The 515,553-nt window shown below is 41.7% G+C and overlaps 11 protein-coding genes, 2 long non-coding RNA genes and 1 pseudogene across 29 annotated transcripts in view; 8 read left to right on the forward strand and 6 right to left on the reverse strand.

The window, feature by feature from the left end:
• The first annotated feature begins 11,958 nt into the window (after nucleotides 1-11,958).
• Nucleotides 11,959-29,581, forward strand: LOC133538197 (contactin-associated protein-like 5). Of its 2 annotated transcripts, none has more exons than XM_061879582.1 (23): nucleotides 11,959-12,091; nucleotides 13,672-13,782; nucleotides 13,841-14,242; nucleotides 14,327-14,530; nucleotides 14,633-14,805; nucleotides 14,891-15,034; nucleotides 15,108-15,357; nucleotides 20,730-20,900; nucleotides 20,973-21,132; nucleotides 21,241-21,347; nucleotides 21,443-21,562; nucleotides 26,353-26,553; nucleotides 26,679-26,754; nucleotides 26,825-26,934; nucleotides 26,998-27,168; nucleotides 27,545-27,751; nucleotides 27,815-28,054; nucleotides 28,137-28,343; nucleotides 28,410-28,543; nucleotides 28,606-28,693; nucleotides 28,816-29,004; nucleotides 29,077-29,139; nucleotides 29,245-29,581. In XM_061879582.1, the coding sequence occupies exons 4-23, from the start codon at nucleotides 14,335-14,337 to the stop codon at nucleotides 29,328-29,330; spliced, it is 3,093 nt and encodes a 1,030-aa protein (XP_061735566.1). In that variant the 5' UTR covers nucleotides 11,959-12,091; nucleotides 13,672-13,782; nucleotides 13,841-14,242; nucleotides 14,327-14,334; the 3' UTR covers nucleotides 29,331-29,581. The 2 variants fall into 2 exon arrangements, with proteins under 2 accessions (XP_061735566.1, XP_061735567.1); XM_061879583.1 differs by having other exon boundaries at nucleotides 27,545-27,715.
• A 92-nt stretch (nucleotides 29,582-29,673) lies between these two features.
• ccdc141 (coiled-coil domain containing 141) lies at nucleotides 29,674-46,629 on the forward strand. 9 transcript variants are annotated; one of them, XM_061879584.1, is made up of 22 exons: nucleotides 29,674-29,988; nucleotides 33,587-33,709; nucleotides 33,776-33,961; nucleotides 34,171-34,264; nucleotides 34,336-34,436; nucleotides 34,583-35,125; nucleotides 35,182-35,243; nucleotides 35,309-35,444; nucleotides 35,559-35,678; nucleotides 35,769-36,047; nucleotides 36,139-36,294; nucleotides 36,410-36,586; nucleotides 38,492-38,614; nucleotides 38,684-38,863; nucleotides 38,939-39,082; nucleotides 39,169-39,291; nucleotides 42,075-42,140; nucleotides 42,211-42,335; nucleotides 42,424-42,595; nucleotides 42,683-43,026; nucleotides 43,246-44,337; nucleotides 46,048-46,629. In XM_061879584.1, exons 1-22 carry the CDS (start codon nucleotides 29,839-29,841, stop codon nucleotides 46,217-46,219), a joined length of 4,668 nt encoding a protein of 1,555 aa, XP_061735568.1. In that variant the 5' UTR covers nucleotides 29,674-29,838; the 3' UTR covers nucleotides 46,220-46,629. The 9 variants fall into 9 exon arrangements, with proteins under 9 accessions (XP_061735568.1, XP_061735570.1, XP_061735573.1 ...); XM_061879586.1 differs by having other exon boundaries at nucleotides 42,424-42,577; XM_061879589.1 differs by having other exon boundaries at nucleotides 36,178-36,294.
• A 25,320-nt stretch (nucleotides 46,630-71,949) lies between these two features.
• Nucleotides 71,950-283,287, forward strand: ttn.2 (titin, tandem duplicate 2). The gene is made up of 271 exons (XM_061879594.1): nucleotides 71,950-72,166; nucleotides 72,930-73,033; nucleotides 79,817-80,020; nucleotides 83,087-83,374; nucleotides 83,459-83,526; nucleotides 83,601-83,809; nucleotides 83,896-83,974; nucleotides 84,048-84,194; nucleotides 84,407-84,520; nucleotides 84,680-84,850; nucleotides 84,926-85,033; nucleotides 85,625-85,864; nucleotides 86,052-86,111; nucleotides 86,186-86,444; nucleotides 86,528-86,597; nucleotides 86,666-86,863; nucleotides 88,409-88,551; nucleotides 88,631-88,782; nucleotides 88,863-89,090; nucleotides 89,255-89,496; nucleotides 89,615-89,847; nucleotides 89,923-90,087; nucleotides 90,172-90,340; nucleotides 90,416-92,112; nucleotides 92,195-92,476; nucleotides 92,547-92,813; nucleotides 93,370-93,642; nucleotides 93,729-93,992; nucleotides 94,093-94,353; nucleotides 94,431-94,691; nucleotides 94,783-95,046; nucleotides 95,120-95,380; nucleotides 95,486-95,746; nucleotides 95,834-96,094; nucleotides 96,593-96,737; nucleotides 96,820-96,988; nucleotides 97,115-97,346; nucleotides 97,454-97,738; nucleotides 97,816-97,941; nucleotides 98,167-98,355; nucleotides 98,496-98,876; nucleotides 100,225-100,275; nucleotides 113,646-117,461; nucleotides 118,013-118,291; nucleotides 118,526-119,089; nucleotides 119,198-119,479; nucleotides 119,564-119,842; nucleotides 119,928-120,209; nucleotides 120,308-120,586; nucleotides 120,706-120,993; nucleotides 121,084-121,362; nucleotides 121,444-121,725; nucleotides 121,945-122,223; nucleotides 122,532-122,810; nucleotides 123,176-123,454; nucleotides 123,547-123,834; nucleotides 123,915-124,193; nucleotides 124,613-124,894; nucleotides 125,007-125,285; nucleotides 125,373-125,651; nucleotides 125,732-126,010; nucleotides 126,106-126,393; nucleotides 126,478-126,756; nucleotides 126,998-127,279; nucleotides 127,906-128,184; nucleotides 128,265-128,546; nucleotides 128,645-128,923; nucleotides 129,100-129,387; nucleotides 132,208-132,486; nucleotides 132,598-132,879; nucleotides 133,105-133,383; nucleotides 134,394-134,681; nucleotides 134,779-135,069; nucleotides 135,140-135,430; nucleotides 135,597-135,884; nucleotides 135,964-136,071; nucleotides 136,153-136,438; nucleotides 137,064-137,247; nucleotides 137,325-137,408; nucleotides 137,503-137,770; nucleotides 138,497-138,757; nucleotides 139,091-139,300; nucleotides 139,385-139,462; nucleotides 139,545-139,571; nucleotides 142,434-142,490; nucleotides 142,566-142,610; nucleotides 144,181-144,246; nucleotides 144,418-144,483; nucleotides 144,689-144,760; nucleotides 144,832-144,897; nucleotides 145,094-145,249; nucleotides 145,355-145,564; nucleotides 145,671-145,769; nucleotides 145,955-146,053; nucleotides 146,257-148,860; nucleotides 149,106-149,180; nucleotides 149,341-150,249; nucleotides 150,413-150,466; nucleotides 154,688-154,753; nucleotides 154,885-154,959; nucleotides 155,060-155,152; nucleotides 155,395-155,439; nucleotides 155,642-156,901; nucleotides 157,290-157,340; nucleotides 157,431-157,826; nucleotides 157,949-158,227; nucleotides 158,430-158,699; nucleotides 158,768-158,907; nucleotides 158,983-159,109; nucleotides 159,601-159,867; nucleotides 159,944-160,210; nucleotides 160,317-160,580; nucleotides 161,100-161,239; nucleotides 161,361-161,487; nucleotides 161,586-161,855; nucleotides 161,924-162,063; nucleotides 162,146-162,272; nucleotides 162,729-162,995; nucleotides 163,072-163,338; nucleotides 163,467-163,730; nucleotides 164,214-164,353; nucleotides 164,479-164,605; nucleotides 164,704-164,973; nucleotides 165,042-165,181; nucleotides 165,257-165,383; nucleotides 165,838-166,104; nucleotides 166,181-166,447; nucleotides 166,577-166,840; nucleotides 167,257-167,396; nucleotides 167,522-167,648; nucleotides 167,729-167,995; nucleotides 168,900-169,166; nucleotides 169,258-169,524; nucleotides 170,398-170,537; nucleotides 170,616-170,742; nucleotides 171,389-171,531; nucleotides 178,766-178,889; nucleotides 179,824-180,090; nucleotides 181,069-181,166; nucleotides 183,025-183,193; nucleotides 183,281-183,550; nucleotides 183,663-183,929; nucleotides 184,008-184,286; nucleotides 184,365-184,773; nucleotides 186,434-186,558; nucleotides 186,701-186,967; nucleotides 187,053-187,322; nucleotides 187,412-187,711; nucleotides 187,804-188,106; nucleotides 188,182-188,369; nucleotides 188,509-188,623; nucleotides 188,752-189,039; nucleotides 189,122-189,273; nucleotides 189,355-189,502; nucleotides 189,599-189,898; nucleotides 190,007-190,294; nucleotides 190,370-190,666; nucleotides 190,774-190,960; nucleotides 191,026-191,141; nucleotides 191,237-191,536; nucleotides 191,689-191,988; nucleotides 192,074-192,179; nucleotides 193,409-193,605; nucleotides 193,690-193,995; nucleotides 194,072-194,225; nucleotides 194,306-194,430; nucleotides 194,512-194,630; nucleotides 195,027-195,207; nucleotides 195,303-195,605; nucleotides 195,695-196,162; nucleotides 196,399-196,701; nucleotides 196,797-196,953; nucleotides 197,031-197,173; nucleotides 197,265-197,383; nucleotides 197,459-197,636; nucleotides 197,726-198,010; nucleotides 198,082-198,375; nucleotides 198,472-198,771; nucleotides 198,907-199,215; nucleotides 199,791-199,996; nucleotides 205,286-205,600; nucleotides 205,809-205,923; nucleotides 206,006-206,314; nucleotides 206,396-206,577; nucleotides 206,652-206,781; nucleotides 206,858-207,009; nucleotides 207,206-207,353; nucleotides 207,439-207,659; nucleotides 207,741-207,837; nucleotides 210,452-210,748; nucleotides 211,296-211,595; nucleotides 211,673-211,987; nucleotides 213,287-213,510; nucleotides 213,633-213,783; nucleotides 213,875-214,156; nucleotides 214,234-214,536; nucleotides 214,655-214,960; nucleotides 215,025-215,306; nucleotides 215,457-215,644; nucleotides 217,281-217,392; nucleotides 217,481-217,619; nucleotides 217,731-217,894; nucleotides 217,958-218,109; nucleotides 218,309-218,465; nucleotides 218,560-218,841; nucleotides 218,953-219,252; nucleotides 220,782-221,075; nucleotides 221,219-223,223; nucleotides 223,335-224,022; nucleotides 224,351-224,615; nucleotides 224,703-225,029; nucleotides 225,112-225,396; nucleotides 225,488-225,787; nucleotides 225,861-226,163; nucleotides 226,260-226,535; nucleotides 226,623-226,922; nucleotides 227,009-227,311; nucleotides 227,527-227,826; nucleotides 227,908-228,195; nucleotides 228,309-228,611; nucleotides 231,573-231,875; nucleotides 231,984-232,289; nucleotides 232,574-232,861; nucleotides 233,026-233,316; nucleotides 233,407-233,691; nucleotides 233,791-234,378; nucleotides 234,933-235,037; nucleotides 235,120-235,317; nucleotides 235,417-235,713; nucleotides 235,817-236,404; nucleotides 236,608-236,910; nucleotides 236,996-254,089; nucleotides 254,171-254,467; nucleotides 256,356-256,943; nucleotides 257,041-257,343; nucleotides 257,420-257,716; nucleotides 257,833-258,120; nucleotides 258,219-258,518; nucleotides 258,667-258,818; nucleotides 259,195-259,345; nucleotides 259,447-259,746; nucleotides 259,854-261,620; nucleotides 261,706-261,999; nucleotides 262,088-262,375; nucleotides 262,468-262,767; nucleotides 263,359-263,693; nucleotides 263,882-265,613; nucleotides 265,697-265,999; nucleotides 266,077-266,388; nucleotides 266,520-266,810; nucleotides 266,975-267,274; nucleotides 267,438-267,579; nucleotides 267,662-267,825; nucleotides 267,905-268,207; nucleotides 268,305-268,586; nucleotides 269,430-270,023; nucleotides 270,113-270,403; nucleotides 270,512-270,811; nucleotides 270,964-271,266; nucleotides 271,472-271,774; nucleotides 271,865-272,133; nucleotides 272,224-272,539; nucleotides 272,660-272,965; nucleotides 273,069-273,368; nucleotides 273,454-274,029; nucleotides 274,210-274,515; nucleotides 274,622-275,004; nucleotides 275,126-275,336; nucleotides 275,430-281,606; nucleotides 281,690-281,980; nucleotides 282,061-283,287. Exons 2-271 carry the CDS (start codon nucleotides 72,943-72,945, stop codon nucleotides 282,351-282,353), a joined length of 100,356 nt encoding a protein of 33,451 aa, XP_061735578.1. The 5' UTR covers nucleotides 71,950-72,166; nucleotides 72,930-72,942; the 3' UTR covers nucleotides 282,354-283,287.
• Nucleotides 101,039-149,367, reverse strand: LOC133538202 (uncharacterized). The gene is made up of 3 exons (XR_009802944.1): nucleotides 149,225-149,367; nucleotides 148,979-149,089; nucleotides 101,039-101,326 (listed from the first exon to the last, which is right to left on the reverse strand). It is a non-coding gene; the product is annotated as an uncharacterized LOC133538202 (long non-coding RNA).
• Nucleotides 283,288-291,976: 8,689 nt separating the features above from the next.
• mylkb (myosin light chain kinase b) lies at nucleotides 291,977-307,945 on the forward strand. Its single transcript, XM_061879595.1, has 19 exons — nucleotides 291,977-292,980; nucleotides 295,949-296,065; nucleotides 296,150-296,209; nucleotides 297,843-297,890; nucleotides 297,961-298,088; nucleotides 298,161-298,317; nucleotides 301,061-301,251; nucleotides 301,395-301,506; nucleotides 301,581-301,613; nucleotides 301,729-301,813; nucleotides 301,930-302,133; nucleotides 302,286-302,503; nucleotides 302,573-302,696; nucleotides 302,775-302,927; nucleotides 303,003-303,126; nucleotides 303,207-303,297; nucleotides 303,459-303,587; nucleotides 303,656-303,768; nucleotides 306,438-307,945. The coding sequence occupies exons 1-19, from the start codon at nucleotides 292,620-292,622 to the stop codon at nucleotides 306,561-306,563; spliced, it is 2,574 nt and encodes an 857-aa protein (XP_061735579.1). The 5' UTR covers nucleotides 291,977-292,619; the 3' UTR covers nucleotides 306,564-307,945.
• Nucleotides 307,946-310,926: 2,981 nt separating this feature from the next.
• On the forward strand, nucleotides 310,927-327,604 carry ube2g2 (ubiquitin-conjugating enzyme E2G 2 (UBC7 homolog, yeast)). Its single transcript, XM_061879597.1, has 6 exons — nucleotides 310,927-311,041; nucleotides 311,448-311,483; nucleotides 319,905-319,950; nucleotides 323,452-323,570; nucleotides 326,539-326,679; nucleotides 326,767-327,604. Exons 1-6 carry the CDS (start codon nucleotides 310,999-311,001, stop codon nucleotides 326,877-326,879), a joined length of 498 nt encoding a protein of 165 aa, XP_061735581.1. The 5' UTR covers nucleotides 310,927-310,998; the 3' UTR covers nucleotides 326,880-327,604.
• A 512-nt stretch (nucleotides 327,605-328,116) lies between these two features.
• On the forward strand, nucleotides 328,117-346,572 carry LOC133538203 (thrombospondin-type laminin G domain and EAR repeat-containing protein-like). Its single transcript, XM_061879596.1, has 15 exons — nucleotides 328,117-328,783; nucleotides 328,864-328,928; nucleotides 328,998-329,159; nucleotides 329,383-329,615; nucleotides 329,682-329,772; nucleotides 329,892-330,045; nucleotides 339,800-339,931; nucleotides 340,029-340,146; nucleotides 340,212-340,326; nucleotides 342,827-343,007; nucleotides 343,095-343,153; nucleotides 343,221-343,397; nucleotides 343,471-343,649; nucleotides 343,727-343,828; nucleotides 343,900-346,572. Exons 1-15 carry the CDS (start codon nucleotides 328,702-328,704, stop codon nucleotides 344,051-344,053), a joined length of 2,004 nt encoding a protein of 667 aa, XP_061735580.1. The 5' UTR covers nucleotides 328,117-328,701; the 3' UTR covers nucleotides 344,054-346,572.
• On the reverse strand, nucleotides 345,941-358,012 carry LOC133537846 (gamma-crystallin M2-like; annotated as a pseudogene).
• Nucleotides 358,013-359,730: 1,718 nt separating this feature from the next.
• On the reverse strand, nucleotides 359,731-363,296 carry LOC133538210 (gamma-crystallin M2-like). The gene is made up of 3 exons (XM_061879607.1): nucleotides 363,142-363,296; nucleotides 362,825-363,067; nucleotides 359,731-360,121 (listed from the first exon to the last, which is right to left on the reverse strand). Exons 1-3 carry the CDS (start codon nucleotides 363,148-363,150, stop codon nucleotides 359,849-359,851), a joined length of 525 nt encoding a protein of 174 aa, XP_061735591.1. The 5' UTR covers nucleotides 363,151-363,296; the 3' UTR covers nucleotides 359,731-359,848.
• A 4,081-nt stretch (nucleotides 363,297-367,377) lies between these two features.
• LOC133538209 (uncharacterized protein C2orf80 homolog) lies at nucleotides 367,378-379,368 on the reverse strand. Of its 4 annotated transcripts, none has more exons than XR_009802945.1 (9): nucleotides 379,230-379,368; nucleotides 379,093-379,174; nucleotides 376,860-376,942; nucleotides 376,673-376,766; nucleotides 376,052-376,129; nucleotides 372,133-372,220; nucleotides 370,980-371,092; nucleotides 370,761-370,851; nucleotides 367,378-368,117 (listed from the first exon to the last, which is right to left on the reverse strand). XR_009802945.1 is itself a non-coding variant. In XM_061879606.1 (8 exons), the coding sequence occupies exons 1-8, from the start codon at nucleotides 379,268-379,270 to the stop codon at nucleotides 370,841-370,843; spliced, it is 585 nt and encodes a 194-aa protein (XP_061735590.1). In that variant the 5' UTR covers nucleotides 379,271-379,368; the 3' UTR covers nucleotides 369,401-370,840. The 4 variants fall into 4 exon arrangements, 2 of the variants coding, with proteins under 2 accessions (XP_061735590.1, XP_061735589.1); XR_009802946.1 differs by having other exon boundaries at nucleotides 368,097-368,117; nucleotides 370,761-370,846; XM_061879606.1 differs by lacking the exon at nucleotides 367,378-368,117 and having other exon boundaries at nucleotides 369,401-370,846.
• Nucleotides 379,363-397,993, reverse strand: LOC133538208 (shugoshin 1-like). Of its 3 annotated transcripts, none has more exons than XM_061879603.1 (9): nucleotides 397,825-397,993; nucleotides 397,384-397,490; nucleotides 397,120-397,298; nucleotides 393,153-393,203; nucleotides 389,445-389,512; nucleotides 386,630-386,757; nucleotides 384,308-385,075; nucleotides 379,850-379,961; nucleotides 379,363-379,774 (listed from the first exon to the last, which is right to left on the reverse strand). In XM_061879603.1, the coding sequence occupies exons 2-9, from the start codon at nucleotides 397,466-397,468 to the stop codon at nucleotides 379,672-379,674; spliced, it is 1,494 nt and encodes a 497-aa protein (XP_061735587.1). In that variant the 5' UTR covers nucleotides 397,469-397,490; nucleotides 397,825-397,993; the 3' UTR covers nucleotides 379,363-379,671. The 3 variants fall into 3 exon arrangements, with proteins under 3 accessions (XP_061735587.1, XP_061735588.1, XP_061735586.1); XM_061879604.1 differs by having other exon boundaries at nucleotides 379,850-379,916; nucleotides 393,129-393,203; XM_061879602.1 differs by having other exon boundaries at nucleotides 393,129-393,203; nucleotides 397,825-397,992.
• A 2,242-nt stretch (nucleotides 397,994-400,235) lies between these two features.
• pikfyve (phosphoinositide kinase, FYVE finger containing) lies at nucleotides 400,236-458,015 on the forward strand. Its single transcript, XM_061879608.1, is given in 43 exon segments — nucleotides 400,236-400,504; nucleotides 408,989-409,179; nucleotides 411,818-411,985; nucleotides 412,119-412,228; nucleotides 417,200-417,274; nucleotides 417,276-417,363; nucleotides 417,457-417,673; nucleotides 422,630-422,719; nucleotides 426,552-426,708; nucleotides 426,792-426,949; nucleotides 427,065-427,176; nucleotides 427,246-427,393; nucleotides 434,895-435,059; nucleotides 435,137-435,199; nucleotides 435,272-435,401; nucleotides 435,468-435,648; nucleotides 440,423-440,497; nucleotides 440,564-440,671; nucleotides 440,745-440,885; nucleotides 441,213-441,339; nucleotides 441,408-442,192; nucleotides 445,232-445,627; nucleotides 445,689-445,789; nucleotides 445,868-445,939; nucleotides 446,005-446,176; nucleotides 446,262-446,440; nucleotides 446,525-446,638; nucleotides 447,190-447,298; nucleotides 449,306-449,460; nucleotides 449,535-449,631; nucleotides 449,699-449,756; nucleotides 449,828-449,962; nucleotides 450,038-450,158; nucleotides 451,905-452,000; nucleotides 452,067-452,147; nucleotides 452,209-452,294; nucleotides 452,360-452,419; nucleotides 452,489-452,665; nucleotides 453,721-453,824; nucleotides 453,902-454,030; nucleotides 457,107-457,368; nucleotides 457,506-457,580; nucleotides 457,640-458,015. Coding segments are annotated over 43 exon segments (6,210 nt in total). The 5' UTR covers nucleotides 400,236-400,478; the 3' UTR covers nucleotides 457,756-458,015.
• Nucleotides 458,016-459,386: 1,371 nt separating this feature from the next.
• The window catches only part of ankrd44 (ankyrin repeat domain 44), a 59,147-nt gene continuing 2,980 nt past the window's right edge, over nucleotides 459,387-515,553 (reverse strand). Inside the window, exons 2-29 of one of the 3 annotated variants that reach the window (XM_061879598.1) lie at nucleotides 507,957-508,037; nucleotides 502,866-502,949; nucleotides 496,699-496,777; nucleotides 496,535-496,605; nucleotides 495,063-495,263; nucleotides 494,764-494,851; nucleotides 492,028-492,170; nucleotides 491,724-491,936; nucleotides 488,077-488,155; nucleotides 485,462-485,576; nucleotides 485,312-485,394; nucleotides 483,073-483,136; nucleotides 482,773-482,841; nucleotides 482,540-482,680; nucleotides 482,244-482,309; nucleotides 481,249-481,360; nucleotides 480,980-481,051; nucleotides 477,328-477,529; nucleotides 477,179-477,266; nucleotides 476,992-477,109; nucleotides 470,900-471,122; nucleotides 470,743-470,830; nucleotides 469,289-469,372; nucleotides 469,018-469,163; nucleotides 468,867-468,949; nucleotides 467,008-467,090; nucleotides 466,841-466,932; nucleotides 459,387-462,176 (exon numbers count right to left, since the gene is read on the reverse strand). In XM_061879598.1, the coding sequence (XP_061735582.1) occupies nucleotides 461,911-462,176; nucleotides 466,841-466,932; nucleotides 467,008-467,090; nucleotides 468,867-468,949; nucleotides 469,018-469,163; nucleotides 469,289-469,372; nucleotides 470,743-470,830; nucleotides 470,900-471,122; nucleotides 476,992-477,109; nucleotides 477,179-477,266; nucleotides 477,328-477,529; nucleotides 480,980-481,051; nucleotides 481,249-481,360; nucleotides 482,244-482,309; nucleotides 482,540-482,680; nucleotides 482,773-482,841; nucleotides 483,073-483,136; nucleotides 485,312-485,394; nucleotides 485,462-485,576; nucleotides 488,077-488,155; nucleotides 491,724-491,936; nucleotides 492,028-492,170; nucleotides 494,764-494,851; nucleotides 495,063-495,263; nucleotides 496,535-496,605; nucleotides 496,699-496,777; nucleotides 502,866-502,949; nucleotides 507,957-508,037 (3,234 nt within the window). In that variant the 3' untranslated portion in view covers nucleotides 459,387-461,910. The remainder of the gene's footprint in view (nucleotides 462,177-466,840; nucleotides 466,933-467,007; nucleotides 467,091-468,866; nucleotides 468,950-469,017; nucleotides 469,164-469,288; nucleotides 469,373-470,742; nucleotides 470,831-470,899; nucleotides 471,123-476,991; nucleotides 477,110-477,178; nucleotides 477,267-477,327; nucleotides 477,530-480,979; nucleotides 481,052-481,248; nucleotides 481,361-482,243; nucleotides 482,310-482,539; nucleotides 482,681-482,772; nucleotides 482,842-483,072; nucleotides 483,137-485,311; nucleotides 485,395-485,461; nucleotides 485,577-488,076; nucleotides 488,156-491,723; nucleotides 491,937-492,027; nucleotides 492,171-494,763; nucleotides 494,852-495,062; nucleotides 495,264-496,534; nucleotides 496,606-496,698; nucleotides 496,778-502,865; nucleotides 502,950-507,956; nucleotides 508,038-515,553) is intronic. The other 2 variants (XM_061879601.1, XM_061879599.1) reach the window with 2 other exon arrangements.
• Nucleotides 515,444-515,553, forward strand: part of LOC133537772 (uncharacterized) — a 1,644-nt gene continuing 1,534 nt past the window's right edge. The window contains exon 1 of the long non-coding RNA XR_009802832.1: nucleotides 515,444-515,553. This exon is cut by the window's right edge and continues 149 nt beyond it. This is a non-coding gene — a long non-coding RNA (uncharacterized LOC133537772).

A 515,553-nucleotide genomic window follows, 5' to 3' on the forward strand; every position in this document is an offset into this window, starting at 1 on the left:
ATTACAGTTGGTACAAAATGCGGCTGCTAGACTTTTGACAAGAACAAGAAAGTTTGATCACATTACGCCTGTACTGGCTCACCTGCACTGGCTTCCTGTGCACTTAAGATGTGACTTTAAGGTTTTACTACTTACGTATAAAATACTACACGGTCTAGCTCCATCCTATCTTGCCGATTGTATTGTACCATATGTCCCGGCAAGAAATCTGCGTTCAAAGGACTCCGGCTTATTAGTGATTCCCAAAGCCCAAAAAAAGTCTGCGGGCTATAGAGCGTTTTCCGTTCGGGCTCCAGTACTCTGGACTGCCCTCCCGGTAACAGTTCGAGATGCCACCTCAGTAGAAGCATTTAAGTCTCACCTTAAAACTCATTTGTATACTCTAGCCTTTAAATAGACTCCCTTTTTAGACCAGTTGATCTGCCGTTTCTTTTCTTTTTCTTCTATGTCCCACTCTTCCTTGTGGAGGGGGTCCGGTCCGATCCGGTGGCCATGTACTGCTCGCCTGTGTATCGGCTGGGGACATCTCTGCGCTGCTGATCCGCCTCTGCTTGGGATGGTTTCCTGCTGGCTCCGCTGTGAACGGGACTCTCGCTGCTGTGTTGGATCCGCTTTGGACTGGACTCTCACGACTGTGTTGGATCCATTATGGATTGAACCTTCACAGTATCATGTTGAACTTTCACAGTATCATGTTAGACCCGCTCGACATCCATTGCTTTCCTCCTCTCCAAGGTTCTCATAGTCATTATTGTCACTGACGTCCCACTGGGTGGGAGTTTTCCTTGCCCTTATGTGGGCCTACCGAGGATGTCGTAGTGGTTTGTGCAGCCCTTTGAGACACTAGTGATTTAGGGCTATATAAGTAAACATTGATTGATTGATTGATTGATTGATTGATATATATATATATATATATATATATATATATATATATATATATATATATATATATATATATATATATATATATATATATATATATATATATATATATATACACACACCATGAATTGATTAACGTGGACCCAGACTTAAAAAAGTTGAAAAAGTTATTCGGATGTTACCATTTAATAGTCAATTCTACGGAATATGTACTGAACTGTGCAGTCTGCTGATAAAAGTTTCAATCAATCAAAAAACACACACATATATATACAAGCGATATGTGTGTGTGTGTATATATATATAAATACACACACACACACACACATACATATATGTATACATAATATAACAAGAGAGTATTGGCTCATGTATCGCTTTTATATTGAAACTTTAGCAAACTTACATGTAAACACACATAAACAGACGCACGCACGTACACACACACACACACACACACACACACACACACACACACACACACACACACACACACACACACACACACACACACACACACAAACACTTTGGCGCGCTCCAAAACGTTAACCATCATGTCGCTACACTGTTGAACACTCTGGGAGTTTAGAAGTTACAAAAGAGCAGTGGCGATCCTTCATCGGCTTGTGTCCCGGTAGTGCCTTCTCCTTCGTTGCAATAGAAGTCCACTGTGGCATCTTTTTCGTTCTCATCACGATTAAAGACTTTCTGCGAAAAAAAGTCTGCTACGTTAATAAAATCCTCCAACTGAAGGCGCGCCAAGCCGGAGGCTAAGTAGCTAAAATGCTAGTTCAAAGCAGTTGTCACACAACCTAAAACTATACACCGAGACTGCGAGAGTTTGGACACATTTAAAGCGTTTCTGATCTCTAAGACAGGCTGACACAGCTTTGACAATTGTCCAAATAAATTGTTGCTCGCTGTTAAAGCTCTTTGAAATGGCCGCACCCGTGTGTACAAGATGTAAACAGGATGTGTCTTCGTGTACATGAAGTAATGTCATCAAAATGGCAGCCACTGACGGATTCAAGCGGCAGGCAAAATTAATGAATGAAGTGTTCGTGCGCCAAGGAAAAATTTTGCTCAATGTAAAGGTTTGTGCCTCGAAAAGGTCGCAAATAGAGGCCTTCTTAAATGGAGGTTCCCCTGTGTGTAAGTGTGGATGCCAGCTCGCTTAGGGCGTTAGGTAAACCCCCCTCGCTGTAGCGTTAAAGAGCGGCTTTGGATAGCAGGTTGTCAGCCTGGGTTTTGGTTTAATGGATCGTCCTCTAGACCAGTGGTTCTCAAACTTTTTTCAGTGATGTACCCCCTGTGAACATTTTTTTCATTCAAGTACCCCCTAATCAGAGCAAAGCATTTTTGGTTGAAAAAAAGAGAAAAAGAAGTAAAATACAGCACTATGTCATCAGTTTCTGATTTATTAAATTGTATAACAGTGCAAAATATTGCTCATTTGTAGTGGTCTTTCTTGAACTATTTGGAAAAAAAGATATACAAATAAGTAAAAACTTGTCGAAAAATAAACAAGTGATTCAATCATAAATAAAGATTTCTACACATAGAAGTAATCATCAACTTAAAGTGCCCTCTATGGGGATTTCAATACAGATTCATGAACTTAATTATTTTCCCAGTTTATGAACTTAAATTCATATTTTGTTGAAGTAGTGTTCAATAAATATATTTATAAAGGATTTTTTAATTGTTGCTATTTTTAGAATATTAAAAAAAAATCTCACATACCCCTTGGCATACCTTCAAGTACCCCCAGGGGTACACGTACCCCCATTTGAGAACCACTACTCTAGACTCATAGACTGCTTTGAGTCTGAGCACAATGTGTCCATTGTTATTTAAAAAGGGATTGAAACGTTGATGACATCGGCCAAATTTCTTCTTCTAAATGTTTCAGCCGTCCATCCATTTCCAGCATCTTCTTTTATTAATGCTTTTTTCCATTTCCAAACGTTTCAATTCCTTTTATTTGCTTTTAGTTGGATTGCACTGTGCCAACATCAATAAAAGATGAAAGAATCTCCAAGTTATACACCCACTATCAACTTTCTTTCGAAACAGAAACATACTCAGGATTTGTGCTTTAATGTCATTTTATCTTCTTACATTGTGTTTGTTTTGATGCCTTTATCTTATATTTCAATATTTTCACTGCAATGATTAAAGTTGTTTGTATTGGGGCTTTTTGTGGTAATTTTGTGGGGGGTTTTTTATGCTTTTTGTGTTGGTCTTAATGTGTTTGTCTAATTTTAAATATTTAATATAGTATATTGTTTTTGATTTTATAGGGTTTCATTTGCTTTTACTGTTTGTTTTGTTTCAATAGATTTTTATATTTTTATTTTGTTTTGATTGTATAAGGTTTTTGTTTTTACTTGTATTTTAAAGTTACTTGTAATGTTTTATTTGTTTAAAATGTATTTTTTTATGTTCAAATTATGGTCATTTTGTGATTGTTTTACAGTTTTTTTGTAGATCATTGTGTGCTTTGTTATTGTTTTGTATACACTTTAATGTGCTTTCATGTTTTTTGGGTGGTTTTGATTTGTTTGTATAGCATTAATGGTGTTTTTATTTTGTTTTAATTCCATAATATTTTCAGTTAAGTGTTGTAATGTTTTACCCACCGCTTGAGAGGGACAAGTGGTAGAAAATGGATGGATGGGTGGATGATTTTAGTATTGTTTTTATTTGGTCGGAATGTATTTCTTTTTAATGATTAAATTTGGTCATTTGTGTTTTTTTAATGTTTTTTTGTAGGTCTTTGTCTGTTGTGTATAACATTTTTATATAATTTCATTGTTTTTATATTGTTTAATGTACTTCCATGCTTTTATTTTATGTATTTTTTTTGGAGTTGTTGTTTTGCTTGTATAGATTTAACATTGTTTTTATTTTATTTTTCATATATGATGTTTTTGTTTGTGTTTTAATGTAGCATTTAGTACTGTGTTTTTTTTTGGTTAGAATGTTTTTTTTCATGTTTGAATTTCGTCATTCGTTTTGTACGTCTTCATGCATGTGCCATTTTTATATTATTTTTGTTTTTTCTATATGGTTTACCATTGTTTCAGGTTTTTGTTTAGTTTATACAATTATTAACAATGTTTTTATTTTGTTTCGCTAATAAAATGCGTTTACTGGTGTTTTAATGTTGGTTTTAGTGTTTATATTTCATTAAAATGTTTTTTTTTTTATTTATAAATTGTCGTTAAAAGTGCTTTTTTGTTGGTCTTTGTGTGTTATGTCTTTCTTATATTTGTATAAGGTTTAATGTCCGTTATGCTTTTTGTTTTGGTTACATAATTCTTGTTTTTTCTTGCATTTTATTGTTGCTTTTTTGTGAGAATTTTTTTTTTTGGCTCTCCGTGTTTTGTATTGTACTTTTTTATTGTTTTTATATAGTATAATGTGCTTTTATACTTCTATTTTTGTTTAGTTTAAACACATTTTAAAGATGTTTTAAATTATGTTTTTATAATGTTGAAAACGTGTTAATTTTGCACTTTAAGATTTTGATGCGTTTTCATTTTTGAGATTTTGATGTCTATTTTTTTCATCCTTAATTGTGTAGGGTTTTTCAGTATGATTTAATGTTGTTATAAGTTTGAATACATTTTTAGTTTCACTTGTTTTATTGTGGTTATTGTTTTTATTATTGTTCTAATCCAATGGTTCGCAAACTTTTTTCACCAAGTATCACCAATCTTCAGTATTCATTGAAAATAAGGCAGAGGTTTTATTTAACAAGTGAATTTAATATTTTTTGCCGCTGTAACACAACACACAGTTTGAATAGTAAAACTGTGTTTGAATGTAAGAAAGTAAAACACTGTACTTTAATCAAGTGATTCTTTGGCATACTACTCGTGGTACAGTACAGGTACCACTGTTTAAGAATCACTGTTGTAATCTTTATCATTAAAGGTGTGATGTTTTCGTGTTGTGTTTTTTTTTGTTGGGTTTTTAAAAGTTCATGCTATTAAGATTGTGTTTTTATTGTTTTACCTGTTTAATGTTATTGTATTTATATTTTTCAGCGCGTTACATTTTTACTCATTGCTTTTTTTTAAAGCTTTCATGCTGTTTTGCATGTTGCCCATCGGGTTGTTGTCCGGGAAGTAGTCGGTGTCGGTGTTACAGTTGGTCTTAAAAAAAAAAAAAAGCATTACGTGAAGCAGCGTTGTTGTTGTCATCTTCATTGAACACATGAAAAAGTCATGTTTGCGTTTATTTCGGTGGCTGCTAAAAGATTCAGATGTTTTCTCTCCAATTCAACTGGTGGACAAATGGAAAAAACAAGTCAGGTGGAAAAGTTTCCAAGTGCTTTTGAGTCTTTCACAGAGCTTCATTTTTCTTCCTCAATCAAGATCTTAGCTTGAAAAGCGTGGCGTGAATGATGACTACAGCATGGCGAAAATTAAAGTAAATAGAGCTTGCATATACAGTAGCTTATTTAGCTAGACTGACCATACGTCCTCTTTTCCCCGGACATGTCCTCTTTGGCGGGATTGTCCGGGGTGTCCGGGAGGAGTTTCTTAAATGCCTCAAATGACCAGCGTTTTGTGTCAAGGTTGCGTGTATTTTTAATGTACCTACAGGGTTAAGAGGAGTTAAAATCAAAACAAATTGCGAAGGTGTGCACACGCAGCAACATTTGAGAGGGAGGGGCAGAGATAAAAGAGCGAAAGACAGAGGTAGATAATTGAGTGTTAATCAAGGATTTTTTGGTCAACAGCCACACAGGCCACATTAAATGTGGCCATAAAAACATTTTTAACACTGTTACAAATATGCGCCACACTGTGAACCCACACCAAACAAGAATGACAAACACATTTCGGTAGAACATCCGCACCGTAACACAACATAAACACAACAGAACAAATACCCATATACCCCCCACGCCACCCCCGCTACACCCTACCCCGTGCCCCCAACTCAACCCCGATTATGTATTATATTCCACTTAGAAAAATAATTTTGGTGGAAGATTTTGCATATTTTGTGTGTTTGCCAGGGCGGAAAACAAAAAAACAACAACAACAACAAAAAATTTGAAATGAGGAAAAGATCTGAAGTTGAGGAAGATTCCAGAGATTTAAGCGTTAAATATAAAATGTATGTATGCCCAGGCACACCATTATCATCATTTCATGACCGAAACAAAACTCTTTCATACTGAAATAAATACACCTACAACTTATTAAATAAAAACATAGAACAAACTACCAGCAGCAGTAAAGTTTAGATCCACGAAGGAAAGAAGACAGTGAATGAATGTTTATAACTGAATACGTTTACATATGCATACAAATTTGTCTTTTTTTTTTATACATATATTTTTTTAATGAATTAAGTAACGTTTATGACAACCTTTTTCCAAAACACAACATATAATGTGAGATATAACAGGACAATGCATACGTTTATCATTTGTTTTCAAAACTCTTACAAAAAGATGGGATCCAAAAAACTTACTGTGGGACCCCATTTTTATGACTTGATGGGGTCCATGGGACCCCATTTTGAAAATTCCTAGTACCAACACTGCTGTCAACAGAGGAGAAAAAAAGGCTTTGTTTAAATAAATATAATATTTATAAAGCCAGTTCAAGTATCATTGGCAAATTTTAACCTTGTCCCGGCCTTGGCACGCATATATGTGTCCTCTTTTTGGGATTTCAGAATATGGTCAGCCTAATTTAGCAACATGTCACATGACTGAAAAAACAGTAGCTAAGCTAATGCAAATTAACATTAGGTGAAATGTAACTAATCACAAACATTTAATTAACGCAAGGGAGCTTTAGCATTGAAATACTTGTGTTATGAGAGTAGCATATGTGTGTGTGGCCCTTTAATGTGTGGCAGCAGGTGAGTGACGTCAGTGAGTGTGTGGGCGAGGGAGTGGCGAGTGTGTTGTGTGGGATTTTGAAAAGAGCCACGATTTGCAACTAATAGCTGGACTAGTCATTTTGCACTGGAGTCCAGAATTGTGAAGACCCACTGAAAGGGAAGGGTGTTTCCCCGAGAATCCATCGGCCTTGGAGAAGTGTCTCCCCTGCACTCCTTGACTACGGTTTAGGCGCCGGAAGCAGGAAAGGTGCAACACTTGAATGCTAGCTGCTGATTGATTAATTGATTGATTGATTGATTGACACTTTTATTAGTATATTGCACAGTTCAGTACATATTTCCTACAATTGACTACTAAATGGTAATACCCGAATAAGTTTTTCAACTTGTTTAAGTCGGGGTCTATGTAAATCAATTCATGGTAAGCAAACATTGAGTAGCATCACACGAAACTCACCTTGTATGCAGTTTTGTACTAGCAATTGAGTTTAATAGACGCTAAACCACATCAAATACAGCCCGCCGACCATACTTTGGGGACCCCTGTCGTAGCACAATGATAAAACCAAAAAACAGCATTTGTGTTTCCTAGCAAGGTTCAGCGTCATTGCTAACAGACAACAGAGCAAACCCAGACAATGCAACAACAAACATTCGGGATCATTAGCATGACGTTCAAATTGCACCGCTGCTAGTGACAAAAATGAGTCATCATTATTCAACAAGTATATTTAATATTTTTCGCCACTGTAAAATTACACAGCTTGAACAGTGACACTGTGTTTGAATATTTAATAAAGCACACTAATGATTGACTCGTAGCTAGTGATTCTTAGGGGTATTTCTACATCGTCTGTAACCCAAAATATTGAAAGAGTCAAATTTGGACCAAAAATAAATAAAATAAAATCTCTCTTGAGCCACAAAAATGAAATGCCTTAAATAAGTGTTATAATGAAGGCAACACATGATGCAAGTGTCTATACTAGCTACTATCAAAATACTATCTTTGTTGACAGAAATGTTGAAATTGTAATATTTGTTCTACACATTTTTTACAACATTGGAAAACATTAGTAAAATGAAAGGCCTACTGAAACCCACTACTACCGACCACGCAGTCTGATAGTTTAATTATCAATGATGAAATTTTAACATTGCAACACATGCCAATACGGCCGGTTTTGTTTACTTAATTGCAATTTTAAATTTCCCGCGAGGTATCCTGTTGAAAACGTTGCGGAATGATGACGCTTATGTTGACGCGTGCTTTTGACGTTATTGGTTGGAGCGGACATTTTAGCCAAGCACCACTTTCTTCTTTTTTTTTAGTGCTTCACTCTTACTTTCCTCATCCACGAATCTTTCATTCTCGCTCAAATTAAAGGGGAAATCGTCGCTTTCTCGGTCGGAATCGCTCTCGCTGCTGGTGGCTATGATTATAAACAATGTGAAGATGTGACATCATGCGCACATCGTCTGCTACTTCCGGTACAGGCAAGGCTTTTTTATTAGCGACGAAAAGTTGCAAACTTTATCGTCGATGTTCTCTACTAAATCCTTTCAGCAAAAATATGGCAATATCGCGAAATGATCAAGTATGGACCTGCTATTCCCGTTTAAATAAGAAAATCTCATTTCAGTAGGCCTTGAATGCTTTTCAGAGGGTGAGCTAACCCCTGGAAATTACTGGCTTGGAATAGCCAAAGGTTAAAGGAAATGGCCGGCCGTCTTCCTCTAATGGATTCATTAATTTTTTGGCAAAATGGGTAACGTTTGCTGTAGTCCGGAACAATATGGCACACACACAACTATCAGAAATGCAACCAATGTTACATACAGACAATATGTCATGAGGCATGCAAATATCAATTAAATACACAGAGGACATATGTAAAGGAAATTAAATGACCTCACATATACAGTACAGGTCAAAGGTTTGGTCACACCTTCTCGTTCAATGTGTTTTCCTTATTTTCATGACTATTTATACATTGTTGATGGTCACTGAAGGCATTAAAACTATGAATGAACACATGTGGAGTTATGTACTTGACAAAAATAATGTAAAATAACTGAAAACATGTTTTAACTGATTACTTTTTCGCACACTATTGGCATTCTCTCGATGAGCTTCAAGAGCAAATCACCTGAAATGGTTTTCACTTCACAAGTTTGCTTGAAGCTCATTGAGAGAATGCAAAGAGTGTGCAAAGCAGTAATCAGAGCAAAGGGTGGCTATTTTGCAGAAACTAGAATACAAAACATGTTTTTCGTTGTTACACATTTTTTGTTAAGCACATAACCCAATATGTGTTCATTCATAGTTTTGATGCCTTCAGTGACAATCTACAATGTAAATAGTCATGAAAAAAAGGAAAACACATTGATTAGCTTGCAGTCCTGCACTGACCAAATATCCCTGATTAGCACTCCAAAAAGTTAATAACATAAACAAAGCTCACCCCTGTGCATTTTTTGTGTTTGGTGGACAAAATGAGAAAAAAAGTGGGGCATAAAACTCAAGTTTTACATGTACACAAACTATGATGAGTTCAAAGACCGCCAAAATGAGTATGACTAAACAGCCCTGGACAAATACTCTCCTCAGTGAAGCATGTATAACATAAACAGTGGGATTTCTAACAATTAGGAAGGTTTGTGTCATGTTTGACCTCCTACAGAACTAATATTAGAACAAATAATAGATTTTAACCCATCTTTTTCCACTTGAATACATTTTTAAAAAAGCTCCAGCAGGGAGCCACTAAAAAAAAGTTAAAAGAACCAATGATTGTCACACACAATCATTGGTGGTGAGATTATCCTCTGCATTTGACCCATCACTCTGACCCCCTTGGAGGTGAGGGGAGCAGTGAGCAGCAGCGGTGGCCGCATCTGGGAATCATTTTGGTGATTTAACCCCCAATTCCAACCCTTGATGCTGAGTGCCAAGCAGGGAGGTAATGGGTCCCTGCGTATCACTAGTGCTACACGTATCACGGTTTGAGAATCACTGCTTTAGGGCATTTGCTCATTATCTCGTGCTACTGTAGACGAGCAGCTCGCTTGTTTGTTCGTTTGTTCATTCGTTTCCCCTTTAAATGCCAGAAATCTTGCCTATTTTCTACTGGCAATGTTACTGTATCTGGTACAAACCCCGTTTCCATGTGAGTTGGGAAATTGTGTTGGATGTAAATATAAATGTAATACAATGATTTTTGAACCCATATTCAGTTGAATATGCAACAAAGACAACATATTTGATGTTCAAACTGATAAACATTATTTTTTGTAAATAATCGTTAACTTTAGAGATTGATGCCAGCAACACAGGACAAAGAAGTTGGGAAAGGTGGCAATAAATACTGATAAAGTTGAGGATTGCTCATCAAACACTTATTTGGGAACAGGTGGGTGCCATGATTGGGTAAAAAACAGCTTCCCAAAAAATGCTCAGTCTTTCACAAGAAAGGATGGGGCGAGGTACACCCCTTTGTCCACAACTGCGTGAGCAAATAGTCAAACAGTTTAAGAACAACGTTTCTCAAAGTGCAATTGCAAGAAATTTAGGAATTTCAACATCTACGGTCCATAATATCATCAAAAGGTTCAGAGAATCTGGAGAAATCACTCCACGTAAGCGGCATGGCCGGAACCAACATTAAATGACCGTGACCTTCGATCCGTCAGATGGCACTGTATCAAAAACCGACATCAATCTCTAAAGGATATCACCACATGGGCTCAGGAACACTTCAGAAAACCACTGTCACTAAATACAGTTTGTCGCTACATCTGTAAGTGCAAGTTAAAGCTCTACTACGCAAAGCGAAAGCCATTTATCGACAACATCCAGCAACACCGGCGGCTTCTCTGGGCCCGAGATCATTCTAAGATGGACTGATGCGAAGTGGAAAAGTGTTCTGTGGTCTGACGAGTCCACATTTCAAATCGTTTTTTGGAAATATTCGACATCGTGTTATCCGGACCAAAGGGGAAGCGAACCATCCAGACTGTTATCGACACAAAGTTCAAAAGCCAGCATCTGTGATGGTATGGGGGTGCATTGGTGCCCAAGGCCTGGGTAACTTACACATCTGGGAAGGCCCCATTAATGCTGAAATGTACATACAAGTTTTGGAACAACATATGTTGCCATCCAAGCGCCGTCTTTTTCATGGACGCCCCTGCTTATTTCAGCAAGACAATGCCAAGCCACATTCAGCACGTGTTACAACAGCGTGGCTTTGTAAAAAAAGAGTGCGGGTACTTTCCTGTCCCGCCTGCAGTCCAGACCTGTCTCCTATCGAAAATGTGTGGCGCATTATGAAGCGTAAAATACGACAGCGGAGACCCCGGACTGTTGAACGACTGAAGCTCTACATAAAACATGAATGGGAAAGAATTCCACTTTCAAAGCTTCAACAATTAGTTTCCTCAGTTCCTTTTATTGAGTGTTGTTAAAAGAAAAGGTGATGTAACACAGTGGTGAACATGCCGTTTCCCAACTACTTTGGCACGTGTTGCAGCCATGAAATTCAAAGTTAATTATTATTTGCAAAAAAAATAAATAATGTTTATGAGTTTGAACATCAAATATATTGTCTTTGTAGTGCATTCAATTGAATATGGGTTGAAAAGGATTTGCAAATCATTGTATTCTGTTTATATTTACATCTAACACAATTTCCCAATTCATATGGAAACGAGGTTTGTAATAAAATGTAAAAGTGTTTAACTGTACCAAAGTTTGCAAAGAGTATCAAAATACAAAAATATTGAACTTTACTGATGTTATTCACGGGTATTACAATATAAAAGTTTATACTTATGTTAACGAGAAGTATAAAAAATGAAAGTAAAGGTTTAAGGAATGTTGACAAGGCGTAAATAAAACAGTAAATGTTGTGCTGAACTAAATAACAGGTGCATCAAAATGTAAAAATGTTTAAGTGTCATGCAAGTGTAAAAAGAAATGAAGCAGGATATTAAAGTTCACAAGTGCTTCTTTGATTGTGAGACATGTGACTTCCGGTCCTTTTTGTCCAGTCCTCAATGTAAAAAGCCAAAGAAAAAGCCACGTGTTTGGCAGTTGTGACTACATGAGGAAGCTAGCGTACTTGTCGACGTCGACAACTCATTTAATTTTAATGTGAGTGTGCATGTGCGTATGAGTGTGCGTGAAATGCTGAAGAAGGAGGCGGAGGAGGTTCAGTGAGGATGAGTGTCGGTCACTGTGAACAGAAGACAAAGCAAAAGACAAGAATGAAAATGTTGGCTTTACGGGGGATCATGTGGATTGACGTGATCGTCAGCGTCGCCTCTCATTGTAAGTATCGTATCTTTCTCATCTTCATCACTCTCTTCGTGTCTTCAACCCTAACTATCCACGAACACTGTATACTACTTCAAAAGCTTTGTAGATTTTGTGCATCCATATTCTGTAAATAACTGAAATGTGTCCGCACTAGGACAATAATAATAAGTTATTATATTATTATTATTATTACTATCATTGTATATCAGCGATCACATTGTTGCTAGTTTGCCTGAAAAATTTATTTCACTTATTTGCATTTAAAATGTGTGGCTAGCATTAGCATAATCATAGTATCATAAACCAAAACTAAATATACACAGCAGTCCATCCATCCATCTATCCATCTTCTTCCGCTTATCCGAGGTCGGGTCGCGGGGGCAGCAGCTGAAGCAGGTAAGCCCAGACTCTCCTTTCCCCAGCCACTTCGTCCAGCTCTACCCGGGGAATCCCGAGGCGTTCCAAGGCCAGCCGGGAGACATAGTCTTCCCAACGTGTCCTGGGTCTTCCCCGTGGCCTCCTATCGGTCGGACGTGCCCGAAACACCTCACGAGGGAGGCGTTGAGATGGCATCCTGACCAGATGCCCGAACCACCTCATCTGGCTCCTCTCGATGTGGAGGAGCAGCGGCTTTACTTTGAGCTCCTCCCGGATGGCAGAGCTTCTCACCCTATCTCTAAGGGAGAGCCCCGCCACCCGGTGGAGGAAACTCATTTCGGCCGCTTGTACCCGTGATCTCGTCCTTTTGGTTATAACCCAAAGCTCATGACCATAGGTGAGGATGGGAACGTAGATCGACCCGTAAATTGAGAGCTTTGCCTTCCGGCTCAGCTCCTTCTTCACCACAACGGATCGATACAGCGTCCGTATTACTGAAGACGCCGCACCGATCCTCTGTCGATCTCACAATCCACTCTTCCCTCACATGTGAACAAGACTCCGAGGTACTTGAACTCGTCCACTTGGGGCAGGGTCTCCTCCCCAAACCGGAGATGGCACTCCACCCTTTTCCGGGCGAGAACCACGGACTCGGACTTGGAGGTGCTGATTCTTATCCCAGTCGCTTCACACTCGGCTGCGAACCGATCCAGTGAGAGCTGAAGATCTTGGCCAGATGAAGCCATCAGAACCACATCATCTGCAGAAAGCAGAGACCTAATTCTGCAGCCACCAAACCGGATCCCCTCAACGCCTTGACTGCGCCCAGAAATTCTGTCCATAAAAGTTATGAATAGAATCGGTGACAAAGGGCAGCCTTGGCGGAGTCCAACTCTTTCTGCCGGCAATGCGGACCAAGCTCTGGCACTGATCATACAGGGAGTGGACCGCCACAATAAGACAGTTCGATACCCCATACTCTCTGAGCACTCCCCACAGGACTTCCCGAGGGACACGGTCGAATGCCTTCTGCAAGTCCATAAAGCACATGCAGACAGACTGGTTGGGCATACTCCCATGTACCCTCAAGGACCCTGCCGAGAGTATAGAGCTGGTCCACAGTTCCACAGCAGTGAATGCTTTTATTGTGGTGGGACAGTTAAAAATTAATGAAGAATGAATGCCGTGTCCTCCCTCCTGTCTGTCTTTTTTAGACAGCTGCAACGCTCCTTTGGCATCCGCGCTGCCTCGGTCATCTTTTAGCAGCTCGTCGCAGTTATCACCCGGGAACGCCGCACACTTCGCCAAAATGGACATGAGAGATGGTGGGTCCCACACACAAGGACAAACAGATGTGATAGTGACAGTCGCCGTGTTGTCCAGAACATGCAGGATGGTCTCCTGCAGAGATGGACCCCGGCCCCTGGTTGCAGCTGGACCTCAAGGAGCCAATGGAGGTGACGGCGGTGGCCACGCGGGGGTGTGTCAGCAAGTACCGCCTCCTCTATGGTGACACACCGCAGCACCTGAAGGAGTACACGCATGGCGATGTCCACTTCCTGGCATGTGACACACAAGCCGGGTGGGAGGAACTTAGTCAAATGTTATTCTGTCACCTCTACTGACTTTTGACCCAATCTCTGCAGACTAACGTGAATGGACGGGCGGCCGTCCGCATCAAGCTTTCGCCGCCGCCAAGGGGTCGCTTTATACGCTTCGTCCCTCTGGAATGGACCACTCGGGACGAGCCCGGCCTGCGGGTGGATGTGTTTGGCTGCGTCTACAGTAAGCCATGCCCCCTTGCCACGTAACAAAATCAAGCTAATGATCAGCTGTCAGCCATGTCACTGATGAATCGGCCGCTTGCAGAGTCGCACATGGCTGACTTTGACGGCCGAAGTGCTCTACTGTACCGCTTCAAGCAGAAATCCGTGTCTACGGCCAAAGATGTCATCTCACTGAGGTTCAAGAGTCGACAGGCCGATGGCGTGCTGTTACATGGTGAAAGCCGGCGTGGCCACTTCATCACCCTGGAACTGCGTGATACCAGACTGGCTCTCCACCTCAACTTGGGTCAGCTCAACGATGACTTCGCAGTCCTTAGCTTCTCATCTCTCTCTAATGTGTTCTTAATCTCTTTTCACACTCCCACATCAATAACCTCGCTGCTATCAGATGACACTAGCGGGGGTGGGGAGGCAGTGACGGTGGGCAGTCTTCTGGACGACGAGAAGTGGCACTGGGTGGCGATGGAGCGCCTCAACAAGCAGGTAAAGGTCAGCGTTGACCACTACACTCAGTCTTTCCAGACCCAAGGCCACGGGGAGTCGCTGGAGGTGGACTACGAGGTCAGTCCACGCCGACAGGGGTCCCGTGGGAAACAGGGTCATTCTACTTATGTAAACGCGGTCCTCATGTGTCTACATGTTACAGCTGAGCTTTGGTGGCATCCCCCTGCCTGGCAAGCCCGGAACATTCCTAAGGAGGAACTTTGAGGGCTGCATGGAGAACGTCTACTATAATGGTGTCAATGTCGTCGACCTGGCTAAAAGACGCAAGCCTCAAATGTACATCGTGGTAAGATTGCGGTCGCTCTCCCCACTTTTCATGAGCGCTGGAAGCTAACCTTCACATCTCCCGCATCTTTCAGGGAAACGTTTCCTTCTCATGCACGCGGCCCAAGCGGACGGTGTGCACCTTTATCAGTTCCAGCAGCAGCTTCCTGTGGCTGCCGGCGGCTCCCCACACCATTGTTGATCGGAGGTACTTCTCCATTCGCTTCCAGTTTAGAACATGGAATACTGACGCACTGCTGCTTGTCACCGGGCTTGGACCAATGCATCGGGAGCTGCGACTGCACATATCCGACAGTCGACTGCTCCTAAGCAACGCTGCCACAGGTCAGTGAGTGCTTAATGGCGCTTTTATCTTGGTGGGGGGTGGCTGGACGGCAGTGTTGGTACTAACGCGTTCCAAAGTAACGTGTTACTGTAACGCCATTATTTTCTGCGGTAATTAGTGGTCTAACGCGTTATTTTTTTATATTCAGGAACTCAGCTACCGTTACTACATGATGCGTTACTGCGTTATTTTACGCTATTTTTTATGTACTATCGGCTAGAAACAGAAGCTCTGAGTGTGTTTTATTGGAGGGTTGCAGTGTCGTCCTTCTAAATCTTCTTGTGTCACAACGGGGAGAAGAGAAGAGACGCGCGCTGTGGTGTGTGTCTGGATGTGGGTGTGGGGAGGGTGGTCTGGATGTGGGTGTGGGGAGGGTGGTGTGTCTGTATTTACCGACAAGACATAATGGCGGAGCCGCAGTTGACTTTCTTAACATAGAGCAGTGGTTCTCAAATGGGGGTACGCGTACCCCTGGGGGTACTTGAAAGTAAGCCAAGGGGTACGTGGGATTTAAAAAAATATATTCTGAAAATAGCAACAATTAAAAAATGCTTTATAAATATATTTTTTGAATAATACTTCAACAAAATATGAATGTAAGTTCATAAACAGTGAAAAGAAATGCAACAATGCAATATTCAGTGTTGACAGCTAGATTTTTTGTGGACATGTTCCATAAATATTGATGTTAAAGATTTATATTCTGTGAAGAATTAAATTCATGAATCCAGATGGATCTCTATTACATTCCCCAAAGAGTGAACTTTTAGTTAATGTTTACTTCTAAGTGTAGAAATCTTTATTTATAATTTAATCACTTGTTTATTTTTCAACAAGTTTTTAGTTGTTTTTATATCTTTTTTCCAAATACTTTAAGAAAGACCACTATAATAATAATAATAATAATAATAATAATAATAATAATGGATTAGATTATTCCTTTTCACACCTGGTGGTGGTAAGCTACATCAGTAGCCACAGCTGCCCTGGGGTAGACTGACGGAAGCGTGGCTGCCAGTTTGCGCCTACGGCCCCTCCGACCACCACCTATCATTCATTCGTCATTCATTCACCAGTGTGAGCGGCACCGGGGGCAAAGGGTGAAGTGTCCTGCCCAAGGACACAACGGCAGCGATTTGGATGTTAATAGGTGGGAAGCGAACTTGCAACCCTCAGGTTTCTGGCAATGAGCAATATCTTGCACTGTTATACAATTTAATAAATCCAAAACTGATGAAATAGTGCTTTTTTTTTCCACCAAAAATGCTTTGCTCTGATTAGGGTGTACTTGAATTGAAAAAATGTTCACAGGGGGTACATCACTAAAAAAAGATTGAGAACCACTGACATAGAGATATTCTTACTACTTTTCTTTTGTCGCGCACAAAGAAAATAATATTTTGGTCAAATGTAAGTTGTGTCTTGGATCGAAGATCCCATCTACTGCCCAAAACAGCAATTCAAATCTGCTGAAACAGCTACAAAAGCAACATGCTACAACAAAGCTGGTAAAGAGAGACACAGACTCTGATGCCACTTCACCTCCACCTAAGGATTTTAACAAAGGCACTGGTAGCCAGGACAACATTGGTAGAGCCATTGCAGCGTATGTGCAAAATGACATGCAGGCTATTTCTAGAGTGGAATCACCCGCTTTTAGGCAGCTAAATAGCATGATACCGGCGTCAAACAGCAAATGGCACGGAAAACATTTTCACATACCTGGACAGTGAGGACATAAACATGGAAAGCGATCTAAAGAAAACACTCCAAACTCAGTCTCTGCTCATCATTCAGCACTGAAGGTACACACACTCTGTCAATTCTCATATACTGTTGTTCTTTCATTCTAGGCTTTAAGAGTGTTTGATTATAACATGACTCTAAATCAGGGGTCTCAAACTCAATTTACCTGGGGGCCACTGGATGCAGAAACTGGGTGAGGCTGGGCCGCAAGAAAAGATTTCTTAAAAAATCTAACATGCACTTTTTAATGAATTCACCTTCAATGAATGGCTTTCCCGCCCTAGCAACATACTTGCTAACCCTCACGATTTTTCCGGGAGACTCTTGAATTTCAGTGCACCTCCCGACAATCTACCAGTGCAACCATTTTCCCAATTTTCACCTGGCCGACATTATTAAGGGCTGCCGTGACTGCACTGCCTTTAACGTCCTCTACAACAGTGGTTCTCAACCTTTTTCAAGTGATGTACCATCTGTGAACATTTTTTTAATTCAAGTACCACCTAATCAGAGCAAAGCCTTTTTGGTTGAAAAAAAGAGATAAAGAAGTAAAATACAGCACTATGTCATCAGTTTCTGATTTATTAAATTGTATAACAGTGCAAAATATTGCTCATTTGTAGTGGTCTTTCTTGAACTATTTTGAAAAAAAGATATAAAAATAACTAAAACACTTGTTGAAAAATAAACAAGTGATTCAATTGTAAATTAAGATTTCTACACATAGAAGTAATCATCAACTTAAAGTGTCCTCTTTGGGGATTGTAATAGAGATCCATCCAGATTCATGAACTTAATTCTAAACATTTCTTCACAAAAAAAGAAATCTTTAACATCAATATTTATGGAACATGTCCATAAAAAGTCTAGCTGTCAACACTGTATGTTGGATTATTGTATTATTTTTTCACAGTTTATGAACTTACATTAATATTTCATTGAAGTATTATTCAATACACATATTCATAAAGTATTTAAGAGTTGCTGCTACTTTTTAGAATTTTTTAAATAAATCTCACTTGTTCCTTTGCATACCTTCAAGTACCTCCAGGGGTTTGCGCACCCCCTATAAGAGGACTACTGCCCCACTACATGTCATCGCAGACACCTATACATCACACAACCAATGTGCCGGCGACATAACATGTTGTGTGAGACTTGTGCAGAACAACGTAAGCGACTGCAAGACGTAGTTGATCAACAGCCATACAGGTCACACTGAGGGTGGCCGTATAAACAACTTTAACACAGTTACAAATATGCGCCACACTGTGAACTCGCACCAAACAAGAATGACAAACCCTTTTTGGGAGAATTTCCGTACCCTAACACAACTTAAACACAAGAGAACAAATACCCAGAACACCTTGCAGCCCGAAGTTTCCCGGGCTACAATATACAACACCTCAGCCGACGCAAGTAGGGATGGTGGGGGGTTGGTGGTAGCGGGGGTGTGTGTATTGTAGCCCGGAAGAGTCAGGACAGCATGGGATTCCGGGTAATTGTTCTGTTGTGTTTATGTTGTGTTAAGATGCGGATGTTCTCCCTAAATGTGTTTGTCATTCTTGTTTGGTGTGGGTTCACAGTCTGGCACATATTTGTAACAGGGTTAAAGTTTTTTTTACGGCCACCCTTAGTGTGACGTGTGTAGTTGTTGATCAAATAAGTTTTGCAATACCAAACGTGCGTCTTGCATGGCCAGATGCAATAAAAAAAGGGCTTGCACGCTGTCAGTTCAGGATGTAGGGGGCGCTAAAGGTAGTGCCATCATGGCACTCGCCTAATATTGTTGATCTGGTAAATATTGACAGGGGCTTCGAGAGAATTGGCGCCTTAAAATTCAGGGGTCTCCTATCATCCCGGAAAAATTGGGGACGTTGGCAGGTATGACTCTGTCAAGCACCCTTAATATTAAACTTGCGGGCCACACCAACATCAAATTGTCATATCGAAGTGCGGGCCGCATAATAACGTCTACCGGGCTGCAATTGCCCCGCGGGCCCCATGTGAACTATAAAGTACACAAACATAAAGAGGGATCCTAGTGGGCCAGACCAATCTTTCCTTTTCTCTAAACTAAAACTGGGAAAATGTGTAGAGTGTTCTGGGCTTCAGTACAGTGTTGATCTCCTGAAGACATGATTTTATGTCACAATTCCTTGAGAGAAAAAATGCCTGGTTAGGCTTTGTGTATGTCATGTGTTCCTTCCTTGGGTGAATCCAGGTTTACAGCTGTGTTGTTATTATGCGGTTTGTTACTTATGTACGTTATGTTTCAGCTGTTTAAAATAGTTTTGTCAATTTGAAACGTATCTTTGTCTTTGTGTGTTGTATGTAGACCACATTGCTTAGCAGTTGAGTGATGCAAATGCATATCAAGTTGATCAACAGACTGTATTATTCTCCAGTGCAATAACAGTACTGAAATGAAGGCTAAAAGGGTATTAATGTGGGCTTTCAAAAAAAAGAAGAAAAAAAGAAGGAACTAAATAGTTACTTTTCACAGTAACGCATTACTTTTTGGTGTCAGTAACTTAATTAGTAACTGAGTTACTTTTGAAATAAAGTAACTAGTAACTGTAACTAGTTACTGGTTTTCAGTAACTAACCCAACACTGCTGGACATGCTGTCAATCACATTCAAAACCGCAAATCAAACTTCCTGAGTCTCTTTAGAACACCTTTTTGGATGTCCCGTTCTGTGAAGCAAACCACTTTAGGAACACCTAGTAGCACTTATTATGACTCCTGTTTTTTTCTTATTTGGAGCTCTTGTGAACAGAGTCAACAGAGTCTTATTACTTACATACATTCTCGTTTCTGTCGACACTCTCATTTATCCAGATTATTGTATTCTCAGGGCCTTAGATCAACTGAATTCTCAGAGCATTCAGTCAATCGCAACTGGACTGTTCAGTTTGTCTTAGAAAACATTTCATCTGTCATCCAAGCAGGCTTCATCAGTTAATGCTCATAAACTAAGGCTCAGTTGAAATACTCTCTCCTTCCCTCTTGTACTTGAACCCCTCCAGCCCCCCAAGCAGAATATTGTGCATGAAGCCAATATTTACTTGCAGTAGCAAATGTTTTTAAGTCTAACTATAACCACAAGTGTTACTATAATGAAAATTATTAATTACACGTATTACTTACATTTGTATGCCTCCCTGGATTTATGGTCTGCCATCTTTCTCCTCCCACTCTATAGCGTAGGGATTTCTGGGAGCTCATTTCCCTTTGAGAGTACTTTTCCCTTCCCTCCTACCTGATTTATAATTCTAACGCCCCCTGATTAGCGTGAACATGCAAAACCAAGGTGGGGAGAGAGACATTCAAATTGAGCCTTAAATTGGTCAGATCTAGTCTCAATGCTGGTGTCAAAGCCCTAAATATTTGTACTCCAAGAAGAAAAGGGCAGGCTCAGGCAAGGATTGTAAATGAGCGTGAACTAATGAAGCCTACGTGGATGATAGGCAAAATCTATTTCAAGACAAATTGAACAGTCCACTTGCGATCGATTGAATACCACTAGAATACGCTGTCACTGTTCCAATCAAGATCTTTCTGGGTGATGTTAACATGCTAACAGTGTCCGTCTGAGCTCAAGTCCAGCCTGTAATTGTAGTAACCAGTAGAAACACTGGAGAGCGTGGTCCTCGGGTGAGCGACGGACTGTGGCACTGGCTGAGTGTGGACTACAGGGGCCTGCAACTGGTTCTGAGTCTGGACCACAAGCCCATCGCCACCGTACAACAGCTCCACCCACTGGAGCCCAGCGGAGGCTTCTTTTTCGGGGGTGGGTGCCTGCCGACACACTGCAGGAGAACAATGCCATGTGCCAACGTGTTTTTATGCCTATATCCGCCAGGCTGCGGGGCAAATGACTGCCACAGCTGGAGCTCATCATTCCAGGGCTGCATGAGGCTGCTCTCCATCGATCGGTGGCCCATCAAGCTGAGCCTTGTGCAGCAAGGCATGCTGGGAAACTTCTCGTCTCTGCTATTTGACGCATGCCACATCAGAGACCGGTCAGCGCCACGTCACTGCTCCTTTCCACACGAGGTGGCGCTCTGGCCAGATGTGTGTTTATTTATGTCGTGATCACATGTGCGTAGCGTTTTCTTGTGCTGTTGCAGGTGTCTTCCAAACATGTGCGAACATGGCACCTTGTGCACGCAGACGTGGGACCGCTTTAACTGCAACTGTTCTGGAAGCGGATATGCAGGAGCCACTTGTCACCACTGTGAGTTACTTACAGTATATTAAATATAATGTCATGTATGTAATATCAGGAGTACTACGTGATAAGAAGTGATCATGCTACGTGCGCTCTTGCAGCCATCTTTGAGTCGTCCTGTGAGTCGTACAGACTCAGCGGAAGTTCGTCTGGCTTTTACTCAATTGATCCTGATGGCAGCGGCCCACTGGGGCCCACACAGGTGTACTGCAACATGACAGGTGACTTGCTAACTCACTCATCTACAGTAGATCACTATGAGGGCCAACAATAATGAATCCATAAATCTTTAAATCAGGGGTCAGGAACCTTTTGGGCTGAAAGAGCCATGAAAGCCAAATATTTTAAAGTGTATTACCGTGAGAGCCATATAATGTTTTTTAACACTGAATACAACTAAATGTGTGCATTTTTAAAGTAAGACCAACATTTTAGAGTATAATAAGTCTTTTTTTTTAAACATTTTTATTCTGACGCTAACCAATAATAAATAAAATACTTCTTACCATTGATGCGATTTCTTGAAAAGATGCGGTAGATAACGGATGGATGGATGGATGGATTAAAATGCTTAAGAATGTTTTATGTTTTGAACGTTATTTTAACATGCAACATCTTGCGCCTGTTATCCAAGATGTCCCGTTGCAAGGTGGAGGTTTTAATTTTCTAACAATACTTGTATGACAGAGGACAATGCTTCAACGGTCATAATAATTATTTCTATTCATAGTGACATGTTAACCCAACTGTTGTTCAGTGATTTTTTTATAAATTGTTTTAGTTCCTTGTTCATTTTTTCCCCGCTGTTTCTTTCGCTAAATTAGTGCAATGCGAATGTACTGTATATCCGCATTAAAGCATCATTCTCAGGCCTTTTTCTAGTAATTGTTTGAGAATGTGGGGGGGCGGCATAGCTCCGTTGGTAGAGTGGCCGTGCCAGCAACTTGAGGGTTCCAGGTTCGGTTCCCTCTTCAGCCATTCTAGTCACTGCCGTTGTGTCCCTGGGCAAGACACTTTACCCACCTGCTCCCACTGCCACCCACACTGGTTTAAATGTAACATAGATATTGGGTTTCACGATGTAAAGAGCTTTTAGTCACTCGAGAAAAGCGCTATATAAATATAATTAACTTCACTTCACTTCACTATTTTTAACACTGTGATTACCAGTGGAATTATTCATTACTTATAGTATTAAGCAAAGATTTATCTGAAAGCCAGATGCAGTCATCAAAAGAGCCACATCTGGCTCTAGAGCCGTAGGTCTCCATATGCTTGTCTCAAAGATTTGCCATGCAAGCGCAAGTGCAAGTGCGAATAGCCATCAATCTGTCAATTCTTTCCGTGTCCGGGCCAGGTAAGGTTCCCCGTGTTGGGTCAAATTAAGCAGCAGGCTCCACTCCTGGCATTTTAAGTACTTAAACAAGTGCCTAAAATGGCATTAATTAATTGCAATTACAAAAAATGTATGTTATTAAATCAGGGGTTTTTTTACATTTCATGATTTAATTATTGATGTCATTATTTAATTATTTATTATTTATTTGATGATTTACCGTATTTCCCTGAATTGCCGCAGGGCATATAGTATGCGCCTGCCTTGAATTACTGCCGGGTCAAACTCGCTTCCCAAAATAATTAGCGCATGCTTAGTATTACTGCCCGGTCAAACTCGTGACGTCCCAAGTGCCACTTCCCCTGTCATCATTTTCAAAATGGAGGAGGCTGATTTCAATACCGGTCATTTGAAATTGCATAAAGGGAAGAAGATTAAGAACTATTCAGTAGGATTTAAGGTCCAAGCTTACATCACACTGAAATGTTTACTGCATACCTTTGGGAAGTGCCGGAGTGAGAAGAGGTTTTAAAATAATTAGTGCATGCTTACTTTTACCGCATGCCTTTGGTAAGTGCAGGAGTGAGAAGAGGTTTTAAATTAATTAGCGCCCCAGCGGCAATTCAAGGAAATACAGTATTAAATAATTGTCACACATGGACTTGGATTGGTTTTGCTCCTTCGATGCAGAGATGAATTGGGACGAGTCAGGCGTGGATGTGAGTAAATATTTAATTTCTTTACACACTAAATACAAAAAGGTAAACAAAAGGCTCGCTCGAGGGCGGAAGTACAAAAAAACTAGACTGTGAAACAAAAGACTAGCATAAATGCTGCAAACTACAAACATGATAAGAAAACACTTGCACTGTGGCATAAACATACAAAACTTATGTGGCATGAGCAGAAGGTAGGAACAGCATGGGTCGAGGACAAGGACAGAAACAGAATGGTATAAATAGCTATGAGAATTAGAAACAGGTGTGGGACTGAGGGCAGGGCGTGACTTGGAGACCAGGTGGCAACTAATGGGTTACTATGGATACCAAAATAAAACCAGGAAGTGCAAAACGTGAGACAAGAGTCCAAAAAACAAAACAAAACATGATCAAACATAAAACTGGTTACCAGGCATGACAATAATTTCATGATTTTATTGATTATTTCATGATTTTAATAATTATTTCACGATTTACTTAATTAATAATTTCATTATTTCATTATATATTTAAATTATGACACATTTAAGTAATTATTTAAATATTTATTTATTTATCCCATTTGGCCCTTGTCAGCGCTTCAACGATTTTTTTTATCTGTCAAACTTAGATCCAAACACCAGATGGGTTACCCGGCACTTCCACGTGCAATAAATCCTCTAATCATGAAAGAAAGAAATCAATAATTAATTAAATTTGGAAATAAGGAAATCAATACATAATTAAATACACTCAGCCATTACATACATGACACATTTGAACACATGTATGTAGTTAATTCTATTTATCAATGACACAAAATTACGTAATTATTTAAATATTTATTAATTTATTTAACTTTGTCCCATTTGGCCCTACATAAATCACTGCTTTTTTGCCAGCTTAAATTAAAGGCCTACTGAAACCCACTACTACCGACCACGCCGTATGATAGTTTATATATCAATGATGAAATATTAACATTGCAACACATGCCAATACGGCCTTTTTAGTTTATTAAATTGCAATTTTAAATTTCCCGCGAAGTGTCGTGTTGAAAACATGATGAGGCTTGCGTTTGACGTCTCAGGTTGTAGCGGACATGATTTTCCAGCCCGTTCCAAGCTATAAGTAGTCTGCTTTAATCGCATAATTACACAGTATTCTGGACATCTGTGTTGCTGAATCTTTTGGAATTTGTTCAATTAATAATGAAGAAGTCAAAGTAGAAAGATGGAGGTGGGAAGCTTTTAGCCCTTAGCCACACAAACACAGCCGGTGTTTCCTTGTTCAAAATTCCCGATGGTGAAACTTTAGATAGATAGATAGATAGATAGATAGATAGATAGATAGATAGATAGATAGATAGATAGATAGATAGATAGATAGATAGCTAGATAGATAGATAGATAGATAGATAGATAGATAGATAGATAGATAGATAGATAGATAGATAGATAGTACTTTATTGATTAAAATTAAATTAAAATTAAAATTCCAGCAGCAGTGTACAGAGCTCAGATCAATTAAAAAAAAAAAAGTAAAAAGTAAATAATGGGGGTTTAAATGGAAACAAAATAGAGAAATATTACAATAAGAATACAAAATAAAAAGCAAATATGGGAATAAAAATATGACAGTAAAATAAGAATATAGCAAGAGAAAGTGGGCAGTAGTGACCATGTTATGAAAACGTATTGCACTGTTATTGTTTTGCACTTTACTATGAAACAGAGCGGTCAAGCGAACATGGATCCCGACCACATGTCAACCGGCAGGTTTCGGTGAGAAAATTGTGGTAATAAGTTGGCTCTTACCGTAGTTATGAGCGGAGCTTGCGTCGGATGCGTCCTCCTGCAGCTGCCGCGGACTTTTACCTCCTCCCACGCAGACACTGGCGGTCAACACACTCGCGGCCACACCCCTCCGACTTTCAGGTACCGTATCCATCCATCCATCCATCATCTTCCGCTTATCCGAGGTCGGGTCGCGGGGGCAGCAGCCTAAGCAGTGAAGCCCAGACTTCCCTCTCACCAGCCACTTCGTGTAGCTCTTCCCGGGGGATCCCGAGGCGTTCCCAGGCCAGCCGGGAGACGGTCTTCCCAACGTGTCCTGGGTCTTCCCCGTGGCCTCCTACCGGCTGGACGTGCCCTAAACACCTCCCAAGGGAGGCGTTCGGGTGGCATCCTGACCAGATGCCCGAACCACCTCATCTGGCTCCTCTCGATGTGGAGGAGCAGCGGCTTTACTTTGAGTTCCTCCCGGATGGCAGAGCTTCTCACCCTATCTCTAAGGGAGAGCCCCGCCACCCGGCGGAGGAAACTCATTTTGGCCGCTTGTACCTGTATAATCATGTACCGTATAATCTCACTAAAACAATGGGCAGATAAGGGATTTTTTAGAACTGTCCTAGTAAATGTGTATAACAACATCTGAATCGCTCCCACTGCAATCGCCTTTTTTTTTTGTAGTCCTTCACTCTCAATATCCTCATCCACGAATCTTTCATCCTCGCTCTCGGTGCTGGTGGCTATAATTGTAAACAATGTGAGGATGTGAGGAGCCCTACAACCCGTGATGTCACGCGCACATCGTCTGCTACTTCCGGTAAAGGCAAGGCTTTTTTATTAGCGACCAAAAGTTGCGAACTTTATCGTCGATGTTCTCTACTAAATCCTTTCAGCAAAAATATGGCAATCTTGCGAAATGATCAAGTATGACACATAGAATGGACCTGCTATCCCCGTTTAAATGAGAAATTCTCATTTCAGTAGGCCTCTAAAGGAATGTTTAATGGTGTTGTTTGTATGCTGAGGAAAAAGACGCTGCAGCTGTGAATCCAGCAGGGGTGACTGTTTCACAGGTCGATTCACTCGACATTTGCTTAAAACGTAACCCCGCGAATTACAGGGATTTACTGTATTCCATTTACAAAACACAATCAATGATGCGGTCATGGGACATCTTTGTGCTTAAGACGACAAGGCGTGGACCCTGATCAGTCACAACGTTACGCTTCCTGTCCGTGTAAGCGACTCATCCAAACCCGAGACTCATGTCATGAAGTTTAACTCCAGCGCCTCGTCCCAACAACTACGTGCCATCGTGATGGCATCTGAGCAGTGTCGACAGGAAGTGGTCTTCACCAGCAAAAGGTCCCGCCTCCTAAAGGCTGACGGTGGGTTGCTACTCTTCAGTCTGTGATCACATGACCTCCACTCACTGATCCATTGTGAATGATTTGTGAAGACTACACGACGTAAATGTTACGTAATGTTTATGTCCTATGTGTTTTTGTGGCAGAAGGACACCCGTTGTCCTGGTGGGTGGATCAGCATGGGAAAAGGCGAAACTACTGGGGCAGCTCCAGCCACGCATGGTAGCACTCTTACAGTCACAGTCAGCAATTAACACAGTCATAGGTCAAGACAGGACTGTTTCCTGCGCAGGTCCAAGGACTCGGGGTTCCTGTCTGGGAAAGATCATCTCCCACTCAGTGTACTAGTTGAGGAATCTGAGGCCGTCCACAGTGTGGGCCCTCTGCGTTGCCATGGAGACAGTGAGTGCAGCTGACCCCGTATGACCTGCACCAAATATCCCCTCAGCTCTTCCTCACCAACAGAGCGTCTGTGGAACGTGGCGTCCTTTAACCAGGAGGGGGCCTACCTCATTTTACCGCCCCTGCAACCTGAGCAGGCATTTGACCTCACCTTCTACTTCAAGACTGACGGTCCTTCTGGTGTCTTTCTGAATTCTCTGGAAAAGAAAGACTTCATTCGCTTGGAGCTCAGCTGTGAGTTGACCGCATTAAGAGACTCCATTAGCTCAGCTCTTAATCTTGATTGCTAATGCTAATTTACGGGTGTCATACTTTTTATCTACTTTGATCAGTGAATTAAAAAATCTGCAATAATTAGCTGTGCATTAGGACTTGATCCTAAATGACCTTGCGCAGCTATTATTAGCCAACAAAGTTAGCTTAGCTTATTAACTCGGATATTTGTTAGAGTAAAATAAGCTTAGCTTCGAGGTTTTAGTCTACTATTTCTTTGTGATTTCATCTCATTGTATGTGCGCATTTATAGGCTTTAAGCCTCGATGGGCAACGTTTAGAATCCCCAAAGAAGCACGCACGAACATTGTGTGTGTTTTTGTGCACAACTTTCCAGCTCCTTCCGTCGTGATGTTGTCGTTCAGCGCATCAGTGGTGTTGGTCAAGTCCCACCTCCCCCTGAATGACAGACAATGGCACTACGTGAGGGTGGAGCGTAACATTAAGGAGACGTTGCTGCAGGTGGACCAACTTCCCGTCGGCGTCCTGGAGGCCCCGCCTGATGCAGGTGCACATAAACACCTTGGCGGCCAGCTTTTCGTAGGTACGAATGTGCCATGGTCGCTGAAATGGTTTGTTTATGAAATGACATTGTGTTGTACCCCAGGGGGAGTACCTTCCGGCCTGCGAGGTTTCTTGGGCTGCATCAGGTCTCTGACAGTCAATGGCTTAACCTATGACCTGCAAGAGAGTGCCAAGACGGCACCCGGTGTGAGCCCCACATGTCCCGGTTACTGTGACGGGCCGAGCATTGTCTGCCACAACCAAGGGCGTTGCTTTGAAAAGAGTGACGGATTTGCCTGCGACTGCTCACGCTCGGCGTACGCAGGGCCTCTGTGCAAAGACGGTAAGAGTTACAGGCCGGAGCTATTTGCCGCTCGGGGTAAGCCGTGCTTAACGTGTACTTTGTGCGGCATCTGTGTCTGCAGAAGTGGCTCTTGCCTTTGATGAACAGACATCGGTAACCTACACCTTTTTGCCAGGCCACCACCAAAACTCGTCTGTGTCCAAACATGGAGGGGGCAGGACCAGAGAGGACATGACTTTTAGTTTTGTCACAATGCGGAGACCCGCCATGTTGCTAAGCGTCAAAACATTCAAGACGTACTCCATGGTTGTCCTACTTGCTGGCAACGGTACTACCATGTAACTTCCACATTAGGACATTACGACATGGCGACTGTTGTCAAACTGTTTTGCAGGAAGTCTGCACGTGTGGTACAACTTGCAAAGTGACAGGAAGCCCGAGGTCTTTAGCCCCGCGTCCAGCAGCCTGGCCGATGGAAAAACGCACCAAGTCAGAATCCTCTGCGAGAGCAACACTGTCTACGTGCAGGTGAGAGCCTCCTGTTGTGTGGTGGATGCCCGCACCCCTGTAACATGTGTGGTGGCTAACAGGTGGATCAGCAAATATACAGGAAGTTCACGATGGTGTCGGATGCTGAGCCGATCCCAATCACGACCGTGACTCTGGGAAAAATCACAGGTACGTTACAAGCCTGGTCTCAAGTGGCGATAGAAGGAGGCATGTTCTGTGCTGCTGCTGATTGACAAATGGCTCTTTAATGCTACGTCAAGGTGGTCAGTTGCTTTCATGTCTTTAAACAGTAAATGAGTCCCTTCCTCTTGAGGTGGTCTCGGCGGGCAAGGCGGGTTTTGTGGGCTGCCTGTCTGCGGTCCATGTCAATCATGTGGCACCCCTGAAGGTGGCGCTGTTGCAGCGAGGCATCTCTTCGGTTGGCGTCCGCAGTGTGCTGGCGCAGTCCAGATGCTCTGACGTGTCGCACGATCTGACAGGTGACGCTTTGCTTTTTCTTTAGCCCTCTTGTACCTTTGACATTCGCATCTTCACCTTGTCTCTGTGAGCAGGACAGACCAGCACCAACACAGCAAGCAAAGATGGCAGTCAAAAGGGGGCAGGGATAACCATAGGTTTGTCCTTCACTTTGTAGAGTTGCTGCTCGTGCCTTGACAAGAGAGAGAATTATCACACTACCTATTGTAGGCTTCTGCTAACTTCTTGTACCTGCTCCCCAGGCAGCGCCACAGCACTCGTTCTTACCGCCGCATGCCTGGTTGCTGCTATGACCCGCCTGCTCTACCGCTGCCGCCCCCAAAGTTAGCAGGAAGTGGACTTTAGGGGCAGGGTTTTACATGCATAACGTAAAAGACAACATGAAAGACTACATTACTAAGAGCTGCAGAACATTCTGAAAGATCATATGTGGGCGATTTGAAAACGGGTGTGTGCGTGTGTCAACTTCTTATTTCTACCACCAACGGTTATCCTCACTATGCTAATGCTAAGGAAGTTTGCATTGACTTGTTTTGGTCTTTCTCCTGATGACATGTCAAAATAAAATGAGACAATTGACCTCTTGGTGATGTGTCACAAGTTCTTATGCATGCACAGCGTGACAAAAATGCTGTGTATTTTTAGTTGCTGCCATTCAGCTAAGGCTCGTGTTACACGCACAGGAAGGCAGAGTCGAACAGCAGTAGACCTTTTCTACAAGTCCTTTTAGAACCTTGTCCTACAGCTGGGCGTTCGCTGACGGTGTTCATGCTAGCTGACAGAAAGTGGCGCCTACGTGGCGACGACAGCCTGAAGCCAGCCGTAAAGGCCTAGTCATGACGAGCAGCGTCGAACCGGAGCTGGCGACGCTCAGAGGACATAAGGACACGGGGGAGACGAAGACAGACAATGAGAAGTCCTTCACGACTCTCAGCACCATCGCAATTCAGGCTGGCCAATCGCAGCTGGTCGTGTCTGTAGTCAAGGTGCGTTGTTGGGTGCTAATTAGCATTGAGCGACTATAGCTTAGCCCTTCACATATTTGATTTTGTCAATACGGTTTATAAAGTATGTAATACACCTGTGAAAATGTCTTTCCCACATATTTTATAAACATGCAAATGACTATTCAAGACAAAATCCACCTACAAAATATTTACTTCTCTCTTGCTGTGTGTGTGTGTGTGTGAGTGTGTGTGTGTGTTTGTGTGTGTGCGTGCGTGCCCTCAAGTGTCATGTGTCCATTTTATGTCTACTAGAGACATGGGCTCAAATGTGCACCAACACAAACACAACAGCTTATTGGCCTCAACAACAAGAAATAAATCAACCTTCAACTTTTTTTAAATACGGATCACCAAACACCCAAAAATTATGTGTTGATGCTAACAGCAGCTTTATGCTACAGCCAAGATAACTGAAAACATGTAACAATAACCAGCTGACTCGACCTAGATGCTAGACTTTAACACTAACTAAACCACAAACTTCATTCCTGGAGGTTAATTCGACCTGGAAGCTTGCTAGAATGATATGCTAAACCCAGGCCAGCCCCTGGCACAAACACTCTACTGTATGTGTTGTTTAGGGCCACAACATGACTGTAACGACTGATCACTCCAGTAGCTTCATTGTTGTCTGACTAAATGCCTCAGGGTTACAATTATACTTTATTTCTGCTGAATTTCGATTCAGCAGTGAGTCAACATGTCCTTTGTACTTTTAGTTCCACTTGGCAGTGTCCATTCAAAAGCCCATTGAATCGTGTAATCGCTGTAATCGTCAGATTTAGGACCGTAATTTTGGAACAACTATTACATTTTATATTGTAGCCTAATCTATTTACTAAAAAATTAGTGTATATATATATATATATATATATATATATATATATATATATATATATGTATATATATATACATATATATATATACACACACACATATATATTCATACATATATGTATATACATACATACATATACATATATATATATACATACATATACATATATATACATACATATACACATATATATTTATATACATACATACATACATATATACATACATACATGTATATATATATACACACATATATATATATATATATATATATATATATATTTAAAAATATAAACATACACACACATTTATATATATTAGGGGTGTGGGAGAAATTTGAATCGCGATTCTCACGTTGTGCGATTCAGAATCGATTCTCATTTTTAAAAAATCGATTTTTTTTTTTTATCAATCCAACAAAACAATACACAGCAATACCATAAAAATTCCATACAATTCCAAAACTAAACCTGACCCAGCAAAACCCAGAACTGCAATAAACAGAGCAATTGAGAGAAGACACAAACACGACACAGAACAAACCAAATGTAGTGAAACACAAATGGATATCATCAACAACAGTATCAATATTTGTTATAATTTCAGCATAGCAGTGATTAAAAATCCCTCATTGACCTTATCATTAGACATTTATAAAAATTAAATAAAAGAACAATAGTGTCACAGTGGCTTACACTTGCATCGCATCTCATAAGCTTGACAACACACTGTGTCCAATGTTTTCACAAAGACAAAATAAGTCATATTTTTGGTTTGTTTAATAGTTAAAACAAATTTACATTATTGCAGTCAGTTGATAAAACATTGTCCTTTACAATTATAAAAGCTTTTTACAAAAATGTACTACTCTGCTTGCATGTCAGCAGACTGGGGTACATCCTGCTTAAATCCTATGTATTGAATGAATACAGAATCCTTTTGAATCGTAAAAATATCGTTTTTGGATCGAGAATCGTGTTGAATTGAAAATTTTTTTTTATTTTGAATCGGATTGTGACCCCAAGAATCAATATTGAATCGAATCGTGGGACACCCAAAGATTCGCAGCCCTAATATATATATATATATATATATATATATATATATATATATATATATATATATATATATATATATATATATATATATATATATATACATATATATATATATATATGCTGAGATAGGCGCCACCGCCCCCCGCGACCCCAAAAGGGAATAAGCGGTAGAAAATGGATGGATGGATATATATATATATATATATATATATATATATATATATGTGTGTGTGTGTGTAAAAATATACATACGTAAAACATTACATAACCTGTTATATATCCACACATTGTTTCTTAACATCAAATTACAGTGCATCTGGAAAGTATTTAATTAATGCCTTATTAGAAAATACAAAATAGAATAAAACCATTTTTGTCCTCAAAATTCTACAAACAATACCCCATTATGATTTTATGATTAGGTGAAAAGTTTCTATTAAAAAAAATTACAAATGTATTGAAAAATAAAAAACAGTATAAAAGTATTCAAAGCCCTTGCTCAATACTTTGTTGATGCACCTTTGGTGGCAATTACAGCCTCAGGTCTTTTTGAATACGATGCCACAATCTTAGCACAGCTATCCTTGGGCAGTTTTGTCCATTTTTCTTTGCCCATTTTACTTAGCAGCACACTTCAAGCTCCATCAGGTTGGATGGAAAGCATTGCTGTGCAGGCATTTTCAGATCTCTTCAGAGATGTTCAATTGGATTCAAGTCTGGACTCCGGCTGAGCCACTCAAGGACATTTAAAGAGTTGTCCTTGAAGCCAATCGTCTGATATCTTGGCTGTATGCTTAGGGTCGTTCTCCTGCTGAAAGATGAACCGTCGCCCCAGTCAGAGTTTAAGAAAGCTCTGGGTTTTCATCCAGGATGTCTGTACATTGCTGCATTCATCTTTCGATCAATAATTTAAAGTTTAGTTATATAGCCCTTTATCACAAAAGTCTCAAAGGGCTGCACAAGCCACAACGACATCCTCGGCTCAGATCCCACATACGGCCAAGAATAAACTCAACCCAATAGACACAATGAGAAACCTCGGTCGGCCAGTGCTATGGATCTTTCCCTCTATCCTGATTAGTCCCCCAGTTCCTGCCACTGAAAATCATCCCCACAGCATGATGCTGCCCCCACCACGCTTCACTGAAAAATAAAACAAAATAATGACACATACAAAATCTTTTTGATGACCACAAAAAGCCCTGCGCTATCCAAACCCAGATGATGACAATGTTCTTAACATTGGAAACTTTAGAGAAAGTGGATTTTAACCAATTCAATTATCTTATGAAAACCCACAATCTGAACAAAACATTTCAGTCTTGTTTTCAAGTGAATCGCAATACTGCCCTTATCCGGTTTTAAACAATCTCCAAGTCAACATAGACATCAGAAAGCTTCCTGATCTTTCTGGATTTAAGAGCAGCATTTAAGACAGAAGACCACAATATTGTTCTTTAAATAACATTCCAGACTGAAATCACCTGTCTGCCTCACACTGTTTATTGTTGTTTGTCAAAATGTATCCTGTGATTGATTGGGGAGGTATACTCCAGCTCCCCTATGACCTCAATCATAACACTCTGGATAGATAAACAAAAAATAAAGCTAGTCTGATGCTAACAGGAGCTACAAGCTAATACTGCTAACACATTGAGCAAAAAAAATATTTTGTGCTGCAGAGCGGCTCACTGGTCCACCTTGAGCTGATCCAGGTCCAGCCTGACCTCTGTGAGATTGGCTCAAACGAGGAAGAAAACAGGACACTAATGCAAGAACACGAGAAATTGATGAAGACAATGAAGGTAAAAAAAAGACTTGAGGTCCAATTGGTCGAGTTGTTTACTTGACATTTTAATGCGGATCGGCAGAAACACCAGCAAGAAGTTGTGGAGGCGCCAGGGGAGATTGGAAGGAAGAGGAGGCAAGAAAATCAGGAAGTGTACCAGGCTATGGGGGCGTGTCTGAATGATGGCTGGTACAATTTGCTCCGCGTCCTGGAGAGGCGACAGGAAGTGCTGACGCTGGCAGCAAAATTCTATCAGGCAGCGTCGCAGGTGTTGTTATATGCAAAATTTTCTCCTGATTAGCTTAAATGACAGTTGTCAGATATCAATATTTTTTTTTAATAAAATTGCTGATCAATGTGCTGACCCATCTAATTACAGTATGTCTCATGTAATTGCAATGCTAAAGCTAACTAACATATTAACATGGCATTTGTGCTAAGCTATGCTAAATCCTTCCTGTTTGCATGCGTCTACAGTTGTTGCTTAGAGTTGACAACGTTGAAGAGGCTCTGTTACGAGTGGACGTCGGGTCTGCTGATGCTACACTCGCTTTGGATGCCATGAGGAGAGGTGACATTATCAGTTAGAAAGCAATTAGTTAGCGCACTCGAAAAGTTAGGTAAATGTTGTTTTACTTGCAGATGTACTAAGAAGTTCTCTGAAGGTTCTGTTGAGCGGCGGCGAGCTTCTTCGTGAGCTCGAACTACTCCAGCGTACTGACAACCTCCGTGGGGCATCAGTGGTACTGCAGCAATACACATCACAATCTTTAACCTGTGCAACACGGCACAAATAGGGTCTTGCCTGCCTCGCTTTGTTGAAATGCTTCCTCCTATGTGGTTACGGCAAATGTAACAAAGCCAATGTAATGTCACATGTTCTTCCCAGAATTCCAGACCCAGCCAGCAAGTGGTGGTGAGGGTGGAGTTCCTGCTGGAGTTTCTGCAAGACCGCAGGAGGACAATGGAGGAGGTGCTCGGACAGCGACTCAGTCCACAGGAGCATGACATCACAGGCAGCTCAGATATAAGGCCTGATTCCGGATTTAATGTAGAACAAAGTGGAATGCAGAGAAACCTTTTGACTCTCGAATGTGAAAGCAGTCGAGATTCAAAACCTGGTTTTAGTCCTGATCCAAATATTGAGTATAGATTCAACATGAGGCTACCATCTCAGTCAGATATAAAGTATAAGGCTGAAGCAAGAGGAGCAAACCCTTATCCAAAACCTGAAATACAATCCAATACTGAATCAAAATCTGTTCTGAATCTAGAGTCATGTGACCCAAATACTAAATCCAGGTCACACCAGAAGCTTGCGTCAACATTGGATGAGACCAAAAACCACATACCAGATTTGTACAGATCAGTTGTAAGTCCAAAATCGGAACCAGGTGATGTTAGAGACCAGAAGCAGGTACTAGAACCAAAGGTAAGATCTGATGGGAAACATGCTCACAGCTCGTGTCTGATCTGGGTTTCCTTCAGGTCTCGTCTCTTATACAGCGACACCAGAAAGTCTTGGAAAAGGACAGTTTGACATTTATCAGGTCAGAAAACTTCCCATGTTCATGTTGTCTCATCAGCTTCATCTTTTCATCCTTCTGTTGGACAGTGGGAGGATGCCAGACCTGCCAAAGTGTTTAGTAAACAGTGGGGAACAGAACAACATGCACAGTGATGCCCACCGCACTCTTCCAACTAATCACAATCAATCACTGTTGCTGATGTGTCAACAACTGCTCGACAAGGTGACTTCTTGCCTTCTAACTGGAACTTTCTATTGTATTTTATGTGTGGCTTTATGTCAGTGTGCTTGGTTGTACTGACTGTAATGTGTGTCATGTGCAAATACCAATGTGAAGGTGTCCAAATGGGTGGAACAAAGTAGCCTATTTTTGTCAAAGCATCGGGAAATAGGACCTCAGCTGTGGGAGGCAGAGGACCTTCTGGACCAACACCTTCTGTCGTGCACACATGCTGAGGTACACATATTGTATACTGGCAAAAAGTTTGGCATCTCGGTGCGAGTGTATCATTTTTAATCTGGTCTCTTGTCATTGTCTTTCCAATAGTCTGCCGGTCAGATCCTACAACGTCTGAAAGTTTCGTGTACAGGGTCCCAAAATATAATTGAACTAGAAGCCCCCAATGGACGTATCTCTCATTTGTCCCGCTTGAAGTCTTTGACCGAGCAGTTGAAATGTGGAGACAGAACCAGGAAAGTCACCGAACTCCAGTTAGCTGCTCGGGTCTCCGCAGTCTTAGACGAGATGAAAACGCTGAACAAGATTGTTGAGTGTAACGTGCGTGTGCTACAAGGCTATGTGTCCTTCCTCAAGGCGGCGCAGCAGGTCAGCTCAGCGACATACTTTAATGTCAGCACTTACTAATGCAGCTATGAGCCGATATCTGCTTGTTGTTGTTGTCATTGTTGTTGTTCAGCTGGAAGAAGACATTAAGATCCACAGGTGCACACTGCAGAGCAAGAAAGAGGGGGAAGATATTATTATCAAGGCCGGAACTTCCTGGTTGGAAACCATGCAAAGGGTCGTCACAATCCAGAAAGAGGCCAGCGAGTTCATAAGCAACATTGCCAAGGTAACCAGAGGAGTCTGTGGTGTCCATATAATTCTAAACTTTACATGACAATCACATGACTTCAACAAAAAAATTAGGTCCAATAGGATTGTGTCTACCCTAACATGTGTGTCAGGCATCAACATCAGGCTTCAACCTGCAGTCTGTGGTGACTGCGGTGCAGCAGTTGTCAGAGCGACTAAGCAAAAGTCAAAAGGAAGTCGCTGACCTGCATAGTGAACTTGAAATCAATAACAGGCAAGAGGAAGAGGACACAAAGTCCTGCAGGAAGTACCAGGAGAGACTTTGTGAGGTGTGTGAGAGCAGCACTGAGGTCATCAACCCCCCCCCCCCCCCCCACACACACACACACATCCTTTTATATGTGTTCTCATAAACAAATGCTAAGCTAAACTGTAAACTATGGTCAACCTGCACATCAATGCCGTTTCTATGCCGCTTGACAAAGCTCAAACGAAATCTCGTTGACATGCAGAGGTGGGTAGAGTAGCCAGAAATTGTACTCAAGTAAGAGTACTGTTACTTTAGAGATTTATTACTCAAGTAAAAGTAAGAAGTAGTCACCCAAATATTTACTTGAGTAAAAGTAAAAAGTATGTTGTGAAAAAACTACTCAAGTACTGAGTAACTGATGAGTAACCTGATTACGGCAACAAATAATGCACAAAAACATAAAAATAGCAATGAGCAAATTCAGAGCCAGGAATATCTCTTAAGCAACTAAAACAATAATATATATTAAATAATAGTACATTGAAATAAAATTTTAAAAAATGGCACATTGGACCACAATAACTTAACAGCACCATAGCCTCAGTAGGCATTCATTGATTGGATTGATTGATTGATTGATTAAAACGTGTATTAGTAGATTGTACAGTACAGTACATATTCCGTACAATTGACCACTAAATGGTAACACCCCAATAAGTTTTTTAACTTTTATCAATTACTTCGTAAATGACCAAGTCGAGGTGATCTACCTCATATATACATACACACACATATTATTTATACACACACATATCATACATACACACACAAATCATATATATATATATGTATATATATATATATATATATATATACATACACATTTATATATACAGTATATAATTTATATTTATTTATTTTGCCGTTTTTGTTCACATGTTAAAGGTGTTTTAATGTATATACATGCATGTTTAACATATAGATTCCTATCTTTCATGAAGACAAGAATATAAGTTGGTGTATTACCTGATTCTGATGACTTGCATTGATTGGAATCAGACGTCCACGTTTTCAAATGGAGAAAAAAAGTTCCTCTTTTCTGTCTATTACCACATGGAAGTCGTTGGTTTTTGGCATCTTATCTGTCCAGCTTCCATATTCGTTTTTATACACTTTACAAGAAATACATTGGCGGCAAACTCCGTAGCTTGCTAGCTTGTTTGCGCTGGCTTTCGGAGACTCTTATTTTGTTAGCGCAGGCGCGATGGAGCGGCACTTTTATTGTGAAGACAGGAACTGTGCGATCAGTCTTTAGGCTTTTGACGGGAAGTACGGTTGAAATAAAAAGTGTCTTTTTTCTTTACACTTTTGATTGATTGATTGAAACATTTATTATTAGATTGCACAGTACAGTACATAATCCGTACAATTGACCACTAAATGGTAACACCCCGATTCGTTTTTCAACATGTCGGGTTCTACGTGTGACGGTCACGTGACCACCTGGCTCTGTTTGATTGGTCCAACGTCACTAGTGACTGCATGTGATTGGTGAAACGCAGGCATGCGTAGATCCTACTTTGAAGCTCAGTCATTAACCAAAACAAACATTAATAGATCGATAAAAAAAAAGTAGCGAGTAGCGAGCTGAATGTAGATAAATGGAACGGAGTAAAAGTAGCGTTTCTTCTCTATAAATATACTCAAGTAAAAGTAAAAGTATGTTGCATAAAAACTACTCGTCGAAGTACAATTTATCCCAAAAGTTACTCAAGTAAATGTAACGGAGTAAATGTAGCGCGTTACTACCCACCCCTGTTGACATGTATGACTTATGTGTTATTTATGACAATGACAATAAAGGAATTGATTAATTGATTGATTGATTGAAACAGGACTAAAATAAACTGTCATTTTGTAGAGCGCTCACCTTCCACAAAACTCCTGGACGCAAATGTGGTCTGATGACGGCTTTTCTTTGCAGGCTGTGCGGGACCTAAAGGAGGTCTTGAAGCTGTTGGACTCCTGCACTCAAGTGGATCTGGGCTTCCACGAGCAGACCTTGAGGCTACAGCAGCAATTTGGACTCGCTAAACCCTATTTTGCTGTGAGCACTGTTTCACATCCACTGGATTGTTGAATTCTCTCCTCTGATTTGCTTTGCTTTCTCGTATAGAGATTGGACAAGCAGAACCAGATCCTGCTGAAAAACTGGGATGCCATGACACCAGTCCAGAACCGCTTGCTGCAGGAAGTGTCAGAGCTACGTGTTCTGCGTGTCAAAGTAAATGAGAAAATCCAAAAGAGTCAGCACATCTTGGACTTGAGCAACAACTTTCACCTGGTGGTCAAACAGGTCAGCAGGTCTATGAGGATAAAAATACTAATAATAACAGCAATATTATTGATGCATGTTTTCCCCTTTCTTCAGCTGGAGATGCTGCTACAGTTAGATCCTGCTGGACTTTTACGCACTGCTTTGAGTACATATGAGGAGACATGCCAGCAGATTCATCAATTGCTGACAAAAGCTTTCTGGGTGAAAAAGGAAATTGGTGAACTGATCAGTGACAATGTGAGAGCATCTTAAAATTAAGCATTAGCAGTATTTATGTAAATTATGTACATAACATAAATGACCTTTAGGGATGTTGTTGTCAGGTTCTAACCAAATTCCGAGGAGAGCAGCTGGATGTCGGCGCAGCATCTCTATACACTCAAAGTGCATTGTGGCTAAGCAAAGTGTCTTCAAGCGACCACGCCCTCATGCGTGACGTCCAGCAGGTGAGGTCTAAGTTGGAGGTCAGCAAAACTTTCGGCGGCCAGAAAGCGGCCCATGACAGGAAGAACGAGCAAAAGCAGCGTTATGAGCGGAACCAGGTCGACTTGTCCTGCCTGAAAGTAAAGGTGTGACGTAGGACACGGTCCAAGTTTGGCTTTTTATCCGCATTCCTTTTCGAAAGAGTCCGCAGGATCTCAAGGCTTAACTGGGGTCAAAGGTTAAGGAGAGGGGTACAGCCTTGGAGATTGACAACACCATTTGTCAGCTCCACAGACAAATGGAAAACGCTACTCTTAGCATTTAAGAATAATAGTGAAAACATACAAGTTTACTAGGCTAACAAAGTTGTCTAGTTAACTGTACTAATATGTTTAACAATATGCAAAACCGAATTTTCGGGGAAAGAAATACCAATATGTCAAATGCCGCACACACACAAGCACATGCACACACACACACGACGAGGCTTTTTCTTGCCATGCAGCAGAGTGAGGCTCATAATGTAACTAGGATCATGAATACATTAATAAAGCATGTAGGACAAATCAGTTTGCCAAATCATTGATTAAAGCAAGTTTAAGTTAACAGACTGAACAACACACCATTACTTAATATTTACACCTACCCTTTACCATCAGAGAATGACAGCACTACAAAATTATGTATAAATGATTAAACAATAAATATTAATATGTGAAAGTTCGACTCCTACCTTACTAAGCAATCCGATTTTTACTATGTTTTTTTGTTTATCTCAGCACTTAAGACTTTTTCTTTAAAGTACAAACCCCGTTTCCATATGAGTTGGGAAATTGTGTTAGATGTAAATATAAACGGAATACAAAGATTTGCAAATCCTTTTCAACTCATATTCAGTTGACTATGCTACAAAGACAACATATTTGATGTTCAAACTGATAAAAAAAAATTGTTTTTGCAAATAATCATTAACTTTAGAATTTGATGCCAGCAACACGTGACAAAGAAGTTGGGAAAGGTGGCAATAAATACTGATAAAGTTGAGGAATGCTCATCAAACACCTATTTGGAATATCACACAGGTGTGCAGGCTAATTGGGAACAGGTGGGTGCCATGATTGGTTATAAAAGCAGCTTCCATGAAATGATAAGAAATTCACAAACAAGGATGGGTCGAGGGTCACCAATTTGTAAGCAAATTGTCGAACAGTTTTAGAACAGCATTTCTCAACGAGCTATTGCAAGGAATTTAGGGATTTTACCATCTACGGTCCGTAAAATCATCAAAAGGTTCAGAGAATCTGGAGAAATCACTGCACGTAAGAGATGATATTAAGGACCTTTGATCCCTCAGGCGGTACTGCATAAAAAACCGACATCGGTGTGTAAAGCATATCACCACATGGGCTCAGGAACACTTAAAAAAAACACTGTCAGTAACTACAGTTGGTCGCTACATCTGTTAGTGCAAGTTAAAACTTTACTATGCAAAGCGAAAGCCATTTATCAACAATACCCAGGAACGCCCCCGGCTTTGCTGGGCCCGAGCTCATCTAAGATGGACTGATGCAAAGTGGGAAAGTGTTCTGTGGTATGACAAGTCCACATTTCAAATTATATTTGGAAACTGTGGACGTGGTGTCCTCCGGGACAAAGACGAAAATAACCATCCCAATTGTTATAGGCACAAAGTTGAAAAGCAAGCATCTGTGATGGTATGGGGGTGTATTAGTGGCCAAGGCATGGGTAACTTGCACATCTGTGAAGGCACCATTAATGCTGAATGGTCCATACAGGTTTTGGAGCAACATATGTTGTCATCCAAGCAACGTTATCATGGACACCACTTCTTATTTCAGCAAAACAATGCCAAGCCACGTGTTATAACAGCGTTACTTCGTGGTAAAAGAGTGCGGGTACTTTCCTGGCCCGCCTGCAGTCCAGACATGTCTCCCATCAAAAACAGAATGTGTGGCGCATTATGAACCGTAAAATACGACAGCGGAGACCCCGGACTGTTGAACAACTGAAGCTCTACATAAAACAAGAATGGTAAAGAATTCCACTTTCAAAGTCTCAACAATTAGTTTCCTCAGTTCCCAAACGTTTATTGAGTGTTGTTAAAAGAAAATGTGATGTAACACAGTGGTGAACATGCCCTTTCCCAACTACTTTGGCACGTGTTGCAGCCATGAAATTCAAAGTTAATTATTATTTGCAAAAAAAAATAAAGTTTATGAGACTGAACATCAAATATCTTGTCTTTGTAGTGCATTCAATTGAATATGGGTTGAAAAGGATTTGCAAATCATTGTATTCCGTTTATATTTACATCTAACACAATTTCCCAACTCATATGGAAACGGGGTTTGTAGAAAAAGTTACAAATGAGATCTGTTTATTTTTGGGAATTACCATTAGTCTAAAAAAATAACAACAAAAACGTTTTGCAGGGCAAAAGCTGATGAATCAGGTTTGACCATGAAATTCCTTACTCAAAGAAAGCCGATGCACGAGGCTAGCTTACTACCAATACATATTTACTGCTGGTTTGTCTAATATCAGCTGATGTACTGGCAGACAAACTAGGCAAAATACCAATTGATTGATTTGTTTTTATTGCCAACTATGCTAGCTAGCTAGCTAACCATAGCAATATGGAAACTGTTGGGTCTTCCTAGGCCAGTCTCAGGTGTGGAGGAGAGGTGGTGTCCATACAAGCTGACACACCTTTGCATGATAGCATCATCCCATTTATCAGTCTGCTAATTCATCTGAATAATTTGCATATTGACATGCTCATTAGAGTGATAAAGAAGACACAAACAAGGAAGAGAAGAGTCAAATGGACAACCTTAACATACAGGACATGGTCTGTAACAAGAAAAGAAAAAAATGATAATTATATTGAAAAATTAGTTCACCTCAGTGTGTCATTTCAGAGCGAGCTTAAGGAGACAGGCCGCACCCCAGAATTGACCGTTGAGCAGGATGAGAAAGAAGTGACCTGTCTAACTGACACTAATATGAAACTCTCATCACCGAAGATGGATAATTCTCAGAGCAGGTTCTAAGAGCAAAGATATAGCATGTGAAAAAAGTAATCAATATCGAGCATGCTAATGAATGCCAGATGGTCTAATGTGCTGCCACAGGAGCCAGTCAGGTGGTAAGAAGAAGTATGGTGCCTCCTCCCACTGTTCCACCCACACCTTCAGGATGTCCTGTTCCCCAGTAGAGGTCGGACGCAAGGTCTACGTCATCCACAGGCAACTTAACGCCACGTCCACTTTGAGTGCATCAGTTCACGTTTGCCAGAGAGATGTGGTGATTTTCCGAAGAAGAAAAAAATGAATATTGCTGTTGTTGTTGGGACAACTTTTTGTAATATATTAACTGAACATCCTAATGCAGGAGGAACCTGCAAGTGTCCCGTTGGTAACAGAACTCCAGCAGCAGGATGTGGTGTCAGAGAGTTTTCTGTCCAGTGACGAGTATGAGTGTGGCTCATTTGACGATATTTCCCTCCCATCATTGGCAGAGACGCCAGAGTGCATCATTTTTCAGGACGATGTTGAGGAACATTGTTGTTTGAGCTCCCACAGTACCCAAAATAAGTCCAATAACCAAAAGGAGTGCAAGAACCAGCCGGAGAGACAAGAGACTGGACTTGCTACTGGTGAAGCCCAGCAACATAAAGAGTCCACTGAGACAGATATTTATTTTTCTGCCCTTGCTGGTCTTCACAGTGATACAAGGTAAGAGCGACACTCTATGTTGTCCTTGTTTCAGATCTTTGAAATAACTATCCTCAAGTCCAAAGTTCAGGATGTCCACGAGAACTTAAGTCACAGATCAAATATATGAAATTTCAGATTGTAGGCTAAACTTTACTTTAAATTCTTCCTGGCATTATGGATATATACTTTATATGTAGTTTTTGTGCATGTTTATGATTTTTGTTGTCTTTTTAACAGGGAGATATTAATGTCCAGTCATCTGTCTCTTGATCCATGTCAGCCAATCAACGCAGAGAATGAAAAGACATGCAGAGCCACCATTCAGCAGTCAGCATTGGAAAAGAGCAGCTCTTCACATAGTCATCATTTTAGTCAGAATAAACCAGATCAGAGAAGTCCAAAAAGTGAGGCTCAGCTCATCCAAACGATCTTTCCAAAAGCTGATCTCAGTGGTCAAACTCCTAGCCTTTGTCCTACAACCTCTGAAAGTTCAGACATTGATCTCTACGAGAACATGACACCTCAGGAATGCAAAGAGATCGCTCAATCCTCAAGGACCTTCCCTCAGAACCCATGTGGTGCACCACTCCGAGACTCCTTCGAAGCTGAGAAGGAAAAGACTACAGTTATGAGCCCTGATTCTTCATCAAAATGGATCACAGTCAAGAACTCAATTTACAACCTCAAATCGTCCACAAGAAGCATTTTTACTTCATCTAAAGATGATGCCGTGCCACAGATCGATTCAGACCCTCGGAACTTTCTCCAAAACGATACGATTCTATCCTTTGCTACTAGTCCACAATCTTTTAAAACAATGACAAATGTAGTTCAGTCTCAAATGCTTGTTAGCTGTTCCTCCAGCGAGTGTGAAAGATTGTTTTCTCGGGAAGGACCAGAAGTTTTTGAGGCAACCAGACCTCCAGACTCACAAGACAGCGGTAGTACCAGCAGCAAGCAGTGCGTGGATGCTTATGGTATGACCCCCAGAAGTTCCACACCCCCTGCTGTTGCTGATCTGACAAGAGTATTAACGCCAAAAGCTAGCCTACATGCCACCCCTCAATCCCATGAATTAACCCTTAAGGAAGAAAAGGAATTTTGTGAGCCTGTGGCAATCCGTGAGGAGATCAAGATTACTCCTCAAATCGTAGGACCCCCCCTTCCTGCGCCAACCCATTCCCAGACAGAGATAGAGCCCCTCCAACAAGCCTCGGCGCCTAGTCCGCTCCATTTAAGCATACCACTGTCGAGAGCTGCTGTCATGGGGGGTGTCCCTGTGAATTTGGAGTTGGCGGTGACTGAACACCCAGAGCCCAAAGTCACCTGGTGGGTAGTCTACAACCTGCTCCACACAAGCTAAAATGCAAGTGTGCAGCAAAACCTGTCTAAGCGTCATAACGGAGCAAACACATCCTTTGCTAATGTATGTGCTGATGTAACGCTAACACGTAAACATAATTTCAATGTGGTTTCTAGCATGTCCTAGTTTAGACTTCTAAATTTCAAAATACAGGCTTCTGCTGTTACAATAAGTCAGTGTTGCCATTAGTGGTGCAACGGATCAACATTGATCGTTCAGATCAATATCTTCGGTTCGGCACACACGTGATCCGCGGTTTGATTAATGAAAAAAAAGTTGTTCGCACGTTCAGTCCACACACAGCGTGGTCATGGCGAGCGGAGTAACGGAGGAGCTTGAACGTCCCGCGCCATCTAATCGGTGTGTTTATAGGTGCAGACTCCGTTGTACAAAACGAGGGTTTTAAACACATGCTGAAAATGCTTGAGCCACGTTACGACATCCCGTCGCGCACCCACTTCAGCGATAAGATTGTGCCAGATCTTTATGAGCAGGAGAAGAAAAACATTGTGGATGAACTATCCCGAGCATCATAAGGGTGGAGGTCCAGGGGAACTATGTGACGATAAGCACTCATTTCATCACAGCAGATTGGGAGATGAGAAGACATGCCCCCTCTACGAGAGTCACCTTGCGCAGGTACTGACACAAGTTGTGGAGGAATGGAAGATAAAGAGGCCCGGTACTAATAGTCCACTCACAACTGATATTGCCAAGAATTAAATAAATGCAGTGAATAAGGCAGGGTTGGGACCACAGAAGAAGGGAATCTTAGTCAATAGGATGGAGCGCCTCCTTGGGAGGATCAGGAAGGTTTCCTAAGTCCACCCAAGCACAACAGCTGCTCATGCGCTTCAGACAAAGTAAGAAATGCTAAATCTGCCAACTCATAAGCTCATACTGGATGTCCCAACAAGGTGGAATTCCACTTGTGATATGTTGGAGCAGCAGGCAGCTATATACTCTGCATTGACCCACAAACCCTGAAGAAAAATGTCAGACATCATCACCCTGTCTGATGATGATGTGAGAGTGGCAGATAAGGTCCTCCTGGTGCTTAAACCCCTCAAAACTGTTACATCTCTACTGAGCACTGAAACTTCACCATCCGTGTCAATGATCCTGCCACTGAAAGCAAGGATTCTACAATCCATGGCTCCAAGTGTGGAAGACTGTACTATCACTCCACATTTCAGATTTTATTTCACTATTTATGTTTCAAGGAAGATGATGTGCCTTCTTATCTTGCACTTTAAGTTGTTTTTTTTATTTATGGTCATTGGTCCAAGTTTAAAGAAAGGACAAATTCCTTTTTATGTTGCACAGTTTTTCCATAATTGTGTTAAAAAGATATAATGCCTTCAGCACTTTAAGTTGATTATATATATTTTAATTTAAAAATGTTAAAGTGTTACTAAACAAAGACAAAACTTCTGTTTATTTGTCTTGTCTTTTTTTTTTCTGATCCGAAAAATGATCCGATCCGTGACTCTGATCCGAGTAACGATTTGAACCGTGAGTTTTTTGATCCGTTGCACCCCTAGTTGCCATGCAGGTGGACGTTAGGCGTGATTTTGGTTTGAAATCAGACAGCAAGGAGACATCGTTTATCATGTCTTGTGACGCTCGGAAACATGTCGCCAGACTGACGTCCTATGTCGTCACGGTCGCTCCAGGTTTAAAGACGGCCGAAAAAGTGTAGCCGACCACAAGAAAGATGGCAAAGAGGTTGAAGATCGCTGGCTGCTGGTTGCAGTTGTTGACATCATCAGTGGGGAGATGACCAGCTGCTTTGGAACCTTCTGTATTCTTCTCTGGCTCCTCCTCCTACTACTACTACTTCTGTGACACTAAAACACTTCCTCTCCTTTTTCCTTGTCTTCTTCATCCTCTTCTATTTCCTCTTTTACACTTTCCTTAGGTCAAGTAATTTGTACCTGTAGGTAGATTTGTTTCTCTTCTTCCAGTCCGTATTCCTCATTTCTTCCTCTTTGTCTTTCCCTTTCTTTTCTGCTTCCTCTTTGTTTTCTTCTAAATCCTTTACCTATTCATCTTCTTCCTGGCCACTACTAAAGCCAATTGAGCTGATGCTTTGTCTTTCCTGATGAACAGCACCATCTAGTGGACGCGCTCATGAAATGGATTTGTTGTTCTCTAAAATAGTCTTGCCATGTTGTTGAGGAAAGTAAAGAAAATGTTTAGTGTCCAAATGTATATATATATGTTGGTCTGAAAATAAAAAGCAGATTTGGATTGATCGATTACGTGAAACTGTGCTTTGTTGCCACTATGGCAAGAAGGATCTGTATATCTAATTTTCATCTCATGAAGTAAATCGGAATTTTGAATATTTTTTTTGTTATCTAAAAATGTAGTTAACACATTTCCTGATTTTATATCTAATATAAAAATATAGAAACATTTTGAAGTGAATTTGAGGTGATCTTTTTTTGAGAAAAGTAAAATAAAATAGTCGACTCTGGATTTATTTTCTTTATTAATTACATTTCCTAAACTATAACACTTTTACTACAAATAATTTAATTAACAATTTTGAAAGAATGAATGTTGAATATCTACACTTGCTATTTCCCGGAGTTGTGTGTATGAATATGATTGGTCACTTTAGCACTGCACGGATTGGTTGTGGATTGCACTGTGGATGTAGTCTTTTTATTATAAAAAGCGTTAGTGATGTGCAGTACCACTGATTTTCTTCCCGATCAGAAATTCAGCCTCGTGTTTGTGACAATCTGTCACTTCATTTCTATTCGTTTTTCGTGTTTTGTACTTTATTTCCTGGTCAGTGCTCTTATTTTGTTGTACTTCCTGTTTACTCCCCTGAGCTCTGTTTTCTCTCACTCGCCGTTGATTGGCAGCGGTCCACAGCTGCTGTCAATCAACATAGGTCTATTTATGTTTCACTCGAGCACTCCTCAGTGCTCGAAGTTAAAACTATGTTGGGAACATCTCCATGCAAGACTGCTTTCTGTTTATATCTGTTACTTTGATGAAATTAAAATCATCTTACCTGCTTTCTGCTCCCCTGGATTCTTGCATACTTGAGGTCACACAACTGCAGTCATGCGAAGTCCTAACAGTGTTGGCAATACCAATTCGATACCAATACTTAAAAGGTAAAAAGTAGTGTATTTCAAATGTTGCTATAATCTTGGGGAATTATCTTCAAACCAGGGCTGGGCGATATATCGAGATGCACGATATATCGCGTGTTTGTCTCTGTGCGATATACAAAACCCATTTACATATGAGTTGGGAAATTGTGTTTGATGTAAATAAAAACAGAATACAATAATTTGCAAATAATTTTCAACCCATATTCAGTTGAATATGCTACAAAGACAACATATTTGATGTTCAAACTGATAAACACTTTTTTTTTGCAAATAATCATTAACTTTAGAATTTGATGCCAGCAACAGGTGACAAAGAAGTTGGGAAAGGTGGCAATAAATACCGATAAAGTTGAGGAATTCTCATCAAACACTTATTTGGAACATTCCACAGGTGTGCAGGCTAACTGGGAACAGGTGGGTGCCATGGTTGGGTATAAAAGCAGCTTCTATGAAATGCTCAGTCATTCACAAACAAGGATTGGGAAACGGTCACCACTTTGTGAACAAATGCATGAGCAAATTGTCAAACAGTTTAAAAAACACATTTCTCAACGGGCTATTGCAAAGAATTTAGGAATTTCACCATCTATGGTCCATCATACCATCCAAAGGTTCAGAAAATCTGGAGAAATCACTGCACGTAAGCGATGACATAACGGACCTTCGTTCCCTCAGGCGGTACTGCATCAAAAACCGACATCAGTGTGTAAAGGATATCACCACATGGGCTCAGGAACACTTCAGAAAACCACTGTCAGTAAATACAGTTTGTCGCTACATCTGTAAGTGCAAGTTTAAAACTCCATAATGCAAAGCCAAAGCCATTTATCAACGAAACCCAGCAATGCCGCCGGCTTCGCTGGGCCCGAGCTCATCTAAGATGGACTGATGCAAAGTGGAAAAGTGTTCTGTGGTCTGACGAGTCCACATTTGAAATTGTTTTTTGGAAAAGGTGAACGTCGTGTCCTCCGGACCAAAGAGGAAAAGAACCATCAGGACTGTTCTAGGTGCAAAGTTGAAAAGCCAGCATCTATGATGGTATGGGGGTGTATTAGTGGCCAAGGCATGATTAACTTACACATCTGTGAATGCACCATTAATGCTGAAAGGTACATACAGCTTTTGGAGCAACATATGTTGCCATCCAAGCAACGTTATCATGGACGCCCTTGCTTATTTCAGCAAGAAAATGCCAAGTCACTTGCTACAACAGCGTGGCTTCATAGTAAAAGAGTGCGGGTACTAGACTGGCTTGCCTGTAGTCCAGACCTGTCTCCCATTGAGAATGTGTGGCACATTATGAAGCCTAAAATACCACAAAGCAGACCCCGGACTGTTGAAGTACTTAAGCTGTACATAAAACAAAAATGGGAAAGAATTCCATCTGAAAAGCTTCAAAAATTTCTCTCCTCAGTTCCCAAAGGTTTATTGAGTGTTGTTAAAAGAAAAGGTGAGGAAACACAGTGGTGAACGTGCCCTTTCCCAACTACTTTGGCACGTGTTGCAGCCATGAAAGTCTAAGTTAATTATTATTTGCAAAAAAAAAAATAAGTTCATGAGTTTGAACATCAAATATATTGTCTTTGTAGTGCATTCAATTGAATATGGGTTAAAAAGGATTTGCAAATCATTGTATTACGTTTATATTTACATTTAACACAATTTCCCAACTCATATGGAAACGGGGTTGTAGAAAATGACTATATCGTGATATTCGAGTATACGTTCTCACGCAGTTGCTTTGAGCTGCGGGTATTACATTACAAGCTCTTCTCGCTCTTTCCTGTCTCTCCTCACAGACAGCAAACGCACCTTCTTACATACGTCACATTCTGTCACATCATACGTCACATACGTATACGCCCTCGTAGAGCAGAGAGGTAGCAGCATGGGTAACGTTAAATGTGATGCTAGCAGAGCCGTGCGAGTGGTAATACGAGAGAAAGAAGGTGCAAATGAAGGAAGAATTAATTCCCAAGAAAAACAGCAGGGGGTCCATCGTCTGGCGGTGGTTTGGCTTCAAGTGGGAATATGTCAAACAGATAACCGTAATTTGTCAAGTGTGGGCAAAACGGCGTTGCTACAAAAAGTAGCATTACTGCTAATATGTAGTATCATTTGAAAAGTCACCTGCTAGAGCAGTGGTTCTCAACCTTTTTTCAGTGATGTACCCCCTGTGAACATTTTTTTATTTCAAGTACCCCCTAATAAGAGCAAAGCATTTTTGGTTGAAAAAAAGAGATAAAGAAGTAAAATACAGCACTATGTCATCAGTTTCTGATTTATTAAATTGTATAACAGTGCTAAATATTGCTCATTTGTAGTGGTCTTTCTTGAACTATTTGGAAAAAAAGATATACAAATAACTAAAAACTTGCTGAAAAATAAACAAGTGATTTAATTATAAATAAAGATTTCTACACATAGAAGAAATCATCAACTTAAAGTGCTCTCTTTGGGGATTGTAATAGAGATCCATCTAGATTCATGAACTTAATTCTAAACATTTCTTCACAAAAAAAGAAATCTTTAACGTCAATATTTAAGGAACATGTCCACAAAAAATCTAGCTATCAACACTGAAATGCAACATTGTTGCATTTCTTTTCAGTTTATGAACTTACATTCATATTTTGTTGAAGTATTATTCAATAAATATATTTATAAAGGATTTTTGAATTATTGCTACTTTTAGAATATTTAGAAAAAATCTCACGTACCCCTTGGCATACCTTCAAGTACCCCCATTTGAGAACCACTGACATAAGCTAGCCGGTGGTGTTCTTGTTATATTTTTTTTGCTTTGAAAAATGTTACTGTGAAGAAGGTGCCAACAGCCCCTTTACTTATTCGCAAAAAATAAGACTAAATTGGCGATTTTTTTTTATTTTATTTTCACTTTAATTTTATTGAAAGTTGACTTAAGAAACATATATTTGTATTTTTTGTTATTAATTTAGTTAGAATGTATTTATTTAAGCACCGCATAAATGTATGTAAAATAATTTTTTTAACCGTATTTGTGAGTGCTAAAATTTGAGTGAAGAGGAAACGTTGAGCCCCGAGATCAAAAAGGTTAAGAACCCCTGATTTAAGAAATGGTCTGAAACAAGTTGGCCATACTCTCTTTATACACAATTCTGTCACTAGTGGTATGCCAAATAATCAATTGTATGTTTACATATATAATAATAATAATAATGGATTAGATTTATATAGCGCTTTTCTAGATACACAAAGCGCTTCAAAGAGAAGTAAGAACCCATCATTCATTCACACCTGGTGGTGGTAAGCTACTTTGGTAGCCACAACTGCCCTGGAATAGACTGACAGAAGCGTGGATGCCAGTTTGCGGCAACGGCGCCTCGGACCACCACCTATCATTCATCATTCATTCACTAGTGTGAGCGGCACTGGGGGCAAGGGTGAAATGTCCTGCCCAAGGACAGAAGCGCAGCAATTTGGATGGTAAGAGACGGGGAGTGAACCTGTAACCCTCAGGTTTCTGGCACCGTCGTTTTACCCACTATGCCAAGCTATATATAATAATGTGTGTATATATAAGTATATGCAATTATTAGTGAGTGTTTATATATATATATATATATATATATATATATATATATATATATATATATATATATATATATATATATATGTTAGGGCTGCAAATCTTTGGGTGTCCCACGATTCGATTCAATATCGATTCTTGGGGTCGCGATTCAATAATATATCGATTTTTTCTATTCAACGCGATTCTCGATTAAAAAAATATATTTTTCCGATTCAAAACGATTCTCTATTCATTCAATACATAGGATTTCAGCAGGATCTACCCCAGTCTGCTGACATGCTAGCAGAGTAGTAGATTTAAAAAAAAAAAAGCTTATATAATTGTAAAGGACAATGTTTTATCAACTGATTGCAATAATGTAAATTTGTTTTAACTATTAAACGAACCAAAAATACGACTTATTTTATCTTTGTGAAAATATTGGACACAGTGTGTTGTCAAGCTTATGAGATGCGATGCAAGTGCAAGCCACTGTGACGCGATTGTTCTTTTTTTTTTTTATAAATGTCTAATGATAATGCAAATGAGGGATTTTTAATCACTGCTATGCTGAAATTATAACTAATATTGATACTGTTGTTGATAATATTCATTTTTCTTTCACTACTTTTGGTTTGTTCTGTGTCGTGTATGTGTCTCCTCTCAATTAATCTGTTTATTGCTGTTCTGAGTGTTGCTGGGTCAGGTTTGGTTTTGGAATTGGATTGCATTGTTATGGTATTGCTGTGTAGTCTTTTGTTGGATTGATAAAATAAATAAATAAATCGATTTTAAAAAAAACGTATTCGATTCGATTCATATTCGAATTGATTTTTTCCTGCACCCCTAATATATATATATATATATATATATAAATATATATATATATATATATATATATATATATATATATATATATATATATATATATATATACACAAACCCCGCTTACATATGAGTTGGGAAATTGTGTTAGATGTAAATATAAATGGAATACAATGATTTGCAAATCATTTTCAACCCATATTTACTTGAATATGCTACAAAGACAACATATTTGATGTTCAAACTAATAAACATTTTTTATTTTTTTGCAATTTATCATCAACTTTAGAATTTGATGCCAGCATTATGTGACAAGGAAGTTGGGAAAGGTGGCAATAAATACTGATAAAGTTGAGGAATGCTCATCAAACACTTATTTGAACATCCCACAGTTGTGCAGGCTAATTGGGAACAAGTGGGTGCCATGATTGGGTATAAAAACAGCTTCCCAAAAAATGCTCAGTCTTTCACAAGAAAGGATGGGGCGAGGTACACCTGTGTGAGCAAATAGTAAAACAGTTGAAGAACAACGTTTGTCAAAGTGCAATTGCATGAAATTTAGGGATTTCAACATCTGCGGTCCATAATATCATCAAAAGGTTCAGAGAATCTGGAGAAATCACTCCAAGTAAGCGGCATGGTCAGAAACCAACATTGAATGACCATGACCTTGGATCCCTCAGACGTCACTGTATCAAAAACTGACATCAATCTCTAAAAGATATCACCACATGGGCTCAGGAAGACTTCAGAAAACCACTGTCACTAAATACAATTTGTCGCTACATCTGTAAATGCAAGTTGAAGCTCTACTATGCAAAGCGAAAGCCATTTATCAACAACATCCAGAAACGCCGCCTGCTTCTCTGGGCCCGAGATCATCTAAGATGGACTGATGCAAAGTGGAAAAGTGTGGGAAAGGACGGGTCTCCAGCCGTCCTCGTGTGGGTTGCAGTGCCGATCGATACAGGACGCATCACAACAGGTTTGACTGATTTATTCCTTCAATAAACATGTCAACTTCTTGCCAGTCCGTCGCGCCACTTTCTAGCGCGCTGGCTCTTCCTGATCGTCGCGGCGCACCTTTCGGTGTCCGGTGGCTGCGTCTGCTGCGGGGGGCTCATCTTGCTTGGGGTCGCTATTGTCGCTCTCGTGGTCTTCGTTGTCGGGTGGTTCCTCTCCTACTTCAGCCACGATTGCTCCTCCCTCTCCCCTTTTATGCTGCAGCAGAAGATGCAGGGATTGAGCACAGGTGTGTTGTGTACGCACCTGACTCTGATGGCTGTAGTGTCGCTCCAGCCGTACCCCGCCTCTCCTCTCTGCTGCATACTCCGCCTCCTGGCCGCCATCTTGGGCAGGACCACCATTTGCCCTGGCCCGCTGTCGGCTCGTCGGCTCCGCCTCTCCACAGTCACCAATTTTGTTCATAACTTTTATGGACAGAATTTCTAGGCGCAGTCAAGGCGTTGAGGGGTTCCGGTTTGGTGGCCGCGGGAAGGAATAGGTCTCTGCTTTTTGCAGATGATGTGGTCCTGATGGTTTCATCTAGCCGGGATCTTCAGCTCTCACTGGATCGGTTCGCAGCCGAGTGTGAAGCGACCGGAATGAGAGTCAGCACCTCAAAATCCGAATCCATGGTTCTCGCCCGGAAAAGGGTGGAGTGCCATCTCTGGGTTGGGGAGGAGACCCTGCCCCAAGTGGAGGAGTTCAAGTACCTAAGAATCTTATTCACGAGTGGGGGAAGAGTGGATCGTGAGATGGGCAGGGGGATTGGTGCGGCGTCTTCAGTAATGCGGACGTTGTACCGATCCGTTGTGGTGAAGAAGGAGCTGAGCCGGAAGGCAAAGCTCTCAATTTACCGGTCGATCTACGTTCCCATCCTTACCTATGGTCATGAGCTTTGGGTCATGACTGAAAGGATAAGATCACGGGTACAAGCGGCCGAAATGAGTTTCCTCCGCCGGGTGGCGGGGCTCTCCCTTAGAGATAGGGTGAGAAGCTCTGCCATCCGGGAGGAGCTCAAAGTTAAGCCGCTGCTCCTCCACATCGAGAGGAGCCAGATGAGGTGGCTCAGGCATCTGGTCAGGATGCCACCCGAACGCCTCTCTAGGGAGGTGTTTAGGGCATGTCTAACCGGTAGGAGGCCACAGGGAAGACCCAGGACACGTTGGGAAGACTATTTCTCCCGGCTGGCCTGGGAACGCCTCGGGATCCTCCGGGAAGAGCTAGACGAAGTGGCTGGGGATAGGGAAGTCTGGACTTCCCTGCTTAGGCTGCTGCCCCCGTGACCCGACCTCGGATAAGCGGAAGAAGATGGATGGATGGATATATATAAGAGAGTATTAAGACCATACCTTCTGTCAAAAATGATTTATGGGGGGTCATAAATCAATGATTTATGAGGGGTCAAGGTCAAAGGTCAATGATTTATGAGGGGTCAAAGGTCAATGATTTATGAGTGGTCAAGGTCAAGGGTCAAAGTCGAAGGTCAGGGTCAAATGTCAAGGTCAAGTGGGTGTGGCTTACCCCGGAAGAGGGTGGAGTTAAGACCTGCGGTGGGAGTGGTTAAACCAGGAAGAGGGTGGAGTTTTAACCAGAAAGAGGGCAGAGTTAAGACCTGCGGTGGGAGTGGTTAAACCAGGAAGAGGGTGGAGTTAAGACCTGACGAGGGAACAAAGGAGGGTTCAGTTTTTTAAGAAAGCTTGAGAATGTCATCTGAGCAGCATGTGACCATCCATTTGACAGTTTAAATGTTTACGATCGTTTGAAACAACTTCCAGATTTCGATGTATTGATGGCTGGGAATGTTACGTGTGGAGATGTGGACACGCACGCACACACACACACACACACACACACACACACACACACACACACACACACACACACACACACACACACACACACACACGCAGAGGAGGGGTACAAAAGGGCGGTGTAAGGCTTAGTCATTATTTGGAGCTTTATACGTTAGCGTAAAGACTTTGTTCGATTCGGTCATGATTAGTGAAACGCCTGTGTCGATTTATAAAAATAATAAAACTTACATTGACGCTCCGCAAAAAAGTCGAGTGTTTCTAAATCGTATTCAGATGCCGCCGACCGAGTCTTTGCGTGAGAAATGGGACTTGGAAGCGTACGGGATGGAGGGATCTTTTGGATTTGTATTCAGATACGAAATGGGTGATATCTGCTTATTTCAGCTAAAAGAAAGAAGAGACGGAAGCCCTTTCTCGATATTTTCATCGTTATCTACCGTGGATTGGGAAGTTTTTGTTACGTGGGGAGATGTGGACACGCACACACACGCACACACGCACACACACACACACACACGCGCACACACACACACACACACATTCGTACGCACACATCGTTAAGACCAGAAGAGGGGACAAAGGAGGGTTCAGTTTTTACTGACCAGCCATTTGACAGTTTAAATGTTTACGATCGTTTGAAACAACTTCCATACCTCACGAAAACATATTTAAACAGATGGAGAAACTATCGCAGAACACAGTGTAACCTAGCAACTGACCATCCATTTGACAGTTTAAATGTTTACGATCGTTTGAAACAACAGGTCAGTTTGGGGACAAAGGAGGGTTCAGTTTTTATGGAAGCTTGAGAATGTCGTATGAATAGCAACTGACCAGCCATTTGACAGTTTAAATGTTTACGATCGTTTGAAACAACAGGTCAGTTTGGGGACAAAGGAGGGTATTGATGGCTGGGAATGTTACGTGGGGAGATGTGGACACGCACACACGCACGCACACACGCACGCACGCACGCACACACACGCACACACGCACACACGCACACGCACACACACGCACACACACACACACACGCACACACACACACACCCCATTACCTCTGCTATACCACGTTATTAGACAATGGTTTAACTCCGTTTAAGCATTTAAACGTTAAAAGCATTGCACGTGTACGACGATGTAATACCTTTTTTTTTTAACAGCCGATGACGACGAAGTGAAAGACGAAGAACTTTGTTTGATCGATCTTACAAAGTTGGAAGATGATTATCGAGGTGTGTTTAAACCTTCAAATTATTTAATATTATGTGTATTCATTATTTTGTTTCATAGAGGAATTGCCGTAAGATCCTAACGCGATCGTTTTAACCCAATCGCAGTCTGGTGAGTCAAATGATTCTCATTTTACAAGAAAAAAACATGCGGTATACAATACATATATACATATATTTACTTACAGATTTTCCGTTTACATCTCCGGCTCGCTGGTCTCCCTTAACGCTGGCGGGTCCGTCAACGGCCATTCCAGGCAGAGGAGAAGGCTTGATGGCGCCAAAGAACCCAGACATCGAAACCTTGGTCCGGGACAATATCATCGAAAACAACGGCGAATGTCCGACAGGCCTCCGCTGTAAGTTTTTCTCGTTTTCTGTAAGCTTTTTAAGATTCTCAGGAGCTTTAAAGAACTCCTCTCACTCTAATGTCTTTCGCTCAAATGAATTTCCCGCCGGGAGTAGTAGGCGGGGACTGATTCCGGAGGTGGGCGGTTGTTTCCGGCAAGCAACCTTCTGGTGTGCATTAGCGTCACCTACTGAAATGGAGTGTGGACCAAGATGGATCCCTACTCTATATTCTTTTATTTAACCCAATGTTTTTTAAATACGTGTATAATGCTTTATATCCTATGTGTTGTGAATTCCATCCTACTATATCTTCCAAGGAACCCAAAGAAATGTTACCACACCTCCCGCTTTACTTATTTTGTAGATTGCCTGAACTATTTCATAAACTAAATCTTGTCTTGTTTCTGATGCTATGTTTTTTTTATGCTCATCAATGCACTGTTGCTTTGTTTTCCTCTATCCAGTTAACTGCCATAAAAATTGCTACCAATTCCCCCGTAAAAACAGATAGTTTAACACTGATTATTTTATTTAATACTATGTTTCCTTGTGGGATAACTGCTACAGCTCTTACCTTTAATTTTTTTTTTATAGTTTTGGATGCATCCGTATATATCATATCTCAATCCATTTTTCTATCTGGTAACTATTTAAATTTCTATTCTTTAGTAATTGCATGTTTTCTTTTGGGTTATCAAACATCGACGGTGGTATTGCAGGCATTGGTACTGTAGGACTAACTTTAATATTGTCAATTTTAACTTTATAACATATGTCTCCTATAATCCACCCAAAACTATTCTTTTTTTAAATTTTTTTTCTCTTTTTCTTGGCAGTTTGGTAGCACTGGACAAGTCGGATATCCTTGCTTGGATCCTTTTAAAGTTGCCCGATAAACTGCTGAGAGTTGATCTCTCCTCTTGTCCAAAGGTTTTTCATTCATTTTTACTTGTAATACTGCCACTAGGGTCGATGTAGTAGCTCCACAACATAACCTTAAAGCCTGTGACTGGATCCGGTCTATTTTCCCAAGTCATGTTTTTGAAGCAGATTGGTAAATAATGCATCCGTAATCAATAACAGATGGAATTAAAGTTATAAATATATACATATATTGTTTTCAACGTTAACCTATCAGCCCCCCAATCATTACCCCTCAAAGCCCTCATTATATTTAACACCTTTTTACTTTTTCCCCTATTTTTTTATTTTCCGGAAGGAACACTCCTGAAGGAATAAATAAAGTACTATCTAATCTAATCTAATCAAATCTATTTTGCTGATGTGGGTTGACTAGTTCATATTTTTGCCAAACCATATTCCTAAATATTTAAATACTTGTACCTCTTCTATATTTTCACCTTAGAGTTTTTATTTGGAGCTTGTTTTGTACTTTTGTCTTTGTAAAATGTATGACTTTTGTCTTTCCAACAGAGAATCTTAAACCTCAAGCCGTTCCCCAGTCTTGAACATTATTTACCACTTTGTTAGTTTTTTGATTATTTCTTTTGACGCTAAATAATATACTAGTCTTTCATTAATCATTTTTTTTTCCATTACTTTCCCCAAATTTATAATTTCCTGCCTCTTCCGGGTCTTACCCTGACTTGCATATTGGAATTATTACCGCTAATTTTCCCCTCTGCCGGTCATTCTCCTTCTTCATATATCCTGTCATATCATTTCAAGACCACTTCTTTGACGATGCTACCTAAGTTTTTGATCATTTGATAACCCACTAGGTCTTTCCCCGGTGACATATTTTTAACCTTTTTCAAAATTCGAACCATTTCATTCAAAGAAAATGTCATATCCATAGTGTTGGTAAAGCTATTATCGTTGTCTTCCATCATTTCCCCAATATTTAAACTCATTGTTTTTTCTCTCTTTTGTTTTTCCACATTTCTCAAATTATCATTACTGTGCACTTTAACACATGTTTTTGCTAAAGGTTCTGCTGTTTCTTTACCCGTGACTACATCTTCTTTAATAAATGTGGCACATCATCCTCTTTACCCTTCATTCCTATCTTTACGAATCGTTATATATCCTTTTATTATAAAGTTTAATTTTGGCTTCAGCCCTGTTTCTTGAATACAAATTATATGTGGTTTAGTTTTCATATTTTTAATATATCCCTTTAATTCATGTTCGGTTGCTATCAAACTTCTGGCATTCCACCGGACAATTAACAGGGTGTTGGTATGTGGTAACATGACTCCGTCACGTCTACTCTCCGTAGTACAGCTTGCACCCGGTCCCAAGATAGTTCTTTCAACAACTTTGCTGCTGCTTTGACAATCATTTTGATCTTCTCAGTCTTATTTCTAGCATGTTCTGTACAGTTTATTGCGTGAGCCAGGAATACAACTAATTTGTCCGTGGAAATTCCTGTATTTGTTGCCTCTTGTTTTTTTTATTTCTTGAACTATTCACACTTCTGTTCTTTTCTACACTTTCTTGATTTCTCACTTTAAATGCCTCTGCGTATGTAACATTTCTTTCAACTTTGATTTGTTGTACTTCTGTTGCCTGTTTCATGATGTATGGCTTTTGATTATTTCTTTTTTCAATCTACAAGTCCAATAAATAACATGTATTTCAAGATTACTGATAACTTTTTCAAAATAAAATGTAATTCCTGAATAAGATAATTGTATCGAATCCAATGGATTGTCTGGTCCTAAAACCTCTTTGTAATGTTTGTTTGATTCCCCCAAAATACGACACAGTCTAATTTGAAAAACATATGTGCCTCGTCGGCTGTAGTAAAAAAAAAAAAAAAAAGCAAACCCATGCCTCCTCGGTCTAACCTCTCACAGCCCTTTTTTTTTCGTGTCAAAGATGGATCAGAGACCACCTTGGCCCCTAACCCCCACTTCTTCTCCACTACCAAGAGAACAGTAATTAATCCGAGCTGAGTTTTGAAAAATATTCCAACATGACTTTTTACTTTCATTTTGTATCAAAGCTGAGTTGTGCTCTCTGGTTTATTTTGCAAATGAACCGACAGAACATGATCATGTACAAGACTCGCCTACCCCCAATGCACTGCAGCCCAACGCTCCTGGTCGGATGTTTTTTTCGGGGTTCATGGAGAGATGCGGTAAAGAGTGGTAGCCAAGACACACGGTCACACACGGTCACACACGGTCACACTCGGCAATTATTTTGACCTGGGGAGCAGATTTAGAGGAAAAAAATGTGTCTGGGGGGCCCGGATATCTGATTTTCAGGTACAAAAAAAATTCACAATGACACAAAATAAACACAACAGTTAAACCTCACACTAAAAACAAGACATTGACTTGTACGTTCAAAAGACAGAATAGAACAAGTCAAGACATGCAATGCCATCTACAAAATGTTATGTAAATGTTAGTCATTACACACGTGGCTATGGTTTTGATGTATTTGTTACAGACATGTTTACGTCAAGTAACATCACATGGTTCCATTTGCACCTTTCATCGTCGTACACGTGCAATGCTTTTAACGTTTAAATGCTTAAACGGAGTTAAACCATTGTCTAATAACGTGGTATAGCAGAGGTAATGGGGTGTGTGTGTGTGTGTGTGTGTGTGTGTGTGTGCGTGTGTGTGTGTGTGTGTGTGTGCGTGCGTGCGTGTGTGCGTGCGTGCGTGCGTGTGTGCGTGTCCACATCTCCCCACGTAACATTCCCAGCCCTCAATACCCTCCTTTGTCCCTAAACTGACCTGTTGTTTCAAACGATCGTAAACATTTAAACTGTCAAATGGCTGGTCAGTTGCTATTCATACGACATTCTCAAGCTTCCATAAAAACTGAACCCTCCTTTGTCCCCAAACTGACCTGTTGTTTCAAATGATCGTAAACATTTAAACTGTCAAATGGATGGTCAGTTGCTAGGTTACACTGTGTTCTGCGATAGTTTCTCCATCTGTTTAAATATGTTTTCGTGAGGTATGGAAGTTGTTTCAAACGATCGTAAACATTTAAACTGTCAAATGGCTGGTCAGTAAAAACTGAACCCTCCTTTGTCCCCTCTTCTGGTCTTAACGATGTGTGCGTACGAATGTGTGTGTGTGTGTGTGTGTGTGTGTGCGTGTGTGTGTGTGCGTGTCCACATCTCCCCACGTAACAAAAACTTCCCAATCCACGGTAGATAACGATGAAAATATCGAGAAAGGGCTTCCGTCTCTTCTTTCTTTTAGCTGAAATAAGCAGATATCACCCATTTCGTATCTGAATACAAATCCAAAAGATCCCTCCATCCCGTACGCTTCCAAGTCCCATTTCTCACGCAAAGACTCAGTCGGCGGCATCTGAATACGATTTAGAAACACTCGACTTTTTTGCGGAGCGTCAATGTAAGTTTTATTATTTTTATAAATCGACACAGGCGTTTCACTAATCATGACCGAATCGAACAAAGTCTTTACGCTAACGTATAAAGCTCCAAATAATGACTAAGCCTTACACCGCCCTTTTGTACCCCTCCTCTGCGTGTGTGTGTGTGTGTGTGTGTGTGTGTGTGTGTGTGTGTGTGTGTGTGTGTGTGTGTGTGTGTGTGTGCGTGCGTGTCCACATCTCCACACGTAACATTCCCAGCCATCAATACATCGAAATCTGGAAGTTGTTTCAAACGATCGTAAACATTTAAACTGTCAAATGGATGGTCACATGCTGCTCAGATGACATTCTCAAGCTTTCTTAAAAAACTGAACCCTCCTTTGTTCCCTCGTCAGGTCTTAACTCCACCCTCTTCCTGGTTTAACCACTCCCACCGCAGGTCTTAACTCTGCCCTCTTTCTGGTTAAAACTCCACCCTCTTCCTGGTTTAACCACTCCCACCGCAGGTCTTAACTCCACCCTCTTCCGGGGTAAGCCACACCCACTTGACCTTGACATTTGACCCTGACCTTCGACTTTGACCCTTGACCTTGACCACTCATAAATCATTGACCTTTGACCTTGACCCCTCATAAATCATTGACCTTTGACCTTGACCCCTCATAAATCATTGATTTATGACCCCCCATAAATCATTTTTGACAGAAGGTATGGTCTTAATACTCTCTTATATATATATATATAGAGAGTACATCTATACTTTTAAGGGCTTCGCGGTGGCAGAGGGGTTAGTGTGTCTGCCTCACAATACGAAGGTCCTGAGTAGTCAGGGTTCAATCCCAGGCTCGGGATCTTTCTGTGTGGAGTTTGCATGTCCTCCCCGTGAATGCGTGGGTTCCCCCCGGGTACTCCGGCTTCCTCCCACTTCCAAAGACATGCACCTGGGGATAGGTTGATTGGCAACACTAAATTGGCCCTAGTGTGTGAATGTTGTCCGTCTATCTGTGTTGGCCCTGCGATGAGGTGACGACTTGTCCAGGGTGTACCCCACCTTCCGCCCAATTGTAGCTGAGATAGGCACCAGCGCCCCCCGCGACCCCAAAGGGAATAAGCGATAGGAAATGGATGGATGGATATACTTTTAAGTACATATTCATTTAATCTTCAAAAACTGTATTTTCAAATGTATTTCAGTACTATATTTATGCAACTTATGTGCAGTTACTTTTTTTTAAAATTGTTTTTTAATTACAGTGTTTTATTTTCCTATATTTAAACACAGCGTTGCTGTTCAAACTGTTTGCAATTTTACAGTGGCCCAAAATATTAAATATACGTGTGAAAAAAACAAAACTCTGCCTTGATTTGCACAAATACTTAGGTGTAACATGCTACTGTATTTGAACCCGACAGCCATGTTATTTTCCTTAGGCAATCGTGACTAAGCAAGCATAAACAAACACATCGTCTGGGAATTTCCCAGTATATATGGACATTCTCAGTCACCCAGGTCATTGTATTTTCTCCGTATTTTCTTGTTTATCCACTCTGATTTGCAGTCCATTTGTTCTGTATGTAGCGTGCAGCGTTAGAAAGACCCCACCTTGTTACATGAGTCTAAAAATAGCTAAGCTACTGTTTCAAAAAGGAGCGATGCTTGTCCCACGCTACTCAGAAATGTCGTTAAGCTATGTAACGTCGCTACTTGTCGCGTGCCATTGCCCAACTCTGCACATTTAATGAAAGGTTTTACGCTACAATTTAGACAAATGGTGACACACACACACACACACACACACACACACACAGATAACGTGTAATAATAGAAATAAGATCTCACTGCAATATGAATATCTTAAGATAAGAAGCCACTCCCCTTGCCCAACACACACACACGCTCACACACAATGTAGTGGGCCATATTCATTTGAAATTGTGTTGTAAATGATTGTGTTTCTTGGACTTTTCAAACAAAAAACAATTTGTGTTCTTTATTTTCTTAAGCGGCTGTGCTACTTCTGCCCATGATGTCATCAGAGGGTCACATGGCCACGTCAGGACACACGCTCACGTTTCAGTACGGGGTCAGAGCGCCCGCTGACCCCTCTCACCTCACCACGTCGCCCCGGTTCACTCCAGTAGAACCCAGTACAGCACAACCCAGTCTGTACAGTACAGTAGTATGTCGTACAAGACTGCAGTAGTACATGAAGACTATAGTGGTATGTCGTAGAAAAGTAAAATAGTATGTCACAGAATACTACCCGTAGTATGACATACAAGAGTACAATAGTATGTCGTACAAGAGTACAGTAAGTAGGATATCGTATAGTTGTACAAAAATACTGTAGTATGTTGTAGAGAAGTACAGTAGTATTTCGTAGAAGAGTACATTAGTATGTCGTACAAAAGTAAAGTACTGTCATACAATAGTACAGTGGTATGTCGTAGTAGAGTACTGTAGGATGTCGAAGAGTACAGTAGTCTGTCGTACAAGACTACAGTAGGATGTAGTACAAGAAAATAAGATGATGTTGTACAAGAGTACAGTAGGATGTCGTGCACGAGTACAGAAGGATGTTATAGAAGAGTAAAGTGGTATGTCGTACAAGAGTACAGTAGGATGTAGTACAAGAAAATTGGTTGATGTTGTACAAGAGTACAGTAGGATGTCATGCAAGAGTAAATAAAGATGTTATAGAAGAGTATAGTGGGATGTCGTACAAGAGCACAATAGTATGTCGTACAAGAGAACAGTAGGATGTAGTACAAGATTACAGTTGTACAACAAGACTACAGGAGTATGTCGTACGGGAGTACAGTCATATGTTGTAGAAGAGTACAGTAGGATGATATAGAAGAGTACAGTAGGATGTCATACTAGAGTACAGTAGTATGTCATACAAGAGTACAGTAGGATGGTATAGAAGAATACAGTAAAATATTGAACTAGAGTACAGTAGTATGTCATACAAAACTACAGTAGTATGTTGTACAAGATTACAAAAGGATGTCGTAAAAGAGTATAAGCATATGTCGTACAAGAGTACAGTAGTATGTTATAGAAGAGTAAAGTAGGATGTCGTAAAATAGTACAGTAGTATGTTATACAAGATTACAGTAGTGTGTTGTACGAGAGTACACTAGCATGGCGTACAATACTACAGTAGTATGTTACAGACGAGTACAATAGGATGACGTACAAGAGTACAAAAGGATGTTGTAGAAGAGTACAGTAGCATGTTATACAAGAATATAGCAGTATGTTGTACAAGAGTACAGCAGGATGTTGTACAAATCCCGTTTCCATATGATTTGGGAAATTGTGTTGCATGTAAATATAAACGGAATACAATGATTTGTAAATCCTTTTCAACCTATATTCATTTGAAATAACTACAAAGACAAGATATTTGATGTTCAAACTCATTAACTTTATTTATTTTTTTGCAAATAATAATTAACGTAGAATTTCATGGCTACAACACGTGCCAAAGTAGTTGGGAAATGGCATGTTCACCACTGTGTTACCTCCTCTCTGAGCTGCAACCTTATCGTGGTAGAGGAGTTTGCGTGTCCCAATGATCCTAGGAGCTATGTTGTCCGGGGGCATAAAGCCCCCTGGTAGGGTCTCCCAAGGCAAACAGGTTCTAGGTGAGGGATCAGACAAAGAGCAGCTCGAAGACCTTTATGAAGAAGAAAAATCATGGACCCAGATTTCCCTCGCCCGGACGCGGGTCACCGGGGCCCCGCTCTGGAGCCAGGCCCGGAGGTGGGGCACGATGGCGAGCGCCTGGTGGCTGGGCCTGTTCCCATGGGGCCCGGCCGGGCACAGCCCGAAGAGGCAACGTGGGTCACCCCTCCAATGGGCTCACCACCCATAGCAGGGGCCATAGAGGTCGGGTGCATTGTGAGCTGGGCGACAGCCGAAGGCAGGGCACTTGGCGGTCCGATCCTCGGCTACAGAAGCTAGCTCTTGGGACGTGGAACGTCACGTCACTGGGGGGGAAAGAGCCTGAGCTAGTGCGCGAAGTCGAGAAATTCCGGCTGGATATAGTCGGACTCACTTCGACGCACAGCAAGGGCTCTGGAGCCACTTCTCTCGAGAGGGATTTGACCCTCTTCCACTCTGGCATTGCCGGCAGTGAGAGGTGACGGGCTGGGGGGGCAATTCTTGTTTCCCCCCGGCTCAAAGCCTGTACGTTGGAGTTCAACCCGGTGGACGAAAGGGTAGCCTCCCTCCGCCTTCGGGTGGGGGGATGGGTCCTGACTGTTGTTTGTGCTTATGCACCAAACAGCAGTTCAGAGTACCCACCCTTTTTGGGAGCACTCGAGGGAGTACTGGAAAGTGCTCCCCTGGGTGATTCCCTTGTCCTACTGGGAGACTTCAACGCTCACGTTGGCAACGACAGTGAAACCTGGAGAGGCGTGATTGGGAAGAATGGCCGCCCGGATCTGAACCCGAGTGGCGTTTTGTTATTGGACTTTTGTGTTCGTCACAGTTTGTCCATAACAAACACCATGTTCAAACATAAGGGTGTCCATATGTGCACTAGGCACCAGGACACCCTAGGCCGCAGTTCCATGATCGACTTTGTAGTTGTGTCATCGGATTTGCGGCCTCATGTTTTGGACACTCGGGTGAAGAGAGGGGCGTAGCTTTCTACCGATCACCACCTGGTGGTGAGTTGGCTGCGATGGTGGGGGAGGATGCCGGACAGACCTGGGAGGCCCAAACGCATTGTGAGGGTCTGCTGGGAACGTCTGGCAGAGTCTCCTGTCAGACAAAGTTTCAATTCCCACCTCCGGAAGAACTTTGAACATGTCACGAGGGAGGTGCTGGACATTGAGTCCGAGTGGACCATGTTCCGCACCTCTATTGTCGAGGCGGCAGATCGGAGCTGTGGCCGCAAGGTAGTTGGTGCCTGTCGGGGCGGCAATCCCAAAACCCCTTGGTGGACACCAGCGGTGAGGGATGCCGTCAAGCTGAAGAAGGAGTCCTATCGGGTCCTTTTGGCTCATAGGACTCCGGAGGCAGTGGACAGGTACCGACAGGCCAAGCGGTGTGCAGCTTCAGCGGTCGCGGAGGCAAAAACTCGGACATGGGAAGAGTTCGGGGAAGCCATGGAAAACGACTTCCGGACGGCTTCGAAGCGATTCTGGACCACCGTCCGCCGCCTCAGGAAGGGGAAGCAGTGCACTATCAACACCGTGTATGGTGCGGATGGTGTTCTGCTGACCTCGACTGCGGATGTTGTGGATAGGTGGAAGGAATACTTCGAAGACCTCCTCAATCCCACCAACACGTCTTCCTATGAGGAAACAGTGCCTGGGGAATCTGTGGTGGACTCTCCTATTTCTGGGGCTGAGGTCGCTGAGGTAGTTAAAAAGCTCCTCGGTGGCAAGGCCCCAGGGGTGGATGAGATCCGCCCGGAGTTCCTTAAGGCTCTGGATGCTGTGGGGCTGTCTTGGTTGACAAGACTTTGCAGCATCGCGTGGACATCGGGGGCGGTACCTCTGGATTGGCAGACCGGGGTGGTGGTTCCTCTCTTTAAGAAGGGGGACCGGAGGGTGTGTTCCAACTATCGTGGGATCACACTCCTCAGCCTTCCCGGTAAGGTTTATTCAGGTGTACTGGAGAGGAGGCTACGTCGGATAGTCGAACCTCGGATTCAGGAGGAACAGTGTGGTTTTCGTCCTGGTCGTGGAACTGTGGACCACCTCTATACTCTCGGCAGGGTTCTTGAGGGTGCATGGGAGTTTGCCCAACCAGTCTACATGTGCTTTGTGGACTTGGAGAAGGCATTCGACCGTGTCCCTCGGGAAGTCCTGTGGGGAGTGCTCAGAGAGTATGGGGTATCGGACTGTCTTATTGTGGCGGTCCGTTCCCTGTACGATCAGTGCCAGAGCTTGGTCCGCATTGCCGGCAGTAAGTCGAACACATTTCCAGTGGGGGTTGGACTCCGCCAAGGCTGTCCTTTGTCACCGATTCTGTTCATAACTTTTATGGACAGAATTTCTAGGCGCAGTCAAGGCGTTGAGGGGTTCCGGTTTGGTAACCGCAGGATTAGGTCTCTGCTTTTTGCAGATGATGTGGTCCTGATGGCTTCATCTGACCGGGATCTTCAGCTCTCGCTGGATCGGTTCGCAGCCGAGTGTGAAGCGACCGGAATGAGAATCAGCACCTCCAAGTCCGAGTCCATGGTTCTCGCCCGGAAAAGGGTGGAGTGCCATCTCCGGGTTGGGGAGGACACCCTGCCCCAAGTGGAGGAGTTCAAGTACCTAGGAGTCTTGTTCACGAGTGAGGGAAGAGTGGATCGTGAGATCGACAGGCGGATCGGTGCGGCGTCTTCAGTAATGCGGACGTTGTACCGATCCGTTGTGGTGAAGAAGGAGCTGAGCCGGAAGGCAAAGCTCTCAATTTACCGGTCGATTTACGTTCCCATCCTCACCTATGGTCATGAGCTTTGGGTCATGACCGAAAGTATAAGATCACGGGTACAAGCGGCCGAAATGAGTTTCCTCCGCCGTGTGGCGGGGCTCTCCCTTAGAGATAGGGTGAGAAGCTCTGCCATCCGGGAGGAGCTCAAAGTAAAGCCGCTGGTCCTCCACATCGAGAGGAGCCAGATGAGGTGGTTCGGGCATCTGGTCAGGATGTCACCCGAACGCCTCCCTAGGGAGGTGTTTAGGGCACGTCCAACCGGTAGGAGGCCACGGGGAAGACCCAGGACACGTTGGGAAGACTATGTCTCCCGGCTGGCCTGGGAACGCCTCGGGATCCCCCGGGAAGAGCTAGACCGAAGTGGCTGGGGAGAGGGAAGTCTGGGTTTCCCTGCTTAGGCTGTTGCCCCCGCGACCCGACCTCGGATAAGCGGAAGATGATGGATGGACCACTGTGTTACATCACCTTTTCTTTTAACAACACTCAATAAATTTTTGGGAACTGAGGAAACTAATTGTTGAAGCTTTGAAAGTGGAATTCTTTCCCATTCTTGTTTTATGTAGAGCTTGTCGTATTTTACCCTTCATAATGCGGCACACATTTTCGATGGGAGACAGGTCTGGACTGCAGGCGGGCCAGGAAAGTACCCGCACTCTTTTTTTACAGAGCCACGCTGTTGTAACACCTGCTGAATGTGGCTTGGCATTGTCTTGCTGAAATAAGCAGGCGTTTAGATGGCAGCATATGTTGTTCCAAAACCTGTATGTAGCTTTCAGCATTAATGGTGCTTTCACAGATGCGTAAGTTACCCATGCCTTGGGCACTAATGCACCCCCATACCATCACAGATGCTGGCTTTTGAACTTTGCGTCGATAACAGTCTGGATGGTTCGCTTTACATAGTAGAGCTTTAACTTGCACTTACAGATGTAGCGACAAACTGTATTTAGTGACAGTGGTTTTCTGAAGTGTTCCTGAGCCCATGTGGTGATATCCTTTAGAGATTGATGTCAGTTTTTGATACAGTGCCGTCTGAGGGATCGAAGGTCACGGTCATTCAATGTTAGTTTCCGGCCATGCCGCTTACGTGGGGTGATTTCTCCAGATTCTCTAAAACTTTTGATGATATTATGGACCGTAGATGTTGAACTCCCTAAATTTCTTGCAATTGCACTTTGAAAAACGTTGTTCTTAAAAGGGAACATTATCACAATTTCAAAAGGCTTAAAACCATTAAAAATCAGTTCCCAGTGGCTTATTTTTTTTCCAACATTTTTTTCAAAATTTTACCCATCACGCAATAACCCTAAAAAACCTTTAAAGTGCCTGATTTTCACTATCTGTGAAGCCACCGTCCATTTTCCTGTGACATCATCCAGTAATGCCAATACAAACAAACATGGAGGATAGCACAGCAAGATATAGCGACATTAGCTCGGATTCAGACTCGGATTTCAGCGGCTCAAGCGATTCAACAGATTACGCATGTATGGAAATGGATGGTTGGAGTATGGAGGCAGATTGTGAAAACGAAATTGAAGAAGAAACTGAAGCTATTGAGCGAATAGCTATTGACGCTATTCGGCCATGTCTTCCTTAGCATTGCCGGTAAAATGTGCAGACCAAACGATCGGGACTTTCGCATCTTGTGACACTGGAGCAACTTAAATCTGTTGATTGGTAAGTGTTTGTTTGGCATTAAATGTGGGTGGGGGGAAACGCTGGATGCAAATATAGTTACAAATGTACATACAGCTAGCCTAAATAGCATGTTAGCATAGATTAGCATGCCGTGCTAATCGATGCATACTCCACGTAAGTCAACTTGAATCTGTCCCTGATCTTGTTGTTACACCCTCCGACAACACACCGACGAGGCATGATGTCTCCAAGGTACGGAAAACAGTCGAAAAAAACAAAAATAACAGAACTGATTAGACTCGATGTTTGTAATGTGTTTGAGAAAATGGCCAATTGACTACCTATGTGACATCACGTTGTGACGTCATCGCTCCGAGTGCGAATAATAGAAAGGCGTTTAATTCGCCAAATATCACCCATTTAGAGTTTGGAAATCGGTTAAAAAAATATATGGTCTTTTTTCTGCAACATCAAGGTATATATTGACGCTTACATAGGTCTAGTGATAATATTCCCCTTTAAACTGTTTGACTATTTGCTCACGCAGTTGTGGACAAAGGAGTGTACCTCGCCCCATCCTTTCTTGTGAAAGACTGAGCATTTTTTCGGAAGCTGTTTTTATACCCAATCATGGCACCCACCTGTTCCCAATTAGCCTGCACACCTGTGGGATGTTCCAAATAAGTGTTTGATACAGATACGGCGGATACTACCCCCCAAAATAGTTTCTCTCTTTTTGATTAAATAACATTAGAAGAATTGTTACAACGTGTAAATGGAATAAAACAAACAACATGTTTACTTGACCCACTTCCTTGGAAACTTATCAAGGAGCTCTTTGTGTTATCAGTGCTAAATATGATAAACGTATCACTTTCCTCTGGCACTTTTCACCTAGCATTCAAAAAAGCGGTTTTTCACTCTCTGCTTAAAAGACCTAACCTCGATTCTGACCTCATGGTAAACTACAGACCGGTGTCTCACCTTCCCTTTATTTCGAAAATCCTCGAAAAAATTGTTGCAGAGCAGCTAAATGAACACTTAGCGTCTAACAATCTATGTGAAACCTTTCAATCTGGTTTTAGCGCAAATCACTCTACGGAGACAGTCCTCGCAAAAATGACTAATGATCTATTGCTAACGATGGATTCTGATGCGTCATCTATGTTGCTGCTCCTCGATCTTAGCGCTGCTTTCGATACCGTCGATCATAATATTTTATTAGAGCGTATCAAAACACGAATTGGTATGTCAGACTTAGTCCTGTCTTGGTTTAACTCTTATCTTATTGACAGGATGCAGTGGGTCTCCCATAACAATGTGACCTCGGACTACATTAAGGTAACGTGTGGAGTTCCCCAGGGTTCGGTACTTGGCCCTGCACTCTTCAGCATCTACATGCTGCTGCTAGGTGACATCATACGCAAATACGGTGTTAGCTTTCAGTTATGCTGATGACACCCAACTCTACATGCCCCTAAAGCTGACCAACACGCCGGATTGTAGTCAGCTGGAGGCGTGTCTTAATGAAATTAAACAATGGATGTCCGCTAACTGCTTGCAACTCAACGCCAAGAAAACGGAAATGCTGATTATCGGTCCTGCTAGACACCGACCTCTATTTAATAATACAACTTTAACATTTGACAACCAAACAATTAAACAAGGCGACTCGGTAAAGAATCTGGGTATTATCTTTGATCCAACTCTCTCGTTTGAGTCACACATTAAGAGAGTTACTAAAACGGCCTTCTTTCATCTCCGTAATATCGCTAAAATTCGCTCTATTTTGTCCACTAGCGACGCTGAAATCATTATCCATGTCTTTGTTACGTCTCGTCTCGATTACTGTGACGTATTATTTTCGGGGCTCCCCATGTCTAGCATTAAACGATTACAGTTGGTACAAAATGCGGCTGCTAGACTTTTGACAAGAACAAGAAAGTTTGATCACATTACGCCTGTACTGGCTCACCTGCACTGGCTTCCTGCGCACTTAAGATGTGACTTTAAGGTTTTACTACTTACGTATAAAATACTACACGTTCTAGCTCCAGCCTATCTTGCCGATTGTATTGTACCATGTGTCCCGGCAAGAAATCTGTGTTCAAATGACTACGGCTTATTAGTGATTCCTAAAGCCCAAAAAAATGTCTGCGGGCTATAGAGCGTTTTCCGTTCGGGCTCCAGTACTCTGGAATGCCCTCCAGGTAACAGTTCGAGATGCCACCTCAGTAGAAGCATTTAAGTCTCATCCTAAAACTTATCTGTATACTCTAGCCTTTAAATAGACCCCCTTTTTAGACCAGTTGATCTGCCGTTTCTTTTCTTTTTCTCCTCTGTCCACCTCGCTCTTGTCGATGGGGTGCGGGGGGCGCACAGGTCAGGTGGCCATTAGTGAAGTATTGGCTGTCCAGAGTCGGGACCTGGGATGGACCGCTCGTCCTGAGTCGGGACCCAGAATGGACCGCTCGCTTGTGTATCGGTTGGGGACATCTCTGCGCTGCTGATCCGCCTCCGCTTGGGATGGTTTCCTGCTAGCTCCACTGTGGACGGGACTCTCCAAGGTTTCCCATAGTCATCATTGTCACTGTCACCGACGTCCCACTGGGTGTGAGTTTTTCCTTTCCCTTATGTGAGCTCTACCGAGGATGTCGTTGAGGTTTGTGCAGCCCTTTGAGACACTTGGGATTTAGGCCTGTATAAGTAAACATTGATTGATTGATTGATTGATGAACATTCATCAACTTTATCAGTATTTATTGCCAACTTTCCCAAATTCTTTGTCACATGTTGCTGGCATCAAATTCTAAAGTTAATGATTATTTGCCCCCCAAAAAAAAGTTTATCAGTTTGAACATCAAATATGTTGTCTTTGTAGCATATTCAACTGAATGCGGGTTGAAAATGATTTGCAAATCATTGTATTCCGTTTATATTTACATCTAACACAATTTCCCAACTCATATGGAAACGGGGTTTGTACAAGAGTACAGTAGTATGTTGTACAAGAGTACAGCAAGGTGTTACAGAATCAAAAGGTGCTCCCCCTCACGCCTCAGGGTTTTGCAATTTGATGGGGGGGGGGGGGGGGGGCGCTTTATGGATCGAAACAGCTGTCAGTTGGGCCAACTTGTATAAAAGTGCCCCCCCCTGCTGTCCAACCAATGGCGTGCTCTGGCTGCGTGACATCACAGCCCTATAAAGCCCCCATCAGGAGCAACTGACCCCTCTGAGCAGGCTCAGCGTTCCCGGCTGGAGGGAGCGCTGTGAGAATAAAAAACAAAACTACACGGCCGAGAGAGCCTGTAGTTTTGTTTTTTTTGTGAGTGGTTTCTTCGCCTTCCATTGAGGCCCGCTTGTTCTCGCGTTGGATTGTCCATCTAAACCCGGATTTAGGACTTCTTGGACACCTACTACCCCAGTACCCCCCTTCCCCCAAATCGGCATCCCTGCCTTACAGGTGAGTGTGCGTGGCGTTTTTGACTTTTGATTTTGTGGACCTTTGTGGCCATCCAAGCAGGACCCCGTGAAGGCCGTGATGCGTCGTCCCAGAATAGCGGCGATGCTCTGATGACTTTTTAAGGGAATCAGCGGCTCGCTATCACTTACTGCACATGCTGCTTGTCAATCAAGCTAAGGTGTGGCGGGGGGGCTTGGGGGGCTATTTTTAGCTCCTGGTGTCACCAAGACGGGCTTTTATTTCGGACAAGCTACAACAGCTGCAACTTTTTATAACTTTTTGAACTTTGCTGAATAAATTAACGACATTAATTGACAAAGATAAGCCTTCTTCTTCTGTCATACTTTGGAATGCTATTCTTTTTCCTTCCAGTCATAACAAAGGCTTTTCATTCAGTTCTTTAAAACCAAGTTTGTGTTTTTTCTTCTTTCTTCTGTTTTTTCACTTATGGTTCCTGCTCATTTTCCAAAGAAAAGAATGGAAAGATGAAATACGTTTCTAAAACAACTGCATGTTGTCCCGCCAAAGCAAATCAACTGACCAATCAGACGAGCTCACACAATATTCATTTAAAAAAGTTAAATTTCTCTGAGGATCATTCAGAATCCCCCCCCCCCCCGCCCCTCACCCCATGACCCTCTCCCAAAATAAACCCTGAGGCTGCCAGGCCTGCTGGTCGTCACGGCGATAAGACGGGACCATGACTATGCAGGTTACCGCGTTGTCGACAAGCTTCTGACCTTCTGTTTCTCTTCTCTTGCAGGGATCCGAGCAACATGTCGACACAGGCGCCGACTTTCACGCAGCCGCTGCAGAGCGTCGTGGCACTAGAGGGTAGTGCCGCCACGTTCGAGGCGCAAGTTAGCGGTAAGCTGAGTGGGGTTTGGGGGGGGGATTGGCGCATCCTCAAGACTGACGCCATTTTGCTTTTTTTTTGTGCTCATCATGCTAATGTGCTAAAGCTATCAGAAATGGACTTCCTCTGTCCATGACATGGAGCATTTGCTTAGACCTACACCCAGCTTAGAATTGTAATTTTGGTGGAATGCATAAAATATACATCATATACCCGCTCCACTGATACTTATATTGGAGCCTCGAGTTTTGGCCTATCCTGATATTAACCCAATATGATATCAGCAGGAACCTAACATACTTTTAGTTTGTTATGTGGAATGTTAAAAAAAAATTTGATCAAAAGAAGTTGGTCAAACAAGTATGAAAAACAGAAACATATTTGTTCGGGCTGTGAATCTTTGGGCACCACACGATTCAATTTGATTCTTGGTGGTGACAGTTCATTTCAGAATCAATTCTCAATTTTAAAAAAATTCTTGAAAATGTAAAAAAGAAAAAAAAAAAAAATTAATCAATTAGGAATTGTTTCAAATGAGAGTCACGTTTCATTCGAAAATTACCATATGCTGTCTTGAAGTGAGGTTCAAGGTTCAAAGTTTAATCGTCACATGCAGAATACACCACAGTGAAATGCTTTTTTCCATGCTCTTCAGATATTGGGTATAGTGGGATCCAAACACTAGTTGCAGAATCTAATACACTAAATACAAAAAAATGAATAGCTCTGATGTTAAAGTAAAGTAACAATGATTGTCACACACACTAGGTGTGTTTAAATTTGTACCCTGCATTTGACCCATCCCCTTCTTCACCCCCTGGGAGGTGAGGGGAGCAATGAGCAGCAGCGGTGCCGCGCCCGGGAATCATTTATGGTGATTTAACCCCCAATTCCAACCCTTGACGCTGAGTGCCAAGCAGGGAGGCAATGGGTCCCATTTTTTTTATAGTCTTTGGTATGACTCGGCCGGGGTTTGAACTCCCAACCTACCGATCTCAGGGTGGACACTCTAACCACTGGGCCACTGAGTAGGTGATGTACATTATTTACAAGACAATTAAGTTGCACAAAAAGTCACAGTAGTTATGGTAGAAGTATCAGTACAAGTAGAAGTATAGTAGTCAAATATAGTACCAGTGCAATATCAAATAGTATAACAGTATATACAGTATAGGAAGCAACAAATATTAAGGTGTCTACAATTCTTTGGCAGTTTAGTAGTGACAGTAGTTTGAACAAAGGTAATGGAACTGTATGACTTCTTTATACTTTTGTTTTCACATTATTCTATTATTTATTATTTACAGTCATTGAATGAAGAGTATTGTAGTCCGGTAATTAAAAAGTGTTTTTAGGAGTTGGTAATAGTTTTTTTGGCGACATCTAGTGGCCACAATAATTCATTAAATTAAGATTATTTTGTTACTGGATACTTTTTAACTCGCTTCCTTCTTGGATACCTGCTCCCAGTAGACTATAGTTTACCCTGTTTACCTTTTGTACATATGACTTGTCTAAAATAGAATAAAATACCACATTTGTGTGCTTATTGGAAGATATTTTGGATGTTTACTCGCTCTATAAATTTGCACAAGTAATCACGCAGCAGGACTGCTCGCATCGGAGAGTTTGGATGCAAACCGATAAACGGTAATCCGATACTTGTTTTTTGCTGATGCGGAGTGATGATAATGTTGAATTGGAACACCTGTAATAGGCCGCACCAAAGGGGTCATATCATGGTATTTTTTCTATGTTTAAAACACTTAATTTTGGTCTACAGAACATGCAATGCTGGTTCTTTGGTCAAAAAGTTGCATAAATGATGTTTTGCAGACCGTTTTCAAGGCACTTTCTGAGCGTCTCGTCTTACTGCGTATTTACTTTTTTTTACTGCTTCTCTTTGTTCTATTTTTTAGCGTGTCCGTGGCAAGTCTACTGACAAAGTTCGAATTATACACAAATGTATCAGAAATGGCAGAAGCGGTGGATGCATGTGCATGTATGAGCCAGTCGGCCCCTAAGCAAGAGGATAGCCAAAAATAAAGAACTTGATTACGACGTCGGATTACAGTGGCAGACTTGCACACAGCACTTTGGGTTAAATTTATACCACATATGGATAATCCGGTGACGTCATCAGTGCGAAAAACACCACAGGTCTTGCAAATTCCAAACGGCTCGTTTGGTGGATGTAGGAATGAAGGCAAGAGTATTTTATAAGTATCTCCGCTATGCCTCCAGGGTTTGATTATACATTTTTGAGACTCATGCAGATCCCAGATACACAATAGCAGGTACCAATACATAAGAAATGTTGGTTTTGCATATAGGGCCCTTTTAATGCATGGACTAACTTCTGATCAGCTATTGAGCTAATACCTAACTAGCTGACTATCAACCATTTTGGGGCTTAAAGGAACAGCTAAAAACAATTACAGCAGTGGTTCTCAATTGTTTTTTTTCACGACCCCATTTGGAACATTAAAATGGCTGTGGCCTTTCACCCTCCAAAATAAACTAAATACATACATACATAAATATATATCAGTGGTGGTGTGGTTATGGGCGTGGTCACCATGACATCATTGAGTAATTTGCATAATTTGCTATGACAATTTGATTGTCTTTTGAAGGCTCAAAATAATTATATATACATCTAAAACAAATATGTTATTAATTAGTATTAATATTTTTTGTCGCTTTGCCATATTTTCAATTGTTGCTTCTTTTTGGACAATGTAATTTGTTGAGATTTTTTTCAAGTGTTTAGAGACTTTTAATTACTTTAAAATTTTTTTTTAAAAACAACTGGTTACAAATATAGCATCTTTTTTCTGGTCTTATTATAGAATGTAGTCTTGTTTAGAGACTCTACATCTGTTTATAAACTGCTATTGCAACAACACATCATCAGTAGGGTAAAACTAACCTGTTTCATGACGGTCTGAACCCGGCTCACGTTCCCTATTATCTGCGGCGAGCATGACGTCACTCTTGCCTGGCGCTGTTGCTCCAGTTGGACTTTTTCTCTTTAAAAGCCGCACATTTTGTATATGGCTGTCCACGGGTATACCTGGTTACGTTCACATCGCAGACATGCTGGCGGTAATGTTCAATATTCGTGTGGTTTGGATTTAATGCCAGTTTTTCCCATGTTTTCAAAACATATCGTCCGTGCTTGTAAGGTGATTGGCGGAGAATGCGGAAGCGTTGTTGTGTGTCCGGCGGGGAAGCGTGGACTTCCGGAGACAAAAGTGTGTACTGGGCAGGTAAAAGTTGTTGGAATTGTATCATTTTTTAACCCTAAGATAGGTGGTATAAGTAAAAATTAGGGTCGGACTTTATGTCATTTCTTCTGGGGTCTACATATAATATGACTTTAATTTGTTTTCAAGTAAAAAATAAATACATAAATATATATTTTCAAGGTGTGGCGCTAATAAACCCTGTATATACTGTGTGTATGTATGTAAATATATATATATAAATATATATATATATATATATATAGTATACACATATATGTATTATACACACACATATATATATATATGTATATATTATATATGTATTTTTACAGTGGGGCAAAAAAGTATTTAGTCAGCCACCGATTGTGCAAGTTCTCCCACTTAAAATGATGACAGAGGTCTGTAATTTTCATCATAGGTACACTTCAACTGTGAGGGACAGAATGTAAAAAAAAATAAAAATCCAGGAATTCAAATTGTAGGAATTTTAAAGAATTTATTTGTAACTTATGGTGGAAAATATGTATTTGGTCAACCATTCAAAGCTCTCACTGATGGAAGGTTTTGGCTCAAAATCTCACGATACATGGCCCCATTCATTCTTTCCTTAACACGGATCAATCGTCCTGTCCCCTTAGCAGAAAGACAACCCCAAAGCATGATGTTTCCACCCCCATGCTTCACAGTAGCTATGGTGTTTTTGGGATGCAACTCAGTATTCTACTTCCTCCAAACACGACAAGTTGAGTTTATACCAAAATGGATACATGGGTGATACAGCAGAGGATTGGGAGAATGTCATGTGGTCAGATGAAACCAAAATAGAACTTTTTGGTATAAACTCAACTCGTCGTGTTTCGAGGAAGAAGAATACTGAGTTGCATCCCAAGAACACCATACCTACTGTGAAGCATTGGGGTGGAAACATCATGCTTTGGGGTTGTTTTTCTGCTAAGGGGACAGGACGATTGATCCGTGTTTAGGAAAGAATGAATGGGGCCATGTATCGTGAGATTTTGAGCCAAAACCTCCTTCCATCAGTGAGAGCTTTGAATGGTTGACCAAATACTTATTTTCCACCATAATTTACAAATAAATTCTTTAAAATTGCTGCAATGTGAATTCCTGGATTTTTTTTCCACATTCTGTCTCTCACACTTGAAGTGTACCTATGATGAAAATTACAGACCTCTGTCATCATTTTAAGTGGGAGAACTTCCACAATCGGTGGCTGACTAAATACTTTTTTGCCCCACTGTATATATGTACATATAAATATATTCATACACACACATACGCACAATACTGTGTGACAATAATCTCACTACATGGTTTGCAGACACATATGTGTACTTCAGATTAAAAACAGAAATATAATTATGCGTCAAGCTTGAATTAAAAGACTTAGTGGTCAGAAACACTTTTGAGTTATGTGTTATGATTACCTATAAGAATTCAGCTTTTTGTATTTATGCCTATTTTTCAAATTTTTGCTGATTATTTTTATTTATTTTATTTTTACAATGTGGTGTGAGGCCCACAAAAAAGGCTGTAGGACCAAATGCCCCCTGCGCCACACTTTGGCTATCACTGCCTTTACAGAGCTTCTTCCTCAGGGTTGAGTGTGTGACTTGGCTTTAACTATAAGCAATCACTTTATTTATGTTGTTAGCTTCCAATCTTCTATACCAACAATTATAATTCAAGAGTGCAGTAGAGTTGTTGTGTGAACAGGAGGAGACGGCACAGACAGGAGGGATGTTTAAGCTATATATATATATATATATATATATATATATATATATATAAATATTAATAAACTAGAGAATGGAGTGTGACTAAATCCAAGAGTCTATGGTGTGTGACTATGTGTGAAGAGTGTTACCCAGAAGTGTTGAGCGACGTGCAGTAGTCCAAAACAAGCTCCGGGGTCCGTGAGTAGACATGAGGTAGAGGGGAGGAGAGAGGCGTCAAAGGTCCGTGTCCAGGCGGGAGGTAGAGATCCAAGAAGCAGCCAAGGAAGCAGAGTGAACGCGGGAAGACGACTCAGCTTGTAACGCGGGTACGAAGGCAAGCTGCAGGGATGACCACAGGCAGGACACGAGACAATTCAACATGACGGGGAAGAAACAGTGAGAGAATGCATAGAGCTTGGTTAGTCGGCTTACTGTATGGGAACAGACTACTACGTTCTTGCCCAGGATAGTATGTTGTGCAGGCTTATGAAGGCAGGTCTTCTGATCAGTAACAGGTGCGCTGATTGCTGGTGATTGATTGCTGCAGCCAGACTGAAGCGCCCGGTGCGCTCCCAGAGGTGCGCTCAGCGCAGCGCACACATGAATTTGCACTGAGGTGCGCTCGGGCTGTGTCAAGAGTTAGGCTAAAGCAAATCAATCAATGTGTTACAAAAGTCAGCCTTAATCCGCAGCCTTGTCAGATGGAGGATTTTTGTGTTTGTTTTTTTTACGTTTGGCTTGCAGTTCTCTCCCAATTTTTTTTATTTCTTCATTTATTTATCTGGATTTTTTTTCGTCGTCGATCCCCTAAACCAGTGGTTCTCAACCTTTTTTCAGTGATGTACCGCATGTGAACATTTTTTTAATTCAAATACCCCCTAATCAGAGCAAAGCATTTTTGGTTGAAAAAGAGAGATAAAGAAGTAAAATACAACACTATTTCATCAGTTTCTGATTTATTAAATTGTATAACAGTGCAAAATATTGCTCATTTGTAGTGGTATTTCTTGAACTATTTGGAAAAAAAAGATATAAAAATTACTAAAAACTTGTTGAAAAATAAACAAGTTATTCAATTATAAATAAAGATTTCCACACATAGAAGTAATCATCAACTTAAAGTGCCCTCTTTGGGGATTGTAATAGAGATCCATCTGAATTCATGAACTTAATTCTAAACATTTCTTCACAAAAAAAGAAATTTTGAACATCAATATTTATGGAACATGTCCACAAAAAATCTAGCTGTCAACACTGACTATTGCATTGTTGTATTTTTTTCCCCACAGTTTATGAACTTACATTAATATTTTGTTGAGGTATTATTTAATAAATATATTTATAAAGGATTTTTGAATTGTTGCTCTTTTTAGAATATTTTTTTTTTAAACCTCACGTACCCCTTGGAATACCTTCAATAGCCCCAGGGGTACTCGTACCCCCATTTGAGAACCACTGCCCTAAACTACTCGCGGCCCCCTTGTTACTAGGCCGCACGTCCCACTTTGGGAACCACTGATACAGTAAAAGGTTTCAACAATAAGAGTTCCAAAGTTCTGTCTGAGGTTTCTACATCATTAGGCTAAATAATTCCTTTACTAAACACTTTGCAAGCTAGGTAAGTGGAACATGTTCAAAGGAACAAATATGCTGCATTGTGTGAAGCAAAGCCCAGCTAAACACATCTGATTGACTCTGCTAAGCTGGTCGAGAGCTACGCTAACCATGTTGCCTTCACTTAACACAATAACGCGAGTGATCGAAATGGGTTATCTAACACGCGGCTGGTTTTCCGTCTGCCCTTCAGGTTCTCCAGTTCCAGAGGTGAGCTGGTTCCGTGATGGCCAGGTTCTTTCCGCTGCCACTTTGCCCGGCGTTCAGATCTCGTTCAGCGATGGCCGCGCTGTTCTGAAGATCCCCGCCGTGACCGCCGCACACAGCGGAAGATTTTCTGTCAGAGCAACCAATGGAGCTGGACAAGCCACCAGCACCGCCGAACTGCTTGTAACAGGTGAGAGCTCAGGCAGACTTAATCTCTTTGGCCCAGGGCATAAACCCTCAATGCAGTTGTCTAGTTCACAACAACTCGGGGTAGCTAATTGTCTCTATTGTCGTCGTGTTCTGCAGGTGTTTGCTTGTTGTGCTTTGATGAACTGAATTGTCTCATGTAAACAATTATTCTTTGTTTCTGTGGCCGCATCCATTCAAAAGCCCATAGAGATAATCGCTAATTTATCCATCCATCCATCCATTTTCTGCCGCTTATTCCCGTTCGGGGTCGCGGGGGGCGCTGGCGCCTATCTCAGCTACAATCGGGCGGAAGGCGGGGTACACCCTGGACAAGTCGCCACCTCATCGCAGGGCCAACACAGATAGACAGACAACATTCACACTCACATTCACACACTAGGGCCAATTTTAGTGTTGCCAATCAACCTATCCCCAGGTGCATGTCTTTGGAAGTGGGAGGAAGCCGGAGTACCCGGAGGGAACCCACGCATTCACGGGGAGAACATGCAAACTCCACACAGAAAGATCCCGAGCCTGGATTTGAACCCAGGACTGCAGGACCTATCAACACTTCAAACGCTGTCATCGTGATAGACATATTTCTAAAACGGCCGTAGTATTTAAGTGTATATTGTAGCTGAACCATTTCCCTAAAGATGTAGTGTCTAAAAACATTAGTTTTGTCTTTGTTTTTGCAAATTTTTTGGAGGGTTTTGAATTGGCTTCACTGCGGTAGGAGAAAACAAACGCTTTTCTTTACCCCTTGGATCTATCAACTTTATCTACCTCTTCATATTAGCTTTGGACATTATCTGAAATATAAACACATGACTATATAACATAATGGATTGAACTAAACTGTAGTCAATGTTTTTATTTAAAATAAATACAAAGCTTTACATCATTTCTAAAATATTAATTGTACATTATTTCTTAATATCTAATTACAAACATACTTGAACTGCATTTTTCTTGAACGTGTCTTATATGCACTCACTCAAGCTCCCATAGCCAATACCTGTCCTGGTCGCTAAGACTAATAAAATAAACCATTGTTTATCACTTTTAATTTGTTGCAGGTGAATTAATTATTAATCATACATTTATTATTTTCATAGCTAGAGCATGAAAACCTGTTTAAGATATTCTAAATACAGGTTTTAACAATGAAAAGGCCCTCTACACACAAAAAACTCCCACACTTCGGTCAATTGTCGTAATTGTGCCGTAATTCTTAGCCGAAATAGATGGTTGCAAAATAAACAGTTGACAAATGATTTAAAAAAATGCTGCTTTACTATGTTTTAGGAACTCCCGTTAATGTTCCACCACTCCTGTCTTCGACTGCTCTTCCATACTTTCTTTGGAGCTAGGGCTGGGCGATATATCGGTATAAACGATATATCGCGGGTTTGTCTCTGTGCGATATAGAAAATGACTATGTTGTAATATTCAAGTACACGTTCCCACGCAGTTGCTTTTAGCTGCGGGCATTACACTACAGGCGTTTCTCACTCCTTCTCATCTCTCCTTCTCACAAAGACGTAAAGCAAGCCCGCCTTCTTACATACATCACATACAGTCGCGCCTGTCGCGTCATACGCTCTTGCCGAGCAGAGAGGTAGCAGCATGGCTAACGTTAGCTGAGGCAGGTTGCGCAAGCAGAGCGGAGCGGAGCGAGTTGAGTGACATTACAAGAGAGAGAAGTTGCGAAACTGATCACAAATGGAGGAAGAACAATTAATGCCCTAAAAAACAGCAGGTGTCCATCATCTGGCGGGGGTTTGGCTTCAAGCGGGAAGATATTCAGCAGACAACAGCAATATGCAAAGTATGCAGCAGAAGTGTTACTACAAAAGGTAGCAGCACTACTAATTTGTTCTTTCATTTAAAAAGTCACCCGCGAGAGAATGAAGAGTATTTAATAAATACAGTTTTGGTCAATTGACTTAGTTGTGATTTCCCTCTGTGCATGAAAGTGTAAAAGTAGCATATATTAATGCAGTATGAAGAAGAAACTTTTAATGTAGACACATAGAATCATCATACTGCTGTGATTATATGCATCAAGTGTTCATTCAAGGCTAAAGAAAAATATTGAGATATATATCGTATATTGCGATATGGCATAAAAATATTGTGATATTAATAAAAGCCATTATCGCCCAGCTCTACGTCAAACCAAATCCCCACAAGCAGCGAGAGCCAAAATGTTTGCCCCCTTCCTTCTTAATCTTCTACGCCGAATAGTTTCGTTCAGAAAATGTTGACTTTGATTGCACACAATCCTTGAAATTGCCACAAGTATGCCAAGACAGAGACCTACTAGAATTAAATCCATGTTTTCTTCCATAAACACTGCAACACGTGTGCCATCATGACGTCATGTCTGCATGCTGTTCAGTTTGCGTTCATATTACACATTGCATTTTTTATAATGTGAACGACTATATCATAAGATCGGATTTGACCAAGAAATTCCAAAGTGGACATCCTACACTGTAGTGATAACATAACCACAGTCACCTTTACAAGCTGCAAAATGGCGAGAAACTCACAAGGCTGTCATCAGCCAGCACATTGTACGAGTAACATTAAAGACCAAAGGGGCCACAAACTAAATCTTGTTTACGGCCACAAAAATCCTAAGGCCGGCCCCTCCTTAGACCTATTTAACCTCAGGTAGATTTAAGATAGCCTGACTTGATATCCTTAAAGTTAAAGTACCAATGATTGTCACACACACACTTAGTGTGGTGAAATATGTCCTCTGCATTTGACCTATCCCCTTGATCACTCCCTGGGAGGTGAGGGGAGCAGTGGGCAGCAGTGGTGCCGCGCCCGGGAATCATTTATGGTGATTTAACCCCCAGTTCCAACCCTTGATGTTGAGTGCCAAGCAGGGCGGCAATGGGTCCCATTATTTTCATAGTCTTTGGTATGACTCGGCCGGGGTTTGAACTCCCAACCTACCGATCTCAGGGCGGACACTCTAACCACTAGGCCACTGAGTAATGATACAGGTGAGACTGTTTGGTAAGTACTGTAATGTGTTCTATGTTCGCAGCGGAGACGGCGCCTCCAAACTTCCTTCAGAGACTTCAGAGCTCCACAGTGAGACAAGGCAGTCAGGTGAGACTGAATGTCCAAGTGACAGGCATCCCGACACCTGTGGTCAAGTTCTACCGAGAGGGAGCCGAGATCCAAAGCTCAGCCGACTTCAAGATCCTAATAGATGGAGACCAGTACAGTCTATTGATTGCTGAGGCTTTCCCGGAGGATTCCGGGACATATTCTGTGACCGCAGCTAACAGCAGCGGCCGAGCTACATCCACTGCCGAACTGCTGGTTCAGGGTGAGGCCTACAACCATGCTAGCATAACCAAATGGTGTTGTTGGCGTGCGCCTGCCAACCTGCTGGTGTTTTGTCCCTCCGCAGGTGAAGAAGCTGTGCCTGCCAAGAAAACCAAAAGCATAATCTCCTCCTCGCAGATTGGCGTCCAAAGGGTAAGCTGAAACTTTTCAAAAAATGCCAGCGTTCACTATTTCATGTTTATGATATTTCATGTTTATCTTGTCAGATGGAGACCAGCTTCCAGACCGCCACAATGGAGATGCAAATGGAAGGCGGAATGATGACTCAGCATTTAGCTCACAGGACCCCACCAAGAGTCCCTCCAAAGCCCACTTCGAAATCGCCACCGTCCTATTTTGTCAAAGTGACCGGTGGTCGCCAGCAGTCACCTTCACCTGTCAGACATGTGAAAGGGCCGTCGCCCGCACCCGTGAGGTACACCACTTCAGTATCTGAAGCCTTGACCTGAACCTGACGAAGCGCTAAAGAGTTGTGAGAGACACTTTCTTCGTTGTCCACAGAACCATGTCCCCTTCTACCAGACTGTCCTCTGTCTCTCCCATCCGACCCGTGAAGTCCCCCATGATGACCCGCAAACAGGTAACAACCGCTCGCAGGCGCCATGTAGGTCCGCAACACGGACGCCACGGTTCACGTTGCGTTTGTCTTGCAGGTGTCTGCCTCATCAGATGTGCTGCCGCCGTGGAAGCAGGGCGACTATGTGGCTGAAGCTAGCTACGCGAGCATGACTAGTGTGAGCAGCGCCACCCGGATACAGGAAAGCAAACAGTGGGAACAGCAGGTCACCGCCACCAGAGAGGTACAATCTACATGTCCGTCATGTCTTATTACAGTTGCTGTCCGTTGTCATAGTGCGAACGGTCGATGCCAAATTTGTAATGTGATTAACTCCTATGTGTGACGATGTGATGTCACATGTGCTAACGTCTGGTCAACAAGAAAATTTGTTAGCATGTGAAGTAGAAAGTATATCCTGCATGTCACCTGGTCTCGCTGTGTTGTGACCGTCAGGGCGAGCATGTGTCCCAGTCTGGTCGGAGTGTTGCCAAGGCAACTGTGATGGCAGCCGTGGATCAGGCTCGCAGCCGCAAGGTGCCACCTGACGCAGGCTTGACCGCTGAGCAGGTAGCTGGCGAGAATAAATCAACCCTCTTGACTCCACCTACTTTTCCTTATTTTTCTTTTTCTACTGTCTGGTGTACTCTCTGTGCCACCAGCGGACTCTCTTTATTTGCATGCTTCAAGTCACATGACTTTCTCATGTGCTTCGTGTTCTATCTGCAGGGTGAAGGCAGCCGCCAAACAACCATGGCCGCCGTAGAGGTCGTTCAAGTAGTAGGGGTGCCGCGGGCCGTTGGCGGGCAGACTGAATTAACAACTACAGAAGTGGAAATGAAGCAGCAGGTGGCAGCAGAGAAACATATATCAGCGACTAAAACCGTGGTGTCAGCGCAGGTTGGACGACTTCAGTGACGTCGTATTCAAAAGACGAGTGTACATGATCTCAATGAACTGTGTTGGTCACTTCAGATTGAGACGACTGCTTCCTCCCGTGTGGATGCTCGGTCCCCCTCCACCCCACTTCAACATTTCACTGTTGCGAAAGTTTCCGTTCCCAAAGCTGACGCTCGTCGCGAGGTAAGGAGTGCAGGCTTCCGCTACCGCCCCACTGACTATTCTATTTTTAACATGCCCACTTCCACACCTCTGTGACTTGAAGTGCTGCACTTCCTCTTACTTTCTGAAATACCACCTTTTTCCTTGTGAAGGGTACCGCAGCATCACAGTAAATCAAACACATTCACACTAACAGTACAGTAACGTTCCATTTAGGACGGTGGCACGTGGTTCACACTGTTGCCCGCTTTTAATCTGGTCGTGGGCTCTATGCGAGGACTGTGCATGTTTTCTCCATGCGAATTCCACCATACCAGATGTAAGGATAACTCTTAAACTGGCTTTACTGATGTGGATTTGGTCGCCAGGCACTGTACAGTTGCCGCCCATTGCTCTTTAAGCAGGAAAATACCCCATTTAGCTGTCACTGCGGTAACCTAGTCATTAAATATATCTTGAGGAAAAAAACTCACTGAACATGTCCGACTCTCATCTCTCCCACCACCTTAAACGCCACGTTAATGCCCAAAGCTCCGCCTACTAACTCCTGATAGCTGTACGCCTCAGCTGAATTTGGCCAATGCTTAACATTATTTCCGTTGGCTCGGCCAGGTGTCTATTGCGGGCTCCGCCATGGCCACTCTGCACAAAGAGATGTCCTCCCCCACCAGACCCCGAAAAATCATCAAGCCCGTCAAGTCACCAAGCCCGTCTCGCCGAGGGGCGTTCGAGGTTAAAGTGACAATGGAGGCCCATCCACCACCTTTTAAGGACCCCAAATATCAGAGTCAGTTTGAGTCGCAGGTGGGCAGGCTTTATGCTGAGGAAGAGTTTGAGGACTGGGAGCCTCAGGTGGGTCCTTGTTTTTTATTTCTCCTTTAACCCTGTGTGGATCGTCACCTGCAGTTTGCTCTCCTCATGTTATGTCTCTTCATCCACTTTGTGTGGTCTTTGTCTTGTACCTGCCTTCGTCTCTGTGTCGCATCAGAGCATCACGCTACCATGACAATCTTTGACCATATTTTTGTTTTTCTTTTAGGAGGCGGTTGCAGTTCCCACCATAACCCCGGAACCTGTTGTTCCGCCCACTCTTGTTGCAGTGAGTACTTCTTTCCAAGGCATCTCATGCATGTTTTTGTTTTGTCAGACTTAACCATCCATACGTCTGTTTAGGGCCTCAATAACTTGACAGTGACTGAGGGCGAATCAGTGACGTTGGAGTGCCAGATTAGTGGCCAACCCACCCCTGTCATCATGTGGTTCAGAGAAGACTACAAGATCGAGAGTTCCATTGACTTCCAGATTAGCTATGAGGGCAGTTTTGCCCGACTCATGATCCGCGAGGCGTTTGCAGAGGACAGCGGCCGCTTCACTTGTACCGCCACCAGTGAGGCGGGAACTGTCAGCACTTCTTGCTACCTGCTGGTCAAAGGTAAAAAAGCAGCTTTACTCCTAAAAGTCCCATTACATGTACGGCAGCTGTTAGATTTCAAATCGGTCCATTTTATCTCGTAGTTTCTGAAGAAATCGAGAGCCGAGAAGAGACTATGGCCGTTTCACAAGTGGAAATGACTCATGAAAAAACGTAAGTCAGTCAGGCGGTTCTGATCGGAATTTTTTTGTATTTTTACAACATTCTTGGTCCTCCTTTAGTGTTGCAGTTGAGACAACACACCAAACGACAGTGGAGGTGACCACAGGAGAGGCCACAGCTCCTTTCTTCATCAAAAAGCCGACAGTCCAGAAGCTGGTGGAAGGAGCCAGCGTCGCATTCGAGTGTCAAGTGGGAGGAAACCCCAGACCTCACATAATTTGGAAAAAAAGCGGCATCGTTCTCACAACTGGATACAGGTTGGTTCATACGGAACACGATGCCCTGTTATCTTCTGGCTTGATCAACCAATCGTACAATCTATTTCCAAATTTGATTGGTTTTCAAACAGGTTTTGTTAATAGAAAAGTTTGTATATTAAAGCAAATTTCTTCACAAGAAACAATGTAAATATAAATATTGGTTTCCAGCCTCGACAAAAGTTTGCACTGAGGTGTTTAAGTAATTGCATTTTACTACATTTTAAACAAACATAACAATCTTCACTCATTTAAGCAATATGCTTTACCTCAACGATAACCAGCTTCATCCAAATATATATGCCATAACAACAACAATGAACACAACGTGTGGTCTTACATTAAAGTTTCATTTAAAGTTTTAAGTCCTTTCCTTACACAGCTTTTTATTTCAATACAAGTGTGTCCACCATGTGTTTCTTGCTCTCCTATCTCTACTGCACACCAGTCAAATTAATGGTGCAGAGTTTCACATTTGTCCGTGAGACTCGCCGTTTATTACAGCTGATTGCGGACACTAGCTTGTGTGCGCTGCAGTACTCGAGCTCACGTTATACAAGGCGCATGCTGGCAACTGCCACCACTGCTCCGAGTGGTGCGCAAAAAATAGTTGTCCGGCTGAGAGACGAGTGTTCTAGCTAAAAGCCCGAGCTTGCAGCCTAGCAGCCAGCACTTCTCTTGAAGTCGTCGGGAGTGAGGTTTCGTACTCGCCCAGCCACACAAGCTGCCCTACGTTACACTTACGTACGCGCCCAGCCCACTACAACACTATTCTATATATATTTTTGCGGCCCCTGTGTAAACATTTGAATTGTAACAAGCATTGACAGTACAAAGGAAGGTTGAGTTACTCATCATAAGATTTGTGTCCCACAATTCCCTGGAGAAAGAGAGTCAGCTCTGTTTCCACAAAATGTTATTATTAGTGAGAAGGTCTGCCTCATGGATTGTAGTTTGTTAAATAATAAAGATTACACCCCTGCATGATGGTTGCAAGTTAAGAAGTGTCTCATGTTGATTTCTCAAATCTCAGTGATATTTGTATCGATGTAAATGTCTAATTTCAAAAAAACCTTAAAAAGGAGATTTCAAAAACTTTTTAGTAGAATATTTCCCGTGAAGAGATCCTGAATACATGCAAAACTCAGTCTCTGCCAATTATGTAAAGTTGGGTCTAGTCAGGAGGGTTAAATAATGATAAATTGCTTGTACTTGTATAGCGCTTTTCTACCTCCAAGGTACTCAAAGCGGTTTGACACTACTTCCACATTTACCCATTCACACACACATTCACACACTGATGGAGGGAGCTGCCACTTCACCCATCAGGAGCAAGGGTGAAGTGTCTTGCTCAGGACACAACGGATGTGACGAGGTTTGTACTAGGTGGGAATTGAACCAGGGACCCTCGAGTTGCACACGGCCACTCTTCCACTGCGCCACGCCTACCCTCAATGTGTGCCAAACAGCTGGAATATCAATATGCTCATTTGGAAGTTTTAGCTTTATTTGAGCTCTCATCTTTAAACATGTATTCCTTTTTAGATATAAAGTGACCTACAAGAGAGAGACAGGTGAATGCAGACTGGAGATCTCAATGACGTTTGCCGATGATGCGGGAGAATATTCCGTCTTTGCCAGGAATTCACATGGAGAAGCTTCTGCTTCCATCAGCTTGCTGGAGGAAGGTAACAGCTCTGTTCCCCGGACTTCAGGAATGAAAAAAAAAAACTTGTCAATATGATATATTCTGCGCTACATCCACAGAGGCGTATGAAGCCTACATGAAGCAATTTGACATAACGTATAAAACTGAAGTGACTACAACAACAGTTGCTGAGGAGCCCTCTGTGCTTGTGAGCCAGTATGAGCAAGAACACAGGAGAGGAACAACAGGAATGAGCTTTGTCTCAGAAACGGTACTTATTTCGCATCCACCCGTCTCGTAGCTTATCTAGTAAAGTTCCAACAAAAGATGAGCTTGTTTTTTTTTCCCCAGGAATTCTTCATTTCAGCCTTTGAAGAGCGAATCATCCAGGAGATTGAGCTCCGCATCATGAGGATTAGTTACAAAGAACTGGCGGCAGAGGACGGAGAACTGACAGTGAGCGTCTCAGATGAGGAGGCGGTGCAGTCCACCTTTGACACACCAGTTAAAAACTACCGGATCATGGAGGGAATGGGCGTTACTTTCCACTGCAAGATGGCCGGAGTTCCGTTGCCAAAGGTAAGTACCTCTAAGCAGTTCACACCAGAATCGATAGAAAGGAATATTCTCCCAACAGATTCAATATCATATATATTTAATTAGTTTGTTACTTAAATAACTTTGCTGGGTTTCCCACCAAAGTATTTACCGGTAGTTTAAATTCATTTTCTGTTTCCTGGCAGATTGCCTGGTACAAAGATGGTCAGCGTATCCAGCCTGGTGGACGATACCAGGTGGAGGTTCTTCAGGACGGGCGAGCCAGCCTGCGTCTCCCAGTGGTTCTACCAGAAGACGAGGGTGTGTACACCGCCTTCGCTGCCAATATGAAGGGGAACGCCGTCAGCTCTGGGAAGCTCTACGTGGAGCCTTCAGGAACAGTATCGCCTCAGAGATACACGCCACAACCAGCCATACAAAGGATCCAGTAAGTCAAACGATCTCTCATAAGTCCAATCAGATGGCCATTTCAAGTTTTCATAGAGGATGGCTTTTTTGCTTAAATCGCTTTTGGGTTATTTTAAAATGTTTTACTTATGTTTTAGGTCCGCATCTCCACGTTCTCTGAGCCGCTCACCAGGTCGTTCTCCCAGTCGTTCTCCCGGACGTTCTCCTGCACGACGGCTGGACGACACAGATGAGGCTCAGCTAGAAAGACTTTACAAACCTGTCTTCGTCATGAAGCCAACTTCGCTAAAATGCTCGGAAGGGCAAACTGCCAGATTTGACTTGAAGGTCGTTGGTAGACCCATGCCTGAAACATACTGGTTTCACAATGGTGCGTGGAATACAACAAAATTCCACAAGAAAATCCCGAATATCAGCAATAAAAATGTACCCATTTTGTTTGCAGGACAACAAGTGATCAATGACTACACCCACAAGATAGTAATTAAGGAGGATGGTGTTCAGTCCCTGATCATTGTCCCTGCAATGCCACAAGACTCTGGCGAGTGGACAGTTGTAGCTCAAAACCGAGCGGGACGAACCTCCATCTCTGTGACCCTTACCGTTGAGGGTACGTGTCTATCAAAGTTTAATTTCTGTCCTGTAATTGAATTATTGTGTGTTTAACCTCACCATGGTTGTTCTCATCTTCCAGCACGAGAAAGTATGTCACGCCCTCATTTCATTGAGAAGCTAAAAAACATAACAGTAAAACAGGGAACTCTTGTTGAGTTGGCTGTTAAGGCTATTGGAAACCCTGTGCCTGACATCGTCTGGCTGAAAAACAGTGACATCATCACCCAGCACAAGCACCCATATATAAAGTATGTGTTTTTAAACACAGTCTAATCATTTTAATGAGGTGATGTCATCCTAATAATGTGACTTTTTTTTTTTAGGATTGATGGCACTAAGGGAGAGGCGAAATTCCAGATCCCGTCCGCTTCAAATTCAGACAGTGCTTGGTACACAGCCACAGCTATTAACAGAGCTGGCAGGGACACCACTCGATGCAGAGTCAATGTCGAGGTGGACTTTGCCGCACCACAAACAGAGAGGAAGCTCATTATTACCAAAGGAACTTACAAGGCCAAAGAGATTGCCGCTCCGGAGCTAGAGCCTCTTCATCTTCGCTATGGCCAAGAGCAGTGGGTGGAGGGAGACCTTTACGATAAAGAAAAGCAGCAGAAACCACAATTTAAGAAGAAACTGACTTCTATTCGAATGAAGAACTTTGGCCCTGCTCATTTTGAGTGTAGGCTGACCCCCATTGGTGACCCCACCATGGTGGTAGAGTGGCTTCATGATGGCAAACCCCTTGAAGCTGCGAACAGACTACGTATGGTCAATGAATTTGGCTATTGCAGTCTTGACTATGACGTAGCTTATGCAAGAGACAGTGGTGTCATCACCTGCAGAGCCACCAACAAGTTTGGAGTAGACCAAACCTCGGCCACCCTGATTGTCAAGGATGAAAAGGGTCTTGTCGAGGAGAGCCAGCTTCCCGAAGGTAGGAAGGGAGCTCACAGAATCGAGGAGATTGAACGCATGGCTCACGAGGGAGGACCTGCAGGAGTCAGCACTGATGAGGAATCTGAAAAGACCAAACCCGATATTGTCTTACTGCCCGAGCCAGCCAGAGTGCTGGAAGGTGAAATTGCCCGATTCCGCTGCAGAGTGACTGGTTACCCTGCACCAAAAGTTAACTGGTACCTAAATGGACAACTAATCCGCAAGAGCAAACGATACCGACTTCGTTATGACGGCATATACTACTTGGAGATTGTTGACATCAAGTCCTATGATACAGGAGAGGTCAAGGTGGTCGCAGATAACCCTTTGGGTACAACGGAGCACATCGTGAAGCTGGAAGTCACACAGAGGGAGGACTTTAGATCTGTCTTACGTCGTGCACCTGAACCAAAGGTAGCAGAACCCCTACATGAGTCTGGCAGAATTGGTTTTGGTGTTGTGAAGGTGGATCAACCTGTTGATGTCAAACAAGACAAAGAAGTTGTTAAATTAAGGAAGACACAAAGAATTGTTCATGAGAAAACCTCAGAGGAGTCAGATGAGCTGAAGAGTAAGTTCAAGCGCAGGACAGAAGAAGGGTTCTATGAGTCCATCTCTGCGGTGGAATTGAAGTCTCGCAAGCGGGATGACTCTTATGAAGATTTATTGAAGAAGACAAAAGATGAGCTGCTTCATCACCTGAAAGAGAAGGAGGAGGCTGAGAGGAAAAGGTTGGAGGAGCAGGGAGTGGTGACTATCCCCACAATCAAACCTGAAAGGATCCAGCTTTCCCCTAGCATGGAAGCTCCAAAGATTCTGGAACGCATCTCAAGCCAAACAGTTGCTCCAATGGATGAGGTTCGTTTCCGACTTCGAGTTGTCGGCAGACCGGAGCCAGAGTGCCAGTGGTTCAAGAATGGTATTGAACTGGAGAAGTCTGAACGTGTCTACTGGTACTGGCCAGAAGACCACTTGTGTGAGCTTGTTATCCGAGACGTTAATGCTGAGGACTCTGCCAGCATCATGGTCAAAGCTGTGAACATTGCTGGAGAGGCTTCCAGTCACGCCTTTTTGCTGGTGCAAGGTATTGGCACGAGCAGTCTTATATATCTCAAAGCATTGTGTTTTCTTCATTATTCATACGATACTTAATTCTCTTTGTGCAGCCAAGGCAGCTATTAGCTTTACTCAATATCTGGAGGATGCCAGCGCCAATGAGAAGGACACCATGGTGACCTTCGAGTGTGAAACCAACGAACCTTTTGTCAAAGTGAAATGGCTGAAGAACGACATCGAAATATTTTCCGGTGACAAATATAGAATGCACTCTGATAGAAATGTCCACTTCCTGTCTGTGCTTATGATCGACATGAGGGATGATGCAGAATACACCTGCATGATTGCAGAGGATGAGAGTATCCGCACAAATGCTAGGCTTTATGTCGAAGGTAATCTTAAATACTACTGTATTTTTTGGAAGATGTTCTTGATAATGGTTCTTAATGTCACCAAATTCAGGTGCTGAGCTAGAGCTTATCAAACACCTGGAGAGCATCGAAGTTCCCGAGACCTACTCTGGAGAATTTGAGGTTGAGTTGTCTCGTGAGGATGCTGAGGGTAGCTGGTTCTTTCAAGACAAGGAACTGTCTCCCAGCAGTAAACATGTGATCTCCTCCCGACGGGGAAGGCACACCTTGACTGTGAAGAATGTCAAGAAAGCAGACCAGGGGATGTACACCTTTTTATGTGGCGACCTAAAGACCAGCGCTTCATTGAAGATGAAATGTAAGAAGCATTCTGACAACAGTGACTGCGTAGTTCACATATTACTATTAGAACAGCACATCTTCAGTAGGGTAAAACTATCCTGTCTCACAGCAGTCTAAACCCAGCAGTTCAGCAGTCACGTTGGAAAGATGTTTGCAAATTGATTTGTTGACTTGTTGGATTTTTGTGCTACTAGATTTGCATGTTTATGAGCTGGATTAGGGAAAAACATATTTTAGAGACACTGTTAAAACTTAATTGAATTTGACAGAATTAGAAGCTATACAATTGATCCAAACAATATAGTTGCATGCTAAAAAAATACATCTGAATCTACATACTGATCTTTAACAGGAATTTCTCTGGAACGCATTAAATGAATTAATAACAACAATGATATTTTGTTGAATGTAACATACATTGGGTGTACAAAAATGGCGCCGTTCACTAATCACAGTTTTAGGAATTGTTGTTCTGCACAGAATCCTTTGGAATATTCCTCCTCGTCATTGATTGTCATTTAGTCATCAATGGCCGGATCAAAATTGTGCTCTCACAGAGTTTGTCTCTCTAGTGCGTCCAGTGACCCTGCTGCAGCCACTGAGTGACCTCACGGTCTGTGAGGGTGAAATTGCTCAACTGGAGGTCAAGTTCTCTCAGGAGAATGTTGAGGGGACCTGGATGAAGAACAGCCAGGCCATCACTGCCTCTGACCGCATCCACATCGTCATTGACAAAGCTGTCCATAAGCTTCTGGTTGAAAACGTCAGCCGGGAAGATGCAGCTTCATATTCGTTTTTGGTTCCCACACAGTATATCACCACCTCGTGCAAACTCACAGTTCAGAGTAAGATGATTCCGAAAAAAATCTCCTAGAACTTTAACTAGTTTGTGCTTTGATGTTTTGGATTATAATTGTGTTTGTCTTTGCAGCCATTGAAATTGTGGTACCCCTAAAAGATGTGACTTCCATTGAAGGCTCCAAGGCAGTTTTGGAAGCTAAGATTACTGCCCAAGATGTTGGTTCTGTCAAATGGTACCACAATGACAAACCCATGATGGCCAGTGACAGGATTCAAATGGTGGCGAAAGGAGCCAAGCAGCGACTTGTGTTTAATAGAACCTTTGCCTCAGATGAAGGACACTACAAGCTGCTAGTTGGGAAGGTCTCCACCAGCTGCAATCTGACTGTGGAAAGTAAGACAGACTGATTAATTAATCTTGTTATTGGGCTAAATATCTGCATTACTGAAATGAGCAGTACTTAAGCTAATGTTTTTATGAAACCTGTCAACAGAGATTCACATTGTAAAACACATGGAGGACAAAGTGTGCTCCGAGTCTCAGAATGTCACTTTCGACGTTGAAATTTCTCATGCTGGCATCGACCCAGTCTGGACCTTCAGGAATCAACAGCTTAAGCCTGGTCCCAAGTATAAAATGGAGTCCAAAGACAAGAGGCACTATTTGACTGTCATCGACACCATGAAGGATGCAGAGGGACAGTACACCTTCCACGCCGGTGAAAAGACTTCCAGCTCCAAACTGACTGTCTCTGGTAAGTTTTAACATTCACATTCAAATTTGCTCCTGATAGTTTAGAACCACCAAGCATGCATTGCTCTCTTCCATCAGGTGGCGCCATCACCCGTCCCTTGCAAGATGTGACGGTAGCCGAGTCACAGACTGCAGAATTGGAATGTGAAGTCGCTAACGCGAACGCTGAGGGCAAGTGGTTAAAGGATGGTCAGCCGGTGAACTTCAATGCCAATGTGGTGAGTAAGGTGAAGGGAGCCGTCCGACGCCTCGTCATCATCATCACTCGACCTCAGGATATTGGCGAGTACACCTACCAAGTGGCCAATTCTAAAACCTCCGCAAACCTAAGGGTGGAATGTAGGTTCTATTGTCTCGTAGTCAGCACATCTGCTAATTTTGGCAGTAAAACTCATCTTGAATCCATACCTTCCTGTCTTTCCTTGCACAGCGGTCAAGATCAAGAAAACTATAAGGAACCAGACTGTGACAGAGACACAGGAGGCGGTGTTTACACTGGAGCTTACCCACGTCGATGTTAAAGGAGCCCAGTGGGTCAGAAACGGTGTGGAGCTGCTCAACAGCGACAAGTACGAGATCACATCTGAAGGCACCATCCATACACTGAAGGTCAAGAACTGTAACATGCAGGATGAGAATGTTTACTCCTTCAAACTGGGAAAACTGACAGCCAACGCTCGTCTCAACGTCGAGAGTAAGTGTCTTTCAAATCTACAATTCAATATAAAATAACCCTTTGCAGAATTAACTCTTAAATGTCTCTGCAGTAATCAAGATTGTGAAGAAGATCAAAAATGTAAAGTGTCTGGTGGATGCTACCGTCTCCTTCGAGATGAGTCTATCACATGACAACATCCCGGTCAGGTGGATGCACAAAGGGGTGGAGCTAAAGTCCAGCGACACATGCAAGATTTTCTCTGAGCGCAAGGCTCACAAACTAGTTCTCCAGAAGGTGGACAGTAACAGTGAAGGGGAATACACTGCGCAGGTCGGACACCTGCAGAGCAGTGCCACGCTCACAGTCGAAGGTACGCAATTATCCCATCAAGCATCAGTTAATTCCATCAGTTATTTTTGAATTTTGGTATTTAGTGTTTGCTGAGTTTTATTTATTTGTGCAAACATCTTTTCAGCTCTTCATGTGACCAAACCCTTGAAGAATGTGAAAGTGACTGAGACACAGGCAGCCACCTTTGAGTGTGAAGTGTCCCACTTTAACGTCCCCTCTACCTGGCTGAAGAATGGTGTGGAGATTGAAATGAGCGAAAAGTTCAGGATCGTGGTTCAGGGAAAACTTCACCAACTGAAGATCATGAACACCAGCAGGAACGACTCTGCCGAGTATACGTTTGTGTGTGGGAACGACCGAGTGTCGGCAACACTCACTGTCAGCCGTAAGACCAAAACTGCTTCATTTTTTTCCACAGGCTCTGCCTCCAGTCTACATCCATAATTGACAAGATTTTTTTCATTTTGTCTAGCCGTTCTAATCACCTCCATGCTGAAGGACCTGAATGCTCAGGAGCGAGACACCATTACATTTGAAGTCACCGTCAACCACGAGGGCATCACCTACAAATGGCTGAAGAATGGCATTGAGATAAAGTCGTCGGAGAGATGCCAAGTGCGGAGCCGGCAGCTCACGCACTCACTCACTGTTCGTAATGTTCACTTTGGGGATGGAGGAGAGTACCAGTTTGTGGCTGGCTCTGCTGCCAGTGCTGCAAACTTGTTTGTTGAAGGTGAGTTCAGCAAAAAATTAATTGATGATCTATTAGTACATCAGAGTTTCAACTGAAAATGCAGAAAATAACTCAGTGAACCCCAGGAAACCCAAAATACCCTTTAAAGCAATCACATTTCTCCATTAGACGGCTTCATGACATTTGAATTAAATATCAAATCAAACCAACCAAGAACATTTTCCTCAAACGCCTGTGGCACATGACAACCAGATGGTCCTTAAAAACAAATTCAATTCCACAAAAAGCCACTGTGACATTACACACAGTTTGAACAGTAACGCTGTTTGAATACAGGAAAATAAAACACTGCTTTAATCAAATGATTATTTGGCGTACCACTAGATAGAGGCTGCGTATCACTCATGGTACATGTACCACAGTATGAGAATCACTGATATAAACCTAAGAACTTTGCTGCATTTAAGGTTGAGTTTGTTTTCCCTCTTTGGACACTTATTTGAGCTTCATACTATATCTCGGCATCCCTTCTCACAGCTCGTGTAATTGAGTTCACCAAGAAGATTAAGGACATAAAGATAACAGAGAAGAAGAAGGCGATATTTGAATGTGAGGTGTCAGAACCGAACATCCAGGTTATTTGGATGAAGGACGGTCAGGAGCTGGACATGTCACAAGAAAGGTATGGTGCTGTCAGGGCAGATGTTTAAACAACTGAAATATAGAAAGAGTTGGAGCTGAAGGTCCTTCTGTGTTCTCTGTAGGTACATCGTGACAGCAGAGAAGTATGTCCACCGGCTCATGGTCCAGACCGTACGTCTATCTGATGCTGGAGAGTTTTCAGTGGTGGCCGGCTCAAGCGTCTCGAAGGCCCAGCTCATTGTGGAAGGCCGTGACATCCGTATCTCTGAACCGGCTGCACGAGTAGTCACGGTGAGTTTTTTACATTGTTATTAAAGAAACAAATTATTGTCAAACCGCAGACAAACAATTGGATTGTTCGGTCAGATTCCACTGGAAGACACTAAGAATCCTAAAGCCTGTTGGTCTCTCTTGCAGGTTCTGGAGAAACATAGAGCAACTTTTGAATTTGAAGTTAACGAGGATGACGTTGAAGGTCGTTGGCTGAGGAATGGGGTGGAGATCCAGTTCTCAGTGGAGGAGCGGTTCAACTATGTCACCATTAGGAAGGTCCACCGTCTTACGATCTCTGAAACCTATAGAAGTGATGCTGGCGAGTACACCTTCATTGCCGGCAAGAACAGAAGCACAATCAACCTGAGAGTTAACAGTAAGTCCTGGAAGACAAATTCAATTTAAAAGCTGGAAGCAGCTTTGACGTTTGTGCGTTCAAGTATAGTCCTGGTCACTAAGCCAATTTTTGTCTGTGTGGTTTAGTCCCGGAACCGCCTCAAATCCTCCACCACATGGAGGCATTGTCAGTGGAGGCGGGCAGGCCGGCTCGTTTCTCTGTGGCAGTGAGTGGCGTTCCTCAGCCTCAGGTCTTCTGGTACAAGAACTCGCAGGCGCTGTCTTCAGGCTTCAAGTGCAAGTTCCTTCATGACGCTGGTGAGCACACCCTGCTGCTGATCGAGGTCTTCCCAGAAGATGCTGCTATATATACCTGTGAGGCCAAAAACGACTATGGCGTTGCCACCAGCACTGCTACGCTCAATGTGGAAGGTAGCCTGTTTCTTTCCTAAGCAGAGAAATGGTCCACTTCCGACGTAGTGTATATTTAGCTTGTGTTTTTTTCACAGTGCCTGAAGTGGTTTCTCCAGACTTGGCTGCTTCCGTTGCTCCTCCTGTTATCATCTCACCCGTTTCCAGCACTTCTACCCGTGAGGGAGAATCAGCTCGCTTTCAGTGCAGAATTCGAGGAGATGGTATGAAGCATAACTATCTCTCGATAGACAAATTCCTAAATCAGTGTTCAGAGATTTTGTCAAAGAGAATAAGAGTAATTATTAGGTAATATCATTATTCACTAAATTAAGCTTTCATAGTCAGCATCAACACATTGTCTGTACAGTATGCTGCTTGAATCTTATTAGCTATTAGCTAAGTAATTTGTTAGCTAATTAATGATCATAGCATTTCTCCTTGACCAGATGTAAAGATAAGCTGGTTCCACAAAGAGAAGGAGATCAAGCAGTCAGCATTCTTCAGAATGTCTCAGTTTGACGACAGCTGTCAGTTGGAGATCTCCAGAGTGTACCTGGAGGACGAGGGCGAGTACACGTGTGTTGCCAGCAACAATGCCGGAACCGCATCAAGCTCAGCAACCCTCACTCTGGACGGTAAATATTTTCTACAGTCTTTTAAAATTAAAGTGATGGTATAGCATGAATGGTCAAGGTCACATGGCAAGTTATCAAGTCGAAATCAACAAAAGCATGCTAACATTGGGCTTAAGACAAACAAACATGCTTCCTTTCAGGACAAAAACAATCACTGGACACACCCGCCAAGTGGCATGTCTCCACTACACTCAGCAGTCAACAGCCCGCTATTAGCCAAAAGCCAATTTTCATACTGCCAATCACAAGCTGCTCAGTGCCGCACGGAGAGGTGGCCCGCTTTCACGCATGTGTGTCCAGCACCCCCATACCGAAGATAAGCTGGTTCCACAACCAGCAGCCAATTCAGCCCACCAAGAATGTGGTGTTCCATTATGACGAGGTGACAAGCACCGCCACCCTCATTATAGTGGACGCTTTCCTTGAGCATGGGGGCCAGTACACCTGCAGAGCGGCCAATCCTGCGGGAGAGGCCGCCTGCTCGGCCATGCTGGTCATCACCAATGTGGAAGAATTAGAAGGTAACCTCCAGAAAAGTTGGCTGCAGCAAGATCCCTTCACTCTCCTTCAGCTCCATCTTGTTGTCCCCCAAACCGAGCATGTCTGTCTCAAATTAATCATTAAAATAACCAGACAATCAGGGTTGGTTCAAAAATATTTTTTGATATTGTCAGACAAGGTTGGCGCTACCAAAAAAAGTTGTTTCTTTAAAAAATTTTTATCAAAGGCAACTCACACACTAAAAAAACCTTGGTTGCTGAGATAGGCTCCAGCACCCTCCACAAAACCTAAAAGGGACAATCGGTATAAAATGGATGGATGGATGGAGTCCTTGTGCCATTTTTTCACTTTGAACGAGGGCTGGACAATTTTGGAATTTTGATTTTGATTTCGATTATGGCTTTCCACGATCATAAAAATATATATTTTTTTAATAAATAAAACATCCATGCAAATTCCGGAACTTGTAATGGTGAAACAGATCAGTGACAGATCAGTGAAAAAAAGACAACGTCTACTAGGAAGTTTGGGATCTCATCGTCTTTTTTACTACTTTTTATTTGACTCAGTACTAATTAATAATTTAAACTCAACAAAAAAAGGAAGGCACACAGTATGATTTCCGAGTTGAAGTAACCGCGGATGTAGTCACATAAGTGACCAGTCAAACAGAATATGCTGATAAACGCAAAATAATATCAGGGAAACTGTGACTGAAATCCTGTCATTGTGAGTAGAAGTAACATTTGTTTGGGAAAATAATGTGTCCAAAAACGCTCATTCAGCTCCTAAAGACGTCCTGAACTAAACAATGTCGAGTTGGTCACTTGAGACAGCAGCTAAACTACAACGCTAAAGCTAACAGGAACAATCTATACTAAAACAACACATCTCAACTGCTTGTGTTGTTGTGAAGAACATCATTGAAGTTAATGTTAACCCATAAACAAGAGGAGAGCAGCCGCAACTTGGAAGTGGGGCCGCGCTTTCTTCTTTTTTTTTTTTACTGCCTAAAGTCCTTTCTTTACTAGTCAAGCTGAGAACAACAGACTCATCCCTCCACCATCTTTCCTCACTTCTGTGTTTCCTTTCTCCCTCACAGAAAAAGTGTGCATGAACCTCCCATCACTTGATTTTCTTGCTCGTGCAGCCACAAACATCTTTAAAACTTTCTGCTTGAGGAAAATAAGAACCTGTCCTTTGTTCTTTGCCCCAAAAAAACCTTTGTCTTTGAAGCTTACATTTCATAAAAGACAGTAACAGGTTCTTGTTTTGCATACAATTTGACACGACTCAGATGACTGCGGGTATAAATCACGTTTGTGTAAAAGAAAAATCTAAATTTGTTTTTCTTTTTTTCGTCCACAGTAACTCATGTAAGAGAGCAGATCAAAGCCACCATTGAGCAAGAAGTCAAAGGTAAGGTCCACCTCATTATCTATCCAACGCATATATTTGTGTCTCACATGCTGAGACAAAGGACGTTCTTGCTCGATTAATCTGTCACTCTGAAAGTGGTCTGTTTGTGGTGATGGGGTTTCAGGCAACATCTACAAACGGCTGTTAGATTGTGAAACAGCCGTTAAGTTAAACTTTTCTGTCCAGTCACATGAGAATTTGCATGTCATTTATTATGTGTCATGAAAATTTGGTTCCCTCAAACGAGCACAGTTTGCATCAACTTTTACTTTTGCATGAAGGTTATTCCGATCTTTGGCTAGAAATGTTTGAGGTTGTGTCTTTCTCAGATCTGATGTGCAATGTATGCACTATCATGGTAAATTTCTTCATGTAAATAAATATTTCTTATCCTGGCTTGCAGATAACGAGGATGTGACTTCTGTGATTTGCAATCATAACATCACCAGTAAACTATATTAGTTCGAATAAACGCCTTCTTACCAAATTTATCACTTTATTTGCTATATTATGCTATGGAGACGTCATTCCTCTTACATTTAAGGACTAGAAAGGGCGTTTATTCCCCTGTCTGCAAGTCAGGTAAGAAGTATTCAAACGGAAAGGCACTACAGTTATATGGTAAACAAATCGATTAATAGCAGCCTATCTTGGAATTTTGCTTTGTAAACCATCATAAATAATAATTTGTTTTTAAGAAATTTCCACAGAAGAAGGATCAAAACTTCCTGCAGGTTTCTTATAAAAAGAATCAAGTCTTGCGTTTATTCGAACAAATATGGTGAGTGAAATCATTTCTTATGGCATTGTGACTGCATGCATGTAATATTTCCATTCATTAGTCATTCATATATACTTCTCAGTTTTAAATACAGCCTGAGTTTTACTGACAGTTATTATATTTTTCCACAGAACTGTTTTTTCATCAGAACAAAGAAATTCTCAGCACTGCTCCGAAGCTTCGAGGAGCATTCTCGGACACAGACGACTTCCTGGACCATGGCGTGGTGTCAGTCAACCGGTGCTCCAGTAGAACCTCCTCTATTAGCTCCTGGACAGAAAAAATCAAACCTTCTTTCACCAAGAAAGTCAAGTTCCAGTCAGTTCTGGAGGGGGAACCAGTTGTGTTTAAGTGTAAATTGGTGGCTTTCCCTCTGCCAACTATTCTTTGGTTTCATAACAATCGGTCAGTTCCCAGAGAACATAGGCGAAGGATCTGCACTGAAAGTGCAATACACATGCACACAAGCAGTTTGATTATCGATAGTGTTAAAGAAAAGGACTGTGGCAGTTACAAGGTCATGGCAATAAACACAGAAGGTTCTGCTGAGTCTACAGCGTCACTTTTAGTATCACTGAGAGAAGAGCAGTCGGCCAACTACCTCAGCTTTATCCGCCGTTCTGCCAAGGCCCACAAAAGCATGGACGCTCTGGCAGAGCAGAGAAAGGACAGGAAGTTTCGAGTAGACCTCAGGTATGTTGGATCTCCATTTGACAAGATGTCAAAGGTCCATCGCGGGCGGTCTCGGTCAAAATATGCTCTTGTGCGTACTGTCTACTTTCATTCAGGTTCGGTTAGACACGAAGAAGAATTTCACAAAAAGTCTAAGCGTCTAGAGACAGCCTCAGAGCGGGCCCCTTCTCCTCCCGCGATGTTTGACGGATCTGATCGCTTTAATGACAGATTCAGCGACATTTACTGTGACCGTCGCACTGGAGCTCGTTTCAGTGATAAGTTTAGTGACCGTTGCAGTGACCGATACAGTGAAAGGTTTAGTGACACGGAGAGTCTTCACAATGAGGTGAGAACTAAACTTACCACTCTACAAAGAGCTGTCAGGCAAAAGAAGAGGCTTTCTATCTCGACCATGTCTTCTTCTGAGTTTGAGTCTGAGTCAGTAGCCAGTGAGTCGAGCTATGCAGATAACGCCGAGCAACTCAGGGTCAAGCCAGCCTTGATTCCTGATATTCAGCATTCTAAAAGAGCCTTTCATTTTGGGGAGAGTCAGAGCTTGGATGTGAACAAGGAGACTGTTAAGCCGAGTGTGAGACATTCATTTGAGCCTCAGTCCAGAACCAGAGCCATTCAGATTATAAAAGGTGAGCAAGTTGAATTGGTTGAGCCACAAAGCCAGACAAATACTGAAAAATACTCTGAGATGTTTGAACTTGAAAATGTACAATGTTTTAACGATCCAGCCCAAAGGATTAGTGGGCTTCAACGCAGACTGACAGAACACAAAGTTGAGTGTCCGACGGAATGCAAAGTTGAATGTCCGACAATGAACAATGAACCTCCATTAGCTGAATCATTTGCACTTAAGGAAGCTGCCTCCACTGACATCAGGGAACCTGCAGGAACTAAAGCCACTAAAAACGAATTCAGGTTCATTAAGTCCACCAGGCACCAACTCCCACCTGAAACCACAGAACACATAGCAACAACAAAACTAATCGACGATGAGGATCCATCTTTTGAGGGTCCGTATGAGAGTCAGGACGTTGAGAATCGGGAACTTGATGAAAAATGTGTGTCTCTGCCAATATGTATATGGTCCCAAGGCAATAGAATGTCAGAAGACAAAACATTCCACTCCGAATGTGAGCTGCCCATGCCAGTTGAGTTGCTGTACATGGAACCTGAAGGGCACATTTACACCCAGCAGGAAATAAGTGAAGTAACAACAACAAAAACTGAAGCCATGGACTGTTTCCACATATGTCCCACAGTAAAGGCCAAGGAAATTGAACCAGAAACTGTAACTGTTTCAACACCTCAATTACCCAAAGTTGAAATCAGGGCTGAGGAAAAAGAAAAGGAGAAGCAGTCAATTGTACCACCGGCATCACTTTTAGTGAAAATGCATCCAGTGGCAAAGCCTAAAAAAAAAGGAACAGAAGGAGAAACAATAAATGTTGAGGAAAAATGTGCTGGACAGTCCTTGAGGGAACAGTATGAAAGGAGCCTTGAAGCAGAGCGGATTGAGTGTGAGGGAAAACTACTCGCTCTACGAATCAAGAAATGGCAAAAAGGTATGCAGGTCACACAGGGGGAAATATTTAATCCACAAATTGGCCAGTTAATGGCAGATAAAACACCATACAAGGAATTTGAACCTGTACCTGCAAGTGTTTCAACTACTCGATCATCCAAAGTTGAAATCAGAGTAGAAGAAAGAAAAGATGAGGAACAATTAATGGTACCACAGCCATCACTTAGAGTTGAAATGCAGACAGTGGCAAGGCCTAAAATAAAAAGAACTGAAGGAGCGACACAAAATGCTGAGGACAAATGTGCTGGAGAGTCCTTGAGTGAACAATATGAGAGGAGCCTAAAAGCAGAGCGGATTGAGTGTGAGGAAACACTCCTGGCCCTACGAATCCAGAATATGCAGATCACACAGGAGGAAACATTTAAACCTGAAATGCATCTGATAATGGCAAACGAAACACTATATAAGGAAATTGAACCTGAAGTTGCAACTATTTCAACAACCCAATCACCCACAGTTCCTATCAGAGCACATAAAAGAGAAGATGATGAACAATTAATGGTACCACAGCCATCACTTACAATAAAAATGCATTCAGTGGCAAAGAATAAAATCGAAAGAACAGATGGAGCAACAGAAAACATTGGGGAAAAATGTGCTGGCGAGTCATTGAGAGAACAACATCAAAGGAGCCCAGAAGCAAAGTGGATTGAGGGTGATGAAAAACTCCTGGCCCTACAAATCATGAAAAGGCAGAAAGGTACGCAGATGACACAGGAAGAAACATTTCAACCTGAAATGAGCCTGCCAATAGCAGACAAAACACCATTAAAAAAAATTGAACCGGAAGCTGCAAGTGTTTCAACTCCTCAGTTGCTCAGAGTTGAAGTCAGAGCAAAAGAAAGAAAAGATGAAGAACAATTCATGGTACCACAGCCATCACTCAGAGTAAATGTTGACAGAGTGGGAAGGACTAAAATCAATGAAACAAAAGGAGCAGCAAAAAATGTTGATGACAAATGTGCTGGAGAGTTCTTGAGGGAACAATATGAGAGCAGCCTTGAAGCAGAGCGGAACGAGTGTGAAGAAAAACAACTGGCTTCACGAATCAATAAATGGCTGAAAGATATGCAGGTGACACAGGAGGAAACATTTCAACCTGAAATGCCTCTGCTGATGACAGACAAAACGCTGTATAAGGAAATTGAACCAGAAATTGCATCAGTTTCAACACTCCAATCACTCAGAGTTGAAGTCAGAGCAGAGGAAAGAGAAGGGGAGGAACAATTATTGGTACAACAACCATCACTTGAAATAAAAATGCATGCAGTGGTAAGGGCTAAAATAAAAGGAACTGAAGGAGCAACAGAAAATGTTGAGAACAAAAGCGCTGCAGAGTCCTTGAGAGAACAATATGAGAGGAGCCCAGAAGCACAGCAGGTTGAGTGTGAGGAAAAATTCCTGTCTTTACGAATCAATAAATGGCAAAACGATATACAGGTCACGCAGGAAGAAACATTACAATCTGAAATGCAGCTGCTAATGGCAGAAAAAACACCATATAAGGACATTGAACATGAAGATAATATTGTTTCAATAGCCCAATCACCCAGAGTTGAAGTCAGAGCAGAGAAAAGAGAAGAAGATGAACAATTATTGGTACCACAGCTATCACTTGGAGAAAAATTGCATTCAGTTTCAAGGCTTAAAATAAAAGGAACAGAAGGAGCAGCAGAAAACATTGAGGACAAATGTGCTGGAGAGTCCTTGAGGGACCAACATCCAAGGAACATAGAAGCCGAGCGGATTGAGTGTGAGGAAAAACTCCTGAACAGGCAGAAAGGTATGCAGGAAACATTTCAACCTGAAATGGGCCCGCAAATGGCAGACAAAACACCATACGAAGAAATTGAACCCAAAGTTGCAACAGTTTCAACTCCTTGGTTAATCAAAGTTGAAATCAGAGCCGAGGAAAGACAAGACGAGGAACAAAAAATAGTAGGCCAGCCATCATTTAGCGGTAAAATGCATTCGGTGGCAAAGCATAAAATAGAAAAGACGGACGAAGTAACAGAAAACATTGAGGACAAATGTGTTGGAGAGTCCTTTAGGGAACAATATCAGAGTAGCCTAGACGCAGAACGGAATAAGTATGAGGAAAAACTCCTGGCCCTACGAATCATGAAAAGGAAGAAAGGTATACAGATGACAGAGGAGGAAACATTTCAACCTGAAATGGGCCCGCCAATGACAGACGAAACACCATATAAGGAAATTGAACCTGTTTCAATGCCTGAGTCACCCAAAGTCAAAGTCAAATTACAAGGAATAGAAGATGAGGAACAATTATTGGTATCACAGCCATCTGTTGAAGTAAACATGCATACAGTGGCAAGGCGTAAAATAAAAGGAACAGAAGGTGAAACAGAGGACACATGTGCTGGAGAGTCCTTGATGGAACAATATGAGAGGTGCCTAGAAGCAAAGCGGATTGAGTGTGAGAAAAAACTCCTGGCCCTACGAATCAAGACATGGCAGAAATGTATGCAGGTGACACAGGAGGAAACATTTCATCCTGAAATGTGCCTGCTTAAGGCAGACGAAACACCATACATGGAACCGGAGGGACCTGCTTACACTGAGAGTGAGAAAGACATGCATAATTTACACATAGACCAAGCTATGGCTGTGACAAAACCAAGGTCAAATGAAGCAGATCATACAGTGGAGAAGGACCAAACACTTCCCTTATCCCAGGCGCCCAGAGGGGAAAGGCAGAAAGAGATATTAGAAACTGTATCTGCATTGCAAGGACAAAAATACCCTGGAAATACATCAAAAGCAGGAGATGAAAAGTTTCTGTTTGAGAAAACAAGTGAAGCCCATGAACTCCAGCTGTCAATGGAAAACATCTCAGAGCTAAAGAAATGTGAGCAGTTTGTAAGTGAAGAAGAAGCTCTCACTCATAGAATAATGAAATGGCAGAAAGATGTTATGATGGAACGAGAAGATGCTGGGAAGCCAGACAGCTATCCTCTTCAAGTTAAAGGAAGCGGAATGTCCTCCCTTGGAAAAACAGCCAAAGAGAAGTTATTTATGAGCGAACAAGGTACTGATCAAAAGAACAATAGCTTGCAGTGGTTGCCTGTTGAAGAACTGTCAACTGAGGATCTTGAGACCAGGTTGCAGAGGGACAGTGAGTACTTTGTAAGTGAAGAGGAAGCTCCTGCTCAGCGTCTCTTTAAATGGAAAACAGATATCATAGAACAGGAGGAAGCAGCTGAACGAGAGGCTATTTCTGATAACCTTTCTGCTCTGCATATGGCGCGTGCAGATGTTGCTGGGGCTCTAAGTAAACCCTCCCATATTGGTGTAGATACTTGCGAGCAAAAATCTCAAGAAGAGCCTGTGGCTGCTGGCGGAGCAATTGCACAGATGAAGCATTCACATATTGAAGGTGCTGTAGGGTATGAACTATCTCCACCCTCAGATAGTGCTTTACCTCAGCATGCAGTTTTATCTCGGCCAGTAGATTCCTTTTCTGCACCAAAAGAAGATTGTGATGTTTCACCAGTAAACAAAACATATACACCTTCTTCACATACCTTTGTTTGTTCAGGAAGTGATGAACATAGTTTTCAACTATGTAGACCTCCCACATTCTATAGTCTTCAGGTAACAGACACAACGGGAAGGAAGCAGATTAGGGAAGACTATACCACATCTCTTCATAAACCCAGCAGCCAAAGTATTCAAAAAGGATTTGAGAGGGTAATCGAAACACCTTTGGAGAACAGCACGCAAAAACAACACATTCATTTGGTTGCAGATGGCAGAAAGCAAAAAAGCCAAGAGTTAGTGACATTAGAAGGTTTTGACAGAGCGGAACATGAAAGTGCAATTAAAAAAGAAAAGATAACCCAAGGACCAGATGATTATAAGACATCCATGATGGTGAAGGAAATAGGTATGAGTGCACTAAGTTGTCGTCCAAGATTTGTGAAGGAAATTTCTTCACTCAAAGTAAAAACTGGGGAGATGTCTGTGCTGAGCTGCCAGTTCCAAGGTGATCCTCTGCCACAAGTCACTTGGCTCAAGGATGGACACCCATTGGCCCACAATCCTGACTATGACATCACAGTCAAAGCCAACAAATCAAAGCTGACTATCTACTATCCAACCACAGACCACGAAGGGACATACGACTGTGTCATAAATAATATACATGGAAAAAACATCTGCAGCACCACTTTGGAAATTTCAAACAAAAAAGCTGTGAAAGACTCACAGGAGGTGGCAGTCAAAGAGGAGTTTGAAAGGGGAGATACACATTGGGACAACCAAGGAGAGACCAGCATTGAAACATCAAACAACATTTTACAAGTTTCACAACCATTGAGCCACCAATACATTAGTACAGACGAATGTCATTCACCTTGCCCTCCTGTGGAAATCAGAGTCGATGCTCCCTCTCCTGGACCTGTGATGACAGACGCCTGCAGTGAAGATACACCTCATGGCTTTGCAGAGAAAATGTTAGATGACCAAGTGTATCACACCGGAAAACACAAATTGTCCTTTTCTTACGATGGAGTTTGTGAAGCTCCTTGTGTAATGAAAGAGCTACATTCTCTGACCTGCTCAGAGGGGAGCACAGTTGTGCTCGAGTGCATCATCACAGCCAAACCGTCCCCAGAGGTCACCTGGTTTTGCAACAATATTTGTCTTGAATCCAACTTACCCAAATACAGAGCTGCAGTTGATGGTAAAGTACACAGGCTCTACATTAACTATTTTAGTTGTGCTGAGGCTGGAGTGTACAAATGTGTAGCCCAAAATAAAATGGGAGAGGTCTCCAGCATTTGTGATGTGTCATTTCAAGATGACAAGCTCTTGGACAACTTTAGGGAGGACCAAGTTAAAATAGAGCAAACAAAAAAAATGACTGTTTTACGCACTCCATCAGAAGTAGCCCCACACCCCAGATGTAGTGCATACAGAGAACTTCAGCCGATATCTGGCTGTGGTTTGCAACAATCTGCTGCTGTCATAAAAGTGTCTCAGCTTAAACAAACGTTTGAGTCTGACTCAGCAGCCACTTTAATGGCACCTCCTCTGTCTCAGAAGCAGAAAGAGGACACACTTTTTCCCAAAGAGTTCATACCAGCAGTGGCCATTCATCGTGATGAACATCTGGACCATTCAATCAAACCTAAAAATGGCAACATAGATACTCATGGTGTGAGCTTGGCTACTTCCATATCAACCAACTCATCAAAACCTACCCAAACTATTCTTTCACAAAGCAGTCTTAGGTCCTCAGGAAGCCCACAGCTTACCACATCCGAGGACAAAGGCCCTGGGACCAGTATAATATTAGAATATGTTGAGGAGGTAGCTGTCAAACAATCTGCAGAAAAAGTGCTGGAGTTTCCAGAACTAATCGAGCTAACATCCAAGAAACCTGCTGGCTTTCATGAAGAAATGATGCCAGGCCAACGAGAAGAACAAAAAGGTGAAAAAAACACTAGTTGTATTCCCTTTCAATCTGACATAGTTTCTTCTGAAAAATGTTTGGTCGAAACCTCAGTTCCAACCAGCAAAGCGGAAAAATCCCAAGTAATGAATCATTCACTAAAGTCTGAAAAACAAAAAGAAACTATAAGCTCTGAAGATGCTGTCGATGCGCATAGTTATGCTGATGATGCTCCCAGAGAAGAGCAGTGCACAGATGTGGTGCAAAACAAAAAACAAGATGTGCAACAAAGTGATAACGAACCACATATGGTGGAAAGCATTTTAATTCCAGAGCCATCATTCGACAGCGGTGTGTTTGTTAGCCTACCAACCACCAAGGCCGATGTTTTGCAAGAAGAGCAATTAGTTTGTGGTGATGTAGTTGTGCCTAGTATGAAAACAGTGAAGGCTAGTAAAATAGTTGATGTTCTGGAAAATGTAGAACCAAACATTAGCAGTAGAGTTCAATATGCTGCTTCTCAGACAGAGAACTACAGAATACATGAAGCCAAAGAGGAAGGCACAGGATCAGTTGGCATAATGGAGGAAGAAGTGACATTCGGTGCGGTGTATGAGTACTACAACCCTCCTACAGACTGGGGGCGACCACTTTCACCTGAGTCTGAGATGTCGATAGAGATTGGCAGCACAGTCAGTGATGAGGTAGGTGAGGTAGCAGAGAGGTTCTACACTCAAAGTTCATCCACAGAGATTTCACAGCCAACCTTTCACACTCCCAAGTCTCCCAGTTTCTTTCAAACTCCCAGCTCTGATACACCAGGTGGTTTTAAGACCCCCCTGGAGTATCCGTGCTCTCCATTTGAACAAAAGAGACACTCGACAGACTTGAGCGAGAGGTTTTTCTCACCAGTCCAGGTCCTCACGACTGCTGATGAAGAGAGCTTGGAAATGATGCCTTTGGAGATTAACATGGATGATAAGTGTAAAGTTTCCAGGAGCAGAGGATCTCTTGGTTTTGCAACCTATCAGGACAAGGTGCAGGGAATTCCCCCTGCCTTTCTCAAACCTCTCATTAAGAAAAGGGTCTTTGAAAATGACTCTCTGACGTTTCTTGCTGAGGTCTTTGGTCTTCCCCCCCCTGAGGTGAAATGGTTTTGCAACAAAACCCGGCTGATAGTTGATGACCGGATCATTATGGACCGAGATGGTGATAGCATCACTCTGACGATTCACAATGTCAGCAAAGCCGACCAAGGAGAGTACATATGTGAGGCTGTGAACAATGTTGGTGAAGCCAGAAGTGTTGCTTTAGTTATGGTCGTTTCACAAGAAGCTAGGATCTTGCCTGCTCCACCAGCCGTCACACATCAACATGTTATGGAGTTTGATGTGGAGAACTATGATTCTTCTCGTTCACCTTCGCCTCAAGAGATTTTGCTAGAAGTAGAATTGGATGAAAGTGAGGTAAAGGAGTTTGAGAAACAGGTGAAGATCATCACAATTCCGGAATACACAGCAGATAGCAAAAGCATGATTATATCGCTGGACGTTATACCGAGTATTTATGAGGAGGGTGCTGTGGATTTTGTAACTCAGGAACATGATGATCTCAAAATAGCTTTTGAGGTGACAGAGATGCCTCCAAGGTTCATCAATCCCATCTGTGATATGGAAACCTCAGAGGGTACTATTGTGATGTTTGAATGCTCACTGATGGGAATTCCATCTCCCATTGTGGCTTGGTTCAAAGATGGCAAAACAATTCCTTACAATAACAAAAGATACCAGTACTCGTCTGATGGTGACAACCACTTCCTGAAGATCTGTAATGTCACAGCCCAGGATGGTGGCGTGTACACCTGTAGTGCTATCAATGTTGTTGGTGAGACTCTGTGTCGAGCTTCGCTGGCCGTGCTAAGTGCAAAAGCTCCAGCTGGAAAGACTAGAGGCAGAGAGCTAACATCAGTCTCTCTCAGCAGCGCCAAAGTTCAGCCACAAAAGTTTGACCTTTTGGTCAGTAATCCATCTGTAGACAGTGATCAAGTGTCAGAAATTGAGCTTGAGTTTGATTTTCAACAAGAGGCTGATAAGTCTCAGCGAGCAGTTCACCTGGTTGCCAACACCGACAGCAAAATGAGTGAAGACCACTACATGAGCATCAACTTTGATGTATTTGCTGAGCCAGCAAAAGACGACAAGGTCGAGTTTAGAGGAGAGTCCTCTGACATTTGTAGTTTTCAGTTCCAGGTGACTGAGACTGCCCCGAGGTGTGTCATTCCGTTGACTGATGTGACCACTGCTGTTGGTACGCCAGTCATCCTACAGTGTTTGGTTAGCGGAAAGCCAAACCCCACAGCAGAGTGGTACAAAGATGGTGAGCGTGTCACAGATATTAGGTATATTATTCAGGAGAAAACTATAGGCCACTTTAACCTTCTCATAACCAACGTGAACCACAGTGATGCTGGCGAATACAAATGTATTATCCAGAATGCGGCTGGATGGACCGAAACAACAGCGCTCTTAAAGGTCTACTAGAATATATAACATCATTAAAATGCCCCTATAGAATTTTAAGCCAGTTTTTAGACAAGTAGACAAGTAGAGGATAACTGTTAGCTTAATCTCACTAAAACCTATTCGGGTGTTTTTTTGTCTGTTTTTGAGAAAGGCAAATTTTCCCTGTTTTCTAAATGGTATGCATTGAAAAGATATATGCTTAGCATGAGTTGAACGTGGCCATCACGGTGGGTTAGTGAGTAGCACTCGTGCCCTACAGTGAAAAGGTCCTGCGTTCAAATCCTAGGCTCAGGGTCTTTCTGTGTGAAGTTTGCATGGAAATGGACTCAGTTTGTGTTTTGATTTCAAACAGGAGGCCAAAAATAATATTATATGAAATGTAAAATGTCTTATCAAACCTAAACACTATAAACCTTAGCTCAATATCTTGCTGATTTAGCTGTAAAATTTGTTGTTTTAGGTATGTAAAACATTTACAAAAGTATTTTTCTTTCTGATGAAATGTTCTGGTATGAACTTTGTGGGCCCCAAATGTCAGAGATTGCATTGTTTGGGTCACTCTCGTGTTCAAGTGTTGTAGTGTGTAAGAAACTATTTACAACCATTTCTAATGAGTTAGTGAATGTGAAAACGTTTAAAACTTCATTGAATGTTTGGACTTGTACATATGAGTTATTGAGTCAGTAAATTTGAAATAATCTAAATGTGATGATTGTCTTATAGTTTATTCTGTATAATAAACTAACAAAGTAAAATTAGAGTCTGTGCTTTTTTCTTTAAGATAGTCTTAGTGGGTAATCCCACTTGGCCATTTCATGCTGGAGCCAAGTGCAATTACACCTCTCTCTTCCAGCCTGCACTCACACTAATTATTCATGGTACGACCCATTTACAGTACCTGTTTTATCACTTCTATTCTGCTGTATTGCTGCATTTGTCCTAACTTTTTTGATTATTTCCAGTGTTATTGGGAGTAGTTCACCGACAAGGTATGATTGGCCGAGAGCAGTTCTTCTTAAATAGTGGGGCGGGCGTTGGAGGCGGAACTCCGGAGAACATACTTCATCAATATCACTATCATGCTTCAAAGCCTGCTTCAAAAAGCTGTGCAGTACAAAACATGCTCATCAAAGCCATTTATTCTGACTTATTCATTTTGATATTTTAAAAAATCAGGCACAAATTGTATTATTCCATTTTGTTTTTTAGGTCAACATTTTAGATATTTTGGGCTCCTGGCTTAATGTTGCTGATCAGTTTGAATGTATTATTATTTATTGGGTTTATTTAAATTTATTTTTCAGTATCAATTTTAAGTAGGTCAAAAAAGGTTTAGTTTAAATAAGGAATTTTTTTTATTTTGGGAAAAATGTATGCACTTTAAACATTTTCCGTTAAAGACTTTAAAATCAATGTTAAAGTTATTCTTTGTATTAAGTTAGTATATATTTTGTTCTCTTTTCTTTTCTTTAATGTTAAAAAAAGGATACAATGTTATGCAGAGGTGTACATCTAACAATTTTGTAGAAAAATGACACTATTTACAGTCGCAGCAGAATGTGTGAGGGTGCGCATCCGCAAAATGTGTTCATTTGGGAGGTTGGGGGGCGTAACAAAAAATTATTGAGAAGCTCTGGCCTACAGTGATTCTGCTCTTACAATATAGTATCGTCAAATGTGTTTTTTATGTTTATTACCGCAAATGACAGACCACTTTCAGTGTTTGCAACATCAATTTACAGAGTGATCAGTAATAACAGTGGGAGCGCCTGAGGATTGCACTCTTGTGTTGCATGTCAAGTTCTACAAGTATGCCCCCTAAATGTGGGGGAAAGGGGGAATGTATCACTTTAGGACTATTCTCGGGAGTGTTTTGTCCGATCAGCAACAATAATTAAGTCATACATTTCCATAGACAACATCACACGGGATGTACAAAGTTACTGCCTACAATATACTGGCCATGTGCTGAGAAAACTCATGTTGACTCACCCAGGCTTTCTGTCCTGTATGTAATCAAGAAATACATAAATTCTACAACTTTACTGAAGAATATCTCAACAAAAAATGATTGCGTTCATACTGAAAACAAATTCATAACACAGATTGACACACATATATACTTCATGTGTACATTAATAGGGTTTTATATTTTTGGATTTGCATCCTTGACCACACATCAATGCTTGTTACATAGTCCACAAACATGTGTTACCAATTAGCCCATTACTGTGGTTGGGGAAATTTGTGGATCATGTCAGTCAGGAATAATGCTAATTTTTTCATCTTACATTAACACTTAAGATGGATTCACATTATGTGTCTAGATTGCTGCAATTTCTTATTTTCTTATCAGTCTTGCTACGTGTTTTCTGACAGAACATTCTAGCACCACCGTGACCACAATGGAGGAGCAAGAGGAAACCTACTACACTGGTGTCCAGTTGGCGCAGAAAACAAAAACACTTGAACTCATGCCAGAGTCTAAACCTTATTCTTCCACTTTAGAGAAGAAAAAGGAAAAGCCAGTTTTTCTTAGCAAACTTTCTCCAATGGCGGTAAACTCGGGAGAGACTGCCAAGTTTACTGTCAAAGTGTCCGGCATGCCAAAGCCTTCAGTTCAGTGGTCCCACAATGGAAAAGTAATCAAAAGCTCTTCAATTTACAAGCTAATAGAGGAGAAAGAGGAGTATTCTTTAATTATTACATCTGTCACATCTGAGTACGAGGGCAAGTATTCCTGCACTGCCTCCAACAGATTTGGCCAGACAACATGCACCACATACCTGGAAGTGAAAAAGCAAGATGTTAGCCAGGCACAGAAATGGGTTGAGAAAATGTTTAAGATTACAGGTGAACCTCCAACTTTCATATCTCAGATTCAACCAATGAGGTGCACAGAAGGGAGCAAGGTTATTTTCAATTACAAAGTCATTGGGGATCCAGCCCCTACAGTTAAGTGGTATAAGGGTGCTTCCGAAATCCAGTCTAGAAAAAACTGCATCATTACAGCCAATTCTGATGGCTCTGGCTTCATTACTATCATGAATGTAAAACTGGAAGACAGTGGCATGTACACGTGCAAAGTCTCCAACCAGTTTGGTGAGACCTCTAACACTGCTGAACTTGCAGTGTTCAGGGAACCCCTTTCAGTGTCAAGCAAACAAGACAAGCCGACAGTAGTTCAGAAGAAAGGTTATAAGGTTTCTGTGACAGAGCAGGCCACAGAGTCCCGTTTGTACCAGGTCAACCTACCAGGCCAGGACAAGGCAAGATCAGATCAGATGGTTTACACTATAGGCACAGAAGACCGGCAGATTATTCCAAGTGAGCAATTGAGCTCTCTTGCAGAGCTCGATATTTCTGCTGCCTCTATTCAGCGTGAGCAGCTGACCCATCAGGCAGCAGTCCTCCAGGTTCACGAAGTAGAAGAAAGGGCGTCCATGGTCCTCACTCCCCCAAAGCAGGTTTCAGCTGTTCCTCATAAGCAGCTTCACATGGCTGCATTCACGTCATCTGTTGAAGAGAGTCAGGACCTCACAGAGCAGCACTGTGATCGTATTCAGAGCCCAGAGGTCATTGAGCTCCAGGCAGCCAGAGAACAGAGGTCAAAGATGATGTCAGCTGTAGCTGAAGAGCTCACCCCGCTTTCTACCACAAGCCTTGAGCCACTGGGCGACAGAAAGCCTGCTTTAATAAAGCCAAGCCCAGAGCCCAAACATCTAGTTAGCGGGCATCAAGTGGAATCACCTGTGTTAATTTTGAAAGAACAGTCTCAAGATCTCCCAAAACCAGAGGAGGAGAAAAGTTACAAGGTTAAAGAGGGTGTTAAAATCTTATACTCTGCCAAATCTACAGAGAAATATATGCTGGAAGAGGGTCACACCACAAAATTAACTACATCCGATTCTAAAATAAGGACTTCTGCTAAGAAGGAGCAAAGAAGTTCGGTTCTGGCCCCAGTCAGTGAAACCAAACAAACCATGGCCAAGGAGACTATATTCTCCATGCAAAGGCCATCTGAGGAAATTGCCATTTCCCGTAAAGATACATTGATGAAGGCCAGTTTAACTGCAGAAGAAAAGCGCACTCTTCAGGCTGAGTTCTCTCAGCATTTACCTACCTTAGACAGTGCCACATCCATTCCGTTACAGATCGAGGGGGAAAAGTTGTTGCATTTGCAGGTTATCACTGAACAGGACTTACTCCCCTCCGAGACCAGTTTCACTTGTGAGAAACCAGACCCACAGCAAGCAGGCAGCAGGAAAAGTCCCACAGTGTTGCATACTGTCAGTCAGGATGAGCAGAAGACAGCTGTTAGTGAGGATGCGACAGAGTTCGAGGTCAGAGCTAGCACCGTAGCCATTCATCCAATTAAGGAATCTCCTTCTTTGCTCCACCTCCAGTCAAACCAGTCCATTGAGGTGCTGCCTAAGGAAGGTATTCTTGTAACAACAAAGCCAGACCAACAATCAGCAATACAGAAATCAGAAAAGGTTCGTAGCCATGCAGCTATCTTTGATGAGAAACTACAACTGACAGCAGATCACCACTCAGAGCTTGAATTGTCAGTGACTGGAGTTAAGTCTCAGCTTCGTACTGAGCCTAGTCCTCAAAAGGTGCTCCAGCTGTCGTTCCAGCCATTGCAGCTGCCAAAAGAGACGCCAGTCACTTCTGACATTAAGCAGCAGCGTGCCTTAGTACAGAAGGAGGATCGCTGGAATGTGATGCACCTCACCACTGTAGCAGAGAGTCAGACATTAGAGGCAGGGCACACTGAGAGTCTTGCAGATACTGAAAAAGTCACCTGCCAAACAGCCATTGAGGCAAAAGTTCCCACTGAGCCAGTCCAGATTGAGGAAAAAGAGATTTGCACAGAGAGCACTGCTTTTCTTGAGGCTGCACAGCAGGACTTTGCTGTGCAGATCCAGGAAGGCCAGTCAGTCAGGGAGTCGATAGTAATGGATGAGAAGCTAGTGATGACAGGAGAACTCTCTCAAGAGATCACAAAGTCTGAGTCCACTAAAGTCACTGCTACTAAGCAACCAAAGCTGTCATGGAAAGCATCAGAATCAAAAGATAGCACAACTCTTCCCAAAGAAATGACATTTGTACTTCAGATCCCAAAACCTTCAAATGTGAATATACGTCGTCAGCTTAGAGACGCGCTTCAGTCGGCAGTAGCAAGCGAGCAGCCCGTGTTGCTTGCTGATGTTGTAGGAAGGCTCCAGGTTGTAGGGATACAAGAAGTCAAAGTCCAGAGAGAACCAAGGTGCTCTTTGTTTACATACCAGATTACATCAACAGGTGCACCTTTGGAAATCACTCTGGCTTTAGAAGGGGAATATCCTCAAACAGCTGACCTCAGAACTGAACTTCAGGCAGCTTTCCACTCCATTGTGCACCAGGAGGCCCATATTTTGACTTCAGATCAGCCTGGCACAATGCAGTTAGACAAACCTCAGAGGGCACAGGTCACCTCAGCCCGTTCAAAGCAAATTAATTCCTCCATTGTGCAGACAGTGAGTGTGGCAGAAAGCTCAGTGGATCTCACTCCTGTTGAATCTCAGAAAGCAGTCCTAAGGACTGAGTCTAAAATGTCACCACAAAGTGCTTTTGCTAAACAGCAGGTTGTAATTGAGGAATCCAGAGAAGCAACAGTGGCGCAGTCGATCTCATCCAAAGTCCAAATTTCGACTGAGGCCAAAATGGCCTTTGAGCAGTCGGTAATGGTGTCTAGACAGGAGGTAAAGTCAACAACGGAGAGCCAACAGAAGGCTGATAGTACAGCTGTAGTCACCACCACCTTACTTACCACCACTCCCTTGAAACCGGCTGATGTCAGCATCCAGAAGGAGCACGTGGTGGAGGTTTTCAAAGAAGAGATGTCAGTTTTAAGGAAAGAACAAAGAGAATGTCCCCTATTAGTCACCACTTTGGAAGACATAACGGTTGAGGAAGATAACAAAGTAATATTTAGCACCACCATTAAATATGTCACAAAGGTAAACTGGTTTTTCAATGGCCAATTGGTGAAATCTGGCAATGAGTTCAAGTGTTCTACAGACTTCGACTCACACTCACTGGTAATCAGCAAAGTTGTCAAGGAGAAACACCAAGGAGAATATGTTTGTGAGGCCGAGAATGAAGCTGGAAGAACAACAACATCTTCAAGACTCACAGTGGTCTCAAGAGGTTTGGCAACAGGAAAATTCCATGTTTCATCTTTTAATCCATTTTCACTGAAAGTCCCTCATAATTCACTGAGACATATTAATTTGAGATAAAAGCATTCACATTTAGCTCTGCTTGAGCATGAATTAACTCACCTCATCTTGTTTGTTCCGCATTACTGATTGTCTGAAGACCAGAATCAGCACCATTGGTTGCTTGATTTTGTTTTCATGCAGTATTCATAGTCCGTCATAGTCCTTTCCCCACGTCTTTGCATGTTTCATGTCTTTCTCCTGACAACACATCTTTCTTCTTCGTACAGCCTGAACTCAAGCCCAGTGCAAAACCTCCTAAAATAAGCATTTTTTCTTAAAAAGAGATTATTGGTCAAATGCTGGGGCCTGTGTTCTTGCTGTGTTTTTCTTTCAACAGAATGAAATATCATCATCCACCATTGTTGTGTCTTCCATCAGTCTTTCTTCTGACTATCCTTGTTTTTGCAAAAAAATATATGTATTAGTTGCATCATTTCACTGACATTTGCCTTCTTTCTTTGTCTGTGTGTGCCTCAGTGCCCCCCATTTTTAGGCTGAAAATTACACCTCTGGAAGTAAATATCGGCAGCCACGCCAAGTTCGAGTGTGAGATTGAGGATGCCCCTAGTGTGACCTTCAAATGGTATATGTCCGGCACTGAAATCAGACAAAGCGAGAAGTACAAGATCATCAGTCGACACACTGGATCTTCTCTGGAGATCTTGAATCCGGTTAAAGCCGACAGTGGAAAAATCAGCTGCAAAGCTACAAATCAACATGGGACTGACAGCTGCAGTGCCTCCCTCACAGTCACAGGTAAGACCTTTTATTGTATGCAGTGTTACTATCATGTCTGGGAGAGAAAAAAATTATACCCTTGTTTTTTAAATGTGTTTGGTTTATTATTTGCTGACATATAATATACATTATTCCTATGTCTTTCTCAATTATCTTACGTGGTGGTGAACTCTGAGCTGAGCTTGCAGGGGTGAGGAAATGTTATTGCTTCCAACCACTAAAATATGTCGATGTTCTGCCTGCTCTCCATAGAAATGTACCCACCGCTATTTGTATCAAAACCAGAGCCAATGACTTCCTTTGCGGGAAAAGCAGCTGTGCTCCAGTGTTCACTTACTGGATCCTCACCCATAGAAGTGGTCTGGCACAAAGACAACATAGCCATCTCACCCTCTGACCACCATGTCATGAAATGTGACAGGAACAAGTATTCCCTGCACATTTCCAATCTTGAGCCGGGTGATCAGGGAGTGTACTTGTGCAAGGCGTCCAACACTGTTGGCACTGCTACTTTTAGCACACAGCTAAACGTAATCAACAAGCCCAACTTCATCAAGAGCATTGAGCCAGCATCAGCAGCTGTCAATGAGGTGCTGAGGCTGGAGTGCCAGCTGGATGAGGACACATATGTGACGGTCACCTGGACCCGGGATGGCAAAAAGGTTCACCAGAGCCTCGATTGTAAGGTTTCTTTTGAGGACAAGGTGGCCGTTCTTGAAATCCCAAAGTCCAAAGTGAAGGACTCTGGCATGTATTTGTGCATAGCCTCAAATGAGGCAGGGAGCACTTTTTGTGAGGCTTTGGTGACAGTTCAAGGTAAGACTTTAAAAGCTAGTGGGTTTATTGCTGACAAGCACTTTCCGTAGCTTATTCTCTTTTTCTTTGTATTTTTTTCAAATGTTATTTAATGTGTTTAATGTGCAGAGCCTCCTAGATTTGTCAAGAAAGTGGAGCCAAGTGTCACATGGAAGCAAGGAATAGCTGCACGCTTACACTGTACACTAAAAGGTTCTCCGGAGCTCCACGTCCACTGGTTTTGGAATGAGAGCGAGTTAAGCTCTGGAGAGAAACACAAAATGTCTTTCACGAATGGAACTGCCACTTTGGAGATAATGAACGTATTAGTCGCAGATAGTGGGAGCTACACCTGTGAGGTGTCAAACAATGCAGGCAGCGATAGTTGCAGTGCCATGGTAGCAGTTAAAGGTTGGTCTGAGAAATCTTGTGGCTTCACCCACACTGTTCATTGTACTTTTAACAGCGTGCACATACACTCCTTTCTGACAACAGAGCCGCCAACTCTTAGGAAAGAACTTCAGATTGTGGAGGCGGTGAAGGGCGCTACCGCTGAGCTGGAATGTGAAGTTGCAGGAAGTTCTCCCTTTAACATCACTTGGTTGAAAAATAAGAAATCCATCAGCAGTGATCATAAATATAAAATAATCTCTCAAGACTCTATGTTGAGGCTGGAAATCCATCTGTTTGAAAGTGGAGATGTGGGAGATTATCAGTGTGTCATATCAAATGACGTTGGCAAAGTCACTACTAAGGCGGTCGTTAAACTTAAAGGTTAGTAAAACGATCAACAATGTTCGTCTGATTTAGAATATCTGGCCTCTATCTTAGTTGTTGGTGTATGTAATTTTTTTTGTAGAACCGCCAACCTTTGCAAAGAGGGTTGAGAGTGTGACGGCAATGTTAGGAAATGCAGTGAAACTCCAGGGGACCTTGAAGGGCTCAGTTCCCATCAGAGTCAAATGGATGAAAGACTCTGAAATACTGAGGGACGACGATCCAAATATCATCATGGCATTTAAAAACAATGTTGCAAGTTTGTCCATATCAGTCGTGGCCATCAGCCATGGCGGTAAATACTTGTGCCAAGCTGAGAACGAAGCTGGTCAACAGAAATGTGAAGCCGCCCTGACAGTACACGGTTAGATACAAATTTTAATGCATGGTTTTATGTTCTTGTGGCTACTCTCGTAATGCTTAAAGCTGAATGTGTCTTCTAATGCATTGATCTTATTTTAGAACCTGCTAGAATTGTAGAACCGGCAGAGTCCATAAGTGTGACTGCAGGTGATTCTGCCATGCTGGAGTGCATCATCTCTGGAACTCCAGACCTGAAAGTAAAATGGTTTAGAGACGGCAAAGAGATGATCAGTGAACGCAAATATAAAATGAGCCAGAAGGAGAATGTCGTTTCTATGAAGATTCTTAAAGCAGAGAAAGGAGACACGTCTGAATACAAGTTGGAAGTTTCCAATAAAGTTGGGAAAGACCAGTGCACCTGCTCAGTGACAGTTCTAGGTTTGCACCTGTTTTGCCATAACTACTTGACGTTTTTTATTAGACAATGTCAACAGTATCACTATCTCTTAAGATTTTGTTCTCCGTAGAACTATTTATCCCTTTTCTTCAACATACAGATCGTATAATGCCGCCAAACTTCACCAAACTCCTGAAAAGAATTGATGGCAACATTGGCTGTGACATTTTCTTGGAGTGTAAGGTGTCTGGGTCTCAACCGATCACTATCAGTTGGTTCAAAGATGATCAGGAAATTAAGTCTGGAACCAAATTTTGGCCTGAATTCAAGGAAAGCTCTGTCACGCTAACCATCAGGCGGCTGGAGAAAGTGGATTCTGGAGTTTATAAATGTAGAGCCACCAACTCAGCTGGGGTTAAAGAAACCAGTGGAATACTTTATGTCAAAGGTGCTTTACTGCTTCATTTTGTTGTGTGCAGCGATTGAATGTATTTGATGCTAACAAAAAATACACGTACGTTCTTTTAATGGCCTACAGAGCCGCCAGTATTCACAGCAACACCCGACAATCAGGATGTTATACCCGGAACCACTGTGTGTCTTCAAGCTGCTTTCACGGGAACCCCTCCTATGTCTGTGAAATGGTTCATAGAGGACAAGGAGATGATCAGCGGAGACACCTGTTTCATCAAGAAAGACGCTTCTTTGAGTACTTTGGAGCTTACTTCTGTAAAGCCCAGTGACTCTGCTAAATATACATGCCAAGTGTCAAATGATGCTGGCAAAGTGGACTGCACCACAGTTGTCTTTGTAAAAGGTGCCTATCATCCTGTGCATGAACATCCCTGATTGTTTAACACTCACCTAGTTCCTAATCAAGACTCACCTCTTCTCTTAGAACCTCCTGTCTTTGTGACTAAGCCTGAGGCGACCAAGCTGGTCAACAGTGATGAATCCGTCAAATTGCAGTGCAAAGTGACAGGCAGTCCTGTTATAGGTTTTATGTGGCTAAAAGATGGGATGACTATCAGCCACAGTTCCAAATACACAATAACTTCAGTAGACTTTGTATCATGTTTGGAAATTGTCAAGTGCACTGTAGAGGACAGTGGAGAGTATGTGTGTGTGGCTTCCAGTGAGGCTGGCAGCGACCAATGCAGCAGCACAATCACAGTAAAAGGTTGGTTTGCTTTGCACTACAAACATACCAACAATTATGTAAGTTTTATGGTGTTCTTGGGCTAAACCGCAGGGTAAGAAAAGTAGAATTGTGCTGATGATGCAGTAGCACAACCGTGAGCGTCATCAGTGTGTGCACCGTTTTAATTTACTTCTACAGTTTAGATGAAAAGTCTGATGAAAAGTTTAATCTGATGACTGCTCCATTGTTTTCCTTCAGAGCCCCCGGTGTTTGTCCGTTTGTTGGAGGCCAAAGATGTGGTCAAGGGTTCTGAGATGATGCTGGAGTGCCAAGTCTCTGGTTCTGCCCCATTCACTGTGTTGTTTCACAAAAATACACAGCTATTGAGGAACGATAAGAGGCACAGGATCACTGTGAAAGATGACCTGGTGGCCCTTCAGGTGCTGAAGGTGGAGGCCGGAGATGTGGGCTTGTACCAGTGTACTGTCGAGAACGAAGTGGGGAGGGCCACTTGTGAATGTCAAGTCACACTTAAAGGTCTGTTAGGAAGATTTTTGTGTTGTGTAACCACTGCTAGGACATTTATGATCCCAACCTCCATCAAGATAAATTATCCAAACCTAGACTTTAGGCCATTGTTCTGCTTAGGTTTAAGGAGATCTTGTTAAGTGTTTTCACCTCGCTAACAAAGAACAGCAACATAGGTAGTTTGCACCTCAACACTTTAAATGTTTCCTCACTACTGGTTCTGTTCTGAATTTTGTTAGTTTTTTTCAAATTAAGTTACAGGGTGAAGTCTGACCAAGTCAAATACAAAAGTTATGATGATTCATTTTGTGTTGTAGACCCTCCATCATTTGTCCACAAGCTGGAGAGCATCAGTGCCTTGGTAGACACCGACGTGTCTTTGCAATGCACACTGAAGGGCTCAGAGCCAATGACAGTGACCTGGCTCAAAGACAACCATGAGCTCAAGGAATCTGAAAACCTTCAGACAACATACAGGAACCAGGCAGCTGTACTGCACATCACAAAGCTTCACAGCAAGCATGGCGGAAAATACTCATGCCAAGCACAGAATCAGGCCGGCAGTCAGACCTGCTCCGCTGTCTTGACAGTCAAAGGTCTGTCACTCCAGATCAGAATGCTCATCTCCATTTCATCAGTGTACTGCAATTTAAAAATTAGAAGCCTTCACATATCCAGTTAATCTTTATTTTACATTTTTAGAACCAGCATGTTAGCCTTCATGGTTAAAGTTAATCATTCATTAGACAGCATGGAAAAATTATACTTCTCAAGTGATCTGAGGTCTATCAGTACGTTGTTGAACATGGTTGTTATGTGGTTGGAGATTTAAAAAATTAAAATTTAGCATGACTTAATGGCAACATTAATTCTGTTTTCCGATCATGTTCACTCAAAGATGAGATCAGATTTATTTCTGAGGCTCAAAAGACTTTGCTGATTGTTGTTTTTGAAATCGTAGAACCTGCTACGGTCACGGAGGAAATCAAATCCATCAGTGTAACTCAGGGGGATCTGGCTATTATGGCTGCCAGGTTCTCAGGCACAAAGCCGCTGAAGGTGCGGTGGTTAAAGGCCGGCCAGGAGCTGACCTCTGGCCAGAGATACAAAGTTCAAAGTACAGACTCCAGCTCTGTGCTTAAAATCAGTAAAACCAATACAAGTGATAGCGGTGACTACATGTTTGAGGTTTCAAACGATGTTGGTCGCAGTTCTTGTGAGGCAACCCTAACTATTTTGGGTCAGTTGCCAGCATTCTTACCAGCATTCTAAACACTTGATTCATCTTCCAATGCACATTATTACTAACCTCTTGTTTTCTCCCCACATCAGATCAAATTATTCCACCAAATTTCACAAGAAAGCTGAAGCAAACTGAAGTTATCAAAGGGTCGTTTGCTCATCTAGAGTGTGTGGTGTCAGGCTCTCTACCCCTAAGCGTGCAGTGGTACAAAGATGAGAACCAGATCGAGAGCGATGAAAAACACAAGTGCAAGTTCTTTGAGAATGTTGCGCTTCTGGAAATCTCGGATCTTGATAGCAAAGATGGTGGCAGCTACACCTGCATTGCTAAGAACAAGGCGGGAAGTGCACAGTGCTCCGGGATCTTGTTCGTCAAAGGTTTGACTGTTACTTTGATCCTTAATATATTAGGAATTATTGGAGATTCTTACACAATCATTGAATCTCTCCTACTCCAGAGCCACCATGCATTATTGAACAGCCAGAATCTATGAATGTTCTTCCTGGATCAAAGGTTAATTTTACAGTTCTGGTCTCGGGCACGTTGCCATTGACCATCAAATGGTTTAAAAACCAGAAAGAAATCTTATCCAGCTCCGACTGCCTGGTGATTAAAGACAACATGTCCACTTCCCTGGAACTCTTCTTTGTCAAAACCTCAGACTCGGGCGACTATGTCTGTGAAGTACAGAACGATGTCGGTGCCACCTCCTGCCAGACCACCCTCTTTGTCAAAGGTTCCTCACAAGAAATATTTCTTCTTCCATCCATCTGTAGGCACATTCTTATCTGCCCCACAGTCAAATATTTGCAGATTTGAGCATGTTTAACACCATTAAAGTTAAAGTACCAATGATTGTCACACACAGACAAGGTGTGGCGAAATTATTCTCTGCATTTGACCCATTAGCCTTGATCACCCCCTGAAAGGTGAGGGGAGCAGTGGGCTGCAGCGGTGACTGCGCCCGGGAATAATTCTTGTTCTTCCAACATTTCACGTAGAAGATGAGTGTCCTATAATGCTGCCAGCACAACTTATGATATTGTGATATTTGTGCAGCATTTGGATGGAAATGCACACCTTCATCTAAATTACTGTTAGTCTATTAGTCTTGACAACTTTCTGACCGATACATTGTTGTATTTCTCTTCTCAGAGCCACCAAAATTCACACTGACCCCGCCTCGCTTGTCCGTGATCCGTTCAGGTCAAAGTAAAATGTTTGAGTGCCAAGTGAGCGGCACACCTGAGATAGATATCTACTGGTTCAAGGAGGGCTCAGAGATTGTCCATAGCAGTCGCTACAAAATGGCCTTTGTTAACTCTGTGGCCACCCTGGAGCTATGTAGGGCTGACATAAAAGATGGTGGCATGTACTTCTGTGAAGCTCGAAACGAAGCTGGTAGCGAGAGCTGCAGTATGGAGCTTAAGGTCAAAGGTAATTTACTGATCTACCAGCCTTTGGTTTAAATAACCAAATTAGGCTTTGCCTCAACAACTCGCTCAATTGTAACAATGTTCATAGAGGACTCTGCTCTTTTTTAATGTAGAGCCACCATTGTTTGTGCGAGAACTGATGCCGGCTGACATTGTGAAGGGCTGCAGTGCCTGGCTGGACTGTCAGCTGACTGGAACACCTCCCTTTGAGATTACATGGATTAAAGATAGCAAGGAGCTCAAAACTAGTGCTAAACATGGCCTCTCTGTGGTCAACGACACTGTGGGCCTCGAGGTCAGCAAATGTGATGCTGGTGATATCGGTGAATACCAGTGCACTGTTTCCAATGAGGTGGGAAGTTGTAGTTCTAAGACCATGATACGCCTCAAAGGTTGGTTCTTTCACATTTGAAATACCTTTAGGTTCTGATCAAATAGTAAAATAATTTTAAGAATATTTGATTTCTCTTCTCAAACAGAACCGCCAACATTTATAAAGCGAATGGAAAATGCTACCTGTGTTCTCGGTAAGAAGATGTTCTTTGAGTGTGTTATCAACGGTTCTCCCAACCTGTCAGTGCAATGGCAAAAAGACGGGAACTGGATTTTGGAAGATCCGAAAATGGAGAGGACATTTGACAATAATGTAGCCATTCTCAGAATCTCTGCGTGTGAAGCAGATCACAGCGGGTCATACACTTGCCAGGTGATGAATGAGGCTGGACAGGATAAATGTGTTGCCACCCTGGTAGTCCAAGGTATGCTCACCTAATCTCTGTGCTTAGATCTTAGTCTGGTAAGGCAGCCATAATAACCATGGTAATTTATTGCCATGCAGAACCTCCTCAAATCTCAGAGAAACCGGAGGTGGTAAAGGTGACGGTTGGAGATCCTGTCAGCCTGGACTGTAAAGTAACCGGCTCGGCTGACCTTAAAGTAAAATGGACGAAAGATGGCAAGGAGATTCAGTCCATCAGGCAGCACAAGCTGAGCTTTGAGAATAACATCAGCAGCCTAAAGATTCAGTCAGCTCAGAAAGAGGATGCAGGGGATTACATCTTTGAGGTCTCCAATCACATCAGCAGCTGCAGCTGCACAGTCAAAGTGGCTGTGTTAGGTCTGTGTGTCTATATATCTGTGTTTAGAAAACATCACACTGTTTGGGTCAGTCAAATGAGGATAATCTCTTTTTGTTTTTTCCCGTGGTTACAGAACAACTAATCCCACCGAGTTTCATTAATCCCCTGAGAGACATGCAAGAGATTTTGGGTTCCTTTGTTCAGATTGGTTGCAAAATATCTGGTTCTATTCCAATCTCAGTGGAATGGCAGAAAGACGGAACCACGATCTCGAGTGGCGAGAAACACAAACTTATTCAGCAGGACAATTCTGTGTATGTGGAAATTGAAAATTTAGAGATTTCAGATGCAGGGTCTTACACTTGCAAACTGAACAACGCAGCAGGAAGTTGTAAATGCAGTGGATTCCTGAAGGTCAAAGGTTAGACTGTGTTTAGTCACTGTCACTGGTCACTGGATCTGCCAACACTTCCTTACCTCATACGTCTTTCCATCTCATCTTTAGAACCTCCTAGCTTTGTGACCCCACCTGAGTCTCAGGCGGCCATACCTAACACAACAGTGCGCTTCAAAGGAATCTTCAAGGGAACGCCACCCTTTAGTGTGAAATGGTTCAAGGATGAAACTGAACTAATGACTGGACCCACTTGTCTCATGGGAATAGAAGGGCTATCCTGCCTTTTAGAGCTTTACTCAGTGGCCGTCAACCAGACTGGCATCTACTCCTGCCAAGTGACCAATGACGCTGGTTCTGTACGCTGTAGTGCAGATTTAATGGTCAAAGGTGTGACACTCCTCTTGTCAGTTTGGTCTTGTGTAGCATAATCACTGTTAACACCCAGGCCAAACCATTTTTTTAATTAGTTTAATGAATTAACTTTTTATCCTTGTGTAAATGTGAATGTTTCTACTTTTGCACAAACTTTGTTTCCAACTACTAACCACTATCCTTAGCTAACTTGTTTTGTGCCGTGACCTGCTTGCTTTAGCATCAATAAGCTAATGTGAATGTTTTGGCTTTACAGAACCACCAGAGTTTGTGCTGAAACTACCTGCCGAAAAGTCTGTGAAGCAGGGTGAGCCAGTCTCCCTGGAGTGTAAAGTCACTGGTACCGAACCTCTCAAAGTGATGTGGTACAAACAGGACACCAAGCTCACTGAAGGCAGAAACTGCAGTATGTCATTTATTGACTCTGTGGCGGTCCTTGAGTTATTCGCCGCCAGTGTTGTAGATGATGGAGTTTACACATGTGAAGCTCACAACGACGCTGGCAGTGTAAGCTGCAGCACCACTGTCTCTGTGAAAGGTTGGTTATTTGCTGACTTCCTCTTCACTATCAGTGACTGACACAGAACTTAAAGCTGTCATCCATAAAACAATACAAATTGTCTCAGCAAAGTATCAATCTGCTTTTGGACTTCAGCTCCATTCTGAAGGGAAGTGTGTGAAGTGAATTATATTTATATATATATCTTTTCTCTAATGACTCAAAGTTCTTTACGTAGTGAAAACCAATATCTAAGTTACATTTAAACCAGTGTGGGTGGCACTGGGAGCAGGTGGGTAAAGTGTCTTGCCCAAGGACACAACGCCAGTGACTCAAATGGTGAGGACGGAAATCGAACCTGTAACGCTCAAGTTTCTGGCACGGCCACTCTACCAACCGAGCTATACCGACCTCGACAACACAGAACACACCAACAAACACAATGCTTAGTCGATGTCAACAGCAGGTTCACCAGTTGATTATTCACAACTTCCAGTCATTGAATGAAGTGAAAGACCAAAATCATTGTCCCAATTTGAATTTGATCCTTTGGTGTTTTTCACTTTAAATTATTCAGAAAAAATATTGGATTTCAGCTCTTAAGAAATTTGCTGTTTTATATTATTTTCTGTGCCTCTTTTAACGGTTTACTGGTATCTCTGTAGACCCACCATCATTTATTAAAGTACCAGAAATGGTGGACGGGTTGAAAGGGAAGGACGTCAGTCTGTACTGCGAGATGACTGGTACAGCTCCCTTCCAGATCACATGGTTCAAAGACAAGAAGCTTCTGATGGAGAGCAGGAAGTATAAAATGTTGAGCGAAGAGAGCTCCACTACGCTGCACATCATTGAGCTTGAGCAGGCAGACTTTGGCCAATATGAGTGCAAAGTGTCAAACAGTGTAGGAAGTGACATCTGTAACACAGCAGTTAATCTCAAAGGTCAGTGGACTTGAGTCACGTAAGGATCCAAATTAGATGTCCGCATATGTCACCTTGCTGACCTTTGTTCCTTTCTCCAGAGATGCCTTCCTTTGTGAAGAAACTATCAAACATGACAGTGATTCTGGGACAGGAGGTGACCCTTTTGGCCACAGTTCAAGGCTCTGAACCAATGACTGTGTCCTGGGTTCTGGACGAGGATCACATTCTCAGAGACAGTGAAAACAGGAAAATCACTTTTGAAAACAACCAGGTCGGTCTTAAAGTGTTTGCGGCCGACGCGGCGGCAGCAGGCAGATACACCTGCCAGCTCAGAAATGATGCTGGGAGTGTGGAATGTTTCGTTAACTTGACTGTTCTAGGTTGGTAACCATATAATTCTCTCTTTCTCCCCCAGTTTCTCCTCCACAGCAAAGGAAATGTTCTAAACACCTTTCTGCTACTTGTGTGTCACTTCCAGAACCGGCCAGAATCGTTGATAAGCCTGATACTCTAAATGTGACTGCGGGCGATGTTGCCGCTCTCGAGGTCAAAGTGTGCGGGACTCCAGAGCTCACACCTAAGTGGTTCAAGAACGGTGTGGAGCTGGCCTCTGGGAAGAAGTACAATATCTCATTTTCCCGGATGATATCCAGCCTGAACGTGCTGTCGGCTGAGAAAATGGACTCAGGAGAGTACACGTTTGAGGTCATGAATGAAGTCGGGAAGGATCTGAGCAAAATAAAACTCACGGTCTTAGGTTGGTGTCCTATTATGTCTCACTTTGTCTGGATGATATAATGTGAGGCGACTATTGAGCCCTTTCCTTTGACTCCCCACTTTGCAGAACCAAACCGTTTACTTTCCAACATCAAATATTTGATATTAGAGTCCTGATGAAAGGAAAAGCTCATTGCATCTTTCTCCCCTCAACAGACAAAACCATGCCGCCATCCTTTACCAGGAAGCTGAAGGACTGTAACACTGTGGTCAACCACGCTGGTGAGATGGAGTGTAAAGTGTCTGGATCGCCACCTTTCACCATTTCCTGGTTCCACGGAGATGAGGAGCTACAGAGCGGGCCAAATTACGACATATCATTCAAGGACAACAGCTGCACTCTTAGGGTGCCCACACTCAAACTGTCTGACTCTGGAAAATATAAATGTAAGGCCGTCAACGTGGCAGGATCCAGTGAGACAACAGCTTTCCTTGAGGTCAAAGGTCAGCAGTGTCTTCGTCACAATTGTCCTTATTTCATTTTTCTGAAGGCTTTGTTAGAGACCAATAATCAGGTTAAAATTTTATAATTCAGTCAGTTATCAAAAAAAATACCTACAATTGTCAAAATCTTGAACAGAACCAACGCTAAAACACTAGAAATTACTATAAATTACAATACACCCAATACCTCTTGCCTAAGTAAACTACAAATGTAATACCTATGAAGGTTCTCATTCATCTAGGTCGTTGTCAACTCAGAGCACAAACTGATAAAGCCTACTTGGATGAGCGGCGAAACGTCTTCCAAGACAAACCAAGCAGTCCAGTTGCGAACAATTGAACGCCCTGAGATGCTACAAACTTAATGACCGTGACAGCACAGGGTTTAAGATGGTGTAGAATGATGATGATGAAGCAGTCACTTACAGTAGATGATACCTATTAACGCACGTTGAAAGTGTAGACATTTTAAAATAAAGTTTTTAAATCGAATAAATGGGTAAAGTAAAACGAGAATTGCGATCAATAAAATTTGTCATTATTTTGTCCTAAATTTGTAGCATATTTGGATACGCTTTTGGTGCAGAACTGAAGGAGAGGCCTACAAAATAAAATCCAACTTTAAACAAAGTAAAAATAAATAACTTTTTTTTTTTGGTACATTTTAGCAGTGCAACTCTGAGTGACATGTGACAACAAGCAGCCAGAAGAGATGAAACAATGTTTATCAGTACTGTTCAATTATTGTAACATCTGTTGAGACACTTTAAGGAGGACAGAAGGTGTATCGATCACTCTTTTGAGCAAAACTGTTTATTGTCGGCCGTAACTACACCAAAAACATTAGCAAAAAGAACATATCTAGGAAAACTGGTCAATGTCTTCCATACAGACCACGCCAAAACCCACTCTCTGTCATCTGACATTCCAACAGCAGCCTCTCTCTCTCTCACTTGGGCCAACAGATACATTCAGTAGACTCAGCCTCTGATGTGTTTACGGCCACACAGAAAGTAGAACTATAACACCACACATAAACTGTAAATGTCTGGTCGTTGCACTATAATGCAACTCACATGCAATCAATCAATGTCCTTAACAGCATGTAATGCATGCGTGTTGTGGCTCGATAGCTTAGAGCTAAAAGTGCAGAAAAGTTAAGTGAATTAAATGCCTATAACTCCTATTATGGTGAAACAAACTAGTATTTTCCACCCACGGTTCCCACACCAATTTGTGCTCATTTTAATGGCATCACAGAAATGCTAATAACAACTATAATAATATATGATATATTACAGATTATAAATTGGAATGTACACTTTATCCCATGCTCCTGTAACTGGGGCCAGCCAGAGTGGCTGCGCCAGGTGTACATCAGAGTGTGCTAGCTGTTAGGCAGCCAGCTCAGGCTTTAGGCCTGGTGGCAGGCACACTTACCTATCAATCGGGAGACATGGGGCTCACGCCACACTCAGAGGGGTGGCAAATAGGGAAGATCAATATACCACACAGAGCCGCTATACTTGGGCTAAAGCACACATCTCATTGTGCAACATGTGATTACTTGAGGGGAACTGATTGTGATCTCTGAAAAGGGTACCAATTATTGGTACAAACTAGATATATAATACTAGTACACAGCTCATGAAAAAACAGATCTGTTTGTTATTTTCATTGTAAGTGGGCCAAATCACGTATATATTAGAAAATAATTTAATGGAAATGACTTCTGTCATTTGATTATTATGATAATAAGACATTTTATTTGTTGTGATGTCAGATTTGGGACAGGTCTGCTGCTGGTGTGGTCATAGTGTGCGTTTGCTCAGACACATGAAAAATTAGATTTAACATTGATCAGCAGCCAATAAAAAATGACACCACATTCCTATTGGTGGTCCAAATCAAAAAATCAAAACATTACAGGCCATTTGGTTGCAAAAGGAGTGAGGTGAGGGTAAGTCACCACTGGCACCATGTAAACTACTGACATGGAGAGGCACGTCATGACTTGGAAAGGCTTCCAGACTTCACACTTCCTATTGGCTGCCCTCCATCTTAATGTTAATTCTTGATCTTGTATCCATGTAGACACAATTAAGTTTGTTGTGACATAGTAAAAGATAACTTCTAGAGGCCTTGCCTGACTGTCAGTATAATCACAGATGTACTGGGAAAAAAAAAAAAAACAGAGCAAGGTAAATAGTTTTTATGGTGGAATAAGAACGTAGGCAGGGATATACAAATACATTTTTCTACTGGCCACATTTTAAGAAAGTTAAGGACTCGAGGGGCCAAACTTCTCATTTTATTATTATTCTTATTTTGAGAAAAAGCTTCCACCTCTGGAGTGGAAATTTGTTTTTAAACCATTTATGTTTTACATTTACAAGTTAAAAGTTTCCGAAGAAAATAGCACTGTTATACAAACTATAAAAGTCAACTCTAGGGAACGTTGGCCTTGAGGACGTTAAAATGTCCAATGCAGGGCTCTGCCAATGTTTTTAAACCAGTCCTAGTTCCTCTGTGCAACAGTATTTACAAATTGATGTGAAAATATTTGTCTCCAAAGCTTTAAACTGAACTTGGGGGCCAGTATAGTGTTATTCCCAAGCCGCGTTTGCCCCCGAGCCACCTGTTGATTATTCCTGCCCCTGGGTTGTGGTTTTTAGTCCTTTAAAGGTAGCTAAAACTTGGACCAACACTAAAAATATGTCCTCGACCACGTTCACTGTTAAAAGCAACGAGTGTGACAATCTTAGTGCTCTCAAAGCAGTACAAAGACATTAATCTGAAATAAATGTGTACTGTACACAGAGCCACCATCTTTTGTGGTGGCGCCACAGTCGACTGAGGCCTTGCCAGGATCTGTCGTGACCTTCTCGGCCATCGTCAAGGGCAGCGCCCCTCTCAGGCTAAAGTGGTTCAGAGGAACCAAGGAGCTGGAGGCTCGAAAAGACTGTCATTTCTCCCTGAAGGACAACCAAATCACTCTGGAGCTGGCCCAAGTGGACAAAAGTCATGCGGGAGAGTACACCTGCCAGGTCATCAATGATGTGGGCAAGGACAGTTGTCCTGTCAACCTGATACTCAAAGGTCAGTTGAACATGCCCCATGAAATACACTTACTCTGGTGTGTTCTTAGTGTTATCTGGAAAATTGAAGTCAAATGTAAACAAATCTGATGGCAACCCCCCCCCCCCCCAGAGCCAGCATCCTTTGTGAAAAGGCTGAAAGATGTGTCGGTCGAGAAAGGCCAACCATTGATGCTGGAGTGCTCCTACTCGGGGACGCCAAAGATCTCAGTAAGCTGGTTCAAAGACGAAGAGCAGATCTTTGCTTCGTATAAGTACAACATGACCACAACAGAGAGTGCCTGCATTCTGGAGTGTCTCAGCACCGAGGACAAGGAAGCTGCTGGAAAGTTCTCATGTAATGTGTCCAATGACGCCGGCCAGGATACCTGCGAGTCCACCGTGACCATTCTGGGTGAGTATACACTTCTTGTATGACTTCATGCTAAGAAGAGTGTAGTCCCACCCTTTGAGCATTTTGCAAGCTCAGGCATTCAATTGATAAACATCTTTACGACAACTTCAAGCAGGTTAAAAAAATGTCTCAGTTGTCCAAGATCCAGCCAAAACGAAATCGGTCATTGGACTGCAGTACCAGCTTTGTTTAGCAAGGTTCACTCTGATGTTTTCGCCCCCCCAGAGTCGCCTTACTTCGTGGACACTTTGGAGCCCATGGAGGTGACGTCAGGAGACGCCGTATGTCTCAAATGTCATGTGGCAGGGACTCCTGAGATCAAAGTGACCTGGTTCAAAGGCGACGGCAAAGTGCGCTCTAGCCCCACCTGTAAGTTAGAGTACACCAATGGCATTGCCTGCCTCAAACTCAGCAAAGCCACCTTGGCCGACATTGGCGAGTACATCTGCAAGGCAGAAAACAAGATTGGCTCCGCTTCTTCCTCATGCCGGCTCAACGTTCAAGGTGACTTGTCGGCTCCAGAGGTTCAGCATTTAAAAGGGAATTGCAAATTTTGGGGAAATTTGCCTATCATTCTCAATTCTTATGTAAGACAAGCACACATCCTTTTCAGTTTTATATACATTCTAACTGGTAAATAAATGAGACCAAAAATCAGCTTACAATTAAGTTCGCCTATAAAGCGCTTAAAAAACACATCTAAACACCTCCTTCGTTTTCCATACACACACACACGTATGTAATGTAGTAACACCCACATTCATATTAACATGTAGTAATTATGTATTTTGCTCATTTCAAGCATTCTGTGGCACATACATTTCACAAACGCATAACGTTTGTTTCTGTTTTACTACATCACTGACTACTACTCACTGCAGAAATCACTTAGAGTAAAATGCCTGCTCTCTGTTAAGACTGTTTAGAAGTTGATATATTAATGTTTGGATTAAATATGACTCATAATCCTCATGAAAAAAAAAATATTTTCGGGTCTTTTGGCGGTCAAAGTGTGCCAACTTTTCAGTTTATGTCCTCATCATTTTATTATCCAGGTGAGGGGCATGATTTATGATCTAGAATAAACTTTTACAAACTTTGAGGCAAGAAAGCAGCTAAGCAGCTGATGTCAAGCATTAAAAGGACACTTCCTCTCTCTGATCAATCCGTCACTAAATATAAGTCCTAAATGTTAGGGTTAAAATAACAATATCTCTAATACTTGGTTGACATTCTGGTCATAAAGTGTATATCGAGTATTGTTGGCGGTGTATGGATGGTTATTTATTGGGTTTTCTAGTTTGGAAAGATGCAATGACATCATGGCTCCCATTGGCTCCATTCTAAACAAACTTAAAAAAATTTAAGAGTTAAATAGCATTCAAAAAGAAGTGTGTTCTTTTTTCTCATAAGGTTTGTGAATTATAGGCAAAATTGCAAAAGAAATTGCAGTTACCCTTTAAAACAAATAGCTTTTATGCTACAGACACTCATTAGCTTTTTTCCACCCCCAGAGGCCAAAACACCACCATCTTTCCCCAAGAAAATCACCAGCCTGCAGCAGACCCAAGGTCAAGCCGTGCGCTTTGAGTGCCGTGTGGCCGGCTCCTCGCCCATTGAGGTGTCATGGTTGAAGGACGGTGAACTTCTGAGCCAGGGCAAGGAGTTCTTCATGCTGTACGACGATAACACGGCTGTCCTGGAGATCAGTCACACTGAGCTGAAGCATTCTGGCGAGTACACCTGTATGGCAACCAACAGCGTTGGCTCTGCCTCCTGCAGAGCCAAGCTCACCTTGCAAGGTCCGTGAGCGTCTTTGAACATGGACAGGCCAAATCCGGTCACCTTATCAGAGAGACAAATCAACCAATGCAATATTTTTGACTCGCCCTTCCGTAGAACCCAGGTATCCTCCAGTGTTTGACCGGAAGTTGTCGCCAACGCAGGCAGTGACAGTGGGTGACAGCATTGAGCTTGAATGTCACATGACGGGTTCCGCCCCCCTTAAAGTCACATGGTCCAAAGACCATAAAGATATTCGCAGTGGTGGAAATTATAAGATTCACTTCGAGGACAACACAGCTCACCTGAGCATAGTGAAGGCCGACAAAAGCGACTCAGGCAGATACTTTTGCCATGTTTCAAATGACATTGGCAAGGATTCGTGCTCCTCTGACGTTGAGGTTAAAGGTTGGTGACCGTATCTTTGTACCAAAACATTCCAATTATGCCCCCTAACAGGTGTTTTGCTTGTTTTAAGAGCGCAAAACCCCCCCGATGTTTACCAAAAAGCCCTCAGAGCAGATGGAGGAAATCGAAGGCAGGCTGGTCAAGATTGAGGCTCGGATCTCTGGCTCACAGCCCATGACAGTCTGCTGGTTGAAGGATGACGCAGAGATCTTCAGCTCAGACAAATATGACATCAGCTTTAAAAGTAACGTGGCCATTCTGTGCATCAAAAGCAGCCAGGTGATTGATAGCGGCAGGTACACATGCCACGCCTCCAACGAGGCTGGGAAAGCAACCTGTGACATCACTCTAGGCATCTCAGGTGGGTTGTGCGTGGCCCTTATCGTTGCTAATGTTTTATTATTATTAAGCATGTTCACCAGCGAAGATAACATTTCATGCATTTAGTGAGTTCACCAGAGTAGTAGTCACATACGGTTATTAACGTGGTCACTTGCATGACCGACATTGTGTACTTTGCTCTACAGAAGCCAAGAAGCCACCGGTGTTTGACGTCACACTCAAAGCGACGACTGTGGGCGAGGGCGAGAAGCTCACACTTAAGTGTCATGTCTGCGGATCCCATCCTATGAAGATCCAGTGGTTAAAGGACAGGAAGGAGCTTTTGTCGGCCGGCAGCACCAAGATTAGCTTCTCTGACGGGACGGCCTGTTTAGAGATTGTCTCCATCTCCCGTCACGATGTTGGCGACTACATCTGCAAGGCTACGAATGACGCTGGCAGCGAGCTCTGCAGAGCTAAAGTTACAATCAAGGGTAAAACTTGCCCATTGTTTAGAAAAATATTTATTATTTTTTTTGTCTTAGTTTACGTTTTGTTATGTTTTGCTAAAAGATAAAGCTGCTCGGCCTCCTGCTGAGACTGCTGCAGATGCCGCTCCCACCAAAAAGCTGGAGCAGCTGTTCTTCATTGAGGAGCCAAAGAGTGTGAATGTCACTGAGAGTGAGTCATCAACAAAGCCAGATAATCTTCTTAATATTTCTGTTTCATGAGATGATGACCGTGTGGTTGGTGTTTCTGCAGAGGGCGCAGCCACCTTTATCGCCAAAGTGGGCGGGGACCCCATCCCAAGCGTCAAGTGGATGAAAGGCAAATGGAGGCAGCTCACGCACGGCGGCCGCATTTCTATCGGGCAGAAAGGCCAAGAGGCCAAACTGGAAATCAGAGAGGTGACCAAGTCTGACTCAGGCCAGTACAGATGTGTGGCCTCCAACAAACACGGCGAGATTGAGTGCAGCTCCGACCTTCATGTGGACGAGAAGAAAACTGCGGCTCAGCTGGAAGGAGACCTGCGAGCCAAGTTGAAGAAGTCAGTTCCCACAAGAAGATTACACCAGCACTTATATACTTTAGATACATGATATATTGATGCTGTGGGAAAAAATTGTATTGACCCCCTGCTAATTATAGGTTTACCCTCTTACAAGTGTATTTTTATGGTAGTCTTATTGTACCAGAGACAACTTTAAATATAAATCTAGAAAAAAAAAAACCTATGTAAAGGTTGAGTAAAATATGTTTTTGAATTGATACCAACCAGCAAGAATTGTGAGCCATTCAAGACCAGTTAAGTGTTAATGAAGCACACAAATTAGACATTTTCTTTTAGGAAAGTAAGATTGACACAAGACTGGAATGGCCTACAAGACCATCAACAAGAAGCTTGGTGAAAAAGAGACCACTATTGCAAAAAAATCAAGATATTAGTCAATCATCCTCACTTTTGAACCAGCCCAGAATTACAAGAGAGGATCTGGTTAATGATGGCCACACTTAAAATATGGGAAATTTAGGGGGTACAAGCAGGTCCCCTTTGTAAAGGTGTAAACTTAAAAAATCGTCAGGGGATCAAATGTGTGTTTTTTTTCTTGAATGAGGCCTCTTAGATCTCATAATCTGTTAATCTTAAACTTCTTTGTCCTTGTGGTCCTCAGGACCCCGTCGAAGCAAAAGAGTCCCGACACAGAGAAGGAGATCGACATTGTAGAACTGCTTAGGAATGTGGACCCCAAAGAGTACGAGAAATATGCTCGCATGTACGGTATCACCGACTACCGAGGCCTGTTGCAAGCCATCGAGCAGCTCAGGCAGGAGAAAGCGGAAGAAAGTGAAAGACCGGTAAGAGTTACAGTTGGCTGACAATGGGATGCAAAGGAAGAACAGCAAGTAATGAATGTGGCTATCGTTGTTGTCAGGAATTGGAACGTACACCAAGAGAGACCGACGAAGACATGGCACGACTAGTGGCCGACCTGCAGAAAAGGATGGAGCGGACCGAGGTCAGTCTACTGCTGCAACAGTGGCTTGTCTGTAGTCCAAACATGTTATAGCATCAAATTGCTAACAAGATGAGTTCTATTGTGCTATCTGCAGCCTGTCACTGTAGTGAAGGACATCTCGGATCAGTCGGTCATGGCCGACAACACGGCGATTTTTGAGTGTGAGATTATGATCAACTACCCTGAGATCAACCTGTCGTGGTACAAAGGCACCCAGAAACTGGATACCAGTGCCAAGTACGACATCAGCGTCAACGGCGATTGCCACTTGCTAAAAATTAAGCAGTGCCGGATGTCTGACCAGGGCAACTACAGGGTGGTGTGCGGACCACATATCTCCAGCGCCAAGCTCACCGTCATGGGTCAGTACTCTGCCTGGTCTTGATCAGTTATAACAGCCTACAGCAATAGGTAGCGCAAGAGCTGCCGGTCACTCGCCACCGGATTTTAGGTAGCTCACCAAAGCGTCCAAAAATATTTGCTCATTTGTATTTTATTATTTATTCAATTCAGACAATGTGCCTCTACTTAATGGCACATTTCCACAAAATAGTATAAGACAGTGGTTCTCACACTTTAGTCAACAAGTACCACCTCAGAAAACTCTAGGGTCTCCAATTACCACCATAATGATCACCATTAAAATAAAACAGTGTAGCAGGTCTAAATATTTATTGAAAACAAGGGTATTTTAGTATACCCTATTTAATATTTTAATATTAAATTTCATATTTTGGCCATTTAATATTTTGGCCACTGTAACATTACAAACAGTTTAAACAGTAACACTGTGTTTGGATATTTGACTAAGTGATTCTATGGCGTGCCACTAGTGATTTTCAGAATCACTGGTGTAAGACAATGACCGCACTTTCATTTTGTCAAAGTAGCTGTAATTGTAATGAAAGTTAGAGAACCCTGGTCAACAGTTTGTACATGTGTGTATGAATAATCATAACACATGAAACAATACAATAAAATTAATAAGATCCTAAAAGATAAGGCGCAGATATGCATTCTTGACTTTTTTTCAACATTTGATGTCCTTTTTGCCCACTGACAGGATCCTTGTGGTTTTGCTCTTTCAGAGGCCGAGGTGGAGAAGCACCTGCAAGACACGTCGGGTAAGGAAGGCCAGTCGTGCGTGCTGTCTTGTCAGTTGTCCATCCCCAACGTAGAAGCTCAGTGGTTTAAGAACGGCCAGCAGTTAGAGATGAAGGGACGGTTTACGTCTGAGGTCAAACACAAAGTTCAGAAGCTTTATATTAGAGACCTGAAGACCGACGACCAGGGTCGATACACCTGCAAGTACAAGAAATTGCAGTCCTCAGCAGACCTCTGGGTGGAAGGTTTGTACCAGGAAACCTTCTTGACTTTGTTCTGGATGCTTTTTCACTAACCCTCTTCTGACATCTCATCAAACCCAAACTAATTTGGGACTTTAGTTTCTGTATCATCCTCTTTCTGGGAGTGTTTCTTTCTTCCTTAACATCAATATTTTCAACATCGTCCCATTAGTTGTCTTCTTCCATCTACCTCGACTCGACTCGACTCCATCAGTACGTCATCCTAACATCCTCTGATGGCCCTTCTTAACTTTCCTGTGGATGCTGTGTCTTTCACATGTATTTCCGGTGCCTTCTCAGCTGTGACAAACGTGTTCACATCTTTGTCCCTTTTAGTCGAACAAATTCATTTCACCAAACGCATCCACAATGTCGAAGTCAGCGAGCGACAGTCGGCCACATTCGAGTGTGAGGTGTCCTTTGACAACGCTATCGTGTCATGGTACAAAGACACCTGGGAACTGAAAGAATGTCCTAAGTACAACTTCCGAAGTGAGGGCCGAAGACATTTCATGGTCATACGAAACGTGACCATCGATGACGAAGGTGCGTAGTGAGCGCCACAGCAGCCCGTCATGTTATTCTTCTGAGTTTTTTCATGACTGACGTTTTCGTGGTCGTCCCATGTAGGCGTGTACTCTGTGATTGTGAGGTTGGAGCCCAGAGGAGAGGCTAAGAGCACAGCTGAGCTTTATTTATCTGGAAAAGGTACAGTTGATAGTCAGCTGCCACCTTTAGATATACTCTCTTTTAGTGTTTAACGCCTTCTCCGCTCTTCCCCCTTTCTCAGAGATCCAATTAGCAATGGTCCCCTTCGGTAAGTATTTTACTTTCGAGAACGGGAGTATTTTAGAAGATGGGGTGTTTGTCTCTTTTTTTAATGAAAATATTTCCTTTTTATGGTTACTAACAAAAACAAGTGTCTTTTTTAAGTTTTTGATGGAAACACCAACAAAATATTATGCCAACTGTGTTGTGTCAGACCAGAGGCACTGGAACTTCTCACAGCTTGCACATTAGCTAGAAGCTTGCAACTCTTGAGGTAGCTGTTTTGTTGACTTTTTCAATGTTTCTGTCTGTGTATTATTGGCATAGTAGGTTTATGGGATACTTTACTTTGACAATTGAGAGATTTGTAACAGTCAGTCTAAAAACAGAGGTGGGTAGAGTAGCCAAAAATTGTATTGAAGTACAAGTACTGTTACTTTAGAGAAATCTGACTCAAGTGAAAGTAAAACATAGCCTTTCAAATATCTACTTGTGTAAAGTAAGTCGTTATATAGTAGAAAAAAACTACTCAAGTACTGAGAAAATGGTGAGTAACTTCTGATTTATTTTGAAGCTATTTTGTAATGGTACAGTACTTGCATTATAACCATAGTTGGTGTGTGTGTATGAGAGTGCGTGTGCGTGTGCGTGTGTGTACTTGTGCGTGAGAAACAGAAACACTGCTACAATATGTAGCCTACTACACGAATGATGCACATTTTACTTATGATGATATAACAGAGCTAATGCCAGCATAAGCACAGCTAAAATATAAAAAAACATCTAGAACTTACAGCAAAGTGGTTTCTCTCATTGCAAGTGGAGTGCTTATCGGCTGAAAAGTGAATATTTATATTAACATTGATGACAGCGTATGACATTGCTGTTCTTTTTGTAGTTTGTAAAGTAAACATTGATTCTTCATTGCTATGGGCCCTTTTACTTTTTACAGTAATGCTGACAGTATTTTCAAGCGCTGTTGGATTGGTAAAATGCGAGTGCATTCCTGCAGTTATCAGAATGAAACTCAAATTCAACTGAGTAGAAGTAGAATTTCATCTTCACAAAAATACTCAAGTAGTGTAAAAAAACTGTGTTGCATTAAAGCTTCTCTGACAAGTACAATTTATCCAGGAAGTTACTAAAGTAAATGTAACCGAGTTACGACCCACTTCTGTTTAAACGTCATGCTGGCTTGATGTTCCTCGAGCTTTACAGTTTTGGCAGATTTGGGGGCACACATGCAAGTGCGGAGCATAGCGGACTGTATAGCAATCTATCTTCTGAAGTTAGATTTCACAGACTTTTTATAATAGAAGGAAATAGAAAGAATCCAAAGGAATCCATAGATCAATCCACAATCCCCGCTTTCCCCAAAGGGGAACTGCACTTTTTTGGGGAAATTTGCCTATCGTTCACAATCCTTATGAGAGACAAATAGACAAAAGTTTTGTTTTTGTTTTCTTCACATTCTAACATACAGAAATCGGCTCGTTCTTGGTGGCTAGCAATTTAGTTAATGGGAGCAATCCATTCTACCTCCAAATAACTTTTAAAATATATTCAAAATCAACAATCAACAACTTCATTTACATTCCGCAACCTGTATCAAAAACCAACTGTAGTGACATTGTTATTGTAAGAGCAAACACTGAAGAACTATTTTTCTAATTGGTACTGACTGAAAAACATGAACAATCATATTACAGTATCTGTAAAGTATTAGCCAACATTTCATGTTTTGTTTGTACACAGCTAACTCGGCAGCGTATGTACTGTAGTATACGGTGATGCGCTTCATGTATCATGATCAATAGTAAAGTGACTTACTCGATGGACAGTTGTCCGTTTGGTCCAGCTGGCCGTGGTTGCTTCCAGTTGATTTAGGTAAACAATCCATTAGTTTGGCATAGCTTGGCCCAGAGTTCCAGATTTGCAGTGTGACCATTGCGCACTCTCTCGACTTACATGTACTCCAACGTTTCAGCCTCTTCTTCGTGCTTGCTTCTATAAGCAGCTCAGTATATTTATTTTCCAAAAGATAAGGTTTTGAATCCTCATTTGTCCAAAAATAGTCGTCTTCATTATCTTTTACAAAGTCTGCCATGATTAGAAAAAACTTTTGCGTTTGATTCTGGGAGTAGGAACAAATTTGTTGCAGGAAGACGAAAGTGCGCTGCTATGTGAACGGTAAATATTGTACATATTTCATATTTTTATGATTGTGTCTTTTATTACATTATATATGGTTTAGCAGCGTGTATATAAAATGTTGATGCAGGGTTTTGAAAAGACGCGTGTTCTTGTCTCTCATATTTTTGGAGCCTATCTATATTATTTATTTATTAATTGTTTTGACAATGGAATCCAATCATGCCAATGATGATGTTCATGGGTTATTGGATGTTTTAGATGAATTATTATTGACTGATTGTGTTCAGCTGGTCACGCTCCTCCTGGTGAGCTACTTCCTCCTCCTATAATTAAGAAGACAAGACAGCTGGGCGCGGCCTTTGTCTGTCTGTCATGCTGAAGGAGTGAGGAGTGAAATAGTATGTTTACTTGTTACGGCTAAAATAAAGTTAGCAGAGTAGCCCTGAGGAGGACAAGCCACCTCCCCCTCAGGGCTACTCTGCTAACTTTATTTTTATGTTTTCTAAACTTTTTGGAACGACAGAGTAGCCTAGCCGTAACACATATTGATTGTGAATGATTCCTCAAAAAATCCACTTCCCCTTTAAAGTAATGGTAGATGAGACACTGTAGCTGTAGTAAATAAGTCATTTTCTACAGAAGATCATTATTATAAAGGTTGTCCAGGGTGATCCTACCTACACCCTTAATCTAGCTGCTCTTCCGAGAAAGAAAGCTTTTATTCTGTAATGAAACACATTACTTCATTTGGCTGTAGATGTGCAAGACTCGTCAGTTCAGAGGCCCGAGGAGCCCTCGCCAATAGAGATTCAAGGTAAGCCAGAGCGCAGTGTTCAACGCCACGACCACTGGAGTTGAGAGTAATGTCAGTTTCTTTTGTCTCCTAAAGAATCAGCCGAATTCTATCAATACACAGAAGAAATTGAACATACAGGTATTCCTGTTCATTCTTATTCAAAGAATTGTCTTTGCGAGAAATATTTTACCTTCTAGAAAGCCACTAATCCAGGGGCATCCATACTTTTTCCATTAAGGGCAGCATGTAGTGAATTAAAGGGTGTAGAGGCTCATTTGTTAAAAATGTACTTGATTTATCACAAAAATATCAAATCATTGTGGGGGATATAATGTTGTTAAATTACTGTAAAGATGTAGCAAGGCTACATCTCAACATCGTGGCATTGGTGACGAAAGGACCCTATTGAAACGGTTTCTCCTCAGTGTTATTCTTTAGTAATATTGTTTTTTTTTTTCATTCACAATTTGAAACAATGCAGAAGTCCACAAAGAAGTAGGGACAAGCGCAGCCTATTTAATCCTCGCATCTTACATGCAAGTACGGATCATAATAAAAAGATTTTAAAAATTGTCAAATAGTTAATTAAATAAACAAATAAGAATGGGACAAGCAGTAGAAAATGGATAGATGGATAAATAGTTAATTATTGAGTAGAGTTACTAATTACTATCATTGTTTACAACTAATATTACTATTCAGGCAACTAAATCAGCTGTTTACGGGTTTTAACTAAATAATATGACCAGTAAAAAAGTGTATCCTGTTGAAAATTATTTACATGATGCACAGATATCTTCAAAGACTACACTCTTTTTTTCCCTTTTTTTCTTTTTTTTTTTTACTAAATACCACCTCGGAATAAAATTGGCTGTCCAAGTACCAGCCTAATGACCAAAATTTAAATTCAGTAGCATGGTAGGTCTAAGTATTCATTACAAACAAGACAGAGGCTTTATTAACAAGTGTAATTAATATTTTTTGCCGCTGTAACATTACACACAGTTTGAACAGTAACACTGTGTTTGACTACAGGAAAATAAAACACTGTACTTAAATCAAATGATTCTTTGGCGTACCACTAGATGGAACCGATGCAATTTTAGTTTGCAAGTGACATTTTTCCATAGTGTTTATTTTTCTCTGTGCAAATGGCCGCCAGGCCACACTTTGGGAGCCACTGCCCTCAAGGATCCATGTCATCTTTGCATGCTAAGTCACAGGATTGGGTCCGTCCTAAACACTGTACTGTTTGTGACATTTTTTGTAGACACTTTGCTCTACGATCTTTTTTGTTGTATACTGTACTGCGAAACCACCCCAAAAGTCATACAATCCCTTGTCTTGTATTGACCATGCAGTCACTAATGCATAAATTGCATAAAATCAATGTTTCATTACTAATAAATGACTATTTCTTTGTTTCTCAGCACTAATGTTGTTTTTGTCCCGTCTCCTCCCACATCCATGTGGCTGTCTTCATGTTTAAGTGTGTGAGATTGTGTTGATTGGACCTGGAGACACATGTTGAGGTCTTCATTCTGTCTCCCTTAGCTTCCTGTTGTTAATCATTTCCCATTCCAAGTGTCCAACGTTTGACTTGTTCACTCTTAGAGTCAGGTTCCTTTCCCTGAGGTTGTTCGGGTAGAATTGACCCATTGTGATTCCAAACAACTGATCATGCTTCTCTGTGTTTTCCACCCAACAGTTGTCCAGGAAACAGTGGAGCCCCATGAAGTGGGAGTGGAAGTGATAGAGGAAAAGCATTTCAAAGGTACCAAAGATTTAGACGTTTTCCTGTGTACTGCAGATTTCTCAGACCTGGTAGTCCTGCCCTTTGCTACAAAATCTTCTGAAAGTGTCTCATTATGCTCTCTGCCTTTGTCACATTCATGTCTTCTTGTACTCTTTCTGTCTGAATTTAACATGATGAGTCTCTCTTCAGTGACCAAAGACGAGGAGCAAGAAATCAAGGTGGCGGAAGCTAAGAAGAAAGAGGCGCCACCTAAAGGTACCGTCATGTATGGCGGTTAAGTTTGTACCCAAACCATCAGCTTGTCTGTGTTTTACTTGGTGTACATGAGAGGCATTGTTGTGCCTGTTGTACATGAGAGACTGAGTTGTACCTGGTTTACCCGAGAGCCTGTGTTATACCTGGTGTATATGAGTGGCTGGGGGCATACAGTAGAGGATTGACTGAACTGTTGACGTTGTAGTGACTAAAGAACCAGTGGAGAAGAAGCTTCCTGTGGTTTCAATACCAGATAAGAAAGTTCCTGCTGTTAAAGGTAGACTTTGACTTTGTGAGAGACTGTTTTTACATCCGTGATCTCTAACATGTCTAACTCTATCTTGAAAGAACCAGAGGAGCCCAAAAAGCCAGCTCTTCCCTCACCACCGCTGGAGCCCATTGTGCCAAAGAAAGGTACTTTTACCACTCTTGCTCCCTACAGTGCTTGGGGTCCCCTGAAGTTGGTCTCCCACTTCTTGTTAGCCATCTGGCTTCAGTTGTGTTGTTTGTCATCGGTGTTGGAATCATCAATATTTAGGGTGCTGTCCCAACCTTTGCTCATGCACCCCATCAGTGTGTGCTAACCTTAGATCATGTTTGTGTTGCTCAGCTGACGATGAACCCAAACCTCAGGCACCAGCGGAGCCTAAAAAGTCAGTGCCTGTTGCTAAGCCTAAACCTGAGGCCAAGGTTGTAGCAAAGGCTGAGCTGGAGCCGGAAGCTAAGCCAGTACCGTTGAAGAAACCGACACCGCCACCTTCGAAAGGTACTCTCTTTCTTTTCTGGACACTTTTCTACTTTGTTTGTGTGCGTCTTTGCTTCTAAAATGGAAGCTCATCTTTGAATCAAATACTTTGAATGTTGCTTTAAGTCCCGGAAGAACCTACCAAGATAAAGTCAAAACTTGAACCTGAAACACCAAAAGCAGAGCCAGAAAAAAGAAAACCTCAAGTAGGTAAACCTGAGGAGCCAGGGTTTTTGGTGCCACCCAAACCAGAGCCTGTAACGAAAACACATGAAGCACCAGAGACTAAGATTTTGAAAGTAGAACCACCTGCACCAAAAGAACCTGCCAAGAAAGGTACACTTCATCAACCGTTGGTCTTCTCTTCGTCTTCTTAAGTCTTAAATGCCTGTCTTGTCTCCTTGAAATCATAACGTACATAATGTAAGATTTCATTTCAAAGTGCCAGAGGAACTAGCCAAGAAGAAGGCTGCTGCAGTCCCGCAGAAGGTTGACAAAACAGAAACACAAACACCACAGAAGAAGCCTCAGGTCACAAAAGGTACTTGAAACTCAGCGGGTTGTCAATCATCAAAATCATCTCTCTCTAAATGCTGGTTGTGTGTTGGACACAGCTAACCACTGCATCTCTAAGAGAAGTTGTCCATTGCGTACAGTAGATCTCAGTGTGCCATTACACGTTTGTGTGCCCTCTTTATATACTTCTTTCAATGATGTTCTTTCAAGTTCCCGTGGAAGCAAAAATTGCAGAAGAACCAAAAGCAGCCAAAAAGGTAGAAGCTGCTATTGTTCCACCCAAACAAGAGCCAGCAGAGCGTGAAAAAGGTACATTGATGTTGCTTACTCACTTGAGCTTAAACGTCAATTTCTGTTTAAAATCTGCTTGTATGTGGACAGCCTCATGATATATTTTATCTTTATTATTAACTTTAACTGTAACTGTAACCTAATGTCTTTGTGTGAGTGTGTGCGCCAGCACGATATATTGCTCTTCATGTACTCTGCATGTTGTTCTTCAAACCTTCAAGATTTGGAGCCCAAATTGGATCTTGTATGTGAAGATGAGGCCGCACCTCGAAAACAACCTCAGAAAATGCTTAATGCAGTTGTGATATCAATGACTGAAGCAGATAGCTTTCCTCCTGAGAAAGTAAATGAGAAGATTTCAGAGAAAATACATGAGAAAATACCAGAGAGGCTTCCAGATAGAAAACCTGGGAAAGTACCTGAGAAGCTTCCAGATAAAATACAAGAGAAATTACCTGAGAAGCTTCCAGATAAAATACAAGAGAAGGTACCTGAGAAGCTTCCAGATAAAACACATGAGAAAGTACCAGAGGGGCTTCCAGAAACACAACCTGAGAAAGCACTAAGGAAGCTTCCAGGGAAAACACACAAGAAAGTATCAGAGAAGATTCCAGATACAAAACCTGAGAAAGTACCTGAAAGTCTTCCAGATAAAATACACAAGAAAGTACCAGAAAATATTCCAGTTAAAAAACCTGAAAAAGTACTTGGGAAGCTTCCAGAAAAAACACATGAGAAACTTCTAGAGAAGCTACCAGAAATAAAACCTGAGAAAGTTCCTCAGAAACGTATAGAGAAAATACATGAGAAAATACCTGAGAAGTTTCTAGATGAAATACCTCTACCTGAGATAGTACCTGAGAAGTTTCCAGTTAGAGAACCTGAGGAAGCGCCCAAGAAGATTCTAGAGAAAACACATGAGAAAGTACCTGAAAAGCTCCCAGTTAGAGAACCTGAGGGAGCACCCAAGAAGCTTCCAGAGAAAACACACGAGAAAGTATCAGAGAAGCTTCTAGAGAAAACACACGAGAAAGTATCAGAGAAGCTTCTAGAAGGAAAACCTGAAAAAGATACAGAAAAGCTTCCAGATCAAACATGTGAAAAAGTACCAGAAAAGCTTCCAGATAATAAACCTGAGAAAGTATCTGAGAACCTTCTAGAGAAAACACCTGAGAAGCTTCCAGATAGAAAACATGACAAAGTACCAGAGAAACTTCCAGATAGAAAACTTGAGGAAGCACCCAAGAAGCTTCCAGAGAAAACACATGAGAAAGTACCTGAACAGCTTCCAGCTGGAGAACCTAAGGAAGCACCCAAGAAGCTTCCAGAGAAAACACACAAGAAAATATCAGAGAAGCTTCTAGAAGGAACATATGAGAAAGATCTAGAAAAGCTTCCAGATCAAAAATTTGAAAAAGTACCAGAAAAGCTTCCAGATAGTAAACCTAAGAAAGTATCTGAAAAGCTTCTAGAGAAAACACATGAAAAGCTTCAAGATAGAAAACATGACAAAGAACCAGATAAGCTTCCAGATAGAAAACCTGAGGAAGCATCCAAGAAGCTTCCAGATAGAAATCTTGAGGAAGCACCCAAGAAGCTTCCAGATAGAAAACTTGAGGAAGCACCCAAGAAGCTTCCAGAGAAAACACATGAGAAAGTACCTGAAAAGCTTCCAGCTAGAGAACCTAAGGAAGCACCCAACAATCTTCCAGAGAAAACACACAAGATATCAGAGAAGCTTCTAGAAGGAAAATATGAGGAAGATCTAGAAAAGCTTCCAGATCAAAAATTTGAAAAAGTACCAGAAAAGCTTCCAGATAGTAAACCTAAGAAAGTATCTGAAAAGCTTCTAGAGAAAACACCTGAAAAGCTTCAAGATAGAAAACATGACAAAGAACCAGATAAGCTTCCAGATAGAAAACCTGAGGAAGCATCCAAGAAGCTTCCAGATAGAAATCTTGAGGAAGCACCCAAGAAACTTCCAGATAGAAAACTTGAGGAAGCACCCAAGAAGCTTCCAGAGAAAACACATGAGAAAGTACCTGAAAAGCTTCCAGCTAGAGAACCTAAGGAAGCACCCAGCAATCTTCCAGAGAAAACACACAAGAAAATATCAGAGAAGCTTCTAGAAGGAAAATATGAGAAAGATCTAGATAAGCTTCCAGATCAAAAATGTGAAAAAGTACCAGAAAATCTTCCAGATAGTAAACCTGAGAAAGTACCTGAGAAGCTTCTAGAGAAAACACCTGAAACGTTTCCAGATAGAAAACATGACAAAGTACCAGAGACGCTTCCAGAAAGAAAACCTGACAAAGTACTGGACAAGCTTCCTGGGAGAAAACCTGAGCAAATACCTCAGAAGCTTCCAGATAAAACACATGAAAAAGTATGTGAGAAGCTCCCAGATAAAACACCTGTGAAGCTTCCAGATAGAAAACCTGAGAAACAACCTGAAAAGTTTTCAGAGAAAAAACCTGAGAAACTTCCAGGTAGCAATCTTGATGAATTACCTGAGATGCTTCCTGATAAAACACATAATAAAAAAATAGAGAAGCTTCCTCAGAATGCTGATACAGATCGGACACCCCAGACAACAGGGGAAGAAGTCTTTGGCAAACTGTCTGAAAAGGTTGCTGAAAAGCTTCCGATAAAGCCACCAGACAGCAACGTTTTTGAGAAGAAGCCTGTTCGGGTTACCGAGGAAGCAAAAGAATATGAGGTGGTTTCCATGTTGAAACATGAGAAGTTTTCCAAGGAACATTCCGATGAAACGTTCTTTGGACTTGTTGAAATCAAGCAGGAAGTAGTGGAACATTCAGCCACAGGTACAGCAAAGGCAAAACTTCTTCTATTTTTTCCCTCTTCTTCATGCATGCTATATCATGTCTACTTTTAAAAGTTGAAACCAGCCTAAACTAAACTCTTCAGTAGCATCTGACTCACCTCTGGTTTTGACAGCTGTTCATCTGCTGTTGAGTTTGTGGCATTTTTTTGTCAACTTATCTTGTCTCATCCCTTCTTCCTTCTGCAAACACGCTGCCTTGGATAACAAACCTGTTTGGCATTGAAGAAATAGAAAGGATTGCAAAGATTCAACTTTCAGAGGTTGAACAAGACAAGGAGAAAGTCTCTCCACAAGAACAAGGTATCCGGCAATTTAAAATTTGACGAACAATTAAGAAATATGACCTGAAGTATTCACCGTCAGTTGTTGTTGTGTCGTTGTGCCTAACACCCATGTTTGTGCTCTGTCGTCACTTCTTGGCGCCGCTGCATGACGCCTTGTCTTCCTCTTTTTGCCTCAGTGAGGTTCTTTGAGATTGAGGCGCAACAGGAAGTGTATCATGTGACCGAGAAGGTGTCTCCCACAGAGAGGCTACTGCCAAATGAGGAGATGGGAGAACCAGCCCAAGTGTCGTACGAGAGGCCTGTGTCCCCTGTGGGCGACCTGAAGGTTTCGTTGTCTCAGGTGGAAGTCTTGACTGAGATGCTGACACAAAGAAATAAAATGTCTGAACTGCGAGGCGAGATGACTGACATTACCATCAATAAGGAGAGCGCAGTAACTCCAGAACCAATCAAAGATATAACTGTAGAGGGTTCCCAGGAGTCTAAAAGTGAGAAAGTTCCAGAGAAGGAACCTACAATAGACAAACAAATGACACTATCCAGAGATGAGGGTAAAATCACACACCTGTCGGGCAAAAAGCAGAAGACAGTCAAGAAAGAAAGCAGGTCAACTGTTCAAAGAGAAAGGAAGGACAAAACTGCAAGAGATGACACACACATAACATTTCAGACTTTCCAAGGCAAACAAGAATTAGAAGAAGAGACCATTCCAACTTCTTTGGAGGACAAACAAAGGCAAATTTCAAAAGGTAGTCTTGTCGTTGAGCACAGCAACATCATTGCTGACGGGTTAAAAGATGAACATTCAGCACTGATCCAGAAGTCAGATAAGAAACCTGAGTTACCAAGGAAGAAACAGGAAAAAAAAGTAACATCTGACAGGCTTATTGACAATACTTCTCAATTAGAATCAGAAATGTCAGTGTCTGACATCCCGCCTCAACAGACCAAAACCACAGTTTGTGACCAAACCCTAAGAGAAGAATCAAGTCCTCAAATAGAAATCACTACCCAAATGACACCTTCAATCATCACCAAGAAAAGAGAAGAGAAGGAAGAAGTACCAAGCGAAGCTACTCCCAGAGGTACAGTTTGGGTAGTCTTCATGTGCAACCACCAGAAGCCATTACTTCAACCTCATCCCATCACTCTCTTCCACATTGTCCTCATTTTTTTCACACAGAAGCGTCTGTCTTTCTTGCTTTCATTCCACTTGAATATTAATATCTTGCGTTTTTTCTGTTAAAGAAGCCACGGTGTTGCCTGTCGATTTGGAGATGCTGGAGAGAGGAGCTAAGAGAGGTAGAGCAACAACAACGTCCGCATTTAGCGTGTTGTCTTTTTGTCCACTCATACTAAGATATCCGTGTTGTCTTGTCCTAATCTCTTGGCACCGCCTCATGGTGCTTTCATTTAACTTTACCCCACAATCCTCCTCCTCTAGTGTCTGTGAAAGGAGCACAAAGTAAGGTGCCCGGCAGCTTCTTCTCTGAGACAGCACCTCATGTCCACATGGGAGAGGCAAGAGAAGAAGAACATGACAAAAAGGACAGTGACTTGGAAGCTGGAGGCAAACAATCTGTTACTGATGGTTCTGAGACACAGGCCTTTCAAACAGAGTGTAAAGAACCAGCTGAAGTAAAAAAGCATAAAAGGGCCTTTGTTAAGAAAATACGATCACCAACTTTACCTGTAGAGAGCATTAAAAAAACAGTAGAAGTTGAAAACAAGGAATGCGGAAAGGAGCTAAAACAAGAGGAACATTGTGGAGAACATTGGTTCCAATTCACAGATAGACTAGAGAGGAAGTTGACAGCTTTGCCTGACAACAATTGTCTGAATATAGTCCCACAAAGACACAAACCTGACAGACTGCCTTCAGTTAGTCCTCTTTTAAAGTCCAAACACCAGAACGACAACTCTACTACTGTTAATAGATGTGGAGCATTAGCACCTGTATCCCAGCTAGCAAATCTGAAAGCAGTGGAGGACAAGGAGGATAAAAAACAGTTAGAAGAAGCCATCAAAGATAAAGGGTTAGAAGGTGTTATCTTGAAGTTAAACACTGCTGTAAAACAGGGGCAAGATACTGAATTAAAGAGGATTAAAGAGCTTCTGCCAACAGACGCAAAATCAGCATTTTCTCACGCTGACGAAATCCAGACACCAACAGAAGCTAAAAATGACTCTATTCAATCTAACGTTATAGAACTTAGTGTATCAAGTGAAGACCTTGTAAAACCAGCAAGATTAAACAGAAGTGAGGAAAAACACTCCTTATCATTTCTCACAAAAGAAAATACACATTTTGTGACAAATCCATTAATGAAAGACTGTGTCGCAGCCAAATTGGATCAGCAGGAGACTAGCACCAAAGCACAGCCGCTAAAATATGAAACCATCAACTTCAGTCCTCTCAAAGATTCCGAGTCCAAACCCAGAAGTGTGGGAACAAAAGTATTGGATCTGAATTGGGAAAGTGTTTTAGATAATTCTCCAAAGGTCTTCACAACAGTGAGGGAGAGAAAAATTGATACTGTCAAAACTAAAAAGGTTGTGGACGAACAAATCCCATCAACCCTAATTTCATCTGATTATTCAACACCCAAAACACATACAACACCTCTTCTGTCTGACAAAGTATCAGAAAACCTGACATCATTCACAAAGCCACAAAGGAAACCCCCTCAAGACAAAATATTTGAAGTTGCTTCACCTTATCAGGCAGGGTCAACAGGGTTCTTGTCTGAGGACACCTGTGAATCTTCAGAAGAGGGAATACAAAATGTTTCTCACACAGATTCAACATCCTTACAGGTACAACATGGAGTTTTTCCTGTAAGTGACACAGCTATTACTGGCCAAACATCACTGACAGGTGCCAATGGTGCAAAACAGACTCTCTTTGTTGAGAAGACATATAATCAGCAATCCAATAGAACAATCTCAAGTTCATTGGTAGAGCCAAAACAATCGATGGAGGTGAGCTCCACTATGTCTTTTGAGGCGCCTTTGAAGAACAAACAGCTACTGGAAGAAACTTTACCAATAGTTCATTCATATATTGATGAGCATTTAACTGAACATGGGCAGAAACACATCCAGAATGTTGATCAACCGATTGCATCTGAAAAAGCTGCCAGCCTGAAAAAAAGTCAGCCAGTGACCATTCCAGAGGAGTATGATAGATCTCAGAAGCTTGAGAAGACGTCGTCTATAGTGAAAGTGTTAGCTGAGAGTATACACACAGAGAAATTTGAAGGGGAAAAATATAAACAGAGCTTAGTTTCACCTGAAGAAAGAAAGACTACATTAAGTGCAGTTCTACCAGACCAATATAGTCATATTCTAGAGGAAATTGAGCTGGATAATGTTAAAGTGACTGAAAGAAAAATGGCGAAAATTCAGAAGGAAAACACGCAAAGATGTCTCGCTGCTGCTGAGAACAACAAAAGTCAGAAGTCAGAAGTAAAGAACAGATACATCAGTCCAGGCAAACAGAAGAAATCAGCAGGTCAGTGTTCCTCTGCCGGTAAAAAAACACGTGAATCAAATAAGACTGAGGATGAACTGAGTGTGGTCCAGTCTTATATAGAAACAGAAAAAGAAGACAGTGAAGGCTTTTCTCCTTCAGGTGGAAAACAGCAAATGGGAGAAAGAACACCAGTGATGGAGGTGGTGTCTCCTCAATCTTTAACTGTTGAGGATGGAAGGTTTAGATTGGACAGTCTACAAATGGCCAGCAGGACAGATCAGGAACACATCAGTGAGCCCGGGGAGGTTTTTCAAAATATGCAAGTGTCTGTGACAACCAGAGAAGGCTTTATTTCATCTAACACCGTCACAGCTAAAGATCATATAGAAGACAAAAAAAAAGGAGCTAGTTCAGATACAGATAATATAATTAAGCATGCAAATGCACTAAAGCCATCTATGTATCAAGACTCTCTGACAATGAAAGAATCTCCAGGATACTTTCCTGTACAGGACTCCCTAATTCAAGCACAGAGGACTACCATACAGAAACACAGTGATGTCCAGCCCATAGTTTCTCTGAATGAAGAGATGATAAAAGCAGAGACACCAGTGGAAGAACATACCTCCAAGTCAGAAAATCTCTTAATCAAGGAAGAAGCTCCTAAAACATTAAATACGCCATCTGATTACAGATCAAAATCCCTGAAAGAGAAAAGACAAAGTTTAAACAAAGCAAAACACATATCTATAGAGCAACAGCAAAACGATACCATCATTGATGAATATGATAACATTTCGGAGAGAAAAAACAAAGCCATTAGACTACTACTTTCAGAAGTGCCAGCGTCTTCCGATCCTCTTAAAAACAAACAAGCTGTTGAAGGCGATGGTGCAACTAAAAAAGATGTCCTTCATAGCTTGACAGAGGCAGAAATGAAGCAGCGAATGGAAATAAAACGTTCTGAGACACCTGTGCTGGATGTTACATGTCAGAGAAAACTGATCATGGAAGGAGAAACCCTGTTTGATAGTCTACAATGTCAGAGCACCCCCGAGAGTCTCATCCAAGGTAAAATGGAGAAATTAAAGACCTTTTGCACAACACACTCAACTACCAACATTGCAGACACCAGTCATACAGATACCAGAAAAAAAAAAAGTCGAGAGCACATTCAGTCACCAGTAGTTGCTAAAATAGAAGCTAAAGACAATGAGAGAGTTCAAACTGTTTCTGTTGAGGCAGTACAATTAGATAAAAGACCACAAGTAGGAATAACACCTGAAGACTTAAGGCAGCAGAAATGTGTTAATGAAGAGGAAATGAAAACAGAAACAGTGAGAGGAGACAAAACCAGCAGAGAAATTTCTAAGATAGATCAATCTGTGTTCAAAGAGCAGACAAAAGTAGATTCAATTGTTATAGGGGAACGTGACATGTCAAAGTCACAATGTGAGAATGATTCAATGGCCAATGTCAGGGAACCTTCAGTAACAGATAAAACCATACCAAAGATGGTTTGGTCAGAGGTCGGCCTTGCTGCCATAGGGGGAGAACCTCTGCGGCAAGCTGAAACCCAAAGAAAAAAGGGGCAAGCAGTGGTTGAAGAAAAAAGGCTTTCGTCTCTGGGCGAGAAGGAAAATGTTGCCAGAGGTACAGAATAAAAAGTGTGACGTGTCACCGATCACGTGTGTTTGACCTGAGCACACGTCTTTGTGTAGCACATCTGCGTTCCATCAGCAGCCGTCATAGCGGACGTCATTTCTTCATCTTTTCAAGAGGACGTCATGTCATATCACCCATTCTGTTTTGAGCACAAAACTAGTGTCAACCCATACAAATTGGTGTTGGCTTATTTTATTCTTAATTTGTTTACTTTTATTTCTTCTCACATCACCTATGTTCATCTGAGAAAAGTACAAACCAAGCACACTAACCTCTTCAGTGTCTGTTCGGTTCTCAGGTTTTATTGTGCTAAGCTCTTGGTGTCAATCTTGTTGACGCTCATGGTGTCAATCTCATTGACACTCTTTCATTTATTTTCCAAGCTTCAGTAAAGGAGCCACCGCCAAAGCCCAAAAAAACAGCAGCAAAGCCTTCTGCTCCCCAAGAAGGTACCATCCTCCTTGATTGTCACTCTTAAGCAAGCATAACTTTTTCAAAAAATTTCTGCACAAAAGTTGAGCAGTAGAATGCTTTGAAGATGTCGATTTGTGCAATGACTTTATTTACGTTGTATTTCAAGTGAGCAAAGCAACTAAACCAGTTGAAGACAAAATGCCTGACGGTGAGCAGCTGGAAATAGAAATTACCAAACCAGGTATCAAAAAACTCTTAAATTACTCTTGTAATGACTTCTCATTACTAACGCCCTGTGTGTTTATTTTATTGCAATGTCTGATCTTTTTCTACATCGAAAGCATTCATGGCTGTTGTAAAGGCTGAAGAGTCAACCGTGAAGGTTGTGGAAGAAGTAAAAACTGTCAGAGTGGATAAAGTGGCAACTGAGACAGGTAGACATGTTCGTTGGACCACTGAAACGATGTTATTCCTATTGGCTAATGTTGTTTTACAGTTTTTGTCTTGTTTTTATTGTCCAACGTAAGTGTCACTTTTTGTATCGGACAACTTTGTCATTGACATTGTGTGATGTCACAATGTTTGACAGTGTATTCATCCCGGGCCTCTAAGGTCCACATAAAACTACCTAATCAAATAAGAAATTAAATAACAACTGTTTTAACCCTTGCATTAGATCAAACCAAGGGACCTGTTCAAGCACCAGGAGGAGTCAAGAAAGGTAGGAAGAACACACCCCCCAAATATTTTAAGTACATAATTACATTTCACTTTCAGAGAGACATTTTTTCTTTTATAAACTCTTTGTATGTGTCTGTGTCCCTGTCCTTTATCGTGTATGTTGTTTGTCCAATTTACTTTGACTCTTGACGTCTGGTAATTCAAACCTCGGCTGCGAAAAAAAACAACTCTACTCAAAAAAGTTCAAGTTCATGAGGAAGAGACAGGGACTTTTGAGCTACCCTCTCTAAGGAAAGCCACCCCAATCACAAAGCAAGAAGAAGAGCAAGAGCTAGAAATGATCAAACTGAAGAAGATTCCATTTGTTTCACCCAAAGTGTCAGAGAAGGAGCAGGAGTCTCAGAAAGCTACCAGGACCACACAAATAGATGTGGTTGAGATGGTGCATGAAGAAGAGACAGCAAAAGTTGATGAAGATACTAAACATCAATGGAGGCCACAGAAAGATACTCCAAAAGATAAGTCAGATGAAACTATTTCCTGGGAAAAAATTCCCAAAGTTCCACTGGAAGAGGAACCAGCCCATCCTGAAGCTGCCTTGAAAAAAATAAAAAGACTGCCTTTAGATGAAAAAGAACCAGAAGTTGTCAAACTAAAACCCTTTGAGAAGCCAGTTAAAGTGACGGACATACCTGAGAAGAAAGATACAGAAGAGGCCAAAGCACTTGCAAAGGTAAAGAAGACACCAACTCAGCAGCCGGATGCAGAGTCTGTCACACTTAAGCCCTTTTCAGTCCCTTCAAAAGAAACTGCCGAGCCTGAAAAGAAGATTGCAGAGGTCAAAGACAAAAAACCAACTGAAGACCTTCGTCAGATTTCTCAAGCAGAGGGGAAGCCAGAGATGTTAAAGGAGGCTGAACCAGTTCCAGGGAAGAAGATTGATTCTCAAGCTCCAGTGAAGAAAGCAGAGCAAGTTCATGAGGAGCCCAAACCTCTGAAGCAGAAGAAGCAGACAGTCACACCAAAGAAAGACCAAAAAGAAGAGGTAGCTTTGACACCTTTGGAGCAGCTCAAAAAGATCCAACTAAAAAAGACACCATCACCAAAAGTTGACAAGCTTAAACAAGCTGAAAAGGCTGAAAGGAAGCTTAGTATGGATCTCAAAAAGACTCTTAAAACAGTTTCACCTAAGGACTCTGTAGAAGCCATTAAAAGAGATAAGGTAACCAAAAAGCCACTGCAGGAGGATCGAGAACCAGCAAAGCCTCCAAAAGAAAAAATTCCTATTATGAAAGAAGTTTCTCCTGGAGCAGTAGAGATAAAGAAAGTGGCCACACAGCCAGAAGAGGAGGTGTCCGAGCAGGACTTTAGGGTGGAAAAAGAGGCAGAGCCAGTGGAGGAAGAGGCGTGGGGCTGGGAACTTGTTCCTCAGGAAAAGGCTGAAGACTGGGAAGGTGAAGTGGAAGAGGGTGCTCAGGAGGTTCCAGGGGTGGCCAAGAGAGGTGAGACGATGGAGGCGGGACATTTGGGAAGAGCCACCATTCATGCACGGAATAATCTTAATTCATTGCCATGGTTGTGCCTCCATCCCTCATACTGCTCACACGCCATACGTATGTTTTCTTCATGGTGGTCCTCACAACGCTCTTCGTGCTGCAATGACATTCCTGTGTGTCAAACATATTCTTGGGACTTGTGCCACATTTCCATTTCCATTTGTGTCGGGTCATCAATGTCATGTCCTAATGATACATTTTTCATTTTGTGTCGTATAGCTAGTGCTATTTTCATTAAATTTCATATTCACCGTCACGCTAAATTGTCCAATTCAGATCAGTCATTTAAATTTGTGTTCTGTGCTCCAAGCTCATGTCAAGTGTTTCCAAACAGAGGGACAACCAGCTGAAGAAGCAGGACGAGGAAGGGGCCGAGGTATCAAACGTGAGTATTTTTGCTGCTGACATTTTTTCTGAGAAATGGGCCTTTTCTAAAACTATCTTTTCCTCTTTGTCTTTGATTTGTGTGCTTTAGTCAAGAAAACACCATCGCCAGGTGAAGGCAGGGGTCGGGGCCTCAGGCCTGCTGGAAGAGGACCTACACCTCCAGAGGAACCTTTTGGTGGATTCAAGCTGAAAGCCGTCCCGTTGAAGTTCATCAAGAAGCTTCAGGACATCGTTCTGCAAGAGGCTGAGTCTATCGGATCGTCAGCTTTGTTCGAGTGTCTAGTCTCGCCGTCTACTGCTGTCACATCATGGATGAAAGATGGCAACAACCTGCGCGAGAGCCCCAAGTACAAGTTTACATCTGATGGCAAAGATCGCAAGATGAACATCGTCGACGTCCAGCTGTCAGATACCGGAGAATACACCTGTGTCGCCAAGAACGCTGGCAAGGAAGTCAGCTGCACTGCCAAGCTAATTGTTGAAGGTGCACACTGTATTTCCTCCTCGCATATTCTGTTGAATTTTTCCTGTAATTACATTTTAGGACTTGTAAAGGCTCGAAGCAGAATCTGTCAGTACCTCAAATGTATATGTTGCTGTTTCTAGAGCTTCCTGTGAAATGGATCAAGGAATTGGAGCCAGAGACTTCCGCTGTAAAGACACAGCCGCTCTACTTGACCTGCGAGTTGAACAAAGAAAGAGACGTGGTCTGGAAGAAGAATGGTGAGGTCGTTAAGAGAGAAGCTAACAAGATCCAGATCAACATTATAGGAATGCAACATGGAATAACCATCCAGAACTGCATTGAAAATGACGCTGGTACATACTCATGTGAAGTGGCAAATCAGGAGGAACTGAAGACTTCAACAAATGTGAAAGTGACTGGTGAGGGTTTTAATTTCTATCATGAACTGAGCTGCTAAGCATCAATGATGACATCTAACAATACAACAAAGTCTCACCTAGTTATATTGTTTTCCACTTGTAATGAAAGGGTCAGGAAACAATTCAACCAACCTTGTTATTTTCTGATTTTTATACTCACAATGATGTGTTACAATTTAAATGTGTCATCTGGATCAAACAGAGATCATCAAAGATTGGATTGTGAAGCCTCTGAGGGACCAGCATGTAAAACCGAAGGCCAACGCCACATTTAAATGCCAGCTGTTCAAGGACACACCCAACTGGAAGTGGCGAAAAGGAGAGAACGATCTGGCTCCCTCTGACAAGGTGGACATCAAGCAAGACGGAAAGGATTTGGAACTGACCATAAAGAACTGCCAGCCTGATGACGTGTCCGAATACTCCGTGGAGGTGGAGGGGCGTGTTTACAAAGCCAAGCTGACGCTAGGAGGTTCGGGTCTTGTTTGTGTTATATACCATTTTGTTTCGTGCTTAATTTTATTACTTGCCTTCTCTCAGAGCGTGAGGCTGAGATCCTGAAGCCTCTGGCTAGCGTGGAAGTGATGGAGAAGGAAGATGCTTCATTTGAGACGGAAATATCTGAAGAAGATGTTCCAGGAGAGTGGAAGCTCAAAGGGCAGCTTCTGACAAGATCCCCAGTAAGACTATTTAGATTATTTTCTCTTCTGAACACTGATCTGTATATGCTTACTCTAACTATTTTCCTTTCTCAGACTTGTGAAATCCAAACTGAGCGTGGCATGCGCAGGATCACGCTGAAAAATTGCCAACTGGACCAGGCTGGAGAAGTCTCCTACCAGGCATTGAATGCTTTAACAAGCGCAATGCTCAGTGTTAAAGGTAAGCAGGTACTAGTGGAATCTTGGATGGAAGCCGCTGCCATTCATTGTCTTTTTAAAGCACAAGGTGTACGATTAAAAGAGTAAAGTCCACCAGGAATGCAATAAAATGAGACGTGTTAGACTTTAGGTCTTTATCGATAGGCCGCTCAAAACCAATGAGGACAATGAAAGTGGCATTAATGCACAAATCCCTATTCTTATTTCCCTGTATTATGTTGTTTACTTGTGTCTGTTTACAGTTTAGTCTGCTTCTGTCCAGCCATATGTGATGGTTTGATTTGATTTGGTTTGGGGTTAGATGTCGCGTTTAGACTACAAAAAGTGGCCAGTTTAGTTCTACAATTATTTTAATATGTTTTAGAGGACAATCATTTATCTTGATTTCATTATCATGTTTTGATGTTTTATTCCTCTGTACATCTGTTGGGAGCTGCGAAACTGGCCTCTCTTGTGCTGACGTGTCCACCTGTGTCATCTTCTGACCTTCAGAAATCCCAATGGACTTTGTTGTCCCACTGAAGGACATTAGTGTACCTGAAAAGAAACAGGCTAAATTTGAATGCACCATCACAAAGGATGTTTCTAAGGTTATTTGGTACAGAGGCAGTGACATCATCACACCGGATGCAAAATATGTCATAATCATTGATGGAAAGAAGCATATGCTCGGCATAAACTGTTGTGAGTTTGAAGACGAGGACGAGTACAAGATTGAGATTTTGGGTAAAACGTCCACGGCACGTCTCACAGTGGAAGGTAAGGGCTGGGTGGTCGTGTTGGTGTGTCACTTGTGCCCTGGGTTGTACTAACTTCTATGACAATGCGGTTGTAGGTATCAGGCTCAAACTGATTTCACCATTAAAAGACCAAACGGTGAAGGAGGGCAGCACAGTTCACTTTGAACTGGAACTCTCTCACGAAAATATTCCCGTCACCTGGTTCAGGAATGACGTCAAAGTCCATCCGAGCAGAACAGTGCTGAAGCACGTCAATGGGACGCGGCATGTGCTAGAAATAAAGGACGTGACCCTGGATGACACTTGCCAGATCAAGGCTGAGGCTAAAGGGGTTTTGACAATGGCCAATTTAACAGTCCTAGGTAACATTTTGTCCACACAGCCCCTATGTATCTGCTCCTTCTTCTTTCTGGACTGAATGCCATGTGGTTTTGCGTTATAAATGTCTTTCAAATTGTCCCCTTCCAGAGGGAGATGCATACTTCACAGTCAAGTTGCAGGACTACACTGCAGTGGAAAAAGACCAAGTGTTATTAGAGTGTGAGCTCAACAAAGATGTTCCAGTTATGTGGTACCATAATGAAACCGAAATTAAAGCCTCTAAGATAGTGGCCATCAAGGCAGAGGGCAAACACAGATCACTTGTCTTAGGAAAAGTTGCAGACAACGATAAAGGACAGTATGTCTGTGACTGTGGAACGGACAAAACGACAGCAACACTTCACATTGAAGGTAAAGATGCAGTTAGTTGATTGTTATCAACTGCCCATCATAATCCATAACCCTCCGCCACTCTCCATCATCTCTTCTGCTGTTATTACAGAGCTCTTGCGCTTTTCCATAAAGTTCTACTTCATAATGCCACCTCAGCTCTCGCGCTTTTCTATCAGGTTCCACCTCATAATACCACCATTGCTTCTGCACTTCCCTATCATGCTCTACCTCACACCTTTACCTCAGCTCTTGTGCTTCCCCAACAGGCTCCACACTATAACGGCACTTAAGCTCTTGCGCTTTTTCATGTTTCACCTCATCTCTTACGCTTACCCAACAGGCTCCATTACCACATCTCTTGTGCGTCCTCATTAGACTCGTACTCGTAACTCCACCTCTTGCTTCTTCACTTTTGAATTACCCCGTCCTCTGATCATTTTCATCTTTCTCATTACAATCGTCTTGCCACCTAGTGCTGTTGCGTATCACTGCTTTGTGTGACTTTCTCAATAAGCTGTCACCTCTGTTCAACACCAGCACGCCACATCCGAGTGCTGCGGCCGATGTATGGTGTGGAGCTGTTTGAAGGCGAGACAGCTCGCTTCGAGGTCAAGTTGAGTGAAGATGACGTACATGGCCAGTGGAAACTTGGTGGCCAAGTCCTCAGTCTATCTCCCGTATGTGTTCTGTAGATCTCTTCTTGTGTGTACAAGTGTATTGTTAGTGGGTAGGAGTGAAATTGTTATTATTTGACGCTGACCATGGTACTGAGACGCTGAAGTATGCTCGCATCTGCAGGATGTTGAGATATTGGAGGATGGGGCCAAGCACACGCTGGTGTTGTACAACTGCAAAGTTCCACAAACAGGCGAGGTGGAATTTAGCGCCGCCAATGCCAAATGTTCGGCCAACTTGAAAGTGAAGGGTGAGCGTCCGCATCTGCTCTGACAAGCTTCTTGAAACTGCGCCCTTGTCATAGCATTAATTAAGCTTCAATCTAAATGTGTCATCTGGCTCGAACAGAGATCATCAAAGATTGGATTATGAAGCCTCTTAACGACCAGCACGTGAAACCAAAGGCCAACGCCACATTTAAATGCCAGCTGTATAGGGACACACCTAACTGGAAGTGGCTAAAAGGAGATAAAGAACTAGTTCCTTCTGACAAGGTGGAAATCAAGAAGGACGGGAAGGATCTGGAATTGACCATCAAGAACTGCCAGCCAGATGATGTGTCCGAATACTCTGTGGAGGTGGAGGGGCGCGTCTACACAGCCAAATTAACCCTTGGAGGTTTGGGTCTTATTTGCGTTGCATGCCATTTTGTTCCGTGCTTCACATTAGAACGTACCTTCTCTCAGAGCGCGAGGCGGAGATCCTGAACCCTCTAACTAACGTGGAAGTGATGGAGAAGGAAGATGCTATGTTTGAGACAGAAATATCTGAGGAAGATATTTTGGGAGAGTGGAAGCTCAAAGGGGAGCTTCTGACAAGATCCCCAGTAAGATAATTTGGATTATTTTCTTCCTCTGACTACTGATCTGTAATGCTTCATGCCTACTGAAACTATTTTCATTCTTTAGACTTGCGAAATTCAAACTGAGCGTGGCATACGCAGAATCAGGTTGAAAAATTGCCAACTGCACCAGGCGGGTGAAGTGTCCTATCAGGCATTGAACGCTTTAACAAGCGCATTGCTCATTGTTAAAGGTAAGCAAGTACTGTAGTAGTGGACTCTTGGATGGAAGCAGCTGCCATTCGTTGTCGTTTTAAGCACAAGTTGTACGCATATTGATTGGCCACTCAAAGCAAGGAAGGACAATGAAAATGTGATGACCAGACCGATCCCTGTGATATCACATTTAGTTTGTGTACTCGTGTCTATTGACAGTCTAGTCTACTTCTGTCCAGCCATAATTGAACCATCTTTAGTTTGGTGTTTATTTTTACAGTACATACAGTAGCCAGTTTGTCATCAGCACATTGTGAGTTTGAGGATTAATTTTAATATTTCACAACAATCTTTTATCTTGATTTCGTCATCATGTTTTGATATTTTTCTTTCTCTGTACATTTGTTTGGAGCAGCTAAATTGGCCGTTGTAGACTGTAGTTTTACTAATGTGTGTTGACGCATCTACCTGTGTGACCTTCTGACCTTCTTTAGAAATCCCAATGGACTTTGTTGTCCCACTGAAGGACGTTAGTGTACCTGAAAAGAAACAGGCTAAATTTGAATGCACCATCACAAAGGATGTTTCTAAGGTTATCTGGTACAGAGGCAGTGACATCATCACACCGGATGCAAAATATGTCATAATCATTGATGGAAAGAAGCACATGCTTGTCATAAACTGTTGTGAGTTTGAAGACGAGGACGAGTACAAGATTGAGGTTTTGGGTAAAGCGTCCACAGCACGTCTTACAGTGGAGGGTAAGGGATGAGTGGTCGTGTTGATGTGTCGCTTGTGCTCCGGGTTGTACTAACTGCTATGACCATGCGGTTGTAGGTATCAGGCTCAAACTGATTTCGCCATTAAAGGACCAAACAGTGAAAGAGGGCAAGACAGTTCACTTTGAACTGGAGCTGTCTCATGAAAATATCCCAGTCACCTGGTTCAGGAACGACGTTGAAGTCCATCCTAGCAGAACTGTGCTCATGCATGTTGATGGGATGCGACATGTGCTAGAAATAAAGGAGGTGACCCTGGATGACACTTGCCAGGTCAAGGCTGAGGCAAAAGGGATTTTGACCAGGGCCAACTTAACAGTCCTAGGTAACATTTTGTCCTTTCAGCCCCCATGTATCTGCCCCTTCTTCTGTCTGGACCAAGTTCTGCACTGTTTTGGGCAGTGTTCCTTGTGGTCTTGCGTTATAAATGTATTTGAAACTGTTCCCTTCCAGAGGGAGATGCATACTTTACAACCAAGCTGCAGGACTACACTGCAGTGGAAAAAGACCAGGTGCTCTTAGAGTGTGAGCTCAACAAAGATGTCCCGGTTATGTGGTACCATAATGAAACCGAAGTAAAGGCCTCCAAGATGGTGGCTATTAAGGCAGAAGGCAAACAGAGATCTCTTGTCATTACAAAAGTTGCAAACAACAATAAAGGACAGTATGTGTGTGACTGTAAAACAGACAAGACGACAGCAACGCTTCAAATTGAAGGTAAAGATGCAGTTTGTGGATTGTCGTCAACTGCCCTCCATCACCTATCACACACCGCCACCCTCCATCATCTCATCTTCTGTTATCACGCAGCTCTTGCGCTCCTTCATCAGGCTCAATTTTATCATGCCATCACTGCTTTTGCAGTACGCCATCATGCTCTACCTCATAACTTCCCCTCAGCTCTTGTGCTTCCCCAACAGGCTGCACTTTAAAACGGCATCTTAGCTCTTGCGCTTTTTCATCATGTTCCACCTCATTCCTCCACAGGCTCCACTTTATAATGCTACCACAGTTCTTTTGTTTCCTCATTGGAGTCTTACTCGTAACACCGCTTCTTGCGTCTTCACTTTTGAAACATGCTGTAATCACCCCGTTCTCCATTCATTTTCATCTTTCCCTTCACCATCACCACCTAGTGCTGTTGCCTCTCACTGTTGGGTGTGACTTTGTCAATAAGCTGTCGTCTGTTTTCAACTCCAGCACGCCACATCCGAGTACTGCGGCCAATGTATGGTGTGGAGCTGTTTGAAGGCGAGACAGCTCGCTTTGAGGTCAAGCTGAGTGAAGACGATGTACACAGCCAGTGGAAACTCGGCGGCCAAGTCCTCAGTCTATCTCCTGTATGTGTTCAGTAGATCTCCTCTTGTGTGTGTGTGCATGTACATTGTTAGCGGGTAGAAGTGAAATGGTTATTATTTGACCCTGACCATGGTACTGAGACGCTGAAGTTTGCTGGCATCTGCAGGATGTTGAGATCGTGGAGGATGGGGCCAAACACACGCTTGTGTTGTACAACTGCAAAGTGCCACAGACAGGCGAGGTGGAATTTAGTGCCGCCAATGCCAAGTGTTCGGCCAACTTGAAAGTGAAGGGTGAGCGTCCGCATCTGCTCTAATGAGCGTCTTGAAACTGCGCCCTCTTCATGGCATTAATTGTGCTGCCATCTAAATGTGTCATCTGGATCAAACAGAAATAATCAAAGATTGGATTATGAAGCCGCTAAACAACCAGCACGTCAAACCAAAGGCCAACGCCACATTTAAATGCCAGCTGTATAGGGACACACCCAACTGGAAGTGGCTAAAAGGAGATAAGGAGCTGGTTCCTTCTGACAAGGTGGAAATCAAGAAGGACGGGAAGGATCTGGCACTGACCATCAAAAACTGCCAGCCAGATGATGTGTCCGAATACTCTGTGGAGGTGGAAGGGCGCGTCTACACAGCCAAACTGACGCTTGGAGGTTTGGGTCTTATTTGCGTTTTCTGCCATTTTGTTACGTGCTTCACATTAGAACATACCTTCCTTCAGAGCGTGAGACGGAGATCCTAAAGCCTCTTGCTAATGTGGAAGTGATGGAGAAGGAAGATGCTATGTTTGAGACAGAAATATCTGAGGAAGATGTTCCAGGAGAGTGGAAGCTTAAAGGGGAGCTTTTGAAAAGATCTCCAGTAAGAATCATCTTTTCTCTCCTGAACACTGATCTGTATAGCTTTATACTTTCTGTCATCATTTTCATTCCTCAGACTTGCGAAATCCAAACTGAGCGTGGCATACGCAGGATCACGCTGAAAAATTGCCAACTGGACCAGGCGGGGGAAGTGTCCTACCAGGCGTTGAACGCTTTAACAAGCGCAATGCTCATTGTTAAAGGTAAGCAAGTAGTAGTGGAATCTTGGATGGAAGCAGCTGCCATTCATTGTTCTTTTAAGCACAAGCTGTACAGAAAAAGGAGGACGAATAAGGTCCACCAGGAATCCAATAAAGAATTGATTCTTGTGTGGACTTTAGATCTTTATTAATAGGTCACTCTAAGCAGGGGAGAGCATTAAAAATGTCATTACCACTCCTATCCCTGTCTCTGTCCAGCCATATTTGAACCATTTTTGGTTCGCTGTTTGTTTTTTGCAGTATATTTACAGTAGTAACCAGCACATTGTGAGCTCTGAGTTTAATTTGTATCTGTTTTCGAGGACAATCTTTCGTCTTGATTTCATCATTGAGTGTTAATGTTCTTCTTCCTCTGTACATGTGTTTGGACGCTGTACACTATTGTTTTCCTATTGTGTTGACTTGTCCATCTGTGTCACCTTTTGACCTTTTTCAGAAATCCCAATGGACTTTGTTGTCCCACTGAAGGACGTTAGTGTACCTGAAAAGAAACAGGCTAAATTTGAATGCATCATCACAAAGGATGTTTCTAAGGTTATATGGTACAGAGGCAGTGATATCATCACACTGGATGCAAAACATGACATAATCGATGATGGAAAGAAGCACATACTCGTCATAAACTGTTGTGAGTTTGACGACGAGGACGAGTACAAGATTGAGGTTTTGGGTAAAGTGTCCACGGCCCGTCTTACAGTCGAGGGTAAGCGCTAGGTGGTCATGTTGATGTGTCGCGTGTGCTCTGGGTTGTGCTAACTACTATCATCATGCGGTTGTAGGTATCAGGCTCAAAGTGATTTCGCCTTTAAAGGACCAAACGGTGAAGGAGGGCAGCACTGTTCACTTTGAACTGGAGCTGTCTCATGAAAATATCCCTGTCACCTGGTTCAAGAGCGACGTTAAAGTCCATCCTAGCAGAACTGTTCTCAAGCATGTTAATGGGACACGGCATGTGCTAGAAATAAAGGAGGTGACCCTGGATGACACTTGCCAGATCAAGGCTGAGGCTAAAGGGATTTTGACCATGGCCAACTTAACAGTCATAGGTAACATTTTGTTCTTTAAGCCCCCATGTATCTGTGCCTTCTTCTGTCTTGAATGAGTTTTGCACCGTGTTTTGGCTGAGTTCCTTGTGGTTTTGCATTATAAATGTATTTGAAACTGCTCCCTTCCAGAGGGAGATGCATACTTCACAGTCAAGCTACAAGACTACACTGCAGTAGAAAAAGACAAGGTGATTTTGGAGTGTGAGCTCAACAGAGATGTCCCGGTTCTGTGGTACCACAATGAAACCGAGTTGAAGGCCTCCAAGATGGTAGCCATTAAGATGGAAGGCAAACGCAGATCACTTGTCATCCGTAAAGTTGCAGACAACGATAAAGGACAGTATGTGTGTGACTGTGGAACAGACAAGACGACAGCAACACTTCACATTGAAGGTAAAGATGCAGATTGTTGATTGTCATCAACTGCCCAGCATCACCCATCAACTCCCTGCCAATCTCCATCATCTCATCTAATGTTATTACGCAGCTCTTGCGCTTTTTAATAAGATTTAATCTTATAGCATCACCTTGGCATTCCCACTTTTCCATTGGGTTCCACCTCATAACGCCACCTACGCTCTGCACTTTCTTATCATGCTGCAGCTCATAACTTCAGTTCAGCGCTTGTGCTTCCCCAACAGGCTTCACTTTATTACGCCACCTCAGCTCTTGCGTATTTCCATCAGGCTTCACCCCATCCTCCATCCATTTTAATCTTTCCCTTCACCATCGTCTTGCCACCTAGTGCTGTTGCACGTCACTGTTGTGTGCTACTTCATCAATAAGCTGTCACCTCTTTTCAACGCTAGCTCGCCACATCCGAGTGCTTCGGCCAGTGTATGGTGTGGAGCTGTTTGAAGGCGAGACGGCTCGCTTCGAGGTCGAGCTGAGTGAAGACGATGTACACAGCCAGTGGAAACTGGGCGGCCAAGTCCTGAGCCCATCTCCTGTATGTGTTCTGTAGATCTCCTCTTGAGTGTGTGCATGTGCATTGTTTTAGTGGGTAGGGGTGAAAAGTCTATTATTTTACCCTGACCATGGTACTGAGACGCTAAAATGTGCTGGCATCTGCAGGATGTTGAGATAGTGGAGGATGGGGCCAAACACACGCTGGTGTTGTACAATTGTAAAGTGCCACAGACAGGTGAGGTGGCCTTTAGCGCCGCCAACGCCAAATGTTCGGCCAACTTGAAAGTGAAGGGTGAGCGCCGACATCTGCTCTGACGAGCTTCCCGAAACCTCACCCTTATTTCCACATTAATTGTTTTTGTGAATCAACAGAGCTTCCCATTACATTCCTCACCCCGTTGGCCGACGTTCATGTCTTTGAAAAAGATGAAGCAAAGTTTGAGGTTGAAATTTCCAGAGAACCCAAAAGTTTCCGCTGGCTCAAGGGTTCTCAAACACTGTCAAACGACGATAAGTACCAACTTCTGCAAGATGGCCGGAAATACACTCTTATTGTACAATCTGCCAGATATGATGACGAAGCCAAATATACGTTTGAGGCAGAAGACAATAGAACATCAGGAAGACTGATCATTGAAGGTACTTGACATTGCCATAGGTGAACATGTAGTGGCGGAATTCGAATTAGATGTGTTTGCTTTGTGCCTTTTAAATAATATTAGCCTTATTTCCCAGGGTTAAAAATCACACTATGACACTTACTGTAGATGACACTGTGCATTCATTCAGCTCATTAATGAAATACTAGGAAGAGAACCATGTGCACAGTTCTGATCTTAAATGGTAAATGGTTGTACTTGTATAGCACTTTTCTACTCCTTTTTAAGGAGCCCAAAGCGCTTTGACAGTATTTCCACATTCACCCATTCACACACACATTCACACACTGATGGCGGGAGCTGCCATCCAAGGCACTAACCAGGACCCATCAGGAGCAAGGGTGAAGTGTCTTGCCCAAGGACACAACGGACGTGACTAAGGATGGTAGAAGGTGGGGATTGAACCAGTAACCCTCATATTGCTGGCACAGCCACTCTCCCAACTTTCCCACGCCGTCGCCCATCTTGAGCATATCCAGAGCAACGATGGGAGGTTCTAATATTATTTGGTGCCTACACTCTCTTTGGCTGACGAGATCTGATTGATGAAGCCGGTCCTCCAGTCAGACATGTGCATATACACTAAATAGACACAACTAAAGGCAACATTTCTGTCCCTTCTTTCAGAAGAGAGACTCAGTGACATCAGAGGTTATTGATGTTGAACCTGAGAGATCTGGTCTCAGGCTCCGTGTAGCTTATATGGGACTTGTGAATTTTGCACCACCATCAGAACAACTGTGCAAACATTTTTAGTTATAGATAAAGAGCCTTTGATGGCTCGTACAGGCTTCTTCTGGCATTGGCAAATAATACTGAGCAGTGTGTGCTCACATCACTTTGAGTTGAATGTACAAAGTATCAACATTATTTCTGTCCGTCAGGTGTTCGTCTCGAGTTTCTGAAACCCATCAAGGACGTGACCGTCAAGGAGCGCGAAACGGCCGTGTTCAGTGTGGAACTTTCTCATGAAAATGTCCCCGTGGTTTGGTACAAAAATGGTGTGCGCCTACATCCCAGCAAAGTGGTGCACATGTCTGAGGATGGACGAGTGCACAAATTAACCTTCAAGGAGGTCACAATCGACGACACTTCAATGATCAAGGTGGAAGCCATGGACAAGTTGGCAGAGGCTATGCTCACTGTGCTTGGTTAGTTTCTTGAATTGTACACAGGCCTCTTCCTTGAAGACACACAGAACATGTCATTTTAATGTTCGTTAAACTGAACTTCCTCTTGCAGAGGGCGACCTCTATTTCACGCAGAAGCTCCAGAACTTTACCGCTATAGAAAAGGATGAGGTGTTTCTGTCCTGTGAGCTGAGCAAGGCCATCGGAGAGGTTCGCTGGTTCAAGGACGGTAAAGAAATCTTTGCCTCCAAAAACCTTCTGGTCCAGTCAGATGGCAGGAAGCGTATGCTAGTCATCAAGAAGGCAGCCAAAAGCGATATGGGAGCTTTCACCTGCGATTGTGGCACCGACAAAACTACTGCCCAGCTCAACATTGAAGGTAATACTTGCTGAAACCCCAGCCCATTCAGGAATGCGGGACTGCCCACCGCCGATGTTCCGCCTCCGTCCACTCTTATCTTTTGTCTCTGTTGGCATGGTTTTAGTTGGAAACATCTTGTTTGCAAAAAAATATATAAGAAGAACTCTGCAGAATCAACTAAGCTCATACATGCCCTTACATGTCACAAAACATCAGACGGGTCATGTGTCATGTCTCGACAGAACAGGACAGGACACATGTATCACAGTCTACTTCATTATATATGAGCACATTTTTACAACACAAGGACTTGCCTCTATTGTTGATAAGCAAAAAAGAAAACAATCAAAAGTAAAACATATAGTTTTGTTTTGCATGAGGTTGGTTTACTGTGCAGAGTTCCTGTGTCTTGTTTCGCACAAATTAAGTCGCTCTGAATGAGAGGGACCGCTACACGTCCCGACGTCTCGTCTCCTCAATGTCTCCATGACTGTTACTGATGTTTTCACAATGTGTCCATGACATTGATGGGCCAGATAGAGTGATTCTGATGTGGGACATCACGGCATCACCTTGAAGTAGGGCCCAAGGGAGGTTGCTGTGATGTCCCACCAGGTTTAGCCTGGAATAGCCACAGTGGATATACCCCCATATACCATATGTGTGGTATAAGGATTAGGAAGTAAAAGAGGTGGCTGGAAATCGGAAGTCTGGGCTCGATAGGCATGAGACATCTGCTCCAGCCACCTGGACCCACTATTTTCACAATCCGACCATCACTGATGTTTTCACAATGTTTCCAAAGACTCGCCACAGCCACAGACTTTTTGTTCTCCCGCCTGCTTCACTTTGTGTTTCATGTCACTAATGTGTTATTTTCACTTGTCGCAGAGCGCGACATCAAGGTCATACGCCCGCTGTACAGCGTGGAGGTGAACGAGACGGAGACGGCCAAGTTTGAAACTGAGATATCCGAGGAGGACCTTCATGCCACCTGGAAGCTGAAGGGGGAGACCCTTCATTCCTCTCCTGTAAGATTGCCCGTAAAGACGTGTTGCCCATCTTCGTGAGCGTGTGTTCTGATGACGTCCATGTCTGTTGTCCTTCAGGACGTGGAGATCAAGGTTGAAGGAGTGAAACACACATTGATTTTGTTCAACTGCCGCAAAGACATGGCCGGAACTGTGGAGTTCTCGGCAGCCAACGCCAAATCTTCGGCTCAGCTCAGGGTCAAAGGTGACAGAAAATGTTTTCTTAGAAAACCGTATCATAAACATGCAATTAGATGCAGCTGAAATGTATTACCCCTGCACAATGGACAATAGCATTGTGATGTCTTTTTTTGTTATCGCTCCACTGTACAATTGTTTAAAGTCTGACTGTTAATGGACATGATATAATGAATTGGCTTAGAGATTTGCCAACCCCTCACTCCCGCCCCTCCCCTCCCATCATCAGTAATGACAGACTGTCCACAGGATTGTGGGTAAGTCAGGGAGGTGGGGGTAACACATTCTCCTTTTCTCGGAAGTTTGGCAGCAGGTGATTGACATGAGCAGACTGCCCCTCCTTCCTATGTGCTGTCTGGCTCTCAGCCAATCAGAGTTGGTGGTTATTTTAGAAATGGCATGCCTTATCGAGAACAGGTTTGCAGTGATTGGCAGGACGAGGACGCCACCCAGGTCGTATGCTAATGAGCTGGCCCCCAATCCCAAGTGTCAGGGTGGTCAGTTTTAGTTTTCCCGTGGGCTTCAAGCAGCCTCGACACCTCACCGCCATGAGGACTGGGCCCTGAGGATTATCCACTTTTATTTGGGAATATTTGAGGTCTTTGGACCCGTTGAGGGCAGGTCTCTAACCATGTCTTCTCCCGAATCCAAAGCCCGGGTGATCAGCGTGACCCGGCCTCTGACGGACGTGACCGTGACCGCCGGGGAGACCGCCACCTTCGAAGGCGAGCTGTCGTACAAAGACATCCCTGTCGAGTGGTTCCTGGAGGGTACCAAGCTCGAGTCTAGTGACAGAGTAAGTGTCTCATCGCCTTGTTTTCTTTCACTTCCTGTATCCAGAATACGCTGCCTGTGCAGCTCCGCGAGGCCCCTGTTGCAGAGTCTTGTCTGCATATAAGGTTTTGCTGGCTGGCAAGGTTCGATTCTGCCTTGCAAGCAGGTTTCTGCTTCTATTTTTAACAGTTGCAGGAGGTGGTAGCAGCCCAGCAGGTGGCTGTTAGGTAACATGGCTATCAAACTTTCTCACAACAGGTTTTTAATTGCTGTCACGTTCCGATGGAAAAGGAACACATATGGAATTTGTTTAATGCAGGTCACGTGACCTGTGAGTGTGTAAACTGTCTTAGGTGTTATGTTACGATGCTAAAATCTGAGCAAACAAATTCGGGATTAAAAGTGTATGTTTCATGTACTGGCATTTTTGTATACAGTGTGGAGACTGTAAACAAGAAGTGAGTGTAGTGAGCACAGGTTCAGAGGTCATATGCATTAATTTAGGGGAAGAAAAGCAGCTGCTGGACCACTTCAGCAGTCACAACTCAGATGACTGTTTTTTTTCTCATAGCGGCACAGCTCGGTTGGTATAGCGGCCGTGCCAGCAACTTGAGGGTTCCTGGTTCGAACCCCGCTTTTGCCATCCTCGTGTCTCCCGTTGTGTCCTTGAGCAAGACACTTTACTCACCTGCTCCTTGTGCCACCCACACTGGTTTAAATGTAGCTCAAAGATGTAGATAATGGGATTCACTATGTAAAGCGTTTTGAGTCTCCAGAGAAAAGCGCTATGTAAATATATCAATCAATCAATCAATGTTTACTTATATAGCCCTAAATCACTAGTGTCTCAAAGGGCTGCACAAACCACTACGACATCCTCGGTAGGTCCATATAAGGGCAAGGAAAACTCACACCCAGTGGGACGTCGGTGAAAATGATGACTATGAGAACCTTGGAGAGGAGGAAAGCAATGGATGTCGAGCGGGTCTAACATGATACTGTGAAAGTTCAATCCATAATGGATCCAACACAGTCGCGAGAGTCCAGTCCAAAGCGGATCCAACACAGCAGCGAGAGTCCCGTTCACAGCGGAGCCAGCAGGAAAACATCCCAAGCGGAGGCGGATCAGCAGCACAGAGATGTACCAAGCTGATACACAGGCAAGCAGTACATGGCCACCGGATCGGACCGGACCCCCTCCACAAGGGAGAGTGGGACATAGGAGAAAAAGAAAAGAAACGGCAGATAAACTGGTCTAAAAAGGGAGTCTATTTAAAGGCTAGAGTATACAAATGAGTTTTAAGGTGAGACTTAAATGCTTCTACTGAGGTGGCATCTCGAACTGTTGCCGGGAGGGCATTCCAGAGTACTGGAGCCCGAAATGAAAACGCTCTATAGCCCACAGACTTTTTTTGGGCTTTGGGAATCACTAATAAGTCGTAGTCCTTTGAACGCAGATTTCTTGCCGGGACATATGGTACAATACAATCGGCAAGATAGGATGGATCTAGGCCGTGTAGTATTTTATACGTAAGTAGTAAAACCTTAAAGTCACATCTTAAGTGCACAGGAAGCCAGTGCAGGTGAGCCAGTACAGGCGTAATGTGATCAAACTTTCTTGTTCTTGTCAAAAGTCTAGCAGCCGCATTTTGTACCAACTGTAATCTTTTAATGCTAGACATGGGGAGACCCGAAAATAGTACTTTACAGTAATCGAGACGAGACGTAACAAACGCATGGATAATGATCTCAGCGTCTTTAGTGGACAGAATGGAGCGAATTTTAGCGATATTACGGAGATGAAAAAAGGCCGTTTTAGTAACGCTTTTAATGTGTGACTCAAATGAGAGAGTTGGGTCGAAGATAACACCCAGATTCTTTACCGTGTCGCCTTGTTTAATTGGTTGTCAAATGTTAGAGTTGTATCATTAAATAGAGGTCGGTGTCTAGCAGGAGCGATAATCAGCATTTCCGTTTTTTTGGCGTTGAGTTGCAAAAAGTTAGCGGACATCCATTGTTTAATTTCATTAAGACACGCCTCCAGCCGACTACAATCCGGCGTGTTGGTCAGCTTTAGGGGCATGTAGAGTTGGGTGTCATCAGCATAACAGTGAAAGCTAATACCATATTTGCGTATGATGTCACCTAGCGGCAGCATGTAGATGCTGAAGAGTGCAGGGCCAAGGACCGAACCCTGGGGAACTCCACACGTTACCTTAACGTAGTCCGAGGTCACATTGTTATGGGAGACGCACTGCATCCTATCAGTAAGATAAGAGTTAAACCAAGACAGGGCTAAGTCTGACATACCAATTCGTGTTTTGATACGTTCTAATAAAATATTATGATTGACGGTATCGAAAGCAGCGCTAAGATCGAGGAGCAGCAACATAGATGACGCATCAGAATCCATCGTTAGCAATAGATCATTAGTCATTTTTGCGAGGACTGTCTCCGTGGAGTGATTTGCCCTGAAACCGGATTGAAAGGTTTCACATAGATTGTTAGACGCTAAGTGTTCATTTAACTGCTCCGCAACAATTTTTTCGAGGATTTTTGAAATAAAGGGAAGGTGAGACAGCGGTCGGTAGTTTACCATGAGGTCAGGATCGAGGTTAGGTCTTTTAAGAAGAGGATGAATAACCGCTTTTTTGAATGCTAGGGGAACAGTGCCCGAGGAAAGTGATACGTTTATAATATTTAGCACTGATAGACCTAATAATACAAAGAGCTCCTTGATCAGTTTCCCAGGAAGTGGGTCAAGTAAACATGTTGTATGTTTTATTCCATTTACACATTGTAACAATTCCTCTAATGTTATTTCCTCAAAACAAGAGAAACTATTTTGGAGGGCAGTATCCGCCGTATATACAATCGTGTCAGTGTTAATAGAACCCAGTTGTAGCTGGGACGCATTGTCTTTAATCTCCTTTCTAATGACTTCAATTTTCTTACTAAAGAATTGCATAAAGTCATCAGCTGAGTGGGTGGAGCTACTGGAAGGAGTCCCTTGTTGGGTTAGCGATGCTACCGTACTAAACAAAAATTTAGGATCGTTTTTATTACGGTGGATGAGATTTGAGTAATATTTAGCTTTAGCTAAGGTAAGCATGTGTTTATAAGTTATTAAACCATCATTCCATGCTTGATGGTGCACCTCAAGTTTAGTCGTGCGCCATTTGCGTTCCAGCTTTCTACATAATAATTTCTGAGCTCTAGTTTCTTCTGTAAACCACGGGGTACGCTTTTTTGGAGCCTTTTTTAACTTTATGTTATCAATGGTTTCGCGCAGGGCGTGGTTGAAGTTGTTGGTGAGGTTATCAATAGAGCCCACATACTTTGGGAATGGTGCCATTACCGAGGGCAGTAGGTCAGCAAGAGTTGTCGTTGTGGCTGTATTAATGTTGCGGCTGCTATAGCAGTTATTATTATTATTAGTTTGCCGAACATGCGTCTGAACCTCGAATTTTATAAGGTAATGATCGGACAATACTTTAGTATACGGGAGTATCGTAACTTTGGAAACAGTGATACCCACTGACAAGCACTAGGTCTATCGTATTACGATGCGTGGGTTCATTTATTATTTGTGTGAGACCACAGCTATCAATTATAGTCTGGAGCGCTACGCACGGTGGGTCCGATGGGGTATTCATATGGATATTAAAGTACCCCATTATGATTATATTATCGGCGTGTGTCACTAGATCAGCAACGAACTCTGAGAATTCATTGATAAAGTCCGAATAGGGCCCTGGGGGGCGGTAGATAACAGCCAGGTGTAGAGGAAGCGGTGTGACAGACCTCATAGTAAGCACCTCAAACGATTTATATTTATTATTTATGTTAGGACTAAGGTTAAAGTTTTCGTTGTATATTAGTGCGACCCCCCCACCCCTTCTCAGGGGACGGGCAATATGCGCATGTGTAAAGTTAGGAGGACATGCCTCGTTTAGCGCAAAAAAGTCGTTTGGTTTAAGCCAGGTTTCGCTGACACCGATGACGTTAAGATTGTTGTCTCTGATGATATCATTAACTAACAACGTTTTGGGAGACAATGATCTTATGTTTGAAAAACCTATATTATAGGTAGTGGGCTGTTTTAGGGAATTTTTGATCAAATTATCTGTAGTAGCAATATTAATAATGTTGTGTTTATTATGCCCAGTGCATTTAGTATGATTACAACCATATCTAGGAATTGATACGACGGGAATTTTCCGATTGTTTGTTTGTTGCTTTGATAAACTGCACGCATCATAGTTAGCCACCTCAGTAAAACACATGTCCAACTCTGAAACACTCAAAGCAGAAAAAACTTGTTCTAATTTAACTGACTCCTTACCCAGACCAGTAGTCTCGCATCTTCCATTTAAATCCGGCTTCAGGATGGAGGGAAGTGGTGTTCTGTGGGGATTAGCCTTCTGCTTTGTTTTTAGCCCCGCTCGGCATCCGCGTTTCAGATCACACCGCTGGCGTCTGCTCCGTAGACGGCCCCCGCTGCTACTATACTCCCCTGCTTCACAGGCCGCTGGATGTAGCCGTCGACGTACTCCCGTGCTAGTTAGCAGGTCTAGCAAGCATCTTTATTTTCTTTCATCCTTATGCAACCTTTAAGGCAGGGTTATTCCACTGGCCAAATCCTGCCCGGGAATTACCCCACACCGGCCCCGCAGTTAAGTTCAAATGTTGGGAGACAAACATTTTTTCACTAAATTCCTGAAAACATCAGCGTGCTCCTGTTGTAAAGAGAAACTTAGACCACTGTAAACACATTGGAAGATTAGCTGTGTGGCCCCCAAAACAATTCAGTTGCATATCCCTGCTGTAAGGCCTCTCTGACATCAGAAATGTGTTGGTTGTGCAAATTCGGCTAGTGCTCAGCAATTATTACAAATCTCAATTGCCATTAATCCCGTGATTTGATGTGATTGATCATTATGCTTTTTATGCACTTTTTGTGCAAGATGATTAGCCCAAAAGACGCCAAAGCCATTTGCGCAAAAAGTAAAATGATTGTGGATATACAGTACAGTTCATGTTACATATACTAGTAAAGTTGCTGTTATATACTTTACATCTTATTACATGGCCGTTCATTACCGTATGTTAGATTTCTTTATTTGTCTTTGCAGGTTATACAATCATACTTTTGTAAATCCTCCATTATAATCATTCTAAAAATAATGATAAAGAAATATATACCTGTACCTATGTTATGTATGTTTGTAAAAGGGAAAAATGTATGCCATAAATACAGTAAAAACAAAAAAAGTACTGGTCAGGATAGATATATGTATTGCCTGTTAACATTACATGACACTTTTTTTGTTCTCAGTGCCACAGCTGTACTTTAAATTAAACCAAGAAACATTCATTTAAAAAAAATTAAACAGTGGCCTATGTTGAGTAGTTTATTCTATTGTGACAAATATGTCACATCAGGCTTTCCACAGCAATGTCAAGGCAAAAAGCAGGTCAGTGATATTTTCAGACCTTTTTTGATATGAACTCAGTAAGAAGAGGTAAACTGTAATAATTGACAACCTATTAAAGCCTGAGGGTTACAAAATGTCTTTAAAATGAGGCAAAGCTCTCAATTTACCGGTCGATTTACATTCTCATCCTCACCTATGGTCATGAGCTTTGGGTTATGACCGAAACGACAAGATCACGGGTACAAGCGGTCGAAATTAGTTTCCTCTGCCGGGTGGCAGGGCACTCCCTTAGAGATAGGGTGAGAAGCTCCGTCATCCGAGAGGAGCTCAAAGTAACGCCGCTCATTCTCAACATAGAGAGGAGCCAGATGAGGTGGTTCGGACTTCTGGTCAGGATGCCACCCGAACGCCTCCCTAGAGGGGTGTATAGGGCACGTCGGACCGGTAGGAGGCCACGGGGAAGACCAAGTACACGTTGGGAAGACTATGTCTCCCGGCTGGCCTCGGAACGCCACGGGATCCCTATGGAAGAAGTGGCTGGAGAAAGGAAAGTCTGGGCTTCCCTGATTAGGCTGCTGCCCCCACGACCCGACCTCGGATAAGCGGTAGAAGATGGATGGAAGGGATGGGCTTACAGTTTTTGAACACTTCAGAAAATGTAAGGTTTCAAAAACTATAAGACATGATAATCAAAATTATAACAAATACTTGACATATCTCACTGCATGTAATGAGTTAATATCACAGATTATTTTCTCATTTTAACTTAATTGCTGACATGAATGGATTTGTACACGATATTGTTATTTTATATGTTTCACCTGTATAAAATAATGACTGAGAGAATGTCAAGACGGGGGGAGGGTTTTCCCATCTTACTGCGAGGATTGTTCTCCCGGGATGCAATCAGACTATATTGGACTTGGCTTGAAGGTAGGAACATTTTAATTGTAACTATAAAAAGGGTACAAACAAAAAACACTTAAGGCGAAGGCACAACTTAGCTAAGGAAAACAAAAACTAACACTTACTGTGGCATGAAACGAGCAGCATGATCTATGGTATAAAAACTAGCAATGTCGCCAGGCAGACTGACTGACAAAGACAGGCTTAAATAATAGTCTAATGATTAGCGACAGGTGTGATCCGAACAAATGAGGCAGGTGAAACTGAGTCGCCATGGTGACAAAACAAACAAGGAAGCGCAAACAAGAACAAATGAAGTCCAAAAAAGCTAACAAAAAATGACAAAACATAATCCAGACCACAGAACATGACAGAGAAATTATGGTTGCAGGACTATTGAACATTCACCTACCAAAAATGCTAACTTTTGACCACGAACTTTGCCGCTGCTCGATTACATTCGTTTCGCGGCCAACGTGAACTGGGACGAGTACTGACCGCCTCGGAACCAGTCAGTCTGTTTCTCGTCATTCTGATCTAAATGAAAAGGCATTAATTTATATTTTACAAATGGTAACGCTATGAGGTGTTAGTTCGTACTTGTTGTATTCAGATGACGTGCTATTACGTAAGTAAACAAGTTAGTAAAATTGTATTCATAAACCGCTTTTCACAGATAAAATCACAAAGTGCTGTACAAGAGAGGGTAAAGTAAGACCACAATTCAATTAAAACAACTGGGGCAACATCATAAAAAGGATACAAAATGGATTAAAAATCTATAGGCTTAATATGCAGCCCTTTGAGACACTTGTGATTTAGGGCTATATAAATAAACATTGATTGATTGATATAAACTTTGCAATGCCGAAGCTTCAACTCCGCTATGTTGTCTATGTTTGACCCCCCCAGGTGGTGCTCAAGTCAGAGGGTAAGATTCACAGCATGACTCTGCGAGACGTCCAGCTAAACGAAGCCGGAAAAGTCCAACTGACCACCAAGGACATCAAGACCGAAGCCAAACTCCTTGTGAAAGGTGCCCTCACCAAGTGGAAAGATTGTTGGTGACATGATGCAACATAATTTGTGACATCACTAGTGCTTGTGGCCACATCTGCAACACAAGGGGAACCTGTGTAACATTCAAAGAATTCATTCAAACTTGCTAACGTTAAACTCAAGGGTTTGGGGCACGGGTGCCCAAAGTGGGGCATATCATTTCGTTCGGCCAGCCAAAGGGTGGCGACAAAATTTAATACATATTCATACAGACCTCTTTAATTCTGTAAAATTTATGATATGGCATATCCGCAAGGCTACACTGTGAAAAAGTCAGTAGATTTTTCTGTAAAAGCCTGGCAGGTAAATCGGCAGAAATTTACAGTAAAATCATCAGGGGTTCTGTAAAAAACAGATCCGTAGATTTTACGATCAAAAAGTAGCAGCTCGGTCGCCAGAAATTTGCAGTGAAAATTAGAGTGGTACTGTTTTTCAATTTGTAGTAATACATTGTAAAAAAGAAAAAAAGGACTGTAGATTTTTCTGTAATAAACTGGCAGCTCAGTCACCAAAAGTTGAACATAAAACATTTGTACAGTTTTCCAATTTACAGTAATTTGGTATCAAAACCATGTACATTTTTCAGTAAAATTCTGGTGACTACTAAGCTGCCCAAATTTTACCACAAAATGCATGGATTTTTTTTTACAGACCAACTAGTTCCCATTTATTGAAACTGACAGTCTCTTCTACCTTATATTTATATGTGGCGGTGTGTGGCTAAATTCCTTACTCGCGGTGCTGTTTCATGGTAAAAATTGATGTTTGATTCATGGACCATTGGCACATTTTTACTTTGGTCCTTGGAGACAAAACGTTTGGGCACCCCTAGTTTAGGGTTCGTGTTTGGGCCAAAGAGTGTTCAAAGTTTTCAGAATATGTTGCCATAGTTGCTCTTTTTCCGTGTTCAGAACCACCTGTGGAGTTCACCAAGCCTCTGGAGGACCAGACAGTGGAAGAGGAAGCCACCGCCACGCTGGAATGTGAGGTGTCCAAACAGGACGCAGAGGTGCAATGGTTCAAAGACGGACAGGAGATCCATAAGAGCAAGAAGTACGAGATGATCGTAGACGGCCACAAGAGGGCGCTGATCATCCATGGATGCACTCTGGATGACTCGAGAACATATTCCTGTGACGCAAAACACTTCAAAACTTCCTGCTTCCTTAATGTTGAACGTAAGTCATTTTAAAAGGTCTACCCAATGAACGAGGGATATTCTAAATCAGTGGGTCATAAACTTTTTTCACCAAGAACCACCTCAGAAAACATTTGGCTCTCCATGTGCTACTATAATGTCTCATTAAAATACAGTAGAGTAGTAGGCCTAATTATACATTAAAAAACACTCAGAGGTTTTAGTAAACATGTATTTTTAATATTTTTGGCCACTGTAACATTGCACACAGTTAGAATATAGAAAAACAAAACACCATACTTTAATCAAGAGGTTTTTTTTTTGGCGTACCACTAGATGGAGCCTGCGTACCACTAGTGGTACACATACCACAGTTTGAGAATTTTAAATAATAATAATAATAATTGATTTTTTTTTTGTAAATAAGCACTTTACGTTGATCAAACAACCTCAAAGTGCCACAGAGTAAAAAAAAATAGTAATATTAATAGTAAAAAGATAATAAAAATAAATAAAATATAAAACTAGAAACAGCCCAATAGCTAGAACCAGAATGCATGTCTATAAAAAGGCTTTTTTAGAAAGATGGGTTTTTAAGCATTTTTTAAAAGCATCCACAGTCTGAGGTGCCCTCAGGTGATCAGGGAGAGCGTTCCACAGACTGGGAGCAGCGGAGCAGAAAGCCCCGTCTCCCATTGTTCGTAGCTTGGTCTGTGGAGGTTGGAGGAGGTTAGCCTGTATGGAGCGTAGGTGTCGTGTGGAGGATTTGGGGGTGAGCAGTTCCTTGAGGTAGAGGGGGGCATTTCCATGGAGGCACTGGTGAGTTAGTAGGGAGATTTTGAATTCAATCCTGAGCGGAACAGGAAGCCAGTGAAGGGATTTGAGAGTTGGTGTGATGTGGTCATTTTCTAAATGAAATCAAACAGTTTCATTAGCCCTTGTCATTGGTTTACCACACCCGGCTGAATAAATTCATAAAGCTGCTAACTGTGTTATATATATATATTTATGTCAACAGCTCCACATGTCGAGTTCTCCAAGCCGCTCCATGATGTCGAGGTGCGAGAGAAGGAATCTGCCAGGTTTGAGTGTGAACTGTCCAGAGAAAATGTTAAGGTGAGCTTGGCATGAAAATATAAACATGATCATCACAAGAGTAGACTCCTTATTTAAAACAGTAAAACTGAAATCTACTAATTTTTTGTTAAAGTTGATATATCTCAAGATGTTTTTTCCTATTGCATGGTTAAATATTTAATCCTGTGACAAAAAAATTGTATCAAGAGATTAAAGTTGTGATATTTTTAGAAAAATAAATCATATTTTTTTGTATATAAATTCAGAGTGTTACAAAAAATAACATATTGGAACAATAGTATAATGGTTTCAGGTCTGACCTAACGAACTCCCGCCAACTAGGATTATTATTTATAAATGTACTATTTTCATAGTTAGAGACTAAAAACGGTTTTGACCCTTAAAAAATGTTTTTACATACATTAATTTCAGCTCTTCAAACATGAAATACCAGCTTTATACTGTTATGTTACACCCGATATAGTAGACTTGAGTGTGTTTTACAGTAGATTACAGTGCTGTACTCACTGGTAGCCCAGAGGATACAGCAAAAGTCATTGCCTCGGCAGTCACCGGCCACTAAAACCTGCCCACCACATAAAAATATTTTGCCACATCCTGTGTAATTCTTCCGAGTTATAACAAGTGCTTTTTTGTATATGCTGAAACCGCAGGTTGATATTGTTCTGGCAAAAGTTGGTTAACTTGACAGTTGTAGCTATGACCATTAGCCGTGTTAGCATTCAATGATTGCATTGTCTGTCCTGCGTTGTCATTGGACATCACTTACAAAGATCAACAATGTCATGTGACCCTGTCATTGATCTAGAAGATAATAATGATAATAGATTTTATTTGTAAAAGCACTTTACATTGAGCAAACAACCTCAAAGTGCTACAGTGCATTAAAAAAAACATGAAAAAAAATAAATATCCACTTAGAATTGCCAGGACAATGAGTTACATCGAGTCTTGTACATTTCACTGTTGTCTTTTGATATTCATTGTCACTGTGAAGATTTAGTATTGCCAAGATTAGCCGGCGTATTGTGTTGTTAACCCAGAAACAGAAGTCCCGCTAGGTAAATATTTTCATTGAAATAAGATTAATTTATTAAAACAGTAGGAAGGGGATTCATATACGGCCTCATTTGTTGCGGTTTACCTGACATATGAAACGTGATTAACTGGGGGCTGCGCTATCCACTTTGGCCACCAGACGCCAGTAGAGTGTTGAGAAAATTAAAATGTGTTTTGAAGCAATTCCAACTTTCTACGCAGCATTAGTTGCTTTGTAGAGTGGCACTTTCCATCACAAAATGATTAACCCCCCTTCTTCCTCTCACGCGAGATCCACCCAGGAATAGGACCATACAAATCCCTCCTCTACTGTATGTCATACAAATAAGACATAATTTACTGTAACACTAAATTTAGGCCAAAATATGTAGAATGTTTAAAAAATGTGATAAGGGACGACTTTAGTTGGAAAATACATAAAAAAACAATGTTATGGGTTCATAATATTACAAATAAAAACAAAATCGTATATTTACCTGGACCCAATAAATGCGATTATTATAGAAAGTCATAATATGTGCAATGTACTTGAATTTAATAAATAATACAGGAAAGTGTCATGAAATAAAATAATACATTTATAATTTTACTAAAATAAAGTAGTAATATTAAAAAAAAAAGCGTCTTAATGTTATTTGCAAAAGTTTGCAGTTTCATATGTGCAGTCATTATGTACTGTAACAAAGAACTGGTAATTTCAGGACAATAGAGAAATGATAAGATTGTTTCAGAAGAAATATGTACATGAACTAACTTATCCTTTTGCTGCGGTCACGTCGCTTCTCACCGCTACTCTGTCCTCACCAATCTCGCACAGGTGCGCTGGTGCAAGGATGGAAGTGAGATCAGAAAAGGGAAGAAGTACGAAATTATGGCACAGGGACGGCGACACATCCTTGTTGTCCACAAGTCGGTGTTTGACGACGAGGCTGACTATGAATGTGATGCAAAGATCTGCAAGTCCTCTGGAATGCTCACTGTTATCGGTAAGAAGTGTGTTTCAAACATTTGTGAAACGATACTACTCACAAAGTTTCAAAAAAATAACACAAGCCGGTGGTTATTTCTCACAGAGGAGGAGGCCCGGTTCACCAAGAACTTGTCCAACGTGGAGGGAACCGAGACAGACAGCGTGAAGTTTATCTGCGAGGTCTCCAAACCCGACGCTGATGTCACCTGGTACAAAGGGGACACAGAGCTGCCGGAAGGCGGCCGCTACGAGCAGATCGTCGACGGGAAGAGGCGGATCCTCCTCATTCAAGACTTGAAGATGGCCGACGCCGGGGAGTACAACTGCCGGTTGAGTCCAATCATCAAAACGTCTGGAAATCTTAAGATTAATGGTATACAAGATCCCACGCCACGATCATCACTCCCCCAAGTCATATCGAGTGTGCGTCTTGGATGTTATTTTCAAGTTCCTGATCTGAGTTCGTCTGTCTCCCATTCATCCAGAACTGGCAGCCGAGTTTATCTCTAGACCTCGCAGCGTAGAGGTGGTGGAGGGCGAAAAGGCAGAGTTCACCTGCACAGTTTCTAAAGAATCCTATGAGGTCAAATGGCTGAAAGATGACAAGGAACTGGAGGATGGAAACAAGTATCAGATGATCCGCGACGGAAAAAGGCGGACTCTTGTCATCAATAACTGCGAGCCTAAAGACGAGTGCAAATATGTGGTGATGATCGGACCAACCAGAGCCACAGCTGACCTAACTGTGCTCGGTAAGCACTGGTTTTACGATAGAAATGCTGACTCTTTGACATGAGGATGGTTATTGAAATGTCATCTGTGGCCAACAGAAAAACTGAGGATCATCACACCATTGAAGGATACGGAGGCCAGCGAAGGCGAGGAAGTGGTCCTGAACTGCGAGGTGAACAACGAGGGAGCAAAGGCCAAGTGGTCAAAGAATGAAGAGACTATCTTTGAGAGCAGCAAGTATGTGATGGTGCAGCGATACAACGTCTTCTCGCTGAGGATCAGAGACGCACAGAAGGGCGATGAAGCCAAGTATGGCATCCACCTGACCAATCAGCGAGGAGAGCATGCCAAGAGCTCCTGCAGCCTCACAGTCGAAGGTCAGTAAGCGCAGACTCAAGAGGTCATACTTTACCAGATGTCTAAAAACCGGTCTGACGTGATGTTTATGTCTTCAGAGGCGAGATTGCGGATTGTGGTTCCTCCCGAGGACATTGACACTCAGGAGAAGAAGATGGTCAGCTTCTCCTGTAAGGTCAACCGGCCCAACGCCACCCTCAAGTGGATGAAAGACGGTGAGGAGATGGTCTTCGACAAACGCATCGTCTACAGAGTCGATAAAGTCAAGCACACGCTGACGATCAAGGACTGCACGCTTGGCGACGAGGGCGAGTACACTGTCGTGGCTGGCGATGACAAGTCCACGGCCGAGCTGATTATCAGCGAGGCGCCAACAGACTTCGCCATGCATCTGAAGGACCAGACTATCACCGAGTTTGAGGACGCAGAGTTCACATGCAAACTAACGAAAGAAAAGGCCGATGTCAAGTGGTACAGGAATGGACGTGAGATCCGAGAAGGACCAAGGTACTTTTGTCTTCGAGCATTACATACGTCTTCATTCATCAGGAAAAGGAAAGATCAGTGGTTATAGTTGTAACTCCAGTTATTCCGCCATTATTAAATTTTGCTTCTCACAGTTGAACAATTTTTCAACATGCAAGCTAAACAGCATTGACAAAACAAGGATTTTTACTCGCATTGTTTGCTCATAGCATTTAAGGTTGAAGATTCAACATAGTTACGCTGAGTCTTGAAATGTCTACTCTTTCACTTTAAGAGTTCCCGCAACAAAAATATTACATAAATTAACCTTTTCAAACCTCCATCCACTAGTACATGAAACAGCGTGGTTGTGTTTGTGTTGCTATTGAACCTTGCAATGCTTGTATTAATACGCACATGCTATACATCCACTTAACTAAAAATGTGTCTGCTAAAAGCTAAACTAAATAATTTAAAAAAAAACAAAATACATTTTAAACCACGAGCACTTAAATGTGAACGCTAGCAGGCTGTCCGATAACAGCAATTGTCATTAATAGTTAAAAAAAAAAGACTATTGCGAAAAACTTAGCACAATTTAAAGGCTAACAGTGAGCCCTTCTAATATGGTACAATTATCATTCCTTTACCCTAAACGGACTGTTTGCAACTTGCTCATAGTACAAAGTCACAATTATAAAGATATGTACATTTCTATCGACAGTAACCCCTAAGGCAGGGGTGTCCGTGGTGCGACCTGGGGGCCATTAGCGCAACTTTTTTGTACACATTCTAAAAACAAAATAAAAACACTGCGGATTAGAACATTACACCAAAAAATAGAATATGCAATTTTAAAAGAAATTAATGTGAATGCTGAAATCCAAACTTGAATGCTAATGTTACCATGCCAGCAATTAGAATGCGTCAATTTTCCAAGCCATATGACTGAAGCGTACGCATATAAAATTGGCTAAAAAGTTAGCATGTGTCAAGTATTACATTTTATGACAGAAGTGTTTTGCTGTGTAATTGGCAAAAAAAAATTGAATGCTAATGTTAGCATGCTGGACCGCTAACGTTAGCATGCTAGAGCGCTATCTTTATGAGGCGATCGACTGCAAAATTGGCTAAAAATGTTAGCATGCTAAGCTTGCTTGAGGCGCACCCAATCAGGGCCTTGATACTGAACAGCGCAGTCTGATTGTTTTGGTTTTGTCTCGTGGCCAATATTGCTGTAGAATTGGTATTTTTAGTTTATTTAGCCATTTTCATGCTTGAAAATTTTAATTGTTAGCAAAATTACATAGAATATGCTTTGTTACCAATAACACAAAGCTAAGATACATATATTGTGTTCAAACAGTTTATCATATATTATTTGATCTACATTGTATTGGTATTAGTATATTTAAAGTACAAAATGTATCAAGGTGGCCTCCGCATCCTTCAATTTTTATTAATGCAGAAAAAGTTTAGACACCCCTGCATTAAGGTCTTTCCTTTTTTTTTGACACAAGATCATCATCCATGTAGACGCTTCGATGCACATTTTTTAAATCTTTTTTTTTTTCATCTATTTCTTGCAAGCCTCTTAAACCAGAGTTTGGGAGGTTAATTCACTAATCACTGGCTGGTCATTATATAATGTTGTGACTTGTTGAAATTGTTAAATTGGTAAAATACTTGTGTTTGTACATAGATACACATTTGAAGAGGATGGAAAGTTCTGCACCTTGCGCATTAAAGAATGCCGACCTGACGACGAGTGCGAGTACGCATGTGGCGTGGATGACAAGAGATCCCGGGCAAGGCTCTTTGTTGAAGGTGAGAACTTCCCAAACCCCTTTTTTGGTTTAGTCTTGTTTTGTTTGCTTCTGTTCTTCTGGTAAATGACTGAGTTTCTTGAAAAGGTTTCAAACATTTTCTTGTCATCGAAATGACAACACGTCTTGTTTGGGTCTTGCAGAGATCCCAGTGGAGATCATCAGGCCACCGCAAGACGCGTTCCAACCACCTGGCTCTGATGTAGTGTTTGAGGTGGAACTCAACAAGGACAGAGTGGAGGTGAAATGGTTGCGGAACAATATGACAGTCGTCCAGGGAGACAAATACCAGATGATGAGTGAAGGTAAAGTCCACAGACTGCAGGTCTGTGAGATCCGTCCTCGAGATCAGGGCGAGTATAGAGTTGTCGTCAAAGACAAAGACGCCAAGGCCAGGCTGGAGATGGCAGGTAAGACGCCAACCCAGGTTTACAAACCCACACCTACTTGTGAAAGTTTTTCGTTTTTTCTGATGGATTGATCTTCCCTCTGCAGCGGCGCCCCAGATAAAGACCACCGACCAAAACTATGTCACAGATGCCGGGACGTCTCTTGTCATGGCAGTTCCCTACAGCGCTTACCCACAAGCTAAGGCCGACTGGCTGTACGACAATTTAAGTCTTTCCCAGGAGAATGTCTACACATCTTCCGACTGCACAGAGTACCGTCTGAAGGACCCTAGAAAATCTGACGAGGGTCGTTACAAAGTTCTTATTACGAACAAACATGGAGAGGGTGAAGCATTCATCAACCTGGACGTCATTGGTACAATTATCATTTTGCTCGTGTTACCTCGAGTTACTGTTTCAATACATCACAGCTGAACCAAATCTGTTTGATTTTCTGGACACCAGATGTTCCAGGGCCTGTGAAGAATCTGCAGGTGGTCGACACAGCTGATGGTGAGGTCAGTTTGGCATGGGAGGAACCGGAGAACGACGGAGGAAGCAAAGTCATTGGTTACGTGGTGGAGAGACGAGACGTGAAACGCAAGACTTGGACGTTAGCCACTGAGCACGCTGAGAGTCCGGAATACACTGTGACTGGGCTCCAGAAGGATTCAATGTACCTGTTTAGAGTGTGTGCTCGAAACCGTGTTGGCACTGGACCCAATGTAGAGACAGACAAACCTGTCCAGGCCAAAAACCTATTTGGTACGACTTTCTTTGAAGTACATTTTACTGGAAGTTTTTTTTAATTCAGTAAGATCCCAGTCCGTTGAGCTTGTTTCTATTCTGGTCATCAGATGTTCCTGACCATCCCCTTAACGTGACTGTCGGGAATGTCTCCAAGTTTGGTTGTACTGTATCCTGGGAGCCACCTGCGTCAGATGGCGGTTCTCCCATTACCTCTTACATCATTGAGCTACGTGACAGGACCTCTGTCAAGTGGTTACCTGTCCAGGTGACAAAAAGTGATGAGCTCAGCGCCGTCATCAATGATGTCATTGAGAACAAAGAATACATCTTTAGAGTGAGGGCTCAGAACAAAGCCGGGGTAGGAAAGCCCAGTGCAGCTTCTACCCCGGTGAAGATCATGGATGCCATTGGTGAGTCCGGCTGTTTGAAATCAGCATTTCTGCCATCACATTATAATTGACATGTTTTGTGGACATCAACTACAGAGCCGCCTAGTCCCCCCCAGAACCTGGTCTATCAGGACCAGAGCAAGAATTCTGTGCAGCTCAGCTGGGAGACACCGCTGAGTAATGGTGGAAGCATGATCACAGGATACATCATTGAACGCTGTGAGGACGGAACTGATAAGTGGGTCCGTTGCAACGCTCGTCTGTGTCCTGACCTCTTCTACAAGGTACTAAGACGATGTGTTTTAAAACACATTAGAAAGTAGCACTGCTTTAATTGCATAGTAAAGATGTAGTTCAAAATATGACCATACTTTTATGTTTATATCTAAAAGTCATGTAAACTACGTGCTTGCCTTTTGTTAGGTTTCCGGTCTCAAATATGGAACAAAATACAACTACCGAGTATTTGCTGAAAATGCAGCTGGAATCTCGGATCCATCCAACATCATTGGACCTCTGCTGGCCGACGACCCACACAGTGAGACGAGCAGTGGTTCATCACTGCAGCACTTTTTCTTTATTCGTCTTTGTTAATATGTCAGTAAACAACGTGGCGCCATTTAAGACATTTTTTTCAACCATACCATTTTCTCCCTGCATTTACAGCCGCTCCGACTCTTGACTTGAGCGCATTCAAAGACGGCCTTGAGGTTATTGTACCACAACCTCTCACAATTAGAGTTCCTACCACTGGCTATCCTACCCCAGTCGCCAAGTGGACGTTCGGCGAGAAGGAGCTGACTGGCACCGATGAACGCGTCACTCTGACAACCAGGCCCACATTTGCAGAGTTAGTCGTCACACCAAGTGTTCGGCCAGACAAAGGCATCTACACCCTTCAGCTGGAAAATGATGTTGCGTCTGTCTCTGGCGAGATTGAAGTCAACGTCATTGGTAGGAAAAACGATATGCTCAGTTCGCCCACAATCTGAAGCATCTCTAACAGGTCATACAATTTGTTGCCAACCCTCTCCAGCTGCACCCAGTGCACCCAAAGACTTTAAGGCACTGGAAGTGACCCGTAATCATGTTCACCTGGCCTGGGAAGCTCCAGAGCATGACGGAGGAAGTCCACTGACAGGCTACCAGGTTGAAAAACGAGAGGTATCCCGCAAGACGTGGGCCAAGGTACGACGGTTAAATTATTACGAGTCATGCCATCTCCTACCTCTGCCCAAATTACCTCGCCTCTCTTCCTGTCTGCACCAGGTGGCCACAGGTATCCAGGATCAGGAGATGACTGTCACTGACGTGGTTGAAGGGAAGGAGTATCTGTTCAAGGTCACAGCCTGCAACAAATGTGGACCAGGAGAACCTGCATACATTGATGATCCCATAAATGTATCCTCTCCTGCCAGTGAGTCAAGCAGTAACATTTTTGACACTGAACTGAAAATCCCCAGACTGGAGTAATAAAACTACAGAGCACCTCTAATGTCTTTTTGTCCTCCAGCCGTCCCTGACCCTCCGGAGAACCTGAGATGGAGAGACAAGTCAGCCAGCAGCATCTTCCTGACCTGGGAGCCTCCAAAGTATGACGGCGGTAGTGGCATCCGTGGATACAATGTTGACCGTTGCGAAAGAGGAAGTGATAGGTGGGAGCCCTGCGGCGACCTGGTTCCTGAACTGAAGTTACAAGTGACTGGTCTGATTGAGGGCCAGTGGTACTCATACAGAGTCCGAGCCTTAAACCGCCTCGGGGCCAGCCGGCCCTGCAAGGCCACAGATGAAATCCAGGCTGTAGATGCCAAAGGTAAAGAGGCAGAGAAAGTGTTCTCAATACGTAGACTGAAAAATGTGTAATGATGTCAGGCTGTATTAAACCCAATTAAATATTGATCCTTCTCGTGTGTATGCGTAGAGCCACCAGAGATCCTACTAGACGTCAAGCTACTTGCTGGTCTGACTGCTAAAGCTGGTAGCAAGATTGAACTGCCCGCTGAGGTGAAGGGAAAACCTGAGCCCCGGGTGAAGTGGACCAAGGCCGACCTGGTTCTCAAAGCAGATGATCGAGTCACCATTGACACCAAACCAGGACACTCCACCGTCACCATCTCCAAGACCAAACGAGATGACAGCTCCACCTACATCATTGAGGCTACAAACAGCTGTGGTCGCGCTACTGCTACTGTTGACGTTAACATCCTTGGTTAGTGTGTCTATAGTGGATGCTGCAAAATGAGGTCTATGTGTGATTTTTATTTTTTACAACCTCCCTTTGCAGATAAGCCTGGTCCCCCAGCTGCCTTTGACATCTCTGAAATTACCAATGAGTCCTGTTTCCTGGCCTGGAACCCGCCACGTGATGACGGAGGCTCCAAAGTCACCAACTACATTGTCGAGCGACGTGCTGCAGACAGTGAAATCTGGCACAGGCTCTCCTCCACTGTCAAACCAACAACCTACAGAGCAGTGGATTTGACCAAGTTCAAGGAGTACATATTCAGGGTCTTTGCTGAGAACCAGTTTGGTGTGGGTCTACCAGCAGAACATCCTTCCATCATTGCAAGATATCCCTTTGGTAAGTCGTGTGATACATTATGCATTGTAGATACTCCTGGTACAGTCCTGGAATTCTTTGGGAACGTCTTGTTGTCAACAATTCATCACCAACTTCTATTTTTATAGACACCCCTGGACCACCCTACAAGTTGGAGCCCTCTGACATTACTAAGGACTCAGTGAGTCTAAGCTGGTACGAGCCTGACGAGGATGGAGGCAGCCCAATCACTGGGTACTGGGTAGAGCGATATGAACCTGACCACGACAGGTGGATCCGATGCAATAAGCTGCCTATTAAAGACACCAACTACAGGTTTGTTGTTTTGTAAAAATGTGTCTTTATGCATCCATTAAAACATTTTTCATTTTTCACTGCAGAGTCAAAGGTCTTCCCACCAGGAAGAAGTATAAGTTCAGAGTCCTCGCTGAAAATCTGGCTGGAACTGGAAAGCCAAGCAAGGAAACTGAACCAGTCCTTGTGAAAGATCCGATAGGTACAACTCTTAGATCCCATTCTAATGATTGCATGTAACTTGTTGCTTGACTCTGTTGGGATTTTCTGTATCTTAAAATCTGACATATCCTTTAGATCCTCCATGGCCTCCTGGTAAACCCACAGTGAAAGACGTGGCAAAGACGTCTTGCTTCCTGATGTGGACCAAGCCAGAGCATGACGGAGGAGCAAAGATCGATGGCTATGTCATTGAGATGCTCAAAAGCGGCACAACAGATTGGATTCGTGTGGCAGAGAATGTCAGCACGACTGAGCACTTTTTGAAGGACCTGATGGAGAAGCAGGAGTACTCGTTCAGGGTGCGTGCGGTCAATGTGGCTGGCGAAAGTGAACCCAGCGAGCCCAGCGATCCCATTCTCTGCAAGGAAAGACTCAGTAAGAACCACAGATTATGATTGGATGTAGAGTTGTCAAATTCTAGACGACAAGTAAATAGCTATCATTCTCGAATTGAAAATGTGGAATTCTACCGCACATTCAGCTGAAGGCAAACAGTCATTAAACTCACTATGCATTGTTTTTCTCAGACCCACCTTCAGCACCTCGCTGGCTTGAGGTCATTAGCATTAGCAGGAGCAGCGCTGACTTGAAATGGACAATTCCCGAGCGTGATGGCGGCTCGCCCATCACCAACTATGTGGTGGAGAAACGGGACGTCCGGCGTAAAGGCTGGCAGACTGTGGACACCACTGTCAAGGAGCTGAAGTCCACCGTAACCCCGTTAAGTGAAGGCTCTCTATACGTGTTCCGTGTTGCAGCTGAGAACGCTGTCGGTGTCGGCCCATTCTGCGAGTTGGAGGATTCTGTGCTGGCTAAGGACACTTTCAGTGAGTTACCCAGGATTTGTGACGAATATTAAGTCTTTTTTGAGTGTGTTGGCTGTACATTGAAGGACGTATCTGTTTTATTTAGCGACTCCCGGGCCACCATATGCCCTCGCCGTTAATGCTGTGACCAAAAGATACGTGGACCTGCAATGGGAGGCACCTAAGAACGATGGTGGCCGACCAATCCTCAGGTAGGTCACATGTTTAGATTCTGAATGCTTAAAATTTTAAGTTGTAAACTAAATTAAAAGATCATCTAAGTTGGTTTATTAAATCTCTTTTAAATCAGCTATAAGTCCAATCACCATCAGTTTATATTGTCTTACGTGTAAAATCTCCGACACAAGCAGTCCTGCAGCATGTTGTCCAACCTTGTCCAACTTGAGCCAAGCTGGACAAGGTTAGTTTTTTGTTGTATTTTAGTGAAGTCATATACAAAAGATAAATATGGTAGGCTATAGGCGAGTAAGAGCTCGCAGCTACACCACATGTCAATAACAATATGTACGTACCAATAAAAAATATCAAATATTTAAATGTGAGTATTACCTACAGATTCAAAGTCTCTAAGGCAGAAACGTGTTAAAAAGATTCCACTTACAAAGGTTTCTGCACATTAAATTTACAGATTGATTTTATTAATTATTGTTACCAGAAGGTGTTGCCAAAAAAACAATTAACGCTCCACTTTAATTTAAAGACAGCATATGTCCATTTCAGACGTATAATATTAAATAGGTCAGTGTTTTTCATACCTACTATTGTTCTCTGTTAGATTAATTTCTCTTGATTAAGCCTGTTCTAATGTTCCACAACACAGTAAAGAAAAGTATATATGGTTTTTGGTGATAATCTATCAAATCGATATTGCTATCATAAAAAAGTGGGAAAAGTTGATTTAGGACACCCCCTAATTAAAACTAAAAAGTACTTAAACAAGTATTTACACACTACAAAAAAGACCTGACAAAATATAAGATACAAGGACTAGATTTTAGAAAAAACATTAACAACTAGTAGCTAGTTAATTGTACTTGATTAAACATTCTAAAATAAGATTTGTATATCTAGAAATTGGCAGAACTTTTAAGCTAGAAATAAGTATTTTATTATGAAAACAAGCATTATTCAACATGGAGTTCCTGAATTAAACATCCCTGGGATGTTGAAGAATCGATTTGTGGGGAAAACCAAAATATTTTATTGGAATAGTTATTTTCCCAATTTTAACATTTTTGAAGTAGAATAGTCAAACTATAATTATACATGATAAAATACAAATTATGATCTAAAGTCAATGACTAAAGATAAATAAATAGTTTTTAAAACTAAGGAAATTTCTCATTTTAATCTTGGCAAGTGACAAATTATTTGCAGTGCAATATTATGAATGTACGCTTAATTTTCTGTGACGGTACAGGTATTCTCTTGAGAAGAAGGAAAAGCTTGGAACTCGCTGGGTAAAGTGTGGAAAGACTTCTGGGCCCGACTGCAAGTACAGAGTGACGGACATCATAGAGGGAACCGAAGTTCAGTTCCAGGTCCGCGCCGAAAACGAGGCTGGAGTCGGACATCCAAGTGAACCCACAGAGATCTTAACTATTGAAGACCCAACAGGTTTGTCAACTGAACCACACAGGAGTCCACTGATTAGGCTTACTTAGACGAGAGCTAAAAAAATATCACTTGTTGTCTCTGTAGGGGTCCCGTCTCCTCCCGTTGACCTACATGTCACTGCGGCCAGCAGGACCTTCCTGTCCATTGGCTGGAAGCCTCCACAGAGGGACGGTGGCTCCCCCATCACTGGCTACCACATTGAGATGTGTGAGGCCGGAACAGAAAAATGGATGAGAGTTAACTCTCGTCCTGTTAAGGAGCTTAAGTACACAGTGGAAGAAGGAATTGTTCCTGAGAAGGAATATATCTTGCGAGTGAGAGCAATTAATGCTGTGGGAGTGAGCGATCCCTCAGATATTTCAGAGAACGTTTTTGCCAAAGATTCTGACTGTAAGGATGTGTGGGTCTCAGCATGTCATTAATGTGGTTTATTTTATTTCATGCTTGTTCCTTTCTGTATCACCAGGCAACCCAACACTAGACTTTCAGACCCTTGACCTGGTTGTGGTTGAGACAGAGAAGCTGCACATCCCAGTTCCTTTCAAAGCTGTCCCCTCACCAAAAATCACCTGGCACAAAGATGGTAAAGAGCTTAAGGTCGACCATCGTCTTGGCTTAAGGTTGGTGCCAGATTTCGCTCATGTTCCTGCTCGGTCTGTTTAAGGGAGCGGTGGCTGATGGAAATGTTTGTGTTCTTTAGGAAAGAGTATACTTCCTGTCACCTTGAAATCGATAGCAGTCTTCATGCGGACGCAGGCCAATACAAAGTGACTCTAGAGAATAAACTAGGAGCTGCCAGCGGCACCATCAACGTCAAAGTCATCGGTAGTCATCTAAAACACTTGCTGTGTAAATGCCAATCCCTTTAATTTTTCTAACCATTGTCAAAACGTCTCCAATCGTCAGGTCTTCCGGGCCCATGTAAGGAAATTGTGGCCTCTGAGATCACCAAAAATTCCTGCAAGGTCTCCTGGGATCCTCCTGACTATGACGGTGGGACCCCCATTCTGCACTATGTCCTGCAGGTCAGTAGCATTGTGGTTTTACATATTTTTCTTCATGTTTCTTTTTTTCCTGATAACCAAATGATGACAGCCAGACTTAAAGTAGTCTATATTCAAATTATGAACATGCAGTTGTCACCACAGAACAAAAACTATCTAATAGTGCAACAGATCAAATTGAAAGTTGTTACATTTGGAAAATAAATGCAATTTACGAATGTGACTGAACGATTTTGAGTGCAACTGTGTGTTAACTGGAATGTGCTTGCAGCAGTCCGGCTGCTCTTTATTAGTATTGAGTTGCGTGTTATGGAGGGACTCCTGCGACATTGGTTTTTAGATCCACAAGCCTGAGTTGTTCCAGAAACAAGCTGGCTATTTTTCTCTCAATTGCTGACTGTTGTTATGCTCCGGCAGCGGCGTGAGGCTGGCAGAAGGACATATGTCAACATGATGTCCGGGGAGAACAAGTTGAGCTGGACTGTCAAAGACCTCATCCCCAATGGAGAGTACTATTTCAGGGTCCAGGCCATAAACAAGATTGGAGGAGGAGAGTTTATTGAGCTACGAAACCCCGTCATTGCTGAAGATCAGAAACGTAAGAACAGGCAGACGTCCTTATAGCAGTTTGGCCATAGATGCTTCATTGTGTTGTGCTTTTTTGCAACATAATTGTGTCTCATCTCACATCAGATCCCCCTGACCCGCCGGTGGATGTGGAGACCCACAATCCCACATCAAGCACCATAACGCTGACTTGGAAGCCTCCCATGTACGACGGAGGTTCTAAGATTATGGGTTATATCCTGGAGCGACAGAAGAAGGGTGAAGACAAATGGGACCGGTGCAATGACTTCCTGGTTCCGGTACTTTCCTATACCGTCCGAGGGCTGACAGAGGGAAAGAACTACGCCTTCAGAGTCAAAGCTGAAAATGCAGCCGGCGTCAGCGAGCCATCACGCAGCACCCTGTTTGTCAAGGCCTCGGAGGCTGTTGGTAAGGATCAACTGCTGTCACTTTATGTTTTCTACTAGAGATGTAGCTGCCGTTGCCTCAGTGTTGTTTTGTCTGGCTTTTGTCATCAGATGCTCCCAAAGTGTTCCTCAGCGGCAGTCTGCAATCTGGCCTCTGCGTGAAGCGAGGCTGTGAAATCATCTTGGACGCCAACATTTCTGGCTCACCGTACCCTGAGATCACCTGGTACTGGAACAACCAGGTTATCCGACCCGAGTCACCGCGCAAGAGGACAGTGAAACCACTGAGGAAGAAGGTGGAGAAGAAGGAAGAAATTGAAGGGGAAAAGAAAGAGGAAAAGACGGAGGGAGCCGTCCCAGAAGAGAAAGCAGAAGAGAAGAAGGAGGAGGTTGTTGAACCCGAGGTGGAAGAGCCAGACTCCTCAACTCTTTGCGAGCGTCTATCCATCAACAACAGCAGGAGAGGCGTGTCCTCTGTGGTTGTCAGTGACTCAATCCGTCCTGACCACGGCGTCTACATGGTGAAGGTGGAGAACGACCACGGCATCGCTTCAGCCACCTGCGATGTCAACGTCCTTGGTGAGAACTTCAGTCTTTCTGCTCCATTTCTGTCTCTCTTTGTGATTCTTAATTAAGTCAAATGCCTTTTGAGGATTGGGCAGACCTCAGCTATGATCAAATGTTACTCTTTTCAAATCAAACTGAATCTGACTAATAGGACAGCACATTTTTGCATGATATTAGTCAAAGAAAAAAGACAGCACTAAACTGCTTTTAGAAATCATCAGGGTCTAATAGTGTTAACTTATTGTTAGACACCCCTGGACCTCCACTCAACTTCCAGTTTGAAGAGGTGAGGAATAACTCCGTGATCTGCAAGTGGGATCCCCCTCTGGATAATGGCGGCAGTGAGATCCTCAACTACATACTGGAGAAGAAGGACAACTCCAAGCTGGAGCTTGGATACAGTTGCGTCACTTCAACGCTGAGAGGATGTCGCTATCTTGTGCCCAAACTTATTGAGAAGAAAGAGTACATCTTCAGAGTTGTAGCCGAGAACAAGTATGGAGCTGGTCCACCCTGTATTTCCAAACCTCTTGTTGCCAAGAATCCCTTTGGTATGTCGCATGTAAATGATTCTCATCAACAAATGACCGGGTTCACATCAGCTGCATTAGTAAAATAAGACATGTAATTCCTCCGTCCTTTTCAGAACCACCAGAGGCTCCTGAAAAGCCACAGGTAGATGATATTACAGCCAACAGTATGCTGGTCACCTGGAACGAACCAAATGACAACGGCAGCCCCATTCTGGGATACTGGGTGGAGCGACGTGAGATCAACAGCTCTCGCTGGACTCGCGTCAATAGGTGGAGAAATGTAACAGATTTCCATTGACCTTCCGTATTTGAAGTGCTAACATTTTTTTATCCGTTGACATTAACAGAAACATTGTGCCTGCCACCGAGCTGAATGTGGAAGGACTCATCGAAGGCCTGACTTATATCTTCAGAGTGGCAGCCGAAAACCAGGCGGGGCCTGGAAAGTTCAGTGTTCCGTCAGATCCTAAGACAGCCCACGCCCCAATTTGTACGCAAAAGAAACCAATTCAGCATCACACAAAAAACCAGAATAGAGTAGTACAGTACATATTTGATCTATGTCTGTTTTTTTTGTGCAGTACCTCCCGGGCCACCAGTCCCCCGAGTGGTTGCAACGACGGACCACTCTATCGATGTTGAATGGGATGTGCCTGCCGACGATGGAGGAGGAGAGATCCTGGGATATCACGTGGATAAGGTTAGATAACAAATGCTTTTAATATGTGAACACACAGCCGTCAGACTGTTTTACCTTTTCACTGGTGTTCTTCAGGCTATGGCTGGTAGCAAAGACTGGTCCAGGGCTACAGAACGTCCATGGAAGACTCGAGCATTTACAGTGTATGGAGTCCGTGAGGGAGCCAAGTACCTCGTCAGAGTCATTGCCTGCAATTCTGCTGGAGAGGGAACACCGGGTTTCACAGAGTCAGTGTTTGTGAGGAATCCTGCAGGTCAGCCAGGGAACCATACAAATAGAGGAATGTAATGTTAAATATGATGAATAAATTCTTACTGTTACTTTCTGGCTCCACTTTTACAGAGATGCCTGTGATTGAGCTAGACATTAAAGTCAAGAACGGTGTGGTCATTAAAGCTGGTGAGACTCTTCGAGTTCCGGCCACAGTCACCGGTAAACCCTACCCGACCATCACTTGGACAGTGGATGATGCCAAACCAAACAAAGATCGTGTGGAGATCCTCACAGAAGGCAATGACAGCATTGTTATAATTAAAAACGCTCAGAGAAAAGACTGCGGAAAATACCAGATATCTGCATGCAACCCCAGCGGCATCAAGTCTGCCTCCACTCGGGTAGATGTCATGGGTAAGCGGACATAAAAAAGGTAAGGTTTTTGGCCAGAAAATGCAAATAGATGATAATCTTTTTGTGTGCAGATGTTCCTGGACCTGTCACAGAACTAAAGCCAGTGGTTGTCACCCGTAAGATGATATTCCTGAACTGGGATGACCCCGTGGATGATGGTGGAAGTGACCTGACTGGCTTCCTTGTGGAGCGCAAAGATGCCAAAATGCACACATGGAGGCAACCTGTTGAAACTGCTTCTTCCAAGTGTGAATGTGTCGGCATCATGGAGGGACAAGAGTACATGTTCCGTGTCATTGCCAGGAACAAGTATGGCCTGGGCCCACCTGTTGAGCTGGGACCCCTCAAGGCTGTGGATCCACTAGGTGGGGCTAGAAATCCCTCATATCTGATTGGTGTATCCCTCTATTGGTGTAGTGTATGTCCATATGTTTTAAATGGTTACTTTGTTGGTTCTGCAGGACCACCATCATATCCCGAGAAGTTCCACTACACAGATCGCACAAAGAACTCAATCACCCTGGCCTGGAAGCCACCTCGCAATGACGGGGGCAGTCCTGTTATTGGGTATTTTGTGGAGAAGAAGCGACAAGATCAGACAGCCTTTGAGCCCTGTAACACGGAGATCTGCCCTAACATGACCATGACTGTGGAGGGCTTGGATGAGGATTGGATGTATGAGTTCAGGATTAAGTGCGCTAATCTTATTGGAGAAAGCGAGCCTTCTATTCCACTGACCGTGGTCATTCAAGATGATGAAGGTACTTTTAAATGCTGCCGAATGATCAACATGCTTTGTTGCTTTGTAAGAAAAAAACATGACATTGGAGCAGGTTGAAAGCTTTTTGAACATTTTTTGTTTAGTATACATTCATGTGATTCCTTGTCCTTCCCAGTGGCTCCTGAGATCCACATGCTGAAGATATTCAAAGGCGACCGCATCACTGTGAAAAAGGGCGAACCCATCGAGATCCCAGCTGACATCATTGGGCTTCCCATTCCTAAAGTAGAGTGGTCCAAAGATGATGTAGTTATTGCGAAGCCAACAGAAAGCCTGCTGATGGACACAGAGGTGACCGGCAGGATGAACTGCAAGTCAACGTTGTCCATCCCTGCAGCCAACCGGAAGGATCATGGCAGTTACACCCTTTGTGCTTCCAACAACATGGGGTCAGCCAAACACACAACCTCTGTCATGGTGCTAGGTGAGTCAAAACATACATTGATGCCGCTAAGTTATGATCTGGAAAATGTGATATAGAACCATGCCGGTACGACTCCTTCTTATGACATACGTAGCTCGGGCCAATTGCATAGAACCTTATTACTGACAATGGACATTTTAAATTACAGACATGATTGTTGATGGGTTGACTTACAGTTAGTCATAAAAGCTAGAAAATCCTGCGTGGTGGAGCAAATGAAAATGATTACTTTGCGTTGACCATACCTTCAAAGTAGTTATTTTCAAGATACATGTTTCTGGAAAATCTGTAATGAGGTGGTGACTTGTCCAGTGTGTACCCCGCCTTCCGCCCGAATGCAGTTCAGATAGGCTCCAGCACCCCCCGGGAACCCAAAAGAGACGCGGTAGAAAATGGATGGATGGATGGATGTTTCTGAAAAATGTGTATTCAAACTTGTTAGCTTTCAAAAGAACCCAAAGCTCTAGTCCAAATAGTTTAAAGACAGCTTTCCAGTTACTTTGGCTATGACTTTTATTTCCGAAAAGAAGGTGTTAACCAGCCAGTGTGTTACAAATTTTCCTCTCTCCAAATAGACCGGCCCCTTCCTCCCAGGAATGTGACTGTGTCGGACATCAAGGCAGAGTCCTGCTACCTCCAGTGGGATGCGCCCTTGGATGATGGTGGCAGCGAGCTGACTAACTATATCGTTGAGAAGAGGGATAAGTCACCAGAGGAAGGAAAGGAAGTAGAACCAAAATGGGTGGAGGTTACCAACACCATTGTTGACAGAAAATATCGGGTAAGTCCTGTCAGCGCTTCTTTTGCCTACACGCGGTAAAAGACAATTTGTTGACTCAACTCAGTCATGTCATCTTGTTTTTACTGAGTTATGTTGAGTCAACTTATAGTGTTAAGTATATTACTCTTCAAAACATGAGAGGATGCCACATTCAGTCCGTTGTTAGATGAACTTGCAAATATTAGTTGTGATAACTTTAAAGAGGTTACTTCAGCATATTTGATCAGGTTCCTACAACTGAAAGTCAAGTTGGCTCAACATGGTAAATGGTCTGTATTAATACAGTGCGTCACTATACCTGAGTATATATTTGGATATGTATACACACAAACATTATACATCACATTAGGGCTGGGCGATATGACTAAAAAAATTATCACAATATAAGTGTTTCATATCAGTCGATATCGATAATTATCGATAAAAAAAAAAAACTATTCTAAATAAAGACCAGGAGAAAAAAGGCTGAATTTAAATACTTTTATTTTAAATATAACCTTTAACCTTTAGAACGAGGTCAGATTTAAGAAAAACAGTCAAATAAATGAAAATACTGGTCGATGTGCAAATATTGACATTAAATAAATGCTTACCCAGACTTCTCAACTATGCTGAGCGGTAGCATGTCCTTCGCTAATTGATACACCACTGCATCCCCTTATTTCTTTACAATGTTTTGAATTTGTGTCGTATGGCACTGCTGCCGAGTGCCTCTCGATGGTGGTCTGTTGTTGCCGCTTCGGTGCTGTTCCACTTGCACCCGCTGATGTTGTGGCTGTTTGCTGCTGTACTCCAGCGGGTGAGAGCGGCTCAGGTGGTAAAATAAGTTTGTCGTGTTCCAAGACTTGGTCGGGACGACGACCTTGCAAAGTTTGCAGACAGTATTACTCTGATTCGTATCAGACTTAAACAATCCAAAATACTGCCAAACTGGTGACGTGACGTTTCCTTTTTTATTTACAATTTCCTCTCGTGCTGCCGCACTCATATTCCCGTTTCGTTGATTTACGTGGACCCCGACTTAAACAAGTTGAAAAACTTATTCGGGTGTTACCATTTAGTGGTCAATTGTACGGAATATGTACTGTACTGTGCAATCTACTAATAAAAGTATCTATCAATCGTTGCTTTTTTTCCCCTGTTAGCATTTTCCAGAATGCCTTGCGGTTCAGGCTCGGCCGCGATAGGTCGAGAGGCTAAAGCCCTTCCTTTGCCTACACCCCCCAGAATGCCTTACGGTTCCGGCTTTGCGTTTCTTACTATTTTTTTCTAACAGAACTCAGTGAAATTATCGAACATTCTATCGACCCCATTTTCTATTGATATTGAACACATGTCCATCGCGATATATATCGTTATCGTTTTATCGCCCAGCCCTACATCACATTCACCCATTCACACACAAGGTGCTCTGCTTCAAGCCTGCAACTCTACAAGGCGTCCACTCTGCCTACTGAGCCATTCCGCCCGTATGGTTGGTTGAAGTTTATTTCAAACATGTACACAGTTTAAATATGATACATCACATATTTCACATATTTTCATTTTTCTTTACAAAATGTCCAAAATGGAGTAAGAAGAAGCAAAGCTTATTTAATCCTACACATATGTTCTCTTCTTGTTCTCAATTTATAACACAATTTACATCAATGAACTCTAAATACAACAGTTTTCTTAATAAATAGTTCAGTCAGTTATGATTCACTTAATTAGATGAATAATATCTTGTTATTGGAACGTTCAAGATGTTTATCATAATTATTATTCTTTGTACTTTGTAAATACTTATTTAAACAGCCTCTTAAACAGGATCATATTGGTGCATTGTTTAACTTCTTTGCTTCATCCATTCCATAATTGAATTCCGCATACTGATATGCTAAATGTTTCAAGTGTTGTATGTGAATACAAGTGTTTTAAGTTTATGTTTCTTTAAAGTTATATTTCTCCTCTTTTGTTAACAAGATTTGTTTTACATTCTTGGGCAGCAGGTTATAGTTTGCATCATGTTTAGCTGTTTGCAAATGCACCAAATTGTGGAGTTTCAGTATTTTGGATTTAATAAATAAAGGGTTTGTATGTTCCCTATAACCAACATTATGTATTAATCCACCTGACTTTTTGCTAGTGAATAAAGTTTACTTTTGTAGTTATTTCCCTATATTTCTACACAATAACTCAGGTATGGTAACACCAGCAAGCAGTAGAGAATATGAGGTGATTTTTTTTTTGGTTTCGGACAAGGGTCGATGACCTTTAACAGAGCTATTTGAGACCATTTTCCACCAAATTACACTCACCTAGAGCTGCAAACTCTGTTTGATTCCTAATATGATGATAAGTCTACTATAGTATTTATGAAATCAAACAGGAGACAGAAAATGACTAACATTTAATTTCTGGTTGTTACGAAGCAAAAACACCAAGTTCTTTTGAATTCTAGGGGTGAATACTCTCAAACCCTTTATTTATAAAATAAAAATGTTGAAATTCAAGGACTTGGTGCTTTTACAAACAGCTAAAATTATGTACAAAGCAAATTATAACCTGCTATCCAAGAATGTCCAAAAAACTATTCTCAAATAAAAAGGAAAAATATAACCTTAAAGAAAAATCCAACTTAAAAAAATTGTATGCATGTACAGCATGTGCAACATTTAGCATATCAGTATGTAGAATTGGAATAGATTAGGCAAGAAAATGAAACAATGTACAGATATGTACCAGTTTAAGAAACTGTTCAAAGACAAAGTCTTCACAAAGTACAAAGAAAAATAATCTTGATAAACATCTTGAACACTTTATAAAAAAAAAAACAGGTAGACTTATTGATGTTATAGCTGGACCATGGATCACTTAATTATTTATGAGAAATGTAATCATTTATAATTATAATGATTTACTTGATCTACTTATTCATGTATTAACTCTTGTGTTACCAAAAGATCAAACAAACATGCTTTAATGAAACAACTACAAATACGTAATCTCTTACATTGTAACTGTATACATGTTTGAAATAAATTGACACCAATCAACCAACAAACAATGGTCATTTCTTTGATTAATAAAAAAAAACAAAAACTTGCACCAATATTCTGAAGGCACACAGTTGTGGCATATTTGCTTTAACTAAAAACAACTGGGAAAACAACCAACTTCGTCAACAGTGAATGCAAATAATTCTGTCCATTAAGCATTAAATGTTCTACTGTCATCAGATTTTTTTTCTTCTTTTTGACATGCCCATTGCTAGCTTACCGAAGATTGACTGCTATAACAATACAATTGCTTGGCAGCAAGAGATGACGCAAGGGGTTGTGACATACATTTCAAAATATAAAAATATGTTCTCTTTTTATTTTACAAGATTACCAAACTCTCTAAAATAACATCTGTTACATTGCTATAAACTAGATGAATAAAATGTAATAGATTACCGGTAAAATTGTTTCAAAGCCAAATAGAGCCAAGGCGGAGGCATGAAAGAGACTCATGCGGCTTCAGAGCCGCGGCTCGCAGACCCATGGTCTAGAATGTATTTTGCTTTATTGATTATAGAAATATTTCTGGCCACCTTATGTTGCATATTTTTTTATGAGATTTCCAGTTCATTTTATTATTTTATTATCTATTATTTCAAGGTTCAACACTGCGCGTGATGTTGAAAGACCCACCTTGACTTATTGTATTTTTGGACTATAGAGCGCACTCGTATATAAGTCACACCCACTAAATTTTGGGGGGAAAAAAATGTTTCCATATATTAGCCGCACCAGACTATGACCAACAGATATATATGTTATGAAAATAGGGTAACACTTCAGTATGGGAAACATATTCACCATTAACTAGTTGCTTATTAGAGTAAAAAAAAGATTTAATTTAGAGCTATGTGGACACTAGGCGAACATATAAGGGTTAGGGTTAGAGTTACTAATAAGCAATATTTCTGAGATTATTGAGGGAAAACTCTTAGTTAATGGCTTACAGGTTGTATAATAAGGCCATGCATAATAAGGCATTAATAAGTCCATATTAATGACTAATTAAGAGCCAATATGTTACTAATTTCCATGTTAATGAGCAACTGATTAATGGTGAATATGTTCCCCATACATGGGCTTCACGGTGGTAGAGGGGTTAGTGCATCTGCCTCACAATACGAAGGTCCTGAGTAGTCCTGGGTTCAATCCCGGGCTCAGGATCTCTCTGGGTGGAGTTTGCATGTCCTCCCCGTGACTGCGTGGGTTCCCTCCGGGTACTCAGGCTTCCTCCCACTCCAAAGACGTGCACCTGGGGATAGGTTGATTGGCAACAATAAATTGGGCCTAGTGTGTGAATGTGAGTGTGAATGTTGTCTGTCTATCTGTGTTGGCCCCTTGCTACCCCAAAAGGGAATAAGCGGTAGAAAATGGATGGATGGATGGATGTTCCCCATACAAAGGTGTTAACGAAAATAGTTATTTACACAGAAATATTTAGTAAATGTTTATTTAGATACCTTAATTGTTTCCAAATGATGTCTGTAACACGGCAGTAAAACGGCTGATCAAACAAAACAGAAGTCATTGTCATGGACCCACTAGCTGCGGAAGCTTGCTGTCCAATCAGCTAAACAGACTTAATAAGTCTCCAGTGATGTTTCGGTGAAATTACAAAACTGAAACAATACAAAAAGAATGCATTGTAAGTTAACAATACAAACAAAAAAACTTGTAAATGTGTTAGCATATTAGCTAATGACCTCGGATAAGCGGAAGAAGATGGATGGATGGATAACGACACTAGCTTCATTACATTAGCACGTACAAATGTGCATCAAAACACTTCTACAGACATCACACAGTGGACAGTTTAGTAAGTAGGAATTGTTTTAGTTATACTGTAAAACGTACAAATGTTGCTTGGAGTGATTTTTGAAGAATCCATACGAGTAAAAACGCTATGGATGGCTCGAAGATCGAACACCAATTGTGCTTTGGGTTGAAAGCTAAGAGGGGCAGTGCAGCACCGCAAAAAAAAATCCATAAATTAATTGTACTGTTTTATAAATGCAGGATTTAAAGCACAACAAAAAACTAGCGGGTTTTATCCCGAACTTTACGGTACTTTCTGTAGTTAACTACATTTCTTTCCTCTTATGGTTTTTTTAATGAGTTTATGCACTTTTTTCTAGTTGAAGTTGTCATAACTCTTCTTACTTTGTTGTGATGGACAATTTGTTAAAATCCTAGTTGTTGTTGAAGTGTGCGCAAATAAAGACTGTCCTCCCCCTGGCTGCTGTAGGTTTGGAACCTGGAAACCAACAAAGCCTACCTATTTCGCGTAAGAGCCGAGAACCGCTACGGCAAGTCTGACCCCTGCACAACGGAGGAAGTTCAGATCACAGACCCCTTCGGCCTCCCAGGCCCACCAGAGAAACCGGCCATCACTGAGTATTCAAGGACCTTCATGACCCTAACCTGGGAGCCACCACTAGATAACGGTGGCTCCATGATCATCGGCTATTGGTTGGAGAAGAGGGACAGAGGCTCTGCCTACTGGTCCAAAGTCAATAAGATGCCTGTTACCAAAAGGGGAATGAAAGGCTGGGAGTACCAGGTTCGTGTTGATCTCTCTTAATCTTGATACCCATCTGGATCTTTTAATTTCATTTGAGCAAAGTCGTGCTTTGTGGAAAATAACAGTGCCTTCTAGTGACATCTAAGATTGATAATGATAATTTTGAAAACTACATGTTTGATAGAAGAAAGGATCTTATGTAATCCTCCGGTCACTACTTGACCTCAATTTGTTCTTTTCCTGCCAGGTGACTCGCCTGATTGAAGGAAATGAGTACGAGTTCAGAGTCGCTGCCTTCAACTCAGCAGGAACTGGACCATTCAGTGGACCATCTGATCCAGCCTTTGCTGTTGACCCTCTAAGTAAGTGTTTAATCATGCTTTTGCATAAAAGTACACAAGCTTTCTCTTTTGCCAACCAAACCAAAATCGCCGTACCCTGCAGCACCTCCCAGCATGCCTGCAGCTCCTGTGGTGGTCGACAAGACAAAACACAACGTTACGTTGTCTTGGAAGCCACCGGAGAAGGACGGCGGAAGCCCCATTAAGGGCTACATCATCCAGATCCAGGATGAGGGCAAATCAGATTGGGTGAGGGTGAATGATCCCGACCACCTGCATCCCACCACTGAGTTCACCGTGCCCAGTCTCCGTGAGCTGAAACGCTACCGCTTCAGAATCATCGCAGTCAACGCCATTGGCGAATCAGACCCCAGCCCCAGCACCAGCGAGGTCTTGATTGAAGATGTCCAGCGTAAGTTTTTTGTCCTACAATAGTTAACAAAAACAAACCGACGTAAAAAATTGTCATTGATTGTTTCCGCTTATGTTTTAGTCCCACCTTCCATAAGCATTGACCTTGTTGTGGATGACCTGCTGTATATCCGTGCTGGAGATCCAATCAGGATCCCTGCCATCATCAAGGGACGTCCTGCACCGAAAGTGACATGGGACTTTGATGGCAAAGCCAAAACTCACAAGAAGAAAAAACTGCACACACTTCCAGTGGACTCTGAGGTGACTTATTCCAAACAAAAGTAAAACCTGTTAGGTGTACATGAGCCATGCTCAACGTGTTTGTGTTTTCTCAGGTTGAGTCTACAGACACCACATCCACTGTGACCATCCCTGTCAGTCTTAGAAGCCACTCTGGACGCTACACCATTACCGCAAAGAACAAGTCTGGACAGAAACACGTCAACGTCAGAGTCAACGTCCTCGGTACTACTTTATTTTTTGAGACGTAAATGGCTTCTTTTGCTACAGTACATCTTTTAACAATTTCGTTATGGCTCAGATGTTCCCGGACCTCCAAAAGAGCTGAGGGTGACGGACATCACTCGTTCGACCATGAGGCTGATCTGGAAACTGCCTGACAATGACGGAGGAGAAAGGATCAAGAGCTACTTCATTGAGAAAAAATGCGTCACTGACAAAGCCTGGACTAAGGTAAATGTTAGCTTGTGTTCAAGATGGCGAAAATTCCAAGAAACATACCTTTTCATAACATGTGAGTTTGCTGAATGATTGTATTTTCTAACTTAATAACAACTTTTGAGTAGAAAGTTGATGTTGCTCACCAAGTTCAGCATAAATGCTGCAGTTTGTAAATAATTAACCGTTAGATCATTTGATTGGTTGTCAGGTAAATGCCGCCTGTGCCAGTCAAGCCTTCGTGGTGCCTGGCCTGCTGGAAGGACAGAACTACTTGTTCAGAGTGCGAGCCGAGAACCGTCTGGGATTCGGTCCATATGCCGTCACCACGGACCCTGCTCAGGCCAGAGACCCAATCTGTGAGAACAAACCTACTTTTCCTCCTAAACACCACAGACTTGAATTGTTTTGTGTGCTAATAATGATCTTCTTGGCTGCCTTCAGATCCACCAGACCCCCCTATACATGTGAAGGTCAATCTGGTGACAAAGAACACAGTCACTCTGAGCTGGGAACCTCCCAAAAATGATGGGGGCTCTCCTGTGAAGCATTACATCATTGAGCGTTTGAGCTGGGACACCAGCGGCAAAGAGAAGGAGACGTGGAAGCAGTGCAACAAGAGAGATGTTGAGGAGCTTACGTTTGTAGTGGAAGACTTGAAAGAGGTTAGTCCTGTTGCTTGTACAATTTAGTTATAGATCATACAAGAGAAAATGCACTGATGCCGAGCTTTTGCTCTTACCTAGGGAGGAGAGTATGAGTTCAGAGTGAAAGCTGTGAATGCTGCCGGACCAAGTAGACCCTCTGCCACCGCCGGACCATTGTTCATTAGGGATCAGACATGTGAGTAGACCCGCCATTTCTTGGAGTTACTGAACGTGCCAGGGATGATGACAAGTGTCAAAAATGAAAATTTCAAACTGCATACGAATCTTTAAGTAGTATAAGTAAATCAAGTAAAACCAAACATATTATTAATAATATTTACCATGATTTCATCTTTGTGCCGTTACAATGGTTGCGCAATTGGATGAAAGCTTTGAAGGTAAACAATTGAACTTCACTGTCTTTTTTTTTACTTGCATGAATAATTCATGACAATTAGGGATGTAATGGTACACAAAAATTTCGGTTCGGTACGTACCTCGGTTTAGAGGTCACGGTTCGGTTCATTTTCGGTATAGTAAGAAAACAACAAAATATAAATTTTTGGGTTATTTATTTACCAAATTTGTAAACAATGGCTTTATCCTTTTAACATTGGGAACAATATAATAATTCTGCCCACGTTAATCAACATTAAACTGCCTCAACTTGTTGCTCAGATTAAATAAAATGACAAAACTTTTCTTCTACATATAAAAAGTGCAACATTAAACAGTTTCAAGTCAACTCATCATGCTTAATTTAGTACAGCATTTGGTAAGCCTGTAGTTGATTTTTATTATGTAAATGTTATATTTTTATCAACATGTGATAGCAGGGACCCTGCCATTCAAACTCGGCTTCTACATTACTAATGATTAATGTAACTATAGCTGAAAAAATAGCACAATAGCAATAGGAGAGATTATTCAGCCCTGAACACCATGGAGTTCATGTAGGCTTAATGATGCAGTTACATTATTAAATCACTAGCATACATACACACACACCTCACAATGAGCTAACACACACACCGCAAAATGAGCTAACGTTAGACTAAAAGTTAATTAGCCTTCACCTCAAGACAGGACTGTGAGCGAGCTGAGCTGCAGTTTGTTTCTAGAACGTGTTCTAGAACGTTTAGTGGGAAGTGTTTATTATAATTTGGGGAGAGTCCGCTGCTCACTTGCTAAACACCTATCTGCTCGACGTTGAAGCTCTGAATACGCACTGCTGATTGGTTGTTACCGCTCTGAATACGCACTGCTGATTGGCTGTTACAGCTATATATGTAACCAATCAGATGGTTGTGTGGGTGGGACAATGCTGGGTGCTGTGTATGAGACAGACGCAGAATGGAGCGGAGCAGCTTGTTAAGACTTCAGCTTACTTCATATGTTCATGTGGAAACTCGTTCGGTACACCTCCAAACCGAACCTGAACCCCCGTACCAAAACGGTTCAATACAAATACACGTACAGTTACACCCCTAATGACAATACACATTAGCAATTTCCACTGTCATTTGTTTTTTTATTTGGTTTGGGGTTAATTTTAGGCCCAATGTGTTAATACGCTACATCAAAAAAATAACTGTTCAATCACAGATGCAGGCGAGGTAAATTTTTGCTAAAGTTTGCGTTTTTAAACATTAATTTTTGCGTCAAATATCACTTTCACTATTTTTTAAAGATACAAAAAATACCATCCAAACAAAATTTGTTGAACGCTTGCTTCAGTCGCAGGTACTCCATGTTACTCCTGCCTAAACGCCGCACTGACGCCGCACTGAATTGCAGGACGGGACGATGATCAGGAGCACCAAAACAAGCCTGCTATTTAGCTAACCATCCAGCTAGCTTACTTATTGTCGTCTCCACAACCACAACATTGACCGCTGTCTTTCCTGCTAATAATATTTAGATGATTACAATCCGAACATTGTCAGTTCTAGAGTATTTATTAGTAGCCAGCGAAAAGGTATATTTTTGATGTGACAGATTTTTGACACCGTAAGTATATTACCCGAGGGGGAAACGCTTTCTGAATTATTTACATGCATGTTTTAGAATTTTACATAATCCATCCATCCATTTTCTACCGCTTATTCCCTTTTGGGGTCGCGGGGGCGCTGACGCCTATCTCAGCTACAATCGGGCGGAAGGCGGGGTACACCCTGGACAAGTTACATAACACTTTCAGCAATAATAATTTTAGTAAATTATCTACTTGAAAAAATAAATGTCCCATATAATGTGGTACATTACACGGGACATGTACAGTAAGTGTCAAAAAGAAAGCCAAAAGAGGTTGGTAGATGAGAATAAATATAAAGGTAAAAAAAAAGTGTGGAAATACACCAAATTGTAAGAAATGTAGTTTTCATTTTCAACATTTTATTTCAGGGTTTGCATAGCAGCACTTTGTGCCAATGGAAATGTTTCTTTTTTCTTCTCAATTTCTTCTTTTTTTCCAAAAGGTGCTCACATCCCTCCACATGCAACAAAAGAAAAGAAAAGCGCAATATCCTACCCAAGACTATTGAAATCTAATGCTTTTGTCAGTTGAGACAAGAACTCAGTTTAGATTCAACAATAAAAAATTACGGGTTTCTGCAAGTGTGATTGAATTCGATTTAGATTGTAGTTTTTCACAAAAAAGTCAGTACAAAATTGTGTACCTTTTTGTTATGCTGAATTGTTTTTAGCTTTTCTATATTAAACGACTGCCTCTTCAGAGAGCTATTGAACCATAAACTTGAGTTTGTATGGTAATGAGGTAATACGGCATCTGTCTTCTCCCTGGGTTTCAGGCGCTCCCACCATCGAGCTGCGCGAGGTCATGGAGAGCGAGGAAGGCTGTGATATCAGCATTGTTGCCAAGGTGAGCGGTTGTCCGTTCCCCGCGCTCACCTGGCACAAAGCCGGTCAGTCCAAACCAGAGGAGAAGGCCGCCATCCATTATGACCAGCACATCAACAAACTGGTGAGCCAGAACAAGTGCACCCTGCTGATCCAGCAGGCCGTCAGGGAGGACACCGCCCTTTACAGCCTGACAGCCAGCAACAGCCTGGGCACGGTCACGAAGGACATGAAGCTTTTTGTGTTTGGTAAGACAATATGTTTTTCAAGTTTATGATACACACGATAATCATTGGAGTAAAATTGGAATTTCACTGTTTTTACACCATACATACCAGGGATGTCAAAAAAAAAATCTAATTTATTGCAATTCCAATTTGTAACGATTCTTAATCGATTCCCCAATCCGTCCTGTCCAGCCACTCAGGCAAATCATATTGTTGATGTAGATGATCATATCTGCTGTACAGATTTACTTTACAAAAGAAAAGTGTGGAATACTTCTCTTGTTGCCTTATTTGTATTTTACTTTTTTAAATCTTTGGGAATCATTTTATTGAACAAAACCAGTTTTCTTTTTAGTAGTGTAGAAACTAATCAGAGCTGTTTATCTATTTTATGGAGGAATGTAGTTAATCATAGAACTGGCATCCAATGTTTGTAAAAAAGTATTGATTTGGAATCGAGAATCTTTTTGAATCTAATCAAATCGTGTGGTGCCCAAAGATTCACAGCTCTAATACCTGTGCTTTGATTTGATTTGACTTTGATGTAAGTCTTTAATGGCTCCCACAGGACCTCCGGGCCCCCCCGAAGGACCAATCAAGTTCACCGAGGTGTTTGCAGAGAGGATTGGGCTGTCCTGGAACCCGCCCAAAGATGACGGTGGCTCCAAAATCACCAATTATGTTGTTGAGAAGCGCGAGGAGAACCGGAAATCTTGGGTTCACATCTCAAACGACCCCAAGGAGTGTGCGTACCTGGTCACCCGCCTGACTGAGAACCACGAGTACGAGTTCAGAGTCATGGCACAGAACAAGTTTGGCGTCGGGCCGCCGTTGGTGAGCGAGCCAGAGAAGGCCAGAAACCTCTTCAGTAAGTGCAAATATCAACGCTAAAAACATAAACAACCATTGAGGAACTGTACTGATGCTGATGCTCTTCCTGTGCAGCGGTTCCTGGTCAGTGTGAGAAGCCCACAGTGAACAACGTCTGCTTGGAGTCTATGACAGTCAACTGGGAGGAGCCTGAGTACGATGGCGGCTCCCCTATCACAGGCTACTTTATTGAGAAGAAGGAGACCACCAGTAAGCGTTGGGCCCGCATCAGCCGCGAGCCGATACGGGCGCTGCCACTTGGCAACAATTGGGATGTCACAGGCCTGCTTGAGGGTTCCATGTACCAGTTCAGAGTCACAGCTGTCAATGCTGCAGGCTGCGGACCACCCAGTGTGCCCTCCGATCCCATGCTCTGCAGAGACGCCATTAGTAAGTCAGCAAGAAGTTCGCTGTTTCAGCATTTAAATGTGATATGTATGTATGAAAGAAGTGGTTGTATAGAGTTTGTAGAGTTCTTAAGTGTACTGACAGAAGTATTCCATTTGAGAAACAAGTGTCAAGAAGTGCAATATCAGAGTACTGAGTCGAATTCTTTTTGCCATACTTCTCAGTGTGAAAGTACTTCTGTACTAATAATGTTGAATATAAGTCGGCATGTGCGTGAATTAGGGATAGAGGCCAAATTCAGTAAAATTATAAGTACTGACCCAAGTTCGTAGGTATTACCGGTTAACGATTCACGCAAAATCAACCGTTCAATATTTCGATACCTTTGTTGTATGCGACGTCACGTCCAGTGGCAAACTCAGCACAGGCTTACGCACTTGGCAGATAAACAAGAACTGAACCCAGCCGGACTGTCTCTAGGTAATGTTACAATTTTGCGTGCCAACAAATCAAGAAGGCACTCAAAAGTACAGTATGGCAACACTAACTTGATGCTAATTTACATTGGATTTGGATTTGAAAGATTTAACATTAGTGACTTTGCATTGCAATAGCAACACTGTAAATTTGGTATTCAAAACTAAAACCAAGATGCACATTAAAATCAAACAGTTGGTGGGAAATAAATACAATACTTACAATTTAAACACTTTGTAGGACTCAAAAGAAAAAAACTTCCTGACTCAGGCAACACACTGTAGTCTGTTGTCTTAGAATTGTAACTGCATGCAAAGTGTACTATATAATACAAAACAATATTTGCAAATGAGACACAGAAGTGTAAAACAACAAGTTAACTGGATCAGAGGCCACTGTTTTACGAAGAAAAATAATTTAAAAGTTTGATTTTTTGTTTTTAGCAAATAACATTTATTAATACACTTGAACACACACAAAAGTGTTGAAAATGTATTCCCAGGTAGCGGAAATTGGTATTATACTGATTCAAATTTGAAAGGTATCTATCCCTAGCGTGAATTGAGACACAGCCGTGGATTTAGTTTCACCAATCCTTACTTGTCAACATGTAGATGCCGTACAGATATTTTTTTAGCATTAGTATCATTAGCATGTGTGTTTAAGTTAAAGTTAAAGTACCAATGATTGTCACACACACACTAGGTGTGGCGAAATTTGTCCTCTGCATTTGACCCATCCCCTTGTTCACCCTCTGGGAGGTGAGGGGAGCAGTGGGCAGCAGCGGTGCCGCGCCCGGTAATCATTTGTGGTGATTTAACCCCCAATTCCAAACTTTGATGCTGAGTGTTTGTGCACATACAGAGCCTCCCGGGCCTCCGACTCCTAAGGTGATAGACTGGACCAGGTCGTCGGTCGAATTAGAATGGATCCCTCCAACAGTGGATGGAGGTTCAAAAGTCACAGGCTACATTGTGGAATTCAAGGAGGTGAACAAGGAGGAAGAGGAAAAGAAAGCTCAGAGGAGGCTCTTACTGAGTGTTGGTGAGGAGGAGAAGGAGCCTGAGGCCGCGAAGGGCTGGCATAAGGTAAACAAGTTTATTAGAGGCGCCCGGTGCATTTTCCAACCTTCTCTATTACCAGAAAGGTCTGATTTCTTTTATGTTGAATAGCATTTGTGTTTTTCATTGTTGTTGTCTTCGGTCTGCAGGCCAAAGACACAGAGATTAGAGGGACCAAGTTTGTGGTGGCTGGCCTCAAAGAAGGCGGTCTATACCGCTTCAGAGTTCGAGCCGTAAATGCGGCCGGTGTTGGCGATCCAGGACTTGTGTCCGAGCTGATCGAAGTGAAAGATAGGACAAGTAAGAAGGAGCTCAAACAAATTACTTTCTTCAAAAAGCAAAGCATGTATGGAACTCATCATTTTGTTGTTTATCATCCGTCCCTGTTCAGTTCCACCTGAGATGGACCTGGATGCCTCGGTGAAAGAGAAGATTGTTGTCCACGCTGGCGGAACGATCCGAATCATTGCCTACGTGTCCGGCAAACCAGCTCCAGTGATCAGCTGGTGCCGAGATGATGCTGAGGTGCCCAAAGAAGCCAAGGTGGAGACAACAGGTATTTCCAACTCCCTGGTCATTAAGAACTGCAAGCGCCAGCATCAGGGCATCTATACGCTTTGCGCAAAGAACGAGGGCGGTGAAAGGAAGAAAGCCGTGATTGTGGAGGTTTTGGGTGAGTTCAAAGGGCCGCACGTCTTAAGGAATCTTCTGTTAAGTTGAGCACTAAAATAAAAACTCTCTCGCCTTCAGATGTCCCTGGACCAGTCGGTCTCCCCTTTGCTGGTGAGAACCTGACCAATGACTCCTGCAAGCTGACTTGGTACACTCCTGAAGATGATGGCGGCTCTGCCATCACCAACTACATCATCGAGAAGAGGGAGTCAGACCGCATGGGTTGGACTTCTGTGTCCTACACGGTGACCAGGAACAACGCCGTCGTGCAGGGACTGCTCGACGGTAAAGGCTATTTCTTCAGGATTGCTGCTGAAAACATAATCGGCATGGGACCTTTCATCGAGACAGACAGAGTGGTGCTTATCAAAGATCCCATCTGTAAGTAGGATAGATCTTTGTTGTGACCATGTGTTGGAAAATATAGCTAGTTCTGAAAACCAAACGAGGGTCATGCAACACATGAAGTGACAGAACTCAATGTTGTTGTCTCTCTTAGCTGTACCAGAGCGTCCAGAAGACCTGATAGTCACCGCCGTCACTAAGGACTCAATCTCTGTTGCCTGGAGGCCACCGAAGTATGATGGTGGTGCGGAGGTAACAGAGTATGTCCTTGAATCACGCATGATTGGCAGAGACAACTTCACTCGTGTTGGCGGTAAAGACAAGCTAATGGACAAAAAGTTCACACTGACTGGACTGAAGGAAGGCTCAAGTCACGAGTTCAGAGTGTCTGCTGTCAACCAAGTGGGAAAAGGAAAACCTTCCTTTGCCACCAAACCTGTCCAGTGCAAAGACGAGCTTGGTGAGTAACACAGCAGGATAGGTAAAATACGCAGCATATGTTTATGTACTTCTCTGCCCCACAGAACCACCATCTTTGGACCTGGACTTCAGAGACAAGATGCTGGTGAAGGTGGGAGACAGTTGCACACTGTCGGGACGCTACGGCGGCAAACCGGTGCCAACTATCACATGGACAAAGAATGACGAGGAGATGAAGGCTGACGAGGACATCAGCATCCACAGCACTAGCCGTCACCTCAGTCTCAACATCATCAAGGCCAGGCGGGACCACAGCGGACGCTACTGCGTCAGCGTGGAAAATGCAGCGGGAACTCGCACCGGAATCTGTACCCTCACTGTGGTCGGTAGGTACAAACAGAATTCATGAACTGAACAAAACGACTAATGTGAGAATGTTACAGATTGTCTTCCACATCAAAAAACAACTCCTGATAGATAAAGTCCTCATAATGGAGAGACAGGGATACTAACCTATGAATTATTTCACCTGCCAGACGCTCCTCAACCTCCTGAGGGCCCCGTGGTGTTTGACGAGGTCTATAGGAACCACATGGTCATTTCCTGGAAGCCACCTCTGGATGATGGAGGCTGTGCCATCTCCAACTACATCATTGAGAAGAGAGACACAAACAGAGATCTGTGGATGCCCGTGACTTCGTCTTGCACCAGGACCACCTGCAAGGTGGGTCCTTCAGGCGAAGCACTTGCACAGAAGACTCCACTCTGTCTCTGTGAAGAATTGACAGCATGTTGGAATCTTTAGTGATGAACACAAAATGCCAAATGGGTACAGACTTGTTTCAGCAGGGGTGTCTAAAGTGCTCCCCGTTGGCCATTTTATGCTCCTTTTTAATTGACCCTCAATCAATCAAAGGCTATCATTTATATAGCCCTTAATCACAAGTGTTTCAAAGGGCTGCACAAGTCACAACGACATCAGATCCCATATCAGGGCAAGAAAAAACTCAACTCAATGGGCACAATGAGAAACCTTGGAGGGGGCTGCAGATGTGGGGACCCCCGTGGGCGACCGGCGCAATGAATGTCGAGTGGATATAGTCAATAATGTGACAGTCCAGTCCATAATGGGATCAGCAGGGGACCCTCAGCATCTTCTCAAAATAGAACTAATGCACTATGTGAATATTGGAGATCATTCACTACTTTCACATGTTTCAACCGATTCAACCCATTCCGAAATGAAAACATTTGGCTCAAGTTTAAACAAGCTTCCATATTCCAAAAATTCCTACTTTTTACAAAAACCCACATTTCTCAAGCAAAAACTCCCAATGATTTTGCGAATTCTTATTGCTTACACATTTATCAACCCATTTAAACCAGTCCAACAGGCTCTCTAAACTCCAAATGCTCCAAATGCTATTTTGGCACTTACACATTTTTCATGTTCTGGTCCCAAAAGTAATTCCACATTTTTCATTAAGGTTTAATGTTCACACAAATTACTTTCTGCAGTTATTCGTTACATAAATTATTAGATATCACTTTGATATTTCCTTTGTCACCTATAACACCAGGCTAAGATTTTGATGTGTTGGTCAGATATATACATATATTGACCTTCAGTGGTACCTGAGGATACGAGATTTGTTGGTTCTGTGACCCACTTTTACTTTGAAAACCTCATATTGTGAAACCGCGTCACCCATTGAAATGAATTAAAAACAACGATACCACACCATTTTAACATATAACAAGCCTTTTAAAAATATGACAAACTTTTTATAAGAAATATATAAAACAATACAATAAAATGTATGACAACTCAAGTAGTTTATGAACTAATGTAATCATAATGTGCAATGTACCTTGGATAGCAGACTTCTACAGTATTCCTTCGAGCTGCTTCTTCGTCAAGCAGACCATCAGCAGATTCTCAAGATTTTTATTGATAAACGCCCAACGCTTTGAAGTTATTTTAATGTCCTTGGCGTCATCTACTTATTCTGCTTCCGTATGGTGTAGAGGAGCAGTTAGCGAGCTACACACTCTTTTTCTCGACTCTTGCGGCGGAGAGGTAACTTGAAAGTGTTGTTAGCAACCTAAAGCATAAAAATGGGTCGATAGACGCTCTGTATATGGGAAAAAATTGTCAACTGGTTCGCTTATAAGCTGAGGTACCACTGTACATTGGATTTCATAAGCATCTTACGTTGCACAAAATGTATCAAAGTGGCCCCCTTGCATCTTTTAATTTTTTTATACCTAGCCGTCAGTGGGAAAAGATTGTGCACCTCTGCTTTACATGATACGAAAAGAGTACTTGATGAAAAGAAAACTGACTTTTGTTGTTTCAGGTGCCAAAAATAATTGAGGGTCGTGAATACATCATTAGGATAATGGCCCAGAACATCTATGGCATCAGCAAACCACTGCTGTCTGCAGAGAGAAGAGCCAAAGACATATTCAGTAAGTGTTCAGTTGGCTTTTATTTTGCAAGCATTGATATATTAAAACACGTGATCACTGCAACTTTGAGTATGTGTTTGCGCCACAGAGGTGCCTGATGCGCCCAGACAGCCCACGGTGAAAGAGGTGTACCATAACTGTGCCCTCATTAGTTGGGAGCCTCCTGCTGATGGAGGAAAGCCAATCACAGGATACATTGTGGAGAGGAAAGAGACAATGGCCAACAGGTACAAACATATCAGCGTTTGCTGCAGCTCCAAATCACTTGTCAGCCTTGTCATATCGAAAGCAAATTCCTGTCAATAGCAAACAGATCAGTTGAAATGTTTGCGTTCCAGATGGGTTCGTTGCAACACAGAGAAGATCCATCCCAAGGTGGAATACCTGGTGACGGACCTACTTAAGGGCTGTGAGTACGAGTTCAGAGTCAGCGCTGAGAACATTATAGGCGTCGGAGACCCAAGCCCACCCTCTAAGCCTGTCTTTGCTAAAGACCCCATCGGTAAGACGTAAAACACAAGACTGACTTTTTGGTCTGGTTACATAAACCCTTCCTTTTTTACAGTCAAGCCCAGCCCTCCACTAAATTTGAAAGCCGTGGACCACACCAAGGAGTCAGTGAGTCTTTCTTGGCAGCCACCCGCTGACACCGGCAGAGGGAAGATCCTAGGCTACCTCCTTGAGTTTCAGAAGGCTGGAGATGACGAGTGGCACAAGGTCAGTCGTTTTATCAATGAGTCACATGGTTCATTTTATTTAACCTGAGCCTCTATCTTCAGGTCACTTTAAGTTACTAAAACTAATCCTGAAATAAAAGACTTAGAGTTACTCATATAATGACCCTACGATTCAAACAATGTTTAATATCTCTAAATTGCATTCATGGACCTCCATCTTACCTGCTATCATCCACAAGGTGAACCAGACTCCAGATTCTTGCCAACAGACCAAGTTTAAGGTGATCAACCTGGAAGAGGGAGCTCTGTACCGCTTCAGAGTTATGGCTGTCAACGCTGCTGGGGAGTCTGACCCTGCTAATATAAAAGAACCAGTCAGGGTGAAGGACAGACTCGGTGAGCAACTTCGGCGTTATTAAACAATTTCACTTCAATCAGGTAATAGGTTGTATATCTAAATCAAGATTTTATGTCTACATTGCTGCTTTAGAGCCTCCAGAGTTGATTCTCGATGCTGGAATGACTCGGGAAATCAAGGCTATGGCTGGCACACACATCTCTCTGATGGCTACCATCAAAGGCATCCCCTTCCCCACTGTCCTGTGGAAGAAGAACGATGCTGAGGTGCCGACAAGGGCGGACATTGAGACCAATCAAGACGGCACCAAACTGGAAGTTAGGTTCTGTAACCGTGGTGACTGTGGAGACTACACACTCACTGTCGAAAACCCTGCTGGGTCTAAGACCGTCACCTGCACAGTGCTGGTGTTTGGTAAGGAAGGACCACATTCTGCTTACTTATTAAAAGTTTTTACTTGATTTGGGCGGTTTTGAACATGTTTAGTTTTTCTCAACTCATAATATGTCCTGGTTTTGGCTTCAGATAAACCTGGTCCTATTCAGCACCTCCGAGTGTCGGATGTTAGGAGCGACTCAGCCTACCTGTCCTGGAAAGACCCGGAGGACAACGGAGGAACTCGCATCACTAACTTTGTGGTGGAGAAGAAAGATTCAGTCTCCAGTCAGTGGGTTCCTGTCTGCTCCACTTCCAAGAAGCGTAGCATGATGTTAAAGCACCTGATGGAGGGAATGTCCTACACATTCCGAGTTGCTGCTGAGAATCAATATGGCCGAAGCGAATACGTGGAGACGCCAAAGGCCATCAAAGTGATGAATCCACTCTGTGAGTAACAGTGCATTGTCAATACTGATTGTGATCGACTTCTTAAATATGTCCTTCACAGGATGAAGTTACTGATTTTATTGTTGTCCCATGCAACAAAATGGATATTAAGAAAAGTATTATTTTCTACTTTTTATTAGGTGATGGGTAGTTAAATGTTTTCATACAAGTGCCTTTGATTAATAAATTTAGGAATTTTATATTTTTAGTATTTTTGTACTTAACCCTCATTAATAACATTAATAAAAATCGGAATATGTTTAATTTCTTTTAATTTAACATGTTTTGTTACAACATAGCAGTGATTCTCAAACTTTTTTAACCAAGTACCACCTCAAAGAAAACTTGGCTCTCCTCTCCAAGTACCAGCATCTTGACCAGCATTAAAATACAGGAGCATAGTAGGCCTAAGTACTCATTAAAAACAAGACAGAGATTACATATTCAACATTTATAATAAATATTTTTGGCCAGTGTAACAGCACACACAGTTTCAACAGTAACACTGAGTTTGAATATAGGAAAATAAAACACTGTACTTGAATCAAGTGATTTTTTTTGGCGTATCACTAGATGGAGCCCGTGTACAACTAGTGGTACACGTCCACAGTTTGAGAGTCACTGCAATACAGCCTAATTTTCATATACACCCATAATTGCAAAATGAAATACATGTTATAGTCTGCATTCTGGTAAATTGTAATCTACAGACCAAGGACCTGATATACTAAGATCCAAATACCTCGTGCTAAACAGCGTGTGTGATCTATAGAATAGTGTGTGCTATAAGTGGGCGTGTTGCATCTTATCTTTTAAGACTGAATGTGCAATTGAAAAGTGGTGTAGACTGCATTATTTACTGCACATTCATGTTATTACCTGTTGCGTTTTGCTATGTTTTCAAACAGGCCGGAGACATATACCACTTTTTCCGTGCATTTTAGAAGCAGTCGTGCAGTACATCTACATTGACACAATTTTTTCTTTCATTTTAATACATATTATATATATAAAAAAAAGGAAAGTCAATAAAAAAAATAATTAGATGACCCTAAAACGCATCAATTTAATTTGTGAATCAGTCCCTTAAGTCATCCAACAACTATACAATTATAAAATTATGTTGCTGAATACACAGAATCTGTCTAATATTTTTTATTTCTGACAGTCCAAATATGTTACCACACACACGTAGGACAGTCAGTTTGTGCATCATTTTCAAATGCGCTAAGTAGAACATGAAATAGTGCTCTCAAAGCGGTGATGAATGTTAATAAATATGTATAATATATATGCATTTTCTTCTCCCACTATTGTGGGTGTTTTGATGATCAGCATATATTTTGCATAATTATGAAGACAGAGACTCAATTGCACGCCTTATTCTGCTCACTTAAGAGATGAAATTCACTTTGCACACATTTAGTAGATCAGCTATGCGTGTGTTATCAAGTTTGCACTTGTTTTAGTAAATCATCCCCAAATATTTTAAAGAGTTCCATTAAATGTTTAACACCTTTTTCCTGCAGTCCCACCTGGTCCTCCCAAAGACCTGCACCATGCTGATGTAGATAAGACAGAGGTGTGGCTTGTGTGGAATTGGCCTGACCGAAACGGTGGAAGTGAGATCACTGGCTTCCTGGTGGAGTATCAAGTGGAAGGAGAGAAGGAATGGTGCGAGTGGAAGACTGTCAGCATCCCAGAGAGTCATGTTACAGGCTTAGAGGAAGGGAAGACCTATCGCTTCCGAGTAAGAGCAGAGAATGCCATAGGTCTCAGCAGACCTGACACCACTCTTCCTATCCTTTGCCAAGAGAAGCTAGGTGAGATTAAGGCACAGTCGAAGCAAATGATCAATTTAGTCAATACTGGTTCTTTAAACTGCTGCTTTAATTAAATAACTGTATGTTTTTTTTCCTGAGAATTATATATAAAATACAGTAACAACTTATGTCTTCATCAACAGTGCCTCCAATCGTTGAGGTTGATGTCAAGCTGGCGGAGGGCATTATTGTTAAAGCCGGAACCACAATCCGACTGCCTGCTATCATGAGAGGAATTCCAGTACCTACTGCCAAATGGTCAATTGAAGGAGAAGAGCTCACCAGTGGAGGCAAAACTAAGATCGACACAGACAACTTTTCCACCGTTCTCAGCATCAACGAGTGCACTAGAAATCACACGGGCACTTACCTGCTAACCGTTTCAAACGTTGCTGGGACTAAAACAGCGGCTCTTAATGTCACTGTTCTGGATGTTCCAGCTGCACCCATTGGACCCGTCAACATCCTGGAGGTCACTCCAGACTCCATGATGATCGAGTGGCGTCCCCCTAAGGATGATGGCGGCAGCCCGGTCACCAACTACATTGTAGAGAAGAGAGATTCCAACAAGGAAACCTGGGGAGGAGTTAGTTCAGGCAGCCTCGACACAAAGCTCAATATAACCCGCCTGCAGAAGGGTGTTGAGTATGTTGTTCGCATTCGCGCTGAGAATAAGATGGGCATCGGTGCCCCTCTTGAGAGCAAGCCCACTGTAGCAGAGCATTCCTTCATGCCGCCTAGTCCTCCTGGTAAGCCACAGCCACATGATGTGTCTGAGGACAGTGTCACACTTGGGTGGACCATGCCCTTGTCTGATGGTGGTAGTCAAATCACTGGTTACATCATTGAACGTAGACACATTGGAGGAAAATGGATTCGTGTGAACAAGATTCCTTGCAGAGACCTCAGGTACAAAGTTTTGGGCTTGTTTGTGGGAAATGAGTATGAGTTTAGAGTATTTGCTGAGAATAGCGCCGGCTACAGTGGCCCCTCTCCCATCTCTGATCCCTGCAAGCCCTGCAGGCAGATCACTGTCCCAAGCCCCCCAGTCAATCCTAAAGTTAAAGATTACAGCAAGTCTACAGCAGACTTAGTATGGACTAAACCTACCAAAGATGGAGGAAGCCCAATTTTGGGGTACACTGTGGAAATGAAGAAGGCTGATACTAAAGACTGGAAAAAAGTCAATCTGGATGACTTCATCAAGCAGTGTGCATACACAGTGAAGGGGCTGGAGGCGGGTCTCACTTACAGATTCAGAGTGTATGCCTCAAACATGATTGGAGATGGCGAGCCCAAAGAGATTCCAGATTCAGTCACTGCTAAAGACATCCTTATCCCTCCAGAGATAGAAATGGATGCCACATGTCGTGAGCGTGTCACTGTGCGTGCTGGACACAACATTAACATTATTGGCTACATTAAAGCTCGTCCTGATCCTGAAGTGCTATGGTCAAAGGATGAGAAAGTTCTGGAGAACAGCAAGCGTACAACTATCATGCAGAACCTACCTGTGGTCAAACTAAGGATTAATGAGGCTACAAGAGCTGATCATGGCAAATATACTCTGAAAGCCTCAAATGTGGGCGGAGAAGCCTCCTGTGTCATTACCGTCAATGTGCTAGACAGGCCAAGCCACTGCCAAAATCTCAACATGACCTATGTCACCAAGGACTCGTGCATGATCAACTGGGATGCACCTAAAGACAACGGTGGATCTGAGATCACAAACTACATTGTGGAGTGCCGGGAGCCGAGCATCAGCATGTGGTCTATGATATCCTCACACTGCACCAATCGCAAGATCAAGACCAAGCTGATGGAGGGCCACCAGTATCTTTTCCGTGTCTGTGCAGAAAACAAGATGGGACCTGGACCCACTGTTGAGACCAAGGCTCCTCTGCTAGCCATCGACCCCATTGAGAAGCCAGGCGAGCCTGAGAACTTCAGGGCGACCGATATTGGCAAGAACCATGTTTATCTACGATGGAGAAGGCCTGATTATGATGGTGGTAGCCCCAACCTCTCATATAACCTTGAATTCAAACCCAAAGATGCGGACCAATGGGAAAAACTCAACACTAGCATCCTAACTGACACATTATTTTTAGCGGACAAATGTGTTGAAAACCAGACTTACTCTTTCAGGTATGTTATTGCATCAATGCAGTTTGTTGCCTCAGAATTTATTTCAAATACTTAGTTGCTTTTGTTTGTGTCACAATCTTCAAGTACTAATGCACATGATTTGTTACTCAGGGTGCAGAGCGTCAATGAAGGAGGGGAGAGTGGTTGGGTTAAACTTGCAGATATTTTGGTGCGAGAAGAGATTCAGAAGCCAGTCCTTGACCTGAGACTGGCCGGCACACTGACGGTGAAGGCCGGAGAGTCTGTCAGGATAGAGGCCGGCCTGAGAGGAAAACCTCAGCCGGAAGTCAAGTGGACAAAGGACAAAGCGGTTGGAGACAACCCCAGAATCACTTACGAGACTGGTCCTGATTACACCAAGTTCCTTTTGACTAAGTCAAAACGCACTGATACTGGAAAATATATCGTCACTGCCACCAACTCTGCCGGAACATTCAATGCATATGCTCATGTTAATGTCCTGGACGTTCCTGGCCCTGTTAGGAACCTCAGAGTCACTGGTATTGGAGCCGACAAGTGCAGAGTGGTTTGGGATGTGCCAGAGGATGATGGAGGCTGTGAGGTTGACAGCTACATCCTGGAAAAATGTGAAACCAGGAGGATGGTTTGGTCAACCTATTCTGCATCCGTAGTCACGCCATACTGCAACGTCATTCGTCTTGTTGAGGGAAATGAGTACATCTTCAGAGTGAGAGCTGAGAACAAGATGGGAACTGGCCCTCCAATGGAGAGCAAATCTGTCACTGTCAAGACTCAGTTTAACAGACCTGGACCACCTGATGCCCCAGAAGTTACAAAGGTTAGTTGTAAATTTACCTGGAAAATGAAAACCAACCTTGAATTGTTTACCCTATACTGTATTTTGATCGATGTAATCTCTGATGGGATATTCACTTTACACTTTTTTGTATGGAGTACGTACTGTCCGTTGTGTCTGATAAATGTCAGTCATGGCCACATAAATGCTGTGGTAAGAATCAAAATGCGGATAGATAGTACTTTATTGATTCCTTTAGGAGAGTTCCCTCAGAAAAAAAAAAAAATGTGAAGGCCTTAATCCTTACTGAGTCAAGCCCTAAGTCAACCCCATTTTGTTTTGAAAGTTTATCGATATTTTTGTGATCCAGGTGAGCAAAGAGGAGATGACAGTGGTCTGGGCTCCACCTGAAAATGATGGAGGAAAGTCCATCACCGGTTATATTCTGGAAAGAAAGGAAAGGAGGGCTGTGCGTTGGGTGCCATGCACTAAGAGTCTCATCTCTGAGAGACGCATGAAAGTCACCAACTTGATCCCCAACCATGACTATCAGTTCAGGGTCAAGGCTGAAAACGAAGTAGGTCTAGGGGATCCTAGTAAACCCTCCAGACCAGTCACAGCCAAAGATCCAATTGGTCAGTAAACATTTGCAAGTCCACTGTAAGGATTAAACCCTATTCATGTATCCTATTGAACAAATAATATTTCCTTTACCTTTTCAGAACCTCCTGGCCCACCTGCAGGCCTTAAAGTGTCTGACAGCACAAAGACTTCTATCACGCTTTCGTGGTCTAAACCTGTATATGATGGGGGTGCCCCGATCATTGGCTACAGCCTGGACATGAGACTGAAAAGTGAGGTGGACCCTGAAAAACCCACAGAAGGCTGGAAGAGGATTGACACACATGGGCCACTCGTCCTCAAAGAGTTCACCATTGGGCAGCTTGATGAGAAACAGGAGTACGAGTTCAAAGTTTCTGCCAAAAATCAGGTGGGCTGGGGACGTCATGCCTACTTAAAGGAGGCCATCTCCCCCAAAGAGATCCTGGGTAGGAAACAAGATATCATTACCAAACAAAATGAGCTACCAATTTATAATCTGTCACTGATGATGTGCTTCCATGGCAACAGAGGCTCCCGAGATTGACCTGGACGCAAGTTTGAGGAAAGGTCTTGCCGTAAGGGCTGGCTGTCCAATAAGACTTTTTGCTGTTATCAGAGGACGCCCCGCACCCAAGGTGACCTGGAAGCGCGTGGGCGTGGACAATGTGGCTCGCAGAGGTCATGTAGACCAAGTGGATACCATGTCTTTCCTGGTCATCCCTGAAAGCACCAGAGAAGATTCTGGAAAATACTCACTGACTCTGTCCAACTCTGCTGGAGAGAAAGCTGTCTTTGTTCACGTCAAAGTGCTCGGTGAGAAACAGATACAACTTTACTTACAAGTAAAAAAAACATATATTTGGAAGATTACATTATTTATCATGTTGAATATATCCTGCTGCAGATACACCTGGTCCCGTTGGTGGTCTTGATGCAACTGATATCACAAAAACAACAGCACAGCTGTCCTGGTTGCCACCAGAGAATGATGGCGGAAGCCCCATCCTCAACTATATTGTGGAAAAACGGGAAGTGGATAGGAAGACCTGGACCAAGTGCGTTGATGACCTAAAGAAGACCAGCTTCAAAGTGACCAACATGTCACCTGGCATTGAGTACTACTTCCGTGTGATGGCATGCAACAAGTATGGAATTGGAGTTCCTCAGGATTCTCCCAGGTCTTACTTGGCTGTGGACCCTATCAGTGAGTGTTAAGGGACAAACTATTTGTAATTACATTTTCTTAATCTGTGCCTAATACCTGCTGATGTTTCCAGGTGAGCCAGATCCACCGAAGAAGATGGATGTTTTGGATATTACTAAGAATAGTGCCACACTTGGCTGGCTAAAGCCCCTCAGAGATGGAGGAGCCAAGATCAATGGTTATGTTGTGGACTACCAGGAGGAGGGCGCACCAGAGGGCAAGTGGACTCCGTATTCAGTGGTCAAGGACTTAACTATTGTGGTCGTTGGCCTGAAAGAAGGGAAGAAGTACAAGTTTAGGGTTGCTGCCCGGAACTCAGTTGGAGTCAGTCTTCCTCGGGAGGCCGAGGGAATGTTTGAGGTTAAGGAGCAGCTCAGTGAGTAAACTGGCATTAAAGTCCAACTTTCACATTCACTGATCCTGCTAGTAGACTTAACAGAACAATAACTATTGCTTACTCTTTCTCCCTCAGTGGCTCCAAAGATCATAATGCCTGACACTGTGACAGTCAGAGCGGGATCTAAAATGGTCATTGAGGCCATTGTGGCGGGTAAACCTGCTCCCTTTTGCAAGTGGAAGCAGGGCAACGAAGACGTCTTGACTTCTGATCGCCTTTCTGTCATCAAGACACTTACAAATTGCACACTTATAATTAAGAATGTGACTAGGGCGGACAGTGGTTACTACAGCCTTTCAGCTGAAAACAGCACAGCCAAGATCAACCAGATCCTCAAAGTCATTGTTATGGGTCAGTTTTTTAGATGTATTAGGTGTGACATTTTTTTTTGATACTTAGGTTAGTTAATCACAATCATTTGTTTTCTTTGGCCTGCAGACATTCCAGGGCCGCCCGGAGCTCCTCTTGAAATCACTGAGCAAGACATTGATGCCTGCACGTTGCTTTGGAACACTCCTCAAGAAGATGGTGGCAGCCATATTACCAACTACATTGTGGAAAGGTGTGACGTTAGCCAAGGGGACTGGGTCACCATGTCCTCTTCCTGCACCAAAACCAGCTTCAAGGTAACCAAACTGACACCCGGCACAGAGTACACCTTCCGGGTGCGTGCAGAAAACAGGTTTGGCATCTCTGTGCCAATCTACTCCGAGAGGATGATTGCCAGATATCCGTTTGGTGAGTTGCAACGGCTGTACCTGGAAACCAATGGTTTAATGTGTACTCCAGACAAGATTGACTATAGCTCTTCCATTTGCCTCCAGATCCTCCGAGTGAACCCACACACCTGCAGGTAAACAAGGTCAATAAAGACTTTGTCATCCTCTCATGGGAGCGTCCGAGCAGCGATGGAGGAAGCCCGATTATTGGGTACTACATCGAAAAGAAGGAGAGGAACAGTCTTCTCTGGGTCAGGGCTAATGAGTCTGTGGTGAAGGCCAATCAGTACACCTGCGCCGGTCTAATCGAAGGCCTGGAGTACACATTCCGGGTGTCTGCCCTTAACATAGCTGGACAGGGCAAACACAGCAAGCAGACTGACTTCATCACCACCAGGACTTCTGTCGGTACGAAAACCTCCTAGAAAAATATTTTTATTATTCATATGAAAATATTTTATTTTAAAAGATCTCATCAGAACACTGACCTAACAAATAACGTTTTATTTTGGATTAGATTTCCACAAATTAAGTATATTTCGTATAAATAATTTTTTTCAATATAGAGTGTACTTTTGATATAGAAACACATCACTGTATATACAAACTATTTGTTCCACCAGATCCTCCAGGTAAACCTGAGCCCATGGATGTGACCAGGAGCTCAGTCTCACTGGTGTGGACCCGGCCCAAGCATGATGGTGGCAGCAAACTGATTGGTTACTTTGTGGAGTATTGTAAGCTTCCAGAAGACAAGTGGACACGCTGCAACAGTAACTGCATCAGCATCCAGACAGAAAACTATGTGGTGACTGGTCTGGAGGAACACCAACAGTACCAATTTAGAGTCATCGCCAAAACTGCTGTCAATATCAGCCTACCCTCAGAGATGTCTGATCCCATCCCTGTCATTGCAGAGAATGGTAGGACTCATGCAAACATCAGCAATTCACTGGTGAATGATGAGACAACAATGAGACAAATTATCATGATTATCCGTGCAGTGTCTCCTCGTGTGGAACTGGGGGTCAACATGAAGAACCTGATTGTGGTAAAAGCCGGCGCGAACGTCTTCCTGGATGCGGAGGTCTTTGGGAAGCCGTTGCCAAATGTGAGCTGGAAGAGAGACGGAGTGCCTCTTGTACTGGCAGAGGGAATGAAGATGACCCAGAAGAAACACGTCCACGTGCTGGAGCTCTATTCTGTGACCAGGAAGGAATCTGGCGACTACTCTATTGTTGCTGAGAACATCAATGGTAGCAAGTATGCTACCATTAAAGTGAAAGTGCTTGGTAAGTTTGCTCTGTGTTACTTCTCAGTATACAACTAAGCTGACATTTCATCACTGTGAGACAAACAACAGTTTATTTTGTCTTAAAATGACCTTCCCATTTGTTTAATGTAGACAAACCAGGTCCTCCTGCTTCAGTGAAAACCAGCAAAGTGTTTGCAGACCGTGTCAAGCTGCGGTGGGAACCCCCCCTGGCAGACGGCGGGTCCGAAATCACAAACTACATCATCGAGAAGCGTGAAACCAGCAGGGCCAATTGGGCGCTGGTCACCTCCAACATTAGCGGACACATCACCGACTGCTCAGTCGAAAAACTTATTGAGGGACACGAGTACCAGTTCAGAGTCAGTGCTGAAAACCAATACGGCGTGGGAGATACTGTCATGACTGACCCCGTCATCGTCAAAAATCCATATGGTGCGTGCAGACATACTTACACTACTTACACTTAACGTTAGCTTATAACCAAAATGTAGACAATAAAACCTATTACAATAATAATAATAATATTCATCATATTATTAGACGGATGTTGGGCTAGGTTTTTGATGGCATTGTAGGTGATATGGAGTAATGTGGTCTCTGGTGTGGGTGTGTGAGATAAGTTTTTGACATATTGGATTTTCATTTATTGAAGAGTTTTAATATGGTACCGTAGAGAAGGCTTTCGCGGTAAATTAATCAAGAGGGGGACAAAAGCGTGGATAAGGATTTCTGCAGCAGAGAAAGATAAATTGTGATGCGGAAGGGGCGATTTTCTTTTGTGTGTAATTTGGTCGATGTGACGGACAAACTAAATCATGTAGATCAAAGTTTTGAAGGCGTACTTTTAGAAGCATCAATGTTGAGCAGAAAGCGTAGAGCAACATGAAGGACTTTTGCACCAAAAGTTCAGGAACTTTGAGTTCCTGGAACTATAGGTTCATGTAGACCTATGCGGTTTGTGTTTCCACAGCATTTTACAGTTCAGGGTAGTTTATACAAATCAGGCTGCTGACAAATGGACGAGTTCTACAGTATATTTTTGACATTCATACCATGTTAATAAACAGTCAATAATAGGTTATATTAATTTTACTAAAGTGGAAGTAAATAAAATATAAAGATACAAAACGATATGGTTTAAAAACAAAATGTACCGATGTTTACATAATTTGGGTTTACGTCAACAGATTAACATTCAGAAATGATGAATAATGAATGAGTCAGGCGAGTCCTAACGATCCATCTCAGCTGCAAATAATAGTACATATAAATATCAGTGTTTATCTTATGGCGACAACACAAACACATCAGATTTAGAATTAGCCTGTTAGCATTCAGTAACTTGGGTTGAGACTAATAGTAACACAAATGGCATGTTGCTTACTACTGTTAGAGCATGTAACAAACTAAATTGTGATTATTTAATGTCATTTACCATCTTTCAACTTGTTTACTGTCTCATCTATTTCACAAATATCCTGTAATATAATGAGGTCGCAGACTCCAAGTGAGCTGCCTCAGTCGCCACTTCCACGTCCAGCTGAATACTGTGTAAATGCGGTGAAAAGAGTCTGCCCACTTTTTGTAACTTTACGTATTAAAATGAAGTTTCTAAAAATGAATGAAACAACATTAAACTTTGTAGTAGTTTAAACACTATGGCTAAGTAAAAACACCACAATATAGTTCCACTAATTAACGTTCTTTAGCACAGAGATGTGCCCCAGAGAAGTTCCTACAACTCGAAAGTTTGTTTCTTTCTCTCTATAGTAAAGTACGTTCTAATAGAAATACACAAGAAATAAGAAATAAATAAGTTATCCGTGCAAAATGTGATGGCAGCTGAAATTTGAATACAAAGTTTTTTGAACACCACAAAGGTTTCAACCAATCGGTTCGACAGCACAGCCTGCCCCTTAAAAGTTCCTCGAGAACTTTTCAAAGTGCCATCTTGCCGAAAGGAACTGAAAGGACCTTTTGGAAATGTATTTGCCTTGGTAGGTGGAAATGCAGGCGGGTATTTCATTATCAGGGCAATTTGGCAAGTTCCTGTAAAAGTTCCTGCGATGGAAAGGGGCCCATGGTTCAGAGTAGTAGGAAAAATGAGCATGATTTCAGACTTTCAAACTCGTTGCTATGTTTTTTTATTTACCAGGGTAAATTGAAAAAAAAAGTTCCTGCAATGGAAAAGGGCCCATGGTTTAGGGCAGTGAGTGGTTCACAACCTTTTTTCAGTGATTTACCCCTTTGAACATTTTTTTTAATTCAAGTACCCCCTAATCGGTGCAAAGCATTTCTGGGTGAAAAAAAGAGAAGAGATAAAGAAGTAAAATACAGCACTATGTCATCAGTTTCTGATTTTTTAAATTGTATAACAGTGCAAAATATTGCTCATTTGTAGTGGTCTTTCTTGAACTATTTAGAAAAAAAGATATAAAAATAACAAAAAAACTTGTTGAAAAATAAACAAATGCTTCAATTATAAATAAAGATTTCTACACAATCATCAACTTGATATGCTCTCTTTGGGGATTGTAATAGAGATCCATCAGGATTCATGAACTTAATTCTAAACATTTCTTCACAAAAAAAGACATCTTTAAAATCAATATTTATGGAACATGTCCACAAAAAATGTAGCTGTCAACACTGAATATTGCATTGTTGTATTTCTTTTTCACATTTTATGAACTTACATTTACATTTTGTTGAAGTATTATTCAATAAATATATTTATAAAGGATTTTTTAACTGCTGCTATTTAAAAAAAATCAAACCCTTGGCATACCTTCAAGTACCCCCAGGGGTACACGTACCCCCATTTGAGAACCACTGGTTTAGGGTAATAGGATGGATGAGCATGGTTTCAGACTTAGTGTTACATTTTTGAAAGATAAAACTGTTTGCAGCAAAGCAGTAGAAGTGAAGTCAGTGTCCTGAAACAGGAGTGGGATATGTTAGTTAAGCCAAGACTGTATTTAAAAAGTTTGATAAGAACAGAATGGTAGTGGCTGTGAAAGCAGAACTGAGGTCAAGGAGGATGAAGGTGTTGAGTGAGCCTGTTAGATTATAAGATTTTTATTATTTATCATCAAAGGTATTTCTCCCCATACCTGACTTATCACTGACATCTTCAGTTGTAAACTATTGAGATCCTGTCAGATTATTTTTTAAACAATTTGGTAATTGAGTCCCACCACTGGTTGTGGTATGACAGTATTAGGATTTGATTGATCAAATAATTGTCCATAGGTTCCACTGGTTATCATGCGTTGTTATTATCATTATCAATCCTTCCAAATATACAGTGGTGAACGCTAATCAATATTTGCCTAGTCAAATAGTTAGAAACAAGGTTGTTTTTTCTGATGAGAGATCGTTATTTTACCTCAGATGTTCCTGGCCCGTGCGAGCCGCCTGTCATTACCAATATCACCAAGGACTCCATGACGGTGAGCTGGAAGGCGCCAGCCAACGACGGTAGAGCAACCATCCTTGGCTATATGGTAGAGAAGCGTGAGGCAACAGAGTTGACCTGGGCCAAGGTCAACCGTAGGCCAGTGATTGACAGAACCATTAAAGCAACTCAGCTAACAGAAGGCTCTGAGTATGAGTTCAGAGTCATTGCCATTAACAAAGCTGGGCTGGGCAAACCAAGCGACGCATCCAAAGCTGCTCTGGCCGTAGACCCTGTCTGTGAGTATATTTTTAAGAATTACAGATTTTTATAGTAAAGATGTTTATCATTCAAATTAAGTGCAAGTACCATGTGGTGTCATTCCAATCAATGCTACTCTTCTCCAGATCCTCCAGGCCCGCCTGCTTTCCCTAAGGTGGTAGATTCTACAAAGAACTCCATCAGCCTGAGTTGGACTAAGCCAGCCTACGATGGTGGTTGCGAGATCATTGGCTACCTGGTGGAGTGCAAATTGGCAACTGCAGAAAATTGGACCAAGTGCAATGTCCCCAAGAAGCTCCAGACCACCAAGTTTTTGGTGACAAGTCTGATGCATGACATAGAGTACCAGTTCAGAATCACTGCTGTCAACAAGATTGGCTACAGCGAGCCTAGCGAAGTCCCTGGAAACCACATGGCCAAGGACATCCTCAGTATGTTTTTTTTAATGGTCTTGCTTCTTGCCTAATACCAATAATCTTGACCCATGATCTATGTTAGTTTAACTACAATAACCATGATCCTCAAAATGAATACAGCTAGCTTGCATGGTCAGTTGTACCCGTTTCTGAAAAGCAATCATTTGTGCTTTGCGTAGAACTGTATTCTTTTTCCACTTGCTGTATGCATTGTCTTCAGCCAAAATTAAACTGCATGAATCTAACAGGCAGACTAAAGAGAGTAATCAAATCTAAATAAATAATAAACCTGTCTGCAGTTGCTCCAGAAGCGGAACTAGATGCCGACCTGAGGAAAGCGTTGGTTCTCCGTGCTGGCGTCACCCTGAGGCTCTACGTTCCTCTTAGAGGTCGCCCAGCACCAAAAGTGACATGGAGCAAGGTGGACGCTAACCTGAAGGACCGAGACGGTCTGCTGATCAAGACATCGGAGTGGGATACCCTGCTCTTGATTGAAGACATTAACAGATATGATGCTGGCAAATATGTGCTGACGCTGGAAAACAGCAGTGGTTCAAAAAGCTACACCATTGTGGTCAAGGTTCTTGGTAAGATATTACATCAGAAATGTTTGTCTCTCCCTGTGACTTGCTCATGTTTCTGGCCTAAGTCAAAAAATCAAGATGTGTAAACAAATAGCATCTTAGGGTAAAATAAAAAAATGCTTGTGAGCTATACAGCTTCTGATACAACTACCTCACCCTCGCCTTAGATTCTCCTGGGCCACCTGTGAACCTGACAGTGAAGGAGACCTCGAGAAACCATGCTTGCATCACCTGGGATCCACCATTGATTGATGGCGGTAGTCCCGTCAAGAGTTACATTGTTGAGAAGCGTCTGGCAGAGAGGAAGGCATGGACCTGTGTGTCAGCAGAGTGTCACAAAATCTCCTATAGGATCACCAACCTGGAGGCGGGGCAAGCGTACTGCTTCAGAGTACTGGCCGAAAACGCTTACGGTATCGGTGAAGGCTGCGAGACCAAAGGCAGTGTGCGAGCTTCAGGTATTCATAATATACTCCACTGATGCTTTTTTTGACAAGGTCACCCAAGCCTTCGATTTCTCAGTTCTGATGCAATCCTTTCCCCTCCAGAGCAACCTGGTCCAGTGGTGGACTTGAAGGCCAAGAAGACCACCAAGGATTCTATCACTCTGGCCTGGAAAAAGCCTATCAGTGATGGTGGAAGTCATGTCACTGCATACATCGTGGACCAGAGTGAAGGCGTGCAGTGGAAGCAAATCATGAAGGGAAAGAATACTTCACTGACGGTCAGTGAGCTCACTGAGGGCAAGGAGTACATTTTCAAAGTCAGGGCACTCAATGAATCTGGAGAAGGGCCACCCACTGAACTCATTGCTGTTGCCAAGGACCAGTTTGGTAAGAACTAATAGCTATGCCTTGCCCTATATGGAACACTATTCTATTTGCGTTTTGATTTGCATCAATCCCTCATTTGCCAACATCACTTGTTTCCAGTGCTGCCTGACTGCAACCTTAGCAGTATACCTGACGGCTGCAAAGTGGTGAAAGAAGGCACTACTAGCCGCATTAACATCCCCATCATCGGTGTGCCATATCCCACTGCCACGTGGAAGAAGGGTGAAGTGGTCCTTGGAGACACTGGGCGCATGTGTGTTGAGGCGTCTCAAGGCATCACCACCCTCTTGATCAGAGACTGCCAGAGAGTAGATGCTGACACTTACACCATCAACGTCAAGAACAGCACAGGTTCCAAAGATTGCAAGTTTAAACTCAAAGTTGTTGGCAAACCTGGCATTTGCACTGGACCCATAAAGTTTGATGAGATCACAGCCGATGGGATCACCCTGGAATGGGAGCCACCCAAAGATGATGGGGGTGCAGAGGTGTCCAACTACATTGTAGAAAAAAGGCGGACAACCGACAACAAGTGGGCCACAGTGGCTTCAGCAATCCAGAAAACCACCATGAGAGTCATTCGTCTACACGATGGAATAGAATATATATTCAGGGTGTCTGCTGAGAACAAATATGGTATTGGCGAGTATCTGAGGTCAGATCCAGTCATCGCACAGCATCCTTTCAGTGAGTATTCAGAATCTGAGATGAAGCTAAGTCAACTTGTGCGCTTTAATCAATTCATTCTTAAAATTTGTTTTTAAGTACTAGTAGAATGGATTAACAAGTCGCCTCTATATTGCAGCTATTATCATACACTGTATATCTGACATACAACACCAAAAGACCTACAAAGTTCGCAACTAAATAGATATTAACAAAATAGTAATAATTTTAATGGAGATTCCCGAGCCTTGTTGAGAGATGATGAGCAAACCTGTCACGTGGTCCGTAGCAAGACACTTCACCCTTGCTCCTGATGGGTCGTGGTTAGGGCCTTGCATGGCAGCTCCCACCATCAGTGTATGAATGTGTGTGTGAATGTGGAAATAATGTCAACGCTCTTTGAGTACCTTGAAGGTAGAAAAGTATACAAGTATAACCCATTTACATTTAAGTGAACTTTTTTTCCCGTTCTTCTAGTACTTTAAAGTAGCTGTTTTCACTAAATGTGCTCTTAAATATTCAGTAATTTCTAACCCCAGAATCTCTTCCTCTTCCACTTCCACTTCCACTTCCAGATGTCCCACAGGCACCAGCTCCCCCAAATATAGTCAGTATTCGCCACGAGTTAGCCATCTTGACCTGGGCTGATCCTAGAGACACAGGTGGCTCCCCAATTACAGGTAACTGACAGTGATCCTGGCAATGTAAAGCTAATACAGCATATATAGAACATAGCAAAAAGTCATTTTGTGCACTTTGCAGGTTATTATGTCGAGTTTAAGGAGAGGAACAGTCTCATGTGGAAGCGAGCCAGTAAATCTCCTCTAAGAGTGAAGGAGTGCAGAGTCACAGGTCTGATAGAAGGACTGGAATATGAGTTTAGAGTTATGGCCATGAATGTTGCCGGTCTTGGAAAGGCCAGCAAAGCCACTGAGGCGGTGGTTGCTCTTGATCCAATTGGTGAGTTATGTGCATTTAATTGAGATGTCTTAATACTCTGAGAGGCAGAATTTCTTTTGGTACGTTTCTTCTCACAGTTGTTTTTTTGTCTCTTGTTAGATCCCCCTGGTAAGCCTGATGTCATTAATGTCACCAGGAACTCAGTCACTCTGATTTGGACGCCACCCAAATATGATGGCGGTTACAAGCTCATTGGCTACATGATAGAGAAACTTGAAGCTGGTACTAAGGCCTGGATGAAGGCTAACCATGTCAACATTCAAGGATGTGCCTTCACTGTGACCGACTTGACCGAGGGAGCTCAGTATCAGTTCCAAATCAGGGCCAAAAATGCAGCTGGTGCAGTCAGTGTTCCCTCAGAGAAAACCGACCTGCTAACTTGCAAGGATGAGTATGGTAAGCTATTTTAATCAGGGTTCATATCAAAAAATATATTTGTTTTCAATGTTGCATCTGGCAGTGTAACGTGTTGCATAATTTGCTTTCTTTGCTTCATCAGAACCTCCAAGCATCACTATTGAACCAGACATGAAGGACGGTATATCCGTCCGAGCAGGAGACACGATCGTGATCTCTGCTTCCAAGATTGCAGGAAAACCTCCACCCACTGCTATCTGGTCGAAGGGAGGCCGTGAATTGAAGAACTCTGACATTGTCAATATTACCAGCACCCCAACTTCTTCCTCTCTGGCTATCAAATATGCCAGCCGGAAAAATACCGGAGAGTACACAATTACTGCCAGCAACCCGTTCGGCATCAAAGACGAACATGTAAAAGTAAAGGTCCTGGATGTCCCAGGACCTCCAGGCCCGATTGAGGCCAGTCATATTTCTGCTGAAAAGTGTACCTTGAGCTGGCTTCCACCAGATGAGGATGGCGGTAGCTCTATCAAATCTTATATCCTTGAGAAGCGAGAGACCAGCCGCCTGCAGTGGACCAAGTTAGCTGAAAATGTGATGGACTGCAGATATGCAGCGAGCAAACTGATCAAAGGCAATGAGTACATCTTCAGAGTATGTGCTGTAAACCAGTATGGCACTGGAGACTCAAGCCAGTCTGGTCCAGTTAAAATGGTCGACAGTTTCTGTAAGTTTAATCAATCCTTTACATTGTTTGTGTTGCTAATCATTCCCTGTTTTGTTGGTCTTCCTCGCTAGGTTATTATTGTTTTGTCAGTTTATGACTTCCAATCGTTATTCCATTTCATTCACAGGTCAAGTTAATATCATATGAAATTGTTCATCACATGGTTGTCGTTATTAACGTTGACATTTTTTTTCCCCCTAAAGGCCCACCAGGCCCACCCTCAATCCCAGAGATAGATAACGTCAGCAGGAACTCTGTCACCATTTCATGGAAGAGACCAGCACAGGATGGAGGATGTGACATCAGAGGCTACTGTGTTGAAAGGAAAGAGAGGAGAGGATTGAGGTGGGTCAGGGCCTCTAAGAGAACAGTCCCAGACCTGCGCTTCAAGGTGCAAGGCCTTAGCGAGGGGGTCGAGTATGAGTTCAGAGTCACTGCTGAGAACAAGGCTGGCTTTGGAGATCCCAGTGAGCCTTCAAATCCAGTGATGACCAAGGACATAGTGTGTAAGTAATTTAAGAGTAAAGAGGTGTCACATAATCATATAATACAGTTTTTTTAATTGTTTCTTGTTCCTTTATTTTGTATCAGATCCACCAGGGCCTCCCTCAAACCCTAGGATTTCAGACACCACTAAAACATCTGCAACCTTCAATTGGGGCAGACCCTACTATGATGGTGGTCTGGAAGTGGAGGGATACATAGTGGAGTATAAAAAGGAGGGGCATGATGACTGGGAGACTGAGACAGAGTACCATCTGAAGGCTACCGAATATGTAATTGGTAAACTTCAAAAGGGAGGCAGATACCATTTCAGAGTCAGAGCTGTGAACTCAGAGGGAGTTGGTGAGCCTGCAGAGGTTGAAAAAGTCACTGAATTGGTGGACCAGGAGTCTGTTCCTGACTTTGAGCTGGATGCTGAACTCCGGAAAACCCTGGTAGTCAGAGCCCGTACATCAATTCGTTTATTTGTTCCCATCAGGGGCCGCCCTGTTCCTGAAGTTACGTGGAGCAAAGATGATAGCAATTTGAAAACACGTGCACATATTGACACAACAGAGTCTTACACTCTTCTTGTCATTCCCGACTGCACGCGATATGATGCTGGAAAGTACAATCTCTGTCTGGAAAATGTTGCCGGGAAGAAGACAGGCTTTGTGAATGTAAAGGTTCTTGACACACCAGGGCCGCCAGTTAATCTCAAACCCAGAGAAATCATCAAGACAAGCATAACCCTTCAGTGGGAGATCCCGATCATTGATGGAGGTTCTAAAGTTCGCAACTACATTATTGAAAAGAGGGAGGCCACAAAGAAGGCATACACTGTCTTGAGCACCACATGGCAGAAGTGCTCTTTTAAAGTACCTGATCTAGAGGAGGGAGCTTACTATTACTTCCGTGTCTCTGCTGAGAATGACCTCGGTATAGGCGAACCTGCTGAAACTCCTGAACCAATCAGGGTGTCTCAGGCCCCCTCTGCCCCTGACAACTTGTATGTGACTGATGTTACAGCTGACAGCGCCAGTTTAGCATGGACCAAGCCTCTGCATGATGGTGGTAGCTTGATCACAGGATATGTCATCGAGTATCAAAAGAAGGACACAGACCAGTGGATCCATGCTGCTGCCATCAAAGCTCTGGACTACACTGTAACAAATTTGTTTGAGGGAGAAGAATATACCTTCCGCATAATGGCTGTCAACGCTTCAGGTAGAAGCGACCCCCGTGAGAGTAGACCTACAATTATCAAAGAGCAAACATCAGTTCCATCCTTTGACCTACGTGGCATTTACCAGAGGATGGTTATCGCTAAGGCCGGGGACCGTGTTAAAGTGGAGATTCCCGTCCTTGGAAAACCCAGACCTGGAGTTTCTTGGAAGAAAGGAGACGCTGTGCTAAAAGAGACACAGCGGATCAACACTGAAACCACATCAATGTCAACCATCCTCAACATTGGTGAGATCAAAAGAACTGATGGAGGCCAGTACTCGATGACAGCAAAGAACATGCTGGGTACAGTGACCGAAACAATCACAGTGGTAGTCCATGATATTCCAGGTCCTCCCACAGGTCCCATCAAGCTGGATGAGGTCTCATGTGATTATATCCTTATGTCCTGGGAAGCCCCAGAAAATGATGGAGGTGTTCCTATCAACAATTATATTGTTGAAATGCGGGAAACCACAGGTATTTCCTGGGTGGAGTTGGCAGCGACAGTGATCCGCACCACATTCAAAGCAACCCGGCTAATCACCGGAACCGGATACCAGTTCCGTGTCAAGGCCCAGAATCGATATGGCATTGGACCATCAATTGTTTCTGATCAAGTGGTGGCTGCATATCCATTTGATGTGCCAGGGCAGCCAGGAACCCCTTCAGTCACGTCTTTCAATAAGGATGTTATGACTCTGAGCTGGAATGAACCAACCTCTGATGGAGGCAATGCCATACTGGGCTACCACATAGAAAGAAAAGAGAAAAATAGCATTCTATGGCAGAGGATAAGCAAAGCCCTTGTTGTCGGAAATATTTTCAAATCAACAGGTCTGGTTGATGGAATCGCATATGAGCACCGTGTTATTGCTGAAAACATGGCTGGTCTCAGCAAACCTAGCAAACCCTCAGAGCCTATGTATGCTTTGGACCCAGTGGACCAACCTGGCAGACCTGTGGCACTAAATATTACCAGACATGAGGTGACTGTTTCATGGACAAAACCAGAGGCAGATGGAGGATTTTCGATCACTGGATACACAGTGGAAAGAAGAGAGTTGCCAAATGGGCGGTGGCTCAAAGCTAACTTTAACAACATTCTGGAGACAGTTTACACAGTCAGTGGTCTGACTGAAGATGCTGTATATGAATTCCGCGTGTTTGCTCGTAATTCAGCTGGCGCTGTAAGCGCACCCTCTCTGCCATCAGAAGCAATTACATGCAGAGATGATATTGAAGAGCCACGGATTGATGTTGACACACTTTACAGTAGTAATGTTGTTGTCATGGCAGGAGAGGTGTTTAAATTAGAGGCAAATGTGACAGGCCGGCCAATCCCATCACTTGTATGGACCAAGGAAGGCAAGGAGCTTGAAGATACAGGCAAGTTGGAGATAAAGACATCTGATTTCCATACAACTTTGATAAACAAAGACTCCTTAAGAAGAGATGGTGGTGCTTTCACGCTTACTGCCAGCAACCCTGGTGGATTTGCTAAGTTCACATTTAATGTAAAGGTTCTCGACAGACCTGGACCACCGGATTCCTTAAGTGTTACTGACGTAGCTGCGGAGAAATGTGTTTTGAACTGGCTGCATCCAACACATGATGGTGGCGCAAAGATTGAATATTTTATCATTCAGAAGCGTGAAACCAGTAGGTTGGCCTGGACAAATGTGGCCACAGACCTTCAAGCAAACAGGTTCAAAGTCACTAAGCTTTTGAAGGGCAATGAGTACATCTTCAGAGTGATGGCAGTTAACAAGTATGGCATTGGTGAACCCGTGGAGTCTCAGCCCGTCATCTGTGCTAACCCCTATGTTCCTAGTGATCCCCCATCGCAGCCTGAAGTGACCACTATTACTAAAGAATCAATGGTCGTCTGCTGGGAGCGCCCAGAACATGATGGAGGCAGCAGAATCAACACTTACATTATTGAGAGAAGGGATAAGACTGGACTGCGATGGGTGAAGTGCAACAAGAGGACTGTAACAGACCTTCGATTCAAGGCCTCTGGCCTCACACCAGGTCATGAGTATGAATTCAGAATATTTGCCGAGAACAATGCTGGACTAAGCCAGCCAAGTCCCTCGAGTCCATTCTACAAAGCCATGGACACAATCTTTCAGCCTGGACCTCCAGGAAACCCCAGAGTTCTTGACACAACAAAGTCTTCTGTGACGCTTGCTTGGAATAAACCTGTCTATGATGGTGGTTCTGAAATCACTGGCTACATTGTGGAGACCTGCCTGCCTGAAGAGGACGAATGGACAATTCACACTCCGAAGAAGGGATGGACAGCCACCTCATTCACTATCACTGGCCTGAAAGAAAACCAAGAGTACAAAATCAACATCTGTGCCACCAACTGTGAAGGTGTAGGAGAACCTGCTGCTGTTCCTGGCACCCCTAAAGCCGAAGACAGGTTGCTTCCGCCTGAAATTGACCTTGGGGCGGATCTTCGTAAAGTAGTTTGCATCAGAGCTTGTAGCACTCTCAGACTCTTTGTGCCTATTAAAGGGAGACCAGCTCCTGAGGTAAAATGGTCTAGAGAACATGGAGAGTCCCTGGATAAAGCTAACATTGAGATCACATCATCATTCACTACTCTTCAAGTTGAAAATGTTGACAGATTCGATGGAGGTAAATATATTGTTACTGTGGAGAATGCTTCAGGAAGTAAGACAGCATTTGTTAATGTTAGAGTGCTGGACACCCCTGGAGCACCTCAGAATCTTGTCATCAAAGAGGTTACTAAAGGTTCTGTATCTCTTATTTGGGATGCACCATTAATTGATGGTGGCTCCAGAGTACGCAATTACATAGTGGAAAAGCGTGAGTCAACAAGAAAGGCTTATTCGACGGTCTGTGCCAGCTGCCATAAATCCAGCTGGAAAGTTGCAGAGTTGGAAGAAGGAAAAATGTACTTCTTCAGAATCCTGGCTGAGAACGAATATGGCATTGGGCTTCCAGTGGAGACATTTGAGCCTGTTAAAGTGTCAGAAAAACCTTTGCCTCCAGGAAAAGTAACTCTCCGTGAAGTGACCGGGACCAGTGTTACACTATCCTGGGAAAAGCCTGACCATGATGGTGGCAGCAGAATCACTGGGTATATTGTTGAGATGCAGGGTACGAGCAGTGAAAAGTGGACCCAAGTCATGGCAGTAAAGACCAATGAGGCTGTTGTAACTGGTTTAACACAGGGAGAGGAATACATCTTCCGTATCTTAGCCACAAATGAAAAGGGAGTTAGTGATCCACGCCCTCTCAGTGTGCCGGTGGTAGCCAAAGATCTAGTTATCCCACCAATGTTCAAATTGGCTTTCAGCACATTTAGTGTCCTAGCTGGGGATGATCTGAAGATAAATGTCCCTTATGTTGCCTGTCCCAGAGCTACAGCAATCTGGCTCAAAGATGGTGTTGCCCTGAAAGAGACAACAAGAGTTAATACTGACAACACAGACAAAAACCTTCTCCTTGTCATTAAGGATGCTTGCAGAGATGATGTGGGTACATACTCCATCAAACTGACTAACACAGCTGGAGAGACAACTACAGACATCAGTGTGGTCGTCCTAGATAGACCAGGCCCTCCCACTGGCCCCATCAAATTTGATGAAGTCACTGCTGACAGTGTGATTTTGTCTTGGAATCCACCAGAGTATGATGGTGGTTGCACCATCAATAATTACATTGTTGAAAAGAGAGATACATCGACCACCAACTGGCAGATAGTATCAGCGACCTTGGCTAGGACAACTGTCAAGGCCGTACGTCTGAAGACCGGATGTGAGTATCAGTTCAGGATTGCTGCAGAAAATCGATATGGAAAGTCTTCAGTGCTTCACTCTGAAACCGTTGTGGCTCAGTATCCATTTGAGGTGCCCGGTTCACCACATTCGGTTGCTGTTCAGTCAGCAACAAAAGAGAGCATGCTGGTCGTATGGGACAAACCTAGCAGTGATGGTGGAAGTAAAATCCTGGGATATCACCTGGAGCTCAAAGAGAAAAACAGCATTTTATGGGTAAAGCAGAACAAGCAACTTATCCCAGAGCCTAGATTCAAAGTAGTTAGCCTCGAAGAAGGCATCGAATATGAGTTCAGAGTTTATGCTGAAAACATTGTCGGCATAAGCAAAGCCAGCAATGTGAGTGAACTGCATGTAGCCAGAGACCCCTGTGAGAAACCAGGAAAGCCAGAGGCTGTCATTGTAACCAGAAACCAGGTAACTTTGCAATGGTCAAAACCTGAATATGATGGTGGCATAAAAATCACTGGGTATGTAGTGGAGAAAAAAGAAGGGACCGGCCGCTGGATGAAGGCTAGTTTCACAAACATTATTGACACTTACTTCGTTGTAACAGGCCTCACTGAAGATCAGATTTATGAGTTCCGTGTCATTGCCAGAAATGCAGCGGGTGTCAGCAGTCAGCCCTCTGACTCTACTGGAGCTATCACTGCAAAAGATGAGGTGGACCCACCAAAAATAGACTTGGATTCTAAGTATGCCCAGGTTGTGATGGTAAATGCTGGTGAGACATTTAGGCTTGAGGCAGCTATCAGTGGAAAACCTGTACCTGCTGTACATTGGCTGAAGGAGGGCCAAATCATGAGCGAAGCAGCACGCCTCGAAGTCAAGAACACAGACTTTTTGGCCTGTCTTGTTGTTAAAGAAGCCATTCGTGTAGATGGAGGTCAATATACTTTGCTGGTAAAGAATGTTGGAGGAGAGAAATCTGTTAACATTAATGTCAAAGTTCTGGACAGACCAGGTCCACCTGAGGGACCCATTTCAATATACGGTGTCACGAATGAGAAGTGTTCTATTTCCTGGAAACCACCCTTACAAGATGGCGGTAGTGATGTATCCCATTACATTGTTGAAAGGAGAGAGACTAGCAGACTGGTTTGGACTGTCGTTGAACAAAAAGTTCAGACCCTGAACTTGAAGATTACCAAACTTCTTCTTGGTAATGAGTACATCTTTAGAGTGATTCCTGTAAACAAATATGGAGTAGGTGAGCCTCTGGAATCTGAGCCCATGATTGCCCGAAATCCATTTGTCACCCCCAACCCACCAACAAAAGTAGAGATCTCCACTATTACAAAAGACTCTATGGTGGTGACTTGGGAAAGACCAAGTAATGATGGTGGTAATGCCATTCAAAATTATATTGTTGAGAAACGTGACAAGGATGGTGTTAGATGGACACGATGCAACAAGCGCACCGTGAGCGAATTACGCTTCCGAGTTACTGGGCTCCTTGAAAACCACAGCTACGAATTTAGAGTTTCTGCTGAGAATGCAGCCGGTGTGGGACAACCTAGTCCTCCAACAACATACTACAAAGCTTTAGATCCCATTTTTAAACCAGGCCCACCAAACAATCCAAAGGTGGTGGACACGTCAAGGTCCACTGTTTCCTTAACCTGGGGTAAACCCATCTATGATGGTGGCTGTGAGATTCAGTCCTACATTGTTGAGGCATGCAATAGTGCATCAGATGAATGGTTCCTGTGCACTCCTTCTACTGGAATTGCAGACACACGCTTTATGGTGACAAAACTTCTAGAGAAGCATGAGTATCAGTTCAGAGTGTGTGCCATCAACAAAGTTGGTGTGGGTGAACATGCTGATGTTGCAGGAAAAATCACTTTGGAAGAAAAGCTTGAGGCGCCAGATCTTGACCTAGATGCAGACATGCGAAAGATGATCAATATTAGAGCTGCAAGCACTCTCAGGCTATTTGTCCCTGTAAGAGGTCGTCCAGCCCCTGAGATTAAATGGGGCAAAGCTGATGGTGAGATCAGAGAAACTGCTCAAATTGACAATACAGACAACTATGCTTCTCTTATGATTGAGAATGTGGACAGATTTGATAGTGGCAAATACACACTGACTGCAGAGAATGCTAGTGGAGTGAAGTCAGTCTTCATCAGCGTCAGAGTTTTAGACTCACCAAGCCCTCCAAATAACTTCTTAGTTAAAGAGATTACCAAAGATTCTGTCACACTTACATGGGAACCCCCATTACTGGATGGTGGATCAAAGATTAAGCATTATATAGTCGAGAAGCGGGAGAGCACCAGGAAGGTTTATTCTCCCATCACTGTCTGCAATAAGATGTCATGGAAGGTGGAACCTCTCCCAGAGGGTGGAATATTCTTTTTCCGAGTTCTTGCTGAAAATGAATATGGTGTAGGTTTACCAGCTAAAACCACAGAGCCAATAAAAATTTCTGAAAAGCCCCAGCCCCCTGGTAAAGTCAGTGTTGTCGATGTTACACATAGCACTGTAACCTTGACTTGGGAAAAGCCTGAACATGATGGTGGCAGTAGAATAAGTCACTATGAAGTTGAACTTGCACCTCAAGACAGTGAATCATGGTCTGTGTGTGCTAGTGGGAAGGCAACTGAGGCATTGGTGACGAACCTTCTTACAGGGGAAGAGTATCAGTTCAGAGTTATTGCTGTTAACAGCAAGGGCAGGAGTGATCCCAGGCAACTGGCAAACTCAATTGTTGCTCAGGACCTTGTGATTGAGCCTGCTGTTAGACCTAAAATGAGCAGCTACAGTGTCCAAGTGGGTTATGACCTCAAGATAGAGGTGCCAATCGCAGGTCATCCAAAGCCAACTATCTCTTGGACCAAGGATGGAGCTGCCCTCAAACAAACCACCAGAGTCAATGTCACAGATTCTGCACGTCACACTACACTTACTATAAAGGATGCCACCAAAGAAGATGGAGGAATGTACAGTATCAGTGTCGCCAATGACACGGCATCTAAGGAAGCCACATTTGAGGTTATCACCTTGGATAAGCCTGGACCACCAACAGGCCCTGTAAAGTTTGAGGGTGTTAGCGCTGAGAGTATCACACTTACATGGGAACCTCCTACTTATACAGGTGGTTGCGCAATATCCAACTATGTTGTGGAGAAAAGAGATACAACCACAACCAACTGGGTAGTTGTGTCTGCCACTGTGGCAAGAACCACACTCAAAGTGGGTAATCTGAAGACAGGCGCGGAATATCAATTCCGAATATACGCTGAAAATAGATACGGGAAGAGTTATGCAATTGATTCTGAGCCTGTTTTGGCCCAGTATCCATTCCAAGAGCCTGGGCCACCAGGTACACCATTTGTATCTTCATACACTAAGGATTACATGGTGGTTGAATGGCACAAACCTCCATCTGATGGAGGCAGCGCTATCTTAGGCTATCATCTTGAAAGGAAAGAGAAAAACAGTATTCTTTGGACCAAGATTAACAAAACTCTAATCCAAGACTGCAGGTTCAAATCCACTCCGTTGGAGGAGGGCATTGAGTATGAATACAGAGTCTATGCAGAGAACATCGTTGGCATTGGAAAGTGCAGCAAAGTCTCAGAGGTCTATGTGGCCCGTGATCCATGTGATCCTCCTGGCTGTCCAGAAGCTGTGATAGTGACAAGGCACTCAGTGAAGCTAAAATGGACACCGCCAGTGTATGATGGTGGATGTTTAGTTACTGGGTATGTAGTGGAGAAACGGGATCTTCCCGAAGGAAAGTGGATGAAGGCGAGCTTCGCAAACATCATAGAGCGTGAATTTACAGTCTCTGGCTTGACAGAAAATAGTAAATATGACTTTAGAGTCATTGCAAGAAATGCAGCTGGTGCTATCAGTAAGCCTTCCGAGAGCACGGGATCTATCACAGCTATAGATGAAGTTGACCCACCCAAATGCGAGACGGACGCAAAGTACAACCAAACCCTTGTGATTAATGCAGGAGAGACATTCAGTCTGGAGGCCAGTGTGGAAGGAAAGCCAATTCCCACAGCTCAGTGGTTTAAGGGGGATGTTGAAGTGGAAAACTCAGCCAGAGTTGAGATAAAAAATACAGATTTTAAGGCTCTTCTTGTTGTGAAAGAAGCCATCCGAGTGGATGGTGGGCAGTATACACTGGTACTGACTAACGTGGCAGGAAGTAAGACTATCCCTTTCAGTGTGAAAGTCCTGGACAGACCAGGTCCTTCAGACGGACCTCTTACTGTCAGCAATGTCACAGAAGAGAAGTGTTCACTGTCTTGGCTTCCACCCAGGCATGATGGAGGTAGCAGTATTTCTCACTATGTTATCCAGAAGAGAGAGACAAGCCGTCTGGCATGGACTGTGGTCTCCAGTGACTGCAAAGCCACTATGTTCAAAGTCACCAAACTTTTGAAGGGCAATGAATACATTTTTAGAGTGATGGGAGTCAACAAATATGGTGTCGGTGAGCCCCTGGAATCTGGACCAGTTGTCATGAGGAATCCATTTGTCTGCCCTGGCTCACCTCAAGAGATTGAGATCAGCAACATTACCAGGGACTCCATGACTGTCTGCTGGAATCGCCCAGAGACGAATGGAGGTAGTGAAATTGTTGGGTATATTGTTGAAAAGAGAGACCGTGCAGGAGTGAGGTGGACCAAGTGTAACAAGCGCAGAGTGATAGACTTGCGTTTCAGAGTGACAGGATTGACTGAAGACCATGAATATGAATTCAGGGTTTCTGCTGAGAATGCAGCTGGCATAGGACAACCAAGCCCAGCTACTCCTTACCTGAAAGCTTGTGACCCCACTTTTGAACCAGGCAGTCCCACCAATGCTCATGTCACTGACACTACCAAAGATTCAATAAGTCTGGCCTGGCAGAGGCCAATCTATGATGGTGGTTGTGAGATCCAAGGTTATGCTGTTGAACTCACAAAAGCTGATGAGGAGGAATGGTTCATTTGCACACCTCCCTCTGGCGTAGCTGCAACCAAATTTACCATCACTAAGTTAATTGAGCATCAGGAATATAAAGTGCGCATCTGTGCCATCAATAAACTAGGCATTGGGGAGCCTGCCGAAGTCCAGGGCACAGTCACACCTATTGATAAAATGAATGCACCAGAAATGATTCTAGATTCAGAACTCCGAAAGGGAATTGTTGTTCGTGCAGGAGCTCCACTGAGGATTTGCATTCCATTTAAAGGTCGTCCAACACCTGAGATTAGCTGGGCCAAGGAAGATAGCGAACTTCCCGTCAAAGCTCAAAAAGAGTTTGGAGAAGATTACACACAGCTCTCTATCGACATTTGCGACAGATATGATGCTGGAAAATACATTCTTAATTTGGAAAATAGTGCCGGCACTAAATCAGCATTTGTGTCCGTCAAAGTTCTGGACACTCCAGGAGCCCCTGTAAATCTCTCAGTAAAAGATATTAAACGGGAAAGTGTCACCCTGACCTGGGAGCCCCCTCTTATTGATGGCGGAGCCAGAATAAAGAATTACTTAGTTGAAAAACGTGAGTCCACGAGGAATGTTTACTCTAATGTGGAAAACAAGTGCACAAAGACAAGTTACCGAATTACTGGCCTCACGGAAGGAACAATTTACTATTTCAGAGTCCTTGCTGAAAATGAGTTTGGTGTAGGAGAGCCAGCTGAGACAGAAGACTCCGTTAAGGCCTCTGAGCCTCCTCTGCCCGTAGGTAAAGTCACATTAACTGATATTACTAAAACTACTGCTTCACTCTCCTGGGAGAAACCAGTCCATGATGGAGGCAGTAGGATTATTGGCTACTACATTGAGATGCAACCTTTGGACTCAGAAGAATGGGGGGTTGCAGCAACAGTCAAAACCTGTGAGGGCACCGTCACAGGCCTCAGTGCAGGACATGAATATCTTTTCAGAGTATCTGCCTTCAATGACAAGGGTAAAAGTGACCCAAGAGCTCTTGCCGCACCAGTCACAGCAAAGGATTTGACAATGGCGCCCGGCTTCAAAATAAGATTTAATACTTATAGTTTGCAGCATGGTGAAGATTTGAAGATTGACATTCCAGTGACTGGGCGTCCAGTTCCAAAAGTAGAATGGAAGAAAGAAGGACTGGCTCTTAAGGAGACAACCAGGTTAAATGTGTTTGGTACACCCACATCTACAAAGCTCTGTATCAAGGATGCAAATAGAGAGGATTCTGGCAAATACACTGTTACAGCAACCAGTAATGTCGGAACTGCGACTGAGGAGATTACTGTTATAATTCTCGACAAGCCGGGCCCACCCACTGGTCCTGTGAAGATTGATGAAGTGAGCTCGAATTATGTAACTCTATCCTGGGAACCACCAGGGTATACTGGAGGCTGTCAGATTAACAACTACATTGTAGAAAAGAGAGATACCACTACAACAGCTTGGCATATTGTGTCTGCAACCATTGCCAGGACAACCATCAAGGTCAGCAATCTGAAGACAGGAGTTGAGTACCAGTTCAGAGTGTCTGCTGAGAATAGATACGGAAAGAGTTCCGCTATTATTTCGGCCCCTGTCATTGCTCAGTATCCATTCAGTGTGCCTGATGCCCCTGCAGCGCCAACTATTACTGCTGCAACCAAAGACAGTATGGTCGTTGAGTGGAAGCCTCCTACAAATAATGGTGGCAGTCCCATTCTGGGCTATCATCTGGATAGGAAAGAGAAGAACAACCTCCTATGGACTAAACTCAATAAGCTTATCATTCCTGATGCACGTTTCAAGACAGCAGAACTGGAAGAGGGCATTGAGTATGAATTCAGGGTGTATGCTGAAAATATAGCAGGACTGAGTGCAGCTAGTAAGGTCTCTGATAGCATTGTAGCTAGGGATCGCTGTGACCCACCAGGTACTCCCGAGGCCATTGAAATAACCCGGAACCATGTGACACTTCAGTGGACACGGCCCCAGTATGATGGAGGCAGCGTGATAACTGGTTATGTGATTGAAAGGCGAAAGCACCCTGATAACCGCTGGATGAAGGCCAGTTTTACCAACATTATTGACACACAGTACACGCTCAGTGGCCTGACTGAGGACTGCATTTATGAATTCAGAGTTTTTGCTAAGAATGCAGCTGGGATTTCCAGCAATCCCTCTCAAAGCACAGGAGAAATAACTGCTAAAGATGAAATTGAGGCTCCAGAAGCAACTATGGATTCTGAATTTAAGGATCTCATAGTTGTTCATGCAGGCGAGACTTTTGTCATTGATGCAGACTACACTGGCAAGCCTCTTCCTGAGGTTGTATGGCTGAAGGAGGGAAGGGAGATTGACAAAACCACGCAAAGAATGGAGATCAAGACCACACTTACTCGTACCATATTGACAGTAAAAGACTGCATCCGGGTGGATGGGGGCCACTATGTCCTTAAACTTGTGAACGTTGGCGGAGTAAAGATGATCCAGGTTAATGTTAAAGTTTTGGATAGGCCTGGCCCTCCAGATGGCCCTCTGGAAGTTAAAGGAGTCACAGCTGAAAAGTGTTATCTGCACTGGAACCATCCCTCGCAGGATGGTGGAGCAAGTATTTCTCATTATATGATTGAGAAGCGTGAGACCAGTCGTTTGTCATGGACTATGGTGGAGCCCAAGATTCAAGCCATCAGTTATAAAGTGACAAAACTGCTGCCTGGAAATGAGTATATCTTTAGAGTGACAGCTGTTAATAAATATGGTGTTGGTGAGCCACTAGAGTCTGAGCCTGTTATCGCTCGCAATCCCTTCACTACTCCAAGTCCGCCATCCACTCCAGAAGGTAGTGCCATCACCAAAGACTCTATGGTGCTCACTTGGGAAAGGCCAGAGAGTAATGGGGGAGCCGAAATTGAGGGATATGTTCTTGAAAAACGTGATAAGGATGGCATCCGATGGAGTAAATGCAACAAGAAGAGGCTAACTGACCTGAGGTTCAGATGCACTGGTCTCACAGAGGGCCACTCTTATGAATTTAGAGTGTCTGCTGAAAATGCTGCTGGTGTGGGGACACCCAGTGCACCCACTCAGTACATCAAGGCATGTGATGCCATTTACCCCCCAGGACCTCCAAATAACCCCAAAGTCAGTGACCATTCCAGTACCACTGCTTCCTTGACATGGTCCAGGCCAATATATGATGGTGGAGCACCAATCACTGGTTACATTGTTGAATTTAAGGAGGCGTCACTTGATGAATGGGTGATTTCTACACCACCCACTGGTGTGCAGGCTACTAAGTACACTGTGAAAAATTTGAAGGAGAACGCTGAGTACAATTTCCGTATTTGTGCTTTTAACTCTGAGGGAATGGGTGAACATGTGGACCTGCCTGGGTCCGTTATTGTTGCTGAAAAGCTGGAAGCTCCTGAAATAGAACTGGATTCAGATCTCAGAAAGATGGTTAATGTCCGTGCCACTGGCACTTTGCGTTTGTTTGTCACAATCCGAGGGAAGCCAGAACCGGAGGTCAGATGGTCAAAGGTAGACGGCAGTCTGAATGAGCGGGCCCAGATTGATGTGACAAGCTCCTATACAATGTTAGTGATTGAAAATGTGGACCGATTTGATACCGGCAAGTATGTACTGGCCCTTGAGAACCTGAGTGGTTCAAAATCAGCCTTCGTAAATGTCCGCGTTCTGGACTCACCTAGTGCCCCTACTAACCTTGAAGTCAAAGATGTGAAAAGAAATTCTGTTGCTCTCTCCTGGGAGCCTCCTCTTATTGATGGCGGCGCTAAGATATCTCACTATGTTGTAGAAAAGCGAGAGCAGAAGAGAATGGCTTTTACCAGTGTATGCACAAATTGTGTGAGGAATTCCTACATCATCTCTGACCTACAGGAAGGAGGCCGATATTATTTCCGTGTGCTAGCTGTGAATGAACTTGGTGTAGGTCTGCCTGCCTCTACAGAGCAAGTCAAAATTTCTGAAGCTCCTTTGCCTCCTGGTAAAATTCTACTGGTAGATGTGACTCGTCACACCGTCACTCTATCATGGGAGAAGCCAGATCATGATGGTGGTAGCAAGATTACAGGCTACATTGTTGAGATGCAGCCCATCGGAGAAGAAAAATGGAGTTTGTGCAGCGAAGTCAAAGCACTGGAGGCAACTATTGATGGTCTCACAACAGGAGAGGAATATTCTTTCAGGGTCATTGCATTCAATGAAAAGGGCAAAAGTGATCCTAAACCTCTAGCTACTCCTGTGATTGTGAAAGATATCACAGTGGAACCCATCATCAACTTAGTGTTCAACACATACAGTGTTAAAGCTGGAGATGACCTGAAAATTGATGTTCCCTTCAAAGGCAGGCCACAGCCTGAGGTGGTTTGGAAGAAGGATGGGCATGCGCTGAAGCAGACGACGCGAGTTAATGTTCTCACTTCCAAGACTTCATCTAAAATTCTCATTAAGGATGCAACCAGAGAGGACGTAGGAAAGTATGAAATCACTCTTAGTAATGCAGTGGGTACCAAGACAGCTGAAATTTCAGTTATAATCCTGGACAAGCCAGGTCCACCGAGTAACATCAAAGTGGATGAGGTTAGCGCTGAATTCATCTCTCTGTCTTGGGAAGCTCCAACCTATGATGGTGGATGCCAGATTAATAATTATGTGGTGGAAAAGAGAGACACAACCACAACCACTTGGCAGATTGTGTCGGCCACAGTTGCTAGAACCTCAGTTAAAGTATCTCGTCTTAATCAGGGAACTGAGTACCAGTTCCGCATTGCGGCCGAAAACCGATACGGCAAAAGTCCTGCTGTTGACTCTTCCCCTATTGTTGCTCAGTATCCATTTGAACCACCTAGCCATCCCATCAACCTCTGTGTTTCCCATGCCACCAAAACGTCCATGCTAGTTGTTTGGGATAGACCTGCCAGTGATGGTGGAAGCCCTGTTATTGGTTATCACATTGAATGCAAAGACCAAAGCAGCATCCTCTGGACCAAGGTAAACAGAGGTCTTCTGACCGACAGACAGTTTAAAATGACAAGCATTGAAGAAGGTTTGCTGTATCAGTTCAGAGTTTATGCAGAAAACATTGCCGGCATTGGCCCAAGCACAAAAGCCAGTGACCCAGTGGCAGCCAGGGATCCATGTGAAGCTCCACGTAATCTTAAGGTCACTAACGTCACAAGGACTTCAGTCTCCCTCTTCTGGGAGAGGCCAGAGAATGATGGTGGAGCCAAGATTACTAGCTACATTGTTGAGCGTAAAGAGCTTCCAAATGGTCGGTGGCTGAAATGCAACTTCACCAACCTGCACGATACCTATTTTGATGTCACAGGACTCACAGAAGATGTCCAGTATGACTTCCATGTAATTGCTAAGAATTCTGCTGAGTTGTTAAGCGCTCCTTCAGAGAGTACTGGACCTGTCACAGTCAAGGATGATGTCGATCCACCCACAATTATCTTGGAAGAAAGGTTCAGACAGCTGGTTGTCATTAAAGCTGGAGAAATCATTAGGATTGATGCTGAAACAACAGGGCGCCCACTCCCTGTAGTCACGTGGTCTAAAGAGGGAAAAGAAATTGAGGCAAAGGCTAGATGTGAAATCACCACCACCAACTTCACAACTTCCCTGCTGGTAAGAGATGCCATCAGGAGGGACTCTGGCCAATATGTCCTGACTCTGCACAACGTGGCAGGAACAAGGTCTGTGGCTATCAATTGCAAAGTTTTGGATAAACCTGGACCTGCTTCAGGACCCTTGGCTGTGTCTGGCATAACAGCAGAAAAATGTACCCTGAACTGGGGTCCCCCTCAGGAAAATGGTGGCGCTGATATTTTGCATTACATTGTGGAAAAACGTGAGACTAGCCGCCTCGCATGGACTCTTGTCCATGGTGACATGAAGGCCACCACTTGTAAAGTGACCAAGCTGCTCAAAGGAAATGAGTATATATTCAGAGTTAGAGGAGTCAACAAATATGGGGATGGTGAAGCCCTGGAAAGTGAACCAACAAAGGCCATGGATCCATTCACAGTCCCTGCAGCCCCGACTAATGTCCAGGTCACCTCAGTTACTAGTGAGGCAATGACCATCTGTTGGGAAAGACCAGTCTCTGATGGTGGCATCAGCATCGCTGGCTATGTAATTGAAAAGAGAGAAAAGACTGCACTTCGATGGTGCCGTGTTAACAAGAAACCAGTTTATGACCTCAGAGTCAAAGCCTCACACCTTCGTGAGGGCTGTGAATATGAATACAGAGTTTTTGCAGAGAATTCTGCCGGCCTCAGCCCTCCCAGCATTTCCTGCCCTCTCACCAAAGCCGAAGACCCACAATTCTTGCCTTCACCACCTGCTAAGCCTAAAATCATTGATTCGACTAAGACCACAGTCACCCTGTCCTGGAATAAACCATTGTTTGATGGTGGGGCACCTGTGACTGGTTACAGAGTAGAATACAGAAATACTATGGATGATGAATGGACAGTTGGGGTCCAGAACACCAAGAATACCGAGTTTACTGTTGTGGGACTGACACCTGGTGCAGAGTATGTGTTTGTTGTCAGATCCATCAACAAAATTGGATTGAGTGACCCCAGCGCAGAGTCAGACAAACAGTTGGCCAAGGAAAGAGAAGAAGAGCCGATATTTGACATTAGTAATGAGATGAGGAAAACTTTGATTGTGAAGGACGGTAGTTCATTCACTATGACTGTGCCCTTCAGAGGCAAACCCATCCCCAGTGTTACTTGGACAAAGCCTGATGTTGACTTAAGAGTCCGTGCTGTCATTGACACCACTGACACTTTCACCTCCATCACTCTGGAAAAAGCCACTCGCAATGATTCAGGAAAATACACCGTCTCCTTGTCTAATGTGGCTGGTAATGCCACCTTGACCCTCAATGTCAGAGTTCTGGCTTCTCCCGGACCTTCATCTTGTATCGAAATCAAGGATGTGACCAAAAACTCTGCTACTGTGACATGGGACACTCCTGAGAATGAAGGAGGCGGACCAGTGAAGAACTATCTGGTGGATATTCGTGAGGCCAGCAAGAAGGGATGGACTCAGTTGACCAATGCATGCCAAAGGCTCACATACAAAGCATCGGACCTGCAGGAGGGCGGAGTATACTACTTCAGAGTGACCGGCGAGAATGAGTATGGAATAGGGGTTCCTGCTGAGACCAAGGAAGGAACAAAGATCTCAGGTATTACAGTTTTTATTCAACTGTAATTCACAAGATGTTTATATAATGTTGTTAACATAACACAATATTGTCTTTCAACAGAAAAGCCAAGCCCACCACAAAAACTTGGTGTGACCGATGTGACCAAAGACAGTGTATCCCTGGCCTGGGCCAAACCTGAGCAAGATGGGGGGAGTAGAATCTCTGGATACTTGGTGGAAGCTTTGGAGAAAGGCCAGGAGAAGTGGGTCAAGTGTGGTGTAACCAAGTCCATCCACTACACAGTATCTGGTCTAAGGGAGAACAGAGAGTACTTCTTCAGAGTAATAGCTGAGAACCATGCTGGATCCAGTGATGCCAATGAAATGGTCACCCCTGTGTTGGTCAAAGACCAGCATGGTAAGTTGTTTTAAAGACCTAAGATACTGTTCTTCTCAAACATATTACTATTTACAAGGGATGTAATGCTGATGTCGATACACCATGGTGTTGCGGTTCAAAATCTTATCAATAATGCCGGGATGCGTGACGGTATCAAACAAAAACGTGGTGAGTATAGTGTTTTTCTGGCACTTTTGCTTTAGCGGGTCTGAAAATATTCTACATCTCCCATAATCCTCTGCGCAGCGCAGGACAGCAACGTGGGGGCAGAGAATGCCACAGAAAGAGGAAGCAGGAAGTGAAGTGTGTTCCACTTTGTAGTAGTTAAGAGGATTTTAGTTTTTTCAAAATCATCCCATAACTTTTTCAGTTATCTTGCTAACAAACAGACAAACAAACCTCGTAGGCGGCGGTAATAAAGCGTGCCACATTTGCCTCGAGCGTTCCAAGCCAAAACAGATCCGTTCAAGGTAAAGCATCTGCTTTAAAGTTACTTGATAAGCTGTCATTACCCGGTAAAGATGAAACCGGCGAAGTTAAACGTCAGTTTGTAATGTATTTACCTTATTAAATGTTAAAATACGAGTTCACTTTTCTGGAAAACTGCATTTTCGAAACGGATAGAAAAAAATTCCACTGTGGAGGACACTGCTTCTCAGAAAGTAAAATTTGAGACAAACACGGGATGTTCCCACACAATTATTTGCACTCAAAAATATTTGTTTGTAGTAATAACTCAACTCTTGGTGACAGTAAGTATAGTAAGAATTAAGTGCATATTTTGAAAGTCTCTGCAACAATACAGATGAACAGTATATTAATAGATAATGAAATAAAGACAACCGTTAACAACTTAACATAGTGCACTATTTACATCTGCATTTACTTTTCCTTAGTTTAACCAGTTGTGTAAACAAATGTAAGCCATTTTATATTTTTTGGCGCGATTGGACCGAATGTGACATGATGCACTATTATAGTTAAGTGTGTGTGTGAGAGAAGGTGCCTTGACGAGAAGTCAGTATGTTGACGAGACGTGGCGATTGTCAATAAAGAACATGCCTCTTGATTTCCCCCGTTAAGGGCTGTCTTTTCTGCTGCTCTTAATCTAATTACAAATCCTCAGTTTAACGAGTTTACTTACTTTTTCAGATGACAGCCCTGTTATCTTTTTTTGTACGAACTATCTCTAGTTCGTACAACGTTAGTTGGCAATGTGACAACATTTTGCAGCACATACACAGATTTTAATGTCCTACGTGCAGTGGCTGTCCATTTAGAAAAGGCATATACCTGCATTTAACTGTGGTAAACGCAGATTAACTCAGACGCAGATTATGTGTTGTCCTGTTTGTTGTTTATATAGAATTAACGCTAGCAATGCCATCCTCACATTCTTGTTTCGCTTTAAGAAACTATTTTAAACTTGATGTGCGCCAATAATGACAAAGTTTGTCGCTGGCGTGTGACGTGATCACAACCAGTGCAATGCACGCTGCCTTCCGGCGGTTAAAACAAACACTGTGATTAATCTTCATTCATTTATGGTAATGTCGATCATTTTTTAAAGAACTAATGACGTGTTAATGTTGACAGCTGTAATATATATATACATATATATATATATGTGTGTATTTATATATATATATATATATGTATATATATATATATATATATATATATATATATATATATATATATATATATATATATAGATAGGTTGGGATTGCCCATGCTTGCCTCCGACGATCCCACCCTAGCAAACCCCACATTGCCCATATCAGAAACTGCCCGTCAGCTTAAATAGTAAAATGCTTAGAAATTAAACCAACTGACACGGTGTGAATTTTGCTTTTGTGCTGATTGTATTAAACTCAGTGTTCTCTTTGTTACCTGTTTTTTAAAGAATCACCTGAGATCATCATGAATAACTACCCTCACAACACAGTATATGTCAAAGCTGGCTCCAACCTCAAATGTGAGATTCCGCTTAAAGGCAGGCCATTGCCGAAGGTTTCTCTCTCCAAGGATGATGTGCTGCTCAAGTCAACAATAAGGTTCAACTCTGAGGTCACCCCTGATAGCATCAAGATCACATTGCGTGAGAGCATCACTGGAGATTCTGGACGTTATGATATAATTGCATCCAACTCGAGTGGAACCACCAAATCCTTCATCAACATTGTGGTTCTGGATAGGCCCAGTGTTCCATTGGGACCTGTGGAGCTGTCAGATGTCACAGAGGACAGCGTGAACCTGAAGTGGCTCCCACCGGCCTATGACGGTGGTAGCCCAATCACAAACTACATCATCCAGAAGAGAGAGACAACTACAGCCAATTGGACAGATGTCTCCTCTGCTGTGGCTCGTTGTACTATGAAAATCTCGAAGCTTTCAACAGGCCTGGAATACCAGTTCAGAATTAAGGCTGAAAACAGATATGGAATAAGCGAGCACATTGACTCACCACCTGTCACTGTCAGTCTTCCTTATAGTAAGTGGTCATAGTCATTGAATCTGTCTAGTCTTAATATTTTATTTAATTTGTTTGAAATTTACGATTAAAAAAAACTACTTTTATTACTCTTCAGCTGTCCCTGAAGCACCCTCGACTCCAGAGATCACAGGTGTGACCAGGGAGACCATCACAGTTGCTTGGAAGGAGCCCAAGTCAGATGGAGGCAGCCATGTATTTGGTTACCATCTCCAGATGAAAGACATGAATAGCCTCCTGTGGCAGAGAGTAAACAGAATGGTGATCCGTGCCACACACTACAAGGTCACAACCATCCACGCTGGACTAATTTATGAGTTCAAGGTGGCAGCTGAGAACGCTGCTGGAGTTAGTGAATTCAGCAAAGTTTCAGATGCAGTGCTGGCTATTGATGCTTGTGGTAAGTTGGGGTACCTGAAACCATTTTTCGGAGTATAGTCACTGTTGTCTTATGAGTGCTGATGATTTCCTTGCAGAGCCACCCATCAACCTGCGCATCAGTGACATCACCAAGAACTCAATTAGCCTAGCCTGGCAGAAGCCCAACTATGATGGAGGCTCCAAGATCACAGGCTATTTGGTTGAAAAGAGGGAGGGAGTAGATGGAAGGTGGTTCAAGACAAACCTCACCAACATCACTGACACCCGCTACACTGTGACTGACCTGACCCAGGATGTGACCTATGAGTTCCGAGTGATGGCCAAGAATGCTGTTGGTGCAGTGAGCAATCCATCCATGATAGCTGGACCTGCCACATGTGTAGACACTTTTGGTATGCAATACTCAATTTAAAACATAATACTTTGTGTGCGTATTTACACAGTAATGATTTGTATGTAGACTATTGGTCTTTGAGCTGATCAACCATATAATTGACTTTTATTGCAGGTGCCCCAGAGATTGAAATACCTTCAGAGTACTTGAACGAGGTAAAGTACAGAGCAGGTTCAAATGTTGAACTCAAGTTTAATATCACTGCCAAACCCGTGCCAACTATCGAGTGGCTAAAGGATGGAAGAGAACTCAAACCGAGCGCCCAGCTTTCCTTTAAACACACATTTGAATCCACAAGTTTGTTCCTGAGGGAAACAGCTCGCCTGAACTCTGGAACGTATGAGGTCAAGGTGAAGAACTCCCTGGGCTCAACTTGTGCCCTTGTCAGATTGCTTATTCAAGGTACTTACTTTAAAAAAAACAACAGCATATTTTAAGTGAAGATATGGTCACTATAGATCCCAATATGATTGAATGTATTCCATAATTTCCATTTCCAGACAGACCAGGGCCACCTGCTGGAGAGATTCAATTTAAGAAGGTGACCGCTGACAACATCACCATCATGTGGTCTCCTCCTGCTGATGAGGGAGGTGCCATGGTAACACACTACATTGTAGAAAAGAGGGAGACCAGCAGAGTAATGTGGTCAATCATCTCCGAGAAACTAGTTGACTGCATTGTTAACGTGCCAAGGCTCATTCAGGGCAATGAGTACATCTTCAGAATCCGAGGTGTCAACAAGTATGGCATCGGCGACCCTCTTGAGTCTGAGGCCGTCATCGCCAAAAACACTTTTGGTAGGAAACAACACCTAATTGTTTTACTTTATAATCTATCCTTACAGTGCTATTGTTAAACCAGCAGATTTAGTAATACAATATTCGTGGAACAGATGATGTATGAGATTTCATCTTATTAAAACTGATAAACTGATCGTTTTGACAGTGCCTCCCAGTGAACCATCCACACCTAAAGTCACCATGATCACCAAATCAACTATGACAGTGGTTTGGGAAAGACCAGCTTTGGATGGAGGGAGCGACATTGACGGATACTACCTTGAGAAAAGGGAGAAGAAGAGTCTGCAGTGGTTCAAGGTCGGTAAAGAGATAAGTCCAAGGAGATGCTTCTAGTTCAGGGATTCTCAAACTGTGGTACGTGTACCAATAGTTGGTACGCGAGCTCCATCTTAAAGTAAAGTGTTTTATTTATCTATATTCAAACACAGTGTTACTTTTCAAAGTTTGTGTCATATTACGGTGGCCAATAATATTAAATATACTTGTTAAATAAAACCTCTGCCTTGTTTTTAATGAGCACTCAGACCTACGACGCTACTGTATTTTAATGTTGGTTGTAAGGGAGAGCCAAGTTTTTTCTGAGGTGATACTTGGTGAGAAAAAGTTTGAGAACCACTGTTCTGGTCATTTGTGACACCTCCAAAGCCAATGGCTAATGGCTTTTATTGCACAGGTGGTGAAAGGCACTATCAGAGACACCAGGCAAAAGGTCACTAACCTTGTGGAGAACAATGAGTACCAGTACAGAGTATGTGCTGTCAACAAGGCTGGAGCCGGAAACTACTCTGAGGCCTCTGATCTCTACAAGGCCTATGACCCCATAGGTATCTTTTAAACTCATGACATCTTCTAAGGCTTTTACAACCACATTACGAACACTAAAAATGAATGTTGGGCTGCTAACAAGTAGGAATAATTTTTGTAGATCTTCCTGGAGAACCAACCAAACTGCGTGTGGTCGACTCCACAAAGACCTCCATCACTCTTGGATGGGAGAAACCTGTTTATGATGGTGGCAGTGAGGTCACGCACTACCTTTTGGAGCAAATGAATACAGAAGAAAGAGAATGGGTGATAGTCAATCCGCAGGTTAAGACCTGCGAGTATGTGGTATCGCACCTCAAACCTGCAGTATACTACTTCTTCAGAGTGTCGGCTGTCAACTGCAAGGGCAAAGGAGAGGATATCAAGATGTACCAACCTGTTCAAGCCAAAGATATCTTGGGTTTGTGCCCTTATAATTATCTTTAGATTGCATGTTCCCATCATTGTATTTATATATTTTATGTTAAATCATTCTCATATATTTCCATGAAACTTTTTTCCCAACAGAGGAGGCTGATTTGGATCTAGACATTTCCATGACGACCCACTATACTGCCCGAGCCGGGCGTGATGTGGAAATGTTTATTCCTCTAAAAGGACGTCCCACCCCCAGTGTCACCTGGCGCCGTGGTGACCGTAACATGGCTGCTGACAACCGCTGTACCATTACTAGCACTGAGTCTGCCACCACCCTTCACATTCCCAAGGTCACCCGCGATGACTGTGGGAAGTATTTGCTGGAGATTGAGAATGGTGTGGGAGAACCAAAGATCATAACAGTATCTCTGAAGGTTTTGGACAGTCCCTCCACCTGCCAAAAACTATTGATTAAGAATGTAACAAGAGGACAACTGACACTGAGCTGGGAAGCGCCTCTTATTGATGGTGGTTCCCCAGTCACCAAATACATTGTTGAGAAAAAGGCATCCACCATGAAGGCCTACCAAATGATTACCGATGAGTGTGCCAATACATCCTACAAGGTGTCAGGCCTAGAGGAGGATAATGCTTACTTCTTCCGTGTGTCTGCTGAAAATGATTTTGGAGTGGGTGACACTTGTGAGACCTCTGAGCCTGTCAGAGCAACTGAGACCCCCGGAGCAGTTAAAAACTTGGTAATGCTTGATTCCACAAAGACCTCTGTTACCTTGCAGTGGACTAGACCTGACCATGATGGCGGAAGCCACATTACTGAATACATAATCGAAAAGAGACCTGAGGATAAAACCACCTGGACTTTGGGTGCAACTTGCAAGCGTTGTACCTGTGAGGTGACGGGACTTCAGGAGAATTCTGAAATGGAGTTCAGAGTGTTTGCCAAGAATGAGAAAGGCAAGAGTGACTTCTCCCAAATTGGTCCTATCACAGTGATGGACCTCATCATTCCACCTGAGGCCAGCCTTAGTGACTACCCCAATGGAGAACTGGCTGTTCGTGTTGGTCAAAACATCCACATTGAGCTGCCCTTCTTAGGAAAACCAAGGCCTACAATCAGCTGGCTGAAAAATAATTTGCCCCTAAAGGAAAGCGACACAATCCGCTTCAGGACCACCGACAACAAGACATCAGTTACAGTCAGAGGAGCCAAGAAGGAACATGCTGGTCAGTACACCTTAGTTCTGGACAACAGAGCTGTCAAGAACTACTTCGATATCAATGTGATCATTCTGGGACCCCCATCTGTACCTGTTGGTCCTATCCGCTTTGATGAAATCAAAGCCCAGGGTATTATCATCTCTTGGGATGAGCCCAAGGAGAATGGAGGTGGTGAGATTACCTGCTATAGTGTGGAGAAGCGCGAGACGTCCCAGGCCACCTGGAAGATGGTCTGCTCTAGTGCGGTCAGAACTACCTTCAAGATACCTAACCTGGTCAAGGGAAATATATACCAGTTCAGAGTTCGTGCAGAGAACAAATATGGGGTCAGTGATGCACTCAATTCCACAGAAATTGTTGCTCAGCATCAGTACAAACCCCCGGGTGCTCCAGGAAAGCCACTTGCCTTCAACATCACCAGTGACGGAATGACCATTAGGTGGGAAGCACCAGGTTTTGATGGAGGATCCCCCATTCTTGGCTACCACATTGAGAAAAAGGACAGAAACAGTCTTCTGTGGCAGAAAGTGAACTCCACCATCATTTCTAACAGAGAGTACAGGATTATCGGCCTTATGGAGGGACTGGAGTACTCTTTCAGAGTCTATGCAGAGAACAATGCTGGACTCAGCCCTGTTAGCGAACAGAGTAAACATGCTCTGGCTATTTCTCCAGTTGGTAAGGACACTTAAAGCTAGTGTATGAATAAATGTTCAATTGTTAGAACAACATTTGACCCAATGTTTTGGTAAATCCTCTTTAGATCCACCTGGCACCCCAGTGTGCATCGATGTGACGAGAGACTCTGTCACTTTGACATGGGACATCCCCAAGAAGGATGGTGGTAGCAAGATTGTGGCCTACGGCGTGGAGAGACGCCAAGGCAGAGGGAAGTGGCTGCGGTGCAACTTCACAGATATTAGTGAGACTCAGTTTACTGTGACTGGTCTATCCGCTGGAGACAGATTTGAATTTAGGGTTATTGCCCGTAATGCAGTGGGCACTGTCAGTCCACCATCCAACTCTTCTGGATACATCATGACAAAGGATGAAAGCAGTAAGTGGTCTATCACAGTAGATACATATCAAAAGGATCCGTCAAAACTTAAGTTACATGTCCTTGTGAATTATTTCTGAATTTTTAGTTTCTCCTGAGATTGAGTGGTCCCCAGACCAGGTGCATACACTGCGAGCTGGAGAGAATGTAAAGCTTAGCTGCAACATTACTGGCCGTCCAGTACCCCATGTGGCCTGGTACAAAGATGGAAAAGAAATTGACAAGAGGACCACAATTGACATTGAGATTACAACTGGTATTGGTACAAGCAGCCTGTTTATTTGCGATGCAAACAGAAATCACCGTGGTATCTACACAGTCGAGGCCAAGAACAGCTCTGGAACCAAGAGAGCTGAAGTAAATGTCAGAGTTCAAGGTAACTACCTCCTCATGACAATGTTCCTTTTGGTGTTTATGTAATACAGTCAGTTCATTTTTTGAATCATCTCACATTTTATGTATTTTCAGATACCCCTGGGCCTGTTGACGGTCCCATTCGTTTCACCGGCATCACAGCTGAAAAATGCACAGTATGGTGGAACCCTCCAGAGAATGATGGTTGTGCTGCCATCACACACTACATAGTGGAAAAGAGGGAGACATCTAGGATTTCTTGGGCCATGGTCACCTCTAAGTGTGAAGCCTGCTCATTCAACGCCACCAAACTCATCAAGGCCAACGAGTACCAGTTCAGAATCTCTGCTGTCAACAAGTTTGGTGTTGGGAAACCACTCGACTCTGTTCCCATCATTGCACAGATGCAATACAGTAAGTACATTTCGAACAAAGAAGGACAAACCATTACACACACCGTTTGCAACCATTATACAGTAAAACTAAACCAAAAATGTATATTTTTCGTTGTATGTCTTTCTTTTGACGGCTAACCATCTTTTTTTCAATTACAGAAGGTGTGTGCATTTTGTTAATTTCATTTGTAGAATATAGGTTAATATTGCCATGCTTTGTTTTGAAGCTTACATTACATAGAAATTAAGCGTTGAGTCTTAAAGTGGACGTTAGCTTAAACGGGCACTTTTTAATAATAATACAGTAGACCTGGACCTGAGGAGTTAGTCGACATAGGCATTTTTTGTTGTCATGAACAAGACTGACAAACAGGTTTTACAATATTCTCTTTTTAATTTATTTCTTTGATGGTATATAATGAAGTAAAATTTAATTGAAATCTTGTGTTCTGTTTTTACATATTATAATATGATAAAATGTTACCTCCGATACAGTGCTTTATGGGGCGGCGTTGGGTTCCACAATGTAAAGCACTTTGAAGCGCTAGAGAAAAAGCGATATATAAATATAATTCAATTCAATTCCCTAATATTTTTTTCTAAATCCTAGCTGTGCCCGAAGCCCCTGGTATCCCAGATGCTACACATGTTACTGGTGACAGCATTACCCTGTGCTGGACCAGACCAAGGTCAGACGGCGGGAATGAGATCAAGTACTACATTTTGGAGAGGCGTGAGAAAAAGAGTCTGCGCTGGTTAAAGGTCTCCGCAAAGAGGCCCATTACAGAGCTCAGGCATAGAGTCACCAACCTCACTGAGGGCAATGAGTATGAGTTCCGTGTCATGGCTGAAAACGGTGCTGGTGTCGGACCTGCAAGTGGCACCTCCAGGCTCTTCAAATGTAAAGAGCCAACTAGTACCCCCAGTGCTCCCACAGTCATCAAGGTATGTCGGTATCAAGGCCACAGAAAGCTCAACTTTACTGTTACTATGATCAATACATAAAGTCATGAAATAATGATGAAGAAAGGTCTTTACATCATGCATGAAGAAACAAATCCTGCCAGTGAATTATTTTTGTTTTGTTTTACACTTTTAGGGAAATTGAATTCTAACTATGTTCTGTCAATCAGGTTATTGATTCTACCAAATCTTCTGTCACCCTGGAATGGACCAAGCCGGTCTTTGACGGGGGCCTACCAATCATTGGCTACAACATCGACATGTGCAAGGCCAGTCTTGAAGAGTGGCACCGGGTAAATAGTCAGATTTGCATAAACACCCGGTACACGGTTAAGGGCCTGATTCCTGGTGAGCTCTACAAGTTTAGGATCAGTGCTGTGAACGGATCTGGGGAAGGTGAATCCTCAGTGATGCCCAGCGCTGTACAGGCTCTGGATAGACTAACATCTCCTGACTTTGATATTGATGCCAACTTCAAGCAGACACACATCGTGAAAAATGGCGGCAATGTCTCCCTTCATGTTGCTTTCTGTGGCAAACCATCACCTCTTGCTACCTGGTCCAGAGTAGACGGTGAACTATCAGTGATGGCTGATGTCAGCACTACGGATTCCTCATCTAGTCTGACCATCGAGGGCTGCACGCGAAATGACGCCGGCAAATACACACTCTCCTTGGAAAACAACAGCGGACGCAAGTCAATTACTTTCACTGTCAAAGTCCTGGACACACCCGGACCTCCAGGAGTCATCAGCTTTAAAGATGTCACACGCGGAGCATTAACCATGATGTGGGATGCCCCGAACACTGATGGTGGATCCAGAATCCACCATTATGTTGTGGACAAGCGCGAAGCGAGCCGCCTGGCCTGGCAAGAAGTCAGTACAAAGTGCTCTCGCCAGATGATCAGGGTGACTGGTCTAGACATCGGTGTGCCTTACCTGTTTAGAGTGATTGCTGTTAACCAGTACGGCCAAGGGGAGCCTCATGAGATGAGAGAACCCATCATTGCCACAGAGGAACCCGCCCCACCAAAGAGACTAGACGTGGTCGACACCACCAATTCCACAGCCTCACTGGTGTGGCTTAAGCCTGAGCATGATGGAGGCAGCCGCATCAGAGGCTACATAGTTGAGTTCAGAGCCATGTTCACCGATCACTGGGTTGTTGCTGGAGAGACCAAGTCCTTAAAGATGCTAGTGGAGGGTCTGACTGAGAACATGGAGTATGACTTCAGAGTCAAGGCCAAAAATGACGCTGGAATTAGCGAGCCTCAGGGCACCTTCAGCTCTGTTATCATCAAAGAGCCTCGTATTGAACCCACAGCTGACCTCAGCAGCATTACCAACCAGCTTGTTACCTGTAAGACATCCAATACCTTTATCATTGACATCCCAATCAGTGGTAGACCTGCTCCCAAAGTCACTTGGAAGCTGGAAGAAATGAAATTGAAGGAGACAGACCGACTTTCCATAAAGACCACAGCAGAGAGAACCATTTTGGTGGTAAAAGACAGCAAAAGAAGTGACAGCGGCAAATACTACTTGACCCTGGAGAATGCTGCAGGTGTCAAAACCTTCACGGTGACTGTAATGGTTGTTGGAAGACCAAGCCCTCCTACAGGCCCTGTGGTGATTTCTGGTGTCTCCTCTGAAACGTGCACTCTGTCATGGTCCGAGCCATCTGATGATGGTGGCACTGAAATCAGCAATTATATAGTTGAGAAGCGAGAGTCTGGGTCAGCCTCTTGGCAAGTGGTCAATTCCAGTGTCATGAGAACTACCATCAGGGTCACTCATCTTACCAAGTATATGGAGTACACATTCAGAGTGTGTGCTGAGAACAAGTTTGGAGTCAGCAAGTCCATCGAAAGTGCCGCTGTGGTCATTGAACATCCATTCGGTATGTTAATATCCTAATTGATTGATGTTTTATGTTAAATACCAAGGTATTTTTTTAAGAATCCATTTTATTGTCTTCTATAGTTCCTCCAAGTCCTCCAACCCGTCCAGACGTGTTGTCAGTGTTTGCCAATGCCATCAGCATAAAATGGGACGTGCCTTATGTGGATGGTGGCAGCAAAGTGACGGGTTACTGGATTGAAAAGAAAGAGCGGAACACTATTCTGTGGGTGAGGGAGAACAAGCTGCCCTGCCTGGAGTGTCAGTACAAAGTGTCCAACCTGATTGAGGGTCTGGAATACCAGTTTAGAGTTTATGCCATGAACCTAGCTGGAATTAGCAAGGCCAGTGAGGCCTCTAGACCTGTGGTTGCATTGAACCCAATTGGTGAGTAGAGGTGCCCATGACATTATACATTTTTTTCGTATATGATTCAAACTGTCTTACTTTCCTCCTCTCCTCAGACCCTCCTGGAAACCCTCAGGTGACAGACATTACTCGCTCCTCTGTGTCTTTGTGCTGGACTGTGCCTGTCAATGACGGTGGCAGCAAGTTAGTTGGCTACGTGGTGGAGAGAAAAGTATACAGTAGTGATGAGTGGGATGACAACCGCTGGCTTAAATGCAACTACACAACCATCACGGAGAACTACTTCACAGTCACCAACCTGGGAGAGGGAGAAACCTTTGAGTACCGCATCATTGCCAAGAATGCTGCAGGAGTCCACAGTGCGCCTTCTGTATCCACAGGACCAGTTACATGCAAGGATGAATATTGTAAGTTCTAAATGTGACAATGGAATGTGTTTTTGTGAGCATTCATCGAATGAGGTGACTGTGTTTCACATTTATCTCATAAACACTGAATTTCCTAAGGTAAAAATGAAATTGTCTCTTTCCTGCATCAGCTCCTCCCAAAGCAGAGCTGGACAGCAAGTTGGTGGGTGAGACTGTCGTTGTCACCGCCGGCTCTGATGTCGTCCTGGACGGTATTATTGGTGGCAAACCAGAACCCACTGTTTACTGGTCAAAGGGTGACAAGGTTCTGGAACTGGGAGAAAAGTACTCGCTGACCTACACAAGCACAAGAGCAATGGCTGTAATCAAAAACTGTGACAGATTTGACACCGGCAGATACTTCCTCACCGTCAAGAATGTCAACGGAATCAAGACTGCTACTGTGACGGTTAAAGTTTTGGGTCAGTCAATGACATTTTACTTTTTACTATAATAAAAGTTCTTAATGAATAAAGGCCCTAAATAAAAGCTGCCTACGTCAAACATTTTAATAAGTAACTAAGACTTACCTCAACATTTCTGTAAGGTGTATACCCTGATCTAACTATTCTTTGGTACCTCTCAGACACTCCTGGGCCTCCAGCTGATAAGATCATGATCAGCAGAGTTACAGAGGAAAAGTGCACAGTGTCCTGGAAGATCCCGCTGGAGGACGGTGGCGACATCGTCAGCCATTACATTGTTGAACGACGTGAAACTAGTCGACTCAACTGGGTAGTAATGGAGTCTGAGTGCAAGAGCTTGTCATGTGTCAGCACCAGGCTGATCAAGAACAATGAGTACATCTTCAGAGTTCGTGGAGTCAACAAGTTTGGACCTGGAGTTCCACTGGAATCTGAGCCTGTCATTGCTCGGAACGCTTACAGTAAGATTTCTGTTTTAAATATCATATAAAAATAAATAATTAGGTCTAGTTTCACAAACCGCTTATATGTTTTTAATTCAGTGTAAATTTGGTGCGTGCAAAAGATAGAAAATATTTATTTGTGTTATTGCTGTTACACTGACCCGTCATATCTCTATTTTAGCCGTCCCCTCCCAACCAGGCACACCGGAGGCCACAGCAGTGGGTAAAGAACACATTATCATCGAATGGTTGAAGCCACAAAGTGATGGTGGCAGTGAGATCAAAAACTACATCCTAGACAAACGGGAAAAGAGCAGCACAAGGTAAGAGGGACATACTTTTGATATTGTGAAACGCTAAGTTTTCTCAATGCTTTGACACCTTCTCTCTCCTTTTTAAAATCAGGTGGACACGGGTCAATAAGACTTACACAATCTATGACACACGTTTGAAGATCACAGGTCTGCTGGAAGGAAGCGAGTACCAGTTCAGAGTGACCGCCATCAATGCGGCAGGACCCAGCCATCCCAGTGACGCTTCGTCACACATTATCTGCAAAGACCCAACATGTAAGTCTCCTGGTTAGCATGTTTGGCTGTTGATTTGCACTTAGACATTATTTAAAAATATGCTTCTATTTAATTGTAGACACCCCAGCTCCTCCATCGATGCCTCGCATCACAGACTCAACTAAACACAGTATCAACATGACTTGGACCAGGCCCATGTATGACGGTGGCTCAGATGTCACGGGTTACGTGGTTGAAATTCTTGAGGAAGGTTCTGAGCAGTGGTACCGTGCCACTACCAAGCCCCTCAAGACCAATGAGTATATGGCCGGCGGTCTGGTTGCAAATAAGAAATACAGATTTAGGGTGGCAGCTATAAACAATAATGGCACTGGAGAATTCAGTGAACCTAGCGCTGAGATTGAGCCACTGGAGAAAATTGGTGAGTCTCTGCAAAGTAGCATTTCAGAGAACATACTTCATTTTAAATGTTGCAATTACAATGCAATCTGACTCTCTATAACTACTTTTCCTCTCAGAAATGCCCGACCTGGAACTGGATGATGACCTGAAGAAGACCGTTTGCCTTCGTGCTGGAGGAACTTTGCGACTGTTTGTGACTGTTGGCGGTCGCCCAACGCCCGTGGTGGGCTGGAGGAAGACAGGGGTGGAGCTACAGAGCCGGGGCTTCATTGAGACAACAGATAGCTACACCATGCTGATTGTTGAAAAAGTTGACCGCTATGACTCTGGAAAATATGTTGTTGAAGCTGAAAACCCATCAGGCAAGAAGAGTGCCACTATCTTGGTCAAAGTCTATGGTAGGTTGGGATGCAAAGATTGTGTGCAATATTTAAAGCAGAACTGCACCTTTTTTAGAATTTTGCCTCTCGTTCACAATTCTTATGTAAGACAAGAACACATATGTTTTTATTTTTCTTATGCATTCCAACTAGTAAATGAATGGCTTCCAATTGAGTTTATGGCAACCGCTCCATTCTGCCTATAATGTGCCTAAAAAAAAATCCTCCCTCAAGGTTGTATATACACGCTGTAAGTATACATATAGTAACAGCCACATTCATAATAGCATGCAATATTTAAGTATTTTTCTCATCTTGAGCATACAGTGGCGCATTAATTTCATACACACATCACTATGTTCTCTTTTTCCTTCGACAACATCACTGATTACTAACTACAGACTTCACAAGAGCCAACAGACATAATAAAACATCACTTTTACTAGGACACTGACTCTTAGACAGTTCATATAGTCCTGTTTAGATAAAAAATGACTCACAATTCCCGCAAAGAAAAAAGGGGGGTTGAACAAAGCGTCTTTTCGTGTCTTTCTCGCCATTGCCGGGTCTAAATTGGATGCCAAAGTTGACCAACTTGTCGGATTATGTCCTCATCCTTCTACTATCAAGGTGAAAGGCATTATTTATTAAATATAATTAACTTTTACAATCTCCAAACCGAGAAAGCAGCCTACCAGCTCATAAATTCAATATCGTAGCAACAAGCTCTTTAGCTATATGTGCTAATTGTAGTTTGTCTGCGTTAGCACTTGTAATAACCAAAATAAAAAAATAAAAAAGTGCAATTCCCCTTTAAAGCTTAAACTGTTGTCTGATTTAGTTGATTCTTGTTTCTTGCAGACACCCCTGGACCTCCAGGTTTTGTGAAAGTGAAGGACTATACCAAAGAATCAGTTGTCATTACGTGGGACGTCCCGAGCATTGATGGTGGCGCCCACGTCAGCAACTACATTATAGAAAAGCGAGAAGCCAGTATGAAGTCTTATAAGACTGTCACTACAGAATGTAGAAAAACTCTGTTCAGGATCACGGGCCTGGAAGAGGGTCTGCACTACTTCTTTAGAGTCCTGCCAGAGAATATCTATGGCGTTGGCGAGCCGAGCGAGACATCTGAGGCTGTGTTGGTGTGTGAAGTACCATCAGTGCCTGGGAGCCTCCAGATCATTGATGTCACAAAGTCCTCAGTCACTCTGAATTGGGAGAAACCACTGCATGACGGTGGCAGCAGACTGACAGGCTTCATTATTGAGGCATGTAAGGTGCCTTCAGACAGGTGGAGCACAGTGGCTACTGTCAAGGCTTCTATTTACCAGCACACCATCCAGTCATTGACAGAGAATGACCAGTACTTGTTCAGGATCCGAGCCTGTAACAGTAGAGGAACCAGTGAAGCCATGGACATAATCACTCCTGTCACCATTCAGGAAATCAACGGTAAGAGACTCAGACTTCAGCAGTAATGAAAGGACTTCCCACATTTGTCATTTTACCTGACACATGCGTGCTGCCTATCTTTTCACTAGTGATGCCAAAGATTGACATAACAGGCATTTCTCAGAAGATTGTCCACATAACCCGTGGTAAGCCCATCGACCTCAACTTGCCCATTAAGGCGAAACCACAGCCTGTCTGCTCCTGGTTCTTTGGTGGTGAAAAGCTAAAGGACAGTTTGGACCGTATCAAAATCGAAAGCAATGGCAAATACACCCATCTCGTTATCCGCGAGACCACCATTGATGACACAGGCGACTATATGTTGGAGGTGAAAAATGCCATTGGTGTAGCAACTGAAGTTATCAAGGTTATCATTCTTGGTAAGTAGACATTGCATTGTACAGAATCACAATCAAAATGTAGCGTTTCAAAAATGATAGGCAACGTTTTTTGCAGTGTGATCTAATTTTCATCTCATATTTTTCCAGACAAACCTGGCGCACCAGTTGGTCCCGTGAAAATCGTAGAGGTTGACGGTGTGTCAGTGACAATTAGTTGGGAACCTCCACAGAAAGATGGTGGTGCAAATATCAGTGGCTATGTGGTGGAGCAGCGTGATGCTCACCGGCCCGGGTGGATTACAATCTCTGAATCAGTGACAAGACCTTGCTTCAAGTTCACCAGACTCTCCGAGGGAACCGAGTATGTGTTCCGCGTCGCTGCCATGAACCGCTTTGGCGTTGGTAGCTTTGTGCAGTCAGAAGTCGTGGAATGCAAGAGCGCCAAGAGTGAGTTTCTGCCTGTCTGGCAGTTTCTGTTGCTGTCTATGTACTTATTGACATTGAAAACATTTGTTGAAGCCCTTTTGCAATGTTTGATTCATCCACAATTACCTGTGTACGATTTACCTGTTGATCCAGCTCATGGTTTACTTTTGCAGCCATCCCTGGGCCTCCAAGCAGACCAGAGGTTATTGATGTTACTCACGAGGGCATGACCCTGACCTGGCATCCACCAGAGGACAATGGGGGCTCCACCATAGCTGGCTATATAATTGAGCGCAAGGAACCACGTTCTGATAGATGGTTGAGGATCAACAAAAACCCTGTTACTATGACCAGGTACCGCTCCTCTGGTCTGATTGAAGGACTTGAGTATGAATACCGTGTCACGGCCATCAACTCCAGAGGAACAGGCAAACCCAGCGAGAGCTCCTCCATCACTGTTGCGATGGACCCAATAGGTATTGTATTATTTTTGTATGTTATTTTATTGTCTAGGTATTCTTATTTAAGTATGTGCAAATGTAACTGTAATCTGCCCAAATCAACACTTAACAAATCACAAGTTATTTTGATATTTAGCATTTCGCAAACAGACTTATTCAACAAGCCTCTTCCCTAGTTTGGATCAATCTAACACGAAATGTACTTTCGATTCTTAAAAAGAACCACCAGGTCCTCCAGTTCATGCGAGAGTCACAGACACCACCAGAACATCTGTGTCTCTGGCTTGGCTACCTCCTGATGAGGAAGGTGGCTCCATTGTCACTGGTTACCTGATTGAGATGCAGAAGGTGGATCAAGTGGAGTGGACCCTGTGCAATACAACACCCACGAAGATGTGCGAGTACATACTCACACACATGCCCCAGGGTGCAGAGTACAAGTTCAGAGTCATCGCCTGTAATGCTGGTGGCACTGGAGAAGCCGCAGAGATTCCTGGGGTGGTTAAAGTCCAGGAGATGCTCAGTAAGATAAATCAATTTTGTCATATATATATACTGATATAGACATTTGCTGTAATCCATCTAACCAATATGCCCAATATGTCCTCCTTAGTTTACCCTGAATACGAGCTTCAGTCTAAATACGAAGAGGAATATGTGGTGCGGCAAGGAGGAGTCATCTGCCTGTCTGTGCCCATCAAGGGTAAACCCATTCCTATATGTAAGTGGACCAAGGATGGACGTGATATCTCCCACCGAGCCATGATTGCCACCCAGGATGACATAACAGAACTTGTCATCAAGGAGGCACACAGGGATGACACGGGAACTTATGACCTTGTGTTGGAGAACAAATGTGGCAAAAAAGCTGTGTACATCAAGGTAACTTGCTCGGCTAATCATCAGTTAGTCAATTAGAATCCTGCTCGTACAGAAACTATCATGACACTGGGGACATCTTTATGTCTGTAGGTGAAGGTAATTGGTCGCCCCGATGCTCCAGAAGGCCCTCTGGAGTTTGACGACATCCAAGCCAGATCAGTTCGAGTCAGCTGGAGGCCCCCATCAGAAGATGGGGGCTCTGACCTCCTAGGATACATCGTGGAGAGGCGAGAAGTCCCCAAGGCTGCTTGGTACACTGTGGATGCAAGGGTTAAGGAGAACTCCTTGGTGGTTAAAGGCCTTAAAGAAAATGTGCAGTACCACTTCAGGGTCTCTGCTGAAAATCTGTTTGGTGTGAGCCGGTCTCTAAAGTCTGAAGAGGCTGTCACACCAAAGACACCGCTATGTGAGTACTGATGTTTCTACAATATTTTAAAACTCATCTGAGTCATACAGGTACAATGGTGCTCAGGTCAGCACAAAGCATTTAACAGTATGCTCTTTCTCTCATGGTATTCAAATATAGGCCCACCAGAACCTCCTAGCAATCCTCCAGAGATCATGGAAGTGGCTAAGTCCTCTGTGTCTCTATCCTGGGCACGCCCCCGGGATGATGGGGGCTCCCGCGTCACAGGATACTTTGTTGAGAGGAGGGAGATTTCAACGGAGAAGTGGGTCCGCCACAACAAGACTCACATTACCACAACCATGTACAACATCACTGGCCTCATCCCCGATGCAGAGTACATGTTCAGAGTTGTGGCTCAAAACGACATCGGGCAGAGTGAGCCGGGGCCTGCTTCTGAGTCAGTGGTCTGCAAAGATCCATTTGGTGCGTCAGTTTCACATGATGCCTTGTGCAATCAGATGAAGATATTGTTTTGTATGGATGAGTTCATTGATGCCTTCTAAACTATCTCCTGTGTTATTAACAGACACGCCCAGTCAACCAGGAGAGATCGACATCATTTCTGTTACTAAAGACTGCATAACCATCCACTGGCTGCGTCCCAATTTTGATGGTGGCAAGGAGATCCTGGGTTACTGGGTTGAATTCAGGCAGGCCGGTGAAAGTGCTTGGAAGAAATGCAATAAAGAGCGCTCCAAAGACCGTCAGTTCACCATGGGTGGCCTGATGGAGGCCACAGAGTACGAGTTCAGAATCTTTGCAGAGAACGAAGCTGGATTCAGTAGGCCTCGTCGCACCCCCATGGGCATCAAGACAAAGCTAAGCGGTGAGTGTGTTTCTTACTTGACCATTTAAAAACATCAAATATGCTGCGGAACGCTTATTGTAAATAATTTTTTTACCATATGCAGTCGGTGAGACTCCAGCTTTGAAAGAAGACATTCATGACGTAACAACCAACCTTGGAGAGTCTGGCACTCTATCCTGCAGCGTTATTGGCAGACCTCTGCCTGAGATTAAGTGGTACCGCTATGGCAAGGAACTGATCCAGAGCCGCAAGTACAAGATGAGCTCAGACGGACGCAACCACTCCCTCAGCATCCTGACAGACGAGCAGGAAGATGAGGGTCTGTACACCTGCAGGGCCATCAATGAAGCTGGAGAGATAGAGACCAGCGGAAAACTCAGACTACAGGCGGCACCTCAGTTTCACCCTGGCTTCCCACTGAAGGAGAAGTACAATGCCGGAGCTGGTACCAGCCTCCGCCTCCACGTTGTCTACATTGGCCGTCCAATTCCCCAGATTATGTGGTTCTATGGCAAGAAGCCTTTGAACCCATCTGAGAATGTGATTATTGAAAACACTGAGAGCTACACCCATCTGGTGGTGAGGAACGTCCAAAGGAAGACCAATGCTGGACGTTACAAAGTGCAGCTGAGCAACAAGTTTGGAACTGTCGACACTGTGTTACGGGTTGAAATCCAAGGTAATATGATGATTTTAGTTTAATGGAAAATTCCTCTTTAAAACCCTAATTATATATACTTTTGTGTGTAGTGCTTACCCACAGAACCCATCCTTTTAGGCATAATCAACTTAACAATAGTTGCTTTTGGTAGTTTTCAGCAACACATAAACCTATATCCCTCTGTTTGGTTTCACCCAGATAAACCATGTATCCCAGAAGGCCCATTGGTGGTTGAAGGTCTGCTGAAGAACTCCATTACTATCAGCTGGAAGGCTCCCAAAGATGACGGCGGGTCCATGATTACTAACTACATTGTGGAGAAACGCATGGCTAAAGAGGGAGAACTGTGGAACCTTGTGTCCTCCTCTGTCTCTGGAACCACATGTCGAGTACCTAACCTTGTTCAGAGTGCCGGTTACTACTTCCGAGTTTCTGCTCAAAATCAGTACGGTGTCAGCGAGTCTCTGGAGATCCCTTCGGTAGTGATCATCAAGAGTCCATTTGGTGAGTCAGGTCTATATACGCACAAACAAGAAATAAGTCTAAATACAGCATGATATTATAATTTGTTTAAATTTAGCTCATTCCAGTATTTATATTCGTTTCTCAGAAAAACCTGGCATCCCACAACAGCCCTTTATCGTCAGCTTTACGAAGGACTCTTGTGTTGTCTGCTGGAAGCCACCAAGCAGTGATGGTGGGGCTAAAATCTCTAGCTACTACCTGGATAAACGTGAGAAGAAGCAGAACAAGTGGATGTCCGTGACCAGTAAGAAGATTCTGGAGACCAGCTATGAAGTCACAGGCTTGATAGAGGGCTTCGAGTATGAGTTCCGTGTCAAGTGTGAGAATGTGGGTGGAGAGAGTGACTGGAGTGACATCTCAGAGCCCATTATTCCCAAGTCTGACCAGTCCCTGCGTGCTCCTGCATTCAGAGAAGAAATCCGAGACATGACTGTCAAATACCATGCAAATGCCACCTTTGTTACCAAGGTGTGTATCTCTTCATTCTTACATCCCTATGTATTATTAAATAGTATTTATACTTATTCTGTCTTACAGTAAACCTCCATAATGATGAATGATTGAATGTTATTTTTCCTCTTTTGTCAAGGTGGTGGGACATCCCAAGCCTGTATTAAAATGGTACAGAAGTGGTAAGGAGATCCAGGCAGATGGAACAAAAATTAAAGCCCAGGAGTTTAAGGGGGGTTATTACCAGCTGGTCATCATGGCTGCTGATGACAGTGATGCTACGGTCTATCAAGTCAGAGCAACCAATTCGTCAGGATCCATCTCCACCACTGCAAACCTGGAAGTGGAAGGTAGACATTCATGTTGCTGATAACTTGTAGTATTTTTACATTGTTTTAGTAATGATCATTTCTAAGTAATGATGCTATTCTTTGTAATTCAAGTTCCGGCCAAGATTCTCCTGCCAAAGGAGCTCCAAGGAATGGGAGCAGTCCATGCTGTTCGCGGTGATCACATCACTATCAAAATCCCTATCTCTGGCAAGCCCGAACCAGCAATTACCTGGCAGAAGGGCCAGGACATCCTCTCCAACTCTGCTTATCACCAGGTCATCACCACCCGCTCTTTTACTTCCCTGGTCTTCCAAAAGGGAGTGCAGAACAAGGACACAGGCTTCTACAGCATCACTGCAAAGAACAGGTTTGGAATGGACAAACAAACCATTGAGGTGAATGTGGCTGACATTCCGGAAGCTCCAAAAGGACTAGTAGTCAGCGACATTTCCCGGGATTCCATTACTCTGACCTGGGAGCCTCCTGCCAATGATGGCGGAAGTGACATCACAGGCTATATTGTGGAGAAATGTCCCACCACAGCTGACAGGTGGATTAAGGCTGGACAGACTGTTGACTGCAACATTACCATCATCAACATCTTCGGCAAGACAAAATATCAGTTCCGTGTCATCGCTGAGAACCAATTTGGCATGAGTCCTCCTTCTGCGCCAACAGAACCCATCACCACAAAAGAGGACAAGTCTGTTATTAGGAATTATGATGAGGAAGTGGATGAGACCAAAGAAATTACCAAAGAAGCTGCTGAGTCTTTTAAAGTCAAGTTGCTGTCCTCAAAATACACAATTTGTGAGGAGCTGGCTCGTTGTCAGTTTGGAGTTGTCCACCGTTGTGTAGAGATTGCTACTAAGAAGACCTTCATGGCCAAGTTCATCAAGGTTAAAGGAACTGACCGTGAGCTGGTTCTTCGAGAAATTGAGGCCTTCAATGTCGCAAGACACAAGAATATTATCTACCTGCATGAGTATTTTGAAAGTATGGAAGAGATCATCTTAATCTTTGAGTTTATTTCTGGAGTTGACATCTTTGAGCGCCTTGGAACCAGCAGCTTTGAGCTCACAGAGCAAGAGATTGTCCGCTATTTAAGACAGGTCTGCTCTGCACTCCTGTTTTTGCATAGTAAAAACTTTGGCCATTTTGACATTCGCCCAGACAACATTGTCTACAGTACAAAGAGAAGTAATGTTGTAAAGATAATTGAGATGGGTCAAGCCAGGTTGCTGGTACCAGGTGAAAACATCAGAATGCTCTTCTCAGCTCCAGAGTATTGTGCCCCAGAGATTCACCACCATGACTTGGTTACAACTGCCACAGATATGTGGTCTGTGGGTGTGATTGCTTATGTCCTACTTAGCGGTCTCAATCCATTTGCTGCAGAATCCATGACACAAATGGTTGAGAAGATCTCCACTTGTGAGTATGTCTTTGATAGTGAAGCATTTAAAGACATCAGTCTGGAGGCTATGGACTTTGTGGACAGACTTCTTGTCAAGGACAGAAAGCTTCGTATGACCGCACAAGAGGCATTGGAGCACCCGTGGCTAAAGATGAAGATTGAACATGTCAGTAACAAAGTCATCCGGACACTAAGGCACAGACGGTACTATCAGTCTATTGTAAAGAGGACAGATACAATTGTCTCATCAGCTCGTGTTGCCTACGGGGGAGCTTTCAAGAACCAGAGAGGATTGTCTGTAGGCAAGGTGAAGATTGTTACGGAGTACCAGGGATTACGTGCTGGCCCAGTTATGCATGGCTCTGCTGAGAAAGGCGGCCATGTTAGATTCACTTGTAACATTACAAACTTTGACCAAAGCACCAAGGTGACATGGTACTTTGGCAACCGCCAGTTACATTCAAGTTCTAAGTATGAGATTTCATACAACAACGGTTTTGCCAGTATCTATGTGAAGGACATTGAAGAGTGTGATGATGGCTTGTATAGATGCAAGGTGTTAAGTGACGACGGCGAAGATAGTGCTTATGCTGAACTCTTTGTTGAGACAATAAGGTGCATCAGGCAACACTATGTCGGTCGCTCCATCAAGAAACTGAGAAGGAGGGTGGAAAAAACCCTCCTTCTCTACAGACCACCAGAGTTCACCCTGCCTTTATACAATCGCGCAGCGTACATTGGCGAACATGTGCGCTTTGGTGTCACCATTACTGTGCATCCTGAGCCTCATGTTACATGGTTGAAGAATGGAGAGAGAATCAAGCCAGGAGATGATGACACCAAGTACACGTTCACAAGTGATAAGGGTCTCTACCAGTTGATGATCCACAACCTCGATATGAGCGATGATGCTGAATACACTGTGATGGCAAATAACAAGTTTGGAGAAGATAGCTGCAAGGCCCGCCTTACTGTAACACCTCACCCTGTGACCGAGGAAACTATGAAACCCACATTCAAACGTCTGCTCACTAATGTTGAGTGCACAGAAGGAGAGAGCATCCGCTTTGATGTCAGAGTGTCTGGAATCCCCAATCCTTCTTTGAAATGGGAGAAGGAAGGTCATCCTCTCCAGTTTGGTCCAAAGACAATTGTCATTCAACAGGATGTTGACCACTTTGTCCTGTACATCAGAGAGACTTTACTTGAGGACTCCGGTGTCTACAAAGTGACTGCAATCAACTCTGCTGGCTCTGTGAGTTGCCAGGCAACCCTGAAGGTGGACCGCCTCACATATACCAGAAGAGAGTACAAGACTGAAGAAGAGAAACATAGACATATCCAGAAGCAAATAGAAAAGACCAACAAAATGGCTCAGCAGATTGTCGCCACAGAGGATCTTGTGCCTCTTAACCCAACAGCCCAAGAGGCTCTGAAATTTGCTGCAGACATGTACAAGCCTGCAGTCAGCACCAAGAACATTGAGGGCGAGTTTGACATTTCAGTTGTGAAATCAGAGACTAAGAAACTGGAAGAAGAGCGAAGGATTTTCATGCCATATGAGATCCCTGAGCCTGTGGTTCATGACCCTAGAGTGCTTGATGAGGACAAATTTATCAAACAATTTGTTCCACTCTCTGACATGAAGTGGTACCGGAAATTGAAGGACCAATATATGATTTCAGAGAGGACGGAGAGAATTGTGCAAAAACGACAACGGCGAATTCGCCTATCTAGGTGGGAACAGTTTTACGTCATGCCCCTTCCCAGAATCACAGACCAGTACAGACCAAGATGGCGGATTCCAAAAATAACTTTAGATGATTTGGAGATCGTCAGACCTGCCAGGCGTTCACCGTCTCCAGAGTCCGAGATTTCATTCAGATCCCGGAGAAGATCTTTGGGCGATCTGAGCGATGAAGAGCTGCTGATGCCTGTGGATGACTATCTGTCTTCAAGGAGAACTGAGCAAGATAGAATGATGCTTGAGGATGAATTAGAACTAGGTTTCTCTGCCTCCCCTCAAGCAAGTCCAGTTCGCATTGAACGTCGAGCTGTGCAGCATGAATCTAGGTTGCAGCAGGTCAGGCATGAAGCTATGGAGGTCACAGAGACAAAGAAAAAACGTACCATATCTCAGTATATGAGAAGGAGGCGCTCGCTGTCCCCAACATACATTGAGCTAATGCGTCCAGTCTCTGAGCTGATCCGTCCTCCTCGAACACAGCCAGTTGTAGATGTAGAAGGCGAGGTCATAGAGAGACGATCCCCCACACCAGAGAGAACGCGGCCCCGCTCTCCTAGCCCCATTAGATCTGTTGAGAGGTCATCCCGTTCCTCCTCCCGATTTGAGCGGTCTGCCCGTTTTGATATCATGTCCCGCTACGAAGCCAAAAAGGCAGCTCTGAAGTCTGAGAGGAAATATCAAGTTGTTAGTCAGACGCCGTTCAGCCTGGATCACGCTCCCCGGGTGACAGTCAGGATGCGCTCTCACCGTGTGCCAGTCAGTCACGACACCAAATTCACATTAAACGTCCAATCAAAGCCTGAACCCGAGGTGAAATGGCTCCACAACGGAACTGAAATCTGTGAAAGTAGTGACAAATATGTATTTAGCAACATGAGTGGCGTTTTGACCATCACCATCCTGGACTGCCAAGAAGAGGACAGTGGTACATATCGCTGCGTTTGCTCTAACTCCAAAGGAGACGCCTCAGACTATGCCACCCTCGATGTGTCAGGCGGCGCCTACACAACGTTTTCATCCCGTCGCAAGGATGAGGAAGTCCCTAAAGCGCACGTCCCTGAAGTCACTCGAATTGATCACTATCACTCCTCCTATTTCAAAACTGGCTATGAATCCCAGACCCACTTAGAAGTGGAAGAGAGTAAGACAAAAATCACTGAGAAACGCGAAGTCGTCACAAGGGAAAGATATGGGGCTTCTTCTGAGAGATACTCATCTGCTGAGCGGTATGAACCATCCATCAAGTATGGTTCTACTGAATACTTGTCATCTGCCTCTTCCTACTCTTCAGACAAGTTTTCTTTGACTGAAAAGCAAGCTACAGCAGAAACTAAGTCAAAGTATTCTTCTGCTGAAAAAGTTACAGTCCAAAAGGTGAGAACCTCTGTTCCAGCCAGAATCCTCACTAAGCCCCAATCTGTGACAGTAACAGATGGTGAGACAGTCCGATTCTCCTGTGATATCGATGGAGAGCCTGCACCTTCCGTAAACTGGATGCATGAGGGTAGAACTATAGTCTCTTCCCACCGTGTAATAGTCACTACTACTCAGTACAAGTCCAACCTGGAGATCTCCTCCGTCATATCCTCAGATGAGGGCAGTTACACAGTCATCGTAGAGAACTCAGACGGCAGGCAGGAGGCTCAGTTCACTTTAACTATCCGCAGACCAATTCCCAAAAAGGTTAAGAGCATCAAGTCGCCAGAACCACCTTTGAAGTCCCCTGAGCCTTCAGTCCCAACGCCACCACAGTATGTTACCTCCCCTATTTCCAGTGTGAAGACACCAGAACCTGGAGTCAAGTCTCCTGCTCCCAGCGTGAAGTCACCAGAACCTGGGGTCAAATCCCCTGTTCCCAGAATGAAGTCACCAGAACCCGTTATAATATCCCCTGACTCCCGTGTGAAATCACCAGACTCCCTTGCTCCGAGTGTGAAGTCACCAGAACCCAGCATTAAGTCCACAACCCCCAGTGTGAAGTCACCAGAACCGAGAATCAAGTCTCCTGCATCCAGTGTGAAGTCGCCAGAGCCCGGCATCAAGTCTCCTGCACCCAGTGTGAAGTCACCAGAGCCCGGCATCAGGTCTCCGGCCCCCAGTGTGAAGTCACCAGAACCCAGTATCAAGTCTCCTGAATCCTCGATTGAATCACCAACACCCAGTGTGAAGTCCCCAGAACCAGGAGTCAAATCACCAGTTTTGAAAGTGAAGTCACCAGGTTTAAAGTCACCAGCTCCTGGTATCAAATCTCCTGAACCCGAGGGAGTTAAATCTCCCAGGGGTGTAAAGTCTCCTGAACCAGCCGAGGGAGTTAAATCTCCCAGGGGTGTAAAGTCTCCTGAACCAGCTGAGGGAGTTAAATCTCCCAGGAGTGTAAAGTCTCCTGAACCAGCCGAGGGAGTTAAATCTCCCAGGGGTGTAAAGTCTCCTGAACCAGCCGAGGGAGTTAAATCTCCCAGGGGTGTAAAGTCTCCTGAGCCAGGACCTAAGTCACCACCACAGCTTAAACCTGCTGAGCAGGTAAAGTCACCTGAAGCTGAGTCACTGCGAGGTGTCAAATCCCCTGAACCTGCAGGAATCAAGACACCTTCAGGCATCAAGTCTCCAGAACCTGCTGGCACCAAAACACCAAGATGTATCAAGTCTCCAGATCCATCTGTTATCAAGTCACCAAGGGCTGTAAAGTCCCCAGAGCCTGAGGGAGTCAAATCCCCATCCAGAATTAAGTCTCCACCTCCCGTACTGTCGCCCAAGAAGGTCCTGTCACCACCTCCTATCAAATCTGAAAGCACAGAGCCGCCCAAAGTGATAAGTCAACTAGCGGCTGAGGCCTCTGAAGACTTGGTGAAGATGTCTTGTGTTTGCGAGAGTGGCGTCAATGAGGTGTCATGGTATTACAATGGGAGGAGACTTTCAAAGAGCAGCCGTTTTGAAATGAGGTACTCAGAGGGCTCCTGCAGCCTCTTTATTCACGACCTGACAGACAGTGACCAGGGAGAGTACACGTGTGAGGTGATATCAGAGGGAGGAGTCTCAAAATCCTCCTTCTCCTTCACTGGACAAGTGTACAAATCCATTCGCATGAAGATCACAGCTTACCAGGAGCAGCAAGTGGCACTTAAAGGTAAGCAACGAGTCTCAAGTCACTTTACAGGGCCTTTCTTTTGAAGGTTTATACACACGCCTTTCTATTTCAACCCTCACTAGGTTCCACGATGATGAGTCACAGGGAGTCATCCTCGTCTAGCCTGGCCTCCAAGATGAAGAGAGAAGTTCGCACAATGGAAGAATCGTCTTCCTTTTCCTCCTCCTCAGCCCAGCAGGCAATGTCCTCCATGAAGGAGTCCAGTTCCTTCAGCAGCATGGCCGCTGAGATGAAGTTTGAGACCATGTCCATGTCCAGTATGTCTTCCATGACCTCAGAGTCATACGCCCTGAGCTCCAGCAGCCTCGCAGAAATGACCTCACACATGGCGGGATCCTCCTTCAGGGCCATCGGTACGACTTGAGGACTCTCAGCCGTTGTACAGTTTCTGAGTGTCAAATAAATAATAAACGCTGGCTCATGACTTTTGCAGGTTCTGCTCCAAGAATCGAGGCGGTGCCAGAGGACATTAGCATTGAGGCTGGCAAAGTCTTGACGGTGTCATGCGCCTTCTCGGGCGATGCCAAACACATTGAGTGGTCTCGCGCAGGCAAAAAAATCGAGGTGTCATCCGGCGGTCGCTTCCACATTGAGACCTCGGAGGACCTGACCACCCTTATCATCACGGGGGTAAAGAAGGAAGATGCTGGAACCTACACGCTCAAACTGTCCAACGAGCTGGGATGTGACACCGCCACAGTTCAAATCAGCATTCGATCGGTGTAAAAAAAAAAAAATGATATCGAAGACTATTTGAATACCCCTTCTACCCTTTTCCTTGTCTTTTTATTTATGATTTAAGCTAACTCTTTTACTCGATAAAGACCTAAGATTTATCTTCTTGTAAATATGAACTATTTTTGTACCAAACGTGACGTAAACGTTCATTGATGCCAAACTCAAGTGTCATCATGTAATGAGATGTGATGACACTTTTGCAGTGACATGTACATAATGTATATAGCCGGATTTCACGGTTATGAAAGATGTATGCATTGTTATTTATGACAATAAGAAGAAGTTTAAGAAGCAAACCAAATATGGTTTGACAGGAGAAAGTTCCATGTGGAACGAATACCCTGTTAAACGGAGAAACTAAACTGTGTGCCTCAACGCTACGTTGAAGTCTAAGATTGCCTCAGCAGGTAGAGCTTCTCCCTGCTGACGTTTACTCAACTTGAGACAAAAAACACGAGCGCGAGATCCCGAGCGCTGTTTGCGTCCACCCTCAACGTAAGCAGCGCAACCGGACCTCACGTCGCGATAGATTACGTCGTACTGCCATTTCGATGACACGCTCACAGTGCGAGCGGCCTGCACTGTCTGAGCACGTGTTTGTTTTGATGTAGGCGCTCGGCCTTTGACCGCGAGCGTCCGCCGGGGCTTTCTCCCTCCTTCCATCAACCTGGCCAATCACTCGTGGAGAGTCCTCGTTGCGCTCGTAGCCAAAGGCAGAGCCTCCCACTGGAGGTATGCAGCGTGTTTGTGTGTTAGTGTGTAGACGTTGAGCTGACGAGCACCGCCCAACGTCATCGGCGGCACCAGCGAGGGTCTCCTCGCTCCGAGCTTGTCTTTGCTTTGATTGACTTCCTGAGTTGAGCTGCCTCCTTGAATTTATCCCCATTACTGATTGAATAAAGTTTGATTATCAGCACAGCAAGGCGCCTGAGTGTCAGTCAATATCATATCCTACATCATCCCGTATCAATCTGTATTTAATGATAACATAGATTTGGTATATTTTTTTCCAGAAATGAATTTGGCAACAAAGTCAACAATCCAAGCAGACGGTCCCCCTGACCACATCAAACCAAAACCAGACTAATGACTTTTAATAATAATAATAATGGATTAGATTTTATATCATGCATTTCTATTATTAGATACTCAAAACGCTCACAGAGAAGTGGGAACCAATCATTCATTCACACCTAGTGGTGGTAAGCTACATTTGGCCCCTCTGACCACCACCTATCATTCATTCACCAGTGTGAGCAGCACCAGAGGAAAGGGTGAAGTGTCTGGCCCCTCTACCCACTACGCCATACCGCCCCAAAGAATCTTTTAATAATAATAATAATAATTTTGTACTTGTATAGCGCTTTTCTACCCCTTTTTTTTAAGGAGGCCAAAGCGCTTTGAAAGTATTTCCAAAATTGCCCATTCACTCACCAGGTCCCATCAGGAGCAAGGGTGAAGTGTCTTGCTCAAGGACACCACGGACATGACTAGGATGGTAGAAGGTGGGGATTGAACCAGTAACCCTCAGATTGCTGGCACAGCCACTCTACCAACTTCGCCACGCCGTCCCCTCGTCTTTTGACAGACCAGAGTACTTTTTCAAATTTTCTTATAATCATACCTTATTTTTGGTATATCGGATGGAACCTTTACCTACCTAAAATACCCAAAATATGGTCTGAGTAAAAAAACATTTGAAAAATTATATGAATAAGAAGATATAATGAACCTTTTTGACAGACCAGAGTAGTCTATAAGGCAGGGGTAGGGAACCTATTGCTCGCGAGCCAGATGTGGCTCTTTTGATGACTGCATCTGGCTCTCGGATAAATCTGAGCTGACACTGCTTAACACAATAAGTAATGAATAATTCCATTTGTACTCAAAGTGTTAAAATTAACGTTCAAAATATAAAACATGCTCATGCATTTGAATCCATCCATCCTTTTTCTACCGCACTTGTTCAAGAAGTTACATTAAGGGAAAGAAGTGATTTATTTATTATTGGTTAGTTCAGGGCTTCTTCAGACCACCAAGCACTGACATGAGAGCCTGTTTCAGGGTTACAATATTTTTTTATTTTTCAAAAGCCTCTCAGTTGCTTTCCAGCAATTGTCTTTTTCTCTTTCGTTCTCGCTCGCTCTCTGGCTCCAGCCCCAACCCTGTCTCCACTCCTGACTGCTGCTTATAAACAGCGCGACAGGTGATTAGATAAAAAGGCCCAGGTGGGCCTTCTACGCACCTGTCACTGATTTCGAGGCCGGTCCTGGCAACACCCCGCTTTGCTGCAGGCCCGCAGGCCACGCCACCTCCACAGTTAGCTTCAAAAGGCCCGCAGGCCACGCCACCACCACAGTTAGCTTCAAAATAACAATGTTATCACAAAGAATTAAAGACCTATTATACTCTAGAAATGTTGGTCTTACTTAAAAATGCACACGTTTAGTTGTGTTCAGTGTTAAAAAAAAATATTCTATGGCTCTGACGGAAATACATTTGAAAATATTTGGCTTCTTGGCTCTCTCAGCCATAGGGCTTCAAACTAATCAGATTTACCTGTAGTCTCAAGCATGATTATGGCTGATGTTATGGCCAAAGACGCCAGCAGAGGGCAGCACACACCAGACTGGAGTCAACACGCTCATGGCTCATCAGCAGTGACGTGACGCAAACAATCACAAACGTGTGTTTAAGGTTTATCATGATTGTCGTGACATGATGGACATTGTGGTGTTTGTTGTGTTGGTGTCTTCAGCTCAGGCCCTGCTTGATGATGCCGAGCAGAACACACACACACACACACACACACACACACGCGACCATGGACCATGAAACTGGTGTGTGAGCTGGAAGCCTTATAAAGACAAAGCATGCTGACACACACACACTTACACAAAAAAGCTGAAGTCCACCCAAGAAGGGCATGGACTGCAAATCGGTGTGCATTTGAACGTCTAACTCTGTGAATACATTAGGACACACTAAAGACATAGAGCGGACACTTGGACATATTTGGGACATAAACACACAATGACAATAGTTCTACCTAGTGAGGACATTTAGACATATCCTGAAAATTTAGACACACTGCTGACATTTGGACCTAATGAAGATATTTAGACATTTTGAAGGCATTTAAAGGCCTACTGAAACCCACTACTACCGACCACGCAGTCTGATAGTTTATATATCAATGATGAAATATTAACATTGCAACACATGCCAATACGGCCTTTTTAGTTTACTAAATTGCAATTTTAAATTTCCTGGGACTTTTTTCTTAAAAACGTCGCGTAATGATGACGTGTATGCGTGACGTCACGGGCTGTTCTGAATATGAGCGCTGCACACACACACAGCTAAAAGTCGTCTGCTTTAACGGCATAATTATACAGTATTTTGGACATCTGTGTTGCTGAATCTTTTGCAATTTGTTCAATTAATATTGGAGAAGTCAAAGTAGAACAATGGAGTTGGGAAGCTTTAGCCCAGTGGTTCTCAACCTTTTTTCAGCGATGTACCTCCGGTGAAAATTTTTTTGATTCAAGTACCCCCTAATCAGAGCAAAGCATTTTTGGTTGAAAAAAAAGATAAAGAAGTAAAATACAGCACTATGTCATCAGTTTCTGATTTATTAAATTGTATAACAGTGCAAAATATTGCTCATTTGTAGTGGTCTTTCTTGAACTTTTTGGAAAAAAAGATATAAAAATAACTAAAAACATGTTGAAAAATAAACAAGTGATTCAATTATAAATAAAGATTTCTACACATTGAAGTAATCATCAACTTAAAGTGCCCTCTTTGGGGATTGTAATAGAGATCCATCTGGATTCATTAACTTAATTCTTAACATTTCTTCACAAAAAAAGAAATCTTTAACATCAATATTTATGGAACATGTCCACAAAAAAAATCTAGCTGTCGATGTTGTAAGCACAATACCAATGGGAGCAATTTGCAAAATGCGCAACCGCAAAATGCAATTTTGGAAATTGCTTCCAGCTATATATTGATTGTGTTGGAAGTTCTGGCTATTAACCCTAACCCTAGCCGGTGTTCTTCTTCTGTTCCATGTACCTTTCTGTGCAGAATTCCGCAAATTCTTCTTCAGCCGTCCTCAAACCACCCATTTGCACGGTCGCACCATTTTCAAACAAAATCTCGTCTTAAATCTTGTCTTGCGATATGCAAATTGCTTGCGCACAATAGAAATGACGTATAATTTGCAAAGTGCGCGAGATTGGTGAAATGCTTACAACATCAACACTGAATATTGCATTGTTGCATTTCTTTTCACAGTTTATGAACTTACATTCATATTTTGTTAAGTATTTTTCAATAAATATATTTATAAAGGATTTTTGAATTGTTGCTATTTTTAGAATATTTAAAAAAAATCTCACGTACCCCTTGGCATACCTTCAAGTACCCCCAGGGGTACGCGTACCCCCATTTGAGAATCACTGCTTTAGCCTTTAGCCACACAAACACACGGTGATTCCTTGTTTAAAATTCACATAGTTGAAACTTTACTATGGATCACAGCGGACATGGATCCCTACCACTTGTCAACCAGCAGGTTTCGGTGAGAAAATTGTGGTTAAAAAGTCGCCACTTACCGGATCTCAGCTGAGCTTGTGCCTCCCGTACAGCTGCCGTCGACTTCCCCGAGACACTGCGCGTCAACACCCGGCCGTGGACGTACACTTCCGACTATCAGGTACTGTTAAACTCACTAAAACAGTAGCAACACAATAGAAAGATAAGGGATTTCCCAGAATTATCCTAATAAATGTTTCTTAAAACATATGAATCTGTCTCAATGCAACGCGATTGCAATCACGTTTTTTTTTTTCTAGCCCGTCGCTATCAATATCTTCAAACACGAATCTTTCATCCTTGCTCAAATTAATGGGGAAATTGCCGTTTTCTCGGTCCGAATAGCACTTTTTGTTGGAGGCTCCCATTAAAAACAATGTGAATATGTGAGGAGCCATCAACATGTGACGTCATCTTCTGCGACTTCCGGTAGAGGCAGGGCTTTTCTCCACTTTATCGTAGATGTTCTCTACTAAATCCTTTCAGCAAAAATATGGCAATATCGCAAAATGATCAAGTATGACACATAGAATGGACCTGCTAGCCCCGTTTAAATAAGAAAATCTCATTAAACGGTGAGGACATTTACAAATAATGAGGAAAATTAAAAATAATGAGGCATAGTGAGGACTTTCAGACACATGAAGTACATTTAGGCACCTAGTACATTTACACAGTGAGGACATAATGAAGACTTTTACACACACTAAGGCTTCCTCCCACCTCTAAAAACATGCACCTGGGGATAGGTTGATTGGCAACACTAAATGGTCCCTAGTGTGTGAATGTGAGTGTGAATGTTGTTTGTCTATCGGTGTTGGCCCTGTGATGAGGTGGCGACTTGTCCAGGGTGTACACTGCCTTCCGACAGAAGGCAGCTGAGATAGCCTCCAGTGACCCCCCTGAACTGAATTCATGCATCTCTTATTCTTTTCAATAACATTGTTACTCTGAAGCTAACCAATAATAAATAAACTGGTGCGATAGAAACGGATGGATTAAAATGCATGAGAATGTTTTATATTTTGAACGTTACTTTTAACTCTGTGATTACCAGCGAAATTATTCATTACTTATCGTGTTAAGCAACGTCAGCTAAGATTTATCTGAGAGCCAGATGTGGTCATCAAAAGAGCCACATCTGGCTCGAGAGCCATAGGTTCCCTACCCCTGCTGTGAGTGAACGGGCAAATACAGGTGACAGACAGTTGTGATAGCCATTCATCACGAGTTGTTGTCAGTAAGGCCTTCTAGATGGCCTCACATTGAACGTGGCGTTTACGCGTCCGGTGATTGGATACTCATCGGGATAGTTAGCGGATGAATTTGAGAGACAGTTGCGATAGCCAATCAGGTCACAAGTTGTTGACAGTTGCTGTTCTCTTACCATTAAAAGTTGTAAACTCTAGTTTTTAAAGTGTGTCATGCTTGTCATTGTTACATGTGTATTTGTTCGCATCATGTGGTCAGGGCAGTTAACATATATTTGAGAAGCGTGTACTTTGAATCAAACTTTACTGCCTGGAATTTGCATAAGCGAGGCAGAGAATTTTACGGTATACGTTTTTTTTGTAATTGCTGACACGTTTTAATTGATTTTTAAATGCTGCATAAAATAACTTGTTTTGTATACTGTTGATGTGTTTCGATGTTCAGTGGGGCATAAATGTGTTCCTGTATAGTATTTCTGCAGCAATGGTCCTGTGGTGACATCAATTATGATATTTTGAGAGGTAATCTTTGAGGTCGGACATCACTTAAAGCCGGGGTGGGAAACAAAAGGCCCGCCACTGATATATACACATACAAATACATTCACACTAAGTAACATAATAACACACAAACACACACGCATACATACTATATATGTACACGAACATTCACACTAAGAAACACAGCAACACACACACATACACACAAACACTAACACACAATGGCCTTCACGGTGGCAGAGGGGTTAGTGCGTCTGCCTCACAATACGAAGGTCCTGCAGTCTTTGGTTCAATCCCAGGCTCAGGATCTTTCTGTGTGGAGTTTGCATGTTCTCCCCGTGAATGCGTGGGTTCCCTCCGGGTACTCCGGCTTCCTCCCACTTCCAAAGACATGCACCTGGGGATAGGTTGATTGGCAACACTAAATTGGCCCTAGTGTGTGAATGTGAGTGTGAATGTTGTCTGTCTATCTGTGTTGGCCCTGCGATGACGTTGCGACTTGTCCAGGGTGTACGCCGCCTTCCGCCCGGTTGTAGCTGAGATAGGCGCCATAGCCCCCAGCGACCCTGAAAAGGAATAAGCGGTAGAAAATGGATGGATGGACAATGTATATATATATAAATATACACATACATTTACATTAAGAAACACACACACACAAAAACACATTTTTTTTTTTTTTTCCAAGATGGCGCTGCTGTAGTGGCTGCTGTTGGCAGGAGCTCTGTGCTCTTGTGTCATCCTTTTGTGTTTCCCTCTTGTTTTCATGTCTTATTATATTTTTTTGCCTTTTGGTCCGGGACCCTTTGGGACTGTGTGACAAGGGGTGGCACTTTCGTGACCTCTGTGGTGCTTTTTTTTGTGGACTTCTGGATCTGCCTCCCGGGAGCCTTTTGGCCATGGAGACCAGCTGCTGGATCTCTGCTACACCAGAGTCAGTTTGGAGGGACTGGTGGAGATGCGGATGAGGGGACAGGACTGCAGAGTTTGGAGGGACTGGAGGAGGTGCGGATGAGGGGACAGGGCTGCGGAGCTAGCACTGAGCGCTGGGACGGAGAGGCTTCGTGGTTTCTTGGCTGGGTGAGCAGGTGTCGGACACCTCAGTCACCTTGGACGTATCCACGCTCATCCATGCGGACTGGACACTGGCCGAGAGTGGAGTCTGCTGTCTTGGTTGCTTTGTTGGGTCTGCTCCTGTCTCTGGCCATGCTCCCTCCACCCCAGCGGACGATGGCGTGGAGCACCGCAGAGGCCACCACAGTGGATATGTTTCTTTTAGTTTTTATTCATAGCTGTATGTAGAAGTGTCTGGTTGTATCTGCTGCTTTAATGTCTTTAATGTCCTCTGTGTTCTTTGATGTTTGATGTTTCCCTCTTACACACATGTAAGAGGGCTGTGTACCATGGCTATGAGTTGTTGTTTTTTTCCCTTGGCCTCAGTCTGCACCCCCACTCCAGGGCCCAGGCTAAGACCGTTTTTTTTATTTTATTTTAATCTTCTATTTTTTTCTCCCATTTTCTACCGTATATATATATATATATATGATATATATATATATACATATATATATATATTACACAATGTATATTTACACATTTACGCACATTCACACTAACAAACATTAACACACTACATGTATGTATATATATATATATATATATATATATATATATATATATATATATATACACATATATATACATATATACACATACATTCACACTGACAAACACACACAAGCACTAATAGACAATGTATATATATATATATATATATATACACACACACACACATTCACATACATTCACACTTACAAACAAGCACCAAGCACACACAAACACTAGTACACAACGTATATATATATATATATATATATATATATATATATATATATACACATATACACACATTCACACTAACAAACAAGCACACACAAACACTAATACACAACGTATATATATACACACGTACACACATTCACACTAACAAACACACGAGGGTATTCCTATTAAAGTCCATGTCAGTTTTAAACAAGTCTTTTTTTGTCATCTTCACTTCACTTTTACAAGCTTTTTTTACAAGTACACCGTGTGTGTGTGTGTGTGTGTGTGTGTGTGTGTGGGCGCGTGTGTGAATGCGTGCGTGTGTGTGTGCATGTGAGTGTGTGTGAGCGCGAGTGTCCTGGCTGGTGTTGACCATATATGGACTTTGGGTTTCCTTTTCTTTCATACAGCTAACACAGACAAGTGTGTGTGTGTGTGTGTGTGTGTGTGTGTGTGTGTGTGTGTGTGTGTGTGTGTGTGTGTGTGTGTGTGTGTGTGTCTAACGTGAGGGTCTGTGTGTGTGTGTCTGTGTGTGTGCATGTACAGTATAGGGGATGTGGGGACTACTACACTCTATGTGTAGGTGAATTGTATTATGTATAGAGTGTTAAAACACATAATACTGTACGTATATATTATGTATAATAATGTTACATTACAACGCATTATGATACATATACAGTACATTATGATACATTATACAGTACATGATGATACATATACATTATATTACAATACATTACAGATCAAAGGCCTTCTTTACTAAATCAAACCTGAGCGATTTGTTGTTTTCAAGTTTTCCATAAAAAAAAGTGTGTTGCTGTAAAAATGAGGAAGAAGCAGAGTGCAAACAAAAAGGTCACGTGAAAATCAAATGCCGACCAATCAATGAGCAGGAAGGCGGGGCTTGTCACTCCATCGCTGCTCTGACTTGTTTCCAATAACAACAAAATCTTTGTGTCCCCAAAATGGACGTGTGGCCACCTTTGTCAGGTCAAAGGTGACACTCTGCTGGAGGCGAAGCTGCTGATGAGACCTCAACTGTGCTACTACATATAAACGTGTGTGTGTGTGTGCGTGCATGCGTGTGTGTGTGTGCGCGCACATGCTCTGTCCAGAGAAATACTTCCTGTCTCCTCTCCAGGGATGAGGACAATTTACTTTGGCCTATTCCTGCCTCCTCATTTCCTGCGTGGATCTTTCTAAGAGGGCATCAACAACACCACACGCATTTCAACTTCTGGATCGTCGTTTCGGGGGTGGGGGGGGGGGGGGTTCCTCGTCAAAGTCGAACAAACGGTTCTTCATCCATCACGGAGTTCCTCTTTTTTTTTCCAGCCCTCCCCCATCGTCTTTCCCCCCTCCATCCCTCCCACGGGCCGTCCTACATGCCCACGTTCCCTAAAGCTCCTCTAATCCGACCATCGGCTCACCCAATCAGAGCCGCCACTTCCTGTTTGTCTCTCAGAGAGCTTAGGAGCCACCGTGAGTCCACCGGCGCTCACGCTGCGAGCGCCAGGCAGGCCGTCAGGTGTGTTGATGGTGACGTCACTTCCTGATCGAGTGTGTCCCCGCCATCACTCACTTGGGCTTCACAGGTGACATGTTTGACGGGGAGGAAGGCGGCGTCCGGCGGGACGGGCGACGTGGGAACCGGCGACGGCGTCTTCATGTGTGTTCTGGCTCAATGACCTTATTTGGCCACACCAGTCACTTGTGATGTAACATTTGGGGTGGACACCCCCCCAGCCCCCCCTCAACCCCCTTCAGCTAGAGGGGGCGTGGCCTTTCCTCTTCTTCCAGGGGCTTTAAGCCAGCTGTTTATTCTCTCGCTCCATCTGTCTGTGTGCTCGCTTGCCCAGAGAAGGGAGGCAGAGGAGGCAGAGGAGGCAGAGGAGTCGGACCACGGTGGCAGGAGGCCACGCAGGAGCAGACGGAGGGCCAGAAGAAGGAGGAGGCCACATCCCTTTGTAGAAAGCAGGGAGTTCAGCCGGGAGGAGGTGCACTAGAGGTGGGGCGGGGGGGCCGCAGCTCCACGTCCACTCGCCGCCGGGACGCCCAGCCGTCACCACCGATATCCGGACTAGGCTCGGGCAGCGAGGCCTCGCCGACCATGGATTTCAAGGCCAACCTGAAGGGGGTCAAAGATCGCAAGGCCAACGCCACGCCACAGGTGGACTTCCGTGGCGTCCTAAACAAGAAGAAAACCCCCGACACGCCCACCCCTGAGAAGAAGACGGCGAATGCGGACAAGAACGGCGAAGGCCACAAGGCGGCGGCCAACAACTGCGTGGACGGAGGCGGGCGCGGCGAGGCGCCCCAGTTCACCGAGAAGCTGAGCGACGCCACGGTGCTGGATGGACAACGTCTTCGCCTGCAGTGTCGTGTCTCCACCGCGGGTGACGGCGTGGCCAGCTGGACGCTGGACGGGAAACTCATCAAACCATCCAAGTTCATCGTCCTCGCCAATGAAGGTCAGAGGTCAACACACACACACACACACACACACTGTGAAGACTCTTAGCCCGCACGTCGCTAGGAAGTCACCATCAAACTTTGTTTGTTATGGAACAGGAAGTGTGAATGATGATGATGATGGGAATCCATCGTCATGTGACCGACACAACAAAATGTATCATTTCAACTACAGCAGCATTTTTGTTAGCATGCTAACAGTGTAGCAGTCCAGGGGACGAAGACGGGTTGGACCGTATCTCAATTGAATACTTAGTTCAACAAGAGCGGCAAAATGCAGTGCGCTCAAAATACCGAGTGCGCAACCCTGGACGATTACAACTTTCAAAAGTCGCCATCTTGGCTACGTAGCAAAAGGGGAGGGACCGAGGCTGTGTTTCAAATGGCGCTATTCTGTACTTATGCTAATTATTTTGAGCGCATAAGTGTGGCAAAATGCAGAGCACTGATACCATTTAAAGTACTGTATTGCCTTGAATTGCCGCCGGCGCGCTAATTAATTTAAAACCTCTTCTCCCTCCTGCGCTTACCAAAGGCATGGGGTAAAAGTAAGCATGCGCTAATTATTTTAAAACCTCTTCTCACTCCGGCACTTACCAAAGGCATGCAGTAAAAATTTGAGTTTGATGTAAGCTTGGACCTTAAATCCTACTGAATAGCTCTTAATCTTCTTCCCTTTATGCGATTTCAAATTATCGGTATTGAAACCAGCCTCCTCCATTTTGAAAATGATGACAGGGGAAGTGTTACTCGTAACGTCACGAGTTTGACCCGGCGGTAATACTAAACATGCGCTAATTATTTTGGGAAGCGAGTTTGACCCAGCAGTAATTCAAGGCAGGCGCATACTATATGCCTTGTGGCAATTCAAGGAAATACGGTAGTCCAAATAGTTGAACACTTCCAACCCATTTTGGCTATGTTAACAATAATAATGATGGCTTCACATAGAACTAAAGCATTGATGGTGGTAAGCTACATTTTCCACATCTGCCCTGGGGTAGACTGACGGAAGCGCAGCGACCAATTCGCGCCTATGGCCTCTCCGGCTACCACCAAACGTTCCTTCACAGTCGTGCACCAGCGTGAGCAAGGACTAGCTGGAACCGAACCTGGAACCCTCAAGTTTCTGGCACGGCAGCGCCACCATCTGAGCTACGCCGTACAATAACGGAAGGGGCGGGACTAACTGGTGGTGGTTGCAATTCGCTGTGAAGAAGGGTAAACGGGGGGAGTCATTTCCGATAAGTGCCCAATGGCGGTCAAAGATTTAGAAGAGGTCTACACAAGGCTCAGTGGCCTTGTGGTTAGAGCGTCCGCCCTGAGACTGGGAGGTTGTGAGTTCAAACCCCGGCCAAGTCACACCAAAGACTACAAAAAATGGGACCCATTGACTCCCTGCTTGGCACTCAAGGGTTGGGATTGGGGGTTAAATCACCAAATTATTCCTGAGCGCGGCACAGACAGCTGCTCAGAGCTCCCCTCACCTCCCAGGGGGTGAACATGGGGTTGGGTCAAATGCAGAGGACAAATTTCCATCAATCAATCATTCAATGTTTACTTATATAGCCCTAAATCACAAGTGTCTCAAAGGGCTGCACAAGCTACAACGACATCCTCGGTTTAGATCCCACATCAGGACAAGAAAAAACTCAACCCAATGGGACAACAATGAGAAACCTTGGAAGGGACCGCCGACGTGGGGACCCCCCCAAGGCGACCAGTGCAATGGATGTCGAGTGGATCTAACATAATATTGTGAGAGTGTAGTCCAGGGGTCACCAACCTTTTTGAAACCAAGAGCTACTTCTTGGGTACTGATTAATTCAAAGGGCTACCAGTTTGATACACACTTAAATACATTTCCAGAAATAGCCAATATGCTCAATTTACCTTTAACTCTATGTTATTATTAATAATTAATGATATTTATCTTTGTGGAAACACTGATCATCTTAATGATTTCTCACAATAAATATATATTTTTGATGACATGTTTTAAATAGGTTAAAATACAATCCGCATTTTGTTAGAATATATAACAAATTGGACCAAGCTATATTTCTAACAAAGACAAATCATTATTTCTTCTAGATTTTCCAGAACAAAAATTTTAAAAAGAAATTCAAAAGACTTTGAAATAAGATTTAAATTTGATTCTACAGATTTTCTAGATTTGCCAGAATATTTTTTATGAATTTTAATCATAAAAGTAAGTTTAAAGAAATATTTCACAAATATTCTTCGTCGTAAAAACAGAAGCTAAAATGAAGAATTAAATAAAAATTTATTTATTATTATTTACAATAAAAAAAAATGAATTTACTTGAACATTGATTTAAATTGTCAGGAAAGAAGAGGAAGGAATGTAAATGCCCAAAAGGTATACGTGTTTAAAATTCCTAAAATCATTTTTAAGGTTGTATTTTTTCTCTAAATTTGTCTTTCTGAAAGTTATAAGAATCTAAGTAAAAAAAAATTCATGGATTTATTTAAACAAGTGAAGACCAAATCTTTAAAATATTTTCTTGGATTTTCAAATTATATTTGAGTTTTGTCTCTCTCAGAATTAAAAATGTCAAGCAAAGCGAGACCAGCTTGCTAGTAAATAAATACAATTTAAAAAAAATAGAGGCAGCTCACTGGTAAGTGCTGCTATTAGAGCTATTTTTAGAACAGGCCAGCGGGCTACTCATCTGGTCCTTACGGGCTACCTGGTGCCTGCGGGCACTGCGTTGGTGACCCCTGGTCTAGTCCATGGTGGATCTAACATAATAGTGAGAGTCCAGCCCACAGTGAATTTCACCACACCCAATGTGTGTGTGACGATCGTTGGGACTTTAACTTTAACTGTCAGAACTGACGCACTTATTGACGTGTACTCATGGACTAAATGACGTCACGCAGGAATGAATGAACGCCAAAATAGGTCAACGAGTTGATTTTTTTCTTCGTGTGTGTTCACAGGGGGCCTCTGCTCGCTGACCATCGACAAAGCTCTCCCAGAAGATGAAGGCCAGTACAAATGCAAGGTGGAGACCTCTGCGGGCCACGCCGAGTGCTCTTGCATGGTCCTGGTGGACGGTGAGAACGTCTTCCTTTACTATCACACGGGCGGAGACCCGGGGTCGGAAAAGACTCTATAGAATTGAGGTTTGTCTTTTACAGACCCTCCAGAAAACTCTCCGGCAGACAAAAATTCCAAGAAGAAGACTCCGACCTCAGAGAGTGAGTTTCCAAAATATGCAGCAGCAGCAGCCTCGCTCCTTTTGTCCCAATAAGGAGCTGCAGGCAGGGATCACTGCTTCCCACTGCAAACCCACACACACACACTGACACGCACACACACACACACACACACTGGCAAGGCTGATGTTGCTATTTTAAATCGTCTCTGTGTACATTTGTTAGCGTGAGCACATTCATCAGTGTCACATGGTACATTGTAACTGTCACCCCCTACAGGTCTGAACAGCACACGCTCATGTCTTTACCTCGCACCTGTGTGTGTGTGTGTGTGTGTGTGTGTGTGTGTGTGTGTGCGTGTGTGTGTGTGTGTGTGTGTGTGTCTGTGTGTACAAATTTAAGTGCACGTGTGCGATTGTTCCAGGCTGATAGCATGGTGCTAGCTGTTGAAACAAAAAAAAATACTCAGTGGCCTAGTGGATAGAGTGTCCGCCCTGGGATCAGTAGTTTGTGAGTTCAAATCCCGGCCGAGTCATATCAAAGACTATAAAAACGGGACCCTCTCCTGTCCAAGGGCAAAACCTAGTAACTCACCTCTACCTGATTTTGAGAAAACAAAGGAAAACCAATCTATTTTGATGCTGTCTTACAAAGATCTACAAAGTCATCAAACGTATAGATGTTTTCTTGAGCTTTCGTTTTCTTGCCGATTGAGACATGGATTGAATCTGCTCTCATGAACGTGTGCCCTTTCTCCAGATATTTTATCACAATCTCGGGTGGGCCCCATTCTGCGTTTGCACATTGGGCAAGAGCCGTGTACAGCCTCCAGTTTTTATTTTGACCTCCACAGTTATCTGCCCAAAAGAGTATGCAAGGGGAAGAATCAAGAACAATACATTTAATGAAGGTGCTTGCAACGTCCTGGGCCAATCTTCCAAATATCCCCTCGTGCCATATCACAAAATCAGGTTGACCGTCAGCCCCCATTCGTGCAAATGTCTCATTAAAGACAATAAGGCGACTGACAAAGAAGCTCCGATTGGTCCCTTGAGATACTAGGTTTTTCTGTTGTATCTACGCGGTTATGTGGTAGTTGCTAGTTCCTGCCATGCTCGTAACAGCTTACTTACGGAACAAATTACAATTTCGCATACACTAATGTGAAGCATATCACCTAGGAACTCCAAAATTATTATCAGCTCAGTTTTGACCAAAATTGAGTTACTGGGTTTTGCCTTTGGACTGGAGCATTACCTCCCTGCTTGGCACTCAGCATTAAGGGTTGGAATTGGGGGTTAAATCACCATAAATGACTCCCGGGCGCGGCACTGCTGCTGCCCACTGCTCCCTTCACCTCCCAGGGGGTGATCAAGGGTGATGGGTCAAATGCAGGGAATAATTTCGCCACATCTAGTATGTGTGTGACAATCATTGGTACTTTAACTTTAACTTAAAATAGACATTTAAGCATCCCTATTAACACCAGCATCCCTATTGACTGTTGACGTCCTACTTGCTTGGCAAGACAAGGTAGAGCTAGACTAGCAGAGGTCCATCATGGAGGTGATTGGAAAAATGGATTCGGTGATGCGAGAACAGGAAAGGATGCCCAAATATGGTCACGCGCAAGCCTGGCAACCAGTAGCTCACACACTCATGTTTTGGTCTTCAGGTGAAGCTCGCATAAAGAAACCCACAGCCAAGACGCCTCCCAAGCAAGGTAACACACACACCAACACGCACACACACACACTCACACACAGGTAGTGACGCGTTGTGTGTGTGTACAGCGCTGCCTCCGCTCATCCTTCAATTCCCAGAGGACATGAAGATCCTGGCAGGAGAGAAGGTGGAGATCCCCTGCAAGTTTTCTGGCGCGCCGCCTATCAACTGCACCTGGCTGAAGTTCAGGAAGCCTGTGAGTACCCTCCCAGACCGATGCTACCAAGTTGCAACGCATGTAAACGTGCACGCGCACACCTGTGTTCAGATCCAGGAGGGCACGCCGGAAATCACCATCACCAGCACAGAGAGCAGCAGTCACTTGACCATCTCTAGTGGCCAACAGGAGCATTGCGGCTGCTACACCATCGAGCTGAGGAACCAATATGGCCTCCGACAGGCGGCACTCAACCTCACCATCGTGGGTAAGCGTCACTGCGCCCTCCTTTCCATGCACCCTGACTCAATTCAGTAGGTAGTCTGGGTCCCGAATGGTATGTGTGCACCTTCAATAGTCGCCATCTTAGCATACAGTCTTGTAATGAAGGCAAGACATGACGTAAATGTCGATATTAGCTATACTAACCTACTATCCAAATGACTATCTGACGCGGATCTTCATTGATAGAGATGTTGAAATTTTGATATTGATTCTACACATTTTTACAACATTGGAATGGAAAACATTAGTAAAATGGAGGCTTCCCAGAGAGTGAGATAACTCCTGGAAATTACTGTCTTAGAATGGCCAACGGTATACATGTGTGAGTCCAGGTTAAAGGCCTACTGAAACCCACTACTACCCACCACGCAGTCATGCCAATACGGCCTATTTAGTTTACTAAATTGCAATTTTTAATTTCCCGGGAGTTTCGCCTTGAAAACGTTGTGTAATGATGACGTGTACGCAAGACGTCACGGGTTTTTAGGAAGTATGAGCGCTGCGCACACACCCAGCTATAAGTCGTCTGCTTTAAAGGCATAATTACACAGTATTTTGGAGAACTGTGTTGCTGAATCTTTTGCAATTTGTTCAATTAATATTGGAGGAGTCAAAGTAGCAAGATGGAGTTAGGAAGCTTTAGCCTTTAGCCACTCAAACACACGGTGATTCCTTGTTTAAAATTCCTGGAGGTGAAAATTTACTATGGATCGAAGCGCGGTCAAGAGAGCATGAAACACGACGAAATGTCAACCAGCAGGTTTCGGTGAGAAAATTGTGGTTGAAAAGTCGCTTCTTACCGGAGAAAAGCTGAGCTTGCCCCGTCCATAGCTACCGTCGACTCCCCTGAGACACTGTGCGTCAAGACACCCGTGGATGTACACTTCCTACTATCATCCATCCATTTTCTACCGCTTATTTCCCTTTTGGGGTCGCGGGGGGCGCTGGCGCCCATGTACTATTTAACTCACTAAAACACCAGCAACACAATAGAAAGATAAGGGATTTCCCAGAATTATCCTACTAAATGTGTCTAAAATCATCGGAATACGTCCCAATGCAATCACGTTTTTTTTTTTTCCGTTTTTTTTTCCTAGTCCGTCGCTATCAATATCCTTAAACACGAATCTTTCGTCCTCGCTCAAATGAATGGGGAAATTGTTGTTTTCTCGGTCAGAATAGCAATTTTTGTTGGAGGCTCCCATTAAAATCAATGTGAATATGTGAGGAGCCCCCACACTTGCGACGTCATCATCTGCGACTTCTGGTAGAGGCAGGGCTCTTGTCTTAGCACCGAAAGTTGCGAACTTTATCGTGGATGTTCTCTACTAAATCCTTTCAGCAAAAATATGGCTATATCGCAAAATGATTAAGTATGACACAAAGAATGGACCTGCTATCCCCGTTTGAATAAGAAAATCTCATTTTAGTAGGCCTTTAAAGGAAACGACAGGCTGACTTCTTCTAATGGATTTATTACAACCTCAGCAAGTTGGGTAACGTTTGCTGTGGTCTGGAACAACATCGCGCACACGCAACTATTAGAAATGCAGCCAATATTACATACAGATAATGTGTGATGAGACATGCAACAATAAATTAAATACACAAAAGACATGAGGAAATTAAATGAGCTCAAATATACCTAGAAACAAGGCATAATGATGCAATATGTATATACAGTTAGCCTAAATAGCATATTAGCATTGATTAGCTTGCAGTCATGCAGTGACTTAAACAAGTTGAAAAACGTATTCGGGTGTTACCATTTAGTGGTCAATTGTACGGAATATGTACTGACCTGTGCAATCTACTATTAAAAGTTTCAATCAATCAATCAACCAATCAAACCAAATATGCCTGATTAGCACTCCAACAAGTCAATAACAACATCAAAGCTCACTTTTGTGCATTCACGCACAGCATAAAAGGTTTGGTGGACAAAATGAGACAAAGAAGGAGTGGCATAAATTATACATGTAAAGAAAACCGTCACAGTCCACACAACTACGGTGAGTTCAAGAACCGCCGAAATTAGTAGGACGAAACCGCGCTCGCCAAAAACTCTCATCAGTGAAGCATAAACACAAACATAATAAACAGTGGGATTTCTAACTCCAACAGAAACCAAATTAAAATAAATGATAATTTTCTTTATGCAATGATTTTCTATTTTCATACATTTCTGAAAATAGGGTGCAAATAAAGAAGGATGCACGAGAGAGCCGCGGGTTACCGACCCCCGTTTTAAGGCCTTGGCATCGATGCTTTCAAAATATTTGCCCAAATAAAAATGCCTGAAGGAAAGTCGGTGCTGTCTCGCTTCAATTCCTTAGGTCATCATGCTCAAGTCCTCCATGTTGGTTGACACGCAGCATGTCGGAGAGGTTCACGTTGTTTTGGGAACACAAACGCAGCCTTTGCAGCGGTGCGCTGGCTGTTTGATACCTTTTATGGCAGCAGAGCGAGCGCTCCACCGGTCACATGTTTCCTGTCAGCTCATCCTTCACGTGACCTCGACTGACCTCTGCCATGCCGTATAATCCTGACCAGATTTGCGTCCTGGAAACGTTCATCGAAGTCAAAAAAAAAAAGAGAACATTTTAGTAATTTAAGAAAGGACAATTTGAAAAATAAACCTCTTGTAAGCCCAAACGTCAAGAAACTACAAAAAATGGTCACCAGAATCTCCAATAATCCTGTTGATATCGTTCGTGTCTCCTCAGATAAACCCGACCCCCCAGCAAAGGTTCCGGCGACGTCAGATGTCAAGCGGGCTAGTCTGACGCTCTCCTGGTATGGTCCAACTTATGACGGCGGCAGCGCCGTGCAGTCGTACCACCTGGAGATATGGGACTCTGTGGACCAAAAGTGGACACAGCTGGTGTCCTGCAACAGCACATCCTACAACATCCAAGTGTGTCCATGTCCACGACTACGTCCATAGTTATACTGTATCTATGTCAATGTCCATATCTTCACCCATATAAATTCCCTTTCCTGAGTGTGAGCTCCACCCTTGAAACAAAATCGTCTCATCAACTTCCCGTTCACTTCTAGAATCTTCTTCCGGAACGCCAGTATAAGTTCAGGGTCCGAGCAGAGAACATCTACGGAATTAGCGAGCCGGGCGCTGAGTCAGAGGCTATAACAGTGGGCTTAGTGGACGATGGTAAGTCGTCACGCAGATAAACGTGGACTGATGCAATCTAAGTGGGCTAACATGTCCTTTACCTGTCCTGACAGAGAACCAGGATGAGGTGGAGGAAGAGGATGACGGTACAATACTCACATTTCCTGTTCTACTGTTGATGACATGGGGGGACAAATAGGGGTTGTTGTTCATAGTTAATGACGCCACCTTTGACCCTGTCTTCTTATGTGTCACACTCAGAGAAAGAGCCAGACTACAGACAGGTGGCGGTCCGAGCAGACGTGAAGGTGAAAGAGCTGTACGACGTGGAAGAGAGGCTGGGAACGTGAGACCCCGCCTGTTCATATTTCTGCTGCTTCTGGACAAGCAACTGACTCCATTAGCCGCTGCCCTGTATGCACAGAAGTCCCTAGTGAGTGAATGTGTTGTGTTGGCACGCAGGGGGAAGTTCGGACAAGTCTTCAAGCTCGTGGAGAAGGCCACCAAGAAGGTATGGGCAGGGAAGTTCATCAAAGCGTACTCAGCCAAGGACAAAGAGAACGTCCGGCAAGAGATTGGCATCATGAATAGCCTCCATCATCCCAAGCTTGTCCAGTGCATTGACGCCTTCGAGGGCAAGTCTGACATCGTCATGGTGCTGGAGATGTAGGTGATACAGCATTCCACTCTGCTGATCGGCTGACGGCAGACATCAATACACGAACAAACATTTTTCTTTCTAACAGCTTTTCTCCCTCTTACACGCTTTCTTTGTAATTTTCCCGCCTAACAAAATACTTCTGGAACGTGGTTTGTAGGATCTCTGGTGGCGAGCTGTTTGAGCGCATCATCGACGAAGACTTTGAGCTATCGGAGCGCGAAGTGATCAAGTACATGCTGCAGATCGTGGACGGGGTGGGCTTCATCCACAAGCAGGGCATCGTGCACCTTGACCTCAAACCGGAAAACATCATGTGTGTCAACAAGATGGGCAGCAAGATCAAACTCATTGACTTCGGCCTCGCCAGGCGGCTAGGTGGTGACACGCGTGGCAGCATTGGCAGTTATACAAAAATACCGCCTTTGACCTTGTGATCTCCTGCAGAAAATGCTGGAACTCTCAAAGTTCTGTTTGGGACACCAGAGTTTGTGGCTCCTGAAGTGATCAACTATGAAGCTATCAGTTACCCAACTGACATGTGGAGTATTGGAGTAATCTGTTACATCTTGTGAGTACCTCAGTCATTCAGTGTTGGAAAAAAGCTGTTATCTCTATGTGAAACTTTTCCCTGCATGCGTCCCAACAGGCTGAGCGGTCTCTCGCCCTTCATGGGCGACGACGACAACGAGACTTTGGCCAACGTGACTTCGGCCACGTGGGACTTTGAGGACGAGGCCTTCGATGAGATCTCGGACAACGCCAAAGACTTTATCACCCAGCTGCTGAAGAAGGACATGAAGTAAGGAGGTCTTCTAGTTTGAGGGGGGATAGCGATAAGAGAGCAACAAAACAAACGAGCTGTGTGGCGTTGCAGGACGCGTCTGACCTGTCCTCAGTGTTTTGAACACGCTTGGCTCAAGCAAGACACCAACACCATGAAGGCCAAGAAGCTGTCCAAGGAGAGAATGAAGAAGTACATCCTTAGGAGGAAATGGCAGGTAAACCGCAGGACATCTACCATCTCCAACACCATCTTCATGCTTGACACAGGAAGTGAATGCTTGTGGTTCCCTGGCAGAAAACGGGTCACGCGGTGCGAGCCATCGGCAGACTGTCGTCTATGGCCATGATGGCCGGGGTCAGCGCCAAGAGGGGCTCGCCCACTGAAGGTAGACCACAACTTCCCAGAATGTTGTTGAGGTTGGGTAATGTGTGAAAATAATGTCTTTGTAAAGTCGGAGATGGGAAGATGCAAGTAAACGAGAATGGGGGTTGGGTAACTTAGCTGCTACAGGGATGAGCCAACGTGGTTCTTGAATTGCGTGTGTAGAAGATAACCAGTTCCTGGAGTGCTTGGAGCTGGAGCAGAAAGTGGAGTGCAAGCCTACCTTCAGCGCGGTCATCAAGGACGTGGAGGTGGTTGAAGGCAGCGCCGCCCGCTTTGACTGCAAGATCGATGGTACCCACCAATCCCGCCTTTCTGAAGTCCTGTCCGTTCACGACGCTTAGCGCTCTTTACAATCGCAGGTTACCCCGATCCCGAGGTGGTGTGGTACAAAGACGAGCAGCCTATCAAGGAGACTCGACACTTCCAGATCGACTACGACGAGGACGGAAAATGCAGTCTGGTCATTTCTGAGGTCAGAGCTCAATGCTGGCCATTGCCATTGACACAAGTCACATTCCTGCTAGGAGGGGTAGGAATATTTAGACTCCTCACAATTCAATACAACTGTCAATCGATCATTAATGACATCTTAACTGGTTACTCTGCTAAAAGTTAGACTTGTGTTATTGTGTGAGTGCCCAAGCAATCACACATTTAGTATTCTACACCCGAAAAAGCATCTATTCAGTATTAATTTTCCGCCGCAAAAGTTAGCCGGAGGCCACAGCCCACAGTTTTCATCCAATAATAACCATTCAAGTCTCAAAACGTAATACGGGAATCGTGAGCCGATACAAATACTCGGTTTTCCCAAAATTCCAGGACTTCCCAAATATCCCTTCTTAGTTCAAACTGTTACTACGTCAACATTTTCCAACACCAGCCCATTCATATAATCGAGGCGAGGACAATTGTGCTTGTATCAATATTTTCAAAAATTCCCGGTTTTCCCGAAATTATTAGATTTCCAGGACATTTCAATCCAGATAAATGGGCATATTCCGAAGATCGATAATGCCCAAAATCTTGCGCCATTTTTTACCCGATTTAGACCTTTTAACAAGCCACACACCAGTGCTCTTTCGAGATATCAAAGGCATAATATATTTTCCATTTTCCAAAACTCCCCGTTTTCACAGAATTTTTCCCCATTGACAATGTATGGGCAATATACAAACTTCAGCATATCCCACATTTCACATCCCACATGAAGCGTTCCAACATCCACACACTCCACTCGTCCTGGACATTCCCTGTACGTCCCTGTTCCGAGGATTCCCTAATTTCCTGGAATTACCAGGAATTCCATTTAAAAGGGATGGGAATGGCCCTAGTGTGTGAATGTGAGTATGAATGTTGTCTGTCTATCTGTGTTGGCCCTGTGATGAGGTGGCGACTTGTCCAGGGTGAACACCGCCTTCCGCCTGATTGTAGCTGAGATAGGCACCAGCGCCCCCCGCGACCCCATAAGGGAATAAGCGGTAGAAAATGGATGGAAATGGATGGGAAATATACATACCTCTCAATATCCCACATTTCTCAACCCATTGGAACCGTTCCAACATCCACACACTCCACGCACCCTAGACATGCAAACAAGCATGTTTCCCTGTTCCGAGGATTCCCCAATTTCCTGGAATTACCAGAAATTCCATTTAAAAGGGATGGAAAATATACAAACCTCTCAATATATCGCATTTCTCAAACCATTCTAACCATTCCAACATCAACACACTCCACTCACCCTGGACATTCAAGCATTTCAGTTCCACTCACCCGTATGGGCGGTTTGCGCACATAGGTCAATGCAATTTCTAGTCCTTTTGTTGTTTCACTACCTCACTTTAAAGCAAACTTTAGTGGTTAGTGGTCCTCTCCTTTTGCTGTGTTTTTCTCTGTTTGTGTCAACGCTATTTCCACATTTTAGAATCTGCCTTCCTTTATTTAACACACTTAAAGGCCTACTGAAACCCACTACTACCCACCACGCAGTCTGATAGTTTATATATCATTGCAACACATGCCAATACGGCCTTTTTAGTTTACTAAATTGCAATTTAAAATTTCCTGGGAGTTTGTTCTTGAAAACGTTGCGTAATGATGACGTGTACGCGTGACGTCACGGACTGTTAGGAAATATGAGCGCTGCACACACACACAGCTAAAAGTCGTCTCCTTTAACCGCATAATTACACAGTATTTTGGAGATCTGTGTTGCTGAATCTTTTGCAATTTGTTCAATTAATAATGGAGAAGTCAAAGTAGAAAGATGGAGCTGGGAATCTTTAGCATTTAGCCACACAAACACACAATGATTCCTTGTTTAAATTTCCCGGAGGTGAAACTTTACTATGGCTCACAGCAGTCAAGCGAACATGGATCCCGACCGAATGTCAACCAGCAGGTTTCGGTGAGAAAATTGTGGTAAAAAGTTGCTTCTTACCGGAGATCAGCTGAGCTTGCACCGTCCATAAAGCTACCGTCGACTTCCCTGAGACACTGGCGTCAAGACACCCGTGGACACACACCTCCGACTATCAGTTACTGTTAAACTCACTAAAACACTTGCAACACAATAGAAAGATAAGAGATTTCCCATAATTATCCTAGTAAATGTGTGTAAAAACATCTGAATCCGTCCCAATGCAATCGCGTTTTTTTTTTTTTCTAGCCCGTCGCTATCAATATCCTCAAGCACGAATCTTTCACCCTCGCTTAAATTAATGGGGAAATTGTCGTTTTCTCGGTCCGAATAGCTCATTTTGTTGGAGCCTCCCATTAAAAACAATGTGAATGTGTGAGGAGCCATCAACATGTGACGTCATCGTCTGCGACTTCCGGTAGAGGCAGGGCTTTTCTGTTAGCACCGAAAGTTCCGAACTTTATCGTGGATGTTCTCTACTAAATCCTTTCAGCAAAAATATGGCAATATCGCAAAATTATCAAGTCTGACACATAGAATGGACATGTTATCCTCGTTTAAATGAGAAAATCTCATTTCAGTAGGCCTTTAAATAATCGATATTTAGATGTTAATTGAATCAGAATCCCAATCGTGATGCATTGAACAATCAATCATTCCCCCCAACCTTATACCTGCTTGTGTCGCCAAATTTGAATCTTCTTCACTGTGTTCCACAGGTGTCGGGAGACGACGACGCCAAATACACGGTGAAGGCGGTCAACAGTCTGGGGGAGGCCACATGCACCGCCGAACTGCTGGTGGAGGTGATGGCTGGGGAGGAAGAGGAGGAGGAAGAAGAGTGAAGCCACTTCCTTGCTGTGTCTCAATCGGCGCACTTCCGTACTTACACTTTTGAGTGCACGAGTGCGATCACAATGAGAAGTAAGTGGTCAAAATGGTGAGTGTGCGGTATTGGACATTAACTGTACCAGTCGCCATCTTGGCTCCATAGAGGGAAGGGGAGGGGCTTCTAAACTAAAAGCCCTCATTTGAAGCAGGGGGTTTGGGACAGAACTACACCGTCAAAATTGACCTGACTCGGTTGACTGACGGAAGTATTCCATTTGAGACACAGCCTTGGACTCTGACAGGAAGCAAGGAACCCCCCCTGGCAGGAAGCGGTGCACTTCTACTTCCTCTATGAGTCCAGGGAAAGGATGAAGGTGCCTGATATTCACAGAGCTGGCTCACATGACGCACAGCCAAGGTGGTGGAAAGTTAGACACCAAATCACAAGTTTGACTTTTAACTTAATGATCTAAAAAAAAAAAAAAAAAACGAGCTAACGGCACAACCTGCAGGTTGACCCAGCTCTGTCAATACATCCGGCGTGACAACTGTGATAATTATTATTTATAAGTACACCACACACAAACGTCTTTCTCATGTAGAGCGTAGCTTGGTTTGTTTTTGCGGAATGTGTGTAAGCCTTAAAGCGACGCCGTTGCCATGGTTTCCTTTTGGCTGCCTTCCAAACATGTTTGCTGTGTTCCCACTGGGTGACACTGTGCTTTCACCACATGGCCTCCTTCACACACTGATGACGATGATGCTCCCTGTCACGTGACACCGCATCACGAACAACGGGGATCAAACAAGTGGCCTTGCAATCACGAGACAGCCCTGAGCCAAAACTTGGTGTTGAAGCACACACATGATTTTTTTTTTTTTTATGGCTTTGTAAATGACGTCAGCACTTTCTATCAATACAATATTCACAGAATGGATTCAACTAAACCAGGGGTGTCCAAAGTCCTTTTATTGGCATGTGGTACATTGTAAAACCGCCAAAATGAAAATTATACTTTCAGAAATAATAGTCCTATAACACAAAGTGTATTTAAATAGGATTCATTTTTAAGATAGCAGGACTTTAATTGTCAATCCGGCCCCTACCTTGTCGGGTTTTTCAGTATGCAGGTTTTGGCCTAAAAGTCTGGACCCCCCTGTACTAAATATTTCACAGATATATGTGTTTTGTATATGTACATTTATTTCACGCACACACCGACCTTGGAGATTTGCCGCACATCACAGCTGGCAGGCATTTGTTTTTTTTCAACTAGTTGTGTATGAAGAAGGTTCTTGACTCGTTTGTACAATTCTATATGACTTTGACATGTATGACAACACTGCCGGTGTACTTTCTGACTAACACTTAAATAATAAAATAATCACAAACCAATGACTGTGGTGTTCATCTCCTCATTACACCTCACACTATTCTATTCTATTTTTATTTTCCTTTATTTAACCAGGTAAAAACTCATTGACATTCAAATCTCTTTGACACGAGAGTATTACGACTGGTTGGCATAGTGATGACAAATTTGTCCCTTCGTGGATGCGTCGACATGAACACAGCAACGGTAAGTTTAAATGATTTATTAAACTTAACAAAAGCAGGCTACGAACAAAAATACTGGAGTTAACAGACAAAACAAACCAAGGGCACTACCATAAAAGCTAGGAATAGAAAACAGAAAATCTAGGACTGGCACAAAGGCACACAAAAAGGAAAAACAATTCATCAGCGTGAGAGATGGAATAAAACAAAGGCTTAGCATGAAAAGCTAGCGAGAATATACATACTGTACGTGTAGAAGTCAGTCGTGAATGTTGCTTGAAGGCAAATTAGAGTCCCAGAAAGAATAAAGAAAAGGGGCGAGCTTAAATAAGGGACTTGGTTAGAAGAAACAGGTGTGCGTAGACAATAAGGGGCAGGTGAACTAATGAGCTACCATGGTGACAGACCAAACAGGAAAAAAAGACGTCAAACAACAGAGTGATACAAAAATGGAACAATAAGCAACAATATGTGGAGATCCGAGCAGCGGATCGCAACAGAGAGACCTGACCAAGAGTGCAGCAAAAAAACAACTTTCATCAATACAACAAAAACAAACAGTAGAAGTCACACACTAAACTTAAAAGCAAAAATTACTTACAACATAAACATAAAAGCATGCAATAGGTTAAAAAATATGTATACGTATATACAATAAAAGCAATTAAAAAAGAAGTATAGTGCCCATTAAAAACAGCTTCTCAATCTTTAGAATGTCCTAAAAGTCCCCCAAAGTGATGAGTTCAGGTAGCCTTGGATCCTTTTGTAATTTATCCCATGACCATAGCAGCAAATCTAAAGACTTTTTTTACTGAGACTTATGTTGGCTCTTGGAACCAACCAAGGATGTCCCGTGACCTTAAACTGTAGCGACTGGAGTCTCTACACATAAAAGAACACAAATAAGGAGGAACACTATGAAAATGTGTTTATGAACACACACAAACAAAAAAACTTGAGTTACAAGTTTAAATAAAGATAGAGATGTGGACAGTTCAATATGGACTGAAATTACTGCCCAAACTCCAAAAACACAAAAAATGGTTCACTCCAACCGTTTCGCAAGTAAAAAAAAAAAAAATCTGTTATTTGCGTATGGTGCATTCCACCAAAAATAACATAGAAGAAGAAGCAGGGTACTCCGGCTTCTTCCCACTTCCAAAAATATGCACCTGGGGATAGGTTGATTGGCCCTATTGTGTGAATGTGAGTGTGAATGTTGTCTGTCTATCTGTGTTCGCCCAGCGATGAGGTGGCGACTTGTCCACGGTGTACGCCGCCTTCCGCCCGATTGTAGCTGAGATAGGCCCCAAAGGGAATAAGCGGTAGAAAATGGATGGATGGAAGAAGCAGGGTATAGGAGCAAAACGGTGACAGAAGGAAGGGGGAAGCTTACAGGTTCTTCTTTGTTATTTTGGGCGGATGGCACCATGTGCAAATATTAGAAACTATGATGCCATAAACTGACTAAGCAGCACCACCTGTTGTTGTAGAGCAGGGGTGTCAAACTCAAATACAGAGTGGGCCAAAATTTTAAAAGGAATAAAGCCGCGGGCCAAGGTTGAACAAATGAATTTTTAATAGGGACCCAAACAAGTAAGGCGTATATAAATTTATAGTGACATGCAAAATCGAGTTTCAAATATCAATAATTACTGCTCAGTTAGCTACACTGATTTGCTTTAACACTGAATATGGAACAAGCAATGCTAATATAACTTAATAGTGCAAAATCAACTTTCAAAAAACAAAACAAAAAACATCAATGGCATATTAAATAACATTTTAATAAAAAATGTAATGCCAATTTTCAATTTGCAGCCTTCTGAGGTAAATATCAACATTAACTTTTTCCACAGGCTAATAAATTTGAAAATAAATGGGGGGGGGGTGTTATATTTTTGCGTCCCGGAAGAGTTATTGCTGCAAGAGGTCCTGGGTATTTGTTCTGTTGTGTTTATGTTGTGTTACGGTGCGGATGTTCTCACGAAATGTGTTTGTCATTCTTATTTGGTGCGGGTTCACAATGTGGTGCATATTTGTAACAGTGTTAAAGTTGTTTAAAAGGCCACCCTCATTGTGACCTGTATGGCTGTTGACCAAGTATGCCTTGCATTCACATATCTGTGTGTAAAAGCTGCATATATTATGTGACTGGGCCGGCACGCTGTTTGTATGGAGGAAAAGCGGACGTGACGACAGGTTGTAGAGGGCGCTAAAGGCAGTGCCTTTAAGGCACGCCCCCAATATTGTTGTCCGGGAGAATGTTTTTCAGGAGTCTCCCGGAAAATCGGGCGGGTAGGCAAGTATGAGTGTTGGCGGTGAATGCTGTGTTACAGCGACACCGCCGCTGTACAATACCGGCGGGCCAGCTTTAATGTTAATTTGATATTGCCTCAAGGGCCAAATGAAATTACACGGCAGGCCACATTTGGCCCGCGGGCCAGAGTTTGACACCCATGTTGTAGAGTGTGAGTCATGGGTGCTCTGACTGCAAGTGTGGGGCCCGCACAGGGCATACTTGCTTGCCAACCCTTCCAAATTTTCCGGGACACTCCACAACCATTCTCCCGAATTTCTCCCGAATTTCTCCCGATTTCCCGCCGGACAACAAGGCACGCCCCCTACAGGTCCATTCGGACCTGAGTGACGAGAGCTTTTCGTCACGTCCGCTTTTTCTCAATACAAACAGAGTGCCGCGGCTAAAATATTTGTGTGTGTTTGTGAAGTTTTGGCAGCAATTTCACTCCGTAATTCAAGGATTCCACTGTCAGACTGCAGCAGCATAAATCGTTGCACGCCCTGCCAGAGGGGGCAGTGTTAGCAAATACACACGTCGTTGTGCGCATGCGCACTCAGGACCCGCTGCTGCTTACTGACAGCAGGCAGCGATGGCGGGCACCGCGCTCAAGAGGCTAATGGCCGAATACAAACGTAAATACAAATGCAACATATCTCTCGCTGTCACCATAAACGTTTTAATAGCGTGTGCACTCTGTGTAACTCGGTAACATTTCAGAATGTTCACCGGAGACGTTTCCGTTGTAGGTGCCAGTAGATAGAAAGTTGACCTGGACAGTGTAAACTTATTATATTTAGCTTGTTTTGCTAGGCTGTTCTCAGGCGAGTGTTTAGTTTTAATGGCACAATTATTAGTTATTATTGACTTACACCTATTAAGGAACTAATGACAATGTTCAGCTTAATACTGAACTTGGTGATGATGTTGTGATGCTACTTTTCTGCTAGTAGAGTCTATGGCAGTCTCACTGGTAGCATCTTAGCATGGTAGCCAAGATTTGGCCGTAAGTAACCTGTGTTTACCTGCGTGTGTTTACAGAGCTGACGCTCAACCCACCGGAAGGAATCGTCGCAGGTATGTTTTTTTATTTTGTTTTTTTACTTTTATTTATAAATGTCAACATTTACAAACAGACGAGAAACTATAATCAAAATAATAGGGCTGCGAATCTTTGGGTGTCCCACGATTCGATTCAATATCGATTCTTGGGGTCACGATTTGATAATATATCGACTTTTTTTCGATTCAACGCGATTCTCGATTCAAAAAGGATATTTTTCCGATTCTAAACGATTCTGTATTCATTCAATACATAGGATTTCAGCAGCATCTACCCCAAGTCTGCTGACATGCAAGCAGAGTAGTAGATTAAAAAAAAAAAAAGCTTTTATAATTGTAAAGGGCAAGGTTTTATCAACTGAGTGCAATAATGTACATTTGTTTTGATCAAACAATCAATCAATGATTATTTATATAGCCCTAAATCATTAGTAAACTATTAAACTATTAACTATTAAACAAACCAAAACTATGACTTATTTTATCTTTGTGAAAACATTGGACACAGTGTGTTGTCAAGCTTATGAGATGCGATGCAAGTGTAAGCCACTGTGACACTATTGTTATTTTTATTTATTTTTATAAACGTCTAATGTTAATGTCAATGAGGGATTGTTAATCACTGCTATGCTGAAATTATAACTAATATTGATACTGTTGTTGATAATATTCATTTTTGTTTCACTACTTTTGGTTTGTTCTGTGTAGTGTTTGTGTCTCCTCTCAATTGCTCAGTTTATTGCAGTTCTGAGTCTTGCTAGGTCAGGTTTGGTTTTGGAATTGGATTGCATTGTTATGGTATTGCTAAGTAGTGGTTTGTTGGATTGATAAAAACAAAACAAAAACGATAAAAAAAAAGAGAATAGATTCTGAATCGCACAACTTATTCGATTTGTATTTGAATCGATTTTCCCACAACCCTACAAAATAGGTACAAAAACAGTACAAAACAGTACACAAACTGTACAAAATAAAGAATATATATATATATATATATATATATATATATATGAAGGGGAACCAGAGGGTGTGTTCCAACTATCCTGTGATCACACTCCTCAGCCTTCCCAGTAAGGTCTATTCAGGTGTACTGGAGAGGAGGCTACGCCGGCTAGTCGGACCTCAGATTCAGATGGAACAGTGTGGTTTTCGTCCTGGTCGTGGAACTGTGGACCAGCTCTATACTCTCGGCAGGGTCCTTGAGTGCATGGGAGTTTGCCCAACCAGTCTACATGTGCTTTGTGGACTTGGAGAAGGCATTAGACCGTGTTACCCCGGGAAGTCCTGTGGGGAGTGCTCAGAGAGTATGGGGTAACGGACGGTCTTAGTGTGGCGGTCCGCTCCCTGTATAATCAGTGTCAGAGCTTGGTCCGCATTGCCGGCAGTAAGTCGGACCCGTTTCCAGTGAGGGTTGGACTCCGCCAAGGCTGCCCTTTGTCACCGATTCTGTTCATAACTTTTATGGACAGAATTTCTAGGCGCAGTCACGGCGTTGAGGGTATCTGGTTTAGTAGTTACAGGATTAGGTTTCTGCTATTTGCAAAATATGCTGTCTGATGGCTTCATCTGGCCAAGATCTTCAGCTCTCACTGGATCGGTTCGCAGCCGAGTGTGAAGCGACTGAGATGAGAATCAGAACCTCCAAGTCCGAGTCCATGGTTCTCGTCCGGAAAAGGGTGGAGTGCCATCTCCGGGTTAGGGAGGAGATCTTGCCCCAAGTGGACGAGTTCAAGTACTTCGGAGTCTTGTTCACGAGTGAGGGAATGGTGGATCGATAGATCGACAGGTGGAGGCACAAAAGACAGGTTGGGTATTGAGTCTTTGGATGCATGTTACTTAAGGTGCAGGTAACATCAATGTCCTTCTTTTATCTAACCATCACAGTCTTTACAGGGTAATAACGATGAAAGATTTTAAAAGATATCTCTTTGATTTTGTTGGTAAGTAAATACCTGTTATGAAGGGACCACGTTTTGACCCAACAGATGTCATTCACAACATTATTCCAGAGCGCAATTACACCGGAGACAGACACACAATCCTTTTGGAATAAGCTGCGGATTTTTCTGGTATTTTTCAGATGTCGCAGGTATGGTTGTTGAGCAGTGACAAGCAACTCATGACGTCACTGCTGTAGTTTTTTTTCTTAATAACATGTAATTATTGTAGGGAGTAATGCACACCCTGGTCACTCCACCAGACACGCTAAATAGGTCCAATAAAAGTTGTACTCAGAAATCCTGCTCCTCAAAGCTGTTAAGCAGGGTTTCTCAATTATTTTCCTTTTACGCCTCCCCGAGGAAGAAGAAGACATTTAGCGCCCCCCACACTCCTAGACTATAAGTACTATAATTTATTTATATGATTGTTATACACCTCTGCGTAACTGTATCTGTGTATAGATAAACTTATATAAAAAAAAACTTTATTAAAATAGTATTTTAGTGTTTAACAAAAAATATTTAAAGTGCGTCAATTTGCCTGGAAAAAAAATCCTTATTCAAACTATAAACATTTTTTGACCGACTTGAGCCATATGATACGGAAAAATAAAATTAAATAAACTCAATAAATAGTAATGAATTCAAATTGATCAGCAACATTAACTCAAGAGCACTATATCTAAACGTTTAACCTACCAAACAAAAATGAATACAGCAAATTGTGCTTTTTTTTTTTTATATATATAAACAGGGATGGGAATTTTCCGCGGATCCACTGAATTCCGCCGATTTTGGCGCCGCTAGGGTGGTTTTTGTCTCTGCGTTAGAGATACGCGGATAGTAGGGGTGTAACGTACAGTACGTGTATTTGTATTGAACCGTTTCGGTACGAGGGTTTCGGTTCAGAGGTGAACCAAACGTCACAGAGATATTAAGTAGCGCACCGCACGTTGTGTAAACAATGCACACCGAGGCCCCATGAATTGATTTACGTGGACCCCGACTTAAACAAGTTGAAAAACTTATTCGGGTGTTACCATTTAGTGGTCAATTGTACAAAATATGTAGTGTACTGTGCAATCTACTAATAAAAGTTTCAATCAATCAAAAAAAAAAACAACACACGGCATGCTAGGAGCGATAAAGGTATATGATAGACTGACCACACCTCCTCTTTTCACGGGATACGTCCTCTTTGTGGAGCTGTCCAGGTGGAGTTTCTTAAATGCCTCAATGTCCGGCATTTTAAGTTAAGGGTTGCTTGTATTTTCTATGTACGTTCAGGGTTAAGAAGGGGTTAAAAACAAAAAAAAAAGTGCTGCACGGAAGCAACATTCGTGAGGGAGGGGCAGAGACAGAGAGAGCGAGAGAGTTGTGATAAATGCGCATGCGTCGCCAGGCTCTGCTTTTTAACCATAGATTTATCAGATTTTATTTTTTATTATCTATAGCAGTGGTGTCAAAACTGTGCGCCGGAGGCCATTTGCGGCCCACAGCTAATGTTTTAAAGGCCCACGACACATTCTAAAAATACTATTAAAATAAACAAAAACATAAACAAAAGTGAAATAAAAAAGCTTAAAGGCTAAATGTAATTTAGAAAAAGTTGCAACGTTTACTAATAAAACAAAGCTGTTTTTTCTTCTTTCAAACTGTTATTGGTCAAAAAATTCACAGAATGGGGTCCATTTATTGGTCAATTATCCTCTTCAACATAACATTTAACTATGTATATATATTTCCGAATGGTTCAACCGCCACGCGCCCGAATCTATTTAAAATAAATTTTTTCGTCATGTCACCCTCCTGACCCGCGTCCGCGGATGAGACCGCAAACTGCACATCTCTACTCTGCGTTGACCTAGTTATCAGTAAGAGGCAAAGAATTCCAAATAATCCAAAAGTGTGCAAGAATTTGATATATGTATAAACTTGTATACATAAATTTCATCACATGATACATTTTTATGAAAATATTTGCTAAACAATTTGAAATTTGGGTCAGGAGAATATTGTTAGATTTTGACTCAAAATAGCAGGAAATGTATCCTAAGCTAACATAGATTTCAAAATTTTTCTGGGGGGGCATGCCCCCAGACCCCACTAGTGGGTGGGCGCACAATGTGCATTCGGGTGCGGCCTTCCGCAAAGCGGTGTTTTAGGATTAAAACATTTTCAGCTGGTTTTGTAAATTTTCATTCCCATCCCTGAATAAAGAAAAATGTGGAAGTCAAGATTAATGTAGGGCTGGGCGATATGGCCTATTTTTAATACCTCGATATTTTTAGGCCATATCGCGATTCACGATATATATCTCGATATTTTGCCTTAGCCTCGAATGAACACTTGATGCATATAATCAATCAATCAATGTTTATTTATATAGCACTAAATCACCAGTGTCTCAAAGGGCTGCACAAACCACAACGACATCCTCAATAGAGCCCACATAAGGGCAAGGAAAACTCACCCCAATGGGACGTCGGTGACAGTGACAATGATGACTATGAGAAACCTTGGAGAGGACCGCATACAGTGGGGCATAAAAGTATTTAGTCAGCCACCGATTGTGCAAGCTCTCCCACTTAAAATGATGACAGAAGTCTGTAATTTTCATCATAGGTACATTTCAACTGCGAGAGACAGAATGTGAAAAAAAAATCCAGGAATTCACATTGTAGGAATTTTAAAGAATTTATTTGTAAATTATGGTGAAAAATAAGTATTTGGTCACTTCAAACAAGGAAAATCTCTGGCTCTCACAAACCTGTGACTTCTTCTTTAAGAAGCTCTTCTGTCCTCCACTCGTTATCCTGTTTGAACTCGTTATCTGTATAAAAGACACCTGTCCACAGCCTCAAATAGTCAGACTCCAAACTCCACTATGGCCAAGACCAAAGAGCTGTCGCAGGACACCAGGAAAAGAATTGTAGACTTCCACCAGACTGGGAAGAGTGAATCTACAATAGGCAAGCAGATTGGTGTGAAAACATCAACTGTGGGAGCAATTATCAGAAAATGGAAGAAATACAAGAGCACTGATAATCTCCCTCGATCTGGAGCTCCACGCAAGATCTCATCACGTGGGGTCAAAATGATCATGAGAACGGTGAGCAAAAATCCCAGAACCACACTGGGGGACCTGGTGAATGACCTGCAGAGAGCTGGGACCAAAGTAACAAAGGTTACCATCAGTAACACTCTACGCCAACAGGGAATCAAATCCTGCACTGTTTTACTGCTAAGGGCACAGAACGACTGATCCGTGTTAAGGAAAGAATGAATGGGGCCATGTATCGTGAGATTTTGAGCCAAAACCTCCTTCCATCAGTGAGAGCTTTGAAGATTAAATGTGGCTGGGTCTTCCAGCATGACAATGATCCCAAACACACCGCCTGGGCAACGAAGGAGTGGCTCCGTAAGAAGCATTTGAAAGTCCTGGAGTGGCGTACCCAGTCTCCAGACCTCAACCCCATAGAAAATCTGTAGAGGGAATTGAAAGTCCGTGTTGCTCGGCGACAGCCCCAAAACATCACTGCTCTCGAGAAGATCTGCATAGAGGAATGGGCCAAAATACCAGCTACTGTGTGTGCAAACCTGGTAAAGACCTATAGTATTCGTTGGACCTCTGTTATTGCCAACAAAGCTTATATTACAAAGTATTGAGTTGAATTTTTGTTATTGACCAAATACATATTTTCCACCATAATTTATAAATAAATTCTTTAAAATTCCTACAATGTGAATTCCTGGATTTTTTTTTTCACATTCTGTCTCTCACAGTTGAAGTGTACCTATGATGAAAATTAGAGACCACTGTCATCATTTGAAGTGGGAGAACTTGCACAATCGGTGGCTGACTAAATACTTTTTTGCCCCACTGTATGTTGACGAACGGATATGATGATATGCTGAGTAAGCACTCTCCATTCTCTAGCAGGTGACTTTTCAAATGGTCCTACATATTAGCAGTAATGCTACTTTTTGTAGCAACGCTATATCACCACACTTGACAAATTACGGTTGTCTGTTTGACATATTCCCACTTGAAGCCAAACCACCGCCAGACGATGGACCCCCTGCTGTTTTTCTTGGGAATTAATTCTTCCTTCATTCGTTACCAGATTTGCACCTTCTTTCTGTCGTATTACCACTCGCACGGCACTGCTAGCATCACAGCTAATGTTACCCATGCTGCTACCTCTCTGAGGGCGTATACATATGTAACATATGACGAGACAGTATGTGACGTATGTAAAAAGGTGCGCTTGCTGTCTGTGAGAAGGAGAGACAGGAAAGAGTGAAGAATGCCAGTAGCTAAAAGCAACTACGTGAGAACGTATACTCGAATATCACAATATAGTCATTTTCTATATCGCACAAAGACAAACCCGCGATATATCGAGTGTATCGACATATTGCCCAGCCCTAGATTAATGGCTACAATAAGCACGTTTTGCAGTGTAAGTGTGCAGCTTTTTCAAGTGGAGTGATACTGATGTAGCACACGCCCCCTGCTGTAAGCAACTGTTAGTTGACAGACAGGTATTTACGTACAGAAAGCACCAACTTAATATTTTCACCACCTATTGTAGAAACACGTTATGGTCTTTGTCAAAATAAAACACAGCAAAAATGGTTTGTAATGTACAAACCTTGTTTCCATATGAGTTGGGAAATTCTGTTACATGTAAATAGAAACAGAATACAATGATTTGCAAATCATTTTCAACCCATATTCAGTTGAATATGCAACAAAGACAACATATTTGATGCTCAAACTGGTAAACATTTTTTTTTGCAAATAATCATTAACTTTGGAATTTGACAAAGAATTTGGTCAAGGTGGCAATAAATACTGATAAAGTTGAGAAATGCTCATCAAACACTTATTTGGAACATCCTACAGGTGTGCAAGTTAATTGGGAACAGGTGGGTGCCATGATTGGGTATAAAATCAGCTTTCATGAAATGCTAAGCCCTTTGAGACACTGGTGATTTAGTGCTATATAAATAAACATGGACTGATTGATTATATGCATCAAGTGTTCATTCAAGGCTAAGGCAAAATATTGAGATATATATCGTGAATCGCGATATGGCCTAAAAATATCGAGATATTAAAAATAAGCCACATAGTCCAGCCCTACATTAATCTTGACAAACAAGGATGGGGCGAGGTTCACTAATTTTAAAGAAAATTGTCGAACAGTTTTAGAACAATATTTCTCAACGAGCTATTGCAAGGAATTTAGGGATTTTACCATCTACGGTCCGTAAAATCATCAAAAGGTTCAGAGAATCTGGAGAAATCACTGCATGTAAGCGATGATATTACAGACCTTTGATCCCTCAGGCGGCAGTGCATCAAAAACCGACATCAGTATGTAAAGGATATGACCACATGGGGACAGGAACACTTCATAAAACCACTGTCGGTAACTACAGTTGGTTGCTACATCTGTAAGTGCAAGTTAAAACTCTGCTATGCAAAGCAAAACCTGTTTATCAAAACACAAAAGAACGGCGCTGGCTTAGCTGGGCCTGAGCTCATCTAAGATGGACTGATGCAAAGTGGAAAAGTGTTCTGTGGTCTGACGAGTCCACATTTCAAATTATATTTGGAAACTGTAGACGTGGTGTCCTCCGGAACAAAGAGGAAAATAACCATCCGGATTGTTATGGGCACAAAGTTTAAAAGCCAGCATCTGTGATGGTATGGGGGTGTATTAATGCCCAGGGCATGGCTAACTTACACATCTGTGAAGGCACCATTAATGCTGAATGGTCCATACAGGTTTTGGAGCAACATATGTTGCCATCCAAGCAACGTTATCATGGATGCCCCCGCTTATTTCAGCAAGACAATGCCAAGCCACGTGTTACAACAGCGTGGTTTCGTAGTAAAAGAGTGCGGGTACTTTCTTGGCCCGCCTGCAGTCCAGACCTGTCTCCAATCAAAAATGTGTGGCGCATTATGAAGCGTAAAATACAACAGCGGGCAACCCCGGACTGTTGAACGACTAAAGCTCTACATAAAACAAGAATGAGAAAGAATTCCACTTTCAAAGCTTCAACAATTAGTTTCCTCAGTTCCCAAACGTTTATTGAGTGTCGTTAAAAGAAAAGGTGATGTAACACAGTGGTGAACATGCCCTTTCCCAACTACTTTGGCACATGTTGCAGCCATGAAATTCTAAGTTAATTATTTTTTGCAAAAAAAAAAGTAAAGTTTATGAGTTTGAACATCAAATATTTTGTCTGTGTAGTGCATTCAATTGAATATGGGTTAAAAAGGATTTGCGAATCATTGTATTCCGTTTATATTTACATCTAACACAATTTCCCAACTCATATGGAAACAGGGTTTGTAGCAATAAATGTTTGTGGGATCTTCATCCACCCACCATGTATTAATTGCTTATTGTTTATAGTTATATTAGTACATGCTGCCAAGTGATGAGGTAATGTGTGTTATCCTGTGTCTTTCCAGGTCCAGCCAACGAGGAGAACTTCTTTGAATGGGAGGCGCTCATCATGTAAGTACTGTCAATTTTTCTGCACTTGTGTGGCAGGAATACAGAGGATAAATGCTTTTCTCTCGTGACATGAACCATTGTGTAGACGGAAGTACAGTGGTACCTCAACTTACGAGCTCACTTCGTGCCACGACCAAACTTGTACATTTAAACACTGATATCCCAAATCAACGCTGCCTTTAGAAATACATTTAAATCCTCCCAAAACACCACCATGCCTTTTAAAAAAACAACAACTAACTTTTAAATACAAAATATTGTTTGAAAAACATTATAAAACAGGGATGGGAATTCCGCCGATTTTGGCGCTGCCAGGTAGGAGCCCGTTGACCTTCTAGAAACAAACTGCAGCTCAGCTCACTCGCAGTCCTGTTTGAGGTGAAGGCTAGTTAGCTTTTAGCGTAACGTTAGCTCATTTTGCGGTGTGTGCATGTGTGTGTGTGCGATCGCGCGCGCGTGTGTGTTTGTGTGTGTGGTGTGTGTGTGTGTTGTTACGGACAGTGTTGATTGAGGTGTGTTGAAGCAGCAAAAAAGGACATGATGTTAAATGAAGAGTTTCTGTCTGTGATAGTTGATATACGTAATAATGTAAGTGCATCATAAAGCCTACATGAACTCCATGCTGTTTAGGTAGGAATAGTCTCTCCTATTGCTACTGTACTATTTTTTTCAGCTATAGTTACATTAATCATTAGTAATGTAGCAGCCTAGTTTTGAATGGCAGGGTCCCTGCTATCACATGTTGATACAAATATAACATTTACAGAATAAAAATCAACTACAGGCTTCCCAAATGCTGTAATAAATTAAGCATGATGAGTTGACTTGAAACTGTTTAATGTTGCACTTTTTATATGTAGAAGAAAAGTTATGTCATTTTATTTCATCTAAGCAACAACTTGAGGCAGTTTAATGTGGATTAACGTGGGCAGAATTATTATAGTGTTCCCAATGTTAAAAGGATCAAGCTATTGTTTACACATTTGGTAAATAAATAACCAAAAAATTTATATTTTGTTGTTTTCTTACTGTACCGAAAATGAACCGAACCATGACCTCTAAACCGAGGTACGTACCGAACCGAAATTTTTGTATACCGTTACACCCCTACCGCCAGGGTCATTTCTGTGAATCGTTTAAATACGGGGAGAAAATTATAGGGGGGGTTAGGTACTCGTGGTTTTTGTTTCTGCGTTGACCTAGTTATCATTACAAGGCAGAGAATTCCCGCGAAAAATATAATGCCAATGTGTGAAGGCACCAGATTGGCTAGCTCTACTATCAGCTGACAACATCAACCAATGACATTGCCCGTTATAGGCGTCTGCACGCATCGTTTGCAGACAATATCTAGTCCCTGATCCTAAATTATTGTGAGCGTTTCTGAACTCGTATTCTGTTTATATTGGTTGTGTAAACTTGTATCCATAAATTTCATCACATGATACATTTTTATGAAAATATTTGCTAATAAATGTGAAATTTTGGTCAAGAGAATATTGTTAGATTTTGACTCAAAATAGCAGGAAATGCATCCTAAACTAACATAGATTAAGATAAGAGAAACTTTATTTATCCCACAATAGGGAAATGATGTCCACAAACAATAAGCTAAAAAACACGTGAAAACAAGAGGGGAAAGACCACAGAAGTGATGCAATCAGCTGCACCATTTCTACATACAGCTACAAAAGTAAAACACAATAGAAAAAACAAGAAATGTGGAATAAATAATACACATTATTGTATGGAGGAGTGGGCCAAAATCCCTGCGGCAGTGTGTACAAAGGTGGTCAAGAACTACAGGAAAACAGATGTACCAGATATTAAATTCTGTTTTCTAATGTATCAAATACCTATGTCAAGCAATAAAATGCAAATTTAAAAATAATAAAAATCATACAATTTGATTTTCTGGATTTTTGTTATAGATCCTTTCGCTGACAGTTGAAGAGTACCTATGAAAAAGGTTAGACTTTTTTCATGCTTTGTTAGTGGGAAGATATGCAAAATCAGCAGTGCCTCAAATACGTGTTCTCCTTGCTGTATACATTGACATTTTTGTATCGCCTCGCCCTAGGTGAAAGTATGAAAACGTTAAGCAAATGGAGTCCAAAAAATTATGTGGTGTCCTTCTGTATCGTTGCTGTGTCGATGACGGGGACTTTTACCACTAATAAACTTGTTGTGGTTGTCTGAGGTGTTTTCCGTCTACATGATGTCAGTGAAGGCTGCGACCGTGATCGTTTAATGTCAGTGTGTCCTTCAATTGAGCCTGATGACATCACTGTCCCACATCCCATCATTACCTGAGACGGTCCACAGCTGAGAATCTTATTTGAACCACTAGAAAAAAACTTCTGAAGATGAAAAAAATATTTTTTTTTAAGACCGCAGCAGCATAACTTCCTTTGTTACAGACGGCATAACTGTGAGCGTTGATTTTCAAGGTCACTGTTGGTTTTACTTTTGGTCCATTAAGAGAACATAACTGCATATCTTTTGTTTAAACATGTTTTGTGACTTAACAAACTTTTTTTGTGCATTAAAGATGCCAAAACCAATCCAGTGTAGGTCAAAATATGCAATGGTATGTGAACAAAACTTTCAAGTCTCAGTTTTGTGTTGTAGATGATGAAGTAAATTATTGTTAAGTCAATCAAAACTGTATTTATGTAGCACTTTTCATACACATGTAAATTGCAACACAACATGTTTTAGACCAATTTAAGGGGAAAAACACTTGCAGCATCATTGACAATAAAAAGAAATGGCAATGATGTCGGAAAATGGCACCTTGGAGGCGTCTCCACTGGAGAATAAGAATGTACATCATCTGAAAAAAATATATAAAATATTTTTGAATTTAAAAATTAAATATAATTGTTTTAATGTAATTATTAATAAATAAATAAACTAGTAAGATTAGTATATAAAGCAGTAATGATAATAATTTTATTAATAATGAATGAAAGAGAAAAAAATTAACTGCTAACTAAAAATGTTTCCTGAGCTGCACTTTGGACAACTTTTGTTTACAGCTTTTCATACGTTTTCATTAGTGCAATACGTTTTCATAACATGGTCACTACTGCCTACTTTGTCTTGTTATATTCTTATTTTACTGTTATTTTATTCCCATTGTTGCTTTTTATTTTTTATTCTTATTGTAATATTTCTCTATTTTGTTTCCATTTAAACCCCCAATATTTACTTTTTACTTTTTTTTTTTTTTCAATTGATTTCAACTCTGTACACTGCTGCTGGAATTTTGATTTTCCTGAAGGAACTCTCCTGAAGGAATCAATAAAGTACTATCTATCTATCTATTTCATTTTAGGAAAGTACAACGATGCAGCCCTGGCTTTTTCTCAGCACCTTCGCTAGCTCTAGGATGGGCTGCGCGTTATTTGTTTTGCTCTTTTTTGGAATATCAGTTATGATGCCTCCTGTGTTTGAGTTCCACTAAAGCAGTTTTTGTGGTTCTGGCCCGTGTCTCAGGGGTCCTCAGGACACGTGTTTTGAAGGTGGCGTCTTCCCGGCCGTCCTCACCTTCCCCTCTGATTATCCACTCAGCCCTCCCAAGATGAGATTCACCTGTGAGATGTTTCACCCCAACAGTAAGTCTTGCGGACCACACCACTAAACCAGTCCCCACACTGCTCAGTCACATGACAGGCAGTAAACAGGAAGTATCGAATGACCGTCAGTTGGCCTGTCAGGACCTGCGAGACTGTTAGCTTGTTGTTAGCGCTTTGATGAATGGAGAGGGCTCTGATGTCACAGTTGTCTGAGCACGCTTCGCACTGATTAGAGGACAGCTGGCCCATCATCATCATCATCATCGCACACACCCTCTTATTTTTTACGTCTTGCGACGTGTGCCTGCATGATGTCACTAGACTCACAGCGGTCATGTGACACACAAAGTGGTCAAGAAGCAGCACCTTGAGCTGAATCGAGATCAAATTCTCGACCTGTCGACCCGACAGCGCACACCTGAAAGCAGGTCTCTCGCCCGCATGACAAGAAGCCTAGACACTTATCAGGCCCGCATCATGTAATCGGTGTCTTCTTCGTGTTTGCAAGATATCACAATCATCGTGATGATTCGATTGTGATTGCAACAACATCTGCACAGCAACATTACAACTGCATATATTAAAAACACACTATTCGACAAAGTCGGCAAAAAACGTCCTAAAGAGCTTAATTTTTAAGAATGTGCCATTAACGACACTTTTGGGATATGTCACGATTAGGGGTTCAGCAATTCGACATTAATGACAAATACATTAATACAATTTGTCCTGGCGAAATTCATTTGTCGACAATAAATCGGTGAAGTTATCGCTCGTGTTTTTCCAGACGGAAACAAACACGCGGTGGTCAGTGTGACCAGCAGGGATGAGTACCAAATCTGGTACTTTTTGACACCGACTGCACTTAGCAGGTCCTGCCGGGCACTGATTCACGTAGAATCCAACTGTGCCATGTTGCGGTACGTGGGTTGCGCTTGATGTCGCGCCTGGGTGCCAGCTCGTCGCACTTTGGCACTTGCTGATCACTCAAGCAGCACTGAGAGCGAGCTCAACCAAATGATAACGTTGCAATTTCCAATGCCAACAGAGAAACAGTCCAACGTAAGTAACGTAAGGTTCCACTTTTCCAAAGATATGCCAGCTGGATGCTAATATACATTGGCTTTACTATTGACATGCTGCTGAATAGCATTAATAAGTCAACATGGTGATTTCAACACCTCCAAATGTGTTAATTTAAACTACAACTAAGATGCACGTTACAATCTGAAACATCCGGTGTGTAATAATTACAATACTTGAGTATTAACACTTTAAGGGCGCAACAAAAACACACCAAATAATAAACACTACTGCTATCTGACGCCTTGGACTAGCAACTATAATCGCAACTTAATGTTATACTTGTGATAATGAAACAAGATACAACAACTGGACAGCAGTTATCAGCTAATTTTTAAAAGGTGCAATAAAAATGAAACTTTATTTATTTATCAAAAAAATATATATATTTATCAACAGATAAAAAGGTACTCAACATTGGTACCGTTGAGCACCAGTATTGATTCCCAGGTGCCAGCAAGTGATGCCGTATCAGATCAAATATGAACGGTGCCCATTAGAGGTGTAATGGTACACAAACATTTCGGTTCGGTACGTACCTCGGTTTAGAGGTCACGGTTCGGTTCATTTTCGGTACAGTAAGAAAACAACAAAATATACATTTTTTGGTTATTTATTTACCAAATTTGTAAACAATGGCTTGATCCTTTTAACATTGGGAACGCTATAATAATTCTGCCCACGTTAATCCACAATAAACTGCCTCAAGTTGTTGCTTGAATGAAATAAAATGACACAACTTTTCTTCTACGTATAAAAAGTGCAACATTAAACAGTTTCAAGTCAACTCATCATGCTTAATTTATTATAGCATTGGGGAAGCCTGTAGTTGATTTTTTATTATGTAAATGTTATATTTTTATCAACATGTGATTGCAGGAACCCTGCCATTCAAAACTAGGATTACTAATGATTAATGTAACTATAGCTGAAAAAAAAAAAAAAATTATAATGGATTAGATTTATATCGCGCTTTTCTATAGTTAGATACTCAAAGCACTCACAGAGAAGTGGGAACCCATCATTCATTCACACCTGGTGGTGGTAAGCTACATCAGTAGCCACAGCTGCCCTGGGGTAGACTGACGGAAGCGTGGCTGCCATAGTACAGTACCAATAGGAGAGACTATTCATCCCTGAACACCATGGAGGTTGTGTAGGCTTTATGATGCACTTACATTATTATATAAACTATCAGAGACGGAAACTCTTCATTTAACATAATTTCCTTTTTTGCTGCTTCAACACACCTCAATCAACACTTTCCGTAACACACACACACTCACACACACACCACAAAATGAGCTAACGTTACGCTAAAAGCTAAGTAGCCTTCACCTAAAGCCAGGACTGCGACTGAGCTGAGCTGTAGTTTGTTTCTAGAAGGTCAACGGGCTCATAGTGATGTTTAGAAAGTAGTTGACATGGAAGTGTTTAGTATAATTTGGGAAGAGTCCGTTGCTCCCCTGCTAAACGCCTATCTGCTCGACGCTGAAGCGCAGACTAGATGCGCTCTGAATATGCACTGCTAATTTGCTTGTTACCGCTACTGTTGTAACCAATCAGATGGTTGTGTGGGAAGGACAATGCAGGGTGCTGTGCAGGAGACAGAGGCAAAACGGAGCGGAGCAGCTTGTTAAGACTTTAGCATAGGCGGCTACTTCATATGTTTGTGTGGAACTCGTTCGGTACTCCTCCGCACCGAACCGGAACCCCCGTACCGAAACGGTTCAATACAAATACACGTACCGTTACACCCCTAGTGCCCATGCCTAGTGACCTGTAGCAGCAGGAAAAGAAAATCGGCTGCTCATAGTTGAGTGTTCGCATTATTATTATTGTATTAGAGGGAGCATGCTGGCTGCTCTCCGCGCTGTTCCATTCACGTTCTAGCTGCCTGATCGTGGTTATCCCCCCGCTGCAGTCTATCCGGACGGCCGTGTGTGCATCTCCATCCTGCACGCCCCCGGGGACGACCCAATGGGTTATGAGAGCAGCGCAGAGCGGTGGAGTCCGGTCCAGAGCGTAGAGAAGATCTTGCTGTCGGTGGTTAGCATGTTGGCAGGTAGGTACCCCTTAATGGCTGCAAGCATTGAAAAATTACACGTCTCCACGGGAACTCATTCTCCCAATGACTCTTCACCCTCCGCAGAACCAAACGACGAGAGTGGAGCCAACGTGGACGCCTCCAAAATGTGGCGGGAGGATCGGGATCAATTTTACAAACTCGCCCAGAAGCTCGTGCGCAAGTCTTTGGGCCTTTAATCACGATGTCGTCGCCCAACATCGTGTTTGTGCGTGTGTTTTTGTGTGTGTGCGTGCGCGTCTGGAGTGAGTGTGAGAGGTTATGGACCAGAGGGCAAAAGTCACAGTACAGATAAATGCTGTTTTCACACTACAAGTGATCATGCATAACATCATTGTTGACCCCTGCCGCCCCGCCCCCTACTCCACAGAATGACTGACACAAGAACACGTGCGCACCAAATCGCTCATCGCATCCACAGGAAGCGATGTCACATCATAGACCCTTGTTGGCAAGCAGCCACTGTTTATTTTTTGTTTAGACCCAGCTGCTGCGTGACAAAACCAGGACACAATCAGCTGACACTGTCCTTTGTGTACAAGTTGGAACATGACCCGGCTCTCCTTTAACCTTGACCCCGCGCACCCGCCGTTTCAGTTAGTTGAGAAGCAAGGACGACCTGGCTTGTTCCCTCAATGCATCTTGGGAGCTACATAGTATTTACAAAGTGTGTGTGCGTGATGAACAGGGCAGGGCTCTGCTTGAGGCGGGGGAATTCCTGCCCTCCCTGATCCCACCTGAGAGCTGGTAGACAAGTGGCCTCTGGCTCGTCTTTTCATCTTTCTTGTCATCTTCACGTGACGACACTTCAAACGCTTGCTAAGCTGCACTCCCGCTGACGACAAAAAGAGGAATAAGTCTATAGGTTTGGCGCTCAAAGAAATAAAGTGGTTCACTTCCAACATCACACGTGTCATTTGTGCATATTAGCGTGGCATCATTTTTCTTTAGAATGACGTCCTGGCGGGATTTCACCCTGAAATGAAAAATAAATTGTGAAGTAAGCGACAGTGGATCCAAAGTAAGTGTATTTAACATCATCTTGTTTATGATGGCGGTTTATGATGGCGGTGGTGTCAGAGAGGAGAAGTCTAGCAAAACTCCTAGCCATTATGGACAACACCTCCCACCCACTACACTCGGACCTTGTGGAGAGAATGAGCATGTTCAGTGGAAGGCTCAGACTCCCAAAATGTAACACGGAACGACACAGGAGGTCCTTCATACCGACAGCCATCAGACTGTATAATGCATATGTTCCTTCTTGACTGCACTTAAATGTAGAATATATTTATATTATTCATATATTATATATATAATATATGTCATTTATTATTATTGTTTATTCTGAGCGAACTGTGGTGCTGAATTTCCCCCAGGGATCAATAAAGTATACTTTCTAAATCTATTCTATTCTATGTCAACTCCTGATCAAAATACAAGCAAAACAACAAATACGCAAACATTTAACACATTAAAAACACTGGCTTAAGAACACACGTTTGTAACACTGTATTCAAACCATTAATAACAGATTGTTAAAATAACGGATGTCCTTGAACTGCACACCATCATGGAAACACCCATCTCCTGCATCAGATTTGTTTGAAGGAGGCGGTTTTTGTACCTTTTTAGTGCCGCCCTGCTCTTTCATGTGAGTACAGGTGGAGCGAGCTTCTCTCACCTGCAGCTTGACTCCCTCTCTCTTCACTGGATTGAGCGTCACGCGGACACAAAGCTGTCAGGCGGGAAGACTGGAGAAAGGCCACTCAGTTTCTGTCCAAAGCAAACCATTTAACTCCTTACAAAACCGAGAAATGAAAGTTGACAGCGCAAATGATGAGAACACCGGAGAAGATGTCATATTTAACACTGGACCACACATGATCATGATGTTTGCAGACCTGTGTGGTACCACTGACTGATCCATAGAGGTCCGTTTCCTGTATTGTGAACAAGGAGGATTTTGGACCAACAGCCCACCAAGGTAAGCTTGCAGCGATGTTGACGTACCGTGCCTTGCTTGTCGTAGGGGCATTACTCGCCTTCGCGGGCCAAAGTCACAGTTGGAGACCCTGCACAGGTAGTACACCTCTTACGACAAATTCACATACACTCGCCTAATTTGTGTGACGTTTCAAATTCGATCTGTTCCTCAACCAGACCTACTGCCTCTTGACCTCCTGGCAAGAGTGTTGCCCCAACCAGGACAAGCCACGTCCACTCAGGTATGACACAGGTGGGTGGGGAAGAGAGGCTTCTTGGACAATTAAATGACTAATGAAGTGACCGATTAGGTGCAGGTGGTACAGTCCCGGGGGTCCAGAGGTCTTCGCTTGGCTGGTGCTATGACGACGTCGCTGAGTTTTCCTGCCTCTCAAATCTTCACCAACTGTGATTTCTTCCCTGCTGAGTACTCTTTGGTCACTACTTTCAAGATGCCCAGGCTAAAAGAGAAGGTGACCCGGATCCAGAGTACAATCTAGTTAGTCTCTCCAAGTCTGTTGTAGTGGTCTAATGTTACCTAGTCTGTTCCAATTATGTGTTTCTGTTTCCCCTTGCATGTTTTAATATTTCCTGTGCTAGTCTTTTCCAGTAACTTCCTTTGTGCTCGTCCAGCTGGTTTTCTGTCACTCTCCTGGTCTCATTGCTAATCCAAGTCAACTTTCTCTCCGCTTCCAGAGAAACGAGTACATCTTCTCTATGGTGGGGGAGAAGGCAGACCCACTGTTGCTAGGATTACGTGTTTCACAGAATGGGGTCCATTTATTGGTCAATTATCCTAGCACCGGTAGACGCAGTCGGATAAGCTTCCACGAGGTGCGTTTGGACAACAACCGCTGGCACACAATGGTGTTGGCCGTCACTGGACTGCACGTGGCTCTCACCATCGATTGTGGACTGACTCTGGAGCTGTGAGTCATGGGTCACAATGTCCGCTATGGCTGTTTTTTTTTTTAACTAAATATCTTGTTTCGCAGTACACAGGCCCATCCTTTCCCTGCCGCCTTAAGCACCAGAGGGTCCAGGGTCTTTATTGGCAACCGAAGGAGAAGAACTGGACGCTTCTCTGTGAGTCCGAGAGCTTCATACTTTGTGTCACTTTCTGTCTTCGAGCTCAACTTCCCACAATGTACCCGACCGAATAAGCTGAGTTGAAGGTCTGGAACTTCATGAGCCAATGGTTACAGGGTTTGCTACGTCAGCTGGTTCTACTGCCGGGTTCAGATGCCACTTCTAGGCTGTGTCCAAGCTCAGACCCCCACTTGGCCGAGCTTGTTGTCCCCCAGGTCCTTATGTCGACACCCCTCAGGTTGGACTGGCCTGGTCCAGTTTACCCGTACGGTGAGTACCCCAGCTTTTATGTCAGTGCTTCTCAATTATTGTCTGTGACGACCCACCTGGGGCACAACGTTTTTTAGTTTCAGTATTGCTGTCACCAAGCTGCAGACTTGCGTATCGGTCTCACATGAATACTAAAATGTAGATTTTCACACATTCTGATGTGTTGACAAAGGTGTTTTGAAGGGGAAGATTATCACCATACCTATGTAAGCGTCAATATATACCTTGATGTTGCAGTAAAAATACCATATGTTTTTTTAACCGATTTCTGAACTCTAAAAGGGTGAATTTGGCGATTTAAACGCCTTTCAATTGATGGCCTGTCGGAGCGATGACCTTTCACCCCTGTGACGTCACAACATGAAGCAAACCGCCATTTTCTCAATCTTATTATGGGGCGGCATCGTGTAGTGGGTAGAGCGTCCAGCCAGAAACCTGAGGGTTGCAGGTTCCCTTCCCACCTATTGACATCCAGAAAATTGCTGCTGTTGTGTCTTTGGGAAGGACACTTCACCCTTTGCCCCCGGTGCCGCTCACACTGGTGAATGAATGATGAATGAATGATTGGTGGTGGTCGGAGGGGCCGTAGGCGCAAACTGGCAGCCACGCTTACATCAGTCTACCCCAGGGCAGCTGTGGCTACTGATGTGGCTTACCACCACAAGGTGTGAATGTTGAGTCCCACTTCTCTGTGAGCGCTTTGACTGTTTAGAAAAGCGCGATATAAATCTAAGTTTTTGGGGGTTTTTTTTTACTACACGCACTAATTCAAATTCAAATCAGCTCTGTTATTTTCCGTTTTTTCGACTGTTTTCCCGTACCTTGGAGACATCATGCCTCGTCGGTGTGTTGTCGGAGAGTGTAACAACACGAACAGGGACGGATTCAAGTTGCACCAGTGGCCAAAAGATTCGAAAGTCCCTCGTTTGTTATGCACACTTTACCGACGACAGCTATGCTACGACAGAGATGGCAAGAATGTGTGGATATCCTGCGACACTCAAAGCAGATGCATTTCCAACAATAAAGTCAAAGAAATCTGCAATATTGGAAAATAGACCACCACTGAATCTGCCTGAGTGTGTGAGCTATTCAGGGACAACAGACCTCGGAAGCACGGCAAGTCTCCCGCAGATGACGGCAGTCTGTTCCCGCAGACGAGCGAGGTAAACACCCTGAATGTTTTGGCTAAGACGTGATTTATGCCACTTCCTTTTCTGTCTCATTGTGTCCACCAAACTTATAACGTTGTGCATGAATGCACAAAGGTGAGTTTTGTTGATGTTATTGACTTATGTGGAGTGTGCTAATCAGACATATTTGGTCACGGCATGACTGCAAGCTAATCGATGCTAACATGCTATTTAGGCTAGCTGTATGTACATATTGCATCATTATGCCTCATTTGTAGCTATATTGGCATCCAGCCTTTCCTTCCACCCACATTTAATGCCAAACAAACACAAACCAATCGTTGGTTAGAAGGCGATCGCCAAATTCATCCTCGCTTCCTCCTGTGCCGCTGTCTGTCGTGATATGGCTCAATAGCTTCAGTTTTTTCTTCAATTTCATTTTCGCTACCTGCCTCCACACACCAACCATCCATTTCAATACATGCGTAATCTGTTGAATCGCTTACGCCGATGAAATTATCGCTGTACCTTTCTGTGCTATCCGATAGCCATGTTTGTTTATGGTGGTTTCACGCTGTGACGTCACAGGATAATGGATGGGTGGATATAACGACGGTTAAAATCAGGCACATGAAGCCGTTTTTCGGGATATTGCGTGATGGTTAAAATTTTGAGGCAAACTTCGAAAAATAAAATAAGTCACTGGGAACTGATTTTTATTGGTTTTAACCCTTAAGAAATTGTGATAATGTTACCCTTTAAGTCTTGTGTAAGGACGTCTTGGTTGCAGATTGTGTGTTAAAGATGGCTCCTAGACTTGGTCATGAGGCTCCAAAAGCTCCTTCCAGAGTTAAGGTCATGGACATGATGTTTCAACAAAAGGTCTTTAAGATGCTGAGGCGAAGCCTTGAACCTTCTCAGCTGTAGATGCTGTGTGTGATACTGATCATAATCCTTCAAGGGGAAGCTCAGTTTACACTCTGCTGTGTCTATATTCTGTTTCACGCCACACAGAAGTGGACCACACGCATGCCAGGCATGCAAGGAGTCTGGACGTAAGAGGAAGGAGAAATGTCGTTCAGCACATTGTTTAAGGACACCTTGACAATAGCCAGCAAGCAGACTAGCATCTCTTCAACAAGTAGTTGGAATTTCTTTGTGAAACAAAGCCCAAGTCCATACAGACTGGGCCCCTTTCCCCCCCAATCAGAATCCCCCTCAAAGGGGCCCTTCCAAAAGCCAAGTATAGATTGAAGCATGACGTTTGTAATGGTGAAGACATCAATGTGTCTTGCATTCATGTTAGCAAAACAAGCTATCAATTAGTAGCGCTAGCTAGCGATTAGCAGCTTCAGCCCGCTCGCTTTCTTCTCCCGAAAAAGAACGGTATTACCAGAGTATGTTTTATCCATTTTGTAAATGACAGTTTTACCATCATTTTAATTTGAAACAGTATTACTAACCTCCAGGAGTTTTACCACTGTCTATCATTAATACCGATAATTGTTACATCGCTAGTGATAATAAAGGATTTTATTGACATGGTTTTCCTTCATTTGGGCATATTTCAATATAGATTATTGTGTTTTTTTATGATATTTTGTGTTAATATATGCACAGACAAGCTTATAAAACTAACTTAATGGAGAACATTGTGTTAGTTGATGTTATAGAATCCAGGGCACGTGTTCCTAAAGATTCAGAGAATCCTCTCAGAGAGTTCCTAACTTAACTTAACATTTTCTAGTACAGAGTCTTAGCTTAAGAGTGATTCCAGAACATTCTCTTAGAACTCTGATCAAGGAATGGACAGAAACTCCTATCTTTAGTGAGGTGATGTGGTTGATACCATTGCTAGGTATGAGTCCTCATTTTAAAAGCTGTGATTGGTTGATCCTAAAAGTTAGCTAAATAAATGTACTTTTGGTGATAATGGGCAAATTATGCACCCTCATATCAATCAATTTAATCATATAATATTAATCATAGAATCTAATCTTACAAAGACTGTGTAATTGTAAATATAATTTTATTAAGTACATCTATTTTAAAGGAATAGTAAGCTATACTTTGAAATTATCCTACAAAATGTGTCAAAACATAGGCCCACTTGGACAGTATTGTCATAGTGATTGTTATACTTATATGCACATTAATTTCCATGCTGGTAATTTTTGCACTTTCAGGATTTTAACTCGATTTGGTATTTACAAGGGTAAAATGGGTCAGGTTTCATCAATGTCTGTGATTGCTGACTGGCCTATAAGAAGTGATCACCATACACATGATTCCAATCCGTAGATTTTCATTAATTCACTATCATCCATTATTTGGACAATACCTTGCTTGCCTCTTCTATAGGGAACCCCTGAGTCCTCTTCACTGCTCTTAACCGAGCTCACCTTTGGATCTCTCTTTAAAGGGGAACATTATCACAATTTCAAAAGGGTTAAAAACAATAAAAATCAGATCCCAGTGGCTTGTTGTATTTTTTGAAATTTTTTTCAAAATTTTACCGGTCTCGGAATATCCCTAAATAAAGCTTTAAAGTGCCTTATTTTCGCTCTCTGCGAAGACACTGGCCATTTCCCGGTGACGTCACACAGTGCTGCCAATGTAAACAAACAATGAGAATACCACAGCAAGATATAGTGTCATTGGCTCGGATTCAAACTCGGATTTCAGCGACTTAAGCAATTCAACAGATTACGCATGTATTTAAACAGATGGTTGGAGTATGAAAATATTGAAGAAGAAACTGAAGCTATTGAGTGAATTGCTATTGACGCTATTCATAGCCATAGCATGGCCGAATAGCTGCGTTAGCATCGCCGGTTAAATGTGCGGACCAAACGATGAGGACTTTCGCATCTTATGACACTGGAGCAACTTAAATCCGTCGATTGGTAAGTGTTTTTTTCGCATTAAATGTGGGTGGGAGGAAACGTAATATAGTTGCAAATACATCTACAGGTTATCCATACATCTCTGTACCATGTCTGCTTTAGCACCGCCGGTAAATAGCATGTTAGCATCAATTAGCGTAGCATGTTAGCATCGATTAGCTGGCAGTCAACATCAACAAAACTCACCTTTGTGATTTCGTTGACTATCGTTGCAAATGCATCTCCAGGTTATCCATACATCTCTGTGCATTGTCTGCCTTAGCAACGCCGGTAAAATGTGGAGAAACTCCAGCACATTCAATGGGGGTCTGGCGGCAGACACTTTGGCATCTTCGGGCCAGTGGTGCAACTTGAATCCCTCCCTGTTAGTGTTGTTACACCCTCCGACAACACGCCGTCGAGGCATGATGTCTCCAAGGTTCCAAAAAATAGTCAAAAAAATGGAAAATAACAGAGCTGAGACCCGGTGTTTGTAATGTGTTGAAAATGAAAAGGGCGGGTGTTTTACCTCGGCGATGTCACATTCTGACGTCATCGCTTCCAGCGCGGTTAACAGAAAGGCGTTTAATTCGCCAAAATTCACCCATTTAGAGTTCGGAAATCGGTTAAAAAAATAGATGGTCTTTTTTCTGCACCATCAAGGTATATATTGACGCTTACATAGGTCTGGTGATAATGTTCCCCTTTGAGATCTAGGATTCTTTAGAAATAGCTTTTATCGTTACTAGGACATCCATCCATCCATTTTCTACTGCTTATTCCCTTTTGGGGTCGCGGGGGGCGCTGGCGCCTATCTCAGCTACAATCGGGCGGAAGGCGGGGTACACCCTGGACAAGTCGCCACCTCATCGCCAATTTTAGTGTTGCCAATCAACCTATCCCCAGGTGCATGTCTTTGGAGGTGGGAGGAAGCCGGAGTACCCGGAGGGAACCCACGCATTCACGGGGAGAACATGCAAACTCCACACAGAAAGATCCCGGGCCTGGATTTGAACCCAGGACTGCAGGACCTTCGTATTGTGAGGCAGACGCACTAACCCCTCTTCCACCGTGAAGCCCTAGGACATACTCTTCCTTTTTAGGGGAAGTTCTAAGAAAACATTTTGATTCTAAGAATTTTTTAATCTTTAGGAATACGGACCCAAGTTAATACCGCCATTATTTTACTTTGAAGCTTACTTAGCACTGAACAGGAAGCTACTGTGTGCACAAACAGTAGTTATGCTGCTGTTGTCGTTTCAAGCTGCTTAGCGATAATGCTGAAACTGACAGTACTACATAACATACACATAAATAGACAAAACATTTTCTAGAAATGTTGCCTTTGGCTCGCCTTGACAACAATGTTTTGATATCTGCTTGATGAGTCTGTGAATAAAGTAAGCACGATCAACTAAGCACATCTAGTTGTACTAGGACTGGGCGATACTGACCAAAACTGATGTCCCCATGTTCTTAGGCCCAATGGCGACTGGTATACCCTATGCCAGTGGTTCTCAACCTTTTTTCAGTGATGTACCCCCCCTGTGAAATTTTTTTTAATTCAAGTACCCCCTAATCAGAGCAAAGCATTTTCGGTTAAAAAAAAGAGATAAAGAAGTAAAATACAGCACTACGTCATCAGTTTCTGATTTATTAAATTGTATAACAGTGCAAAATATTGCTCATTTGTAGTTGTCTTTCTTGAACTTTTTGGAAAAAAAGATATACAAATAACTAAAAAGTTGTTGAAAAATAAACAAGTGATTTAATTATAAATACAAATTTATACACATAGAAATAATCATCAAATGAAAGGGCCCTCTTTGGGGATTGTGATAGAGAGCCATCTGGATTCATGAACTTAATTGTAAACATTTCTTCACAAAAAAAAAAGAAATCTTTAGTATCAATATTTATGGAACATGTCCTAAAAAAATCTAGCTGTCAACACTGAATATTGCATTGTTGCATTTCTTTTCACAGTTTATGAACTTACATTCATATTTTGTTGAAGTATTATTCCATAAAGGATTTTTGATTGTTGCTATTTTTAGAATATTTAAAAAAAAATCTCACGTACCCCTAGGCATACCTTCAAGTACCCCTATTGGTACACGTACCCCCATTTGAGAACCACTGCCCTCTACTGTGCCCTTCAGGCGCTGAGAAGTGCAGACTATAACAAAGGCACATTAAAAGATACCAGTATGAAAAACCGAGAGTTAAATTTACACAATTGACCAGTTGTAAAGCTTTTGGTGGGCTTGGTTTGCCGAAATTAAAACTATACTCCTGGGCTGCTCAATTACATGGGGCAGTGGAATGGACAAGCCAAGGTAAATAAACAAGATGGTCGACATTAGAACAAAGTTCATGTCCCGAATCTTCTCTGTAAGCTTTAAAGTTTTGCTCAAAATAGATGTGGTTTAAATATAACATTTCATACACATGGATGACGTGCACCCAAAAAGTGGTCAGTACCATTATGAAAAAAAAGATCAACGCCACTCAGTCGATATCCAGAGCCACACAAATATCTGGTATTACTGACTTTTTACATGGGCCAATGTATACTAAGTTCCGACAATGGGGAAGTAAGGGCCTTAAGTTTATACATGATCTGTTCTTAGAGTGATTCTTGATATAATTTAGCCAAATTCAGGAGATGTTTAGTGTGAATACAACAGACTGTTTTAGGTTTCTACAGCTAAGAAGATAATTATTGTTGCCTTTGAAGGAGAGTCCTCCTTCAAAGGCAACCCCCGATTTGGAACGTTTTTTCATGAGGGCCTTGCAGGAATGAAAATGTGAAAAGTGTCATATCTATAAAAGTACAGTGGGGCAAAAAAGTATTTAGTCAGCCACCGATTGTGCAAGTTCTCCCACTTAAAATGATGACAGAGGTCTGTAAATTTTCATCATAGGTACACTTCAACTGTGAAAGACAGAATGTGAAATACAAAACCAGGAATTCACGTTGTAGGAATTTTAAAGAATGTATTTGTAAATTATGGTTGAAAATAAGTATTTGGTCACTTCAAACGGAATATCTCTGGCTCTCACAGACCTGTAACTTCTTCTTTGAGGAAGCTCTTCTGTCCTCTACTTGTTACCTGTATTAATGGCACTTGTTTGAACTCGTTATCTGTATAAAAGACACCTGTCCACAGCCTCAAACAGTCAGACTCCAAACTCGACTTTGGCCAAGACCAAAGAGCTGTCGAAGGACACCAGGAAAATAATTGTAGACCTGCACCAGACTGGGAAGAGTGAATCTACAATAGGCAAGCAGTTTGGTGTGAAAAAATCAACTGTGGGAGCCATTATCAGAAAATGGAAGACATACAAGACCACTGATAATCTCCCTCGATCTGGGGCTCCACGCAAGATCTCATTCCGTGGGGTCAAAATGATCATGAGAACGGTGAGCAAATATCCCAGAACCACATGGGGGGACCTGGTGAATGACCTGCAGAGAGCGGGGACCAAAGTAACAAAGGTTACCATCAGTAACACACTACGCCGACACGGAATCAAATCCTGCAGTGCCAGACGTGTCCCCCTGCTTAAGCCAGTGCATGTCCAGGCCTGTCTGAAGTTTGCCAGAGAACACATGGATGATACAGCAGAGGATTGGGAGAATGTCATGTGGTCAGATGAAACCAAAATATAACTTTTTGGTATAAACTCAACTCGTCGTGTTTGGAGGAAGAAGAATACTGAGTTGCATCCCAAGAACACCACACCTACTGTGAAGCATGGAGGTGGAAACATCATGTTTTGGGGCTGTTTTTCTGCTAAGGGGACAGGACGATTGATCCGTGTTAAGGAAAGAATGAATGGGGCCATGTATCCTGAGATTTTGAGCCAAAACCTCCTTCCATCAGTGAGAGCTTTGAATGGTTGACCAAATACTTATTTTCCACCATAATTTACAAATAAATTCTTTAAAATTCCTACAATGTGAATTCCTGGATTTTTTTAACATTCTGTCTCTCACAGTTGAAGTGTACCTATGATGAAAATTACAGACCTCTGTCATCATTTTAAGTGGGAGAACTTCACAATCGGTGGCTGACTAAATATTTTTTTGCCCCACTGTAGTTGAAGTCAATTTTGTCGGGCAGTGCTCCTGTTGTGAAAGAAAAGTAGGAAGGAACTAGAAATGATTGTTGTGATTGGAGAAAGGGTAGAGGGAGCAAATCTGTGAAAAAGGTAAAAAAACTGACCAGCAGTCCAATGTGAAAAAAACAAAACAATTGTAGGGTCAATGTAAGATTTTTTAAAACATTGTTACTGTTTTCAAAATTCGACAATTTGAAAATTAACATTGGCTGGAGGCAGTGTGGAAAGATAGGATACCACACCCACATCTTTTGGTACTGCCCAAAACTCAAAACATTTTGAGAAGGAATTGGGGTGGAACTCTCTAAAATTCTCCACATACATATTGACCAGGATTCCCTGATCTTTATGTTGGGAGCACTCCTTGAAGACTACATGAGTAAAGACAAATTGTACCTTTTGAGGGTCCTTGTGGTTATTGCAAAAACAAAATTATAACTGTATACTGGTTTAAAAAACTACCCGTTACAGTAGGACAATGGAAATAAAGAATTGTTAAGGTGTACACGGTGGAGATAACAACAGCAAAACTGACTCTCACTATTGATTTGTTTAAAAAAAAAAATGCAACAAGTTGATAACCAACCAGCATTTGACATTGTAGTGTTTTGTAAGATTTAAGTGGGTTTGGCCACCATATGTACACCATGGAATGTGTGAATATATACAGTTGCGATCAAAAGTTTACATACACCTGTAAAGAAGAAAATGTCATGGCTGTCTTGAGTTTCCAATAATTTCTGCAATTGTTATTTTTTATGATACAGTGATTGGAGCACATACTTGTTGGTCACAAACAGCATTCATGAAGTTTGGTTCTTTTATGAATTTATTGTGGGTCCACTGAAAATGTGACCAAATCTGCTGGGTCAAAAGTATACATACAGCAATGTTAATATTTGGTTACATGTCCCTTGGCGAGTTTCACTGCAATAACGCGGTTTTGGTAGCCATCCACAAGCTTCTGGTTGAATTTTTGACCACTCCTCATGACAAAATTGGTGCAGTTCAGCTAAATTTGTTGTTTTTCTGACATGGACTTGTTTCTTCAGTATTGTCCATACATTAAAGTCAGGACTTTGGGAAGGCCATTCTAAAACCTTAATTTTAGCCTGATTTAGCCATTCGTGTTAGTATTATGCTCTGGGCCTGTTTTGTTGCCAATGAAACTGGTGCTTTACAGAGAGTAAATGGGACAAACACCAATCATTTTATTCGGGCTGGTAAAAATGTTTTATTACATAAACTTTGTAATTGTAAAAAATATAGACAATTGTCAAACAAATGTGTTCTATTAAACCAGTATTGGCAACATGAGCTAGCATGTTGTGTTCTTGTTATATTTTTTTGCTTTAAAAAATGTTACTTTGAGGAAGTTCCAAACAGCACTTTTACTGTAATTCTGGAATAACGCCCAGCCCTAAGTTGTACTTTACCAACATGTATGTGTGCAACTCCGACTCACAAATCCCCGTTGAATGAGAGTTAAGTGCAGACGCTCTAGGCAATGAGCTAAAAGGCCTGAGCTGTCAGCTCATTGCCACACTAGCTGACATCCTCTACACCTGTCTGAAAGTGTTCAATGATGAAACTGTGTTTGATTTTTAGAGGCGGGGGCGACAGTGACGTCAGGGAGTCGTCCGCCATGTTCCCGAGCAGAAGAAGGTCAGCTGTGGTTTGATGTCCCGAGGAAAAGTGTCCTCATGTGTAATGGCGTTACCTGGAAAAGCTTTTTCGGTGGTGCGTACCATCAAGGAAGCAACGTACCTTGATCACCATGAAATAGTCTAGGACATTGTGACTCTATCGCTTGAGAATCAAGCATGCATGTCCGCAGTTTCTGAGCGTTTGGACTACGTGGAGGATTTCCAAGACTTGTTCACATTCTCCGAAACCTTCGACATTGAAGTCTTCTCCATACCATCTGCAGGCCTCTTCTTGGCTGCTGCCAACAGGCGAGAATACTGTTAATGGCTGTTCCTGTGACCAGCGCTGTGAACTTGTGTTTTTCTTTCCACAGGGACTCTGGGCCCGGCTCGGGTATCTACAGGTGGACCAACGGGTCTTTTGGGCTTTACCAGAACATCAGCACTCAGGAGGCTCGAGCTTGGAAACATTTCAGCATCAACGGTCAGGTGAGCCACCATCTTCCATGCCGTTTCCGAGGTTAACATTCAGTGTGCCAGAATTTTGCAATGTCACAGTCGTGCCATTTCATGCAAATTCAACCAGTTTACGCTAATCAGGCCTCGTAGCTTTGTCCAATGCTCGCAACGACTTGTCTGGACATTTTGGCCAATCTAATTTGCCTTTGACAGGGGATTAAACAAAAGCATGCCAGAGATTTCAAATCAAATCCTATGTTTGTTTCTTGTGTAGACCAAGCAGGAGTGGCAACGTGTAACAATTTATCAATTTTTTATTTGCTTGAACAGTAATATTTTAGTCCTCCTGCTTACCTTTGACCTACACATTTGCTTCCTGTCTATGGCCCCAAGCTTTCTGGGTAATGTAGTATATTAACATTCACTCATATATTCATATATAAAATTCATATATTTATTAAGCATTCAGTTATCTAGGGTATGACAGTTAAGAACTTTTTTCCATTGGCATTGCTGATCGAGGGCTGCAAAATTTTGAGAAAAAAACCTAATTGCGATTTTTTTCTGAAATAGCGAATTGATTTGCAATTTTTTTTATTTTATACATACATGAATAAGACTGTAAAAATACCGTGAAAAAAGACATGTTACTTTTAGATTGTCGATGAACACATTCTTGTCTTAAGGTCCCACACATTAGAACAATATGCCATAATTTAATTTCAAAATTATTTGGCTTTATGCAGACACTCTCAGAGCTTTTGTCTACATCATGCTCTTAAACTGAAGAAATAACCAATATAAACAATACAGTGATTAAAATGTAATATAATCATAGTATATAATCATAATGCTGTTTAAAAGGATATACACTTTTATTTCTCATTACTGTAGAATTGTTTACCATTGTACTGTAATTGGAAGGTAAATAACTTTCCTCTAAATAAAGAAAGAAAAAATAACATGGATTCTCATTTCTGTAAGCAAACAATTAACTTAAATATTTAATTATAAAAATGTGTCGGATGGTCTTATTTTGTTTCCATCATGTGATCTTGGCATTCTCATTTGTCTGTGTTGTAAGGATCATACTGCCCATACAAAATGAAGCTGAAATATTACCACAACGGGACATTTGGCTCTGTAATGTTTTTTGCTCAAAAAGGTTCATTATGTCCTCATTCTTATACGTTTCAAATGTTCTTTTAGTCAGACAATATTTTTGGTGTACTGGATGGAATTTTTACCTGACATATTTTGACTGTCACATGCAGTCTTTTTCAGAAGGGTCACCTGACCACTGTGATGTGTTGCTTATCAGCTGTTCTTATAAGCGTGGCCAACAATTCTGATTGGCAACTATGTCGCTCAAAAGCCAGAGATGGCGGAGGAGAAAAAAAACTTTTAGTGCTAATTAGAACCTCAATGTCGATTAATCATGCTGACCTAGCAAAGAGGCAGCATTTGTATGTTAGAGATGTTGAAGTGTGATGATAATCTCTCAGCATCCTCTAATTTACCAACAAAAATTACTGCTAAAGATTCACTTTCAACAGTTCACAAATGCTACTACCGCACGGGGGGTGAATGTGTTGTAGCATAAATGAATGTTTAAGATGGACAAACACTTTTGAAGTGTAAAACATACACAGAGAATGTCTCAGACTTGTGTACGACAGAACAGACAACAAAACAATAAAGAATCCTTTATTACTGTTATTATTATTATTTTTAGTTATAATTCACTATAACAATACAGTAATTTGATGATGAACTCTGAGTATGTGCTTTTGCTGTCATCTAGTGTCTTTTTCAAAGCCTATTATAAAACAAGTTTAACATCAGTACAGTATTTGTTTTCCAAGTTTTGTTGACATGCTGTGCTTTTTGAGGTTCAGGTTAGAATGAACACTTTGAACATTGATAACAAATTCATCAAATTAAAAGTAAATTTAATGATATTGAACAAAATGAGCCTCAAAACGTTTGCAACTTTCCCAAAAAAAGCCCGCAAAATCCTGGAGGGACGGACCATATCCTCGGTTAAATAATTTAAACATTACCTTCTCCTCAATGACAAACGTCACCTTGTCCGCCTTACCTCATAAATTGTCAAACGCTAACACTAGCTAAAGGCATGCTGCTAACCTCAATTCTCCTGAAGGCAGCAGGTGTGACTTTGCTACAAAATGAAGGAATGCTTTTTACATGAAGATAACAAAGGATGTTGAGGTGGAGTTTTGTTGGCAGCCTCAGCCTTTGAGCAGCCTGAACGTTGGTGTGTCCTTTCTCCCGCCATTGTACCGCCGCCACCTGAGCACACATACACTGACAATGTCGACATTGCGTCACATTGTGTCCCGATTGGCTGCTCTGATAGCGTTGAACCCTTGTTTTCAGGCGTGAATAGAACAGATGAGGCAGGACCCTCCCGTGTGTCAACCAGAGACGCGGCACAGTGTTCTTGTATGCGCCTGTGTCAACAGTGACGTTTGTCAGCAGGTGAACACCCCGTTTTCTCCGCCCTTAGTCTTTCCTCGTGGTGGCCAACTCAAGGGAGGTGGAGCCGGAGCTGTCCGTGATCTATCGGTGGAATGGGCGGCGGGGGCGTTTTGTGCGCCATCAGACATTGGAGACCCACGCAGCTGTTGACTGGGAGGCCTTTCACATGCACAACCACAGCTTTCTGGTGGTAGCCAATCACAGACGAGGTCAACAAGAAGTAGATAACCTGTCAAACTATTGAACTGTTGGGTCCGGCAATGACATGAAAACAAATGTCTCCATGCAATCCGCAGCCAGAGACTCAAATCACAACATCAACAGTGTCATCTACAGGTGGAACCCAAAGTCCAAGGTAGGGTTTATCCGGATCTACTCTATACTTTCCTTTGCTGCTTTCTTTTCTGACGTTTTTCTGTCAGCTCTTTGAGGTCAACCAGACCCTTTCCACGTCAGGAGCGTACGACTGGGAGTTCTTCACCATCGGACCGTACCACTTCCTCGTGGTCGCCAACACTTTCAATGGTCAGACCACCGCCATTCTCTCCACCATTTACGTCTGGCTGGACGGATGTTTCCAGTCATTCCAGAACATCCCGGTCAGTGCTGGATTGTTCTGTTCATGGTCATGACTTCCCATATTTACCTTTGACCTTCTTGTTCTCGCTGCAGACGCTGGGTGCTACAGACTGGGAGACATTTGAGATAGACGGCAGGTTCTTCCTGGCTGTTGCCAATAGTCAGAAGGTGTCCGTGCGCAGCCCGAGTCTCTACAGCATCAACTCCACCGTGTATGAGCTCAGCACCATCAGCTGGACCTTCATTCGCTTCCAAGATATCCTCACCCACAGGTGTGTGGTAAAATTTCCTAGGAACTTTTTTTTACATTTCTTGAATACTTATAACATGCAGCCCTGGTTCTTCTCAGCGCACTGGACTGGGAGTTCTTCACTGTGGGACAGGAGAAGTTCTTGGTAGTGGCCAACTCTCATGATGGCAGGTCATACACTTTGAACAGCGTAGTCTACAGGTGACTGCTTCCTGTTTGTTGTTTGCCACGGAAGCCCCTCTGTCCTGGTCTTCATATATCTGTGGTTGCAGGTGGCAGGGCTTTGAGGGATTTGTTCCTGTCCACAGCCTACTCACGTTCGGCTGCAGGGATTGGGAACACTTCATTACAGACAGAGGCTCATTCTTGGTCTACTCCAGTGCCACCTCCAGGCTCAGCAAGGTGTTCAAACTCAGGACTTACTGACTCCCTCCTGATCTTGAGAACTCGTCCCAGACCATCCATCCGTCTTCGACAGCTTGTCCTGTACAGGGTTGCAGGTGACCTTTCCTAGCGCACTGTTATCCAAAGGCGGACTACGCCCTAGACTGGATGCCAGTCTGTCAGGGAACATGTAGAGACAGACAACCATTCACACTTTCAGTCACAGAGTCTGAGAAGGAACTGATCCTACTACTCTATCAGTGACAATTTCCAGCTCTCACTCAAAACCAATATAAGCGCTAAGCTATCCCCGGTTATCTCACTTTTGAACATGCCTAAAACATTGTAGCTAATGCCTGGATTATATCCTCTCTGGCGCCGTCTTCATCTTTTTACATATTTTATCAGGGTTGAGAGAGTGTCGTGCAATTGTTCACCAAAACCCTCTGTTTTCTGGAGAGTTTGGTGAGCAACCATGACACTCGTCACCTGTTTAGCTTGTTAGCTACCTTCGTCATAAGCAATTAGTAGTTATTAAATATTAATGGAGAATTTTATTGGAGTGAGAACTAATTGATATGTTACAACTGTCACTTCCGTTGCAGATGTTAACCCAAAATTGAAGGACAAGGCGTTTGCAAAGTTGAGCCACTTCCCCTGTGAACGAGTCACACAGGAAATATTGTTCTAAACGCCGACCGATAACAGAGACACGGTTATATATTTTTTTGAGGTGCTTGTCAATCTACTCAGGAGGGTTTAGTAGGGAGCGTATTAGCACAAACCAGTTTAAGCTTGAATTTGTGTTATTGGTAAATAGTAACATTTTTCAGACCACAAACTGCCTTTTAGCAATGCTAAGAGCTCACTAGTAGCAGCAATAACTATTTATATCTATATATATATTTTAGCTAGAAGGTAAGATGTTAATTTGTGTCTTTATTATGAAAGCTTTTTTTGATACGAATTTTGTGAAATTAATTTTAAAATTAATTACTAGAATGTGTGTATTTAAAAATTCAATGTACAAAACTTCACGGTTTTAAAATTCAGTGTAAAAAAAAATCACGGAAAAACAATTCAGTGTTGAAAAATGTGTTCCTTTAAAACGCAAGATCCACTTCCAGTAAATTACAACTGAAGCAATCGGTCCTGTCTCAAAACCCGCCAATGTCACGTGACATCGGTTTTAAGAAGAGGCAGGTTTTGCAGTGCTATATGCCGTGAAAGTTGCTATGCATTAGTGAAAAGAATTCCAAGACTCCGCAAAAAAAGATAAAAGCTGATCGCATGATGGTACAAACACTCACACAATAATGACTGATACTAAAACTTTATAACAGACCGTCTTAAAAACGGAGTGAATTTCATTTTTTTACTGAATGTACACAAAAATACAGCGTGTGGGATTTACAATATTATCTATGAACAATAAAACACTAAATATTGAAAATATATATACGTTGCCCTTCTACTGCAGTCCACCTCCTTGAGCGACATCTTTTGTAATCGAGCAAGAAAAATAAACACGGCGAAACATAAACCCAAAGGGTCAAATAATACATCCACATACTTGATATGTCACTTTTCTGCAGAACTTTATTGTAGACATCTGTCCTCGTTTGACACTCGCGTCTCAGGCTTGTGACTGTGTAAACCAGCCGCGCCTCCTCTGTCCCATGGTTCGTTTGCATGGAGAATAGCCTCCTATGGTTACCGTAGTAACCCGTATGTCACTCAAAAGTGCAGAGTAGTAACCCGTATGTCACTCAAAAGTGCAGATTCTAACCACTGGAATCATTTCTATTGTTTGGAAACATCCGGCAGGCCATGTTGAAATGTTTATGATCTTGTATTATTCCCAAGTAGCCCAGGTAACTGCTTTTTTAATGCTTTTTTTGTAAGTCCTGTGTTGTGTGACATCAAACCTTACACCTCATTGGCTGCTTCTGAGACAAGATCAATAGATTCAGTCTTAATTTGCCGGAAGTTGGTCTTGCGTTTTGAAGCAGCAAATTTTTTTAGCTTTGAATTTTTTTACACTGCATTTTTAAAAAGACTCATTTTGCAAAAAAAAAAGTTTCCAGGAAATTGTTAGTATTATTTGATGTTAAAAAAAAAATATTGCAAAGAAATTCAGTGTCAAAACAACCTTTCTCAATAAAGACACATGTTAACCTTCAATGAAGGGCTGTGATGCTGATTATGGAACTAGGATGCTAATGCTGCATCCACAAAACTACCTCCCACCAAGTGTCGGACAAACTTAATTTATTTTCATAATGTGTAAAATCAGTTACTAATGTACAAAACATACATTAAATAAATGTTTATTATTTATTTAATACTGTATACTCAACACATCATGGAGTCATAATGTGTAAAATCCATTACTAATGTAAAAAACATACATTAAATAAATGTTTATTGTTTATATTATACTGTATACTCAACACATCATGGAGTGTTATTCTCTTTTTCTGTATTCGCTAAGCCTGTTTTGTTAAGAAATGTTTATCTTATACTCTGCCTTCAATGGAATTGAAATGTTTCAAAATTGACTACGTTTACTGCAGCCTCTCATTTTTTTTCTTACCTTTCCATCTTTTATTTTGTCCATATATATATATATATATATATATATATATATATATATATATATATATATATATATATATATAGGCTTCACGGTGGAAGAGGGGTTAGTGCGTCTGCCTCACAATACGAAGGTCCTGCAGTCCTGGGTTCAAATCCAGGCTCGGGATCTTTCTGTGTGGAGTTTGCATGTTCTCCCCGTGAATGCGTGGGTTCCCTCCGGGTACTCCGGCTTCCTCCCACTTCCAAAGACATGCACCGGGGGATAGGTTGATTGGCAACACTAAATTGGCCCTAGTGTGTGAATGTGAGTGTGAATGTTGTCTGTCTATCTGTATTGGCCCTGCGATGAGGTGGCGACTTGTCCAGGGTGTACCCCGCCTTCCGCCCGATTGTGGCTGAGATAGGCGCCTGCGCCCCCCGCGACCCCGAAAGGGAATAAGCGGTAGAAAATGGATGGATGGATATATATACATATATATATATATTTTTTTTTTTTTTGATTTATTTATTTATTTTTTAAAATAAAAATGAAGAAAAAATTATTCTGCGGCCCGGTACCTGGCCCCAGCCCGGTGGTTGGGGACCACTAACGTAGAGGACCCAGTGGCCGTGGCTCACGTAGGAGGAGAAAATGTCCTTATTCTGGAAGCGCTCCATGACGCTGGGACAGTTGTCTGCCAGGTCCATCATCTGACCCCCAAACTCGATGCGCTCAAACAGACGCATGTTGATGCATCCTGTGTCCTGGGGGGCAATATAAACATGATTAATGTGATATTTTGCAGTAAAAATTTGCAGGAAGGACGGGGCGATATTTGTTTTGTTGCTAGTGAAAAGTCATTATGTAATGTTTTATATTCATAATTGGAAAATGGTAAGAAAAAATGTTTTGGTTATTTACAGCAGCAACAAAACCAGTGTTGTAAAAGCAGCAAGTTGCAAACTACCTCGTCAGAATAAACAGCACTGAAGACAACAGCTACTGTTATCTTGTGGTGGTGTTTAGAATGCAACCATGTCACGTGACCTCAAGCTCATCTCCTGTTTCGCTGTTGCTCTTCAGCGCCTTAGCTTAAAGTAGGGATGGGCGATACCACACTTTTAGGATTCGATACGATACCGATACTTTTTCTTACATTTTCATCGATACCGATACTAATACCGATACCATTAATTTATTATTGGCAATTTTTGTCAGTCAAAAATATTATTACTATTGTTATTATTTAAGACAAATCACAAGACAAATACAGACCATTTATACCACATTTATTATGGTCAATATAAAATAAAAGTAAAATAAATAACATAAATATGAAAAATAAATTAAATATAAACAAAAATATACACATTTTCACTTTTCTTTTTTCCCAAAAAAAAGTTTGGTAGAAAAAGCTTAAAAAAATTATTTATAACAATGTTATGTTTCAAACTTCTTTGTGGAAGTAAACTTATAACACTTCTCTGAAGCAAAGTCAATAATTTCCTTATCACAATAAACTAGGATTTTCTTAACCTATAAACCTGCATACGAAAGACAGTTCCCTGAGAAAATGAACTTGGAAAAATTATCTACAAAAATGTCTGACACCATCACACCTTTAGTGTACTCGAGATATGTCATCACACGTCACACTTTACTGAAGTAACATGTTCACGTTTTCTGCTTTGATACGATTACGCCTCTGGCTGATTATTTCTCCGGCCTTAGAGAAGAGTCTCTCTGCTGGAACAGACGTTGCAATAGTTCCAAGGTATTTTTTTGCAACTTTGTTCAGCATTGGGAATGTGTTTTCATTTTTTTTCCACCAAACCAAAGGGTCCTCAATCCTTGGGATCACCTTTTCCTCCATGTATCTTCTCATTTCAACATACGCATCTGTGTTTGCTGTGCGATTGCTCTGAAAAGCCAGAACATGACTGTCAAACTCCTGCCATATTCCCTTGGATGATGAGCACTCAGCAGGTGACTCTTGTGTCACAGTTGATGCAGTCGCGTCGGCCTCATGTCTTGTTGACTGTGTTTCAGCGCAGGCCAGGGCTTGCATTTCTGTGATGATCCGTGATTTAATCATATCCACATTTGCAGAATCACTGAACACAATGTTTTTGAAGCGAATGTCCAAAAAGGTGCTGGCTGCAAGAGTGTGGTTGTGTTCAATGTTTTGGAACCTTCGCTTGCATTGTGCAGCAAGGTGTGAAGCCAGACTGTTACCCTGGTCAGCAGATGTGGTTACTTTCTGGAGAAGAAGACAGACCAGAGGTATGACTTTGGGAATCGTGACATACTGCTCTGCTGAAACCTCCTTGGTGGCCTCTTCAAAAGGCCTGAGGACATCACTGGTCTGCCTGATGTGGGACCATTCTTCATGACATAGGCACATGTTGTTTCTTCCGAGAAGACAAAGTGTTGTTGTGATGGCTTGTTGTTGCTCATACAGTCTGTCAATCATGTACAACACAGAGTTCCATCTAGTATCTACTGCTTGGATTAGTTTATGCTGTGGTAAATTCAACTGATTTTGTACTTCTTTTAGCTTGTCAATTGCTCTGGTGCTGTGATGGAAGAACCGAACAATGGCACTGCATTTCTCAAAGCTGGACTCAAGACTTGTGTCAGCCTTAATGGAGTCCTTCAGAATGAGGTTGAGTGTGTGAGAAAAACAAGGAATATGTTTCCAACAAGTTTTACGCACAGCAGAGACCATATTGGCTCCATTGTCTGTAACAACCGCATGAACCTTACTGGTGATGCCCCATTCATCAGTTGTTTTTTTGAGGAGTTCAGATATATTGTCTGCTGTGTGCTGCACAGCTACATGGATTGTTGGAAGGTTGCAAGACTGCATCTGCCAGTCTTTGTCAATAAAATGTCCTGACAGAGTCAAATAACCTTCAGTGGTTCTTGCAGTCCACATGTCGGTTGTTAAAACCAAACTGATTGCATGGAGTCCTTTACTGTTTTTTGTGCATGCTCGTACAGTTTGGGAATTTCACCTGTCATCATGGATTTCCGACTAGGGATCTGGTATCGAGGATCTACCACCTTCATAAAATGCCGGAAACCTTGGTCCTGTACTATTGAAATGGGTTGCAAGTCCTTCACAATCATTTTGGCAAGGCTTGTTGTGATCTCACGTGCTCTATGAGACTCATCTGAAAAGAATAACATTTTCATGTCACAATAGGGAAGATAAAATGTATTTGTTATAAAAGATATTAAGGATTTAATGAGATATTAGGGCTTTCCAATTAACTGTAGAATCCGAATCGCAAGAAGCTGCAGTTATTTTTTAAAGTTTGTGATATAATTAGCAATTAATGAAATATAAAATAGGGTAATGTTTTCGAAATGGAAAAAATCATGTTACAGATTAAAACCTAAATCACATTCAATCATATATTTCAAGATTTTCTTGGAAAAAAATAAAACTGTAATGCAAAGATGAAGAATCTCCAAATTTTATCCCTTTCTTATCATGTTTTAAATAATCAAGCAATTTTCAACTAACAGTAAATTCCCCTGTGTGGAAATTATTTGAATTTAGGATAATCATTAAAAAAAAATATTCAGTAAACATTACTAAAAATAACAAATAACAATGCCTGTTTTAAGTCAACAATTGGACAACACTGGATATAATTTCCCCCTTCACCTGAAGTGTATGTTATTAGTAGATTGTGATCGGAATATTTATAGACTTTATCACTACACTGTCAAAGGTCGGACACTAACTAGGCTACCTGGATACAATTGGCTTTTTTGCAGACTTTCGTGCAGGGTCTTCTGCCGGGCTGCGGGTGGCGGTGCAGGGTCTTTCACAGCAGCGTGAGCCTGTCTTTTTACCAGCTCACTGTGGCTCTCGGGATGTGTGGTCTTCATATGTTTAAATAAATTGCTGGTGTTGCTGCTGTGTGGCACTTGTTTGTCACACAGTTCGCACCGTGCCGTGGCTTTGTCTACTGGTGAAAAGTAACACCACACCACGCTTCGTTTCTTGTCTCCCATTATCGCGTCTCTCGCTTTTCCATTCCTCCGGCTCCCGCATCTGTGGCCGCGCTGACCTCCTGGCCTGGCTGCATCGCTGTCGGCTGGCTGTGTGTGTGTTGCACGTTGACGACGCTCATCGCTGTCTCCTGTGACGTGACTGGGCCAGCTCTATACTCTGCCAGGTACAGGGGTGTCCCAGCACATAGTAAGTTAAGTAAGTGATCAAAAACATCTGAAAGTGATGCTTGCACCCCCCACACGCCGTTTTTTGGTTTATATCGATACTTTTTTCAGAAAAGTGATGCCAAATGAGTAGCGTGTGAGTATCGATATATCGATACCACAGGATCGATACGCACACCCCTAGCTTAAAGTAACGCAGGCGGAAGTAATCAGGGGCTTGTTTGGTTGATGACAAACAAAATTGAAACTTGCATCTTAATTATACAGACGACGCATAAACCGACTCAGCGGTAAGATTCTTATATATTTTAACAAACGTTATTCAATTACTAATATCTACTAGTTCAGTGAAAAAAACTTGGTGAAAAAGTTGATTGTTTGGCGGCGACGCTCCACGTCAGGTACTCCATTACAGAAATGTGTTTTCCCACACTTTTGTTTGTTAAGCTATTCCGTGATTCATTTCAAAATGTGCCTACTACTTAATATTTTATAGTATAACACCTTTTATACAGAGGTGGGTAGTAACGCGCTACATTTACTCCTTTACATCTACTTGAGTAACTTTTGGGATAAATTGTACTTCTAAGAGTAGTTTTAATGCAACATACTTTTACTTTTACTTGAGTATATTTATAGAGAAGCAAAGCTACTTTTACTACGCTCCATTTATCTACATTCAGCTTGCTACTCGCTACTGATTGTTATCGATCTGTTAATGCACACTTTGTTTGTTTTGGTTTGTCAGACAGACCTTGAAAGTAGGATCTATCACATGCCTTCGTTTCACCAATCAAACAGAGCCTGGCGGTCACATAATTAACTGCACATTTTTTTAATTTATTTTTTTTATGAACCTTTATTTAAAATTTCAACATTTACAAACAGTTGAAAATAACAAAGTAAGTACAAACCAGTATAAAAACTGTACAAAACAGCGCCAGGTGTTTGTAAATTCAAAGTAACCAAAATAGAATGCAAAAAAAAAAATATTTATATATATATACATATATAAAATAAACAAAGTGCAAAGCAATAAACTCAATCTCAGTAAATAACTTAAATTTGGAACACAGCATCATCGTTTTCACAGCTTTTTGGTTGTTAAAGGTAGAGTGTTTTAATGTAGAGTTCTTAATCTTTTTTTAGAGGCAAAAAAAAAAAACAGGTCGGGTATTGAGAAACTTACATTTATGAATATAAAACTTAGCCAATAGTATAATGAGGTTGCAAAGGTAAAATTCATTTTCAATTTTTTTTCAATGCAGTGTAAAACTAAATATATATTATTTAATATATATTATTGTTCTAGTTGCTTAAGAGATATTCCTGGCTCTGAATTTGTTCATTGCTATTTTTATGTTTTTGTGCATTACTTGTTGCCGTCATCATTAAACGAAGAGGTTACTTGCTCATCAGTTACTCAGTACTTGAGTAGTTATTTCACAACATACTTTTTACTTTTACTCAAGTAAATATTTGGGGTACTACTCCTTACTTTTACTTGAGTAATGAATCTTTAAAGTTAACATTACTCCTTCTTGAGTACAATTTCTGGCTACTCTAGCCACCTCTGCTTTTATATCGGCATCATCGTCATTTGGATAATTATTTTCCTTACTGCGTATTTGCGATGTCTGTTTGATAGGAAATGTCAACCGGAAGTGACGCTGCGTAGTTGATGACTGAAGTACTTACGATCATGAACAAAATCGATACATTATAACTATCTTTTATTGAATTGCTTTGTAAAATATTCTGTATCTATCTTGGTTTACTGAAAACATTTAAAAACATCCACACAGGAAAAGTCTATTATAGAATAAGGGGTAAATTAATTATTAAAATATACTAATATATCAAATCAAATCAACTTTATTTATAAAGCACATTTAAAATTGACCACAGTGCTGTACAATGGACAGGTTAAAAGATAATACGAGGACCGAGCAAACAACACAAGACAAACAGAACATGATAAAAAATAGATAAATAAAACATAAAAACATAAAAACAGGTTCACAGCAGGTGTATAATGGGGCGCCATTGCAGGATGGATATCACTTAGTGTTAAAAGCCAAGGAATAAAAGTATGTTTTTAAGAGAGATTATATGGAATATACGCAAGCAATGTAACAAAATTGATAAGAGGAATTGAGAACACTGAATGTGTAAAAACTTGATAAACCTTTTTGTTTTGGAGGGGTCACTGTGTTGATACATGATTGATGTGATCCTTTTCGTGATTAGTAACTTGAGTTAATACATCCATCCATTTCTACCGCTTGTCCCTTTCGGGGTCGTGGGGGTAGTAGCTGGAGCCTATCTCAGCTGCATTCGGGTGTAAGGCGGGGTACACCCTGAACAAGTCGTCACCTCATCGCAGGTTCAACACAGATAGACAACATTCATACTCACATTCACACACTAGGGCCAATTTAGTGTTGCCAATCAACCTATCCCCAGGCCCATGTCTTTGGAGGTGGGAGGAAGCCGGAGTACCCCGAGGGAACCCACGCAGTCACTGGAAGAACATGCAAACTCCACATAGAAAGATCCCAAGCCCTGGAGATGGCGCCAGTGTGTGCTATGGCCCTGCCGTCTATCGCTGTCAGTTCTGTTTGTTTTTGTGCTGTTCACGTTTTTTGTTGTCCCTGTCGACTCACTGTTTGTGTATGATCGCCAAACGCTGTTGGATCTGTGTCCCTCTCACACGGACATGATCAACTTCGACGTTGGTTTTTCGACGTCCAAGTCAGCGTTCTCACCTGGCCGGATTCCTCATTTCCTTTTTCGCCCACTGGCTCCTCCCCCCCGGCGAAAGCGCCACCGGCGTCGCGGCAAACGTGGCGGCCAGCTGGTGAGAGTTAGGGCACTCCTGGCCCGCCTTTCCGTGGCTTCCCGAAGGAGGTATGGTCCGGTACCTGGTCTCTTCCTGCACCCGCGTTCGCTGGATCCCCCCGGGTCCTGGATTGTGCCTGTTGTCGGTCTGCAGAGGGAAGCTCGCCCGCCTCGCTCCAGCTGGCCCCGCCCCCGGAGACGCGGCATGAATTCCCGCCACCTGCGGGCTCTGTGTCGGGCCCCACCTGGATTAGCAGCGGCCTTGGACGCGCCGGCCCCCGTTAAGTTCAGTCTTGTTAACGCAAGATCCTTGACCAACAAAACATTTATCCTGAAGGATTTATTCGTCTCCCACGGACTGGACCTCCTCTGTTTGACAGAAACCTGGCTGAGAGTCGGTGAGTCCGCCGCTCTTAATGAACTTCTGCCTCCGTGTTCCTATTTTAATTCTCCGCGGTCGTCCGGCAGAAAAGGAGGAGGATTAGCAGTCGTTTTTAAAAATGACTTTAAATGCCGTCAGATCCGCCTGCAATCCTCCTTTTCAAGCTTCGAACTATGCATGTTTGAACTGGGTCTTTCTGATGTCGTCCTGTGTGTTGTCGTATATCGACCACCCAAGTACCACAAATACTTTATAAATGACTTTTCTGAATTTCTGGCCGAAATCCTGCCCAAATATGATCGTGTCTTAATTGTTGGTGATTTTAATATTCACACCTGCTGCCCAGACGAACCATTATCCAGGAGCTTCCTGAATGTCATTGACTCTTTTAACTTTGTACAGTCTGTGTGTGGTTCTACACACGAACGCGGGCATACACTAGACCTCGTACTGTCTTATGGTTTTATTGTTGACAATGTTGTTATTGGTGATGCGGTGTTCAGTGATCACAGTCCTGTTATGTTTAATGTAACTTTTGAACCTGATGTAAAGCCGCTTGCCGTGCGTCATGCGCGTGTTATTAGATCTGACACCGCAGCCGCCTTTTCTCCTTTGTTTACTGAGTACATGCAGAGTATATCACACCCTGCAGACCGTGAACAATTGATGGACTCTTTTCTTTCGACATGTTCTAAGATTCTGGATAGTATAGCGCCCCTCAGAGCTATACGTCCCAAACCAAAACAGGAACCTTGGCTCAATGAAACCACGCACAGCTCGGCGTGAGTGGCGAAGGGCGGAGCGCAAGTGGAAAGGGGATCACTTGGAAGTCTCCTATCAAATTTTAAAAGAAAACTGTCAAAATTATCAAAGTGTGGTTAAAGCTGAGAAAACAAAATATTTGTCAGACTTCATTTTAAATAGCATCAGTAAGCCACGTGTTCTTTTTAATACTATTAGTAATGTTCTTAAATCGAATTCAGCCACTTCACTGGAGATGACAAGTGAAACTTGTGAAAAATGTCTCTCCTTTTTTAATAAGGTGGCTTCTATTCGGGCAAATCTTTCTCGTTTTCCATTAAGTTTTAATGTGGCCACTCAGTGCTCGACTGTGTTCTGTCACTTTGAGCCTGTGTCCATGCCTGAACTTACAGGAATAGTCGGCAAGCTAAAACCCTCGTCATGTCCCACAGACCCAGTCCCCCCTCGCTTTTTTAAAGAAATCTGGGACACTATTGATTTGTCTGTTAGGAACATCATCAACAGCAGCTTGATTTCTGGCTGTGTCCCCTCCTTTTGTAAAAGAGCTGTTGTTGAGCCTTTGATTAAAAAAAACAGGTCTTGATCCGACAAGTTTGTCATATTATCGGCCCATTTCCAAATTACCTTTTGTGTCAAAGATTTTGGAGAAATGTGTTCTGGCACAACTGCAGCCTTTTTTAGATGAAAATAGCACTTTAGATCCATTTCAGTCTGGATACAAAGCTTTGCACAGTACTGAATCTGCACTTTTAAAGTTTTTTAATGACTTGCTTTTAATGTCTGATTCTGGCAGCTCTTCCATTTTTGTGCTTTTAGATCTTACAGTGCCTTTGACACAGTCGACCACACAATTCTTTTAGACCGCCTGAGAGACTGTGTGGGTGTCAGGGGGACTGCGTTAGCGTGGTTCAGATCTTACCTGTCTGAGAGGTCCTTCTTTGTCAGGCTGTGGGACGCCACCTCCTCTTCTGCCCCGCTTTACTGTGGTGTCCCCCAGGGATCTATTTTAGGCCCCATCCTGTTCGCTCTTTATCTCCTCCCTCTTGGAGATATTTTTAAGAAACATGGAATGTTTTATCACTTTTATGCAGATGACTGCCAAATTTATATGCCGATTTCAAAAAGCCACGGCCCCCTGACACCCCTTCTTAACTGTCTATGCGACGTCAAGGCTTGGTTAGCCCAGAATTTTTAAATAATGAATGAGGGAAAAACGGAAATTTTAGTTTTTGGTCCGGCCCTCACTGACTTCGGACCATTGCAAAATTCTGTGCGTCCCAAAGTCACCAGCCTTGGCATCACTATAGACAGCGATTTTAAACTAGACAAACAAGTCAATGGCGTTTTAAAATCGTGTTTTTATCACCTTCGTCTTTTAGTAAAGGTTAAACCGTTTTTATCTTTTAACCTTTTTGAACAAGTCGTGCATGCTTTTATTTCAAGTCGCCTGGACTACTGCAATGCACTTTATGCTGGCATTAGCCAAAAAGCTCTCTCCCGGTTGCAGTTAGTCCAGAACGCGGCAGCACGACTTTTAACAGGGGCCAGAAACCGCCAGCATATAACCCCAATTCTTCAAAGTTTGCACTGGCTCCCTGTTCATTTTAGAATTGATTTTAAAACATTGCTGTTTGTTTTTAAATCTTTACATGTACTGGCACCTCAATATATCTCGGACCTTATCCAAATTTACATTCCTGCGCGCGCTCTGAGGTCCGAGAGCCAGTTCCAGCTCGTGGTGCCCAAGACCAGACTTAAGACCAGGGGAGACAGGGCCTTCTCTGTGGTCGGCCCTAAGCTCTGGAACACTCTGCCGCTCCATGTTCAAACTGCTTCCACAGTGGAGTGTTTTAAGTCTCGTCTTAAGACCCACTTTTATTCTTTGGCTTTTAACACTACGTGAATTGTGTGGTCCTCTGTACTCTGTTGTCCTCCATGTTTTTTAATACACTTTGATTTCTATTTTACTGTTTTAATTGATTTTACCCTTTAAAATAGTTTTTAATCATATTTGTTTTTATATTGTTTTTATTGGTTTTATATTTATTTATTTTTTGTTTTTATTCAGTCATTGGTGGAGCATAATATGTATGTGTATATATATATATGTGTGTATATATATATCCATCCATTTTCTACCGCTTATTCCCTTGTGGGGTCGCGGGGGGGCGCTGGCGCCTATCTCAGCTACAATCGGGCGGAAGGCGGGGTACACCCTGGACAAGTCGCCACCTCATCGCAGGGCCATATAAATATATATATATATTTTTTAAATTTAATTTAATTTTTTTTTTTTACAATTGTTTTTAACATGGCTGTGCAACACTTTGGAAATGTTATTGTTGTTTAAATGTGCTATATAAATAAATTGGATTGGATTGGGTTGCAAGAGTTGTATACATTAAATTATACTTACGACTCTAAATTATAATTACTAAAATACTGTATACATTTAATTGTGTTTATAAATGGGCCTAAATAACCACAGGACACAAACGACTGAGTAGCAACAATTTAAAGTGCATGCTGGATGCTAACCACTCATCCACTTAAAGCGCACCTACGGCCATTTTGTGGAGTTGATTAATAAAAATTACTATATGAGGAGGTTGCCTACAGCCACTGCTATTGATCCCTGTTTTGTTTTTGTTGACATAGTGCAGTTATTTGATTTTGTGTTCCACAAAATACAGGGCACTGGTAAACTTAATAGAGACATTATTTGCAACATTGACGGTATATCCTACCGTGGGGATGACTCGGCAGGACCTCAAAGTCACACCCAATACGGTCCAGTGTTGGTATTCTAGGTAGTCGTCCTTCTTCAGGTAGCACTGGCTGCCGGCGTCGTGGACTTTGTCGTAGATCATGAAGCATACTCAATCTTGATGGAGCCGCAGCGAGACTGGAAGGGCGTCAAGTCCACTGAAAACTGCGGTCGAAGAAGTCCTTGTCCTCATAAAAGACAATCTAGAAAAAGACAAATTGTGAGGTTGTCCCCGATAATGACGGCTGATTCAAGTAACTTTGTCAGCACGAAATGTAGTACCAAAGATCCCAGATTTAACCCAATGAGTATCACAAAAACAATGATATGTACATCGTTTAAATAGTGGGTTTTAAATTGTATAGGTTTATATGAATACATTATAAATAGGCTGGGAGAATCCGTGTATAAAAATTAAATAAAACCAAAACTTAAACAAAGAAATAATATTTATTTTCTCACCCCAACCTGGACCATCCCCCATCACAACAGTAGATGGAGAGACCCTGGTTGTCATGGAAACATCAAATCAATTTAGATTTTTTAGCAAATATTTAATAATAAAGTATATAGGGACAACCAATACATTTTCCTTAAATTCTCCTATGAAGATGGAGAGACCCTGGTTGCCATGGAAACATCAACTCCATAAGTAATTTGATGGTGCATTTTATTTAAATCATCTGTGGTACAAACAAATTCTCTGTTAACTAAAAAATATTACAATAAATTTTAACATTACATGAACTATTAAGACTGTCTAGTTTTTTTAATTAAATATTTATTAATATAGTATAGAGCAGGGGTCACCAACCTTTTTGAAACTAAGAGCTACTTCTTGGGTACAGATTAATGCGAAGGGATACCAGTTTGATACACACTTAAATAAATTGCCAGAAATAGCCAATTTGCTCAATTTACCAATTAATCTATATATATAAAAAAAATGGGTCATTCCGTCGTACATTTTTTTCCCTTTTACGGAAGGTTCTTGGTAGAGAATAAATGATGAAAAAAACACTTAATTGAATGGTTTAAAAGAGGAGAAAACAGGAAAAAAAAGAATATTAAATTTTTAAACATAGTTTATCTTCAATTTCGACTCTTTAAAATTCAAAATTCAATCGAAAAAAGAAGAGAAAAACTAACTAATTAAAATTTTTTGAAAAAATTAAAAAAAAATTTTATGGAACATCATTAGTAATTTTTCCTAATCAAGATTAATTTTAAAATTTTGATGACATGTTTTAAATATGTTAAAGTCCAATCTGCACTTTGTTAGACTATATAACAAATTGGACCAAGCTATATTTCTAACAAAGACAAATCATTATTTCTTCTGGATTTTCCAGAACAAAAATTTTAAAAGACATACAAAAAACTTTGAAATAAGATTTAAATTTGATTCTACAGATTTTCTAGATTTGCCAGAATTTTTGGGGGGAATTTTAATCATAATAAGTTTGAAGAAATATTTCACAAATATTCTTTGTTGAAAAAACAGAAGCTAAAATGAATAATTAAATTAAAATGTATTTTTTATTCTTTACAATAAAAAAAAAAAATACTTGAACCTTGATTTAAATTGTCAGGAAAGAAGAGGGAAGAATTTAAAATGTAAAAGGGTATATGTGTTTAAAAATCCTAAAATAATTTTTAAGGTTTTATTTTTTTTCTGAAATTGTCTTTCTGAAAGTTATAAGAAGCAAAATAAAAAAATAAATACATTTATTTAAACAAGTGAAGACCAAGTCTGTAGAATATTTTCTTGGATTTTCAAATTCTATTTGAGTTTTGTCTCTCTTAGAATTAAAAATGTCAAGCAAAGCGAGACCAGCTTGCTAGTAAATAAATACAATTTTAAAAAATAGAGGCAGCTCACTGGTAAGTGCTGCTATTTGAGCTATTTTTAGAACAGGCCAGCGGGCTACTCAGCTGGTCCTTACGGGCTACCTGGTGCCCGCGGGCACCGCGCTGGTGACCCCTGGTATTGAGTGACAATCAAAAAATACCAGTAAAAATATTAACACATTTTAAAATGATCCTTAAATTCTCCTATTAAGATGGAGAGACCCTGGTTGACATGGAAATGTCAAATCCATTCATAAGTAATTTGATGGTGCATTTGTTGAATATGTGATTCTTTTATTCAGGCTTCCAACGAGATCTAGAATGGTTTTAGGCGAACGATTTTGGCAGGACCACGTCCCAGGGAGCAAGAACAAAGGTCAATACGTTTAAGCACGGACGCCATTTTATTAAGCGTGTGAGAAAGTGCAAAGAGCAGACATTTGACAAGGATCTCGGTCTTCCTTAGAGGTCCATGAGGCGCTTGACTGAGCCCACCCTGGAGTTGGTGCCACTCCACTCGTTGAAGCTCCTGTATGTGCCGGGCCGTAAGTAGAAGTGGCGCCCCCTGTAGTTGGGCTGCTCGTACAGGAGCCAATGGCCGTCAGACACGTCGCACGAGTTGCAGTTGGACACGCGGAAGCGCTCTCTGAGGTTGGGACAGTCGTCGGTCAGCTCCATCATCTGACCATCCATGTCAAAGTGCTCATACAGCCTCATCCTGAAGGAACCGCGGTGCTGCAGAGAGGGGAGGTCAAAGTTTACGTCTTTTGGGTTTGATAAATTATTTTATTCTAATCATCCGTGGTAAAAAATAAATTCAGTTAGTTTATTGTAATAATTTTTTAGTTAATGTTAAATATTTATGTTAAACTGTTTAGATTTTTGAATTAAATATTTATTAATATAGCATATAGTGACAGTAAAAAAGTACCAGTAACATTTTTTAACACATTTTAAAATTCTGCTTAAATTCTCCTATGAAGTACAAAAAACTACTTTGAATATGTATATCAGGGGTCTCAGACATGCGGCCCGCGGGCCAATTGCGGCCCGTGAGACGTTATTTTGCAGCCCCCCCTCCCTAATATGAAAGTTTAATGTTAGTGCGGCCTGCGAGTTTTATATGAATGGCGCTTGACAGCGTTGTGTTATTTGGCTCCAAAATGGCTGTCTCAACGTTCTGGGTTGCCTACCCTTGCGTTAGTGGAAAAGAAGCAAATGAGTGAAAGCGACGGAGACGTTGCCATGGAGACGAGGGTTTTCTTACGTGCATGGCTGCAGTCACACCGCGACACCTGTCCGTCAGTAATAACAATGCCCGATAACCTGGACCAATTCAAACCGTTATTTCTTTTTTTTATTGTCTAATTTGCATTGCCTCACACGATGAACACTACATATATTTCTATATGACGCCCTCACTTTTTTGCGCTCGCGATCCCGGTACTATTATCCGACCGCTGTGTTGCTGTAGAGAGGAAAAGCGGAACGACACACGTTGCGGAAATAACATGATTCTCCGTGCGTGGGCTAAATACAAATATATTCCACAACCCCAAACATGTCTTTTTCAAAGCCTGCAGTAAAAAGAAGAGTTAGTGAGGAGCAAAGAAAATTCCAGGAAAAGTGGGAGATGCAATATTTCTTTGTTGAGAACAGGGGCACCCCGACGTGTCTTATTTGCACAGAAAAAGTTGCGGTGCACAAGGGATACAATTTGAAACGTCATTATACAACAAGACATGCTGAGGAGTATGCAACATTTTTTTAAAGAAATCTTTTCGTGCGGCCCAGACTCTGCGTCCAGTGGCCCCCAGGAGAATTGAGTTTGAGACCCCTGTTGTAAATACATTTGTATTTTATTATATATTAGAATATTTTAAAACAATAAAAATAATTCCAATTTTTTTATTCACATTTTTAAATTAAAGCTTAATATGATGTATTTTGATTAACCGTGACAATAAATAATATATTTTTGAAAATGAACACAGTTTAATTTTCATTAAACTCTCCTATGGACTATTTTTTTTTTTTTTTTAATTAAAATGTTTTGATTTAAGAAAATAATATAATAGTAATTTCAGTAACAGTGACAACATTTATTCATTTTCAAAAAAATTCCTAATGAATTAAACAAGATCATTTGATAGTGTATACATTTGTACTGTTCATATATTAGTAATAATATTTTGAAAGTAAAATGTATGGATTTTTAAAAATAAAAAAGATGAATTAATATAAAATAGTAATTATATCAACAGTGACACAAATTATCTTTTGAATTTAACCATTTTTTTCGTTTTCATTAAAAGAATTAAAACAATTAGATTGTGTATACATTTGTACTGTATCAAAAATTATTTCAGAAATAAAAAAAAAATTGTGGAAATTTTAAAACTAAAATGTATCCATTTTTTAATTAAAATAGAATCAATGCAGTATTGTAATAGTGAATATAAAAATATTTGTATGAAATGTAACATGTTTTAATTTTCATTCATTTCTCCTGCGTGTGTATGTATAGACTTGTATATATATTAAAAATACTTACCTTTTTTCATGAAACAAAGTCTTTACAGAAGATAGAATATTATTTGCCAAAGTGGTTGGACAGGCAGGTTTAAAAACAATTATATAAAATGTAAACGATTCCCTGCAAAATAAGAAAGGGATGATATACAGTGTGGCAAAAAAGTATTTAGTCAGCCACAGATTGTGCAAGTTCTCCCACTTAAAATGATGACAGAGGTCTGTAATTTTCATCATAGGTACACTTCAACTGTGAGAGACAGTTCTATTTTGGTTTCATCTGACCACATGACATTCTCCCAATCCTCTGCTGTATCATCCATGTATCCATTTTGGTATAAACTCAACTTGTCGTGTTTGGAGGAAGAAGAATACTGAGTTGCATCCCAAGAACACCGCACCTACTGTGAAGCATGGGGGTAGAAACATCATGCTTTGGGGCTGTTTTTCTGCTAAGGGGACAGGACGATTGATCCGTGTTAAGGAAAGAATGAATGGGGCCATGTATCCTAAGATTTTGAGCCAAAACCTCCTTCCATCAGTGAGAGCTTTGAATGGTTGACCAAATACTTATTTTCCACCAAAATTTACAAATAAATTCTTTAAAATTCCTACAATGTGAATTCCTGGGATTTTTTTTTCACATTCTGTCTCTCACAGTTGAAGTGTACCTATGATAAAAATTACAGACCTCTGTCATCATTTTAAGTGGAAGAACTTGCACAATCGGTGGCTGACTAAATACTTTTTTGCCCCACTGTATAGTGAAATATCATTATATTCTTGGATGTCAGGCTGCTAAAATGAAATCTTGTGAAAAAATATAATCATGCTCATTTTTGATTGACACGGTCAGACATGTATATTACATGTTTTGTCAATATATTTGATCTTATCTCAGGTTACCATGGGGATGAGTCGGCAGGAGCGCACGCAGTCGTTCATGCAGGTGCTGCCCATGTAGTCGGGGTTGTCGCCCCTGCTCACGAAGCACTGGTTACCCAGGTAACCCGGGCGGTCGTAGATCATGAACATTCCGCTCTCCACGCGGATGGAGCGGCAGCGGTCGAACATGGCCTGCAGGTCAGTGCAGTCGCTGGTGCACTCGTAGTGGCGGCCCCGGAAGTCCCTGTCCTCGTAGAAGATGATCTGGAGGTACAAAACAAAGTAATTATTCGTGGAACACGGGGGAGGAGGGGATAAAGTGTCTTTTGCATGCTGACCTTTCCCATGTTTGCAGCCTCAGTGTGTTTTTTTTGGCAAACAGACAAGTGTCACGCTTTTATACACACACGCACACACACCTTGTTGTCAGCACAGATTCTGCAGGAGTCTTCTTCGTCCTCTGGGCAACATTGTGCAGCTTCTAGAAAGAACCGCCGCGTCCCTTTTGTTTGCTTGAATGGAATCCTTTCTATGGCAACGGAAGCGTTTTAAATGGAGCTCTGGAATCAGGAAAAAGACGCAGTCAGCAACATTTCACTCGTTGTTACCTACAGAGTTGATGGAAGTTCTTACATTTGGTCAGTTCTTAACCTCAACCTCGGGACTCCCTCCAATATTAACCCTCAATTAGTAATCCTACTGTTGATTTTAATCGTATTAAATATTTAGAACTAACCTACTTAGCGTTTGCAACCTGGTGAAAGCAAGTGTTAATCACAAAGATTATTTATTTAACACAAACCTTAGGCTTAGGTCTGGCCAGTTAGAAAAATAAGTACTAACTGGGGTTGTCCCGATACCAATATTTTGGTACCAGTACCAAAATGTATTTCGATACCTTTCGATACTTTTTTGAATAAAGGGGACCACCAACAAATTGCATCATTGGCTTTATTTTGATAAAACATTTTAGGGTACATTATTATATGTTTCTTATTGCAATATAATCCTTGAATAAAATAGTGAACATACAAGAAGACTTGTCTTTTAGTAATAAGTAAGCAAACAAAAGCTCCTAATTAGTTTGCTGACGTATGCAGTAACATATTAGACACATGAACAATAACAAGATCTGCTCGCTCAGTTACAGCTCATTTTTATTTTCTATTACCTATTCTGTGTTATGTGTTTTATGTTGCACAATTGAACCCGTTTTCAAACAATGGCAATAAAACTGTTGTGATTCTGATTCTATTATTTTTTCAAAATTCTAAAGGACAAACTGTAAAAATTATTGATTTACTTGTTGTTCATATACTGTTAATATCTGGTTATTTTATGTTTCGACATGTTCTATCTACACTTCTGTTAAAATGTAATAATTTTTCTTTTGTTTGATACTTTACATTAGTTTTGGTTGATACCACAAATTTAGGTATTGATCCGATACCAAGTAGTTACAGGATCATACATTGGTCATAATTTAAGTCCTCACGTGTCTAGGGACGTATTTCCTGATTGTAGGAGCCTAAATGTTGTTTAAGTTAATTCACATTTTATGGAAGATGCTTCATGTTTATTGAAGCTCCTACATTAAGCTGAATAAACAAAAAGTATCTTCCATAAAATGACGAGGAGCCATAATGTAGGAGCCTAAATGTTGTTTAAGTTAATTTACATTTTACGGAAGATGCTTTATGTTTATTCAGCATAATGTAGGAGCCTAAATGTTCAAATAAAGTAAATGGTCCCATTTTAGCTGAATAAACATAAAGCATCATCCATAAAATGTATATTGAACAACATATAGGCTCCTACACCGAGTTTATAAACATAATATGAATTTTTTAAAAAGGAAAACAGATTTTGTGATAATAAATACTGATGTAATCATAACAATATCAACTAGAAACGCTATTGTACTTAGTATCATTACAGTGGATGTTAGGTATAGATCCACCCATGGCATTTGTTTACATTCAGGCGCGCTAGCTTTTGTTAGCGGTGAGGCCGGTGAGCTATTGTATCCTCCTGCGATGTGTAGTGAAACATGTTTAACTCTTTCTCATACTATTGATGATACTGGTAAGAAACTTTATTTGTCGCCATGGAGGCGAGGATTAGTGATTTAGAAGTAGCTGAAACACTGCAGACTGCGGTAGGACGTTCGCCGCTAGCTGGCCATGTCTTGAAGTACCTCTTCCTGAGGGCATTTCAGTGGTATAACTTCACCTTTATCGTTAGTTTTTAGGCCAAATGTGTCCATTCTCCTTTTTCTGTCTACACACTGTCTGCTTGTAAATTCTGTGTGTGTGTGTGTGTGTGTGTGTGTGTGTGTGTGTGTGTGTGTGTGTGTGTGTGTGTGTGTGTGTGTGTGTGTGTGTGTGTGTGTGTGTGTGTGTGTGTGTGTGTGTGTGTGCGTGCGCGCTGCCGAACATGCTCCTCTGCTCGTAAAACCAGCAATGCCCTCTCGGTAACAGTTCGAGATGCTACCTCAGTAGAAACATTTAAGTCTCATCTTAAAACTCATTTGTACTCTAGCCTTTAAATAGACCCCCTTTTTAGACCAGTTGATCTGTCGTTCCTTTTCTTTTTCTCCTCTGTCTCCCTTGTGGAGGGGTCCGGTCCGGTGGACATGGATGAAGTACTGGCTGTCCAGAGTCGGGACCTAGGATGGACCGCTCGTCCAGAATCGGGACCCAGGATGTACTGCTGGCCTGTGTATCGGTTGGGGACATCTCTGCGCTGATGATCCGCCTCCCCTTGGGATGGTTTCCTGCTGGCTCCACTTTGGACGGGTGTCTCGCTACTATATTGGATCCACTTTGGACTGGACTCTCAATTTTATGTGAGATCCACTATGGATTGGACTTTCACAATGTTAGACCCGCTCGACATCCATTGCTTTCGGTCCCCTGGGGGGTGGGGGGTTGCCCACATATGCGGTCCTCTCCAAGGTTTCTCATAGTCATCATTGTCACTGTCACCGAGTTTTTCCTTGCCCTTGTGTGGGTTCTAACGAGGATGTCGTTGTGGTTTGTGCAGCCCTTTGAGACACTTGTGATTTAGGGCTATATAAATAAACATTGATTGATGTCACAACGTGACGTCATGCCCGGGAACCGTTACTTTTCAGAAGATAGTACCGTTTTTGCCTCATTAGTACCGCGATACTATACCGGTATACCGTACAACCCCACTACAGAGTTGATGGAAGTTCTTAACCTCAACCTCAGGGCCCGCTCCAAAATTAACCCTGAATTAACAAACCTTAGGCTTAGGTCAGACCAGTTAAAAAAATAAGAACTAACCAAATATACTGCGTAAGAAGGGACTCACAAATAACTGACGAAAAATGAATTATGTTGTGCTAAAATAAACTCATGTCTTAACTGTCAAAAGAATTAAAGTGTAAATGAAAATATAACTTCACCACTTTAGTCATATTTTTTGTGCTTAAGAAACTTCTCGGACTTAAGCTCCAAACTAGTGTTTGATTTTGTCATTACTGCCACAAGTGGTGGAAAAGTGTATTATAATTTAACAAACCACAGCTAAGAAACCTATTTTGGCTGCCTTTTATGGTTTAAAAAAAGAAAAAAAACACTGAACACCTGTGATTTGAAAACCATTTCAGGTAGGTAGGTGGTTTTGTCATGTCTTTGCACAAGTACAACAAAACTTTGTTTTCAGCACAAACCCATTTAAGATTAGACAAACAGTGTACAGGGTTACAGAACAGGAACGCTGATGGGTCGCCACAAGGCACCCAGTAAAATATGGGGAAAAAAGGTAAACACTGGTTTAAGATGAGTTTTAAAAAAATACAATCTAGACTGGACTCCTAAGGGGGGCCAGTCTGGAGTGGGGAAAAATCCCCATAGCAAAGCACATATTACAACATACATCTCGCGACTTGCAACGGTGGGGGGCATGGGGGGCTACGATGGCGGGCTGCAGCACTTTAGGCACTGCCCAGCCATCTATCACCACTAAGGGAATCACATGACTACCTCTTGAAGCTCATAGAAAGAATGCCAAGAGTGTGCAAAGCAGTAATCACAGCAAAGGGTGGCTATTTTGAAGAAACTAGAATATAAAACATGTTTTCAGTTATTTTACTTGTTTTTTTATTACGTACATAACCCCACGCGTTCATTCTTTGTGTTGATGCCTTCAGTGACAATCTACAATGTAAATAGTCATAAAAATAAAGAAAACACATTGAATTAGGTGTGTCCACAGTCGTGGTCGAAAGTTTACATACATTTGTAAAGAACATAATGTCATGGCTGTCTTGAGTTTCCAATAATTTCTACAACTCTTATTTTTTTGTGATAGTGATTGGATCACATACTTGGTCACAAAAAACATCCAGTGTCTCCCCCAGAAAATGTGTTAGTTAAGGTGGTGGGAGGAGGTGTTGCCCAGGATAGGCGGCTGGACGAGGAAGGGGGTGGGTGGTTGGTGGGATGGAAGGAACAGTGTAACTTGGCCTGTCGCCATCACGTCTTCACCTTATCGCTGTCGCACACAGCCTGGGGCTGGGGGGAATAGACTACAGACTGATTACATTGAACACATTATTTATTAAAAAAAAAACAAATAACTATCTTATAATAAATAAAAATATTAAAGAAATAAAGAAGCCCACAATTTTCTGTTGTGTTTTCCGCTCGATATTTTTTGAGTAAAGTATGAACAAAACACAAAACAGTCTTAGTTACCTGAGATACTAAGTATGTCATTATTATAACTTAATAGGTCAATATTTTGACTTATCCATCCATCCATTTTCTACCGCTTATTCCCTCTTGGGGTTACGGGGGGCGCTGGCGCCTATCTCAGCTAGAATCGGGCGGAAGGCGGGGTACACTCTGGACAAGTCGCCACCTCATCACAGGGCCAACACAGATAGACGGACAACATTCACACTCACATTCACACACTAGGGCCAATCAACCTATCCCCAGGTGCATGTCTTTGGAAGTGGGAGGAAGCCTGAGTACCCAGAGGGAACCCACGCATTCACGGGGAGAACATGCAAACTCCACACAGAAAGATCCCGAGCCTGGATTTGAACCCAGGACCGCAGGAACTTCGTATTGTGAGACAGACGCACTAACCCCTCTGCCACCGTGAAGCCCTAAGCCCTTTGACTTAGTAATTTGATAATAGTTTGTCTAAATTGTCAGACGATCGCTTCTCTGATGTCTACATCTTGACCAGAAGTCTCTTCTACAGCATTCAGCAACTTTTTCTCGATTGGAAGTTTTCGTTTTAGTCTGTCGTCCTTGTGGCTGTTGAGTTTTGCCTAGTGAAAAAAAACAACATTTTTATAAGGATTTTTACAAAAATACATTCAAAAATCATGGATACATTATTTGGGATAAACCCACTTTAGCACAGGTGTAAGATAGTGACATGTTTTTTATAACATGTCAAACGGCTCTCAACATCGTCAGGAAGCAATGTGTGTCAAAAGTAAACTTCGAGGTATTCTAATTTTGGCAGAAAAATAAAAACAATATTTAATGCAACTGCAGTTTTACTTAACTCATTGTTTATTACAAGAAACTACTCAAAGCATTTTTAATACAATCCTATTTAAATACATCTAAAACAGCTGAACTTTAATATATGCTTGCCATCTTGACTTCTGATTCCAAAGCAAGTATTGTTGTCACACAGTTGTCAAACTATTATAATATTAAAGCAAATGGGCAAAATATGATTCCACATTGTTGAAAGTGGTCATCTGAGGGCATTTGTGATTGCAGTGCAGTGCTTACAAAATGTTTTGATGCCCCAGATATATGACATCTACCGGTCTTAACAATATTACTTCCTAGCAATGAAGTTAGCGCCCAAATACCTGAAGTAGAGCTCTTCTCTCTTTCACCACAGAAGATTGTGGATTGCTCCTATTGGAATCTTGCTGCTCTTGTACATCATTTGGCATATCTTTGTCTGTGACCATGCTGTTAAGGGTGAATGGAGAATCCGAACTCCTGTGAAAGCTTGTGTCAATATCTGGTGTTTCTATTCCAAATTGAATGGATGTAGTTGATGGAGAACTGCCCGAGATCTGCTCGCATAGTTTGAAGTACAGCAAAACAACTCTACAGTAACTACTTCTTCCCCCTGCGTCGACTGATTGTGTGTACTTTCCATGAATCTCTTTTAATTTAGTGCCGATAGTTGTTTTTGTGACGTACTCTTTCCGATGAGGAAATTCCTCAGATGTGCTTCCAAGTCCGTACCGCTCCAAACTTTGACTGGCAAGTTTCCCAGTCAACACTTTCTTGAGTTTTGTTAACTTTAAACTCCAAAATTATGCTTTAAACTAGCTCTACATCTCTGTCAGTCCACATAGGGCTGGGCGATTTGGCCTTTTTATTACGGTAATAACTCAATATTTTTAGGCCAGGCCACGATACACATGTCGATATTTTGCCTTGGCCTTGAATGAACACTTGATGCATATAATCACACCAGTATGAGGGATTCTGTGTCTACTTTAAAACATTCTTGTTCATACTGCATTGATATATGCTCATTTTAAACTTTCATGCAGAGAGGGAAACCACAAGTAAATCAATTTACCAAAACTGTATTTATTAAATGGTTATTAAACAGTGGCTTGAACAGTCATGTAATTTCCAAAACAGAAAGTGCAAGATTGTCAGACATTTTAAAACAAGCTATTAGTGCACTTTGGTGCATGATGTCACTAAGTTGACATATCAAAACACTAAATTAAAGTGCACTTTTTGTACAGAACGCCACTACAATAGTTTTAAACAAATAAAGTGCACTTTTAGTGGGAAATGTGATGTGAAGTAATTAGAGCCTTGAATAGGTCAATAATTCATAACATTTTTTGAGCAATGACCGTTTAAAAAAAACAAACACTAAAATACTTGGAAATTTATTCACTCGTAAAATTGTTAAAATAAGTCATAAATTTGTATTTATTTTTAAACTTTTACACATTTAAATCCCTGAATCAGGGATGTACAAACTACAGCCTGCCAGCCCCTTCAAATTGGCCAGCGAGACATGACCTCATCAATACCAGGCAATTTCTGAATGCTACGTATTTGCTGCTACCTAGTGGACAATGTGAGTAAATCAGATCAATGACCCTTGATTGTGCTTGCACCCTTGATGTTTACTTATAGGACACAATCAAAAGAACCTCCCCTAGTCATGGTGCAACAAAAAAAAAAAGCAACATAAAGGTCAACACACACACAGTCACACATAACACAACCTGACCTCTGAACTTGCTGGATATTATGAAAAGCATCCAAACACCATTACAAAATTGAAAAGTACATCCATCAATAAGAGTGCATTAGGGATAAATTTAAAACATTCTCTCCACACTTATCCATGTTTGGCTTATTTTAGCTGCTTGATATTTCTGACTGATTACAAAACTTTAAGGAGGTCACGGAAGTCAACAAGGTAGGAGTCCAACTTTCACATACTCCTAAAATCCAATTATTTTAATTATATATATCCATTAGATTAATTATATAGCCATCATATTAATATAATATGTGCATTTATTTGGCCCTGGCCCCAAATTTTATTTTTCATGCCCAATTTTGACAAAGAAAAATTGTAAGACATTTTGAGGTGGAATATTTGATGTGAAGTAATTGGATTAGATCTTCGAGTAGGTCAATAATTCATAACATTGATTTTGAGTCATTATTATTTTTCGCAAATGAAAGCTTTAAAGGAAAAAAAAACATCCTGCATGGCACCTTAGTGTTATTCAAGTCAACTTTGCAACTTTTTCTTGTTACATTTTACCTCTTTGCACTTTTATTCCACTTTTTTATGTTTACTTTTATAATATTTTTAGAATTATGTTTTTGCAAGAAACAGGACTTTGAAGTTGTATCTTTTGTAAAAAAAAAAAAAAAAGGATTCACACACGTACAGAGTAATGTATCTTGATTAGTCTGCTGATGAAAAGCTGGTGTCAGTGGTGGGGCCCCCCCTCAGCTGTCCTCATGACTGTCACTGCTGGTCTGGGGTCACAAGGGAGGGTTGGGTAAGAGAGAAGCAGGGTGGCCGCAGAGATAAACACATTCTCCCCTCTGGTCAAGGAGGTTAAAACTGAGCATTTCATTTGGGGGGCAAAAACGCTGCTACTCACGCTGAGGAAGGTGAGGGAGGAAGAGGAGAGGGAGGATGAGGACGACGCTTGACGTGGTCTGCAGGGGGCGCCAGACTTTGTCCTCTCAAACAGCCATCGTTTCAATGTTTCATCTACACAAGGCAAGACCAGCGGTCACAAACTGAACCGTACGAGCGTTTGCTTGTAAAACCACAACACATTCGCACAAAACCGTAGCAAAGAGCAGTTTGCTTAGCCAGCAGTAGTAGTAGGGTGTCCCGGTCCAATGTTTATCGGTGCGATATTGGCAAAATGAATAAGAGCCAGATTATATTGGTTAAACTCTCTGACACAAGCAGTCCGACTTGGGCTAAGATAGACAGCCAGGTAACATTTAACCGTCCCCCAATAAACACACAATTCTTTTTCTTCTTCTATTTTAGTCAAGTGGTAAGTTATACTATACTGTAGGCTAGTAGCTACACAACAGCTAAGCATAAGTGTGCTTGATTGAACAATTAAACGCACATTTGCTAATATAAACAAGTACCAAGTAATTATGGTTGCACATTATTTTACACAAAAAGGCAGAAGCATATCGGAAAGTACCCAGTAACAAACGTATCCGCATCACCCATCTTACAGCATCATGATTTTAACTGGAATTATTGTGGCCACCAAGTGTCACCAACAAAAAAACAATTACCAGGTCCTCTCCAAGGTTTCTAATAGTCATCATTGTCACCGACGTCCCACTTGGTGTGAGTTTTCCTTGCCCTTATGTGGGCTCTACCGAGGATGTTGTTGTGATTTGTGTTGTGGTTTGTGCAGCCCTTTGAGACACTAGTGATTTAGGGCTATATAAATAATCGTTGATTGATACTTCAGCTTGGACAGTATAAATCCATGGCAGTCGGTTAATAAAAAAATAGGTTAATGTTTTTCAAACCCGCCTTTGTTCTGTTTGAATCATTTCACTTGATCAAACCTTCTCTAACATTCCACACTACAACATAATAAAAGTATGTATGACTCCTGCTGACACGATATTGTATCAATGTAGGTATCGGCTAATACCCAGAGCTCCAATATCAGTGAAAAAGATGTATTGCACACTCGTAATTAGTAGCACTGATGAGTTTTAAAGTGCATGCAGACCAAGAAAACATTACGCTCTGTGTCAGGACTCAACTGTGTTTCCTGGAGTGTTGCACGGCCTTGTAGGAACTCAGCATGGCCAGTGGGTGGCAGGAGAGCGTGAAGGGACACACGATTGAGGCCTGCATGAAGTAGAAAAAAACATTTTAACCCCATTTAAAAAAATAAAAACATTGGCATAATAATGTTAAGAGCTAGGCAATGAAATGATAAATATATATCCAATGGAAAGAAAACAATATAAATTAAAAATGAGTAGGATCTTTTTTTTTTTCTTCTTTGTTGGATGAAAACAGAAGTTGCAAAAGCAAGGTTGGTTGCATGAACAAAGGCACTCGCTCTCTGGTAACCGAACAACGCAGGAAATGATCACTGATCAGCAGTGTTGGGTTAGTTACTGAAGACCAGTAACTAGTTAGTTACTTTATTTCAAAAGTAACTCAGTTACTTACACCGAAAAGTAATGAGTTACTGTGAAAATTAGTTACTTTTATTTCTTTTTTTTTAAAGCCTCCAATAAATAGCCTTTTAGACTTCATTTCAGTACTGGTATTGCACTGGAGAATAGTACAATCTGTTGATCAACTTAACATGCATTTGCATCACTGAACTCTACTAAGCAAAGTGGTCTACATACAACACACAGCCACAAAGAGATGTTTCAAAGGGCCAATTTATTTAAAGCCAGAACAAGTTGACAATACTATTTTAAATAGCTGCAACATAACAGACAGGCGCCAGCGCCCCCCGCGACCCCGAAAGGGAATAAGCGGTAGAAAATGGATGGATGGATAACAGACATAAGTAACAAACAGCATAATAACAACATAGCTGTAAACCCGGCTTTACCCAAGGAAAGCACACATAACAAACACAAAAAGCCTAACCAAGCATTTTTTACTCTCAAGGAATTCTGAAATATAATCATGTCTTCAGGAGATCAACACTGTACTGAAGCCCAGAACACTACGCATTTCCCCAGTTTTAGTTTAGAGATAAGGAAAGATTGGCCTGGCCCACTAGCATACCTCTTAATGCTTGTAAACTTTACAGAGTATACATTTAGAGTGATTTGTTAATCAAACACTGTTGAAGTCTAGAATGAAAGAGCAACAGCATATAAGAGAATTCACAGGAAACCAGAGTGTGTGTACCTTCAGGGCTGAATGATGAGCAGAGACAAGAGTTTTGATGATGTCCAGCCCCTCAAACATTTTCTTTAGCTCGCTTTCCATTTTTGTGTACTCACTGGCCAGGTACTTGGAAAATATTTTACGTGCCATTTGCCGTTTGACATCCGGTATCATGCTAATTAGCTACCTGAAAGCAAGGGACTCCACTGTAGAAATAGCCTGCATGTTTTATAGCACATACGCCTCAATATCTCTATCAAATTTGTCCTGGCCAGCAGTGCCTCCATTAAAATCCATTAAAATCCAGCCGCTGTTGATTGGTGGTGAAGGTGAAGTGGCATCGGAGTCTGTGAAGTCTCTCTTTACTGCAAACCCCGTTTCCATATGAGTTGTGAAATTGTGTTAGATTTAAATATAAACGGAATACAATGATTTGCAAATCATTTTCAAACCATATTCAGTTGAATATGCTACAAAGACAACATATTTGATGTTCAAACTGATAAACTTTTTTTTTTTGCAAATAATCATTACTTTTAGAATTTGATGCCAGCAACACGTGACAAAGAAGTTGGGAAAGGTGGCAATAAATACTGATAAAGTTGAAAAATACTCATCAAACACTTATTTGGAACATCCCACAGGTGTGCAGGCTAATTGGGAACAGGTGGGTGCCATGATTGGGTATAAAAGCGGCTTCCATGAAATGCTAAGTAATTCACAAACAAGGATGGGGTGAGGGTCACCACTTTGTAAGCAAATAGTCAAACAGTTTTAGAACAACATTTCTCAACGAGCTATTGCAAGGAATTTAGGGATTTTACCTTCTGCGGTCCATAAAATCATCAAAAGGTTTAGAGAATCTGGAGAAATCACTGCACGTAAGCGATGATATTACGGACCTTTGATCCCTCAGGCGGTACTACATCAAAAAATGACAGTGTGTAAAGGATATCACCACATGGGCTCAGGAACACTTCATAAAACCACTGTCAGTAACTACAGTTGGTTGCTACATCTCCAAGTGCAAGTAAAAACTCTGCTATGCAAAGCAAAACCCATTTATCAACAACACCAAGGAACACCGCTGGCTTCGCTGGGCCGGAGCTCATCTAATATGGACTGATGCAAAGTGGAAAAGTGGTCTGTGGTCTGACGAGTCCACATTTCAATTTATATTTGGAAACTGTGGACGTGGTGTCCCACGGAAAAAAGAGGAAAATAACCATCCGGATTGTTATAGGCGCAAAGTTCAAAAGCCAGCATCTGTGATGATAAGGGGGTGTATTAGTGGCCAAGGCATGGGTGACTTACACATCTGTGAAGGCACCATTAAAGCTGAATGGTCCATACAGGTTTTGGAGCAACATATGTTGTTATCCAAGCAACGTTATCATGGACGCCCCTGCTTATTTTACCAAGCCACGTGTTACAACAGCGTGGTTTCGTAGTAAAAGAGTGCAGGTACTTTCCTGGCCCGCCTGCAGTCCAGACCTGTCTCCCATCGAAAGTGTGTGGTGCATTGTGAAGCGTAGAATACGACAGCAGAGACCCCGGACTGTTGAACGACTGAAGCTCTACATAAAACAAGAATGACAGAGAATTCCACTTTCAAAGCTTCAACAATTAGTTTCCTGAGTTCCCAAACGTTTATTGAGTGTTGTTAAAAGAAAAGGTGATGTAACACAGTGGTGAACATGCCCTTTCCCAACAACTTTGGCACATGTTGCAGCCATGAAATTCTAAGTTAATTATTATTTGCAAAAAAAAAATTAAGTTTATGAGTTTGAACATCAAATATCTTGTCTTTGTAGCATATTCAACTGAATATGGGTTGAAAATGATTAGCAAATCATTGTATTCCGTTTATATTTACATCTAACACAATTTCCCAACTCATATGGAAACGAGGTTTGTAGCTTTGTCGAAGCATGTTGCTTTTGTAGGTGTTTCAGCAGATTTGAATTGCTGTTTTGGGCAGTAGATAAGATCATTGATCCAAGACACAACTTACATTTAACTAAAACGTTTTTTTTTTTTGTGCTCGACAAAAGAAAAGCAGTGAGAATATCTCCATGTTAAGAAAGTCGACTTCGGCTCATCCATGTCTTGTTGTTAGTAAACGATATCAAGTAGTAAATATAGTAAATGATAGGTCATACATATAATTATTGATATCGACTGTTATAAAACACTTTTATCGTGATACATTTTTCAGCCATATCCCAAAAAGAGACAAGCGGTAGAAAAATGGATGGATGGATGCATCACCCAGCCCTGTTGAGGTTTAATAGGCATTCAAAGGGGTTAAAAAAACATGACATTTTTGCTTTTTTTTTTTTTTACGTCTAGAGAGATATGAGCAAAAAGGTGGAAAAGATATGAATCATAGTTCTTTTTATACACTTTTTTTTGTCCCCTCGCTACTCTACTGGGCTAGGATTTCCTAGTGTATCGTTGTATGAAACAATTTGATACAAAATATTCAAATTGAACATGAAAAAAATCCTATTGGGAGAAAGAAAAAGATTCCATTCAATGTAACAAAACCAAAATTATGGCCAAAAAAAGAGCAAAAATGTTCCTGGAAGTACAAAGAAGTCCCCAATAAAGTCTTTGGGTTCACTGTCTGAGGACTTTTCCGTCCTGGAGCTGCTCCATTGTTATTAAAAGATTGCATGCGGGAAAATCAAAGCAGGCGGGTTGATATTTTTGTAATGTTATAAAAGGCTACTTAAGTAGGACAGTCATTGTCAGAGTACGTCATGGATGGCTACTATTTTTAGTTTTACCCTAAATTGTGTCATCACTCTGATATACCTTGGAGTGCACGTCAGGGTACAAGGCAGCTGGTTTGCACTTGTACAAAGCCAAGATCTCCTCCACTGGCAGGCTGCTCTGTGAAGGCAACATGAGGCTCAATTTATTAGCTTGCTGCGGGAAAACTTTCCCATTTACATTCTTCAACCCCATCAAAAATGTAACGCTCCCTTTTTGTTTCGGGTGCAATACCTTATGCACGCATACAGTACAGGCCAAAAGTTTGGACACACCTCCTTCAATGCGCTTCCTTTATTTTCATGACAATTTTCATTGTAGATTGTCATTGAAGGCATCAAAACTATGACTAAACACATGTGAAGTTATGTACTCAACAAAAAAAGGTGAACTAACTGATAACATGTTTTATATAGTTTCTGCAAAATTGCCACCATTTGCTCTGATTACTGCTCGATAAGCTTCAAGCACACCTGAAAGGGTTTTCACTTCACAGGTGTGCTTGAAGCTCATCGAGAGAATGCCAAGAGTTTGTGAAAAAGTAATCAGCAAAGGGTGGCTATTTTGAAGAAACTACAATATAAAACATGATACCGGGTATTTCACCTTTTTTTGTTAAATACATAACTTTTGGCCTGTACTGTTTCAAGTAGAGCCGCTTACCATGACGATGCCCGCAAAGGATGACAAGATCATGGCCTCCCGCTGCAAGCGATTGCGATACATGGCGTTGCTTGCTGGCATGCAGCCCCGCCCGCTGTGGCCCCGGAGGAAATCATAAATAGTTAAAAACTCAAGGTGTAAGAGGCTCGGGGAAATGAAGTCGCCGTTAAAAGGTCAATTTGCGTACGTGAGGTCTCCGTCACATGATTTACTCCTACGGTCCTTCGCTGACCGAAAAGCAGCAACGCTGATAGCGAGGTCATAGTGGGCCTGAAACACACACTGAAGCTTTAGTAAGAGTAGGCAAGTTTATGCCAAAAAAGGAGAAAGGAGTTGTCATTGAAGGTTGGACAATATATATCGATCACTGTGGAGTTATTTCTTGAAGATTGGTTTTGTTTAAATGTCACTTCATAAATGTTGTCACAAGCAATTAATAAAAGGGTTTGAGATATGTAAAGTATCATGGCAGATTTCTTTAGCTGTTTTTAGGGTATTCCGATTAGGGATATATACTGCGATACCGATCATCCATGGGGAAGATCAGTTGATAATAATACCGATCACATGTGTTGACTGTACATTTTTCAATGTATTTATAGATGGGTATTAACTGTTTAACATTATAAGCACAATATATAACAACTTTGTCGTTCTTTCTTTGATCGAAACACAGTCAATAGTACACAATAATTAAACACAAATAATTTTTGCTCTTAGTCCATTGCATCCAGTGAATTATTCTCTAAATGTGTAACAGAAAATAAAATAATTTAGACAAAATTAAAAACTATTATCTGATTTAACCGTTGCTGTCGACACCACCAATTTAAGGGTGAAGTCGCCTTCCTTACGTGTGGTGTACTGACTGACAATGCTAATGCACAACAGCTAATTTAGTGGTTAGCTTAGCATGCCAGATTCTGCTTGCTCTCTGTGTGACATGTTTAGCCTCGTCCTCCAGGGATAATGATACTTAAGATACTAAGAAATGCCGTTTATTTGCCATAATAGAGGTGAATGTTTTACTTAGGGGGGCGACTCCACATCATTAGCAGCACATCATTAGCAGCTAGCTTGTCAGCCGGGAGATTAAAATAAATACAATATTAGCCAGAAGGGATGGACGTTTGTGATCGGCATTAAAAGCTATTAATCATACTTTTTCAAGTAGTCAGCCAGTATTGATCGGTGGCTGATCGATCAGCACATCCGTAGTTTGTTTATATATATATATATATATATATATATATATATATATATATGTTCCCCCCCAAAAAATTGTTAATTCATGTTGTCAGTATGTGTATAAAATGTATTTATTGTATTTTAGAATAAGACAAACATTGCAAAATGTGTAATAAAAATATACAAGGTGTAAACAATATCAACACATATCGAAAAAGACATTTAACCATTGTCAATAAGTGCGTTCGATAAAATGTTTGATCTTTTTTTTCTTCTTCTTCGTCTGAAAAATCGGATGCTGGGAGGCAAGGTTGGTTGCATGAACCAAGGCACTTCCTCTGGTAACCGAGCAACACAGGAAGTGATCGCTGATCAGTGGGAGTGACACACTAACAGCCAATCAGGTAACAGTAGCAACTATCCTTTTTGGTTGCACCATCTTGTTGTCTGGTGGTTGATTCTTAGCATGGAGTAAGAAGAGAAAGTAGAAGTTGTGGATAAACAGCAAAAGTCCCCTTGAAAGGTTGTTTTTTTAAAAAAAAGGGACTGTAGTCAGACCAATGTGGTCTGTCAATGATGCAAGGCACTTGACACCACCAAGCTGGTAATACCACACCTCCTTAGCCGCGCTCACCCTTTAAAGCACAGCTGTAATTTCTTGGCACTAAACCTGCAGAAAATACTTCTTCTCAGGTTTCTGTTTACGTTTTCACACTATTTTGTTACACTTTATTAAACATTTCGTACATATTCCTTATTTTTGCACCTTCCTTTTAAGTCCATATTTAGTGATTTTATTTATTTTTGTGATTTTACAATAATTTTTTTTACATTGAGTTATTTCATGCTTTCCTTTCCTTTCTGCCCTAAATGGCTGAGGGATAATAATCAGAGGAAGGTTACATTTCAAATAAAAATGTTTACATTTAATATACAGTATATTTTTCTTGCTACTTATTGTCCATTAGGTCATAAAAAATATCAACAATTATCAATATCGACCGATTTAAAGCATTTGTCTCTAGTCATACCTAAAAATATATCCACAAGCCGACAATTGATGTTTGTTTTGCTATGAAGGTATAGATGTATTAAGTATTAATGATAAAAGTATTATAATAAATCAGCGTTATAGAAACTATAATAGGAGTCAATTGGACAAAATTGTAGCATACTATAGGCTACTGTCATGTACATGCAAATATCCTTTTATATACGGAAAAACTATTTACCAGGTCGTCCAGCATTGTGGAGGATCCTTTCCCAGTGGGGTCAAAGGAATTCTCTCTCAGCTTCTGTCCGATGTATTCCTCCCTGGAAGAACCAGCGTTAAAATCCACCAAGTCCATTTGAAGTGTTGTGTACTTACAGGAGGATCTCAACGTCTCTTCTTAGCAACTTTGTCTCCATGATGGCACAGGCGCTGCAGATAAGGACGGTTAAGGTTGTAGCAACTTAAAAGATGCAAAACTGGTACTAAAAAAAACAACAACCAAAAAAGCTTGTTGGGCTAATGTTTAATTAAAAGACAGAGTTGTGTAGAATGCAAACTAATAGGAGCATGTGTACACATCAAATACAGAAAGTGTACAGAAGTCACAGAGTGTGTCCAGTAGGACTGTACTGAATGTGATTACTTTACATAACGGACACGAAAGGCGACGTCTCGGGTGAACAAAATGAATCATTTATCATTCTGCTGGTGACATTTACCAACAAACAAGACTCCGAGCTAAACAGTCAGCAAAAACATGTTTGATTAAAACCAACATTTAATTATAAAGGTCTCAATGGTTTAAAAAAAAAAAAAATCAGTCTTCGGACAGCGTCTTTCGCTTCTTCTTGGTGCTATTTTTATAAACAGGGGAGCTCAGGAACATTGTGTCTGTGAATTTGTCTCCACGCCTTATTTTTCTGCAGAAAGAAAAAGAAAAAAGAATGGCCATCTTTTTTCACAACTCAGCAGGCGATGAGGCGAGAGACGCTCACTTGTTGAGGGGCGGCTCCTTGTAACTGACCACGGCCCCCCTGCACCTCCTGCCTTGGTTTTCCTGATCTGGCGTGGAAATGGTATTGGTCAGTGATGATAAGACCCCTTCAGCTGCAACACACAACATCGATTTCCTCACTCGCCTCATCCCATAGTCACCACATGAACTACATGCAAGAATCGCTACACAACCAATTTTATACAAACACACACACTATAAAAATACAAGTATTTACACATACATACTGGTACAAACCCCGTTTCCATATGAGTTGGGAAATTGTGTTAGATGTAAATATAAACGGAATACAATGATTTGCAAAGCCTTTTCAACCCATATTCAATTGAATGCACTACAAAGGCAGTTCAAACTCATAAACTTTATTTTTTTTTGCAAATAATAATTAACTTAGAATTGCATGGCTGCAACACGTGCCAAAGTAGTTGGGAAAGGGCATGTTCACCACTGTGTTACATCACCTTTTCTTTTAACAACACTCAATAAACGTTTGGGAACTGAGGAAAAACTAACTGTTGAAGCTTTGAAAGTGGAATTCTTTCCCACTCTTGTTTTATGTAGAGCTTCAGTCGTATTTTACGCTTCATAATGCGCCACACATTTCCGATGGGAGACCGGTCTGGACTGCAGGCGGGCCAGGGAAGTACCCGCACTCTTTTACTACAAAGCCACGCTGTTGTAACACGTGGCTTGGCATTGTCTTGCTGAAATAAACAGGGGCGTCCTTGATAACCTTGCTTGGATGACAACATTTGTTGCTTCAAAACCTTTAATGGTGCCTTCACAGTAGGGCTGGGCGATATATCGATATAAAAGATATATCGCAGGTTTGTCTCTCTGCGATATAGAAAATGACTATATCGTAATATTCGATTATATGTTCTCACAGTTGCTTTTAGCTGCGGGCATTACATTACTGGCGTTTCTCACTCCTTCTCGTCTGTCCTTCTCACAGAGACGTAAAACAAGCCCGCCTTCTTGCATACGTCACATACTGTCGCGCATCTAGCGTCATACGCTCTCGCCAAGTAGAGAGATAGCAGCATGGCTAACGTTAGCTGAGGCAGGTCGAGCGGAGCGGAGCTTGTGACATCAGAAACTGATCACAAACGGAGGAAGAAAAATAAATGCCCAAAATAAAGAGCAGGGGATCCATCATCTGGCGGTGGTTTGGCTTCAAGTGGGAAGATATTCAGCAGACAAAAGCAATATGCAAAGTATGCAGCAGAAGTGTTACTACAAAAAGGTAGCAACACTATTAATTTGTTCTTTCATTTAAAAAGTCACCCGTGAGAGAATGAAGAGTATTTAATAAATACAGTTTTGGTCAATTGACTTAGTTGTGATTTCCCTCTCTGCATGAAAGTTTAAAAGTAGCACATATTAATGCAGTATGAAGAAGAATGTTTTAATTTAGACACATAGAATCATCATACTGCTGTGATTATATGCATCAAGTGTTCATTCAAGGCCAAGGCAACATATTGTAATATATATTATATATCGCAATATCGCATAAAAATATCGCGATATGAATAAAAGCCCAGCCCTACTTCACAGATGTGTAAGTTACCAATGCCTTGGGCACTAATACACCCCCATACCATCACAGATGCTGGCTTTCGAACTTTGCGCCTATAACAATCCGGATGGTTATTTTCCTCTTTGTTCCGGAGGACACCACGTCCACAGTTTCCAAATATAATTTTAAATGTGGACTCGTCAGACCACAGAACACTTTTCACTTTGCATCAGTCCATCATAGATGGTCTCGGGCCCAGCGAAGCCAGCGGTGTTTCTGGGTATTGTTGATAAATGGGTTTTGCTTTGCATTGTAGCGTTTTAACTTGCACTTACAGATGTAGCAACCAACTGTAGTTACTGACAGTGGTTTTCTGAAGTGTTCCTGAGCCCATGTAGTGATATCCTTTACACACTGTCGGTTTTTGATGCAGTACCACCTGAGGGGTCAAAGGTCCTTAATATCATCGCTTACGTTCAGTGATTTCTCCAGATTCTCTGAACATTTTGATGATGAAAAATGTTGTTCTAAAACTGTTCGACAATTTGCTTACAAAGTGGTGACTCCTCGCCCCATCCTTGTTTGTGAAGGTTCATGGAAGGTGCTTTTATTCCCAATCATGGCCCCCACCTGTTCCCAATTAGCCTGCACACCTGTGGGATGTTCCAAATAAGTGTTTCATGAGCATTCCTCAACTTTATCAGTATTTATTGCCACCTTTCCCAACTTCTTTGTCACGTGTTGCTGGCATCAAATTCTAAAGTTATTGATTATTTGCAAACAAAAAAATGTTCATCAGTTCGAACATCAAATATGTTGTCTTTGTAGCATATTCAACTGAATATGGGTTGAAAATGATTAGCAAATCATTGTATTCCGTTTATATTTACATCTAACACAATTTCCCAACTCAAATGGAAACGGGGTTTGAATATACATAATGTATATACATACATATACACATACAGTCGTGGTCAAAATTTTACATACACTTGTAAAGAACATAATGTCATGGCTGTCTTGAGTTTACAATAATTTCTACAACTCTTATTTTTTTGTGATAAAGTGATTGGAGCACACATGTGTTGGTCACAAAACACATTCATGAAGTTTGCTTCTTTTATGAATGTATTATGGGTATACTGAAAATGTGACCAAATTTGCGAGGTCAAAAGTATACATACAACAATGTTAATATTTGGTTATGTGTACCTTGGCAAGTTTGACTGCAATAAGGCGCTTTTGGTAGCCATCCACAAGCTTCTGGTTTAATTTTTGACCACTCCTCTTGACATAATTGGTGCAGTTCAGCTAAATTTGTTGGTTTTCTGACATGGACTGGTTTCTTCAGCATTGTCCACACTTTAAGTCAGGACTTTGGGAAGGCCATTCTAAAACCTTCATTCTAGCCTGATTTAGCCATTCCTTTACCACTTTTGGCGTGTGTTTGGGGTCATTGTCCTGTTGGAACACACAACTGCACCCAAGCCCCAACCTCCGGGCTCATGATTTTAGGTTGTCCTGAAGAATTTTGAGGTAATCCTCCTTATTCATTGTCCCATTTACCCTCTGTAAAGCACAAGTTCCATTGGCAGCAACAGGCCCAGAGCATAATACTACCACCACCATGCTTGATGGTAGGATGGTGTTCCTGGAATTAAAGGCCTTAAATTTTTGTTTCATCTGACATCACATGGACAAAGATAAACCCTTCTGGAGGAAAGTTATGTGGTCACAAAACAAAAATTGAGCAATATGTATATGGATATATATATATATATATACACCGTATTTTTCGGACTATAAATTGCAGTCTTTTTCATAGTTTGGCCGGGGGTGCGACATATATTCCGCAGCGACTTATGTGTGAAATTATTAACACATTATCTGTCTGTCGGAAAAATATCGTTTTTGAATCGAGAATCGAATAAAAAAAAAAACGATATATTATCGAATCGTGATTCGATTATAAATCGATTTTTTTTCAAAAACAATATTTTTCCGATTCAAAACGATTCTGTATTCATTCAATATGTAGGATTTGAGCAGGATCTACCCGTCTGCTGACATGCAAGAAGAGTAGTAGATTTAAAAAAAAAAAAGCTTTAATAATTGTAAAGGACAATGTTTTATCAACTGATTGCAATAATGTAAAATTAACTACTAAACGAACCAAAAATATGACTTATTTTATCTTTGTGAAAATATTGGATACAGTGTGTTGTCAAGCTTATGAGATGCGATGCAAGTGTAAGCCACTGTGACACTATTGTTCTTTTTTTTTTTATTCATAAATGTCTACTGATAATGTCAATGAGGATTTTGTAATCACTGCTATGCTGAAATTATAACTAATATTGGTTTGTTCTGTGTCGTGTTGGGTATCTTCTCAATTGCGCTGTTTATTGCAGTTCTGAGTGTTGTTGGGTCGGGTTTGGTTTTGGAATTGGATTGCATTGTTATGGTATTGCTGTGTAGTGGTTTGTTGGATTGATAAAAAATATTTTTTTTAAATTAAACAAAATAAATTGATTTTAAAAAAATGGGAATCGATTCTGAATCGCACAACGTATTCGATTCGATTCGTATTTGAATCGATTTTTTCCCCACACCCCTAATATATATATACACACACCATTATTATTGTATACATATGTATACATAAAATTATACAAAGTGTGGTGTACAAAACTGAGCTACCACTCCACTTCAAATGTAGCTACTGCCATATTGTGCAGTCAAAGCTACACCAAAGGTTAATTGAAACTACAGCTTGTATTTACAATATTTTAGGATCAAGAGACTGCAGTGTCCTTTTGCTTTTGTAGACCACGGTAGGAGACTTTACTGTAAAAATGAGTTCCGGATGCTAACAATATGCAGTCTAACCTTGACTAAACTTCACAGTCCACTCACCTGAATTCCGGGCAGATCCTGCGTCAGAAATTAGATTGTTGGACAACATCTCTGACTTCTCTCTTGCCGGTGTTGGGGGATCCACAGAAATTACAAACGTCCGTCCGCGTCTTAATTTGTGCCGTGTTCCAGGCGTCTCAGTGTTGTTCTGTGGTTCATTGACAGTCGCGAAGAACTGGAACAGATCTTCAGCCTCTGCGGGTGCAACAACACTTACTGGTTTCTGCTCCTCACGGTCCCCTCTGGACCTGCTGCCCTGTTTGTCGTGAGGTGGAAACACCATCCGAGTAACTGACGGCACCCTTTGACTTGGTTTCCTGGACCTCCTAATAGTGATGGTGGACCTTTTTTTTTCCGGGGACTCTTTCTCTGCAGGTAGCTCCTCGCTTTGTTTGGTTTTGCTGCGAGACTTAGGTTTTAATGACTGAGGAGGATTTACTTCCGGCGAAAGGTTATCTTTGTTTTTATACTTTGTGATTATCTCAGCAGTGCCACATTCAGTCATCTCCATGGTTGTATTGAAGACCACTAAGTTTTCCTGTGGCTCTTCAACCGTGACACAGGTAGAGCTGACATCGGTGGAGAGGGCGAGTGTTTCGGCGACCGCTGAAGAAGTTTGACACTGCCCAGGCGATGTGGTTTCATTGTCGGGCTGGGCCAACATGACTGACATTCTATCTACGTAATCCCTTAAACTGCTGGACTGGCAGGACAACTTCATCTGGAGAGCATCTTGTTTCGAAGGTCCGTTCTCGTTATCCGCCTTTGCTGTGACACAAATCACTATTGTCAGAGCAGGTACTAGCACATACACTGAATATATGAGGGCAAAAGTAATGGGACATTCCACCAACAGGAAGTACGCCTCCACTATTCTGGAAAGGCTTTCTACAAGATTTTGAAGTATGTATCTGTGGGAATATGCTAGTCTGAGTCTTAAATCCTGGCTTTTTGCAAGTACAATCAATAAAGGTGGATTGTTTTGTACAGCATTATAACAAGAATCATTGCCTTCCTACTGTTTACTACTACGGTAATTTCTAACAGACATGTCCGCCACGTTTGATCAAGAAAATATCCTCCCATCTTAGAACCATGATCAAACTCAAATTATTTGCAATCAACGATCACAGTGATCACATAATTGCCCAGCTCTAGTTCCACCACTGATTGCCAAAATGCTTGCCCTTTTCCTTCAGCCTTTCTTCTTCTATGTTCAGAAAATGTTGACTGTAAATGCAAAAAATACTTAAAATTGCCACAAATAAGCCAGGACTGAGACCTACTAGATTTGGAACCATGTTTACGTCCGTAAACACTGCAGCACGTGTGACGTCATTATTGCATGCGGGTCAGTTTGCGTTCACATTGGACATCGTATTTGTTTTCGTGATGTGAACTACATAAGAAGATTGAAACCACAAAAAATCATAATTGGAAATCCTACACTTCAGTGTGAACCACTACTATGTCCAGGAAATTCAAAAGGTGTTGATCTTGAGGGTGGGTTTTGTGTGACTACATTTTTCAAATCTAAATTAATGATAAAATGTATAGATGTCTTCATTTTTAAATATAAATTCAAAGGGATGGGGGTATGCCTGCTGTTCCTGTACTGTACCTGTTGGTATGCCATCGATGTAGCTCATCTGGGCCAATCTGACCGTGCCTCAGACCTAAATCATGGCACGTTTTGGCTCATGCTCGCACACTTTCACATGCACAACATAGCATAATAATAATAATAATAATGGATTATTATCGCGCTTTTCTATTGTTAGATACTCAAAGCGCTCACAGAGAAGTGGGAACCCATCATTCATTCACACTTGGTGGTGGTAAGCTACATCTGTAGCCACAGCTGCCCTGGGGTAGACTGACGGAAGCGTGGCTGCCAGTTTGCGCCTATGGCCCCTCCGACCACCACCAATCATTCATTCACCAGTGTGAGCGGCACCGGGGGCAAGGGGTGAAGTGTCCTGCCCAAGGACACAACGGCAGCGATTTGGGTGTCAATAGATGGGAAGCGAACCTGCAACCCTCAGGTTTCTGGCACGGCCGCTCTACCCACTACGCCATGCCGCCCCACAGCAAACTATCTCAACAGCGCCTCTGCTAATTGCAGCCAAGAAGTGCACTTCCATTTTGCCACTATTGCTTGAAGACACAAAACATCAACAAATAAACGCCTACCTTGTGCGGCAGGTATAGTCATCAAAAGGGCCTTCTCTCCCAGACTGCTTGTGATTTTGGCTCGAACTAACCTAACTGTGAGGTGGGGCCCAACACTTTTGCCCATATGGTGTGGTGTCGCTTCCCAACCGTAGCAAATAGTCGACTTGGTGGGTCCGGTGATGACGCCCCTAGGTTCGGCATCGTTATGAAAGTCCGCTGCTTTTTCTGGGCCGGCGTACAATGAATCCACAGCAACTTCAGGAAGAGCTGGAAGGCTGTGAGGAGGTTTAGAAAGAGGGCATGTGTAATATACAGTAAAGTAGATTCTAGTCGCATATACACACATTTCCACACTCTGCTATAATTGGTAAATTAAAGAAAACAAATCATGGCAACTTAAATAGAAAATTGTTTGATGGCGCAATTAGCGAAGGAAAAAAAGTGTTGCAGCTAGGAATTCAACACATTGCCTTGTCTTTCAAGACAACTGAAGCAACTGCAAGGTGTGTACGTTGTGTAAGTGCAATAGCTTGGATTTTACTGACGTCCCGTCCAGTTCACTTCCCACCCATTTAACATGCGTGGTGGTCAAGCTAGCTCTGTTGTCAATGGGTACGAAGCCATTTAGCCTTTCTCTAAGAAAAAATGCCCTGTACTTGTGTTGTTCTCTGCGGTACGAATTGTTTAAATCGCTAAAAGGATAAAAGTTTTTTCAGAGTTCTTTAAGAGGTAATCAAAAAGGGCGGAAGAGTGCAAGATTTTACAAAACATTGACGAGAAAAACAGCTCACACTCCAGTCTAAGGGAACAGGGTCAAAGAATGCATGAGTTTGCAGTGATCACGTCGTTAAAGGTTTGTTTGATATACTTTTAACGGTTATTATTTCCCATTTGAAGTATTATCTTGATATTATTTGTATTTCTTAAACACGTTTGCTGTGAGTGTTTTAAAAAGCACCAACTCAACAAGTCTCAATAAAAAAAAGCAAATGTGAGCAAAACTTAAAAGAGTTACGCTTTTACCAAAGGCAGAAATCATAAATGAGTCTTTTAGCTCATACACAAGGTTAAAATCTATAGTTATATTTCGATAAAAGATGTAAACAAACATTACTAGACACAAAATTAAATCATGAAATTAGGGCTGGGCGATATGGCCTTTTTTTAATATCTCTATTTTAGGCCATATCACGATACACGACATATATCTCGATATTAGATTTAGATTTATTGGTCGCCAGCGCGCCCCGCGACCCCAAAAGGGAATAAGCGGTAGGAAAATGGATGGATGGGTCCCCGTTGGGGAAATTAATTTTGCCTTAGCCTGGAAGTAACACTTGATACATACAATCACACCAGTATGATGATTCTATGTGTCTATATTAAAACATTCCTGTTCACACTGCATTAATATATGCTCATTTTAAACTTTCATGCAGAGAAGGAAATCACAACTAAGTCAATTGACAAAGTGTATTAATTAAACAGTTATTAAGCAGTGGCACAAACATTCATGTCATTTCCAAAACAGAAAGTGCAAGATTTTCAGAGAGATTTTAAAACAAGCTATTAGTGCACTTTTGTGCATGATTTCACTAAGATGACATATTAAAACAACACTAAATTAAAGTGCACTTTTTGTACAGAACGCCACTACAATAGTTTAAAACAAATAAAGTGCACTTTTGTGCATGATTTTGTGGGCGGATGGAGATGTTGACATGCGGAGTAAGCAAACTTCATTCTCTCGCAGGTTCCTACATATTAGCAGTAATGCTACTTTTTGTAGCGACACTTGATAAATTACTGTTGTCTGTTCGATATATTCCCACTTGAAGCCAAACCACCGCCAGACGATGGACCCCCTGCTGTTTTTCTGGGGAATTATTATTCCTTCATTTGTTACCAGATTCGCACCTTCTTTTTCTTGTATTACTGCTAGCATCACAGCTAACGTTACCCATGCTGCTACCTCTCTGCTCCGCGAGGGTATACGTATGTAACATATGACGCGACAGTATGTGACGTATGTAAGAAGGTGCGCCTGCTGTCTGTGAGAAGGAAACAAATGAAGGAGTGGGAAGAGCCTGTAGTGTAATGCCCGCAGCTAAAAGCAACTGCGTGAGAACGTATACTCGAATATCACGATATAGTCATTTTCGATATCGCACAGAGACAAACCCGCGATATATCGTGTATATCGATATATCGCCCGGCCCTACATGAAATGCAACCTTACCCAGGCAAAAAGGATGCATATTTATCTGGGAGAGTCAGCCACACACAAATAATTTGTAGATCGCCATGCTTTTCAAATTTCAATCTGTTTTGTCGTGTAGACTGGCGTCTGCAGCACGATAGTTCGATATTTCTGGGAACGCAGCCAACATATAATCATCAATATTACTCGACAAATCTTTTTTTGATAAAGTACAGTGATCCATTTTATTGCATAGTTTGATATTTTGCTGGTATCTGCTTTTTTGCAGGAAGATTTAAGCCTCTTCTGTCTTACTTTGTGCGCTGCCTGCTGTACAACAGACATCTTGGCTTGGTTGACCACCGTTGGCCTTTTCACTTCCGGGAAGAAGTCACGTGACGGAGTACAAGCAATAGACTGATGGTTATCAAACTTTTTTGACCAAGTACCACCTCATAAAACACCTGGCACTCCAAGTATCACCATAATTACCAAAATTAAAATACAGTAGTGTAGTAAGCCTACATATTATTATAAAAAACAAGGCACAAGTTTTATTTAACAAGTATATTTAATATTTTGGTCACTGCAACTGTACACACAGTTTGAACAGTAACACTGTTTGAATATTTATTTCAGTGATTTTATGGCGTTCCACTCGTTTTAGAGTGACTGCAATAGACAATACCTTATGCCTTAAGCTTAAGAGTATCAAAATATGCATTATAAGGGCTATTTACAGGCGCATATTTAAAAACTGACCTTGAAACTGGGGGAATGTCAAGATTACCAGGAAGGATGTTGTGGTCCTCATCTAGTTTAGGGACATCCTGAAAGGCATAAATACATACATCTAAAATTGTTGTTTTTTGCAACTAATTTTCATTAATATTTAATTGAATCATAGAAAGCAGTCCTTGTCTCATTATTGGACATTGAACAAGCACTGCATTGCATATTAAAATATAAACGCAGCAAAAACAAATACATCTTGTCTTTAAAAAGTACCACACTGCTCGCTAGTGTTACTATTTGTGAGTTATAGAGAACACTCACACCCTCTTTATTTAATTAAAAATATTGAAATTCAATGACTTGGTGCATTGACAAATATCTAAAATGAAGTGCAAAGTAAATTATAACCTGCTACCCAAGAATGTACAACAATTTTTCTCAACAAAAGAGGAGAAATAAAAGCTTAGGGAAAAATCCAAATTAAAACATCTGTTTGGACGTTAGAGATGTGCGGATAGGCAATTATATCATCCGCAACCGCATCACCAAAGTCGTCATCCACCCGCCGTGCACCTGAACCAATATTTTATCAGACCCGTAACCGCCCGCCACCCGCCCGCTGAAATACATCAGAGTTCGGCCACCTTTAGCACTCACAAAGCTATTTAAACCCGTTTCACAGAGTAATGAAGACAATTGGAGCCACAAACGTTCTTGCGAATATCCAATTGGCGTTCATTCTGATGACAAGAATATGGGCGTGCTGTGCAGCCATTGCCTTTGACACCTTCAACAACATGTACAAACCGATTTTTAGTTCGGCATATTGTTGTGTGCAGCTTCCGCAATCACATGTACAAGATTGAAAGGCATACTGGGTGACACAGAGTAGACTGATGGTTGTGATATAAACAACTTTAACACTTACTAATATGCGCCACGCTGTGAAGCCACACCAAACAAGATTGACAAACACATTTCGGGAGAACATCCTCACAGTAACACAACATAAACGCAACACAACAAATACCCAGAATCCTTTGTATCCGTGATTCTGCCTGAATATATTTTACACCCCCTCGCCTCCAACCCCGCCCACCTTACCGACGCACGGGGGGGTATTTGTTGTGTTGCGTTTATGTTGTGTTATTGTGAGGATGTTCTCCCGAAATGTGTTTGTCAATCTTGTTTGGTGTGGCTTCACAGCGTGGCGCATATTACTAAGTGTTAAAATGTTTTATATCACAACCATTAGGGTACTCTGTGTCACCCAGTATGCCTTGCAGTCGTGTGCGTGTTGCTGCGGAAGCCACACACAACATGATGCTGGACTGATAAGCAGATCGTACATGCTGTAGAAGGCGACAAAGTCAATGGCTTCATACCACGCCCTAATACTTATTATATGGGTGACTGCCGGCAGTCATTCTAGAGAATATTAGCGCCTCCTATTGTCTTCTTCGCTTTGTGACACGGGTCTTAAATGGCTCTTTGAATGGCAAAGGATACCGATCCCAGAACCATGTATATCAAATATTTCCGGATGGTTCAACCGCCACCCGCCCGAATCTAATTAAAATCTATATTTTCGTCATGTCACCCGCCCGACCCCCGGTTTATCCGCGGACGAGACCGCAAACTGCGCATCTCTATTGGACGTACAACACTTAAAATATTTAGCGTATCAGTATGTGGAATGAAAATAGCGAATGAATAAGCAAGGAAGTCAGACAATGTATGACTATGATCCAGTTTAAGAAACTGTTCAAACTCAAAGTGTTCACAAAGTACAAAGAAGAAAAATCTTGATAAACACATTGAAACCTATTTTTTTAAATGATAAACTTATTCATTTTGTTGGTGAACCATGGATTACTCAAAAGGAAACTGCACATTTTTGTTTTTAATTTTGCCTATTGTTCACAATTATTATGGGTGGGTTTTTTTGCCTTCTAAATATTAAATCAATGCGATCCAAAGTTCGCTTACGATGGACCTTAGGGACGGCATAGCGCAGTGGAAGAGTGGCCGTGCGCAACCCGAGGGTCCCTGGTTCAATCCCCACCTAGTACCAACCTCGTCAAGTCTGTTGTTTCCTGAGTAAGACACTTCACCCTTGCTCCTGATGGGTGCTGGCAGCCTTGCATGGCAGTTCCCTCCATCAGTGTGTGAATGGGTAAATGTGGAAGTAGTGTCAAAAGCGCTTTGAGTACTTTGAAGGTAGAAAAGCGCTATAGAAGTACAACCCATTTAATTTACCTTATGGGAGCAGTTCCATTCCGCCTATAAAGCCCGTAAAAAAAAAAATCCAAACACCTCCATTATGGGGTTATATTCATGATGTAAGTATATACTGTATGTAATGTAATAACTAACTTATTTATAATAACATTTATTATTAGTGTATTTCGATCATTTTAGGCACACGGCGCATTAATTTCAAAAACGCATCACAACGTTTGCATTTATTTTGTCCTCATCACTGATTTGTTTACTGCAGATTTCATGAGAGCTAAAAAACATAATAAAACATCACTTACCGTACGAGGTCTGCTGTCATTAGTATGGGACTGATAGACTATTCATATATTCCCATTTAAATGAAGAATGACTCATTATTCTCGCAAAGAAACAAGGTGGGGGGAAAGCGTCTTTTTGTGTCATTTTCGCCGATTTCGGGTCCTAAATGGCTGTCAAGGTGTACCAACTTGCCGGAATACCTACTCAAACTTCTTCTATGCAGGTGAGACGTAGGATTCATGATTTACAATAAACTTACAGGCAGCGAGGAAGCAGTGGACCACTCGACGTAAACATAGGCACACACGGTAGTGATCATGTTGCTGCTATAAATAGTTTGTCTGTGTTAGTGCTTAAAATAACAATATTTGGTTAATATTTAAGTCACAAAATGTAAATGGAGTATTGACGCTTTTTGAATGGTTATTTGATCGATTTTATGGGCGAATTCGTAGAGCTCCCATTGGCACCGCTGTAAGTAGACTTTTATCTACGTTTATTTAATATTTAGAATGCATTAAAAAAAATCCATCTGTCGTCATGTCTTTCATGATTGTGAACTATAGGCAAGATTCCCAAAAAAGTACAGTTACCCTTTAATTATTTATTCAAAAGAACTTTAAATTATTATTTATATTTATAATTATTTACTTGTTCATTGTATAATTATTTATTTATTCACTGTTGTGTTACAAATAGAGAACAAACAAGTGGATTGAAACTGCTATAATACTAAAAGATGTAGGATTAAATAAGCTCTGCTTCTTCCTACTCCTTTTCGGACATGCTGTACTGTAATAACTGGAAATATGTGATGCATTACATTGCAAGTGTCTGCATGTTTGAAGTAAACTGACACCGACAAACCAAGACTCCCATATTTGTTTAAAACCCTGCTCCTAAACATCACAACTATTCCATGTCGTTTAAAGTTAAAACCCAGAGGGCTGACTACCTCATGCACAAATATTATCGGAGACGACAAAACCTGAAAGTCTTGTACGGGTCGACGTCTTTACATTTGAAATGTTGCTAACATGACTTTTCTGTGTGTTTTCCCAGTAGAACTGTTCTCTAATGAAATACCCGGGAGGGATATGTAATCCATGAGATGTTCAAGCATTAATGCTTTGTGTTCCTGGGAGAAAGAAACTCAGGCCACAATAAATATGAAAACGTTATTTGACTTACGTCATGAGAGAATAATTCCATCACCTTGTCCAAGTTATTCAGCGTGTCACTGTACAGATTCTTCAAGATGACATGCTGTGAGGCAACAAAAACATGGGTCAGCGTTTGGGAGTTCTTGTGGAACCTCCACAGTCCAATGCCCTTCAAGGTTTTGGAGACCAAAGATCACACATGACGATAACTACAGACTGCAGAGTATAGAAAAGTGGGACAGGCATCTCATTCCCTACTGCCAAATTTACATAAGTAACAAAAAAACAAGCCCCACAAAATCAGGGGTTTACAATTATTGTGAAGAGACAATCCACCCAAGCACACGCGGTAAACCCCTTTCTTCATGCCTGCAGTTCATAAAGATAATGGTGAAGAATACAGTTTTGTTGTTTTGTGTACAGTGTTTTCCTTCGGGGGTAAAACTCATTTTAACTGAGGGCCACATCCCAGTTATGGCTTCTTTCAAAAGGGCTGGTCCGTTCAGTTCATTTACTTATTTCGTACATTAAAAAAAAAAAAAAGGAAGTAATGTTTACTTTTTTTAATACAAAAAGGGATTTACATTGTTTTATTCCACTATCAAGTTTAAAAGTACTAATGATTGTCACACACACACTAGTTGTGGCGAAATTATTCTCTGCATTTAACCCATCACCCTTGATCACTCCCCGGGAGGTGAGAGGAGCAGTGAGCAGCAGCAGTGGCCGCGCCCGGTAATCATATTTTGGTGATTTAGCCCCCAATTCCAACCCTTGATACTGAGTGTTAAGCAGAGAAGTAATGGGTCCCATTTTTATAGTCTTTGGTATGACTCGGCCGGGGATTAAACTCACAACCTACCGATGTCAGGGCGGACACTAACCACAAGGCCACTGAGCAGTTTCCATACACCAACACCTCTGACTGAAATACTAAGATCTTACCATTGTCCCTGTTCTCAAACTAGATTTATTAAAGATCTCAGTTCCTATCGTATTATAACAGTAAATAATTAACGATTATAAATACATAATCGCCTCATAATATTACACAATTGCCTAGGCAGTTATTTGATTTTTACGTACAAATTGATGGATAACTATCTTTGAAATCACAAGGTGACAAGCAGATATTTAACAATTTATTTTTACAAAAAAAATACATTACAGTATATAATTGTTTCATGACATGCATATATTTTTTTCTGTCAAAATGGAAAAAAAATACATTTAGTAATAAGATAAGATACTTCATTGATGTGTATTATTTCCAGACTTTCATGGGCCGAGTGAAATAACGTGGCAGGCCAGATCCGGCACCTGTGCCTTACATTCATTTATTTGTGGTGGCTGCCACTGATGAATTTAAACCGCATCAAATAGATTTAGCACTATTAGAAAGCGGTGTGCATCGTAGCTCTTCTTCTAAAATCTCAAACACGCCTGGTCTACCAGAGAATAAGAAGACGTGACGAGCAATCAGTGTTGCAAATTTAGCGAGTGTTCAGACCAACTTTCTGCCTACGCAATTGTGCACTGTTCACGCTCTAAGCAGCTCACAAAATATAATCCAATAACACGCAATTTTTTCTGTAGAACTTTGCAATGCAACTCTGAGTGACAGGTGACAAGCGGCCACAACAGATAAACTTTGTTTGAAAAAGCTGTTCAATTATTGTAACGTCTGACAAGACGGTTTAAAAAGGACAGGAGGTCCATTTATAATTCTATTGAGCAAAACTGTCAGTCAGCTATAACCACACCAAAACATTAGTAGAAAACTTCTATCTAGAAGTACTGGTCATATCATCAGCAGCTGCTTGCTCTCACTTACCTGTACCAACACACACAATAATGGCACTGAGACACTGATGCGTTTACAGCCACACAAAAAGTCGGACAACTCAGACACCAAACAAAGTGTAAATACCAGGTCATGTCCAATCACACGTGTGCTTATTCTACTGTCATTTATTAAGAATGTTAAGTTATGAATATTCATCATGAAATGCTGTGACTATATTACAGAAATGCTAACAAAAATACATATAAAGTTACAGGAATGCACACTTGATCCCATGCTTACATCTCATTGTGCAACATGTACACAAAAAGCGATATCTGAAAGGGATACAAATTATTTCCAAAGTAGGACCTCCACCCAGACATACAATACTAGTAACCTGACTTTCGCCAGATCCTTGTAGTTCGCTGAGCTCCACACAAGGATCTCGGCTCGAGGGCATTGCACACTCCTTCAAGATAGCAAAAAATAATGAACCAATTCAGGAACACCGGGCGGGATTTCATAAATGTGACGTAACGCTAAAACGACTGTTTGATTCTAACAATAATGGCGGCATGCAGGGAGGAGTCGTGTGCTGACATTGATTCTGCTATTGCAACTGTTTTGTCGACTCTATCGAATATTAATTCTTTAAAGGATGAGCAGAGAACGGTTTTGAAAGCATTTATTAAGTTTTCGCTCTGTCGTTCTCCAATATGTCGGCTGTTCCTAATTTCCCAGCGTCGCTCACATCATCGTCACGGGTTAATTTTTATGTGAGTGGTTGAAGTAGCACGTCAATCAAGATAACGGACAAGTGGTTTATCTGTCCATCCATCAATCCATTTTCTACTGCTTGTCCCTTTCGGGGTCACGGGGGGCGCAGGAGCCTATCTCAGCTGCATTCGGGCGGAAGGCGGGGTTCACCCTGTACAAGTCGCCACCTCATCGTATCCAATCACATACAATTATTTTTTTTACAACGCCCCGCCTTCTTAAATACATCTATTGAAAAGTCCCAAATCCTTGTGTGGAGCTCAGCGAACTACAAGGATATGGACGTGAGTCAGGTTACAATACTAGTAGTGCATAACTCAAGAAAAACAAGATTTGTAATTTTCATTGTAATATAGTATAAAATAATCTCATGGAAATGACTGCGCTCATTTGATTATAATGAGACATTTAACTTATGTCATGTTTAGGACAGGTGTGCTACTGGTATGGCCACAGTGTGCACATCTTATGTTGCTCACGTGCTCCACTGAATGCTCAGGGAGTTTTGCGTTTGCTCACACATGAACATTTAGAAGTAACACTGATTCAGGCCCGTCCAGATACTAGTAGATAATTATCTTATTATTTATCACTTAACTTATTTTTTTAATTTTAATTGAAATTGTTCAAATATGTATTGCACCAAGAAATGTGAGGATTATTGCATTTAATTATCAAACATTTGTTGGCTCGGTACATGTTGATGTGAGTTTGATTGATTGTTTTTAAAACATTTTATTCATACACAAAAAGCACACATTCTATGGTAGTAAAACAAGTGTAAAAAAACCCCATTAAAATGGATAATATTGCTTTTATTGTTTCAATGTACTGTTGTTACTATTATTCTTATTATTATTTTTTAATGTGTTTATTCGTTACTGTGTGGTTGTTCTTTTAAATTATATTCAAAGTTGATTTTCAAATGCTTATGTTTTTCAAATGAATGAATAATTGATTTTTTTAATCGTAATTTCAATATAAATCAAAATAATTGTGATTATTATTTTTGCCATAATGGTTGAAATGGTTCTATTGTCATTTATGTACCAGTAACAGGGTTTCTCCTTGATTGCCACTATATACTCCACGATATCCTCTCTCTAAGGTTTCTCATTGTATCCCATTGGGTTGAGTTTTTTTCTTGCCCTGATGTGGGATCTGAGCCGAGGATGTCGTTGTGCAGCCCTTTGAGACACTCGTGATTTAGGGTTTTATAAATAAACTTTGATGGATTGATTGAAACGTGTATGTCAAAGAAGAACATTAAAATTTTTTGAAAATATCAACTGTACATTTTGTAAACAGTTAAATAATGGGGACTGTTCGACCCCTTAACGGATTATTTCTATTTCTAAAGTTTCTTGGGAAAATTTGGGACTGTGATTAAATACAGAGGTTTCGGTGTACTTGGTAATTACATTTGTATGTGTCTTAAAATGAAACGTAGCCCCACCAGTTTCCTGTGCTTGTACTTCCAGGTGGCCCTCTCGAAGCACAGCACCTGCACTTCCTTCGTCAGGTTGACGATCTGTATCTGCAGCAGCATGCTCTTCTGCTTCTCAGCCTGCAGGGCCAGAGCCAGCGCCTTGTTGTTGTTCTTCAGGGAGACCTTGAAGAAGGAGGAGGAGGTGTCTGGGGTGGCAGAGAACAAGCCGGTAAGTTGTATGTACGTAAATGTCAAGGCACAATAAAACCAAAAGACACTCAGGAGACTCACTGAATATCTTGTTTTTGATCTTGGATGCTATAACTGTAGCCTGTTTGGAAGCCTGGGCCGGAGTCCTTGTCCTTTGATGCAACATGACTGACACATGAACATATGAGCTGAAATATAACAAAAGCAGTGTTTCTTCGATTAGTTACTAATCCAGGCAAGTTTGCAGGTCAAACTAGTAGTAGTGGAACATTTTATTAGGCATCAGCAATTCAAAATGGGTGTGAACCTATTGTTTCAAATGGAAGGTTAAAGCGGTCTATAGCTTCCATAAGTCTATTTTAACATGATTGGACGGTGTCTTCTAGTAAAGTGATGACTTTCATTCCGACATCATTTAGCATTTAACGGTTCGCATTGTCTTCGACGCTCCGAATTCCATTTGAATGAGCGATGCTCAGTAGCGCTCGCAACTAACTTAATTACAAAAATGTACATACTTACCGGCTAAAACCCGTTTTCGAGTAGATTGTCTTACTGTTTAGCGAACAATTGGAGAGATAGACGAATTGGTTACAATCAAATTACAGAATAACTTCCAAACCACTGCCAGCCTCCATCTTATTTTTAAACCAACACATTTGGCCGGGCTTCCGGTTGTCAACATAGGGAGAGCCAATCGAAATCGAGAAAAGTGGATTTACTTGGCTCCTGAGTTTGTCTGCTCAGGCTGTGTATGCCTTAACAGTTCAATCGGGTTAATTTAGTTCCTAAATGATGATTTATAATAATATTTTATGTAACTAAAAAACAAAATATGCTTGGACGACAGCAGCTTATTAGGTCAATTAAATGTGGCTTAATCACAATATGGTCCAGTTTAAGAGGCGCTGCAAACTAAAAGTGTTAACAAAGTACAAAGAAGAAGCATTTTGATACACGTCTTGAACTTTATTGGAAATAAGCTACGTGAAACCACCTAACTATTAAGAGAACAGTTATATTTGGAATTAATTCATGTTAATTGTGTTAGGGTTTGGGTTATTGATTGATTGATCGATTAAAACTTTATTAGTATATTGTACGGTACAGTACTATTCTGTACAATTCAATCAATCAATCAATGTTTATTTATATAGTCCTAAATCACCAGTGTCTCTAAGGGCTGCACAAACCACAACGACATCCTCTGTAGAGCCCACAAAAACTCACCCTAGTGGGACGTCGGTGACAGTGACAATGACTATGAGAAACCTTGGAGAGGACCGCATATGTGAGCAAGCCCCCCCCCCCCCCCCCCCTCCTCCCCCGAGGGGATCGAAAGTAATGGATGTCGAGCGGGTCGAACATGATATTGTGAAAGTGACCACTTAATGGTACCATGAATTGATTAACGTGGACCCCGACTTAAACAAGTTGAAAAACTTATTTGGGTGTTACCATTTAGTGGTAACACCCAATTGACCACAAATACACAATTAGTTAATTGATTAACTAACTAACCCTAACCCTAACCTAGGGTTAATTAACACACAATTGACCACTTAATGGTACCATGAATTGATTAATGTGGACCCCGACTTAAACAAGTTGAAAAACTTATTCTGGTGTTACCATTTAGTGGTCAATTGTACGGAATATGTACTGTACTGTGCAATCTGCTAATAAAAGTTTCAATCAATCAAAACACCCAAATAAGTTTTTCAACTTGTCCACGTTAATCAATTCATGGTCACACTGGGTTGCAGCCCTGTAGATTAATTTATATTATATATTATTAATCATGCTTGTATACATTTGTAAATATTTTATGCTATAATGCAGTGGTTTGTCAACCTTTTTTCAGTGATGTACCCCCTGTGAACATTGTTTTAATTCAAGTACCCCCTAATCAGAGCAAAGCATTTGTGGTTGAAAAAAAAGAGATAAAGAAGTAAAATACAACACTATGTCATCAGTTTCTGATTTTTTAAATTATATAAAAGTGCAAAATATTGCTCATTTGTAATGGTCTTTCTTAAACTATTTGGAAAAAAAGATATAAACATAACTAAAAACGTGTTGAAAAGTAAACAAGTGATTCAACTACAAATAAAGATTTCTACACATAGAAGTAATCAACTTAAAGTGCCATCTTTGGGGATTGTAATAGAGATCCCTCTGGATTCATGAACTTACTTCTAAACATTTCTTCGCAAAAACATAAATCTTTAACATCAATATTTATGGAACATGTCCACAAAAAATCTAGCTGTCAACACTGAATATTGCATTATTGCATTTCTTTTCACAGTTTATGAACTTGCATTTATATTTTGTTTAAATATTATTAAATAAATATATTTATGTAGGATTTTTGAATTGTTGCTATTTTTAGAATATTTAAAAAAAATCTCACGTGCCCTTTGGTATACCTTCAAGTACCCCCAGGGGTACGCGCACTCCCATTTGAGAACCACTGCTATAATGTATGTGTATTGAAATAAATGAACACGAACCATCGCATCCAATCGATCACCGAGCTTGCCGTCTCGACTCGTAATGTCTGTTCATTAAGCTAGTACTAGTATCAAAGCATCTTCGTCCCTCAAATCTCCCTGTGGGAGTAGTTCAATGTTTTTTATTGTGTTCTGGGACTTCCAATGGATTCGAGGGCCCATGTGGAATTGATAAGTCGATGGGTAAGTCGAAAGCGTGGCCGAAAATAAGCTGGTAGCAATGAACCGGCTGTAGCATAGGAGGCTAACAGGCGCTTGTTGGCTTTCACAAGCTCTAACTTGACGTTTGGGCTTACGGGTTAAAGTTGGCATTTTGATAGGAAGTCCACATAAATAAGAACATTTTATTTGCATTTTGTTGTGTTTTGCATCTGCTTTGCTTTTAGTGGGTAGACGCGATAACGTACAAGGTTGACTTAAGTTTGACAGCCATGAATAACAGGGCTGTTTAAACTGAGCTGCCTTATTGGTTTTGTGTGTCAATTATGTTAATGTCGGGCTGAGTTTAAAGCCGTCAAACGACACACACACACATTTACATACACACACACACAAGGTTCGTCGCGCATACGGCCTGTTAATATGGTCACATGACAGGAACGGAGAACCTGATGCTAGCACTTCTGCTCTTTTTGCCACCAAGATCCCACATGACATGAAATGATGCTCGGCCAGTTCTTCAAAGAGTAAGTTACAGAAAAGATGTGTGTGTTTTTGAAAAGGAGTGTGAATGCGAGACACGCTCGGCCATCGTCCGTGGAGAAAGTTGGGGCTCGATCAGGACCAAATTGACCTCAAGGCAGTCGCTTCTGAGCTAATTAAAGGGGAGCTAAGTTGAAAGATTACATTCGTTTTCTAATAGCTCCCTTTTTTTGTTTCCTTTACGTGTTTATTGCTGTTGGAAGACACGTAATTTGTGTTTGTAAATGTAGCTAGCTTTCGACACATCTTTTAAAGGCCTACTGAAATTAGATTTTCATTTTTAAACGGGGATAGCAGGTCCATTCTATGTGTCACACTTGATCATTTCGCGATATTGCCATATTTTTGCTGAGAGGATTTAGTAGAGAACATTGACGATTAAATTTGCAACTTTTGGTCGCTAATAAAAAAAGCCTTGCCTGTACCGGAAGTAGCGGGTTGACGTCAAGGGTTGTAAGGCTCCTCACATCCTCACATTGTTTACAATCATAGCCACCAGCAGCTAGAGCGATTCGTACCGAGAAAGCGACAATTTCCCCATTACCATATTTTTGGTCTATAAGTTGCGTTTTTTTTTTGTAGTTTGGCCGGGGGTGAGACTTGGCCAAACTATAAAAAAAAAAAAAATAATAATAATCATTTTTTTTGTTTTGTTTTGTTTGGCCGGGTCTCACCCCTCACTGGACTGTGAAGAAGACTGCGACTTATAGTCCGAAAAGTACGGTAATTTGAGCGAGGATGAAAGATTTGTGGATGAGGATAATTAAAGTTAAAGTACCAATGATTGTCAGACACATACTAGATGTGGCGAAATTATTCTCTGCATTTTACCCATCACACTTGATCACCCCCTGGGAGGTGAGGGGAGAAGTGGCGAGCAGCGGTGCCGCGCCCGGGAATCATTTATGGTGATTGTGATTTAACCCCAATTCCAACCCTTAATGCTGTGTGCCAAGCAGGGAGGTAATGGGTCCCATTTTTATAGTCTTTGGTATGACTCGGCCGGGATTTGAATTTAAGACCTACCGATCTCAGGGCGGACACTAACCACTAGGCCTCTGAGTAGGTTTTGAGATTGAAGGACTAGAAGAAGAAAAAAAAGGCGAGGGCAGTGAGAGTGATTCAGATTTTATTAGACACATTTACTAGGATTGTTCTGGAACATCCCTTAACTGCCTATTGTGTTAATAGTGTTTAAGTGAGATTATATAGTACCTGAAAGTCGGAGGGGTGTGGCCACGGGTGTGGTGACCGCCAGTGTCTCTGAGGGAAGCCACACAGCTGCAGCAGGACGCAAGCTCAGCTGATGTCTACGGTAAGAGCCGACTTATTACCACAATTTTCTCACCGAAACCTGCCGGTTGACATGTTGACATGATCCATGTTCGCTTGACCACTCTGTTCCATAGTAAAGCTTCACCTTCGGGAATCTTAAACAAGGAAACGCCGGCTGTGTTTGTGATGCTAAAGGCAGCTGCAGTGCACCGCTTCCCACCTCCATCTTTCTACTTTTTCTCCATTATTAATTGAACAAATTGCAAAAGATTCAGCAACACAGATGTCCAGAATACTGTGCAATTATGCGATTGAAGCAGACTACTTATAGTTTGGGTTGGAAGAAAATGTCCGCTAGAACCCGAGACGTCACGCGCACGCGTCATCATACGCATCATCATACCGCGACGTTTTCAACTGGATACCTCGCGGGAAATTTAAAATTGCAATTTAGTAAACTAAACCGGCCGTATTGGCATGTGTTGCAATGTTAAGATTTCATTATTGATATATAAACTATCAGACTGCGTGGTCGGTAGTAGTGGGTTTCAGTAGGCCTTTAAACAGTAATCAAATATGATTGTATTGTCGTAGTAGAAGTATTCTAGTAGCCCTGCGATGAGGTGGCGACTTGTCCAGGGTGTACACCGTCTTCCGCCCGATTGTAGCTGAGATATGCACCAGCGACCCCAAAGGGAATAAGCGGTAGAAAAATGGATGGAAGTATTCTATTAGTGTGTCAAACTCAAGGCCCGGGGGACACATCTGGCCCGCAAAAACCTGGAAATGATAGTGTCAATAAAGTACTTAATATTTTCTCACTAAATGTAATGGATTATTTTCATTTTGACAGAAAACATATACGTACCGCTTGAAATTACATGCCTTTTAAACTGTAATAGTATCCATTATTTCAACAAATACTACAGTATGTAATGTGTGGAGTTTGCATGTTCTCCCCATGACTGCGTGTGTTCCCTCTAGGTACTCCGGCTTCCTCCCACCTCCAAAAACATGGACCTGGTGATAGGTTGATTGGCAACACTAAAAATTGGCCCTAGTGTGTGAATGTGAGTGTGACTGTTGTCTGTCTATCTGTGTTGGGCTTGTGAAGAGGTGGGGACTTTTCCAGGGTGTACCCCCTTCTGCCCGAATACAGCTGAGATAGGCTCCAGCATCCCACGCGACCCCGAAAGGGACAAGCGGTAGTAAATGGATGGATGGATGGATGAATGGATTATCATACTTTCCAAGCGTTTTTTGTCCAAATATTCAGCTGGGATACACGCGGTAGAAAATGGATGGATATAATAAATACTTAAATATCTGCTTGACTTATGATTTTACAGCAAACTACCCATCAAATTAATAAAAATGACAATACATTTTACGGTGTTTTTAACAGCTTGTTACTGTCCATCCATCCATCATCTTCCGCTTATCCGAGGTCGGGTCGCGGGGGCAACAGCCTAAGCAGGGAAACCCAGACTTCCCTCTCCCCAGCCACTTCGTCTAGCTATTCCCGGGGGATCCCGAGGCGTTCCCAGGCCAGCCGGGAGACATAGTCTTCCCAACGTGTCCTGGGTCTTCCCTGTGGCCTCCTACCGGTTGGATGTGCCCTAAACACCTCCCTAGGGAGGCGTTCGGGTGGCATCCTGACCAGATGCCCGAACCACCTCATCTGGCTCCTCTCGATGTGAAGGAGCAGCGGCTTTACTTTGAGTCTCTCCCGGATGGCAGAGCTTCTCACCCTATCTCTAAGGGAGAGCCCCGCCACCCGGCGGAGGAAACTCATTTCGGCCGCTTGTACCCGTGATCTTATCCTTTCGGTCATGACCCAAAGCTCATGACCATAGGTGAGGATGGGAACGTAGATCGACCGGTAAATTGAGAGCTTTGCCTTCCGGCTCAGCTCCTTCTTCACCACAACGGATCGGTACAACGTCCGCATTACTGAAGACGCCGCACGATCCGCCTGTCGATCTCACGATCCACTCTTCCCTCACTCGTGAACAAGACTCCTAGGTACTTGAACTCCTCCACTTGGGGCAGGGTCTCCTCCCCAACCCGGAGATGGCATTCCACCCTTTTCCGGGCGAGAACCATGGACTCGGACTTGGAGGTGCTGATTCTCATTCCGGTCGCTTCACACTCGGCTGCGAACCGATCCAGCGAGAGCTGAAGACCCCGGTCAGATGAAGCCATCAGGACCACATCATCTGCAAAAAGCAGAGACCTAATCCTGCGGTTACCAAACCGGAACCCCTCAACGCCTTGACTGCGCCTAGAAATTCTGTCCATAAAAGTTATGAACAGAATCGGTGACAAAGGACAGCCTTGGCGGAGTCCAATCCTCACTGGAAATGTGTTCGACTTACTGCCGGCAATGCGGACCAAGCTCTGGCTCTGATCGTACAGGGAACAGACCGCCACAATAAGACAGTCCGATACCCCATACTCTCTGAGCACTCCCCACAGGACTTCCCGAGAGACACGGTCGAATGCCTTCTCCAAGTCCACAAAGCACATGTAGACTGGTTGGGCAAACTCGCATGCACCCTCAAGAACCCTGCCGAGAGTATAGAGCTGGTCCACAGTTCCACGACCAGGACGAAAACCACACTGTTCCTCCTGAATCCGAGGTTCGACTATCCGACGTAGCCTCCTCTCCAGTACACCTGAATAAACCTTACCGGGAAGGCTGAGGAGTGTGATCCCACGATAGTTGGAACACACCCTCCGGTCCCCCTTCTTAAAGAGAGGAACCACCACCCCGGTCTGCCAATCCAGAGGTACCGCCCCCGATGTCCACGCGATGCTGCAAAGTCTTGTCAACCAAGACAGCCCCACAGCATCCAGGGCCTTAAGGAACTCCGGGCGGATCTCGTCCACCCCTGGGGCCTTGCCACCGAGGAGCTTTTTAGCGACCTCAGCCCCAGAAATAGGAGAGCTCACCACAGATTCCCCAGGCACTGCTTCCCCATAGGAAGACGTGTTGGTGGGATTGAGGAGGTCTTCGAAGTATTCCTTCCACCTATCCACAACATCCGCAGTTGAGGTCAGCAGAACACCTTCCGCACCATACACGGTGTTGATAGTGTACTGCTTCCCCTTCCTGAGGCGGCGGACGGTGGTCCAGAATCGCTTCGAAGCCGTCCGGAAGTCGTTTTCCATGGCTTCCCCGAACTCCTCCCATGTCCGAGTTTTTGCCTCCGCGACCGCTGAAGCTGCACACCGCTTGGCCTGTCGGTACCTGTCCACTGCCTCCGGAGTCCTATGAGCTAAAAGGACCCGATAGGACTCCTTCAGCTTGACGGCATCCCTCACCGCTGGTGTCCACCAAGGGGTTTTAGGATTGCCGCCCCGACAGGCACCAACTACTTTGCGGCCACAGCTCCGATCTGCCGCCTCGACAATAGAGGTGCGGAACATGGTCCACTCGGACTCAATGTCCAGCACCTCCCTCGTGACATGTTCGAAGTTCTTCCGGAGGTGGGAATTGAAACTTTGTGTGACAGGAGACTCTGCCAGACGTTCCCAGCAGACCCTCACAATGCGTTTGGGCCTCCCAGGTCTGTCCGGCATCCTCCCCCACCATCGCAGGCAACTCACCACCAGGTGGTGATCGGTAGAAAGCTCCGCCCCTCTCTTCACCCGAGTGTCCAAAACATGAGGCCGCAAATCCGATGACACAACTACAAAGTCGATCATGGAACTGCGGCCGAGGGTGTCCTGGTGCCAAGTGCACATATGGACACCCTTATGTTTGAACATGGTGTTTGTTATGGACAAACTGTGACGAGCACAAAAGTCCAATAACAAAACACCACTCGGGTTCAGATCGGGCGGCCATTCTTCCCAATCACGCCTCTCCAGGTTTCACTGTCGTTGCCAACGTGAGCGTTGAAGTCTCCCAGTAGGACAAGGGAATCACCCGGGGGAGCACTTTCCAGTACTCCCTCGAGTGCTCCCAAAAAGGGTGGGTACTCTGAACTGCTGTTTGGTGCATAAGCACAAACAACAGTCAGGACCCGTCCCCCCACCCGAAGGCGGAGGGAGGCTACCCTTTCGTCCACCGGGTTGAACTCCAACGTACAGGCTTTGAGCCGGGGAGAAACAAGAATTGCCACCCCAGCCCGTCGCCTCTCACTGCCGGCAACGCCAGAGTGGAAGAGGGTCCAATCCCTCTCGAGAGAAGTGGTTCCAGAGCCCTTGCTGTGCGTCGAAGTGAGTCCGACTATATCCAGCCGGAATTTCTCGACTTCGCGCACTAGCTCAGGCTCTTTCCCCCCCAGTGACGTGACGTTCCACGTCCCAAGAGCTAGCTTCTGTAGCCGAGGATCGGACCGCCAAGCGCCCTGCCTTCGGCTGCCGCCCAGCTCACATTGCACCCGACCTCTATGGCCCCTGCTATGGGTGGTGAGCCCATTGGAGGGGTGACCCACGTTGCCTCTTCGGGCTGTGCCCGGCCGGGCCCCATGGGAACAGGCCCGGCCACCAGGCGCTCGCCATTGAGCCCCACCTCCGGGCCTGGCTCCAGATGGGGGCCCCGGTGACCCGCGTCCGGGCGAGGGAAATCTGGGTCCATGATTTTTCTTCTTCATAAAGGTCTTCAAACTGCTCTTTGTCTGATCCCTCACCTAGAACCTGTTTGCCTTGGGAGACCCTACCAGGGGGCTTTATGCCCCCGGACAACATAGCTCCTAGGATCATTGGGACACGCAAACTCCTCTACCACGATAAGGTTGCAGCTCAGAGAGGAGAGCTTATTACTGTAAATAGGAAAAAAAAAATGCATTAAAATTCTATTGACTTAGCTGCCATATTTTTACTGTAAAATCTTGTTTTACAGGGTGTGTTACTGTAAATGGAAAAATTATACATTTGTTTTTATGGTAGAAAAACTGGCAGCAAAGTTGCCAGAATAAAAAAGGAACCTGTATTATTTTTCCATTAACAATATAATGTTGTAAAAATTCATGTAAATGTGAAAGTAAAATTCTGGCAACTAAGCTGCCAGCTTTTTCCAGAAAAAAAACAAAACCAAAACAGTGGTACTCTTTTTATATTTACCGTAAAATCTTGTAAAAAATAAAAAACACTATTTTACGGTAACATTTTGTAAATATAGTAAATTTTTGCTGTAAAATTGAAAGTCTAATTAAAACAATTCATATAATTAATAATGAAATCCAGAGGGAAACGCATACATTTGCTGTTACAAGCGGCCCTCTGATGGCAGCCATAACTGCGATATGGCCCTCTATGAAAACGAGTTTGACATCCTTGTTTAGTATGTTGACCTGTTGCCTCTCAGCATTACCACATTAGTCAGCATGCTCATATAATAAACTATGCATTATTTCATTTACATTAGCAGTTTTACAATAGCAATTTCTATCTCAAATGCATCATATTGTAATATATGTTTGTACAGTGGTCCCCAACCTTTTTTCCACCAGGGACCGGTTTAATGTCTGCATTATTTTCACGGACCGGCTTTCCACATGTGACAGATAAAAAGAACAAAGAAATGAGCAGGAAAAATCAACTCACTATGATGCTGAACTTGTAATGTACGGGAGTTGTAATATACATCTATTAAAAAACTTAATGGTGTGTTTAGTGGGACAGGCGAAAGTTAAGTCTGAGAAAATGTGGTAGTTTATAAATTAATGAATGTTTCTGTGTGGCCTGGTAGCAAATGCGGTTAGTGTTAGTAGGTATGTTATTGCATGTAGACAATAGCAGCAATATGTGTGGAACTGCTGTTTTTTTTCTAGTCTCACCTTCTCACCTATATGTCTGTAAACCAGTTGGTCTGTCAGTATAAAATCTCTTAACCAGGCTGTTCCATTTAGTTCTGTCCAGAGCCATTGTCTTCATTGTGTCTTAAGTTTTTCCTCTTCTCGTTGACTAATTTCTTCCCTACATATTCTTGGTCTCCCCAAGGGCTGTTTCCTTTTAGGCTTCCAGTTTTACATCCTCTGAGTGTCTCTTGTGTCAGGCATCCTTAGTATGTGGCCATACCATCGTAGTCGGTTCCTCTCAATAATGGACAGTAATGGTTCTTAGCAAGGGAGTCTCTAATTTTTGTTGTTTATTTTCGTCTCCCCATGAATAAGTCTCAGTACTATCATCTTTTTGACTTAAGAGTTTGTGTTGTAGTTTCTGTGTCAACACCCATGTCTCGCTCCCGAAGAGTAGTACTGGCCTCAGAATAGTAGTGACACGCACAAACATTTTTGGAAATGTTCATTTCTTTCTGGAGTAGTTTGTTAGTACGTGTCTCTTTGCATGTTGACAAAAGCAACAATTTTTGTGGAACTGCTGTTTTTTTCTAGAAAGATGGACAAGCATTGGCAACAGATGAATTATTAGAGCACCAATCTGTAATGAGCTGGAGTCTATCCCAGTTGAACTTGGCCAGGGTACCCTTTTGAACTGGTCACAGCACACATATTTGACGCTTATGGTCATTTTGAAATGGCCGTTTAACCCATCCATCCATTTTCTACCGCTTATCCCAGTGGTTCGCAAACATTGGGACGGATTCCCCTGAGGAGAATGTGCTTTATCAGTATCCTGCGTCAAACCCCGCTTCGAAAAGCTTTGCACTACAAACGTGCTCATTGTAGCCATTAATCCTGACTTCCGCATTTTGAAAACATTTAAAAATCAGCACAAACTTTTTTATTCACTTATGTTTGTAGGTAAAGTGCGTTATATATATATTGTGCTCCTTGATTTTATTATTATTTATTGAGTTTATTAGTTTTATTTTTCTGTATCAAATGGTTCTTGTTGGTCAAAAAGTTTTCATAGTTTAAATAAGGGTAATAATATACTGTATATATTTCAGGCAAATTGATGCATTTTAATTGTTTTCTGCTACAGACTAAAAAAACAATGTTAAAGTTACTCTTTGTTATAAGTTGATTTATTTTTCTTTCTTTTTTGGTTTTCTTTAAGGATACACAGTTCTGCAGAGGTGCACTTACAACAATTTTATAGACACATGATACTATTTATAGTTGCGGCGGCGAATGGGCAGGCAAAATGTTTTATTTCTTCCCAGGGGGGCGGGGTGTAACAGAAAATAATTGAGAAGCTCTGTTTAACCTAACTTGCATGTTAACACATGCTACCTTATAGCGGGGTCATGATTGTGTGCCGTGTCGTTGCCTCTCCAGTAGGAGACTCCGGGAGATGGCCACTGAGGACAAGTCCCTGCCATCGGACTGGAGCGTGGAGCCGCCCGTCACCTCGCCTGCCAGCCCCTCCCACCTGACCCACTTCAAGCCGCTCACGCCGGAACTAGATGAGCCACCACTGCGCTCGGCATACAGCTCCTTCGTCAACCTGTTCCGCTTCAACAACAAAGGTAAGTAGCCGCCTTGAGCCTGAAAACTGTAGTACCCTTTGTGCATAAAAACAAATATTTATACATGGCAGCAACAGAACCAACGTTGTACTCTCAATAAACAACAAGTGTAACATGCACACCCACATGCTAAAATGCTAATGTCAATAAACAAACAAGTTCCTGGCAAGACATACGTGCACTTCCTAAAGTTGTGACACAAGAAATTATCGTGGAAATCTTGTGAGCGGCATGAAAATAAACGCATTAAGACACACCAACCTCACAATATGGCACTGACACAATAATAACACATTATTTTACATATATACATAGGTCTGAAAATTTGCAAATGTCAATTTGGGAGGTTGCCTACTGCCACAGCTAATCACAGACCTTGACGATTATTTGCTTTTAAATGAGACTTGTCGGTGCAAGTTAAGCTGTTTGGGCTTTACATATTGATGTATTGATAAAATAAGGTTTGAAATTGTTTCGTCCACGTATGAAACATTAGTTGATTGAAGTCGGTCCATTACTGTATAAACACAAATTAGATTCATGTGTCCAAGACCTTATTAGAAGAAGCAGCTGCTGTCAGTCTTGTGTGGTCATGTGGGGGAAGTTGCTCTTTCTTCCTGGCATCCAACAGGTCACATGACATAACTGCACCGCAAAAAACCCTCACTGTATTACTGTGTTACTGTCGTTAGACCTCGTGTTGGGAAACCTGCAATAAGGTTTGAGCTGGGTGTTGGTTAGGAATGGGAATTGATAAGATTTTTCTGGTTTCGGTTCCACTTTTGATTCTGCTTAATTATTTGGTTCTTTATCAGTTCTTGTTTGGATAAAAGCATAACAATCATGTTTATTAGAGTTAACTTTGTATAGTTTAGAAGAAACGTGAATGTACAAACTCAAAATTTAGGTTTTAAGAGGCCGACAACCTCTATGGGGTCAGGGTTCCTCATAAAATGTTTTTTTGAAAGTAACTACTATAACAATAAGATTATTAGTCTACTTAAAAAAATAAACACAATAATACATAAAATGCTATTTTTTTAGAAGAATATATGAGCTGACCCCTCAAAATAAAATAAAAATAAAGTAGTGACAAATACGTGCAGGTCAAGGCCTATAAACATTACACATTATTTTGCAGAAAAATCTGTTTTATTTTTAGAAAGGATATGAGATTTTTCTGACTACGGGTAATTACGGTGTATCCGCTTTGCAAAACAATTTTCAGACACAGAGAGGGAGGAGAAACTTTTTTTGTCACAATTTGCATGATAAGTGTTAATTTTACTTTGAAAGTCAATAATATTAGCTTTTACAGTGTGGTGCTAACATGACAGGCAGTGTTAGTTAGTTAGTTAGTTTGTTAGTTAGTTAGTTAGTTAGTTAGTTAGTTATTTGCCGTGCGTTGTGATATCAAGCGCATCCACAGTCATAAATAACAACACTGGCAAATTATTCCTAGGAATCGGAATACTGGAAGGAGGGCCGGGCGATATCAGAAGCAGCTTTATTGTCATTACGCAGGGTAACGAGATTGAGGCCATTCCATATATCGATTTACTCGATATATTGCGGGTTTGTCTCTGTGCGATACAGAAAATGACTATAAAGCATTATCCACTCTTTCTTGTCTCTCCTTCTCACAGAGACTTAAACAAGCGCACATTCTTACACACGTCACGTGTGCAACATCACACGCTCCCGCAGAGCAGACAGGTAGCGACATGGTAACGTTAGCTGTGAAGCTAACGGTGAGGTGCGAGTGGTAATACGAGAGAGAGAAGGTGCGAATCTGGTAACAAATGAAGGAAGAATTAATTACCAAGAAAAACAGCACAGGGTCCATTGTCCGGCGGTGGTTCAGCTTCTAGCGGGAAGATGTACAAAATCTATGCGGCAAAAGCGTGGCTACAGAAAGTAGCACCACTGCTAATGTAACATCATTTGAAAAGTCACCCGTTAGAGAATGACGAGTGTTTGAAACTCCGCATGTCAATATATCCTGCCGGTGCCACACCAACAAAATGCCAAAGCAACTATTTCCAGATCAACGCCGTATGAAAAAAATAAGTCAACAACAGGAGATAACGTCCGCAGAAACCTATTATGCAGCTCATTTTTATTTGACAGTTATTGAAATATCTTGTGTGACATCATTCACAAAAGTGCACTTATATCTTGTTTAAAATGTCTCTGACAATCTTGCGTTTTCTGTTTTGGAAATGACATGAATGCCTGTGCCACTGCTTAATAACTGTTTAATAAATACAGTTTTGGTAAATTGACTTAGTTGTGATTTCCCTCTCTTCATGAAAGTTTAAAATGAGCATATATTATTGGAGTATGAACAAGAATATTTTAATGTAGACAGATATAATCATACTGCTGTAATTATATGTATTAAGTGTTCATTCAAGGCTAAGGCTAAATATCGAGATATATATCGTGTATCGTGACATGGCCTAAAAATATTGAGATATTAATAAAAGGCCATATCGCCCAGCTCTAACTAGAAGCCGGTTTTCGATACCCAGTTCGAGTGTTGACCTTAGCCACTTCATTAGGTACACCTACACATATTTTCTAATGGTACTTTCAATGTACAAACGTTACAATATTCGTCCTCGCTCATGCACAGATGAGGGCCGTCCCCCCGTGGCAGCTTCGGACAAGCCGGACGAGCCAAACCCTTCCCCTCAGTCGGAGAGAAGGAGCTGGTCGTCCAGCTCTTCCCCTTCCGTGTACAGCTCCAGGGCGCACAGGAAGCCGCATCCCGAGCACCTGCGACGCAGTTCCACCGCCTCAGGTAAAAACACACTTAATGCAGATGTTGTCTGGGTGGCATTTTGCGATGTATGAGTTCCTGCTGTCTAAAACTGAAAATTAATATTTGTATGATAATATTGGAGCCAAATTTGTTTCTTATGTTGTCATTTCAGATAGCAGCAGGAAGTCTGATACGCCGCTGAGTAACCATGACCCCCGAACTGCTGTGCAGCTTCGCACGGCACTGAAGCGACTCAAGGAAATTATGGATGGAAAGAGCCAGGTTTGGTTCCTCCGTACTTTAAGACAGCATTTGCCATCGTGCATTTTTTACATGAGAGTAAGGGTGTCCAAACTACGGCCCGCGGGCTGCACTTGGTAGCACAAGTCCAATAAGCTATTTGGCCTAGCGTCTTCATATAATATACAAAAAGTCAGCAGTCTACCATTTTGTCACCATCTGGTGGCAAATGAACGTAACTCAAGTCAGTGGCCATCAATTGTACATCAATGTCAATTTGTGCATAACATTTATCTTTATGACCCAATTCAAACAACATTCCCTAGTCATGGTACAGAATTTTTTTTTAACTTGCACAAACATTCAACAGTCACACATAACACATCCTGCTTATTGAACGTTGTTGCCACTACAAAAATCGTCCAATCAGCATAAACAATTCAAAACCACACCAATTTAAGTCCAATACAAGGGAGATGGGAAAATGCAAAAGCTCTCTCCACACTTAACTACATATGGGGCATTTTAACAGCTTGATATTTCTGATTGATAAAAATTTTTTTTAGGGAGGTCATCACGGATGTTAGCAAGGTAGGGGTCGACTTTTCACATATTCTTAATAACCAATTATAATAATCGTATATTTTATTATTATTATTATATTTAAAATATGTATGTGTGTGTGTGTGTGTGTGTGTATATATATATATATATATATATATATATATATGTATATATATATATATATATATATATATATATATATATACACAAACCCCGTTTCCATATGAGTTGAGAAATTGTGTTAGATGTAAATATAAACGGAATACAATGATTTTCAAATAATTTTCAACCCATATTCAGTTGAATATGCTACAAAAACAACATATTTGATGTTCAAACTGATAAACTTTTTTTTTTTTCAAATAATCATTACTTTTAGAATTTTATGCCAGCAACATGTGACAAAGAAGTTGTGAAAGGTGGCAATAAATACTGATAAAGTTGTGGAATGCTTATCAACACTTATATGGAACATATCACAGGTTTGCAGGCTAATTGGGAACAGTAGGGTGCCGTGATTGGGTATAAAAGCAGCTTCCATGAAATGCTAAGTAATTCACAAACAAGGATGGGGCGAGGTCACCACTTTGTAAGCAAATTGTCAAACAGTTTTAGAACAACATTTATCAATGGACTATTGCAAGGAATTTAGGGATTTTACCATCCACGATCCGTAAAGTCATCAAAAGGTTCAGAGAATCTGGAGAAATCACTGCACGTAAGCGATGATATTACGGACCGTTGATCCCTCAGGCGGTACTGCATCAAAAACCGACATCAGTGTGTAAAGCATATCACCACATGGGCTCAGGAACACTTCAGAAAACCACTGTCAGTAACTACAGTAGGTTGCTACATCTGTAAGTTCAAGTTAAAACTCTACTATGCAAAGCCAAACCCATTTATCAACAACACCATGAAACACCGCCGGCTTCGCTGGGCCCTAGCTCATCTAAGATAGACTGATGCAAAGTGGAAAAGTGTTCTGTGGTCTGACGAGTCCACATTTCAAATTGTTTTGGAAAACAGAGGACGTGGTGTCCTCCAGAACAAAGAGGAAAATAACCATTCGGATTGTTATAGGCGCAAAGTTCAAAAGCCAGCATCTATGATGGTATGGGGGTGTATTTGTGCCCAAGGCATGGGTAACTTACACATCTGTGAAGGCACCATTAATGCTGAAAGGTTCATACAGGTTTTGGAGCAACATATGTTGTCATCCAAGCAACGTTATCATGGAGGCCCCTGCTTATTTCAGCAAGAAAATGCCAAGCCACGTGTTACAACAGCGTGGCTTCGAAGTAAAAGAGTGCGGGTACTTTCCTGGCCCGCCTGCAGTCCAGACCTGTCTCCCATCGAAAATCTGTGCCACATTATGAAGCGTAAAATACGAGAGCGGAGCCTCCGGACTGTTGAACTGAAGCTCTACATAAAACAAGAATGGGAAAAAATTCCACTTTCAAAGCTTCAACAATTAGTTTCCTCAGTTCCCAAACGTTTATTGAGTATTGTTAAAAGAACAGGTGATGTAACCTAGTGGTGAACACGCCCTTTCCCAACTACTTTGGCACGTGTTGCAGCCATGAAATTCTAAGTTAATTATAATTTGCAAAAAAGAATAAAGTTTATGAGTTTTAACATATATATGTGTATGTATGTATGTATATATATATATATATACACACATATGAATGTGTGTTAGGGGTGTAGCGGTACACAAAAAATTCGGTTCGGTATGTACCTCGGTTTAGAGGTCACTGTTAGGTTCATTTTCGGTACAGTAAGAAAACAACAAAATATAAATTTTTGGGTTATTTATTTACCAAATTTGTAAACAATGGCTTTACCCTTTTAATATTGGGAACACTAAAAAAATCCTGCCCACGTTAATCCACATTAAACTGCCTCAAGTTGTTGCTTTGATTAAATAAAATGACAAAACCTTTCTTCTACAAATAAACTGTGCAACATTAAACAGTTTAAATTCAACTCATCATGCTTAATTTATTACAGCATTTGGGAAGCCTTTAGTTGACTTTTATTATTTAAATGTTATATTTTTATCAACATGTGATAGCATGGAGCATGCCATTCAAAACTAGGCTGCCACATTACTAATGATTAATGTAACTATAGCTGAAAAATAGTACAACAGCAATATGAGAGACTATTCATCCCAGTACACCATGGAGTTCAATGAAATAACAGACAGACAGGGCTTTGCTGCCCCTAACACACACACACACACACACACACACACACTAACACACACACACACACAGCAAAATGAGCTAACATTACACTAAAAGCTAATTAGCCTTCACCTCAAGCCAGGAACTGCGAGTGAGCTGAGCTGCAAGTTTCTAGAAGCTCAACGGGCTCATAGTGATGTTTAGAAAGTAGTTGACTTGGAAGTGTTTAGTATAATTTGGGGAGAGTCCGCTGCTCCCCTGCTAAACGAATATCTGCTCGACGCTGAAACATTGACTCCATGCGCTCTGAATACGCTGATTGGCTCTTACATCGCTCTGAATACATACTGCTGATTGCGTTTGTATGTAACCAATCAGATGGTTGTGTGGGTGGTACAAATGCTTGCTGCTGAGACAGAGGCAGAAAGCAGAGCAGCTTGTGAAGACTTACAAACTCGTTCGGTACGCCCCCGTGCCGAACCGAAACCCCCGTACCGAAACTGTTAAATACAAATACACGTACCGTTACACCCCTTGTGTGTGTGTGTGTGTGTGTGTGTGTGTGTGTGTGTGTGTGTGTGTGTGTGTGTGTGTGTGTGTGTGTATATGTGTATGTGTCTATATATATATATATATGTATATATGTATATATATGTATATATATATGTATATATATATATGTATGTATTGTATGTGTGTATGTATGTATGTATGTGTATATATATATATATAATATGTGTGTGTATATACATATATATATTTGGTATAACTCAACTCGTCGTGTTTGGAGGAATAAGAATACTGAGTTGCATCCTAATAACACCATACCTACTGTGAAGCATGGGGATGGGAAACATCATGCTCTGGGGCTGTTTTGAGTGGGAGAACTTGCACAATCGGTGGCAGACTAAATACTTTTTTAGTCTGACACCGATTGTGCAAGTTCTCCCACTTAAAATGACAGAGGTCTGTAATTTTCATCATAGGTACACTTCAACTGTGAGAGACATAATGTGAAAATCCAGGAATTCACATTGAAGGAATTTTAAATAATTTATTTGTAAATTATGGTGGAAAATAAGTATTTGCGTCACTTCAAACAAGGAAGATCTCTGGCTCTCACAGACCTGTAACTTCTTCTTTTAAGAAGCTCTTCTGTCCTCCACTTGTCTCTGTGTGTTCTCTTCTGAACAAAACGCTGTTGTATTATCCACAAATAATACTAACTTTAAATTTTTTGTAACTTTACAAATGTAATTTATACAGTACAGGCCAAAAGTTTTGACACACCTTCTCATTCAGTGTGTATTCTTATTCTCTTATTTTCATCGTGGCGAAGTTGGTAGAGTGGCTGTGCCAGCAATCTGAGGGTTACTTGTTCAATCCCCACCTTCTACCATCTTAGTCACGTCCATTGTGTCTTTGGGCAAGACACTTCACCCTTGCTCCTGAAGGGACCCTGGTGAGCGCCTTGCCTTGCATGGCAGCTCCCATGTGTGTGAATGTGTGTGTGAATGGGCGAATGTGGAAATACTGTCAAAGCGCTTTGGGCTCCTTAAAAAAGGGGTAGAAAGCGCTTTACAAGTACAACCGATTCATCATTTCATGACTATTTACATTGTAGATTGTCACTGAAAGCATCAAAATTATTAATGAACTCGTGGAGTTATGTACTTAACAAAAAAAGGTGAAATTATTGAAAATGTGTTATATTCTAGTTTATTCAAAATAGCCACCCTTTGCTCTGATTACTGCTTTGCACACTCTTGGCATTCTCTCGATGAGTTTTGAAGCACACCTGTGAAGTTGAAACCATTTCAGGTGACTACCTCTTGAAACTCATCAAGAGAATGCGAAGAGTGTGCAAAAAAGTAATCAGAGCAAAGGGTGGCTATTTTTGAAGAAACTAGAATAAAAAACGTGTTTTCAGTTATTTCACCTTTTTTAACATAACTCCACATGTGGTCAATTTGTAGTTTTGATGCCTTCACAGTGACAATTTACAATGTAAATTGTCATAAAAAATAAAGAAAACCCATTGAATGAGAGAAGGTGTGTTCAATCTTTCGGCCTGTACTGTGTTTTGGATTGAACAATTTTGGTATTGGTCCCTGTGTACGACTTGTGCTCTTTAAATAAACTTGCCTTGCCTATTGGAGGTTTTAGATGCACACTGATATAATCTGCTATTTGTTTTCTGCTGATATTGAATCGGGACGTCTCTAAATGTATTCAAAATGTTTTGTTTACCTTTCAGGACAGCGACCTGAAACAGTATTGGATGCCTGACAGCCAGTGCAAGGAGTGCTATGACTGCAATGAAAAGTTCACCCACATTCCGCCGGCGCCACCACTGCAGGTTGTGCGGGCAGATTTTCTGTAGCCGCTGCTGCAATCAGGAGATTCCCGGCAAGTTCATTGGGCTACCACAGGTGAGCTGCATAGAGGCTTCACCATGGCGCCCACCAACGAATAGGCCGAACAAAAACCTGACAACTCTTTTCTCTTCACCACGTCACCTAGGAGACCTGCGAGCCTGTACGTACTGTCGTAAAATAGCGCTGAACTACGCTTACTCCGCGGAGTCGGGCTCCATCGGCGAGGACCTCAACGTCTTGTCTGACTCCTCCTGCTCTGTGTGTGTGTTGGAATCCAGTGAGCCACGAACGCCTGTTGGGGGGCGCAAGGCCAGCAGGAACATCTTCCTGGAGGAAGACCTGACCTGGCAGAGGTGAAGCAATAGTGACTTATTTTTCTCACATTTTTATTAAAATGTATTTTTCATCAACAAACAATGACAATTTGCCTGAACAAACTGACTAATCAGCAAAAATGTCCACACAAACAGCGGTATTTTGAAAAGTGTATATTCTGCTGAGCATTTTTAAAGGAAACTATTCAGACAACTCTACATGAAACAATTATGACATTTTGATTATTTTCAAATTAATAGTAACTAAATCTTACTGTGAGTCCTCACATTATTTCTTTCTTTCTTAGGTTTAACATTTCCCCGATATTACTTGGTCTAATAGCACCAACTGTAGTCATAATATTGGGTTAACAGCCTGCGATTCTTAGGTTTTTTTAATTGGCAAGAATACGCTAAAAATAAAGACCATCATAGGCAGGGAATAACTCTTTAAAAGTGATTTAATTTACCATTTTTGTAAACTACCATATTTTTTCCCACACCCCTAATGTGGAATACGAATCGAATCGTTTACGTTGTGCGATTCAGAATCCATCCATCCATCCATTTTCTACCGCTTATTCCCTTTCGGGGTCGCGGGGGGCGCTGGCGCCTATCTCAGCTACAATCGGGCGGAAGGCGGGGTACACCCTGGACAAGTCGCCATCTCATCGCAGGGCCAACACAGATAGACGGACAACATTCACACTCACATTCACACACTAGGGCCAATTTAGTGTTGCCAATCAACTTACCCCCAGGTGCATGTCTTTGGAAGTGGGAGGAAGCTGGAGTATCCGGAGGGAACCCACGCATTCACGGGGAGGACATGCAAACTCCACAAAGAAAGATCCCGAGCCTGGATTTGAACCCAGGACTGCAGGACCTTCGTATTGTGAGGCAGACGCACTAACCCCTCTACCACCGTGAAGCCCCGATTCAGAATCGATTCTCATTTTTTAAAAAATCGATTTTTTTTTTTAATTAAAAAAAATATATATATATATTTTTTTTTTTTAATCAATCCAAAAAACCACTACATAGCAATACTTTAACAATGCAATCCAATTCCAAAACCAAACCTGACCCAGCAACACTCAGAACTGCAATAAACAGAGCAATTGAGAGGAGACAAACACGACACAGAACAAACCAAAAGTAATGAAACAAAAATGAATATTATCAACAACAGTATCAATATTAATTATAATTTCAGCATAGCAGTGATTAAAAATCCCTCACTGACATTATCATTAGACATTTATAAAAATAATAAAAAAGAACAATAGTGTCACAGTGGCTTACACTTGCATCGCACCTCATAAGCTTGACAACACACTGTGTCCAATGTTTTCACAAAGATAAAATAAGTCATATTTTTGGTTCGTATAATAGTTAAAACTAATTTACATTATTGCAATCAGTTGATAAAACATTGTCCTTTACAATTATAAAAGCTTTTTTTTTTTTTAAATCTACTACTCTGCTAGCATGTCAGCAGACTGGGGTAGATCCTGCTGAAATCCTATGTATTGAATGAATACAGAATTGTTTTGAATCGGAAAAATATCGTTTTTGAATCGAGTATCGAATCGAATCGAAAAAAATCGATATAAAATGCATAATAAAGAAGGAAAAAAACATATACCATATTTCCTTGAATTGCCGCTGGGGCGCTAAATAATTTAAAACCTCTTCTCACTCCTGCGCTTACCAAAGGCATGCGGTAAAAGTAGCATGCGCAAATTATTTTAATACCTCATCTCACTCCGGCACTTACCAAAGGTATGCAGTAAAAGTTTGAGTGTGATGTAAGCTTAGACCTTAAATCCTACTGAATAGCTCTTAATCTTCTTCCCTTTATGCATTTTCAAATTACCGGTATTGAAATCAGCCTCCTCCATTTTCAAAATGATGACAGGGGAAGTGTCACTCGTGACGTCACAAGTTTGACCAGGCGGTAATACTAAGCATGCGCTAATTATTTTGGGAAGCGAGTTTGACACGGCAGTAATTCAAGGCAGGCGCATACTATATGCCCTGTGGCAATTCAACGAAATACGGTAATTTATTTTGCTGTTTCCATCTGCTAGCACTGCGCCACCTGATCCAGCAAATCGACACACTTGGTAATCAATCATCTCATTATTTTCTTCTTTTTTTTTTAATCACAGTCTGATGTTTTGGATTATTTGTCTTTGTGATTTTTTTTTTTTCCCTGCCAATTACTTTTCTCCAGCTTTTTGGTTGTCTGAATCAGAAACACAGTATTAAGGCCAAGTGGGGCAGTCACTTAACCTGACTCTCGCCAGACCCTTGTAGTTCGCTGAGCTCCACACAAGGATCTGGGCTTGATGGCATTGCAAACTCCTTCCAGATAGCAAAAAATAATGAACCAATCCAGATTGCCGAGTGGAATTTCATAGATCTGACTAGCGCCGAAAGGTCTGTTTGATTCAAACAACAATGGTGGCATGGAGTGAAGAGTCGTGTGCTGACATTGATTCTGCTAATGCAAATGCTTTGCGACATCGATCGAATATTAATTATTTACAAGATGAACAGAGAACGGTTTTGAAGGCATTTTTTTGTGGCAAGGATGTTTTGGCTCTTCTTCCGACCGGATTTGGATTTCCCAGCACCGCTCTCGTCAGCCTCACGGGTTGATTTCGATGTGAGTGGTTGAAGTAGCAGATCATTCAAGATAACGGAAAAGTGGTTTATCCAATCACATACAATGTTTTTTTTTTTTTTACAAGGCCCTGTTTTGTAAAATACATCTCATATTGAGAACTCCCAGATTATTGTGTGGAGCTCAGCGAAACAACAAGGATCTGGCGAGAGTCAGGTTAGCAGTCACGCACCATATCCAGCTGAAATTCTGGAAATAAATGTTGTTTGGTTTCTTCATCAGTTAGCACTAGTACAAAAAAACAACAAAGCCATGGTCATGTAGTTCATCTAATATTTACCCTTTTAATTTATTGTAAAAATTACAATGAAGATGTATTTTAACCAGATTAATCACACTTTCAAATATTGATTAATTGCAGTTAATTACTTATTATGTACATAATTTAATTTCTCTTTAAATAAGACCCCAATATTTTGACTCATGGGACTTTATTTTTGGATGGCCAAACATGAGCATGTATTAAAATGTTTCACTTTAACTTCTGAACAGTTTTGCAATAATAATACAAATGCGCATGGTCAAGATAAATTGTGATTAATGCGTGTTTGTACAGTACATGATTAATGCAATGATTTTTATGTGACTCATCGCATGTTAGTTTTGACAACCCTAAATATACTTATACAAGATAGTATAATGTAAATGTTTTTACAGTTTACGTCCACTTCCTTTGGGGCTAAGTGGGGCAGTGACCCACCAGAGCCAACAGATTGAGCTAATCCGTAACCTGCTTGGTAATAAATGCATATTACTGCTACTCGCAGGACTGAAGTGGAAGTGTAGTGCGAGTCAGAAGGACATGTTTGGGATTTTTTTTGTAAATTTTGTTCATATTGTGCCTTTTCCGCCAATTACTTTCTTCCCGTTGCGTAGTTGTTGCTGCAGCTCCTGCTGTATAGACATGTGCGTAACATGTTTAAGATATGTAGAAAACATTTTTAGAACGCAATCAGCGTATATATAGTATTTTTTAAGAATACCAGTGTTCTGTATGTGAGAACGTAACTGGCTTGCATGAATTGTTTTTTAAAACTTAAGTTTTCTATCGGTTTCTCTGCTTTTTCTGTGCGAGGTTGGGGAAAAAAAAAACATTATCGCAAATGACAATTTGCCTGCTGTGTGCGCTGTTATAAATGAGTTTTTAATTTTATTTTTGTGACTGCATTTATATTGTAAGAGAACATCCTCATGTTTGTAAGTATAACTTAATCAATGAGGAAAAAATAAAGAGGGTGTAGACAGGCTCTCTTAAAGGGGAAGTGCACTTTTTTGGAATTTTTGCTTTTTTTGGGGGGAATTGTGGCTATCCATAATCCCCAAGAACACATTTTGTTTTTTGATGCATTGTAATTTGTAGCAATGCCATCTACTGGCCAAAGTTGTAAGTCCACTGTGCTCAAACAGCCCTATTATCATACTGTATTATGTTTATGATCGAGGGCGAGCACATGGCGTCAAATCTTTCTGCTGGGGTACAGACTTAATTGAAGCGGTCCGACAAAAAATAATACGCCGCCATATGGTTAAAATGAGCAAAATACATAAATATTACATTATGAATGTGCCTGTTTCTACATTGCATATATACTTACAGTGTGTATATGTGTGTGTGTATATAAAACGTTGGTGGAGGATTTTGGATGTTTTTTTAAGTGTGCTTTTATAGGCAAAATAGAGCGACTCCAATTACCTTCACTGTTAGCTGACTTTTGCCAGCGTTTTTTACCGAGTTAGAATGCATTAAAAAAACATGTGTTATTGTCTCACATAAGGATGGTAAATGATTGGCAAACATTTTTTTTAAAAGCGCATCTCTCCTTTAAGCAAAGCATCATTCGGTAACAAATCTTCAAGCACCCTTTATTTAAATGTTTTTCTCTATGCGTGTACAGAAATGCTCTCTGAATGCCCAAAATCAAGTAAGGTATTTTTCGTAACGCCGGCTCTCCAACAATGAGTTTTACGATCATCACACTTGTTGTGCTTTGCTTGCGGAGGTTTGCTACTTTTTTTGGTTTATTTTTCTTCTTCTTCTTCTTCTGTGTACATACCTCATAGAAAACGATCTTTCCTTTCTTTCCTGGCATAGAAAAACTCCCATTGGGATGAGGAAAACGTGAGTGTCGCTGTTTGTTTGTTTTCCCCCTCCTTCCATTTAATTTGTCAGCTCTAACCGTGGTCTCTGTAGAGGAAATAGTTTTGTGCATGCTCAAGCTCAGTGACGACTACCACTCTGGGGATAATAAAGACGACAACATCAAAGTCTATTGTGTGTGTGTGTGTGTGTGTGTGTTTGCCAGAATGATCCATCAGGAACCTCAAAAAAGTGTCCTGCCTTCCAGACTGACAACGCTGCAAGAAGACGTGTGTAAATCCCCCACTAGGAAGAGGTGGGTCTGCTAGCTTTTTAATATCCATCCATCCATCCATCCATTTTCTACCGCTTTTCCCTTTTCTGGGGTTGCTGGGGATTCTGCAGCCTAGCTTAGCTGCATTCAGGCGGCAGGCAGGGTACACCTTGAACAAGTCGCTATCACAGATAGACAGACAACATTCACACTCACATTCACACAATAGGGCCAATTAAGTGTTGCCAATCAACCTATCCCCAGGTGCATGTCTTTAAAGGTGGGAGGAAGCCGGAGTACCCGAGGGAACCCACGCAGTCACGGGGAGAACATGCAAACTCCACACAGAAAGATCCCGAGCCCGGGATTGAACTCAGGACTACTCAGGACCTTCGTATTGTGAGGCACATGCACTAACACCTGTGCACCGTGCTGGCGTTTAAATATAATTATACAATTATAAATACAATATGACATACATTCATAAACGTGGATGCATATGCAAATGTACAATATATTTATCTGTACAGTAATCTATTTATTTATATCTGCACCTTATTGCTCTTATATCCTACACTACCATGAGCTAATGCAATAAAATGTTGTTTTTATCTGTATTGTAAAGTTCAAATTTAAATGATAATAAAAAGGAAGTCTAAGTCTAAATAATATGACGATTAAGTTATTCATATCTAATTACATTACTAGGTACTCAAATACGTTGGATAGTTCCACAAATATTCAATTAACCCCAAAAGATATCTCTACAGTTGTCCCTCATCACATCGCGCTTCGTAGTTTACAGCTTTGCAGATGTTTTTATTTATTTATTATATTTTAGATTTTTTTGGCCTGAATTCGGCATTTTTAAATATACAAATTGCTAAATAAACTACCAATATCAATACTAGAGTTTTATCAGTCACTAGATGAGACCAAATTAAATCTGTTCAGTCCGTGGCCACTGATTGGCTCAGCCTCAGGTAGTATTACTCTATTAAACAAGTTTAAAGGTGATTATGTGGGTTTTATTTAATGTCTAAAGGGCTCTCATAATGTAAAAAGCTGTATTTATATGGTCATTAACAGGGTTTTTTGGTCTATTTATCCATCCCATCCATCCATTTTCTACCGCTTATTCCCTTTCGGGGTCGCGGGGGGCGCTGGCGCCAATCTCAGCTACAATCGGGCGGAAGGCAGGGTACACCCTGGACAAGTCGCCACCTCATCGCAGGGCCAACACAGATAGACAGACAACATTCATCAAAAGATTAAATTTATAATGAATAATTATGACTTCCTACTATTTTTTATATTTACCGGAACAGCAATACATGAGGGTTTACTGTGGACATTTTTCGTACTTAAGTTACTTAGTTTTTTATTATAATCAATATAATTTAAATTTGTAATAATTATGTATAACACATACATTTTTTTTAAATGTATATTGTAATAAAAGGTCTTTCATTTTATTTGATTAAATTTAAAAATGTTCATTACTCTATCTTAATTTTTCTGAGATTTTATTATATTTGTTTTTTTATTTTGTATTTTTAAAAAAAAAATCACATCCAGTATGTTTTTTTTGTGATTGGGACAGTAATTGAGTTCTTGGCATGGGCCAAAAAAAGGCTTTCTCTTTCTTCACTTTTGAAGAATATTGTTTTCCTGCCACTCTAAATGTTTTTTTACCTGGAGAGTATGGTAATGTGGACCTCAATTTTTAGGAAGATGCCTAATGGGTTAGGTTGTTATGGTCCAAAACTAGGTAATTCGTGTTTCCCCAGTTTTGAAAATTCCCGGATTACCTGGCAAAACCAGGAATTTTGAAAATGAAGGGTCAAATTTACAAACTGCTACATATGCCACATTTCTCAACCAATTTGAGCGTTTCCAAGGTCAAAATGCTCCTTGCTCTTGATATTCATCGGCTAGCATGCTAACAGCATGAAAACTTGTTTTGCTAATTTTGCAAACCCAGAGTTATATAACATGGTACTTTACATAAGACAACTGTTAGTGACAAATGCTAACTCTTAGCATTCTAACATTAGCATACTAATTTTTTAGCTAATTTGGGCACCATACACTTAGGACTTTTAACTTGATATTTGGCGCATGCTAACATTAATATTTGGCGCATGCTAACATTAACATGCTATCATTTCTTGCTAATTTTGCATGAGTACGCCTCAGTCATATAACTTGGTACCTGTCACGTTCGTACTTGTTGTGATGCTAACGTTAGCATTTCACTTTGGCTTTTCTGCAGCTTGCGCATATACTGAATTTCTTCCGAAATGTCATATTCTAGTTATCATTATCTTTCTATCTTTAGTCACTCAATTAGGTTACTTATCCTATAAAGCGCTGTCATTAGGTGCTTTGATTGATTGATACTTTTATTAGTAGATTGCACAGTACAGTACATATTCCGTACAATTGACCACTAAATGGTAACACCCGAATAAGTTTTTCAACTTGTTTAAGTCAGGGTCCACGTTAATCAATTCATGGTACAAATATATACTATCAACATAATACAGTCATCACACAAGTTAATCATCATAGTATGTACATTGAATTATTTACATTATTTACAATCCGGGGGGTGGGATGAGGAGCTTTGGTTGATATCAGAACTTCAGTCATCAACAATTGCATCAACAGAGAAATGTGGACATTGAAACAGTGTAGGTCTTATTTAGTAGGATATGTACAGCCAGCAGAGAACATAGTGAGTTCAGATAGCATAAGAACAAGTATATACATTAGAAGTACATTTGAGTTGTTTATAATCCGGGGAGATGGGATGTGAATGGAGGAGGGTATTAGTAAAGTGTTGAAGTTGCCTGGAGGTGTTGTTTTAGGGCGGTTTTGAAGGAATATAGAGATGCACTTACTTTTATACCTGTTGGGAGTGCATTCCACATTGATGTGGCATAGAAAGAGAATGAGTTAAGACCTTTGTTAGATCGAAATCTGGGTTTAACGTGGTTTGTGGAGCTCCCCCTGGTGTTGTGGTTATGGCGGTCATTTACGTTAAGGAAGTAGTTTGACATGTACTTCGGTATCAAGGAGGTGTAGCGGATTTTATAGACTAGGCTCAGTGCAAGTTGTTTTACTCTGTCCTCCACCCTGAGCCAGCCCACTTTGGAGAAGTGGGTTGGATTGAGGCGTGATCTGGGGTGGAGGTCTAAAAGTAACCGGATTAGCTTATTCTGGGATGTTTGGAGTCTAGATTTGAGGGTTTTGGAGGTGCTGGGGTACCAGGAGGTGCAAGCGTAATCGAAGAAGGGTTGAATGAGAGTTCCCGCTAGAATCCTCAAGGTGCTTTTGTTGACCAGAGAGGAGATTCTGTAGAGGAATCTCGTTCTTTGGTTGACCTTTTTGATCACCTTGGTTGCCATTTTATCACAGGAAAGATTAGCCTCTAGAATGGAACCTAGGTAGGTGATCTCATCCTTCCTGGTGATAACAATGTCACCCACTTTTATAGTGAAGTCACTGACCTTCTTAAGTTTGATATGGGACCCAAATAGGATGGATTCCGTTTGGATAGCTTGTTGTCAGCGAGCCAGGTGCAAATATTGAGGAGTTCAGCACTGAGGATTTGTTCCACCTGTGACTTGTCCTTGCCGGATACCAGCAGGGCCGAGTCATCCACATACAGGAACAATTCACAGTGGCATGCTGATGGCATGTCATTCGCGTATATTAGGAACAGTAAAGGTCCTAGTATACTGCCTTGGGGGACTCCACAGCTTACTGAGAGGGGAGGGGACATGGTGCCGTTCACCTCTACCACCTGTTTCCTCCCCTCCAAGTAAGATTGCATCCAAAATGACCTTGTGTTTTTTTCCACCACCAGATCCGCCAGCGTCACCACCCTGTCTCTAGACCGCTCTGGTACCTCCATGCTGCCTTCCTACGACACCTCAGTCAGCCCACCCACTACGCGGGCATTGACGGGCGCCAAGAGTGCCACCAAGCTTGACCACAGCGAGGAGGAGAGAAAGAACCTCCTGGTTGGCCGCCCTACTAGACCTGACTGTTTGTCACTAAGGGGGAGAGGTTGCCAATTTTCCTCAACTGGCTTTTTGTCTTGAAGGACTCCTCCCAGCTGAAGGACCTGTGGAAAAAGATCTGCCACAACAACACAGGAATGGAGTTCCAGGACCACAGATACTGGCTTAGGACCTACCCCAACTGCATTGTGGGGAAGGAGCTGGTCAACTGGCTGCTGAGAAACGGCACCATCTCCAACCGGTACCAAGACACTCTCACACCTGTCTCATCCTGTTCATGTATCTGAAGCACAAAGGGAAACAGAAGCAGGTGAATAATTAGAATTTGACTGGGTTCTGGGATATCTGTATTTCAGGGCCCAGGCGATTGCCATCGGCCAGGCGCTGGTGGACGGTCGCTGGCTGGACTGTGTCACCCACAACGACCAGCTTTTTAGGGACGAATACGCCCTCTACCGCCCCCTGCAGGTAACAGTCCCTCTTTGAGTTTCCTTGCAAGAGCAGCATTGCAGGTGATTCCTCCCATCTGGTCTGCAGAGCACAGAGTTCTCAGAGACGCCGTCTCCTGATAGCGACAGCGTCAACTCTGTGGAGGGACATTCCGAGCCATCCTGGTTCAAGGACATCAAGTTTGACGACAGCGATACGGAGCGGCTGGCGGATGAGTCGGACTACAACATACCTAGTAAGTGTCGCTTGTGCATCATCTCTGTGATTAAATATTAGTTATTAATCAGGCAAAATGGGGTTTTAATAATACTTGTGAATATATTTGAAATCTATTAAAAAAGTAACACTTAAATTTGAAAAACTGTTTGTGTGACATGATGGTGAAGTAGTTTGTGTATGCACGCTACAACAGCTTCTTCTTCCTGGCTGGATTGTGAATAATAATCCGGAGATGAAACTCTGTTTCATGTGTCAATAAAACTTCTGCATAGTACAACTATCGTATTTGAGAAGTTGTGTCCTGTCAGAGGGGCTTAAAAACGTTTTTTATGCGTGTGTGCTAATGTGGAGTACCATGACCGTTGATATTAACTCTCAAAAAAATAATTGGAAACAATCGATTGACGCTACATATATATACTGTATTTTCTATTAAGTATTCATAGTTCAACGATCACAGTCCGGATTAAATTGTCGAACAACCGTTAGTACAAGGATGTTCGAACATGCCAGATATTCACACGGTGCACTTTCTTAGGTCTCAGCAGCACTTAGTTTTAGTTTCTCTTCTCACTCTATGCAAATAATCAACAGTAAAACAACAAGATGGCGCAACCAGACATGATAGTTGATGATGTTATTTAATTGGCTGTTAGCATGTCACTCCCACTGATCAGTGATCACTTTCTGTGTTGCTCTGTTACCAGAGAGCGAGTGTCTTTGTTCATGTAGCCAAACTTGCTTTGCAACATATGGTTTCTTCCGACGAAAAAGAGGTTTGAGTTTGAGTTTGAGTTTGAGTTTATTTCGAACATGCAAGCATACAACATGATACATCACAATTTCCAGTTTCTCTTTCCAACATGTTCGAAAAGGAGGAGGAAGAAGCAGAGCTTATTTAATCCTACCCCTTTTCTTTACATAACAGTTGCTAAAACTTTTGTTCACTTCCTGTTCTCAATGTATTCACAATGTATACTCCATAAGTAATAAGTAATCACAATACAAATAAATAAATAAATAAATAATTGCTCAAATTTTAATCCATACGATGAGATAAGTCAGATTATTTTGAAAATGAATGTGTGAGTAAAATCAGAATGTTTATCATGGTTCTTCATTTTTGTACTTTGTGAACACTTCCAGTTTGAAGAGTTTCTTGAAATGGATCATATTAGTACATTGTTTGATTGCTTTGCTTAATCCATTCCATAATTTAATTCCACATACTGATATACTGAAGGTTTTAAGTGTTGTACGTGCATACAAATGTTTTAAATTACATTTTTCTCTAAGATTATATTTCTCTTCTTTTGTTGAGAAGAATTGTTGTATATTCTTGGGAAGCAGGTTATAGTTTGCTTTGTGTATAATCTTAGCTGTTTGCAATTCCACTATGTCGTGGAATTTCAGTATCTTTGATTCAATAAATAAAGGGTTTGTATGTTCTCTATATCCAACATTATGTATTATTCTAACTGATCTTTTTTGTAACACTGTTAGTGAATGAAGTGTACTTTTGTAATTATTTCCCCATATTTCTACACAGTAACTCAGATATGGTAACACTAGTGAGCAGTAGAGAATATAAAGTGATTTTTGGTCTAGAAAATATTTGGCTTTATTCATTATTGATGTATTTCTTGCAACTTTATGTTGTATATTTTTTACATGAGATTTCCAGTTCAATTTATCATCAATCATTATACCTAGAAATTTGGTTTCATTTACTCTTTCAATTTCTATTCCGTCTATTTGTATTTGTGTTTGACTTTCTTTTCTACTGTTACCAAATAGCATTATTTTAGTTTTACTGAGATTCAATGATAGTCTGTTTTTGTCAAACCATTTTTTTAATTTGTTCATTTCTTCTGTTATTATTTGTATTATCCACTGTGTGTTCTCTCCTGAACAAAAGGCTGTTGTATCATCCGCAAATAATACTAACTTTAAATCTCTTGTAACTTTACAAATGTCATTTATATAGAGATTGAATAATTTAGGTCCCAGTATTGATCCCTGAGGTACACCACAGGAAATATTTAGCATTGTAGAAGTATGTTCGCCTAGCTTCACGTATTGTTTCCTGTTCGTTAGATAACTTCTTATCCAATTTAAGACTAACCCTCTGATGCCATATCGTTCCAGTTTTTTTATTAAAATATTGTGATTAATTGTGTCAAATGCTTTAGTTAGATCCATAAACACTGCTGCCGCACATTTTTTATTATCTATTGCATTGGTAATTTCTTCTGTGATTTCAATTAAAGCCATTGAAGTTGTAACATTAGCTCTGTATCCATATTGGTTCTCTTCGAGTATTCTATATTTATTTATGAAACTCTCTAATCTGTTATTGAACAGTTTTTCAATGATTTTAGAAAATTGTGGAAGTAAAGAAACAGGTCTATAATTTGTAAATAGATGTTTATCACCAGTCTTATAAATTGGTGCAACTTTAGCTATTTTCATTTTGTTTGGAAATGTACCTGTTTGAAATGATAGGTTACTAATATACATTAATGGTCCTGAGATCTCATCAATCACCTTTTTTATCGTATCCATATCAATTCCATTACAATCAGTTGAAGTCTTTGATTTACATTTTTTCACAATTTTAACTATTTCCTCCTGTGTCACATTACTGAGGAACATGGAGTTGGGATTTCGCTCTATGGTATCATAATAGTCCTCAATTGAAACTGGGTCTGGAATCCTTTCTTCCAATTTTGGTCCAATATTTACAAAGTAGTTATTAAAGCTTTCAACTACTTCCTTTATGTTGTCATTATGTTTATTTCTGTCTAAGAAGTAATGGGGGTAATCCCTCTTAGTGCCATTTTTAATAATGCTATTGAGAATGCCCCATGTTGCTCTCATATTATTTTTGTTCCTGTCCAATAATTCACTGTAATATTCTTTTCTACATGATCGTAGTATGTTTGTTAACTTGTTTTTATACTTTTTGTACTCAACTTCTGCCTCAGTAGTTCTTTGTACTATAAATTTTCTATATAGCGTATTCTTCTTCTTACAAGCATTTTTTAATCCTTTTGTCATCCATGGTTGATTATTCTTTCTCTGTTTACTACTGAGTTGTCTCCATGGACAATGTTTGTCATAAAGTATTATGAACTTGTTTAAGAAATATTCATATGCTTCATCAACCTCTTCTTCATTGTACACATTGTCCCAGTCTTGCTTTTGTAGCTCCATTTTGAAAGCAATCATCCTCTTCTCTGTGCACAGTCTTTGAAATGTCCTTTTGTCTTCCGTGTTCTTTTTACAGTTTCCATCATATATTGTAAAAACTGGCAGATGATCACTAACGTCGGTTATAAGTAAACCACTTGTAGTGTTATTATCAAAATAACACTACAACACTAGGGAAAAAAATACCAAACATTTTATTGAATGCATTTTTTATTGATTTCGATTACACATCTATCGTGACATATCGGTCTTATTTAGTTTTGCTGTATGTTTTAAAATGTTTTACTGTTTGTTTAATGTAACAATGCAGCACATTCTACACCCCTGTTTTTTTACATATACAAACCCCATTTCCATATGAGTTGGGAAATTGTGTTAGATGTAAATATAAACGGAATACAATGATTTGCAAATCATTTTCAACCCATATTCTGTTGAATATGCTACAAAGACAACATATTTGATGTTCAAACTGATAAACATTTTTTATTTTTGCAAATAATCATTTACTTTAGAATTTGATGCCAGCAACACGTCACAAAGAAGTTGGGAAAGGTGGCAATAAATACTGATAAAGTTGAGGAACGCTGATCAAACACCTATTTGGAACATCCCACAGGTGTGCAGGCTAATTGGGAACAGGTGGGTGCCATGATTGGGTATAAAAGCAGCTTTCATGAAATGCTAAGTAAATCACAAACAAGGATGGGTTCAGGGTCACCACTTTGTAGTTTTAGAACATTTCTCAACGAGCTATTGCAAGGAATTTAGGGATTTTACCATCTACGGTCCGTAAAACCGTCAAAAGGTTCAGAGAATCTGGAGAAATCACTGCACGTAAGCGATGATATTACGGACTTTTGATCCCTCAGGCTGTACTGCATCAAAAACCGACATCAATGTGTAAAGGATATCATCACATGGGCTCAGGAACACTTCATAAAACCACTGTCAGTAACTACAGTTGGTCGCTACATCTGTAAGTGCAAGTTAAAACTCTACTATGCAAAGCGAAAGTCATTTATCAACAACACTCAGAAACGCCGCCGGCTTTGCTGGGCCCCAGCTCATCTAAGATGGACTGCTGCAAAGTGGAAAAGTATTCTGTGGTCTGACGAGTCCACATTTCAAATTATATTTGGAAACTGTGGACGTGGTGTCCTCCAGAACAAAGAGGAAAATAACCATCCGGATTGTTATAGGCGCTAAGTTCAAAAGCCAGCATCTGTGATGGTATGGGGATGTATTAGTGGCCAAGGCATGGGTAACTTACACATCTGTGAAAGCACCATTAATGCTGAATGGTCCATACAGGTTTTGGAGCAACATATGTTGTCATCCAAGCAACGTTATCATGGACGCCCCTGCTTATTTCAGCAAAACAATGCCAAGCCACGTGTTACAACAGCGTGGCTTCGAAGTAAAAGAGTGCGGGTACTTTCCTGGCCCGCCTGCAGTCCAGACATGTCTCCCATCAAAAATGTGTGGCGCATTATGAACCGTAAAATACGACAACAAGACTCCGGACTGTTGAACAGCACTAAGCTGTACATCAAGCAAGAATGGTAAAGAATTCCACTTTCAAAGCTTCAACAATTAGTTTCCTCAGTTCCCAAACGTTTATCGAGTGTTGTTAAAAGAAAATGTGATGTAACACAGTGGTGTATCAATCAATCAATCAATGTTTACTTATATAGCCCTAAATCACTAGTGTCTCAAAGGGCTGCACAAACCACCACGACATCCTCGGTAGGCCCACATAAGGGCAAGGAAAACTCACACCCAGTGGGACATCGGTGACAATAATGACCCAGTGGGATGTCGGTGACAATAATGACTATGAGAACCTTAGAGAGGAGGAAAGCAATGGATGTCGAGCGGGTCTAACATGATACTGTGAAAGTTCAATCCACAATGGATCCAACACAGTCGCGAGAGTCCAGTCCAAAGCGGATCCAACACAGCAGCGAGAGTCCCGTTCACAGCGGAGCCAGCAGGAAACCATCCCAAGCGGAGGCGGATCAGCAGTGCAGAGATGTCCCCAGCCGATACACAGGCAAGCAGTACATGGCCACCGGATCGGACCGGACCCCCTCCACAAGGGAGAGTGGGACATAGAAGAAAAAGAAAAGAAACGGCAGATCAACTGGTCTAAAAAGGGAGTCTATTTAAAGGCTAGAGTATACAAATGAGTTTTAAGGTGAGACTTAAATGCTTCTACTGAGGTGGCATCTCGAACTGTTACCGGGAGGGCATTCCAGAGTACTGGAGCCCGAACGGAAAATGCTCTATAGCCCGCAGACTTTTTTTGGGCTTTGGGAATCACTAACAAGCCGGAGTCCTTTACATTGTACATTGTACAGTGTACATGCCCTTTCCCAACTACTTTGGCACGTGTTGCTGGCATCAAATTCTAAAGTTAATGATTATTTGCAAAAAAAGTTTGAGTTTGAACATCAAATATCTTGTCTTTGTAGTGCATTCAATTGAATATGGGTTGAAAATAATTTGCAAATCATTGTATTCCATTTATATTTACATCTAACACAATTTCCCAATTCAAATGGAAACGGGGTTTGTTTTATTCTGCCCTCCCTGAATGTTTAACTTTACAGATATGTTGACAGTCCTTTAAATCAGAGATGAAAAAGCTTTCCATTTGTTAATTGATAGTTAGTGTAAAATCTAATATAAAGTTTTATTTATACACTATATGTATAAATCATGTTAAAATAATCATATAGTTTGGTAAATACTGGGGGGGGGACAATGTAACCATACAGGATTCAAGTTGCCTTCTATGCTGCTAGATTAATGCTACTGTACGATATGTCGATGGTCCCATTGAAAGGTTAACAAAAATTAGCTTTAGTGTTGTTTTAAACCTTTTTTTAACCCGTTAAAAACGCACACTTTTAAAAATAAATATCTTAAGAGTCCTCTCCGCTATTATATAAACTTCAAAAATGTTATATGGATTTGTATGTCATATCATTAGGGACAGCTGCACTCTTACCAACAGATCAGACTAGCTGCATAATAAAAAGCTGCTTTTGGCAGAAGTTAAATCACTGCATGTTGCACGATGCTGTTATGTGCATGCTGACATTATATGAAACTAATACTTTATCCGTTCTTTTTTTGTGTTTCCTCATTGCGTTAAGTAGAGGGGGAGGAGCTCCTCTCTCTTTGGTTGAGAGCTAGACTTAATGCCCAAATATGGACATCGTCCTGTTGCCACTGCAAAACCCTGCGAAAAGAGGCATCAAAACTATATGCAAGCTCACGCCTGAATACACAAACTTTGATTTGATACGTTGACATTGTTTAACACAAGTATCCAAATTTGTTAAACCATGCATAAGAATTTCATCATAGGTCACCTTTGAAAGGAAACACTTTTTAAAATTTGCAGCTGAGATAGGCTCCAACACCCCCCGCGACCCCAAAAGGACAATTGGTAGCGAATGGATGGATGAGCCCGAATATACGGAAAATGAGCTACAAGTTTTAGAAGTTGTGTGCTACACAGATGCAGCTTTAGTGAAACTCTAAGCATCATTTAGTAGCATTGCTAAGTGCTAAACAAGATATACAAACTATGAACATGATAAAACAATCCCTTACTATACAATGTCTACTCTCAATGGGATGCCAACTGATGGGATGTTTATATTTTCCCGTTAAGATGAAGAATTGATCATAATCCTTACAAAGTGTTTTGAAAAAATGCTTTTCGTTTCTTTCTCACTATCTCCAGGTATAAGTTCAATGTCAAAGTTGACCAACTTCTCGATTTACGGCAACAGCCTTCTACTATCCAATTGAGAGGCATGATTTATAATTTATAATCAACTTTCACCAGCTCATAGGCAATGAAGCAGCAGCAGCTAGTATGTCAATGTAGCAACCAGGTAGTTCGCTCCCTATGATCACAGCGCCGCTAAAAATAGTTTGTCTGCTTTAGTGCTTATAATAACAATATTGCTAATACTTGGCTATTATTCAGGTCACCAAATGTAAATGGAGTATTGTTGGCAATTTTTCAATGTTTTTTTTCAAGAACTTTTTGGCCGCAATAGTGTACTCTCATTTCCTCCAACATTTTTAGCATTTATTCGCGACTTGGAATGCATAATAAAAGAAAAACATTGGCTTTTTTGTCTTACATAAGGATTGTGAATGATTGGCCAAATTCCCCAAAAAATTGCAGTTCCCCTTCAAGCATTTGCAAACAACTAAGCTATTGCCATGTGTCTCGATGGTCCAGCCACACTTCCGCTAATGGTGTCCAATCCGTCTAGGTTCTGCCAGTGCCAGCAAGAGGACATCTGTCAGCAGCTCTCAGTCAGTGGTGGACAGCGACTCTGCGGCCTCCATCAACCTCAACATGGAGCACAGCAACGTCAACTTCCACATTAAGAAGCAGTCCAAATATCCGCACGTGCCTTCGTCCGCCGAGCAGAAAGGTTTGTACCTATGAGCCGCGCACCTGCAGCTAAATCCTCTCCACTGTACATCACGGTCGTCTCTCATACATTGGCAGCTGAATTTCTGATGTCTGAAGACGGAGGACAAAACATTGTGATCAGCGATGCTTTCATCAAAGGTACATATGTCGCCAATCACTTATTTTGATTCAACAAGCCACGTCGCCGATCATCTTCTTTTGCGAGCGCAGAGTCTCTGTTCAACCGGCGTGTGGAGGAGAAGGCTAAAGAGATGCTGTTCACGCCGCTGAGTTGGCACCACAGCTCTCTGGACCAGCTCAGAGAAGAGAACGGAGAGAAAAAGGCCATGGAGAGGCTGCTGTGAGAGCCGAAACGAGAGCCAACCGTCCTCATTTAGCTACGTTACTCTTACCTTTCTGTCCTCAGCTCGGCCAATCACAGCCACATGATGGCGCTCCTGCAGCAGCTACTCTACAGCGAGTCCCTGTCCCTGTCCTGGCGGGACGTCATCGTCCTTGTTGTCCACCAGGTGGTCCAGAAGGTGCGGCCTGATGTGCGGAACTGTGACGACGACATGGACATCAGACAGCTGGTTCACATTAAAAAGGTTGAGGGGGCATTGCTAAGAAGGAATTCAACTAGGGATGTTCTGATCAGTTGCCGATAACAATACCAATCACCCATGAGAGAAATCGTCCGATACTGATCACATGTATTAACTGTAGGGGGGTAACGGTATTGTAAATACCGCAGTACTTCGGTATCCAAATCATCACAATATTGCCATGACATAATGAAAACTTGGTTGGTGTAGTTTTTTGTTGGCACTTTTGAATGTAAGTTTTCATCAAAATTTATACATAACTTTTTGAGTTATGTTGCTAACAGACAGACAAACAAACTCTGGCAAAAATACAACATCTTTGGTCTACGTACTGCAAGGCAGAGTTGCTTCCTTCATTTGGATGTTTTCACTCATATTTTTTTTCAATAACAATAAACTAGTGGTTTTAAATGGATTTGTTATCCATGTTTTAAGTCGGAAATGTGGTAGGCGGCAGCACGGACATACAGTAAAAAGAAGTTTGGTAGCAAGTAATATGAGAAGCTACTCATTAGATCACCACCTGGAAAATATATTTGATGCCAATGAGGCTAATCATTGGTTTGTGAGGTATTTACATTATTAAATGTTAAATATTCAGCTAACCTTTCTGAGAAACATCCATCCAACCATCCACCCATCTTGTTCCGCTTTTCCAAGGTCAGGTCGTGGGGGCAGCAGCCTAAGCAGGGAAGCCCAGACTTCCCTCTCCCCAGCCACTTCGTCCAGCTCTTCCTGGGGGATCCCGAAGCGTTCCCAGGCCAGCCGGAAGACATAGTCTTCCCAACGTGTCCTGGGTCTTCCCCATGGCCTCCTACCGGTTGGACGTGCCCTAAACACCTCCCTAGGGAGGTGTTCGGGTGGCATCCTGACCAGATGCCCGAACCACCTCATCTGGCTTCTTTCGATGTGGAGGAGCACCGGCTTTACTTTGAGCTCCTCTCGGATGGCAGAGCTTCTCACCCTATCTCTAAGGGAGAGCCCCGCCACCCGGCGGAGGAAACTCAATTTCAACCGCTTGTACCCATGATCTTGTCCTTTCGGTCATGACCCAAAGCTCATGACCATATTTGAGGGTGTGAACATAGATCGACCGGTAAATTGAGAGCTTTGCCTTCCGGCTCAGGTCCTTCTTCACCACAACGGATCGATACAACGTCCGCATTACTGAATACGCCACACCGATCCGCCTGTCTATCTCACGATCCACTCTTCCCTCGCTTGTGAACAAGACTCCTTGTTACTTGAACTCCACTTGGGGCAGGGTCTCCTCCCCAACCCGGAGATGGCACTTCACCGTTTTCCGGGCGAGAACCATGGACTCGGACTTGGAGGTGCTGATTCTCATTCCGGTCGCTTCACACTCTGCTGCGCACCGATCCAGTGAGAGCTGAAGATCCCGGCCAGATGAAGCCGTCGGGACCACATCGTCTGCAAAAAGCAGAGACCTAATCCCGCGGCTACCAAACCGTAACCCCTCAGCGCCTTGACTGTGCCAAGAAATTCTGTCCATAAAAGTTCTGAACAGAATCGGTGACAAAGGACAGCCTTGGCGGAGTCCAACCCTCACTGGAAACGTGTCCGACTTACTGCCGGAAATGCAGACCAAGCTCTGACACTAATCGTACGGGGAGGGAACTGCCACAATCAGACAGTCCGATTCCCCATACTCTCTGAGCACTCCCCACAGGACTTCCCAAGGGACACGGTCGAATGCCTTCTCCAAGTCCACAAAGCACATGTAGACTGGTTGGGCAAACTCCCATGCACCCTCCAGAACCCTGGCAAGAGTATAGAGCTGGTCCACAGTTCCACGACCAGGACGAAAACCACTCTGTTCCTCCTGAATCCGAAGTTCGACTATCCGGGAAGGCTGAGGAGTGTGATCTCACGATAGTTGGAACACACCCTCCGGTCCCCCTTCTTAAAGAGAGGGACCACCACCCCGGTCTGGCAATCCAAAGGTACCGCCCCCGATGTCCACGCGATGCTGCAGAGTTTTGTCAACCAAGACAGCCCCACAGCATCCAGAGCCTTAAGGAACTCCGGGCGGGTCTCATCTACCCCTGGGGCCTTGCCACCGAGGAGCTTTTTAACTACCTCAGCAATCTCAGCCCCAGAAATAGGAGAGCCCACCACAGATTCCCCAGGCACTGCTTCCTCGTAGGAAGACTTGTTGGGGGGATTGAGGAGGTCTTCGAAGTATTCCTTCCACCGATCCACAACATCCGCAGTCAAGGTTGCAGAGCACCATCCACACCATACACGGTGTTGACAGTGCACTGCTTCCCCTTCCTGAGGCGGTGGATGGTGGTCCAGAATCGCTTCGAAGCCGTCCGGAAGTTGTTTTCCTTGACTTACCCGAACTCCTTCCACGTCCGAGTTTTTGCCTCCGCGGCCGCTGAAGCTGTACACCGCTTGGCTTGTTGGTACCTGTCCACTGCCTCCGGAGTTCTATGAGCCAAAAGAACCCGATTGGACTCCTTCTTCAGCTTGACGGCATCCCTTACCGCTGGTGTCCACCAACGGGTTCTAGGATTACCGCTACGACAGGCACCAACTACCCTGCGGCCACAGTTCCAGTCGGCCGCCTCGACAATAGGGGTGCGGAACATGGTCCACTCGGACTCAATGTCCAGCACCTCCCTCGTGACATGTTCAATGTTTTTCCGGAGATGGGAATTCAAACTCTCTCTGACAGGAGACTCTGCCAGACGTTCCCAGCAGCAGACCCTCACAATGCGTTTGGGCCTGCCAGGTCTGTCCGGCATCCTCCCCACAATCGCAGCCAACTCACCACCAGTAGGTGATAGATAAAAAGCTCTGCCCCTCTTTTCACCCAAGTGTCCAAAACATGAGGCCGCAAATCGGATGACACAACTACAAAGTCGATCATGGAACTGCGGCCTTAGGGGTCCTGATGCCAAGTGCACGTATGGACACCCTTATGTTTGGACATGGTGTTTGTTATGGACAATCTGTGACGAGCACAGAAGTCCAATAACAAAACACCACTCGGGTTCAGATCCGGGCGGCCATTCTTCCCAATCACGCCTCTCCAGGTTTCACTGTCGTTGCCAACATGAGCGTTGAAGTCACCCAGTAGGACAAGGGAATCACCCGGGGGAACACTTTTCAGTACTCCCTCGAGTGTATCCAAAAGGGTGGGTACTCTGAACTGCTGTTTGTTGTGTAAGCACAAACAACAGTCAGGACATGTCCCCCCACCCTACCCTCTCGTCCACTGGGTTGAACTCCAACGTACAGGCTTTGAGTCGGGGGCCAACAAGAATTGCCACCTCAGCTCATCGCCTCTCACTGTGTGCGACGCCAGTGTGGAAGAGAGTCCAGTCCCTCTCGAGAGAACTGTTCCAGTGCCCTTGCTGTGCCTCGAGGTGAGTTCGACTATATCCAGCCGGAACTTCTCTACACCGCGCACTAGCTCAGACTCCTTCCCCCCCATTGAGGTGACGTTCGACGTCCCAAGAGCTAGCTTATGTAGCCGAGGATCAGACCACCAAGTGCCCTGCCTTCGGCTGCCGCCCAGCTCACATTGCACCCGACTTCTATGGCCCCTGCTATGGGTGGTGAGCCCATTGGAGGGATGACCCATGTTACCTCTTCGGACTGGGCCCCATGGGAACAGGCCCGGCCACCAGGCGCTCGCCATCGTGCCCCACCTCCGGGCCTGGCTCCAGAGGGGCCCGGTGACCCGCGTCCGGGCGAGGGAAATCTCAGTCCTTTGTTTGTGTTCATCATAGAGGTCTTCGAGCTGCTCTTTATCTGGTCCCTCACCTAGGACCAGTTTGCCTTGGGAAACCCTACCAGGGAGCTTAAAGCCCCTGGACAACATAGCTCCTAGGATCATTGGGACACGCAAACTCCTCTACCACGGTAAGGTGGCAACTCAGAGAGGAGACGAAATAAAGGTAAATACTACTATTGCTTGTCCCTTTCGGGGTCGCGGCGGGTGCTGCATTCTATCTGAGCTGCATTCGGGTATATTTCCTGAATTAGATTTTAACAATTGAACATCCATCCATCCATTATTCTACCGCTTGTCACTTTGGGGGTCTCGAGGGGTGCTGGCGCCTATCTTAACTGCATCCAGACGGAAGGCGGGGTACACCTCGGACAAGTCGCCAACACAGATAGAGAGACAACATTCACACTCACATTGACACACTAGGGCCTATTTAGTATTGCTAATCAACCTATCCCCAGTTGCATGGTGGGAGGAAGCTGGAGTACCTGGAGGGAACCCATGAAGTCATAGGGAAAACATGCAAACTCCACACAGAAATTTTGTGAAAATAAAATAAGCACCCCAGCATCGATCATATCCTGATACCACCACCCATTTATGGATCGGTCTGCCTTTTTAACATTGTCCTCTAACAATTATCAATCTAGATGTTAATGTCCTGTTAACTGCTTAAATTTTTTGCTGCAATGCCATCTACACTTTTTAAAGTTTATTATACACTTGTTTTTTGGTGTTTCACGTTGGCTTAACGGCTGGCTTAGCGACTACTGTAGCATGCGTGCCTGCTTGCTTGCTCGTACTTGTGTTTAGCCTTGTCCCCCAGTGATAATGGTACACAATAATAATACTTACAATGTAGTTTATTTGCTGCAAAAGAGGTGATGTGGACGTTCACAGTTAGCTGTCAGACGTGGAATGAAAAACTGCATGCTTTATCACAAAAATCGGACGATACTCATCGGGCATCCCTGAATTCAACATTTTTATTCTGAACTCCGTTTTTGGGTTTAGATTCCTGGAGGGAGGAAGTTTGACTCCAACGTGGTGAATGGTTTTATATGCACCAAGAACGTTGCTCACAAGAAGGTAGGTTAGTTTTGTTTTGCTAGAGATAGCTAATTTTTGTACTAGTTTTTTTTTTTTTTCTTTTAGATGAATTCATACATCAAGAACCCTAAAATCCTGCTGCTGAAATGCTCCATTGAATATCTGTACAGGGAGGAGACCAAGTTCACCTGCATCGACCCAATTGTGCTGCAGGTCTGTGGGTCCCCAATTATGTTTTTGGCGCAAATTTTAGTTTTAATCCACAAACGATTTACCTTTATTTCAGGAGCGAGAGTTTTTGAAGAACTACGTGCAGCGCATAGTGGACGTCCGGCCGAACCTGGTTCTCGTGGAGAAGACGGTGTCTCGTATCGCTCAGGACATGCTGTTGGAGCACGGCATCACCTTGGTGATCAACGTCAAACCGGTCAGTTATATCTGTAGGACAGTTGGCTGACCTTCAGGCTCTTTGTTTTGTGACGCGTAGTAAAGCCTGCTTTTTTTGCTATGTATGGAGTGGGCTCAACTAGTTAGGGAAGTGTCAGAAGAGTTTTTTTTCTTCAAAAGTGATTGTTTGAGGACCCAAAATGTGCGGAGAAGTTGCAGGTATTGGACAAAGTTGCAAGGCCACAGATAATTTGTGCTGTCTGGTTAAATTTGCCCGATCGTGACACCCTGGAAGGGTGATGCCATATAGTAGACACATGTGACGGTTACAACATTATTTAATGTTTCTTATCATCCCCCCATTTAGCAAGTCTTAGACCGAGTCAGTCGAATGACCCAAGGTGACCTGGTGTTGTCCATGGACCAGCTCCTCACTAAACCTCGTCTGGGCACATGTCACAAGTTCTATATGCAGCCTTTCACCCTGGCCAACAGTGAGCGAGCACCTCGCGCTTTATTTTATTTTTTTTAGTGCAGCGTGACATCGTCTTTTGTGTTTCAGACGATGTCAAAACGCTGATGTTCTTCGAGGGCTGCGCCACCCACCTGGGCTGCTCCATCAAGCTGCGCGGTGCCTCCGAATACGAGCTGGCCCGGGTGAAGGAGATCATCATGATGATGGTGTGTGTGGCCTACCACTCCCAGCTGGAGATCTCCTTCCTCATGGACGAGTTTGCCATGCCGCCTTGCCTGGCCCAGAGCGCCTCCTTTCCCTGCCTGCTGGAGGGCGCGTCCGCCGAGGTGGAGGCGTACGACGAGAATCAGGACACAATTGTAGAATGTGCTGATGGTTCCACAACACCCAGCCAGCCCGATGAGGACACATTTACTCCTGGGACGGAACACAGCGAGGACCGTCCACGATCATCAGCATCCTCTGTCCACAACGATGAAGCTGGACTCAAAGAGACAAGGACCTCCTCGCCCTTTTCCAGCCTTTCTGCTCCTCCTCTGTCGGTATCCCCTCCGTTCATCATGGAAGACGAGCAAGAGATTATGCCCAATATATTCTGCGGGGAAACAGAGGAGGAAAGGCTGGAAAGCACGGAAGATAAGGGATCAGAAACGCCCCGTTTTTTCAGGGACCCCCTACAGGATGACACGGGCCTGTTTGTCGCTGAGCAGGTGGCGTCGACTGACGACCGCCTCAAGTCCATGTCGGCTGTTTTTAAGCAGGAGCTGAAGGACATAATTTTGTGTATCTCGCCCTTCATCACATTCCGAGAACCGTTCCTGCTCACGTCTGCCGGAATGCACTGCCCCAGCAGAGACTACTTCCCAGAACAGGCATGTGGAGTTAATACATCACGATAAATAGGGATATACACAGTATTAAAATAGTAGGTGATGTCATCAGAAATGACACAAAACAGATATGTTTACATGTATATAACATATAGCATGTTTTTAAACCTTAATTAACAACAAAACTTGAAGTTGTTAGCTAACAGAACTTTGTTTCATTTAGTGCACCTTGTAACAACACACGATGGTGATTCAAAACATCTGTAATGTAAGTGCGGCTGATTTGAAACATGCATACATTTAATAACGCACAATATTGTAGTGTAGGAAGGAGTTGCTGCTGAGTTTCCCAGCATACCTTGTTAATTTCAGTAAAAGTTATGTAATTGTTAGCATTTAGTACATCCATCTACGCCAGGCCTGGGAAATTATTTTGACTCGGGGGGGGTAAATTTAGAGAAAAAAAATGTGTCTGGGGGCCGGTGTATCTATCTATCCATCTATGTATACATACACTAATACAAAAACTCACAATAATGTTTGATTGAAAGCTAAACACTTATAACAGACCGCCTTAAAAAACCGAACGGAATTTGAAAATGTTTTTACTGAATGAGACACCCAGAATGTACGTCAAAATGAAGAATGTGGGATTTATAATATTAACTATGAACTAGGGGTGTAACGGTACACAAAAATTTTGGTTCGGTACGTAACTCGGTTTAGAGGTCACGGTTCGGTTCATTTTCGGTACAGTAAGAAAGCAACATAATATAAATTTTTGGGCTATTTATTTACCAAATTTGTAAACAATGGCTCTATCCAAATAACATTGGGACCACTATAATAATTTTGCCCATGTTAATCCACATTAAACTGCCTCAAGTTGTTACTTTGATTAAATAAAATGACAAAACCTTTCATGTACATATAAAAAGTGCAACATTAAACATTTTCAAGTCAACTCATCATGCTTAATTTATTAGAGCATTTGGGAAGCCTGTAGTTGACTTCTATTATGTAAATGTTATATTTTTATCAACATGCATTCAACTGTCATCAATGCTGGGTGCTGACACAGAGGCAGAAAGCAGAGCAGCTTGTGAAGACTTTTGCTCACAAACTCGTTCGGTACACCCGCGTGCCGAACCGAAACCCCCTTACCAAAACGGTTCATTACAAATACACATACCGTTACACCCCTACTATGAAAGATAAAACAGAGTATTGACAACTTATGAAAGCCACAGCCTCTCTCGGTCAACATATTTTACAATGAAATGAAACGGAACAAACAGCGAAATATGAATGCAAAGGTTAAAAAAAAAAGCCCACCTGCAATCTGATACATCGCTAAGCTTTAGAATTTTGTTGTAAAAAATCTCCTTCCGCTTATGTCCCTGACACCCGCATTGCAGACTGGCCGCTCTGGAAACACTCTGTGGAAATGCACGCCACCCACACTGCTTGGTGCCTCGTCTGAGCTGCTGTGACTTAGATTACCATAGTAACTAGTATATCATGCAAAGGCGCAGATTCCGACCATTGAAATACTTTGTAAAGCTCAAGACTAACGGTCATTTGAAAACGTCACTGCACATCTTAGTGGTAGCTACAGTTTCAATCTTAAAGATCAAAAAAAAAAATTGGGGAATCTCCGACAGGCCAAATTGAAAAGCTTAACGGGCCGCATGCGGCCCCCGGGCCTTAATTTGGCCAAGTGTTGTCTACGCCCAGTAAAAATGCCACTCACTGCCCAAAATTGTAACTACATGTCGCTCAGACAGCCCTTTTTATTATGTAATGTTTATGTGCGAGGGTGAGCAGATCGCATCAAATCTCTTTGCCGCGGTCCAAATTTATTCGAGGCGAGCCTTCAGAAGTAAAAAAATTATTGGTAAATACTTGGACAGCATAACATTAAAGAGGAGGATACACACGATAGCGCAGTGCTTTTCAATTATTTTATTCTATGCCTCCCCTAGACAGCAGAAAACATTTCACGCAATCTCTCCCCACTCTTCGCCATTACTATAAATTTTTATAATTTTCATATAAAATTGTTATAGGTTCACCTCTGCATAACATTGTATCCTCAAGATTAAATAAAACAAAAACAGAAAGAAATATTGATCAACTTACAACAATGAATAACTTAATTAACTTTGTTTTTAGTCCGTAACTGTAATATACCTGAAATTTAAAAAATGTAATCTTTACATAAACATTAAAAACATTTTTGAACGGCTTTAGCCATTTGATCCTGAAAAATAAAATGAAATAAACTCAGTAGAAAATCCATCCATCCATTTTCTGCCGCTTATTCCCTTCAGGGTCGCGGGGGGCGCTGTAGGTTATCTCAGTTGTCTGTCAGTAGATAATAACACATTTAAATTGATGAGGAACAACAACTCAGGAGTACAATGAATTAACCTACGAAACAAAAATTAAATAATCTATGCTGATTTTTTTTTTTTAAAGCAAGATGAAGTCAGGGTTAATAACTACAATGAGCATGTTTTGTAGTGCACAGCTTTTCAAAGCACGATACTGCTAAAGCATGTTTCCCAGCGTCACACGCACCCTCTTTGAGCCCCACCCCACTTTAGTGTGTTAGCGCCACTAGCAGAGCAATGTTACCTTCATAGCTAACAGTACACTCACATTTTAACTGCAACATCATGCTAGGTTTGCTGAAGAAAAATAAAGATTATTAGCCTATTAGACGTGCTGGGAAAAAAAACAATTCACAGCCGAATTTCTTTTTTTTAATTTAAATTTTTTTTTTTTTTTTTGCCATTTCTGTGCTTTATTTATATACCAATTTATATAATACAATCATTTGAATCAGGAATCATCACACTAAATACCGAATTGAATCGTGATTTGTAAGGTTTACATCCCGAATAACTAAACTTACACTTTCCACATCTGTACCTGACTGACTCGTTGGCGCAGCTCTGAAATTGATTTTAGGATGTGTAGCAAAGCTTTTTTTACATTGCTTTTTACACAGGATCAGCAGAGTATGGACTATTAAACCATGTATATTACAATATGTTTCTAATTGTCCATTCATAGGTCTACCTGTCCCCCCTCCTCAGCAAGGACTTCAAAGAACTGGACGGGCGCAGAAAGAGGCAGCTCCTCAAGGACTCTGCGTCGTCTTCGCTGGTCGGCAGCGGTCAGACAAACGGCGCGACTCCGTCCAAGCCAGTCGACATCTTGCCGTGCCACAGCCTCACCAGCACCCGTATCGTGGAGCAGCTGAGCAGCAGCCAGGACCTGGCCAAGATGCTGGCAGAGTACAGGGCCAAGGGAGGTCGCATTCGGCAGAGGCAGGCGGGTGACCCCTTCAACGTGGTGCTCAACGGCCAGAGCAAGGCAGAGGAGACGGGGCCAGTCAAGGCGTCTATGAAGGGCGAAGGTGAAGAAGACAAACCGAGCAAGCAGAGTGAAATGAGCATGGCGCCTAAGGTGAGCTTCCCTGGATCTCTTGTTCAATTGGACAAGATTTATATTGTGGTTTGCTTCCCAGATGGACTGTCTGACACCTGTCAATCATCAGCGGCTATGCGTGCTCTTCAGCAGTTCTTCGGCTGAGTCCAGCAACGCTCCAAACCCCTGCGTCAGCCCGTGGTAAACTCCTGTGCTAAACCAGAACCATTTTAAGAACCAGGTTAAGAACTGGTTCCAACAGGCATGTCTTCCCAACAGGATCGTCACCATGGAGTTCTACGGCAAGAATGACCTCTCGCTTGGCGTCTTCTTGGAGAGATACTGTTTCAGGTTGCACACATCCAGGTTGGGACGCCCCAAGAACAAGTCCAAAGTGTTTGTTTCCCTCACCTCAGGCCGTCCTACCAGTGTCCAAGCATGTTCTGTGAGACTCCCATGGTGCACCACATCCGCCGCTTCGTGCACGGCAATGGTTGTGTGCAGATAGTGCTGAAGGAGCTGGACTCGCCGGTTCCCGGTTATCAGCACACCATCCTCAACTACTCCTGGTGCCGCATCTGCAAACAGGTTTCTAATATTTACAAACAAGCTTGCAGTTTTAGTCCAGCTAATCTAACTTGCTGTGTTCTTCACCTTGCTTCTCCATTATCAGGTGACCCCAGTGGTGCCCCTGTCCAACGACTCTTGGTCCATGTCATTCGCAAAGTACCTGGAACTGCACTTCTACGGCCACCAGTACACCAGGCGGGCCAACGCCGAACCTTGCGGACACTCCATCCACAAAGACTACCACCAGTACTTTTCCTACAACCAGATGGTGGCCTCCTTCAGGTAGGTCTCAGCCTTCGACGCCGTCCATCCTACAGCTGCTCAGCACCATGAAGAAATTTTCCACTTTCTCTGTCCTCTTATCAGCTACACATCTGTGAGGCTGCTGGAGATTTGTCTTCCTCGTCCCAAGATCTTCATCAGGAACCAAGGGCCCTCCAAAGCCAACCTGCAGCAGGACCTAAAGGACTTCTCGCAGAAGTAAATGGAATGGAACTTTATTACAGTCATTGCACTTAAAAAGTACAACCAATATAGGGTGGATAGAACAGGAAGACTGATTTTTCGCCACAAGGGTGGCGCCTCATAGAAAGGTAGAAACGTTTCGTTCTTATTGTCAATTCTTGGTCTTTAAATTGATCATAACTTCGCCTTGCAGAGCAGACAGCTTCTCCAAGATGTTATCCAGTTTGTGATTCACTCCAGAAACCATAAAAGTCTAAGTGCCCACAGTTCTGTCCGTTCTTCAATCATTTGTAGCAGCTTTGGGGTACCTTGAATGCTTACTCATATCAGCAGATGTCTTATCATGAAGATGTCTTGGTATCATGAATAGGTAAATGTTTTCAACGTCCTCGACTGAAAGAATTGCATAGCACATAACCCTCCACTTCTCCAAAGAGTCCATCGTGTGTCCAGTAACAAACGTTCTGTCAGGACAGGCAGGTTTCCCTCAACAAAAACTTCTCATCAAGAAGATTTTATTGAGAAGCCAGTTCATCAATTCCATTGTTTTGTGCCTCTTGTCTCAGCGTATCGCAGGTCTACCTGGCTATCGACGACCGCCTCACCTCCCTGAAGACGGACACCTTCAGTAAGACCCGGGAGGAGAAGATGGAGGACATCTTCGCTCAGAAAGATGTAGGTTCTCCCTGCGTTTTTGTCCTCTTCCTATTGCTTTTGGTCGTGATTTATTTGTTTCAAACAAATTACAGTGTGTACGGATGGTAGTCAAACCCCTTTAAATGTTTCACTCTGTTTCAATGCAGACATTTTCTAAAATCAAGCAAGTTTATTTTGATTTCTCATTAATGTACACTCAGCACGCCATCTTGACAGAAAAAAGGCAAATGTAGAAATGTTTGCTAATTTATTAAAACAAGTAAAACTGAACTATTACATGGTCATACATATCCAGACTCTTTGCAGTGACACTTATTATTAACTCACATAGTGTTAATTCTCCTTGAGATGGTTCTGCTCCTTCATTGGAGTCCAACTGTATTTAATCAAACTGATTGGATTTGATTTGGAAAGGCATACAGCTGTCTATAAAATACCATACAGTTCACAGTGCATGGCAGAAGAAATGAGAATCACAAGGTTGAATGAACTGCCCAAGAAGCTCAGAGAGTATTGTGGCAAGCCACAGATCTGGTCAAGGTTACAAAATAATTTCTGCAGCACTCAAGGTTCCTAAGAGCACAGTGGCCTCAATAAAATAAATAAGTTTGGGACGACCAACATTCTTCCTGGTCCTAACTGTCCAGCCAATCATAGCAATCGTGGTGAAAAAAACTTGGTTACAAGAACCCAAATATCATTCTGGCTGAGCTTCAGAAATGCAGTAGGGAGATAGGAAGAGGTTTCACAAAGTCAGCTTTCGCTGCAGCCCTCCACCAGTCAGGTGGAGGGCTGCAAGTGCAAGACATAGGCGCGCCCGCATTGATGTTGCCAAAAAATAAACCCAGACTGTAACAAATAAGATTCTCTGGTCTGTGAGACCGAGATTAAATTTTTTGGTGTAAATTCTAAGCGGTATGTGTGGAGAAAACAAGGCACTACTCAACACCTGCCCAATACAATCCCAACAGTGAAACATGGTGATGGCAGCATCATGCTATGTGAGTGTTTTTCAGCTGCAGTGACAGGTCGACTGGTTGTAATTGACGGAAGGATGAATGCAGCCAAGTACAGAGATATTCTGGAAAAAACCTTTTCTAGAGTGCTTGGGAGCTCAGACTGGGCCTAAAGTTCTACTTCTAACAAGACAATAACCTTAAGCACAAAGCTAAAATAACAAAAGTGGCTTCGGAACAACTCTGGGACCATTTTTGACTGGCCCAGCCAGAGCTTTGACCTAAACCCAATTGAGCATCTCTGGAGAGACCTGAAAATGGCTGTCCACCATTGTTCACCATCCAAACTGACAGAACTGGAGAGGGGCTGCAAGGAAGGATGGCAGAGGACCCCCAAATCCAAGTGTGGATAAACTCATTCCCAAGAAGCCCCTTGACTTTACTAGTTCAAAAGGGTGCTTTTACTCAATATTGAGCAAATAGTCTGAACATTTATGACCATGTGATTGTTCAGATATTCTTTTTTAATAAATGTGCAAAAATGTTTACATTTCTGTTTTGTTTTTTTTCAAGATTGTGAACTGATTTTACATTGAGATATAAAAGGAAGTTTTTGTATTTCAGCAAATTATTTAGTACTGACGCTTTCTCCTCACCTCAACCATCACTTATAGTTTATCGACTTCCTTTTTTTTTTAATGTTAACATTTCTTCAGCAAGAAAGGGAAAAACATTGAGAATGTGAAACAATTGCTAGCTACACCGTCAGTGTGTGAATGGGCGAATGTGGAAATACTGTCAAAGCTCTCTGAGCTCCTTAAAAAGGGGTAGAAAAGCGCTATACAAGTACCACCCATTTACCATAATGTTCGCTTGCTACTATGGTCTCACTGCATTGCGATTTTTAAATTAAAAAATATTTTTAAAAGCATCCTTACTTTGATGAAATCCATCTATCATGGGGGATCTAAAACACCAAAGCTTTTTTTTTTTTTTTTTAATGCTATTTTATTAGTAGTGTAGATGGCAATATTAAAATGGATTCCTTAATAGTGTTGTCTGTGTGTAGATGGAGGAGGTGGAGCTGCGCAGCTGGATCGAGAAGCTCCAGGCACGACTCCAAGCATGCGGTCTGGATTCCCCCCAGCAGCTCCAGGCTGTGCTGGAGTCCTTGGTGGTGAAGAAGCAGAGTCTGTGCGAGGTGCTGCAGTCGTGGAACAGCAGGTCCGAGTCACTTTGCTGTGGGTTGCGTGTTCGGATCGGCTCGCTCACTTCCTCCTCTCTCGTGTCCTCCTTAGGCTACAAGACCTGTTCCAGCAGGAGAAAGGCCGCAAGCGTCTGTCCGTCCCCCCTAGCCCAGGCCGCCACCGGCAGACTGCCTCTGATGACACCAAGGTGTGTTCAAATACCCTCTGACTTTTCCGATAGTTGAGTTGAGGCTTATGCTGTGTTTTGGTGACAGAGCACGCTGGACTCCTCCCCCCGTAACCCCTCACCTGTGGTGCAAAACGGGGACAAAGGTAAGCATGCTGACTTGTGTGGCGTCCGTTTTAGTGCAAAAGATGCTGACGAGTGTTCTTTTTTGCGACAGAGGACCGTCACCTCAGCACTTTACCTTCCACGTCCTCCACCACCGTGCTGTTGTCGCCACCCGCAGACCCCGGAGTCGAAACCGTTACCCCCGCTCCCTCCTTCACGGAGCCTGACTCTGTCAGCATCCCAGAAGGTACACACACACACATTTCTGACATTTCTGTTTAAAAACGTTAAAGTCACCTGCTGCGTTTCCTGGACTGGTCAGACGTGTTCGACGGACACTTGCTGGGCTCCACTGACAGTCAGGTGAAGGAGAAATCCACTATGAAGGCCATCCTGGCCAACTTCCTGCCCGGCAACAGCTACAACCCCATTCCCTTCCCGTTGTGAGTACTGAAATACACCGGGTTTTTTTCCCTATCATTTTTGTATGTGTATATGCATTTTCATAACATGGGATTGCATGACAAAACCCATAAAATAATGGTGTGAAATGGAATGGTTTGGAAAAATAATGTATGGAATGATATAGCATGGAATGATTAAAAATAATACTGAATGGTACCACATATTCTGGACCATAGAGAGTATATAAACCACACCCACTACATTTTAGAAGAAACTTTTTTTTCCCCAAATATTAGCCGCACTGGACTATAATCACCAGATACAGTATACATGTTGCAAACTTAGTTATTTGCACAAATATTTTGTAAATGTTTATTTACGTTCCTTAAACGGTGCCTGTAACGCAGCAGTAAAATGGATGATCAAACAAAACCGAAGTCATCGCCATGGACCCACTGGCTGTGGAAGCTAGCTCTCCAATCAGCTAAACAAACTCAACAACTCCACTGTGTCATTTTGGTGAATTTCCTGAGGAATTTGTGAAACTCAAAATAATAGTTAAGATTATTATCAATATTGAACTTACATTATCAATCATGGTTATTCATTATGTTTGGTAAAACAATGTGAAGGGTGTGATCGCGACGCCATCATGTCATTTGTAATATCTAAAAATGCTCTCGATTCTGGATCTTTATATTTAAAATCTATTTGAATTTTTGTTTATTAATAGTATCAGTGTGTCAGATTGTTTGCTACATGAGGCCTTTATCTGCAGTTTTACATCTTCATAGAGAGAATATTTTTTGTAAGTTATGTACTTTATATATATTAATGTATGTGCATGCTGTATCAGGACAGATCCATTGAGAGTTTGAGCAGAAATATGTTATATAGGAATTAACTATACACCATAAAACATTAACAAAATGTTGTGTTACATGGTTATTGAAGTGATTGCTTTGTGGAATGAAAAAAACACAAGTAATGTAAATAAAACATGGTGTTTACTTCTTGATGTCAATATAAAACACAAAGCAGTTTGGCTAGTGAAGATAAAGTCAAATAAACAAGCTTTGTTCTTTAACAACAACCATGTACTTCAGTGCAACAGTTTGGCCAACAGAAATAGTGATACCTCTCACATCTAACACACAAACTTTGTGCCTCACGGTCAACTCAGCCTGCGTTCAATTCGGTGAGAAGACAAAATATTTTAACTAGTATTGATGTTATTGGAACACTAACAAAGTTACCAGTTAAATTAAAGGACGAGTGAGCATCCCCGTATACAAACTAAGGACTTTATAAACAAGTTTTAACAATGTTACCGACACATCGCCTGCTGCATGCTAACTCTGTCCCAGCAGCTGACGGAAGGTCGCTAGTTCAAAAGGAAACTGCAACCTCAAATATGTTTCTCCTCCAATAGCATTACGCTCTTAATCGCACACCGAGACTCCACGGAAGTTGACGTGATTGAAATTAAATGAAAGGAAGCGATTGGCCTCTTCAAAGCAAAGTCCATGAAGTTGCCGAGATGTTTACCAAACTGAATGGCAGTATAAAAAAAGTCCTTTTTTTGGGTGTTTGTTCATTTTGTCATGTTTTATTTTAGCAAAGTGTAATTTACCAACATGCCCACTTGGTGGTGCAGTGTAATTGAATGAGCACTTGTAATCGGCGTGTGTTGCAATGCATTGGAAGATGTCGGGGGGCTTACGTTGTGGTGGTCCATGGTTATACCTTTCCTGGTCATCCAAACACACACTCCATGTCTGCAGTGACCCGGACAAGCACTACCTGATGCACGAACACGAGCGAGTTCCCATCGCCGTGTGCGAGAAAGAACCGAGCTCCATCATTGCCTTCGCCCTCAGGTGACCACTCACTTTTTTCTTTTTGTGTGCTTACAAGAAAATATGCAAACAAGTTTGTGACCACAGCTGCAAGGAGTACAAAACGACGCTGGATGATTTGTCCACGGCGTCCAAAGCGGGAGGAGACGAGACGTCGCAGGCCAGCAGGTGAGCGTAAAAGTGGGCTTGGCTTCACGTGAGCATGATGTTCCTGACTTGTGTGACGTAGCGGAGAGAGCCGAGCGAAGGGAAGTCCCGCTAGGCTCGGCGAGCCAGCCCAGCAGAGTCGCGCCGGCTCGGACGGCGAGCCGCCAAGTAAGTGTTGATCTTCCCTGACAATGATGTGGTCTTGGTGACGCTGACAACCCGGTCTCCTTCAGAGGATGCGGACATGGCGGACAGACAGAAGAAGCAGTCGCAGAACCCGCACATCGAGTTACGTACGTTTTCCGTGCTCTGCCTTCACGTCATTCACCGTCGAAGGGACTGAAGTTGTGATTCCTGTGCAGAGTTCTCGGACGCCAACGCCAAGTTCTACTGTCGGGTTTATTATGCCGAGGAGTTCCACAAGATGCGGGAGGACATCTTGGAGAGCGCAGAAGAAGATTTCATTCGCTCGCTTTCTCACTGTGTCAACTGGCAAGCACGAGGTGGAAAGTCTGGGGCCGTTTTCTACGCTACTGAAGGTTCAATGGAAGTCTTATTTTTTACGAGACATTACTGCTTTCTTCTTTTTTTCCTTCTTCTCCTTATTTACTTAATTTCCTTCTTCATTTATTCATTTAGCTTTTTCTTCTTTCCCATGTTTTCCTTCTTATTCTGTCCCTTCTTCTTCTCTTCTTCTTCTCTTCTTCCTCTTTTCCTTTTTTCCCTTCTTAATTGTATTATTTTGTTTCTTCTTCCACTTTTTTCTTTTCCTTCATTTATTGAATTATTTTCCTCCTTTTCGTCCTCCTTTTCATTTTTTTCCCTTCTTATTCTGTCCATTCTTTTTTTGTTCCTCCTCTTTTCCTTTTACTTATTTCCTTCTTTTTCCTTTTTAATTAATTGAATTATTTTGCTGCTTCTCTTCCCTTTTCCCTTCTTTTATTTTTTTTCCTTCTTATTTTGTCTCTTTTTCCTATTTTCCTTTTACTTATTTCCTTCTTAATTGAATTATTTTGCTTCTTGTGCTTTTCCTCCTCTTCATTCTTTGTCCTTCTTATTTTGTGCCTTTTTCTTTTCCTTTTACTTATTTCCTTCTTTTTCTTTTTTGATTGAATATTTTCCTTCTTCTTTTCCCTTCTTCTTTTCCCTTCTTTTCCTCCTTGGTACTCATTTGCTTTTTTTGCTTTTTCTTTGTCATGTTCTCAATTTCTTTCTTATTGTTCCTATTTACCTTCATTTTCTTACTCTTTTCTGTCTAATCCTCCTTCTTGTTCACTTCACCCTTGTTTTTCTATTTTTCTTCTCATGTTGTTTTCATCCTTCTGTTTTAAATATCTTTGTCAATGATGTTTAATTTCTCTCATTCTTATTGCCGTACTTATTATTCTATTTTCTCTTGTTCTCCTTCTTTCCTTCTACTTATTATTCTCTTCTTTATTCTACTCCTTGTGTTCCTCTTCCCCTCGCTCTTCTATTTTCCTCTTATTTTCTTTACCACCTTATTCTTTTTTCTTCTTCCCGTCCCCGATCTCCATGTTCTGCCCCTCCTCCTCCTTCTTAACCTCCTTCTTCTCCCTCTCCTTGTTGTGATCAGATGATCGTTTCATCCTGAAGCAGATGCCCAGACTGGAGGTTCAGTCCTTCCTGGACTTTGCGCCTCACTACTTTACCTACATGACAGGAGCAGTGCAGCAGAAAGTACGCCCACACCACGTGTAGTTCTTGTGTCCTATGGACCACTCAAGTACAACTAAAGGGTCACCATTGCCGCACAGAGGCCGACGGCGCTGGCCAAGATCCTGGGTGTTTACCGCATCGGCTACAAGAACTCCCAGAACAACGCTGAGAAGAAACTGGACCTGCTGGTGATGGAAAACCTCTTTTACGGACGCAAGATGGCTCAGGTAAGGAAGGAGTAGAACTTCTTACAAATTGTTGAAGCTGCTAGATAATAATGTACCTTTCAATGTAAAGTCCAAAGTGTGGCAAGGGGGACATTTTTGGCCTGCCACTCGTTTTTTTTTACTTGCAAAAATAAATGATGTAATGTTTTTACGTACAAAACGTTACAAAGTATGGTGCAAGCCACCGTGAATATGTTTGTGTTACGAAAGCAATGCTTCTTGTTTTGAGTGAGTAGAATAATCCCTTATAAATTGGCTAGAAATAGGGTTTGTCTGCTTACTAGAGTGCAGGAAATAACACAATGGTGATTTCAGTTTTGGGAGTCCTATTGGTTACAGGTGCACAGCTAACCGCTAACGATGCTAACGGTGTATTTTTTAGAATTTATTTCCCCTCTTATTGCTGAAATAATTGTCTTAAACCTGGAAGCGTTATTTTTCAGTTTTTTAGCAGCCTTCCTTGAAGTTTTGTGGTTCCCCCTAGAGGTGGTGCACCTCACACTAGGGCAGGAGTGCCCATAACGTCAATCGCGAGCTACTGGTCGATGGTGGAGGGTGTGTCAGTCGATCGCCAGACAGACATTGAAAAATAGACCTAATTAAATCTGCAAGCAGCGATGGACGGCACCGCTTTGGCTGCTGCCCCCCGCGACCCAAGCATATGAAGATGGAAGGATGGATTATTACACAGAGAAAAAGTTGTATATGCATGTATTATACATCAGACTTGTAGGCACCATATGTAAGTACTCAAAATAAAGACTCGACATAAAAAGAAGTTCAATCAGAGCAAAAACATAGGAGGAAACGGGATTAAAACCCGATGCTAACCGCCCATTGAAAATACATGGGTACGGCTAGTAGCTACTATTAGCAAACAGATAGACCTACCAACTCGGCGCATAAAAAGTGCAGATGGCCTTAAAACGCCACAACAGTCAGGCACCATATGTAAGTATCCAAAATAAAGACTCGTTATACAAAGAAATTCAATCGGAGCAGAAACATAGGAGGAAACGGGATTAAAACCCGATGCTAAATGGTCATTGAAAATACATGGGTATGGCTAGTAGCTACTATTAGCAAACCGATAGACTTACCAACTCGGCGTAATATCTTAACATCGACAAACTTTCTCGTCGTAACTAGGCCCTGATGGTTGGCACCTATAAGTTTACAATTTGTTGTAAACTGTTGGACAATAGTTTTTATGATATGCAGGCAAACAACAACTTTAAAACATACCAGCTTAGCTACGGCACCTGGCAGCCATCTTGGTATAGACGATCACAGCCCCTCCCTCACAAATGTTGTTGCGTGCGCACCAGCAGCAGACGGTATGAAAAATAACTGAAAAAAACCCGTCTCCCTCACTGTGTCTGCGCACGGCGGCCATCTTTAAAATGGTTTTCAGCGCAGCTGTTCTTTGAAGGCTGATAAAATCAAAAACGTAGCAGTAAATAAAACTTTTTCATCAACTTTTAATCAGAAGGGTTCAATCCCTCTCCTGTGGTAGTTTGAAGCCGACACGACAAACACGGTCGGATGAGATAATGTTTGAAAAAAGGTGACCTGTTTTTACAAAACTTTTGTTTTGAAGGGGGAATTGCAAACTTGCTGTTGATTTTTGCTGGAGGTTGTCAGTATATGAAATGTAGGTCTAAGTGAGACCTACATAGAGGTTTTTGTTTCATGTTTCTATGACATTCCTACTGGAAGTTACAGGCAGTTGTGTCTGTGTTTTCTTCCTAGGAGCAGTTTTGTCTGTGTTTTATTCCTAGGGGGCGCTAGAGCGCAATTTTGAGTTTTGGGGTTAGGTTTTTTTGATTAGATCGCAATTTTCGCCAGTCTTGATGTGTGTGTCCAGTTTAGTGAGTTTTGAAGCATGTTAAGGGGGTCTAATTACAGCTCAAAAAGCAAAGGTGAGTGTTTTTACAAAACTTTTGTTTTGAAAGGTGGAATTTCAAACTTCCTGTTGATTTTTGCTGAAGGATGTCAGTGTATGAAATCTAGGTCTAAGGGAGACCTACATAAAGGTTTATGTTTAATGTCTACAACATTCTTACCGTAAGTTACAGGCAGTTTTGTCTGTGTTTTCTTCCTAGGGGGTGCTAGAGCGCAATTTTTAGTTTTGGGGTTAGGTTTTTTGATCAAATCGCAATGTTCGCCAGTCCTGATGTGTGTGTCAAATTTGGTGAGTTTTGAAGCATGTTAAGGGGGTCAAATTACAGCTCAAAGCTGCGGAATAATAATAAAGAAAGAATAAAACGCTAGAAATTCAATAGAGTCCTCTGTCCCAAAGGGACATTCGGTCCCTACAAATTAGCGCTCATCAATCTTCACTAAGACGTCACTTGATTCACGGCACCACAGAGTCTTCTAAGATGATGCTGGCTGCTGCATGCTCATTATTTTTTTTTAAAAATGACAGGCAGGAAGGCGAGAAACACTTCACTTTTTATTTCAACAGACTCTCGCACCGTACCTGCCGTCAAAACTCTAAAGACTGACTGCACAGTTACTATCTTCACAATTAAAGCGCTGCTTCATCCTGCCTGCGCTGTGTATGAAAAGGAGTATGGAAGCTGGACAAATAAGATGCAAAAAACACTTTCATGTGGTTGTGGACAGAAATGAGGACTTTTTTTTTTCTCCATTTGAAAATGCAGACGTTATCCTCACTACTTTCTGATTCCAATCAATGCAAGTCATTAAAATCAGTTAATACACCAACTTACTGGTATATTCTTGTCTTCATGAAAAAGGAAGCCATACGTGTTAAACATGCTTGTAATATCATTAAACACCTTAACTTTTTAACATAAATGTCTCAAATAAATATAAATTAAATATATGAATGAGGTAGATCCCCTCGACTTGGTGAATTGAAAAGTAGCTCGCCTGCAGAAAAATGTGGGCACCTGGCCACTCGGGGGACCAAACGGCCTTAACGAACCTCAGCAATCATGTTTAATATCAATATAGTCGTCGTTTTTCACACATACCTTTTGTACATTCTCTTGAAGTGGGGTCAACTCTTACGTACAATAACCACGACACCCCCCCAACCCCCCAGGTGTTTGACCTCAAGGGTTCGCTGCGGAACCGCAACGTCAAGACGGACTCGGGCAAGGAGAGCTGCGAGGTGGTCCTGCTGGACGAGAACCTCCTTAAGCTGATCTACGACAACCCGCTCTATATCCGCTCGCACTGCAAGTCGGTGCTGCGGGCCGCCATCCACAGCGACGCCTACTTCCTGTCCAGCCACCTCATCATCGACTACTCGCTGCTGGTGGGCCGCGACGACGCCACTGATCAGCTAGTGGTCGGCATCATCGGTAAGCGAAACGCCTTAGCAACGCTGCTGTTTGATGATTTAACAGCATCTTCGCGACAGTTAAGCGATTAAATGAGCGGCTGCCTGTGCGCTCTTTTGGAGACGTGTAGCAAAGCCTCTTCTCCCTCACATTGTCAGATTACATCAGGACGTTCACCTGGGACAAGAGGCTGGAGATGGTGGTCAAATCCACAGGGATTCTGGGAGGTCAAGGTAGGTTGAAGTGCCCTCCGCTCGCAGGTGATGTCAATTAAGTGTGTTGGTGTCCTCAGGTAAGATGCCCACGGTGGTTTCCCCCGAGCTGTACCGCGCTCGCTTCTGCGAGGCCATGGACAAGTACTTCCTCATGGTGCCGGACCACTGGACCGGACTGGGCATCAACTGCTGAGCGGACACGGCCCAAGACTCTGAGCACGCCAGAGAAAGATGCGACGTGCACGCTGGTATTTTTTAATTCATTATTATGAAACATTCCATAATGAAGAGAAGCGATAGTCCAACTTTTAAAGTCGTTTTTTAAATCCCTGGAGTCCAGTGGAAACCCTTCCTGTTGTTTTATCGGTGCCGCATTGATGATTGTTACATAGTGTAATTTAAAATTTTGAATATGTACAGATGATGGAACTATTAAAAGAATATTAACCCTGATTCTCACATTTATCATATATTTTTGTAAGATACTTAAGTAAAGACCAAACTACTTTTTAAAAATAAATTGATAAATGTGCATTGAGAGAACTTTTTTTTTTTAAATATATAAAAAAAATAATTATCTTTGTCTAAACATACTACGAAAAAATGTTACAAGAAAATGTTATTTATGCCGGATACTTAAATTGTACATTTATCTAACTTATACTTTTGTCGAGTATTTATATTTACAAACAATAAATACATATTCTTGGAGTAATTTGAATTTCCAGTACAGGCCAAACGTTTGGACACACCTTCTCCTCATTCAATGGGTTTTCTTTATTTTCATGACAATTTACATTGTGTCACAGACTGCATCAAAACTAAGAACAAACACATGTGGAGTTATGTTCTTAACCAAAAAAGTGAAATGACTGAAAACAGGTTTTGTATTCAAATTTCTTCAAAACAGCCACCCTTTGCTGTGATTCCTTTTTTGCACACTCTTGGCATTCGCTCGATTAGCTTCAAGAGGTAGTCACCTGAAAGGGTTTTCACTTCACAGGTGTCATAGTTTTGATGCCTTCAGTGACAATCTACAATGTAAATAGTCATAAAAACAAAGAAAACGCATTGAATGAGGTGTGGCCTGTGCTGTATATATTAATAGCATTATTTATGTAATCTAACATTTTAACTAATTCCACTTATCCATGAAGCTCTTACCTCCAAAACCTTTTAACTCACAGAATTTTTTTTTTTCTTCAAAAAAATACCATACTATAAAGTACATATTCCTTGAATAGTAATTTTCGTCCGTAAACTCATTTTTTGCCCCTCAGGAAAATTAGCTTTACTATATGTTGCAGTAAACAACATATTTTAATAGTCGTTTTTGTCAATAGTCATAATTATCAATATGGGTTGTACTTGTACAGCGCTTTTCCACCTTCATGGTACTCAAAGCGTTTTGACACTACTTCCACATTTACCCATTCACACACACATTCACACACTGAAGGAGGGAGCTGCCATGCAAGGCGCTAACCAGCACCCATCAGGAGCAAGGGTGAAGTGTCTTGCTCAGGACACAACGGACGTGACTAGGTGGGGATTGAACCATGGACCCTCAGGTTGCGCACGGCCACTCTTCCGTTGCGCCACGCCGTCCAAAATATGTTGTCATAAATAATGCATGTAATAAAACAAATGTACCTCTAATAAACACCTCAAAACATACTACAATAAAATATAAAAGTACACAAAAAATGACTGACTAAATTTTAGTTCAACCATTTGTATTTTTCATTTTAATCTTGCATATTTTTTAAAAAAAAATACCAATTGAGAGACTGTTTGCTATCCATCAAAGGGAAACAAAAAGGCCAAACTGCAACACATTTAATGTTTTAATTGTGTAATATTTAGCAAAACAAAAACTGCATCAGGAACTGTTGGTGGTTTTAAAAACATAATTCGTCTCTTCAGTTCATTTAAGGATGTGTGACGAAGATATACAATATTACGTAACAATGCAGTACCAAAGACGATATGTATGCGCACCAACAAACATGAATGTTCATGCTGAAAGTCTGAATTCTAAGTAAAATATAGCCCAATGAAAATCATCGCCAATAAAATAATATTAACTTAGAACAAAGAGTGTTTGTTATCACAGCTGGTGCCCTCTAGCGGTCAGGGTCAGTAATACACAAAGTTCAGTGATTTCTCTCTCACTTCAAATGACAGAAAAAAGATTTGCTTTAGTCTTGTAGCTGTTTGGTTTTTAATTCAAAAACATGGGAATGTTTGCTTTCCAGCTCCAGTGAAGTGACAATACAAAAATGTACAAACACACAAATCCTGTTTGCCGTAGATCATCTTATATGACTGACAAACATTTGAGAGTATTAAGGCCGCACCACAAAATAATGTTCCTTATCACTCTTAATATTGCAACATTAGTCCTGTAAAATTACAAAATCATTCTCAAAAAATGTAATCTTAATTGCAAATGTAATTCCTGTAAAACTATAACTTTTCCTTTTACATTATTGTAAAAAATGTAACAATGTTTTCATAATTTCAAAGGAAAGTTATCACTTTAATTATTGGTATTTCATTTCTAGAAAAATTTGGTTTTCCTTGTACAATTGTCAACTTACGCAGTAAAATGAAATTTTATTGCAACAATACAAGCTATTTACCGGTACTGTAAAATGACAACTTTTTAACGTAATATTAATTTCCTGTAAAATTACTATTTTATATTGTAATATTTCATGTTAACTATAAAATGACAACTTGTTATTGAAATATTACTAGTTATTTCCTTTAAAATTACAACTTCTGTAAAATTTCAACTTTTTATTGTAATATCACAAGTTTTTTCCTGTAAAACAAATTTTTTTATTGTAATACTATATTTTCTTGTGTAACATATTTTGATCGTAATATTACAACTTGTTATTGTAATATTACTAGTTATTTCCTATAAAATGACAACTTTTTATTGTAATATTACTAGTTATTTCCTGTCTAATTGGAACTTTTTATGGTAATATTACATGTTAACTGTAAAATGACAACTTATTGAAATTTTACTAGTTATTTCCTGTAAATGTAAAACTTTTTGTTGTAATGTTACAAATTATTTCCTTTAAAATTACCACTTTTTATTGTAATATTACAGTTACTTCCTTTAAAATAATTTTCCCGACAGTCCCAGAAAGTTATTAGAAACGCATAAAAAATGTTTTCGCCTCTCAAAATTTTAAATTTTTTCAAAAAACAATTACATTTTCACTCCTGTAAAAAAAAAAAATCATAAAATGTTTTGTAAAATGTAGACCTTTTTTTTGTAACTTTTTCCCAGAATATTGCAACTTTATCGTAAAATGTTGTCTTTATCCCCCAAATGTTGCAATTTTGTTTTTGTAAAAAATGTTGACATTTTTTTTGTAATGTTTTGTCGTCGTTTCAACATTTTAAAATGTCAATTTTTGTCAACTTTACTGTGAGACTGACTTTTCCAGTAATATTTGGGCTTAATTTTCCGTGGTTTGCAACTTTAATAAAGTTAAAGAAAATCTTGAAATAACCCATATTCTTGGCGGAATAACCTTTAATTGTGTGGGTGTGGCCCTAAAACTTGGTAGTCGATGTTGATTTTGTGGGTGTGGCCCTAAAACTCTGTAGTAAACGTGACAGTTGATGTAAAATCACAATACAATGTGTTGCTTGTGATTTATGCTAGCTAATAAGTACAGTAGATCCTTTATTTTCCCTGCTTGAATTAGTTTCTAGTAACGTCAATAGAAAGTGGTTTGGTGGCGCTATCTGCCGGCTCAAAAGGGAACGCCTCGGCGTGTGGATCTCGTGTATTTACTAGAAAGTGTATAAAAAACCCAAAACCCGTCAAGGCACTGCAGACGTTTGATGGCACATCGCTGGTAGGTAGTCACATGGGGGGTGAGAGGGCGGAGCTAGAAGAGGGCAAGGCTCTGTGTTGTTGACATTTTTAAGTGCTGGCAGTTTTTGTACCGCTGTGTAACAAGAAAATAGAAATAACGAGAGGAAGACCTCCAATGTTTTCAGACGCTAACGCTACCCTGGTTGGCCAAGTGGGCGCGTGGGAAAATAGGGGCGCGAAGTCAGCGTCGTGCGTGCATCAGTGATTGTTACGACTGACTAAAAGGTGTTCCATCCATATTATTATTATTATTGTTTTGAAAGCTGCTGTTCAGTACAACTAAACAGCCTAATAAGAAAAACTAGTTTGGTTTGTACAAAAGTTTAAAAAAGTCTTTCTGGTAAGACGAAGCAAGGAGGTCAGTTTGGATGGGAGCACCCGTGAGAACAAACATGCAGTTCTTTCTCCTTCGGTCCCAAAAGACGTCACCTGGGAAGGTCAGAACGTCTCCGAGTCTTCGGAGTCGTTCTCCGTGGTCCCCTCGCTGGAGGGTCCCGACGGGTTGCGGGGGCTGCGCGGCCTGCGGGTTCCGGTGTTGCCTTGGGGGCCTCTGGGCGCCTTGGGGGGTAGCTGCCTCAGCAGGGAGCCCGGGGAGGGGGCCCCGGAGCTGCAAGGGGAGCACAAAGGCATCATGGTAGCCAGAATGAGAGCCAGACAGTCGGCCACCTGGCGGCTGGGAGCGCAAGCCAGAGCGGGGGTCAAACCTGCGGGACATGGAGACAGAGATGGGGGGGGCGAGACGGCAAAGCAGAAGACGAAGGAGAAAGACGAAGCGACATTCGGTTAGTGTCAGCCAGCAGACGCATACGTGGGGGGAGGGGCTTAACGTCACAGACACTCCATGGACAAAAGTAATGGGACACACATTTTCATCGAACCACTAATTTGTTGACTTTGTCCCAAAACTATTGTCCATGCAGTCAACACTTTATGCAAACAAACATTTGAAAATTGCACTTTCAGCCAAAGCTTATTTGTTTGGTCAATACTGCAGAAAGTTTATTAAAAAAAAAAAAAAAAAAAAACATTTTCTAAATTATTTTGTGATAATAAAAACAACTTTATCATTCATATATAAATATTCTCAATACAGGCCAAAAGGTTGGACACACCTTCTCATTCAATGTTTTCTTTACTTTCATGATTATTTACTTTGTAGATTGTCACTGAAGGCACCAAAATTATGAATGAACACATGTGGAGTTATGTACTTATTAACAAAAAAAAGTGAAACAACTGAAAACAGGTTTATATTGTAGTTCAGGAGTTGGCAACCCAAAACTTTGAAAGAGCCATATTCAACCAAAAATATAGGAGCTTCAAAAAATGAAAAGCTGTATGTAAGTCTTACAATAAACGCAACACATGACGTTAGTGTCTATATTAGCCTACTATCAAAATGACAGTGTGGCAGGCTGAAGCAAATCAATGTTGACATTTTATATTTATTCTACACATTTTTACAACATTAGAAACAATTAGTAAATCAGAGGATACTCAGAAGGTGACATAATTCCAAGAAACGACTGGCTTTTAATGGCCAAAGGTATAGATCAGGGGTGTCAAACTCAAATATAGTGTGGGCCAAAATTTTAAACTGAAGTAAGCCGCGGGCCAAGGTTGAACAAATTAACCTTTTAATAGGGACCCAAACAAGTTTTGCATTAAATATTGAACAAGCAAGGCTTATATAACTTTAGTGACATGCAAAATCCAGTTTCAAATAATAATAAAAATAATTAAAAGAATATCAATGGCATATCAAATAAAATTTAAATAAAAATGTAATGTATTTTTTTGTATTTTCAATCTTCTGAGGTAAATATCCATTTTTTTCCACAGGCTAATAATACATTTGAAAATAAAATAACAATAATGAATGAACCAAACATTCAAGCCTTGAAGTAGCAAGAGAAAATGCATGTATAAAACGTTAATTATTGGTCAGTTTGCTGGAAGTTTCCCGGAAGAGTTAGTGCTGCATAGGTTTGTGGGTATTTGTTCTGTTGTGTTACGGTGCGGATGTTCACCCGAAATGTGTTGGTCATTCTTGTTTGGTGTGGGTTCACAGTGTGGTTCATATTTGTAACAGTACTAAAGTTGTTTATACGGCCACCCTCAGTGTGACCTGTATGGCTTTTGACCAAGTATGCCTTCCATTCACTTGTGCGCGCGTGTGTGTGTGTGTGTGTGTTGTGTGTGTAAGCCACAAATATTATGTGAAACGCTGTTAGTATGGAGGAAAAGCGGACGTGACGACAGGTTGTAGAGAATGCTAAAGGCAGTGCCTTAAATGCACGCCCCCAATATAGTTGTCCAGGTGGAAATCGGTAGAAATTTGGGAGAATGGTTGCCCTGGGAGATTTTCGGGAGGGGCGCTGAACTTCGGGAGTCTACCGGGAAAATTAGGAGGGTTGGCAAGTATGAGTATTAGCGGTGAATGCGGTGTTACAGCGGCACCGACGCTGTATAACACCGGCGGACCAGCTCTAATGCTAAATTGATATTGCCTCAAGGGCCAAATTAAATCACACGGCGGGCCAGATTTTGACACCCATGGTATAGATGTTTTTGTCCAAGTTAAAGAAAACGGCAGGCTTCTAATAGGTTTATTACAATCTTTGGCAAGCTACGTAATGTTTGCTGTGGTCTTGAGCAACATGGCACATAAAATGCAGCCAATATTACATACAGACAATGAATCGTGAGACATGCAAAACTAAGTTATATAAAAGTAAAGGATATTAAATGAGCTCAAATATACCTAAAAAACCAAGCATAATGATGCGATATTTACATAAAGCTAGCCTAAATAGCATGTTAGCATCGATTAGCTAACAGTCATGCAGTGACCAAATAACACAACTTTTGGTGGACAAAATAAGAAAGGAGGAGAGGAAGATTTTACATGTAAACAAACTGTTGCGTCACAGTCCACACTATGGTGAGTTCAAGAACCGCCGAAATTAGTAGGACAAAACGATGTTCACCAAATACTCTCATCAGTGAAGCATACATACCAACATATTAAAAAGTGGGCTTCCTTACAATTAGGAATGATTGTGTCATGTTTTATCTCAAACAAAAAACATGCTAAAACAAAAACATTATTTTTCCCCCGTCTTTTTCAATTTTCAATCGTTTTTTATAAATGCTCCATGGAGCAACTGGGGCAGCACTTAAGAGCCGTGGGTTGCTGACCCCCGTTCTAGTTTCTTTAAAATAGCCACCCTTTGCTCTGATTACTGCTTTGCACACTCTTGGCATTCTCTCTGTGAGTTTCAAGCACACCTGTGAAGTGAAAACCATTTCGGGTGACTACCTCTTAAAGCTCATTGAGAGAATGCCAAGAGTGTGCGAAAAAGTAATCTGAGCAAAGGGTGGCTATTTTGAAGGAACTAGAATATAAAATATGTTTTCAGTTATTTCACCTTTTTTTGTGAAGTACATAACTCCACGTGTTCATTCATAGTTTTGATGCCTTCAGTGACAATCTACAATGTAAATAGTCATGTAAAAAAGGAACACACATGGAATGAGGTGTGTCCGAAATTTTGGCCTGTACTGTATTTTATGTGTGTGTGTGTGTATATATATATATATATATATATATATATATATATTTATATATATATATATATATATACAAACCCCGTTTCCATATGAGTTGTGAAATTGTGTTAGATGTAAATATAAACGGAATACAATGATATACAAATCATTTTCAACCCTTATTAAGTTGAATATGTTACAGACAACGTATTTGATGTTCACACTGATATTCACTTTTTTTTTTCGCGAATAATCATTAAATTTAGAATTTGATGCCAGCAACACGTGACAAAGAAGTTGGAGAAAGGTGGCAATAAATACTGATAAAGTTGGGGAATGCTCATCAAACACTTATTTGGAACATCCCACAGGTGTCCAGGTTAACTGGGAACAGGTGGGTGCCATGATTGGGAATAAAAGCAGCTTCCATGAAATGCTAAGTAATTCACAAACAAGGATGGGGCGAGGGTCACCACTTTGTAAGCAAATTTTCGAACAGTTTTAGAACAACATTTCTCAACGAGCTATTGCAAGGAATTTAGGGATTTTTACTATCTACTTTCCGTAAAATCATCAAAAGGTTCAGAAAATCTGGAGAAATCACTGCATGTAAGCAATGATATTACGGACCGTTGATCCCTAAGGCGATACTGCATCAAAAACCGACAGTGTGTAAAGGATATACCACATGGGCTCAGGAAGACTTCATAAAACCACTGTCAGTAACTACAGTTGGTCGCTACATCTGTAAGTGCAAGTTAAAACTCTACTCTGCAAAGCAAAGCCCATTTATCAACAACACCCAGAAACGCCGCCGGGTTCGCTAGGCCCAAGCTCATCTAAAATGGACAGATGCAAAGTGTTCTGTGGTCTGACGAGTCCACATTTCAAATTATATTTGGAAACTGTGGACGTGGTGTCCTCCGGAACAAAGAGGAAAATAACCATCGGATTGTTATAGGCGCGAAGTTCAAAAGCCAGCATCTGTGATGGTATGGGGGTGCATTAGTGCCCATGGCATGGCTAACTTACACATCTGTGAAGGCACCATTAATGCTGAATGGTCCATACAGGTTTTTTTTCAACATATGTTGTCATCCAAGCAACGTTATCATGGACACCCCTGCTTATTTTAGCAAAACAATGCCAATCCATGTGTTACAACAGCGTGGCTTTGTAGTAAAATAGTGCTGGTACTTTCCTGGCCCGCCTGCAGTCCAGACATGTCTCCCATCGAAAATGTGTGGCGCATTATGAAGCATAAAATACGACAACAAGACGCCGGACTGTTGAACAACTTAAGCTGTACATCAAGCAAGAATAGTAAAGAATTCCTCTTTCAAAGCTTCAACAATTAGTTTCCTCAGTTCCCAAACGTTTATATAGTGTTGTTAAAAGAAAATGTGATGTAACACAATGGTGAACATGCCCTTTCCCAACTACTTTGGCACATGTTGCAGCCATGGAATTCTAAGTTAATTATTATTTGCAAAAAAAAATAAAGTTTATGAGTTTGAACATCAAATATCTTGTCTTTGTAGTGCATTTAATTGAATATGGGTTGATAAGGATTAGCAAATCATTGTATTCTGTTTATATTTTACATCCAACACAATTTCCCAACTCATATGGAAACGGGGTTTGTATAATAATGAATAGTACTTAAAAAATATGTATATATACAAATGTGTCAGACCACAGAGATATAATAATTATGACTCTTTGATGCTAGGCTAACAAAAATAGCAAAGGGTGAAGCAGACAAAGTGCCACACATCAGCACGTAGAGAGACAGGTAGAGACGAGTCCACCTTACCGTTCTCGTCCACAGTCTGGATGTTGGCTCCACGGGACAGCAGCTCCTGGACCGCCTGTTTGAGTCCGCTACGAGCCGCCAGGTGGAGGGGGCTGTCAGGGAGAGGTCAAAGGTCACTACTACAGCACGTCACCTCGGCAGATGTTTTGTGGCAGCACACAACTCACGTTTGCAGCGCGGCGTTTGTGGCGTTGATTTGCATCGAGTCGGACAATTTGTCCAAGATCAGCAGGACGCAATCTTCTTTGCCCTGGAAGGACGTCAGAGTCAAGACCTTCCGTTACCGTATTTCCTCTAATAGACATTCCAACTCTTCTAACAATAGTAGACAGCTTTATTATATTTCACTGTTTTGTAGCTTTGTTATAGATGAAAAAATACATATAAAAATAACATAATATTTTAATAATATAGATTTAGTTTGTTGCGCACTGCATGTGGAAACATTTTTCGTATGAAATATTATTAAAGCTCATTAATAAAGACCTTCTTATCCATTAATGCCTATCAAATAAAAACATTTAACACTTTTATATATATATATATATATATATATATATTTCTAGCGCTACGTTAATTTGAAAAATATATATATATATTTTTTTTTAAAGTCATTGTCATCCATAAATGCCTGGTCTTAAATAAAAACCTTTTTTCATACTTTATACTATATTTGATTGTTTTAGCTTTAATTAAAACATAAGTAATTCGAATAAATAACTATCAAAATAAAGTCAAAAAATGCCATAACTGTAAAGAAACATTCTTTTTTCCCCGCCAATAGGTGTAACAGGTGTTCTTTTAATTTGTTTAACGCATTGTGTGTGGCAAAATTATTAACATTAAATATTAATAAAATTAAGTATTTAGCTCTTCCATAAACACCTTACCTCTAATAAACACATATTTAGCCTCAGAAAAATACTAGGTGTTATTGTTGTATTTTGGGCATTATTTGTGTATTTAAAATGATTTGAATAATGATATTATAATAAAGACGTTCTCAACCATAAATACTTAACCTAAAATAAAAACCCTTTTTAACTTTATTTTGTAATTCATGTGGACGCTAAAATAAAAACAAAGTCCTTCTTATCCATAAATGCCTGGTCACAAATAAACAAATTTTTTCATACTTTACAATGTATTTTATTGTTTTAGCATTAATTAAAATAAAAATAAGAAATTCAAATAAATATCAAAATACAGTTGAAAATGCCATACCATTTCCCTATACAGTAGGAGTAACAGGTGTTATTATTTTACAGTGTGTGGCAAAAAAATTACATTTAATATTATACAAATAAAGTAGTTTCCCTCCCATAAACACCTTTTTAGACACAGAAGTGTTATTTCAATACTATATTTTGACAATATTTGTGTGTTGTAAATTATTTCAATAATAATGAAAAATAATAAAGGCCCTCTAGTCCATAAATGCCTCGCCTTAAACACCTTTCTTTTTCACAGAAAAAAATAACCTCTGGTATTATATTTTAGGCAAATAAGTTTAAAAATAATATTAAGGGCCTTCTCCATAAATGATTTACCTCTAATAATTGGCTCGTTATTTGACACAGAAAAAAAATAACAGGTGTTATTATAGTTGATATTTTAAGCATTGTGTGTTTTAAAAAATATTTAATAATATGAAATAATAAAGGCCTTTTTATCCATAAACACCCTACCTCAAATAAACACCTCAGGAAAATTGCCTTTTCTCTATGTTGTTGTTGAGAGTATTTAAGTGTAAGTAAGTTATTTATATGGGGATTTATTTTTTCCAAATAATGCTACAATTTTTTCCATGAACACCTTACCTCCAACAAACCTTCTTTTTCCCTTCTGGTAAAAAAATGTTATCCAAAATTTACCGTGTATATTTAAATGCCTCTAATAAACATACTGCTTAATTATGTTATTCTGAGGGAATATGCTAATTAAAAATAAATTCCTATACTGGGTCCAATGTGGTTAAAACTTGTATTGGACTCTGAGTGAGTAGAGCCCCCTAGTGGACACTTACATTCTTACAAGCGAGATGCAAGGCGGTGTTGCCGTCTTTGTCCGCCTGATGAAGGCTGCTGGTGGCGCCTTTGAGCAGGACCTCTGCACGTGAAACACATTGTAAATTTTATAAAACAATTCCGTGGACACGTGACAGGAAGTCTGCTCACCGAGGACCCCGACGCGACCTTTCTCGGCCGCCATCATCACCGCGCTGCGACCCAATTGGTCCACGGCGTCCACGGGTGCATCATGGGAAAGGAGCAGCTGGACGCTATCCACGTGACCCGAGAAGGCCGCCGCGTGGAGTGGGGTGCTGGGAGAGGAGGAGGATGAAACGCCAGGATGACATGTATATATATACACACACACACACACACACACACACACACACACACACACACACACACACACACACACACACACACACACACTTTTTACCGGTTTTTAGCGTCCTTGCAGCCGACGATGTCCGAGCCCATGGCGTCCAGCAGCAGTGACGCACACGCCTCGTGGTCGTTCACACTATTAGCGACACATGCCAGAAATTAACATACAATCATTTGACAAAAATGCATTAATAAAATGGACATCTAGGTAGAAAATATCAAATTGTCATTCTTTAAAACATTACGAGAGTTTAAAATATTTTATATTTACTACATATACACATGTATTTTTATTCTAATTTATTTGTAAATATTTTAATTGTAATTAATTTATTTACATGTAAATACTGTGTCATGAATAAATTAAATGCAGTTAAATACACACTAGATGCGTATTTATGCCTTTAATAATTAAAAAGGTCCTGAATTGAAGTGAATAACCCATAAAAATATGAAGAATATTGCTCATGAAATAAATAATAAATAGGTTTAACTATATTTTATAATTTGAATATATTAATTTAAAATGTATTACATGAATAATGGTTCTATATATTTTTTTAAATATTAGTTTTTGTCCTCCAACTTAATTTTGTTTTTTATTAAGTTACTGCAGTTTAATTAAAAAACAATATTTATTATACATTTTTAGTTTGTTACAGCATTATTTAAGCACTGTCCGAGTGCCCAGAAAGGCATTTACAGTGGGGCAAAAAAAAAGTATTTAGTCAGCCACCGATTGTGCAAGTTCTCCCACTTAAAATGATGACAGAGGTCTGTAATTTTCATCATAGGTACACTTCAACTGTGAGAGACAGAATATGAAAAAAAAATCCAGGAATTCACATTGTAAGAATTTTAAAGAATTTATTTGTAAATTATGGTGAAAAATAAGTATTTGGTCAACTATTCAAAGCTCTCACTGATGGAAGGAGGTTTTGGCTCAAAATCTCACGATACATGGCCCCATTCATTCTTTCCTTAACACGGATCAATCGTCCTGTCCCCTTAGCAGAAAAACAGCCCCAAAGCATGATGTTTCCACCCCCATGCTTCACAGTAGGTATGGTGTTCTTGGGATGCAACTCAGTATTCTTCTTCCTCCAAACACGACGAGTTGAGTTTATACCAAAATGGATACATGGATGATACAGCAGAGGATTGGGAGAATGTCATGTGGTCAGATGAAACTAAAATAGAACTTTTTGGTATAAACTCGACATAAACTCGACATAAATTCGTACAATGTGAATTCCTGGATTTTTTTTCACATTCTGTCTCTCACAGTTGAAGTGTACCTATGATGAAAATTACGGATCTCTGTCATCCTTTTAAGTGGGAGTACTTGCACAATCGGTGGCTGACTAAATACTTTTTTGCCCCACTGTATATTCACACAAGTCATTAATTCCTTTCAGGTTATTGTGCTACAAGTCAACAGCACCTTTGCTGGTTGCAGCCATGTACTGCACTCCATTTTGCCTCATTGCCTACAAGAGAACTTACACGGCACAGTGCAGCGGCGTGAACGGGTTGCCGTCAATGCAGCGACAACCTTTCTGCTCCAGGAGTACCTCCACACAGCCCTCGTGACCTTAACACACACACACACACACGTGTAAACATGATACATCACAGGCTCCGCCCACTCTCCCACACCTACCATGGTAGCAGGCCCAGTGCAGCGGCGTGTATCCGTGGTGGTCTTTGAGGGGGGGCAGCGAGTCGGGCTCGGGGCAGGCGATGCTCAGCAGCTCGCTCAGCCAGGAGGCGTGTCCGCGCGCCGCAGCCAGGTGGATGGCGGTGCGACCTCGCGCGTCGCCCAGCAACACAGAGGCCTCCTGCTCCAGAAGACACTGGACGCACTCCTCCTGGCCGCACAGCAGCTAGAAAGAGAAACAAGAATGACTTGCAGTGACTTATCCGGCCACTCGGGGGCCCTGCTCTGATTTCGTGTCCCCTTTACTGACCACAAGAAAAAAGGAAACGCACACAAAACTCTTGGACATTTTTGTCGGCGTTTGTTTGCGTAAGGTCCTTGTGCATAATAAACTTGTCTAAAATTTGTACTAACAAAATTATTAAAATTCTTTAGAACCTTAAAAACATTGTAAACACAACAGAACCTCTAAAGTCCAAAACTCCTGAAGTAACAAGTTGCCCATTTTTAGAGGAGCAGAACATTATGCAAAGAAAAGTAACTGTGTGGATAAAATCAGCATTTTGTGAAACGAAAAAAAGCATCTAAATATTTCCACGGTTAACTGTGTCTTTTTATGCTTTATCGTCAGATTTTTTAAATTTATTTTTATTTAAAATATGAAAATTGTAAATATTAAAATAAAAATATTAAATATATATTTTAGCTAACTTATCTAAATTAATGTAATGTTTTTTCAATTTTTACAGCTTTAAATACGTCTTTTTTTGATGTTTTTTAGGAACGAAAACAATGATGTGAGCTTTCATCATTCATCAAAAAATGTAAAACAGCATTTTGTTTGAGCGCGTTAATGCCAACTTATTTTTACACTTGCACAACCGTTTGAAAGGTTGTATTGTATTTTGTGCTTTTTAGTAGTAGTAGTATTACTTGTTAATAGCAGTGTCACTTGTTATTATTAGTAGTAGTAATATTACTTATTAGCATTAGTAGTAGTAGTAGTAGTAGTAGTATGACTTGTTACTATTAGTAACAGTATTACTTGTTATTATTAGTAATAATAATATTACTTAGTAAGAGTATTACTTATTAATATTAGTTGAAATATTATTGATTATTAATAATAGTACTACTTATTATCATTAGTGGTGGTACTTTTCCTTATTATTATTATTAGTAATAGTATTACTTAGTTGTGTTAGTACATTACGTATTAGTATTGCTACTTGGTAGTAGTAGTAGTAGTATCACTTATTGTTAATAATAGTAGTATTACTTATCAATAGTAGTTGTAGTGATATTTAATATTAGTTGCAGTAGTATTATTTGCTATTATTTTGTATTGCTTTATTAGTAGTAGTAGTAGTAACAGTGCTTGTCATTATTAGTATTAGTAGTAGTACTTGTCATTACTAGTATTTGTCATAGTACTTGTCATTATTAGTATTAGTAGTATTACTTATTATTAATAGTATTAGTAGTGTAAATACTTATTAGTAGTAGTAGTGGTATAATTATTATTAGTAGTAGTGTTATTACTATAAAAATTTAAGATTAAAGTTAAAGTACCAATGATTGTCACACACGCACGAGGTGTGGCGAAATTATTCTCTGCATTGGACCCATCACCCTTGATCACCCCCTGGGAGGTAAGGGGAGCAGTGAGCAGCAGTGGTGGCCGCGCCCAGGAATCAGTTTTGGTGATTTAACCCCCAATTCCAACCCTTAATGCTGAGTGCCAAGCAGGGAGGTAATGGGTCACATTTTTATAGTCTTTGATATGACTTTGCCGGGGTTTGAACTCACAACTTACCGATCTCAGGGCGGACACTCTAACCACTAGGCCACTGAGTAGGTACTTACTTGGTAAAATTATCAGTATTACTTGTTATGTTTATTGTTAGTTATTACTTATTAGTAGTAGAAATAGTAGTCTTACTTATTATTACTATTGGTTGTAGTAGTAGTGGTATTACTTATTATAATTATTAGTAGTTGTATTATTTGTTATTTTTATTATTAGTAATATTACTTATTATTATTATTATTGTTATTATTATTAGTAGTAGTAGTAGTAGTAGTAGTAGTATTTAATATTAGTAGTGGTAGTCATCGTAGAATTACTTAATAGTAATATTACTTAGTAGCAGTTGTATTAGAATTATTTTTGTAGTAATATTACTTAGTAGCAGTAGTAATTGTATTAGAATGTTTTAGTAGTATTACTTTGTACTACTAGTAGTAGTACTATTACTTAGTATGAGTATCATTATTAGTACTAGTAGTATTATTATTTGTACTATTGGTATTACTTAGTTATAATAGTATTACTTATAAGTATTAGTATTAGTAGTAGTACTTATTATTAGTAGTAGTATTAGTAGTAGCAGTAGTATTACTTATTAATATTAATAGTAGTAGCAGTAGTATTATTAGTAGTAGTAGTAGTAGAAATATTTATTATTATTGATATTAATAATAATACTGGTAGTAGTAGTAGTAGTAGTATTACTTAGTAGTAGTAATAGTAGCAGCAGTAGAATTAGTTAGCTCGAAGACCTTTATGAAGAAGAAACATCATGGACCCAGATTTCCCTCGCCCGGACGCGGGTCACCGGGGCCCCCCTCTGGAGCCAGGCCCGGAGGTGGGGCACGATGGCGAGCGCCTGGTGGCCGGGCCTGTTCCAATGGGGCCCGGCCGGGCACAGCCCGAAGAGGCAACGTGGGTCACCCCTCCAATGGGCTCACTACCCATAGCAGGGGCCATAGAGGTCGGGTGCAATGTGAGCTGGGCGACAGCCGAAGGCAGGGCACTTGGCGGTCCGATCCTCGGCTACAGAAGCTAGCTCTTGGGACGTGGAACGTCACGTCACTGGGGGGGAAAGAGCCTGAGCTAGTGCGCGAAGTCGAGAAATTCCGGCTGGATATAGTCGGACTCACTTCGACGCACAGCAAGGGCTCTGGAACCACTTCTCTCGAGAGGGATTGGACCCTCTTCCACTCTGGCGTTGCCGGCAGTGAGAGGCGACGGGCTGGGGTGGCAATTCTTGTTTCCCCCCGGCTCAAAGCCTGTACGTTGGAGTTCATCCCGGTGGACGAAAGGGTAGCCTCCCTCCGCCTTCGGGTGGGGGGACGGGTCCTGACTGTTGTTTGTGCTTACGCACCAAACAGCAGTTCAGAGTACCTACCCTTTTTGGGAACGCTCGAGGGAGTACTGGAAAGTGCTCCCCCGGGTGATTCCCTTGTCCTACTGGGAGACTTCAACGCTCACGTTGGCAACGACAGTGAAACCTGGAGAGGCGTGATTGGGAAGAATGGCCGCCCGGATCTGAACCCAAGTGGTGTTTTGTTATTGGACTTTTGTGCTCGCCACAGTTTGTCCATAACAAACACCATGTTCAAACATAAGGGTGTCCATATGTGCACTTGGCACCAGGACACCCTAGGCCGTAGTTCCATGATCGACTTTGTAGTTGTGTCATCGGATTTGCGGCCTCATGTTATGGACACTCGGGTGAAGAGAGGGGCGGAGCTTTCTACCGATCACCACCTGGTGGTGAGTTGGCTGCGATGGTGGGGGAGGGTGCCGGACAGACCTGGGAGGCCCAAACGCATTGTGAGGGTCTGCTGGGAACGTCTGGCAGAGTCTCCTGTCAGACAAAGTTTCAATTCCCACCTCCGGAAGAACTTTGAACATGTCACGAGGGAGGTGCTGGACATTGAGTCCGAGTGGACCATGTTCCGCACCTCTATTGTCGAGGCGGCAGATCGGAGCTGTGGTCGCAAGGTTGTTGGTGCCTGTCGTGGCGGTAATCCTAAAACCCCTTGGTGGACACCAGCGGTGAGGGATGCCGTCAAGCTGAAGAAGGAGTCCTATCGGGTCCTTTTGGCTCATAGGACTCCGGAGGCAGTGGACAGGTACCGACAGGCCAAGCGGTGTGCAGCTTCAGCGGTCGCGGAGGCAAAAACTCGGACATGGGAAGAGTTCGGGGAAGCTATGGAAAACGACTTCCGGACGGCTTCGAAGCGATTCTGGACCACCGTCCGCCGCCTCAGGAAGGGGAAGCAGTGCACTATCAACACCGTGTATGGTGCGGATGGTGTTCTGCTGACCTCGACTGCGGATGTTGTGGATCGGTGGAAGGAATACTTCGAAGACCTCCTCAATCCCACCAACACGTCTTCCTATGAGGAAGCAGTGCCTGGGGAATCTGTGGTGGACTCTCCTATTTCTGGGGCTGAGGTCGCTGAGGTAGTTAAAAAGCTCCTCGGTAGCAAGGCCCCAGGGGTGGACGAGATCCGCCCGGAGTTCCTTAAGGCTCTGGATGCTGTGGGGCTGTCTTGGTTGACAAGACTTTGCAGCATCGCGTGGACATCGGGGGCGGTACCTCTGGATTGGCAGACCGGGGTGGTGGTTCCTCTCTTTAAGAAGGGGGACCGGAGGGTGTGTTCCAACTATCGTGGGATCACACTCCTCAGCCTTCCCGGTAAGGTTTATTCAGGTGTACTGGAGAGGAGGCTACGTCGGATAGTCGAACCTCGGATTCAGGAGGAACAGTGTGGTTTTCGTCCTGGTCGTGGAACTGTGGACCAGCTCTATACTCTCGGCAGGGTTCTTGAGGGTGCATGGGAGTTTGCCCAACCAGTCTACATGTGCTTTGTGGACTTGGAGAAGGCATTCGACCGTGTCCCTCGGGAAGTCCTGTGGGGAGTGCTCAGAGAGTATGGGGTATCGGACTGTCTTATTGTGGCGGTCTGTTCCCTGTACGATCAGTGCCAGAGCTTGGTGAGCATTGCCGGCAGTAAGTCGAACACATTTCCAGTGAGGGTTGGACTCCGCCAAGGCTGTCCTTTGTCACCGATTCTGTTCATAACTTTTATGGACAGAATTTCTAGGCGCAGTCAAGGCGTTGAGGGGTTCCGGTTTGGTAACCGCAGGATTAGGTCTCTGCTTTTTGCAGATGATGTGGTCCTGATGGCTTCATCTGACCGGGATCTTCAGCTCTCGCTGGATCGGTTCGCAGCCGAGTGTGAAGCGACCGGAATGAGAATCAGCACCTCCAAGTCCGAGTCCATGGTTCTCGCCCGGAAAAGGGTGGAGTGCCATCTCCGGGTTGGGGAGGAGACCCTGCCCCAAGTGGAGGAGTTCAAGTACCTAGGAGTCTTGTTCACGAGTGAGGGAAGAGTGGATCGTGAGATCAACAGGCGGATCGGTGCGGCGTCTTCAGTAATGCGGACGTTGCACCGGTCCGTTGTGGTGAAGAAGGAGCTGAGCCGGAAGGCAAAGCTCTCAATTTACCGGTCGATCTACGTTCCCATCCTCACCTATGGTCATGAGCTTTGGGTCATGACCGAAAGGATAAGATCACGGGTACAAGCGGCCGAAATGAGTTTCCTCCGCCGTGTGGCGGGGCTCTCCCTTAGAGATAGGGTGAGAAGCTCTGCCATCCGGGAGGAACTCAAAGTAAAGCCGCTGCTCCTTCACATCGAGAGGAGCCAGATGAGGTGGTTCGGGCATCTGGTCAGGATGCCACCCGAACGCCTCCCTAGGGAGGTGTTTAGGGCACGTCCAACTGGTAGGAGGCCACGGGGAAGACCCAGGACACGTTGGGAAGACTATGTCTCCCGGCTGGCCTGGGAACGCCTCGGGATCCCCCGGGAAGAGCTAGACGAAGTGGCTGGGGAGAGGGAAGTCTGGGTTTCCCTGCTTAGGCTGTTGCCCCCGCGACCCGACCTCGGATAAGCGGAAGATGATGGATGGATGGATGGATAGAATTAGTTATTAGTAGTAGTAGTATTACTTATTGGTAGTATTACTTATTAGTAGTGGTAATAATAGTGGTAGTATTACTTATTATTAGTATTAGTAATTAGTATAATTATCAGTATAATTAGTTATTATTATTGTTAGTAGTAGTACTACTAGTATTACTTATTATTCTAATATCATTATTATTAGTAGTAGTAGTAGTAGTAGTAGTACTTATTAATAGTATTATTAAGTAGTAGTAGTTCTTATTGTTAGTACTTAGTAGTACTTGTAAATATTATTCCTAATTATTAGTAGTCGTCAGAGATGTATGGAGGCTCACCCCGAGATGCAGCGCCGTCATGCCGTGCGTGTCGGCCATGTTGACATCTACTTCCCGCTCCAGCAGCAGCGACACCACGTCCACGTGCCCGCCCGCCACGGCCAGCATCAGAGGGGTCCTGAGGGAGGGCCAACCAATGAGGGGGAACTGATGAGAAGGTCATGTGACGATTGAGGAATCAACTCACTGTCCCTGAGAGTCGGCAGCGTCCGTCATGTCCGCGCTGTCCGAATCGTCCAGCAGGAGGCGCACACAGGAAGTGTGTCCGTTCATCACTGAAGGACGCAGCACGTTAGCGGACGGTCAGCCAAACGGCGTCAGCGACAATCAGTCTACCTGCTAGGTGTACCGGCGTGCCACCGTGCCGCGTGTTGCAGGTGCGCGGCGACGCCCCCTGGCTGAGGAGGATGTGAACACAGTCCGTGTGACCCCGCTGAGCTGCCATGGCCAGAGGGGTCCGGCCGGCCTCGTCCACGCGGTCTACCTCCCTCTCGCCTTGAAGCAGCACCTCCAGGGCCTGGGCGTGGCCATGGTATGCCTGCACGTGCCAGATCAGACAATCACCTTTACGTATCTACCTGCTATCTTCTACCATGTGACAGCAAGTCTGCTATCTTCCACCATGTGACAGCAAGTCTGCTATCTTACACCATGTGACAGCAAGTCTGCTATCTTCCACCATTTGACAGCAAGTCTGCTATCTTCCACCATGTGACAGCAAGTCTGCTATCTTCCACCATGTGACAGCAAGTCTGCTATCTTCCACCATGTGACAGCAAGTCTGCTATCTTCCACCATGTGACAGCAAGTCTGCTATCTTCCACCATGTGACAGCAAGTCTGCTATCTTCCACCATGTGACAGCAAGTCTGCTATCTTCCACCATGTGACAGCAAGTCTGCTATCTTCCACCATGTGACAGCAAGTCTGCTATCTTCCACCATGTGACAGCAAGTCTGCTATCTTCCACCATGTGACAGCAAGTCTGCTATCTTCCACCATTTGACAGCAAGTCTGCTATCTTCCACCATGTGACAGCAAGTCTGCTATCTTCCACCATGTGACAGCAAGTCTGCTATCTTCCACCATGTGACAGCAAGTCTGCTATCTTCCACCATGTGACAGCAAGTCTGCTATCTTCCATCACGTGACAGCAAGTCTGCTATCTTACACCATGTGACAGCAAGTCTGCTATCTTACACCATGTGACAGCAAGTCTGCTATCTTCCACCATTTGACAGCAAGTCTGCTATCTTCCACCATGTGACAGCAAGTCTGCTATCTTCCACCATGTGACAGCAAGTCTGCTATCTTCCATCACGTGACAGCAAGTCTGCTATCGTCTACCATGTGACAGGAAGTCTGCTATCGTCTACCATGTGACAGGAAGTCTGCTATCGTCTACCATGTGACAGGAAGTCTGTTATTGTCTACCATGTGACAGGAAGTCTGTTATTGTCTACCATGTGACAGGAAGTCTGCTATCGTCTACCATGTGACAGGAAGTCTGCTATCATCTACCATGTGACAGGAAGTAAACAAGAAGTCTGTCATTATCCACCATGTGACAGGAAGTTTGCCATAATCTGCCATGTGACAAGAAGTCTGCTATCACTTACCATGTGACAGGAAGTCTGCTATCATCTACCATGTGACAGGAAGTCTGCTATCATCTACCAAGTGACAGGAAGTAAACAGGAAGTCTGCTATCAGCTACCATATGACAGGAAGTAAACAGAAAGTCTGCTATCATCTACCATGTGACAGGAAGTCTGCTATCATTTACCATGTGACAGGAAGTAAACAGGAAGTCTATCATCTACCATGTGACAGGAAGTAAACAGGAAGCCTGCTATCATCTTAGTAAATTTCCTGTTTAGTTCCTGTCATTATCTACAAACATGTGGCAGGATGTCTGTCATTATTTACCATACAATAGTGGGTAAGCATGAAATAATCAAGAAATCCGTCATTATCATGTGACAGGAAGTAAACGGGAAGTCCGTGCTATCATCTCACACACTACAAGAAGTAAACCGGAAGTAAATATCAGCCAAACAGGAAGTCTGTAATGCAACAGGAAGTCTGTTATTATCATATGGCGGCAAGTAAACAGGAAATAAACCAGAGGTAAACAGGAAGCTAACCATTATCTTCCATGTGACTGCGTAAACAGGAAATAAACCAGAGGAAAACGGAAAGTCTACCATCATCTACCACAGGGGTAGGGAACCTATGGCAATCGAGCCAGATGTGGCTCTTTTGATGACTGCACCTGGCACTCAGATAAATCTTAGCTGAAGTTGCTTAACACGATAAGTAATGAATAATTCCGCTGGTAATCACAGTGGTAAAAATAACGTTCGAAATCTAACACATTCTCATGCATTTTAATCCATCCATCCGTTCCTACCGCACCTGTTCGTTCAAGAAGTCACATTGATGATAAGAAGTATTTTATTTATTATTGGTTGTTTTCAGAAAAACAATGTTATTAAAAAGAATAAGAGACTTATTGTACTCTAAAAATTTGAGATGTCCGATAATGGCTTTTTTGCAGATATCCGATATTCCAATATTGTCTAACTCTTAATTACCGATACCGATACCAACCGAAACCGATATAAACAGTCGTGGAATTTCGACATTATTATGCCTAATTTTGTTGTGATGCCCCGCTGGATGCATTAAGGTTTTCCAAAATAAATCAACTCAAGTAATGGAAAAAATGGCAACATGGCACTGCCATATTTATTATTGAAGACACAAAGTGCATTATTTTTTTTAACATGCCTCAAAACAGCAGCTTGGAATTTGGGACATGCTCTCCCTGAGAAAGCATGAGGAGGTGGAGGTGGGCAAGGTTGGGGAGGCGGGGTTGAGGTGGGGGGGCCAAGGCGGTAGAAGGGCTGTATATTGTAGCATCCCGGAAGAGTTAGTGCTGCAAGGGTTTCTGGGTATTTGTTCTGTTGTGTTTATGTTATGTTACGGTGTGGATGTTCTCCCGAAATGTGTTTGTCATTCTTGTTTGGTGTGGATTCACAATGTGGCGCATATTTGTAAAAGTGTTAAAGTTGTTTATACGGCCACCCTCAGTGTTTACTTATGGCTGTTGACCAAGTATGCTTGCATTCACTTGTGTGTGTGAAAAGCTGTAGATATTATGTGACTGGGCCGGCACGCAAAGGAAGTGCCTTTAAGGTTTATTGGCGCTCTGTACTTCTCCCTACATCCATGTACACAGCGGTGTTTTAAACAGTTGTAAATGTATACTTTTTGAAACAGATACCGATCATTTTGAAACAGATACTGATCATTTCCAATATTACATTTTAAAGCATTTATCGGCAGATAATATCGGCAGGCTGATATTATTGGTCATCCCTACTAAAAATGTTGGTCTTACTTAAAAATGCACGCATTTAGTTGTATTCAGTGTTAAAAAATATTATAAGGCTCTCACGGAAATACATTTTAAAATATTTGGCTTGCATGGCTCTGTCAGCCAAAAATGTTCCCGACCCCTGATCTACCATGTGGCAGAAAGTCAACAGGAAATAATCAAGAAGTACTGTAATTGGGAAGTCGATCATCATCTACCATGTGATAGAAAATCAACAAGAAATCTGCTATTATCTACTAGAAGTAAACCGGAAGAAAATATCAACAGGAAGTCTGCCATTATAATGTGGCAGCAAGTAAGCAGGAAGTAAACAACATTCAAACAGGAAGTCTGTCATAATCGTACCATGGAATAGGAAGTAAATTGACCATACAACAGCAGGTGAGAAAACTTCCGGTTTAGTTCCTGTCATCGTCCACCATGTGACAGGAAGAAAACATGAAGTATGACATCCAACATACAACAGCGAAGTAAACAGGAAGTTAACACTCATCGAGCACACAACAAGAAGTAAACAGGAAGTAAATAAGAACTGAACAGGTGTCTACCATGTGACAGGAAGTAATCAAGTTGCTGTGATACTCACAGCCAGGTGCAGGGGGCTCCCAGCGTTAGGGCATTCGGGGTCGTCATGGTAACCGTCATCTCTGTCCAGCAGCTGCAAGACACAAGGGTGTCACATGATCAGTGCTCCGCCCACCTGGGCCGCACTTTAATCACTTTCAGTTGGAAGCTTTTTGGCCGGAAATGAAATGCTTCGCGTGCGCGTGCGTGTGCGTGTGTGTGTGTGTGTGTGTGTGTGTGTGTGTGTGTGCGTGTGCGTGTGCGTGTGTGTGTGTGTGTGTGCGGACGTACCAGCTCTAGACAGTGTTTGTGTCCGTAGGCTGCAGCGTAGTGCACGGGACTGTAACCTTGTTTGTCTTTGAGAGAGGCCGTCGCTCCGCTCTCAAGCAGGAACTCCAAACATCTGGGAAACAAGAGGGCAGCGCACAGGGGTGGGTTTAGTGCTGCCTCGCCATCGACTGCACGTCTCTGGTAAGCGTGACAGGTTCAAGACTCTCTTGGGGAAAAAATGCATTCTACTATTTTGCCACCACAATGAAGAATGCACTACCAATAGACCTTAAAATTCGAACTTCCTTACTAAATTTTAAAAATGCCATAAAATCATGGCTCAGCTCAACCTCTACCTGATCTCAACCTAAATTGATCCCCAGCAACTTTCCAAAGCACCAAACAGGTTTATATGTGGTTATAGTGTACATAGATGTATATATGGTTATAGTGTATATACAGTGGGGCAAAAAAGTATTTAGTCAGCCAACGATTGTGCAAGTTCTCCCACTTAAAATGATGACGGAGGTCTGTAATTTTCATCATAGGTACACTTCAACTGTGAGAGACAGAATGAGAAAAAAAAAATCCAGGAATTCACATTGTAGGAATTTTTAAGAATTTATTTGTAAATTATGGTGGAAAATAAGTATTTGGTCAACCATTCAAAGCTCTCACTGATGGAAGGAGGTTTTGGCTCAAAATCTCACGATACATGGCCCCGTTCATTCTTTCCTTAACACGGATCAATCGTCATGTCCCCTTAGCAGAATAACAGCCCCAAAGCATGATGTTTCCACCCCCATGCTTCACAGTAGGTGTGGTGTTCTTGGGATGCAACTCAGTATTCTTTTTCCTCCAAACACGACGCGTTGAGTTTATACCAAAAAGTTCTATTTTAGTTTCATCTCACCACATGACATTCTCCCAATCCTCTCCGTTATCATCCATGTATCCATTTTGGTATAAACTCAAGCCGCCATGTTTGTTTACGACACAAAAAGATTTGGACTCACAGTGCCGCCTCTTTTTCCCGCTCTGCCTGCACGCCTTCACTCTCAGGCTCCAGGGCAACACGACGCCTGAAATACATTTTCATCATTACACCTGTGGCTGTAGGCAACCTCCTGATGGCTTCGCAATGCTTTATTCTCTTGTTTGTTAGCAATGAGCTCAGCGACGCTTCTTAATGTTACTGTCCACTTTCTCATGTACTCCAAAATCATGATTTCCTGTGCGCCTCATGATTCGACAACAGTTAGCATATATTTACGGTATTTTGGAACTAGCATGTACTGCCCCGGCCTTTCACCTTCGGTCCAGGTCGGACGCTGCGGCGTAGTGCAAAGCAGAGCGCCCCCACTTGTCAGTGGCATTAATGGCGGTCCCGCACGCCACCAGGGTCTCCAGACACTGGTAGTGCCGGCTGGCGGCGGCATAGTGGAGCGAAGTCCTGAGGAAGAGAGTAAGGAACCCAAAAACCAAAAAATGTTTTTTTTTACTCCTAATGTTGCGCAATGCGCTGACAACCGCGGCGTAGCTTACCTGCCACAGTTGTCCCGCCTGTTGTGGTCGCCGCCGCTCGTCAGCAGCAACTTGACGCACTCCACGTTGCTGCGCACAAACGCCAGCGTCACATGACAAATTAAGCATGCAGCATGTTTATCACATAGGAAGGGGCGGGGCTAAGATAGGCTGCGGCTTGCATTTCAAGTTTTCGTTCCACAAAAACTCTGTTCAAGATCATGACAATTGTGCAAATTTAACCACTTCCAATATTAAGAAAGAGCTGCTAGAAAGCGTGCTGTTTGTTTTTTTTGTCACTTTATCCAACATGGCGCTCACCCTCCGGCAGCGGCGGCGTGCAGGCAGGTCCTCCCCTGACTGTCGGGGGTGTCGATCTGGAAGCCTGCACACAGGACCGAATCGTTACACATTATGCTAAACCTCCGGCCTGAAGAGGGCAGTGCAGGAAGACAGAGGGCAGGATGGGCGGACGAATGACGAGAGAGAGAGAGACAGGGAGTGGGGGCAGGTGGGTGGGGGTGAAGAGAGAGAGAGACAGGGGTTAGTGCGGGGAGGGCAGGAAATGGGTTAGTGGACACATAAATAGGTATAAGAGACAAGTAAACACAAACACTTAACGAACGTGTTAGCATCACAGTTTGCAAACAAGAACAAAACGTGCAACGCATTGAGGATGGATGTATTATTATTTTTATAAGCGTGAACACTTAATGCTGACAAAACATCTGACTTTTTCTGCAATGCTAGTGATGAAACTAAAACGATGTATTGGTATGATGATGATAGCGCTTATATCAGGGGTGTCCAAACTTTTTAATGTAGCTGAGATAGGCGCCAGCCCCCCCCGCGACCCCAAAAGGGAATAAGCGGTAGAAAATGGATGGATAGATATATATATATACATACACATATATATATACATACATACACATATATATATATACACATATAGAATGTATATTATATATAATATACATATATTATGTATACATATATAATATATACAAAAATACACACATATATAATATACACACATATATAATATACACACATATATAACATACATACATATATATATATATATACATATATATATATATACATACATATATATATACACACACACACATATATATACACATACACACATACACATATAAATGATAAATGGGTTGTACTTGTTTAGCGCTTTTCTACCTTCAAGGTACTCAAAGCGCTTTGACACTACTTCCACATTTACCCATTCACACACACATTCACACACTGATGGAGGGAGTTGCCATGCAAGGCGCCAACCAGCACCCATCAGGAGCAAGGGTGAAGTGTCTTGGTCAGGACACAACGGACGTGACGAAGTTAGTACTAGGTGGGAATTGAACCAGGGACACTCGGGTTGCGCACGGCTACTCCCCCACGCCGTCCCATATATATATATATATATATATATATATATATATGGGATATATATATATATATATATATATATATATATATATATATATATATATATATATATATATATATATATATATATATATATATATATATATATATATATATGCACACAAGTGTTATCCGAACCAAGGACCTTCTTATTGTGAGGCACACACATTCTGCTCCACCGTATATAGATATACATACATACACACGCACATATATATACAGTATATAGACATGCACACACATATATATACATACACATATATACATACACACATTTTATTAGTATAATTGGATATTAAGAGCATGTGAAAGTTTGACTACTACCTTGTTAACTTCCGTGACGACCTTTTTAAAGTTTGGTCATCAATCAGAAAGTTTTGTAATCTATCAGAAATATCAAGCAGCTAAAATGCGCCAAGCATGGGTAGGTGTGGCGAGAGTGTTTTGTATTTTTCCCATCATGCATTGTAGGGGATTTCATTGAGTATAATTTTGAATATTTTGGTGTGATGGGACATTTTTTTATAATACCCACATCGTTCAGTGCGCAGATTGTGTTGCATGTGACCATGTGTGTTGGCGTTTTGTGTTCGTTTATTTGCGCCACGAGTGAGAAAGGTCGTTTGGATTGGGTCATATATCTTGTTCTTTTTACCTTTATTTAAAAGGGACCAACGGTAGGAAATGGATGGATAGTAAACAATTTGTGGTCCATCCATCCATTTTCTTCCGCTTGTCCCCCTTAGGGTCGTGAGGGGCGCCAGAGCCCATCCCAGCTGCACTCGGGCGGAAGGTGGCGTAGACCCTGGACAAGTTGCTACCTCATCGCAGGGCCAACCCAGATAGGTCATTAACCTAAATCCGTCACTTTATCCACAAGATGGCTGCAGCATGCAGCAACTATGCTTGTCAGTAATTTCTAACTAAGTTGGATCAGGTCCCTTGTTAAATAAGCTTGTAATATTTTCGGGCCAAACTGAAGACGCTGGCGGACCATAGTTTCAAATGTGTTCAGAGCCACTTTTGCACGGCATCTGAGGTTTACCGTTAAAAATCAATCATATCCATTATAAGTAACCCTATAGGATGTTAATGTACTTTCGATGCGAGTTACCTGAGGAGAGCAGCTTGCGGCAGCAGTCCGAGTGAGCGTTCAAAGCCGCCATGTGCAGAGGGAACATGCCGTGGACGCCTCGCCTTTACAAGAACACGGAACATTAAAGGCCGTGGACATGTTGCCGCTGTCGGAGTTTGACACACGTACCTGGTGCAGTCGGCCCCGCTGGTGATGAGCGTGTTGATCAGGAGCTCGTGGCCATAGCGTGCAGCGATGTGGAGCGGCGTGTTACCGTCCTTGTCCACACTGTCGATCTCGCCGCCTGGAATGTCATACTGTTGTCAAAAATTTACATAGAAGTACCATTTTTGGCCCACGTTGAGATCTCCAGTGCTTTTACAGACACGCTAAATTTGAAAGTAATCCAAAAGAAACAGTGACTTCTGTACTGCGCACAAAAAAAATGTTGGACTACGAATCTGGCGTTTGCGACCCAACGGGATGTATTACCGTATTTTTCGGAATATAAGTCGCAGTTTTTTTTATAGTTTGGCCGGGGGTGCGACGTATACTCCGGAGCGACTCGTGTGTGAAATTATTAACATATTACCGTAAAATATCAAATATTATTCATCTCATTCACGTATAAGACTAGCCGGATGTCAGCAATCGTCACACACACACGTCAACCAATGGAAATTCGGCGGAGGCGGGTCATGGCAGAAATGCATTGTGGGAAAGAAGACGCTACCTGCTACGGTACATTGGCGGTAACTTATAAAAACAAAGGGCTGAACAAAAATGACATCTCCGTGAATAGGAGCTTTAAGGCAGTCCTGCGCAGCCTGTGGGAGCAGTGGATGATGGAAGGAGAGCACAGCTTCACGGCAACCGGGAGAATGCGCCATGCAACTTTTCTGGATGTCATCGGATGGATCGACAAATCCTGAGCTTCAGTGACAACCGAAACCATCCTGTCCGGATTCAGAAAGGCTGGAATAATTGGAACTGCACCTGACGATGACTCTGACGTAAGCGATGTACCGATAGAGGAGGAAGCGGCGCATTATCTTCCTTTGGAGTTGGCAGAATTGTTTAGAAGCGAAACCGAAAACGAAGACTTCATGGGATTTAGCGATCAGGAGTGACAGATTGTTTGGTAAAGGTATAGCATGTTCTATATGTTAAAGTTATTTGAATGACTCTTACCATAATATGTTATGTTAACATACCAGGCACCTTCTCAATTGGTTATTTTAAATTGCCTTTCAAATGTCTGTTCTTGTTGGATTTTATCTAATAAATTTCCCCCCAAAATGCGACCTATACTCCAGTGCGACGTATATATGTTTTTTTCCTTCTTTTTTATGCATTTTCGGCAGGTGCGGCTTATACTCCGGTGCGACTTATACTCCGAAAAATACGGTGACCACAAAAGTTCGACAAAAATACTTTGTAAAGTCATTGTAATTGAACAAAGACATTTTTTAGCCCATAAACTTCTATGTAATCCAATTTGAAATGTGTATACATAGTATAAAATTTGTTAGATAAAACACTCCCATTATAATAATTATTGTAGAGAAAACATTTTTGTCCCACGTTGAGATTTCCACTACTTTTACAAACACGCAAAATTTGAAAGTAATCTGAAAGAAGCTGTGACTTCTGTTCAGCGCACAAAAAAATGTCAGGCAACAAATCTGGTTCATGCAACCCAACGGGATGTATTAACCACAAAAGTTCAACAAGAAACTTGTTTTAAAGTCATTGTTATGGTAGAATTTTTTTTTTAGCCCATATACTTCCATGTTATCCAATTTCAAATGTGTATACATTGTATAAAAGTTGTTACATAAAACAATTGCATTGAAATAATTATTGTAGAGATAAAAAATTTGGCCCACGTTGAGAGCTCTACAACAGTTATAGACATGCCAAATTTTAGAGTAATCCGAAAAAAAACTGTGGTCTGTGTTCTGCACACAAAAAAATGTGGTACTATGAATCTAGCGTATGCGACCCAGTGAGATGTATCAAAACAACAAACATTCAACAAAAATATTTCTTACTTAATGTAAATTGAACATAAACCCATTTTCGGCTCATGTACGTTATTTAAACAAAACCCAATTTAAAATGTACTTAAGTAGTACGAATGTTGTTATATAATACAAACGCATACAAAATGTTATAACTTTGTCAAAAATAAATGTGGAGATACCAGGTTTGGCCCACGTTGTCATCTCAACTACTAACACAAACACGCCAAATTTCAATGTGATCTCAACAACATTGCAATCTGTGGTCTGCGCACAAGAAATGTCGGACTATGAATCTAGTGTAGCAACCTCATATGGAATATAATAACACCGGGAAGAGTCTCACCAGGCCCACCAGGCAACGTGTAGAAAAGGATTTTTTAAATGTAATGTGGCGATAACATTTTCGGCTAATGTCAAGATCTCAACCACTGTTATAAACATGCCGAATTTTACAGTGATTCGAATAAATGTTCTGTGCACAAGAAATGTCAGACTACAAATCCAGTGTGTCCGCCTCAACAGGGATATAACAACACATGAAAGTCCTCAAAATGTATATGATACAGTCTTCTTAATACAAAAAACGGCATAACTTTGTCAAAAGTGAGCATAGACGTAAACATTTTGTCCCACCTGGATATCTCTAGTTCTGTTACAAACACACCAAATTTCAACATGATCCGGTCAAAACCATGACCTGTGTTCTGTGTACTAAAAAATGTCGGAATTAGATCACTACCCCCGCACGAAATGTAGAAAAACATGGAGGAGTCTCACCGTTCTGGATGAGAGTCTGAGAGCGAGTGAAACGCCCGTGGACGGCCGTCATGTGCAGAGGACTCTTTCCGTCTCGACTCTGCAAGGACAAAACAATACGTTCTAAAAATTAAAAAAAATAGGTCGACTCGTTTGGCGATAATTACGTCAAATTCGGCGCACAGCTGTGAGAAATATGTGCAATGAGAACATGCTTGCAGCGGGAAATAACAGAAAATTATTAGCTTTCACACGCTGGTCCAAGAACTAAACTTTACTTGCGTTACCAAAAATGAAAACGTATTTAACGTTGTTGGAAGAATAATTTTAAAAAAATGCATACAATTAGCCACTAGAGGGGGATATTGTCACAGAGTGGTGTATAAAGAGGGTATGGCCAACTCGGTTTCAGGAGATCTCCTCAATGATTGGTCAAAAGGCACTCACGTGACCACAGGGCGCCATGACTGCTACTAAATTTGAGCTACTGCTCTGTGTTTGCGGCGCTACCTCATTAGTTTCTTGAGGCGTAAAAATGCCCTGTTTTGCAGCGTGGGGCTACTACACCTGCGCGAATTGTGGAAAGTTCTTACATGGCTTTCCACACAACCCAGAAAGAAGACAATTACGGGAAGTGACGGTTCGCAAACAACACTGGAGATCCACCTATTACAACATCTTCTGCAAGGTAAACATTTTGCGTTTTGTTCAGAAAGAAGCTAATACTAATAATGAATGAATAAATAAATAAGACAGATGATTGGACTAAAACAGACTATTTTTTATCTCTGTAAAACTAAAATAATGCAAATTTGGTAAGAGTACAAGATAATTACATATTACAACTACACAATTACAAACAGATGGACATCGAAAGAGTAAAAGAAAGCAAAGATAGGGTGAAATAATAGATGACAAAGTAAACTGGACATCTCGTAAAAATATACAACAAAATGGCAATAAATACATCAATAATGAATAAAGCAAAATATGTTCTGGACCAAAAATCACTTCATATTCTTTACTGCTTGCCAGTGTTACCAAATCTGAGTTGTTGTGCAGAAATATGGGGAAAAAGGGAACACAAGTAAACTTAATCACCTACCATGAATTGATTTACGTGGACCCCGACTTAAAGGCCTACTGAAACCCACTACTACCCACCACGCAGTCTGATAGTTTATACATCAGTGATGAAATATTAACATTGCAACACATGCCAATACGGCCGGTTTAGTTTACTAAATTGCAATTTTAAATTTCCCGGGACTTTTTTCTTGAAAACATTGCGTAATGATGACATATACGCGTGGCGTAACGGGCTGTTATGAATATGAGCGCTGCACACACACACAGCTAAAAGTCATCTCCCTTAACGGCATAATTACACAATACTTTGGACATCTATGTTACTGAATCTTTTGCAATTTGTTCAATAATATTGGAGAAGTCAAAGTAGAACAATGGGGTTGGGAAGCTTTAGCCTTTAGCCACACAAACACTGTGATTCCTTGTTTAAAATTCACGGAGTTGAAACTTTACCATGGATCACAGCGGACATGGATCCCGACCACTTGTCAACCAGCAGGTTTCGGTGAGAAAATTGGAGTTAAAAAGTTGGCACTTACCGGATAACAGCTGAGCTTGCACCTCCCGTACAGCTGCCGTCGACTTCCCCAAGACACTGCGCGTCAACACCCGGCCGTGGGCGTACACTTCTGACTATCAGGTACAGTTAAACTCACTAAAACACTAGCAACACAATAGAAAGATAAGGGATTTCCCAGAATTATCCTAGTAAATGTCTCCAAAAACATATGAATCCATCTCAATGCAACGCAATTGCAGTCGCGTTTTTTTTTTTTTTTTTCTATTCCGTCGCTATCAATATCCTCAAACACGAATCTTTCATCCTTGCTCAAATTAATGGGGAAATTGTCGTATTCTCGGTCCGAATAGCTGTTTTTGTTGGAGGCTCCCATTAAAATCAATGTGAATATGTGAGGAGCCATCAACATGTGACGTCATCTTCTGCGACTTCCGGTAGAGGCAGGGCTTTTCTCCAGTTGCGAACTTTATCGTGGATGTTCTCTACTAAATCCTTTCGGCAAAAATATGGCGATATCGAAAAAAAATTAAGTACGACACATAGAATGGACCTGCTATCCCCGTTTAAATAAGAAAATCTCATTTCAGCAGGCCTTTAAACAAGTTGAAAAACTTATTGGGGTGTTACCATTTAGTGGTCAATTGTACGGAATATGTACTGTACTGTGCAATCTACTAATAAAAGTTTCAATCAATCAAAGCAGGGGGGTCGGCATGCAGCTCTTTAGCGCCGTCCCAGTGGCTCCCTGGGGCGTTTTCAAAAATGGAAGATTAAAGTCAAAAGTTAAAGTCAAAGTACAAATGATAGGCACACACCCAGTAGGTGTGGCAAAATTATTCCCTGCATTTGACCCATCACCCTTGATCACCCCCTGGGAGGTGAGGGGAGCAGTGAGCAGCAGCGGTGGCTGCGCCCGGGAATCATTTTTGGTGATTTAACCCCCAATTCCAACCCTTGATGCTGAGTGCCAAGCAGGGAAGGTACAGGGTCCGAATTTTTGTAGTCTGTGGTATGACTCGGCCGAGGTTTGAACTCACAACCTACCAATCGCTAGGCCGGACACTATAACCACTTGGCCACTGAGTTAGGTTAAGATGAGGAGGGGGGTGTATATTTTGTTTTATTATAGTTTCTGTATGCTTCACTGATGAGCGTTTTTGGCGAACGCCATTTTGTCCTACTAATTTTGTCAGTCCTTGAACTTGCCGTAGTTGTGTGGACTGTGACGCAACAGTTGGTTTACAGATATAACTTTCTCCGACGCTGCCACAGAAAGACGTGTTTTATGCCACTCATTTCTGGTCTCATTTTGTCCACCAAGCATTTTATACTGTGTGTGCATGCACAAAGGTGAGCTTTGTTGATGTTATTGACTTGTTGGTGTGCTAATCAGGCATATTTGGTCACAGCATGACTGCAAGCTAATCAATGCTAACATGCTATTTCGGCTTACTGTATGTACATATTGCATCATTATGCCTCCATTGTAAGTAAATTAGAGGTCATTTAATTTTCTTTAGGTACTGTATGTATTTAATTCATATTTGCATGTCTGCATGTAAAATTGGCTACATTTAATTTCTGATAGTTGTTTGCCATGTTGTTCCAGACCACAGCAAACTTTACCCAATTTGGAAAAATTGTAATAAATCCATTAGAAGACAACCTACCATTTCCTTTAAATTGGACACGCACGTCTATACCTTTGTAATAACAAAGTCATGTATATACTACTGTATATACACATGGGGCAGCATAGCTCGGTTGGTCGAGAGGCCGTGCCAGCAAATTCAGGGTTCCAGGTTCGATTCCCGCTTCCGCCATCCTAGTCACTGCCACTGTGTCCATGGGCAAGACACTTTACCCACCTGCGCCCAGTGCCACCCACACTGGTTTAAATGTAACTTAGATATTGGGTTTCACTGTGTAAAGCGCTTGAGTCACTAGAGGAAAGCGCTATATAAATATAATTCACTTCACTTCACTACTATATCATAAAAATACTTGTTTAAATGTAGAAATATTTTATCTATGTTCACATGGTGTCAGCACAGCCCACCTGCACGTTGACGTCGGCGCCGTTGTTGACCAGGACCTCCAGACAGAGCGCTCCATGCGTGGAGGCAGCGGAAAAGTGGAGCGGCGTGAAGCCTTTGTTGTTGGCCTGGCTGACGTTGGCGCCGTAGTCGATCAGCTCGCTCACCACCGCGTCCTGCCCGTTGAAACACGCCACGTGGAGCGCCGTGTTCCCGAAGGCGTTGGACTCGTCGATCTGTCGCCGCGGGAACAAAACCATTCCAGCAGTTACCTCGATGGTCCGGCGGAACCCAAGAGGGCGGTTAAAAAGTCGAAAGAGTCCTGACCTCCACCGCTAGGTGGAGCAGGTGCTTCACCACCGCTATCTGTCCACTAGAGGCCGCCGTGTGCAGGGGGGTGTAGCCTCGCTTGTCCTTGCAGCTTATCTCCGCCCCCTGGCTCACCAGCAGGCACACCACATCCAAGTGACCTGCAGGGGGCGCACTATTAATATGCAATACACATCTAGTGGTACACCAAAGAATCACTCGATTAAAGTAGTGTTTATTTTCCTATATTCAAACAGTGTTAATATTTTATTATTATTATATTAAATATACTTGTTAAATAAAACGTCTGCCTCGACTTAATGAGCGCTTAGGCCTACTACGCTACTGTATTTCTGTGTTGCTCTTTATGGTGGTACATGGAGAGCCAGGTAGTTTCTGAGGTGGTACTGCAATATACTATGTATTATCATCCTGGATGGATAATTGGGAGCTAATTGGCGAGCTTTACGGATTTCTGGCCAAATATGACATTTTTGTGACGAATAATGTTTTTGTAAATGTTTGCATTTAATGTACTAAAAAGAAGTTTTGTGACAGAAAATAGTGTTTTTGTTGTAAAGTGTTGCGTTCTTTAGGCCATTTTTGTGACAAAAAAATGTGCATCCATTTTTAAGTAGAGCACTTTTTGTGCCACAAATTATGTTTTTGCTAGAATTTTATAGGAAACAGTTTGACCTTTATGGCCAAATGTATGATTTTTGTGACAAAGTATAGACTTTTTGTGAAAAAAGTATAGCATTTTTATGCCACATTCTAACTTTTTCTTGTTCAATATTGTATTTTTATGGAAAGATAACGCACCACCAATTATTTCATTTTTGTGAAAAAATGAAATGTGTAGCCTTTTTTAAGTTCCTCTCAATAACTTTTGTATGTCAATGGACCAATCACTTTTGTGTCCAAATGTATCTGTCCCTAAAAGTAATATTTTGTAATCATTTAAATAACTATTATTGCACTTTTGTAGACAAATTGATTATTTTTGTGCCTAAAAGTAATAATTTGTCATTTTAAGAACTATTATTGCACCTTTGTGGCCATAGTTCTAATTCTTATGCCTAAAAGTAATATTTTGTTATCATTTAAATAACTTTTGTGTCCAAATTTCTCATTTGTGTGCCTAAAAGTAGTATTTTGTTATCATTTAAAAAACTATTATTGATTTTTTGTGTTCAAATTGATAAATTGTGTAACTAAAAGTAGTATTTTGTTATCATTTAAAGAAGTATTATTGCACTTTTGTGGACAAATTGATTATTTTTGTGCCTAAAAGTAATAATTTGTTAAAGAACTATTATTGCACTTTTGTGGCCAAATTTCAAATTTGTATTTCTAAAAATAATATTTTGTTATCATTTAAAGAAATTTTGTGTCCAAATTTCTCATTTGTGTGCCTAAAAGTAATATTTTGTTATCATTTAAAGAACTATTATTGCTGTTTTTGTGTTAATATTGATAATTTGTTGAACCTTAAAGTAGTATTTTGTTATCATTTAAAGAACTATTATTGCACGTTTGTGGACAAATGTATTATTTTTGTGCCTAAAAGTAATAATTTGTTTTTGTAAAGAACTATTATTGCACTTTTGTGGCCAAATTTCAAATTTGTATGCCTAAAAGTAATATTTTGTTATCATTTAAAGAACTATCATTGCACTTGTGTCCAAATTTCTCATTTGTGTGACTGAAAGTAATATTTTGTTATCGTTTAAAGAACTATTACTGCATTTTTGTGTACAAATTGATCATTCTTGTGCCTAAAAGTAATACTTTGTTATCATTTAAAGAACTATTTTTATTGCACTTTTGTGGACAAATTTCAAATTTTCATTCCTAAAAGTAATATTTTGTTATTTAAAGAACTATTATTGCACTTTTGTGGCCAAATTTCAATGTTTTATTCCTAAAAGTAATATTTTGTTAGCATTTAAACAACTTTTGTGTCCAAATTTCACATTTGTGTGACTAAAAGCAATATTTTGTTATCATTTAAAGAACTATTTTAATTGCACTTTTGTGGACAAATTTCAAATTTTCATTCCTAAAAGTAATATTTTGTTATTTAAAGAACTATTATTGCACTTTTGTGGCCAAATTTCAATGTTTTATTCCTAAAACTAATATTTTGTTATTTTTTAAAGAACTTTTGTGTCCAGATTTCACATTTGTGTGCCTAAAAGCAATATTTTGTTATCAATTAAAGAACTATTATTGAATGTTTGTGGACAAATTGATTATTTTTGTGCCTTAAAATAATAATTTGTTATCATTTAAAGAACTATTATTGCACTTGTGTCCAAATTTCTCATTTATGTGCCTAAAAGTAATATTTTGTTAGCATTTAAAGAACTACTATTATTGCATTTTTGTGTCCAAATTGATAATTTTTGTGCCTAAAATTAATATTTAGTTATCATTTAAATAACTATTATTGCAGTTTTGTGGCCAAATGTATCATTGTTGTGCCTCAAAGTAATATTTTGTTATCATTCAAAGAACTAATAATGCATTTTTGTGTCCAAATTTTTGTGCCTAAAAGTAATATTTTGTTATCATTTACATAACTATTATTGCACTTTTGTGGCCAAATTTATAATTTTTGTGCCTCAAAGTAATATTTTGTTATCATTTAAAGAAATATTTATGTGTTTTTGTGGCAAAATTTATTATTTTTCTGCCTAAAATTCATAATTTGTTATCCTGTCGGGGGGTCTACCTAATGTATAGTCCTACCCATAAAGGCGGCCCAGTGCAGCGCCCGCCCATCCTTCTTGTCGAAAGCGTTGATGTTGGCTCCTTTGGCGAGGAGAAGATTGACCATCTAACACACACACACACACACACACACACACACACACACACACACACACACACACGCACACACGTCAGGTGTCGCATTCATCGTGTTTTAATGACACAGCTTCTCGCTTGCCGCCTTTCATTGCGAGACAAAAGACGTTAGCATCCACGCCTGCTCTGCTGATCAAGGACAACAAAAGCAGGGAGGTGAGAGGGCAGGTGTGCCGCAGTACCTCCGTGTGGCCATTGAGGGCGGCGTGGTGCAGGGCGGTGCGCCCGCCGCGGTCCGACACGTTGACGCTGCTCAGCATGGGGATGAGGACTTCGGCGCAGCGCAGCGCGTTGTTGGCGGCGGCCACGTGCAGCGGCGTCTGCCAGTTTTTGTCGCGGGCGTTGACGTCGGCCGAGTGGCGGATCAGCACTCGCACGGCCTCCTGTAAGGCGCGTTGTGTTGGAAACAATGGTCACAATCCACCAACTATTCCAAACACGCTAGAAGGGAGGTCAAGTTAGCCTCGTTGCATTCCCCGCGCCACATCAGATAACGGAAGGTTAGAATGCTCAAAGTAAACGACACTACACATTGACAAAAGTGTTGTTTACAAACTTAAGCCCAGGGAGAAGGTTCTAGATCAGTGGTTCTTAACCTGGGTTCGATCGAACCCTGGGGTTCGGTAAGTCGGCTTTAGGGGTTCGGAGGAGATCAAAACACACCAGACTCATCGTGTAAATACAAACTTCTCCCTGTCGGCGTATTAGGGATACGGCAACAGCTGACTGATTTGCAGGTGGGTATTTTGTTGTGAGTTTATGCACTGTGTTGGTTTTGTTGTTTGAACAAGGTGATGTTCATGCAAGGTTCATTTTGTGCACCAGTAAAAAAAAACACGGTAACACTTTAGTATGGGGGACATATTCACCATTAAATAGTTGCTTATTAACATGCTAATTAGTAACATATTGGCTCTTAACTAGTCATTATTAAGTACTTATTAATGCCTTATTCGACATGGCCTTATTATAACCCTTACCCTCTAACATTAACCCTAACCAAATAACTCTAAAATAAGTATTTATTACTTAGAACAGTGGTTCTTAACCTGGGTTCGATCAAACCCTTGGGATTCGGTGAGTCGGCCGCGGAGGTCAAGGCACACCCAACTCATCGTAAAAATAAAAACTTCTCCCTATCGGCATATTATGGATACCCCCAAACAATGTTCCCTCTAATTTCCATCTGATTTGCAGGTGTGTAATTTGTTGTGCGTTCATGCACTGTGTTGGTTTTGTTCTTTGAACAAGGTGATACTCATGCACGGTTAATTTTTGTGCACCAGTAAAAAAACATAACTTACTCTTGAATTAAAAAAAAAAATCATTTTATTTTTCACTAAAGAAAAGTTCGGTGAATGCGCATATGAAACTGGTGGAGTTCGGTCCCTTCCCCAAGGTTAAGAACCACTGTTCTAGAATCACTGAGAAAAATTGTTGAAATGTGTCAAGAAATGGCGAAGTTGTGCCTGGTGGGTGGAGCCTAAATGTTTCACATAGCCAAGCTAGCGGTTAATTAACTAATCCGTTCATTTCTTTCACCCTTCCTGTTTTAATTCCGCAGGCCTACGAGCACAGACGCCACGTCGCCGCCCCGACCGGTTGCACCTGTTCCTCGCTACGAGGCAGGTCCTCGACGGCGGCGATAGCTCACCTCGCTGCGGGACGCCACGGCCCGGTGGAGGGGGGTGAGCCACATGTTGTCTTTGGCGTTGACCCGGGCGCCTGCACAGGTGGGGGCGTGGGGAAGAGTAGAGAGAAAAGGGGAGTGGTCAGGTGGGTTACGGGTGGAAGTCAACAAAAGAAAAGGTTTGTCACCAGAGAGGATGAGGAGTTCAGTGATGTCGGCATCGTCCAGGAAGGCGGCCGCATGGAGCGGAGTGCGCTTCTCAGCATCCTTGGGCAGGAAGTTTATGAAGACTGTTGTTATTCATATTTTACATTATTACACTATTATTATCATCATCATCATTATTATTATTATTACGCTATTATTACTATTATCATTATTATTATTATTATCATCATTATTATTATTATTACGCTATTATTACTATTATCATCTTTATTATTATTGTTACGCTATTATTACTATTATCATTATTATTATTATTACACGGTCATCATTAGATCATTATCATTACATTATTATTATTATTACACTATTATTATGATCATATATTATTACTCTATTATAATTATTATTAGACTATTATTACCATCATCCTTATTATTATAATTACTACACTATTACTAATAACATTATTATCATTATTCATAATATTATTATTATTGAACTATTACAATTATTATTACGCTATTATCATTATGCTATTATCATTATTATTACACTATTATTATTTTCATTATTAGTATTACACTATTACTTTATTATTATTACACTATTATTATTATTGACAGTTGTACACTGTAATTATCATTACACTATTATTAATATTATTATCATTATTATTAGTACACTATTATTATTAGTAGTACTACATTATTATTATCATTACAATATTAGTATCATTACACTATTATTTATATTATTATTATTATTACAGTATTATTCCACCAGATTCCTCCCAGATAAACCAGGAGAGTTAGCAGATAGCTAACAGTGATGTCACCTCCACTGTTTTTTTCTATTCTTTTATTCTATTGTTGTCTTTCATGGCAGCACATGAAGCCATGTTGCATTTTTGTGACAAAAAACAGCATTGTCATAATCGAACACTGCAGCAAAAAAAATTGTGACCAAAAATAGCACTATTGTTGTCAATTATTCCAAGTTCAAGAGAGCTGGCCAAATATGACATTTTTGTGACAAATAATGTTTTTGATGTCAATTTTAATATTTTATGTACAAATACAGCAGTTTTTGTTGCAAACTGTTGCCTTTTTGTAGATAAATACTATAGGTTTCAGGCCAAATATGATTTTTTTGTGGCAAGAAATAGCACGTCTGTTGTCAACTGTTGAATTTTTAAGGACAAATACAGCAGGTTTCCTGGCAAAATTTAATTTTTGGTGACAAAAAACCCCAGCACTTTTGTTGTCAACTGTTGCCTTTTTGTAGACAAATACATGTTTATTATCACATATGATTTTTTTTGTGACAAAGAATAGCGTTTTTGTTTTCAACTGTTGCATTTTGATGTCCCAATATGACATTTTTTGTGACAAAATATAATATTTATGCTGTCACCTGTTGCATTCCTACAAACAAATAGTGAAAGTTTCTGGCCAATAATTACATTTTTGTGGAAAAAAATATAATTTTGTCAACTGTTGCAATTGTATGGACAATAACTTCAGGTTTAATGCCAAATATGACATTTATGGGACCAAAATAGCAATTTCATTGTCAACTGTGGCATTTTTAGAAGAGCAGTTTTCTGGGCAAATCTGACATTTTTGTGACTAATAATATTTTTGATGTCAATTTTTGGCATTTTTATGTACACATACTGCAGGTTTCTGGCCAAATATGACATTTCTTGTGATAACAAAATTGTTTTTTGTTGTCAATCGTTGCCTTTTTGTATACAAATACAGCAGGTGTTATGTCCATTATGATTTTTTTGTGACAAAGAATAGTGTTTATATTTTTAACTGTTGCATTTTAATGTCCCAATATGACATTTTTGTGACAAAATATATTTTTCACCTGTTGCATTCTTACAAACAAGTATTGAAAGTTTCTGGCCAATAATGACATTTGAGACAAAAAAATTGCATTTTTGTTGCCAACTAGTGTATTTTTAAGGAAAAATTGGGCAGATTTCTGGGCAATCATGATATTTTTTGACAAAAATTGCGTTTTTCTAGTCAACTGTCACATTTCTACAGACAAATACTGCAGACTTCTGGCAAAATATAATTTTTTTTGTGAAAAAATTGCATTTTCCCAGTCAACTGTCACATTTCTACAGACAAATACTGCAGACTTCTGGCAAAATATGACCAATTGTTTCAATTGTATGGACAATAACTGCAGGTTTAAGACCAAATATGACATTTTTGTGACAAAAAATAGCACTTTCATTGTCAACTGCGGCTTTTTTAGAAGAGCAGGTTTCTGGGAAAATCTGACATTTTTGTGACAAATAATGTTTTTTAAGTCAATGTTTGTATTTTTACGTAAACACATTGCAACTTTCTGGCCAAATATAAAATTTCTTGTGGAAAAAAAATTTTTTTTTTTTTTTTAGCTGTTGCATTTTTATGGTCAAACATGATTTTTTTGTGATTAGGAAAAAAATGTTTTTGTTGTCAAATGTTGCCTTTTTGTAGAAAACTACAGCAGGGTTCTGGCCATGAAATCTTTGTGACAAAAAAATTGCATTTTTCTTGTCAACTGTTGCATTTTTAAGGACAAACAGAAGGTTTCTGGCCAAATATTACATTTTTGTGAAGACTGATGTTTCAAATACAGCAGGTTTAGGTTACAAAAAACAGTACTCCTGTTGTCAACTGTTTTGATGAAGCAATAGAGTACATTTCTGGGCCATTATGATATTTTGTGACAAAAATTGCAATTTTCTATTGAACTGTCACATTTCTACGGCCAAATACTGCAGATTTCTGGCCAAATGTGACATTTTTGTGCCAAAAACTAGCACTTTCGTTGGAAACTGTTACATTTATATGGACAAACATTACAGGTTTCTAATAAAATATGAATGTTTTTGTGACAAAAAGTTGCATTTTAATACAGCATGTTTCTCGCCAAATATGACATTTTTGTGACAAATAATGTTTTTGTCCTGTGATGAGGTGGCGACTTGTCCAGGGTGTACCCCGCCTTCCGCCCGATTGTAGCTGAGATAGGCGGCAGCGCCCCCCGCGACTCCAAAAGGGAATAAGCGGTAGTAAATGGATGGATGGATAATGTTTTTGTCAATGTTTACATTTTATGTACATACGGCAGGTGTCTGGCCAAAAATATTTTTTCTGACAAAATATACTGTTTTTGTTGTCAGTTGTTGCGTTTTTAGGCCAAATATGCCATTTATGTGACAAATTATAATTTTTGTCGTCAATTGTTGCCTTTTTATGTACAAAATACAGCAGCTTTTTTGCCAAATATGCCATTTATTGCGACAACAAATACTTATTTGCCATCAACTGTTGCATTTCAATGGCAAAGATTTAAAAACATTTTGTGATAAAAAATGTTATATTTGTTGTCAACTGTTACATTCGTACAGTTAAATATTTCACGTTTCTAGCCAAATATGACCGACAGTTTGTTACAAAAAACAATGTTATTGTTATCTATTACAAAGTATAGCACTTTTTTGCCACAAATTATGTTTTTGCTAGAATTTTATGGGAAACATGTTCACCTTGGTGTCAAAACATATACTTTTAGTGAAAATGTGTAGCAATTTTATGCCACAATATAACTTTTTCTTGTTCAATATTGTATTTTTATGGACAGATAATGTACTTATGTGGCCAAATGTGACATTTTTGTGACAAAAATATGTTTTTGCAACAATGTATAGTATTTTTTTACTTTCTGTCAAAAACTCTTGTATTTCCATCATTTTTGTGGCTAAGTTGATCATTTTTGTGCCTAAAAATCAGTTGTCATCATTTAAAAATCTATTATTGCACTTTTGTGTCCAACTTTATCATTTTTGTGCATCAAAGTAATATTTTGTTATCTTTTGATGAACTATTATTGCACTTTTGTGGCCAAATTGATAATATTTGTCCCTCAAAGTCATGTTTTTTTCTATCATTTAAAGAACTATTATTATTGCACTTTTGTCGACAAATTGAACATTTTTGTGCCTCAAAGTAATATTTTGTTATCATTTTAAGAACTATTATTGCACTTCTGCGGCCAAATTTATCATGTTTGTGCCTCAAAGTCATGTTTTGTTATAATTTTAAGAACTATTATTGCACTTTTGTGGACAAATTGAAAATGTTTGTGCCTCAAAGTAATATTTTGTTATCATTTTAAGACCTATTATTGCCCTTTTGTAGCCAAATTTATCATTTTTGTGCCTCAAAGTCATGTCTTGTTATCATTTTAAAAACTATTATTGCACTTTTGTGGCCAAATTTAAAATTTTTGTGCCTCAGTCATATTTTGTTATTTAAATAACTATAATTTCACTTTTGTTGCCCAACTGAACATTTTTGTGCCTCAAAGTCATATTTTCTAAGCATTTAAAGAACTATTATTGCACTTTTATGGCCAAATTGAACATTTTTGTGCCTCAAAGTCATGTTTTGTTATCATTGTAAAAACTACTTTTGAACTTTTGTGGACTAATTGAAAATGTCTGTGCCTCAAAGTAATATTTTGTTATCATTTTAAGACCTATTATTGCACTTTTGTAGCCAAATTTATCATTTTTGTGCCTCAAAGTCATGTCTTATCATTTTAAGAACTATTATTGCACTTTTGTGGCCAAATGTATAATGTTTGTGCCTCAAAGAAATGTTTTGTTATAATTTTAAGAACTATTATTGCACAAAAATTGAAAATGTTTGTGCCTCAAAGTAATATTTTGTTATCATTTTAAGACCTATTATTGCACTTCTGCGGCCAAAGTTATCATGTTTGTGCCTCAAAGTCATGTTTTGTTATAATTTTAAGAACTATTATTGCACTTTTGTGGACAAATTGAAAATGTTTGTGCCTGAAAGTAATATTTTGTTATCATTTTAAGACCTATTATTGCCCTTTTGTAGCCAAATTTATCATTTTTGTGCCTCAAAGTCATGTCTTGTTATCCTTTTAAAAACTATTATTGCACTTTTGTGGCCAAATTTATCATTTTTGTGCCTCAGTCATATTTTGTTATTTAAATAACTATAATTTCACTTTTGTTGCCCAATTGAACATTTTTGTGCCTCAAAGTCATATTTTCTTAGCATTTAAAGAACTATTATTGCACTTTTTTGGCCAAATTGAAAATTGTTGTGCCTCAAAGTCATGTTTTGTTATCATTGTAAAAACTACTATTGAACTTTTGTGGACTAATTGAAAATGTTTGTGCCTCAAAGTAATATTTTGTTATCATTTTAAGACCTATTATTGCACTTTTGTAGCCAAATTTATCATTTTTGTGCCTCAAAGTCATGTCTTATCATTTTAAGAACTATTATTGCACTTTTGTGGCCAAATTTATAATTTTTGTGTCTCAAAGTAATATTTTGTTATAACTTTAAGAACTATTATTGCACTCTTGTGGCCAAATTTATCATTTTTGTGCCTCAAAGTCATGTTTTGCTATAATTTTAAGAACTATTATTGCACAAAAATTGAAAATGTTTGTGCCTCAAAGTAATATTTTGTTATCATTTTAAGACCTATTATTGCACTTTTGTAGCCAAATTGATCATTTTTGTGCCTCAAAGTCATGTCTTGTTATCATTTTAAGAACTATCATTGCACTTTTGTGGCCAAATTTATAATTGTTGTGCCTCAATTGAATTTTTTGTTATCACTAAAATACCTATTGCACTTCTGTGGCCAAATTGATCATTTTTGTGCCTCAAAGTCATATTTTGTTATCATTTAAATAACTATAATTGCACTTTTGTTGCCCAACTGAACATTTTTGTGCCTCAAAGTCATATTTTCTTCTCATTTAAAAAACTATTATTGCACTTTTTTGGCCAAATTTAACATTTTTGTGCCTCAAAGTCATGTTTTGTTATAATTGTAAAAACTATTATTGCACTCTTGTGGCCAAAATGTAAAAAATTGTGTGCCTCAAAGTAATATTTTGTTATTATTTAAAGAACTATTATTGCACGTCTGTGGCCAAATTGAACATTTTTGTGCCTCAAAGCAATATTTTGTTATCATTTAAAAGACCTATTACTGCACATCTGTGGGCAAATTTCTAATTTAATAAGTCTACTTGGTGTCGATGGGTCAATGAGCGAGGATGCGGCCTTAAAGAGGCGTGTCCTCGTACGTCTTGAGGAGCAGCGAGACGCGTCCTCACCAGAGCGTTGATGTCTTCAGACTTGCATATGAGTATTCGTATGTCCTCGGGGTCGGCGCTGAAGATGGCCTGGATGAGAGGAGGCTGCAGGGTAGAGGAGGACAGACGGTCAGTGAGGAGGGACCATGGACGCATGACCTGAGGACATGTGATGGTGGGCGTGGCCACGTCCGTCAATGACCTTCACGAGTTTTAGCAAAGACAATGTCCTTCACTGCTGGAACTCACGTACCAGACCAGCAGGAATGCGCGTGTGTGTGTGTGTGTGTGTGTGTGTGTGTGTGTGTGTGTGTGTGTGTGTGTGTCAGGGGCCCTTATTGTCCCTCCTGGCAGTCAGATAAGCAGTAAATAGAGGCGAGTGTGCGATGTCATGCAAGTCACACATGTGGCGAACTCAAAGCCAACAAGGAACTTCCTGTCACTGTGCAAAGAACCATATTTGGTCAACACAGCGCAAGCTCAAACTTCCTGTCGCGCTTCCTGTTGCTGCTTTCACTTCTGCTTTTCGACACCACTTCCTCTTCGCCACTTGTTCGTGCCCGCGGCGTGAGGCCTTTGGACGTCATCGTCATGACGACGACTTGTGACCGACACATAAACTGCACTTGTCACTTCTTTTTACCGCTGGACGTTTGAAAACAAGTGCGGCGAATGTTAAAAAGTGAAACATCAACATCCCAAATCACCTTCACGTTACGTCATCTGTCAATAAAAAGATGTTTATTTTTTACTCTGAACAGCAGCTAACTTCTTTTTACACTTACATGAGAGCTAAAATAGTGAAGGCGAGCGCTACAAACGTTAAAACGTGAAACAGGTGAGGCACATTGACCACGTGACTCACGTTACGCCATATTTGTCGGTACGACTTTACTGTAAACAGTTTTTGACCTTTTTTTAATGTCTCTAAAAACATCGGAATCCGTCCCAATGCAATTGCGTTTTTTTTTTAAACTTTTTTTTTTAATCTTTTTTTTTTTTTTCTAGTCCGTCGCTATCAATATCCTCAAACACGAATCTTTCATCCTCGCTCAAATTAATGGGGAAATTGTCGTTTTCTCGGTCCGAATAGCACTTTTTGTTGGAAGCTCCCATTAAAAATAATGTGAATATGTGGGGAACCCCCACACGTGTGACGTCATCATCTGCGACTTCCGGTAGAGGCAGGGCTTTATCATGGATGTTCTCTACTAAATCCTTTCAGCAAAAATATGGCAATATCGCGAAATGATCAAGTATGACACATAGAATGGACCTGCTATCCCGGTTTAAATAAGAAAATCTCATTTCAGTAGGCCTTTAAGAATCGATTCTGGATTGAATCTTCACCTGAGGAGAGGGAATCGGATCAAATCTTATCATTAAAAAGTTTTATTATAATTTTTTTTACCAAATAATACCTTATGAGATTCTGTTTGAATCAAAAATCGATTCTGAACCTTTTTTATTCACTTTTATGATAGCTTAAAATGTTAAAAAGTGAAATCGAGCACTACAAACATTAAAAAGTGAAACAGGTGAGGCACAGTAACGACGTAACTCACTTTCACGTTACGTTATTTTTTGATGACCTTTCTAATACACTTTTATGTCAACAAAAATAACAAATAAGTAAAGGCAAACACTACAAACGATAAAAAGTGAAACAAGTTAGGGACATTGGCGACCTGATTCCCTTTCACGTTACGTCATATTTGTCACATTAAAGACATGACTCACTTTCACGTTACATTATTTTTCAATAACATGTTTTAAATACTTTGATGACAGCTAAAATAGCTAAAAAGTAAAGGCGAGCTCTACAAACATTAAAAAGTGAAACAGATGAGGCACATTAACGACATGACTCACTTTCACGTTACATTATTTGTCAATAACATGTTTTATATACTTTGATGACAGCGAAAATTGTTAGAAAGTGACAGCGATCACTACAAACGTTAAAAAGTGAAACAGGTGAGGCACATTAACAACGTGACTCACTTTCATGTTATGTTATTTGTCAATAATATATATTTTTTTAAACACTTTTATGACCGCTAAAATAGTTAGAAAGTGAAGGCGAGCACTACAAACGTTAAAAAGTGAAACAGGTGAGGCACATTGACGACGTGCCTCACTTCCACATTACGTCATATTTGTCAGTAACCTTTTTTTATATACTTTTATGACAGCTAAAATTGTTAGAAAGTGACAGGGATCACTACAAACGTTAAAAGTGAAACAGGTGAGGCACATTAACGACGTGACTCACTTTAACGTTACGTCATATTTGTCAATAACCTTTTTTGTACACTTTTATGACAGCTAAAATAGTTTAAAAATTGAAGGCGAGCACTACAAACGTTAAAAAGTGAAACAGGTGAGGCACATAAATAATGTGACTCACTTTCACGTTACATTATTTGTCAATAACATGTTTTTATACACTTTAATGACAGCTAACATAGTTAAAAAAGTTAAAGCGAGCACTACAAACGTTAAAAAGTGAAAGAGGTGAGGCACATTAACGGCATGAATCACTTTCACGTTACATTATTTGTTAATAACATGTTTTTATATACTTTGATGACAGCTAAAATAGCTAAAAAGTAAAGGCGAGCACTACAAACATTAAAAAGTGAAACAGGTGAGGCACACTAACGACGTGATTCACTTTCACGTTACGCTATTTGTTGATAACCTTTCTAATACACTTTTATGACAACTAAAATAAATAAGTGAAGGCAAGCACTACAAATAATAAAAAGTGAAACAGGTGAGGCACATTGGCAACCTGATTCTCTTTCACGTTACGTCATATTTGTCAATAACCTTTTTTACACACTTTAATGACAGGTAAAATAGTTAGAAAGTGACAGCGATCACTACAAACGTTAAAAAGTGAAACAGGTGAGGCACATTAACGACGTGACTCACTTTCACCTGTCATTAAAGTGTGTAAAAAAGGTTATTGACAAATATGACGTAACGTGAAAGAGAATCAGCTCGCCACATTAACAATGTGACTCACTTTCATGTTACGTTATTTGTCAATAACCTTTTTTTTTTCAAACACTTTTATAGCCGCTAAAATAGTTAGAAAGTGAAGGCGAGCACTACAAACGTTAAAAAGTGAAACAGGTGAGGCACATTGACGACGTGCCTCACTTTCACGTTATATCATATTTGTCAGTAACTTTTTTTTATACACTTTTATGACAGCTAAAATAGTTAGAAAGTGACAGCGATCACTACAAACGTTAAAAAGTGAAACAGGTGAGGCACATTAACGACGTGACTCACTTTCACGTCACGTCATATTTGTCAATAACCTTTTTTTATACACTTTAATGACAGCTAAAATAGTTAAAAAGTTAAAGCGATCACTACAAACGTTAAAAAGTGAAACAGGTGAGGCACATTAACAACGTGACTCACTTTCATGTTGTGTTATTTGTCAATAATATATATTTTTTTAAACACTTTTATGACCGCTAAAATAGTTAGAAAGTGAAGGCGAGCACTACAAACGTTAAAAAGTGAAACAGGTGAGGCACATTGACGACGTGCCTCACTTCCACATTACGTCATATTTGTCAGTAACCTTTTTTTATATACTTTTATGACAGCTAAAATTGTTAGAAAGTGACAGGGATCACTACAAACGTTAAAAGTGAAACAGGTGAGGCACATTAACGACGTGACTCACTTTAACGTTACGTCATATTTGTCAATAACCTTTTTTATACACTTTTATGACAGCTAAAATAGTTTAAAAATTGAAGGCGAGCACTACAAACGTTAAAAAGTGAAACAGGTGAGGCACATAAATAATGTGACTCACTTTCACGTTACATTATTTGTCAATAACATGTTTTTATACACTTTAATGACAGCTAAAATAGTTAAAAAAGTTAAAGCGAGCACTACAAACGTTAAAAAGTGAAAGAGGTGAGGCACATTAACGACATGAATCACTTTCACGTTACATTATTTGTTAATAACATGTTTTTATATACTTTGATGACAGCTAAAATAGCTAAAAAGTAAAGGCGAGCACTACAAACCTTAAAAAGTGAAACAGGTGAGGCACACTAACGACGTGATTCACTTTCACGTTACGCTATTTGTTGATAACCTTTCTAATACACTTTTATGACAACTAAAATAAATAAGTGAAGGCAAGCACTACAAATAATAAAAAGTGAAACAGGTGAGGCACATTGGCAACCTGATTCTCTTTCACGTTACGTCATATTTGTCAATAACCTTTTTTACACACTTTAATGACAGGTAAAATAGTTAGAAAGTGACAGCGATCACTACAAACGTTAAAAAGTGAAACAGGTGAGGCACATTAACGACGTGACTCACTTTCACCTGTCATTAAAGTGTGTAAAAAAGGTTATTGACAAATATGACGTAACGTGAAAGAGAATCAGCTCGCCACATTAACAATGTGACTCACTTTCATGTTACGTTATTTGTCAATAACCTTTTTTTTTTCAAACACTTTTATAGCCGCTAAAATAGTTAGAAAGTGAAGGCGAGCACTACAAACGTTAAAAAGTGAAACAGGTGAGGCACATTGACGACGTGCCTCACTTTCACGTTATATCATATTTGTCAGTAACTTTTTTTTATACACTTTTATGACAGCTAAAATAGTTAGAAAGTGACAGCGATCACTACAAACGTTAAAAAGTGAAACAGGTGAGGCACATTAACGACGTGACTCACTTTCACGTCACGTCATATTTGTCAATAACCTTTTTTTATACACTTTAATGACAGCTAAAATAGTTAAAAAGTTAAAGCAAGCACTACAAACGTTAAAAAGTGAAAGAGGTGAGGCACATTAACGACGTGACTCACTTTCACGTTACGTTATTTGTCAATAACCTTTTTTTAAACACTTTTACGACCGCTAAAATAGTTAGAAAGTGAAAGCGAGCACTACAAACGTTAAAAAGTGAAACAGAAAAAAAAAAAAGACTATACAGTGGGAGCGATTCAGATGTTATTAGACAAATTTACTAGGATCCTTCTGGAAAATCCCTTATCTGCTTATTGTGTTACTTGTGTTTTAGTGAGATTATATGGTCGTACCTGTACAACCTGAAGGTCGGCCCCGCACCTTTCTTCAGCACCAGTCGACGGTGCCCATCTCTGCCCTTCGCAAGGGACCCTCTTCAAAACACGAACATTTCAAAATGATTGCTGCATAATACACTGTACTTTGTGTATGTGGTCCAATCCAACCGTGTTCGCTTGAACGCTCTGTTCCATAGTAAAGCTTCACCATCATCTTTTGGGAATATAAACAATGGTTATGTTTGTGTTGCTAAAGGCGGCCGCAATACACCGCTTCCCACCTACAGCTTTCTTCTTTGACGTCTCCATTATTCATTGAACAAATTGCAAAAGATTCAGCAACACAGATGTCCATAATACTGTGGAATTATGCGTTGAAAACAGATGACTTATAGCTGGGAACGGTGCTGGAACAAGATGTCCTCTACAATGAATGACGTCACGGGCACGCGTCATCATACCGCAACGTTTTAACATGATACTTCCACGCAAAATTTAAAAGTGCAATTTAGTAAACTAAACCGGCATGTGTTGCATTGTTAAGATTTCATCATTGATATATAAACTATCAGAGTACGCGGTCGGTAGTAGTGGGTTTCAGTAGGCCTTTAATGACAGCTAAAATAGTTAAAAAGTTAATGCGAGCACTACAAACGTTAAAAAGTGAGGCCCATAGACGACGTGCCTCACTTTCAGGTTACGTTATTTGTCAAAAATAATTAACAATTTTACAGACTTTAACAGTTGGAACGTTAGGTAAAACATGGCCTGCACACTAGATAAAGCTTTTTGTTTGATCCTGGAACTGACGGTACATTAAAAGTGTTCAGAAATGTCCATCCGCGCACGTCAACACACTTTGTCACCATAAAACGAGGCCTGCACTAACGAGCTGGTCTGCTTCCCCCGGGGGTCGCCAACACAACCTCTCCTGTGCGCGTCCACAGCTCCCAGGCCATCTACATCATAGTCATCATTGTCACTGTCACCGACGTCCCACTGGGTGTGAGTTTTCCTTGCCCTTATGTGGGCTCTACCGAGGATGTCGTTGTGGTTTGTGTTGTGGTTTGTGCAGCCCTTTGAGACAATAGTGATTTAGGGATATATAAATAATCATTGATTGATCCTGGGTTTCCTGCCGTCTTCTGGACCCGGAGTGTCGCCCACATTGTCAAACCGTACATAAAAAATGCACTGGGGAACACGGGCAAAACAAAATCTCAGCAAATCTGTTACGGTCTGTCGGAAAGTAACAGGAAGTTACGTGAAAGAAAATGTAGTTATTCCTGTCTTGCTGCACGGCGTCAAGAATGTCTGCCATTTTACCCCCGAGACACTTCATTAGGTGCACCTGCACCGAAGGGAGAGACGCGCCTTTGAGAACCCCTTTGAGAACGTTAGTTCACAGCACGGCATCAAAATATTACAAACCCTCTCAAAAAACAAAATTTGGGGTCGTACACAGGTGTACCTAATATAGTGTCTATTAGATTTTGAACTGAGCGGTGTTGCGTGACACCGCTTCCCCTTTGTGCAAACACACGCGTGTGCATCTTGGCCAAGCATAGTAATACACTTTGTTTTTGGTCCTATGATAATTATTTTTTTTGTTTGTTTCTTTTTATTCTGGAACCCATTCCAAAGATTTTTAGGCCTTGCGGTCGAGTTAAAAAAAAAAAAAATTCCAAGCACTTTTTTAGGGGGTTATCAAGGTGCTAAAGCATCTCAATACAGCTAAAAACCACGTGACAATGTCAACACACACACGCACACGCACACGCACACTGTGACACATGGAATGCATATTTGTTGCTATTGCAAAACACTAAATGCTTTACCTAAAAAGGATGTGTTGCATTCCCACAACCTCAGTGATTATTGCTTCTGAAACTTCTGACTTTTTTTTGCAGGAATTTCAAAGACAAAATGCAAGTTCGAGAGATTGCTATGATATGCTGTGATGAATGTGTTTATATACAAACCCCAAAACCAGTGAACTTGGCACATTGTGTAAATCGTGAATAAATAGAATGATTTGCAAATCCTTTTCAACTTATATTCAATTTGAATAGACTGCAAAAACAAGATATTTAATGTTGGAACTGGTAAACTTTGTTATTTTTTTGCAAATATTATCTCATTTAGAATTTGATGCACGCAACATGTTTCAAAAAAGCTGGCACAAGTGGCAAAAAAGACTGACAAAGTTGAGGAATGCTCATCAAACACTTATTTAGAACATCCCAGAGGTGAACAGGCTAATTGGGAACAGGTGGGTGCCATGATTGAGTATAAAAGCTGATTTCATGAAATGCTCAGCAATTCACCAACAAGGGTGGGGCAAGGGTCACCACTTTGTCAACAAATGCGTGAGCAATTTGTCCAACAGTTTAAGAACAACATTTCTCAACAACCTATTGCAAGGAATTTAGGGATTTCACCAACTACAGTCCGTAAAATCATCAAAAGGTTCAGAGAATCTAGAGAAATCACTGCACGTAAGCGATGATGTTACGGATCTTCAATCCCTCAGGCGGTATTGCATCAAACAGCAACATCAGTGTGTAAAGAATATCACCACATGGGCTCAGGAACACTTCAGAAAACAACTGTCAGTAACTACAGTTTGTCGCTACATCTGTAAGTGCAAGTTAAAACTCTACTGTGCAAAGCGAAAGCCATTTATCAACAGCACCAAGAAACGACGCCGGCTTCGCAGGGCCCGAGTTTATCTAAGATGGACTGATGCGAAGTGGAAAAGTGTTCTGTGGTCTGACGAGTCCACATTTCAAATCGTTCTTGGAAACTGTGAACGTTGTGTCCTACGGACCAAAGAGGAAAATAATCTTCCGGACTGTTATAGGCGCAAAGTTAAAAAGCCAGCATCTGTGATGGGATGGGGGTGCATTAGTGCCCAAGGCATGGGTAACTTACACATCTGTGAAGGCACCATTAATGCTGAAAGGTACATACAGGTTTTGGAGCAACATATGCAACGTTATCATGGACGCCCCTGCTTATGTTAGCAAGACAATGCCAAGCCACGTGTTACAACAGTGTGGCTTCATAGTAGATGAGTGCAGGACTGTCCTGCCTGTAGTCCGACCTATCTCCCATGGAAAATGTATGGCGCATTATGAAGCCTAAAATACCACAGCGGAGACCCTGTTGAACAATTTAAGCTGTACATGGAAAGAATTCCACCTCAAAAGCTTCAAAATTCGGTCACTTCAGTTCCCAAACGTTTACCGAGTGTTGTTAAAAGGAAAGGCCATGTAACACAGTGATAAAAATGCCCCTGTGTCAACTTTTTTGCAATGTGTTGCTGCCATTAAATTCTAAGTTAATAATTATTTGAAAAAAAAAATGATGTTCCTCAGTTCGAACATTAAGTATCTTGTCTTTGCAGTTAATTCAATTGAATATAAGTTGAAGAGGATTTTCAAATCATTGTATTCTGTTTTTATTTACGGTTTACACAGCGTGCAAACTTCACTGGTTTTTGGTTTCGTAAAAACAAAAATACAGACGTCACATTGGACTTAAAGAATATATTAAAATAACATTTGCGCTCGTTTTTGCTACGTGTGTGCCGTAAATGTTTGCGGGCTTTTTTGTGCTGTAGTTTAGTAATTCTAAAATACATTTTTCTCACTCCTCCCCCACCTAGTTCAAATCTCACCAATCTTGTACCCAACCTTTGTGCTATTTTGTGCTGTCAAGACGACTATTGAGCGACATTTGTGCTGTCAAATAAAATAATTGTGCAACATTTCTGTTAGCTTGTGATGTCAACAAATAAATTGTGCTACATTTATGCTAGTTTGTGCTGCCTTAAATAATGGTGCGACGTATGTGCTAGTTTATGCTGTCAAAAAATTAATTGTGCTACATTTGTGCTGTTTAAAAAAATTTAATGTGCTACATTTTTGCTAATTTGTGCTTTCAAAAATGTTTATTGTGCTACATTTGTGTTTGTACTGTACAAAATAAAACTGTGCGACATTTGTGCTAGTTTGTGCTGTCAAAAATAGATTGTGCTACATGTGCGCTACTTTTTGCTGCCTAAAAAGTAGATTGTGCTACATTGGTGCAAGTTAGTGCTGTCAAAAAAAAACTGTGCAACATCTGTGCTTAATTGTGCTGTCAAAAAATAGATTGTACTACATTTGTGCTGTTAAAAAAATAATTTTACTACATTTGTGATGGTTTCTGTTGTCAAAAAAATGATAATGGGACATGTGTGCTAGTTTGTGCTGTCCCCAAAAAATAAATGTGCCACATTTGTATTGATTAGTGCTGTTAAAAAAATATTTGTGCGACATCTGTGCTAGATTGTGTTGTCAAACTTTGTGCAGTAGAAAATTAACTGCATGACATCTGTGCAAGTTTGTGCTGTCAAAAAACTAATTGTGAAACGTTTGTGCTAGTCTGTGCTACATTTGGGCTAGTTTGTGCTGCCAAATAAAATGATTTTGCAACATCCGCGCTAGTTTGGGCTGTCAAAAAATACATTGTGCTACATTTGTGCTGTTAAAAAACTAGTTGTGCGACATTTGTGCTAGTTTTTGCTGTGACTAAATAGATTTTGCTACATTTGTTATCATTTTAAGAACATAATACATAAATACATATATACATATGCACACATATATATATATACATACATATATACACATATATACATACATATACATACATGTATACATACATATACATAAATATATACTTACATATATACATAAATACATATACACACATATATACACATTTATACATACATATACATACATACACACACATATATATACATACATATATTCACATATATACATACACACATATATACACATTTATACATACATATACATATATACACACACATATATACACATACATATATTCACATATATACATACATACATATACACACATATATACACATTTATACATACATATACATACATACATATTTTCACATATATACATACATATATATATATACACACACATATTTATACATACATATGTATGTATATACATACATACATGCATATATGTATATCCATACATATGTATGGATATACATACATGCATATATGTATATATATTTATATATATACATACATATGTATATATATTTATTAGGGCTGGGCAACGATTAAAAATTTTAATCGAAGTTAATCACACTTTTTCTCTGATTAATCGCGATTAACTGCATTGTATACGCAAAGCCCAATAATGAATTCAAAAGTAGTGTGTAGTGCACCTTTATTGGAATATTCTCCCACATGAACAAAAGCGCCAAAACATCTGTGTGCAAACACAATTCGAATCAGTACTTGTTAAACAGTAGCAGTTAAATAGCATATTTTATGAAAATCAACTCAAAAAATGTAAATACAAACATTTAAGCTTATTTCCACTGCCAGGGTATTTAAGTTATCCTGTTTGTTATGGAAAATAAATATAATCTACATACAAATCTCTGAGCCACAATCATAACATCCGAACAGGCAATTTCTGAGGTAACAGCAGGAACATTTTTTTATCAGGGATCTTATGTTTGAAAAACCTATATTATAGGTAGTGGGCTGTTTTAGGGATTTTTTGATTAAATTATCCGTAGTAGCAATATTAATATTGTTGTGTTTATTCTGCGTAGTGCACTTAAAATAATTATGACCATATCTAGGAATTGATATGATGGGAATTTTCTGATTGTTTGCTTGGTGCTTTGATATACTGAATGCATATACATGGTACTATATTGTGATGTTATGAGCCAGGGAAAAACTAACCTACCCAGCATGCAACAGGAGTGACGAGCATGCGCGGTAGCCCGGTATAGGTTGTGTCGCCATGACGGCATCTTGTATGTTGTGATACGCACGCTCTGAAAGCAAACGTTAAGAACTCAGCCAACACGCCTCGTCTGCATTATTGATAAATAGACAGACAACACATATACTCCGCTGCTTCACAGGCCGCTGGATGTAGCCGGCAAAGTATTCCCATGCTAGCTAGCCGGTCTAGCAAGCACGCGTCATTCAGTCCAAAACGGCCCGATCTATCCACATTCAGAATTGTCTGGCGGTCGTAAGTGATCACGGAGTGACCACGCTGTAAGCCAGCCATGAAATTTGCAGAATTGTCTGGTATTTTTGCCAAATGTTTCATCTTTACCAAGAACCCCTCCACGCCGAAGCCCGTCCGGGCGCCGCCATCTTTATAAGAAAAGGAGTTAACAAAATAAAAGCATGTAAACAACATACGCAAATGCGCGATAAAATAATTGTCGGCGTTAATAGATTGATGGGTTAACTCGTAATTAACGCATTAATTTGCCCACCCCTAATATTTATATATAAATACATATATATACATATACATAAATAGATAGATAGTACTTTAGTGATTCCTTCAGGTGAGTTCCTTCAGGAAAATTTAAAAAATCTATATATAATAATAATAAAAATATATATATATAATATATAAACATACATATATAAATATATATACATATACATATATACACATACATACATATATAAATATATATATACATATACATACATGTATAAATATATATATATATATACACATATATATATATATACATATATATATATAAATATATATATATATATATATATATATACATATATATATAAATATACATCCATCCATTTTCTGCCGCTTATTCCCGTTCGGGGTCGCGGGGGGCGCTGGCGCCTATCTCAGCTACAATCGGGCGGAAGGCGGGGTACACCCTGGACAAGTCGCCACCTCATCGCAGGGCCAACACAGATAGACAGACAACATTCACACTCACATTCACACACTAGGGCCAATTTTAGTGTTGCCAATGAACCTATCCCCAGGTGCATGTCTTTGGAAGTGGGAGGAAGCCGGAGTACCCGGAGGGAACCCACGCATTCACGGGGAGAACATGCAAACTCCACACAGAAAGATCCCGAGCCTGGATTTGAACCCAGGACTGCATACATATATAAATATACATACATATATACATACATATATATACATATAAATATATATATATACATACCTACAGTATATATAGATATATATACATACATACATACATACATTCATATATATAAAAATATATATACATACATATATATAAATATATATATATATATATATATATATACACACATATAAATTACATACATATTATTATAAGGGCTGCGACAACTAATCGATTAAAATAGATTATAAAAATAGTTGCCGATTAATTTAGTCATTGATTCGTTGGATGTGTGTAGTACGCATGCCCTGAGGCTCTTTTTTCTTTTTCTTTTCCTTTCGTTCTTTCCTAAACCTTTATTTATGAACTGCAACATTCTCAAAAAGCTGAGAAACAATAATCAAAATAAGTACAAAAAAGTACAAAACAGCGCCAGGGCGGCGCTCAAGCTACGTCTCATGTGGTGGCAGTAAGCCAGCCAATGATGTGTCATGTGCAGCTCACGTGACCAAGCCGTACACTTTGTCTGGAAACATTCGAAAAATGACGGAGGTAAACAGAAGCGATAGTGTAAGTGCAATGGAGAAAGGTGTACCACCTAAGTCGTGAAAAATG

The sequence above is a fragment of the Nerophis ophidion genome, linkage group LG19 (assembly GCF_033978795.1).
Source record: "Nerophis ophidion isolate RoL-2023_Sa linkage group LG19, RoL_Noph_v1.0, whole genome shotgun sequence".
Lineage (NCBI taxonomy): Eukaryota > Metazoa > Chordata > Actinopteri > Syngnathiformes > Syngnathidae > Nerophis > Nerophis ophidion.

Excerpts from the sequence above, each read along its gene's own strand:
- LOC133538197 (XM_061879582.1), top strand. The coding sequence starts at position 14,335 with ATGGCTGACTTTGACGGCCGAAGTGCTCTACTGTACCGCTTCAAGCAG. Across the intron at positions 15,035-15,107 it reads AGCCTCAAATGTACATCGTG|GGAAACGTTTCCTTCTCATG; the intron begins GTAAGATTGCGG and ends CGCATCTTTCAG. Across the intron at positions 21,348-21,442 it reads AGGAGCCACTTGTCACCACT|CCATCTTTGAGTCGTCCTGT; the intron begins GTGAGTTACTTA and ends GCGCTCTTGCAG.
- ccdc141 (XM_061879584.1), top strand. The coding sequence starts at position 29,839 with ATGACGAGCAGCGTCGAACCGGAGCTGGCGACGCTCAGAGGACATAAG. Across the intron at positions 29,989-33,586 it reads TGGTCGTGTCTGTAGTCAAG|AGCGGCTCACTGGTCCACCT; the intron begins GTGCGTTGTTGG and ends TTTGTGCTGCAG. Across the intron at positions 39,292-42,074 it reads TCATGCGTGACGTCCAGCAG|AGTGATAAAGAAGACACAAA; the intron begins GTGAGGTCTAAG and ends CATGCTCATTAG.
- ttn.2 (XM_061879594.1), top strand. The coding sequence starts at position 72,943 with ATGTCGACACAGGCGCCGACTTTCACGCAGCCGCTGCAGAGCGTCGTG. Across the intron at positions 149,181-149,340 it reads AGTCTCTCCACAAGAACAAG|TGAGGTTCTTTGAGATTGAG; the intron begins GTATCCGGCAAT and ends TTTTTGCCTCAG. Across the intron at positions 268,208-268,304 it reads TGAGCCACTGGAGAAAATTG|AAATGCCCGACCTGGAACTG; the intron begins GTGAGTCTCTGC and ends TTTTCCTCTCAG.
- mylkb (XM_061879595.1), top strand. The coding sequence starts at position 292,620 with ATGGATTTCAAGGCCAACCTGAAGGGGGTCAAAGATCGCAAGGCCAAC. Across the intron at positions 296,210-297,842 it reads GAAGACTCCGACCTCAGAGA|GTGAAGCTCGCATAAAGAAA; the intron begins GTGAGTTTCCAA and ends TTTGGTCTTCAG. Across the intron at positions 297,891-297,960 it reads CAAGACGCCTCCCAAGCAAG|CGCTGCCTCCGCTCATCCTT; the intron begins GTAACACACACA and ends GTGTGTGTACAG.
- ube2g2 (XM_061879597.1), top strand. The coding sequence starts at position 310,999 with ATGGCGGGCACCGCGCTCAAGAGGCTAATGGCCGAATACAAAC. Across the intron at positions 319,951-323,451 it reads GAATGGGAGGCGCTCATCAT|GGGTCCTCAGGACACGTGTT; the intron begins GTAAGTACTGTC and ends CCCGTGTCTCAG. Across the intron at positions 323,571-326,538 it reads TGAGATGTTTCACCCCAACA|TCTATCCGGACGGCCGTGTG; the intron begins GTAAGTCTTGCG and ends CCCCCGCTGCAG.
- LOC133538203 (XM_061879596.1), top strand. The coding sequence starts at position 328,702 with ATGTTGACGTACCGTGCCTTGCTTGTCGTAGGGGCATTACTCGCCTTC. Across the intron at positions 329,160-329,382 it reads TGCCCAGGCTAAAAGAGAAG|AGAAACGAGTACATCTTCTC; the intron begins GTGACCCGGATC and ends CTCCGCTTCCAG. Across the intron at positions 329,773-329,891 it reads GAAGAACTGGACGCTTCTCT|GGTTTGCTACGTCAGCTGGT; the intron begins GTGAGTCCGAGA and ends CAATGGTTACAG.
- LOC133538210 (XM_061879607.1), bottom strand. Across the intron at positions 360,122-362,824 it reads CCTGCCGACTCATCCCCATG|CACCGCGGTTCCTTCAGGAT; the intron begins GTAACCTGAGAT and ends CCCTCTCTGCAG.
- LOC133538209 (XM_061879605.1), bottom strand. The coding sequence starts at position 379,270 with ATGGAGACAAAGTTGCTAAGAAGAGACGTTGAGATCCTCCT. Across the intron at positions 379,175-379,229 it reads AGAGACGTTGAGATCCTCCT|GGAGGAATACATCGGACAGA; the intron begins GTAAGTACACAA and ends TGGTTCTTCCAG. Across the intron at positions 376,767-376,859 it reads TCATGTGACGGAGACCTCAC|CGGGCGGGGCTGCATGCCAG; the intron begins GTACGCAAATTG and ends CCGGGGCCACAG.
- LOC133538208 (XM_061879602.1), bottom strand. The coding sequence starts at position 397,468 with ATGTTGCATCAAAGGACAAGGACTCCGGCCCAGGCTTCCAAACAGGCT. Across the intron at positions 393,204-397,119 it reads AGTACAAGCACAGGAAACTG|CATGTCATCTTGAAGAATCT; the intron begins GTGGGGCTACGT and ends GTTGCCTCACAG. Across the intron at positions 379,775-379,849 it reads AAGGAGCCGCCCCTCAACAA|AAAAATAAGGCGTGGAGACA; the intron begins GTGAGCGTCTCT and ends TTCTTTCTGCAG.